Source organism: Saccopteryx bilineata, chromosome 2 (genome assembly GCF_036850765.1).
Source record: "Saccopteryx bilineata isolate mSacBil1 chromosome 2, mSacBil1_pri_phased_curated, whole genome shotgun sequence".
NCBI classification, from domain to species: Eukaryota; Metazoa; Chordata; class Mammalia; order Chiroptera; family Emballonuridae; genus Saccopteryx; species Saccopteryx bilineata.
In genome coordinates, this window is record NC_089491.1 from 139,351,848 (window position 1) to 139,928,563 (window position 576,716).

Below are 576,716 nucleotides of genomic sequence, written 5' to 3' on the forward strand. Positions count from 1 at the left end.
TCTGCCCCAGGCGCTAGAGTGGCTCTGGTCGGGCAGAGTGACGCCCCGGAGGGGCAGAGCATCGCCCCCTGGTGGGCAGAGCGTCGCCCCTGGTGGGCGTGCCGGGTGCATCCCGGTCGGGCGCATGCGGGAGTCTGTCTGACTGTCTCTCCCTGTTTCCAGCTTCAGAAAAATACAAAAAAAATAAATTAAAAAAAATACTCATGACCCTGTGAGTTAGTTACTGTTGTTATCTCCATTTTATAGAAAAAGAAATTAAGATTCAGGTTTAATAACATCCTATAGTCATACAACTATTATGCCATGCTTATTGATTTTTTTATTTCTATCATGGTTTTTATTTTCAAGAGATCTTTTTATCCTGTAAACATGGCTTTTAAAAAAACAACTCATTCTTTCTTCATGAATGCAACAGCTTTTATCATTTTGAGACCACAACTTATGGGTCTTAACTTTTCTGAGTCTCTATTATCTGTTTCTTTCAGAGTTTTTTTAATCTCTCTCTTTTTTTTTCTGGAGACTTGTCTGGCAATTCTTACTTATTCATTTATACTTAAGAGTGTGGCACTAAAACCTAGAGAGCAGCTCTGCGTGGGGAAGTGGGACAGATTGAGTTGTAGGCTGATTGCAGGATGACAGGGCAGAGTCCCAGGCATTCCCTGGGAGATACGTCTCCACAATGTGTCAGCATCTCTAGGTCTGTTTCCCTGAGGTGCTCATCTCCCCAGGGAGATATTCCGCCTCCAGTTCCTTGCTTTGGTGGGCAGCAACCTGGCTGCCAGCATTCTGGGAGCCAAGTTAGGGAAAGAGGCTTCAGAATTTCACTCTGCAAAATAATCCAATTCCACTTAATCCCCTGCTTTCTGCAGAGCTCCCTGCCTTTTCACTATGCTTGAACTTAAAGTCCTCAATTCAGTATTCTTCTTCTTTTTTTTTTCTTTCTTTTTTTTCTTTTTTTTTTTTTTTTTTTTTTTTTTTTTTTGAGTGGGTTGCTTGGTTGCCTGTTGTGTGGAGAGGGATATAGGGCCTCACTGCTTCATTTACAGAATTTCAACCCACCTTTCTGGTTTCAGCTCTGCCCCTCCGCCCTGCCTTTAGAGATAACTGGAGACTCAATTCCTGAGATTTTCCAGTGCACTTCCTGGCTTCCGTCTCTGCAAGCAGTATGGTTTCAGCTTTCTCTGGTCTGCCGGATCACTTAGCAACTGCCCATCTGCTATTTGACTTCCAAAGTTTGATTGACATCTCTCAACCGCTCTTCTGTTCCCTACTGCCTCCCCTCATGTTCTCTTCCTCCTCGGTGGTTTAGGTCTTGTTTAATCCTTGAACTATCTATCACCTGGGTGGAGATTCGAGAAGAAGCAGAAATACAAGTATCCAACCTTTCAGGTTGAGCAAGAAGCCTGTGCTTTCCCCTCTCTGTTATGTGGCCTCTGTGTGTAGTAAGCCTGCATGTCTGTCCTCCACATAGATTATGATTTTCTTGAGGTTCCCACACTCCTATGAAAATAAGATAAAACGTGAAAGTTCTCACACTCCTAGGAAAAGATTAAACTACCAGAACCAGTTCTAAATTGGTTTAATGGGCCAATGACAGCTTGCCTCAGTCTAATGAATCAATGGCAACTTGCCTAAGTGAACACACTTCTGAAAGCCAGCCAGGAACAGTCCCATGCTTTCGAAAGTCAGCCAGGCGACACCGTTCTCATCTAAACAACCCAGTTTCCGCAGCTGGCGTCAACCCACTCCCGCCTCTGAGTGTCCGTCCCGCCCTCGGCTCCATAGTTCCCAAACCCTATATAAAAGCTCTTTACTTTCCTGGAAGACACTGTGCTTCAGTAAGTATTAAACTCAGCTTTCTGTTTAAATATTGAGTGGTAGACTTTTCCTTTGACAGACCTCGGCAACTACCACCTGTCTGGCCCAACCTACAACTCAATCTGTCCCACTTCCCTAGGGGACAGACAGGAAGCGGAGCAGGGAAGGTGTCTGAAATAAAAGGGCCTGAGCTGTTTGCCCTCGAGAGCCATGTGGCAAGATGTAAAGCAGGTTCATTCAACATTCACTCACCTGAATGAGTGAGTGGCTGCCTGAGATTTGAGGGGTGTAAGTCCCCACATGCAGAAGCCAGCCTGTTTCCCGGCCACTCTGATTCAACATGGTTAACTGGACGTAACCTAAACAAGGAGTAGGTTTTGTTCGCTTTGCTTTGTTTTACTACACTGCATTTTCAACTAAGTTTTGTTTATCCTAGAGATTAAAGAAAAAAGGGAGACTCTTTCCTCAACAGAGATCACATTTTCGGTAGCAAAACTGATTCTAACAGATACTATACAAAGACAAGCCTCTACAGAAGTGAATTTATTGCAGGTGGAAACACTCCAAATGCCCCTCGGTTAAAACATGTTTCACCATATCATGGCATATACACTTAATGGGATGTAACTTAGTCCTTAAAGCAAAGGAATACTGATGCATGCTACCGCTTGGAGTAAAACATTATGCTAAGAAAAAAAGCAAATTCAAAAGGTCACATATTGAATGAATGATTCCTTTTAATCCACAGAGACAAAAAGCACCGTTGTGTTGGCCAGAAGATGAGAGCAGGGCACAGTGATTACTTAATGATGGGTGTTTTTCTGAGGTGATGAAAAGTATTGTGAACATACTAAATGCCCCTGAATTGTATACTTTATAATGATGAATTCTGTTATATGTGAAACTTCACCTCAATAAAAAATAAACACATAAAACAATTTTGACTATTGCCCTCTGATTGTGAGATGAATTACTTTTTGCAAACGTGTAAGCAGTTCTGACCTCATTTACTCATCTTAGCAATGAAACAGGGTTTTGTGTGCAATTCACAGCCAAACCTGTGGCATGACCAAGTGTCCGCTTCCAAAGGGGAAAGTGTTCTAACTCTTTTTATGACCCCTCTTGGGGCAAAAATTGTGGGCTGTGGTAACATTTAGTTGTAATTCTAGGACTTGAGTTACACAGAGGAATAGACCTAATGGCAGGCTTTTCTTTGACAGCAACATTAAAAAACAAAATAGTTTCTGAATAAAGAAAGATTTCTCTTGGATAGTTGGTGAAATTTACTTTGTTCTTAGCCCATTTTGCATATCTCAATAGGCATGATTTCTCTTCTAGAACAATAGACCACACACATCTTACTGGATAAGATATGTCATGACTGAATATTCGGGGCTCAGTGAGCTTTATTTTTCCCCAGGTGACTTTTAGACACACAGCCCTTTTGTCCCAAGTATTGCTCCTGCCTAGAACAGACGCCCCCAAAGAAACACTACCTAGAGCCTAGACCTTTGCGGAGTGGAAGTCGGAGATATTTGCAAGGGCTTCCTGGTATATTAGTTAGCATTCATTGCGTCCCAAACCATCTCAAAGCTCAGTAGCTTAAAATAACACTGAGTTATTCAGCTCACAAACTGTGGATCAGCAATTTGGGCTCAGTGGTCAGTTTGTCTGCAGCCCTATTCATGCATTTGTAGTCAGCTGCTAGATATGCAGTCAGTTAGCTGGTCTGCTAGGGTTTTGCTAGTCCTAAGTTCCTTACTCGCCTGTCTGACAGGTAGCTGGCCGTTGGCTAGGGCACCTTGGTCCTTCTCCAAGTGGTCTCTCATTTTCCGCCAGGCTAGCCCAGGCTTGTTCAGAAATCACACAGCATCACTTCCATCACCTCCTCTTCATCAAAGAAACTCATAAGACCAGCCCATTTTCAAAGGGTGGGGAAACAGATATTACCCCATGGTGCAAGATGTATTGTGACCATTTTTGTGGATCTATTACAACTGAAGACCCTATTCCTGCTAGTCACCCACTACTCCTTATACTGGTTGCTCTGGGCCTCCTCCCAGTGTTGCCAGCCTCCAGGCATGAGGCCTGCTTGGTTACCTGTCCTTTGTGATCACACTCTTCCTTACATCAGTCTGTTCTGGGTTACTAGTTCCATCTCCCATCTGATTCCACATGCGTGCGGTCCAAGAAAACCCGCAGTTTCTGACCCACTGAGAATTTCTTCTTTTTCTTTCTTTATTTCCTTGTTGTTGTTTTTGAGCATGGCCATGTTCACCTAGAGCTTGTGTAACCATATGATTTTTCATCTAAATTGGGACCTCTAAGAATGAAATGGGGCACCATGAAAAGTTGTTAGGACAGCAAGCATAACTGAGATGTCCCTAGTTAAAGTCCCAGTGGTTAGAAGCACAGGCTCTTGGCTCTACCTTGCTTAGATTTGAATACCAGTTCTGACAATTAGTTGTATTACTTAGTAACAGTTTTCTCACCTATTAAATGGAGACTATAATAGTACTTACTTTACAGGTGTTTTTGAAAGGTTGGAATGAGTTAATTTACATAAAATATTACTATATGATTTGTAACCTCTGCAGTGGATAGAGGGATTGTCTTCTGCATTTAATGTTATATGACATGTTTGTGTGATAAAATTATTTCAAATCTTGTACCAGCTTTTATTTTTTTAAGGGTTTTATTAATTTTGGAGAGGGAAAGGATGGCAAAGAGGAGCAGGACACATCAACTCATAGTTGCTTTTCGTCTGTGCCTGGACTGTGCAAGCCTGGGGTTTCAAAATGACCACCTCAGCATTCTAGGCCGATGCTTTATCCACTGCACCACCACAGGGCAGGCTGTAGCGGCTTTTAATGGCTATAATTTTGCTGGTAGGTTTTTATGAATTACCTAAAAAGTCTTCTATTATTAAACATTTAGGTAGTTTTCAGTTTTCTCTTAATGTAAATGATAAAACCAACAAACTTCATTGTGGACCATTTTTTATAATAAATTATTTTTTATATTCTAGAAGTAAAAATGTAATATTAAAGAGTATGAGTATTTTAAGGATCTTGGCTTACCGGGGTATATTGCCAAATTGCTTTCCCAAAGAATTACATTAATTAACACTTGCATGAGCAATATTGGGAAGTATTAACTTTAATACAACCTCACTAACATTTGAGATTATCAGTAAAAAATAAAATCGGCAAATTTATTGTACTTGTTCTAAGCATATTTCTAATAAACTTGTTTTCTGGTTTCCTAGCCTTCCCAAATTAAAAGCAAAAAAATTAGAAGCAAGGTAGAAAATACTTTTTTTTTTTCTGGTAGAGACAGAGAGAGGCAGAGAGAGGGACAGACAGGAAGGGAGAGAGATGGGAAACATCAGTTCTTTGTTGTGGCTCCTTAGTTGTTCATTAATTGATTTCTCATATGTGCCTTGACTGGGAGGCTACAGCAGACTGAGTAATCCCTTGCTCGAGCCAGCGACCTTGGGCTCAAGCTGGTGAGCCTTGCTCAAACCAGATGAGCCCGCGCTCAAGCTGGCAACCTCGGCGTCTCGAACCTGGGTCCTCCACCTCCCAGTCAGACGCTCTATCCACTCTGCCACTGCCTGGTCAGGCGGCAGAAAATACTTTTTAAAAAGATACTTGGCTGGCCCTGGCCAGTTGGCTCAGTGATAGAGCGTCCACCTGGCGTGTGGGAGTCCTGGGTTCGATTCCCAGCCAGGGTACACAGGAGAAGTGCCCATCTGCTTCTCCACCCCTCCTCCTCTCCTTCCTCTCTGTCTTTCTCTTCCCCTCCCACAGCCAAGGCTCCATTGGAGCTGGCCCGGGCGCTGAGGATGGCTCTGTGGCCTCTGCCTCAGGTGCTAGAGTGGCTCTGGTTGCAGCAGAGCAACACCTCAGATGGCAGAGCATCGCCCCCCTAGTGGGCATGCCGAGTGGATCCTGGTCAGGCGCATGCGGGAGTCTGACTGCCTCCCCGTTTCCAGCTTCGGAAAAATACAAAAAAAAAAAAAAAGAGAGAGAGAGATACTTGGCTAGCTACCCTGGCTAGGTAGCTCAGTTGGTAAGAGCCTTATTCTGATAGACCAGAGTTGCAGGTTTGATCCTAGGTCAAGGCACATACAAGAATCAACCAATGAATGCATAAATAAGTGGGACAACAAATCAATGTTTCTCTCTCTCTTTCTCTTCCTCTCTCTCTAAAATCAATACATAAAATTTTTACAAATACTTAGACATGTTTGCTGATAGCTTAAGGATAACAGTAAAGACAAAAATTTTTTAAAAATATGAGAAAAAATTCTAGACATCCTTGATTATTTGACAAACATGCTTCCTATCTTCAATAGTCAATGATATCATTATTTGTTATAAGATATAACAGTTAATGTTCATTATACATAATAACAGCTGATTATCAAGAAAACTCAGGGCCCTGACTGCTTGGCTCAGGGGTAGAGCATCGGCCCAGTGTGTGGATGCCCTAGGTTTGATTCCCGGTCAGGGCACACGGGAGAGGCTCCCATCTGCTTCTCCACCCCTCCCCTTCTCACTTCCCTCTCTCTTTTTCTCTCCATCTCTCTCCTCCCCTCCTGCAGCCAAGGATTGACTAGAATGAGTTGGCCCTGGGCACTGAGAATGGCTCTATGGCCTCCTCAGACACTAAAATGGCTCCGGTTGCAACAGAGCAAGGGCCTTAAATGGGCAGAGCATCACCCCCTAGTGGGCTTGCCAGGTGGATCCCCGGGGGTCGATCCCTGTGGGGGCGCATATGGGAGTCGGTCTCTGCCTCCCCTCCTCTCACTAAAATTAAAAAAAAGAGAGAGAGAGAAAATTCAGAATGTGCTGAACAAAATGTGTGTTTGGGCGATGTCCATTAAAAACTAAAAAGAAAACTTAATGCTGAAAGGAGACATCAGCTGTTTGGCTAAAGTTTAGGCCTTGAGTGCTGTGAAGAGTCCTACAGCCCTGCTGAGGGTGGCATGAGAAGGGGGAGGCAGTGTGAGCTGCACACTGAGGAATAAAACAAAGGACAGAAGACCAGGGACCAGGACAGGAAGGGTTTTATAAGCCTCAGAACTTCTGTCACTTCCACATATTGGTTATTATTTGTTATTCTCTTCCTGTTTCTCTGGAAAACAAAGAGGCCTCTCACCACACTCTGTCTCGCCAGGCAGCAAGGGAGTGGGAAGTAGAGGAAGGTCGGGCACGCCAAGGAGGAAAAATGAGCCCTAGCTCTCAGCAAAGAAGGAAGAACGTGGCATCCGGCTTAGCCTGAAGAAAAAGTCAAGCTTCAAAATCACCCAGAGAGCTTTTATTTTTTAAATTATTTTTATTTATTCATTTTAAAGAAGAGAGGCAGAGAGAAAGAGGGAGAGAGGAGAGAGAGAGAGAGAAGGGGGAAGTAGCAGGAAGCATCAACTCCCATATATGCCTTGACCAGGCAAGCCTAGGGTTTTGAACCAGTGACCTCAGCATTCCAGGTCAACACTTTATCCACTGTGCCACCACAGGTCAGGCAACCCAGAGAGCTTTTAAAGTATGGGTTATCTCCAGAGTCTATAATTAGTAGTGCAGGGAGGGAAGGGGTTGTTGGCAGGAGGAGGGGGTTGCCAGGAGGAGACTGAGAATTTGCACTTCTAAAAAGTTCCCAGGTTATGCTGATGATGAGGGCCAGGGACCAGACTTTGACAACCACTGCAGGACTGGTTCTTAGTCCCAACTACTCATCAGAATCACCCAAGAAGTTAAATAAACAAAAAAAACCCAAAACCATTAAAAAAAACACAAAGATTCCTGGGAGCTTCGTGCCAGAACCTACCAATGAGAATCTTCAGAAGAGGAATCAAAGGAGTCCGTTGGCTTATTTGATAAAACTCCCCATCAGTTCTCAGTGCTCAGCAGGTGTGCATGTTCCACAGCCCCGTCACACCCAGAAATGTGTGAAGCACCAGTCAGTGTTTCATAAGGCCTTACCTGATAGACTGATATCGTCCCAGAGATCAATGTCATCAGCTAAAAGTGAATCCTTTAGTATGCTAATTTTATTCAATTGGTGAGGATGATATTCTTTGGAGAATATCTGTATTGGCCTTTTAGCCACAGAAATTGAGTACACCTGTAAAAGAAGTTCGTATAATTCTAATAGACAAATAAATTACCAGAATATTTTCACGGCAACAACACGATGACATATTTTTAATGGCCAAATGGAGCTATTGTGAGATTCTCTCAGATTTATCCCTTAGAAATAGTTGTTTATTTCACCAGAATATGCTAAAAGTATAATAAAATTGGAAGCTCATATGCGAATCAAAATTGTAATAGGTTAGCCTGACCTGTGGTGGCACAGTGGATAGAGCATTGATCTAGAATGCTGAGGTCGCCAGTTCAAAACCCTGAGTTTGTCCAGTCAAGGCACATACAGGAAGCAACAAGCAAGCAATGAACAACTAAAGTGAAACAACTATGAGTTAATCCTTCTTGCTCCACATCCTGTCTCTAAAATCAATAAGTAAAATCTTTTTGTGTGTAACAGAGACAGAGAGAGAGACCGAGAGAGGGACAGATGAGAAGCATCAATTCTTCATTGTGGCGCCTAGTTGTTCATTGATTGCTTTCTCATATGTGCCTTGACCCAGTGGCTACAGCAGAGCGAGTAACCCCTTGCTCAAGCCAGCGACCTTGGGCTTCAAGCCAGTGACCTTTGGGCTCAAGCCAGTGACTCCACATTCAAGCTGGTGAGCCCACGCTCAAGTCAGCGACCTTGGAGCTTTGAACCTGGGTCCTCTGCATCCCAGTCTGACGCTCTATCCACTGTACCACCTCCTGGTCAGGCAATAAATAAAATCTTTTTTAAAAAGAATTGTAATTGGTTAGATTTTCCCAGGCCACTGTACGTTCTTTCTTGATATTTGCCATAAGTTGGTTTTTACAACATATTTTTCCTGGTAATAGTCAATATTCAGTAGAGCTTGAAAGCATACAATTATTATTCCCATTGTTTTGAACTCTTTTTATTTTTATAGAGACATCTTTCTTTTTATTCACTTTTATTAGAGAGAGAGGAGAGAGAGAGAGAAACAGAGAGAGAACAGGGGGAGGAGCAGGAAGCATGAGCTTCCATATGTGCCTTGACCAGGCAAGCCTAGGGTTTCGAACCAGTGACCTCAGCATTCCAGGTTGACGCTTTAACCACTGCACCACCACAGGTCAGGCTGAACTCTTTTATTAATTTAAAAACAGGTTGCCACTTCAATGTTCTTCTCCAACCATAAATTAGAAGTCAGATAATGTTGGTCTACACTGTGCACATCCATCTCTTCTCCATGTCTGTGATGGCCTCTCTTGGTTCTGGGTCAAACTTCTTGCTAATAAACTTCTAAGTTCTGTCCAACCTGTTTAATTAAAGTAGATCATCAAGCTTTGGCTTATTTTAGATTGACACAAATGTAGAAAAATTGCTTTGTGAGTTTAACTATGAATTGTAGTTCATTTGGAGAAGTTGGTTACTTGTAGACTGAGTCTGGAACTCATTTCTGAAATGAGATCATAGTGAGCTATTAATGACCAGATAGAAAAACACACCGCATAGTCATCAACAATATGCAAAACAGATTTTTATCATTCTCCATTTGATGACAAAGAACACAAAAACATGTGAAAATTAACTTAATTGGAAATATTGTAAGATTATTTTCAACATCATGTGTTAAATTAAGGAGTTGCTTTGATTGCTAAACAGATAATAGAGAAAGCCACAGTAGTATCCCCAGTTAGAATTTGTGCAAATGCTTTACAAATTGCTTATTTTCTAGTACTGTCACAACACTTAATCGTGGTACATTTAATAGGAAGACAGTTCAACTTGAAATAGATGACTGTTAAGTAGATGATTTCAGGGAAAACTACAGTTATTTTAAAACATATCAAAATGATACATCTTTTGTACCCAGAGAGCTAAAAATACATTGTCCAGGATCTAGTACTTTCCCCAGAACACAGTTGGCAGTCAGTATTTATTAAAGGAAGGATGGAAAGGAGGGAGGGAGGGGAACGAAGGAGGAAGGGAGGAATAACAGGAGAAAAGCTTTCATTCTATTTCCTCTTATCTCCTTGGTACTGGAGGAGTCTGGGAGCTAGAAAGAAACACACTGGAAATCAGATGTAGTCATTATTTTAGGATTAGTTCATTCATCTTTCAATCTCTTCTGCCAGCCCAATCCTCTCCCACAAAGTCCAAACTCAGCTCATGACACCTCCACTGCAGGCAGTGCAGCCAACTGGTTAATACAGATGCTGAAATCAAACAGCCTAGGTTAAAATCCCAGTGACTTAAGCTGTGTGATCTCGGGCAATGTACTTTATTTATTGGCACCTCAGTTGTGAAATAGAGATAATAATAGCTTTTTTTTGAGAGAGAGAGAGAGAGAGAGAGAGAGAGAGAGACGGAGGAAGGGAGAGAAATGAGGAGCATCAACTTGTAGTTGCAGCACTTTAGTTGTTCATTGATTGCTTCTCATATGTGCCTTGACCAGGGGGATCAAGCTGAGCTAGTGACCCCTTGCTCAAACCAGTGACCTTGAGCTTCAAACCAGCAACATTTGAGCTCAAGCCAGTAACCTTGAGATCACATCAATGAGCCCAGGCTCAAGCCGGCAACCTCAAGGTTTCAAACCTGGGACCTCAGCATCAACACTCTATCCACTGCACCACCATCAGTCAGAAAATAATAGGACATCTATCTTAAGATGTATTGTAAGGACCAAAGTGTTTAAAACATATAAAGCAGAGGTCGGAAATCTATGGCTCGTGAGCCAGATGTGGCTCTTTTGATGGCTGCATCTGGCTCACAGACAAATCTTTAATTAAAAAAATAATAACGTTAAAAATATAAAACATTCTCATGTATTACAAACCATTCATTTCCTACTGCTCATGTTCATGGTTGCAGGTGGCTGGAGCCAATCACAGCTATCCTCCAGGACAACACCAAATTTTTATTGGATAATGTGTAACGTACACAGGTCGTTGTGAGGTCAGGAAGTAAAGTTTCCTCCTTTTAATCAAGTAGTCAGCTAGCTAATTGCAGAAACCCTTTTGACAAAGAAGATGGCTAAAAGAAAAAAAGATAAGTAGTATTGTACTTTCAGCAGGAATGGACAGAGGAATTCGCCTTTGTGGAGAGAGCAGGTTCTGCAGTGTGTCTAATATGCAATGATAAAATTGCATGGATGAAATGGTCAAATAGAAAGCAGCACTTCTACACACGCCATACTACATTTGCATATCCAGCGGGAGACAGCAGGAAGAAAGCATGTCAAAAGCTACTGTGCAGAGTGCAAGCTAGTCAGCAGCAACTCTGTGTTTGGGCCCAACAAAGTGACTGGAATTCAGCTAGCTTTGCTGGTGCTTTAGCAATTGTGAGAAATGGAAAGCCATTCACAGATGGGGAGTATGCCAAAACATTCATGCTTGATATTGCCAATGAACTTTTTGATGACTTTTTGGATAAAGACAAGATAATCAAATGAATAAAAGACATGCCTCTGTTGGCAAGAACTGTTCATGATCGTACCATCATGACGGCAAATCAAATTGAGGCAACACAAGTGAAGGACATAAATGCAGCACCATTCTTTTCTCTCGCTTTGTATGAGTCATCAGACGTAAGCCATTTATCCCAATTCAGCATGATTGCAAGGTATGCTGTTGGTGACACACTATGTGAGGAAAGTCTTGCTGTTTTGCCTATGAAAGAGACAACAAGAGGGGAAGATTTATTCAAGTCTTTCACTGAGTTCGCTAAAGAAAAAAAATCTACTGATGGATAAATTTATTTCGGTGTGTACTGATGGTGCTCCATGCATGGTGGGGAAAAACAGAGGATTCATAGCGCTTCTTTATGAACATGAAAAGAGACCCATCCTAAGTTTTCACTGCATCCTACATCAGGAGGCACTTTGTGCTCAGATGTGTGGTGAGCAGCTTGGTGAGGTGATGTCGCTGGTCATTTGGGTGGTCAATATTGTTGTTGCCTGAGCTTTAAATGATTGCCAGTTTAAAACACTGCTGGATGAAGTTGGGAATAATTATCCTGGTCTGCTTCTGCACAGCAATGTGTGTTGGTTGTCAAGAGGGAAGATACTCAGCCGTTTCACAGCTTGTCTGAGTGAAATCTGGACTTTTCTTGAAATGAAAAATGTCGAGTATCCTGAGTTAGCTAACACTGAGTGGCTCCTGAAGTTCTACTATCTCATGGACATGACTGAACATCTGAACCAGCTCAATGTGAAAATGCAAGGCATTGGAAATACAGTCTTATCCCTTCATCAAGCAGTGTTTGCATTTGAAAACAAGCTGGAACTCTTCATCACAGACATCGAAACAGATCGTTTACTACACTTTGAAAAACTGGGAGAGTTTAAAGATGTATGCACAGCAAGTGACCCTGCTCAACATCTTGATCTCCAGCAGCTAGCAGGCTTCATATCTAATCTCCTGCAGTCATCCAAAGAATGCTTTGGAGAATTTCATGTGTGCACTCATCTTTCCATCCACACGAGTGTGCAGTGGACAGCACTGAGCTAAGTTACATCCCCGGTGTCTCCGTCAGAGATTTTGAGCTACAAGCTGCTGACCTAAAGGCTTCAGACATGTGGGTGAATAAGTTCAAGTCACTGAATGAAGATTTGGAAAGACTTGCATGACAGCAAGCAGAGTTGGCAAGCAAACATAAGTGGGGAGAAATGAAAAAACTTCAACCCATGGACCAGCTGATTGTCAAAACTTGGAACGCGCTTCCCATCACGTACCACACACTGCAGCGTGTGAGTATTGCTGTACTGACAATGTTTGACTCTACGTATGCATGTGAGCAGTCTTTCTCACATCTAAAGAACGTTAAAACTAACCTACGATCACATTTAACGGATGGAAGTCTCAACGCCTGCATGAAGCTTAACCTCACCACGTATCAACCAAACTACAAAGCCATCAGCAAAACCATGTAGCACCAGAAGTCGCATTAATGGTAAGAAGTACTTTATTCATCATTGGTTAGCAACAGCATAACAACGTTATTAAAAAGAATGCACAGACTTATTGTACTTTAAAAGTGTTGGTCTTACATAAAATGCACACATTTACTTGTATTTAGTGTTAAACATATTGTATGGCTCTCACGGAATTACATTTTAAAATATGTGGCATTCATGGCTCTCTCAGCCAAAGAGGTTCCTGACCCCTGATATAAAGCATTTACAATCATGTCTACATGCCTGTAATAGGCAGCTTCTGATGTTACTCCCAGTGATCCCCAACACTTGGTTTTCAGATCTTGTGGTAATTCCTTACCCTTGAGTGTGGGCTGGACCTAAAGATTTGTTTCTTTTTTTTTTTAATTTTTTTTAAATTTATACATTTTTAGAGAGGAGAGAGACAGAGGAGAGAGAGACAGAGAGAGAGAAGGGGGGAGGAGCTGGAAGCATCAACTCCCATATGTGCCTTGACCAGGCAAGCCCAGGGTTTCGAACCGGCGACCTCAGCATTTCCAGGTCGACGCTTTATCCACTGCGCCACCACAGGTCAGGCCTAGATTTGTTTCTTGAAACAAATAAAATATGGCCAAAGTGACTTCTCTCTAGCCAGCACACTCTTTCTTCAGACACTCTCTCTGATAAAGTCAGCCACTGTGTCGTGGGATGCTCTGTGGAGAGGCCCAGTGTCAAGAAACTGAGAGGGGCCTCTGGCTAAGAATTTGTGAAGAAATAAAGCCCCAGTCAAAAAACCTGCAAGAAAATGAATTTTGCCAGCAAGCACCATAGTCAGCTGGGAAGAAGATCCTTCTCAATTGACTCCTGAAACCTCTATATCCATATGACAGCCCCCAAGCTAAAGGACCCAGCTAAGTCACAGCCAGATTCCTGATCTACAGACACTGTGAGAAAATAAATATTGTTTTAAGCCACTATTTCTGGGGATAATTTGTTATGCAGCAATAGATAACTAATACAATCCTCAAGCACTCTACAAATGTAAGCTAATAATAGACATCTCAAATCTCATCTCTCCTCCCCCACTACTCGCATCTCAGTAAAAGGGACTACCATCCATCCAAGTGGATCAAACCAAAAGCCTACTCCCAAAATCATCTTAATTCTTCTTTTTCTCAATTCTCCTTCCCCTAAATAAACTAACTTTATAAATATCTGAGAAAGAGTATTTTAGGAATAGAAAGTTCAATGGTCTTAAGACAGAAATCAGCTTGTATTGTTTTCAAACAAAGGAGTGGGAGGAGAGGGTCCCTGAGAAATGAATCTGAACAAACCCCAATGGGGGCAGGAGCAGTAGAGAACCCTAAAGAGGACTGAAGTTAAGCTTCAAATTTAGGCTGAATGAGGGGTTAGAGTCAGGAATTTTCTTGTAACAAAATGCTTTTACTTTTACTTCACGTATATCTGAGTTTGGGGAGTGAACTTCATACTCATTAAAATAAAATACTATATACAGATTTATATTTACATAGTTAACTAGATTTTTTAAAATATATTTATATAAATATTAGAAAATAAATACTGCTCTGAAGACAGAGACATAGGAAAGAGCAGGAGAAGGAGCTCCCTTGAGATGGGCCTGCAGGGGACGCCTTCACAAAGAGAAGGCAATTCAAAGAGTGAGTTCTAGTCTGACCAGGTGGTGGCCCAGTGGATAGAGCATTGGCCTGGGATGCTGAGGACCCACATTCAAAACCCTGAAGTTGCTGGCTTGAGCAAGGGCTACTGGCTCAGCTGGAAACTCTAATCAAGGCACATATGAGAAAGCAATCAATGAACAACTAAGGTGCTGCAATGAAGAATCGATACTTCTCATCTCTCTTCCTTCCTGTCTGTCCGTGTGTGTGTGTGTGTGTGTGTGTGTGTGTCTTGCTAAAAAAAACTAAATTAAATTAAAAAAGAGTGAGTTCTAGTGATCCAAAAGGAAGGAAAAAATTTTGCCAAAGGGTAAGAAAACAGAGTGATGAAAGCTATTAAAAAGATAACAGCCCAATTCAAAACCTGAGAAACAGAAGGTATGTGGGATGGCCAACCCCTCACCTGGAGAAGAATTGAGTCTTCAGAGGAAAGAAGAAGAATTAATTATTGTTTGAAAGGTGAAGAAAAAGTCAGCAACAGGTAGATTGTAGCCTTTCTCAACTAGAGTTCATCTGAACCTCAGAACACATCATGTGATCTGAGTGACTGTCCCAATTTGCACAAGACCAGCAAATCTAGAATCTGAACAGGCAGCACGGTTGTGGATGCGTGGGGGAGAAGTTAATGAGTTCCACCCAACGAATGCCAGAGGGCACTGGGCTTAATTGCTCTTGGAATCCTAGTTGGTAAAGGCCTCAGACAGGTAAAGGCATGTGTTTGAAAGAAACACAGTGACAATAACAGAAAACAAGATTTCAAGCCTCACAGTTGGAACAAAAATGGAGATCTCACCCAGGAGAACCTCAGCCTCACTGGGCCAAGTGGCGGGATTCTGAGATGGGGGAAGCCTGACTCTGTCTAGCCAATGAGCTCTTAGCTGCTTATCAGGATGCCTGCACTCACCTTGCCAATGGCAGCTGCCTGGGCCCCCAGCCTCTGTTCCTTCAGACCCCTCTGCTGAGAGCCCAGCCTGTAACAGCAGCTCCCACCAGCAACCTTGGCCTTCAGAGCTCTGCAGATGCTACCAGAGCCCCTCAGTGATACTGCTGCCTTCCAGCTGGGCTGTGCTCTATCACCAGGACGAACAGAGCACCCTCTGTGTTCCCACCCTGGCCTACAGAGTATATTCAGTCTAGCACATCCACTTCTCTGGATCTTTCCTTTTTTTTTTTTTTTTTTTTTTTTTGAAAGACAGAGAGAGGTCAGCTAGGGACAGAGAGGAGAGGAGAGAGATGAGAAACATCAATTCTTGTTGTGGCACCTTAGTTGTTCTTTGATTGCTTTCTCATATGTGCCTCAAGCAGGGCGGGGGCTACAGCAGACCGAGTGACCCCTTGCTCAAGCCAGTGACCCTGGGCTCAAGCTGGTGAGCCTTGCTCAAACCAGATGAGCCCACACTCAAGCTGGCAACCTCGGAGCTTCAAACCTGGGTCTTCCGTGTCCCAGTCCTACGCCCTATCCACTGCGCCACTGCCTAGTCAGGCTGGATCTTTCCATTCTTTCTTTCATCATTTGTCATGCCAGTGTTTCCAGTTCGACCTCATGTCCAGGTGACCTGACACTGTTCTCAAGCATCTCAGAGGCAACCGACCAGTCCATTGGCGTCATGTTCTGGGCTCCTTGCCAAGGTGTAAATCCTGGGCCATGAGAGAGTGCTCTCATATAAACAGACTCTCTCTGCTCCAATGTTATATTATATATACTCTGTACCTCTCAATTCAGCACTCTCAGGGCCCAGTGTCACACATATACCTCCAGTTCCTGACGGTACACACCAGCTCGGCCCTACAACTACTTCTTGGCCTCGTCCCTTTCTCCATCAGCCAACTCAGCACTTCTCTGACCAGGTTATGTCGGGACTTGACCCTCACTATGGGTGTGACGGCCCGGAGAGGGACGCATCTGAGCAGGGCCCGGATCTTAATGCAAGGCAGGACCTTCTGCGCCAGCTGCAGATTAACACGCGGCGCTGTCCTCGCCCAGGGAGCAGTGGATCTCTCCTGCAGGCCTGCGGGACCGCAGGGACTCGGAGTGTTTAAGACTTCCCATAGCGCATTGATCCAGACGTGCTCTTCCTCGGCCCCACAGTCTCACTCCTTCCAAATCAGGGCCCTGACCTGGATACAGCAGATCAGCTACGTTGATCATTCAACATTCTCTGGAACTCTGCTACTTCTATAATTTATAAATCTTCAGCTTTACTGCTACCAGGCTCCAGGAGACGGGAATCTATTTATACACAGCCCAGGAAGCACTCTGGCTTCACATTTCCCGTCAAGTTGGTGAGTAATCATCCTTAGCCTTTTATCGCCTTCTCTCCAAAGCACCAGCAGCCCCAAGCAGCAGCCATGTAATTCCCAAATCCTTACATTTCTTCATTTCTCCCCCAATGCGTTGCCTTCCATCAGTATTCCATCCCAGTTTGCCACCTGCGAGAGTTCTGACAGTGGCGCTAGACTTCGTGCCCGGAACTGTTAGTGTTCCCCTACCACCAGCAAGAAGGTCTGTGGTACAGCGAGCTGGGACTGGCAACAACATCCCATTTTAGAGATGGTTCCTCAGGCCACATCCAGGACCAGCCGACATCAGTTGGGGTCACCCGGAAGCAGACTCGGAGACACTGAGGTTTCCATGCAGAGGTTCGGGGAGAATCCTTGCAGAAACAGAACTTGTGAGTGGTGAAGGCAGAAAGACCAGACAGAGAAAATAGTTGAACTGAAATGCAGGTGCAAGTGGTGTCAGGGAATCCACGGGGAGCTCTGGAGCTGGGATGGCCCTTCCGAGATACCCCAATGTAAGCCCTTGTCCCCCATATGAAACAGTGATTGGATATGCATTGTCCCTGGGGAAGGAACATGACCTTGGGCAAGGTGTCTTTCTTTGATAGGGGACAATTCTGGGGAGCAGCCCAGCTGAGAGGCATCAAGTCCCCCAGGAACTGGAGGACTAAGGAACATCTCAGTCCGGAAGGGGACCTGAGTGGCACACCACAGCATCCACAAGGCTCTGTAACACTGGGCACATCGCTCACCTTGTGGACACTGTTTCCTGACCTGCAAAATAAGGGAATAACACCTACCTCACAGGTTATTCAATATAGCAAATTTTTAAAAAGTTTGAACAGTTTGTGAACTTTAACAAGGTTATTCTTTTCAGTCTAAATTCTAGAGCAGTCTCACCACCATCCTTCTGTTATACCCTACACCTACACCTCAGCTCAAGTACAATCAGTATCTTATTTTTCTATAAAAATATATCTTAAATTCCATTTCTCTAAAAAGTTGTAATTATGGTGTTGAGATATGGCTAATTTGTGTCTTTGTGTTGCTTTTAATCATAAATAAATGTCTAAAATAGGTCCCATAATAACAAAAAAATCTATTAGTCTCTAATCTGGGACTTTATAAAGAATAAAATTCAAAGATTTGTGCCTTTAAAAATTGAAAATAGCTCTCAAAAAATTTTACCAGTTTCAAGGAGATTCAGAAGAGAATCATGCAATTTTAAATAATTGCCACTAGAGGGAGCTAGTTACAAACAAATACTTTTACACAGCCTCGATTTCTGAGCTTAAATATATTTCAGACATTGTGCATACTAATTGTGTATCTAAATCTGACCCACATGAGCATATTTTTAAACATGGAGATACTTTCAATTGAAGGAATTGAAGATACAAATTAAATAAAATCCTAAAATGTGCTTAAGAATCTCTTTCTTCCCTCTTTCCACACGTTTTGGAATGTTTAAAATATTTGCAGAGGAATGCTAGATAGAGCACTTAGAGATAATGATGTCACTTTTTATATTTAGGAAAAGAAAATCAACTCTATAGCCTGTAATTTTCCCTCCAACTTTAATCTTCTGTGACCTATAAAATGACCAAGTTTAGCTTATGAAATGCAAAAGTATAATTTACATAAGAAATAACTAGAAATACACTAGAGTCGCTTTAAAATGTTTTTTTTTGTAATGAATGAAGATGAATTTAGAATATCCTGATTTCGTTCTTTTTATTCTTTTTTCTTTCTTTTTTATTTTTTTTTACTTTTCCATTGATTTGAGAGAGAGGGGGGAAGAGAGAGAAAAAGAGAAGTGTCAACTCGTTCCCCTTAGTTGTGCACTCATTGATTGTTTCTCGTAAGCCCTGACCAGGAATTGAACCCTTGATGTTGGTGTACCAGGAGGGCCAGACCTCATTTCATTTATTTAAACAAGGCAGCATTGTGAGGATCAAAGATGAGCTATCAACACCATGTGTACACATGTTTTATCCTATTGATTTAGTGCCCTCTATCATCTCATTAGCTACAGAAAGCCCTTGTTTTCGAGAAGAAACAGGGGTGAGGGGCCAGGGTGGGGAAGGGAATGAGCTCCCATAATTTTCCATGTGTGAGTTTGTATTATTGCTGTTTTTCTGACCTGTCCAAACAAATTATATCTTTTGCCTCTTCTTCTTTTTTTTTTTTTTTTAACTTCATTGACATCTACAAATCTGAACGTTTTCTACTTTCTCACTTTAATTCCTTGACTTGGTAAGAACTGGGACAAATTAATCCAGAAGCAAGCAGGAAGTAAGAAGAGCTCATTGCAACGTGGTGCCAAGTAGAAGCCCTCGGCTCTAAGGTCAGGTCAACCAGGGTCTGAACTCAGTGACACTGGTTATTAGATGTGTGATCCGGATCAATTCCATAACCTCTGGAACATTCCCTGTCCTCATCTCTACAATGGATACAGCATAAGATTCTTACAGGTCTTCAATGCGTGTAAGTGTGTAATGCACTCAGCATAGTACCTGACAAGTGAAAACCTTAGGTACACGTTGGCCACTGGGATGGTGCGAGAGACGGTACCGAGGGGCAGGAATGAAAGAACCCCGGGCTGTGTTCCTTTACCAAACTCCTGAAAATCAAACCAAGGATTTTGGATTCAGAAGGGACCTCAAAGATCATCAAACCCAATTCTCTCTTTTTTTCTCTCTCTCTTTTTAAATGATGAAACCTGAGACCAGAGAGGCTTCGTGGCTTGCAGACGTTCCCACAATATTCTGTCTCTAATAAAACAGCCATAGTGATAGACCTGAGTTCTCTGGTGGGTTCCAGTGCTCTGGGCGGGACAATGAGTCCATGACCCAAACCTCTTCTAGAAAGAGGGCTCTGGGCTGGGCTTCAGGATCTCACAGAGCGCCAGGGGAGGAGTCGATTAAAATGGGAACAAGTGGGAGTACTACCAACCAAATGAACTTAACGATTCAAGAGCAATGACTTCTGTTGGTTTTCCGCAAACTCTTTCATGGCATAATTTTGAGAAATTATTTTTAGAGAAGTGAACAAAAAATGTTATTCCACTTTTTAAAAAAGCGAGAGGGCCCTGACCGGGTGGCGGCGCAGTGGATAGAGCGTCGGACTGGGATGCAGAAGACCCAGGTTCGAGACCCCAAGGTCGCCAGCTTGAGCGCGGGCTCATCTGGTTTGAGCAAAAGCTCACCAGCTTGAGCCTAAGGTCGCTGGCTCAAGCAAGGGTTTACTCAGTCTGCTGAAGGCCCGCAGTCAAGGTATGTATGAGAAGGCAATCAATGAACAATTAAGGTGTTGCAAGGCACAACGAAAAACTAATGATTGATGCTTCTCATCTCTCTGTTCCTGTCTGTCCCTGTCTATTCCTCTCTCTGACTCTCTCTCTGTCTCTGTAAAAAGTGAGAGGGGGTGACTAGTGATTTGTTTAGTCAGGGCTTCATTTTTTTTTTTGAAATAAAATAACATAGTCAAAGAGAAAAACAAATATAATATCAAACTATTGGAAAAATAACGAAAAAGAACAATACATAGAAAACTTAGTTTAGACCATCAGTCAAGTTACACTCAGTAGTAAATAAATAACTTTAAAGCTTACATGCTTTTCTTCTTGAAACATAAAATTGAACTATCAACTTATAAAATTAGACTAGCTAAATAAGTCTAGGAAAAGGAAAATAGAAATAAATTTTAAAAATAAAAATAGAAAAACCAATAGATACAAGAGCAGGTGTTTTGGCGGGAAAAATACAAAATAAATATCTTCCTGTCAAATTTAATACACACACATACAGAGGAGAGAAAAGCATAAAATGAAAAATGAGCGCTATGCTGGAAATCTTCAATTAAAATATAACAAGCATTAATACATTCAGATAAGCAGAAATCTCAACAAACTGGATAATTAATAGAAAACTATAATGGTCAGAATTTATTCAAAGTTGAAAACCTGAAACTTATACCAAAGAAAAAAAACTATTTAAGGAATGTCTACAGAAGATTTCCAAGTTCCGATAGTTTTACAGTTGAATTATGTCAAACTTTCCATAGCTTGACAAAGACACAGAAAAATATGAAAACTAATTTATTGGCCAAAATTTGTTTATGCTGCAGAACTCATTTATATCCCCGGATTTGAATCCTATCATGACCTCTGCCTTCATTTACTCGTGGAAGTCTACAACTCACTCAGGCTGCTAAAATGCGGATGGAACTCATATGGCTCTGAGGAGGATAAAATGCTTTTTCTGACTCGCTCCACAGACCTGCAAGCTTCATCTGATTGCATTCTAGAAAGCTCTGTGGCTTTGAGAGATCATGAGGTCATACTTCCTAAGGTCATTCTACAAACTAATCCTTCCAGTTATTAAAACATAATAAAGCCATAATTTTAAAAAATAAAGTGATGTTGACACAAGAAGAGCTTTTCACTGAGATAGAATAGAACAACACAGAGATGGGCACTAGATTTTAAATGAATTTAATATAAATCACAAATCGATAAGAGGGAAATTATTCTATTTATTACCTAAAATGTCATAAAAATTAGCTATTTAGTGATATGAAAAAAAGATAAACCCCAGATGAATTAAAGCAGTGGTGGGATTCAAATAATTTAACAACTGGTTCTCTGCTTTAATGACCATTTTAATTATATAAAAAATGATATATCAAAAGGTAGTTTATTATTTCATGCATTTAATACTTAAGAATAATAAAAGAAGTACACAAAATCAGATTATGTTATAAGAAAGAGTTCTAGCCCTGGCCATTTGGCTCAGCAGTGGAGAGTCAGCCCAGAATGTGGAAGTCCTGGGTTCAATTCCTGGTCGGGGCACACAGGAGAAGAGCCCATTTGCTTCTCCAAGCCTCTCCTTCCCCTTCTCTCTCTTTTTCTCATCCTGCAGCCATGGCTCAAATGGTTCGAGTAAGTTGATCCTGGGCACTGAGGATGGCTCCATGGCCTTGCCTCAGGTGCTAAAATAGTTCGGTTGCTGAGCAACAGCTCCCAATGGGCAGAGCATCGCCCATAGTGGGCTTGCTGGGTGGATCCCAGTCGGGTTGTATGTGGAGTCTGTCTCTCTGCCTCCTCACCTCTCATTTAATTTAAAAAAATTAAAATATTAATGAAAAAATATCAAATAAACCTGACAAAAAACAATAAAATTTGTTATTTATTTCCTATTGCTTCTTGATTGGCGTCCTCACTTGCAATTTTTTTCATCTATGGATGAAATGAACATTACTGTAGGCACTTAGAATACACTGTTGCGCAGATGAATGTTAAGAAAGAGTAAGACATGTAAAATTATGATTTCTACATTAGGCAGCAGCCCAGGTGCCCACCTTAGAAAGAACTCTGATTACAAGTGCCAATTTAACAATCACTTCACCAAACTCAACAAAAAACTAGGTATCAGTTCTGCCAAACCAGTGCAAACTGGCTAAATCCTATCACTGAATTAAAGATCCAAATATACTGCATTAAAAAAACAAAAACTGGCCCTGGCCGGTTGGCTCAGTGGTAGAGCATCGGCCTGGCGTGCAGAAGTCCCGGGTTTGATTCCTGGCCAGGGCACACAGGAGAAGAGCCCGTCTGCTTCTCCACCCCTCCCCCTCTCCTTCCTCTCTGTCTCTCTCTTCCCCTCCCGCAGCTGAGGCTCCATTGGAGCAAAGATGGCCCGGGCGCTGGGGATGGCTCTGTGGCCTCTGCCTCAGGCGCTAGAGTGTCTCTGGTCGCAACATAGCGACGCCCAGGATGGGCAGAGCATCGCCCCCTGGTGGGCAGAGCATCGCCCCTGGTGGGCGTGCCAGGTGGACCCAGTCGGGCGCATGCGGGAGTCTGTCTGACTGTCTCTCCCCATTTCCAGCTTCAGAAAAAAAAAATACAAAAAAAAAACACTATAAGATGAACATTTATCTTCTCTTTGAATAGGAAAAGACTTTCTAAACTTAAACACAAAAGGAGTTATCAATAGTCCATTTGACTACATAAAAATAGAAAACATTTACATATTATTAAACATAAAACCAAAAAGCAATAATCAGTTAAAATATATAACAGCCTGGCCTGTGGTGGTGCAGTGGATAAAGCATCCACCTGGAATGCTGAGGTCTCCAAGTTCAAAACCCTGGGCTTGTCCGACAGGGCACATACAAGAAGTAACTACAAGTTGATGCTTCTTGCTCCTCCCCCCGCCTTTCTCTCTCTCTTCTCTCTCAAGTCAATAAATAAAATATTTAAAAGTACATATATAACATCACAAATTATTAATATTTTTACATATAAAGAATTCATACAAATTGCTAAGAAAAACATTAAGGCTGAGGAAATTATATATAAAGAGGTTTCCCAGAAGAGCAAATACAAACGGAAAAGGGACATGAAAAAACTATCCTCACAGAACACAAAGAGTGAACCCCAATGTAAACTGTGGACTTGGGGTGATTATGAAGTGTCAGTGCAGGTTCATCGATTGCAACAAAGGTGTCCCTCTGGTGGGACGCACACGACAGGGGCAGCTGTGCATGTGTGTGGTGGGGGTACATGAGCGATCTCTGTACCTCCCTCTCAATTTGCTATGAACCTAAAATGCTCAAAAAAATAAAGTCTTTTTTTAAAAAGGACTTTAAGAAAAGACATTAACTTCACTAGAGACCAAATAAAAGCAAACATTTTAAATGACAAAATGCCCACTTTTTTTCTTACAAAAACTACAAAGATTACAAAAATAAATATTTAGTGATGACAGTGTAATAATGTAAGTACTTTCGCATACTTCTAATGGGAGTTCATCAACATAACATTTCTGGAAAGCCATTTAACACTATCAAACATGCTTAAATATTCTACCTTTTAACCCAGTTTGTCCAAATATTACTAATCTATTGCTGCATAAAAAGGACCCCCCCAATTTAGAAGCTTATAAAATAATATTTTTATTGAAATGTGTTTAACATATAACATTGTGTAAGTTTAGGGTGTACAACATGTTAATCTGATACATTTAGATATTGTAATATAATTGCCATTGTAGCCTAATTAGCATATTACATAATTATCTCTATCACATTACATAATTACCATTGCTTTTTAGTAACTGGAATAATTAAGTTCTAGTGTCTTAGCAAGTTTGATGATTATAATATAATATATTCACTATTTATTATCTCACATAGTTTCTGCAGGTCAGGGCCCTGGCCAGTTGGCTCAGCGGTAGAGCGTCGGCCTGGCGTGCGGGGGACCCGGGTTCGATTCCCAGCCAGGGCACATAGGAGAAGCGCACATTTGCTTCTCCACCCCCGCCCCCTCCTTCCTCTCTGTCTCTCTCTTCCCCTCCCGCAGCCAAGGCTCCATTGGAGCAAAGATGGCCCGGGCGCTGGGGATGGCTCCTTGGGCTCTGCCCCAGGCACTAGAGGGGCTCTGGTCCCGGCAGAGCGACGCCCCAGAGGGGCAGAGCATCACCCCTGGTGGGCGTGCCGGGTGGATCCCGGTCGGGCGAATGTGGGAGTCTGTCTGACTGTCTCTCCCCATTTCCAGCTTCAGAAAAATACAAAAAAAAAAAAGAAGAGTTTCTGCAGGTCAGGAATCTGGGAGCAGCTTGGGCTAGGTGGTTCTGGCTCAGGATTTTTTAAGTTGTGGGCAAGGAGGGCTTCAGATAAGTGACGGGGTGACTGGGGTAGATGATCTGCTCCCAGGACCACTCACACATGTAACAGTTGGCAGAAGGCCTCAGGTCCTGCCCACATGGACCGCTCCATAGAGGCATTCAAGTGTTTTTGCAATGTATCAGCAGTGCACTGCCAGATCCAACAGAGAAAGAGAAAGAAGCAACAACTCCTTCCATGACTTAGCCTCAGAATCACACTTCATCCTGTTTGCAACACCCTATTGGTTACAGAACAAAGCTCTATGTCAGGGGTAGTCAACCTTTTTATACCTACTGCCCACTTTTGTATCTCTGTTAGTAGTAAAATTTTCGAACCACCCACCGGTTCCACAGTAATGGTGATTGATAAAGTAGGGAAGTAACTTTACTTTATAAAATTTATAAAGCAGAGTTACAGCAAGTTAAAACATATAATAATAATTACTTACCAGGTACTTTATGTCGGATTTTCGCTAAGTTTGGCAGAATAAATCTGTATAAAACAACTTACTATAGTTAAATCTACCTTTTTATTTATACTTTGGTTGCTCTGCAACCACCCACCATGAAAGCTGGAATGCCCACTAGTGGGTGGTAGGGACCAGGCTGACTACCACTGCCCTATGTAGTGAGGAGTAGGGGTGGGGAGGATTCAGATGAAGGCTAGAATGCCAGAAAAGGGGGATTATCAGGGCCATACTAAAAAGCTGGTCACCAGAGGCTACTCGTGGGAATCTAATCAAGTCATATGCAATCCAGACACACTTGATGCATGAAGATATTCATTGAACTAATATTTTTAATTGTAACTATTTTAAAATACAACATTCAGCAATGGAGTTGGTAGATTATGGCATATCTAGTCAATGGAATATGATATTTGATCATATGTTTATTTTGTTTTAAATTATTTTGGAAGATGCTTAAGCCCTGGTATTAATATGTGATAAATAAAAATTGTTTATAATATCGAACATTTATAATGCATTAGGAACTGTTTTAAGTGCTTACATGTATTAACTAATTTAATCCTCACAATAACTGCATAAAGTAGATCACTAATATTATTCCATACTACAGCTAAGGGAACTGAAGTACAGCTAAGAGATAGTAAGTATATTTCCCAGATTACCACAATAAGAAAGTAGAGGAGCCAGGATTCAAACCAAAATTATCTGCCAATGTTAACTATTATACTACATTGCCTCTTCCATGTCGGATCACAGTATCATGTGAAATATATATACTTTTTATATTTCTGTATATATCTATATGTATAGAAAAAAGATGAGAATAAAACACTAAAATATTAATGACCCTTACCTCTGGATGATAGAATTATGAGTAATGATTTTTCATACTTTTCTCCATTATCAAAATTTCTAAAATGAGTATAGATGTAGCGCACCAGAAACAATCCTTTCAAGGAATTATAAATACCATTGGGAAGTGTTTCGATTCTAGTGGCAAGAAAGCAAAACATAAGAACTCATTGATCTTAAAAGGACATTACCAAAATTATTCATTTTCAGTCTAAACACACTGCAAAATTATTTCGTGGAAGGTGGAATGTCTTGGTCTGGTGCATTTATTATGTTCACAGTATAAAAAGAATGACAACAAATATTTTTAGTGTTCTGTTGAGTTTAAAAAGCCCCTTCACATAGTTATTCACTTAATAAGCCAGCGTATTTCTGCAGTTAACACCCTTCCCAGCTATTTATACCACTCTTGGGATTTTTGAAAAATGCCCTTTGTTCATTGGAACTGAATACAGACAAAGTCTTCCAGGGCATGTGGTTGTACAACATTCACTGAGGAAAGCAACCAATTGTATGTGTGCACATCGCAGGCAGAATTTGTTTAACAGAATTGGAATGTTTGAGTTGAAACTTTTCTCTAGCTACTAGTTATCATTTGAACTGTGTTCTTTTCAAGCTTTGTTAACACAGCCATGAAAATACTGAGCTTAAGTCTGTTGATGGGAAGCCAGTAATATGCTCATTCTTTAAAGGTGCATTCACCCTGCCAGGAAATAGGGTCACATTGCAAGATCCTGATGGCTTATGCACAGGAGAATTAAGAAAGTTCATGGTTGAATTTGCCTAGCCAAGTATCTTAGCTACTCTATTGTCTTCACCGGATCTTTGTTAAAGGGTATATTTTGATTACGTCTTGCCAAAATTTAAAGCCTGGAATGTTGTACTGCAAAAACTAATTTTCCTATAGAGTGGGGGACAACTATTATAGCACCTGTTATCTTCACTTTACTTAGTTAAGAAAGATGAAAAGGTATTCCCAGGTGAGAAGAATGTTTTATTTTGAGTCCAAATGACCAAGTAATCTTTAGGGGGTGTAAAATCAAGAAAAAGGAGAAAATTTGGATATTTTTCCAAGGGTTGAAGAAATAATTATATGCAGAATGAGTAAGGAAAGAGGCAGTAATTTAAATTGCGGATCTAATGTCTTCAAAACAAAGGACATCTTTGAGGAGGTGTCTGGTTGATGTAATGGGAAAACCAATAATTCAGGATTCAAAAGAGATGTTTTTTTATGCTTGAATTACCCAGATTGTCTGATTTAACCATATAATCACCAGCTTTCCCCTTTATGTTAAAAAGTGATCCGGTATCCTAGTGTGGTGGGGAAAGCCCCATCTGCCCTAGGCTGTGTCCAACCGAGCTCCACTGGTGTGATTCTTTGAGTAGCTGCAAACAAACCGTCCTGTGCCTCACCTACATCCAAACCACTGTCGTACACTGGGTGGGCAAGGCCACAGATTCTTTGCTGCCACTTCCATTAACATGTGGCATCTATTTCCTCACCTCTTGAACCTCAGCTGCATTGTGAACTGCTGGACAATGGGACAGTAGCAAACATGATGCAAGTAGAAGCCTGAAAAGCATTTATGGCCTGATCTGTGGTGGCACAGTGGATTAAGTGTTGACCTGGGATACTGAGGTCACCAGTCCAAAACCCTGGGTTTGCCCAGTCAAGGTACCTACATTTCCTGGCCGTTGAGCTCAATCTTTCTGGTCAAACAATTGGTTAATTAAAATGTGGTTTTTGGTGGATGGAGGATATTTATATTTACTTGATAAGAAATTATGCAAGGAGAGCCCTGGCCACTTGGCTCAGTGGTAGAGTGTCCGTCTGGTGTGTGGAAGTCCCAGGTTTGATTCCTGGTCAGGACACACAGGAGAAGCAACCATCTGCTTCTCCACCCTCCCCTCCCCCTCCTTCCTCTCTATCTCTCTCTTTTCCTCCCGCAGCCAAGGCTCCATTGGAGCAAAGTTGGCCTGGCTCCATGGCCTCTGTCTCAGGCGCTAGAATAGCTCCGGTTGCAAGGGAGCAAAGCCCCAAATAGGCAGAGTATCGCCCCCTAATGGGCATTCCAGGTGGATTCCAATCGGGCGCGTGCAGGAGTCTGTCTGCTGCCGCCCTGCTTCTCACTTAGGAAAAATACAAAAAATAAATAAGTAAATAAAATTATGCAAGGAGATTTGTGAAAGTCATGACAATGAATATGTTCCTGTGTCCTAGAGAAAAATAAAGTAAGACAAAAAGAAACATCATAGCTTTAAAAATATATAATAGGGTTCCAAGTAACAAATAGGGTATATTATAACAGTTATTTGTCAGCCAGTTGTCTGGATCCTAAAATATGTATCCATGCATCTAACATAGTGTCCGGCACATGGCTGGCACTCAGGAAATAGTTTTTGGATGGGTGGATGGATGGATGGATGGATGGAAAGTATAAATGGCAGTTATATTCCCTGACCTACACCTAGAAAGGAACTTGATGTGCTTTGTGTTGGTTATCCTTATGTTTCAAACTGGCTAGGCCCTAGTATCCACTTATTCAATTAAACACCAATCTAGGTGAAGGTATTGTTTTAGATATGGTTAACATTTACAATTAGTTATAATTAGAAAAGCAGATTATATTTGAAAATCTAGGTAGGCCTTGTCCAATCAGTTCAAAGGCTTTAGGAGCAAAACTAAGAGAGAGACATGTCAACAATTGTTGAATCAATATGAATGATATAGAGAAGCTCATTGCACTATTTAATTTTTGAAGGTGCAAAATCTTTTTCAAAATCAAAAAAATATTTTTTTATGTCAGGAATAAGGTGAATGGAATAAAGTGCTCAAAGTCCTCACTTTGTCCAGGAAGTGGTAAAAGTACTTATTTATATTAATTAATCAAGGACTCATGTTATAAGTCTTGGGTAACCACTAAAAAGGCAGTAAAGAATACCTAAAAGGCAGCCCTGGCTGGTTGGCTCAGTGGTAGAGCACCTGCCTGGCGTGCAGAAGTCCTGGGTTCGATTCCCGGCCAGGGCACACAGGAGAAGTGCCCATCTGCTTCTCCACCCTTCCCCCTCTCCTTCTTCTCTGTCTCTCTCTTCCCCTCCCGCAGCCGAGGCTCCATTGGAGCAAAGATGGCCCGGGCGCTGGGGATGGCTCCTTGGCCTCTGCCCCAGGCGCTAGAGTGGCTCTGGTCGCAACAGAGCGACGCCCCCTGGTGGGCAGAGCCGGGTGGATCCCGGTCGGGCGCATACGGGAGTCTGTCTGACTGTCTCTCCCCGTTTCTAGCTTCAGAAAAATACAAAAAAAAAAAAAAAAAAAGAATACCTAAAAGGCTAAAATGCAGGGAACAATGGAGTAATAAAAAATAATTAATCCAAAAGAAAGCAAGAAAAGCTGGGCAAAAAGAATACAGAACACATGGGCTGGGTGGGAAAGGTAACGGGATTAGGCAAAGAGAAATCCTGTACACACAGACCACCGTGTGCAGACTGCAGCAGGGAAGGGGGTGGGGAGGTGGAGGAGGGGAGGCGAAGGCCAGACTGGGTGGAGGGAGACGACTTGGGGTGTTGAACACACACTGCAGTGTACAGATGATGTGCTGTGGAACTGTGCACCTGAACCCTGTGTGCTTCTATTAACCAATGTCGCCCCAATAAATTCAATAAAAAATGTAAAATAAAGGAAAAGCAGTAAGATGATAGCTTTACATTCAAATATATGAGTGATTACATTCATTGTAAACAGACTACTCCAATGAAAAGACAATGATTGTCGGAATGGGTTAAAAATGATTCTTCTTTCATAATGAGAGTAAGACGTTCTTTGCCTTTCTTATTGTTCCACCGAGGGTGAAAAGCAGTGGCGGGGCAAACCGCGGGCGCCTTTAGCCCAATTCCAGCAGCGCCACCAGGTGGCACTTCAGCGCCAGGCACCTGCCAAAGCAAAGTCCATGCCACTTCAGAATGTCTTTGAGGCCCTGGCGGTAGAGCGTTGGCCTGGCGGCAGGAGTCCTGGGTTCAATTCCCCGCCAGGGCACACAGGAGAAACGCCCATCTGCGCCTCCACCTTTCCCCCTTTCCTTTCTCTATGTCTCTCTCTTCCCCTCCCGCAGCCAGGGCTCCATTAAAGCAAAGTTCCTCAGGTGCTGAGGATGGCTCCATGGCCTCTGCTTCAGGCACTAGAATGGCTCTGATTGCAGCAGAGCAACGCCCCAGATGGACCGAGCATCGCCCTCTGGTGGGCATGCCAGGTGGATCCCGGTCAGGAGTCTAACTGCCTCCCCTCTTCTAGCTTCGGAAAAAGACAAAAAAAAAAAAAAAAAAAAGAATGTCTTGGATGAAGCATTAAACATTACTACTTTTATGAATCTACTTCGCAAGTACAGTTCTCTCTTAATACAAAAGGAATCTTAACAGTCTTCTCCTCCCGTCCTATTTTCATAGACAAATCACTTCTTTGGGATTTTTATAAATGCTTAATTAGTCTTGGCTTAAATGCTGCAAGGATTAGGGAATGTGTTTCTTAGAACAGAATTTAATGAGAGAGCATCTATTTCTACTGTCACATCTCCGATTAACCTCTTAGCACCCCCAGGGACCGGGTGCTCACTTCTCCGCAAGTGTACTGTGCCCTATTTCAGTGGTCCCCAACCCCTGGGCCGCAGACCGATACCGGTCCGTGGGCCATTTGGTACCGGTCTGCAGAGAAGAAATAAACAACTTACATTATTTCTGTTTTATTTATACAGTGTGTCCATAAAGTCATGGTGCACTTTTGACCCATCACAGGAAAGCAACAAAAGACGACAGAAATGTGAAATCTGCACCAAATAAAAAGAAAACTCTCCCAGTTTCATACCTATTCAGTGCAGTTCGATGTGGGCTCACGCACAGATTTTTTAGGGCTCCTTAGGTAGCTATCCCGTATAGCCTCTACAGACTCATCACTGACTGATGGCCTACCAGAATGGGTTTCTCCACCAAACTGCCGGTTTCCTTCAACTGCTTATCCCACCCAGTAATGTTATTCCTATGTGGTGGCGCATCCTTATAAACGTGCTGATATTCACGTTGTGCTTTGGTCACGGATTCGAATTTAGCAAGCCACAGAACACACTGAACTTCCCTCTGTACCGTCCACAGCTTGACTGGCATGGCCGTGGGCTGCTCCGCTATATACACGGTGTTACGTCATCATCTGTGCATGCGCACATGCTGCCACATCAACCTACAGAAACTGGGAAGGTTTTCCTTTTATTTGGTGCAGATTTCACATTTCTATCGTCTTTTGTTGCTTTCCTGTGACCGGTCAAAAGTGCACCATGACTTTACAGACACACTGTATTTAAGTCTGAATGATGTTTTATTTTTAAAAAATGACCAGATTCCCTCTGTTACATCCGTCTAAGACTCACTCTTGACTCTTGTCTCAGTCATGTGATACATTTATCCATCCCACCCTAAAGGCCAGTCCGTGAAAATATTTTCTGACATTAAACTGGTCCGTGGCCCAAAAAAGGTTGGGGACCACTGCCCTATTTGACCACACTTGTTGCTGAAGGCAACATTTCAGCAGCATTCTAATACCTTAGAACTGCAATTTTCAACCATTTTTTCTCATGGCACACATAAGCTAATTAGGAAAAAGAGGGGCACTGACCACTTCTCCCTTAGTAACCATTGTGGCAAGGAAAAACTAACATCTTATAGAAAAAAAACAAACCAAAGAGTGAAGAATAAAACAATTGATGCTCTGTTTAGATAGACGTGATGTGAAAATGCCAGCCATATTTAATATTAGACAAAAAGACTCAGCCAAAATTGCATCTGATGGTCTTTAGGATTACACTTTTGGAAAGAATATTTCTGAAAAAGTTGCATTTCTTACATTTCAACTAATGTCAAGGATATTCAAAGCAAAAACCTGCCTGACCAACTTCTCTGCTGGATCTCACTCATCACGTGTGTCCCACCATGAAAACAGGACATGCTCCGGTGCACACACTCATGGCAAACAAGCCGTGGATACTGGCATTGCTTATTTTGTGTTGGGTTTACCAAAAAGCATAAAAGATTTCTAAAACCTCTGATGGCCAGCTGCATCCGTCACTTATCCAGTGGGTGCTTCCAATTCGGAAGATGATGCTAATCACATCACAGAAGATATTTTCTAAATGACTTCAAACAAATGGTCAATAAACTTGGGAATGATAGAGAAAAATCCAGCCTATCTAATTTCTTAGTAAACTTATAAGAGGCCCTGGCTGGTTGCCTCAGTAGTAAAGTGTCTGCCCAGCATGTGGATGTCCCAGGTTTGATTCCTGGTCAGGGCACATAGAAGAGACCATCTGCTTGTTCACCCCGCCCTCTCCCACTTCTCTCTCTTCCCCCCCATAGCCATGGCTCGACTGGTTCAAGCACATTGGCCCCCAGCACTGAGGATGGTTCCAGGGAGCCTCTGCCTCAGGCAATAAAAGTACTTCGGTAGTGAGCATGGGCCTTAATGGTCAGAGCATTGGCCCAAGGCTCCAGACAGGCATTGCCAGGTAGAACCTGGTTGGAGTGCATGTGCGAGTCTGTCTATGTCTCCTTTTCTCACTTGGAAAATATTTTTAAAAAAGAAAACTGTGCCCTGGCCAGTTGGCTCAGTGGTAGAGTGTCAGCCTGGCATGCAGGAGTCCTGGGTTCGATTCCCAGCCAGGGCACACAGGAGAAGCACCCATCTGCTTCTCCACCCCTCCCCCTCTCCTTCCTCTCTGTCTCTCTCTTACCCTCCCGCAGCCAAGGTTCCATTGCAGCAAAGTTGGCCCGGGCGCTGAGGATGGCTCCATGGCCTCTGCCTCAGGCGCTAGAATGGCTCTGGTTGCAACAGAGCAACGCCCCAGATGGGCAGAGCATCGCCCCCTGGTGGGCATGCGGGTGGATCCCGGTCAGGCACATGCAGGAGTCTGCCTGACTGCCTCCCCATTTCCAGCTTCAGAAAATACAAAAAAAAAAAGAAAGAAAGACAGAAAACTGTAAGAGCTGAAGAAGCCCAAATTTGAATTGGATAAACTAATGAAAGTAGTAGTTCTGGAAATTTTCTGGGGAATAAAAACTGTCTAGCCTAGCAAAAGACAGTGATGGGTTTAAGAAGAATCTTCTTAAAAACAAAGCTTTTAAATGCTGACAAGGAAAAATTCTTATGAGGGAGGTGGAGAGCACATGAGTGGTTAAGAGAATATGGCATATATTATTTAAATATTAAATAAAAGTTTCTGTCCTCACAGAATCTATCTTCTCTTTTTGTATACTATACTCTCTTCTTTTATTTTTATTGTCTTTAACTTCTTTGCCTAATGCTAGTCAAACTTGTTTAAATTTTCTTCCTCCACAGGACACTAACAATAAAATTTCTATTTTAAATTATTTTAATCAGTGTGTGTACAGTCAGCTATTTATGTGCCAGTAGAAAAAGATGGTTGAAACCAAATTAGAAATAAGTGAGAAAATAGTGGTGACCAGATATAAAAACTTAGTTTTAAAAATCAACCACATATTGCTGATAATATTAAACATTTGTTGACAGCTCACTGTGTACCAGGCATCTACGAGCATTTGTCAGGTGCTCTCACACCTGAGGTTGACAGCAAATCTGAGTGTTATCAGTTGGATCCTCAGGAAGCAGATGGGAGGCAGGAATACAAAAGGCATATTGGGGGACCATGCTCATGAAAGACAAAAGGGGGAAAAGGCAGATTCGGGCAAGGAGTCTTCAGACCACACTGCAGATCTGACAGTTATTAAAGAAAGGGAGAAGGAACAGGTTGGGCAGGGAACAGCTTCACATCATGCTGCCATCTGACAAGGTCTTGGCCATAAGGAACTCTGGAGCAATGTTTGCCCCTTACAAGGCTGAAATGACTAGGCCCATGCCCCACTGAGCCCAGTGACTGGCTGGGGGCGACCCCAAAAGATCATGACCTCATCTCAGAATCAGAGGTGGATGCTAAAATGCTAACAGGAAAGCACTCCTTAGAGCTAAACTAGCAGGGTGGGTTTCTTGCAGGAAGATCTGCGTGCTATATTTCATGGCTGCCACAATGAGATAGGTTTTATTATGGTCCCTGTTTTTTTGATAAGGAAAACAAAACACAGAGGTTATGCAAATTTTCCAAAGCTATACACCTAGTCAAGAACTAATAAATGTTTCCTATTTTCCTTGAGGTTCAATAAGTAATTTTAAAATGCTTTATTAATCATTTTTTTATTATTAAATGAGAGGTAGGGAGGCAGAGAGACAGACTTCCACATACGCCCAGATCAGGATCCACCCCACATGCCCCACGCCCCCTACCTGGCGATGCTCTGTCCATCTGGAGTCACCACTCCATTGCTTGGCAACCAAGATATTTTAGTGCCTGAGGCAAGGCCATGAAGCCATCCTCAGCACCCAGGGCTGACTTGCTTGAAACAATCAAGCCATGACTGCAGGAGGAGAAGAGAGTAGGGGGTAGGGGTGGAGAAGCAGACGGCTGCTTCTCCTGTGTGCCCTGACTGGGAATTGAACCCGGGACTTCCACACACTGGGCCAACACTCTACTGCTGAGCCAACTGGCCAGGGCTGTTTCATATTATTTTAAAGCCTGCTAAGTATACAAAAAGTTATAATTTGAAAGCAAAATGTAGGAGAATATATTCCAAATTCCAGATATGTTTAGCCTTATTTTCTTTTTTTCCCCCAATCAAAAGGCCTTGTTGTTTTTAACAATGAAATCTCCAGGCTGCAGTCAAAGGTGCTAAGTTCCAATGTGGATGAAGAGTTTACAACATAGTTTTAAACATCTGAAAACTGGAATTGCAAGAATTACAGTTCTCAGAGACCTGTAATTACAGTAGCACTCCCAGGTGCTGCATAACAATTTTATTGTCAACACATGGGTCTTTTTTACTTCCTTCACGAGGGAGATATGAAGGTCCAGAGGAAACAGTCAGCAGGCCGTCTATTGGTTATAGGTACCATTTGCCTAATGACATTTTCTAAATCAATTCTTTATTGCCCAGAAACTTTCATGTTTTCCTGACTCTGAGGAAAACACAACTTTGGCAAGCCAGACAGTCAAAGTGGCACAGGCCTTTAAAATTTCTGGGCTCGTCCATTTTAGCCAATTCTTGCTTCATAATTTAGTTATGGGAAAGAGAAAGAGGAGAGGAAACCTAGGGAGGAAAATTTTAGAGCCAGAGTTGGAATCACCTTTGCCGTGAAAAACAACCCATCTGGCTTTCATTGAGCTTTGTTTTTAACATAACTTTTAAAAAATCCAATATAAGTTTATTGTGGGAAAATCAGGAGGCAAAACGCTCGGAGGCAAAAATAATAAAAAACAACCCAAAAGAACAAAAAAACCCCTGCTGCCCAGGGCCACCTAAATTTCAGCGTATGCCCTTCCTGTCTCTCATTCACTTGTGTATTTTGTTTTCCTTTTTGCTATTTTTTCCCCAAAATACAGGATCATTCCTTAAATATTATTTTGTAACTGGTTTTCTTTACTCAATATCATGAACATCTTTTTAAATCAATAAAATAATTTCTACAAATTTGTACATATAGCTCTAGCACAGTTCAAAGAATGCCCTTATTGAACATTTACTTTTTTCTGCTTCTTTTCTTTTCTTTTTGAGAGAGGCAAGGAGAGAAAGACAGGAACATGGAGCTGCTCCTGTGTGTGCCCTGACTGGGGATCAAACCCACACCCTCCATGCTCTGAGACATGATACAACTGACTAAGCTATCTGGCTAGGGCTTAATTTCTTTTTTCTTTTCTTTTTTCTTTTTTCCTTTCCTTTCCTTTCCTTTCCCCTTCCTTCTTTCCTTCTTTCCTTCTTTCCTTCTTTCCTTCCTTCCTTCCTTCCTTCCTTCCTTCCTTCCTTCCTTCCTTCCTTCCTTCCTTCCCTCCCTCCCTCCCTCCCTTCCTTCCTTCCTTCTTCCCTCCCTCCCTTCCTTCTTTCAATTTTCAGAGAGACAGAGAGAGAAAGGGAGAGGGGAGGAGGAAGGGAAGCACTCACCTGTTGTTCCACTCAGCGGTGCACTCACTGGCTACTTCCCCGTGTGTGCCCTGAACCAGGATCAAATCTGCAACCTTGTTTCCAGACAATACTCCTAACCAACTGAGCTAATCGGCCAGGGCTCTTAACCGAGTGAGCTAACTGGCCAGGGCTTCTTTTTCTTTTTTATTCTTTTTTATATCAAAAATAGCAGTTGAGCCTGACCTGTGGTGGCGCAGTGGATAAAGTGTCGACCTGGAAATGCTGAGGTCGCCGGTTCGAAACCCTGGGCTTGCCTGGTCAAGGCACATATGGGAGTTGATGCTTCCTGCTCCTCCCCCTTCTTCTCTCTGTTTCCCTCTCTCTCCCTCTCTCTCTCTCCTTTCTAAAATGAATAAATAAATAAAAATAGCAGTTGAGTGAACAAACTTTGTAACCAATTTTTTGTGTAAATTTTTTGAGATAAAATTCATAAAACTAAATTTACCATTTTAATCATGTTCAGAGTATACAATCAGAAGTTTTTAGTATTTTCACAAGGTTGTGCCACCATCACCAGTACCTAATTCTAGAATATTTTCATCACCCCCAAAATAAACCCCATACTATTAGCAATCACTCCCAATTTCCCCCTACCTGTACCTCCTGTCAACTACTAATCTCCTTTCTGTCTCTGTGAATTTATCTGTCCTGGGCATTTTCCATAAATAGAATTATATTGTGTGTCCTTTTGTGTCTGGTATCTGTCATGTAGCAAAGTGTTTTCAAGACTCATCCACGTTATGGCATTTGTCAGTACTTTGTTCCTTTTTATGACTGGACAATATTCCACTGTATGGATGTACCACAATTCGTTTATATATTCATCTGTTGAGGACACTTGAGTTGTTTCTCTTTCCTACTTTTGTGAATAGTAATACTATGAACATTTCTGAACACATTATTGTGTGGGAATATATTTTTAATTCTAGAAATGAAATTCCTGGATTATGTGGTAACTCTGTTTTCACAGTGGCTATGCCATTTTACATTCCCACCAGCAATGAGTAAACGTTCTCATTTCTCCATCCTCACCAACACTTCTAGTTTTCTTATTTTAAAATTACTGTTATAGCTATCCTAGTAGGGGTCAAGTGGTATCTAATTGTGGTTTTGATTTACAATTTCCTAACAACTGATAAAGTTGAATGTCTTTTCTTGTGCTTACTGGCCATTTGTATGTTTTCAAAGAAATGCCTATTTAGACCCTTTGCCCCTATTTTAATTGGGCTGTCTGTCTATCGTTGGTTGTAAGAGTTCTTTATATATTCTGGATACTATCCCCTTATAAGATATATTATTTGCAAATATTTCTCCCATTCTATAAGTTGTCTGTTCACTTTCTTTATAGTGTCCCTTACCATGCAAAAGTTTTCAATTTTGATAAAGTCCAACTTGTTTTTTCTTATCGCTTGTGCTTTGGTGTCACATCTAAGAAACTGCTGCTCATCCAGGACCATGCAGATTTACACCTTGTTTTCCTTCTAAGAGTTTGAGCTTTGACACTTAGGTCTTTGATCTACTTTAAGATTATTTTGTATATAGTGTGTGTGCAGGAGGCGCAGTACAACGTTGTAATTACAGATGGATTTTAGGGAGAAATTTATTATGATTAGTAACAATAAAAAGTAATCAAGGCAAAATCAAAAAGGGATTTGAACTTATGTAACCTAAAGTAGAATAAAGAAGAAGAATCAGCCTGACCAGGTAGTGCCACCGTGGATAGAGCATTGGACTGGGACATGGAGAACCTAGGTTCGAACCCCCAAGGTTGCCAGCTTGAGCACGGGCTCACCAGCTTGCGCGTGAGAGCATAGACATGACCCCATGGTCACTGGCTTGAGCCCAAAGGTCACTGAACTGACTTGAAGTCCATGGTCACTGGCTTGAATCCCAAGGTTGCTGGCTTGAAGCCTAAGGTCGCTGGCTTGAGCCCAAGGTCGCTGGCTTAAGCAAGGTGTTACTGGCTTGGTTGGAGCCCTCACCCCTCCCCCGGTCAAGGCACATATGAGAAGCAATCAATGGACAACTAAAGCGCCACAACTACAAGTTGATGTTTCTCATCTCTTCCTTCTTGTCTCCCTGTCTTTCTCAAGACACAAGAAGCAAGAGTATACTCTCTAACAACACATTATGGTCTCTTTGTAAGCAAAGGATTAAAATCAACAAGAAATTATTGGAGTGCTACCTAACTCACCATCTATTTCTGTCTGCCACCTCTATTATCTCAGTTACCCTGTCTGGTGCATTTCAGAATTCTTGCTGTAAGAATTCATTTGGGACTTTAACTGTTAGGTCACTGTGGCCAAGTTTCATCGATCTCTCTATAAAGCATCTACATGAACAGATGGCACAGAGTACACAGGCTCTTCATAAACATGAGAAAATGCAGAAACCATTTACAGCTATCAACCCTTGTTTATCTAAGAAAATAAACTTTCCTTTATCCTCTCATTTTCCAAACATGGATTAACTCCTCTTTCCCTAAACTCCTTTTCCTTTGAGCTACAAAATAAAAACCATTGAAGCTTTCATCTCTTCTCCCTGACGGTATTTCATCACTGCTGGTAAAGCTGTAGGGAAGAAATCTGCTTGACCCTCTCCTACCATTGACTCGCAAAGCTGCTTACGCAGCAGGGGGACAGAAACCACTTCCGGAAAAGAGCAGGAACTGGAGACTGAGCTCTGGAGCGGAAGACAAAAGACCAAGCTATTCTTGGATGGAGGGTTGCATTTACAAGTGCCTTTCTTTTCTTTTTTAGTTTGTTTTTTTAAATAGTGTTGCTCCATTACCTTCACAATGAAAAAAAAAAAAATATATATATATATATATATATATATATATATATTTTTTTTTTTTAAAGCCAGACAGGTTGCCTTCTCAACTATGGTTATTTGTTCTGGTGCAAAGAGGGTCATTTTTAATGCACCCATTGCACCCTACATGACATAAAGATAATATCATAAAAAGAGAAACAGTGAGTGACGTCACGGAAATGGCGCCGTGAGCAGCGCGTCCGACAGATCTCCCCAAAATCACAACAAATTTATCAACTAGAAACAGAAAAATTTATCCTCGGAGCATTCCAGAGTTCCACACAAACTGAAAGCGAAAGGACTGTTATCACTTGAATCTGAGAGACGAGGGTGTATTCAAGCCGCGGAGGGAGTGCACCTGTGGTGAGTCAGCCCACACTCGGGAGCAGCGAGTAGCCGCCAGCGCGCCCCTGGTGCCGCGGTCCGGTCGCAGAGCGAGCACCACTAACGTTCCCAGCGGCCCGCGCACTGCGAGTGAGAGTCCCCAGCCACCGGTGCCCGGAGCACCCCATTCGCGCGCGTGCCCTGGGCATTCCACGCACCCAGAGCGCCCTACTGGCCTGCACACCCAGGGTGCCCCATTATCCTGTGCCCAGTGCGCCCCAGCCGCCAGCGGCGGGGCGAGCGGGAGAGGCGCCAGGGCTGTCTTCCCTACTTGGGAGATTCTCTCCGTGGGCGGGGCACCTCACCCAGCCATTCAAGCTAACAATCAAGCGTTGGGGGAGGGGCGCGCAGGCAGCCTGAAATACCTTTGGGAACACAGCTGCGGACCCAATCACTGAAATTAGCTTAACCCATGAAATCTGCGCACCCATGGGTTCTAATTGATAAGATCACTCTCAGTTCAGCGATCCAAGACAAGAGGCGTGATATTTTTTAGTGCCTCTCGCTAAAGGGGCGGGGGCAACTTCTGATTGATAGAGCCTCCATATTCAGGGATAAACGCTAACAAGAGGGACTTGGCAGATAATAAGATCTATACTACACTAGTCGCAAGCAGAGACTAGTGCCTCTTCTTCCCAGCCAAAACAGGCTACAAAGTGTGGAAAGCCTGGGTTGAGTGGTCCAACTGAATGCTAGGCGCTAAACAGTCACCTTGACAACAATTGACTCCCACCCCCGCCTGATTACACTGGAGGCTCTGACTGCCAGAGCCTTTCCCAAAACCTTGCGCTGAGTGGGGATTTCCTAGCTCTTTGAGCCTCTTACTCCCCAGGCAGAAGCAGTTGCAGCCTTATAGCTGGATCACCAGGCTGCTAATTCAGGAAGGGGGGACTAGGAGAGAGACTCCAGGAAAGCAAACTCTCTCATCGTTGGACCCTGCAAACGCCAACAAGCCTTGACTACCAGCAAGACTAAAGCCAATTATATGACATTGCCATAGAATCCCATCAACTACAAATCCCTACCTAAATGTGACACAGGGGCAGAGCCTGGGGTACAGAGTCACCAACCAGGAAGAGGGAGAGAAAAGAAAAAGGAAGAAGTTAACCTCTCAAAATCAAGAAAAATCCACAGACTTTACAACTTGTTCCACTAATTTTTTGTTGTTGTTGTTTGTTTCTTCTATCTTATTGCCTTTATTATTATTATTTCTATTTCCTACACCTCGGTCCTTCTATTCTCTGCCCATCTTATGCTTCCCTTTTCTTGAACTACACTATCCATGAGTGTTACATTTTATTTCTCTTCTTCATCCTCACCCTCCTTTAAGGTTATACTCCAAAACACTTAACTGTCACTCTCTCCTCTGTTTTTTTTTGTTTTGCTTTATTTTGTTTGTTTCTCTTCCTTTTTTTTCTTCCTTCGTTTTTCTCTTTTTCTTATTTTTTCCTTTCTATTCGTTTTTTCTTTTCTCATTTTACTTTTCCTCCCATTTAATCCTCAATCACGAACAAATTAGTTAATTTGGGACTCAAGGTTTTGTTTTTTTTTTGGTTTTCTTTTTCTTTTTCGCTTTTGTTTTTGTTTTTTTTTGTTTGTTTGTTTATTTTTGTGGCATTTTGGGTACTTTTTACGTTGCTTTTTAACTCACTAGCATTCCTCCCAACCCAAGGTCTCCATTGTATTTAGTCTTCGCTCCACATAATACAACAGATTTTTACTTATTATTTTTATTTTTTTCTTCTTTATTATTCTTTTTTTTTCTCCTTTTTTCTGGTTCCCTCTTATCCCTCCCATTATATCTCTTAGTCGACCATCATTTACAAGCAAATCATCTTATGCTTGTTTAAGATTTTCTTCCTTTTTTTTTTTTTTTTTTTTGCATTTAGTAGGTCCCTACTCCCTTTTTTTGCCCCTTGAACTCTTCACCCCAAATCAGGCCCTCCATTATAGGCAGTTTTTGTTCCATTTAGCATAATATAATTCACAGGTCATCACGATATTTCCCTGAGGAGGGGAGAAGAGGGAAAGAGAAGAAAGAAAAAAGGGGGAAATAATAAATTATTACTGTTTTTTTTGTGTGTGGGGTGTTTTACCTTTTTTTTTTTTTTTACTTTTACTCTTTATTAATTCTAATTAGTGCTATCAACAAGACCACCCTCAGATGCCAATAAGAAAGAGGAAATTGAATATTATGGATGCAAAAGAAAGAGAGGTAACACAAATAGATGTGGAAAAATCTATGGAGAAAAGACTTAACATATTGGAAGCCTTGGAGCTAAATGACAGAGAATTTAAAATAGAAATCTTAAAAATACTCAGAGATATACAAGAAAACACAGAAAGGCAATTTAGGGAGATCAGAAAACAACTCAATGAACACAAAGAATATATTACCAAGGAAATTGAAACTATAAAAACAAATCAAACAGAAATGAAAAACTCAATTTATGACCTGGAAAACGAGGTAACAAGCTTAGCTAACAGAACAGCCCAGATTGAAGATAGGATTAGTGAAATAAAAGACAAACAACTTGAGGCACAACAGAGAGAAGAAGAAAGAGACTCAAAAATAATAAAAAACGAGAAAGCCCTACAGGAATTGTCTGACTCCATCAGAAAGAATAACATAAGAATAATAGGTATATCAGAGGGAGAAGAGAAAGAAAATGGAATGGAGAATATACTCAAACAAATAATAGACGAGAACTTCCCAAGCCTGTGGAAAGAACTAAAGCCTCAAATTCAAGAAGCAAACAGAACACCGAGTTTTCTTAACCCCAACAAACCCACTCCAAGGCACATCATAATGAAGATGACACAAACCAATGACAAAGAAAAAATTCTCAAGGCAGCCAGGGAAAACAAGAGTACAACATATAAAGGAAGGCCTATTAGATTATCATCAGATTTCTCAGCAGAAACTCTACAAGCTAGAAGAGAGTGGACCCCAATATTTAAAGCCCTGAAAGAGAGGAACTTTCAGCCAAGAATACTATATCCATCAAAGCTATCCTTCAAGTACAAAGGAGATATAAAAACATTCACAAATACAGAAAAGATGAGAGAATTTATCAGCAGAAAGCCCCCACTCCAGGAAATACTAAAGGGGGTTTTCCAACCAGATTCAAAGAACAAAAGAAAACAACACCACAAGTAACAGCTCCACCAAGAACACAATAAAACCAAACTTAAACTGTGACAACAAAGGAAAAAAGGGGGGAGAGGATGGAGATTAACAGTAGCAAAGGACGATGAAGTGCAGAAATACTCATAAGATAGGGTACTACAATGAATATGGTAGGTACCCTTTTCATTACTTAATGGTAACCACCCTTGAAAAAACCACCACAAAAACACTTGACTTAAAAAAGGTAGCAACAGAGGAAAGAAGTATGGAACACAAACAAACAAAAACAAATGATAGAAAAACAAAAGAGAAGAATCAAACTAGATACAAAACTAACAGAAAGCAATTTATAAAATGGCAGTAGGGAACCCACAAGTGTCAATAATTACACTAAATGTAAATGGATTAAACTTACCAATAAAAAGACACAGAGTAGCAGAATGGATTAAAAAAGAAAATCCAACTATATGCTGCCTACAAGAAACACATCTAAGCAACAAGGATAAAAACAAATTCAAAGTGAAAGGCTGGAAAACAATACTCCAAGCAAACAACACCCAAAAAAAAGCAGGTGTAGCAATACTCATATCTAATAATGCTGACTATAAGACAGAAAAAGTACTCAGAGACAAAAATGGTCATTTCATAATGATTAAGGGGAAGTTGAATCAAGAAGACATAACAATCCTTAATATATATGCACCAAACCAAGGAGCACCAAAATATATAAGACAGCTACTTATTGACCTTAAAACAAAAACTAACAAAAATACAATCATACTTGGAGACCTCAATACACCGCTGACAGCTCTAGATCGGTCATCCAAACAGAGAATCAATAAAGATATAGTGGCCTTAAACGAAATACTAGAACACCTGGATATGATAGACATCTACAGGACACTTCATCCCAAAGCGACAGAGTACACATTTTTCTCTAGTGTACATGGAACATTCTCAAGAATTGACCATATGTTGGGCCACAAAGACAATATCAGCAAATTTAGAAAAATTGAAATTGTACCAAGCATATTTTCTGATCATAAAGCCTTGAAACTAGAATTCAACTGCAAAAAAGAGGGGGAAAAACCCACAAAAATGTGGAAACTAAACAACATACTTCTAAAAAATGAATGGGTCAAAGAAGAAATAAGCGCAGAGATCAAAAGATATATACAGACAAATGAAAATGAAAATACGACATATCAGAATCTCTGGGATGCAGCAAAAGCAGTAATAAGAGGAAAGTTCATATCACTTCAGGCCTATATGAACAAACAAGAGAGAGCCGAAGTAAACCACTTAACTTCACACCTTAAGGAACTAGAAAAAGAAGAACAAAGACAACCCAAAACCAGCCGAAGAAAGGAGATAATAAAAATCAGAGCAGAAATAAATGAAATAGAGAACAGAAAAAGTATAGAAAAAAATCAATAAAACAAGGAGCTGGTTCTTTGAAAAGATCAACAAAATTGACAAACCCTTGGCAAGACTCACCAAGGAAAAAAGGCACAGGACTCAAATAAATAAAATCCAAAATGAAAGAGGAGAGATCACCACAGACATCATAGATATACAAAGAATTATTGTAGAATACTATGAAAAATTATATGCCACCAAATACAACAATCTAGAAGAAATGGATAAATTCCTAGAACAATACAACCTTCCTAGACTGAGTCATGAAGAAGCAGAAAGCCTAAACAGACCAATCAGCAGGGAGGAAATAGAAAAAAACTATTAAAAACCTCCCCAAAAATAAAAGTCCAGGCCCAGACGGTTATACTAGTGAATTCTATCAAACATTCAAAGAAGACTTGGTTCCTATTCTACTCAAAGTCTTCCAAAAAATTGAAGAAGAAGCAATACTTCCAAACACATTTTATGAGGCCAACATAACCCTCATACCAAAACCTGGCAAGGATGGCACAAAGAAAGAAAACTACAGACCAATATCTCTAATGAATACAGATGCTAAAATACTAAACAAAATACTGGCAAACCGAATACAACAACATATTAAAAAAATAATACATCATGATCAAGTGGGATTCATCCCAGAATCTCAAGGATGGTTCAACATACGCAAAACGGTTAACGTAATACACCATATCAACAAAACAAAGAACAAAAACCACATGATCTTATCAATAGATGCAGAAAAGGCTTTTGATAAAATACAACACAATTTTATGTTTAAGACTCTCAACAAAATGGGTATAGAAGGAAAATATCTCAACATGATAAAGGCCATATATGATAAACCATCAGCCAACATCATATTAAACGGCATAAAACTGAGGACTTTCTACCTTAAATCAGGAACAAGACAGGGTTGTCCACTCTCTCCACTCTTATTCAACGTGGTGCTAGAAGTTCTGGCCAGAGCAATCAGACAAGACAAAGAAATAAAAGGCATCCATATCGAAAAGAAGAAGTAAAGGTATCACTTTTTGCTGATGATATGATCCTATACATCGAAAACCCGAAGGACTCCACAAAAAAATTATTAGAAACAATAAACCGATACAGTAAGGTCGCAGGATACAAAATTAACATACAAAAGTCCATAGCCTTTCTATATGCCAACAATGAAATATTAGAAAACAAACTCAAAAAAATAATCCCCTTCACGATTGCAACAAAAAAAATAAAATACCTAGGAATAAACATAACAAAGAATGTAAAGGACCTATATAATGAAAATTACAAAGCATTGTTAAGGGAAATCGAAAAAGATACAATGAGATGGAAAAATATTCCTTGTTCTTGGATAGGAAGAATAAATATAATCAAAATGGACATATTACCCAAAGCAATATACAAATTTAATGCAATTCCCATCAAAATTCCTATGAGATTTTTTAAAGAAATGGAACAAAAAATCATCAGATTTATATGGAACTATAAAAAACCCCGAATAGCCAAAACAATCCTAAGGAAAAAGAATGAAGCTGGGGGCATTACAATACCTGACATTAAACTATATTATAGGGCCACGATAATCAAAACAGCATGGTATTGGCAGAAAAATAGACACTCAGACCAATGGAACAGAATAGAAAGCCCAGAAATAAAACCACATATATATGGTCAAATAATCTTTGATAAAGGGGCCAACAACACACAATGGAGAAAAGAAAGCCTCTTCAACAAATGGTGTTGGGAAAACTGGAAAGCCACATGCAAAAGAATGAAACTCGACTACAGCCTGTCCCTGTGTACTAAAATTAATTCAAAATGGATCAAAGACCTAAATATAAGATCTGAAACAATAAAGTACATAGAAGAAGACATAGGTACTAAAATCATGGACCTGGGTTTTAAAGAACATTTTATGAACTTGACTCCAATGGCAAGAGAAGTGAAGGCAAAGATAAATGAATGGGACTACATCAGAATAAAAAGTTTTTGCTCAGCAAGAGAAACTGATATCAAAATAAACAGACAGCCAACTAAATGGGAACTGATATTTTCAAACGACAGCTCAGATAAGGGACTAATATCCAAAATTTACAAAGAACTCATAAAACTCAACAACAAACAAACAAACAATCCAATAAAAAAAATGGGAAAAGGACATGAACAGACACTTCTCCCAGGAAGAAATACAAATGGCCAACAGATATATGAAAAGATGCTCAGCTTCATTAGTTATTAGAGAAATGCAAATCAAAACTACAATGAGATACCACCTCACCCCTGTTAGATGAGCTATTATCAACAAGACGGGTAATAGCAAATGTTGGAGAGGCTGTGGAGAAAAAGGAACCCTCATTCACTGTTGGTGGGACTGTAAAGTAGTACAACCGTTATGGAGGAAAGTATGGTGGTTCCTCAAAAAACTGCAAATAGAACTACCTTATGACCCAGCAACCCCTCTACTGGATATATACCCCAAAACCTCAGAAACATTGATACGTAAAGACACATGTAGCCCCATGTTCATTGCAGCACTGTTCACAGTGGCCAAGACATGGAAACAACCAAAAAGCCCTTCAATAGAGGACTGGATAAAGAAGATGTGGCACATATACACTATGGAATACTACTCAGCCATAAGAAATGATGACATCAGATCATTTACAGCAAAATGGTGGGATCTTGATAACATTATACGGAGTGAAATAAGTAAATCAGAAAAAAACAAGAACTACATGATTCCATACATTGGTGGAACATAAAAATGAGACTAAGAGACATGGACAAGAGTGTGGTGGTTACCAAGGGTGGGGGGGGGGAGGGAGGACATGGGAGGGAGGGAGGGAGGGAGTTAGGGGGAGGGGGAGGGGCACAGAGAACTAGATAGAGGGTGGCGGAGGACAATCTGACTTTGGGCGAGGGGTATGCAACATAATTTAATGACAAAATAACCTAGACATGTTTTCTTTGAATATATGTACCCTGATTTATTAATGTCATCCCATTACCATTAATAAAAATTTATTTAAAAAAAAAAGAGAAACAGTGTGAATGTATACATATCAATATAATATGTATAACTTACATATGTTACATATGTGTGTATATAGATAGATAGATAGATAGATATAGATCAAGACAAGAAGAAAGCTGTATCTAACCAAGTAGCAACTGAGTTCTCTCACAATGTGAAAAAAATAAAATGTGAGCTTTAAAACTCAGTTGAGGCCTAAAAGCTCTCTCCCTCAGATGAGTAAGAAAATCAAGCCTCTTGTTTCTTCAAGTTGTCTGGCACAGATGATCAGATGACAGTGGAGCAATAGAGGTCATGTTGGCAGTATTTTTTGTTTTAATATTGATATATTGATTTTTGAAAGAGAGATAGAGAAACATCGATTTGTCCCACTTGATTGTGCTACATTCATTGGTTGCTTCTTGTATGTTACATGACCAGAGATTGAACCTGCAATTTGGCATATTGGGATGATGCTCTAACCAACTGAGCTACCCAGCCAGGGCTGACAGTATTTTATATAGAGAGCACACTTTGCAGTTTCACTTTATACTCTATAAACCCCAAGCAAAGCTGTTTTTCTGCCTTCCTCTGATTGGATAAAGGCTATCCCACATGTTACTATTTTGTTCCTCTACTTCCTATCAGTGGTAAGCCTTTTCCATTACATATAAACTCTATTTAAAAGTCTACCTTAAAACAAAGATTTCTTAAAAGGTACATAAAAACATAAACCATAAAGAAAAAAGGTGGGCCTTGGCCAGTGGTTCAGTGGATAGAGCACTGGCCTGGCATATGGATGTCCCAGGTTTGATTCCCAATCAGGGCACACAGGAGAAGTAACCATGTGCTTCTCCTCCCCTCCCTCTTCTCTCCGTCTTGCCTTCCTGCAGCCAGTGGCTCAATTGGTTTGAGCATGGACCCCAGGCAATGAGGATAGCTCCTTGGTCTGAGTGTCAACTTCAGGCACTAAAAATAGCTCAGTGGAGAGCATTGACCCCAGACAGGGGTTGCCGGGTAGATTCCGGTCAGGGTACATGTGGGAGTCTATCTATCTCCCCTCCTCTCACATAAAAATAAATAAGTAAGTAAATAAATAAATAAATAGAAAAAAGGTGATAAGTTAATCTAATTAAAATTGAGAACATCTATGTTGATTAACTTGATTGAGGAATCCTTTTACGATAGTACCTATAAATACATAAATCTATCAAATGGTCACATTGTATACTTTAAATATCTTACAGTTTTATTTGTCAATAAAATTTGTCTCAGTAAAGCTAAAAAAAAAAAAAAAAAAAAAAAAAAAACAATTTCTACCCCAGTTGTGTATTTAAAAGTGTTTGGAACTCAATAGTTCCCAGGTCTCAGTTCTTCAAAATCGAGACACATCTCCCTACACACCGGCCAAAAATAAAATTAAGAACATATGATCAGCCCTGGCCGGTTGGCTCAGCGGTAGAGCATCGGCCTAGCGTGCGGAGGACCCAGGTTCGATTCCCGGCCAGGGCACACAGGAGAAGCGCCCATTTGCTTCTCCACCCCTCCGCCGCGCTTTCCTCTGGGGATGGCTCTGTGGCCTCTGCCCCAGGTGCTAGAGTGGCTCTGGTCGCAACATGGCGACACCCAGGATGGGCAGAGCATCGCCCCCTGGTGGGCAGAGCGTCGCCCCTGGTGGGCGTGCCGGGTGGATCCTGGTCGGGCGCATGCGGGAGTCTGTCTGACTGTCTCTCCCTGTTTCCAGCTTCAGAAAAATTAAAAAAAAAAAAAAAAAAGAACATATGATCAGAAGATACTATTAAGAGATCTAAAAGGCAACCCAACAGAGTGGGGGGAAAATATTTACAATTTATATGTGTACACACACACATGCACATATACACAGCATATCCCTCAAAGGACTCATATCCAAGATACATATACAATTCTTATAAATCAATAAGAAAAGATAATCCAATAAAAATACATTTCCTAAGAGGATACACAAATGGCCAATAAACACATGAAAAGTTATTCAACTTATCAGTCATCAGGAATATTTGGATTAAAACTAAAATGTGACTAGAATGTCTAAAATGAAAAGATGCAAAATAAGGCATGGACCAACTGGAACTCTCATACACTGCTGGAGGTACTAAATGGTACGAACACTTAGGAAAACCATTTGCCAAACACTTCTAAAACGGAATGTGTGCATACTCTATGATACAATAATTCCACCCCTAGTAGATACCAAACAGAAAACATCCATATGATCACCAAAAGGCATGTGCTAGATTGTTCATCGAAGCTACCCAAAGAGCTCTGAAAAAGGTACGGTACAGTCACATGATAAAATATTAAACAGTAAGGAGAAGGCTCTAAAACTATAGGCGACAATCTAGATGAACTTCACAAACAAGGTTTAGCAAAGGAAAAGAAAAAAGACCGGAAAGAGGATATGCCTTACAATTCTAAAGTATGAAAAGAGGCAAAATTACTCTGTATTCTTAAAAGTCAGGGGAAGAAGAGGGAGCCTTCTGGAAAACTGGTGATGTTCTGTTTCTTAAAGTGGCAAGTGAGCTCAGTCATTAAAATTCACCGAACAAGAGAGTCGGCCTAGCGTGCGGAGGACCCGGGTTCGATTCCCAGCCAGGGCACACAGGAGAAGCACCCATTTGCTTCTCCACCCCTCCGCCGCGCTTTCCTCTCTGTCTCTCTCTTCCCCTCCCGCAGCCAAGGCTCCATTGGAGCAAAGATGGCCCGGGTGCTGGGGATGGCTCTGTGGCCTCTGCCTCAGGCGCTAGAGTGGCTCTGGTCGCAATATGGCGATGCCCAGGATGGGCAGAGCATCGCCCCCTGGTGGGCGTGCCGGGTGGATCCCGGTCGGGCGAATGCGGAAGTCTGTCTGACTGTCTCTCCCTGTTTCCAGCTTCAGAAAAATGAAAAAAAAAAAATTCACCGAACAGTCCATCTATGACAGTGCCTTTCTCTTTATGTTATTACACTTTGATAAAAGGTTTTGAAAATAAAGGTACCCAGGGAAATGTACGTTTCTCAGTGGCTAAATTGTTTTCTAACTATAAATACTTTTTAAATTAGTTTTTAGTTTCTCAGATTTCTACTTATAGAATTTTTTGGAATCGGCATCAAACAGGTTTCTTACTAGCTGGCCTTGCTGGGCCCCTGTTTGCTCATCTGTAAAATGAGGACAACAGTCGAGTTTATTAAAAGCTTTAGTTTTAAAGTAGAGTAGATTTTAAAATCCAGTGTCGTTTTTAAAGTGCTTAGCACAGAGCCTGGAGCAAAATGCTCAATGAATGGTAACCTGGCATCTCCCCCTAAACCAGTGGGACTTGTTTAGAAACTCTTTCAGTGCGCTAACACAGCACCATGTACTTATTACCCCGTCTTAAGCGTTTCTTTTTAAAACTTTTTTTTTTTATTTTTTACAGAGACAGAGATAGACAGGGACAGAGAGAGATGAGAAGCATCAATTATCAGTTTTTCGTTGCAACACCTTAGTTGTTCATTGATTGCTTTCTCATATGTGCCTTGACCGTGGGCCTTCAGCAGACCAGGTAACCCCTTGCTTGGGCCAGTGACCTTGTGTTCAAGCTGGTGAACTTTGCTCAAACCAGATTAGCCTGTGCTCAGGCCGGCAACCTTGGGGTCTCGAACCTGAGTCTTCCGCATCCCAGTCCAATGCTCTATCCACTGCGCCACCGCCTGGTCAGGCTTAAGCATTTCTTACTGTCTATTTTCCAAGACTGTAAGGCGCTGGAGAGCAAGGGTAGTGTGTGGTCCACCTGGTGTGGAATAAGAATTCAATCAGGGGTCGTCAAACTTTTTATAAAAACTGCCCATTTTTGCAGTGCTGGTAGACCTGGTCCCTACCGCCCACTAGTGGGCGGTCCAGCTTTCATGATGGGCCAATCGCGGCGCTGTTTGGTTGCACGGTAGGGACCAGGTTGACCAGCACTGCAAAAGTGGGCGGTTTTTATAAAAAGTTTGACGACCCCTAATCCTGACACTTTGCAACATCTATTATTTTATTGTTAAACTATGGAATCACATTCTTTTTCCCTGAAACAAATTTCCCTGGTTTCTAGTGCCCACAAATAAATTTTTCCCAAGATGTTCTGACTTGATTCTGTTCCAAGCGAACCTCTTTCTACTATTTCCTCATATTTTTTATTACCTGTCCTGTTAGGGCAGGTGTGTAGCTGCACTTTTACAACTGCTGAACCTAAATAACTGATTTTCTATCCTGCACCTTGTATCTTCCTTACAAAGCCTTGCAAGCAATTTTATCTGTCCCGGCCCACTTCAGGACCCTCGATAATGTAGCCACATTGGGAATTCCTACTATTTTCTATGGAGTTTCAAGATGATGAAGCGAATATGATTTCGGGCTAAGAATGGAGGGCATCCAGCTGAATGAGAGGCAAAGGCAGAAACTAGAAGTCCCCAGGTAGAACCAGGGTGTTTCTTTTCTCCATCAATGACAAGGCCCGCTTAATAACTTTACTCCCGAGGGAGGATATCCCATTCTGAAAAGCACACTACTCATTCTACGTGATGAAGGCGGAGAGGAAACATTACACTGTGGGAGAGGAAACAGCCGTTTGATAAGCGTGTAATATAAGACAGTTCTGGCAGCTGATTCTGCTTCCCCTCACATGTAGTAAAGGTCCACAGGCCCAGTTTCTCTAATATTTCCCTAAAACAATCTCTTGGACTTGAAAACAAACAGCCCCCGCTACCAGCCCTCCATCACTCTATGGCTTCTAAACCGCTGATCTTCAAATATTTTTAAAGTAAACGTCTTATTGACATATAACACACGTACAGAGAAGTATACAACTCTCTCCAATCAGTAAAAAATAAGTATGTACCCTTAATTTTTTAAGTATGCACTTGTAGCACTGTGCTTGCATTATAAAAACATTAAAAATCGATCTTAAAGGTTCTCATCACAAGAAAAACATTTTTTTATAACTACACATGGTGACAAATGTTAACTAGACTTGTGATCATTTCACAATATATGCAAACACCAAATCATGTTGTTCACCTAAAACTAGTATAACATTACATAATTATTATACCTCAATTTCTTTTTTGAACAGGAGAAAAAAAAAGAATGAGGACAAAAAAACACAGAAATAGGAGTTCTCATTTGAATAGGCATATTCAATGGACCAGCCGTGCTTCCCACTTGGGAACTCACTCTGTAAAGACAGTACCTAGTGGCAACATGCTCATCACACGAGATCAATTAGAGGCTCTAGGGACAGCTTGGCAACTCCTGGCCTCAACTGTATGGCATCAATTTAACCTTCAAAAATACACTGAACAGGCCCTGGCCGGTTGGCGCAGTGGTAGAGCGTCAGCCTGGTGTGCAGGAGTCCCGGGTTTGATTCCTGGCCAGGCCAGGGCACGCAGGAGAAGCGCCCATCTGCTTCTCCACCCCTCCCCCTCTCCTTCCTCTCTGTCTCTCTCTTCCCTTCCCGCAGCCGAGGCTCCATTGGAGCAGGGTTTGCCCGGACTCGCTGGGGATGGCTCTGTGGCCTCTGCCTCTGGGCGCTAGAATGGCTCTGGTTGCGGCAGAGCAGCACCCCAAGATGGGCTGAGCGTCGCCCCCTGGTGGGTGTGCAGGTGGATCCTGGTCGGGCGCATGCGGGAGTCTGTCTGACTGCCTCCCCGTTTCTGGCTTCGGAAAAATACAGGAAAAAAAAATACACTGAACAGACATACAGGCTGTCCTCAGCCTTTAGGACTATGGCCAAAACATCTGTGATATCTAAGAATTGAGTCCTACAATAGCATGCATTTATCCACATGGCAGTCTTCTGGGAGATGGGCATTTGGAGGAGTAAACAAACATTTCCTCTCTTCTTGGTGATAATTTTAAATTAACTGCAGTGCCTGACTTGTTGTGGCGCAGTGGATAAAGCATTGACCTGGAATGCTGAGGTCGCTGGTTCGAAACCTTGGGCTTGCCTTGTCAACTCATACAGTATGTCCGTAAAGTCATGGTGCACTTTTGACCGGTCACAGGAAAGCATCAAAAGACGATAGAAATGTGAAATCTGGGCCCTGGCCGGTTGGCTCAGCAGTAGAGCGTCGGCCTAGCGTGCGGAGGACCCGGGTTCGATTCCCGGCCAGGGCACACAGGAGAAGCGCCCATTTGCTTCTCCACCCCTCCGCCGCGCTTTCCCTCTCTGTCTCTCTCTTCCCCTCCCGCAGCCAAGGCTCCATTGGAGCAAAGATGGCCCGGGCGCTGGGGATGGCTCTGTGGCCTCTGCCCCAGGCGCTAGAGTGGCTCTGGTCGCAACATGGCGACGCCCAGGATAGGCAGAGCATCGCCCCCTGGTGGGCAGAGTGTCGCCCCTGGTGGGCGTGCCGGGAGGATCCCGGTCGGGCGCATGCGGGAGTCTGTCTGACTGTCTCTCCCTGTTTCCAGCTTCAGAAAAATGAAAAAAAAAAAAATGTGAAATCTGCACCAAATAAAAGGAAAATCCTCCCAGTTTCTGTAGGATGATATGGCAGTATGTGCGCATGCGCAGATGATGATGTAACACCGTGTATACAGCGGAGCAGCCCACGGCCATGCCAGTCGAGATGTGGACGGTACAGAGGGAAGTTCAGTGTGTTCTGTGGCTCGCTAAATTCGAATCCGTGACCAAAGTGCAATGTGAATATCGGCACGTTTATAACGAAGCGCCACCACATAGGAATAACATTACTTGGTGGGATAAGCAGTTGAAGGAAACCAGCAGTTTGGTGGAGAAACCCGTTTTGGTAGGCCATCAGTCAGTGACGAGTTGTAGAGGCTATACGGGATAGCTACCTAAGGAGCCCTAAAAATTCTGTGCGTGAGCCCACATCGAACTGCACTGAATAGGTATGAAACTGGGAGAGTTTTCCTTTTATTTGGTGCAGATTTCACATTTCTATCGTCTTTTGTTGCTTTCCTGTGACTGGTCAAAAGTGCACCATGGGCCCTGACCGGTTGGCTCAGCGGTACAGCGTCGGCCTGGTGTGTGGGGGACCCAGGTTTGATTCCTGACCAGGGCACATAGGAGAAGCGCCCATTTGCTTCTCCACCCCCCCTCCTTCCTCTCTGTCTCTCTCTTCCCCTACTGCAGCCAAGGCTTCATTGGAGCAAAGATGGCCCGGGCGCTGGGGATGGCTCCTTGGCCTCTGCCCCGGGCGCTAGAGTGGCTCTGGTCGCGGCAGAGCATCGCCCCTGGTGGGTGTGCCGGGTGGATCCCGGTCGGGCGCATGCGGGAGTCTGTCTGACTGTCTCTCCCTATTTCCAGCTTCAGAAAAATACAAAAAAAAAAAAAAAAAAAAGTGCACCATGATTTTACGGACACACTGTATATGGGAGTTGATGCTTCCTGCTCTTCCCCATCTTCTCTCTCTCTCTCTCTCTCTCTCCCTCCCCTCTCTAAAATGAATAAAAATAAAATCTTTTTTAAAAATAATAAAATTAACTGCAGAGCCTGACCTGTGGTGGCACAGTAGATAAAATGTTGACCTGGAATGCTGAGGTCACCGGTTCGAAACTCAGGCTTGCCTGGTCAAGGCATATGTGAGAAGCAACTATAAGTTGATGCCTCCCACTTCTCCACTCTCCTCTTTCTCTTTCCCTCTCCTCTCTCTAAAAATCAATAAAATCAGTCAATAAATAAAATTAACTGCAGAAAGTGCTAAGGGTTGGCTTTTAGTTCTTGAGATTAAAATTATCTTGGTAAAAAGGAAATAGAATGATTCTCCAAACATTTTTAATGTTTCTAAACATTAAAAATGTTTATATTTAAGCAAGATAACTATACATATTTAGCTGACAGTAGATAAAGCAATGGGCTAGCTTCCATTTTAGCTCCACGATTAACTAGGTAAGTAAAATGAGGGTGCTAAACTGGATGGTCCTAAATCATTCTCAGAGATCATGTGTGAGCAGCACCACCTCGTGGACATCCATATAGTGATATGTATATGATAAGGAAGCTAGCTTACATGGCCAGGATAGAAAAATTGATGGTTAGATACAGTAGTAACAAAGGGCTTATTTCTTCTGACATTTCTACATGGCAGCCTCCTTAATAATTCCATTAACAGGGCATATGGAATGGTTCTAGTTCTTTAGAAGAAAACAAAAATTATGTTTATCACAGATTTCTTCCTTTTAACAATTAAGACTGACATCCCCAGGATGCTCTGCAAATAGCCAGATATTCCTACGACATCCCCCATCACTGGCTCATTGGGAAAAGAAAATGCTACAGGGACCTGAAATCTGTCTAACAGAGAGTTTAAAAGCAGAGTTTCGTGCTACTAGAGCCAAAAGCGCCCCTGAAACTGAGAGCTCCAGGGGACTGTCTCTGGCACCAGTAGAACTGGAGGAAGGGGCAGCATTCCTGTCACAAGAGAACGGTGCTCCCTTGGAGCTGTTCCAGGAGGCTGGGCTAGCCAGGTTTAAACTAACTGGAGCTTTGGGCCTCGAAGCTGAGAGGTATGTTGTGCTGTCTCAGCATGTTGTAGGAATTGGTTCCATAGTTCTGTTACCGCACAGCCAAATTTCACCCTTCAGAGATCATCCTGAGAGCCTATCTTGGCCACTCCCTGCATTTCAGCACACTTTTGTGTAGCTTAATTATGTCTGGCATGGCTTCATGCCCTCTATACAATTTCCCATTCCTGGGATTCATCTGCTGCCAAAGCATAATAATCTTGTAGTGAATACATTTTCTCCTTTAAACACGAAAGCTTCAGGGAAATTTTTTTTTGTGTGGGTAGCTGTCTTGATGTGAACTATGTCAGACCTCTCCTGTGTTCCCTACAACTATAGACAGTAAAAGGTTTTTATTCCTACTGTACCAATTAGACCTCAGTGCTAGATTAAAAGAACAAATGATTACACAAACATCACTTTGTGACACACCTATCCCAGGCCCGGTCCTTTTTGATGCATTCGCTCATTGTATACTGACTGCAACTCTATCACTTCCCCATTTACACAGGAAGAAATGAGCTCAGAGAAAATTTATCAAAGATCATAAAGCCGTGAAGTACCAATGTCAACATCTGAATTCAAGCCTTCTGACTTAAATTTGTTTTCTCATCTATGCCCTGGTGATATAATAAGCTCACATGGTAAACATAACCCTTACCCCCTATTCACCACAGCTTTACTTCTGAGTGGGAAACACCAAGAGATCAAGAAAACAAAAGTCAAATGCAGTTAAATGGCAAGAATAAGCACAACCACCTTAGTGGGCTAGGATTCTTGAGGACTTAAGGCAGGGGTCCCCAAACTACAGCCCACGGGCCAAATGCGGCCCCCTGAGGCGATTTATCAGGCCCCCGCCACACTTCTGGAAGGGTACCTCTTTCATTGGTGGTCAGTAAGAGGAGCATAGTTCCCATTGAAATATTGGTCAGTTTGTTGATTTAAATTTACTTGTTCTTTATTTTAAATATTGTATTTGTTCCCGTTTTGTTTTTTTACTTTAAAATAAGATATGTGCAGTGTGCATAGGGATTTGTTCATAGTTTTTTTTTATAGTCCAGCCCTCCAACGGTCTGAGGGACAGTGAACTGGCCCCCTGTGTAAAAAGTTTGGGGACCCCTGACTTAAGGATTACATGATTTCTCAAGTGTCAAGGGACTGTATAGAACACTTAGTAAGGTCTTGAACATATGCGCTCAATGAATACTTGAATAAAAGGTTATTTTAAAATTCTCACAGTATCACCCCACTGATTATTCATTCACACACAGAAAAAATGTACTTTGGAATAGAAAGATCTGCAAGTGACCAATCTTAGCATCCCTAACAGTGGACCAACTTGACACTGTGTGCCTCTTGATGTGAAGCAAGAGAAACCCCACACACCTTGTCTCATTCTTGCCCAAAAGTATAATCCAAATCTATTGGCGAGAAAAAAAAAAGCATATAAAAAATCCAGGATATGGGACATTATACAACTGGTTTGAATACTTCAAAAAGTTCAATGTTGTGCCTGACCTGTGGCGATGCAATGGATAAAGCGTTGACCTGGAATGCTGAGGTTACCGGTTAGAAATTCCAGGCTTGCCTGGTCAAGGCACATATGAGAAGCAACTACTTTGAGTTGATGCTTCCTGCTCCTCACCCTCCTTTCTCTCCCTCTCTCTTCTCTCTAAAATCAATAAATAAAATCTTAAAAAAAAAAAAAAAGTTCAAGGGAAGGGAGAAAATGACTATTCCAGATAAAGAGGAGAGACATAATCAAGTGTATGTGTGAACTTTGATTGTATCCTGGATGAGAGAGAAGTTTTTTGTGGGTTTTTAAAAAAAATGTTTAGGTGAGAGGAGGGGAGACAGTGAGGCAGACTCCCACAAGCACCCTGACTGGGATCCGCCCAGCAACCCCATCTGGGGCCAATACTTGTGTACTGAGCTATTTTTAGCACCTGAGGCTGATGCACTCCAACAGAGCTATCCTCAGCACTCGGGGTCACGCTCAAACCAATGAGCCACTGGTTGCCAGAGGGGAAGAGGGAGAGAAGGGGAAGAGGATGGGGAAGAAAAGCAGATGGTCACTTCTCCTGTGTGCCCTGATTGGGAATCGAACCCAGAACGTCTGTAAGTCAGGCTGACACTCTATCCACTGAGCCACCGGCCAGGGCCAACAAAAGTTTTAAAAGACATTTTGGAGAGTGATTTGACTTTGGGTGATGGGTATAGAACACAATCAATAGTTCAAATGCTATAGAGATGTTTACCTGAACACTGTATACTCATTGGTCAATCTCACCCCAGTAAATTTAATTTTCTAAAAAAAAAAAAAAAAAAAAGACATTTTGGAACAGTAGGGGCAACTTAGTCCATACAGATGATCACATTAATTATTGAGTTATTGTTAATCACCTCAGGTGCAGCAGTGGCATTATCGTTTTATGTAGAATACCTTATTGCAAGAAGATGAAGGCTTAAGTATTCAGGGATGATTGTCACAACTTTCAAACAAATTAAATAAAGTACATATCATAAAACGCTTACAGGTGGTGACCTAAGGGAAGGTTATACTATTGTACTACCCTTTCATTTTTTTATGTACGTAAAAAAAGTTTAAGTATAATACTTTCTAAATTCTTAAAATTCAACAAGCCACTAGCATAAACTCAACTCTTTTATGAACCTGACATCTGAAAGTACAAAATTGTAATCAACCAGTGAATTAATATTTATTATGCTCCTACTTATATATAATAAATAACCACTAGACTATACTTTGGGAGCTATAGTGGTGAAAAAAGAAATGTAGTTGTTTTCATGGAAACTTCTTAGCATATAATTGTTTGTTGGGAGGGTTGGGGTGGAAGCTATGGTTGTTCAGGAAGCCTTCCTCACGCCACCTAAACTTGAACCTGAAAAATAAGTATGTGTTACAAAGCTTTTGGATAAGAAAATGGGTCAGAGGTGTGAAGGCACTAATGGTGGAGTCTAGTCAATCTGGGGAGTGATAGGAGTATTTATTCCTGGTGTTTCCCACAGTCTCCAACCCTTTTCACATAGCCTGTCTTCCGGTTCCAGTAACCACTCCCTCTTCAGACCTAGAATGGCCCCCAGGTGTCCAGTCCTGAGGACTGCACTCTCCCTTGGGGTTCCCCTGCACCCTGTGCAGAGCCTTATAAAGCCCCTTGATTAAACATACTTCAATTATCCAATTTCAATAAGCCACCTATTTCTGCCCGCACCCTGATAGATAAAAAGCCCTGGAGATAGACCTAGAAGATACCTGCACATTTGAGATGGTATCTGGGACAGTGGGAATGGAGCTGGTCCGGGAAGAGGACTGATGATAAAGGCTGGGGTCAGTGGGCATCCAGAGTAGGAAAACCTGGAACCTGCAATATTATCACCCAAGAATATGTCAAGAAACTACAATGCAATCAAGTGCTGTTGAGAGGCTAGAGGAGTGAAATGAGGGCTTTGGATTTCCCTGTGAGAAAGCCATCAGTGATCCGTGGAGCGGTGGGGACAGAAATCGACATTGGAATGGATTGTAAAGGTTGTTGGAAGCAAAGAATGTATTTGTTACCTTCAAAAAGAAAAAAAAAAAGACAACTATGTTAACACTACCAGTGACTTGCTAAACATGAAACCATCCCTCTTCCTTGCAGTTACAAAATCGCTAAATACCTGAACAGCGTTAAAGCTAATGTAAGTTAGAGAGACGTGGAGAATGTCAGTCCTAAAACAGTCAATTAGACACTCCCCCCCCCTTTCAGACACTGAGACAAAGGGCAGGCTTTGCCAAAGCCTTTTGTCTAACTGAAAGATTAAGCTCTTTTACACTAAAACCTGCAACTAAGCATGTCCAAGAACCCCTACACAACATACAATAAGCAATTTCTAACCAGGGTGCAAGATATTTGAAACCTAAAAGCATTCTCATGATCACAATGAGTAACCAAACTCCACCACTCGAGAAACTGTTAGAACCCTTAGATCCCTTTCTTTGAGAACATGAGCCTGTGAAATTATCTGTCTTTGATCCAGTTTGGCTTTCTCCTCCCTTCCCAGTTCACTGAACATCACAGGAGTGATTGCCAGACACAGGACTAATTCTGAGGCAGGAGGAAACAGTTCCAGGGACACTGCATCGAGAGGCTGCTGCGTCTTCTTTTCCTCACTGCAGGGCAAGCAGTTAAGTCTGGCTACCTTCATTTATTTTTAAACCCAATTGTTTCACTAAACCTCCTGGAGACTATTTTCTACACACACACACACATTTATATTTCAGCATCAAAATTAACACACAAAGACTTTATATTTCAGCATCAAAATTAAGAAACAAAATTTGATGAACTGATTTAGACTGTAAAGTCAACCTTGCCTCAAGGGTAAAACTCGCCCCTTGATTTCAGCCTTCAGAAGGGAGCCTGGTAACCTCTAGCACATGTAGGGTGAGACGCATCACCCCCCACCCCCCTACCGAAGGGAGATTTCAGTTTGGAGAGCAAAAGCTTGGGAATTCAGAAAGCTGATTTTAAGTTACTGGGACCTCATTGCACTTCCACTTACCTGCAAACAGGTTTTGTTTTCATTTGCAAGGTTAATGTGCCTGGCCCCATAGTAGGTGTTTGATAATGGGGACGCTTTTTTTTTTAATTTATTTACTTGCTGCACAAAGTGCTTATAGGGTAAAGAGGCCCAATTTCATGTGACTCAGTTAAGAGAAAAATGAGGTGCTGTGGCAGAGAAAACTCTGAGGTGTCCCTGTAAGACCCACAGCCCACCCCTCGGGGCTCCTTGTGCACTTCCCTCCACTTGAATGTGATCTGTTCCTGGGAGGACAGTCTCACCAGCAGACTAGCTCCGGTGACTCGCTTGACACAGTAAAAGGTCATGGTAGGAGATCACAGGTGTCAAGGATCTGAGGGGGCCTCCAGTCTGGGCTCACCACCCTAAAGCCACAGGAAATTACTTCCAGTCACCTGACAAGAATGCAGCCCAGATGACGCTATGTTGCATCCTTGTAAGACCCTAAGCAAAGGAGCCTGCTACTTTGTGCCTGGAAACCGAGAAATTTCCTTCAAATCCACTTAAATTTGTGGTCATTTATTACACAGCAATAGACAATATAGGTAGTTACCTCTCCACTCTCCTAGTTAACTTGTTAACTTCACAGTAACTAAATCAACAGCTGGCAAGACATCTAACTAGCCTAAAGGAAATTTAAACCGTAATAATTGTATAAAAAGTTGGGCCCACAGGATCTACATCTCCCACATAATAAAAAATCCATTTTTTAAACTTTGATATGGATTACACCTATTTGGATTTCTCATAATCCCATAAAATAAATAGTTCTGTTAATTATTTCAGACATTTGGAGGCTCACAAAAGCCAAGTGACTCAAATGGCTGATAAGGGACAGAGCCAGGAAAGAACCCAGGTCTGACCCCAGTGCCAAAACTCATCTTTCCCTATAATCACTTTTTATAGTTTCTCTAAAGTTTTGATGATGCTTCCCACTATGCCCATAGACAACAAGGTCCTATTAAAACAATGGATGGATAAAGATGTGGTACATCTACACAATGGAATATCATGCAGCAATAAAAAAGTCTTGCCATTTGCAACAATATGGATGGACCTAGAGAGAATTATGCAGTGAGATAAGTCAGAGAAAAACAAATACCATGTGGTTTTACTTATATGTGGGATCTAAAAAAAACCCAACCAAACAAAACGCAGACTCAGAACTAAGAGACCAAAAGGATGGTCACCACAGGGGAGAGGGTGGGGAGAAGGGTGAAAAATGGGAAGGGAGTACAGTCAATATTGTGGTAAGTTTGCACAGTGACAGATGTTTACTTGAGTTAATGGGCTGATGGCATGATAAGATATAAAAATGTCAAATCATTATACTGTACACCTAGAACTAATGTAACTAATGTATTATATAACAACTGTACTTAAAAACAAAAAAACCCACTGGAAATATTTGATTCTTCATTGTTAAAATAATCTTATCCATGAGGTTAATTGTTGTGTACATCAGTTGAAGTGTATTTTAAAGTCTTTATTTCTCAGTAAAGAGGGCTTTTTTCCTTCATGGCTTGTAATACCAAGAGCTTCAACTGTATCTCTGAAGGTCAGAAATGTTCTTTAGCCTTACCTAAGAACACCTTCCCAACAAAGCCACAAAACAGCTTCTTTTGTTTTCTAATAAGACTAAATTTATTCAATAACCTAGTAAAGTTTTGATTATAAGTATCCAACAGTATAAAAAGTACAAAACAGATTTGTAGATTTCTAATATATTAATACAAAGTGCATGACTACATACAGTACATCCTACAGGCAAAGAGAGGTGGAAGGGGAAAAAGAAGACTGTGGTTGAAGTCTAGTAATAAATAAATAAATACAGAAGTTGAGATGATCCATATTATAGTATATTCTACCACCAATACTGCAGCCAAAATGTACAAAAGAAAAAAAAAAAGAACCATTTCAAAATAAACTCAGGAGGAAGGTGATAATGGCCGAGATGCTTGTCGTACACCTGAAAAGCTGTGGGACAGCCGCCCAACTCACTGTGCACGTGGTGGCTGGTAGTTTCTTCCAAAAGCAATATAAAATTTTATAGAGTAAGAACTATAAAACTACAGGGTGCCCTTAAAAAAGTGGCTCACTCCTTACTGTTATTTATGCTATTCAATTTTTTAAAATCCAGCTTCATAAACAAACAATGAGTCATTTTATTATAAGGTAGGCAAATGACCCTCCCTCATTATGATGCATGTGAACTGGTATTTCCTGAACTTTGAGAAAAGAGATAATGAGAGTACTTTGGTTTGGGTTCAAGTAACAGGCTGTCAATAAAGATTTTAGAATTGAAGGGCCTGTGTTCGGGACTTACCATCTAACATCTCCATGTTCAGAACGCCTGACTACAAGAAGCCAAACCAAAACCAGCCTGCTCAGCATGAACACACCTCTTTTCTTTTCTTAGAATTTTACTTTAATATAGTGAGGAAAGAAACAACAACCCAATAGGTTAAAACAAGTCAAACAACCACTCTACGCAGATAAAACCTTCACAAAGGTCAACTGAAGTAATCCAGAGCTAAAACTGAATTGTGTCGTTTTTCAATGAAGTCACCAGTCATAGAACACAAACAAAAGTCAATTATTTACACACTCGGCAAGCCCTCTAGGAAATGGGCCCCAAGAAGCATTATCCTTTGTCATTTTTATGCTGTCCTAAAGGCTTGCCCATTTTATTTTTCAGATAATTTAACATTTTTAATAGTGTGTTCTCTACCATGTGGTAAAGCTTTGGTACTATTCATAGTAAGATTGCTTATCCTAAAGACTTGACATTTCCCCAAGAGGAGCTTTGATTCTGCTTTAGAAGTTTCATATAAATTAAAATCTTCATCAAATATCAATATGAGGGAGGTGACACAGGGTACAACATATACAGTCCAGTTACCTCTTTGTATACTTAGAAATTACTCCTTCAAAGTACTTGCACCAGGGAGCTTAGTCTGTCCTGCTTAATATTCAGTAGTACAGGTTTGAATCATCAGAACCTTGGCCAGACCTTACTATTTCAAAATTATTAACAACTACCTCTAAGGGGCAAGTCCAGGTTACTGAGTTATGACAAATTTATTATCATGAGGGAAAAACAAGTGTAGTCAGCCATCTTTAAAAATGCCCCAACCACTGCTTCTCAATATAGAAAGACTAAAACTACATACATTTATCATACAACAAATCCCATCTCTGTCCCCTGAAATTCCCCTAGTTTCATTCATTAGAAGGGGATTTAAAAGAAAAAAGACTTAAAGAGCACTTTACAGCAGCATTCAGCTTTCCTATGAAATACTCAGCCTCTTAAATATTATGTACACGTCTTTTTTTCTTTTAGTAAGCTAGACACTGGCTTCAGAGTTTGTGGAACTTGTGGAAATGGAGGGAAAAAAAACACCCATTCAGAACTATTATAGAAATTGTCTTTTGGCAGAATAGCGGGTATCCAAGTTTAAAATTGGAGGGTTATTTTGTTGCTGTGGGGTTTTTTTTTCTTTTCTAAAATTTAAATCATTTTTTGTTCCCCTTCTGCATAAACCTCAGTCACCACTCCTGAGTGGAGATGGGCAGAGGCTCCGGCCCCGGCTCCGCGGGCTTCTCAGCGGCCGCCTTCTTGTTGCTGCAGCAGGGCTTGAACAGGTGTGTGTCGATGAGGACTTCCCCAAAACGGCCTTTATAGATAATCCCACAGCAGATTTTCTGTCTAAAAGAAAAAATAAAAAAGGAGAGAACAAAATATATTAATAAGGCAGAAAAACAGAAATACAAAAGTAAAAAAGAAAGAGAAACCTACTTCATCCTAACAGCTAAGTACATGATCAAAAGGACTACTTCTGCATTCCAAATGAAAGAGCTCCCAGAATGACCCCAACTGGCTAGGTATCGGGAACCACCCAGGTCCCTGCAATTCCATGCCAGAATTTTACCACAGAGTCAGGGGAGAGGAGGCATTCTGAGAGACGGCCATCAGTTTCAGAGGCTGCTGCCCAAGTTGTAAGCGGTTTCCTCCAAAACTCACCAATGCTTGAAGGAAAACAGCCACCATAAACAGGCTGATCTAGATGGTCGTTTTATTATAATTAAGTACTTAGTAGATATAAGACATAAACATAAAGGCACACACACAAAAAACGACAATACAAAACATCCATAAATCACATAATCTTTAAGGAAAAAAAACTGACTACCTCCTGTGAAATCCCTGTGACTGTCTCCAATCCCACCCCAAATCTCAGTCTTTCCTCCTCAAGTTTAGGGTTAGAACTTTTTATTCTATACTTCATGGTTTCACGTTTGCATCCCTAAACATAATACTTAGTTACCTCATTCATATATAAAATCATTGCATATAAAAAATCAGATAAAGGGTAAGGCAAAAGTAGGTTTAGAGTTGTTCATGTAGAAAATTAATGATTAGTAATAATATAATACAACATAAACTGCTTCACGTACAACTATAAATCTACTTTTGCCCCACCCTGTATATAAAATCAGATCACAGATTTTATGCATAGCATCTATGGAATATAGAAATATGGAACCACACTCTATGCTGCATTAACTGAGGTTCATATTTACTGCTAGGTAAAGCTTTATTTTTCTATTAATTTATTTTTTTGTTTATTTATTGTGATATAGACAGAGAGACACTGAGAAGATAAAGCTTTATTTTTTAACTTATGTACAGCATTCCACCACGTGAATATACCACAATTTACCAATATCTCCTTTTCGTGAGGCAACTATGCTATTAAAAACATGCTGTACGGCCCTGGCCGGTTGGCTCAGTGGTAGAGCGTCGGCCTGGCATGCAGAAGTCCCAGGTTCAATTCCCGGCCAGGGCACACAGGAGAAGCGCCCATCTGCTTCTCCACCCCTCCCCCTCTCCTTCCTCTCTGTCTCTCTCTTCCCCTCCCGCAGCGAGGCTCCATTGGAGCAAAGATGGCCCGGGCACTGGGGATGGCTCCTTGGCCTCTGCCCCAGGCGCTAGAGTGGCTCTGGTAGCGACAGAGCTACGCCCCGGAAGGGGCAGAGCATCGCCCCCTGGTGGGCGTGCCGGGTGGATCCCGGTCGGGCACATGAGGGAGTCTGTCTGACTGTCTCTCACCGTTTCCAGCTTCAGAAAAATACAAAAAAAAAAAAAAAAAGCTGTACATATTAATGTATATATATATATATCTATATCTATATCTATATATATATAGATATATATATATATCTAAAGGGTTTTCCTAGGTTATGTTGCTGGGATAGAGGAATGGGAACGTTCAACTTTACTCAAGAATGCCAATTATTTATCAGTGGGTTCCCTATTACAATTTTGCTACAGGTTTTATTTTAAACCTTGATGGGATGTTCAAATTTATCAAACATCTTCAATGTACCACTAAAATGACAGGCATTTTCCCCCCTCATTTAGGGGAAATTATATCAGTAGCAAATTATATTAGCTGACTTTCTAATGTTTAAACCAATCCTACATCCCTACTATAATCTAATGTTTTGATATCAAACTTACATTAGCCTCTCAGAATGCTTGAGGCCTATGCCCTCTTTTCTCCATAATCTGGAAAAGTCAGTGCAAGATTAGAATCATTTGTTCCTGAAGTGTTTGGTAGAACTGGCTTATCTGGTCTGGGGTATTTTCGAGGAAAGAATTATAACCACTGGAATAATTTTGATGAGACTAATCAGGTTTTCTATTTTTTCTTGAGATAGTTTTTGTAAACTGTCCTTTCCTACTAATGTATGCACTTCACATAAATGTTCAAATTCACTGGCATGCAGTTGTTTATAATTGTCTATTGTCTTTCAAATTTCTGCTTTAGCTATATAGCTAAATCTCCCTTTCCTTATCCAAAATGCTATGTGTACCGTCTCTTTTTCTTTTTTTTTCTATTTTTCTTTTTTTGTATTTTTCTGAAGCTGGAAATGGGGAGAGACAGTCACACAGACTCCCGCATGCGCCAGACCGGGATCCACCTGGCACGCCCACCAGGGGGCGATGCTCTGCCGAGACCAGAGCCACTCTAGCGCCTGGGGCAGAGGCCAAGGAGCCATCCCCAGCGCCCGGGCCATCTTTGCTCCAATGGAGCCTTGGCTGCGGGAGGGGAAGAGAGAGACAGAGAGGGGGGGGGTGGAGAAGCAAATGGGCGCTTCTCCTATGTGCCCTGGCCGGGAATCGAACCCGGGTCCCCTGCATGCCAGGCCGACGCTCTACCGCTGAGCCAACCGGCCAGGGGCCCGTCTCTTTTTCTTGATCCGCTTCATCTCGTCATTTCTTTTTAGTCTTTTTCAAAAACCAGTTCTTAGTTTTACTGGTCCTTTCCACTGCATAATGGTTTCCTACTCCATTTATTTCTACTTGTTATCTTCAGGATTTCTTGCTTTTATTTATCCTTATATTGGGCTTTATTAACCTTTAAAAGTTAGATATGCTACCCTTCATTTACTTTTAGTCTTCCTTTTATAAGCATTAGGGTGATCATTGTTCCTCTTTCCGCCTCTTTAACATCTTATCACATGTTTTGATTTGTAGGCATTTTTCGGTTATTTTTTAGTGATGAAGATTTTCTAATTTATTTTATACTTTCTTCTTAGAACCATGATTTTTTAAAATTTACAACTATATGTAGGTTTTCTATTACTCTGTTTTGCAATTATTAAAATTCTGTGATCTTCCCTTCTAGCTCTTGAAGTTTTGGGGGTTTTTTAATAATTTTATTTATTGCATTTTTATTTGTTTTTCTGTGACAGAGACAGAGAGAGAGAGACAGATAGGGACAGACAGGAAGGGAGAGATAAGAGGCATCAATTCTTCATTGCAGCACCTTAGCTGTTCATTGATTGTTTTCTCATATGTGCCTTGACTAGGGGCCTCCAGCAAAGCGAGTGACCCTTGCTCAAGCCAGCGACCTCTGGCATCAAGCCAGCAACCATAAAGTCATGTATATGATCCAACACTCAAGCCAGCAACCTCGTGCTCAAGCCAGTGACCTCAGGTTTCAAACTTGAGTCCTCTGCGTCCCAGTCCGATGCTCTATCCACTGCGCCACCATATGGTCAGGCTATTTATTCCTTTTTTAGAGAGAAGAGAGAGAAAGATAGTGGGAGAGGAGCAGTATGTGCCTTGACCAGGCAAGCCCAGGATCTTGGAACAGGTGACATCAGCGTTCCAGGCCAAGGCTTTATCCACTGTGCCACCACAGGTCAGGCAGCTCTGGGAGCTTTGTACTTATTTTTTACTGATTCTTTTGGTGGTTACATAATTAATCAAGTTCCAAAACTATTCAATATATTTTTCTCAACAATACAATACATTTATACATTTTAACCTCTATCAATTCTGTTACCTTTACTTATGTTATTACTGTCACATAATTCTTTTTAACTTTTTAATCTCACAACTGTTGTCATTTTAAGCAATCAATGTTTGTTTAAATTTATCTAATATTTGCTACTTTCTTTATTTCTCCTCAGAATTTCCATCTGGGATCTCTTTTTTTTCTGCCTGCTTTGCTGCACAACTTGGTAACCACTCTGTGGTGTTTTTTTTCAGTCAGAAAGTCTTATGTGGCCTGGCTCAGTGGTAAAGCATCAGCCGGCATGTGATGTCCCAGGTTCAATTACCAGTCAGAGCACACAGGAGAAGTGCACATCTGCTTCTCCATACCTCCTTCTCTCCCTCCCCCCCTCTTTCTCTCTCTTCCCATCCTGCAGCCATGGCTCGATTAGAATGAGTTAGCCCCGGGTGCTGAGAATGGCTCCATGGCTTCTGCCTCAGGCACTAAAATGGCTCTGGTTGCATCGAGCAAGGGCCCCAGATGGGCAAAGCATCACCCCCTAGTGGGCTTGCCGGGTGGATCCCAGTTTGGGCATATGCAGGAGGAGTCTGTCTCTGCCTCCCCTCCTCTCACTAAAATAAAAATAAATAAAATAAAGGTAAAATCTTATGCCCTCATTCACAAAAGGACTTTGTGATATGTGTATATATACACACATACATAATATTCTAAGTTGAGACATTATCTGTTGGCTCATCAAAGAAAATAATCTATTGTTTTCTGTCTTCCTTTACTCATGCAGAGAACTCAACTTTGCGTACCTTCCCAAATAATGTCTTTCTTACTGCTTAACAGTCTGTTTTGTCTTTCAAGTTCTGTAGTTTCACTATGATATGTCTACGGGTCAATTCTATTTACCCATAAGACAACTGGTAATTTGTTAAGTCTTCCTGAATCTGACCTAGAAAATCCTTAACCACTTTTTCTTTTAATTTTTTCTCTTTTCTAGCCTATTATCTTTTTGACTTAGGGGATCCCACATTTACTTAGAATTGACCTCTGTTTATACCTTATTAACTTGCGCACTTATCAATGTCATTTTTAGTGAACTGAAAATATGTATTTCTTGCCTGACCAGGCGGTGGCGCAGTGGATACAGTGTCGGACTAGGATGCAGAGGACCCAGGTTCGAGACTCTGAGGTCGCCAGCTTGAGTGCAGGCTCATCTGGCTTGAGCAAAGAGCTCACCAGCTTGGACCCAGGGTTGCTGGCTCGAGCAAGGGGTTACTCGGTCTGCTGAAGGCCCGCGGTCAAGGCACATATGGGAAAGCAATCAGTGAACAACTAAGGTGTTGCAATGAAAAACTGATAATTGATGCTTCTCATCTCTCTCCCTTCCTGTCTGTCTGTCCCTGTCTATCCCTCTCTCTGACTCTCTCTCTGTCCCTGTTAAAAAAAAAAAAAAAAAAAAGGAAATATGTATTTCTAGCCCTTTTACTTTTGTCGGTGCATAAATTAGGTCAGAATATTCATTCTGAGTCTACTCATACTAAGTCACCTCCATTACAGGAAATTTAGGTTCCCTCACATAATATTCATTTCAAATCATTTTAAATAGAAAAACACAAAATCCCAACCCTCAGCTCAATTCTTGCTTAATCCACCTCCAATCATGCATGCTAACAGTCATTTGCCAAACGCCATTTAACTGCTCAGGAAGTGGGAAACTGTTGCCTGTAATTAAGAAGTTTTGTTGGTTAGAGAGGTATTTTTCTATTGCTTTTACCTTTTCCAGTATGTGAGATCTAAAAAGGAAAAAACTGGCGTTCTGTTAGAGCCCGAAGCCATCTCTGTATCTGAGCCGTCATCTGACTGGTTACTATAGCATGGAGACTGAGCTGGGGAGGCACTTGAGGTGGTACTGTGAGCATCAGAATCTGCAATAAAGGTAAAAGAAATATATATAATTTAATTATGTGCAACTGCAACTAGGCCTCAGCATAGAACACTGTGAATGAGTTAAAAAAAAAAAAAAGAATTTATTTTCTCTTCACTACTGATACTTGAAGATATTTGTACTAAATTGTTTCTAAAAGAAAACAAGAACTTAAGCTTCCAGGAAGATAAGAGTAGACATACTTTCCCCTATTCTCCCTGTTTTAAGAAGTACAACTAAAAGCCCCAAGTGTTACATGTCTTAAGACCCATGGAAGGTCATGGGGGCGAGTTCCCAAGTCTTTGTGGGCTTTATTTTGCCTTATAAATTGCTAACCCAGAAATATCTATGGATAAAGACATTTAAAAGAAGAAATAAAAAAACCTGGCAGGGCCCTGGCCAGTTGGCTCAGTGGTAGAGCGTCGGCCTGGCATGCAGAAGTCCTGGGTTCGATTCCTGGCCAGGGCACATAGGAGAAGCGCCCATCTGCTTCTCCACCCCTCCCCCTCTCCTTCCTCTCTGTCTCTCTCTTCCCCTCCCACAGCCGAGGCTCCATTGGAGCAAAGATGGCCCGGGCGCTGGGGATGGCTCTGTGGCCTCTGCCTCAGGCGCTAGAGTGGCTCTGGTTGCAACATAGCGACGCCCAGAATGGGCAGAGCGTCGCCCCCTGGGTGGGCGTGCCGGATGGATCCCAGAAGTCTCTGTCTCTCCCCCTTTCCAGCTTCAGGAAAAAAAAAACAAGAAAAACAAAAAACAAAACAAAACAAAACAAAAAAACCTGGCAGGTTAGCTCAGTTTGTTGGAGCATCGTCCTAAAATGACATGGTTACGGGTTCGATTCTCAGTCAGGGCACATATGGGAAGCAGCCAATGAAGTAGAATACATAGAATAACAAAATGAATGCTTCCCCCTTCTCTCTCTTTCTCCCTCCCTCTCTCTTTCTCTCTATAATCAATCAATAAATTTTGAAAAGGAAAAATGTCAACAAAAACTTGCTTTCTCTAGCCAAAGGACCAGGAAAGGAGCAGTCTAGCAAGACAGGAACTTTTATTAGACAAACTACTCTACTCCTGGCACCCCACAGGAAAATACTGGGCCCCAGCCCTACCCACCTAAGCAAAGGCCAAGTGGGGAGCCTAGCTTTCCATCTTCATGAGACTGTCACAGAGCACCCGAACACCTCCACCAGTGTGGTGTCAGCATGCCGATTGAAGAATTAGGACTTTCACTATGACCTACCTAAAACAGGGCCACCCAACCATATGGGAACCTTAATTCCCACCCCCACATAGCAGCAAGGGGGAGCTCCTCCCATCTCAGAGGTCACTGGAGGTAGAGAACTTGACTTGTAATACCACCTGGCAATAACAAAGTGGCGCTCCTCCCCCACAGCCCCTGCTGGAGCAGTGTCAAAAAAAGCCAGTTAGGCCTGACCTGTGGTGGCGCAGTGGATAAAGCGTCGACCTGGAAATGCTGAGGTCGCCGGTTCGAAACCCTGGGCTTGCCTGGTCAAGGCACATATGGGAGTTGATGCTTCCAGCTCCCCCCCACCTTCTCTCTCTGTCTCTCTCTCCTCTCTCTCTCCCTCTCTGTCTCTCTCCCTTTCTCTCTCCTCTCTAAAATTAATTAAAAAAATTAAAAAAAAAAAATTAAAAAAAAAAAAAAAAGCCAGTTAAAGCAGGTTTTAAATAAAATCCAGTCTCAAAAACATATCTCTAAAATATCCAGGTGTCAATCAAAAATCATATCATATCCAGTACCTGGAATATCTCAAACTGAATGAAAAGGCAAGTAGATGTTAACACCCAAGTGACAGAGATGACAAAATTATCTGATGAAAATTTTAAAGTAGACAAGACAAAAATGCTCCAATAAGCCGTTAAGAATGTGCTTGAAACAAACAAAAACACAGTCTTGGCAAATATGATGTCTCAGTTAAAATAAGAAAAAGAAACTATAAAGAAAAATCAAATGGAATGGAAATTAGAACTGAAAAAATATGATAAATGAAATAAAAATCTCAGTGGATGGGCTCAACAGCAGAATGAAGAGGACAGAGGAGACAATCAGTGAACCGGAAGAACAAACAACAGAAATCACCCAACCTGAGCAACACAGAGAAAACAAATGAATAGAGCTGCAGAGACCTGCAGGACGCTAAGGAAAAAACCTGCATTCCTGTCACTGTAGTCCTGGGAGAAAAGCAAAGAGGGTGGATGGAGGTGCAGAAGTACTCAAAGGAATATAATGGCTGAAAACTTGCCAAATTTGGCAACAGACATAAACCTATAGATTCCAGAAGCTGAGCACACCCCCAACAGAATATACCCAAAGAAATAAAAGCCAAGGCACATAATTAACCTTCAGAAAATTAAAGACAAAGGAAAATGACACCTTACAATAGATCTTGATTTAAGAGAATAAAGGCAATTAATCAGATATAAGCTAAATACAATTTAGTATTTTTGCCCTTAGAAGACTTCATATAAATTTCCAAGCCAGAAAGCAAATCTTTTGGTTAATAATCAGTTTACTATTTTCACTATTAGGCATTATACTGCTTCCTATCCACAAGAGACTGGGCTGACCACACATCTTACCTTCAGCTAAATTAGACTATCCCTCCGGGAGGATAGAGCAATCCTTCAATTCAGAGAACTAATCAAATATTTATTAAGCATCTACTAGACATCAAACCCTGTGTCATACCCTCAATGCAAAAAAAAAACAAAAAAACAAAAAGACTAAAGAAAATATTTTTCAATAGAACTCACAAGTAAAGTTTACATAAAATTAGGTGTCTAAAACAAAGAAAAGCACCATTTGTGTTCTAATTGTTTATTCATTATTAATCTCTGGATAGCCTAACTCCACACACACACACACACACACACACACACAATCCTCAAGAATAGCAGACTTTAAAGAAGTAAGACTACTGGAATGTTCTCAAAATATAGATAGCAGCAGACAGCTCCATACTGCTGAAGAAAACTTACTACCCTAGAAACTGCTTAATGTCTATGAACCATTCAAACTTGCAATTATTTGGCCATTTTATACCTATAAAAATAGCAATTTCATATGGTTTAATCTACAATATTACCTGGGATACTAGGATACAACTTAATTATATACAAGCAATTAGTAAGAAAACTCTTTTCTAGAATGATGTCTGGAAATTCTTCCAAAAACTGCAATTTTAAAAATAGAATTTGGAAAGGCACAGAGGAGTCATTAGACAGCATGGCATGAAGTAGCTAGGTACAATGAGCAAAACTGTGAAAGCAGAACACACTATGTATACGAGGGCAGCTGACTCAGCCCAAATATTGTTTGTTTGTTTTTAAATTTATTTATTTTTTTACAGGGATAGAGAGAGAGTCAGAGAGAGGGATAGATAGGGACAGACAGACAGGAACGGAGAGAGATGAGAAGCATCAATCATCAGCCTTTCATTGCCAACACCTTAGCCGCTCATTGATTGCTTTCTCATATGTGCCATGACCGCGGGCCTTCAGCAGACTGAGCAACCCCCTGCTGAGCCAGCGACCTTGGGTCCAAGCTGGTGAGCTCTTTGTTCAAGTCAGATGAGCCCGCGATCAAGCTGGCAACCTTGGGGTCTCGAACCTGGGTCCCTCCACATCCCAGTCCGACGCTCTATCCACTGCGCCACCACCTGGTCAGGCCCAAATATTCTTATAAAATAAGAACTCCAAAGGCTTGACAGAAATTCTCAACTTTACTCTATAGCAACTTCAGAAATCATTGCAGATTTTAGGAAGAAGAATGACAAAAAATATATAGCTAACAATTTGTTGTATAGAAATTTGTTTTAAAAAATAAAAACTCTTTTGGCCCTGGCCAGGTGGCTCAGCGGTAGAGCATCAGCCTGGCGTGTGGATGTTCTGGGTTCAATTCTCGGTCAGGGCACACAGGAGAAGCACCCATCTGCTTCTCTACCCCTCCCCCTCTTGCTTCTCTCTCTTTCTCCCCCCCCCCCTTCTGCAGCCATGGCTCAACTGGAGCGAGCTGGCCCCAGACACTGAGGATGACTCCATGGCCTCTGCCTCAGGTGCTAAGAGCTCAGTTGCTGGGCAATAGAGCAATGCCCTACATGAGCAGAACATCACCTCTAGTGGGCTTGCCAGGTAGATCCTGGTTGGGGCGCACACAGGGGTCCATCTCTGCCGCCCCTCCTCTCACTTAATAAAAAAAAATTAATAAAAAATAAAAACCCTTTTCACTTGATTTTCCCCTGCTTCTCTGATTCGGAAATTGTGGTTAAATCAATGTTAAGCGACACCAGGGTGACATATTTATGTCACAGGCAGTAACTCAAATCCAGATTTCAAGCTCTAGGTCCAATGCCTTTGGAAAGAACGTCTCAGGGAGAGAAATGCAGGTATGGGCAAGATGCATGGAAGCAAAGGCATAACCAGAGGCAAGGAAACCATTTCCAAGATGGTGTGTAAACACTCAAGTATCTCAAAACTGGTGAATTTGCACACAGGTGCTAGCAATTCACAACACACCTGGGGAAACCCTGTTTAAGTCTGAATCCCCCAAACCCACACACCCTGCCTTTTCAAAAGGACCTGTTTCCGTCTCCAACCACTCAACACAGCTTTATCGTTAAAAAATCTAAAACTATGCAGGACACAGTCCCTTAAGTATGGCAAAAATTAGTCACATTATCACTTTCCCTATAATTAAAGGGATGAGCTAGGAATATATGCATGAATAATTAATTCCTCTAACCTTCATGTGGTATAAGAAAATTACTATTTCCCAAAGTTTATTAAAAACCTCTAGTGAAGGCCCTGGCCAGGTGGTTCAGTGGTACAGTGTAGGCGCCACGTGCGGCTGTCCGGGGTTTGATTCCCAGTCAGCGCACAGAAGCGACCATCTGCTTCTCCACCCCTTCCTCTCTCACTTTTCTCTCTCTTTATCTCTCTCTCCCTCTCTCTCTTCTCCTCCTCCTCTGCTCCTATAGCCATTGCTCAACTGCCCCAGGCTCTGAGGATGGCTCTATGGCCTCTGCCTCAGGCGCTAAAAAAAATGGCTCCAGTTGCAGCACAGCTGCTCCCCAGATGGGGAGAGCATCACCCCCTAATGGGCTTGACAGGCGGATCCTGGTGGGGGCACCTGTGGGAGTCTGTCTCTGCCTCCCTTCCTCTCACTAAATAAAAAAAAATTTAAAAAAAAGACATCTAGTGAAAATGGAGGGTGCAGTTAAAGTTAGTCTTTTTTCCTCTTGGAAATAGCCGGTGAAGAAAGGAATATGTATCATTAAAACACTCCAATCTAATGTTACCAAAATGTTTTACTATAAATGTATTAAAATATTTTAGCTAAAGATTAAATACAGGGTGAGGTAAGTTTACAGTTGTTCGTATAGAAAATAATACAATATTAAACAGTAAAAGTCCCCAAAGTCTCAAAAGAGCAATGATTTGTGGGATAGTATGGTAAGCCCAAAGCCCTCCTCATCAACGCAAATCTCATATGCAGTAATTGAACTCATTAACATGAATTTTGAGTATTTAGACCACTGCTTATAGGTAAATATTTTCTTGCATTTTTAACCCCAGATGTCCTTGAGCTCCACTGTTAGCTCTTCAGTTTCCATTCCTGAGTGAAGCCATGGAGAACGAGCTTCCAAGTGAGGTCTTTGGGAAATCGTGTGTGGCAGAGGTGGTGGGAAGAAGCAAGTCGAGCTTTTTCCCATTGAGAAACTTCTACATTTTGTATCTTTCCAAGCAAAAACAAATGGGTTCTCTTTTCATACCATTTTCGAACTTAACATTTGTTAAACACTTAAGATTGATGGGAAAGGCCTCATGAAACACTGTGAGTAAAGAAAATGACTGTACTAAATCCAGTTAATTGTTGAAAATGTTAAGTATCAGCTAGTCCTAATTGTCTCTAAATATAACTCTTCTTTCCTATTGGCTTAGAGTATTTGACGTGAAGAATGGATGGGCCCTGGCCGGTTGGCTCAGCGGTAGAGCGTCGGCCTAGCGTGCGGAGGACCTGGGTTTGATTCCCGGCCAGGGCACATAGGAGAAGCGCCCATTTGCTTCTCCACCCCTCCGCGGCGCCTTCCTCTCTGTCTCTCTCTTCCCCTCCCGCAGCCAAGGCTCCATTGGAGCAAAGATGGCCCGGGCGCTGGGGATGGCTCTGTGGCCTCTGCCTCAGGCGCTAGAGTGGCTCTGGTCGCAACATGGCGACACCCAGGAGGGTCGCAACATGGCGACGCCCAGGATGGGCAGAGCATCGCCCCCTGGTGGGCAGAGCGTCGCCCCTGGTGGGCGTGCCGGGTGGATCCCGGTCGGGCGCATGTGGGAGTCTGCCTGACTGTCTCTCCCTGTTTCCAGCTTCAGAAAAATAAAAAAAAAAAAAAAAAAAAAAAAAAAGAATGGATGGAGTGCAATGATAATGATCTGGTCCCACTCAGTCATACAGGATTAGCTTCATTCTCTTCACACATTCACTAATGACTCAAGTATCTGGCTAGTAACATACCCTAGGTTGCCTTTTTCTTTTTAATTGCCATGAGCCAAATATCTCCTCTTCTATACAATTTCATTTTTTCTTGCTGCCACCACACCTTTTGATATAAAGACTTCATCTTCAAAGCAAAGATTTTGAAAGAACCTAGCGTGGAATAATGCCACCACACTGGACTGAGTGGAAACTGCCCTTTTCAAAGGTGCCACATTTATGAGCCAAAAATTTGGTGTTTAACGGTTTATCTGGAGGGAGTAATGTGTGATAGAAATGGAAATAAAGATGTATAGCAACCTCATAAAAAAGCATTATTACTGATTCCATTGTGAATGGGGTGAAACTGTTAAATGGTAGTTTTCATGCACAGGCAAAATGTATTCACTAGGTTTCTATGTAGTGATCTGCTTTTACTTTGTAGTCCTCAAAAGGCTTTTAAAAAATAATGTCTATCCTTACACTTAGGTTATATAGGTCAGTCTTCTTTATTAATTTTTTATGTTTTTGTAAATTCTATGTTAACATCCAGTGGTAGCTATATATTTATACATTCAGGCATCTCAACTGTGTACGCATTAAATAAATGCTCTTTTCGTCCTTTATAGGTCCCAAAATGTAAATGCTGACACAGAATTATGATGCAGCGGAAACTACATAAACATTTCTCCAACCAAATCATTGTATGTTACCTCCATTCAGTGTGTTCCTCGTTCTATTATACATTGTATATAGTGAAAGAATGTGTCGTCTTCCAAAACTACATTATATCTTCTTTGTCTGATCAGTTTTTTTTCTTCAAAATGGCAAAGTAGTGTTTACTTACTACAATATTATAGTAAATGGATAAGTCACCTGTGACAGTATATATAAAAAAGGGGGAATGCTTTCTGAAAAAAACTGTAGACTCGCATTTTAAATTTTAAGTGGTAATTCTGGAACTCAGCTGCCAAGGCCAACCTATGTCCTCAAGTATGTAATTCTTAACGTAGATGTTAAAACTGTACCTGCAGGACTGGATAAATGTTGGTTTTCCTAACTTGGTGCAGGTTTCAAAGGATAAGTCTCTTAAATGCTGTAATTAAATGTGTGTTTTGAGCTGATCCTAAATTGTCCTAAAAATATTTATTATGCTGTTCTTATGAAAATTCTAAATACCAAAAACACCACAGCTATTTTAACACAGTATTGATGGTGAGAGGAAATGCATGTGACGGAGGTTTATTTCTCATTCCGTGTTTCTCAAAGCTCATGAGCAGCCTTCACCAAGAAGGCATTTTAGACTTTTCTAATAGCACTCTAATACATTTTATTACAGATAGAGAAAAGAATAAAATAATAAATAATAATACAAGAATCGTTTAGCATACTTGCAACTGTAAACCTATGAAGCGGTAACACCTACTTACTTGAGTACCGGCGAGCCGCAGACCTGGACAGATCCTAGCGTTCTGAAGTATTGGTAATACTGTGCCAAACAGCAGGATGGTAGAGAAGGAGCACAAGGCTCTCGAGTTAGACAAACAGGAGGTCAAATTCATCTCTACCACTAACTGAGTGACCTGGGTCACCATTCTGTACTTCTAGTGCTAATCTCTAAAACAGGAATCATTGAGATAATTATGCATGTAGAGTGCTGGGCAGTTATACCACAGTGCTCACAAGATGATGGTTATCCTTCCTCTCTCAGTCGACCTGATCAGTAAATTTAACTGTCTTTTCCCAGTGTCCCAAAACAAGCATGAATTGATAATATTTTGTCGAACAGGGTCTTACAGATTTTTTTTTTAATTCTGAAAACTCCAATACAGGTCCACAATCCATATCTACAAAACTGACTAGCCTATTTACAGTTTATTTATTCCACTTACATGAACACTGCGTGAATATTTATTCTACCTATGTGAATAAAGTTCCACTGCAGAAACACTAATAGGTTTGATTCAGTAGAGCTGCCTCTGACCTTCCCAACCCAAAGAGTATGATACAAATATTACATAATAACATCATATGCACTGTATTTCCTTCTCAAAATCTTAAATCTACATTCCCAAATACAGAAGTACCACTATAGGCCCTGGCCCTTTGGCTCAGCAGTAGAGCGTCGGCCCAGCATATGGAGTCCCGGGTTTGATTCCTGGCCAGGGCACACAAGAAAAGCCCCCATCTGCTTCCCCACCCCTTCCCCTTTCACTTCTTTCTCACTCTCTCTTTTCCCCTCCTGCCGACATGGCTCAATTGGAGCGAGTTGGCCCTGGGTGCTGAGGATGGCTCCATGACCTCCACCTCAGGTGCTAAGAAAAGCTCAGTCACTGAGCAACAGGGCGATGGGCAGAGCAATGCCCCAAATGGGCAGAGAATCCTGATTAGGGGACATGTGGGAGTCTGTCTCTCTGCCTCCCCTCCTCTCACTGAATAAAAAAAAAGTAGTACCACTATAGGTTCCCTACTCACAATGACAACTTCCTGTAAGAGTTTAAGAACCAGATATTAGCCTGACCTGTGGTGGCGCAGTGGATAAAGTGTCAACCTGGAAATGCTGAGGTTGCCGGTTCAAAACCCTGGGCTTGCCTGGTCAAGGCACATATGGGAGTTGATGCTTTCTGCTCCTCCCCTCTTCTCTCTCTCTCTTTCTCTCCCCCCCCATAATGAATAAATAAAATCTTAAAAAAAAGAACCAGATATTAATTTGTCATTCTTCTGCCATTCTATCAACCCACACAACACACACTGCCCCCCTAAACTTCAAAGTCCTGAGGCTGGCTTTACTGCATGCAGTAAGTGAGTTATAATTTCTAAAGTTACTTTCCTGCACTTTGGTCTCAGATAATCCACTAATTATTAATGTACCTTTCTGCACATCTCCAGGACTGAACATCCTTATGCATAAAATATCAAGTAAACAAGCTTGAAAAATGGTGTCTTCTAGAAATTTAAGATGTCAATAAAGACATCAAAGTGGTCTCAGCACAATTTGAAGAAGGAGCTAGCTAGTGAAAGAACTTTTATGACATCAAAATCAAGAACAATGTTCTAAGATTGCACAAAAATAATATGGCTACCAAGTCAACGATCCCTTCCAACACTCCTTTTCTTAAAAAAAAAAAAAAAAAAACCAATGAAAGATAAAATGGCTCACACATAGCATATGTCACCCCAAGGCAAAAATAAAAATTAAACAACTATTCTTAAGTACTTGTGTTTTCGTATCAAACTTACTGTGACGTTTAAATTCCTTCTGCAATTTGTTGATCTGGTTGCTTTTTATCCTGTTTCCAGATAGAGTTTTCACTTTCTTTGGTTTCAATGTAGTCTTTAGACTGGGTCCTGCCCTTGCATCTACCACCTGGAAGAAAATACTGAATATTTAATACCATTTAAAAAATGACACCTCTGTACTCCTTTGGTTCAAACAAATGCCAATTTGAAGGAGCCCAATTTGAGGACCACAATTTTCTACTGGAGTGTTTGAGAGCCCGTGTGTACTCTTTTTTTTCTCTAATCTTTATATAGAATTAAAGAATAGTTTAACCACTATGTCGTACATCTGAAACTAATACAAAATAATACTGAATGAAAACTAACTAAAAAATAAGTAAAACAAAAAATAAAGCATATCAAGGAAAGAGAAATTTTAAAAAGAATAGTTTATATGATGGAGTTTTCTTTGAAGTAGGTAAGAGCAGGAGTCTGCTGGACCAAAACTTTAAATAGATTTAAATATGGTGAGGATGACCCAAGTAGGTTAAGAAAGAGCAAATCCAACAGCTAACATTTCTAACAGCATGTTTCGCAGTTTACAAAAACTTTTCATATACTTTTGATTTAACCTTCACCACAAAGCAGTATGGGGGCTATTTTTGTTGCTCCCATTATAGGGTAAAGGAAAAAAGAGAAATGAATGATTTACTTTGCCTTATTTCACTAAGCTAATAAAATGGGCAAGGGGAGGGGGCCAAGCCTCAATTCAAGGCGTTGGGACCTATGCTTTCAGCTCTTTTCACTACACACCCTTAATGCCTGAATCGGTCACCTGCGGACAATGGCATGTACCCCCCCCATCTAGCACAGCTGTTGGTTCAGCCCTGTATGTGCCACTTCTCATGCATTCATTTATATTTACTCCTTGCAGATTTCTCCCCTGATATAGAACGGTTGCCATCACCTTCCAAATCATAATTTAGATCTTCTCCAAATTAGGTATTTAAAAAAAAACAAAACATCTTTTTTTTTTTATAAGTTAACAGGATCGACAGAAACCTCTCATAACAATGTAAATTACCAAAGGACAGTATAAGGCAAGTGTAGGAAAGAAAGGTAAAGAATAAATACCTGCTTAAAAACAAATATGTTTGTATTGAATCCATGTTAATACAATAAGTTAAAATTAATTTAAAAAAAGTAAAAAACAAATATGTTGTATAGGTGTCATAAATCTGAAAGCTAGCACCCAGAAAAATGAAATAAGACTTAGTGGTGTTACGGTAATCAAAAATATTTTTTGAAGAATTCTAGCGACATTATAAAGTTAAAGGTCAGAAGAATGCACATTTATATACCAGTTGTATCTCAACTAGATTGAATTACAGAGAATAACAACGGCTTCCATCTAACTGAGTGCCTACTGTGTTATACTTTTTCTCATTCAGTTCTCACAACAGCTCTGAGAAAGCGATTATCTTTATGCTCTATAAGTGAATGTAACTTACCCCGAAGTTCGCAACTATGTAGGTAGGTGAGAAGGGCCAGATTCAAACCCAGTTCTGATTCAAAAACCTATATGCTCATTAGTACCAACACAACTCAGGATAAATGTCATCCTAAGAGTTGAAAAAAAGACCCATGCCTGATTAACTCTAGGAATTTCCGGGTTAAACCTAAATATAGGTGAGAGTGTAGACGGGGAATCTCTGAAATGGGGATACCGGATACAGCTGGAGGGAAATGCCACACCACGCTACTTTGCTTCCCAACAGGACAAAACGTCAAGTGACTGTATCTGAGCAGCAACTGTTTTTCTTTATTCTTTTCATATTTTCCAGGGACATATTACTTCCTAAATTGGGGAGAAACTCATGTCACTTTAACATGTAACCGAGGTATAATTGCGAGAGACGACAGATGCACTAACATGATTCCAGTTTTTCTTCGACCCTGCCGGCAGTTTCTTCCATCTCTTCACAAGCAGGACACAGGCATTGCAGATGTCTCCCGACCGGGTCTCGTGCAGCCTGAGAAGAGAACAATCCAACCTTTATTGGTCTCCTTTACGTGAAAGAATTCAGGCAAGTACATTCCTTTTAGAAAAAAACAAACAAACAAACAACCATATCCATTTATAATTTATTTCTAATCATCCTGGATGATCCAGTTCCATTGTTTCTGTAGTATTTCAGAAATATAATTAACTTCTAGAATCTATGAATCAAAACTTTTATGTGCTGCAACTTGGTTATTTTAAAATAATGTTTTTAAAATTTAACAACAGTAAAATTTAGATCTACAGGGGATCCTAGTCACCATGGTTTTAAACAATACTGTCCAATTAATCTTTCCTGAAATATGTAGACACCTCATAAGCAATAAAATGCCACCTTTTCAAATATTGTGCAATGGTATTCTAGTTTCACAACTAATAAAACCAGAGGCACTGTCATTTTTAAAAAGTGATTATATCTGCATAAGGGGGGAAATCTATTAGTCACACCAAGCTGTTTTTTAATTATACCTCTGAGGAACTTTATCATTTACTACAACTGTCCCATATTAAATACATCAGAAAAATACTGATAATATTTATGATGTATACAACTGGAAATGACATTAAAAGGAAAACATAATTTTAAAAGGCAAGGTCAGTGGGGACCCTTTTTGACACCCTTAAAAATAAATACAATGTCCAGGATGAACAATAAATAATCAACAAATGTTTTGATAAGAAAAAGTGGTGAAATTAATTTCTAACATGGAAACTAGTTCAACATTAAGTATTTTATTTTATGCAAAGATATGTTGGGAAATAAATTCCACTTCTTATCTTACCATAGTCTTACTACTATCCCTAGCAGTCTGGGTTAAAATATATTTCTATAATTTAGCAAAAGAACACAAAAGACAGAAAATTACTAGAGAATAAATAATAGAATTTTTTTTAAATCTCTTTATACATACTGAAGTTAATAAAAGGGTTTGTTTGGCTGTAAATTCAAAAGGTTTCACAATTAATTTGGTAGTTCCTCATAATCTTAAAAAAGGTAGGCTGTCAGTGTGTTTAATTGGTTTTAAGAGCAAAGGCCTTAAAATAGCCTAGATTAGAATATAAGTGAAAAATTAGCACACTGCTACAATCTCCTTGTTTAGAAATATTTCCATATGCTGTGATCCTTTTCACTCTAAGACTGACACAAACATAGATGATCTTACCCAAAACAGCTCTGGAAGTCCTTTTCATAGCGTTTGCTGTCGGTGAATCGGGAGCTGGAGGACTTAGCTCTGCAGATACAGCAGCCTTCTATACTTCGGTACATCTTTGGCTTGTGAAAACCAAACATCTTTTCTTCTGGGCAATAGTCTGTAAAGCCAAGGGAATTGACACAGCTTTGTTGAGGGCCATTAACAAGAACCCATTAAGAGAGAGAGAGAGAGAGAGAGAGAGAGAGAGAGAGAGAGCGCTCTCTGCTCGACCCCACCCCCACCCCCTTGGTATTACATGACCACGCCAGAGAGGAGGGCCCTGGGAGAAGACCTCCAGAACCGCCCTCCATTCCTGGCACTAGCCTGACAAGTGTAGAAGACACACAGATGAACTCAGTTATTTACAAAGGCCTCTACTATAACTCCTTCTACCTTCCTGGCAAACATGCCTTCTTAACCTAGGGGATGGGAGGCATTTCTTAAAAATCAAGTTTTAAGTAGAAAATACAACAAACTTTCCACAAACCTATAAAATGATGGACTCCTACGCGATGAAGGATATACCTTAAAATGTAAGCTAAGGCCCTGCCCTTTATTTTGTGCCTCTGTGTCAATGTGATTCCCCTCCGGGGGAGTTTTGAGCATTTAACCATGACTACTATTTGATACTAAGTACACAAGTAATGCATCAAGCCACACTACTTTTGCCCTATGGGAAACAGGAGGGGATTTCTTCTGTGATAAATGGGAAGTGCAAAGCAGGCAAATGGGCCCTGAATTGAAACTATCGAAAAAAAGGATGTAAAATTCACAAAAATCCAGGGTTAGAATTTAAGAATATAATTTCATAAATCATAAATAGGAATGAAGAATAAGCTCACGTTGCCTGACTACTGGTCTGCCTCTCAGCTGTTTAGAGGTTTTCAGAGCTCTTTTATGAGGCTCCATGCCTGGGAACAGTACTAGTGGGAGGCAGATGTTCAACAAATATAGAGTGAGATAAACCGTGATTCTGAAGGAAGAAACAGCTCTAAGGCTACATGCAGCAAAAATGTAACTGGCAGTAAATATGAACCTCAGAAGCAATTTAAAACATCGAAACCAAGGGCCAACTTTACCAGAACATAAGACTACAAGAAGTGATGAAAAGGCAATGAATATAAAAACTATACCCTAATAAACAAGTCTAGAGGGTGTGGGCATGGGGGTGCGTAAGAAACCAATTACAAATAATCACAAAAGCATCATATAAAAGCATCAGTAAGAGAAAGTTATTAATACTAATTTAATCGGTGCTCATTGTTTTAGGACTTGTAACCACAGAACACCATCCTCCTTTTCAAGTTCTTTTAGAAATACAATGAAATATATGCAGACAACAAAAACTTCAGTATTTGTCTTTGAATAACCTCTTGCCTTGACCTCATTCCATTCTAACTCTGGTTAGTAGTATACCAAAGCAAATACATTGCTCACAAAAATTAGGGGATATTTCAAAATGAATATGAAGCAATAAAAAAAGCATTTCATTTCTTTTTATTAAACAAGATCAGAAAAGCAAGCACGTCAAAGAAAGTTGTTCTATTATGCAAATGAGCTGCAAACTCAATTATCGTGACTGAGTAGCAAGTGACATAGTTTTGAAGCAAAAAGGTAGTGAAACTCTTTCTAGTCCTCAGACCAAACCGTGGACTCTCCAAAGTCCCCTAACACCCTCCATCACCATCAAGAAGGTCAGAAGTCTACTGTGCCTCTGTGCCTCCTACAGCTAGTTGCCAGCTTCATCAATAGCTCTAGGAAACTTCAGCCTCCCTTCTCAGCAAGGACAAAGGAAGCATACCAGAAAGGCCGGTTCATTCCATTAACACACACAGACCAAATCCTATTACAAAAGATAGATTCCTATCTCTACCCCCACAATCCCCTCTCCTCCCACAAATAAACATGCCATCAAAACTGTCCTGCATTCAGATCACCTCCAAGGTATAAACTACCTTCACTGAGGCTGAATGGGACCATGAAGCCATAGTTTGTGCCAGAATCAGGCTGGCAAGCTGTTAAGGAATGCAAGGGTTATACCGCATTCTACACTGAGGAAATACTGAGACTTTCCTTCTCATCAGCTGTTACGATGACTCAAGTGTTCATTTTCAATTTTCTTTTTTGTCCATACAGATCTCTACACAACATACACAAACAGTTCCCCCTGCAAGATAATCTAGTCCTCAGTTTGAAGACAGTATTATTTTTCTTCTAAGACAACAGGAACATAAAATAGCTTGATGTCTTCTGATTAATCTTTCATGCAGCTTTGTGACTTTATGTTTGTCCATACAAAATTCTTCTGCCTGAACATTGGAGAGGGATCCAAATCCTAGGGTTCACCCTCTTCTAGGAAGTGCTAAATACAGTGAAGTGTCAGACACTTGTCCTAATGCAACACACAAGTAGCGCATGAACCTAACTTATTAAACCTTTTCTGAGCTTATTTCTGTACTTGAGAGGCACCTGGGAATCTGCAACGAATACACAGGGGTTTCAGGCTGGGCTCTGTTTACACTAACCCCATTAAGCAGTAGTTGGTGTTCAACTATTTTGAGCTTTAGGGAGACCAGATGTTAAATGAAAGAATTTTCTCAAAATCTATAGACCCACTAATGCTTTTAAACAAAAAAGAACCTACCTGATCTCTGGAAGAAAACTAAGAACACAAAATGGTTCTGAAATCAAGTTATTTTGTATACATACACGTATTGAGAAGGTGGATGTGGCGCAGCTTGATTGTAAACTTGGGACTGCTGTTATTTCAACCAACATATTGGTTCCTTTTTCTTTTTTTTTAGCAAGACAGAGACAGGAAGGAAGATGAGAAGCATCAATCCATGGCTGCATCACTTTAGTTGTTCATTGATTGATTCTCGTAAGTGCCTGGGGGTGGGGGCATTCCAGCCAAGCCAGTGACCCTCACTCTGGCCAGTGGGCTTTGGGCTCAAGCTAGTGACCTCAGGGCTTCAAACCTGGGTCCTCAGCATGCAGGTCACTGCTCTATCCCCCGGCACCACCACCTGATCAGGCTAGTGGTTCTTTAGAATACTTCATTCCTAGTCCTGCATTTGTGCAATACTATGACACTGTCAGTTATTAAACTATCTGTGACTTCTCCATAATTCTCATAGGCATCACATCACTCAGCACTGTTTCAATAGAAGGAAGCTGACACTATCTGCTTCCTAATCTATGGGCAAGGACCCCACACAATCTCACCCTTACGTGTGTGCTCCGGGAAAGCAGAAGAAAATTAAGCTACGAGATAAAGCCAAAAAAACGAGGTAAGACTTAAAATGCTGATTAAAAGTAGTCATTTATCCTCTAAAATTAAGAGTGTTGATGATTGCAAAACTCTGTAAGTAAAATAAAGGTCACTGAATTATATACTTTTAGAGTAAATTTTATGGTAGTAAATTATTTCAATGAGCTTGTTTTTAAAAATAAAAATAGGGGGTGGGAAGGTAGAGGAGGGTATAGGAGCACAATGGTGACAGAAAGAGACTTGATGTGGGTACTAATGTACAGATGATGTGTTGTGGAATTGTGCATCTGAAGTCTGTGTAATTTTGTCAACCAGTGTCACCTCAATAAATACAATAAAAAGAAAGAAAAATAAAGTAAAAATAGACTGGGTAGAAATTCTTCTGTCTTTATTTATCTTTGTAACCTCAGCATCTAGAATAGTGCCAGTCACTTAGTAAATATACAATCAAGTTTTTTGAAAAGATGTCATTTGTATCTTGTACTTTATATTTTTTGAAGAATTTTCACTGACATTATTTCTTTGGCTACTGTCAGCCAAGTAGCCACAAAATTTTACAATACTGTTAACAGTTAAAGACAAATCAGCCACACTAAAATGACTGTTCTGTCCAATTAAGTACAATTTCCCTAAGTTAAAAAGATTCAAGTTAACAGCCAAGTCAGCAAAAAGTCTAAGAGGAATAACCAATATATGAACAATATTAAACAGAAAACAAAAAGTGAGTTTAAAAATGTAACAATTAATTGAAACATTTTTTTTTGAGGTTTCTTCTACTTTAAAACTATAATTTCACATAACTCTTAACAACCATGAAATGATGAGGAATGCAACCTCAGAGTTAAGACCAGAAAAAGGTGAGGTAACCACTGTATTTTAGAGATACAAAAGAGCCAATTTGAAACTAATCTTATGCAATTATGAAGTCAAAGATCAAGGTCAATGTCCTATTTTACATTTAAGTCAACACATCTATAAGGTAAGTCTACTGAGTACAATATAACATAAAAGGGAAAGAAAAGGAATCTTCACAGCAACAACCAGTACTGGAGATATTATTCAAAGGAGGTCTTATGAAAATAATCCTAAATTTACATATTATCTCTTATAAATTTTCAGCCCTTACAAAGAATGCAGTACATCTGCGACCATGTGCAAGGAGGAAACTATCCAAGATATTTTGTCCTGTGCAATAAATAAGCAAGTTGAATAATAGTTATACAGTATAATCCCATAGCATGTTTTTCAAATGAGATCTCAAATAAACAAACTGGCATTTTAAAAGATTTTTAAAACTAGTAGTAAATTAGTGGTTGCCTCTCAGGTGGTACAAGAATGAAAGGAGCTTACTTTCACTTTACTCCACTCTATCCTGCTTTTATTTTTTTAATTCAAGAGCACCATGCCCCAAATCCTTAAGTCACCGTCACACACCTTGACTTAACTAAAGAGGAATCTGAAAAACTTACAATTCCGCAAAGGCATACAGATAGAGATACACACATTAGGAAATATATTCCACAGGAAAGCAAAGAACAGACCAGTAAGGTCAGAATAGACACAGAGCAGAGGGAAGGAAAGTGCCCAGAGAGACGAACTAAACATTGGTAAAGAGGGAAGGAAGGAGCAGCGAACGAAAAGACAAAAGGAACCAAGCAACCAATGACAACTTTGAAGTGAAAGAGATTCATTTCTTTAGGGCTGAACTTTACATGACAGGATGATGGGAAAGGAAGAGAAAAAACAAACAAACAAACAAACAAAAAAAACAACAAGAAAAAACACTCTGATCAGAAGCTAGAAGCAACCATGAGTTGCTGTAATTGGCAATGCTATCCTCCACCATTTTAGTCAACGGTATCCTATCTTTAATCACATATAAGTACAAGATCCAGTAAACACTAACAGTGTCACTAGAGCAACTCTCTTCACAAAGGGTCAAACAGGACCAAGCGCTTTGTGTTCTTGGGCTGCTAGGCCACCGGGTTCCAGTATCCCACAACAATGAGACAAGTTTCCTCAGCACTTAAGAAAAGCCATGAAGCAATTAAACACTACTGTTCCCTGTAACCTGCTTCTAGATACTAGCCCACATCCCAACATCAACGGTTCTGTATTTATATATTCACTTTTGTGGGACAAATTTAATCTTGCCTGGAGGAAAAGTGAGACAGGGTGGCAGAGCCCACTTGTTTCTGATAGCTTCTCCAAACACGTATCCAGTCTCTGAGAAATTATACGGTCAAATATATATATATATAAATTGTGGCTCCTGTGAAATCCACATCTTGTAGAAGAGCCCAAAATTCACTTATATAGGAAAAGTGTCAAATTCAAAAATAAGTTTGAAGCTGAAATAGCAGAGTTTTAAAACTTTTTTTTTTACATCACAAATCCAAGTCTCTTGAATTTTAGGTTTTACACACACACACACACACACACACACACACACACACAAACAGTATCCCAATTCTAGATTCCAAGCAATTCTAGTGGCTGAAAATGTTGTTAAGGTTGGAGAGGTGGTATTTATTTGCTTTTAAGGGATGATTATCAATTAGAAAATGTAACTACTGTGAATCTGGTGAGAAAGGCACTGTCATAAAGTTGGAGTCTATTTCGCTTTTGTCTTTACAACTGAATAGGAAGTTATTTCTAATTTTATTTGCCCCTCTGTAATACTACTGTGAAATCTTGCTTCTACTTTCCAGGGATGCTGTGAAGCAAAAGTATGAGAGAGTTAGTCTATGCATACCATTTACTTTCTTGAATTTGAGACCTGCACATTTCAGAAATATAAACTGTCTCAGGACATGTACAACAGATTAAACTGGAGGCAGAATCATGTTTTCTGAGAGTTTTAAGCCAAGGTCTATGAGAAAAGAGGAACTTAGCCTTTTCAGGGAGACTTAAGGCCATGAAACTGGACCTTCCTGTGAAGCTGTTCTCCCATTATTAAGTTGACAAAAATGTTAAGGGGGTATGACAGCATACACCTGGTCTCTAACCCAAATCTCAGGAAAGTTCCTTAAGCTCTCTGACCTTTCCATTTCCCTCTTTATAAAATAAAAATAAATCGCCTGACCAGGTGGTGGCACAGTGGATAGAGCATCAGACTGGGATGTGGAGGACACAGGCTCAAGACCCCAAGGTCACCAGCTTGAGCGCGGATTCATCTGGTTTGAGCAGAGCTCACCAGCTTGAGCCCAAGGTCACTGGCTTGAGCAAGGGGTCACTCGCACTGCTACAGCCCCCAGTCAAGGCACATATGAGAAAGCAATCAATGAACAACTAAGGAGCCGCAATAAAAAAAAAATTGATGTTTCTCATCTCTCTCTGTTCCTGTCTGTCTGTCCCTATCTGTCCCTCTCTCTAACTCTGTCACACAAATAAAAAGGATAAATCTCTACTCTTTTGCTTAATATCTGTGAAGCATCAACACAAGGACTAGCAGTCCTAACCTTTAAATACCCTAAATTGATTACATAAGCTTGTTTTCCAGGTATGTTCTTCCTGTGTTCACCTATCTTGGTTATTATCCATAAAGTCGCACAAAAAATCTGGAACACAATTGGGCTCTCCCTTCTCATCCTGGGCAAGGCCCACACCACATCCACTATGAAGTCCTTTACGAGATTTTGCTGCTTCTTCCTTCACTTCTCTGAGTTCGTTCATGTCCCTTCCATCCCTGTTTGCACCTCATCAGCTCGAACTGCCGTCAGGCCCTCATAACTGACTTTCCTGCGTTCATCAAACAGGTGGTATCTTCTTCAAGTTCAAATATTAATCATCTCTTTCAAGGTACCAACACTGGTTTCAAGATAATATCTAAAATCCTTGGCAAGAAATTCAAAGCTTTGCCAGAGCTGGTCCTGCCTTCCAGCTGTTCCCAATTTGGAATTCTGATATTTTGGGAGTATCAAACCAACTTTAATAATTAGCCACACATCTCAGGTTGTTATTCTGTCTAAGAGAGTTTCACCTCTACCCTCCCGAACCTGGGAAATTCATTAAGAATTATTTCTTTTTATAAAACCTTTCCATACCTTTATTAGAACAGCTAACACACAGGATTTCACAAACTTATTTACTGTATTATCTCCTCTACTCAACGGTAAACTGTTGCAGGACAGGAACTAGGTCTTATATTACAACCAGGTGCTGACTGTACATAACAGAAACAGGTGAAATTTGCTAACTACCTTAGAGTGATGTAGCCAAAATGGATCTGAACATTTAAGGGCATGGAATACGAAAATGTGTCCATAATATAAATGCGTATTTAAAATCTCATAATTTGCACTGCCTGGTTTGCTCAGTTGTTTAGAGTGTCATCCAGATACACCAAGGTTGTGGGTTCAATCCCCATCAGGGTACATACAAGAATCAACCAAGGAATGCATAAATAAGTAGGACACCAAATCAACGTGTTTTTTTCTCTCTCCCTTCCTCTCTCTCTAAAATCAATAAATAAATAAAAACTGATGTTTTGAATGGAGTCATTTTTCTTTAACATTTACTCTATAGACTTTTTGTAGGGAAGAAAATTTTTGAGGCTTCCAGATTTCCAGGAAATGTAAACTGAATCAATTACTTTAATTACAGAAGATTAATAGTAAACAATTTGAAACAATTTGTAGAACTAATATTTCTTGCTTATTTCAAGTAGAAATGAAGAAGAAAAGGAGATCAGGAGAATAGTGTGGGAGAAATGAATCTCAAATTAAGAGCTACTTAAACTCAGCATACTTTAACATCAAATTAAAATAACATGAAGCCAAAGCAAACTTATAATACATGAAAACAACTAAATACAAACTAGCATTAAATTGTTCAATTGCAACTTTTGTACTTGAGTATGTAACAGTAAATGTGCCTGTGACTTCAGTATTTCTGGTGCAAAAAGAAAGCCTCCTTCCATTGAAAACAAACTCCCTTCATTCGGACTAGATGCATTTCCAGATTATTTCCATAATATAGAAAACCTTAGCTGCTGATTCAATTAGAGGAGAAACTGGACAACCAAAAGACAACAAAGTATTTTCAATTTATACCCCTTGAGTCAAAATTAAGTATGGGGAATCCAAGGAGCTCCTGTGGACAAGAGAAATCAGGAATAAATAAAACGGCATTTTCTTGCCCGACCAGGCGGTGGCACAGTGGATAAAGCGTCAGACTGGGACACAGAGGACCCAGGTTCAAGACCCTGAGGTCGCCAGCTTGAGCACGGGGGGCTCATCTGGTTTGAGCAAAGCTCACCAGCTTGGACCCAAGGTCGCTGGCTTGAGCAAGAGGTTACTCGGTCTGCTGAAGGCCCACGGTCAAGGCACATATGAGAAAGCAATCAATGAACAACTAAGGTGTCACAATGAAACACTGATGATTGATGCTTCTCACTCTCTCCATTCCTGTCTGTCCCTATCTATCCCCCTTTCTGACTCTCTCTGTTAAAAACAAACCAAAAAACATGGCATTTTCTAGATTTCCATAGGACTTTTTGATGTGAAATGGTTGATTTGGAACTGAAGAGAGAACCAGGAGCTGAAGGCAGTTTCTTCCCAGAACCAGTTAACTAAAGGTGGGCAAGGGGACCAGAAATCATTCTTTTCACTCAACATTTACTGAGTATTCCCTCCAGCAAGGTAACTGCATCCTTATATATGTCTTTTATTTTAATTCAGTGAGAAGTGGGGAGGCAGAGACACAGACCCATGGGCAAGACTCCTACCCTGTGATGCTTTGCCCGTCTGAAGCATTGCTCCGTTGCTCAGCAACTGAGCTATTTTAGCGCCTGAGGCAAGGCCATGGAGCCATCTGAAACACCCAGGCCAACTTGGCCAACTTGCTTGAACCATTCCAAGCCATGGCTGCGGTGGGAGGGAGGAGCAGATGGTCACTTCTCCTTTGTGCCCTGACCAGGAATTGAACCTGGGACTTCCACATGCTGGGCCCACGCTCTACCACTGAGCCAACCCTCCAGGGCCTGTTGTGTCTTCTGTAAAACATCTACTTCCCAAAGTTTTGAGAGGAACCACCACCAATATTTACCAAGTATGTTATTTGCTTATTTACAACCCTATGAACTAAAGTAGTAACATTATTACTACTTTGCACATGAGATATCTAGACCACAAAGCGACTTATTTAGGATCTTCCAGGCTTTGGAATTTAGGCATTTTAACCTCAGAGATTTCTGAACAATTAACCTAGTGCCTCAACAAATGTGTCCCCTTCCTTTTCAGCCAAGCATATCCTAGCCTCTAGAAAGGAAAAAAAAGAAAATGTCAGTTTTAAAGCAACCTACTATGTGCCTGGCATGGTAAATTAATATGTCCTCATAACAGCTTAGGAAGTTGGTTTAGATTTCAAATAAGTTTAAGATTTCCCCAGTGAAAAATTTATACAGAAAATCATTCTCAAATTGCTTTTCTGACATGAACGTGCCTGAGTTTGAGACCCATAAAACAGGTTTTCCCAGGGCCTAAGACTCTGGGTAAAATAAAGTGGCCATCCAGGTTCCAGATTATGAGAAAAAATTGACTATCCAGGCTCCAGACTTACAAAATTAAGAACACCATGCAACAGCAGTCTGAAGATGTTAGGATATACTATCAACTGAACTTTTCATCTCCAACCTCCCGCAAAAGTGACTCAGAAAGGAAAGGGAGCAGAGACCTTGTCTGTGTCTTTTCCACTCAATCTCTTCACCTTGGTAAACCAAATCTCTGTTGCACTTATCATCTGATATTTAAAGCATCTGCTATTTAATGGTTTTATTAAGGTCTACATATTGTATTTGAAATCTCCCAGGATATTGAAATTCTAGTCGGAATTTGACTAATTAAGAAAAAAATAAACACCCTGACTGGGTAGCCAGGGTTGGTTGGAGAGTGATCCCATACGCTAAGGTTACCGGTTCCATCCCCAGTCAGGGCACATACAAAAAACAACCAAGAAAAGCATAAATAAAACAATAAATCTATGTTTTTCTCCCTTCCTCTCTCTCTAAAAATCAATAAATTTTTTTAAAAAAGAAACAAAAAATATCACAGCCAGGCATTTCATATGCTTTTTTTTTAATTTGAGAGAGAGACAGACAGACAGACATTGATTTGTTGTTCCATTCATTCATGCATTCATTGGTTGATTCTTGTATGTGCCCTGACCCAGGATCAAACCCACAATTTTGGCATTTTGGGACAAGGCTTTAAATAACTGAGCTACATGGCTAGGGGTCATATGCATTTTAAACACATGGCCCAGGAAAATAACTGCCCAAAGGAAGCCATAAAGTTATTAATCCCAAAGTTTTTCCTTTTCTTGATATTCTCTTTCTATTCACTTAGGAAATGTACTGTTACTGATAGTTTGCCTTTAGGTATCTGTGATTTGGTCAACCAAAACTTGGGAGAGCCTGACCAGGCGGTGGCGCAGTGGATAGAGCATCGAACTGGAATGTGGAGGACCCAGGTTCAGGACCCCAAGGTCTCCAGCTTGAGTGCGGGCTCATCTGGTTTGAGCAAAGCTCACCACCTTGGACCCAAGATGGCTGGTTTGAGCAAGGGGTTACTCGATCTGCTAAAGGCCCACAGTCAAGGCACATATGAGAAAGCAATCAATGAACAACTAAGGTGTTGCACGAAAAACTATTGATTGATGCTTCTCCTCTCTCTCTGTTCCTGTCTGTCTGTCCCTATCTGTCCCTCTCTGTCTCTGTAAAAAAAATTAAAAAAAAAAACCACAAACTTGAGAGAAATGTGTTTACTTAATAGCAAAACAATGAAGAGCAGAAAATGTATTTCAATTTGCACAGGTCTGTGTGTGTGTGCACACACACATGTGTGGGCATGGCATCTGAGGATATTATTTTCCAGTAATGACTACGTTTAGATTCTAACCCTTAAACACAATCTAAACGCAGTAGAAATCAGGAAAGAGACAACAGACACAGTGCTGCTTATCGGATGTCTAGACTGCAGGCAAACCCCAAATACCAAAGAAGCATCCATGTGTCAAACCAGCATAATTTTTGAGCTATGCCTGGGGCCACATACCAAAAAAAAAGTTGGCTTGAAAAGAAAATCTAAGAGGGGTAACCAGAAGGTCAACCCCGATTCACAGGAACTAGAAAAAAGCTAGCAGGGATAGCACAGCTAGCCGTTACCTTGTAGTCATTCCCTTGAGCAGCTGCTTCCCCAGCCCCCATATAAAAAAAATCTCCAAGGCCCAACTCCCTGTTTGCATGCTTCTTCAAGGTCATCCTAAGATATCGCAGGGAACAATCACCAGAGGTTTCGCCAAGCATACCTTTAGGGCCAAGAAATATCCCCCTTCCCCAAATCATTATATAAATACTTTAAATGCCATCAGTTTTTCTCCAACTTAACCAGAAACAAACTCCCATACTTTTTATTTAATTTAGATTGAGCAACTAATAAACGTGTTCAGTTTTGCAACATAAATTATTAAAAGGCTTCTCAAGTCTGGCGAACTCCAATTCAAAAACGTGTTTGCTGATGCGATCAAATTCACTTTTTAAAAAAATTGTTAAAAGGGGAGAAAAGTTTTCTAAACCTTATTTAGGACAACGTGAGGAGGTGAGGGGGAAAGGATGGCAGGGGTAAAACTGTCTCACACGGGGTCCATGTTCAGCTAAACAGTAATTCCTAGTCTAGCAATCGAAGGTTAGAGGAAGAAAATAAAAACAAAGAAACCTACTAGGGTTCTAGTTACCAGAACAAACTCTGAACCGCCCTACCACCCAAAGAAACTCCCCCCACCAACCACCACCATCACCAAAACAAACCTCGCCCCTCCCGGCTCCCCCTCCCACACGTAAACACACAAAGAAAACAGCAGCACGCACAATTCGGACAGAGTCCTCACTTCCTTTGTAGGACAACCCCGGAGCCCCGAAACTTCCCCACGGTGGTTTTCTGCGTGACGTCGGGGCTGGGTCCCCAGAACGTGGCGGCCAAGGCTCAGCTTAAGGGGACGGGGGTGACTGCCGCCCTCGCTGGTTTCCCCGAAAGCAGCAAAAGGCTTCCCTCGTCCTCCCAGTCAATCGGGTCCCCCAAAGGCCTTCGTGTGTCCCCAAACTCTGCCTACCCCTTGGGCATGCGGTGACCACCAAGAAAGAGGAACCAGCAGCAAATAGAAACGTCCCCGGGTGGATCTGATGGTAAATAAAACAACTTGGGTCGGGAAGAAAGTTCCAAGGGAGAGCTGCTGGCCCCGGCGAGGGCAGCGGGAGGTGAACCGCGTCCCTCCTCCCTCACCTGCGCCGGAACAACGGGCCCCCGTGCCCGCCGGCCGCCCGCCCAGCCCGGCCCGGCGCCTCCCGCAGGCCGCGCCTCCCGCACGCCGCGCTGCCGGGGCTTGTTCCTCCTCATGGCTTTGCCCTGACGTAATTCAAACATGGCAACAGTTCGACTTCAAAGGCGAATCCTCAGACCTCCCAGACACAGGCTCAGGGCCGTGGGTAACGGGCCGAGAGGTCGGGGCCACGGTCTCTGGGCCCCTTGGCATCGCGGCACCGGGCGCGGGGGCTGAAGCGCCCGGACCCCGAGAAGCCGCCTCCCTCGCCCGCCGGCCCGGAGCGCGGAAGCCCGCCACCTCCCCGCGCACCAGCATGGCACCTCACACAAGTAGCGCCACCAAAGTTTCCCCGCGAGGGGCTGAGGGACAAAAGCGCCTCCCGAAACTCGCCCGAACTTCGGGGTGCTCGGCCCACACAGCCCTCCGCCTGCAGCCGCCCCGCGCGACAGCGGGGCCCGCATGGGCACATGAAGCTAGCTCTTTGTTTTCTGTCCAGCCGGGCGCTGCCTACGTGCAGCATCGGGATGTCGGATTGTTTCCCAGGGCGAGACACTTGACGATCACCCCGGGAAAGCTCCGGACCCCGCGCCCCAAGTGTCCGGAGTCCTGTCCTCCCGTCCTCCCTTCGGCTGCAGGCCCATTTCATCAAAGTTTTGCCCTGTCCTTGATGAGAAACGCCTGGATTACCCGCCCCGCACCCGCCTAGAGTTGGCGACTTTCGCTCTGCTTTTTAAACTGGCAAGACGCCATCATCAGCAAATCACATTGTCCTGCCGGGCGCTCGGACCCGACAGCGCCCGCACCTCGCTGCTGACCTGGGGCTGGACACTCCGACGAAAACCAGGTCGCAGCCCCCAAGCACGTGGTCTGTCATGTTCCGCACAAAAAGCAGTGTCCTCCGGAGTACTCTCACCCCATGGACGCAGAGAACGCCGCTGCCTCCATCCCCAAATCAATGGGCTCTGGCTGGCCATCTTAAGCCCTACGCGGTCGCCCTAGAAAGCCCTCTCCGTAGCGCCCACAGCTACGCTACAGGTGAATACATTGCGAACTAAACTTGAGGCTCCACGCACGGACACATCGGACACCAGCGCTGTTAGGGCGCGGCCCGAAGGGGAAGAGGCGTGTGGGAACTGGGGCTGTTTCCGAGCGGCCGCGTGTTGCTCTCATTGTCGCATCCGCATCCCTCCGGAGTTCGGCAAACAACGCCACGCCGCGTGCGCTCGGCAACCGCGGCACTGAACCAAAAGCCGATTTAAACCCCTTCACGCCCTCCAGCTCGCAAGTACACACAGCAAGTTAGTTTTCGAGCGAATGGCGTTTATGTTCTACCTTTCTCAAAACACGCGCAAGGGGTTGCAATGAACTATAAGCCACGAGGTTCAACCGCGGCGCCCGACCACTCCCGGGCGCGCGCCTACACGGTGCACAGACCCGGGGCCCCTCCGCAATTACCAGCGAGTCGTTTTCCTCTCGGGCCTTTCTGCCACCGGGCTCTTTTCTCCCGGGAACACTGCGGCTGACAAAAGTCATTGTCACCTTCAACGTGGATCCCTCAACTCCAGCGATTCCGCACTCGTTTCCAGGATCCATTCACTTCCCCCACCCCAGGACTTTCGGTTTGCTTTAAATCCCCTCCCCAATTAAGAAAGACACACTAAACGTGTGCATACAAAAGAATCTGGAGTCTGAAGATCACGAAAACAGCACTCCCCGCAATGCCATCTCCAAGACAAAACTTCCTGTGTGTAGTGTGTTTATGGAAGGATTGGGGGAGGTGGGTGAGATGAAATGAGAAGAAAAAAGAAAAAGCTAGTCTGAATAAATCAAAGCCTAGTAAGACAGTTTTGCACCAGAGTAATGGTTAGTCACTCACCTTCCAAAAACAGCCGTTCCACGCGCAATAACGTTACCGAGGTGAGGAGTGCACGCCAGGCCAACCCCCGCCCCCCTCCAATCGCTCCCTCCTCTTCAACTGCCTCGTCTAGAAAGATTGTCTCCTGCAGTTCTGCAGTTGCTACCGCTGGCCGGGAAGGTGTAGATTCCGCTTCCCACTGCGCACGCGCAGCTCCTGGTACAAAATTCTCGTGAATCGAACTCATTTGCATACGGGCGCGCGCGCGTCGAGGGCGGGGAGGAGAGAAGGACAGGCAGCCGCGCGCGCTCCCGGGGCCTCTATTGTCCTTTTAAGGGGAGAAGCGCTGCGGCGCGGGAAACGCGGCGGCCAGAGGGAAATAGGGGCGGGGACTGCTTACTACGGCTTACGTCACATAAACAAACGCCTCCTGGACCGGGACAGCGGCGAAGGGGGAGTGGCGGGATGGGATAGGAGGAAAGGTTAGCAACGCAGGGAGAACACTAGACAAGGTGACATGCTTTCCACTCTGAATTTCCTAGATAGGATGCAAAAATAATTCGCGTTGAAAATAACTTTGAAAGCTATTGTTGCAAAATGTTCACACCTGTGCCGTTTCTGGCCTAAGGTGACACGGAAGGTGGTCTTACAAGCACCCAGACTGAATTTATACGTTTCCGAAATTCTGTTTTAAGTTGGATTTTCAAAGTTTTTGTTTTTTTTTTATCCTCTGGAGTCAGCGGAGGTTTATATTTCGTGCAGTTTTAATGAGTCGTTTAATAAAGTCCCATTTGACATTCTATCCACACACTAACTCCCGCCTGCCCTCCTCAAACAGTAACCCAACCCATAAGGATCCAATTTTTTATCTACACTTCGGCCTTAAGATTTCAAGCCTGTCCGAGTTGAAGGGTTGTTAATTTCCGTGGCACCAGGGTCACTTCCTTAAAAGACTAGTCAGTGAAAAGCCAGGATTCTTGGGCTGTTCATACCTCCCCCAGCCGCTTGTAAAGAGTGTTTCACTCATCCAGAAATAATACCACTAACTGGTGGTCTTAGGAATTGAAAAAGTAGCCAGTGAAGTGCAGGTTTTCTTTTATGGAATATATAAATAAAGCAACAATCTAAACACTTCTTGCCCTGGGAAGGGGAAAAAAATGAAAAACTAAAGTGTTGATATGTGAAAAATGAAAAATAGAATGAGTGTGATGCACTTCTATTCCAAGAACACACCTAACACAGGCTGAGAAGCTGATTTAATGATAGAGGAAGGGTGGGGGGAGAGGAAGGATGTTTTCTCCAGAAGCTTGATGTTGGTCCCAAGCTACAATAAAAGTGTGGACATCAACCATAAAACTTAATAATCTGTTGACAAGTTTCACTGCTTTCACTGTAGTGTCAACAATATGGATTTAAATACACACTTCTGAAAATGCTACTTTAATTCAACCATCAATTTCTAGTATTATAGAAGACAAACCCACTTCTGAAGCCACCAACTAATGCTTCTTTAGGTTCTGTAACATACTATTTTTATAACTGTACACTTCTCACTAAAATGCAAGCTCCTGAGGGGCAAAATTTTATATCATATTCATTTTTGTATTCTAGTGCTTAACACAGTGCAGTTTTAATGAGCATCAGATAATAAATTCTGAATAATTGCTTGTAAAATAGTAAATTAATGGACACTTACAAATTTATTATAGCTTTATCTCAGTTCAAAACAACTTTAGAATTTTTGTATTTAACCTAAAATTTGTTTGGAAGTTATAGTGGTCACCTCGATCAATAGGATGCCTGTCCTTATAATAAATAAAACAGAGTAGGCTTAATAATTTTCTCGGCTTTTTATGGTGGCAAACTGGACTCTGAGCATAAACTCCTAACTTCTTTTTGAAGAGAATTTTAAAAAGTTGTCCTACGTTGTCTCATGTACTTACTTACTTGGTTTATGATAGATCCTCCAAAAGTAATTTCAAATTAGTATATACTTTTGAAAGTATGAAAAATTTAAGTACTATGATTTTTTAAAACTGAAATTATTGCTTACATGATATACCTATATATTTTTATATAAATATAAAAATTATATATTTATATAAATATTAAAATGTACCTCAAATGCCTTTTCTCTTCAAAGTATATATAAAGAATATATGTATATGGTAATCTAGGGATGAAATAGGTTTAAATGTGCAAGAAATACAGGGATTACAATGATCAGTATATCCTGTTCAGATAAGAAAGTACCTGGAAACTTCAGAGTTACTGAGCTAATACATCACACAGCAAGATTTCCTCTGTTTTCAAAGTAGAGGTCAATAAGTAATCTGGGTAATTTTTGTAGGAAAGGTAGCAACAAAATCCTTAAAGAGAAATTTGAGTTCCTTAGTCTTTTTTTTTTTTAGCCACCTGTTATTTTTTTTTTAACAACTAGGTACATTCCGAGTTTCTTTTGTTCATTTTGTTGCTTGAACACATTATTATGGCTGGTTCTATCCAAGACCAATAGCTCATTTATAAACTACTTTAAAATACTGTTACCTAAATAGCACAAGTGAATTTTTCATTAGAAAGGAGGGAGGGGTAGAAGGAGGAAGGAAGGAATTTATAATATAAATTTGGATTATAGGCGATTGAATTACACCATGTTAGGAAAATATTTGAGTATTTTTAGTGACTGTAGTTTAACTCATACTGAATTCTCGAAAATACTGAAATTGAAAATATAGTAAAAATTGAAATCGAAAATAAGTTACCAGATACTTTAGTTAAGCCAACTACTTTCCTTACAATGTTATCCCTGCTGTAGAATAATCCCTAAAGCTTGAATGTTTTAATTCATTTAGCAAACATTTAATCATAACTATGTGCCATATAGTAAAACCATTTCAGAAATAGAGAGGCTCAAGCTCTCCCTCACCTCTTCTAATTTCTCTTCATGTAATTTTATTTTATTCCCTACTTTTTCTTCTGTAGCATTTATTGCCTTCTTCTGAGACTTAACAATTGCCAGCAACTTTACAATATATTACAATATTTTTGAAATGGAGTATAAATTATATAAAAGGGCTGAAAAGGACAATTCTTGCTTGGTAAAGAAGGCTATTACCAGCAATTTAGTCATGTTTGTAATGACAACTCAAACTAATGGTTGTTTTTTAAATGAAGGCTGATACCCTCATCTGAGGCTGTTACCAACCACATCAAAACATTTCTGTTGAGCCCAGGAAAGAGCTGATTATTATTATTAAACATTGGGTTTGGTTCCTTTGCAGGTAACTATAAGACTAAGCCTTTTCCTCACAGCAAAACAAGCACAGTATTTTGTTACTTATTTGTTTAAATCCTTTTGAAGTTCACCTAGCAAGTGGTCAGAGCAAGTAAGATTATTTTAAGCTATAAGGTATAGAATTGGTTATGTGATCTAAGCAATTCTCCAGCAACCAGTGACAGCTGCCAGAAAATGATATCTTTTACTTAATCAAAATTATCTTTTCAAATTTCTGAACTTAAAGGATTAAAAATTGGTCACAAATTTGTTCTTAGAAAAAGTAACCCCTGAATTTTTAAGTCTTTTACTGCTATCTTATGAGATTTGATTAGCATACTTAGAAAAAATAAAATTACTGATAACAAATGTAATTTTATTTTGAGAAGGTCATTGACAAACTAGAATGAATTCACAGGAGAATAAATCAGAATGATGAAAGAAGCTAGAAACCACAACATAAAAGCCATAATTAAAGGGGGGGGCTGTGTTTTGATTGAGCAAGAAAGCAGTGTTTCACTGTCTGAAGGACCATCATTAGAAGAACCAATGGGCTTGTTCTTTTTTATGCTAAGGAACTGAATTCATCTTGAAAATCACAAGAATGTAGATTCTTGCTAAACATCAGAAAAATGTCTAAAAGTACAAATAGTCCAAGGATGGTTCAGTATACTTCAGAAAGCAATTTCTCATAATGATGATACTCATAAAACTAAAACCAAGAATTTGATTTCAGCGAATTAGTCATCATTTACAATATAAAGATTGTGACCTTTAATTCCTATTGAATTCAATGAATCTGTGATTCTATAGGATAAATGAATGGTAGCAATAACAAATGCCTCAAATTTAGTAGAGGAATTTATCACTGTGGCTGGATAGGTTAGAAATGTCTTTTTAAAGAGGATGGGATTTGAGCTTGGACATGAATTCATTCATTCATTCAACAAATACTTAGTATCCATGAATTGCCAGGCTCTGATAATAAAATAATGAGCAATGTTGAAACAGTCTCTCATTGAATGTGGGAGGCTGGCATTCCAAACAATCATACAAATATAATTACAAACTGTGAGGGAAATAAAAAGATAGCGTAAGCCTAACCACGTATGGCAAGGGGATCTGATCTAATCTGCAGGTAAGAAAAAGCATTTTTTGAAGAAATGAAGTTTAATTATATCACTTAGATGGAGATTTGGAGAGTGAAGAGTATTGAACCAGTGGCAACTTCAGAAACAAGTTCTTTGAAACAGTTAAGTACTTGGTGTGGTGGGAAAGGACATAACTAGGAGAAGAATAATGTTTTTGACTGAATAAAAGTCATACATGAAACGTTACTGAGATGAAAAAAAGTGGTGTCAGGTGTTGGATACTGCAATAAAACAGGATTTAAGCCCTATGGTTCTGGAAGTACCTACATTGAGTTGGACATAGTTGTACACCAAAAGTACTCCAGACAAAAGCTCGTGATTAAAGTACACTTGATTTGTCTGACCTGTGGTGGCGCAGTGGATAAAGCATTGACCTCGAATGCTGAGGTCACCGATTCAAAACCCTGGGTTTGCCTGGTCAAGACACATAGGGGAGTTGATCCTTCCTGTTCTCCCCCCCCATTTAGCTCTCTCTTTCTCTCTCTCTCTCTCTAAAAATAAATAAATAAATAATAAATTTGAATAAAGTACACTTGATTTAATCAATGTGTGTTTCTTCTATGAAAAGAAAAAAAATTTTTTGAGGTTAATAAGAAATTGATCCTCAGGCATAGAATACACTTCCTGGAAGAACTCCTGTTCTAATTATTCAAATCAGTACTGAAAACAAGCATGTCACATCACCAACACATGAATAAGTGAACAAGCAGACATATAATACAGAAAGTCTAAAAAACATGCTGGGTTGCCATTTCTAAGAATTTTGGATATAAAATATCCAGGAATTTAGAAGAATTTAATATTTTGCTTACAGTTAATATAAAAACTTTTAAATATATGTTTTTAAGAATTTGAATTTTTAACATGAAATTTTTTAAAAAATAGAATGAATTCTCACATCTTAGATCAGCAAATAAGAGTTACTGGTTTCAATGTTTCAGATGATTCAATCATTAATAGTTTATCTAGATATATTGTTAACATAGCAGTGCTTTAGTGTTCCAGAAGTGGAAATACTAAGTAAAGCAGATGGAACAGAGGTAGTCAATGTCCTACGGTATCTGAGGCAATGGGTAGAGAAGATGGTATTATCAGAGAACATAACACATTGTATATTATCTTTCTAACAGGCAAGGTTTAGTATATGAGTATAATTTAAAATTTTTTATAGGAATAGAATTAAGAAACAATCCTCAGGTTTGCTGAAATTATGGAAAGGTGTTAGTACTCAATTTGTTGATAATTAAAATGCTACTGAAATGGCAATAATATAATCTATACTTAAACTAATACTTTACAAAATAAGATTTTGTGGAATAGAGGGCTCTAAGACATCTGAAACTATTTTTGAAAAAAAATGAATTCTTTAAAATTTTACCTTCCATTATTTTTCAAGTCAGAACAATTGTTCTAGAATGCTGTGCTAGAATGAATTTCATATATTAAGTAATTAAGTATTTTTTGTCCAAACTCTTGATTTGGAGAACTGAAATAAACCAAACATACCAGTATTCTTGTTAGCATTTTATGATAAGAGAAAATTTATAAATAAGAGAAAATTTATAAACTTTCTCCTGTTTTTGGCATGTCATAAATATTATTTTAAAAGAATGTTTTAATTAAAGGATGGAATTAAAAATTTATGTCAATAATTTTTAAATCCTGGAGTGAGGGAACTCAAAAGACTTAAAATATTAATAAATTTATATACAATTTGAAAATTCATAATGGGAGAACATACCACATAGTTAAAGAAAAAAAGTCACCTGACCAGGTGGTGGCGCAGTGGATAGAGCATTGGACTGGGATGCAAACACCCAGGTTCGAGACCCCGAGGTCGCCAGCTTGAGCGCGGGCTCATTTGGTTTGCGCAAAAAGCCCACCAGCTTGAACCCAAGGTCGCTGGCTCAAGCAAGGGGTTACTCGGTCTGCTGAAGGCCTGCGGTCAAGGCACATATGAGAAAGTAATCAATGAACAACTAAGGTGTTGCAACGCGCAACGAAAAACTAATGATTGATGCTTCTCATCTCTCCGTTCCTGTCTGTCTGTCCCTGTCTATCCCTCTCTCTGACTCACTCTCTGTCTCTGTAAAAAAAACAAAAAAGGAAAGAAAAAAAGTCAAACTGAAAACAATCTTGCAAAATAAAGGAATAGTTTCTTTTTTTAACTGAATGTATTGGGGTGACACAGGGTAACATAATTAATCATACAGGTTCCAGGTGCTCAATTTTACAACACATTTGTGTATACCATACTGTGGGTTCACTTCAAGGGAAAATTTCTCTCTTTTTTAAAGAATTTATTTATTGGTTTAGAGGTAGATGAAGGGAGGGAGAGAGAGAGAGAAAGAAACATTCATCTGTTCCTGTATGTGCCCTGACTAGAGATCGAACCCGCAACTTTTGGATATTGGGATGATGCTCTAACCGACTGGGCTATCCAGTCAGGGCTGGGATAATTTTTTTCTTTCTTTGTTTAATATTTATTTCATTAATTTTAGAGAGAGAAACAGAAACATTGATCTGTTCCTGTGTGTTCCCTAATGGGAGATCAAACCGGCAACCTCTGTGCTTTGGGGGCAATGCTCTAACCAACGGAGCTATCCTGCCAGGTGAAGGGAGGAGGGAATCATTTCTTTTCTTTTTTTTTTTCTTTTTGTATTTTTCTGAAGCTAGAAACCGGGAGAGACAGTCAGACAGACTCCCGCATGCGCCCCACCGGGATCCACCCCTCACGCCCACCAGGGGGCGATGCTCTGCCCCTCCGGGGCGTCGCTCTGCCGCGACCAGAGCCACTCTAGCGCCTGGGGCAGAGGCCAAGGAACCATCCCCAGCGCTGGGGCCATCTTTGCTCCATTGGAGCCTCAGCCATGGGAGGGGAAGAGAGAGACAGAGAAGAAGGAGAGGGGGAGGGGTGGAGAAGCAAATGGGCGCCTCTCCTGTGTGCCCTGGTCGGGAATTGAACCCGGGACTTCTACACGCCAGGCCGACGCTCTACCACTGAGGCAACCAGCCAGGGTGGGAATCATTTCTTAATATGAATAAGACATTAAAAGTTAACTCACCCAAAAGTATGTAAATGGATATAAGCATCTAAAAAGATACTAAACTAAGATTGCTTATTTATAAATTTTATGACTTTATAAATAATTTTAATTTAAATAGAATCAGCCTAACCAGGTGGTGGCACAGTGGATAGAACATCGGACTGGGATGCAGAGGACCCAGGTTCGAGACCTCAAGGTTGCCAGCTTGAGCGCGGGCTCATTTGGTTTGAGCAAAAAAAAAAGCCCACCAGCTTGAACCCAAGGTCGCTGGCTCCAGCAAGGGGTTACTTGGTCTGCTGAAGGCCCGTGGTCAAGGCACATAAGAGAAAGCAATCAATGAACAACTAAGGTGTTGCAACGCGCAAGGAAAAACTAATGATTGATGCTTCTAATCTCTCTCCGTTCCTGTCTGTCTGTCCCTGTCTATCCCTCTCTCTGACTCATTGTCTCTGTAAATAAATAAATAAATAAAATTTAATAGAATCAGCCATTTTTTATCTAGATTTTATTGTAAATAAATTTATTTGATAATATCCAGAGTTGATAACCATGTAGAAAAAGAGAAACTTTTATACTCTTTTTTTTGGAGTATAAATTATTCCTTCCATTAAGACATCAATTTAGCATTATCTATTGAAATGTAAAACTTTTTGTTTGGTTCTACTTCTGGGAATTTCTCCTAAAATACATTCACACAGGACACACAGGTATGTGTATAAGGATATTTATTCCAGTATTATTTGTAATAGAAAAACCCAAATGCCCATCAATAGGGAACCGGTTAAATAAATGATGAAGCATTTGTACAATGGAATTCTACTTTGCTATTACAAAGAATGAGGTTACTTGACATATTTACAAAAATAAGATATTAACACTCTAATTAGTGGCTAAACAGCAATTTCCAGAACAGTAGATAAAAATGATTTTATCTGAAGGGCAAAAAGAACTATACATATGTAAAATTATATATATTTATATATGTATGAATATACATGTATATATTATACATTTGTACATGCATAAAAAGTGATGCAAGACAGAATCCAATGTTAATCACCATTACTTCTGAGGATAAAAGTGAGAAAGAAACTGGAAAGAGTGGTTTTTGTTTTAGAATTTTTAAAATATTTTTCTCGGCCCTGGCTGGTCGGCCCAGCGGTAGAGCATCGGCCCAGCATGTGGAAGTCCCAGGTTCAATTCCCAGCCAGGGCACACAGAAGAAGCGACCATCTGCTTCTCTACCCTTCCCCCTCTCCTTTCTCTCTGTCTCTCTCTTTCCCTCCTGCAGCTAGGGCTTCACTGGAGCAAAGTTGGCCCACGCACTGAGGATGGCTCCATGGCCTCCACTTCAGGCTCTAGAATGGCTCCAATTGTAGCGGAGCTATGCCCCAGAGGGGCCAAGCATCACCCCCTGGTGGGCATGCCGGATGGATCCTGGTTGGGCGCATACAGGAATCTGTCTGCCTCCCCCCAGCTTCTCACTTTAGAAAAATACAAAAAAAAAAAAATAAATAAATAAAATAAAATAAAATAAAATAAAAAAAATATATATATATATTAAGGTAGGAAAACACCTATTAAACACATGAAGCACATTAGGAATACAAGCAACATTACTAAAAGAGAAAGTGTCTGTATTAGTTTAACAAATGAATTACTGAAGTAATAGCTTCTTTTTTTTTTTTTTTTTTACAGAGACAGAGAAAGAGTCAGAGAGAGGGATAGACAGGGACAGACAGACAGGAACAGAGAGAGATGAGAAGCATCAATCATAGTTTTTCATTGCGCGTTGCAACACCTTAGTTGTTCATTGATTGCTTTCTCATATGTGCCTTGACTGCAGGCCTTCAGCAGACTGAGTGACCCCTTGCTTGAGCCAGCGACCTTGGGTTCAAGCTGGTGGGCTTTTGCTCAAACCAGATGAGCCCACGCTCAAGCTGGCGACCTCGAGGTCTCGAACCTGGGTCCTCTGCATCCCAGTCCGACACTCTATCCACTGCGCCACACCTGGTCAGGCTGAAGTAATAGCTTCTTGAACCCAAGATCCATACATGGATTGGCATTAAAGCTTCCAAAATATTTTGTATGGTACATGCATATAAATAGCTATAAAACCATGCAATGCATAAAAGCTCTTCTACTGCAGAAAGCTCCCATCTCCTCATCTCTGAAATGTTTAAATCCTACCCATCCTTCAAGTCATGATACAAATGCCAGCTTAGGTTCAGACATAATTATCATTTATTGATTGTCAGCTTTGGATCTAGGTAGCATAGCTCTATGTGCTTCCATGTGTTTTATCTCTCTTCACTGTTCAAAGTCTTCACAATAATCCTGTGACATAGATGTGAATCTTTCTCATTTACATATGAAAAATAGACCTTAGTAGTTCTAAGACTTATTCAGTATCGGGTGTGTCATTGTAAGTGGTGGCGGTGAGAAAGGAAAGCAGGTCTCTTGAGTTCGAATTCCAGAGTCATGTCATTCGGCTCCTCCACGGACTTCTCTCTGATTTCTCAAACTGGAGGTAATATTTTCCTCCTCTCCACTCTAACACTTTGTCAATGCATCTTAAGGCGCACATCAATTTCTACTTTATATTTAAACTAATCATGCACAGCCTTATGTCTCTGTATGATAAGGATACCTAATTTTTTTTTTTTTTAGAGAGACAGAGAGTGAATCAGAGAGAGGGACAGACAGACAGGAACGGAGAGAGATGAGAAGCATCAATCATTAGTTTTTCATTGCACGTTGCAACACCTTAGTTGTTCATTGATTGCTTTCTCATATGTGCCTTGACCACGGGCCTTCAGCAGACCGAGTAACCCCTTGCTGGAGCCAGCGACCTTGAGTTCAAGCTGGTGGGCTTTTTCAAATGAGCCCGCGCTCAAGCTGGCGACCTCGGGGTCTCAAACCTGGGTCCTCTGCATCCCAGTCTGACGCTCTATCTACTGCACCACCACCTGGTCAGGCAAAGATACCTAAATGTAATAGTTTCAATCCTGGAAAGGCATGAAATTTATGTGTGTGTGTCACATTTTGCTTCTCCAGTCATCCATTGATAAACACCAAGATTGTTTTCATGTTTTTACAATTATTAATAATGCTACTAAAAACACAGGTGTACAAATATCTCTGTAAGGCCCTTTCTCTATTTTGGGGGGTATATACCCAGAAGTTGAACTGCTTAATTATATGATAATTCTTTTTAATTTTTTGAGGATCTACCATACTGTTTTCCACAGGAGCTATTATACTATTTTACATTCCCACCAACAATACACAGGGTTCCAATTTCCCTACATTCTAGCCAACATTTGTTACTTTGTCTTTTTGATATTAGCCATGCTAATGGTTGTGAGGTGATATCTCATTGTAGCTTTGGTTTGGTTTTTGCCGAAGGTTAGTGATGCTGAGCATCTTTTCATGTGCTTATTGGTCATTTGTGCTTCTTTTTTGGAGAAATATCTAGTCAAGTCTTTTGCCCATTTTTGAATAAGCTTGTTTTTTTTGTGGTTTAGCTTTAGAAATTCTATATATATTCTGGATATTAATCCTTTCTCAAATATATGATTTGCAAATATTTTCTCCCATTCTCTGGTTTGACTTTTTATTCTGTTGATAATGTCTTTTGATGCATAAAATCATTTGATTTTATTTATTCATTTTTTTCTAGAGAGAAGGGAGAGAAGAGAGAGAGAGAGAAGGGGGGAGGAGCAGGAAGCATCAACTCCCATATGTGCCTTGACCAGGCAAGCCCAGGGTTTCGAACCAGTGAAATCAGTGTTCCAGGTCAACACTTTACCCACTGCACCACCACAGGTCAGGCAAACATTTTCATTTTTAGGAAGTTCAATTTGCCTATTTTTCTTTGTTGCCTGTGCCTTTGATGTTATATCCATGATCACTGCTACATCTAATTTCATGAAGGTTTTGCCCTATGTTTTCTCTTAAGAGTTTAATAGTTTTAGGTCTTATATATTTAAGTCTTTAATCTATTTTGAGTTAATTTTTGTATCGTATTAGATAAGGGTTCAATGTCATTTGATTTGCATGTAGATATTCAGTTTTCCCAGCACCATTTGTTGTAAAGATGACTTTCTCCATTGAATGGTCTTGGCACTCTTGTCAAAAATCATTTGGGCCTGACCAGGCGGTGGCGCAGCAGATAGAGCGTTGGACTGGGATGCCGAGGACCCAGGTTCGAGACCTCAAGGTCACCAGCTTGAGCACAGGCTCACCTGGTTTGAGCAAAAGCTCACCAGCTTGGACCCAAGGTCACTGGCTTGAGCAAGGGGTCACTCGGTCTGCTGTAGCCCCGTGGTCAAGGCACATATGAGAAAGCAATCAATGAACAACTAAGGTGTCACAATGCGCAATGAAAAAACTAATGATTGATGCTTCTCATCTCTCCGTTTCTGTCTGTCTATTCCTCTCTCTGACTCTCTCTCTGTCTCTAAAAAAAAACAAAAAAACAAAACAATCATTTGGCCCTGGACTGGAGTTCAGTGGTTAGAACATCATCCCAAAATGCCAAGGTTGTGGGTTCAATCCCCAGTCAGGGCACATATAAGAATCAGCCAATGAATGCAAAAATAAGTGAAACAACAAATCAATATTTCTCTCTCGCTTCCTCTCTCTTAAAAATCAATAAATAAAAATATTTTAAAATTCTTTGACCATATATATGAGGGTTTATTTTTGGGCTCTCAAGTCTATTTCATAGTCTATATCAGCAATTTTCAGCCTTTTTCATCTCATGGGACACATAAACTAATTACTAGAATTCTACAGCACTCCAAAAAATATATTTGCTGGCCTGACCAAAAAAATTAATTCTGATTCATTCACACCTGATGGCTATTGTTGTATTGGCTGTTGTCATTTTTTCATTTGACAATATTAGAGAAAAGAGGTCAGTTCCCCTGACTAGTCAGGTATTGCATGTTTTAAAAATTCTTGTGGCTCACCAGTTAAAATTGCTGTTGTATATGAGTCTTTATGCCCATACCACACTGTTTTGATTAGTGTAGCTTTATGATAAGTTTTAAAATTAAGATGTGCCTGACCAGGCGGTGGTGCAGTGGATAGAGCATCGGACTGGGATGCTGAGGACCCAGGTTCGAGACCTCAAGGTCGCCAGCTTGAGCGCGGGCTCATCTGGTTTGAGCAAAAACTCACCAGCTTGGACCCAAGGTCGCTGGCTCAAGCAAGGGGTTACTCGGTCTGCTGAAGGCCTGCGGTCAAGGCACATATGAGAAAGCAATCAATGAAAAACTAAGGTGTCGCAATGCGCAACGAAAAACTAATGATTGATGCTTCTCATCTCTCCGTTCCTGTCTGTCTGTCCCTGTCTATTCCTCTCTCTGACTCTTTCTCTGTCTCTGTAAAAAAAAAAAAAAAATTAAGATGTGTAAGCCCTCCAGCTTTGTTCTTTTTCCAAAGCCTGTTGACTATTTGGGGGGCCTTTATGATTCCACATGAATTTTAGAGTAAGTTTTTCTATTACTAAGGGGAAAAAAGCATTGGGTTTTTGGTAGAGATTGCATCGAATTTGCAGGTCATTTTGGGTAGTATTTACATCTGTACAGTATTAAGTCCACCGGCTCATGAACATATTTTTATCTTCTTTCATTTCTTTTAACAATGTTTTGCAGTTTTAATTGTACAAATCTTTTACTTTGCTGGTTAATTCCTAAGTATTTTATTCTTTTTGATGCTATTGTACATGGAATTATTTTCATAATTTCCTTTTCAATCTGTTTACTGTTATGCAGAAATACAATGGGTTCTGTGGTTTGATTTTTTTATCTTGTACTTAGCTGAATTTACTTATTAGTTCTAATAGTTCTTTTGTGGAATCCTTAGGGTTTTCTATGTATTAAATCATACTATCTGTGATGAGGTTCAAGATATGTTACCCTAAAATATGGCACTGTGGCATATTGAATATTTTATTTTTTATTTTATTTTTTGTGACAGAGACAGAGAGAGGAACAGATAGAGACAGACAGACAAGAAGAGAGAGATGAGAAGTATCAATTCTTCATCACAGCACCTTAGTTGTTCATTGATTGATTTCTCATATGTGCCTTGACTAGGGGGGCTACATCAGATCGAGTGACCCCTTGCTCAAGCCAGCAACCTTGGGCTCAAGCTGGTGAACCTTGCTCAAACCAGATGAGCCTGCACTCAAGCTAGTGACCTCGGGATTTTGAACCTGGGCCCTTTGCGTCCCAGTCCGATGCTCTATCCACTGCATCAACAGCCTAGTCAGATGATTTATTTATTTTTAAAAGAGAAAGAGAGAGAGAGACTGAGAGAGAGAGAGATAGGAAAGGAGAGAGATGAGAAGCATCAACTCATAGTTAAAGCACTTTAGTTATTCATCAATTACTTTCTCATACGTGCCTTGACCAGGGTGTTGTGGGATTCCAGCTGAGCCAGCAACCTTGGGCTTCAAGCCAACAACCTTGGGCTTCAAGCCAGTGACCATGGAGTCATGTCTATAATCCCACGCTCAAGCCAGCAACTTCACACTCAAGCTGGTAAGCTCATGCTCAAGCCATCGACCTTGGGGTTTCAAACCTGGGTTCTCAGTGTTCTAGGTCAACACTCTGTCAACAGAGCAACCGCCTAATCAGGTACATATTAAATATTTTAAGCTAAAGCATTTAAGAACATGACAGAAACCAGAAGGTCATTCTTATTTCTCCCCACAACTTTCTCCCCTGAAACAGATCATAACACTCTCCTGTGAGAGATGCCCTGCCTATACCGGAAGGAAAGGAACAATCTTCTGTCCAAATAAGGATAGCGTGATGAAAAGAAGAATCCAAACAAACAGCCCTTGTTGAGTTTCCCTCAGTTTAGTACACTTGCCTTATATTCTTTGACCTATCATATTTGTTCACAACTGTCCACTCTTCACCAAAACTGGCATAAAAATACAGAGGTTTAACTGTTCCTCTGGGTGTTTATCTTCTTATGAAAGCTCTGATAATATGTGGAACTTAAATTTGTATGCTTTTCTCCTGTTAATCTGTTTTTGTCCATTTAATTTTCAGATGCATGAGGGTCACAGGTTCAAAACCCTGGGCTTGCTCAGTCAAGGCACATATGGGAGTTGATGCTTCCTGCTCCTCCCACCTTCTTTCTCTCTCTCTCTCTCTCTCTCTCTCTCTCTCTCTCTCTCTCTCTCCTCTCTAAAATGAATAAGTAAATAAAAAGATTTTTAAATAATGATAATTTTCAGATGCAGCCAGGGACTCTAAGCGGGTCAAGGGAAATTCTTTGCTCCCCTAATCTGTGAACACAGATCATTGTACTTCTTCCTCTCCAATGTGGATTCCCTTTATTTCTTTTTCTTACCTATTTGCTCGGGCTAGAACGCCCAGTGCCATGTTAAATGAAAGTGGCAAAAATGGGCATTCTTGCCTTCTTCCTGATCTTAGGAAAAAAGCTTTCAGTCTTTCACCATTGAATATGATGTTCTGCCTGACCTGTGGTGGCACAGTGGATAAAGCTTGACCTGAAATGCTGAGGTCATTAGCTCGAAACCCCGGACTTGCCTGGTCAAGGCACATAGGGGAGTTGATGCTTCCTGCTCCTCTCTCCTTCTATCTCTCTCTCTCCTCTCTAAAATGAATAAATAAATAAAGTTTTAAAAGTTAAAAATAAAAGCATACGATGTTCATTTTTTTTTCTATATGGCTTTTATTATATTGAGGTATTTTCCTTCTATTCCTAGTTTGTTGGGTGAGGTTTTTTATTTCATCATAAAAAAAGTGTTAAATTTTATCAAATGCTTTTTCTGCATCAATTGAGATGATCACGTGTCTTTCTGAGGAGGAGGGTATGTTGAATGATCATTGCCTTCCAGAAATAGATCCCACTGGTCATGGTGTAGAATACTTTTAATATGCTGCTGAATTTTGTTTGCTAAAATTTCTTTGAGGATTTTTTAAAAATATGTTTTATTCATTGATTTTTTTTTTTTTTAGAGAGAGAGAGAGAGGAAGAAAATGACTTGTTGTTCCACTTATTTATGCATTCATTGGTTGATTCTTGTATGTGTCCTGACTGGGGATATCCTGCAACCTTGACGTATCCAGACAATGTCTAACCATGGAACTACCTGGCCACGGATCTCTGAGGAGTTTTGTATCACTGTTCATAAGAGATATTGCTCCATAATTTTCTTTTCTTGCAGTGTCTTTGTCTGACTTTGGTATCAACAAACTTGTGAACTTTTAAAAAAATGTTCAATGTAAAAATGTCCATGCCACAAGCCAATGGAATAAGAATTTCTGCAGTAGATGCCTAGTTACCCGCACATTTAAAACCTTGCATTGGTCATTCTGATGCACACCAAGGGTTCAGGACCGCTGGGGTCATCTGTATCTGACTCATCTTTGAATTTCCATAGTGCTTTGTGAAAAGAAGAAGCCTAATACATATTTGTTAAATTAATCATAATAATTAATGATTTCTGTACATCTAAATGTAGAATAAGAGTGACCCCTACAGAAAGAAAAATCCAAGTGATTAGGTAATAGGGACACTGTGAGGATTAGGTGGCATAAGCTTCAAGGAAATAGTGGACTGTTAGAATAACAGAGGAAACAATTGGAACACAAAAGGTATGCTCCTACACACCTTAGATATTAACCTAGAAACAGTTATAAGGAATGAGGAAACCAGGCTTATTAGATCATTACCTCAGGCTATATGCTTCCCTTTTATGATGGCTCTGCTCTTTCTGTTCCTTTGAAAGGCACCCTTACTTTTTCCAGACCACATTTTCATAAAACTGGTTACGCTATATTGGAAGAACAAAGAGTTTGTCTTGGCTCTCCCAAATTCCCTTGAACTTGTAAGATAACAGAGGAAGACTAGATCATGCTGACAATGTTCTGAAAAAGGATGAATTTATCTGAAATGAGGAAGGGACTTCAGGAGACCTCACCAGGAATGTGGTTGAACAGGACTGATGACATACGCGCCATAAAATATGGCGTTCCTTACTGACGAATTGCCTTTTAAGGGAGCCAATTTTTGTTACTATTTCTGCCTGTTGGCCAGATACTTGTATGTTGGGCAGATAAAATATATTATGCTCACTTTGTTAAAGATGGCGCTGCCCACGTGGAAGCCCATCGCCCAGGTGATGGTATTGGTTGACCTTCTTGCTTGGGATGGAAGTGATTATATTAATGTGTGTTGAGGGCGGGCTATGGGCAGGCAGGATCCTTGTAGCCTGGTTTTGGGGCTTGGTTTTGGGACTAAGCCTTTCCTACCCTTTTTGATGTGGGGTGGTGCACTCTCATGAGGAATCCCATTATGCCTCAGATAAGTGACTTTGTATCAGAGACTTCCTTGTTTGTATATTGGATTAAAGGTTTTGGTTTCTACACTATAAAGGGGGCAGACCAGGAGCTTGCTATCTCTCAGTTCCTGAGATTAGCATTAGAGGGGAGAGCATAAAAAGGCCACGTGGAAGAGAGGAGAAGCAGCCAAGATGGCAGAATGCTAAAGGAAAGCCAGCTTGTGCAGAGTTTGTGCAGAGAGAAGGAGATGGGGAACAGAGGTGAATAAGGCTGGTGAGGTTAGAAACCTTTGATTCTAGGAAATTTGGATAAGTCAGTGGCTTTGGGAGCCCTGAATGGAAAGGGAAGTGTTTTCCCACTGTGTGTATTTCTTGCCCACCAGGTGTAAGCTAGGATTAAAAGGTAATGGCCCACCAGTTCTTGACTCAATTGTTTCATTACCATCTGTCCAAATTTAATGTGAACCTGCACGGGTCAGACGGCTGTGATGGTGGCCGTGCCTACTGGCTTTACATTTTACAATAACAAAACAAAACAAAATCTGTGTGAATTTATTTGTGTATGATTACCTGATGCCTCAATCAATCTCTTATATTAACTATCAGCATAAGAATTTAGAAATCTTGTTGGAAATTATTGTTATTAGATTTGCCTAAAATGGGTTGCTTTTGGCCCTGGCCGGTTGGCTCAGTGGTAGAGCGTCGACCTGGCGTGCAGGAGTCCCAGGTTCGATTCCCGGCCAGGGCACACAGGAGAAGCGCCCATCTGCTTCTCCACCCCTCCCCCTCTCCTTCCTCTCTGTCTCTCCCTTCCCCTCCCACAGCCAAGGCTCCATTGGAGCAAAGTTGGCCTGAGCACTGAGGATGACTCTGTGGCCTCTGCCTCGGGCACTAGAATGGCTCTGATTGCGGCAGAGCGACGCCCCAGATGGGCAGAGCATTGCCCCCGGTGGGCATGCCGGGTGGATCCCGGTTATGCGCATGCGGGAGTCTGTCTGACTGCCTCCCCATTTCCAACTTCAGAAAAGTACAAAAAAAAAAAAAAAAAAAAGAAATGGGTTGCTTTTATTACAGAGAAATGATAGAGCTGACCCAAAGTTAGTAGAGTATACACTCGAGTGATTATTCATAAAGTTTACAATAATAATTATTAATAAATATCTTAATGCACACAACCTGCTATATAATAAGAATATACAATGTTATAAAATATACTTCTTTACTTTTTTTTTCTTATGTGAGACACAGGGAGGCAGAGAGATGGACTCCTTCATACACACCAACTGCAATCATCCCAGCAAGTTCCCTACCAGGTAATGCTCTGCCCATCTGGAGTGTTGCTCCATTGCTCAGCAACCAAGCTATTTTAGTGCCTGAGGTGAGGCCATAGAGCCATCCTCAGTGCTCGAGGCCAACTTGCTCTAACCAAGCCATGGCTGTGGGAGAGGAAGAGAGAAACAGAGAGAAAGGGTAAGGGGTAGAGAAGCAGATGGTCGCTTTTCCTGTGTGCCCTGACCGGGAATTGAACGTAGGACATCCACACACCGGGCCGATGTTCTACCACTGACCCAACTGGCCAGGTCCTATTTTCTTACTTTTAATAGGCTTCTAGCCCCATGAGAGACATGACAGTCACATAAAACGTACATACCCAAATACTCAAAGTAATACGAGGTCTGTTTTAAAGGAAATATACTCACCACTGTTGCTATATGAGGTCAGATAGTCTGTGCCTTTAAGGAGTTTGTAAGGAAACCAGACAGGTAAATATCTCATTTCAGCACAAAGTTGGATTATTTGGCAGTCTGGTGTTCAGAGAAAGCTTGGAGAAAATGATGCTTGATTGGATCTGGAAGGATGGAAATGAGATTGACAGGTGAACAAACATGGGTAGTGCTTTCCTAGCTGCAGGAACAGCATAAGCTAAAGCCCATACATAGAAAAATGTATGCCATGTGGAAGAAATTTTTATTTCAGTGGCAAGTGCATGATTGAGATATGTATGTCAGGTCATAGTAGCCTGAGAGCCATATTAATAAAGAGCTTGGACTTAGGCTATAGGTGATGGGAATCATTAAAGGCATTTAAGTTGGGAGTAACATGGGTATATTCATGTTTTTAAGTATCTAATTCTAGGTGCAGTGTGGAGGATGAACTAAAAGGAAGTAGACTGAAAGCAGGCAGATCACTTAAGGTTATAATGCTACAATAGGTTAGGCATAATGTTCTTAAGAGCCAGAGCTGAATAAGAATGAAGAGGAGGGGACAGATTCGGGAGATTTCAGGGAGAGAAACAATACCTGCATGCTTACTGACTGCATGTATAAGAAGGAGAGCACAAAGTCTAGAGAAGTCCCGTGTTTCTAATTTGGATGGTGAGCACATGAACTGAGACTGAGAAAACTGGGAAATGAACAGGTGTAGAGAGAAAGATGATCAGATTTGGTTTGAGGAAGGGAAGGAGAGAGAGTAGAAGCTAGAAAGAGATGAAAAATCAAGAAAGTTTTCTGTTTATATGTTGTTTTGTATTTTTAAATTTTCTGCTTATATGTTTATGTTTCAGTGTGTGAATAACTTGATCATACTCGTAGGCTGAGACCCAGGTTGCATTTTATGCTGTACAGTAGGCACTCAATAAGTGTTTGTTGACAGAATGCAACTGGGTGTTGATGAAGCAACCGGAGATAAAGACGGCATGTCTGTCTGAATAAGTAAGGTCTTGGGGAAAACACCATGGAGCAGAATCAGGAGTGAAAGCAGATGAGTTGGTCCTGAACAGTCGGGTATCCATCCTCTGAGACTCATGGGAAGGAGGTAGCCAACTTGAAAAATGAAGCCACATTTTTAAAAGCAGGAGAAGCTCAGATAGCTGTTGCTTGGCAACCTTGATTTTCTCAATGAAATGGAAGCAAGTCTGTTTAAGAGCAAAAGTCGAGTGCTTGAGTGGATTGAGAAGACTTGTGAGGGAACTATTGCTGAGCAGATTAGGAGAGAGTGCTTTCAAGGATACATGAAAGGGTTGTTGAGGGAAATTGAAGGTCCAGCTGAGGTCGGACTTCATGAATCTGCAGTGCTGTGGGCTCCCTCGGGAGCACCCCACGCCTCTCTCCCCCTTTCTTTCCCAGGTGTGCTTTTTCAGCCCAAGTTCTAAGGGACCCCACCAGACTTGCAACTAGGGAGCAATAAGTAGTGGCAATTTGTACCAGTCTAGCCCTCTGAGCCTGTCTCCAAGGCCCCCTTTCCTCTGACTTCTCAGTGAGCCCACCGCACCTCGCCTTGGCTCTCTTCTTTCCTGAGTCTCTAGAGAGCCGAAGCAGCCCTGCCTACGCTCTCTCCTGTTGCTTCTATGCTAAGCCCTTCCTTGTTTCACTATCCTCAGCTTTTACAAATGTACTCTCAAAATAAAAATACATAAATAAATAAATAAAGTTGGAGGCCCTGGCTGGGTAGCTTAATGGATAGAGCATCGTCCTAGCACGCCAAAGTTGTGGGTTTGATCCCTGATCAGGGCACACATGAAACAAAACCAATGTGTGCACAACTAAATGATTGATAGTTCTCTGTCTCTCTCTTTTCCTCTCCCTCTCACTCTCCCCATCCCCAGAGCCTCCCCCCACCCTTCCTCTCGCTCTCAAATCAATGAAAGAGGCCTGACCTGTGGTGGTGCAGTGGATAAAGCATTGACCTGGAAATGCTGAGGTCGCCGGATCGAAACCCTAGGCTTGCCTGGTCAAGGCACATATGGGAGTTGATGCTTCCAGCTCCTCCCCCTTCTCTCTCTCTCTCTCTCTCTCTCTCTCTCTCCTCTCTAAAAATGAATAAATAAAATAAAAAAATTTTTTTTTTAATCAATGAAAGAATTTTAAATAAATAAATAATTTTATAGTGTTAATGATCTGTAGTTACCTAATTTCACCACCTAGCAGGACACAGGATTTCTAGAGACACTAGATTACTGAATAGGTGGGGGAAGAATGTCAAGAAGTAGAGGATGTTGGACAGAATGGTTTAAACAATTAACCATGCTGGTTGGAGTCAAGGATGTAAGTAAGATGGGGCAATGTGGTGGGCTGAATAATGACCCTCAAAGATACCTTAATCGGCAGAAGCTGTGAATGTTACTTTATATGGCATAAGAAACTTTGTAGATAAAATTAAACTAAGGATTTTGAGATGGGGAGATTATCCTGACTATCTGGGTGGTCCCTAAAAGTCACCACAAGTGCCCATATAAGGAGGCAGAGAGATTTTACTGTAGGAGTGAAAGAAGGCCATTTCATAATTGCAGAAGCAGAGATTGGAGTGATGCACTTTGAAGATGGAAAAGGGGCCACAAGCCAAGGACTATAGGTAGTCACTAGAAACTGAAAAAGACAAGTTAATAGATTCTCCTGTAGAGCATCCAGAAGGAATCAGCCCTCCTGACATGTTGACTGTAGCCCAGTGAAACTGATTTTTGACTTCTAACCTCCAGAACTGTGAGAGAATAAATCTGTGTTGTTTTAAATCACTAAATCCATGGTAATTTGTTATAACAGCAATAGAAAACTAACAGAAACAATGAAAGAAGCTTGTTAGAGTAGCTGGATTTTGGAAGAACAGTAGGATATGCATAAACAAAGATGAGGGGATGGGAAATGAGTGACTAGAAGTGCAGGTGGAAAGCCTGACCTGTGGTGGCGCAGTGGATAAAGTGCCCACCTGGAAAGGCCAAGGTCACCAGCTCCAAACCCCGGGCTTGCCTGGTCAAGGCACATATGGCAGTTGATACTTCCTGCTCCTCCCTCCCTTCTCCCTCTCTCTCTTCTCTTTAAAATAAATAAATAAAATCTTAAAATTAAAAAAAAGAATTTAAAAAGGAAATGCAGATAGGAAGAAAATGACATCCACAGCATACTGAGGAACCAGGAGACCGGTTTGCCAGAATGAAAGATAGTGCTGAAAAATGAGGCTGAGTAGGTAGGGAGAGCCAAAATGCTGCAGGCCTGGATGCCTCCCTAATGAGTTATGCTGTGTCCCACAGGCTCTGGGAGGCAACCAAAGGAAGATGAACTTAAAGTTGATATGGAAGACTTTGGAGCAGAGAAACACTTTAACTAGAAAGACTAGCTAAATTTCCATTAGTACAAATAGTAGATAAGATGCTTGATATGGGTGTACATTGTCCTCATCTCAGCCTTTGTTCTGACACCGTATGACTTTGGGGTATAAGAATCACATCCAGCTGTGCCCAGAGGTGGATTTAACGAGGGGCACACTGGGCTCACGCTCTGGGCTCCGACTTCTGAAGGGCCCTGCAAAACCCCAACTTTACACTATTTTCTAATGACAAGGGGCCCAGTATTTTCTTCTGCGCCCGGGGCCTCAACTGACCTTAATCTGCTTCTGGCTGTGCCTCCAACACATTTTAACTGTGGGATTGGATCCAGCCTGCGGGAGATAGGCTATGTGTGTCTTTCAGGGTTCTCCAGAGAAACAGAACCAATACGAGATTCACACACACACACACACACACACACACCTTGCATATATTAATAATATAAAACCTGCCTGACCTATGGTGGCGCAGTGGATAAAGCGTCGACCTGGAAATGCTGAGGTCGCCGGTTCAAAACCCTGGGTTTGCCTGGTCAAGGCACATATGGGAGTTGATGCTTCCAGCTCCTCCCCCCTGTCTCTCTCTCTCCCTCTCTCTCTCCTCTCTAAAATGAATAAATAAATAAAATAAATAAAAATATATATATAAGCCTTTCAAAAAAAAATAATAATAATATAAAACCTACCCCAAATCTATTCTCCAAGGGAGGTTCTTTATAGCTCTGAGGGAGATGGGAAAACTACTCATACCTGTATAGACTACTATTACAAACATAATTATCTCCTGTTTTTTCTCCTGAAAACCCACTTGTCTTTCCAGTCATTTGTTTTCCCATAAGTGCCTTTCTCCTCCCCCTCAACCTATTAAGATGTATATAAACTCCAAATTCTAGCCAGTCCTTTGAGTTACTCATGACTGAGTTCTCCTGCTATATACCCATTGTGTGGGTAAACAAACTCTTTTTTTTCCGTTCCATTAATCTATCTTTGTCAGTTTAATTTGCAGCACTCATTCACACAACCTAAGAGGGTAGAGAAAACTTCTTCTTCCCCTATACTTTCAACTGATTAAATGGGCCCACCTACATTATCAAAGATAGTCTCCTTTACTTAGTCAATTAGTTATAGATGTTAACCACATCTACAAAATACTGTCACAACAACACACTTAGATCAGTAAAGAACTGTGTACTACAGCCTAGCCATGTTGTCACAGAAAACTAATCATCCCACAAGTGTAAAGAAAAATGTATAATGTCAAAAAAATTAAGAAAATGTTATCAGGATTTGGTGATTGTGTCGACATAAAAACATCGAAACCTGTTAAGAATTTTTATAAGATTTTATTTGAGCTAAGCTGACAACAATTGCTGAGAAGCAAGATCTCAAATGCTCTGGAGAAATACAGTGCTGCAGTTTTTTTTTATGCATTTGAAATTAAGGAGAGAACATAGGAAGATTACACAAAGGTAGGAGAAAGCAAAACGGGGGCTGGATTAGAGGAGAGTTAATAAAATCATTTGCTCTTTTGAGGGTGAGTATTGCAAAGATGTGTTAGCCTAGTTGAACAGAAACAATGGATGGAGCTTGCTCAAGATAAAGATAAACCTTTTACTAAAAAAGTGATATGCCTGGGACGTGACTATCCACCATAACTTGCCCAGTTAGGAATTTGTGATCAGATCCATAGAACTCTTTTTTTTTTTTTTTTTTTTTTTTTGGTCCACAACTGGGATTGGGGCGGGGCGGGGGGAGGGGGTCAAAGGTTTTAGGATTGGAGGCAATGGCTTGAAACTATCCATGTCACTCTTGTCTTACCCTTAACAATAGTACATGTTTCTAACAACTGATTGCCTTTACAGATGCAACGTGTAAAAATGTAACAAAGGTCTGCATAGGGCTAATCAATGACCTTGGCCATGTAGGTGAGATGCTTAGGAAAAAGTAATCCCACTGGAAATATTACCCTGGCTATTAAAGAAAGAGCAATCTGTTACCTAAGAATTGAATAATCATCAGACTGGAGAAGAAAAAAAAGAACAAGAAATGATGTGAGAAATGTTTCTGAAACATGAGAGAATTGTCACTTTCCTCTGGGCAGTGTGACACGCTGATTGGTTAATGCACTTGCTTTAATCAATTGAAATTTAAGCAATTAGTGTAACCTTGAACACCCGTTTATAAGCACTCTACATTTGACACAAGATTTCTTTATCTGGGTTGGTGTTTTCCTGAGTTTCATTTCTATTTTTAGGTTTGGGTGTTTTTTTTTTAAGTGACACATGCGTACTACCTGTAAATTATAAGCTTGGCGTTTTGGCAACTGTAATAACGAAAACCTGAAGTTTGAAGATTAAAAGCCCTGCCTGGTCAGGTTTTAAATTGAGGCTGGATGCACTTCACTTACTCGGTTAGACTGGTAACTTGTTGCCAACAGAAACTTAAAGAAGCACTCTCTGCAATTAATATGTTAACTATCATTAATGGCTTTGTTTTCTCCAGACAAGCCAACAGCAAGGCATTAGTCTTGAGTCTTGATAAACTGGTTCTGAGAAATGAAAAGCACATGAGTTCAGGAAAGACGACCATCAAGCAGTGAAACTAGCTGCAAAATGCTCTTTGCCCATCCAAATTAAAACCTTGCACTTAGAAACCAATGTGACAGACTTTATTTACTGTGTCAGAATGACCATGGCACCAGCTTTATAGCCTCCGGTGCAATCCTACTAAGCAAGCACCCCACTCTGCATGGCCCCTAAAGGCACCAAGCCTCCAGGACATCCACAGCTTCTCAGTTGTCCAGATCAGTGTTTTTTCCACTCAGAAAAAACCTTTTTTTGTGTGTGTGTGGCAGAGACAGTCAGACAGACAGATAGACAGGAAGTGAGAGAGATGAGAAACATCAATTCTTTGTTGTGGCTCCTTAGTTGTTCATTGATTGATTTCTAATATATGCCTTGACCGGGGGGCTACAGCAGACTGAGTGACCTCTTGCTCAAGTCAGTGACCTTGGGCTCAAGCTGGTGGGCCTTGCTTTAAATCAGATAAGCCCGTGCTCAAACTGGCAACATCAGGGTCTTAAACCTGGGTCCTCCATATCCTAGTCCTACGCTCTATCCACTGTGCCGCCACCTGGTCAGGCTGGAACAACCATTTTTTAAAAAATATTTTATTTATTTATATTTAGAGAGAGAGGAATGAGAGAGAGAGAGAGAGAGAGGAATGAGAGAGAGAGAGAGAGGAATGAGAGAGAGAGAAGGGGGGAGGAGCAGGAAGCATCAACTCCCATATGTGCCTTGACCAGGCAAGCCCAGGCTTTTGAACCAGTGACCTCTGTATTCCAGGTCGAGGCTTTATCCACTGCACCACCACAGGTCAGGCTGAAACAACCTTTTTTTTTTTTTTTTTGTATTTTTCCAAAGTTGGAAACGGGGAGGCAGTCAGACAGACTCCTGCATGCACCCGACTGGGGTCCACCCAGCATGCCCACCAGGGGGTGATGCTCTGCCCATCTGAAGCATTGCTCTGTTGCAACCAGAGGCCATTCTAGCGCCTGAGGCAGAGGCCACAGAGCCATCCTCAGCGCCTGGGCCAACTTTGCTCCAATGAAGCCTTGGCTGCGGGAGGGGAAGAGAGAGATAGAGAGAAAGGAGAGGGGGAGGGGTGGAGAAGCAGATGGGCGCTTCTCCTGTGTGCCCTGGCCGGGAATCAAACCCGGGACTCCTGCATACCAGGCCGACACTCTACCACTGAGCCATCTGGCCAGGGCTGGAACAACCTTTTTTTTTTTTTTCCTAAAGCTGGAAACGGGGAGGCAGTCAGACAGACTCCCACATGCACCTGACCGGGATCCACCCGGCACGTCCACCAGGGGGCAACGCTCTGCCCATCTGGGGCGTCGCTCCGTTGGGACCAGAGCCACTCTAGCACCTGGTGCAGAGGCCAAGGAGCCATCCCCAGCGCCCGGGCCATCTTTGCTCCAATGGAGCCTTGGCTGCGGGAGGGGAAGAGAGAGAGAGAGAGAAAGGAGAGGGGGAGGAGTGAAGAAGCAGATGGGCACCTCTCCTGTGTGCCCTGGCCGGGAAACGAACCCGGGACTCCTGCACGCCAGGCCGACGCTCTACCACTGAGCCAACCGGCCAGGGCCTGGAACAATCATTTTTAAAACCTCACTTGGTTCCTCATAATTTCCTCAGAGTGTCTAGGATCCTCCTCCCCTATATTTCAGCTGCAGACCAATGGCTGCAGTAGAGGTTGGGAAGAAGGGAATCAACATTTGTTATTGGCCCCTATTACACAAACACCAGCTACTTTATCTGCTTTATCTTTTATCTACTTTATCTCTGTACCTCCCACTACTCTGTGACCTAAGCATTATTATTATCATGTCCATTTTATCACTGAGCAAAAGGAACTTGAGAGAAATGAAGAAAGGTCTCACAGCAAGGAAGTGGTGGAAACGAGGTGATACCCTGGTCCTTTGGAATCCAAACACTGTACCTTTAACGAAGCTGCATTACAAATGATCACCTCACCTACTTAGTTTGCACCGGGTAAGTCCCTAAGAAAGGGACACCTCTCTCAGTTTGTCTGTCACGAAGCAGAGTCCCATGACTTACCTACACAGTGAATGGTTCTCAAAACATTTGTTTACTTAGTACAAAGAAGGGGAATTAACTTGGGCTTCTGAATTGTCCTTCCACTGTTCATCTTCCATTTTAATCTGCTTACTGTGATGAAGAGAGGTGAGCCGTTCAACAGATGGAGCATTGCCGCTGGGGGATGCGGACGGCACAGCAGCTGAGACCCCTGCCGATAGGAGCCGCTTGCTCTCAAGGTCCTGAGCTCTGGGATAATACAGTGAGCTACCCGTTTCCTTCCAACACCACCGGAAATGCATCACATAGCAACATGGCTGTACCATTTTCAAAGGGATTTCATCTCCATCATCTCATCCCAGCTTCCACCACCGTTTCCAAAAATTAAATTGTGGAAAACTTTTGTTCTACCCTTCCCTCTGTGAGCTGGATCCAGGAAAGTAATAATATAAGCCTGTTCCTGGTTAATTGCAGTTAATAAATGTATAAATCCAGTCTGATTGTCCACAGGAACAAGCCTGTTTCTCAGCCTCATTTTAAGTTGTGAGAACATGAGCTGAAATTGGCGGAAGGACGGCTGATCTGGGCGAGATTCCCAAATGGTGAATTCAGGCCCTTACTAGTGTTTTTTCAGAACTGAACTTTAACTTTTGTGCTCAGAAACAGTCTGCTTCCATTTCTCCCTCCCACCCCTGTCCCCAAGGGCTCATGGCTACATGGCTGAGGAGTGGGCTCAGAGTGTCTGTGACCATCTCATCTTCTACATCAACCTCAACAGCCATGGAACTACATGTGTAAACATCCAGCTAGAGCTTTTCTTGACGTTTGGGGTTTAGACTACCCAGGACCTGCCACTTCTTGGCTCTGTAACCTTACAAATCACTTAACATGTCCTGGTCAGTTACTTCACTTCTAAGTGGAGATAACAAAACCTGCCTCACAGAATTCTTGTGAAGATTAAATGAGGTAATATCTGTGAAATGAAGGTGCTTATTAAAGGTAGCTCCTATACTTAATTATTGTTAGTTCTTACTAAAGGACACTTTGGGGCAAGGAAAAATTTACTAGGTTGTCCTAGTCACACCACTTGGGTGATCACCCGCAGAATAAAGTTGGCTCTTTGAGACAAAAAATTTCTCATCAATATAGTACCTAAGAAAGATGGTGATACAGTGGTGGGATTCAAATTTAACAACTGGTTCTCTTTCCTAATGACTTTTTTAAGTATAAAAAAACAGCCCTGGAGGTGACATCACGGAAATGGCGCCGTGAGAAGCGCGTCCGACAGCTCTCCCCTAAATCACAACAAATTTATCAACTAGAAACAGAAAAATTTATCCTCGGAGCATTCCGGAGTTCCACACAAACTGAAAGCAAAAGGACTGTTATCACTTGAATCTGAGAGACGAGGGTGTGGAGGAAGCTACTGCAGCAGCGACGCTCATTCAAGCCGCGAGGGAGTGCGCCTGCGTGCTATCAATAAGACCACCCTCAGATGCCGATAAGAAAGAGGAAATCGAATATTATGGATACAAAAGAAAGAGAGGTAACACAAATAGATGTGGAAAAATCTATGGAGAAAAGACTTAACATATTGGAAGCCTTGGAGCTAAATGACAGAGAATTTAAAATAGAAATCTTAAAAATACTCAGAGATATATAAGAAAACACAGAAAGGCAATATAGGGAGATCAGAAAACAACTCAATGAACACAAAGAATATATTACCAAGGAAATTGAAACTATAAAAACAAATCAAACAGAAATGAAAAACTCAATTCACGAGCTGAAAAACGAGGTAACAAGCTTAGCTAACAGAACAGCCCAGATTGAAGATAGGATTAGTGAAATAGAAGACAAACAACTTGAGGCACAACAGAGAGAAGAAGAAAGAGACTCAAAAATAATAAAAAATGAGAAAGCCCTACAGGAATTGTCTGACTCCATCAGAAAGAATAACATAAGAATAATAGGTATATCAGAGGGAGAAGAGAAAGAAAATGGAATGGAGAATATACTCAAACAAATAATAGACGAGAACTTCCCAAGCCTGTGGAAGGAACTAAAGCCTCAAATTCAAGAAGCAAACAGAACACCAAGTTTTCTTAACCCCAACAAACCCACTCCAAGGCACATCATAATAAAGATGACACAAACCAATGACAAAGAAAAAATTCTCAAGGCAGCCAGGGAAAAGAAGAGTACAACATATAAAGGAAGGCCTATTAGATTATCATCAGATTTCTCAGCAGAAACTCTACAAGCTAGAAGAGAGTGGACCCCAATATTTAAAGCCCTGAAAGAGAGGAACTTTCAGCCAAGAATACTATATCCATCAAAGCTATCCTTCAAGTATGAAGGAGATATAAAAACATTCACAAATACAGAAAAGATGAGAGAATTTATCAACAGAAAGCCCCCACTCCAGGAAATACTAAGGGGGGTTTTCCAACCAGATTCAAAGAACAAAAGAAAACAACACCACAAGTAACAGCTCCACCAAGAACACAATAAAACCAAACTTAAACTGTGACAACAAAGGAAAAAAAGGGGGGAGAGGATGGAGATTAACAGTAGCAAAGGATGATGAAGTGCAGAAATACTTATAAGATAGGGTACTACAATGAATATGGTAGGTACCCTTTTCATTACTTAATGGTAACCACCCTTAAAAAAACCACCACAAAAACACTTGACTTAAAAAAGGTAGCAACAGAGGAAAGAAGTATGGAACACAAACAAACAAAAACAAATGATAGAAAAACAAAAGAGAAGAATCAAACTAGATACAAAACTAACAGAAAGCAATTTATAAAATGGCAGTAGGGAACCCACAAGTGTCAATAATTACACTAAATGTAAATGGATTAAACTTACCAATAAAAAGACACAGAGTAGCAGAATGGATTAAAAAAGAAAATCCAACTATATGCTGCCTACAAGAAACACATCTAAGCAACAAGGATAAAAACAAATTCAAAGTGAAAGGCTGGAAAACAATACTCCAAGCAAACAACACCCAAAAAAAAGCAGGTGTAGCAATACTCATATCTGATAATGCTGACTACAAGACAGAAAAAGTACTCAGAGACAAAAATGGTCATTTCATAATGATTAAGGGGAAGTTGAATCAAGAAGACATAACAATCCTTAATATATATGCACCAAACCAAGGAGCACCAAAATATATAAGACAGCTACTTATTGACCTTAAAACAAAAACTAACAAAAATACAATCATACTTGGAGACCTCAATACACCGCTGACGGCTCTAGATCGGTCATCCAAACAGAGAATCAATAAAGATATAGTGGCCTTAAACGAAATACTAGAACACCTGGATATGATAGACATCTACAGGACACTTCATCCCAAAGCGACACAGTATACATTTTTCTCTAGTGTACATGGAACATTCTCAAGAATTGACCATATGTTGGGCCACAAAGACAATATCAGCAAATTTAGAAAAATTGAAATTGTACCAAGCATATTTTCTGATCATAAAGCCTTGAAACTAGAATTCAACTGCAAAAAAGAGGGGGAAAAACCCACAAAAATGTGGAAACTAAACAACATACTTCTAAAAAATGAATGGGTCAAAGAAGAAATAAGCACAGAAATCAAAAGATATATACAGACAAATGAAAATGAAAATACGACATATCAGAATCTCTGGGATGCAGCAAAAGCAGTAATAAGAGGAAAGTTCATATCACTTCAGGCCTATATGAACAAACAAGAGAGAGCCGAAGTAAACCACTTAACTTCACACCTTAAGGAACTAGAAAAAGAAGAACAAAGACAACCCAAAACCAGCCGAAGAAAGGAGGTAATAAAAATCAGAGCAGAAATAAATGAAATAGAGAACAGAAAAACTATAGAAAAAATCAATAAAACAAGGAGCTGGTTCTTTGAAAAGATCAACAAAATTGACAAACCCTTGGCAAGACTCACCAAGGAAAAAAGACACAGGACTCAAATAAATAAAATCCAAAATGAAAGAGGAGAGATCACCACAGACATCATAGAAATACAAAGAATTATTGTAGAATACTATGAAAAATTATATGCCACCAAATACAACAATCTAGAAGAAATGGATAAATTCCTAGAACAATACAACCTTCCTAGACTGAGTCATGAAGAAGCAGAAAGCCTAAACAGACCAATCAGCAGGGAGGAAATAGAAAAAACTATTAAAAATCTCCCCAAAAATAAAAGTCCAGGCCCAGACGGTTATACTAGTGAATTCTATCAAACATTCAAAGAAGACTTGGTTCCTATTCTACTCAAAGTCTTCCAAAAAATTGAAGAAGAAGCAATACTTCCAAACACATTTTATGAGGCCAACATAACCCTCATACCAAAACCTGGCAAGGATGGCACAAAGAAAGAAAACTACAGACCAATATCTCTAATGAATACAGATGCTAAAATACTAAACAAAATACTGGCAAACTGAATACAACAACATATTAAAAAAATAATACATCATGATCAAGTGGGATTCATCCCAGAATCTCAAGGATGGTTCAACATACGCAAAACGGTTAACGTAATACACCATATCAACAAAACAAAGAACAAAAACCACATGATCTTATCAATAGATGCAGAAAAGGCTTTTGATAAAATACAACACAATTTTATGTTTAAGACTCTCAACAAAATGGGTATAGAAGGAAAATATCTCAACATGATAAAGGCCATATATGATAAACCATCAGCCAACATCCTATTAAACGGCATAAAACTGAGGACTTTCTACCTTAAATCAGGAACAAGACAGGGTTGTCCACTCTCTCCACTCTTATTCAACGTGGTGCTAGAAGTTCTGGCCAGAGCAATCAGACAAGACAAAGAAATAAAAGGCATCCATATCGGAAAAGAAGAAGTAAAGCTATCACTTTTTGCTGATGATATGATCCTATACATCGAAAATCCGAAGGACTCCACAAAAAGATTATTAGAAACAATAAACCAATACAGTAAGGTCGCAGGATACAAAATTAACATACAAAAGTCCATAGCCTTTCTATATGCCAACAATGAAATATTAGAAAATGAACTCAAGAAAATAATCCCCTTCACGATTGCAACAAAAAAAATAAAATACCTAGGAATAAACATAACAAAGAACGTAAAGGACCTATATAATGAAAATTACAAAGCATTGTTAAGGGAAATCGAAAAAGATACAATGAGATGGAAAAATATTCCTTGTTCTTGGATAGGAAGAATAAATATAATCAAAATGGACATATTACCCAAAGCAATATACAAATTTAATGCAATTCCCATCAAAATCCCTATGAGATTTTTTAAAGAAATGGAACAAAAAATCATCAGATTTATATGGAACTATAAAAAACCCCGAATAGCCAAAACAATCCTAAGGAAAAAGAATGAAGCTGGGGGCATTACAATACCTGACTTTAAACTATATTATAGGGCCACGATAATCAAAACAGCATGGTATTGGCAGAAAAATAGACACTCAGACCAATGGAACAGAATAGAAAGCCCAGAAATAAAACCACATATATATGGTCAAATAATCTTTGATAAAGGGGCCAACAACACACAATGGAGAAAAGAAAGCCTCTTCAACAAATGGTGTTGGGAAAACTGGAAAGCCACATGCAAAAGAATGAAACTCGACTACAGCCTGTCCCCGTGTACTAAAATTAATTCAAAATGGATCAAAGACCTAAATATAAGACCTGAAACAATAAAGTACATAGAAGAAGACATAGGTACTAAACTCATGGACCTGGGTTTTAAAGAACATTTTATGAACTTGACTCCAATGGCAAGAGAAGTGAAGGCAAAGATAAATGAATGGGACTACATCAGAATTAAAAGTTTTTGCTCAGCAAGAGAAACTGATATCAAAATAAACAGACAGCCAACTATATGGGAACTGATATTTTCAAACAACAGCTCAGATAAGGGCCTAATATCCAAAATTTACAAAGAACTCATAAAACTCAACAACAAACAAACAAACAATCCAATAAAAAAATGGGAAGAGGACATGAACAGACACTTCTCCCAGGAAGAGATACAAATGGCCAACAGATATATGAAAAGATGCTCAGCTTCATTAGTTATTAGAGAAATGCAAATCAAAACTACAATGAGATACCACCTCACTCCTGTTAGATTAGCTATTATCAACAAGACAGGTAATAGCAAATGTTGGAGAGGCTGTGGAGAAAAAGGAACCCTCATTCACTGTTGGTGGGACTGTAAAGTAGTACAACCATTATGGAGGAAAGTATGATGGTTCCTCAAAAAACTGCAAATAGAACTACCTTATGACCCAGCAATCCCTCTACTGGGTATATACCCCAAAACCTCAGAAACATTGATACGTGAAGACACATGTAGCCCCATGTTCATTGCAGCACTGTTCACAGTGGCCAAGACATGGAAACAACCAAAAAGCCCTTCAATAGAAGACTGGATAAAGAAGATGTGGCACATATACACTATGGAATACTACTCAGCCATAAGAAATGATGACATCAGATCATTTACAGCAAAATGGTGGGATCTTGATAACATTATAAGGAGTGAAATAAGTAAATCAGAAAAAAACAAGAACTACATGATTCCATACATTGGTGGAACATAAAAATGAGACTAAGAGACATGGACAAGAGTGTGGTGGTTACCAAGGGTGGGGGGGGAGGGAGGACATGGGAGGGAGGGAGGGAGAGAGTTAGGGGGAGGGGGAGGGGCACAGAGAACTAGATAGAGGGTGACGGAGGACAATCTGACTTTGGGCGAGGGGTTTGCAACATAATTTGATGACAAAATAACCTAGACATGTTTTCTTTGAATATATGTACCCTGATTTATTAATGTCATCCCATTACCATTAATAAAAATTTATTAAAAAAAAACAAAAAAAAAAACAGCCCTGGACGGTTGGCTCAGCAGTAGAGCATCAGCCTGGCGTGTGGAAGTCCCAGGTTCAATTCCCAGTCAGGGTACACAGGAGAAGTGACCATCTGCTTCTTCACCCATCTCCCTCCCCCTTCTTTCTCTTTCTCTCTTCTCCTCCTGTAGCCATGGCTCAAATGGTTCGAGCAAGTTGGCCCTAGGTGCTGAGGATCATGCCATGGCCTCACCTCAGGTGCTATAATAGCTCAATTGCTGAGCAGCCCCATTTGGGCAGAACATCAGTCCCAGACAGGGGTTTCCTGGTGGATCCCAGTCAGGGTGCCTGCAGGAGTCTGTCTTTCTGCCTCCCTGCCTCTCACTTAATAATAATAATAATAATAATAATAAAGATATACCAAAAGGTAGTTTATTATTTCATGTATTTAGTACTTAAATAAGAACAATAAAAGAGGTACACAAGGCCCTGGCCAGTTGGCTCAGTGGTAGAGTGTCAGCCTGGCGTGCGGGAGTCCCGGGTTCGATTCCTGGCCAGGGCACACAGGAGAAGCGCCCATCTGCTGCTCCACTCTTCACCCTCTCCTTTCTCGCTCTCTCTCTCTTCCCCTACCGCAGCCAAGGCTTCATTGGAGCAACTTGGCCAGAGCCACTGAGAATGCTCCATGGCCTCCACCTCAGGCATTAAAATGACTCAGGTTGCAACAGAGCAACATCCCAGAGGGCAGACTATCACGTATCATCCCCTAGTGGGCATGCCACATAGATCCTGGTTGGGCTTGTGTAGGAGTCTGTCCCTCTGCCTCCCTGCTTTTCACTTAAGAAACACACACACACACACACACACACGAAGAGGTACACAAAACTAGATTATAAGAGTTTTAAAATATTAATGAAAAAATATTAAATGATACCTGACAAAAACAATAAAACTGTTATTTAAGATATTTCCATATTGCTTCTTGATTGACATCCTCACTTGTAATATTTTTCACCTATGGACGAAATGAACATTACTACGGGCACTTAGAATATGCTGTTGCATAGAAGAACATTAAAAAAGAGAAAGTAATGTAAATTTGTGATTTCCACATTGGGTGGCTGCCCAGACACTCACCTTAGAGAGAACCCTGATTACAAGTGCCATTTTAGCCCTGGCTGGATGGCTTAGTTGGTTAGAGTATCATCTCCAAATGTGAGGGTTGTAGGTTTGATCCCCAGGCAGGGCACATACAGGAACCGATCAATGCTTCTGTTTGTCTCTTTCTCTCTTCCTCTCTTAAAAATCAACAACAACAACAAAAAAACAAAAAAACGAAAAAAGAACAAGTGCCATTTTAACAACCAGTTTGCCAAACTCACCAAAAAATTTGGTATCGGTTCTGTCAAACTGGTGCAAACCAGTTGAATCCTATCACTGTGGCAATACTTCCCACAGGACTAAACTCTAACATCAAAATGCAGTGGGATGAACACAGAGATATGCTGTCACCTTCAAAGATTCTGGCCCACAGTTAAAATAAAGAAAGTGAAAAATAGTCATGTAAATGAAGCAATCAGAGGGGTGGAGGGAGGAGGGGAGGTTGTTGGTCAGTAACAAAAGCAGAGTGTAGATAGAGGCAGATGTGGCCCACCTTAGCTCCTGTCCAGAGGCACGTGTGTCCTCTCGTGCCTTTGCTGGGACTGTCTAGTGCTCCCTGTGAGTTGTTATCCTCTCGCCTGGTGGGAATTATTCCCATTTGCCTTCAAATATTCTCTATTATCTCCATCGTCAAATCTCACCCCTAGTGACCTCATCTCCCTTCTGTTTTGAGGTACTGGCTCCTGTCCCTACTCTCTGTCATAAACAGAGGTTTTGAAAGCACTGTCTACACTTCCTGACTCCACTGCCCAGCTGCCGTTTGCTCTTCACCCATTCCAGTCTAGCTCACGCTGCTCCACCGAGAAAACCCCATGTGGTCCTCAAAAGCCCTGCTGTTTGCCAAACCCAATAAACACTCTTCAGTCCTCATCCTACTGGACTTAGCAGCTGATACTTGTGACTGGCGGCTCCTTACAGCACTCTCTTTTTGGAATCTGTGACACTACACTCTTGGTTTTTCTGCCACTGCCCGGCTGTACCTTTGCAGTTTCCTTTGTTAACACACCGGCTTATACTCAACAACTCAGTTAATGGAGTTCCTCTGATTACAGCCCCTAGTCCTTCTTCTTAGGCAGTATCAACCATTCTTACTGTTTTTTTTCCAGTGATTCACAGGTTTATACCACCAGCTCGGATCTTTCATATATCCTGTGAGATTCACACATGTGTGTCTGTTCCCAAACATTAGAGGGTCAAGGAACATGCAGATTCTCCAGTACTTTCAGTCTTTTGTCTAGTGCATTTTCACCAATGAAATTAAAGTTGGGTTTGCATCTCATTTGCATAATCAAATAATTTTCTTTGACTTGTCGTTTGCTTTTCTGACATTCCTGTTTAATAAAAAAAAAAAAAAAAAAAATCGCCTGACCTGTGGTGGCGCAGTGGATAAAGCGTTGACCTGGAACAATGAGGTCACTGGTTCAAAACCCTGGGTTTGCCTGGTCAAGGCATATATGGGAGTTGATGCTTCCTGCTCCTCCCCCCTTTCTCTCTCTCTCTCTTTCATTCTAACTCTCTCTCCTCTCTAAAATGAATAAATAAATAAAAATAAAAAAAATAACATTTAAAAAAAAATCAAACACTTTTTTTTTTTTTGTATTTTTCTGAAGCTGGAAACGGGGAGAGACAGTCAGACAGACTCCCGCATGTGTCCGACCGGGATCCACCGGGCATGCCCACGGGGGGGGGGCGCTCTGCCCACCAGGGGGCGATGCTCTGCCCCTCTGGGGCGTAGCTCTGTTGCGACCAGAGCCACTCTAGCACCTGGGGCAGAGGCCAAGGAGCCATCCCCAGCGCCCGGGCCATCTTTGCTCCAATGGAGCCTCGGCTGCAGGAGGGGAAGAGAGAGACAGAGAGGAAGGAGAGGGGGAGGGGTGGAGAAGCAGATGAGCGCTTCTCCTGTGTGCCCTGGCCGGGAATCCAACCCGGGACTTCTGCACACCAGGCGGACACTCTACCACTGAGCCAACCGGCCAGGGCCTCAAACACTTTTTTTTATCGCTTTGTATTCATTTTGAAATATCCCCTAATTTTTGTGAGCAGTGTAGTATGAAATAGCTCCACTTGGAAGTCCTACAGGCATCCGATGCCTAACAAGTTAAAACCAACATCACTGTGTGATCTTCCTCGCCCTCCTCCCTGCAACATCTTTCTTCATTATTTCTCAGTTCAGTTCATGGCACCGCTGATGACCAGAGCTCACACCAATAGCCTGAAAGTCATTCCTGACGCCTCCCTCTCTGTCACCTACCATCTCCACACCAGGCCTAGTGCCATCAATTCTACCTACAACCTGTGTCTCACATCCAGACTCTCCATTATCACCTAGTCCAAGCTATCGTCTTCTCTCCTCTGAACTTCGCAGCCTCCTAACTGGTCTCTCTTGCCCTGCTTCAATTAATTCTCTCTTTTTTAAAAAGAAAGCTCTCTTAAAAAAATAAAATAAGAAAGCTCTCTTGTGCCCCCCCCCTCCTTAATTGATTTTAGAGATAGAGAGCAAGGGAGAAAGAGAGAGTGAGAAACATCAATTTCTTTTTCCACTTATTCATGCTTTCCTGGTGGATTATTACTGTATGTGCCCTGACCAGGGATGGAACTTGCAACCTTGGCATATTGGAATGACACTCTAACCAACTGACCTACCAAGCCAGGGCCTTTTTTAAAAAGGTAATATGGAACATTAATTAAAATTCTTAAGTGAACAACTAAAGTGAAGTGAGTTGATACTTCTCCCCACCCCTCTGTAAAATCAATAAATAAAATCTTTTAAAAAAATTCTTCAGTGTTTTTCCATTGCGTTTAGGATAAAATGTAGAGGCCCTATATAGGGCCTGCGCTTATCTCTCCAGGCTCTTCTCAAACCCTTTTCCTCCCTTCCTAGTTATACTTCAGCCACGCTTCCCTTTCACTTCTAGGCAAGCTCTTTCTGGCCCAGGCCCCCTGCATACACTGTTTTCTTCGCATGGAATTCTCCCCACTCTTGCCTTGCCATTCCTCTGCCCCACACGCTTGTTGACTGGGGCAGTCTCTCTCTCTGACTTCTGCTCACCTTCAGGTCTCCATATTCTCTCCTCAAAAAGGCTTTCTTTCTTTTTTTTTTTTTTGTATTCCTTTGAAGCTGGAAACGGGGAGAGACAGTCAGACAGACTCCCGCATGCGCCCGACCGGGATCCACCCGGCACACCCACCAGGGGCGACGCTCTGCCCACCAGGGGGCGATGCTCTGCCCCTCTGGGGCGTCGCTCTGCCACGACCAGAGCCACTCCAGCGCCTGGGGCAGAGGCCAAGGAGCCATCCCCAGTGCCCGGGCCATCCCTGCTCCAATGGAGCCTTGGCTGTGGGAGGGGAAGAGAGAGAGAGAGAGGAAGGGGGGGTGGAGAAGCAAATGGGCGCCTCTCCTATGTGCCGTGGCCGGGAATCGAACCCGGGACCCCCGCACGCCAGGCCAACGCTCCACCGCTGAGCCAACTGGCCAAGGCCAAAAAGGCTTTCTTAACTTTCCAATCTAAAACAGGTCCTTATTACATTTGAAACTAATACAAAATAATATTGAATGAAAACTGTAACTGAAAAAATTAAACAAAAATTTAAAATGTAAAAAAATAGTAAGTTAAGTCCTGACTGGATAGATGTTGGCTGTAGTATCATCCTGAAGCACAGAGGTTGCTGGTTCAATTCCTGGTCAGGGCACAGACAGGAACAGACATCGATGTTCCTATCCCTGTCTCTCTCCCTTCTTCTCTCTCTAAAATCAATAGAATAAACATAAATAATAATAAGTTAATGAAATAGGTCCCTCATGATTATTTCTCCTAACCTTTCCTTTGTAGTATTTTTAATTATAATATTTGTAATTACAATTTGTAATTATACATTTATCGGTATATTTGTTAAGTATCACTTTCTATCACAGGCTGAAAAGCTCCATGGAAGCAGAAATCACCTGTCTTTGTGTACCACGACATCATCATCCTTACTAAAGTGCCTGAGACATAATAGACCCTTATAAATATTTGTTGAATGATGAATAAATCAAGTTCGCCCTGACAGGCATATTCTACTGTGGAAGGACATCAGAGCCTGGTATCAGTTACTATTGGAGCATAGATTGTGTAGATTCCCTTCGCTAGGATTTTAAGCTCACCAACTACTCTTTTGATAATTGCTTTCTCAATTCTCAGTCCAATATCTTCAGGTCCCATGAAGGGCATAATCAAGTACAGCTGAGCTTGGACACCAACATTCCTAATTTGGTGGCTCCTCTGAAGAGTCTCATGCCACAGCCCCCAAAGCATCCCTCTTTCTCGTGGTCCCCTTCTCCACCCAGTTCCTCTGCTCTTCTGGGCAGATGTTATCCTTCCCAACAAGCAGGGCCCTCCAAGATCCACTTAACACTCTGTCTCTTTCGCCTTCACTATGCTGCATGCATCTCCTACATCTCTTTTTATTCCAAGTTATAGAACCCAACTCAAACCTATTTGAGCACAAAAGAGGCCTGATTAGGTCTCATGACCCTGGAAGGGCCACCCCGGGGGAATCTAGAAGCAGGAACCTCCACGCTCTGGTTCTCACTCTCTGCCCTTCATCTCAGCTCCTCCCTCCTGTGCCATAATATTCATTTTCTTTAACTACAGACAAGTTCTTTCCATGTATTAAGTATACAGCTGATGCAGGTCCAAGATTTCATGCCCAAGTTTCACACCCTAGAGAGGAAGAGCTTTCTTTTACCAGTTCCACTTAGAAAAATCGGAGGGCCCCTGACTAAGTAACTTGGGCGGTTATAGCATTGTCCCAATATGCTGAGGTTGTAGGTCCTATCCCTGGGCAGGGCACATATAAGAATCAACCAATGAATGTATGAATGGGTGGAGCAACAAACCTATGTTTCTCTTTCTCTCCCTTCTTCTCTCTTTCTGAAAATCAAGGTTGCAGGTTCAATCCCTGGTCAGGGTACATACAGGAACAACTTGATTTTTCTGTCTGTCTCTCTTTTGCCCTCTTCCTCTAGCTTCAAAATCAATCAATAAATTTAAAAAGAAAAGAAAAATACACCTGACCTGGTGGTGATGCAGTGGAGCATTGAACTGGGAAGCAGAGGACCCAGGTTCCAAAACCCAAGGTCGCCAGCTTGAGTGCAGGCTCATTAGGCTTGAGCATGGGGTCACAGGCTTGAGTGTGGGATCATAGACATGACCTCATGGTCACTGGCTTGAGCCCAAAGGTCACTGTCTTGAAGCCCAGGGTTGCTGGCTTGAGCAAGGGGTCACTCACTCTGCTGGAGCCCTTGGATCAAGACACATATGAGAAAGCAATCAATGAACAACTAAGGTGCCTCAATGAAGAATTGATGCTTCTCATCTCTCTATTCCTGTCTGTCTGTCCCTGTCTCTCTCTCTCTCTCTCTCTGTCTCTCTGTGTCACAAAAATAAAAATAAAAATAAAAAAATCCAAGGGAAGGGTGTTAGTTGACCAGACACATACCCTGTTTGGTGACAGTCCTGTGTAGCCAGGGGTGTGGATTCCCAGGTTTGGAGTCCTGGGGAATACAGTCACATGCCCCTTAACGTCAATGAGTCACTAGGCAATTTTGTTATTGTGCGAGTATCATGGAGTACGCTTATACAAACCTAGATAATATAGCCACAACACACATAGGCTATATGGTATAGACTATGCTTCTAGCCTCCAAGCCTGTAGAGCATGTTTACTGTACAAAACAACAGGAATTAAATCAAGTACAAGGGAAATGATGCAATCAAGAGATGCAGTAAATATGAGATGTATGAGGCTGCTGCCTGCATAACACAGCATACTGTTTCATAGCAAACTTTCCTTTTTATAGGTAGAAAGAGTACCCTTTAAAAAACCATATGACCTGACCAGGCGGTGGCACAATGTCTAGAGTGTCGGACTGGGATGTGGAGGACCCAGGTTCGAAACCCCAAGGTCGCCAGTTTGAACGCGGGCTCATCTGGTTTGAGCAAGACTCACCAGCTTGGACCCAAGGTCGCTGGAGCCCCCCGGTCAAGGCACATAGGAGAAAGCAATCACTGGGAAACTAAGATGCCACAAAAAAGAATTGATGCTTCTCATCTCCCTTCCAGTCTGCCTGTTCCTCTCTCTGTCTCTGTCACACAAAAACAAAAAAACCATATGAAGTTTAGTATAGTAAATACATAAAATAGTAACATACTTGTTTATTACCATTATCAAACATTATTGTATTTTTTGCTCCATAAGACACACTCCCCCCCCCAAAATGGAGGGGAAAATACACGTGCATCTTATGGAGCAAAAAATACGGTATTTTAAAAAATATTTTAACACACCATTTGGTTCAGAATATTTTTTTTCTTATTTTCCTCCTTAAAACCCTAGGTGTGTTGCCTGACCTGTGGTGGCGCAGTGGATAAAGCATCGACCTGGAAATGCTGAGGTTGCCGGTTCGAAACCCTGGGCTTACCTGGCCAAGGCACATATGGGAGTTGATGGTTCCAGCTTCTCCCCCTTCTCTCTCTCTCTCTCTCTCTGTCTCTCCCTCTCTTTTCTAAAATGAATAAATTTAAAAAAAAATTAAAAAAAAACCCTAGGTATGTCTTATAGGCCTTTGAGTCTTATGGAGCGAAAAATACGGTATGAACTGCACATTATTGTATGTGCTGTACTTTAAATGAGTGACAGCACAGTAGATTTGTTTACACCAGCATCCCAACAAACACGTGAGCAATATGTTGTGTTTTGAAGCAATGATGGTTACTATGTCACCAGGCAATAGTTTTTTTAGTTGTTGTAACCTTATAGGACCACCCCTGTATATGTGGTCCATTGTTGACCCAAATGTTGAGACATATGACTGTAATCTCCCATAGGACAGGAAAAGGGTGGTGCACTACCAGAAGAAGGGATAAAAGTGTATGAGGTGGACCCTGCTAGCTGGCTCAGTGGTAGAGCATTGGCCCAGCGTGTGGATGCCCTGGGTTTGATTCCTGGTCAGGGTACACAGGAGAAGTGCCTATCTGCTTCTCCACCCCTCCCCCTCTTGCTTCTCTCTCTCTCTTCCCCTCCTGCAGCCATGGCTTGATTAGAGCCAGTTGGCCTGGGCACTGAGGATGGCTCTGTGGCCTCTGCTTCGGGTGCTAAAAATGGCGTCGGTTGCAATGAAGCAATGGCCCAGATAGACAGAGCATCACCCCCTAGTGAGCTTGCTGGTCGATCTGGTAGGGACACATGCAGGAGTCTGTCTCTGTCTACTTTCATAAATAAATAAATAAATAAATAAATAAATAAATAAATAAATAAATTTTAAAAAGCGTGTGAGGCAACATTAGAATGTCCATTACCTTATATTTTATGCAGAAAGAATGAGGCTGCCTATTATGAGTTGAATTGTGTCCCTCCCCCCCCCAAAAAAAGATACATTAGAATCCTAACCCCTAGTACCTCAGAATGTGACCTTATTTAGAAAAAAGGTCATTGCAGATATAACTAGTTAAGATGCGGGTCACATTGGAGTAAGGCAAGCTATTAATCTAATATATGTGATGTCCTTATAAAAGAAGAAAATATTTATGACACTTGTTAGACAGAGGTAAAGTGGGTTTTATTTGGGGGTACTATTGAGATAGTACAGAGAGACCACTGCTATGGCTTTTGCAGTAGGAGTGAGAGAGACTGGGCTTGACTTTGACCACAACCCAGAACAGTGGGAATTTACAGTCAAAGAATAGGGTTGGAGTCAGTGGGATGAAAAATTCCTAAAAGTAAACAGCAGGGTAAGAAGGGATTTATTGGTAAAATGACCTAACGGGATTCTTGCTGAATGCAGGCCAGGGCAATCAGACTTTATCTGAGGGATGGTGAGGGTGACGAGCCCAATCGGATACTGAGGGTGGTCAAACACAGTGCATGGGGAGTCTAGCTGAAACTGGGCGGTGCCAAGGAGGACATGGAACTCCAAAAGTCAAGTCCTCATTTGAGATTAGAGCTCAGAGGAACCTGACTGGAGCAGATCAAGGACAGAATCATCAGCAGGAAAAACAGCTTGTGAAAATACGGGCAGGGATTGCTGAGATACACCTACCAGCCGAGGAGCGCTGAGGATCACCAGCTGTCACCAGAAGCCAGGGGAGCAGCAGGGGACCGGTCCTCGGCCAGTGCTCTCAAAAAGAACCAACCCTGCTGATGTCTACCAGCCTTTGTCTACCTTGATTTCAAACACCAAGCCCCCAGAATTGTGAGGGAAAACGTCTGTTGTTTTAAGCCACCCAGTTTGTGGAACTTTGTTCCAGCAGCCCTAAAACATGAGCATATATGGCCCCTTGCCCAACTCTGAACGGCCTATTGTCTCCTGAGCTCAGATCACATATCATTTCTCATGAAACCTCCCTATGTCATCTCACCAGCTTCTCACTATACTTCACTCTCTGTGGGGGTTCAAGACCTAGTTCAAGAGTCCAGCAGGAACAAGCAATGCCATTACCACTGAACCTGCTCCACCATGCCCGTCCCTTTCTTCTCTAGCCAGCACCCGCAGTCCCCCAAGGCACAGCGTGCTGGGAGAGCTTTGGCCAACACAGGGACACGTTGCCATGGGCGCTCTTACTGACGGAGAGAATTCTTTGACCACACTGACTCAATACCTGTTAAGTTGGGCAGTTATATATTTTTTTCTTTTTCATTTTTAAGATTTTATTTATTGATATTTTTAGAGACAGAAGAGAGAGAGAGAGAGAAACGGGGGGAGGGGGAGAAGAGGGAAGCATCAACTTGTAGTAGTTGCTTCTCATATGTGCCTTGACCAGGCAAGCCCGGGGTTTTGAACCAGTGACCTCAGCATCCAGATGGACACTTTATCCACTGCGCCACCACAGGTCAGGCAATTATTTCTCATTGGAAATAAACTATTTGGCATTCTATTTTATACATTCCTATCTTCAAGGTTTGTTAGTGAGTTAGTATCTTAGTGCAGTTAACAGTAGAATGCTGATTAATTTACGATTCTGAATGTGCAAGGGTGAAAGCCAACCTCTTAGGCCTACCTGGAGGGACTGTCAGAAGGCCCAGGTGACACCTTTCTCCATGACATCACATTGTTCCTTTCCATTAAAATGTCTTCATGGATAAAATGGACTCTGGTCATATCATCCTTTTTTATTAATGTTTTAAAATTTTATTTTTATTGATTTTAGAGAGAGAGGAAAGGAAGAGAGAAACATTGACCTGTTGTTCCACTCATTCATGCATTCATTGGTTGATTCCTACATGTTCCCTAACAGGGGATCAAACCTGCAACCCTGGAGCATCTGGACGGTGCTCCAATGAACCGAGCTAACCGGTCAGGGCCACAGCATTCTCTGCTGCCCATGGACCTCACTTTTGGTCCTACTGAGAACTAGAACTAACTGTGGCTGTTTTTTTACTTTATCTCTAAAAGCTGCTCTAACTTTTATTTTATCTCTAATTGATTTTTATCATATAGAAAGTAAATTATGGCCCTGGCTGGGTAGCTCAGTTGGTTAGAGCATCATCCCAACATGCCAAGGTTGTGGGTTCATTCTATCCTCGGTTACGGCACATATAAGAAGAATCAACCAATAACAGCAAGAAGAGGTAGAGCAACAAATCAATATTTCTATTTCTCCCTCTCTCTCTCTCTCTCTCTCCCCCTTCCTCTCACTCTAAAAATCAATTTTAAAAAATGTAAACTACTCCCAGCAGATTAACTCTACTGTAATTCAGTGGTTACTTCAAATTCCCAAAAATACTTGTCCTTGGGCATAACATTTTTATATCACTAAGTAGCTATAAGTGTCTGTATGTGTGCATGGATGCTTGGCTTCAAATGAGTTGCTTTTACAACGTGATAACCTTGTGCCATATGTTGGGTAAATATCTTGGCCATAATTCACAGGCAACTGACACATTAATAGATCCTCTGCCGTTCTCATTGTGGAGACTGTGTTAGCAGCCTTTGTCTACCAGGGATCTGACAGAGGGGCAGGATTAGCTCCCTGACACTGGGAACACAGTTGACAAGGGATTTCATGAAAACAAAGCCAAACAAACGAGGCTCCTTCCACAGGCACCTGGCTGAATAAATTAAACTTGATTGAATCCTCTATTATGTAGATGACAGAAAAGGAGATAAAATATGCCTTTCCTAATGGGTTTCTTTGCAGTCACTATTGAAAACTTGCTATTCCACAAGAACAGCGACTTTGCAAAGCACCTTCGATTGGGTCTTTAAGGCCCTTTGACTGGGTCTGGGTCCCCAGAGGGACTGGGCAGCTTCCTGCACGCATAGGCACTGGACAATGTTGCTTCAAAGCCAACACTCTCTTCCCCTTGGCCTGCCCTGGCTACTGAGTGGCCATATGGAAAGGGGAGATTGAATGTGCCCAGAAGAGAAAAGACTGACTTGAAGTAACAGTCTAAAAAGGACTATGAGGAAAGAGAGCCCTGGCCCGATAGCTTGGTTGGTTAGAGCATTGTCCTAAACAAAATTTGCGGGTTTGAACCCTGGTCAGTGCACACACAGGAAGAGTTTCTGTGTCTCTCTCCCTCTCTCTAAAAGCCAATAAAGACATTAAAAAAAAAGTCTATGAGAAAAGAGACAAAATCATAAGCCCAGAGTCTACATGAAAGAAAAATACAACAAGGTTTACTTCTAGCTTGGTGTAAATAAATACAGTATCATTGAATTTAACATTATCTGTGGGTCTTTCACTCACTACAAGTGGGCATTACAGCCAGCACGGGGCACCCAAATGCAAAAGTAGAAAGGAAAAAACATATTTCGCTTTGTAAAAACGATTACATACAGGCTTACATAAGTGCCTCGTGGAAAGGGGGAAGTCTGCACAGTGCGATTTTAACAGTCACACCTTTCCAAATAGAAATCCCCACTAACCTGCCACTGTCCTCCGTTCCTACCGAGAACGTCCACCAACAGAGCCCCTCAACAAAGGGAGCTGTGTAGGTTAAATGTCTTTAAAACACACTGAGATGAAAGAATGGAGTTAAAATACACGGAGATTAAATTGTTACCTAGGAGTGAAAGGAGTAACTGAGGTTAGCTTTCACCAGTGAGTAAATGGTCGTTGACCAGAGAATTAGCTACCCATCTTGGTAGCTGTGGGGCTGGTGTTTGATTTCTGCGTGGGATGGGGCGCCCTCCCCAAACAGGAAGTGACCGACGGTCATGCAGAGTAGAACAAACAAAGCGAGAGAGGCGCAGGGGGCAGTGTGTGGGGTGAGAACGCTCCCTGCCCCCACTTCAGAAAGCTCTTACCCCTGCCACTTTCACAACTGTATAATCTCTGAACACAGTATTGAAGTTTCGCGGGCTCCTGTTTCCACATTTATAAAAACTAGGGTCATAATACCAATGTCATAGGATTGCTGTATTAATGAAATCAAATACAGATGTAAACACAAACATGAGACACAGTATGCATGTGAAGATATAAACTTCCTACCCATGCTTTCCTACTGGATAAGTTAAGCCACAACTGTGAAACGGAACTGTGAAACGGAACAGTTTGAGGAGGGCACCGAGGCACCTAAAGAAGGTTCTAACAGGTGGACAAAGCTGGAAACGGCTACGTTAATGAACAATAAATGCCTTTCTTCCCATACCTGTAATAATCAGTGCTGAACTTCAACGGGGGCCTTGGCAAAGTTTTTCTGTAAAGGGTCAGAGAATAAATATACCGCTCACAATAACTAGGGGATATTTTATCACTTCATATTCATTTTGAAGCATCCCCTAACTTTTGTGAGTGGTACATTTTAAGTTTTGCCCTTCCTGCCTGACCTGTGGTGGCGCAGTGAATAAAGCGTCGACCTGGAAATGCTGAGGTCGCCGGTTCGAAACCCTGGGCTTGCCTGGTCAAGGCACATATGGGAGTTGATGCTTCCAGCTCCTCCCCCCTTCTCTCTCTCTGTCTCTCTCTCCTCTCTAAAAATGAATAAATAAAATTTAAAAAAAAAAATGTGAATTAAGTTTTGCCCTTCCTACGCTGTCGCAAGAGATCATCCCGGAAAAGCAGATCATCCACAGACAGGACCTGCAGGAGTGGCAGGGCTCCGGTAACACTTTAAATGCTGCACACTTACATTTCAATTTCAGATAATTTTCATATGTCATGAAATATTATTCCCCTTTTGATTTTTTTTTCTACTATTTAAAAATGGGAAAGCATTTCTTAGCTCATGAGTCATGCAAAATAAGGTAGCAAGGGTGAATTTGGCAGGTGAGCTGAAGGTAGCAGAGTCCTGTTCTGGACAATGGACTATTTTCTTTGTATCATTATCTCTTTTTATTTGCATATCAACCTGGTGAGGAGAAGGAACTCATTTTACAAAAAAAAGGAAACTGACCTTGGAGTCAGATGTGTGACCTTGGGCAGGTTTCTTAACCTTTCTCTGCCTCGAGTTTCTAGTCTACCTTATAGTCATGGTACAGGATTATATGAGTTCAAACACACATCAAGTCTTCTACCGGTGGCTGAAACACTGTAGGCACCTCATATATGTGGACTGTTTCTTTCCTAAAGATTACAAGCTCTTCTAAAACATGATTTTTAATGACTGCCTAGCATTTCATATAGAATTTTTATGATGTATTTAACGAAGTCTCTAATGTTGGAGATTTAATTTATCCTTCATTTTCTTTCTTCAAAAGGAACTCATGGCCCTGGCCGGTTGGTTCAGTGGTAGAGCGTCGGCCTGGCATGCAGAAGTCCCGGGTTTGATTCCCAGCCAGGTCACACAGGAGAAGCGCCCATTTGCTTCTCCACCCTTCCCCCTCTCCTTCCTCTCTGTCTCTCTCTTCCCCTCCCGCAGCCGAGGCTCCATTGGAGCAAAGATGGCCCCAGCGCTGGGGATGGCTCCTTGGCCTCTGCCCCAGGCGCTAGAGTGGCTCTGGTAGCAACAGAGCCACGCTCCGGAGGGGCAGAGCATGGCCCCTGGTGGGCAGAGCGTCGCCCCCTGGTGGGCAGAGCGTCGCCCCCTGGTGGGCGTGCCGGGTGGATCCCGGTCAGGCGCATGCGGGAGTCTGTCTGACTGTCTCTCCCCGTTTCCAGCTTCAGAAAAATACAAAAAAAAAAAAAAAAAGGAACTCATAATTATTTAGAGAAAAAAAATTGAAATGGCCATACAAAAAATAAATAAAAATAAAAATTGCTCATAATGCTATTATCCAGATTATAATTGCTGTCATTATTATGTTTTCCAGGTTTATTTTTATCTTTAAGCAAAATTCAGGATACCTTGCCTGACCTGTGGTGGTGCAGTGGATAAAGCATTGTCAACCTGGAACGCTGAGGTTGCCGTTTGAAACCCTGGCTTGTCTGGTTGAGGCACAAGTTGATGCTTCTTACTCCTCCCCACCTTCTCTCTCTCTCTCTTTCTCTCTACTATCTAAAATGAATTAAGTTTTTTGTTTTGTTTTGTTTACGGAGACAAAGAGAGAGAGTCAGAGAGAGGGATAGATAGGGACAGACAGGAACGAAGAGATGAGAAGCATCAATCATCAGTTTTTCCTTGCGACACCTTAGTTGTTCATTGATTGCTTTCTCATATGTGCCTAGACCATGGGGCTACAGCAGACTAAGTAATCCTTTGCTCAAGCCAGCGACCTTGGATCCAAGCCGGTGAGCTTTTGCTTAAACCAGATGAGCCTGCGCTCAAGCTGGGGACCTCGGGGTCTCAAACCTGGGTCCTCCGCATCCTAGTCCGATGCTCTATCTACTGCGCCACTGCTTGGTCAGGTGAATAAAGTATTTTTTAAAATTAAAATTAAAAAGGAATTGGGGATACATTGTATATACTGTGGTGCAACCTGAATATTCACCTATCGAAATAATAAAAGATTTCTTCTTTTTTAAATTAAAATTTTGGAGGACTAAAGTGCTTCTTTTTTTTAAAAAAAAGATTTTATTATTTACTGATTTGAGAAAAAGGATATACCTATAGAGAGAAAGGCAGGGGGAAAGAAACAGGAAGCATCAACTCATAGCTGCTTCTCAGATGTGCCTTGACCAGGCAAGGCCAGGGTTTTGAACTGGTAACCTGAGCATTCCAGGTCGACACTTTATCCACTGCACCACCACAGGTCAGGTGGGACTAACAAGTTTCTTAATTGCCCTCTAAGATTCTGATTTTGATCTCAGGCCTCTGACTTGGTTACCCTGGTTTCACTAGTGCCTGCCCGGTGCCTCACACCCAGTCCCTGAGGAAGGCTGCTCTGACCTTCTGGTCTTCCTGGCAGTGTATTTCTCACGGAACAACTCCTGACTGGTGACTGGCTAGCTCGTCATCTCTTAGGAGTTTGGTCACTCTTAGCTCCCACTGTGAGCCTGAGTGATCGCCTCCCAAACAGCAAAATAGGGAGTTCGGGGATCTTCAAAGCTGAAAACCTTGGACTTTATGACCTAAATAAAGTAACACCATCCTTTCTGAGCAACCAGTCAAATGCTGTCAGCCTCCTTTCCTGGCACTTTTATTTTGCTTTCTTTTTTTTTTTTTTTTTTTCATTTTTCCGAAGCTGGAAACGGAAAGGCAGTCAGACAGACTCCCGCATGCGCCCGACTGGGATCCACCTGGCATGCCCACCAGGGGGCGATGCTCTGCCCATCTGGGGTGTCGCTCTGTCACGACCAGAGCCACTCTAGCGCCTGGGGCAGAGGCCAAGGAGCCATCCCCAGCGCTCGGGCCATCTTTGCTCCAATGGAACCTCGGCTGCGGGAGGGGAAGAGAGAGACAGAGAGGAAGGAGAGGGGGAGGGGTGAAGAAGCAGATGGGCGCCTCTCCTGTGTGCCCTGGCCGGGAATCGAACCCGGGACTTCCGGGAATCGAACGCCAGGCCGATGCTCTACCGCTGAGCCAACCAGCCAGGGCCTATTTTGCTTTCTTTAAGTGCCTTACCAATTATTATACATGGTGACTGATATGTATCAGTGTAAATGGCACACAATTCTAAGCAGTTCTGGTGGGGGGCAAGTTCAGACATCACTGTTGGAGAAATAGATGAAAATAGATGCCCCTTTGGAGTATTATTTGAAGGGCTGACTTCAGTTTTACAAAATGCTAAATTACCTCCCACTGTCAAAATTATTTTTTCTACATCTCCTTCCTGTTTATGCTATCAGAGAGGTAATATGTAGACTTCAGAACTCAAATTTAAATGTGCTCTTGATTAAACTGCAGTTTATAGAATTATGGTAAGTTTTTATAATGTTGAAAAAAAGTTGAAATGTTGCAATACTGGATTTTCTATGGGTATAGAAACTGCTAGCACTGATTTCAACATTTAAAAATGTCAACGTAATGAGTTTGGCTCCTCATCTGATTATGTGTCAAGTCAGGCACTAACACACACTAGACCAGTGGAAGTCAGCCTGGTCCCTACTGCCCACTAGTGGGCGTTCCAGCTTTCATGGTGGGTGGTAGCGGAGCAACCACAGTATAAATAAAAAGATAGCTTGTTTTATAAAGATTTATTCTGCCAAACTTAGCAAAAATCTGACATAAAGTACTTACTTGGTAAGTAATTATTATTATATGCTTTAACTTGCTGTAAACTCTGCTTTATAAATTTTATAAAGTAAAGTTACTTCCCTACTTTATAAATCACCATTACTGTGGAACCGGTGAGTGATTAGAAAATTTTACTACTAACAGAGATACAAAAGTGGGCAGTAGGTATAAAAAGGTCGACTACTCCTGGCCTAGACCATAAACTTGACTGATTTGAAAAGACGGCTGAAATCCATGACTGGCTATCCTACGTACTGCATCCACCCTGGGCAATAAAAAGAAAGTTGGATACGCTTAATTGTGTTGATCTGGAAATTGAGTGATCTGTGCGGGTACTAAGGGTCTGTCTACCTGCAGATAATGGAGAGGACGTGCAGCATGCTAGCCGTCGCATTTCATGAGCTCTCGGCGGCAACATGGACACTTCTTTTTCATCTGTCACAGGACCCACACAGAGGCACAGACACCTGAATACAAATGCGAAAAATACCTTCCCACCTGGGAGTCAGTGGCAGGTTCAGACACATCCATTCCTCAGGCGTGTGAGCAGCTGGTTTCCAGAGCATTGCCCCTGAACAGCAGGGGCAAAGGAGTCAGATTAAAAACCAATGAAAGAGTGGCTCCCCTCACACCACCTTCAACCTTTTCCTTCTCCATCTCTGGCCAAACAAACAAACAAACAAACACCAAATGTGGCACTTTGTCAACATTTTAGACATCAAAATCTTCTTTGGCTTTATATTTATATATTTCCAAGGAAAAATTACAAGGATTGTTAAGGTCCCTTTAAAACACGACAAGAAGCATTTATTGACCCCTTTCCACTATCGCATGCCATGCATTTGCAGACCTGTAGTTTGTTTATTTGAATCTCAGAACAACTGGGGAAACAGCTGTTTGCAGACCCAATCCAAGGTGAGGCCTAGGATGGCCAGGTAACACAACCAGGCTCAGAAATCAGAAATGGCAGAGCTCAAATTGAAAGCAGACCTCTGGCCCTCAGGACAAGTCTGGAGCACAGTTGATGGGCATAGCCCTCTTAGCAACAGCGAGCAGCTGAGCAGAAAGCAATCGCAGGAGGAAGGGCCAAGAGGGAAACTGCTGAGTGCTGGAGTCGGGCAGAGAGGACAGAAGCACGCTGTCCCGGCTGCAGTGTGATCTGGAAGCTTTCTTTCTTAGACAGAGGTTCATACCCAGACATGTCTCTCAAACACTCATTCATCCTACTTGGGCACTATAGACACGCTGGCAGATTGTGGCCACAGGGGCGGGAGGCAGGGAGTAGGTGGGGGACTGGGGAAGTAGCCACTGTTGCAGAGAGTACCGCCAGCACAGGGTAACAGAAGGGCCACCGGGAGGACACAGCTGCCCTCCCTCTAGCAAAGCCCAGGGGAGTGAACCGGAGCCCAGAGCCCGCAGGACGTGCTGTTAACCGTGTCCCTGGGGAAGTGCCTGCCTGGCCGCATACTCCAGGAACTCAGAGGCGGACCTTATTCAGATCTCAGGGTTAGGTCAGAGAGTGAATGGCCTATAGGTTGAGTCATCAGGAAAATGAAACCAGCAAGAAGCACCAGCGCCTTTTTTGTTTGTTTCCAGGAACTCACAACCATGGTTGGCTGGAAATAGGGTGGAGGAACTGAGCAGTTTAAAGGCGGAAGGCTCAGTACCGGGGTCCTGAGCCTCCCCACTGTTCATTCAGAACAGCCGCAAAACTGTAGCCAGAGGGTGTGTGTGAAAGGACGAGGTGTGGCTCCACCCCCTCTCCTCCTGCGTGAAGGGCAGTGGGCCCTGATGTGTGTGTACAGGCCTCCTGTGCAAAGATGCACGGTGTGTGTGTGTCTGGGGAGGTGGGGAGGCTCTTCCTGGGGTCACAGCCTAGCTTTAGGGCAATCTCCCGAGGATACGGTGGGTAGATAAAGGTGAGGCCAGAAGCCGAGCAGGGATTCAGGCTTGAAAAGGAAAATGGTGCCTTTCTTTCCTCCCTTCCTTCCTTTCCCTGCAGAACCTACACTCTGGGGGCAGAGATAAGCCAGATCTCTCATTATAACACGAAGGGCCAAGTTGTGGGGAGGACAGGTGGGAAGACCATGAGCTCTGGAACTCAGAAGGGCAGCGACTTTGGTGTGGATGGTGGGCAGGGGTCCAGAGGTGGTATTCGTTATCTATTTCGGTGTAACAGAACAAAAACATAGCTGCTTAAACATCAAATGTTTATTATCTCACCATTTCTTTGCATCAGGAATCCAGGCACCGGCTTAGCTGCAACCTCCTTGGCTGAAGGTCTTCCAACTTAGTGGGAGGCTCAACTGGGGGAGGACCTGATTTCAAGCTCCCCCCACAGTAGCTGGAAAGATTCAGTTCCTCACAGGTGCGGCCTAGAGGCCTCCCTCTGTTCCTTGTCGCAGGGCAGTTCACAATAGAGCAGCTGGCTCACCCCAAAGCAAGCAAGCAAGAGAAAGCCCCAAGAAAGAAGCCACAGTCTTTAGGGAACCTGTCAGGAGTAACATCCCATCACTTCTGCCATAATGTTCTTCAGGATGCCATAGGAAATGCAGCTCACACACAGGGCATGAACACTAGGGGGCAGAAATCAGTGGGGTGTCTAGGAGGCTGACCTGAAGAGTGAAGGGAGGTTAGCTGGGCATGAGGGGGGTGGGAGGGAGCCGGGAAGGGCAGGGGCAGTGAGCTGCAGCTGTCATCAGTGTGACTGAGCAGAGTGCAGCTCGCTGGGGCAGACATGTGTGGTGGAGAGGCCAGCAGGGCCCACCAGAAGGTGTAAGACCGTGTAGCCCCAGTTTGTGAAGGTGGACTTCATCTGGGAGAGATGGAGAGCTAAAGCTAGGGTCTAACCTTTAAGATTTGAGTTTAGAAAGGTTATGCTGCTGTGGGGAGAATGGAGTGGGCAGTCAGGGAGACAGAAAGAGGGAGGCCATCACGAGGATTCTGAACTACCACATTGACTCAAGAGGCAAAATTAAGCTTCGAGAAATTAAAGATTAGGTCGGATCCATTAGATTTACGGTCTGATTGTGGATTGTCTGTCTTGCCCTTCTGGAACGCAAGTTCGGTAAGGGGCAGAGATTTTTGGTTTGTGGACTCTGGGGTCCCCAGTGCCTAGATCACTGGCTTTAATAGATGAGCGGGTTGCCCTAGGTTTGTGGCTTGAGTAACTTGGCACAGCCCTTCTTGGACACATGGCAAGTGAAGGGAACCAAGGTTCTACCACCTTGAAGCTAATTTTTGGGATACTGATTTTAAGCTGTTTATTAAAGAAACAAGCCTGACCTGTGGTGGCACAGTGGATAAAGCATCCATCTGGAATGCTGAGGTCAGTGGTTTGAAACCCCAGGCTTGCCTGGTCAAGGCACATACAAGAAGCAACTACTATGAGTTGATGCTTCTGCTCCACTGCCCATCATTCTGTTTATCCTCTCTCTAAAATCAGTAAATAAAATCATTAAAAACAAAAAACAAAAAACCAGGCCCTGCCGGTTGGCTCAGTGGTAGAGCATTGACCTGGCATGTGGAAGTCCTGGGTTTGATTCCTGACCAGAGCATACAGGAGAAGTGCCCACCTGCTTCTCCACCCTTCCCCCTCTCCTTTCTCTCTATCTTTCTTTTCCTCTCCCACAGCCAGGTCTCCATTGGAGCAAAGTTGGCCTGGGTGCTGAGAATGGCTCCATGGCCTCTGCCTCAGGTGCTAGAGTGGCTTCGATTACAGCAGAGCAATGCCCCAGAGGGGCAGAGCATCGCCCCCTGGTGGGCATGCCAGGTGGATCCCGATCAGGTGCACGCGGGAGTCTGTCTGTCTGCCTCCCTCCCTGCTTCTCACTTCAGAAAAATACAAAAAAAACACCCCAAAAAAACAGAACAAAAATAACCCAAACAAGACTCAGAGGGAGACTTGGACCCTCTCCCCATTTCCTGCCCAAGAGATGCAGACAGAGAAATTTGCTTTTGGATGCAGCCTCAGCCTAATTTGAATTAAGTGTGGTAAACAAGAGGACTTCAGGCAGGTGTCAGTTAGCTAGATCCCACTATTTCCACATTGCCTCACAGCAATCCTTCTGCCATGCGTGTGTTCTGTTCTTCCTTTTCCTCAACTACCTGTAAATCACCTATTTCACTTCTGAAATCTAATATCCCTGCCCTCCCTTCTCATTTGTCCAAAACGTCATGTATATCCAATGTTGCCTCAGTCTTTGGAATTTTCAAGCCTCTGTGAAATCCCCATTCACATCATTTAACTTTGATTTTCTCCTGTCAATCTGTTTCTATTAGCTTGATTGTTAGTCCAGCCAGAAGTTAGAAAGTGGAAGGGAAGTGTTATCTTTTAGCCTCCACACTAGAATCTTTTTTTTTTAAGTTTTTTTTTAAATTTTTTAAATTTTTTTACAGGGACAGAGAGAGAGAGAGAGAGAGGGATAGATAGGGACAGACAGGAATGGAGAGAGATGAGAAGCATCAATCATCAGTTTTTCGTTGTGACACCTTAGTTGTTCATTGATTGCTTTCTCATATGTGCCTTGACCGCGGGCCTTCAGCAGACCTATTAATCCCTTGCTCGAGCCAGGGGTTATTACTCAGTGGTGAGCTTTTTATTTTTTTGCTCAAGCCAGATGAGCCCACGCTCAAGCTGGCAACCTCGGAGGTTTCGAACCTGGGTCCTTCCGCATCCCAGTCTGATGCTCTCTATCCACTGCGCCACTGCCTGATCAGGCTAAAGTTTTTATTTATTTATTTTAGAGAGAGGAGAGAGAAAGAGAGAGAGAAGGGGGGGGAGGAGCGGGAAGCATCAACTCCCATATATGCCTTGACCAGGCAAGCCCAGGGTTTCGAACCGGCGACCTCAGCATTCCAAGTCGACGCTTTATCCACTGCACCACCACAGGTCAGGCCACACTAGAATCTTAAGATTTGAGAAATATTAAATTTTAGTTGCTTTCTGGGGACATCCAAGTAAATGTTTAGCAGGCAGTGCCCTGGCTGGGCTGCTCAATTGGTTGGAGCGTCATCCTAATACGCCAAGGTAGTAGGTTTGATCCCTGGGCAGCGCACATACAAGAATCAACCAATGCATGTATGACTAAGTGGGACAACAAATCAATGTTTCCCTATCTTTCCCTTCCTCTCTCTAAAATCAATCAATAAATAATTTCTAAGATAATATGGTGGGTTTTTTTTAATGTTTAGCAGACAGCTAAAATGTGGGGTTCTGGAGAGCTTCCCGGAGAAATAGTGAGACATGCAGATTTGAGAATTGTAAGCACCCAGATGCCAACTGTGGAAGTGGATAATATGGCCCAGGATCAGTTTCCCCGAGTGTCCAGGACACTCTAAACGGCAGCAGTGCTTGGAAAGACAGTATAATAAGAAAGACCGGGCCTGACCTGACCTGTGGTGGCGCAGTGGATAAAGCCTTGACCTGGAACACACAGGACACAAGTTTGAAACCCCAGGCTTGCCTGGTCAAGGCACACGTGGGAGTTGATGCTTCCTGCTCCTCCCCCTCTTTTTCTCTCTCTCCCTCCCACACACCTCTCTCAAATGAATTTTTTTTTAAAGGCCAATGGTCATTCACAAAAGAAAGCCTGAAACATGTGGCCAGAAAGGAGAAACCAGAGAGAACCCCGTGGTGAGAGTGACAGTGTGCACTGTGAGGGAAGGACTGACAGAAGGACTGACAGGCACAGGGAGTTGAAGCCACAGGGGGAGGTGAAAAGGAATGTCCTCCAGAAATGCAAACCAGTCTTTAATATTTTAGAGGTTACAACTGCCATTTCCAAACGTGGTTTAAAAACAAACAAAAATATACAAAGCACTTAGATATCAGTTCCCCAAAGTTTGTCTTTATAGCAGCAACTTAAGACTCACCTGGGAGGCTTTTCAAAAACACCAGTCCCAGGGCATGTGTCAACCCTGTAGAATTCATCTCCCCAGAGGGAGGCAGGGAAACAGTAATTTTTTTAAAAGTCACCAAGTGATTTTGAAGTGTGATGAGGTTTTGAAATCATTCACTTAAACCTCTAAGTACTACTGTTTCATGTTTGATTTACCTCCTTTTAGAAGAATTAAAGTGGCAGAAAATTCAGATGGCTATTAGAAGCTGGCTGTTCCAGTTCAGATTTTAATAAGGAACTTACAGCAATCAAGAAAATAAACTCCCCCACAAAGTTTAAAAACAACAGTGATAAAACACATCCTTGTATGTTTACTATCTAGAAACTGCTGATGACTGTAATTAGGACTATAAATTTAGCAGAGGGTAAATGAGAGCTAGATTCGTAAATAAAATTGTCTGTAAACATCTGTAAATCAGTTCCCCTCCTGAGGACGGTTTGTAAAAGAACGCAGTGGCCAGCTGAGGAGCAAGGGAGCAAATCCCGGCTCTGGCTGGGGGAAAAGTATTCATTGTTTTGTAGCCAAGAAAAAGGTCTGCATCGCACCTCTTCCCTGGGAAAACGCCAGATCTGCCTTCTCACCACTTCTGGATCACAGCCTGAGCTGCCCCACGCCTCCACTTCCGTACCACTTTCCTTTGTCCCTGGCAGTTTAATCCTCAAAAGTCCATTAAAAGCCCCTTCCGCGTCCTCAGGGACCCCTGGCCTCGTCAGCTCCACGCAGAACAGCAGCCTCTGCAGTACAGGGTCTCCAGAGCTCCCCTCCCCATCCATGCAGGCAGGAGCCCCCCCACCCCCTCCCTGGGGACTTACCTCTCATCTTCTGGAAATAGCCTTCAGAGTTTACCCCTCACCCCTCCCATTTCTCCAGGACTTCAGGTTGACGTTGTTGTCCCATTTCTGCCTTTTCTTGCTGTGCTTTAAAGACACGTAGGCAGGCTTTTCATGTGCTCGATACCACTTAGTTGTCATCAGGAAATGAACATAAACACAGGAAAGCAAGTAAGCCTCAGCTCTGCTCCCTGGCTCAGGGGAAGCCTCTCAGCAAGGCTCAGGTGTTTACAACATTCAGGTCAAATCACCCCAAACACAGGTGCTCTTGGGTATCACCACACTGGGCAGGATGGGCCCCGTTGCACAGATCTCCTGCCCCACACAGGATTTCTCCTGGTTTCATAGTGTGTTTCTTTAAAATTGGTTCAATCTCTATCTACCACAAACAGAGGCAAATCACATAGCATTTTTATTCTGTCAAGATGGTAAACATAAACAAACAAACAAACAAATAAATGTAAAGCCTGATAATACCCAGTTTGGGCCAATTTATTGGGACGCTGACTCATTTTAAAGTTTTTTTTTAATTTAAAATTTTATTTATTCATTTTGGAGGGGGGGGGAGAGAGAGAGAGAGAGAGAGAGAAAGGGGGAGGAGCAGGAAGCATCAACTCCCATTTGTGCCTTGACCAGGCAAGCCCAGGGGTTTTGAACCAGTGACCTCAGCGTTCTAGGTCTATACTCTATCCACTGCACCACCACAGGTCAGGCTTAAAACTCATTTTAAAACTCAGTTTGCTGGAGGGGTTCTGAATTAAGAACCTTAAATGTGTGTCTAGCCTTCAACCCAGTAATCCCACTTTTAGGAAAATGTCCTAAGGAAATAATCAAGAGGCACAGCCAAGGATTTATGAACAAAGGATGTTCATTTCAAAGCCGTAACTGAGAAAAACTGGAATGGCCTTAACATGCCTCCCAGGTGGGGCTTGGCTCCCCCAGTTCCTACATCTCTGTGACAAACGGGTGCATCCGGCCCTGCAGGCCTCCAGACGGCAAGGACTCTGCACTAGGCGCTGGGCTGGGTAAACAAAACAGATTAAGTTCCCAGCCGCCCTGAAAGATGTACTCTCTAAAATTCATGACCTTGTAAAGCAATTTTAAAATTGTTCACGTGACATTTTCTGGGGGGACACAGGTTACACGCACATTGTATCACCCCCATTTTCTCATCCCATGCGGTAAGCAGTTACCAACCTCAAGGAAGTTTTCCTTCCCTGGCTCTCCCAGGTCGACCTCCGCTTTCCTTTTCAAAAGCAGAGCCCAAGGCTGCGAGGTAACCTGATAACAGCGGAAAGAATAGCAACATGGAAATCTCCCGATTGGTTTCTAGTTCCAGGAAGTTGCACGACTTTGGGCAATTCACGTCACCTCTGGGACTGTTTCTAATCAGAAAAATGAAAGAAGAGACTGGACCAATCTTTCCGGTTCTCTGAGTCCAATAATTTTTGGCTGGGTGATAGAACCGGCCATAGATGAGGGGTCATAACCCGCGGCGATAGGGGCAGAGAGGCTGTGAGCCCCTGCGGGAGGATCTGTGCATTCCCGTGATGAGGAGTTCCAGGACAGGAAGAGGGCAGGGGACCATCTAGGTGGGAGGGTCAAAGTGGTGGGAGACAGGCCCGTGGGTCGTGAGGGGTCGGGAAGTCCCAGCCAGCTCCATTTGCTTTTCTTTCCTGTGGGTCGCAGACTCCAGGCCTGCAGCTGACTTTGATAAGCAGGCAAAATCCTTCCTCCGAGTTGTTATTTAATATTGATAAAGAACAAATTAACAATTATTGGGTGTTTCTAGGTGCAAAACATTGTGTGATATACAGTAAGGTGACCAATCGTCCTCCTTTAGGGAGAACAGTCCTTCTTTTGTAAGTTCTGTCCTCCCTCAAAAAGTATCCTCCTACATGTCCTCCTTTTTGATATTGGAAGACTAATCTGTAAATGTCCGTATTTGATCGATGCAGAGTCCATCCGTTGCGTGTGATGTGATGTATTTGTATTTGACATGCCAATTCGTCAAGGATCGGTACAGTGCGGTGAGATGCGATTATGAGACGCATGCGCTCTGCTCTGGAGACCTTGAGAGAGAGTGCAATATACCAAGCGCACAAATGGCTTTGAGTACTTCTTACTGAAACACGACACAGCACATACGACATTGTAGACTCATAATTATTTGTTTCTCAGTGAATATTCAATCATAGATAGGTAAGCACAATTCAGGTTTTATTAATTCATTATCTATTTAATAATTTCCAAATACATATAATTTTATTTACAAGTATTTTCCCGAAACTCAAGTTTTAAAATGGAAATCTAACCTCAAACCATATCTATTAATAATGTGTTTTGATGAAATAGTTGCATAAAACAGACGTTTTTTAATTAGAAAATGATAAATACATCTGAATATCACTCCAAATTAGTGGTTTTGTTTGATATTTAGTTTTACTAAATGAGTACTTTTTTCTTACAATTATTATTAAAAATTAATAGGCATGTAAGCATAATTACAATATAAAATATTACAAATGTTTTTATTATGCATTTATCATATTATAGTGTATTATTTTTGCAATGAATAAAATGTTTCTTTTATTTACAATATTGTTTTCTTCAATTTATTTTTGTCCTCCTTTTCATTGTAAAAAAGTTGGTCACCTTATATACAGTGACCTCACTTTCTCACAACAAAAGAATGAGGTCCATTCTGCTGTTCCCATTTCTTCAGGCAAAACAGAGACTTGGGGGCAGATGCGGTGGTCAAAGAGTTTATAGGAAGGCACACAGCTGGGCATCAGGCCCTGGATCTTCACCTTTATCCTGGGCAGCCTTCCTCTCCTTCCTCTCTCCCTGAAAGGGCTGTGGGAGTCTCCCTGAGCCCTCTCCTGCCTAAGGCAAGGACAGGAGTCATCAACTTAGTAAGGGTTTGTAAGTCACAAGCATGTAGGTTAACAGGGTTGCGAAGTTTATAAATGGCCTTAAAATCTATGACTACCATTTAGAAACCTCCTTCCTCCCAGCCCTCGGTCCCCCAGGGCTCTTGCCCATCAGGGTCGGTTCTGAGCATGCAGCCAGGAAGGAACAATGTGCGTCCTCTCCTCCAAAGGGCGATAGCAAGTTGCATCTCAGAGAATCCCAGTCTTTACTCTGACCCTTGCAGTAAAGATCTGCTGGGGGAATTTCCTGTGACCTATCGAAGTTTGCTGATACAAACAAGAAGAAATCTTTGACATGAATATCATTTAATTCAGAAATCTAAAAAGTCAGTGTAGTGGCAGGGTTGTGTGAGCTCACTGGAACTGGGCAGTGGAGTTGGTGTGTGTGCATAGGTGTGTTTTTCTGGGGAGCGTGTTCACTGCTCTTGGGTTTTCAAAGGGGTTTACAGCTGCTCCAGGGTAAGATCTTCAAGTGACTAGTGCTTCTACAGGAAACAATGGTGCAAATCCTGTGGGAGAGGAAAGAGGGAGGAGGAAAGAAGGAATGACTTAACTAACAGGGAGGCGGTGGTGGCAGGGAAGACATGCAGAGAAGGCTTCACAAAGAGGCAGGATTTTGAGGGGGGTGAAGAGGGAGAGCTAACATCTATGTGCTCTTCCCATGTTCCAGGCTTGTTCTAGACTAAAGTTGACCAGCATTAGTCAATTCTTACAACAAGTTGTGAAGTAAATAAGATTATTATTATGGCTTTGTAGATGCCTTCACTTAGTAAATATGTATTGATACTAAGGTGACCAATCGTCCTCCTTTAGGGAGGACAGTCTTTCTTTTGTAAGTTCCGTCCTCCCTCAAAAAGTGTCCTCCTACATGTCCTCCTTTTTGATATTGGAAAACTAATCCGTAAATGTCCGTATTCGATTGATGCAGAGTCGACCCATTGTGTGTGATATGACGTATTTGTATCTAAATGAGTACTTTTTTAAAATCTAAATGAGTACTTTTTAAAAATTTATTGATTTTAGTGAGAGAGGAAGGGAGAGAAAGAGAGAGAGAGAGAGAAGACAGGAACATCGATTTGTTCCTATATATGCCCTGACCAGGAATCGAACCAGCAACCTCTGTGTTACAGGACCATGCTCTACCAACTGAGCTATCCAGCTAGAGCTCTAAATGAGTACTTTTTACTTACAGTTATTATTAAAAATTAATAAGCATGTAAGCATAATTATAATATAAAATATTACAAATGTTTTTATTATGCATTTGTCATATTATAGTGTATTATTGTTGCAATGAATAAAATATTTCTTATATTTATGATATTGTTTTCTTCAATTTATTTTTGTCCTCCTTTTCACTGTAAAAAATGTTGGTCACCTTAATTGATACATATTACTATATGTATCAAGTACTGTTTCCAGAGCTGGGGATATAGCAGTTAACAAAATCAAAAACTCATCTTTTTATGGACCTACATTCCCAAGGGGAGACAGATGAGAAACTGAGTTTACAGAGGGTGACAAAAAAGAGTCCTCAGCTAGTAAGCAGTGGAGATTTGAATCCAGGCAGTATAGCACCAGAAGCTATTTTTTTTCTTTTTTTAAAAAGGAATAATGGCCTCTTCATTAAAAAAAAAAAAATTGGCCCTGGCCGGTTGGCTCAGTGGTAGAGCATCGGTCTGGCGTGCAGGAGTCCCAGGTTCGATTCCCGGCCAGGGCACACAGGAGAAGCGTCCATCTGCTTCTCCACCCCTCCCCCTTTCCTTCCTCTCTGTCTCTCTCTTCCCCTCCCGCAGCCAGGCTCCATTGAAGCAAAGTTGGCCCGGGCATTGAGGATGGCTCTGTGGCCTCTGCCTCAGGTGCTAGAATGGCTCTGGTTGCAACAGAGTAACACCCCAGATGGGCAGAGTATCGCCCCCTGGTGGGCGTGCTGGGTGGATCCTGGTTGGGCGCATGCAGGAGTCTGTCTGACTGCCTCCCCATTTCCAACTTCAGAAAAATATATATAAAAAAAATTTTGGTGCTCTGTGGGTCAAATAAGTTTGTAAATATGATATATATGTTTGCTTGCCTATAGTTTACATTGGGTATGGGAGACAGGCTGTAAGCAGACCGGGTTGTTATAGCCTAAGGCTTAGTTTTAAGACTAAACCTTTCCCACCCTTGACTGTTGCATGATGTGGGGTGGTGCACTCTCATGAGGAATCCCATTTATGCCTCAGATAAGTGACTTTGTATCAGAGACTTCCTTATTTGTATATTGGATTAAAAGTTTTTATTTCTACACTATAAAATGAGGCAGATACCATAATGGAGGAGAGCAGAGAAAGGCCACGTGAAGGAGAGGAGGGGCAGCCAAGATGGCAGAGTGCTGAAAGAGAAGCCAGTTTGTGCAGAGTTTGTGCAGAGAGAAGGAGATGGGGAACAGAGGTGAATAAGGCTGGTGAGGTACAAACCTTTGATTCTAGGAAAACTCGGATAAGTCAGTGGCTTTGGGAGCCCTGAATGGAAAGGGAAGTGTTTTCTCACTGTGTGTATTTCTTGCCCGCTGGGTGCAAGCTAGGATTAAAGCTAATGGCCCACTAGTTCTGGGCTCCATTGTTTCATTACCGTCTGTCCGAATCAAATGTGAACTTGCACAGGCCAGGCGGCTGTGATGGTGGCCGTGGCTACTGGCTTTACATGCCCCAACCAGGGAATCAGCCTGAAATCTTCATGTGTTGGAGACTATGCTCTAACCAATTGAGCTATCCTGCTAGGGCTGAATGGATAATGACTTTAAATAATTGAAAACTAAAAATTTCTGTGCAACAAAAAAACACCAAAAATTAAAAGGAAAGTGAGAAAATATTTATTGTATAGAGCAGATGGAATAGCTTAAAGAATGTTTTCAAACTACAAATCCAAATATGCACATTGAAATGAAGAAATGGGCAAAGATTATTAAAATAATTCATAAGAGGAAATAAGAATGACCAATAATGTTGATACTGGCTTCCTTTATTACCATCGAACCAATCTGTTTATTGTTTGCACAGTAAGAAGGAGCATTACCTTGATGGAGTCTTAGCAGCTTATCAGAGGGCAAAGGGCAAAATCTGGATATTTACTGAGGGTTTGAAGATCAGACTAAAGCAGGTTTTTCAGTGGAGAAAGGGTGTTTGGGTAGGCCTGCGTAGGATCATAATGTAATAGTTTAGGATTGATGGACACAGGCAAGAAAGGATTTTAAGGGGACGAGGTAAAAGTGCATAACAGCATGCCACACGGAAACCCGGAAGCTAAAATGCAAATTAGCCTTCTCTGAAGGAGTGTACACCTGTGACTGCAGTCATGTGCTTTGAAGGGGTTCGGAACAAGTGTCCCTAGAAAATGCCACTTTGGCACGTGGACTATTTTGAGCTAAAAGGACAATTTGGTTCAAAGCCCAACAAGGCTGAGGAAAAGTTTATTGTTTCCCCTTTAACAACTTAAAAGAATTAGATAGCTGGCCTAGCCCAGGAAGAAAATTATTACTAGAGATAACTACAGAGTATGAGCTAGGTGTGTTAGGTGGGCTGGGGGAAACTGGGCAGGACCTGGAGGTCAAAGTCCTCCCTCTGCCCCCCCCATCTCTGTGCTCCACTGTTCTCTCTGCAGACATAGCAAACATTTGTTTACTAAATATTTGCTCTTCCCATCTTTCTGTGAATTGTCTTCCTCCCCCTTGCAGGCCTCGGCACCTACCCCTTTCTTAGCCAGAATGGCATGTAAGTTTCCTTCCTTCCTTCCTTCCTTCCTTCCTTCCTTCCTTCCTTCCTTCCTTCCTTCCTTCCTTCCTCCCTCCCTCCCTCCCTCTCTCCCTTCCTGCTTGCTTTCTTTCTCTTTCTTTCTTCTTTCTTTCTTTCTTTCTTTCTTTCTTTCTTTCTTTCTTTCTTTCTTTCTTTCTTTCTTTCTTTCTTTCTTTCTCTCTTTCTCTCTTCCCCCCTTCCCTTTCCTTCCTTCCTTCCTTCCTTCCTTCCTTCCTTCCTTCCTTCCTTCCTTCCTTCCTTCCTTTCTTTTTCTTTCTAGGGGGCCCTTGTGCATACATAATTAAATTTGTTTTTCTCCTGGGTTGGGCATATGAGTTTGTAAATTTCATTTTTGAGTTTGCTCACTTTTACTGTTAAAAAATAACCCTGGGCAGCGCCAGGTACATGTGGCCTGTGAAATTGCAAATTACCTTCCTGCTTGGGAAGGGCCATTGTTTTGCTAATGTTTGCTGGAGAGGTTTTTGCACCAGAAAGTTTTGAAAAGAGAGAGAAGCCATGTTTGCAGAGTGGGAGAGGGGAAAACGCAGAGTGCTGAAGAAGAAGCCATGTTTGGCAGAGAGAGACAGAGAGAAGGTGTGCAGCTGGGGACCCAGAGGTAATGGGCTTTGCGAGCTCCGCTGAGACTGGTGGGGTCTTTGATTCTAGGAGAAAACAGAGAAGATCCTCCTGGTTGTGGAACTGGAGAATGTGTCAGGGCCTTGGGAGCCCTGACTGAATGAAAGGGAAGTGTTTTTTCTCTGTGGTCCTCTTTGGCCAGTGCAAGACTTGAATAAAGGAATGGCCCACCATTTTTTGGCTCCACTGTTTCTTTACTGTCTGCCCGAATCCAATGAGAACCTGAACCTGCACGGCCTTGAAGGCCACGACTGCAGGCCTTATATCCTGTTAATCTGTCTTATGTTATGTTAATTGGACCAGTCAAAGAACCTAGAGGAGTAGAAGAAAAAATTTTTTCTTCTGTAAAACCAGTAGCTAAGGCCACCATCACAGCCACCTGGCCCATGCAGGTTCTCATTGGATTCGGACGGATGGTAAAGAAACAATGGAGCCAAGAACTGGTGGGCCATTACCTTTAATCGTAGCTTGCACCCGGTGGGCAAGTAAAAACACACACTGGGCTCCAAAACCCACTCATTCAGCACTCACAAAGCTACTGACTTATCTGAGTTTCCTAGAATCAAAAGTTTCTAGCTCATCAGACTTATTCACCTCTGTTCCCCATCTCCTTCCTTCTCCCTGCACAAACTGCACAAACTGGCTTCTCCCTCAGCACTCCACCATCTTGGCTACTTCTCCCGGCCTCCTCCACATGGCCTTTCTCTGCTCTCCTCTCTAATGCTAATCTCAGGAACTAAGAGAGCAAGCTCCTGGTCTGCCCCACTTTATAGTGCAGAAATAAAAATCTTTAATCCAATATACAAAATAGGGAAGTCTCTAATACAAAGTCACTTATCTGAGGCATGATGGGATTGTACCACCCCACATCAAAAAGGGTGGGAAAGGCTTAGTCCTAAAACCAAGCTCCAGGCTACAAGGATTCTGCCTGCCCATAGCCCGCCCCAACACACATTAATATAATCACGCCCATTCCAAGCAAGAAGGGCAACTAATATCACCTGGGCAATGGGCTTCTACGTGGGCAGCGCCATCTTTAACAAAGTGAGCATAATATATTTTATCTGCCCAACATCTTTCCAATAGTTTCTTCATATTTGGCTTCTTTTTTTTTGTGTGTATGACAGAGACAGAGAGAGGGACAGATAGGAACAGAGACAAGAGGGAAGAGAGATGAGAAGTATCAATTTTTTATTGCAGCTCCTTGGTTGTTCATTGATTGTTTTCTCATATGTGCCTGCCCAGAGGGCTCCAGCAGAGTAAGTGACCCCTTGCTCAAGCCAGTGACCTTGGGCTTCACGCCAGCAACCCTTGGACTCAAGCTAGCGACCATGGGTTCATGTCTATGTTCCCATGCTCAAGCCAGTGACCCCGTGCTCAGACTGGTGAGCCAGTACTTAATCTGTTGAGTCCATGCTCAAACCAGCAACGTTAGGGTTTTGAACCTGGGTCCTCTGCGTACCAGTCTGACACTCTTATCCACTGCACCACCGTCTGGTCAGACTAGGCTTTTCATCACTGACCCATGAATGCAGTATATTTGATGTAAGGAAGTTTACTGAGTTGGGTTTTTTTCTCTAAGACACGATTAAATGTTAGAATTTGTCAATTTTCCTCTTGCATCTATTAGATATGTGTCTAATTTGCTTTCATTTCCTAGTCTGTAAATATGGTAAATTATATTGCTTAATTATTGAATGTTAAACAAAATTTTCATTCCTTGATAAACCCGTTAGTCATGACATATCGTTTTTATCACTGAATTTGAATTGGTAACATTTTGTTAAAAATTTTTGTTCTTTATGTTCATGAGAGCTGTTGATCTGTATTTTTCTTTTATTGTTATTTGTTTGGTACTAGTATCAGGGTAATGCTGGCTCATGGAATGAGTTGGGAAATATTTCCTTGTTTTGGGCTGAATTGTGTCCCCTCAAAATTCATGTTGAAGCCCGAATCCTTCATACCTCAGAATGTGACTGTATTTGAAGATAAAATTTTTAAAGAAATAATTAAGGTAAAATGATGTCATTAGGGTGGGCCCTACTCCAATATGACTGGAGTCCTTATAAGAAGACATTGGGGGGGATGTAGAAGAGGTTATAGGGGAATAAATGATGATGAACGAAGACTTGACTTGGGTGGGGATGAACACACAATACATGTACAGAGACGTGTTGTAGAATTGGGCACTTGAAACCTGTTAATTTTGTTAACCAGTGTCACCCCAATAAATTCAATTTTTTAAAAAGAGAAGGTTGGAACGCAGACAGGTACAGATAGAAGATCACATGAACACAAAGATGGACATCTATAAGCCAACAAGAGAGGCTTCAGGAGAAACCAACTCTGTTGACACCTTGATCTCAAACTTCTAGAGATCAAACCTCCAAAATTGTGAGAAAATAAATTTCTGTTGTTTAAGCCTCCAAGTCTGTAAGGTATTTTTCCCCACCGAGAAGGAAGGAAGGGGGCCGGAGCCACAAAGTGTGGAATAAAAGGCTTTATTGAGTACAGAGTGCTTCCGTCCCAATGAGGTTCCCTAGCCCTGGGGACAGAGGCTAGGCAAGTCGCAAGGATTGAACCCTGCGAGGGATATTTAAAGGATCCCTAGGGTGGGCGAGCTAATATGATGTAGTGAAATCTCACTGGCTGATGGACAGCTGCTCTTTTCCAAAGGGCTCCTGGGAAGTTTCTTTTGGCGTGCTTGGTTGTGGGCGGTCCTATGCAAAGTTCGCAGGTCTGGGCTACCCACGTGACCTTCCTCATTATCCACCGACCTTACAAAGTCTATGGTACTTTGTTATGGTAGCCCTAAAAAAACTAACATGTACTTCATCAATTTTTTGAGTTTGTGTAGAATTTTCATTACATCTTTCTTAAATTTTTGATAAGATTCACCAGTAGCCTGGCCTGTGTTGGCGCAGTGGATCAAGAGTTGACCTGGAACGCTGAGGTCACTGGTTCAAAACCCTGGGCTTGCCTGGTTAAGGCACATGTGGGAGTTGACGCTTCCTGCTCCTCCCCCCTTCTCTCTCTCTCTTCTCTAAAATGAATAAATAAAAAAAATTAAAAAAACAAAACAAAACAAAAAAACCCCAAGATTCACCAGTAAAGTTATCTGGGCCTAGAGTTTTCTTTGTGAGAAGGTTAACTACAAGTTCAATTTCTTTAATAGACATAGCTATTGAGGTTATCTATTTTTTCTTCTTTTTTAATTTATTGATTTTAGAGAGAGAAAGGGAGGGCGGGAGGAGTGGGAAGCATAAATTTATAGTGGTTGCTGCTCATATGTGCCTTGACTGGGCAAGCCCAGGGTTTTGAACTGATGATCTCAGCATTCCAGGTTGATGCTTTATCCACTGTGTCACCACAGGTCAGGCCATATTTCTTCTTAACTGAGCTTTGGTAGTTTATATTTTTAAGAAACATCCAGCCCTGGTCGGTTGGCTCAGTGGTAGAGCATCGGTCTGGCGTGCAGGAGCGTCGGTCTGGGTTTGATTCCCGGCCAGGGCACACAGGAGAAGTGCCCATCTGCTTCTCCACCCCTCCCCCTCTCCTTCCTCTCTGTCTCTCTCTTCCCCTCCCGCAGCCAAGGCTCCATTGGAGCAAAGTTGGCCCAGGCAGAGGATGGCTCTATGCCCTCCGCCTCAGGCACTAGAATGGCTCTGGTTGCAACAGAGCAACGCCCCAGATGGGCAGAGCATCGCCCCCTGGTGGGCATGCCAGGTGGATCCCGGTCGGGTGCATGCGGGAGTCTGTCTGGCTGCCTCCCAGTTTCCAACTTCAGAAAATACAAAAAAAGAAAAAAAAAGAAAAAAAAAAAGAAACATCCATATCATCTAGGTTGTGAAACTTACTGCCAAAAAGTTGTTTATGATATTCCTTTATTATCCTTTTAATATTTGTAGGATCTGTATTTATGTCACCTCTCTCATTCCAATATTGGCAATTTGTGTCTTGTCTGTTTTCTCTAATCAATCTAGTTAGAGGTCATCAATTTCATTGATCTCAAAGAACCTGACCTCATTTTTTGCTATTTCATTGATTTCTGCTCTCATCTTTATTGTTTTGTCTTTCTTTTTTTAGTTTCTTAAGGAAGAAACAGGTTATTGATTTGAGACTATGTCTTTTTCTTTAATTTTTATTTATAGAGAGAGAGGAAGGAGGAAGAGAGAGAGAAACATTGGTTTGTTTATGCATTCATCGGTTGATCCCAGTGTGTGCTCCGAGTGGGGATTGAACTGGCAGTCTCTGCTTCAGGATGATGCTCTAACCCAGTGGTCCCCAACATTTTTTGGGCCATGGTCCAGTTTAATGTCAGAAAATATTTTCACAGACCGGCCTTTAGGGTGGGACGGATAAATGTATCACGTGACCAAGACAAGCATCAAGAGTGAGTCTTAGACGGATGTAACAGAGGGAATCTGGTCATTTTTAAAAAATAAAACATTGTTCAGACTTAAATATAAATAAAACGGAAATAATGTAAGTTATTTATTCTTTCTCTGCGGACCGGTACCAAATGGCCCACGGACCGGTACCAGTCCGCGGCCCAGGGATTGGGGACCTCTGCTCTAACCAACTGAGCTATCTGGCCAGGGCTGATTTTTTTTTAACATAGGTATTTAGTGCTATTATATCTCTTTAAGAGCTATTTTATATACCTACCACAAATTTTGATATTGCTTGTTTTCACAAAGTTCATAATACTTTCTGCTTTCATTTCTTATTTATTTTGACATGTGTGTATTACTAATAAACACTGGAGATTTTTCAGATATATTTTCATTGACTTATCATTTAATTCCCCAGATATATTTTCATTGATTTATCATTTAATTCCCTGTGGAACATGCTATGCATGATTTAAATCTTTAAAAATCTATGCAACTTGTTTTATGGCCCCCAATATGGTTAATTTTGGTAAATTTTGTGTACTTGGAAAGAATTGTAATCTGTTGTTGGATAGAGTATTTTATAAATATCAATTAAGTCAGGTTGGTTGATTGTGTTGTTCAAGTCTTCTATGTCTACTGATTTCCCTTCTATTTACTCTATCAATTATTGAGAAAGGGGTGTTGAAATGTCCTACTATAATTGAGAACTTTTCTATTTCTCATTGATTCCATCAACTTTTGTTTCATGTATTTTGAAGTTCTGCTATTTCTTAATAGGATGTGAGAAACTTAGGGAAAGCTTTGGGCCATTTAAGAACCCAAGTTACATAAGTTACGGATAGGTAAATAATAGACCACAGGAATATGTTATATTGGAGTACAGGGAACAGTTGGCCCACATGCTAGCTCTAACTAGAGTGATTTATTTTTAGGCATTACAGCTCAGAGATTAATTGTTCTTTCTAGGTTATGGTATTTATTTCAATTAAAGTATAGGACAGTCAGGATAAAGAATAAAAAAATCTTATCATCATAACAAGGTGGTGGTGCAATGGATAGAGCATTGGACTGGGATGCAGAGGACCCAGGTTCGAAACCCTGAGGTCACTGACTTGAGTGTGGGTTCATCCGGCTTAAATGCAGGCTCACCAGCTTGAGCGTGGGGTCGCTGGCTTGAGCGTGGGATCATAGCTCGGCTGGAGCCCCACAATTAATGCACATATGAGAAAGCAATCAATGAACAACTAAGATGCCGCAACGAAGGATTGATGCTTCTCATCTCTCTCCCTTCCTGTCTGTCCCTATCTGTCCCTCTCTCTGTCACACACACACAAAAAAATTATCACATATATTAAGTTGAATCATATGGAGCTGTTAACATTGTTAGCCTTTGACTTACAAAAATGGTAATTTCTCACAAAGCAAGGATGCTTGTGTATTATAGTATTTATTGTTCAGAGTAGGGAAACATTGGGAGCTATCTAGATGTTTTTCATCATAGCATTGTTCAGAACAGTGAAATAATCTAAATGTCAAACAATAAATCATACATATCCATATTGTGGAATTAAAATTGTTTTGGGAGATTATTTAATAACTCACTCCCCTTTGTGTCCTCACTCAGTTTTCTGACAATAAATCCCATCTATAAATGTTGGCAACTCCCAAACTTATATCTGAAGTCCAAAGGCTCACAAAATCCAGATTCAGACATCCAATTTTCTGTTCACTATTTCTACTTGGATATCTAATTAACATATGAAATTTTAACATATCCAAAACTACACTCCTCATCTATTGCCAAAACCTGTTCTCCTTACATCATTACTCATCTCAGTTCATGGAAATACAGTAATAGCTTCAGCCTTCCAGTTGTTCAGGTCAAAATCCTTGAAGTCATTCTCAATTCTTCTTTTACTCACTCCTTACCTTCAATCCATCAGGAAATTCTCTGGCTTTAGCTAAAAATACACCTAGAACCCAACACCCTTCATCACCTTTATTACTAACACTGTGGTCTTTTTCCCCTGAGACTTCAAAGCCTCCTAACCAGGTCAAGGCACATATGAGAAAGCAATCAATGAACAACTAAGGTGCTGCAACCAAGAATTGATGCTTCTCATCTCTCTTCCTGCCAGAAAAAAAAAATCTCTAAGAATTGATTTTTCTGTATGATGTGAGGTAGGACTCTCTCTCTCTCTCTCTCTCTCTCTCTCTCCATATATATATATATAATATATATATATATATATATATATATATAATATATATATGCTTTACCCCTTCTAACCAGTTGCCCAAACGGTTGTTTTTACTATGTAATGGTTTTGGTTTTCTCTCTCTACCTTCTCACTTCACTTGCTCTATTATATAGTCAGTATTAAAGTTCGATAACGAAGCAAAATAAATTATCAATCCCACAGTTTTATTTGTAAAGAACAAAGCATGAAAAGTCATAATTAAATGTACTCCAAAACCTGAAAAACCCACGTCAGTTTCTCTGATATGTATGCTAAAGTGCTTGATATCACAATACTCTTTTAAATTTTATATTACGTTCAGATGAGGGGGAAAAAATCCAGTTCTGATGCATTTTGTTAACAATACAATGAAAAACAATATAATTTAAATGCAGAAACGCTCATTTGTTAAAAAGATACACAGCGTACATTTATACATGGTTCAAGTGTAACACAGATTTTTTTCTATATGTTTAACACCTTCATTTGACTGACAACAGGAACTCCTCACCACACGTCTCTGTTAAGATTTGGTGTTTGGAATCAAGACTGGAACCACACACACATAATACATTCAGGTAACTGAGTCAGCATTACTCCCTCCCATATAACCCAAGGATACCCTGGATTCCTTCAGATGAGAATTGTTTTCCCGAAGGAGAGATTTGTGATGCTGGTTTTCACTCTGGTACTCACTGCTCAAGGCGCTACCTCTCTGGAGCCAATCATTGTATTGTCCTTGGGAGGACGGTCAGTCCAGTAAGATCTGAAAGGATGTGGTTCTCCTTGGATTCTCCATCAGAACTCTCTTCAATCAAAAAGCTTGGAGAGCTGTTTGATTCAAGAGATTTATAAGTGTATCTCCATAGGAGTAAGGGGCCTCATAGTTTATTATTTGTTTCTGTCTCCTTTTAAGCTAAATGGTGATGTAATAAGCATTTACGTAACAGGGACTTCAAAAGACAGAGTCAACTTGGAAATAGGATTCTCTTTATAAGAGCAGAGAGGGGCTCAGGACTCCGTTCTCAGTCCAGAAGGTGGGCTAATACTGAAATACAGTGAAGTTCAGACTGTCCTTGTAGTGTGGTGAAAGGGATCGAATGGTTTCTGTAAACCTCAACAGAGAAAATACTCACAGCTCTCAAAATAAAAAGCTTCTGAAAAACCATAATTCTTAGCAGAGAGATATTTCATTTAATAGTGACACTCTCGGTGCTGTCAAATAAATATTCCCCTGGGGATCTAGGTCCTCGTCTGCCGCCTTGTGTTCTAAAGTATCTTAGAGGCGTCAACATACACTGCACACCTGCTGCTTTGTATGGCTCCACCCCCTTCCACTTACATTTATGTACAACAGTGATTTATTGCCAAAAAAGGAAATATAAGCACTTCAGTATTTCCCCTATACCCATAGAGTGTGACAAAAGTTCACTAAAATTATTTTTTTTAAAAAAAGGTCACGTTAATGTAATACTAGAGGGTTAAAAAAGGTACAAAAACCTGTGAAAAATTTAAAATTAATTTTAGAAGGAAATCACAAACTTTTGCTAGTTTTAGGTTACTTACATCAGATTCTTGCCCCCAGTGGGAAGGAGGATGGGGAGGGCTGGGAGGCCTTAATACTTTCTCTCCTGGCAGCCTGCTTCCCACCACCTAGAACCCCACTTTGTACTCTGGGACACTGCGCCCCAGTCGATTTTAAGGCGACAATGTGCCCAGATAGGGCACAGCTGTAGGTTCTCACGCGTAACACCAACAGCATCGGTGTGATGCTACTGTGTCACAAAAGTTAAGATTAAGCGTTTCAGGACACGTGCAAAACACTTGAAAGAAATGTTTCAAGAGGTAATATTTTTTGGCAATTTAACTTTAAAACAATTTCTTTTTCTTTTTAATGCATTATTATGCAATGGTTCCAGGCACTCCTCTTAATTTATTCTGAGGGGAAAAAAGTCAATTACAAAATAGATTTTTACTTATTTTAACTTTGATGTGTGGTTATAAAGCAATATACTAATTTTAAAAATAAATGTAACAGGATACCTCTAAGTGGATATGGTCCTTCCAAAAGTCAGCTCGGAAGGCTATGTGCATTTATTCTGAGGATTCTGCCACTGTTCTGCTCAAAACGAATCGGTATTGGCTCAGAGAGTTATAAGCCATGTAAGAACAAATTCTTCTTCTTTTTTTTTTTTTTTTCTTTTCATTTTTCTGAAGCTGGAAATAGGGAGAGACAGTCAGACAGACTCCCGCATGCGCCCGACCGGGATCCACCCGGCACGCCCACCAGGGGCGAAGCTCTGCCCACCAGGGGGCAATGCTCTGCCCATCCTGGGCGTCGCCATGTTGCGACCAGAGCCACTCTAGCGCCTGGGGCAGAGGCCACAGAGCCATCCCGAGCGCCCAGGCCATCTTTGCTCCTATGGAGCCTTGGCTGCGGGAGGGGACGAGAGAGACAGAGAGGAAAGCGTGGTGGAGGGGTGGAGAAGCAAATGGGCGCTTCTCCTGTGTGCCCTGGCCGGGAATCGAACCCGGGTCCTCCGCACGCTAGGCCGACGCTCTACCGCTGAGCCAACCGGCCAGGGCCAAATTCTTCTTTAGAATTGTATTTCTTACGATACTCAAACTTTGAGCATCCTTTTTATTTATCAAGTCGGATCCTGTGGGCTGTAGGCCTTTCAAGCAAGCTCATAAAGAGGTCCTCACGTGTCTGCTCGCTGTCACTGGAATAAGATACATGGGCTCCCAAGGTGACTGGCCACTTTGCAGGGCTTAGTAGCATAGAGGATTTGTCTCTTTCCTTTGGAATCAGCCACTTCTCTGTTATAGTCATACTACACAAGTGGGATAAAACTTAAGGACTTTTGGGGCATTATCTTCTGTTGGGCAAATAAGTTTGTAGAATTTGTGTTACTTGGTTTTGCTCACTTTTAATTAAGAATAGAGCTGCTCACATGGGGTGGCTGGTTACCTTAATGCTTGGGAAGGGGCTTGGTTATGCTAATGTTTGCTGGGGGAGGAACTGAAAGGTTTTAAAAGGAGGAGCTAGGAGGAAGAGACCATGTTGTTCTAGGAGAGAGAGGCCACCTGGTTGGAGAGGAGGCAGCCAAAATGGAGGCATGCAGAGGGGACTGAGTGAGGCTGGTGAGGCCTTTGATTATAGGAAAAAACCAGAGAAAGTCAGTGGCTTTGGGAGCCCTGAATGGAAAGGGAAATGTTTTCCCACTGTGTGTATTTCTTGCCCACCGGGTGCAAGCTAGGATTAAAGCTAATGGCCCACCAGTTCTTGGCTCCGTTGTTTCATTACCATTTGTCCAAATCTAATGTGAACCTGCACAGGCCAGGCAGCTGTGATGGTGGCCGTGGCTACTGGCTTTACACCTTTAAAGTAATGGTTTTAGTCACATACCCCCAAATTTTCTCCCAGTTTTTACAATTTGTGAGCAATTTGTTAAAACGAGTATCAATCCTTATAAATAATTATACCTGAATATTAATCCTTATTACCTGTCTGTATAGGGGAATGAATAGATCCATGGGTAGAAAGACTATTAATAGAAAGGCCCTGGAGGTCAGTCTCATGCAGCTTGACGTAGTAAAAAAAGAGAGAATTCTAGACCCTGTGTTGTCGGAGACCAGCTGTGGGAATAAGTATTTAATCTTTTGGTTCTGTAAGTGTCGTCTATAAAATGAGAAGGCTGGACTAGATGACTCAATCCAGCCTAAGTTGTCTCCCTGGCTGCCCAGAGTGTCAGAAGCACGGCCTCATGGAAAAGGTATTAAAACAAATCCCTGGATTGAATCATTCTATGGTCTGATCACTGAAACACATTAAGAGCTTGGAGTAAAACAGGTTCTGGAGATCTCCCATTATAGTGTCCACGTCCCTGAACAGCCACACCACCACAGACACACTTTAGCTGCAAGCAAACAAATCTCTGGTCCCAAGTCACCCAGACCCTACTTCCTAAACCCTTTCAACGGGTTTCTAAATCCTTCAACCCCCTTTTCCTCCTCAAGTACGAGTAATACATCACAATGGGGTGTGCCTCAGCTGCCCTGGCTGAACACAGTGTGATCAAGGGCACGAGGCACTTCTCATTCATTTCTTTCTCCAGGAAACAAGGGGGAACAGCAGTGCTGGCTAAAGCCCCAAGCCCAGGTCCCTGAGACGGCACAAGGGTCTGGAGAGGCAATGGCTTTGCATCTCAGCCACAACTGGGAATAAGACCGGAGCTCCGCTGGGCAATCCGACTGCTAACGATGTGCAAATGCCTCATTAGGCAATGAGAGTTACAGGACCTACTGTATGATCCAGTCTTCAGGTAACTAGCTAACACCACATTTATTTAACTCCCTTATAAAATACCAAACTTGAAAGTTACAACATTTGGTCTTTCAAAAACGGTTGCCTCTTGTTTTGCTTGCATTTTGCCCGTCTGTGTGTACTGGCTCTCACCTTCCCGGGGCCAGTTGCGCATTATTACCCCTTCTGACAGAACATACAGCTTGCCCCGAAACACCCAGAAAGGGTTCATTCTTTCTCGTTCCTTTCTGTTATTTGCATTATCTTGGTCAACAAATACTTTCACAAAAACATTCCAAGCCACATAGAGGCCCTCCTCCTTCTCAGACATTCCTTCCATTTCCTGAGAGGGGGATGGGGACCGGGAGAGGGGAGGAGGTGATGGGAACCCAACAAAGACAGGGCTTACTGTTTTCCTTCCGAGGTGAGTGACCACTGCAGGGTTTAAATGGCCAAATAAAAAGTGCAGGATCAAACTGCTGTTTGCAGTTGTTATGACTATGAGGCCAACATTCTGAAATTCACATCTGCCCAAAGTACCTCAAATAACAAGAATAAAAATGCCAAGAATGAAGTTAGTCTCGGCTAATCTTTCCAAAGTGTAAAGAAGTTATAATCTCACAATTCAACACACTTCTTGGGGCTTTGTGTGTTCTCTTTCCAGTTAAGCCAAGCTCCTGGGGTTCAGTATTTGAAATATATCTTCAACTTGGGCAGATGAAAAAAAATTTCCAGAAGACTGGAAAAGTGACTCAATTCATATGTATGAAACCATCTGCAACTTAAAAGATACACGTGAGGGCTGCCCCACACAGTAGGTGCAGCTGTTTACATTCACAACACAAGGGTCAGACAGCAGGCTGGGTGGCCGCACACAACCGTGCGTGCTGGGCTCCCCCGCGACCCCTGGGAGGAGCCCGAAGCCGAGCTTGTTTATGTTTCCGGCTCCTCCCGGGGGCACCGCTCTCCCGCTCTCCCAACGCTGTTAAGCTACTTATGTTAAATCACAGGGATATTCAATCTAAGAAAAGTATCTATTAGAGTAATATAATTTCTTCAAGAAGATAGCATATTTACACACATCTAACACATGAAAATACTCTATTTTATACTAAATTCCTGGTTCAAATGAACTACAATACAGCATGTTGCCTTGTCTGCAGCGTGAGGACTGTTCAGGTTGGGGGCTCCAGTGCACTGCCCCCCTGTGGTGACTCACTGCCTTGCCAGACAAGTCCAAATGGGTCCCGGAGACCGGGAAGGTTCAGGAGCAGCGGGTCTGGACTGAGTTCCTAGCCAATCGGGTTACACATCCACTCCTTTGATGAGAGATCCTTCTAAGACTATGGTGAAGTCCTGAATGGTCTGCAGGATGCGGATGAGGGAGTTGACGGTCATGCGGTCCCGCAGGAGGGCGCTCTCCTCATACATCCGGGTAATGGCTGGACACTCGGCTAACAATGGAATCCACAGCGAGAGCAGGCGATCCCTACGGGCCCAAACAGAAACACGGCCTGAGCTCAGCTGACCTCGCTGCAGAACAAGGCACATACTGGAGCTTTCAACGTGAGGGGAAGAGGTGGTGCTGGACGGGGCAAAATCTAGCCAAGCTGTGTGGTCAGCAGAGAGGGACCACCAAGTTACGAAGCTGGATGTTTACTGGTTAAAAAGATACAGTAATGAGACAGTGTAAGCTACTGGGAAAACCCATCAGTCAAAAAGTAGGCCTGGACGAGATGGCCATAAGGATTTCCGCACACGAGGGAAATTCTTTCTCATTTGACCACTTTTAAAAAAGAGGCAGAATGTCATTTTGCATTTATTTTTACAGGGTTGTTACTTAGATATCTGTGGGCAGACATGCCAAAGTACACTGACCTTTTGAGAAGAAAGACTACATCAAATGGCAGAGATTAGCTTTTTTTTAAATGAAAACTTACACAAGGTAAGGAACAAAATCAAAGCAGAACATTAAGTAGATTTTATAAACCAAAACGGGGATTGCACTGGTCTAATCAGAACAGTAAACAGATAAAATATGATAAGGATCATGTTCAAAAGGAACTTTAAAAGCAGAGCTGAAATTGGGCCTCTTTTTATTTTATTTTTTATTTTTATTTTTTTTAGTCTTTATTTATTCATTTTAGAGAGGAGACAGAGAGGAGAGAGAGTGAAAGAGAGAAAGAGAAGTAGGGAGGAGCAGGAAGCATCAACTCTCATATGTGCCTTGACTGGGCAAGCTCAGGGTTTTGAACCAGTGACCTCAGCATTCCAGGTCAACACTCTATCCACTGTGCCACCACAGGTCAGGCCTCTTTTGTCAAAAAAATTCAGAACTTAGTTTTATAAACCTGCTGTTTCAGGAGGGCAGAATCTCCGTCTTCAGTGTTTCCCGATTAAGCTGACATTGAGCACCTGTCACTAAGTCCCTAAGGCACCTTTCCTGAGCGTCCTCACTGTGCCTTTTAGGACTGGGAGGGCCCCGACCACGCCATCCTGCGTCTCTCCTTGGGGCTCCAGAGGTTCAGAGGAAAACAAATACGGCACCAAAAAAGGTCTAAAGGTCTGTGTGTTTCATTTCTTACAATTCAGAGAGCTGTTTTATATAAATTATACAGCTCACATGTGTCACTTTCAGGAAATAAAGGGGTAGGAAAATGTTTTTAAAAGATTGTTGAAGAATTCCGCAATGTTATTAAATTTAATATGGTGGTATATATACACTATAAAAGCTCTAAATATGAGTATATATGTGTGTATGTGTTGGTGTGTCTATTACCTACCTACCTCTCTTTGGAACCAGTCGAGTGTAACGGTTCAGAGCCTGGGCTCTGGAGTGAGACTGGGTGTGAGTCTTGGTTTTGCTTCTTTCTAGGTCCCAACCTGTGTGACCTTGGGGAAATGTGATAACTGATCTGCACTTCATCTATTTTATACTTTCTTATCTGTACAACGGGGACTGGTTGCTACTTCAAGTCATGGTGGTGGTGAACATGAGGATTCAATAAGATAATGTATGTAAAGTACTTAGCATAGTGCTTTATCCAACACATAGCCAAGAACCCAATAAACAGTAGTCTTGTAATGAAACTTGAAATGAACAAAACCCACCGAGCTTTGGAAGTGGCACGGTCTGGTTTAACCCTTTCTGGACTCTTAGTCAGTATGTAACAAAGATAGGGAAAGTCAAGAACTGGCTTTATACCGTGTTCCAAGGCAAACTAAAATCTGGAATTTGCCGTCCTTCCCAATGTTCCTGGGTGCAGTATTAATAGCATTTACATAGTGGCAGAAGGTTTTGCAGGATGATTTCTGAATAAGGACATCATCTTCATTGTCTAGAATCTGGTCAGTGGTTTCAAAATAAGCAACCGCTTTTTCTGGGGAAGGAAATCAGAATCACATCACAATACACATCAACATTTCATAACAGAAAGATTAATCACTAGCTTTATTTTGTAAACACTAATCATGCTTTGCATTACAGCCAGTCCTGAAACGAAAATCATTACTTTATCATTGGTTTCACAATGAATTCTAGAGGTCCATGTTTCATGGTGGAATAACACGCTACTGGGGATTTATTTTCTAATCTAAACTACACTCTAGAAGGCTGAAAAAAGTCTGCTCTCTTTAGAATAGCTTTGTGAAATGAAAATTGGCATAAAAGAAAAATAAAAACAGACTCCTTTGTTAAGACTGGAACCTATTAGGAGTAAATAGCAGAGACATAGTAGCCACTGAGATGGTGCCCTCTGTTCTCTCTACAGAATGTCAGGCTCACATTTGGCAACAAAATCTTTGAAAAGGAACTGAATCAGGCAGTCTGAGAAAGAGGTATGTGCACACATATCAGGAACAGGAGCAATACTCTAGGCATTCTAGGAGGAAAAATATATTACTCCTGGGACCCTAATCTGTCAACTTTCCTTTCTTTGTCCAAAAATTCGGAATTAGATGAAATCAACTACTTCACCTAGGGTTTATTTACAAAACACAAATGATTAATTGCCCCTTTAAGGAAACTGGGAATTCTAGAAGAACTGCATACCAAAATAAAGATGGCAAAGTGAAGCAAGCTAGAAGGGCACATTCCATGGCACTTTCTGTAATGATGGAAATGGTTCTTTGCCTGTAAGGTCCAACTGGTATCTACTGTAGGGCTGGGAGACTAAGGAAATAAAATTTAAATTTAAATGAAATCAACGTTAATAGCCACATGTGGCCAGTGGTTACCATAATGGAGAGCACAGAGCCAGAGTCATCCTTTTAAAACATGAATCATGTCACTCCTAAACTCAAACCCTTCAAATAACTTCCCAATTCACTTAGGATAATGGCCAAAGCCCTTCCAATGGCCTAGAAGGCCCTACACAACCTGTCTCTGGCAGTAAAAGCCCTTCTCCCTCAATATCCCTTCTCCCCTGCACTCTGCTCAGGCCCGTGATCTCCCTGATATTCCATGAAAAGGCAGGCGCACTCCTGCCGTGGGCACGGCACTGGCACTGGCACTGGCCCTCCCTCAGCCTGAGGGCCCTTCTCCCAAGGATCATAGCTCACTTCCTCGCTTCCTCAAAGTCTTTTTCCAAATGTCACCTTATCAACAAAGCCTAGAACCACCTCATTTAAAAGAGCACTCACCACTTCATTTCCTCTTATTTTGTTCTTCCCCCCCCCCAGATATATCATCACCTTTTAACACATTAGGTAAACTGTATATTTGTTATGTTTTCGTGTATTGTCCTCCCTGTCCCCACCAGAATGTTGTTTATTGACCCCAGGAATTTTTGTGTTTTGATTATATTTTTTCTTTATGCAAGAGAGAAAGAAACACACGAAGGGAGAGGGATGAGAAGCATCAACTTGTAGTTGCAGCACCTTAGTTGTTCACTGATTGCTTTCTCGTATGTGCCTTGACATGGGATCAGAGACATGATCCCATGCTCAAGCTGGAGAGTCTGTGCTCAAGACAGCGACTTCGGGGTTTTGAACTTGGGGCCTCAGCATCCCAGGTTGATACTCTATTCACTGCACCACGACCGGTCATACAGATTAATTATATTTTCTTTTTTTTTTTTTTAAACAGAGACAGAGAGTCAGTCAGAGAGAGGGATACACAGACAGGAACAGGGAGAGATGAGAAGCATCAATCATCAGTTTTTTGTTGTGACACCTTAGTTGTTCACATATGTGCCTTGACCGTGGGCCTTCAGCAGACTGAGTAACCCCTTGCTTGAGCCAGCGACCTTGGGTTCAAGCTGATGAGCTTTGCTCAAACCAGATAAGCCCGCACTCAAGCTGGCGACCTCGGGGTCTGGAACCTGGGTCCTTCCACATCCCAGTCTGACGCTCTATCTACTGTGCCACCACCTGGTTAGGCTAATTATATTTTCTTAAAAATTTATTTCAGAGAAAGGAGGGAAAGAGAGAGACAGAAACATTGATTTGTTTCTTTATGTGCCCTGACCAGGGATCAAACCAGCAACTTTTGCATTTCGGGACCTAGATATCCAGCCAGGGCATAGTTATATCTTAATGTACATCTTGAGCATCTAGAATAGTGTTTGGAATATGGTACACACTATAAATATTTGTTGACTGAATAAAAAGCAAGGACAATGTTTATTTGATATTTATTTTTAAACAAACATCCTCCCTTATCACTCACCCTTATTTGCCCAATTCCTGGGTCTTTAAGTTCTCTAACAAGCATTTCAATGACCTTATCATAATGTCCATCTGCTTTAATTTACCTATGAAGTCCCAGATGAAGACGTTCTTGTGAAAGATGCGGGCAGATTTGAACCCATGGTGGAAAACTTGTTCGAGTGCTGCCACCAGGCCGTTTTCTCCACACAGCAACACGGTGAGGCTTCCCCTCTGTGGAGCATAACACACAGTGCCAGAGAATCATCTGCTGTGTCCATGTGTAAGAACGTACTAGAGAAACAAGTGCTGAAGGTAGCTGTGGAGCACGTTTTAGCAGCTATTGAAAACTCAGGAAAATCAAAACACCCTGTTTGCCTTATGTCTCATGCATAAAAGCAGCTTTAGAAACCTATTATACTAAGTTTCATAGCTCATCATACCTCTTTTTCAGGTTTGTGAAAATGCTTCACAATGTTGTTCACAGCTTCTCCAATTCCTTCTTGGATCTGTCCAGCATTGGGTTCTGGAAAATAATAAACAGTGCCTGAATTCTCATGCAAGGGAAATAAACCAAAGTCCGATGGGACACCAACCGTGTCCACCTTGGCAGGGAACACTTCGCTGGCGCAGGCTGGCTTTGCCAGGGGCTCCATGACACCTGCCTCGGGGCCAGTCTGGCCAAGTGAGAGGCACCCTGGAAAAGAATTCGAGAACTTTATCTAATTCCAGCCTTATCGCGTGTAATCCATGACCCTGGTCAAATGTCTAACTCCCTCTGAGTTTGAGCTTCCTCATTCTAAAATAGGGAAAATAAATACTTCATACATGAGTCACTGGGAAAACTGAACAAGACATTCGGTGTAAATCACCTGGCACGGTACCTGTCAGAAGTGCTAGCAGTCCCAGCTCTGAGGAGATAGGGAAGACCTATAGCTTCCTTCCTCCTCACATCCCACCCACCTCCACATGCCTTAGAGGGCATGGACAGAGGCTTCTCAAGCCCTATACAGCTAACCTGGAATTGGTATTTTTTGCTGTTATGTTTCAAGTAAAGAGAACGCCTGACCTGTGGTGGCGCAGTGGATAGAGTGTTGGCCTAGAATGCTGAGGTCGCCAGTTCAAATCCCCGGGCTTGCCTGGTCAAGGCACATAGAAGAAGCAACTACTAGGAGTTGATGCTTTCTGCTCCTCCCCCACCGTCTTTCTCTCGCTCTCTCTCTCTCTCAAATCAATAAATAAAAATAAAATAAAGAGAAGATGCCAGGTATACTGGGACACCCTGGCTGAAGCCCAGTCCTCCTCCCTTCCTGGCTAGTCATTCTGTCTGGGCACTGCTTCATTCCCCCAGCCGGCCCTTGCTCTTCTAAGCCCTGAGGGAGAGCTTGGAGGGCTGCTGGATGGGATCAAAACTGCCTTTGCCCCTCAAGCCCCAAGAATGGTAAAAAAAAAAAAAAAAAAAGATGGTGATAAACAGGTTGCATAGGGATAGGAGTCAGTAACAAAAGAAAAATAATATATTTGGTATTTCCTTGTGGTTATTAATTACTGTATCTAATTTACATATCACACTATAAAGGAAAAACTATAAATTCTAGTTTTTAACACTCTAAATTCATTAATTTTTTTAATTTATTGATTTGAGAGAGAGAGAGAAGGAAGAGGAAGGGGGGAGAGAGAAAGAAACATCAATTTGTTGTTCCACTTATGCACTCATTGGTTGATTTTGTATGTGCCCTGACAAGGGATTGAACTCACAACCTCGGCTATTGGGATGATGCCCTAACCAACTGAACTATTGGGCCGGGGCCTTTACATTCATTTTTTTTTTAAAGGTAAAACTCAAGTTTTTCCTTCACCATAAAGATTGTTAAAATTGAAACCTCTTATGATTGAAGCACTGATACTGTGGCTTCTTCAGCTTCTGGTAGTTTTCTTACTTTTATCATTCTCTGAATACTTTTTCTTTTAAACATGGAAGATCTATTTTGGAAGCCTTTATTTATCCCAAACGATACCTATGCTGATCAGTAATATACTGAAACTGATTTAAAACTTTGAGTTCTCTAAACATCACCTTGTACACACTGTGAGAAAATATCAAGTTATCCATTCTGAGTTTTAGGTTATTTAAAACACAACCAAAAGTGGGAGATAAGGCTTCTCAAAACAGTTTTACTCTCTGAAACTGGACTGATTGGAAAGTTGTAATAATTCGGATGGATTGAAGTGAAATCTATTTTTAAATTTTAAGTCGGCATAATTAAGATATTTTATACAATCAATTCAGCAATTTTCAGCGTGCAACTTGGTGACCTTTGACTGATGTATAGTCATATAGTCACCACCACAATCATAACAGACAACTTCCATCAATCCGACAAGTTCCCGTGTCTCCATTCAGTCAATCCTGTTCCCCAGCTCTCAACCCCTGGTACCTGCCGATCTGCCTTCTATCACCACTATATTGCCTTTTCTAGAATTTAATATAAATGGAGTCATATGGTACCTAGTCCTCTGTCTAGTTTCTTTCACTCAGCAGAATGTCTTTGAGATTCATCCATGCTGTTAGATGTATCAATAGTTTGTCACTTTCATATATTGCTGAAAATACCACAATTTGCTTATCCACTCACCAATTGTAGATACTGGTGGGGTTTTTGTTGTTGTTGTTTTTGGCTACTATAAATAAAGCTGCTATGAACACCTTAGTACAAGTCTTAGTTTAGATATATGTATTCATTTCTCTAAATATCTAGGAATGGGACTGTTGGGTCAAGTATATGGTAAGTGTATGTGTATCTTTTTTTTTTTTTTTTTTGAGAGAAAGAGAGCCAGGAAGAGAGAGAGAGGAACACTGAGCCGCACCTGTATGTACCCTGACCGGGAATCAAATCGGCAACCTCCCCATTCCGGGACAATGCTCCAACCAACCAAACTATCTGGCCAGGCTTTTTTTTTTTTTTTGAGACAGAGAGAGGAAAGGACAGAGGGGGAGGGTGAAGGGAAGCATTATTTGTTGTTCCATTCAGTTGTGTATTCACTGGTTGCTTCCCATGTGTGCTCTGACCAGAGACTGAACCTGCAACCTGGTTGTTTTGGGACGACACTCTTAACCAACTGAGCTAACCAGCCAGGGCGATACACGTCAGAGGCTCGATGGAAGAAGATGCTCCTTGCCTCTTCAAGCTTCTGGTGGCTGCCAACATTCTGTGGCTTGTGGCTGCATCACTCCAACTTCTGTTCTTTCTTTACACTGTTTTTTCTGTGTGTGTGTCTGATTTCCCTCTCCCTCCCTCTTTAATAAGAATATATGAGATAGCATTTAGGCCCCAACTGGGTAATCTATCTCAAAATCCTTAACTTAGTCACATCTTTTTACAAATAAAGTGACATTTACAAAATCTAGTGATTAGGATCTGATATCTTGGGGAGACATTATTAAGCATACTAAAGCTCAAACTAGTATAAATTAGTTTATTATAGTAGTAAAAGTGCCATGTGAAGACAGTACTCGCTCCTTTTTTTTTTTTAATTTTTTTTTCTTTTTATTTATTCATTTTAGAGAGGAGAGAGAGAGACAGGGGGGAGGAGCTGGAAGCATCAACTCCCATATGTGCCTTGACCAGGCAAGCCCAGGGTTTTGAACCGGCGACCTCAGCATTTCCAGGTCGACGCTTTATCCACTGCGCCACCACAGGTCAGGCAGTACTCGCTCCTTTATAGTATCTTGTTTCATCACTTCTATACGAAGCTGGCGTGTGGGGAGAGAGATTTTTAGAATCTCTCTTAGAATAAGGGGCTCTAGATAGCTAATGTGGCTATCTGGGAGGACTGTAATAGAAAAGGCCCTTATTCCTCTTTTAGGTTTCAGGCAAAATATTATTTATTCACATTTCCAAAGCTTAACTGAAATAAAATGTGCATTTTTATTGACTTCTAACATCTATATTCTTCAGGCTTTTACATTTGTAATATCTTGCTTTGTTTTTTTTTCTTTTCTTATCTCCTTCCTTTTCTAAAGTCCCTTCTCCCAAATTAATTTTCCTTAGTTTTCTTCTTTTTAACCTCCCTAGTACAATTCAGTAACGCAACAGTGTTCTGTGAAATGGCCACATAATGCCTGCAGCATTCGAGACATACTGAAAAATAAAAGAGCAGATACTTACTGGTGGCTTTTCCCGTCAGAGAGGTGATGCTCAGTCTCCTGGCCGTGGTGGGCGACTTCTGCTGGGGCGGAGTGCGGCACTGCTTTCCCAGATCCTCATCTGCCACTGACGCCATCAGTTCTCCAATCAGAATTCTTTCCAGGCTTCCGTCATCAATGCCTTTCCCCAGCCACCGCCCACATGGGAACCTAGCAAAAAAAAAAAAGGGCCAAAACAATCACAACACCTTCTGAATCATCAATATTTTACCAGTTTTAATCAGAATTTTAAAAATAGCACCATGGGTAAAGTCCATAATTTTAGTGCCTGTGGGTTGTTTCTTTTAATTATAAAAAATTTCAAACATATAAAAATAGAGAGAGCCCTGGGCGGATAGCACAGTTGGTTAGAGCATCATCCCGACACACCAAGGTTGTGGGTTCGATTCCCGGTAAGGACAGAGAAGAATCAACCAATGAATGCATAAATAAGTGGAACAAAAAATCAATGTTTTTCTCTATCTCCTTTCCTTTCTCTCTAAAATCAATCAATAAAAAATTTTTAAAAGGTAGAGAGAATAGTATAAGAGACACTTAGATGTTCTTATCACCTACACTTAGCATTCTGCTATATGCTTCATTTTTTGTTGAAGCATTTTAAAGTAAATTAGGACATATCACCCCTAAAAACACTTCCATATAAACCTCTAAATAATAAAGACATTCTCTCTTTTATAGATTGTTATTACAGCAAACCAAATTAAAATAATTCCTTAATATTTTCTCCTAACTTACATTAAAATTTGTGATTAGTTCTAGAAAGAATATTCTCAAACTGTAAGTTAATGTCAGATAAGTCCCAGAAAAGAAGAGGAGGCTGTGCCCAAAGAAAGTGCAGGTTGTGACTGCAGGGTCCAGAGGCCCTTTCCTCCTACTAAAGTTATTTTAAGCTTCTTTTTTATCAGAGTTGCAGCAATCTTTTTCAGCACAATATGAACACTTGTGACTAGGCATTAGCAGCAAACACAGTCTGTTTTTGTCAAGTATTTTGGAGGCAATTTTGTATCACATAAACAAACCAAAACAAATCAACTAAAGTAACATACAGAAGGCAGCGGGAAAGCTTTAAAAGGAAAACAATTCTTAAACCTTTTCTTGTCTGAAGAATCTCTAAATAAGAATTCTGAGCTCCTAAGGACATTTACTTACCTGTATGTATGTCCCGTGATTTCATTTCTAACCATGACGCAATCCACTAGCCATTTAGCTAACAGTCCTGAGTTATCGTGACCAATCTGAACAGTGGTCAGCTTCCCCAAGTTCTGGCACTGTAGGGACAAGATCATAGGTTATTCAGTACCAGATCCCATCCCACTACCTCTCAGCTTCAGCTGTGGTGCAGTGGTCCCACCTATCTTAACTGCAGAGGACCCCCTCTGAGAAGTGTGCTCTGCTACACACTAGAGAAACATGTCCACATCTAATACATCCCATCTAATGAGACAGGAATCAAGTGGACATTACTGCAAGAGGTGCTAAACTCGAGATGTAAACACGTGGTAGGAGAATACTGGGACGGAACAATTATTTCTAACTGGAGAACCCAGAAAGATCACACAGACAGTGAGTTGTACCTTAAAGGATGAGAAAAATTTCAAGAAATGGAAAAAGAATGCTATTTTGATTCAGTTAGAGAGGTCAGAAAAACAACTATAGATAAAAAAAAAATCACTGACACAGCTATTTTTCTGTTTCTAATAGAAAACTAAGGCAGAGCTGGCCTCAAACCTCTCTACTAGAAGTCTTTGAAGCAACTGTAAAAGAAAAACATAGTTATCAACATCTTTCCTCGCCCTTTGTGGACAAGTACAAAAGAAAGTGATGATAACAGGAATAGTAAAAAGAAATGTCAATTAAATTCTGACTTTTAAATTCTGATAAAAGATCACAGACCCCAACTGCCTATGTAAGGCTGGGAGATGACAGCTAATAGTTCTTAAGGCCCTTCACTTCTTTGTATTGCAGTGAGAAGGCATCACAGTGACCTGGTGAGGGAGGATGGCATCTTAAATTAGTAGTGGCTGCAGAGAGGGGAAAAGTAGACAGATGTGAGAGAGTTTGGAAACACCAGTGATGACACTTATAATGCAGTTTATGTTCCATACCTGATAGTCAAAGAAAAGCTAAAGTGTTTTTGTTTTTGGAGGGGGAGAGTGAGAGAGGGAGAGAGATGGAGGGAAGGAAAGACAAGAAGGGAGAGAGATGAGAAACATCAACTTGTAGATGTGTCTGTCACTTTAGTTGTTCATTGATTGCTTTCTCATATGTGCTTTGACCGAGGGGCTCCAGCTGAGCCAGTGACCCCTTGCTCAAGCCAGCAACCTCTGGGTTCAAGGCAGTGACCTTGGGGTCACGTTGATGATCCCGTGCTCAAGCTGGTGACCTTGGGGTTTCAAATCTGGGATCTCAGTGTCCCAGGTCGACACTCTACCCACTGTGCCACCACCAGTCAGGCAAGCTAAAGGTTTTAATCTTGCACACACAGATAGTTGTGAGCTCACTGGACAGTCAGGGCCAAAATGCGATCCTGATGGAAAGTGCTCTGCCCAGACCACAAGAAACACGAGAACAGGCTGTTCAGTTAGTACCGCTCCAGTCCTGAAGCAAGAGCAGGCACTGTCCTCCTCCAACACACCAGGACTGATCTGCATGTGAGCTCACACATGTGGGGACACTGCCAGCTGAGGCCTGAACTCTAACACTGAAAGGCATTTTTACAAAATCACTTTATAAATGTCACCATGTGATCTGAAAACCATAAACATGGATGTCAGCTCTCCTGTCCTTCTGTCCTCTTGGTCAGGTTCAGGCAGGGAGCATTCTGCAGGAAGGAGGAGAACCCCTGTGGGGAAAGCGTTTAGTGCTCAGGCACAGGAATCCTGGGACAGGGCTTGCTAAAGGCCCAAGGCGCACCATACAAAGAGACAAACAGAGCTTATTAATTAAAATAATAACAAAAATACAAAAATGAACACATTTACAACTTTAGGTATATGATAACAAAAATGACCCTGCATGCTTGAGAGTTCCTTTGTATTGTCTGACTTAATGAAAAATGAAAAACTGATGGGCAGAACTACATGACACTTTTTTAAAAACATTTATTTATTTATTTATTTTTTTTAGAGAGGGGAGAGTGAGAGAGAGCGAGAGCAAGCGAGAGAGAGAGAGAGAGAGAGAGAGAGAGAGAGAGAGAGAAGGTGGGAAGGAGCAGGAAGAACCAACTCCCATATGTGCCTTAACCAGGCAAGCCCAGGGTTTTGAACTGGGCACCTCAGTCCCAGGTCAATGCCTCATCCACTGCACCACCACAGGTCAGGCAACACTTTGTGCTCAGAAAAGGTATTAGCTGAACCGACCTCAAAAGTCATCTCGAGGAGGTTTTTTGGAATCTGCATTACTCCTGTGTCTCCCAGCTCTCCCGACACACAGATCCAGGGGTTCGATGTGATGATCGCATTGCTCAGCTTTTTGATGGGGATGATCACTGACCTATATGGAATCACTGAAAGAAAAATGCTAAAATTAATTAATAATTACAATGAAATTCTCCTGATAACAAAATGAATGTGACTAAGAACTCTGGTGGCTTTCACAGATGATGCACTTCTTATGATCTATCAAGACATACTCAGTCTAGAAAAAGGAGGTACAGTTCATAAGCCGTAAGATCTGATACTTGTGGTTTTCCCAGCATACTCATCACCATGTGTGCATGGCATGCGTATCATCATGGTGCATTTATAAATAATCTTAGGCATTAGCCCCAGAATATCTGAAGACATGAACACTAACGGTGCTATACAGAGGGTCCCTGGGTTACAACAGTCTCGACACACGATGTTTCGAGTGTACAATGCTCACTCCCATAAAAAACTTAAAAAAAATTTTTTTACACTCATTTCTTTTTGTCATTTTTTCTGTTACTATAGTACAGTGTACAATACAATATATTTATGTCTTTCTTTTTCTCTGTGGCTTAGTTGTATTTTTCTGTTCTAGACTATAACTGTGTTAGGATAGGTAAGTGACTTAGGCTAGGTTGTGTTTCGACTTACATCAATATTTGCTTATGTTGCTGTTGTAGAAATGGAACTGTGTCATAACTGAAGGATCCCTGCATAGTATTTTCATTGCTTTAACGTTTTTATTAATTTTGTTTCAAAATTGAGTACACATGAGTATGGTTCCTGGATGGTTTCATATGACAAAGGGGGTGGATGACTTACTGGATAGTATCTCCTGTTGCAGACTGTCCTGGGCAATGCTCGGAAACACCGCACTTCTGAACTTTCCCATCCCAGTTTTACAGCTCAATACGCAAAGCCAAGAATAATAAACAATGGCACCTCCATTCTGGACACAACATAAGATCTGTAAACCACCACTTGGAAAACTACTAAGGTGACTCATGGGGGCCCCAAGAAAAGAATCAAGATGTGGAAAGAGCTGTCAAACTTTTCCTCTGAAGATTCTTCAAAAGGCTCACCACTAGATGTCGCTGTCCCACCACGGTCTTTTGGTCTAATGTGGACACAATCAAGTTAGACACTCCCTCCATTTTCTTTTAAAGAATGGGGATGGTTCAAACACAGTAGTACATTTTTATACTTCAGAGCCATGTGTTTTCCTTTTCAAAAAGCAAGGCAGAATCAATTATGTTTTGTTGGTATTCTTGAGATTTCTGCTCACTCGGTTACAAGAGGGTACATCAGAAGCCCAGTCCTTGAAAGAAGTACAGTAAGATGAAGGGCCCTGACTGAACAGGCACCCTGATCCCACCTCACAACACAGGCTCCTGGTTCAATGCACTCTAGGGTGCATAGGGAAGACGAATGGGATAAATGGTTCACTTCTCGAATTGTACACAGACCACTTTCTTTATGTTGAGTGAATAACCTCCCTTTGTCTTTTTATTTTGGCTGAAGGAAAGAAAAATGTCAGAAGAAAGGCTATGCTTTCATGGTTTACTAATCACAAGAATCAAATATTTATAGTTTTCGAAACTGAAAGCAGAAGGGTTAGTGCGAGACTATTTTAGGTGCCACAGGCTTCTCTAATTTCTTTCATTTTCAGTATTAGAAAAGCCACAGAAAAGGCCTCTGGGGGTCAGCAGTTCTGCGCCTGCAAAGGGCCTACAGACACACAACAGTGACTTCACTGAGTATAAAAAGTAATATTATTTAAACTCAGAATATTTCTTTGATGAAGTATCTCAATTTCTCATATTGAAAGAGTTTCTTGGCTAAAGAAAATCCTGCAGATATACGGAGGGTTTTAGGAGTCCCATTTCTCTTTTAATTTTCTAAAAGATTTCATTTATTCATTTTAAAGATGGGGGGGGGGAGGAGAGAGACAGAGGGAGGAGCAGGAAGCATCAATGGGATCCCATATGTGCCTTGACCAGGCAAGCCCAGGGTTTCGAACTGGCGATCTCAGCGTTCCCGGTCGACACTTTATCCACTGAGCCACCACAGGTCAGACCAGAGTCCTATTTCTTCACTTTCAAACTTTATGTAACATTTGAGCTTCTCATACCTGCAATAACCTAATAAACTTATAGTAGCTTGAAAAATATTACAGGTTGGTCCAATAACCATTCCAACTCCGGTTTTCCTTGTCTGCCTCTACCAGAGACTAGAAATAAACAAAAAATCTACACAATTCTGGCCAGTGAAATACTAGTGACGTTAATTAAAATTTCTTGGAAAATTATGTTTTTCTAGCACAGATTCTGACCCTTTTGCTTTGGCATTCCTCCCTTCTTCCTGCTGGAAGGTGGACTCAGAAGAGCATCTTGTGACTATGAGGTGACAAGCACATGCTGAGAATTGCCTAGGAGGAGAGGAGCAAACAGCCTGTGTCTCTGATGACACTGTGGACTGCCTACCTCAAGATTTCTCATTCTGTAATAAAAATAAAACTATTTGTTTGCTTAAACTGCTGTTTGCAAGTTTCTGAAACTTGCAGATGAATACAGCTCCAAACCAATACCAGTAAAAATTCTCTAAACTAGAGAAGAGTCCACACTGCTAATAAGAATTAGTAATGGCAGGCTCTGGCCAGCTGGCTCAGTGGTAGAGCATCAGCCCGGAGTGTGGCTATCCTGGTCAGGGCACACAGGAGGAACGCCCATCTGTTACCCCACCCTCTTCACCTTTTCTCTCTCTCTTCCCCTCCCACAGCCATGGCTCAATTGGTTCAAGTGCATCGGCCTCCACGCTGAGGATGGAGCCTCAGCCTCAGCCTCAGTCTCAGCCTCAGGCACTAAAAATATAGCTTGGTTGTGAGCATGGCCTCAGATGGGCAGAGCATCAGCCCCAGATGGAGTCGCCAGGTAGATCCCGGTTGGGGTGCATGTGAGAGAGTCTGTCTCTTTATCTCCCCTACTTTCACTTGGAAAAGAAGAAGAAGAAAAAAAAATTAGTAATAGCCAAGAGAATAAATGCTTTAATTCAGCTTGTCCAAACCCATCTCCACTCAGCATTTCCTTCTTTTACAGACCTACAATATCCACTGAGATCCTCAAGTCTTTCTGAGTCATCAGGGTTTAATGTTCAGTTAGTTTATTTTTATCATATTCTGATTATTTGAATTTATGTGTTTTGGATAAGATACAGGAACATTTGTTTAGTAAAACATTCGTTTTCACGTCCATCCCGTTTCCAATTGCAAACTGGGTGTCCTGGGAGCAGACTCTGGGTCAGAAATTAGCCTGCGGAATGTTGTTCTGGGACCAACAGGTGAGGCAGAAAGCAGGCCTGGTTGAGGGACAAGTTGGGCCGTGATGGCTGACCCAAAGCTGAGTTCCAGAACAGCCCTTTGAGCAGTCCCGGAGGCTGGCCGGCCCTGGCAGGGGGCCACAGTGGGGGTACAGCACCTTTCTCTGGTGAGGTATACCCCACAGGGCTGAGAGCTCTCTTTCAGCGGCTGGGGCATAACCTTTATTCCTAAAGGGAGATGGGGATGGGGGGCATCGGTGTCTATCACACCGCACTGTTTACGTCTCACTTTTTAAAAAATTTTATTTTATTGATTTTTTAGAGATAGTAGGGGAGAGAGACAGGAACACTGATCAGTTCCTGTGCGTGCCCTGACCGGGGATCGAACTGGCACCCTCTGAGCTTCAGGATGATGATCTAACCAATTGAGCCATCTCGCCAGGGTATCCAGCATGTTGCACTTTTAAAAATATAAACTCTTATTCCATTAGTCACCTAAGCAGCTACTCACTTAACAGTTAGCTCTGCAGACTTACTGATAGTGGTGAACACACTGGTGAAGCAGAAGTAGTCCACAGCGTTGAGGGAGAGAAGATGGTAAAGAAACTGTTCTCTTTCTTCTTCGCAACGTAGGAAAGCATACCGCTTATACAGCTTTCTGGGAAAGAGTAAGACAAGCACAAAACAACAATATAGTATATTTTCCATTATGTCTTCCATTAAAAGTAAATGCCTCTGTTTAGACACACTGGGTAGAAACTCTAATCTGGAAAGGACAATTAAAAAAAATGAATATATGGACAGTTAACATTTTTAACCTCGTCAGCAATTAAAGGGGGAAAAAAATAATGAGTCCATTTTGTCTATCAAAACTAATAAAGAGCCTGACCTGTGGTGGCGCAGTGGATAAAGCGTCGACCTGGAAATGCTGAGGTCGCCGGTTCGAAACCCTGGGCTTGCCTGGTCAAGGCACATATGGGAGTTGATGCTTCCAGCTCCTCCCCCCTTCTCTCTCTCTGTCTCTCCTCTCTCTTTCTCCCTCTGCCTCTCCCTCTCCTCTCTAAAATGAATAAAAAAAAATTAAAAAACAAACAAACAAAAAAACTAATAAAGATCAGAAAGTGATGACCTGAGCTGACAAGTGTGGGGGACAGTGAACAGCTAGCTATTCTGACAGATAGTAGGACTGAAAATTTCAGGAAAGAAATTTGTTGGTAATACTTATTTTAAACCAAACTTTTTGACTCATTCATTTTACAAGCTGGGCAATCTTGTGACCATGAAGTGATTAGCACAGACTGAGGATTGTGTAGAAAGAGAGGAAGAAAGAGTCTGAGTACTGTGCACTGCCTATCTCGAGCCTTCCTGTTGGCTACAAAAAAGAAAACTATAGTTTGTCACCTTATTCAGCTTTTGTAAGCACACAGGCCACAGAAGCAGAAATGCCTTGAGAGGCCATCTCTTACCTGGTGAGTGGCTGGTTAGAGAGCAACTGCTTGAGATGCTGGGACAAGAGTTTCTTTTCCAGAGACAGTCTTATCCATGCCCGAGCTCGTCCGACGTCAGTCTTAATCTCACTCATGTTTTGAATATGCCTAAAGATCAGTAGCAACAGAAAATATATAAATCCAAAGAGTAACCTTGAACTGGAAAAGACCTCCTGTACAACACTGCACAGGAAAGTTCTTTTGTACATAAGGGAAGCAGCAGGTAACACACAATTTATGTGACTAAACCTTCAAAGGCTCCATCTGAACCATGAATGAATGTAGCCCATCACAATTACAACACAGCACACAGGCTGTGCCCTTAACACCCACTTCTTCTTTCAGGTTTTATCATGTTCTTGTTTCCGCCTCACCAGATCTGTAAACTGGCACTTGGTTGTTCCTGACTACCAGGTAAATAAAAAGACTGAATATTCAAGATTTTATTAAAAATAACTGTTCTTTGGTTTAACTAAGTATCTGTCACAAGTTTAATCCACTGAATTATTTGCAAGCAGCCCTAGACAACACATGGAAAATATAAAATCTTACTTTCTATGGCATTTTGAAGTCAAGCTGTATTGCACTGATAAATTCAAAATTTTAAGAATTTGGAAGACTTTGAAAATTGTGTGGCTACAAAAAATAACTATGTATCCCTGGCTGGTTGACTTAGTAGAGCTTCCGCCCAGCATGTGGAAGTCCCATGTTTGATTCCCAGTCAGGGCACACAGGAGAAGTGATCATCTGCTTCTCTATCCCTCCCTCTCCTCCCTTCTCTTTCCTTCTCTCTCTCTTCCAGTCCAGCAGCCATGGCTCGATTGGTTTGAGCGAACTGGCTCCGGACAATGAGCATGGTTCCGTTTAGCCTCTGCCTCAGGTGCTAAACATAGCTCGATGGAGAGCATGGCACCAGATGGGCAGAGCATCGGCTCTAGTCAAGAGGTTGCCGGGTGGATCCCGGTTAAGGTTACATGCAGGAGTTTGTCTCTCTGTCTCCCCTTCTCTCACTTGGAAAAGAATATTAAAAAAAAAACAAAACAACTATGCGGTCAAAGCCCAATTGAATGTTACATATATGTGAAAATTAATATTCTGAGTAGAAGTCAGTGTTAGGCCCTGAGGGACTGAGTTTACCTTCCTAAATGATAATCCTCCCGGGGACGGGGGCAAGGACTGGCCAGGACGGGCAAGCTCACGGGGGGGGGGGGGGTAACTATAAAACCACTACAGAGAGTCACGAAGTCTTTGTGATTACGACCCGCCATTCCTTCGATATTTTTTTGTCTAAATGACTCATGCTAGCTGTAATAAGTACTGCAAAGAAACCTTTTGTCTGATGATTCTAAGCATTCAGAATGAGGAATAGCCTTATTATGCAAAATACATATTCTTTCTCTATTTTTTCCTTCCTCTCTCTTTCCCCTTCCCTCCCACTCTCCCTCCAGTCCCTGGATCTAAGGACGGAGGCCTCCATCCTCAGCACTGATTTATAATCAAACACTCCTGATAAACAAGATGTAAAGCATTACATCACATCACAATGACACACTAAAGAGGTGGCATAAAAATGAGTCAGAATGAGATTTATGACAGACTTATTTTAGTTTTAAAGGGCTAATACCATTACATATGGTTATGAACACAGAGCACTGGTGACAAGCAGGCCTCCTTAGACCATGGTTCTTTTTTTTTTGTTTGTTTATTGAATTTTAGAGAAAGAGGAGAGGAGGAGAAAGAGAGAAATATCAATCCACTGCACAAAAATCATTCATTGGCTGATTCCCATACAAACCCTGACCATGGACCAAACCCACAACCCTGGTGCTCCAGGATGAGGCTCCAACCATCTGAGCCACCCAGCCAGGACAGAGCCTGGTTCTTACTGCTGGTGGTGGCACTGGAGAGGCACCTGACAACTCAAGTGTGACCATGAAACAGCACTGGCTGTTCCTCAACCTTCCTGACATTCCTCAAATGATGACAGCCGACTTAAAAACCAACAAGGGGGAAATACTCAGGCATTTACCACTTAAAGTTCAACAGTATTTACACGATACCCTGTGAGTGCAGTGCCGGGCCCAAGCTCACACAGTGAAGGGATACCAAGTTGATTCAAAGTAAATTCACTAAAAATGAATCTATACAAGGGTTGATATCTCCTCTATGTGTCCTTCCTACTCCTAAACAGTAACATCTACTGAATTCATTCATTCTTTCTTTCTCTCTCTCTCTCTCTCTCTCTCTTTCTTTCTTTTTTTTTTGAGAGAGAGAGACAGAGAAAAAGATAGATAGGAACAGACAGGCAGGAAGGGAGAGAGATGAGAAGCATCAATTCTTCATTGCGGCACCTTAGTTGTTCATTGATTGCTTTCTCATATGTGCCTTGACTAGGGGGCTAAAGCAGAGCAAGTGACCCCTTACTCAAGCCAGCGACCTTGGGCTTCAAGCCAGTGACCTTTGGGCCCAAGTCAGCAACCACGGGGTCATGTCTGTGATTCCACATTCAAGTCAGCAACAATGTGCTCAAGCCAGTGACCTCGAAGGTTTCAAACCTGGGTCTTCTACAACCCAGTCTGACAATCTATCCACTGTACCACCACCTGGTCAGGCTAAATTTTTCATTTAATGATATTTTTAGAGAGAAAGGAAAAGGGGGGGGGGAGGGAGGGAGAGAGAGAGAGGGAGAGAGAGAGAGAGAGAGAGAGAAACACTGATTTGTTGTGCTACTTATTCATGCATTCATTGGTTGATTTCTGCATGTGCCCTGACTAGGGATTGAACCTGCAACCTTGGTGTATTGGGACAATGCTCTAACCCAGTGGTCAGCAAACTGCGGCTCGTGAACCACATGCAGCTCTTTGGCCCCTTGAGTGTGGCTCTTCCACAAAATACCACGTGTAGGCACTACACCTCAATAAGGAATGTACCTACCTATATAGTTTAAGTTTAAAAAATTGGCTCTTAAAAGAAATTTCAATCGTTGTACTGTTAATATTTGGCTCTGTTGACTAATGATTTTGCTAACCACTGCTCTAACCAACTGAGCTACCCAGCCAGGGCTACTGAAATTATTTTTATGCTGGCTTTAAACAAGTATCTGAAGAATAGTAGGTGAAGAATGACAAAGTAGAAAATAATTATAATTTGAAAAATTGTGTTTAAGGAAAATGGGAAGATTTGGAGTACAAAATGAAACCTAGTTTATTTAGGAGGCAATTAGCATTCCCATCATAAAAAAAATTTGTGCTAGGTTTTTTGGTGGGAGGCAAGAGATTTGGGAGATGAAGCCACCAGACCTCTCTCCTCAAGCCCATCTTGTTCACTGGCACCAGGGAAATTACTCTGCCTAAAATATTGTCTCCTTAATAAAATTCCTGTTCCTAAACCTTTTTTCTTTTCCTTTTTTTTGGGGTGAGAAACAGAGAGAGGAACAGATAGGGACAGAGAGACAGGAAGGGAGAGAGATGAGAAGCATCAATTCTTTGTGGCGGCTCCTTAGTTGTTCATTGATTGCGTTCTCATATGTGCCTTGATGGGGGGGGGGAGGACTAGAGCAGACCAAGTGACCCCTTGCTCAAGCCAGCGACCTTGGGCTCAAGCCAGCGACCTTTGGGTTCAAACCAGTGACCATGGGGTGACGTCTATGATCCTATGTCACCCTGCTCTCAAGCTGGTGAGCCCACACTCAAGCCAGTGACCTCGGGATTTCGAACCTGGGTCCTCTGCATCCCAGCCTAATGCTCTATCCACTGCACCACCGCCTGGTCAGGCTGTCCCTGAACCTTTTAAAGCTCACAGGGTTCAGTCTGAACTGCTTACTAGTCCTCAGCCTCAACACATCTTCCTAATGAGAAATCCTGTTTCATGAAGCAGACTTTTAAAACTGCATTCCATTACTTGGAAGTACTTACTCTTCTCTCGCTTCTCTCTTTGATTCTATTCCTGTTTGAACACCAACTCCTTCTGGAAGGCTTTCCTTGACCATGACAGCCTTCAATAACCTCTCCAATTTACGAAATTCTGTAGTCTAATGTACATTTATCATGCACTGCCTACTTTTATCATTTTTCTTGGCATATATTTTTCTCAGCTTGCCAAGTTCCCTAAGGACAAGGAGCTTTGCATCCTTTTCTGTGCCCTATAAGGCCTAGTTTTTCAGGACCTCAAAAAACTCTGTTGCTTTGTATATAAATATCTAATTTTATGCTTTACAACAATTTTTATGTGTTGTGTTATTAAGCTTCAATCGAAATCTATTAAGTATTTTCCTGTGTAGTTATACTGTTTTAATCTGTTTTTAGTTGAAATAATTTATTATAGGTAAATATAATGGCATTCAGCATAATATTATACAAGTATTACTTCCAAAATAGAGCCTACTCATTCACAGAAAAGCATATATGGTGGGGTTTAAATAAGTTACCTACTTGATTTATTTTTTTAACCCAGATACAAAGCTTTCTTATTTAGAAAGGTTTTTATGTACCTTGACTCCTTTAGACTAGGTGACTCAGCCAAGGTCACAGAGATGTAAGTATTATTCTAGAGGTGCTACCCAGTTCCCACCAATCACTTTTTCCTGGCACTCACATTCTTGGAGAAGCTCCCTTTCCACAGACGCAGGGCCACGAATCAGGCACCACCACGGCCCAGGGCCCCATGCTCCTACCCTCAGCTACAACGAACTGCGTAAGAGGCATGTGCCAGACCTAAATTGAGCCAGTCAGATTTTTCTCTCAGAAACTATGAATTAGTCCATTAGAAAATCAAGTTAGTTTTTATTAAATGCTTAAAATAAGAAAGGAAGTTGAAGCCAGGGCTTGGGTGAGCATGAACACAATAGGGCAGAAAAGGAAGGGAAGGGGGGAGGGAAGAAGTGAGACAGAGAGAGTGACCTGTGACAAGACTGTTTCCATTCTGGCCCCAATTCTTGTTCTTGGATTCTGGAAAATACAAAATACCCTCATATACCTCCAATGAATCCCCCATTTTGCTGAAGCCAGTTTGAATGGGCTTCTGTTTCCCCAAATTGAATTTTTTCTAAGATTGGAAGCACCTAAATAAATTTGAATCTACATTTCCTGAGTCCAAACCTGGTGCTTACTTTGCCATATTACCAATAAAACCATATTACCAGTTATATTTATTAGAGAAATAAAAGAATTAGCCAATTTTAGTTTAAGCTCATATCCTATAGAGTCATAAATATTCCTCAATATATTCCTTCCCAGGGGTAATAAAAATCAATCATGACTACTCAGTTTTAGTGTAGAAAAAAACCAGACACTCAAGCACACATGTACACGTTATTTATAGAAAGATAAAGTGATCTGTCCATTTACCATCAAGTAGTTTATTCCCATCTTTATGTGTAAACAGAATATTTCTAGAATTCACTCACATCCTGTTCATTTGTTTACATATTCAGAATATATAGACTTGGATTACAGTACTCACAATCTCCAAGATCATACACTGTTCTAGTACACTCTGCATCATTAATTATATTTTGCCATTAAGAATAGAAGTCTCGACAGATGGATGATCTGTGCATAGCTACTTTGGAAAGAAACTGGTATTGATGGTAATGCCATAATATTCCTTTCCTACATGAAGATCGTCTGTATAGTTCTTTCCTGTTACCAGCTTTTCTCTTTGGGAAAAAAAAAAGTTTAGAACTTAGTTTGGTAATACTTGGTGACTATGGAGGTTTTGGGAAGTAGCCTTCAGACCTGTCTGTCCTGGACTCGATACAGCTGCTCAGTGGTTTGGTGCCAAGACTCTCGACAACTGTGAGAATTCGAAGTTCCTACACTTCCAATGTACAGTGTGTCCATAAAGTCATGGTGCACTTTTGAGTCGTCACAGGAAAGCAACAAAAGACGACAAAAATGTGATATCTGCACCAAATAAAAGGAAAACCCTCCCAGTTTCATACCTATTCAGTGCAGTTCGATGTGGGCTCATGCACAGATTTTTTTAGGGCTCCTTAGGTAGCTATCCCGTATAGCCTCTACAGACTCATCACTGACTGATGGCCTACCAGAATTAGGTTTCTCCATCAAACTGCCGGTTTCCTTTAAACTGCTTATCCCATCGAGTAATGTTATTCCTATGTGGTGGCGCTTTGTTATAAATGTGCCGATATTCACGTTGCACTTTGGTCATGGATTCGAATTTAGCGAACCAGAGAACACACTGAACTTTCCTCTGTACCATCCACATCTCGACTGGCATGGCCGTGGGCTGCTCCGCTGTATACACGGTGTTACGTCATCATCTGCGCATGTGCACATACTGCCACATCATCCTACAGAAACTGGGAGGGTTTTCCTTTTATTTGGTGCAGATTTCACATTTCTATCGTCTTTTGTTGCTTTCCTGTGACCTGTCAAAAGTGCACGATGACTTTATGGACACACTGTATTTGCCTCAAGATAAGAGATACACTTGGGAAGATATGTGGTAACCACAGAAACGTGTGCCCAGCAGAGCTTGGACGCAGAGACAGACCATCTAATCTTAAGAAAATAAGTCTTTCTTTAATTGTCCAGATTTAAAGAAATCAGAGTTTAGAATATTACTTGGGTGTTTTTCTTTAAGGAAAAGCATCTACTATACCAACTATCTAGGTAGCAACTAGGAACTACAATGAAGTACTTGTCAAGAATTTGGAAATCGGGTAACAAGCCTGTCTACTGAGAGCTGAATTCTAAAGTCAATGTCTCAGGAAGAACAACAACAATATATAAAAAGTCATCTTAATAAAAAGGCAGAACGAAGCAGAGAAAGGACAGAGCCAATCACGGGCAGTGTTTCTTCAGGGCTCTGCTGAGACGGCCTCGGTCCTGTGAGCATTAGGATCACTAGAACGGAGTTGGATGATCTGACTTCCACATGTCCGCTTCTGAGCACAAGAAGCCTTCTGATCTTAATCTGGCTTCTAGGCAGAGCCTACCCATATCAGTGAAAGAATATCAAGTCACCTGGTTAAGGAAATTATAAGTTGATTTCACTGGCTTCCTGTGACGCCCTTACCTGGGTGGCCATAGACAACTAGATAAGAAGATAACTCAAATCCAGCTCCTATTTTCCCACCTTTCTTAGATATCTAAAGTAAGTCTCTTGGGTTAGTAAGGGTCAGTATTTAGAGCCTGCTTACATTTTGGTTTACACATGATTTGGTTTCTGAGCTTATAAAGCTGAAGACTCCAGCTTCCTAGGTCTAGAAAGACCTCTGACTTTGTATGCCATAAGAAACAGGGAAGTCATACCCATGAGGATGGCTGTCATCAAAAACAGAAAATAATGGCTCTGGCCTATTGGCTCAGCAGTAGAGCATCAGCCTGGCATGTGAAAGTCCCAGGTGTGATTCCTAGCCAGGACACACAGGAGAAACACCCATCTGCTTCTCCACCCTTCCCTCTCTTCTTTCTCTCTCTCTCTTTCCCTCCCACAGCCAAGGCTCCACAGAGCAAAGCTGGCCCGGGCACTGAGAATGGCTCCAAGGCCTCCGCCTCAGGTGCTAGAATGGCTTCAGTTGCAACAGAGCAATGCCCCAGATGGGCAGAGCATCGCCCCCTAGTGGGCATGCTGGGTGGATCCTGGTCGGTGAATGTTGGAGTCTCTCTGCCTCCCAACTTCTCACTTCAGAAAAAACACACAACAACAACTAGGAAATAACAAGTGATGGTGAGGATGTGGAGAAACTTAATACTTGCGCTTTATTTGTGGGATTGTAAAATGGTGCAGCCAGTGTAGAAAACAGTAGGATGGTTCCTCAAAGACGTTAACACAGAATTACTGTATGACCCAGCAATTCCACTTCTGGGTATAGACAAAAAGAACTGAAAGCAGGGGCTTGAACACTCACATTCACAGCAGCACTAGTCACAATAGCCAAAGGTGGAAACAACTCAAATGTCCATTGTGGAGAACTAGATAACAAAATGTGGTATGTACATACATGGAGTGTTAGCCTTTAAAAGGAAGGAAATTCTGATATATGCTATAATATGGATGAGCTTCAATAACATTATGCTAAGTGAAATAAACCAGATGCAAAAAACATGATTCTATCTACACGAGGCACCTAGAATAGTTGAATTCATAGAGATTGAAAATAGAGTAGCGGTTACCAGAGGCTTGAAGGAGGGGAGAAGGAATGGGGAGCTCCTGTTTAAACAGGTACAGAGTTTCAGTTTGGGATGACAAAAAAGTTCTGGGGATGGGCAGTGGCGATGGTTGCACAACAATGCAAATATACTCAATGCCGCTGACTATACATGTAAAAATGGTAGATTTTATGAAATATGTGTATGTGTGTGTATGTATTTTTTTACCACAACTTTTTAAAAAGCTATAGAAAAACATAAATGGTAGAATCTAAGTGATGGGTATATGGATGTGTTTACTGTAAAATCTTTTAATGTTGCTGTATTTAAATTTTTCTATAATAAAATGTTAGGGAGAAACCCTGATATATCAGCTTGTCTTTCCTGGGCAACTCCTTTCTTCCTTACAAACACCTTTTGAAAGTAACCAACGGCCCTGGCCGGTTGGCTCAGCGGTAGAGCGTCGGCCTAGCGTGCGGAGGACCCGGGTTCGATTCCCGGCCAGGGCACACAGGAGAAGCGCCCATTTGCTTCTCCACCCCTCCGCCGCGCTTTCCTCTCTGTCTCTCTCTTCCCCTCCCGCAGCCAAGGCTCCATTGGAGCAGAGATGGCCCGGGCGCTGGGGATGGCTCTGTGGCCTCTGCCTCAGGCGCTAGAGTGGCTCTGGTCGCAATATGGCGACGCCCAGGATGGGCAGAGCATCGCCCCCTGGTGGGCAGAGCATCGCCCCTGGTGGGCGTGCCGGGTGGATCCCGGTCGGGCGCATGCGGGAGTCTGTCTGACTGTCTCTCCCCGTTTCCAGCTTCAGAAAAATGAAAAAATGAAAAAAAAAAATTAAAAAAAAAAAAAAAAAAAAAAAAAAAGAAAGTAACCAACAATCAAATTTTCATTAAAAATATTTATCACTTGGCCCAAACTTCACTTTAGGATACTTAGGTTTTTTAATAAGATGAAGTGTGAAAATTAAAAGCCAAAAGAACCAATAGTGAGAAGTCATAGGATATAATTTTTTTTTCTTTTTTGAGAGAAAGAGAGGAAGAGAGAGGGGAAGGGTGAAAGGCGAAGGAGGAGAAAGAAGGAGGGAGGGAGGGAGGGAGGGAGGGAGGGAGAGAGAGAGAGAGAGATGAAGCATCAGCTCATCATTTCACTTAGCTGTGCCACTGATCGCTTAACACATGTGTCCTGACCGGGGTTCACACCAGCAACCTCGGTGCTCCAGGATAACATTCTATCCACTGTGCCATGGGCCAGGGCAGGACATCAATTTTTTTAGTTGAGTGTCCTGAACCAATATATATTATCTAAGATTACACTAAATTATATTTAGGTTGATGTGCCCCCCTCCACACTACTATCAGCCAGGGCAAGTGATCTGGAATTTATCCTAAGATCACCATATTACCCTATATATTTTAGTAGGGCAAGCACAGAAATATCAGGACCGTGACATAAGCCAAGAGAAGTCACAGCTCATTGATCTAATATTCAATGGAGTAAGTTAGCAGCAGTTTACCTAGAATTGTACCTAACTATCCCTAGATAATGATAAGCTATCGACTCTTGCATATTTATAATAACGGCCCCTATACATTTATTTTGCATCAAGTCTGGTTAAAAAAAAAAAAGTTTTACTTTGAAATAATTTACTTACAAAAATGTGGCAAAAGTAGTATAAAGAGATGAATACCGAAATCCCTCTATCTGATGTTAACATCTTATATAACCAGATTGTTTTTTACGTTTCTTTTTAAAAAGCTGGAGATTATTTTTCCCTTGTAGTTACAACTATTCCTCCTATGCTGGCCAGCAAAAGGAAGGAGCCACTACAGACAACTACATTTCAACCAAGGAATCATGACATTTAAGATGTAAATATATAAACTGATTCAGATAACAAAACCAACATTTACTGAACTCTTACTATAAGCCAAGTACTTCTTGAAATTTTTTACAGTAATAGACTAATTCATTTAGTTCTCATTACAATCCTATAAAATAGACTACTTTTTTTTTTATCTCTACAAATTGAGGAGGCACAGAGAAGTTACAAAAATTGCCTGAGGTCACACAGCAAGTAAGTGGTAAAGCCAGGATGTGTTACCATTACATATGCTGCCACTCATAAAAGTTACGCTTTTCATTTGCTAATATCTGGCAAATCAAATAAACCTCTATATTTAATATTAATAAAGCAATACACATAAAAGTTACAGGTCTTATGAGTGTTATAATATCCACTTTAAGCCTGCATATTTTATCAGTGTAAGTATTTTACCTAAAATGTTGACAACAAAAGAGCCTCTGCCTTCCACATTCAATAAATCTTTTTAGATATACTGATGCCTTTGAATAATTTCTAAGACCAGTAATTGCAAGTGATAACTCTCAGATTGCCTTTGCATCAAATTAAGTCTACTTGACAGCAGTTTTTCTGCTAAGTAACCTGTAATTGTTTGAGGATTTTTTTTATTTGAATTGTATCTGTGGGTAGCAGGTATTTAAAGAGGTTTTGAAAAACTGAACAAAAGAAATAGTAAAATAAGTGAGGAATGCTTTAAAACCCCTTTCAGCTGTATTTCCTTTGGATTTAAAGCCAGGAGCAATATAATAGTATGAAAGTAAAATAAACAAGGTTAAAAGAAAAAAATTTTTTGAGAATACAGAAGAAAAAAATACACAGAGCCAAAATCATTTGAGCAATTTCAGTGAAAGCCATCATATTTCAAAGTTTTCACCATATGCCAGCACATGTAACAAATACCTCATGTCTTGGATAAGGGAGACCCTGAGTGTTGGCAACATAACTCCCGAGTCAGATTTTCTTCTTTCTGGTCCCAGGGCAACTATGTAGAAAAATAGCAGCAAAATATTAGAAAAATAATGGTAAAAAAAAAATCTGTATGGTTCACATTCTATAAATAAATATTTTAAAATTACTTTGATAAGAACACATTTTGACGACCAAAGAAAAGCTCTAATTCTTTTTCCCAAATGTTGCTACTTTATTAATACAGTAAACTGTCTATTTTCTTTCTAGTTAATCTGGAGCTGCGTCTGTAAATTTAAAATAAATCATAAAAGCCCACTTAGCAAATCACACAATGTATACAAATTTTGGCCATAAAGGCCAGTCATTTTCTGAAGTTATTCATTCTAATTAAACTAGATAATTACATGAAAGCAATGTCTGTAAACTAAGCTGTGAGCATGCAAATTATTTCTGGGCTTATGAATTGCAATCACACAATTTCCCTATATAGCAAGACTTCAAATAGTGCTGTTTCTTTATAACACTGAGGAGATGCCCAAGGAACCTAACTCTTGTTTACATCAACTCGACTGTGGTAAAACTGGTTTCATTATATGTCGCTTCACTTCAAGACACAGAACCTAGCAACAATAGTAAGTGAGGATTTACTATATACTCTGAGAGTGCTTAAAAAGGAAAATCTATTTGGGCCCTCTAGTCTGGTAAGTTTCTATTTTAAAGTTCAGAATCCAAGTTATAGTATGTGTAACATGCAAAATCTAAACGAACATTTAGAAGTGTACTGTCCATGAGTCTCGTATGAAATCTGAACAGCTAACATTTACAAAAGGAAAATTTTTTCTCTTATATACCAATAGCTAAGGCAACTGATTATTTGCTAATGTATTGTAGCTGAAGTGCTCAGTCTCACTTTCAGCGAGACGATGCGGAGTTTCATACTCTTCCTTTATTTCCATTTTACCATTTGTTATTGAAAACAAAATTGCAACACCACACTTAGCAAATACAATAAACCACATGGGTTTGAACTGAACAGGTTCACTTATATACGGATTTTTCAAAAAATATATTGGAAAAATTTTTGGAAATTTTCTTGTTACTATGAAACAATAGTATTGATGACACTAGGGCACCATAAAGCAGTCATATTATTGCTTCTTTGTTATCAATGCATGAATTGTTATATCTGCAAATAAATGTGAACTTAGTTTTCACATTATTCTTTTCACTTTTGATGTCTAGTGTTAGTAATATGTATAGCATCGACAGTGCTTTATATCATATAATACAATATTGGTGGAGGTACTGACAGATGAGTTGTGTTGTAAACAGATGACAAACTAAACTTAATGTATCATAAATACAGGACAGTATCGTAAATTTATTTTTCTTTTTTTTTTTTGTATTTTTCTTAAGTTGGAAATGGGGAGGCAGTCAGACAGACTCCTGCATGCGCCCGACCAGGATCCACAGGCATGCCCACCAGAGGGCGATGCTCAGCCCATCTGGGGCATTGCTCTGTTGCAACCAGAGCCATTATAGTGCCTGAGGCAGAGGCTATAGAGCCATCCTCAGCACCTGGGCCAACTTTGCTCCAATGGAGCCTTGGGAGGGGAAGAGAGAGACAGAGAGGAAGGAGAGGAGGAGGGGTGAAGAAGCAGATGGGCACTTCTCCTGTTTGCCCTGGCTAGGAATTGAACCCAGGACTCCTGCACGCCAGGCCGACACACTACCACTGAGCCAACCGGCCAGAGCGTAAATTTATTTTCTTTACAAAAAATTTTTATTTGTTTATTTTTATATATAGAGAGATATTAACATCAATTTTGTTGTTCCATGTATTTATTCATTGCTGATTTTACATGTGCCCTGACAGGGAATCAAACCTGCAATCTTGATGTATCCAAATGACACTCTATCCAACTGAGCTACCTGGCCAAAGCTTATTTTCTCTTCTTTATTATTTTCTTAATAACATTCTTTTCTCTAGCTTACTTTATTGTAAGAATATGATATATAATACATATAACCCACAAAATATATGTTAACTGAATCCTTTTGTTACTAGTAAAGCTTCTGGTCAACACTAGGCTGTTTATTAGTATTTAAGTTTTGGGGGAGTCAAGTTATATGTGGATTTTTGACTACAGGGGAGATTAGTGCCCCTAACCCCTATGTTGTTCAAGGGACAATTGTATATCGTAAATATGAGAATTTAGGATGTTGGTTTTGCTGTATATTAAACTGTATTTTCTGTTTTCAGATCCATCTTATTTTGGGGGGCTAGGACATAATGTCGGAACCCAAATCTATCTGAAGCTTGCACTGAAGTAAGACAGACAGGGATGTGTTGTGGTTCCAGGATCCATGAGTTTTGGCACTTGGTGGAAGAGGCTGGGCTCACACTTGGCAGGTACAAATGAGTCCTGATGCGACTGCCATGGCAAAGAAAATGTGGCCAGACCAACCTAATGGCCCTTTGGGGAGGGAGTTTTCAGTAGGGTGTTGAAAACATTGGTTCATCCGATACCCAGGAGGTAAAAGACACTGAGGAAATTGTTCCAAAGGCTGTGCTGTGTTAGTCTTCCTGTCTGAGGCCATCAAGCACGTTAAGTGTGTTATTAATCAAAGCACATCTCTCTTCTTGCAAACAAAGCAAAATACACTCCAGATGATCGCAGCATGAAAGAGGGCCACACGAGTGGGAAGAGGCAGGTTGAAAATAGAAAAAAAAAGAAAAGATCATAAGGCAGGAGGAAGGAGCTGAAACCACAATCAGCAAGGTGGCCAGAGGGAGACATGACACCAAGGAGAAATCATGCCCCTGGGGGCAGAGAACAAGTGACAGACTTAGTGACAGTGGAGTTGGGACACTTAGAGAAGCATCTACAGGCCTGAGCATGTTCTGGGAATCATACTTTGGGACCCTATGGTTTGGCCACCCTTTTCTGACCTGTGCTCCTTACACATGCGATGCCCTCTTTCAGATCACCGGTGCAATCTGTTCAAGTCTTCAGTGTGTCCTTCAGCATTCCGTACCTTCCTCCTTGCTTACAGCCCCTTTTCATTTTAGATCAAGAGTAGCACAGCTTAATGGTTAAGAACATGGCTTTTGCCTGACTTGCGGTGGTGCAGTGGGTAAAAGCATTGACCTGGAACACTGAGGTCGCCGGTTCAAAACCCCGGGCTTTCCTGGTCAAGGCACATATGGGAGTTGATGCTTTCTGCTCCTCCCTCCCTTCTCTCTCTCTCTCTCTCTCTCTCTGTCTCCTCTCTCTAAAATGAATAAATAAAATCTAAAAAAAAAATCTATAAAAAAAAGAACATGGTTTTTCAGACCCTATGGAGAACTGAACTCACTGACTTTGAGTGAATGACCTAAACTCTATGGCAGGGGTCCCCAAACTTTTTACACAGGGGGCCAGTTCACTGTCCCTCAGACCATTGGAGGGCCAGACTATAAAAAAAACTATGAACAAATCCCTATGCACACTGCACAGATCTTATTTTAAAGTAAAAAAAACAAAACGGGAACAAATACAATATTTAAAATAAAAAACAAGTAAATTTAAATCAACAAACTGACCAGTATTTCAATGGGAACTATGCTCCTCTCACTGACCACCAATGAAAGAGGTACCCTTCCAGAAGTGCGGCGGGGGCCGGATAAATGGCCTCAGGGGGCCGTATGTGGCCCGCGGGCCGTAGTTTGGGGACCCCTGCTCTATGGTCTGTTTCCTCATCTGCAAATTGGAAAGAGTAACAGCATCTACCTTATTCAAATAGATGTAAAGCACTTTAAAACAGTGCTGTGTGAAATCATTCCTGGATATTCTCTCTGCCCTAGGTTCCTGGATATTACTTTTCTCAAACAGGACCTTTAAAACTGAACATCTATCATAAACTTACCACTATTTGACATTCCTGTTACTCCTATGAAATGCCTCTTTTTTTTTTTTTTTGTATTTTTCCGAAACTGGAAACGGGGAGGCAGTCAGACAGACTCCCGCATGCGCCTGACCGGGATCCACCCGGCACGCCCATCAGGGGCGACGCTCTGCCCACCAGGGGGCGATGCTCTGCCCATCTGGGCGTCGCTCTGTCGCGACCAGAGCCACTCCAGCACCTGGGGCAGAGGCCAAGGAGCCATCCCCAGCGCCTGGGCCATCTTTTGCTCCAATGGAGCCTCGGCTGCGGGAGGGGAAGAAAGAGACAGAGAGGAAGGAGAGGGGGAGGGATGGAGAAGCAGATGGGTGCCTCTCCTGTGTGCCCTGGCCGGGAATCGAACCCGGGACCCCTGCACGCCAGGCCGACGCTCTACCACTGAGCCAACCGGCCAGGGCCATGAAACGCCTCTTGAGGCTCAGTGATAGCCTATTCTTAGAATACTTCAAGGGCCTGGCAGAGCCCCCATACAATATACACACTCAACAAATGGTCATTGAGGAAGATGAGACAATTTAGGGCCAGATGGCAGAACCTTAAAAGACAAGTTAGAGCCTGACCAGGTATGGTGCAGTGGATAGAGTGTCGGCCTGGGATGCTAAGGACCCAGGTTCAAAACCCCGAGGTCACTGGCTTGAGCATGGGATCATAGGCATGACCCCATGGTCGCTGGCTTGAGCAAGAAGTCACTGGCTCAGCTGGAGACCCTCCAGTCAAGGCGCCTATGAGAAAGCAATCAATGAACAACTAAGGTGCTACAACCAGGATTTGATGCTTCTCATCTCTCTCCCTTCCTGCCTGTCTGCCCCTGTCTGCCTGTCTCTTTTGCTTCCTTAAAAAAAAAAAAAAAAAAAAGACAAGTTAGAAATTTACAGAAATCCTATGGGGGGGGGGGTAGGGATTTTGAAAAGAAATTATATGCTCCTGAGTACTTTTTAGTTATTAACTACAGCAACACTGTGACGGTGTAAAAGAAATGAGAGATGAATGAGAGGTTATTCCAAAGGCCAGTGCATGGATGAACTAAGACAGTGGCAACCAGTGAGAACAAAGAGGAGCAGCTGTATTAGCAGAAAACAGGACTTAATAAGGACCAGACATAAAGGGTAAGCAAGACTCAAAGGCCAAAAACATATTAAGTATGTGTATAAAATATGTGAATATATATTATCATATCTAAGTATAACTTTCCTTTAAGTTTTATTATTTTAATTTTTCAGATGAAGAAACTGAGGCTTAAAGAAACCTGCCTGATCGTATACATTCATTAAAGGGGCAGAGTCATGCCCAGGGGGCTTCTGTTACATTACAGATGACTTTCTAGCTTCTGAGCTTGACTGACAGAAGGATGCCAACACCATTAAACAAGATGGAGAGAGCCTGACAATGACAGGAGGGACAGGGGCTGGAATAATGAGTCTGACTTAGGACATGTTGGGTCTGGGATCCCAGTGGGCCATCAAAAATGGATGTTGAGGAACTAGGGCTGGAGACAGAGATCTGTGAATAATCTGCTAATGGGACAGATAGATGATGACATTGCAATAGGCCAGGGGTCCCCAAACTACGGCTTGCGGGCCACATGCGGCCCCCTGAGGCCATTTATCCGGCCCCCACCGCACTTCTGGAAGGGGCACCTGTTTCATTGGTGGTCAGTGAGAGGAGCATAGTTCCCATTGAAATACTGGTCAGTTTGTTGATTTAAATTTACTTGTTCTTTATTTTAAATATTGTATTTGTTCCCGTTTTGTTTTTTTTACTTAAAAACAAGATATGTGCAGTGTACATAGGGATTTGTTCATAGTTTTTTTTATACTCCAGCCCTCCAACGGTCTGAGGGACAGAGAACTGGCCCCCTATGTAAAAAGTATGGGGACCCTTGCAGTAGGCAATAGTAGTTATGAGGTCATTAGGCTGGGCCCTAATCCAATGTGGCTCATGTCCTTATAAAGAGGAGAAATATGGACACAGAGATAGACATGTGGAGGAAAGGTGATGTGAAGACTCAGAGAATACCATATATTGGCCATGCAGTTCTTGAGACTATCAGGCATGGGACAGATTCTCCTTTATAACCTTCAGAAGGAAACCACCCCTGCTGACACCTTGATTTTGGACTTCTAGCCTCCAGAACTGAGAGCCAAAACACTTCTGTTGTTTGAGGTCCCAGTTTGTGGTACTTTATTACAGAAGCCCAAGGAAACTAATACAGTGATTAGTAACTTTAAAGGAATACCTTAGAAGCTTGTGAGCAGAGGGCAGATAGGAGTTAAGAAGTGAAGCCATGCTCTGACCAGATAGTTTAGTTGGATAGAACATCATCTTGATGTGCAGAGGTTGCCAGTTCAATCCAAGGTCAGGGCACCTACAGAAACAGACTGACTTTTCTGCCTCTCTCTCTCCCCTTCCTCTCTCTTTAAAATCAGTAAGTAAAATTAAGGCCTTGGCTGGTTGGCTCAGCTTTAGAGTGTCGGCCTGGCATGTGGAAGTCCTGGGTTCGATTCCCGGTCAGGGCACAGGAGAAGCGCCCATCTGCTTCTCTACCCTTCCCCCTCTCCCTTCTCTCTGTCTCTCTCTTCCCCTTCCACAGCCAAGGCTCCACTGGAGCAAAGTTGGCCTGGGCGCTGAGGATGGTTTCATGACCTCCGCCTCAGGCACTAGAATGGCTCCGGTTGCAGCGGAACACCCCAGATGGGCTGAGCATCGCCCCCTGGTGGGCATGCCAGGTGGATCCTGGTCTTGCACATGCGGGAGTCTGTCTGCTGCCCCTCGTTTCTCACTTTGGGGGGGGGGGAGATAATAATAATAATAAAAATCAATAAGTAAAATCAAAGAGAAAAAAGAAATAAAGCCATACATTTAATCTAGAGATCTAAAATCTCAAGTTTCCATGGAGTTGACTCCAGAAGAGAAATTTATAAACTATTTAAATGTGCACCTCTATTACTATTTCTTACTTCAATATACTTAATTGCAACATGCTACTTACTCCTTCAATAAAACCCGTGGTTTAATCCTCAGCCCCAGGAACTCCCTTGGTGCATGTGCCTGAATCAATGCTGCTGCACAGGCAGCAAGTTTGCAGAGGGCAGAGACTGTGTACTATTTTTACAGAACCATCTAAAGTCTATAGGGAGGTAAATAATTAATAGAAAACTTCTGATGAATATCAGATGATTGAAGAGTGACTCAAAATTCTTGGGCTAGACCCAGAATAACCACTTAAAAGCAGCATTTTCACCCTTTTCTGCATCCGACCCTGGCCCTTGCCAATTCATTTAAAAATCCATTTAAAGTTTAGTGGAAACTTGTCTGAAGATGTAAGGTTTATGAACAACATCTAGTGTAAGCAGGCCAACATTTTTAAAAATAGGAACTTTGGGGTGATATATCAAGAAAAGTCCCCTTTCTTAGGATCTACTGCATTCTGAGATCCTTTCTCTATAACAGGACTTTAAACTCTTATGTGCAGGGACTTTGTTAAAACCTGACTAGGTAAAAATTAAGACTGTCTGAAAGACATGGAGGAAACTTAAATGTTTATTACTAAGTGCAAGAAGCCACTCTGAAAAGGCTACATACTCTATGACCTGGATAAGGCAAAGGATGGAGACGGTAGAAAGGTCAGTGGTTGCCAGGGGTTAAGGGAGAGAAGAAATGAATAGGTAGAGCAGAGGATTTTTAGGGCAGTGGAACTACTCTGAATGATGCTATAATGGTGTCTACTGTCACAATACATTTGTCTAAATTCATAGTTCAACCCCAAGGGAGAAACCTAATGTAAACTATGGACTTTGGGTGATGGTATGTCAATATAGGTTCATTAGTTATAAGAAATGTACCACCTTGGTGGGAGATGCTGATAATGGGGGAGGCTCTTCATTGGGGGGCAGAGGGGGGGCATATGGGAAATCTCTGTATCATCTGCTCATTATTGTTGTGAAGCAAAGGCTGCTCTAGTATATAAAGACTACTGAAAAAAAATTAAGACAGCCTGCAGGGCTAAGACAGGTCTTTTCCATTCTCCTGCAACCCTTACAATGTCTCTGACTCCTGAAGGAACAGTAATGCTCTAACAGCTAGCCTCATCCTGGCTCAACATTAGTAAAAGCAGTGTTCCAACCCACTGTGAGTCTCTGAGGACTTGCCTTAATGTGAACATGCAGTCTGTTTACTGCCATCAATTAGGAAGCTTAACAGTTGGCAAACAAAAAGCATTTCTTGAAAAACAAAATCAAACAAAACAAGCCATCCAGATTTAAAAGCATACAAGTCAATGGACTACTTATTTCTATATAGTTAGAACACACTGTTTCTCAGTACTGAAATACTTTATTTTTAAACTCACGTTTTTATATATATTTCTCTGTCATATTTTTAAATCCTAACTTCCTGGGCTGAATCATCAAAAGTGTTAGAGCAATATTTATAAAATCCATCACTCCCAATAAACAATAACTTGGTATCAAAAGCTTCATGACTTATATTTATCACATTAAGGGTCAATAAAATATTGAGAATACATTCATTTTTGTTTCATTAACCCTTCAACACTTGACAGAGCAACACAGTGACTACTTGGGGCTTTGACACATTTGGTGCTTCTTAGCCTTGACTTCAGAGTTTTGCTGGCCCCACTGCTGACTGACTAAAGGCCACTGAGAACAGCTGGGTCTCTGGTCACCAGCTCAACCACTCAACATCAGACCAGGCAAAGCCAGGAAGCTGTTGGTAGTGCCGGCAGCTGCTTACTCTAACAGCTGGACGTTCTCACATGCCTTCCTTGGCACAAGAGGCAAAGGCTTCTATCTTCTGCCTTAATTGAGCTTGGCTTTCCAACATTTCATTCTAAATATGGTATTGTTGTCCTAGAAATTTATTTTTTCTAATTAGGGTAAGTTATTTTGGTTATGGTCTTATGGGCTGAAAAGCTGTATTTTCTGTGAACACAGGTTAAGGGTCAGAGACCACTTCAAAGCATATGCTAATGCATTTTTATTTTTTTCAACAGAAAAAGGGGCAAAGGAGACAGACACTGGAGAATGCTTTTAATCTTGATCTTAGTCTTTATATACACAGTTACATTTTGGGGCATTAGAAACATAACATCCTGTTTAGAGGGGCTCCAGAGCAATGTAGACTGCTCACAAAAATTAGGGGATATTTCAAAATGAGTATGAAATGACAAAAAAAAGAAGCATTTTATTTTTTTATTTAAACAAGAACATCAGAAAAGCAAACAAGTCAAAGAAAGTTGTTCGATTACGCAAATGAGATGCAAAACCAACTTTTATTTCATTGGTGAAAATGCACTATACAAAAGGCTGAAAGTACTGGAGTATCTGCACGTTCCCTGATCCCCTAAATTTTGTGAGCAGTGTAGCATTAAATTCTTTTTTGTTTCATTGGATACATTTAAAAACCTGTTTCCAACAATAAGCACCACATTTAGGGTAGTATTGTGCTCTAGCAGCAGTGAGGAGAATGGAAATAGAGAGCTTCAATCACATTTGCAAATTTTTATTTCTTAAGCTGTTAGTTCGTTTATGAGTTAAAAAAAAATCTTTTTACATTTCTGAATGTCTAAAAAAATCCATAATTTTAGAAAATTTTTCCAAATTCAGTGTAAAACATTTTATCTTTACTAGGCTTTCCACTGTTACTTGTACTTTGTGTGAAACAGATGGCTATTTTACATAAAAAAAAAAACAAGCTTCTTGCTGTAAAAAATACCAGCAGGCGGAACGTCCTAGAACCCTAGGTAACTCTGATTAGCTAAAGAAGTATGACACTTCTAATATGTGATGTCCTGTTATAAACTGAAGAACTCTGGCTCCTAAAGATTTTGGAGACATAGAGGCATATTTTTTCTCCTGAAAGGTCAGTTATGGTTATAATTCTTTTTTTTTTTTTTGGTGACAGAGAGAGAGACAGACAGGAAGGGAGAGAGATGAGAAGCATGAGAAGCATCAATTCTTCCTTGTAGCTCCTTAGTTGTTCATTGATTGCTTTCTCATATGTGCCTTGACTGGGGGGGGGGGGGGCTGCAGCCGAATAAGTGACCTCTTGCTCAAGCCAGCAACCCCTTGGGTTTCAAGCCAGCAACCTTTGGGCTCAAACCAGTGACCATGGGGTCATGTCTATGATCCCATGCTCAAGCCAGCAACCCTGCGCTCAAGCTGGTGAGCCTGTGCTCAAGCTGGGACCTTGGGGTTTTGAATCTGGGTCCTCCACATCTCAGTCCAATGCTCTATCCACTGTGCCACTGCCTGGTCAGGCTAATTTTTTTTTTCTCAGAAAAACATCAGTATATACTTCACCCTATTACTAGTGAGAGTATACAGTAAATCCTCACTTTATTATATTGATAAGTTCTTAGAAAAATGCAACTTAAAGCAAAATAATGTATGACAAAACCCATTTTACCATAGGCTATAAAGAATTAAGTACCCCAAAGTATATTTCTGGTCACAAAAAATATCACCAAACTCCTAAATAAAGATCCAAAACTCCTCTAATATTAAATCCTGAATAAACGTGGCCATTTCAGAAAGAGTAATAGAAACAAATAAACGGTTTTCCAATCTGCTTATTCTAGCTCAGGGTCTCACTCAGGGCACACTCACACCCACAACCACACTCTCTCATACTGGGGCGATGTAGACACGCCAGTTCACCTCACATGTACCTCACCTCTCTGGGGTGGGTGTGGGAAGAAACAGGAGTCCCCAGGGTAAACTCCAGACAAACAGTGGCCACGGCCAGCCAGGGACTGATATTTTTCCTTCACTTATGTTATAATGAAACAACACTGAATGAAACATTAATTGAGAACCTGCTATCCTGTAGGTATGATCTTTTATGTATGTATGATTCACATGTTATCTTACTTGCTCAACATTACAGACTTGGCATAGCTACCATTATTTTTCCTGTCTTGTGAACAAGGAAGCTGAAGATCAGAAAGGTCAAGTGACTTTTCCCAGGTCTCATAACTACATAGTAAACAATATTGCTCCTTCTACTTTACCCCACTGCTGACAGATGTGGTACATTTCAGCTGGAGACATACAGGCAGAGACAAAGCTATACGGTATTGATTCTTCACGTGGTCCAGGGCTGCCGCTTTTATAGAAACAATCAAAACAGCGAATTCTCACCTGGCGATTCTGCAAGGTGCTCTTGTTTCTCTTCTCTGTCCTGAAACTGAATTAGATGTGACCACAAAGCTGACTTCCCCTGCAAGTAAAAGGTATGTAAAATTTACCATTTTGTCATTAATAATTCATCAAAAAATAATTTCTGATCAAAACCATTCACATTGGAATGGCCATTTTGAAGTCTGGAGAACCAAGCTCCTCCATTCCTGGCTAGGAGACATTCGGAGCCTGTCCCTCTATGTGTCACGAGGGTCATTCTCACTGAGAAGACTGGCAACAGCCTGGAACAACACCTACTCAGCAAGAGGCCAGGAGCAGAGGCACACAGATTTCTAACTCCGGCCTGTTACTGGGCTGGATGTATTGAGGCCAGACCACACCAGACACAGTAGCAATCACAGAATCAAAATGCTCTAGCAGCACAGGATGTGCTGGTGGACATCCACATGCAAAATGTCTGAATATACGGAATGCCAACGAGGAAAGAAAACTGGGGCAAGAGGAGAAAGAGAAAAGGGAAAGAAGAATGAAATCACCCAAAAGAAAAGCAGACTAGAGAGAAAAAAAGAAAAAAAACCATTTTAATTGTTCCATCCTAAATAACTCGACAACTTAAAGTGAAAAAGAACTGTTAATTCTGGCTAACAGACTTCTTGCTGTACAGTGATGAACGCGGACGCTCAGTGGATCGACAGGGGACACAGCCTCTGTAGTGAACGTGCTGTTTCATCCTTTCCTGTTTACCAAGAAAGAGCCCCAAACTGCCTCCTAATCATGGGTTTTCTTTTCTTTTTCTGGAATTAAAATGCCTATGGTGCATTTTCTAGTCATCCTGTGACAAAGAAACACACCTTTTATTTTTATGATACCCTTTTCCTTGTTCCATGTCCTAACGGCTCCTCCCCGGCCATGCCTCCAGGGCCTGCCGAGACCTTACCTGCTTGACCTGCAGGCCGTGGCTCCATATCCTCTCCAGCAGGTCGCAGAGGCTGGCGATCAAGGTGTTCTCCTCCAGGCCCGTTATGTTTGCTTCTCCGTGGCCCAGCTCCACGGCTTCATGGCCCATCTTCTCCACCAACATGCGCTTTGTCTGAAAGCATTCCATGTGGCCACAAGCGTTACCCCAGCAGCGGAGCCAAGCCCAACAAGTCCACTACAGGATCAGGAGACCTGGGTTTCCTGCATTGTATTTCTAATTGCAGACTTTTAGTCACCTTGGAGAACATGCCTTAATCTGTAGTCAACTAACTGGAATAACATCATATATACTTATACTATTTTGCCAGAGAAAGTCACTGAAGAGACATTATGATACTGATTTAAAGTATTCTCATGTAAATGTTTATGTATGACAATTTTCAGCCATACTGAGGATTACACCAGACCTAGAAACGGGCTGTCATTTCTGAAGCCCCATTGCCAGCATCTTCGCATACTGAAGATACCCGCACTTCGCTTTATTGCACGTAGGCAGAAACCACAATACAAACCAGCAGCTCTCATTTTTTAAAGAACTCTCTACTCTGTGAGTGAACCTGGTCTCTTTTTTTCTTCCTTCTTTCCTCTTTTATTTGTTATCTGCTCATGAGTATGCACCAAAAAATGGAAAGGAAATAGAAATCAGTTTCAGGTAAGTTAACTTACAGCAGTCTTCACTGCTGTTATAATAAAATGTAAAGTAAGAGAGAAATTAGTTTCTTGGCATGATCTTGTCTGTCTGATTCAGCACTGTCATGGGCATTTACTGAACTCACAGATCAGGTCCTCGAGAAATGACTGTCAAATAAATGAATAAAAATTTTAACTAAAACGATGCTTTGAGGTGTGTCAATCTGTATTGCTACCTCTGACAAACATAGATGAGAGAGGAGACTAGTGTGTAACACATACACAAACCGACAACACAGCTAAGATCTTCCTTACGGGCATCCTTACACACGTACGGGCACGGACAGTCCCACACAGAGGCACATTCAGACACACACACAAAATGTGTTGCCTTTTGCATAAGATGACAACATCCCTGACACAACTTCTGGCTGGCTCAGTCTCTGCTCGAGTTGGACAGGAAGACAGGAGTGGCCGAAAAGGTGACAAGAACTGTGCAGGGCTCCCATGTCCCCGATTCTGTGAGTGACGAAGAACCCGTGGAGGTGCAGGACCTCAGTAGGGAGCACATGAGGTTTAGGCCCCTCAGGTAAAAGCTGTAATACAAATTTTCCTTTAGGGAAGCTACAGGCTCCAATGGGGGCTCACTCTGCTCATGTTAGCCACACACGGAGTGAATATGAACATACCCTGTCTCCACGTGTTCGTGAGCAATACGTACCTTCATTCTACATTCCTTTAATAAGCCTTCTACAAACTTCCAGTTGGTCTGTGCGATCACTGCAGGAGAGAGGTCTGACAATTTGGGTTGCCTTAGGTTTTTTCCTAAACTTCGTGCCTCTTGCATATATTTCTGAAAATTAAAGAGTGTTTTTAGTGCATAAACATCAGCTATTCTTCTGACTTACTGACCTTAAGTAAACAAACAAGTGCAGGAACAACATAAGTAGATATGTGCAATGGCAATTCAAGTCTTCTGTGCCAAAGGGCAGAGGACATTCACACTCCCCCATTCACCCCTGTGAAGACACCGGTGACAGAAATCCCATCAGGGTAAAACTCATTCAAAATGAGATGGAATTTCACCTAGTTTAGTCTTTTTATTGGGAAGACCCAAGGGTGTGATTAGTCAGGATCATGGTTGGACTGAAAAAAATCTGATGTCCGGATCACAAATCCCAGGTTCTGCAGGAACCCGGTGATCCTCAGACCACTGGTTCCTTCCACACGTCTCCCACAGATCAAGAGTCTCAACACACTCCTAGCCTCTTGGGCATGGCTTCCAACCCAACCCTTTCCTCTAGTCAAGTCATAACAGTAAAATCAGGAACTCTAGAATTCGGGTGCAACTGATTTTACTACTTCTGGTGTATTTGCTTATTCATCAAGTGGGCATAAAATACTCCCACCTACCTCATAAGAAAGACTCTAGATCGCTCCAGAAAGTACCATGTGCTCCACATGCAGGAGGACTCTTGTTTCTCTGACATGTTCACTACATCCCTCCTCTGCCTTCTTCCACAATCAAGAGAAAGTGGAAACATCACATTACTTGTGATGGCTCAGAGACTGGCATAGAAACCCAGTCTGCTGCTGAGTTCTGGTTAGCAAACTTCTAGGGGAAAAAAAAGTCACTACATGTAATTTGCGTGGGACACCTGCTGTCTCTTTCTATGCCACCTGCAAAAGCTCATCAGGACTGCAGGACAGAATCCCCCAAAGTTCAAGTGTCTTAGGGCTATATTTAGAGAGTAACTACTCTAAATCATATAGTAAAACTAGCAGTTTGTTGGGGGGAGAGAGACTGCAGGCCAGCACATCCTCCCACAGACACATATGTGAAATCTTACTCTCTTACGGGGAGAAGTTAAAATTGTAAGTGAAGATGTGTAAAATCCTTTGCATTCTTTAAATAAAGGAGTTTGTACATTTAATTTGTTTCCCCTCTGGAAGAAAAATAACCTGCTAAATCTGGTACAATTTTTTTTTTAATCCTACTGATTAGGGAGTCTATTGACCAGTTTTCCTGCTACTTCCCAACCCTCCTGATGAACTGCCACATTAATGAAACAATCTGTTTCTTTTCTAGTGCAATCATTCTAAGGATAGGCTTAAAAGGCAAATGAACTCCGCCAGCATTTAGTTCTCATAAACATGTGTACACCTCTTCCTGCTGTAAATTATTTTTTAAGTTAATACAGTGTTTATTTGTCTTCTCTCTGTCTGACCCTGAGCCAGCTGCTTCCCCCAGGCTGCCCGGGGAGGTACAGGGAAAGGGACACACAGGGCAGACAAGTCACAGGAGAAAGAACTATGAGAGGTGGAGACGACAGGGCCCGGAATGGCGTAGGAGAAGTGCTGTGGCTTCAGAGAAGGACCCCTGGCATAACCAGTGATGAGGCCCCCACACTCAGCCCAACTTCGAGCCCCAGAGCCTGCCACCCCGACTGTGACAGCCCCAGCCTCAGTGACCTCGGCCGCTTCGCCGATGTCCCTGGAGATGGCGCTGGTTCAAAAGCTCCCGCTAGAAATAAGTGAGTCAGGGGACATGGGGCCACCAGGCTGCCGAAGCTCTGGTCTGCCAGGCTCTCCGGCCCTTCCAGCACTGCTGCGGGCGCCCTGACCAAGGAGGGCTGGGGACAAACCTGGCGCAGGCGGACACTGCTAGGGGACGAGGAGCCACGGTAAGACAGCTGCTCCCAGTGAAGTCCCAATCTTTTCTAAAGGCTCAACCAAAGAGGGGAAATTGAGAATGAGAGACAACTTCCACCACTAGGAAAACTAACAAGGTCTATTAAAATACCTTGAAGGTTAGGTTTCAAATAAATAAAAGCAGGAAATGAAGTGTCAGAAAAACTAACCCCGGAGAGAGGCAGGGATCTTGTGTGAGAATTCTATCTGCATTTCCTATTATTTCAGGTTATATTAACATTATTTGGTGTATTACAAATCAGAGATAAAAGGTTGGTGAAAACAAACACAGATTAGCCTGGCCTGTGGTGATGCAGTGGACAGAGTGCCAACCTGGAATGCTGAGGTCACTGGTTCAAAACCCTAGGCTTGCCCAGTCAAGGCACATATGACAAGCAATCAAAAAACAACTAAAGTGAAGCCACTCTGAGTTGATACTTCTTGCTCCCCCTCCAACTCTCCTTCTCCTCTCCCTGTAAAATCAATCAATAAAAATATCTTAAAAAACAAACACACACACATAGGTTAACTGGTGGATGCTGAAAAGGTTCTGTTTCTACCTAGACTTGTGCAAATGCAGAACCACTACAGGACTCAATTCTCAAGAAGATTTACATGTCAAACTAGGCTTAGAGAGAAATACTGCATGAAGACAAAGAGTGAGGAAGACATCAGACAAGAAGGTAGGAAGAGAAAGTCAATAATTGAATTAAAAATTAATCACTGTTTAAAGTTTATGTTCCATTATATAAATGAAAACAAGTTAGAACAGGGCTGTCCTTTTTGAGTGGCCATAAATACCGGGCCACCCGCACACCACCCGTGAAGGCAGGGACAGTTATGAGCTAACAGTGAGCCCCAGGGGCCACCTGTGAAGGCTCCTCGGGCCTCTCTGCTGGGGCCACTGAATGAGCAACAGCCCTGGGCATGCAAGGAAAGGAGCCCGCTCCTCCTCACACAAGTGAGGCTGCCTCTGTAAACTGCAAAATCAGAGCACTGCCTTTACAGTCCCTTTGGGGCAGCTGCAGGAAAACATATCTTAAGATGAAAATGGAGGAGAAAGAAACCTTTCACAAGGAATGTTTTTTATAATAAAGCTTTAACTGCAGAGAGAAGTCACCTCAGATTTCTTCTGAGATTTCTAATATATTCTTCTTCACTTCTGTCAAAGCTAAAAGCAAGAGACCACTAGGAACTACCTATGATAATATATCCCTACTAACGGAGCTCTTTAGTACAAGTTCTCCCTGAAAATTTTAATAAACACCTTGTTCTAACTGGCTCTAAACTAGTGAAGAGAAGACCATTGTAAAATTAAATAAATTTATGCTAATGTCACGAGGGGAACAAAATACAAACAGTGACAGTCCTTCTGCCCTCAGGGATAGCAATTTAGTGCCACCTGTTATGCAGGGTCACTGGGAAGAGGCCTGGCCAGGAAGTGAGGGGGCTGGAAGCTCAGCTCTGCCTCTGTGTGTCCATCTAATTTCAGACAAATCTCTCACACTTCAGTTACATCATGTCAAGGTGACCTCAACAATTCCTCTGCACTAAGATTCTCTAGTGATGACCCTGATTTTCTGACCATGTAAAATATAGAGCAGAAAAGGTAAATTAAATGCTGTGGGTATGGCCTGATCTGTGGTGGCTCAGTGGATAAAGCATTGACCTGGAATGCTGAGGTCGCCGGTTCGAAACCCTGGGCTTGCCTGGTCAAGGCACATATGGGAGTTGATGTTTCCTGCTCCTCTCCCCTTCCCTCTCTCTCTCTCTCTCTCTCTCATTCTCATCCTCTCTTTCCTGCCTCTCTAAAATGAATAAAAAAATTTAAAAAACGCTATGGAGAGAATACCTAACCAAAAAACTGTTGAAAATAAATCACTTTTGAAAAATGCTTAAATAAAAGGGAGTTTAATATTTCATATACTTCCATTTGGAAAAAAGAATAATTTGCTAAATCTGTTCTTATTCTCCACTCCCCCCTCCCAAGCCCACTGATTAGGGATTTGAACAACCAGTTTTCCCTGCCAAGAGTATAGAACTATCCATGTAAACACACACCACCATGAAAAGGTACCAAACACAAGAAGCAGTGAAATGCAAAAGGGAGAAGCTGAGAGGTCATGTGACAGGGTGATGTGGGGCATTCTAGAGCTATGTGCACTCACGCAGGTGGATAATTCAAGAACACCAAAGACAAGATTCAGGAACATCTGCAAAGCAATTTCAGGCAAAGAACATACCAGGCAGCACTCAGAGAAGGATTTTTTGGGAAGTCGTGCAGGAGGAGGTGGACCCTGATCCCACTCCCAGAATGCCATGGAGTTCTGACAGACCAAATGTTCCCCGGAAGGCTAAGAGGACGAAGAATGCCAAGGACAGAAAAGCAAAAAAGAACAGGATATGGGAGAAAGAGACAAACAAAACAAGCATGCGTATAATAGTTACAGCAAAAGAAAAAGGAGAGGAGAATATATGGTAGCACAAGAAAATGTTTAAAATCATATAGTATGAGCACATCAACAAAAAGCTATACATATTTAGAATGATGTTTTCTGCTTTATTTCTACACATTTGAGTTTAGAAAACAGTTAACAGACCTTCTCACTGAATTTTCCTTTGACCACAAAATATAATCAACTTATTTAAAGTTATTCAAATAAATATAAATAATTATGGTTTTATTTTCAAGTCATGCAAATAAAGCACAGGATCTTAATCTTCATTTAAAACTAACTTAAAAAAATTTTGAAATGACGCCAGCAAGACAAATACAAAGAACAATCAAACACATCTTTACTTACTAAGTTTAAATTATGCTTGAAACTTAGAAATATCTATGTTTGTTTCTTTTCCCTACAGGGGACATACTGACCAAAAAGTCATCTTAAACTTGGCCTTGTAATTGTGATATACAGGGAGATTTGTTTTAGAGCCTTTTGGAGATGTAATGAATTTACAAATATGGAATAAAGGGTGTTTTCTGCCATAAGTCAGTACAAAAGGATTATTCTTTTAAAATATAACCAAACCTTTTTTTTTTTTAATGGGAGACAACCTACACAGTGCCACCTGCTGAGCCCAGCTGGTGGCCCCTGCATGCAGGCATCCCAGTGAGGTACCCACGTACCTCCCTCAGGTCATTGTCCAGCCCAACGTGCTCTGAGTGCTGGCGAAGGCGGTCTTTCCTGCGCTGCGTGGTGGCGCTCCGACTCACCCAGCGACTGAAAAACAGAATGTGGAGGTGAAAACAAACAAACCAAAAAGAAAAATTAGTCCCTTACCTTTAAAATAGAAAGAATGGACTGTTCAAAACATGACTGACAATACTTATTTTTCTTTTTTAATTCTATAGCAGCTTTATTAAGATACAATTTAAATACCACACAATCAGTGGTGTGTAGTATATTCACAGAGATATGTAATCATCTAAAACTAAGATGAAAAACCACATGGTATCTCCTGTGTAACGATCCGCTCCTTTCCATCCTGCCTGACCAACAGAGCCCCACACCCTGGGTGAGTGCTACCCTCTCACTTCTTTATTCTCAGGTCGGTTAGTTCTTGATTTCACCCATGAACCACTTCCCTGCCCTTTATCAAGTCTCCCTCTCCCCCCTCAAAGACAAGCCCCTATCTTTCACTTTACTCTCAAGTACCTCCACTCAGCTGAAGACCTACCTTGCCTCCTTCCTCTTGCCCTCTGTTTAATGATGCACGGACACCTCAGCTTTCTCCTAATCCCAACAGATCATATACAGTGTGTCAGTAAAGTCATGGTGCACTTTTGACCGGTCACAGGAAAGCAACAAAAGACGACAGAAATGTGAAATCTGCACCAAATAAAAGGAACACTCTCCCAGTTTCATACTTATTTAGTGCAGTTCGATGTGGGCTCACGCACAGATTTTTTAGGGCTCCTTAGGTAGCTATCCCATATAGTCTTTACAGACTTGTCACTGACTGATGGCCTACCAGAACGGGGTTTCTCCACCAAACTGCCGGTTTCCTTCAACTGCTTATCCCACCGAGTAATGTTATTCCTATGTTGTGGTGCTTCGTTATAAATGTGCCAATATTCACGTTGCACTTTAGTCATGAATTTGAATTTAGTGAGCCACAGAACACACTGAACTTTCCTCTGTACCGTCCACATCTCGACTGGTATGGCCGTGGGCTGCTCTGCTGTATACATGGTGCTACGTCATCATCTGCGCATGTGCACATGCTGCCACATCATCCTACAAAAACTGGGAGGGTTTTCCTTTTATTTGGTACAGATTTCACATTTCTATCGTCTTTTGTTGCTTTCCTGTGACCGGTCAAAAGTGTACCATGACTTTACAGATATACTGTATATTGGCCATGGCTCAAAACTATTTCTTCCACTTCTCTCCTGCTTTCTTCAATCTGCTCTATTAGTCACCTCCTTTGCTGTCTCTGTTTTTCTCTCCCAAGCATGTATTTGTTTTCGTTTCCAAGCATGCTGGCATCTTTCTCTTGATCCTCTATAGCAGCGGTTCTCAACCTGTGGGTCGCGACCCCGGCGGGGGTCGAATGACCAAAAACACAGGGGTCGCCTAAAGCCATTGGAAAATACATATTTATTATACATTTTTAAATAAAATATGTATTTCTGATGGCTTTAGGCAACCCCTGTGTTTTGGTCGTTCGAATCCCGCTGGGATCAGGACACACAGGTTGAGAACCGCTGCTCTGCTGCTCTATAGTTACGTATTTTTAAATCTCAATTCCCTCTTCTCATGTAAAAATTCTTAGAGAAAAAAGTTTAGATGTAAGGCTTCTACTTATTTACCTTTAGATCTTTAGTTCATGTCAAATCAGCTTCTTCCCATGAAAATGCTCTTGAAGAAGCCACTGATACCCTTACTTGCCATATGCAATGGTATTATTCATTAAATTCTTAGCTTACTCAAATTATGTTACATTTAGTACTGCTGATCGCATTTTATTTTTTCCAAAAATTTTTAACTGATTGCTTTGGGGGGGGGAGAGGAAGATAGAAGGGGAGGGAGGGAGAGAGACGGAGGGAGAGAGAAAGGAAGAGAGTAGGGGAGGGAGAGAGAGAGAGAGGAAGAGAGAGAGGGAGGGAGGGAGAAGGGGAGAAAGAGACAGGAAAGAATTCATTTGTTGTCCCACTTAGTTATGCATTCATTGGTTCCTTCCTGTATGTGCCCTGACCAGGAATCAAAACCACAACCATGGCATTTTGGAACAATGCTCCAACCAACTAAGCTAACCAACAGGTCGCTCCTTCCACCTGAAAACTCTAGTTATTTTCAGCTGCCTCAGCGCTTCGAATGAGGTAAGCTCTCTCACATTTGAGTCTTTGTCCATGAAGTTTTCTTTCAACTTTTAGTCACCTTTCTGATAGCTTAGATGGCACATAGAAAGTATTCTATGATTCTTCCAAATTTAAATTAGCTACTCCTCCTAAATACTCCCAATTATTGTACCTATCAGTGTGTTATTCTTACTTGTCTCTATTTTCTATAACATCCTCTCTACTGGAAACTCTCAAAGGGCTCCTATCATATCTGTCAGCCACTTTATTGGCAGAGTCTATTACATCATCTGCCCCTTCTATAAATACACCTTAGACAAATAATCATAGATGCAACTAACATTTAGGTTTACAGATGTTCATCACAGAATATATGCAGAAACAAATTCTGTATTTCCTTTATTCCAAGGTACATTTTGGCGTTGAAATGTTCCTCAAATTAGGATATAGCTTTCACTCCAAAATCATGCTGAATGCCTAATTCTTCCAAAAAGCTGTTGAGTTAATAGTGGATCTTACACCCAACAGTTACTTAAAACTAAGTAAATATGCTCAGAACAACCTAGCTATTCAACAGTAGGGCAGGTGCTATATAATCAAGTATCATATAGTCATTAAAAAAATCAAGTTTTTTAGGAATATTAATATGGGAGAGTGCTCCTGATACATTAAGGAATGAAAAAGCAAGATACAACACTGTTAAAACAATATACTAATTTTGTAAAAAAAAAAAAAAGTATGAACATCCAATGGGAAAACACCAAATGTTAATACTTCATGATAAAATTATGATGGTTTTAAAATTTATGCTATTACTTTCCAATATTTTAAAATTTTGAATGAACATGTATTATTTTATATTACACTATTTAAAAATTTTTCCCCAGGTCTCACCTATGTATTCATTGCAACATCCCTAGAATATCTACTCTTGAATATATTCTTGACAGCAGAGTTACACACAATTTAAAATAAATTTCTACATTTCTGCCATTCAGCAAAAGTCATACTGCACTTCTGAGAATTTATTACTTTTAATTATTTTATTAATAAATTATTTAATTTACAAAAAACTTAAAATGAGAAAGCTGCTTCTTTTGTTTCTTTTAAAATAATTTATGCATGGCCCTGGCCGGTTGGTTCAGTGGTAGAGCATCGGCCTGGAGTGTAGAAGTCCCAGGTTCAATTTTCAGCCAGGGCACACAGGAGAAGTGCCCATCTGCTTCTCCACCCTTCCCCCTCTTCTTTCTCTCTATCTCTCCCTTCCCCTCCCTCAGCTAAGGCTCCATTGGAGCAAAGTTGGCCCGGGTGCTGAGGATGACTCTGTGGCCTCCACCTCAGGTGCTAAAATGGCTCTGGCTGCAATGGAACAGTGCCCCCTAGTGGGCATGCCAGGTGGATCCCAGTCGGGCTCTCTGCCTCTCTGCTTCTCACTTCAGAAAAATACAAAAAAAAAAAAAAATAATAATAATTTATGCATGCCTTTGGTTCCAAGCTTCTAAATCATCTCATTTCAGTCTGCTAGTGGAACACTAAGTAATTTTAATAAAAATGGTAGCAAGAAAGGCAGGGCTTATCTAAGAAAAAAATGTACAAAGATCTAGTGATAGTTCTCTAAAGTGAAATCCTTTGAAATGTTCCTAAAGCAAAGGATCAATGTAAGAGGCCCTGGCCAGTTGGCTCAGTGGTAGAGCGTCGGCCTGGCGTGCAGAAGTCCGGGGGGGCCGATTCCCAGCCAGGGCACACAGGAGAAGCGCCCATCTGTTTCTCCACCCCTCCCCCTCTCCTTCCTCTCTGTCTCTTTCTTCCCCTCCCACAGCCGAGGCTCCACTGGAGTAAAGATGGCCCGGGCGCTGGGGATGGCTCCTCGGCCTCTGCCCCAGGCGCTAGAGTGGCTCTGGTCACAACAGAGCGACGCCCTGGAGGGGCAGAGCATCGCCCCCTGGTGGGCAGAGCATCGCCCCTGGTGGGCGTGCCGGGTGAATCCCGGTGGGGCGCATGCGGGAGTCTGTCTGACTGTCTCTCCCCGTTTCCGGTTTCAGAAAAATACAGGGGGAAAAACAAAAAAGATGATTGTAAGACTGTAAAAAGGACACAAAGAAAATTGGGAAAGGAAACAGGAAGATGCAGAAAAAACATAGTAAGATATTGACAAAGATTTTTTGTTTGACCAAACTACAACCAAGCTCCTAAACCTTCTCATAGGTCCATCTGTGCACTTTCTTGTAAAATCCAGTTTTAGTGAAAAACCCTGATAAATCAGTTTAGAAGGAACCCCCTCATCCTCAGGGTACACCCTGACCTGGTTCTTCATCCTTCCTCATCCCCTAGCCTAGATAATGCCTAATTCAGCCTGTCTTCAGCAAGAATCCTGTTGGGTGAGTTTAGTCAGAATCCATCCTTACCCCTAAAGTTCCCTCTTAGTAATTTTCTACCTGCTGACTTCCACTCTGCTTCTTGGCTATAAATTTCTCCTTGCCCATCATGTATTTGGAGTTAAAGTACAATCTCTCTTCCCCACTGAAAACCCCATTCTGGTGGTCCCTACAACTATCACCATGGCCTCCCTTGAATAAAATCTGTCTTACCATCTTCAACAAGTGTCATGAATATTTTTTTCTCTAACAATTCTGAAGCAGACTATTATAAACATCAGCTGATAAACTTATATAATAAGTAAAGGGGACAAGTAAAATATAAGTAACAAAAAAATGTAGTAAGACCTTGGTACAGATTTTTGACTTGGAGGCCTTGGAAAAAGCCCTGCAGGAAAACAAAAGTCAGTGTTCAGAGTTTTAAAAAACTAGAGCTACTAGATAGGGTAGTTCAAATAAATAGTAAAAACCTGAAACAGAATAGAAACATCATCTAAAGAATTTATGCAATAAAAAGGAGAATAAAAAGAGCAGATGTTTCCCTTGAGAGGCAAATAGAAAAGACTTTAGGTAAAGAGATAAATATTAACTTACACAATATAATTAGCATCTTACTATACATTCTGTGGACAAAATGCCGCATTTGATTTTATTTTCAAAACAGATAAATAGCACCTGCTCAAGAAAATTACTATGAAGGTCTCATGTTCCTGGTCTAGTTAAACAATTTATTCTTTGCATTATTAAACCTCATTTATTAAGTATAATTTTACCAAAGGTAAGCATATTTGCTAAATCCCTAAAGCTTGCTTATTTGCTTTTGGCTTGTAAACAGCACATTAAATTCTCTCCAGCAATTGATCAACCATTTACACGGGCATGGTTATATATCCCTTCACACTGCAACTAGTTCTGGGATCTTTTTTTTTTCAGAGTACAATCTACCTGAAAATATAATGCTTGGCCTCTGCATGGAAATGAGAAACCTTGAGATTAGATCCAAGAGTAAAAGCAAGAAAATATGGCAGTAAAGTTTAAAAACTGAAATCTTCCCTCCTGAGTACTCCTAACCTCCTTTGCCTTCCCTGCTCTATTTTACTTCACAAATCTTACCACAGTCTGAAATGTTTCTTCTTATTTATTTATTTATTTTTTTGTATTTTTCTGAAGTTGGAAACCGGGAGGGAGTCAGATAGAATCCCGCATGCGCCCGACCGGGATCCACCTGGCACACCCACCAGGGGGCGATGCTCTGCCCATCTGGGGCGTTGCTCTGTTGCAACCAGAGCCATTCTAGTGCCTGAGGCAGAGGCCATAGAGCCATCCTCAGCACCCGGGCCAACTTTGCTCCAATGGAGCCTTGGCTGCAGGAGGGGAAGAGAGAGACAGAGAGGAAGGAGGGGGGAGGGGTGGAGAAGCAGATGAGCACTTCTCCTGTGTGCCCTGGCCGGGAATCGAACCTGGGACTCCTGCACGCCAGGCTGATGCTCTACCACTGAGCCAACCGGCCAGGGCCTGAAACGTTTCTTATTTTACACATTAAGTTTCTTTGTTTTTTTCCTCTTACTTGAAAGCAGAGATTTTTGTTGTTTTGTTCACTGGTAGGCTTTCAGTGAACAAGACAGTGCTTTACATTTAAGAGGAGATCCATAAATATATTGCTAACAAAAATTAGGGGATATTTTATAGCTTTATACTCATTTTGAAAATATCCCCTAATTTTTGTGAGCAGTACATTTGCCAATCTAATGCTATCAAAAGAAAAGAAAAACTATTGAAATTAATAGTCTACCTACATCAAAGTGATTTAAACAGGATATTTACAAATAAAGAAAAAAATGAATAGCCTGACCAGTGGTGGTGCAGTATATAGAATGTCAACCAGAATGCTGAGGTTGCAGGTTAGAAGCCCCGAGGTCACTAGCTCTGAGCGCAGGCTCCTCAGCATGGCATCACTGGCTTGAGCAGAGTAAATTGTCCACATGATCCCAAAACTTGCTAGCTTGAGCCCAAAGGTCGCTGGCATATAAATCCCAAGGCCATTGGCTTGAGCAAGGGGACACTGGCTCACCCAGTCAAGGCACATGTGAGAAGTAATCAATGCACAACTAAAGGGAAAGCAACTATGAATTGATGCTTCTCTCTCTTTCAAAAAACAAAACAAAACAAACAGATGACTAATCTGTTCTGATGGAAAATTCTCATCCACTTCTGAAAAAGAGGACATTAAAAGCCTGACCAGGCATTAGCACAGTAGATAGAGCATAGGACTGGGACGTGCAGTACCCAGGTTCAAATCTCGAGGTCGCTGGCTTGAGTGCAGGTTCATCTGGTTTGAGCAAGGCTCACCAGCTTCAGCCCAAGGTCCCTGGCTTAAGCAAGGGGTTTCTCGGTCTCGTGTAGTTTCCGGACAAGGCACATAAGAGAAAGCAATCAATGAACAACCAAGGAGCCTCAACGAAGAATTGATGCTTCTCATCTCTCTCCCTTCCTGTCTGTCTGTCCCTAACTATCCCCTCTCTGTCTCTGTCACACACAAAAAAAGGAAAAAAGAGGACATTATGTCTAATACTACCAAGAGTCAACATCTCAGCACATTTTTAAGTTCAGTATTTATAAAAGTAGGAACAGCTCTTTAATGGAGGGTAAAACCTTGTCAATTAACTGTATACACTGCTGCTGCTTTTTCTTTAAGAGTCTAGTATTTATCATTATAAATCTCTATCCCTTATAGCTCTCAGTCACAAAATTTGGAAATTTTCATCAATGTTTTATTAAAAGCATCTTGGGAAATAAAGAGTTAAGTACCAAACATTCTGCAACATATAGTTCAGCAGTTCATCTGAAAGATAGAAACATCATACCCTTAGGCCATCTTTCAAGAACTTTAATATTACTTATTTAGTTTAGGCCACTTAGATCAAGGCATACCTCTTTTTCACTGCTATCACTGATTCTATGCTTGTCTGCTGAAAATTTAGGTGGCTCAATGCCACTTCCATTTCGTGCACAGTCTTTTTTTTTTTTTTACAGAGGCAGAGATAGACAGGGACAGACAGACTGGAACGGAGAGAGATGAGAATCATCAATCATCAGTTTCTCGTTGCGCGTTGCGACTTCTTAGTTGTTCATTGATTGCTTTCTCACATGTGCCTTGACCGGGGGACTTCAGCAGACCGAGTAACCCCCTGCTGGAGCCAGGGACCTTGGGTCCAAGCTGGTGAGCTCTTTGCTCAAGCCAGATGAGCCCGCGCTCAAGCTGGCGACCTCAGGGTCTCGAACCTGGGTCCTTCCGCATCCCAGTCCGACGCTCTATCCACTGTGCCACCGCCTGGTCAGGCTCGTGCACAGTCTTTATTTCAGTCTTCTAGCCCATTTCTTTGCTACAGCCTGGCTTCTTTTCCCCTCCTTCTCTGACTCTTCAATAAGATCACAGATGTAGAATTTTATTTTCAGACTAAAAGAGAGGAAAGTAATTCCAACTTGTCCAAAGTTCCTAAGCTGGTTAGTACTTAAGAACAAACTAAGTTCCAGAATCGCTGATTTCCCATCAAAGCTCTTTCTAACCTATTGTCTTCCCCATTAATAACCTTCTTTACACCCTTTTTTGTTATTAAAACACCTGTATTCACCTAAAATCAAGGACTTCCCCTAAACCTGAATAACTGCTTTCATTTCTAACCACATTCAGATCTTTTCTGAATGAAATAATCTTTCATAAAGAATGAAAGGGTTTACCTTTATTTTTGCTTGTTTTGCAATTTTTGCACTTATACTTAAAAAGTAGAAAGCCGGTGTTATGAGTTGATTTGTGTCCCCCAAAAGATATGCTGAAGTTTTAACCCCAATACCTGTGCATGTGACCTTATTTAAAAATAGGGTCTTTGCAGATAAAGACAGGTTAAGATAAGGTTATTAGAGCAAGCTCTACTCCAATATGACTTATAAAAAGAGAAAAATCTGGACACATTCACAGAGAGATGACAGTCATATAAACAGGAAGACAGAGACAGGTTTTATGCTACAGCAAGACAGATGGATTTTATGCTACAAGAAGCCAAGGAATGTCTGGGGCCACTAGAAGTTGAAAAGGCAAGGAAGCATCCTCCCTTAGAAGCCGCAGAGGAAGCATAGCCTTGCCAATACCTTGATTTTGGACTTTCAGCTTCCAGAACTGTGAAAGAATAAATTTCTGTTGTGCGAAGTCACTAAGTTGGTAGTACTTAGTTAGGGCAGTCCAAGGAAACTAATACAGATAGTGAAATAATACAGATAATGAAAGTACAACTTTCTTAATTCCATTAGATAGTATTAACATTATATTTTAACACCGTTAAAGTAAAGCTATTCCCAAGTGCATATTACCTAAAAACGGGAAATCTCTAGTCTTTGTATATTTTTAAATGATTGGATTAAAAGACAAATAGATTGTCAATACATATCTCAAGTGAATTAATTTGGTCTTTGAAAAAAGTAATCAGATAGGTAAGATGTTAAATGGCTTAGCACTAGTCCATCAGAGTTGCAGAGTACTCCACCTTTCATTTATTCCAACAAACTACCCAAGTAAAGAATGTGCTTACTTGTTATTAGTTGGTCCTGTTGCCAAGACATCGGACTGTAACTTTGGAAAGAACCCTTGCTCATATTTGCCTTGACCGATTTTCATATCAAGTAGATGTGGGTGGATTGCAGTGTGGTCCATTTTCATCAGCCGCTGCTCAATTGACTGGGCTATCAATTAAATGTACAGCAAATCAGAGATACTTCACTGGCGAAGTCTTAAAAAATAATGCTTCCTCCACTCATGTACCAACAAGGAATTCAATCTTTCTGACACTCTGAAATAGATTTTTATTAAAGCTCTTCGGAAATCAGTATAAGTACAAAAAGGTTAATTTAAAGTAAATACTGGATAATTAATTTTCACAATACTTCGGCCTTCGTCAAAAGCAAGGCAGTGGGGTTTAAAAATCTATAATTTAGTATTAAGACAATTTACCACAAGTGGGAAATGCAATATTCTTAATGAAAATATGGTTCTAAGTACAATATTAAAGAAAACAATGGGAAGTATTTCCCTTGAGCTGGAAGACAAGAGAAGGGAAAAGCAAGAAGTCTTATATTAACTATACTTCTTTGTACAAAGACCCATTACATATTCGTGGTTCTTTATTTATTTTTGATTGATTTCAGGGAGGAAGAAAAGGAGAGAGAAAGAGGGAAAGAGAGAAAGAGAGAGAGAAAGAGAGAGGCATCAATTTGTTGTTCTACTTATTTATGCAGTCATTAGTCGATTCCTGTATGTCTTCCTTGGCGTATTGGGATGACGCTCTAACTAACTGAGCTTCTCATCAATGGCTCATGGTTCTTTTCGTAAAAACAAAGAATTTGTAAAATAGGAATTGTGTGAAGTTTATTACTTTTAGTAACAGTCACATTCTCATTAGTAGGAGTCATTTAGGCGTGTTTATTAGATCAAGAGGGGTGATGCAAAGAAAAATAAAATAAGCAGGCATTTAGAAAATGTCCAGAGGCTAAGAAACTGACCTTTTAAAGAATAAAATAGGACAAAGTTAAAAGATAGGAATTACTCAACATTCCTATTTTTAAACCACTGAAAGTTAGAGGATATCTCAAAGACCCAAGAAATAGTGAACTATGGCTCTGGTACCAAAAAAATAAATAAATCTGATCTTAAATGTTTTTATTAATTGAATTTTCAAGAGGGAATATAGTATTTGAGAATCAAGACTGTATCTGCAATCCTCTGCTTAGAAATTACTAAAATGGGAGAACAAACAGTGATTGTGGTTGCATGATAAACAGAGCAAGCAGCTAACCTTGGGATTTAAGTAAAGTAAAAAAATATTTTTATAACTATTTCATAGAATCAGTTTATTTTGCCTCTTACAATATCAGCAGACTGAATCCTGCTAGTTATTCCCCAAATATTGTTTAAAAAATTATTTTCTGAGTGGGAGGGGTGTGTCCATGACACTCTCTACTCTTGTCAAAAGAACATGCTTAATACCATCTTCTGTGAGCTCAGTGTTTCCCAAACCAGCTGTTTGTGTCTGATGATAACAGTGTTAAGGGAAGCTTTGAGGGAAGTCACTATTACCCTCTATGACTTAAACTTCAAATACAAACTTCCTTAACTTTTCTTCACAGGAATTTATCCAAAACTTTTTTGAATTTCATGTTATTTTTAATGTGTAACTTGTAACTTCTCTTGAAACACAATCCTTATGTTCTATGCTGGGCTAAAGGATGCCATGTTTAAATGTGAAATGATATTTAATTTTCAACAATGCCATGCCCCTGGCTCTCCAGAGCCCTATCTGTGCTCTCAATGTCGCCTAATATTTACAAAGCACAGTTAACAGATGGTTTAGGCAAAATAATGCTTAGATTCATGGCATGGGATTTTCTGAAGTTCCTGCCAATTTTATGTTCCAGGAAATACTACAATTTTTCATTGCTGCCAATTAGTGCCTCTGTCCTCACGAAAGGAAAAAGGAAAAGTAGCGCCAGTTTTTCTGCTGATTTAAAATGACAGAGAAATCCATCTGATACTGAGTTATTCTCCTTTAATAGGAAGCTTCTAAAAAACAAAAATTGTAATTCACAATGAATTACTCGGGTTTCCATTTAAGACTGCCAACATAATGCAATGTTACTTTTCAGTGGTTATACCACCAGTGAATACTGAACATTCAGAGACGGTTAAATGCCTGCTTTGAGAGGGCATGGGCCCGTTGTTATACTCTGAAGGGTTTGTGCCAATACTCAGTTTCTGTGATCGGTAAGGGAAAAGAAAACTCCGCATTACTATCAGCTTGTCGCTTTTCTGCAGAGAAATCAGGAGGTTCTGGTGCCACAATGTCAATAGCAGATGGCCTCCGCCTAAAGAGTTCACCTGCAAATCAAAATCCTTTTTAGTCAGAGGCAAAAGAAAAACAAAAGCAAACCAACAAAAGATAAAAACAATACACAATAAAAATCCAATGCTGACAACAAAACCCTAATCTCTATAGCTTCTGTTGGGAGAAGGGAGGGAGACAACTTAACCTGATAAAAGAAATGACTGCACCCTCTCTGAGGGCCAGTCACAGCCAGCTGCCTCCCTGCACTTTTTTTTTTTTTTAAGTCTTTGATAAATTAAGTTCCTGGGAAACTACTTAGTGCTTTAGCTGAATCTCATTTTCATAATATGTTAAATCTATAATGGTATATTTTCAAGAGTATCATATAATTTCTGTCATGATAGTGGGAGTATCAAATTCTTTAAGAAGCTGAAAGAAAATATTTTAATTGAAAAGATTTTCTGGAAGCACACAAAGAAATCTGCCGAGCTCCATTAAAAATAATTCTGTCAGGAACGGAGGAATGAAGTTGGCTCAACAAGGCATTCTATTAGTCACCTGCACATTAAAGCTCTGAAGGTCATACTAGACTCTGAACAGGCAGGGGTCAGTTCATTCATTCCATCTCCTCAATTTCCAGAAACACAGCAGTACCTGCCACTTCCTGAAAGGCTCCAAGGATGTACTCTCAGAACATACAACAGGATGATGTTCCAACGACTTACCAAAGAGACCAATAAGGCTAAATAAAAGACATTATTTACATACTCCTTTCTTTAAATATGCCACAACTACAGCATCACACCTCCTGTGACTTTGACCTACTTACATAATGGGAGAAAGGCAAGCAACAGAGGCAAAGGAACTCCACATTTGTTGCCTCCTTTTCCCCCAGAGTAAATTGCTTTCAAATAGCTCCTACATTTGAAGAAAAATAAATCAAAGGAAGGGGGCACTCAGGTAATAAATACCAGTTTAGCTGGCAAAGAAAGAGTTAGGAACCAGGTCTAATTGCATAAAATTGTGTGGAACGGCACATTTTAGGTGTTTCTTTACTGAACATACAGCTAATATCACAGTAGGGCTTCAGGGGCTAGAATCAGTCAAACCTGGGTTCCAACAAGATTCCACCAATCACTAGCTACGCAATCAGAAGTGAGCAGCTTGGCTGCTCAGTTTTCTGGCTACAAAATGAGAATAGTTATAAAACAAAATAAATATGCCTATACCCTCCTTCATCATTAAGTTCAAATGCAAAAAGGCACGTACAACACCTGGTATAATATTCAGCTCATTGTTAAAATTCAGTGAACACTATTAACAGAACTATTTGTTTAGTGGACTACTATATAGCAGTGCCAGACAACATTGGCCAAATCTCATAATTCTTGGAGGGAAAAACTGGTATCGGGGTTGGAAAACCTCAAATTTGAATATAAGAATCCAGAGGTGTAATTTCAATAAATAAAGCTACTATAATTAATGGCACCCCTAAGCTAAATATACTGTCATCATTATATAAATTTGGCAGCAACCCAGACTTACTACTATCTTAAATCAATACTTACCTTTTCCTGGATAAAGAGAAAAGAGGCCAGGTGTAAAAAGGCAATATAAGCAGCAAGATAGTAATTAACATTTTTTTCCATTAAGGTAATAAAGAAAACAATACAAAAATCATAGCAGTCTTGTGGCTATACTATACTCCATTCAATTCTTTAAATTGATTTTTAGAGAGAGAGGAAGGGAGAGAGACAGAGACACAGAGAAACATCAATCTGCTGTTACACTTACTCATGCTGTCATTGGTTGATGCCTGTATATGCCCTGACTGGGAATCAAACCCACAAACCCTCAGCATGTTGGGATGATGCTCTAATCAACTTAGGTAACTGGTCTGGGTCTATACTCCATTCAATTTGTTATTGCTTCTCCTCTTCCAAGAGAAAAAAAATGTCAAGTAGGGCCTGACCAGGAAGTGATACAATAGATACAGTGTTGGCCTGGGACCAGAGGACCCGGGTTCAAAACCCTGAGGTTATTGGCTTGAGTGTGGGGTCACTGGCTTGAGTGTGGAATCATAGGCATGACCCCATGATCACTGGCTTGAGCCCAAAAGTCGCTGGCTTGAGCAAGGGCTCACTCACTCTGCTGTAGTCCTCCGGTCAAAGCATATGAGAAAGGAATCAGTGAACAACTGAGGTGCCACAACAAAGAATTGATGCTTCTCATTTCTCTCCCTTCCTGCCTGCCTGTCCCTATCTGTCCCTCTGTTTTTCTCTTAAAAAAAAAAAAGTCAAGCAGGTAGGAGGTGGACCATAACTAACAGAAACAGAAGGAAACAAAACTAAAGAAAGCCCCTCTTGATATACAGTGTAAGGATTAACCAAGAAGTCTAAAACTGCCAATTAATTTTGCGTTTTAGAAGGCCAACAATTTATAAAAATATCATAGACTTTTACTTAAAAAGGCAAGGCAAATATACCTGCTTCTTTTAAAGTGCTGCATTTCTGATATATAGATGTCCTCAAGGTGGGGGCCCTTACATTATACAGTCTTATTTTCTCAATCCGAGAGTCAAAGACCCGAAGCAAAGGATCTTTCTCCTCCCACTGAGACATAATTTTATTATCAATAAAGGTGGCAAACATCTGTGTCTCAATGAAGCGTGAAAGGAATGGCAGGTATGGCTCAGGCTGGTCAGACAGAAAGGAAGCCTGTAATGAGAAAATTAAAAAATTGTTAGTGCAAAGAGACCCATCCTAATACTACATGATGTAAGTCTGAAAATTATCTGTTGCTAAGATCATCCTTTTTAATTCTTTTAACACACAAAACTGACACTTAAAATTCAAAAAGCCTTAAAATTTCACTTTTCCTTTTTTCTTTTTTTTCTTTTTTTTTTTATTTTTTATTTTTTTTTTTCATTTTTCTGAAGCTGGAAACAGGGAGAGACAGTCAGACAGACTCCCGCATGCGCCCGACCGGGATCCACCCGGCACGCCCACCAGGGGGCGACGCTCTGACCACCAGGGGGCGATGCTCTGCCCATCCTGGGCGTCGCCATGTTGCGACCCTCCTGGGTGTCGCCATATTGCGACCAGAGCCACTCTAGCGCCTGGGGCAGAGGCCACAGAACCATCCCCAGCGCCCAGGCCATCTTTTGCTCCAATAGAGCCTTGGCTGCGGGAGGGGAAGAGAGAGACAGAGAGGAAGGCGCGGCGGAGGGGTGGAGAAGCAAATGGGCACTTCTCCTATGTGCCCTGGCCGGGAATCGAACCCGGGTCCTCCGCACACTAGGCCGACGCTCTACCGCTGAGCCAACCGGCCAGGGCCTCCTTTTTTCTAAATTCATGGAATTTAGGTCACTTAGGTCTTTGTACTGATCCTACCTTTCAAAACTGATTTACATGCTAATCTTCATGACCATTACGTAAAAAATCACTAATGAAAGATGGTTGATCAGTTGTTATAGGATTGTCAATCATCCTCTTCACTTACCATTAAATGTGACCCCTTTCCCCAGAAAGCTGTAATTTCTTCTGCTCTCTGCTTCTAGCCTGTGCAATATACCTCCAACTCAAAGGTGATTAACTGATACAATAATAATACATACAAAATAACCTTAAATAAAAGCAATATGGAGTTTGTCTTTATGGGTGAAATCTTGTTGTTCTAGTGAATGTTTTTCTAGGCCCCAACTCTGTTAAGAGACTGATGCGTGTTAATTCAAGATCAAACTCCTTCCACACCTGTGCTGACAGAATGGTCTGGGCCTTAACAATACTAAACTAAAAAGTTCAATGCCTAGAAAACCATCTGAAGTAAGCCGAGCCTTTGGAAAACACGTCCAACACATTCCTGTTACCAGTTTGCTGCATAGAATGGTTCAATAAATTGTAATCAGTTTTTAATTCAAAATGTTCATTTTTTTCCTGTGTTTTTTCAGGTCTGTATGTGTCTAGAATTCTTTTTTTTTTTTTTTCTGTATTTTTCTGAAACCGGAAACGGGCAGAGACAGTCAGATAGACTCCCGCATGCACCTGAACGGGATCCACCCGGCACGCCCACCAGGGGGCGATGCTCTGCCCCTCCAGGGCGTCGCTCTGTTGCGACCAGAGCCACTCTAGCACCTGGGGCAGAGGCCGAGGAGCCATCCCCAGCGCCCAGGCCATCTTTGCTCCAGTGGAGCCTCAGCTGCGGGAGGGGAAGAGAGAGACAGAGAGGAAGGCGAGGGGGAGGGGTGGAGAAGCAGAGGGGCGCTTCTCCTGTGTGCCCTGGCCGGGAATTGACCCTGGGACTTCTGCATGCCAGGCCGACACTCTACCACTGAGCCAACCGGCCAGGGCCTAGAATTGTAATTGCAGTTTGGTACTAGCTGAAATCTGGAGGTGAATTATTATCTCAGCTGCTGGGCTGGTTTGACTTTTCATTCTTTACAGGCAATACAGAAGATGGAAGGGGAAAGATGGAAGGGTAAGTTCTGACATAAGGCTACTCTCCTTAATACTCATCAGCTTCTTCCTAGCATTTTTTTTGTTCTGAAATTTAGAAGACTTTGAAAAACTTCCTTACAGAAACCCACTTCCACAATTTAAGTGCTTCCACCGTTCAAATGTATTTACATAAATCCAAATAGCCAGAAAAAGGTTCACCATAGTCTCTATAAATCAGCTCACTTCTTTAAAAAGTGTTTTAGAGATAAATATCAAGTTTACTTTTTATAGAGCAAAAAAGTCTTTTTTTCTAAATGGGCCAAATGGCTGGCTGGCTTTTGATATTCAGACCTCACAGACTACAGCATTTAAAATTAGCAAATGCTTGGCTTGCAGGACTAGTATGTGATAGTCCTGTAAATTTTCCTAGTGAGAAATTAGAAGATTATAAGCCTTCTGGAACCTGACATAAAACTTTCATTTTTCTAGGGGTACTATAAAAAGAACTCCATTTATAGTTTGAAGTTACATAAAGATTAAGGAGGAAGAAAGTACCAGTGCTTGAATTAGGTAAGAATTTGAACTGACCCAAGGGTAAATCATTAGTGTACACAGCACATCCAAACTGAAAAGCAAAAACATGTGGATAAATGGTTAAGCTTAACAAGAAAGGAGGGGTGCAAATACATTTGAAGTGAGGTCTTCTTAATCTATTAAAGAAGTTTACTCAAAGATAAATTGCACCAGAACTTAACTGTTCAACACAGTTTATATCCTCCACCTGAAAATAGTATCTGATGAAATCAGGAAATAATCTTTTTATACTACCCACTTTTACAGAATTTTTTTTCCATTAACACTTATTTGTCAGATGCTCCAAGACTCTAGATTAGGCTCTTAAAATGGATTGGCCCCTTGAAGGGTTCTTTCACAACACACAGATACCATTCAGCAAAAAGCCATAATGCATGTTAATAGCAGTATCATGCCTCAGCTACCAGAGGCAGGGGACTGAACTATACCCTGGTGACCCGAAGAAGTTCATGCTCATTCCCTTAAGTGCTTTTGTCTGGGGAAAGAAAAATCTAATGGATCTGTCAAGAAAATCTGGCAGGATACCCTAGCAGGGGTCCTCAAACTTTTTATACAGGGGGCCAGTTCACTGTCCCTCAGACCGTTGGAGGACCGCCACATACAGTACTCCTCTCACTGACCACCAATGAAAGAGGTGCCCCTTCTGGAAGTGCGGCAGGGGCCGGATAAATGGCCTCAGGGGGTCGCATGCGGCCCATAGGCAGTATAGTTTGGGGACGCCTGCCCTATAGTAAACCTTAGAAAGAAGCTTCAATATAAGCAGGACAATCAAAAGCTGGTGCTATTTTCTTTCTTCCCCCCAAAACGGGAAGAACAGAACCTTAGGCTTATAGTCATAAATCTAATTCATTTATCTTTCTCTCTTTTAATCCTAGAATGAGGTAAAAATTTGGCTTCTGAAACTAAACTGGCTCTGGCTGGTTGGCTCAGCAGTAGAGCGTTGGCTCGGCATGTGGATGTCCTGGGTTTGATTCCCAGTCAAGGCACACAGGAGAAGCACCCATCTGCTTCTCTAACCCTCCCCCTCTTGCTTCTCTCTGTCTCCCCATCCTGCAGCCATGGCTTGACTGCAGCAAGGTGGCCCCGGGTGCTGAGGATGGCTCCATGACCTTTTGCCTCAGGTACTAAGAAGAGATTAGTTGCTGAGCAATGGAGCAACACCCTAGATGGGCAGAGCATTGCCTCCTAGTGGGCTTGTGGCGTGGATCCCGGTCAGGGCGCATGCAGGAGTCTGTCTCTGCCTCCTCTCCTCTCATTGAATTAAAAAAAAAAAGATTAAAACTAAACTGCTACCATTACCTGGACAAATCATGACCTCATTATATTGAAGACAAAATAGAAAAACAAGATTAGAAAAGGAATAGGCCTTATTTAACTAGACTTGACCTTAAAGTAAGAGTAAATAAAACTTACAAGGTCAGAGCGTATTAACTGATTTGAAAATCTGAAAATTTGACTTTCTATAAATTCAAAAATTTTCCAAGTATAGAACATTTGAAAATGAGATGAAAGGCAACTTAACATGCAATCCAATGGCCAGCTTCATGAGCTTGCTGATTTGCTTTCCTATGAAACTGTTTTGTCTAGTGTAAAATACTAGCAGAGAGAAATTCTTAATGGGAGGGGAGAGAGGGGAAAAAAAAATCTGTGTTTAAAAAAAGTTAATGGCCTGACCAAGCAGTAGCACAGTGGATAGATTGTCGGACCGGTACACAGAGGATCCAGGTTTGAAACCCCGAGGTTGCCGGCTTTAGTATGGGCTCACCAACTTGAGTGCAGGGTCACTGGCTTGAGTGTAGGATCACAGACATGACCGCATGGTTGCTGGCTTAAGCCCAAAGGTCGCTGGCTTGAGCAAGGGGTCACTTGCTCTGCTGTAGCCCCCCAGTCAAGGCACATATGAGAACGCAATCAATGAACAACTAAGGTGCCGCTGCGAAGAATTGATGCTTCTCATCTCTCTCCCTTCCTGTCTGTCCCTATCTGTTCCTCTCTCTGTCTCTATCACACACACATACACACACAAAAAGTTAACAAAATAAAATAACATTGCCCACTAAGAACCATAAAGAAGGAAATCATGGTTCTTTTTACTTTGTCAAAGTTCTGCATCTGCTCCCGGTTGGTGAGCCAGGACTCCAAGTCCTGGGCACTCTGGATCACAAAGGCTTCGTAGTCTGCAAACATCTGCGTGAAGCGGTTAGCAAACACCTCACGGAGCTGGACATTGAGCTGGTAGTCCCTTAGCTCTGCCTCTTCACACTGCAGTTTCAAATCCTTCTCTTTTTCACTCAGAGAGGCAGAGAGGTCCATTTTTTCCACGGTCACACCAGTCCTCCTGGCCAGGGCCTGGAGGCGGGCTATGGTTTCGTTGCCCTTCAGTAACTCATACATGCTCATGTTAGTGGAAGAGACATTGCCGTTCTTCTTGTCATTGACCAAGTCTTTCAGAACCAGATTCTTCAGTTTGGTGGCGCTCTCACTGCAATGAACGCTGCCCTCAGGAGGGATCCCAAATTGAAGAAGAACTTCAGCAAGTTCCTGGATAAAATCCACTTTGTTGGGGAACTGTGGAAACTCTTCCGGCAACTCGATGAAATGGTTGTCAATATCCACAAAACACAAATTAGCCTAAAAAGAGAAAAAAGAAATATAAAGGTTTTAAAATAAAGGTATTTTAAGTTTTAAAATATTGTTGGCAACTATTATTAACAAAATCACAAATTACAGAGCCTTTTATGTTAACCTCAAGGTGAAGAGTTTTTTATTTTTTAAAAATGAATCTCCATTGCCAGCAGTTTTCCCTATGTGAGTATTTTTATGCCATATTTAATATAAATAAATAATTTTCTCTGGGTCTCATCAATTTATAACCAAGACATGCGTCTGTAATTTAAGGCATCCATTAGGCATTCCTAAATAAATAAAGGTGCACAGACTAATAGTACCTTACAAATCAAAGGCATTGGGTAAAATCCTCGCTGAGCGACCTTGAACTTTCTATGCCATTGCACTGCTCTCCTATCATCTGTGATGTAGAAATAACAATTGCTAAAATTTAATGGTTACAGTACCCTACCCCCCACAAATGGAATGACACTGGCAAAGAGCAATCCAATTAACAGAAGATCCACAAATTTTCATTTTATCCAAAATTACCTGCAACCTCTTGGACAATGAAACCATTCCAGAATCATTAGACAAATAGCAGGGGGTAGGGGAGGGAGGTTATAGAGGCAGTGCTAGGGAACTAGAAATGATTAACCCTTGGATAATTAAGAGTTGACTCAGGAGATATTTCTGAGTTGAGAAAGGGGAGATAGAAATCAGAGGAAATGGAACTTTGCATTTGCTTATACTCTAGATCGGGGTAGTCAACCTTTTTATACCTACCGCCCACTTTTGTATCTTTGTTAGTAGTAAAATTTTCTAACCTCCCATTGGTTCCACAGTAATGGAGATTTATAAAGTATGGAAGTAACTTTACTTTACAAAATTTATAAAGCAGAGTTACAGCAAGTTAAAGCATATAATAATAATTACCAAGGATTTTATGTCGGATTTTCGCTAAGTTTGGCAGAATAAATCTTTATAAAACAACTTACTATAGTTAATCTATCTTTTTATTTATACTTTGGTTGCTCCGCTACCACCCACCATGAAAGCTGGAACGCCCACTAGTGGGTGGTAGGGACTAGGTTGACTACCACTGATCTAGATTATGAATAAAAAGACTTAAATACATTCTTATTATCCCTCAGGTACTTGATTACAGTAGACTCCAAAACAGTATTTTACTTTTACTGTTCATACCCTCTTAATCTGAACCAGGTTGTCAGTATAAAGGACGACTGTGTTTCTAGAGTGGGGAGGAAGGGGGGCAAAGGTGAAGGCATCACATAAAACTATCCTGACAGCTTTAGGGGCTACACACATGGCATGGGGTAGAAGTCAACAGATGGAACAGAAAGCTTTGCCTTGTGTCTCCGCATCTGCCTACCCTCCCCACCAGCCCCCACCCATTCCCACCTCCCAGGTCAGGAGGAGAGAATTCACATTGTCCTCTGACCCTGAATGCCAAGGGACGGTGAAAAGAAGAGAGCAAACAGTTGGATCTGTTTTTCTCTTCATGTTAGATACTGATGAACAAAAAGAATAATAAAGTTCCAAATCAAGCTCAATAAAAACTCAAGATATTCCCCCATCCTAAAACAGAGAACCAACAATGATTTCTTCAAAGGTTGGTTCAAAGACATAGATCCTGTAAATTTTCAAGGAAAAAGAAATAGACTAACCAAATGCAATTTAAAGACTTAAATTGCAACCTTTGAATCTAACCTATCAATTCTGCAGACGAAGAAACTTAGGGCCAAGAAAGTAGGTGACTTCCTGACCCCTGTCTCAGATATGGATCCTGAAAAGGCCTGGGGGCTTAAGGGATTTTTTCCTACATCTTTCCTCTTCTCCAATGTCTACAGTTTTCTGTAAATAAAGAGCTGAAGTCACATCTTGCTGAAGACAGTAGTGCTGCCTACAGTTTTCTTTAAATCCACATCTTTATATGTTTCTAGTCTCTAGAAAGCAGGACATAATGAAATGCTTAAAGGGAAAAGTAGGTCACCATAATTCAAGTGGATGACTCAATATCTTTAAAAATGGAAGGAAAACCCCCCACTAACTTGCTAATCTAAATGTTAAACAGCAACCTCCCACCACTTACATTTTGTACTATCTCCTTCATTAATGCTTTCCTGCTATCCTTTTCTATCTCTCACCTTCTCCTTGAAAAGAAAAAAGATTATGCACTTTGGGAAATGTTACAGCTTGTTATGCTCATGGAATCACTGCTGAGCAGCAGGTGTGTGGCAGGTGTGCTCCAGCCCACAGCCCCTGCCTGTGCCTGTGTTCCCCGGAGACTTACAGCGTCCTATGTCTGCACGGAAGAGCCCAGGTTGGGGTTGTGATTATCACTAAGCAGAAATAGGGACTGTGAACTGTGTCATAAAAATTTATTGAAGAAAAGCCAAAAAGTTGTTTTCTAAAACAAATAAGAAGTCCATGCAATAGAGTATTCTGCTAAGTCACTTTCTCACTTTTTAATACCATTAAATTTTTTAAAATTCTATGAGAAAAGCTCAAGAAGTATTATACACAATAAAGAATATACTCAATATCTCAATTGTAAATTGTTTTAAGACTCAATATGTCTATATTTTTACTGATCAACAATGCCCAGAAGCCTTCCTGACATGTAATTACTTCCAATGAAAAACAATAAACATTCCCTCAAAAGTAAGGGAACAAAGACTTGAAGCTTAATTATCTCTTCTGCCAAGAAGCCTTCCTATGTCCCTATCCTAAAAGCATTTTGATTTCCTCTGCATATTTTCTTAGTTTATTCATTCCTCTTATTAACATTTTATTTTTAGCCTCTGTTATTGATATCGGTAAATGACTTATTTTGGTTTTTTATTTTAATATTTATTCTTTTGGGGGGGGGACAGGAAGAATCAACTCCCATATGTGCTTTAACCAGGCAAGCCCAGGGTTTCGAACTGGCAACCTTAGTGTTTCCAGGTCAATGCTTGCTTTATCCACTGCGTCGCCACAGGTCAGGTGGTAAATTACTTATTTTGGAAAGCAGTAATCACCTCTTCTTGATCTTGATGCATCCCAATGTATCCTACACTAGTAGTGTATGAAACACCTATTTGCTGAATGAATAAACAAGGCTGAAGGCGATGGTCATTTTGTGGAACTCCAGAAACGTAGGCAGGAGGGGGAAGTATCCAGGAATGCCAGAGAAACTCTCTCCATGCTGAGTAACAGATTTAGTTTCTCAATGGCAGAAGTTAAGCAGGCATAAGCATAAGCCAGAGAACACCATTTAAAACATTCCCATAGAACTGCAGGGTAAGATGTGGCAAAAACAATTTCACTGCAATTTTCTCTCTCTTTTTTTTTTTTGTCCACCATTTACGCAAAAGATGAGCAAGAATGGTAGAAAGTGAGGTGTCATTCTAAGCAATTATTTCTTAGTGCTATATCCATCCACCATCACTCCACCCACCCTCCAAAAACAATACAACAAATGGTTACCTGTGCCTATCATTTTGGAAGCAAGGGAAAAGTGAGTGGGTGGTTAATTATAAGTCTAGTTACATTAGTCAGCTAACAACTAAAATCAGACCTTAAAATAATAATTTTGTAAACATCACTTTCTCAACTATTCTAAGGAGCCCTATTACTATTCTTAGCTATTATTTTATTTTAGTTTTCAGAAATATTACTGAGTGTATTTAAAGCACATTTTTATTTTTTTTTATTTTTTTATTTTTTTTTTTTATTTTTTTTTTTCTTTTCATTTTTCTGAAGCTGGAAACAGGGAGAGACAGTCTGACAGACTCCCGCATGCGCCCGACCGGGATCCACCCGGCACGCCCACCAGGGGCGACGCTCTGCCCACCAGGGGGCGATGCTCTGCCCATCCTGGGCGTCGCCATATTGCGACCAGAGCCACTCCAGCGCCTGAGGCAGAGGCCACAGAGCCATCCCCAGCGCCCGGGCCATCTTTGCTCCAATGGAGCCTCCGCTGCGGGAGGGGAAGAGAGAGACAGAGAGGAAAGCGCGGCGGAGGGGTGGAGAAGCAAATGGGCGCTTCTCCTGTGTGCCCTGGCCAGGAATCGAACCCGGGTCCTCCGCACGCTAGGCCGACGCTCTACCGCTGAGCCAACCGGCCATAAAGCACATTTTTAAATGGCTATTTTTACACTTTTTTTCTCCCAAAATTATGTGAAGGAGGTTGTTTCATCTCATTGTAAAACAATCCCAGAGCAAAGTGATATACTTTTCTTCTAAAGTCATGTGCTAATTTATACTTTCTATAGAGAAGCACTGCTCTTTACACTGCTCATTCAAGTAGTTTCATATTATTCTACTTCATGAATAGGTAGACTGGTGTGTTTATTTATTGAGGTAGGTTGATTTAATGAATAAAGAATTATAAAATCGCAGACATTACTGTAAGAACTTACAGAATTTTTAAGTTTGTTTATCTTTAAGAGTCAGAGGATGCACACAGACAGAGACAAAAAGATTTCCCGACTACATCAAGGTAGTATTTTTAAATCCTCAGCAATTATTACTCATGAAGAAATGGAAAGATAATATTTACATACCCAAGCAAAGGATCTTATAAAATATCACCTGACTAACATACAAACAAATCAGATAATCAAGAAACTAAAACGTCACTGTTTAAGTCTTTAAATTGCATTTGGTTAGTCTATTTCTTTTTCCTTGAAAATTTACAGGATCTATGTCTTTGAACCAACAACCTACTGTGATTAATTCAACAAATGAGAAAATAAGAGGGCTTAGATAACAGAAGAAAAGCGCTGTAACAGGGAGGCAAAAGCAGAGAACACGCACAAGCTCAAAAAGACCAAGACCGTTTGCATGTATATTTTATTTGATCTGAATGAACCTATTTTCCCCTGAACAAAAATGTTAATTTTAGTAGGGAAACATTCATTAGCATAAAGTAAGCAATAAATTATTACAGGAATCATTACTGGGTATAATGGCTATGGCTTATTGTGTTATTTCAAATTCACTTATTAAAATGAGGCTTTCTGAGAAATAAGAAAAAAAATGAAGCACAGCACAAAAGATTTTATTTTAAAAGGTGCTAATTAAATAGCTAATAATATAATGTAATGAACTATTTTATGTTTTTTCAATTGGCCACGGCACTCTCATCAAGATTTAATTTCAAGGCCCTGGCTAGCCGGCTAGATCAGGTGTTACAGAATTGGCCTGATAAACCAGGGGGGCAGGTTTGATCCCCGGTCAGGGCACACAGGAATCAACCAGTGAATGCATAAATAAGTGGAACAACAAATTAATGTCTATCTCTCTCTCTCCCCTCTTCCTCTCTAAAATCAGTAATAAAAACAGTATTTCATTTCAAAGGCTTAACATTGTAATTCTGAGTAGAATGAACAGCTAAAAATCGGATTCAAAATGCTTTCAAGGATTCCTACTGTCTTCTTAAACAACATCTGAAAATACAACACACAGAAAGCACAGTAACCTGAAGGTGGCCTAAAAGCTAGGGGTTAGAATTTTTATTTCTACCATCTAAACAAGTTGATATTTAGAAAAAGTTGATAACTATCTTTAGGTCTAAAAACAAATACTCAAGTATTTGATATTTACATTATCCCTAGCTTGCTGAAAGATGTTACTTTTCATTTGATGAGGGTAAGGAATCAAACTGACCCCAATTAATACAATGATTTTAAAGGATGTTAAAACTTGGCTGCATCATGTAAGAAACAAAATGTATAATACAAGTGGAGAAAAAAGAAAGAAAATGTTATTAGAATAATAAAGCAACTAGATAATACATTCTACTATTGTTCCATTTTCACAAATTTATAGCTGTGATAATTTGCTATTGTCCTGCTTTGAACCGTGTTAAATTAATGACTGTCACTGTAACCACCAGGAGTCAGGATCTGCATTCCGTGGCTCCGGCTGAGACCTACTTGGGAGATTCAGAACAGAGACATAGTTTGGACAAAGACAATGCTATCTAAGGAAAGTATCCTTGACCTAAATCAACAAACAGCAAATGCTTCATCATTCATTATAACTTTTACCTCTTGAGGAAGTTCTAGTTTAGAACGGTCAGTTCCTTCTTTTGACTGAAGGCCCATCAGATAAGGAACAGGAGCATCAAGAAAATGCAGCAGAGAAGCAGGGAGGATGGGCACATAAACATGCTGCCACTGAAATGGGAACAAAAGTGTGGTGATGCCTTCCGCCACAGTCATCAGGCGCTGATAATCTGCACAGAACAAGGAAAACGGAGGGGAAGATTCCAAGTAAAAACAATTACTGCATTGAGCTTGAAAATATCAATTTCCAGAAAAATTCTTGTGCTAATAAATATTTTTTTACGACCATATAAAAAATAGGTCATTTTTACCCCCACCATAATTAAAGAGTTGAATGGTTTTAAGAGAGTAGAAATATCATCACATTTTTTGCTTCTGAAATCACTTAATATGTGGAGGAAACAAGAACTAACAAAACTGCTCTTGGTACTTCTCCAATATCACAACTAATTACTTTTTGTATACATGTGTATCTACACAATCCCCAATTCAGAGGTTCTTTTTTTCTCTTTCTATGATTATCCTGATTATATTGTTGTTAACCTTCACTTTGTATGTCCAAGAAATCAGCAGACATATGTATTCATAGTCACACTTTCTTTCTATATTTAACCTCCAACTATAGATCAAATCTGGAGACAATGTGAAAGTTACTACAAAACTAAAGGCAGGTTTTTCTTATTGTGCTTTGTTTACATGAACTAATTTATCAAAACCAAAGACTCTAAAATTTTAAAGTGCTCTTCCCCTAGTTTTGAGATATAGCTGACATATAACACTACATTAGTTTTGTGTGTACATGACGATTTGATACATGTATATATTGCAAAATGATTACCGCAATAAATTTAGTTAATATCTATCACCTCACATAATTACAAATAAACTATCTTCTTAAACCACTCTGCCATGGATGCTACAAACATATGGCTAGAACCTCTTGGAAGCAGGCATGTTTCAGAATTTAATCCTTTTCTTCTTTTTACTTTAGAAAGGTAATATTGGGCATACACATGAAATATCTAGGGCAGCACCCTGCAATCAAACACATTAACACTTCTGCTGCAAACCATTAAGAGTGTCCCAGAAGGGCAGATAACGAAAAATTAAATAGATTCACTTTGGTTCTGGTGTGGTTTGCTAATAAATGAGTTACAAAAGAAATGTTTGGTTTTCAGAACGTTGTTTGGATTTGAGAATTGAAGAGATGAGATGTTGTATAATTGTAATAATCTCTCACAGAATTCATTGTGCACAAATACAGTAAAATCTGGGGGAGTAACACTTTGGAGAGTCTTCTTAAGAAAGTTGAAGAAAATTATCAGATGCTACTTAGTTCACATCAACTCAAAGAATACTTAACCAAACAAAACAGAGTATTTTCCATTTAAATTTTTTTCTTATGTTGTTTTATAACTTGTAAATTATTACCTTTAAGAGTCTACAATTGGGCCCTGGCCAGTAGTCTGTTTTATTTTGTTTCTTAGATTCCACATGTAAGTGAAATTATATGGTGTTTGCCTTACACTGTTTGACTTATTTCACTTAGCATAAAATCCTCTAGATCAGTGGTCCCCAACCCCTGGGCTGCAGACCGGCACCGGTCTGTGGGCCATTTGGTACTGGTCCTCAGAGAAAGAATAAATAACTTACATTATTTCCATTTTATTTATATTTAAGTCTGAACAATGTTTTATTTTATTTTTTTTAACTTTTAAATTTATTTATTTATTCATTTTTTTTAGAGAAGACAGAGAGAGGGAGGGAGAGAGAGAGAGAGAGACAGAGAGAGAGAGACAGAGAAGGGGGGAGGAGCTGGAAGCATCAACTCCCATATGTGCCTTGACCAGGCAAGTCCAGGGTTTCAAACTGGCGATCTCAGCATTTCCAGGTCGACGCTTTATCCACTGTGCCACCACAGGTCAGGGTAAATGTTTTATTTTTTTAAAATGACCAGATTCCCTGTTACATCCGTCTAAGACTCACTCTTGCTGCTTGTCTCATAAGTTCGACAATTATATTTTAAAATACCACAGTTTTTAAACCGGTCGCGTAATTTTATTTTGTGCATTTATCCATCCCACCCTAAAGGCCGGTCCGTGAAAATATTTTCTGACATTAAACCAGTCCGTGGCCCAAAAAAGGTTGGGGACCACTGCCCTAGATCCATACACATTGTCACAAATGAGGTTTCATTCTTTTTTTATGGCTGAATATTATTCCATTGTATATATGTATCACTTCTTTATCCAATTTTCTAATGATGAACATCTGGGTTGCTTTCATATATATCTTGGCTATGATAAATAAAGCTGCAATGAACATAGAGATGCATATATATTTTCGAATTAGCGTTTTAGATTCCTTCAGATAAATATCCAGAAGTGGGATTGCTGGGTTATATGAAGTGGTGGGATTCAGCTGGTTCACCCTAGTTAAGCAGAACCAATACTTAATTTTTCGAAGAGTTCAGTGAACCAGTTGTTAAAAATGGCACTTATAATCAATTTCTTAATTTTTTGAAGCTAGATTACTGGAATATTGAAAAAGTAGTAGTTCCATGGAAAGCAACTGAAGAACAATTGTTCGTATTTAATGACATTTTTAATTATCAAATTGATATTAATGATCAATGACTGAGATTTTGTGGAAAACGTTTTAAAAAATTCCCAGAAATATGCAATTCCCGAAAGTGTTCAAAGAGCTAAAAATATTGTCAGAACAATTGCTTTAAGTTCAGCAGAAGTGGAAAGGGGTTTTTCAAAGATGAACAAAATATGTTCAGAGAAGAGAAGTTGGCTTTTTCTAATATGTCAAACACAATGACTATTTTTCTAATCAGCCCGTCTCTAAAGGAATGGGGTCCTACTCCTACAGTGAAAAGATGGTAAAGGATAAATCACACAGCTGATGAAGCTCGGATAAAAGTGAAGAAAATTGCAAGTGAGGAAGCCAATCAAGAAGCAATATAGAAATATCTTAAAAAACAGTTTTATTGGTTTTTTTGTCAGGTATTACTTAATATTGTTTCATTGATATTTTAAAGCTCTTTCTTATAACATAATCTAGTTCTGTGTACTTCTTTTATTCTTATTTAAGTATTAAATGCATGAAATAATAAATTATCTTTCGGTACACCATTTTTTTTTTAAATACTTAAAACGGTCATTAAAGCAGAGAACCAGTTGTTAAATTATTTGAACCCCACCACTGGTTATATGCTAAATTCATTTAAATTTCTTGAGGAATCTCCATACTGTTTGCCACAGTGGCTGCACCAGTCTGCATTCCCACCAGCAGTGCAGGAGGGTTCCATTCTCCACACCCTCATCAACACTTGTTTGCTGACCTTTGATGATAGCCATTTGGACAGGTGTGAGGTGGCACGGTATTTCCTCACATATAACATGCACCCTTTTTGGAAAAATTTGGGGTCTAAAAACTGGGTGCATCTTATACAGTGGTTGTAGATTTTTTTTTACTTTCATTTCCCACTTTTTCGCACTTGTTTTTGGGCTCATTGTTGAAGACAGTAATTCATCATCAGGCACAGATGAGGACAAGCTAATGGATGGGAGTTTTGACAGTGATGAGGAGTTGTATGAATTTTATGATGAATAAAACTTGAGTTCAATAACTTTATGTAATACTTTTTTTTCAAATCTTGGGCCCCAAAATTAAGGTGCATCTTATAAATGGGGAAATATAGTATCTCGTGGTTTTAATTTGTATTTTTCAGAGTTGTATCTTTTAATCTCATTTTGCCCACAAAATACAGAGCCTAGTTCACAGCTAGTGCTAACCAAAATTTACTGATGCTACTAAATATTGTATTTTTCTCCTCGTACTGCAAAAGAGTATCCTAATAAAACACAAATATAAAAAAAGAAATAGGAAGGTATTCAGATAAGTTAACTATAAAAATAGCAAATCCAGCCTGACTAAGCAGTGGTGCAGTGGATAGAGTCGGACTGGGACATGGAGGATCCAGGTTCAAGACCCCGAGGTCGCCAGCTTGAGTGCAGGCTCATCTGGTTTGAGCAAGGCTCATCAGCTTGAGCCCAAGTTCACTGGCTCAAGCAAGTGGTCACTCAGTCTGCTGTAGCCCCCCCAGTCAAGGCATATGTGAGAAAGCAATCAATGAACCACTAAGGTGCCACAATGAAGAATTGATGCTTCTCATCATCTCTCTCCCTTCCTGTCTGTCTGTCCCTATCTGTCCCTCTCCATGACTCTCTCTGTCTCTGTTATAAAAAATAAAAATAAAAAAAGCAATCCAGGGAAATGTCCTTAAGATGTTCTTCTGTGGGCATCCATTTCAAAGACTGGCGTATTTATTTATTTATTTATTTATTTATTTACTTATTTATTTTTGTGACAGAGACAGAGAATCAGAAAGAGGGACAGATAGGGAACGACAGACAGGAAGGGAGAATGAAACCATCAGTTTTTCACTGCGGCTCCTTAGTTGTTCATTGATTGCTTTCTCATATGTGCCTTGACTGGGGGCTACAGCAGAGCGAGTGACCCCTTGCTCAAGCAGCGACCCTTGAGCTTAAGCCAGCAACATTTGGGCTCAAGCCAGTGACCATGGGGTCATGTATATGATCCCACGCTCAAGCTGGTGAGCCGGCACTCAAGCCAGCAACCTCAGGGTTTCAAACCTGGGTCCTCCGTGTCCCAGTCCGATGCTCTATCCATTGTGCCACCGCCTGGTCAGGCTGGAGTATTTATTTCTGTAACCACAGCACTTAGCACAGTTTCTGACATATAACTGATGCTCAAAATATTTTTGAATAAATAAGTGAATCAATAGGATAAGACTATATAATTTTGCTGGATATAAACTACTTAAATAGAATCAATTAGATTTTGTCCACATGGGCTTAAAGAACCACAGATTTTTCACTAGGAGAAAATGGTAACTCCTCAGACAACTATTGAATCAAAATATACTTTTCCTGGATATTCATATATTCAGTTAATTATGTACATGCCCAGGCACAGTATAAAAGAAATTCAAATACACATTTACTAAGCCTTAGATATTGTGCATTATGCAGAGAATTGTTACCAAGTGACTCATTCTAACTATACATTAGTGGACTTTATAGGGATCAGAACTAGAGGACTTTGTAGGGATTATAAACAACTATCATACTTTAACATTTTCCTCCTCTATATTATCAAGTGTAAAGATTTAAAATATATATATAATGCAGGCCTCTCAAGGGGAAAGGACTCCCAGGAAGCTCCCACAGCACTCTGGAAGTGACTGGAGGATGAACCCTTCATGCCTCCCCATCAGGAAGGGGCATTTCATGTGTCACTGTGGAAGTGTGAGAAAAGTAAGAGAAAGAAAAACATAATTCTATATCCATCTCATTTAAGTATTTTATGATTTGACTATATTCAAAATGTACAGTATGTCCTATGCAGATGGGATGTTACAAAAATAACATCACCACTCTTATCCATACTTGCTAACATTTTTTTTTTGACAGAGACAGAGAGAGAGAGTCAAAGATAGGGACAGACAGGAAGGGAGAGAGATGAGAAGCATCAATTCTTCATTGTGGCTCCTTAGTCTCCTTAGTTGTTCACTGATTGCTTTCTCATATGTGCCTTGGTGAAGGAAGGGGGTGCTAGAGCAGAGCCAGTGACCCCTTGCTCAAGCCAGCAACCTTAGGCTTCAAGCCAGCAACCTTTGGGCTCAAGCTAGCGACCCTGCACTCAAGCCGGTGACCTCGGGGTTTCAAACCTGGGTCTTCTGCATCTCATTCAGATGTTCTATCCACTGTGCCACTGCCTGATCAGGCTATATTTGGTAACTTTTAAAAATCACTATTTGTTTTACTCTGGGTTTCTATGAACATTTGCTGTCATAAAAATAGTTACAGAAATAAACTATTTTTGGTCTTTTCAGGGGTACTGTTAATTAAAGATTAGTATTCTAGAAAATTATTTCCTTAATAAAACAAAATCAAGTCAGCTACCTTCTTTAAAGGAAAAAAACCTAAAATCTAGGTTTCAAAAAAGAATTACATTTTTTATAATAGTGGTTGGCAAATTGTGGCTCGTGAGCCACATGTGGCTCTTTGGCCCCCGAGTGTGGCTCTTCCACAAAATACCATGTGTGGACACTACCTCGATAAGGAATGTACCTACCTATATAGTTTAAGTTTAAAAAATTTGGCTTTCAAAAGAAATTTCAATCGTTGTAACTGTTGATATTTAGCTCTGTTGACTAATGAATTTGCCGACCACTGTCTTAAAATAATTAGAAGGAAAATAACTACTTAATAGTCCTTAAATAATTTGAAGTAGGGGTTACTGTATCTTATCCACCTTGAACTTCTGAATACTTTTTTTTCTAAAGAAAAGGAATGAGGATATTCACTTGGTTAAGATATACTTAGTTTTCCGGTCAAGATGTTGGCATAGGTAAATGAAGTACTCACATTGTCCCACAACCACATCAAAATTACAACTTAAACTACAGAACAACCATTCAGAATTGCCTAAAGTCTAGCTGAATGGAAGTCCTACAACTAAAGATATAAAGAAGCAACCACATCAGTAACTGGTAGGAGGGGCAGAGAATGGAATAGGCTGTTCCCACACCCACGTGGCAGATAAAAACTGGGAGACTACCTGGCGTGTGGCGGCGCAGTGGATAGAGCTTTGACTTAGAAATCTGAGGTCGCCAGTTGGAAACTCTGGGCTTGCCACAACATGCATGCAATGAACAACTAAAGTGAGGCAGCTGTGGGCTGTTGCTTCTCACTACCCCCATCACTCTTCTCTTTCTGTAAAATCAATAAATAAAATCTTTTTTAAAAAATCAGGAGGTATATCTCAGCTGCAGAGGTTCCTCCATAGGAGCAAGGGTCCCAATCCCACACCAGCCCCTCAGTCCAGGGACACAGTGGTAGGAAGAGAAGTCCCCAAAACTTCTAGCTGTAAAAACCAGCAGGAATTGTGGCCAAGGGAGATGGAGGGCTGCTGGAGGCCCTGGCAGTTTCTCCTACAGCTCACTCCCTCTGAGCTGCAGCACTGGGACAGCATTTCGAAAGGCACCAGGAAGGAACTGAATTGTCTGGCATCAAAATGAGAGCTGGAGGGCAGCTTTCTACCAGAAAGAAATGCTGGCAGAGGCCACTGTTCCTTTTCTGAGCCCTCCACCCATGAAGCCAGCTGGTGGGTACCATACCTGAGTCTTTATCACCTGGCTAAGGAAGGATGTTAAGCCCTGCCTTGGTGATTCCCTGAGACTCCACCTCACCCAATTTGCAGGCCCACCTGATGAGCTATTTCCAGAGGCTTTTCCATAAAAATGGCCTGTCATGGTTCATGCTTCAGACTTTCCTAAAATCTCTCAAACAAGCAGCACCTGGCCTCTACATACACCATACCTCTTGCTAACTGGCCTCAGGCCTGGCACTAGTGGTAGACAATCTCAGTTCGCAGCTTGACTTTTTCTGGCCACCTCCAAACCTAGAACAAGTAGCAGACATCTGCAGATTGCTCTGTAGCTCAAGTCAGGAGGCCCTGAGCAGAACACAGATGGCAGCTGACTTTGGCCTGTACCTCCTGGGAAGCCCAAGTCCAGTGCACCCAGTGGACAGCTTTAGACCCTGTCCAAGTACCACCCAACCACCTCCACAAGTGACACACTCAAGAGCCAGATTCAGTAGACACCATACACCAGAGCCCCACTGAAGTAAATTCTGCTCTGTGGGGTGGGCCCCTGCACAGCTGATCCTCTATGGTGGTCCCAGCCAGTCCTCAGAGCTGATCAGCTTTGGGATAAATCACTCCCATGGACAAGATCAATGATGACTCAACTAAAACAAAAGGCTGTACACAGTCTGCATGGGCTAGGGGTACACCTGGAGTGACCAGCTGGGGTGAATGTAGGCAAGGCTGTGCCACTGAACCCTACAGAATATCTACTACAATTAGGCCACCGTACCAAGCACAGGAGACATTGCAGCTCTACCTAATACATAGAAACAATCACAAAGAAGCAGCCAAAATGAAGAGACAAAGATACAGGTCCCAATAATAGAAAGAACTAAATGAAATGGAGGCAAGCAAACTAACAGATACCGAGTTCATAACAATGGTTATAAGGATGTTCAACAAGTTCAGTGGGAGCTTCAACAGCATAAATAAATGACATGGAAACCATAAAAAAAGAATGAGTCAGAAATGAAGAATACACTAACTCAGTGTTTTTCAACCACCAGTCCAGTGATTTTAGACTCTGTAATCTTCATACAACATCAGGGTGGCTAACTCTTTCACAGACTGGCAGGAAATTTCTAGCAGACCAGCATCGGTCCACAAATCAGTGGTCCTAGTCAGGGCATGTACTAGAAGCAATCCATGAGTCAATAAGTAAACAACTAAATGGAACAAGTGAAACTATGAGTTAATGCTTCTCTCTCTCCCTCCCCCTTCCTCTCTCTCAATCAATGGAAAATTTAAAAAGGATCCAAAAACATGAGGATAGTGTAAGGAGCCTCTAGGACAACTGCAAGTGCACCCATATCACATCCTGGGGGTGCCAGGAGGGAGCAAGAAACTGAAACACCTACTTGAAAAACTAATGACAGAAAACTTCCCTAACCTGGTGAATAGAAATAGAAACACAAGTCCAAAGAGCACAGAGTCCCAAACAAGATGACCCAAAAAGGCCCACATGAAGACACCCATGAAGAGGCCCCTCATAACTAAAATGCAGAAGTTTAAAGACAAAGAATCTAAAAAACAGTTATTTATAAGGGGGCTCCCATAAGGCTGTTAGCTGATTTCTCAACAGAAATTTTGCAGAAGGGAATGGCAAGAAATATTCAAAGTGGTGAAAAACACGATTACTCCACCCAGCAAAGCTATCATTTAAAATCAAAGGACATATAAAGAGCTTCCCAGGCCAAAAAACGCTAAAGGAATTCAGAACCACCAAACCAGAATTCCATGAAATGTTAAAGCGTCTTCTATAAGCAGAAGGAAAAAAAACCAAAATACAAAAAGAATAAAATGGGCCCTGGCCAGTTGGTTCAGTAGCAGAGCGTCGGCCTGGCATGCAGGAGTCCCGGGTTCGATTCCCGGCCAGGGCACACAGGAGAAGCGCCCATCTGCTTCTCCACTCTTCCCCCTCTCCTTCCTGTCTCTCTCTTCCCCTCCCGCAGCTGAGGCTCCATTGGAGCAAAGTTGGCCCGGGTGCTGAGGATGGCTCCATGGCCTCTACCTCAGGCACTAGAATGGCTCTGGATGCAACAGAGCAATGGCCCAGATGGGTGGAGCATCGCCCCCTGGTGGGCATGCCGGTGGATCCCGGTTGGGTGCATGCGGGAGTCTGTCTGACTGTCTCCCCATTTCCAACTTCAGAAAAATACAAAAAAAAAAAAAAAAGAATAAAATGGCAGTAGATAACATTATCTATCAACAATTTAATCTAAAAAACAAAATAAGCAAACAAGCAGAACTGAAACAGACTCTCAGAGAACATTTTGATAGCTACCAAATGGGAGGAAAGTATTAAGAAGTACAAAGTGGGGGGGGGGGGAAAGAAGTACAAAGTGGTAGTTACAGAATGGTCATGGGGATGTAAAGTACAGCACGGGAAATATAGTCAAGAATATTCTAATTACTATGTATGCTGTCATATGGGTATAGTATTTATCAGGATGATCACTTAGTGAGTTACATAATATTCTATTATTGGAGTGAACATGTAAAATATAATGTATATCAACTGTAATTGAAAAATAAAAAAATACATATTTAGTAATCATTTATTCTGTCAATGCTCTTCAGTCAAAAACCTCCCTGCCTGGCCTGTAGTGGAGCAGTGTAGATCAGGGGTCCCCAAACTATGACCCGCGGGCCACATGCAGCCCCCTGAGGCCATTTATCTGGCCCCCGCCACACTTCCGGAAAGGGCACCTCTTTCATTGGTGGTCAGTGAGAGGAGCATAGTTCCCATTGAAATACTGGTCAGTTTGTTGATTTTAATTTACTTGTTCTTTATTTTAAATATTGTATTCGTTCCCATTTTGTTTTTTTACTTTAAAATAAGATATGTGCAGTGTGCATAGTGATTTGTTCATAGTCTTTTTTTTAGTCCGGCCCTCCAATGGTCTGAGGGACAGTGAACTGACCCCTTGTGTAAAAAGTTTGGGGACCCCTGGTGTAGATAAAGCATCATCCTGGAATGCTGAGGTCACCAATTTGAAACCCTGGCCTTGTCCAGTCAAGGCACATACAACAAGCAACCAATGAACAACTAAAGTGAAGCAACTATGAGTTTATACTTTTGCTTCCCCCTCACCTCATAGTATCAATAAATAAAATCTGAAAACACACACACACACACACACACACACACACACACACACACACAGAACACACCTACATTTGAAGAGTTGAGTTTATTACTTATTGGAGAGAAGAAGAATGCATAACTGTGGGATGTCTTAGTAAGAGGGTTTAGAGAGAACCTATTTATAGGATTTGGACTTTGTTGGGTAATTTTGGGCAGGGTCAAAGGAAGTAGAGCTTTGTTTTATATAGGATGTTGTCAGAAACCAAGGCAATTCTATCCCTGGAAATCTCAGTAAATCTGATCTATGGGAAGGGCAGACTGAAGTGGGGATGCAGCTGTGGTTGGTAAGGAAGTGAAGTAGCAGTTACCAATAAAGCGAGAGAGAAGGGTGCTTATTGTTTGTGGGTTGCAAGTGACCTTGGTTGAAGTGGATGTTCTTGTAAGACTGTTTATGTTCCACAGGAGAACAACATGGCTTAGCTGTGAGCATCAGGTTAGATTGCAGTAACAGTGAGGCCCAGCTCTGAGAGCTACATCAGTTCCTGAATGTTAGGGACTGCTTTTTTCTTTCTTGATTTAAAGTCAGACACAGATGAAAGGCTCTGGGTTTAGAGCAGTCAGCTCGTGTGCCAGTGATTTATTTTTTGCTTCTCAGCTCCAAATTCACTCAGTATATGGTCTGTGACAATGGACTGGACTGTAGGCATTTCTTTTACAGTGAGTATGATGTTAGACTTTGGCAGTAGAGGGCACTGGGAGACACTGCAGGAGGAAGGGGCTTCTTCTCAGTTCTGCTGTGCAGTGCGCAGTGTTTTGTTTTTCTTGCTCCTGTTGCACGTCTTGTCAGTAGGGTGGATATATGAGGACATCCGGTGTTATACTTCCCCAGCCACATGCCCAGAGTAAGCAGTCTCAGTGATGGGCCAGTGGTCCCCTTCCTATGACTCTCCTAACATGGATACTACACACTCAGATCTCACACACACAGTGGCACCCTGACAACTGGTTTATGTCTGCTCATGCCTGGGGGTTTTGTTTTCCACCTACTCAGTGAAGAGGATCAGCTCAGGCCCAGACAGCCTATTGACCTCCACCATCCAATGACCTGCAACCACACTTTCTTCAACGATGAATGAAACTTAGTCTTGTGAACTGGGGCCCTCTTCCAACTTTGTCCTTCTTAGGGTGCCCTTTAGAGCAGTGGTTTTCAACCACCAGTCAGCCAGAAATTCTATGCAGGTCTGCAAGAAAGTTAACTACCTTGATGTTATATGAAGATTATAGAGAAATTTCTGGTGGACTGGCACTGGTCTAGGGACTGGCAGTTGAAAAACACTGCTTTTAAGAGTTTCCTTTGTGTTTATAGTTTCTTTCCAGTATAGCTTAATCATTCTCCATTTTATACTCCTTTGTTTAAATTATTGTACAGTTTAACCTGTCTCTTGAGTGGATCTAGGCTGAAAAGCAGAGGGTTTTAAGCAGTTGAATCAAACCACTAACAGCTTTGCTACTTCATGGTTGATGGGAAAATGTTCAATCTCATAGAAAATACAAATTCTTAAATAATAGAAACTAGCACCCTAGGCATTTTTTCTTGCTCTTACTATAGAAAACTTACACCTGGAAAGTGAAAATCAATTTTTCCTTCTTCTACTAAACAATAAGACTGATACACATGGCATATTTTTCCTTTGACACAGACAGCAGAACCTCTTGCATTAAGCTAGGACCCAAGAAGGTAAAAAATAAAAGCTCAAGGAAAAGAGATCAAGAAAGGAGGGGGAAAAACCCACAAAATAATATGATACCACAAAAATAAACCCACAACAAACTATACTGCCAAGACAGGTCGTCTGTCCTGCCCTGGCTTTGGGAGAAAAAGGAAAAAAGGTTCATTGAGAATTCCTACCTACTGGCCAGCTTTCAGGTATGTCTAGAGACCAAATTCATGCTATTCTGTATGTCCCAAAAAAACACTAAGTTGAGAATTTTAATTTCAAGTAAACCTATGTTGCCAGTGAACTCAGTCAGATCCCTGGTCAGAGAAAATACAAAGCCTTCATGGAGAAATATATGCTCAATACATAACCCATCAGATACTGAAAACTATCTGAGAAAGAATATATACTATGTATATTTTATGTTTAAAGAAATTAAAGGAAGAATGAAGTAGATTTATAGGCTGCTGAAATTAAAATGTCAAAGGAAGGGTTAACTACAAATTAGATACAGGTAAAAAAGAGAGTAAGCTGGAAGACAGATGTGGAGAAATCACCCAAAATGCAGCACAGAGACAGAAAAAGAGGTTGAGAGACATGAGAAGTTAAGCAAGACATGCTTAATTAGTGTTCTGGAAAGATTTTTTAAAAAGATGAATGGAAGTAATATTTAGAAAAATGATTGAGAATTTTGCAATACTAGTAAAAAGTGTTAGATTTCAAAAAACACAATCACACGCAGAACAAGTAAAGAAACCCTCATCTAGATAAATCACAGTAAAAATACAGGACACCAAAGACAAACAGAAAATCTTACAAATAGCCAGAGTGAATAGACAGATATCTGGCCAAGGAATGACAAATAGTTATTGTAATAGATGACCTCTCAACCGCTAATTTGAAAACTGGAAGACAGGAGAATATTATTCTCAAAGTGCTAAGAGAGCAAAAAAACAAACAAACAAAAACAAACCCAAAAACTAACCTAGAATTTAATATACAATAAAATCATCTTTCAAAAACAAAAACAAAAAACAATTTCATATAAATAAAACCTAATAGAGAATGCCATCTCACTTAAGGAACTTCTAAGAATATACTTTGGGAAGAAGAAGACTGATCCCAGAAGAAAAATTTACAACATGAAATGAAATGTAAATTATCAAAAAATGGCAATGAAGGGTAAGTTTAAACAAAACCAAGTGTATAAAATAAAATGTTTGCATTGAGAGGTTACAAGATTATTGAACAACTATAACAAGTAAGCCATGGTGGGGATGACTGGAGTCAAAGCATTTTACAGTATCTATATTTTAAAGATTCTGATTAACATGAGACTAAATGTTTATGTTAATATTTCAAAATTTACCATTAAGAAAAAGAAACTGAGCATATAACATCTATACTAATTAAATGAAAACAGCTAAAATAAAAAAAAAAACATTTTATTTCAAAGAAGGCAAAAAAGTAGTAAAGCAGGACAAATAGTTAAAATATTTTTAGAACTGAATAATGAAAATATCAGATTTACTAAGACTTAGGGAATGAAGCTATCACAAGAGTAAGATGCTAAGTTTTAACAGTGTATGTGTAAAATACTAAGCTCAAAGGAAGTAAAAACCAAAATCACAGAACAGAAAACAAAGATAAAATAGAAAGTACCAACAAAGGTAAAAGTTCTTTTAACATAACTGATACCCTTGAGGTTTAAAAAATCAAGGGGAAAAGAAAGAAGGCACAAATATGCAGTATTAGGAATGAAGAGGGGGACAAAACTACATATAGAGATGAAATTAAGAAGATAGGGAAATATTAAGACTGTATGTCAATAAACTGAAAGCTTAAGAAAATTATTCCTATATGTGGTAAGAGTGGGGAAACTAGACGTATTGTGATCATTTTGCAGTGTACACAGATATCAAATTATTATGCTGTACACTGAATCCAATATCCTATTATATGGCAATTATACCTCAATAAAAAATAAATTTAAAAATAAAAAAATAGGTCTGCATCTGGCGGCCTTGAGCTGGCAGACAGCTGCGGGAACCTGGTGGTGCGTGGGCGCGTGGATGCCACCGAGCAGGGTCCCTGTGCCCCTCCTTGCACAGCCCTTGGTGGTGCCTCACAGAACCCGCTGCAAGCTGCTCATTCAGAAGTTCCTCAACCTGGCCAGCGACCAGCTTGACATGCACCACAAATTCGTGGTGCGGCTCTTGCACTGAGGAGTGGGGCCAGTACATGGACCTGCCCAACGGTGTGGTGGTTTTCTAGCGCTGCAAGATGTGCCTCCTGCTACTGCAGAGCCAGCTCATTACCGTGGGAAGTCTTACTCCTTCAAGCACTGAGTTTTTCCCTCTTTTTTTTAGTTTTTATTTAATTAAATTATTTTTAGTTTTATTTATTTTATTTTATTATTTTAATAATTTAATTAACATAATTAGAGAGGGGGAGAGGGAGAGAGAAAAAAGGTAGGAAGCATCAACTCCCATATGAGCCTTGACCAGGCAAGCCCAGGGTTTCAAACCGTGACCTCAGCGTTCCAGGTTGACACTATCCACTGGACCACCACTGGTCAGGCCAAGCACTGAGTTTTTCCGCTGTGATATGCAGGAAACGTTCAGACCAGCCATCGAAAATTCTGGGTATATGATTAGTGTGAGACAAAGATTGCTACAAGGGGCCTGGATTTTAGGAATTCCGGTATTGTAACAGAACAGTACCCTAAAAGGTCTTGGAAGCACTGTTCAAGAAATTGATTTAACAGGTGTAAAAATCGGTATTTCCAAAGACCAAGTTATCAATGGTATTACCATAAGTAGAAGCAGCATTAGCAGAGATTTCTGGAGTCAGGAGTGTTGTGTTATTTGGGGTTCAAATTCATGTGTGCCTCCAACAGCTCTAGAGCTGATTGGCTGAGGTATCAAGGTTCATACTGTTGCTCATGCCACCCCACAGGATGTTTGCTTTCAAGCGTTTTGCTAGAACTGGGATCACAGTGACTACCAGCGAGGCTGTTCTGCTCCGTCTGGTGGCTGATAAAGACCATACACAATTCAAGTCAATTCAGAATCTAACTGGGGCAAGTGCTCTGGAGTGGGTGGGGTCTGCTTTCCAAAGTAAAGGGTGTTTGAAGAAATGGTATGCTACTCACCATCAGGGAACAGGACTGTAAGTGCAGACAAGCTGTCTCTACTAGAATTAAAGTGTTAAGTCAATGCCTTCTCAGGTGGTGGCACAGTGGATAGAGCATCGGACTGGGACACAGAGGATACAGGCTCGAAACCCCAAGGTTGCTGGCTTGTGCAAGGGCTCCTCTGGCTTGAGCGTGAGCTTGAGAATGGGGTCGCTGGCTTGAGCATGGGATCACAGACATGACCCTATGGTCACTGGCTTGAGCCCAAAGGTCACTGGTTTAAGCAAGGGGTCACCAGCTCACTGTAACCCCCGGTCAAGGCACATATAAGAAAGCAATCAATGAACAAGCAATCAATGAACAACTAAAATGCTGCAACAAAGAATTGATGCTTCTTATCTCTCTCCTTTCCTGTCAGTCTGTCCCTATCTGACACCCTGTCTCTGTCAAATAAAAAAATTTTTTTAAAAATGTCAAAAATTGGGCCCTGGCCGGTTGGCTCAGCAGTAAAGCGTCGGCCTGGCGTGTGGGGGACCCAGGTTCGATTCCCGGCCAGGGCACATAGGAGAAGCACCCATTTGCTTCTCCGCCCCTCCCCCTCTCCTTCCTCTCTGTCTCTTTCTTCCCCTCCCGCAGCCAAGGCTCCATTGGAGCAAAAGATGGTCCGGGCGCTGGGGATGGCTCCTTGGCCTCTGCCCCAGGCGCTAGAGAGGCTCTGGTCGTGGCTGAGCGACCCCCCGGAGGGGCAGAGCATCGCCCCCTGGTGGGCAGAGCATCGCCCCTGGTGGGCGTGCCGGGTGGATCCCGGTCGGGCGCATGCGGGAGTCTGTCTGACTGTCTCTCCAGGTTTCCAGCTTCAGAAAAAATACAAAAAAAAAAAAAAAAAAGTTAAAAAAAAAATGTCAAAAATTGGCTTTATTTTTTACTCCTCTTAGTAAATCTTAACCAATTAGTCCAGCATTCAGTTACAAATGTCAAAGGCTTCAGGTGCCACTGACCTTCCTTTTTCTTAATGTACTTTATTTATATATAAAAAGGTATAACAGAAGTGTCTGTTTAGTCTATACTGTACATAATGATTACAACTTTCCAAAGTGCACACTTGTGAAGTTTTCTTAAATTGTGCACTGTAAAGAGAAAGATGCATTGATAATAGTTTGACTTTTGTATTACTGTAACATAGGTTAGAACATTATGTGGGTCTGACCTATGGTGGAGCAGTGGATAAAACGTTGACCCAGCTACGGTGCAGTGGATAAAATGGTGAGGTTGCCAGTTCGAAACCCCGGGCTTGCCTGGTCAAGGCACGTATGGGAGTTAATGCTTCCTGCTCCTCCCCCTTTCTCACTCTCTCTAAAATGAATAAATAAAATATTAAAAAATAACCACTATGTGGATTCAGTGCTTTCACTTTACAGGTTGGCTTTTTCTTGATTATGCTAATTTTCTTATTCTGGTCACTATCACTATTTTCTGTTAATGTTCTGTTTTAGTTGAATCTTTTCCTAAAGAGATTTACTGCATCATTGTTTTAATTTTGTAAACAGATTAAATGATTTACAATGTCCTATAATTATTGGAGGTGATGTTTTAAAATTTCTTAAGTATTACATTAGCTGAATATCTTAATAAAAATCTTGAATATATCTCCTAACATACATAAGTTTAGCAAGAAGATAAAGGCTGGATAAAATATATTTTTTAAATGTTCATATTTTTGTTTGATATATTCTTCACCTACCCTCCAATTATAAAGGCACCAAGAATGATTTGGTAGTATTAATTTTGTAGTCGTTGTTATTCTTCAATAAATTTATTTTCATGAAATACTTAAAAATAAGTAAAAAATAAAATAAAGAGGAAAAAATAAAAGTAATCCTGGAGAAAACAGAAATGAACAAAAACTGATTCAAGAAGAACGAGAGAGGCGTCTGGGTTAGCAAACACCGGGGGTGGGTGGGTGGGAGGGCGGGGCACTGGGGGAGGCAGGCAAGCTCCGTGCCCCTCCCCCCACACCCTCTCCTATGCCGCTCTTCCGTTTGACTATTCCTGAGTTGCAGCCTTTATAGTAAGCCCGTGACAGTAAGTGAAGGACTTTCCTGAGTTCTGTGAATCATTCTAGAAAATTATGAAACCTAAAAGGAGGGCTGTGGGAACTCTTGAACTTGTAGTTGGCTAGGCAGAAATGTAAGTATTCTGGGCCCTACTTGTGGCTGGAGTCTGAAGTGAGAGCATTCCTGTGTGATGCACCCTTAAACCTGTGAAATAATCTGATGTTAACTCCAGGAAGTTAGTGTTGAATTGTTGGTGTTAGAAGATGTGGGATTCACTAAAATGGCACAGGCCCACGGAAGCATGTGGTTTGGGAAGAGAAAGGGCAAGGACAGGGGATGAGAAATCTGATTCCCAGGTGTCCACAGACAGGGTCAACGATGGTATGGAGAAACAGCTACCGTGAGATAAATTACTGAAGGTAAAGTTACCAGTGGAATTTATAGATGGATCCAACTTCCAAGGAGGTGCTTCACTGGATGCATAAAGAAATGCAAACCAGTAAGAAAACAGCGAACTATTCAATCCCTTGGTTATTGTTACCTACAGTAGCTAAAACGGAAGTGCTGGATCAGACTCTGATGCTAGACTGAGCTCAGATTTTGGTCAATCTGAGCTTCTGCCAACCAGTTTGTGCCCAAAGAGAAAAATTACGCAGGGACAACAAAAAGCACCTCTAAGACCTCTAGTCACCAAAGTCCATGGTGGGTGTAGGGGAACGAACCAAGAAACTACAGAAACCAGGGGATATGATGTGAAGGAGCTGTCTCATTTTGTAGACTGGTATCACCAGCCTCCTGAAAAACATTTACTAAAATGGATTGAGAGAGTGAGGTAGAAGCAGTGTCCCTGTTTTTAAGTGCTGCAGAGGGGAAGAGCATGTCTGTGCTGATGCAGGCCCCACAGCTCACTATGGGACAATCACAGACGGCTATCTACAATCCAGACACACAGGAGGTAATGCCCGAGGAGACAGCCAGCACGGTGGACTGGGTGAAAGCTATGCTCAGTCTGTTTACCCTGAGAAGGGGGGCTTCCCAACTCCCCCTACAAATACCAAGCAGAGTACCCCCAGAGGAAGCAGTTGATGATTCATTCATACATAAGCCATATGGAATTGGCTTTATGATAACTGGGATATTCACCCACTGACTAGGGCCATTATCCAAGTCATGATAAATACTGCAGCGGCACCCAGTGTGACTCACTACCAAAATCAGTAGATTTGCTGTCCCAGCTTCTCCTCTTGAATCTCACAAATCCTAATAAAAACATCAGATTATGTAACAAGAAAATACAAAGAATCAGAGGAGAGAGCTAACGGACTAAACTCCAGCAGGGTAGAAATTTTTAAACAGTTATTAAGAAATCAGCTGAATAAAACAAACATGGATAGAAGCAAAACAAAGAGGAAAAACAAAGGGAAGTGTGAAGAAACTCATCCCAGCAGGGTGGAAGTCTGTAGATGGATATTAAGAAATAGGACAAATAAAATGAATACTGATGTGGTTGAAACAAAGGTCTTAATATAGCACTACTATGTAAGATTAGGCAGACCAAAGGGCCCCTGCTGACCCTCTACATTAAAGGTCTCTAAGCCAGTTTAGTCTCAATAACCCTATTTTGGAGAAATTTGAAACAGGGAAAAGGCAAAACTTGTTATGAGAAAGCAGACCTGGAATCGTCTAGGACAACAGTCAGGCAGAGGAATCAAAATAAAGACTGACAAAGGGCCAGGCGCTCTTGGCTCAGTCCCTGCTGGGACCCAAAGCCTAATGCACAAAGTGGTAACACAGTAGAGATGTTTCTGGGTCCCCTTTATACAGGAGCCTCAGGCACTGTGGTACCAAAACCCTTTACAAAGTCTTAATGCAAGTTACAATGAGGTTGATAGAAAATAAAAATTTTAAGGTTGACAGAGCTAAGGTGGAAGTTTGGGTGAAAACTGGAATGTTTAAACAGGCTTTAGGTGAATATTTTATGGGACCGGATATCATGTTTAAACGCGAAACACTTTCCCCCAGAAGTAAGACAGGAGGCATGTAAGTCACCCTTCAAGCCATATTAATTGGACATGCTAAATGGAATAAGACTGCCTGGGCTGAATGAGTATAGAAAATAAGCTGGAATACTGGTACAGACAAAACTTGCTCAGTAGCCCTCTGTGACGCACCAACTTCTGGGGCTTTATGGTGAGAGCCTGCAAGCGCCTCCCAGTGAGAACTTTCAGAATGCTGGACTAGAAATTTGCCATTTGAGAAGCAATTACTACTAGATTGCTATTGAACATTAACCTAAACTATTCTTATGACTGAAAGACATTAAACAATCTTGAAACCTAAAATAGCCATGGTATTTTGGGTGAGGGTTGGAAAAACACGCTAATGAGGGAGGGCAATGCTCAGAAGAGTTCCGTAATAAAAGAAAATGGTTTATATTGGAATCATGTTTCAAGGGGAATGCAAGGAGGAGATACAAACAGGAGCCTCTTTTCCCACAGGACAGACTTTGGAACTGAGTGCTGAGTGATGAGCTACTAGGTTCTATCATCACTTGGACAGTGCCCTATAAACACCTCTCAAATGATCAACAAAGAACTGCTTAGTTTATAAATGACAGCTCCAAGGTGAATGGACAACATTCTGGTTGGAAAGCCACCACCGTGATTGAGGAAGGTAAAAACAGATCAGCTCAGTGGACTAATCTGCACGCTGTTTTCCTAGCAGTGATGGAAGACCTGAATAATGGTAAAAGCCCATGTTTGGGGATTTTTTACTGACTCATGGACAATGGAAAACTGGGCTACAAAAAGGATACCTTATGAAGCATAGCTCTATAGAAACTACTCTGGGAATTTATGGGGCACAGTAAAGTAGAACGTGTTGATACCTGTCACAAGAACCTCCTTTCCAGGTTCTGGAAGTGACTGGCACTACAAAGTGCACCTTTTGAAGTGGCCACCTGGGTCCATACCTGGGTCCATGAAATGAGTAGACGTGGTGGGCAGGAGGTGCTGTAGCAATGCAGAGATAAGTTGAATCTCGACATATTCCTCTGACACCCTCTGAGGCACAAAACGCCAACAAGAATTGTTTTGTTTGCAAACGACAGAGATAGAGGCTGCAGATGGCTATGAGAAAGATTCCTGGGGAGGGGGGTGGCCCTCCCCCCACATAGCTGGCGAGTGTATTACATTGGATCACTACTGGGAGCCCTGGGGGTTGAGAGGACTACAAATGAATCCTAACAGGAATAGACGCTCACTCTGGATTTAGCTTTGCATACTTGGTGGTAGAAGCAAATACTCAAAATACTAGGAAAGGACTGAAACAGAAATACTCTACCAATCTGGGCTGGCAAATTGCATTTCTTCAGAGCAAGGGACGTCCTTTGCACTTCACAGCACATAGTATTCAACAGTAGGCAAAGAGATATATCAGATGGACTTATCATATTGCTCATCATCCTCAGAGTAATAATAGTGTAATAGAAAATTGTAACAGCCAGCTGAAACATTTGCTGTCTAAATGGGTGGCAATAAAGGCATTAACGGCTGACTCACATGCCTTCCTGAGTGCTCATGCTCAACATGTGGGGGCTTAAGGGTGGGTCCCCATTAGATAAGAGTCCTCTGTTCTTCTGTTGCATATGGGGAACAGGGATAGAGATGGATGCTGTACCATGACTATAGTTTTTATTTTCCTCCTATATCACCTCTGCTTTCTTTTTCCTACCTGATGCAGGACCAGACTACAAGTGGCAGAAGCAGGGAGGATTCCAAAGCAAGAAACTGTAAATCTACTTTTAAACCTTTATGTCAGAATTCCTAAGAGTCTGATTTGTCCTGCCTTCACCCCATCTGGCAAAATTGGGGTTAACAGGCAATGCAGCTGTACTGCCTACTGGTAAAAACAGCCCACTAGCTCTGTACCCATGTAACCTTACGCTGTATGAATGGTAGTGAACCAAGTAGGTAGTACTTGCTAGACGAATACTGCTGCCTCCATTCTAAACCAACTGTGGCCAAACCTAACGACCCTTCCAAAAGTGAAAACGTTCATTTGGGTATAAATGGAAGGAAGGAGGGATAGGAACTGAGGGTAAAGGAATGAACAAATAAGTTACGTAATAAGGTAAAACCGATATTACATTAACACTTTGAGAGAGACTCAGAACAAGAAATAATACTGACCCTTATCTCAATTATACTGAATGCCTTGAAACAGTGGAGCCATATATTGTTGAGACACTCCTGTTTTTGGAACTTGACAAGACCTAAAGGAAACCTGCAAACCTCAGTGGTCTTGCCCGGGAAGACATTCTCATCCAACAGGGTGATGGAATGAACTCATCGTTAATAACGGATGAGACTAGTAACGTGCCAGCATCTTTTAACTGTAATTTTTTTTTTTTTTTGCTATAAGGAATCCCTAGTCAAAGACAAGGGGGTAGCCTGTCATATAATAAGAAACATTTGGTCTTTGTCCCTAGTTGATGATGACAATACTGATGATAATGGTGGTGATGGTGGTTGTGGAGAAGGATGGGAGGGAAGAAGAGAAGTAGAAAACTTAAACCATTAAAGACACTGAATTGTTACTTAATATCTTCCCAACAAGAACAGTTTACAAACCAGTTTTCTCAAGTAGTCGTGGAACAAATAATTCCAACCTTAAAGAAACCCTTCTTGACTTTATCCTCTAGAAAATAATGAAATACTTTCCAACTCTTTCTATGAAGCTAAAATGACCTTACTACAAAAAACCAGACAAAACAACATAAGCAGCCTGACCAGGCAGTGGCGCAGTGGATAGAGCATTGGACTGGGATGAGGAGGACTCAGGTTCGAGACCCCGAGGTCGGACTCATCTGTTTTGAGCAAAGCTCACCAGCTTGGACCCAAGGTCACTGGCTCGAGCAAGGGGTTACTCGGTCTGCTGAAGGCCTGCGGTCAAGGCACATATGAGAAAGCAATCAATGAACTAAGATGTCGCAACAAAAAACTAATGATTGATGCTTCTCATCTCTCCATTCCTGTCTGTCTGTCCCTCTGTATCCCTGTCTCTGTAAAAAAGAACACAAAAAACAAAAAAAAAACCCCATAAGCAATGAAAATTATAAGCCAAATCATTCAAAAACACAGATGCAAAAATTCTGATGAAAATGTTAGAAAACTAAATCAAGAATATATTAAAAAAGTAATAATACATCATGACAAAGTCAGGTTTACTGCAGGAATGTAAGGATGGAATGTAGATTAAAAAAAGAAAACGTGATCATGTTACTTGATACACAAAAAGCATTCAATAAAATACAACCCATAGTCATGATTTTTTAAAACTCTGAAGAAACTAGAAACAGGAGGAACTTCTTTAACCTAGTATGAGGTTGTTTACCAAAAACACTAGAGCAAATGTTGTGCTTCATAGTAAAACATTACAAGTATTCCTTTTAAAATCAAGAAAAAGACAAGAATGCCTGCTACTATCAATTCCATTCCATACTGTGCTGGAGACCTAAGGCAAGAAAAAAAAAATGTGACAAAGACTGGAATAGAAGAAACAAACTGTCATTACTTGCACATTATCTACTTTACTATAATAAAATTTTATTGGCAGGCATTAAAGAGAATCCTTATAAATGGAGGCATATATCCTTTTCGTGGAAGGGGAGACTCAATATTTTAAATGTTAATTGTCCCAAAATTAAATTAAATGCATTCAATAAAAAGATGGTGGTCAAGAAAAGTGTCCTATGAGATACCACGACTTACTGTAAAACTACAGTAATTACAACAGTGTGATTTAGTACTGAGACAGAAAGGTTCTCAGAATAAACTGAAAGCTCAGAAATCCACCCTTACACACAGAAACTTGTATATATGACCACAGTGGCACTGCAGATCACATGGAGGAGAATGGTCTACTCAATATCTAGTTCTCACATAACTAGTTATAGATAGTTCTAAAGCATTAAATTCTATCTCTTTCTTATAACATAAACAAAAAATCAATTTCTTATAAAGGCTTTAAATGCTAATTGTAACTTTCAAATATTTAGAAAAATATGTAGACTATTGTTATGATGTTAGCATAGAGGAGTTCATAAATAAAATTCAGTGATGAGTTTAAAAAGTTGATAAGTTAGCCCTGGCCAGCTGGCTCAGTGGATAGAGTGTCAACCCAGTGAGCAGACATCCCAGGTTCAATTCCCAGTCAGGACACACAAGAGAAGCAACCATCTGCTTTTCTTCCCTTCTCTTCCCCTCTTGTAGCCAGTGGCTTGATTAGTTCCAGGGCTGGCCCCGGGCGCTGAGGATAGCTCGGTCAGTCTGAGTGTCTGCCTCGGGTGCTAAAAATATCTTGGTTGGTTCCCAGTTGGTTGCATGTGAGAGTCCATCTCCCCTCCTCTCACTTAAAAAAAATAGAAAAATTGGAATTCATGAATATTAAGAGTATTTTAACTCATGAAACAACTCCTAGAAAAAAAAATTAAGAAGCACAAATTGGCTCTGGCTGGGCGACTTAGTGAATAAAGCGTGGTCCCAGCACACCAAGGTTGCGGGTTTGATCCCCAGTCAGGGCACTTACGAGAAGCAATCAACAAGCGCACAACTAAATGGAACTAAGTTAACGAGTTGATGTTTCTCTTTCCCCCTTCCACCTCTCTTCTTCAAATCAATGGAAAAATTTTTCAAAAGAACCACAAAATGGAAAAAATATTACACATAAATGAACAAAAGATTAATTTGACTATATGACAAAAAAATTAAGAAAAATGTCTTAATAGTAAGATTCCATTACCACAAAATAGGGCTAGCTAATAGTACAAAAATACTGGCCCCAAAGCTAATCAAATTCTGCTGCTTTTATTTTATTGATTGATTTTTAAAGAGAGAGGAGTGAGAGAGAAAGAGAGAGAGAGAGAGAAGGGGGAAGAGCAGGAAGCATCAACTCCCATATGTGCCTTGACCAGGCAAGTCCAAGGTTTCAAACCAGCAACCTCAGTGTTCCTGGTTGACGCTTTATCCCACTGCGCCACCACAGGTCAGGCAAATTCTGCTGCTTTTAAGACACATATCACAGGAATCCACCTTCTGCCATTAAAATATCAAGTTTGCTTTTATGATTTATAAACCAACAAACTATAATGTTCAGTTGAATAAGATAAGCAACTTGTGATTACAAGACTCCCAACTTTTACAGGAAAACTTTAGGTGGCTTCTACTTTGGGACAAAGTTATTTCATGCACAACTTACAGGAGGGAGGGAGAAGAGCGCTGTACAAGGTGGGCTGTAGGTAACTGCTTATTTTCACCATGAAGAATCAAAGGATAAAAGGAAGGCCCAGAGATGTTCCTGAGACTTTAATGACTGGTATCAAAAGTTAGACACTGGTGTTTAAATTCCCCTTTTATTCCTCCACCATCCCTTTGAAAAGAGGAACAGACTCCTCTCTTTCCTGTCTTGCTCCAGGCATTTCCAGGCCGCAGAAGAGCTCTTTTCTGATCTGGGGTCCTAGAAAAGAGCTTTTACCTCCTGGGTGCGTCTTCTACCTAAAATTTCTAGCTAGTTACCACAGCAAAGTGACTGTGATGTATACACTCTCTAAACAACAGAAAGAATTTGTTTAAATGGGCTGTGAACAGAATTTCAGATCAGATGGACATTTTCATCACTGAAATTCATTTATTTTGACTCACTTTGGAATTTCAGGGTATTTATTTTTTCAGCATCTGCAGTATTTTAAAATATTATGATGCAGCTTTATTGGTGAACAAGAAATAAAGTATCAGATGTTATTAAAACCCCTTTAAGCAGTCAGAAATAATGAAGGGGTGTACCAGAGTACAAATCAACATAATGATGCTTTTATTTCACTCATTTAAATGAAATGTCTTTCTCTAATGGGAGAGACATAGTCAATGTTAAAATCTGCATTTACAGAGAGCTTTCATTTTATATTTTACAATTACTTAGCATGGTACCTTTACACTAGACCTGCAGAGTGAGTTTAATTTAAAAATAAATATTGAGACAGATAAGGAAAGGTTACGTGCAGTGCCCAATACAATTATCATGCTGGTTAAGTGCTCTGCAGAAAGAATGATCTGAGCGCCATTTATAGCTCTACCACATTATGTAATAGTCATGTGATCTTGGACACATTACTCAGCTTCCCTGACCCTCAATTTCCTTCTTAATAAAACATGGATAACAATACTTATTGTTGGGAGGATTAAAAGTAGGGGAAAAACAAACATAGAGTGATTGCAGTGAATGATTATAAAATTATTATATGAGACCGTTTCTGTATAATACTCTTAAAAATTATATATATATATATAGAATGCTCATAAAAATTAGGGAGTAGTTCAAAATTAATATGAAGCAATAAAAAAAGCATTTAATTTTTTTTTATTAAACAAGAACATCAGAAAAACAAAGGACAAGTCAAAGAAAGTTTGGTTATACAAATGAGATGCAAAACCAATTTTTATTTCATTGGTGAAAACGCACTATACAAAAGGCTGAAAGTACTGGAGTATGGGCATGTTTCCTGATCTTGAAAGTACACATCCTGTACACATTTCCCAGCCCTCGCAATGCCCCTGCAACACGATTTGCCCAAATGCAAAGCCTGGAAAGCCATAGGACGTCTTGAAGCTGCTCAAACACAGACGACAGTGGCAACAGCACTTGGAACATCCCGAAGCATGATTAGTAGACTGTGGAATTGCTTTCAAGAGACTGGCACAGTATGAAGAAGATGAGGGCAGGGTCACCCATCTGCCACCACAGCAAGAGATGATCACTACTTGACCTTATTGGCAAGAAGGAACAGGAGCAGCAATGCAACGGAGCTTTGGAGACAGTTTCTTGCTGCCACTAGAAAATGGACATGCACCCAGACCATAGGAAATCGGCTCCATTGTGTTGGACTGCATGCCTGGCAAGCAATGGTATGCATTTCATTATCTGCTGAACACCACAGAACCCGTAGAAGGTGGGCTGATGAGCATCGTCATTGGACCTGTGATGAGTGGTCAACTGTCTTCTTTGATGAGTCATGGTTCAGTCTGCAGCCTGACAATCATCATGTACTGATCTGGCATGAATGAGGAACACAGGAAAATCCACGTTTCATGTGAGAAAGGGACTCCTTCAGTGGTGGTGGAATCATGGTGTGGGCTGGCATCAGCATTGGTGGTCGAACCATCTCCACGTCATCAGAAATGGATTGCTGACTGCTGTCAGATATTGAGATGAGGTCCTGTACCCTATAGTGGTACCCTATACTGGAACAGTTGGAAACAATTTTTTTTCATGGACGATAATGCAAGGCCCCACCATGCGCATCTCATCAACAGCATGCTTCAGGAGGCAGGAACTGAATGCATGAACTGGCCTTCATGTTCTCCAGACCTGAATCCCATTGAACATGTTTGGGATGCACTGGGAAACGTCTGACAAACCGTCCAATGTCTGCCACAACACTTCTTGAGCTGCAAACTGCCCTGGAGCAAGAGTGGCAGAGGATCCCACAGGAACTGCTGGACACTGATCCTGTCCTGCCCCATCGCTGTCAGTGTGTTTTGGCAGTGTTGGGTGACTGTACACCCTACTGGACAATGTCTGGCACTCTCGTTCAGTTTGACATGATTCTGTTCACCCCCACCAATGGGTTACTTGCTACTCAATCACAATAATTGAGTTTGCATCCCTTTTGCATAATCAAACTTTTCTTTGACTAGTCATTTGCTTTTCTGAGGTTCTTGTTTAATAAAAAATAATCAAATGCTTTTTTTATCGCTTCATATTCATTTTGAAATATCCCCTAATTTTTGTGAGCAGTGTGTGTATATATCTATATCTATATCTATATCTATATCTATCTATCTATCTATCTATCTATCTATATATATATATATAGAGAGAGAGAGAGAGAGAGAGCGCAAGAGCACATGCGCTATATCAGGACTCACTTGTGTTCTCAACATATGATCAAATTACCAAAAAATATTCATTTGAATACCAAAACATGCTTATAAATAATGATTCTTCATTTGAAACTGAAATAAATAGGTAGATATCAATCAACTATTAACTTTCAACAGACTCCATAAACCAGATTGCAATAAGGTAATCAAACAGCAGAAAGATAAAAGCTCAGGACAGACCACAGCAATGAGACATACAGTGGTATTTAAAACAGGAAGTGTGATAAACAGGAAGTATGATAAAAAAAAAAGCATGACATTCAGTGTAAGAGAATATTTATTAGGTTCTCAATCCTGACATAAAGGCTTTTACTATTTAATTTAAATAAGTTATACTTTAAATGCAATTTAAGATATGCATAATTCATAGAGAATTATGTAGGACTAAAAAAACTAATTACAATAACAATGACTAATAAAACAAATAATTACAGCAACACTGGCTATCATTTAGTCAGCCAATTATGCCCAAAGTATTTTATAAAGGTTTTCTTACTTAGCTTTCACAATAAATCAGTGAGGAGAGAAAGAAAAAACAAACCAAACAGAAAAACCTGCTATTCTTGTAAAGAAGAATAGACTAACACCCAGGAAGAATATGTAACTTGTCCATGGTTACAGTCAGTAAGGGACAGAGCAGAGATTTGAACCCAGGATTGTTATGACTTCAAAAATTAGCATTCTTTGTAGGCAGAACATTAGGGCACTGAACCAAATGACCTTGAAGATGCCTTGTATATCTAGGATCTAAAATTCTCTTTTTTAACAGGTTAATATACCCAAGGTTATTAAGGCCCAAGCCCCCGCCCCTTTCAGCAACTCTCCACCCTTACCCCCCTTCAGGGAATAAAACAAGAAAGGGAGAAATGGAAAGGAAGAATTACTTAAGGTTAAATCTTTCAGAGATAAAGGGGGTGATCTGCTGGTAATGAGGAGCACTAAGAAAGTGAGAGCTCAAGGAAAGAAAAGAATTTAGATTGGCTATTAGAGAAGAACTGTCTGGCAACAAGAACTGAGACACTGGAACACATTATCAAAGAACATTATGTAGGATCAACGGAAGAAAATACAACCTAGTGAAGGGCTGTCAACACGCAAATAGTGTCAACATACACATAAGATGGGGGAAGTACAAATATAGCCTACTTGGCTCAGCCTCAGTTATAATTTAAAATAGAAAAGAAAAAAACGGAAAGTGGTAAAAGAAGCGTGACAGCCACAGGCAGGAGATCGCACCACAGTTCTGCCAGCAGAGATACAAGTAGCAAAATGATAATCCAAATATTTGTGCCACTCTTCTCAGTCCACATCCATGCACAGGTACCATTTTATATTTTCCTTTAATTCATCATCCATCAAGACACAGCATCTCTATTGGCCCGGCAAATTCACATTCACACTGATAAAATCCAAAATTTGTTTCTTAAGTATGTGTTGGGAAAAAATTTTTTTTTTAAATTAAGTGAAAGATGAGGAAGCATAGACTCCCTGCATATGCCCCGATTGGGATCCACCCGGCAAGCCACCTATCGAGTGATGCTCTCTGCCTGTCTGGGCCGCTGCTCCATTGCTCAACGACCAAGCCATTTTAGTGCCTGAGGTGAGGCCATGGAGCCATCCTCAGTACCTGGACCAAATTTGCTTGAACCATTTAAGCCATGGCTGTAGGAAGGGAAGAGGGGGAGAGAGATGGGGGGGAGGGGAGAGAAGCAGATGGTTGCTTCTCCTGTGTGCCCTGAAAATTGAACCCCGGACTTGCATATGCTAGGCTGATGTTCTATTGCTGAGCCAACCAACCAGTGCTATGCTTGGGAAAACTCTGAACGAAAAATATCACAAAGATAACTTCCTTCTGGGATTAAAAACAAAACAAAAAAACCCCCATATAATCCTGCTGGAATTGTCAGACCTAAGAAAGTTGTCTGTTTCATGTCTGTACCCGTTTTCTCACCACGTAAAATCACCCGCAGGCCAAGATCCAAAGGTAACTGCCTTAGGAAGCTGCAAAGTCCTAACACTTTTGCTTCTCCTTTGCCAATGTCAGCTGACTTTTGAGGTGAACCTTTACTAATCTGTAAAAAATGAGACGTCTGTATGTTCCTGATAGTAACAGGATTCTCTTTCATTATGAAATGATTCTTTTAGGAAAACTACGTATTATCAGGAAAAAGAGAGGATTTTCCACCAAAAAATAGACTCATCAGCCAAGATACTGCTTTTATATTCTTTCCTGTTTTTCTCTACAGACACCACCACCCTAAAGAGATGGGATGTCTCAGCCTGCACCTGTTCCTTCTACATGAACAGAAAAAACTTCTGACCAATTATTTGGTTCTGTAACACATCCTATGGAAATAACAGCAGATGGGAGCAGAAACACTTGTCTCTAGGGAAGACCTACCTTGTGAGTAGAGAAGGATCTGCATCTCTAAAAGAACACAGGTGAACACCTGCACCAGGTTCTCCAATCCCAGGAGCTCGAAGGCCTCTCGAAGAGGGTAATCGGAGAGGGGGAGTTCATTGGGCCCAGGCCTCTGGCAGATGACGGGTTCATAAACACCATAGAACTTCAGCGATCTCCCTGGAGGCGGAAGAGGTACCTCGTAGAGAATGTTATGGATGTAGCTCTCCAGCGGCAAGGGTGGCGGCTGCTGCGAGGTGACCGCCCTGTAAAGCTGGACAAGGAACTTCTTGCAAGCCTGCATGAAAGGCAGTGGTGTGATCAAACATATACTTTTGGAAACATACAGGGTGTCTCTGCTGATGTCATAGGAGTTGTATCGCTGGAGTTTCAAAAGGGACGTTGTATCTCCCTCATCGATGCTGCTGGCCAGCGAGTCCATGCTGCAGGAGGAGGAGGCGCAGACGCTGTTGTAATGCTCCGCGTTGTGCATCTGGTACAGTGTCTGCATTGCTGTGCAGATTTGCTTACTTGTCACTTCTTCATAAAAAGTGAGAACAAAACCGTAGGTGCGAGAACCATCTTCCCGGGTAATTATAAATGAGTGGAACTGGGGGTCTCTATTGTCAGTCTGTGTTCTGAAAGACAGCCCTTTGGGCATGCACAACTGTGGAGGGAGGGGGGAGAAAAGCATCAGAAAGTAGTATATGAATAACTTCAAACCAGAAAATATAGTTTGTGGGTCTCTATCCAAGCTTGTGGCCTCCAACAGCTTCTCTGAGCCACAGTTTCTTTATAACGTTTGCTACATCAGTGACTTGAAGACAAAATATGCAAGGGCAGTTTACAAATATTTAAGTACTAATTTTGGAGTAATGATCATGCTTCAAAGGAATAGGAAAATAGGTGAAGTCTCATTTGGTAAATAGAAAAACATAAAATGATGTTATTTTCTCTATTTTGAACAATATGATACTTCATCCTCGAAAAATAAAATTTGAAAGTGGAATGATTTCTAATTTACCGAAGCAGAAAAGTAGAAACCAGACATTTTAGATTATTTCCAGTAGGGATTATGTTCTACGTCTTGGAAACTACCCAGGATTCTGTCAAATTTGGGAATAAAATTAACTGACGAGTTAAAGATGTTCTATTTAAGATAACTGACATGCACTAGAAGTTAGAATTTTTTTTTAAATTCTTCTAAAAATATTTAAAATAAAACAAATTACAGAAAATTTGAATTATACTAAGGAAAACAGAACTTATAACTCAACTACCCTAACACGATCATTATTAATATTTTATATATTTCTTTTTACTTTTATATTACAGTGTGCTTTCTGCACAGAAAGTATCTTACCATACATTACTACATTTTTCTTTTTTTTGCCAGACATGATCACTGTTCATGTAAAACTGAGTTTTCCCAAATTCTCACATTACCAAAAAAACCCCCACAATTTACCTTAAAAGTTACCCGTACTTTAATTTTAGTCAAATTGTCAACAAACACTAGCTGCCTTTATAAGCTGGGCCCTTCATGGTGACATAACAGTGAGAGACAGACACAGTCCCTACTCCTTTGGAGCTTCTAGTCCAGTAAAAATGATAGATGATTAAACAATCATAAACTATAAAGTATGAGAAGTACTATAATAGGGTAATACAGGCTGCTATAAAAAAATATAGCAAAAAGATATAAACGAGAAAAGTGGGAGATACCAGGAAAAAAATGCAGAAAATCCAAGCAGAAACCTAAGCATAAGAGCAGGTGTGGCCCTGACCGGTTGGCTCAGCGGTAGAGCATCGGCCTGGCGTGCAGGGGACCCGGGTTCGATTCCCGGCCAGGGCACATAGGAGAAGCGCCCATTTGCTTCTCCACCTCCCCACTCCTTCCTCTCTGTCTTTCTCTTCCCCTCCCGCAGCCAAGGCTCCATTGGAGCAAAGATGGCCCGGGCGCTGGGGATGGCTCCTTGGCCTCTGCCCCAGGCGCTAGAGTGGATCTGGTCGCGGCAGAGCGACGCCCCGGAGGGGCAGAGCATCACCCCCTGGTGGGCAGAGCGTCACCCCTGGTGGGCGTGCCAGGTGGATCCCGGTCGGGCGCATGCGGGAGTCTGTCTGTCTCCCCGTTTCCAGCTTCAGAAAAATACAAAAAAAAAAAGAGCAGGTGTTAGTGAGATGAAGAGAGGCAGAGAGGACGGTTATGTGCAAAAGCCCAGAAGACAGAAATGTGAGGGTCTGAGGAATGAAGCTCATTGTGGGTGGAGAACAGTGTGCAAGGTTGAGGGGAGATGAGAGAGAACTCAGGAGAAGTAAGTAGGGGCTTGGTCACAAGGGCCTTGGTGAGTCCTGTTAGAAGACTGGGGAAGACAATGAAGGGCTTTTAGCAGGAGGGGTCACAATTACATGTACCCCTCGGCTCATCAACCTTCCTGCACTGAAGGGCAGGGGTTTACAAAGCGGTCCCAAGAAGGCAGCCAGAATGCCTCAGGGTCTTGGGGTCATCTTCGACTTCTCTCTCTCTTATCCATCATCCAATGCATCAACAAAGACCATCGATTCTACCTTCAAAACTACATTCAGAAACGAATTTCTCTGTTCTATCTTTACTCTTACTACTCTAAGCTAAGTCACACTCTTCCCGTGCCTGACGACTATTTAACATCCTGGTGACCAGTCTCCTGCTTTTGCTTTTGTCCCCCATAATCTATCCCATATGAAGCCAAAGTGATCCCTAAAAAGTGTAATTTGGGTTTTGTCTCTCTTCTCAAAACTCTCCAGCGGCCTCTCTTCTCACTAAAAGCTGAAATCCTTTCACTGTAACACCCTCAATATGCCCCACGTGACTTGGCTCCAGCCATTTCTCTGCCTTCATTTCCCACTCCTCTTTCACTCACCTACTCTGCTCCAATAACACTAGCCACACTAGCTCTTCTGTGATGCACCCAGCCAGCTCTTGCCAAAATTTGCTATTCCCTCTGGCTGGAATGATCTTCCCCTAGATATACACAGGGATCATTCCCTGTGGCAGATTGTAGTTTCTGAAAATGGCTCCAAATTTTTTCTAGTTCCACATGCTCTTCCAACACCTAGACATTCTCCCATCCAGAATCTGTGTGGGATGCTGAGAGGGCCCACACCAGGGACCCACCAACTTGTTATGAACAGAGCCAGATACATATTTTAGGGTGTAGGCCATAAAGTCTTTGTTACAACTACTCACCTCCACCATCCTAGTGTGAAACCACCTGTTGCCAAGATAAAGGAACAGACATGACTTTGAGAGAGGCAACCCTGCCAAAGACTATCCAAATTGCAGATTTGTAAGCAAGATAATAGTCTTGTTTAAATCAAGAGTCAACAAACTAGCCCTGGTCATGTGGCTCAATGGATAAAATGTCAACCCAGCATGCCAAGGTCGTGGGTTTGATCCCTGGTCAAGGCACAACAAGAAGTAATGAATGGTGCAAAACTAAATGGAAAAGCTAAGTGAAATGAGTTGATGCCTCTCTCTCTCTCTCTCTCTCTCCACCTTTCTCTTCCCCCTATCCTCTTTCAAATCAATGAAAAAAATTTTTTAAAAAGTCAAGAAACTACAGCCTTTAAGTCTGTAAATGAAATGTTCCTGGAACACAGTCACACTCAGCCAGAGAAGCACTGTCTATTGCTACTTGTGCATTACAACCGCAGAGCTGAGTGTCCGGGGCTGAGATTCTATGGCACACAAAGCCTCAATTATTTACTACCAAGCCCTTTGTGGGGAAAACCTGCCAAACCCTGTTAAGCCACGTAAGTAGTTATTGGGATGGTAATTCAGCAATCAATAACAGAAACACTAACTTCCTTTAAGTCTCCACATAAATACTACTTTAAAACAGTATTTTCATCCTGTGTTATTAAAAAGTCACTTCCCTAAAAAGACTTTAGTGAATGAAGCAATTAAAATATTGTGCAATTATATACATATGTAGACTATATATTAACACACATTACTACTTTCTCTAATTTTTATTTATTTATTTAATTCAGTGATAGGAGGGGAGGCAGAGACAGACTCCCACATATACCCCAACCAGAATGCACTGGCAAGCCCACTAGGGGGCGATGCTCTGCCCATCTGGGCCCCTTGCTCCATTGCAACCAGAGACATTTTTTTAGCACCTGAGGTAGACACCATGGAGCCATCCTCAGCACCCAGGGCCAACTCGCTCCAATCGAACCATGGCTGCAGGAGGGGAGGAGAAGAGACAGAAAGAAGCAAGAGGGGGAGGGGTGGAAAAGCAGATGGGTGCCTCTCCTGTGTGCCCTACCAGGAATCGAACCCAGGACATCCACATGTAGGGCTGATGCTCTACAACTGAGCCAATCGGCCAGGGCCACATTACTAGTTTCTCTAATTTTGTTTAATCTCTAGATTGCAAACTACTTGAGGACTGATAATAACCTTAAACATTCAAGAATACCACACATGGAAAAATAAACTATTTAGAGGCAAAATAAATGATGGTTGATAAGAATAAAAAGCAAAATTCGCACATAGGAGAAGCGCCCATTTGCTTCTCCACCCCTCCGCCGCGCTTTCCCTCTCTGTCTCTCTCTTCCCCTCCCGCAGCCAAGGCTCCATTGGAGCAAGGATGGCCCGGGTGCTGGGGATGGCTCTGTGGCCTCTGCCCCAGGCGCTAGAGTGGCTCTGGTCGCAACATGGCGACGCCCAGGATGGGCAGAGCATCGCCCCCTGGTGGGCAGAGCATCGCCCCTGGTGGGCATGCCGGGTGGATCCCGGTCGGGCGCATGCGGGAGTCTGTCTGACTGTCTCTCCCTGTTTCCAGCTTCAGAAAAATGGAAAAAAAAAAAAAAAAAAAGCAAAATTCGCCCAGCTCAGCATTAGCACACCATTAAAAATCTCTTTATATTTCATATCACTGATAGTAGACCTTGAAAGAACTTTAAATTTTTTTCTAAAATATTTACAAGAATTAAATTACTGGATGTATGTGAATGGAATAAGATATAGACTTAGATGAAATACATGAACACCTGGATTTGCTAGGGCAAAAATTGTTTATTCCTAATCTTGGGGAAGATTATATAAGGAAAGGTCATGGCAGGATCTTTGCATAATTATGCCTTAACATTACGGCTGCCTTCATCATAATCAGTGAGATCCTCTGCTGTTTTATGAATGAAAATTCATGTGATACATCTATTATCATCAATAAAGACTATAGGAAGAATGATTTGAATCTTGCTCCAGGCTAAACTCAAACTTGTTTAGCAAAGTGCATGGCACATAACTATTTCCAGAATGAACAAATGAATGAACAAGAAAACAAACAAAAACAATAGCTAGGGGGTATAGGATCAGACTTAATCCATCTCCCGATTCAGTCTAGAGTTCTCTTTTTACATCAAGGAGGCTATAAACAAACATAGTGACCTCCAAAGTCAACATAAAGATTTAATTTAATTGATAGGCTTTCCTTGACACTATAAACCACAAAATTACAGCTTATACTATTTTTGAACAGCTGCCAAATATTCCCTTAAGGATTTGTAGCTTTCTTGAGCACGCACTCAAACATTTACAGGAAAAGCTTGCCAAAAGTTGTGCTCCAAGTAAAGAATGACTTTCTACGCTACAGATAACAGATGTAAAAATTCTTACATTCTCTTACTGCAAATTAAAAAAAAGTAACAATTATATTTCTAATGTGAGAACCATAAACTAGAAAATGCTACTGTTTTTTTCATTATTTATTTATTTATTTATTTATTTATTTATTTATTTTCCCGAAGTGAGAAGCAGGGGTGGGGGATGGGGGTGGGCAGCAGACAGACTCCTGCAGGTGCCTGACTGGGATCCACCCAGCATGCCCACCAGAAGGCGATGCTCTCCCCATCTGAGGCGTCGCTCTGTTGCAACCAGAGCCATTTTAGCACCTGAGGCAGAGGCCATAGAGCCATCCTCAGCGCCCAGGCCAACTTTGCTCCAATGGAGCCTTGGCTGCGGGAGGGGAAGAGAGAGACAGAGAGGAAGAAGAGGGGGAGGGGTGGAGAAGCAGATGGGCGCTTCTCCTGTGTGCCCTGGCCGGGAATCAAACCCAGGACTCTTGCATGCCAGGCCGACGCTCTACCACTGAGCCAACCGGCCAGGGCCTGTTTTTTGTTTGTTTGGGTTTTTTTGTATTTTTCTGAAGTTGGGAACGGGAGGCAGTCAGACAGACTCCCGCATGCGCCCGACCGGGATCCACCCGGCATGCCCTCCAGGGGGTGATGTTCTGCCCATCTGGGGCGTCGCTCTGTTGCAACCAGAGCCATTTTAGCACCTGAGGCAGAGGCCATAGAGCCATCCTCAGCGCCCAGGCCAACTTTGCTCCAATGGAGCCTTGGCTGTGGGAGGGGAAGAGAGAGACAGAGAGGAAGAAGAGGGGGAGGGGTGGAGAAGCAGATGGGCACTTCTCCTGTGTGCCCTGGCCGGGAATCAAACCCAGGACTCTTGCATGCCAGGCCGACGCTCTACCACTGAGCCAACTGGCCAGGGCCTGTTTTTTTCATTTTTAAAAGTAAGAATTGTTATATGAATTGTCAGGTTTATTTTCCAGAAAACTTGAAATATAAATCAAGATACTCAGTAAGCTATTCAACAATCTCTTGTTATCCCCTAACATTGCTGTTGACTAACAATACCGCTTCCCAGTCCACTCTCTCACAGTAAAACAACTAAAATTCCAGCTGTGACTGCTGACCAGATTTCTTCTGGTAATCAGATTACTTTAGCCAAAGTGGGTTCACAATGCTGTGTACATCTCCTGGTTTAAGTGACCATTGTCTTTATTGTCTCTTTGGACTCTCTCAGAAAGTTTAGATAGAATTTTAATAATTCCTTTTTCCATTTTCTATCATTCCATGACTCCAACGCCCTCTCTCTTATTATAAAAATAAAAATTATTCAGAAAACTCTCAAAGAGTTGGTCAGTTGCTTTCCTTCCTTCTTTCTGTCTCTTCCTCCTTTCTTTCTTTAATAAACATTTGTTTTATACCATGTATTGAATAATACATCAGATCTTGATAACTCAAGGTATGAAAATAATTCCTTACTTCAGGGAGCTTACAGTCTAAGGAAAGACAGACATACAGACTGGGGCAAAAGTAGGTTTACAGTTATTTGTATAAAAATAATATAATAATTAATAAAATAACAATGTAAGAATAAACTTTTATATATTCATAACTATAAACCTATTTTTGCCACACCCTGTATATATCGACAGTTACAAAATGACAAGATCGTGCTACTACTAAGTGTGTTCAAGATGTTACAGAAATAAGAGGAGAGAGAGCACCTAACTACCCCTGCCTTAAGAGATGGCTTTGCAGTGGAGGTGACTCCTGGATAGAAGCACTGAAAGCAAGTAAACAACCCTTCATCTATTCAATGATTTGAACCTCTACTATGGCAAAACTAGGGATCTAGCAATGAATGAGAGAAAGCGTTCCTGTCCTAGCAGTGCTTACATTATAGTAGGAGACAGAGTTGACAACTACGTAATTAATTAACTGCTATGTGGTAAGTGCTATGAAAGGTACAAGGTGCTAAGGGAACCTAAGGGAGCTTGACTGAATGTTGGAAGGATGGTGGAAGATGGTGGTAAAAAAAATGGCTTTTTTGACAAAATTATGTTTAAAATGAAATCTGTGGTCCCTGTCTGGTTGGCTCAGTGGTAGAGTGTCATCGGCCCAGCATGTGGATGTCTCAAGTTCAATTCCTGGTCTAGGCATACAGGAGAAGTGACCATCTGCTTCTCCCCACCTTCTCTATCTCCCCCCCCCCCCACAGCCATGGCTCGACTGGTTCAAGCACATTGGCCCCGGGCTCTGAGGATGGCTGTATTTCATATAACTTGCTTAAATGGTATTGATCATGTATTCTTCCTAACAGTTTCTAGGTTTACTACATTCCTAAGAATAAGATCTATCTACTAACCTGACCAGGTGGTGGCACAATAGATAGAGCATTGTCCTGGGATGCTGAGGACCCAGGTTAGAAACCCAGAGGTCGCTGGCTTAAGTGCGGGCTCATCCAGCTTGAGCACAGGCTCCCCATCTTGTGGGTGGGGTCACTTGAGCGTGGGATCATAAACCTCATGGTCGCTGGCTTGAGCCCAAAGGTCGCTGGCTTGAAGCCTAAGGTCACTGGCTTCAGTAAGGGGTCACTGGCTCAGCTGGAGCCCCCTGGTCAAGGCATGTATGAGAAAGCAATCAATGAACAACTAAGGCACTGCAATAAAGAATTGATGCTTCTCATCTCTCCCTGCCCTTGTCTGTGTCTCTCTCAAAAAAAAAACAACAACTATCTACTAGAACATTATATAAACTTAGCAAAACTTGTAAAACTTATATCTAGAAAGCTCATAGATGCCAATAAAGATTACCTCAAAGATCGCTTCTTGGCCTTTTGGCTAAGATCAAGTGTAGTATCTGTTCTTATCAGTTTAAGATTACCTCAAAGATCTAAAATGGGGGAAAGGCAGGGAAATTTCAGCTCTATCTGCAATGCTTTTCTTCATTTAAGAGAAACGTATGAATCTGAAGCATTTTATCAATGTTGATGTGTTAATTCTGGGTGGTGGGCATAAGATCGTTGTATTGTTTTCTGTTTTATGATACTTCCATTTTTTTTCCATAATAAATCTCTGAATCAGCAACCAAATGAGATATAAAAAGCAATTAATTCAAAAACAATTTCACCTTTCACTTATCTCTGCATTGCATTCATACACATGGAATTTTATTATTTAACAAAGTTCACTGACTTGGGGTACTTAATTTCTGTGTGAAATTAATGACCCTTATTTTGAAGCACTACTGGTGCTTGTTAGAGGAATGACTGATATCACAGAAGGTGATGACTCACTGGAGTGAGAGTTTACTAACGGCAAAAACAAAGCTTTTTACCTTTAGGTGGGAATAAATTATAGCTTCTTAGAGATGTACTCACTAGTAAATCAAAGAGGAAATTAAGGGCAGTAAATCTATGACCCAAGTGCAGACTAGTTTAATAGGATGCTTTTCAGAGAGTTTTCAAGGAGTGCCAGCAAATCCTTTTAGATTTGCAGCAATAAACAAAATTCTGAGTGGTGCCTAAACATCAAAACACAAGCCTATGTATTTATTCTTCAGAGGGAAAGTTTTGCTGCTTACATAAAATAGTCTCAGAGGCAAGGGGTAAAGAAAATATCAAAGACAGAGCAGGGAAATGGAGAATTACTTTAAAAATTAATGTTCTGCAGATAGAAGCAAAAGCTATCACAAATGTCTCACTTTTAATACAGTCAAATGATTTAAAAAAAAGAGAAAGAGAACATGTCAAGTGTGGTACTTGGTTCCAAATGGCTGTGGATTCATACTGTAGCTCAGACCCTTGTTTTGGACACCATTCTGATTTCTCACAGAATAATTTATACTTTGAAATACCTTTTTAATTTAAGAGGACTACGTCTTATAATCTATTTATAGTCTTATCCATTTTTCCATTTCTTCATTTTGACAGACTTTTAATATTTTTCCATTAATTTGCTGCCATAAACAGCTGATAAATTATTTTTGCCACTGCTGTTTGTTGACTATTTTAGTCAGAAACCTGTCTGTGCTTCTCCAAGTCTCATAGACATAACAGTTGTGTCTGACTAATTATCTTTAGTTTTGTCTTCATCAAAAATGAGGATGGGCCACCAGTATTAACTTCCTATAAAATGGCATCTCTGGTTATTTTGGTATTGAGTGACAGTTTAGAGAAATAACTATACTGCACTCTGTAATGAATCAAAGTCAAAGTACCAAATAGCTTAGGCATTTTTCCTCAAAAGAATTATCATGCTACCCCCTCCTTGGGGCAAGCCCAGACTGACATGGGTTTACTGCGATAGAAATATCAGAAAGGGCCAATGTGACCCATATAATTTCGGTGCAGGTCAAAACTAAGTTACAAAGCTTTTCTTTGGGGGCGACAGCATGCAGGTGGGAAAAAAAAAGTGAGCTAGAGGGAAAAATAACCTGGATTTAACTTCTAAGACTCCCTGCATAACTTTAGATAAGTAATTCCACCTCTGTAAAATATGAGCTAGAGCCCCCCCCCCCCCGGGTACATAGAAGCATATATATGAAAGTAATATACATGAGGTATCTTGCAGGCATCTAGTAAACATTAATTTCCTCCCCTGATAGTATCACATTATAACTGGGTCTTTTGGCTCTATCTGTAAAATGGTTATAAAAACTATTCCAATCAGTGTTTCAGTCCACCTTTACTCATTTCTGTGCTTACCATGCCTGATCTCTAATTTGTTCAATTTGGGGCCCCTGATTTTCATAATTAAAGAGTTCATAGAGGTCTAAAATATTACCCAGGCTTCTCTACAGGGCTCTGCCTAAATGATCTGAAACTATGATCTACTTATACCCAAGAATCTCTAAAGGGACTTATAATTACCACTGGTAATTCATTACTTTAATTCAAATTCCTTATGAACAAATTTCTGTCTAAATGATATACTGAAGTTTCTTTTTCTCTTTATTTTGTGAAAACGATAAATTACAGGCCCATCATACAACACTCCCGGAAATATGAAAACTGTAATCACACTCCTTCCATCAGATTTCTTTCCAGGCAAACAAAGTTACCATTGTTTATCAAAGCCATCTATGTGTTAATTAACAAAATCTCACACGACACAGCTCAATAGTAGGAAAAGAAAATGGTCTTGGTGAGTCTGTTCCATATACTTATTAGCTACAGGGATCCTAGGCTAATTCTGAGTTTCATTTTTTTACATCTGTAAATGAGGATATGATCTTATAAAGCTGTACATTTAAAGAATTACATGAAGTGAAATAAGGTAGGACATTCAATATAGTCATTATTGTCATCTTAATAAAATAAAAAGAAGGCCAAAGAGAAAAAGAAAATGCATACCATGTTCACTGCATCTTGATCAAAAGGGTTCCATTCTATATTCTGAGGATAGTGGGCCAGAACCTTGGATTTGAATGTTCTTCTCAAAGGACTCTGGTCAAAATTTTCACCTATAATAAATAATTAACAATTAGTTCATATCTAGAATTTTTTCAAAAGCATGTCATAGTTCTATTTTGTAGCTATAGTGACCAATAATATTGAAATCTAACTCAATTTCTACCTTTAACAGTTTGCATTGTAAAATTCTCACAAAAAACTGTTTAATAAGAAAGAAGTCTGCATTTAAGACTTTAGAATTAGAATTTTAAAATTCTGACTAGTCAACTGATACTAAAAATCAGGTATGATAAAAATAATCCTTGCTGTAACCTAATTATTGTCCTCACTGCAGTATGTGGTAATTCAAATATCTATTTGAAAACATTTAACTCATTGAAGAAACATCCTGAATTAAGCTGAACATACCTTTCATGATCGAGAAATTTTGTACATGGACCAACCCAATGAATGCTCCAGTGCTCAAAAAAGGCAATGGGCTTAAATTTCCAGAAAATTCTCTGATAAATGTGACTGCATCTCCAGGATTTTACAAATAATAGAATTAACAGAAACATTATTACTGAGTTGACTAGTTTAATAGACAAAACACATTAAACACACTAAACTCTGAAAAGAAACAATCTATTTTAAACCAAATTTATCACCTGTCAAAAATCTGGAAAGTAAACTCCACTTTATTATATATAAGAAAATTTAATAGCTGTCAGCTCAGTTTTTTATCTCCTTGACCAAATTAACTCCCATGAGACCTGTATCCTATCATACCTTACAAATGCCTTAGTTTCGTAATATATTTCAGTGTGGATGGATCTTAAATTCTCAGTGTCAAAGAGTTGAGATTGAGGAATTAGAAGACCTTGGAACAACATTATTCTGTCTCTTGTGTTTTATGCACTTTCTAAGCTTACTTTTTAAGTGCAAAACACAAGCTGTTATATCAAAAGGTAAATGCCACTTATCAATATTTGTACAAGTAAAAACATCACAAAGCAATTTATGAGTAACACTTGGACATGTACTCAGACTCGGTTTTCATTTTTGGTAAAAATACAAAAAGGATGAGTATTAAAACACCTTTTAGTGCAAAACTTAGATCACAGAAGGAGGGAAAAGGCATCGAAAATCTTTCTGGAGAATGCAATGTAAAATATACAGAAGTTTTTTTAAATTAAGGCACATAATTTAAATAGATTTGCTGCAAGTTACCTACTATTTCTAACTTAAGCCCTTGGCTAATCACACTTTCCTGTGGGTTCTTCTTACTTATTTAGGCAAGCACTTCATCTCTGTATCTTTCTACTCCACACTTCCATCTTCTAAGAGATAAAGAGCTTCCAATTCCAGAAGAAAAACTGCCAAAGGCATCCTAAGGAAAGTTTATCAATTTTTACATCATGCTTCTAGAGAATGTCAACATCAAAAACTCAATGAGAAAATGTGAACCAGTCCATCAGTCAATGTGTCTGAAGAAAAGAGTCAGGATTCAGAATGGTTGATTTCAGGAAGGGTGAATGACAGCTTAAGGCTAATACTGGATTTTCATGCAAACATTAAGATTTTCAGATTAGTCATTTCTTAATTCAGAAAAGGGGGGCTTACTTTTTACTTCAAGTCAGAGAAAAAATAAAACAAAATCTCCCTCCTGGTTCTAAACGTCTATCTACTGACTATGCTACGGACACAGGAATAGGATATCCTCAAAAAATATACACCCATCAATAAACTCTCTCCTTCATCCACCCTCAACTACCCAAAATGCTTATTCTTATTATCCATAAATGCAAATAAAATATGAAACACTATGGGGCAGAAGAAACAGCAATACACAGGATATGACTCCTTGAAACACTTACCTTTTAATGAATTTCTGCCTGAGTTTATTAAAATAGTAACATTATCTTCATTCATATATCAAGTTATTAATGGGACAGGAGATAAATCAAAAAAATCATGACAGTGCCATTTTCAATGTAATTGTTCTGTTAACTAAGGAACACCACACCCTCAAGGCACAATTAATCACCAGAATAGAGGAAAGGAAAGCCACTTCCAGAGGAAAAAAAATTTCACAAAAACAAAAACCGAGAAAACCCATGAAACAGAAACACAAATCTAAGAAAAGAAAAACAGAACCACCACCACCACCACCACCACCACCACCTCTTATTAGATTTAGGGGGAAGGGCAGGGGCACAGTAGGAAGGATCATCGTTATATGTACAGCTGTCTTGGCAAATATTATTTTGAAGAAAATTAGGGGAAGAAACAACTGTGTAGAATTTCTGGTAACACTGCTAAGGATTTTAGAAATGAGTGGATGCAGCTCTTCGGACTAGTACCAGCCAGAGAAGAATCTTGGAGATGCCTTTTGGAGATATAAGATGGGCAAACAACCTTATCTTCCCATTTTGAGCCCAGGTTTTAATAAACCTCCAACTACTACTAAGATTTAGCAGGAGATATGAACCAATCTAAGAATTTAGATTCCCAGGAACTGGAAATTCTACATAAACATCCTTAACTTAAAATCCACCTTTCAGGCCTGGACTGGTGGCTCAGCTGGATCGAGCGTCAGCCTGCCTACATATGTCCCAGGTTTGATTCCTGGTCAGGGCACAAAAGAGAAGTCACCATCAGCTTCTCTCCCCCTCACTCTCCCCCTTCTCCTCCCACAGACAGTGGCTGGACTGGTCTAAGCATCAGCCCCAGGGCACTGAGGATAGCTCTGTTGGAGCACATCAGCCCCAGGTGCTAAAAATAGCTCAGCACTCAAGCATTGGCCCCAGATGGGGTTGCTGGGTGGATCCTGATCAGGGCCTATGTGGGAGTCTGCTGCACTATCTCTCTTCCTCTCACTTAAAAAAAAATCCACCTTTCAAACATTATCCTGAAATGAACAAGGACTATAAAGTGTGCAAACAGTAATATTCCCCACTACAAATATATACATATAGAGTTAATTTCAAGTAATATTGTCAAGTAACCTCCTACTAAACCTAAGCTGCAATAAAGTCTTTCCTCCTAAAAAAAAATAGGACATATCTGCCAAGAGAGCTTAAAGGCTCATGAGTAATTTTTTTCAAGGCCTGAAGTATATGTGATCTTTAAGAAAATTAAGATGCAGATTAGAGAACAGAAATACAAAACAATACCTATATTTAGCCTGAGCAAAACTGAATAAAGAAACAGTTATGATGAGCCTGGGTGAATTAGAATAATGATTTCTAACACCTCAACTTTTTCATTTTTACCTGTGGTCGTATTTGCAGCATCTTGGCTCTTGCCATGACGATCTGCTTCTAGCCATTGGTACAAAACTACATCATGTAACAGAAACAAAAAAGCTTTATGAACAAACAAACAAACAAAAAACAAAAAGAAATTTTGACTTTGAAGAATGGAAAATGAGGATAAAAAGTTAAAAGCAATTAAACATGAGACATTAATATCAATGGAGTGTAACTTAACACCAATAGTATGCAGCGTATAAGTTATTAGTAATAAAGCAAAGAGAACAGGTAATTTTATTGTAATAAGTGAAAATCTATTTAAACATCTGTAACAGTTATTCAAATGAGGAAAAGCACACATATCCTTTTCTTAATGCTAATTTGAAGTATCAGGAAAGAGCTAATATTTCTATAGTCAGATATAACAAAATATGATAGTAAGACTAAGTTAAAAATGATATCCCAACCTCTGCATACCTATAAAAAAAAACTGCCTTGCTGGCAAGTATGCAAGTGACAGAACTCGCAAAAATTGCTGGTGGAAATGCAAAAATGGTACAGACACCTTGAAAAACAGTTTGGCAATATTTTACATGGCTAAACATGATCTCATCATATGATCTACAGCCCCAGTAAAATCTGGAGAAAAACAGACAAACTCCAAGAGGAAGAATCTACAATATACATCATAACACTTGTCAAAACTGTCATGGTCATCAAAAAACAAGGAATGTTGGGAAACTGTCACAGTCAAGATGAGCCTAAGGAGACAAGGTAACTGACTATAATGTGGTATACTGGATGGGATCCTTTAACAGTGAAGGGACATTAAATAAACCTGAACAGAGTACAGACTTTAGTTAACAGTAATGTATCCAAACTGACTCACTAACTGTAATACATGTATCATACTACTAGAAGATGTTAATGACAAGGGAAAAACCACATGTGTGGATGGGGGTGTGGGGTATGGGAACTCTGTATTATCTTCTATATTTTTCTATAAACCTAAGACTACTCTAAAAATTGCATCTGTTTTAAAAATTACATTCCAATAGTTACAAATATTAAGGACAAAAGCATATTATTATATCCAACATTATAAGTAGTCTACCTTTTGTAAATCACTATGCAAGAATAAGATGAAGTTTGCTCTGTCCCAAGATTCCACTTAACCAACTTTCCTCATAAGCACTATTAACTAAGAAGTGTCAACTTTTGGAGGAAAGTTTACTATAGGGAGGACACAGGCTATTAAAAAATTCACAGCAGCCTGACCAGGTGGTGGCGCAGTGGATAGAGCGTCGGACTGGGATGCAGAAGGACCCAGGTTCGAGACCCCAGCTTGAGCGCAGACTCATCTGGTTTGAGCAAACAGCTCACCAGCTTGGACCCAAGGTTGCTGGCTCCAGTTGCTGGCTCCAGCAGGGGGTTACTCGGTCTGCTGAAGGCCCACGGTCAAGGCACATGTGAGAAAGCAATCAATGAACAACTAAGAAGTCGCAACGCACAACGAGAAACTGATGATTGATGCTTCTCATCTCTCTCCGTTCCTGTCTGTCTGTCCCTGTCTATCTCTGCCTCTGAAAAAATAAAAAAAATAAAAAAAATAAAAAAATTCACAGCAGAGCTCTGTAACTTAGAAGTGTTGAAGAGCATTAAAACTTACAAATGCCACCCTGGCTGGGTAACTCAACTGATTAGAGTGCATCCCAAAATGCCAAGGTTGTGAGTAGGACCCCCAGTCAGGGCACATACAAGAATCAACAAATGAATGCATCAATAACTGGAACAATAAATCGGTGTTTCTCTCTCCCCCCCTCTCTAAAATTAATTAAAACAAAAAACTCTTGGATGTCTTTTATGGATTACCTAAATATCTACAACATTAGACATCTTTAGAGTCAAATAATGGCAAGACCTTATGGAACTCCTGCACTGACATAAAAACCTGACTCATAAATGGCTAAAAGCACCCTGAAATCATCAAGAAAATTATTTGGGATTTTAAGGACAGCCAGGACTGTGAAAGGACATCCCCCACCAGAGACAGAGGCTCAAAGCAGACCTCTGAACAGTCCATCACACACACCCAGTGTGTGATGTCCCTGGCTGAGTAGGCGCACAAGTCAGTATGCTCCTCCAGGACACTGCACACTTCTGGAGACAAATAATTGTTATAATTGGTACTAGCACAAAAGAATTCAACCCTGACTTGTGGTGGCAGAGTAGATAAAGTATCGACCTGGAATGCTGAAGTCGCCAGTTCAAAGACCTAGGCTTGCTCAGTTAAGGCACATACAGGAAGCAAGTACAGCGAATTGATGCTTCCCTCTCCCCACTTCTATAAAAATCTTTTTAAAATATATTAAAAAAAAAGAATTCAAGAAGTAGACATCATTCATTTTATATATACAGTATATGGTACAAGTATTCCCTCTTTCTAATTTGCAGGAATAACAACTATTCACTAGAGTAGTAGAGTGGAATAGTGTTAGAACATGACACAAAAACCTTCCCATTTGGAAAAGCAGCATGAGCTTTACAAATGATGCTAAATATCACTCTCACAAAAATGAGACACAAAATAGGGAAACTAAGCTGTTAACTGGTCTAACAATTCTGCCTAGCTCTTATCTAAAACCTATTCTGCCTTGATTAAAGTGAGAACTTTTGGCTGTGTTCAGAGTTATCACTAGGAATATTTACCAAGAGTTCCATTTACTTCAAAGAGCCCTTGTTTCTGATTTCATTACAGAAAAAAAAATAAATTAAAAAATATATATATGATATATATATACACACACACATACATACAGTGGTCCCTCATCTATCGCAGGGCTTAGGTTCCTGAAACCCCCGCGATAGGTGAAAATCCACAAAATAGTGTGGCCTTATATTTATTTTATTATTTATATGTATTTTAAGGCTTTATAAATCCTCCCCACACTCTTATAAACCTTTTCCACACTGTTATTAACCTTTCCCACACTCTTAGAAACACTTCCTATGCTCTTAAAAACTTTCTACACTCTTAAATCTATGTAAACACAGTGCTCTGGTTGGTCGCCTCCCATCCACCAGCCAATAGTGTGCCTATACCATCTCAAGTGGGCAAAAGAGCTCAAGCAGAAGCGGAGGATACATGCGAGTCTTTGTCTACTCATCTGTTATAGGCTACGTATTTTATTTCAATTTAATATTCTTTTAATATGTTTTATTATTTTTTATATTGTTTTCCATTTTTTAGGCTAGAAAATGTTTATTTTACCACAAAATAATTAAAATAATAAATATATAAAAATATCTATATACTGCAAAATCCCAGGATACAGCGAAAAATCCACGAGATTAAATATATACAATTTTAAAATCCACCATACAGTGAGACCATGAAAAGTGAACCATGCTATGGCGAGGAACAACTGTATATGCAAATCATTCCAACTAGTTATACAGAGAATTGCATACAAGCAATGATGAGACTACCAAGAACACACCTCTCCTCACTGTGGCTGGGAACATGAAATCTGGCCTTTTGGTGGCTCCATGATTCCTCTCCATTGGCACTGGAAGTAGGGACCCTACCCCCAGATCCAAGCCACTGTTGAGATTTCTACAGACTGTGCAAGAGGTTGCAGGTAGAGAGGGATCCGTGAACCGTGGAGCTATTTCTTAGCCTGGGCAGCCCTGTTACATATTTCTTACTTCTTCCCTGACTGCTCTCACATGATCTTATCGCCCCAGTGAGAGACCTCCCTCATTATCCATTTCTACCACAAATTACTTCTGACCAGGGTGTTTCTCTACAAAACAAATCCAAGTTTCACTCTATTTCCCTATCTTCCTGTCCCTGCAGGACACCACAGAAGCTAGATGTTTTAAAGAAAGTCTGCTGATAGGAACAATGAAAACAGACAGGAAGTTTAATAAGGTAAATTAATCTATTCTGCCCTGTCCCTTTTCTCCCTAAAAAGAACGGTAAAACACACACATTAAAACAGGGTAACTTGTACACAGTGGTGAGAACTTTGATTTACTGTAATGCTAAGTAAGTTATCATTGGAAGTAACTGGAATGTTTCGAACAGAGAAGTGACTTTGTTCTAAAAGGATCATCACCCCGGCAGCTGAGAGAACAGACTGTACTGGGTGAGACTGAAATCAAAGTGACCTATGGAGGGTTCTGCAAAAATCAAGTCAGAGATGGTGACGGTGTGGCTTAGGGAAACAGTGGTAGGGAGGTTGGAAGAAATAGGATTCTAAATAATTTTGAAGGCATAAAGATATGACTTGCTGACAGATAAGATGTGAGAGTGAGGAGTTGTCAAGATCATGATACTATAGTTTTTGGTCTGAGCACCTGGATGAATGGTGTAGCTATTTACTGAAAAGAGGCACAATGGAGAAGGAGGAGGTTTGGGGGTGGGGTGGTCAGGGGGCTGGAACAGAAATTCAGTTTGGGATATGTTAAGTCTGAGATGCCTATTAGATATCTAAGTGAAAATTCTGAATAAGCATTTAGATACATGAATATAAAATTCAGGGGTATCAAATAGATGGTATTTAACATTAGAGGTCTGGATAAGATCACTTAGGAAATGAATGTAGATAAAGACAGGAAGGCCAGGGTCAGAGCCCTAGGGGACTCACATAACAGTAAGATGCTGGGAATAGAATGAGAAACTGGCAAAAAGGTGTACAAGAAAAAGTAGCCTGTAAGAGAAGAAACAGAAGCATGGCCATCATGGAAGCCAAGTAAAGAAAACCTTTTTAACAGGGAGGGAGCTGATAACAGAAGACATGCTGACCTTGACAAAGAGACTTCTGTGGAGTGGTTGGGGTGATAACCTGTGTGGAGTTGTTCCAAGAAAGAATGCAAGAGCTACCCTGGCCAGGTAGCTCAGTTGGTTAGAGCTTCATCCTGAAGCACAGAGGTTGCTAGTTTGATCCCCGGTCAGGGCACATACAGGAACAGATCGGTGTTCCTGTCCCTCTCTTGCTCTCTCCCTTCCTCTCTCTAAAATCAATAAAACAAACAAAAGGAATGCAAGAGAGGAAGTACAGGCAGAAAGTACAAATAACTATTCTGACGAGATCGGGCGCGTTCAGGGTAGTATGGCCGTAGACCAAATAACTATTCTGAAGAGTTCTGCTGGACAGATGAGGAACGGATAATATCGGAGAAGAGTATGGGGTTGAGGGAAGGGTTTGGGGTTTGTTTTTTTAAAGATAGGAGATATTAACTCATTCAGGTAAATTTTCTGTGTGCTTACACTGTGCTAGGAACTCAGGACAAAGACCCATCATGCTTGGCCTGTGGTGGTGTGGTGGATAGAATTTCAGCCTGGAACGCTAAGGTCGCTGGTTTGAAACCCTGGGCTTGCCCAGTCGAGGCCAATATGACAAGCAATCAATCAATGAAAACAACTAAAGTGAAGCAACTATGAGTTAATGCTTCTTGCTTCCTGTCCCTCTCTCTGCAAATTAAAGAAATAAAATCTGTTAAAATAAATAAATAAATAAAAAGACTCATCACACAGGCAGTCAGCCCCCAGGTCACAAATGAGATAGGTTCTGCAGGTTTGAAAATGTTTAAGTATCTACATGCACAGAGGGTAAAAATAAATACTATGTTAAGACAAGCATCTATTTAAGTTAAATTTAATAGGTAAGTATATCTGTTTCAACTTATATACAAATTCAAGAACAAACCTAAGAACTCATCTCATTAATAGCCCCCAGGGACTGCCTGTATTTTAATTAGGCACTGTGCTTTCTACCACTAAGCACAGAACACACTGTAGATGATTTAATTGCAAAAATAACCAAACAATGAATCCAGGATTCACAGTCCTCTGATAGCGAGAAATAAACAATATTCTGCTTCTAATCATGCTTGTCATACTATCTCTTTTGTAATAAAATATGAAACAAGAAAAAACCTTTTAGAAGTCACTTAAATATTGTAACTACTATCATGAAACTCTCTTAAGAAAAAGTTTCCGAGAGTGACGTCACGGAAATGGCGCCGTGAGAAGCGCGTCCGACAGCTCTCCCCTAAATCACAACAAATTTATCAACTAGAAACAGAAAAATTTATCCTCGGAGCATTCCGGAGTTCCACACAAACTGAAAGCAAAAGGACTGTTATCACTTGAATCTGAGAGACGAGGGTGTGGAGGAAGCTACCGCAGCAGCGACGCTCATTCAAGCCGCGAGGGAGTGCACCTGCGTGCTATCAATAAGACCACCCTCAGAAGCCAATAAGAAAGAGGAAATCGAATATTATGGATACAAAAGAAAGAGAGGTAACACAAATAGATGTGGAAAAATCTATGGAGAAAAGACTTAACATATTGGAAGCCTTGGAGCTAAATGACAGAGAATTTAAACTAGAAATCTTAAAAATACTCAGAGATATACAAGAAAACACAGAAAGGCAATATAGGGAGATCAGAAAACAACTCAATGAACACAAAGAATATATTACCAAGGAAATTGAAACTATAAAAACAAATCAAACAGAAATGAAAAACTCAATTCACGAGCTGAAAAACGAGGTAACAAGCTTAGCTAACAGAACAGCCCAGATTGAAGATAGGATTAGTGAAATAGAAGACAAACAACTTGAGGCACAACAGAGAGAAGAAGAAAGAGACTCAAGAATAATAAAAAATGAGAAAGCCCTACAGGAATTGTCTGACTCCATCAGAAAGAATAACATAAGAATAATAGGTATATCAGAGGGAGAAGAGAAAGAAAATGGAATGGAGAATATACTCAAACAAATAATAGACGAGAACTTCCCAAGCCTGTGGAAGGAACTAAAGCCTCAAATTCAAGAAGCAAACAGAACACCAAGTTTTCTTAACCCCAACAAACCCACTCCAAGGCACATCATAATAAAGATGACACAAACCAATGACAAAGAAAAAATTCTCAAGGCAGCCAGGGAAAAGAAGAGTACAACATATAAAGGAAGGCCTATTAGATTATCATCAGATTTCTCAGCAGAAACTCTACAAGCTAGAAGAGAGTGGACCCCAATATTTAAAGCCCTGAAAGAGAGGAACTTTCAGCCAAGAATACTATACCCATCAAAGCTATCCTTCAAGTATGAAGGAGATATAAAAACATTTACAAATACAGAAAAGATGAGAGAATTTATCAACAGAAAGCCCCCACTCCAGGAAATACTAAGGGGGGTTTTCCAACCAGATTCAAAGAACAAAAGAAAACAACACCACAAGTAACAGCTCCACCAAGAACACAATAAAACCAAACTTAAACTGTGACAACAAAGGAAAAAAAGGGGGGAGAGGATGGAGATTAACAGTAGCAAAGGATGATGAAGTGCAGAAATACTTATAAGATAGGGTACTACAATGAATATGGTAGGTACCCTTTTCATTACTTAATGGTAACCACCCTTAAAAAAACCACCACAAAAACACTTGACTTAAAAAAGGTAGCAACAGAGGAAAGAAGTATGGAACACAAACAAACAAAAACAAATGATAGAAAAACAAAAGAGAAGAATCAAACTAGATACAAAACTAACAGAAAGCAATTTATAAAATGGCAGTAGGGAACCCACAAGTGTCAATAATTACACTAAATGTAAATGGATTAAACTTACCAATAAAAAGACACAGAGTAGCAGAATGGATTAAAAAAGAAAATCCAACTATATGCTGCCTACAAGAAACACATCTAAGCAACAAGGATAAAAACAAATTCAAAGTGAAAGGCTGGAAAACAATACTCCAAGCAAACACCACCCAAAAAAAAGCAGGCGTAGCAATACTCATATCTAATAATGCTGACTACAAGACAGAAAAAGTACTCAGAGACAAAAATGGTCATTTCATAATGATTAAGGGGAAGTTGAATCAAGAAGACATAACAATCCTTAATATATATGCACCAAACCAAGGAGCACCAAAATATATAAGACAGCTACTTATTGACCTTAAAACAAAAACTAACAAAAATACAATCATACTTGGAGACCTCAATACACCGCTGACGGCTCTAGATCGGTCATCCAAACAGAAAATCAATAAAGATATAGTGGCCTTAAACGAAATACTAGAACACCTGGATATGATAGACATCTACAGGACACTTCATCCCAAAGCGACACAGTATACATTTTTCTCTAGTGTACATGGAACATTCTCAAGAATTGACCATATGTTGGGCCACAAAGACAATATCAGCAAATTTAGAAAAATTGAAATTGTACCAAGCATATTTTCTGATCATAAAGCCTTGAAACTAGAATTCAACTGCAAAAAAGAGGGGGAAAAACCCACAAAAATGTGGAAACTAAACAACATACTTCTAAAAAATGAATGGGTCAAAGAAGAAATAAGCGCAGAAATCAAAAGATATATACAGACAAATGAAAATGAAAATACGACATATCAGAATCTCTGGGATGCAGCAAAAGCAGTAATAATAGGAAAGTTCATATCACTTCAGGCCTATATGAACAAACAAGAGAGAGCCGAAGTAAACCACTTAACTTCACACCTTAAGGAACTAGAAAAAGAAGAACAAAGACAACCCAAAACCAGCTGAAGAAAGGAGATAATAAAAATCAGAGCAGAAATAAATGAAATAGAGAACAGAAAAACTATAGAAAAAAATCAATAAAACAAGGAGCTGGTTCTTTGAAAAGATCAACAAAATTGACAAACCCTTGGCAAGACTCACCAAGGAAAAAAGACACAGGACTCAAATAAATAAAATCCAAAATGAAAGAGGAGAGATCACCACAGACATCATAGAAATACAAAGAATTATTGTAGAATACTATGAAAAATTATATGCCACCAAATACAACAACCTAGAAGAAATGGATAAATTCCTAGAACAATACAACTTTCCTAGACTGAGTCATGAAGAAGCAGAAAGCCTAAACAGACCAATCAGCAGGGAGGAAATAGAAAAAACTATTAAAAATCTCCCCAAAAATAAAAGTCCAGGCCCAGACGGTTATACTAGTGAATTCTATCAAACATTCAAAGAAGACTTGGTTCCTATTCTACTCAAAGTCTTCCAAAAAATTGAAGAAGAAGCAATACTTCCAAACACATTTTATGAGGCCAACATAACCCTCATACCAAAACCTGGCAAGGATGGCACAAAGAAAGAAAACTACAGACCAATATCTCTAATGAATACAGATGCTAAAATACTAAACAAAATACTGGCAAACCGAATACAACAACATATTAAAAACATACTACATCATGATCAAGTGGGATTCATCCCAGAATCTCAAGGATGGTTCAACATACGCAAAACGGTTAACGTAATACACCATATCAACAAAACAAAGAACAAAAACCACATGATCTTATCAATAGATGCAGAAAAGGCTTTTGATAAAATACAACACAATTTTATGTTTAAGACTCTCACCAAAATGGGTATAGAAGGAAAATATCTCAACATGATAAAGGCCATATATGATAAACCATCAGCCAACATCCTATTAAACGGCATAAAACTGAGGACTTTCTACCTTAAATCAGGAACAAGACAGGGTTGTCCACTCTCTCCACTCTTATTCAACGTGGTGCTAGAAGTTCTGGCCAGAGCAATCAGACAAGACAAAGAAATAAAAGGCATCCATATCGGAAAAGAAGAAGTAAAGCTATCACTTTTTGCTGATGATATGATCCTATACATCGAAAATCCGAAGGACTCCACAAAAAGATTATTAGAAACAATAAACCAATACAGTAAGGTCGCAGGATACAAAATTAACATACAAAAGTCCATAGCCTTTCTATATGCCAACAATGAAATATTAGAAAACGAACTCAAAAAAATAATCCCCTTCACGATTGCAACAAAAAAAATAAAATACCTAGGAATAAACATAACAAAGAACGTAAAGGACCTATATAATGAAAATTACAAAGCATTGTTAAGGGAAATCGAAAAAGATACAATGAGATGGAAAAATATTCCTTGTTCTTGGATAGGAAGAATAAATATAATCAAAATGGCCATATTACCCAAAGCAATATACAAATTTAATGCAATTCCCATCAAAATTCCTATGACATTTTTTAAAGAAATGGAACAAAAAATCATCAGATTTATATGGAACTATAAAAAACCCCGAATAGCCAAAACAATCCTAAGGAAAAAGAATGAAGCTGGGAGCATTACAATATCTGACTTTAAACTATATTATAGGGCCACGATAATCAAAACAGCATGGTATTGGCAGAAAAATAGACACTCAGACCAATGGAACAGAATAGAAAGCCCAGAAATAAAACCACATATATATGGTCAAATAATCTTTGATAAAGGGGCCAACAACACACAATGGAGAAAAGAAAGCCTCTTCAACAAATGGTGTTGGGAAAACTGGAAAGCCACATGCAAAAGAATGAAACTCGACTACAGCCTGTCCCCGTGTACTAAAATTAATTCAAAATGGATCAAAGACCTAAATATAAGACCTGAAACAATAAAGTACATAGAAGAAGACATAGGTACTAAACTCATGGACCTGGGTTTTAAAGAACATTTTATGAACTTGACTCCAATGGCAAGAGAAGTGAAGGCAAAGATAAATGAATGGGACTACATCAGAATTAAAAGTTTTTGCTCAGCAAGAGAAACTGATATCAAAATAAACAGACAGCCAACTATATGGGAACTGATATTTTCAAACGACAGCTCAGATAAGGGCCTAATATCCAAAATTTACAAAGAACTCATAAAACTCAACAACAAACAAACAAGCAATCCAATAAAAAAATGGGAAGAGGACATGAACAGACACTTCTCCCAGGAAGAGATACAAATGGCCAACAGATATATGAAAAGATGCTCAGCTTCATTAGTTATTAGAGAAATGCAAATCAAAACTACAATGAGATACCACCTCACCCCTGTTAGATTAGCTATTATCAACAAGACGGGTAATAGCAAATGTTGGAGAGGCTGTGGAGAAAAAGGAACCCTCATTCACTGTTGGTGGGACTGTAAAGTAGTACAACCATTATGGAGGAAAGTATGGTGGTTCCTCAAAAAACTGCAAATAGAACTACCTTATGACCCAGCAATCCCTCTACTGGGTATATACCCCAAAACCTCAGAAACATTGATACGTGAAGACACATGTAGCCCCATGTTCATTGCAGCACTGTTCACAGTGGCCAAGACATGGAAACAACCAAAAAGCCCTTCAATAGAAGACTGGATAAAGAAGATGTGGCACATATACACTATGGAATACTACTCAGCCATAAGAAATGATGACATCAGATCATTTACAGCAAAATGGTGGGATCTTGATAACATTATAAGGAGTGAAATAAGCAAATCAGAAAAAAACAAGAACTACATGATTCCATACATTGGTGGAACATAAAAATGAGACTAAGAGACATGGACAAGAGTGTGGTGGTTACCAAGGGTGGGGGGGGAGGGAGGACATGGGAGGGAGGGAGGGAGAGAGTTAGGGGGAGGGGGAGGGGCACAGAGAACTAGATAGAGGGTGACGGAGGACAATCTGACTTTGGGCGAGGGGTTTGCAACATAATTTGATGACAAAATAACCTAGACATGTTTTCTTTGAATATATGTACCCTGATTTATTAATGTCATCCCATTACCATTAATAAAAATTTATTAAAAAAAAAAAAAAAAGAAAAAGAAAAAGTTTCCATAATTTTTAGGTTAGTAATCAAGTAAAAACCATGTGTTCATCAGTGCTTAGTAAATGAATTTTTTTTTTTGAGAGACAAGGTGAGAAGTATCAACTCATTATTGCTAATACTTTAGTTGTGAATTGATTGCTTCCCATACATGCCTTGACTGGACTGAGCCAGTGTCCACCTTGCTCAAGCCAGCAACCTTGGACTTTTCATGCAAGCAACCTTTGGGTTCAAGCTGGTGGGCTTTGTGATTGTGTGGATGATTACTGCGCTCAAGTCAGTGACCCTGCACTGATGAGCCTGTCTGTACTCAGAGCCAGCAATTCAGAACCAGCAACCTCTGGGTTTTGAACTGGCAACCTCAGTGTTTCTGGGGTTGACGCTTTATCCACTGCACCACCACCACCAGTTGGGCAGTAATGATTTTTATTACTCTGAAGAATACGTAAATGATTTTCAAATAGTAATTGCAGCCAAGAAAACAAGGTCTAGTTCTGGTTGAATATCCTGGAGTAGAGCAGCCTATAGGACAAATCACAATTTCTTTAAGTAAAGGTTCCCTCATATATAAAATATAAATTACTTTATTACTATAACAATGAATTATTAGTAATATTAGATATCTATCTTCTATGAGATTCATTTATCCAATTAGTTGTGGGAGAGTACAGTAATGTTATTATTCATGTTGTATTTTATCATACATAAAACAAATCTTCCCCTATTACTAAATAACTTACTCTTTGCTAATGAGACTGAGAGAGAGCCACCTGTTGCCTTCAGGAACATAAGAAAGTCACCTACCAATAAAATATTTATATCTGACAAGTAATACAATAGAGCTAGAGTTCTAAGATGATTCAAACTGAAACTTTTCTGCTACATCACTCAAAAAAGCAGTTATTTGCACAGAGCTAAAATAGACCTTTCCCTCCAGTTCCATTCATTATTTTTTGCTGACAATATTCTCACACACAAAAAATGTATATAGAAACATAAGCAACTCAGTTTAGTTTACATAGGGATATCAATTAATGTACACCAAAAAACAAACACGTTTTCCTCTTCTACTCTCTTAAAAAAAAATCCACATTAAAAAATCAACAAAATTCTCTAAATGAAAGTTCTCTAAATTACAAGGTTAGGAAGGGGGTACATCTATTTTAGTAATACTCCTACCTCGTGGCTTATGCAATTATTCCAGTATGAACAAATAGGACAAAACAATGTTTTAGCAACAAGACTCAGTGAGGAAGAGAATCTTCCTACATGAACCAGACAGAGGCATAATTATTCTAACAACTACCTTAAGTTGTTGGTACCAAAATGCTCTATTGATGTGATGTTTGCTAAGCAAAAACAGCCTCTAAATCTCTTTGCATCAGTGTGACTTTCGATTTTAATTTAAAAACCTAAGACCAATATGGACTTGGAGACTTATCACTCAAGGGAAACTGAGGAGAAGTCGCAGTTTGCACACGCTCCACCACAACCCTTTCTAGTGACAACCCACATCTTTATTGTCCAGACTGAGAGGCTGAAACTCAAGAGAGGCTGAGGAATTCCCCCCAAGTCACACCGCCAGGAAGCAGCAGAAATGTGAAGAAACCAGGACCAGTTGCCTTAAAACCCCATCTCCTCCCCGCTGGACTGCTGCCCACAGGACACAGCACAGCAGCCACAGGGATCTCTCTGATTTAAAGCACTGACTAGACCCCACTTCCCTGCGGGAGGGAGGTCACACTCTGGGGCACCTCCACATCTACTCACAGAGCCAAATTAACCTCTCCTGAAGCACCAGCACCAAGCAGTTGAGAGTATACTTCAAAGTAAAAATAACTCGAAAGCATAAAGCTAGGAACTGACATACGTAACAGCAGAAGAGCTTCTTTCTAAAAACAAACATATATAAAGACCATTTTCAGCTCTCACTCTACTTGGCCTTTCTATATATAGTACTTGACACTTCAATCTCCTTATTTCCTTGTGTTCTGTGATGCCAATCTTTCTCAAGTTCTTTTATCTCAATGTTTGCTTCAAGAGTCTCTCTGCTGTAGTATGTGTTTATCTTAATCCTTTATTGGACAAACATATTCGGAGATGGCTACCCATGTAGATCCACAGAGTAATGTCATACCCTCGTGGGTAAAGGGTCTTATCTCTCCTGAAGGAGGTGGACATTCCCATTGTTAATCGCCTTGAGAATATGCATCTTATGACATGGAGAAAAAATATGAAAGATGGACAGAATGTCAGCCTGGGATGCTGAGGACCCAGGTTCGAAACCCCAAGGTCACTGGCTTGAGTTGAGCTCACCAGCTTGAGCACAGTGTTGCCAGCTTGAGTGTGGGATCACAGACATGACCCCAAGGTTGCCACCTTGAGACCAAGGTCACTGGCTTGAGCAAGGGGTCACTGGCTCAGCTAGAGCTTGCCCCTTTCCCCGGTCAAGACAATCAATGAACAATTAAGGCACCGTGCTGCAACTGTGAGTTGATGCTTCTCATCTCTCTCCTGTCTGTCTGTCCCTCTCTCTCTCTCTAAAAAAGAAAAAGAGGGAGGAGACAAGATGGCGCTGGAGTAGGCGGACGTACCAGCATCTACCTTCCAGAACCAAAGTGGATTACAAACTAATTTTATGAACTATCATCTGGAAAAACCAACTTTGGACTAAACTAAGAGGACTCTTCAACCAAGGAACACTGAAGAAGCCCACCGAGACTGGTAGGAAAAGCAGAAACGCGGAGAGGGCCGCCCAGCTCCTCGGAGCGAGCGGCAGCAGGGAGAGACTCGCGTGGGGGAAAGTGAGTTTAGCAGAGGGGAAAGGGTCCTGAGCCCCAGGAACAAAGCCCCAGCCTGCAGCCCCAGAGCCCAGAAGAGGCGTAAGGACAGTATTTAGCTGGAAACAAGTCAGGATACTGTTTGTGAGAGAGTCTGATTTCTCAGACCCAGGATCCTTCTTAAAGGGACCGCGCAGAACATCTCTCTCAAAAACAATCACCTGGGGCTCCTGGGGACAGGGGGAGAGAGGAGAGGACCACAGTAACAGGAAGAGAGTGTAATCTAGGAGGCATAGGGAGAAACATTTTGGGAGATAGCCACCCTAACCCCTGGGACGAGTCACTCCCCAAACCTGAAGTGAATATTTCCCCCGGAAACAGCAATACCAACAAAGGGAAGCAGGAGAGCAGCCAAACAAGCTCCCCCGCGGCATTCAGAGCAGAGTCGCTTAGAAGGAGGGAGCTTTCGGGTCTACAGTAGTGAGTCTTAGGGTCCGAGCTGCAACGCCCCCACCCACGCGGCTGAGGGCGCACCAGAGAGCAGGCAGCAGCGGGAGACAAAAGTGCGGTTCTGCTGGCAGGGGCAGAAGTCGGCTGGCCACCACTGGGCTCAGGTGTGAGCTCAATCTTGCCCAGCTGGGGAGAAGGGGGCGTGCAAAAGTGGTCAAGCTCAGCTGCCAGCAGCCTGTAATCCAGCCTCCGAGAGAAGGGCAGGAACCCCGGAAAGGGTGGAGACCAGCCCCTGAGCAAGGGCAGAGGAGCACAGCCTTGCCCCGCCCGTGCAACCCAGGCTTGCGGTCTGACTTGGTAGCCGGCTCCTCCCGCGGGGGTGGAGCCAAAAGCCCAGAAGAGGCGGAGTTCCGCTACGGAGCTGAGCTTGGGCACTCAGTCCTGCCTGGCGGTAGAACCAAGGCTAGCAGCTGTTCCTTGAGTGGGATCCTCCTGCAAGGGCAGGGCGAAAGCTCAGAAACAAGCGGAGACCCGCAGCTGAGCAAAGGTGCTCGCCAGTGCCCTCAGGACCGAGCATAACATCACACACAAGGGCGGGGCAAAGGCCAAGGCCACCAACCCTTGTGCACCCGAACACGTGATCACAGCCACTCCCGTGAAGAGAAAATGCGGAGGCAGAGAAATACAACACAAATAAACCAAGAGAAATCCCCAGAAAAGCACCTAAGTGAATCACATATAACCAAATTACCAGATGCAGAGTTTAAAATAACGATTGTTAGGATGCTCAAAGATATTGGAACAACCATAGATGGCCATTATGAAAACCTAAATAGATAACAAATATAAAAAAGGACATTGAAATAATAAAAAAGAATCAGTCAGAAATGACAAATACAATATCTGAAATAAAGAATACAATGGAAGGAATTAAAAGCAGGATGGATGAAGCAGAGAATCGAATCAGTGAGTTAGAGGACACGATAAACAAAGGCACGGAAGCAGAGCAGAAAAAAGAAAAGAGACTCAAAAAGTCTGAGGAAACTCTAAGAGAGCTCTGTGACAACATGAAGAGAAATAACATCTGCATCATAGGGGTTCCTGAAGAAGAAGAGAAAGAACAAGGGATAGAGACTTTGTTCAAACATATTATAGCGGAAAACTTCCCCCAATTAAGGCAAGAAAACATTTCACATGTTCAGGAAGCACAGAGAACTCCATTAAGGAGAAACCAACACCAAGACACATCATAATTAAAATACCAAAGCTAAATGATAAACAGAAAATATTAAAAGCTGCTAGAGAAAAAAAGACTATCACCTACAAAGGAGCCCCCATAAGGATGACTTCTGACTTCTCAACAGAAACACTTGAGGCCAGAAGGGAATGGCAAGAAATATTCAAAGTAATGCAGAACAAGAACCTACAACCAAGACTACTTTATCCAGCAAGGCTATCATTTAAAATTGAAGGAGAAATAAAAAGCTTTACAGACAAAAAAAAAAAACTCAAGGATTTCACTGCAACCAAACCAAGGCTGCAAGAAATGCTAAGGGACCTGTTGTAAACAGATCAAAGGAAAAAAAGAACATAGCAAAAGAGAAATACAGTTTTAAAGAAAAAAAATGCCAATAAACAATTACATATCAGTAATAACTTTAAATGTTAATGGGTTAAATGATCCGATCAAGAGACATAGGGTAGCTGCGTGGATAAGAAAACAGGACCCATACATATGCTGTCTACAAGAGACACATCTTAAATCAAAAGATGCACACAGACTGAAGATAAAAGGATGGAAAAAAATATTTCACGCAAATGGAAATGAAAAAAAAGCTGGGGTAGCAAAACTTATATCAGACAAAATGGACTTTAAAACAAAGACCATAGTTAGAGATAAAGAAGGTCACTACATAATGATAAAGGGAGCAATCCAAAAGGAAGATATAACCATTATAAATATCTACGCACCTAATATAGGAGCACCTATATATATAAAGCAGACTTTGATGGACTTAAAGGGCGAGATCAACAGCAATACTATAATAGTAGGGGATTTCAATACCCCATTAACATCATTAGATAGGTCCTCAAGAAAGAAAATTAACAAAGAAACAGCAGACTTAAAGGACATATTAGATCAACTCGATTTAATAGATATCTTCAGAACCTTTCACCCTAAAACAGCAGAATATACATTCTTTTCAAGCGCTCATGGTACATTCACTAGAATAGACCACATGTTAGGGCACAAAAGTGGGCTCAACAAATTTAAGAAGATTGAAATCATATCGAGCACTTTCTCTGATCACAATGGCATTAAACTAGAAATCAACCACAATAGAAAAATTGAAAAACATTCAAACACTTGGAAACTAAATAGCACATTATTAAACAATGAATGGGTTAACATTGAGATCAAAGAAGAAATTTAAAAATTCCTAGAAACAAACGATAATGAGCATACATCAACTCAAAGTTTATGGGACACAGCAAAAGCAGTCCTGAGAGGGAAGTTTATAGCATTACAGGCATACCTCAAGAAGCTAGAAAAAGCTCAAATAAACAACTTAACCCTGCATCTAAAAGAACTAGAAAAAGAACAGCAAGTAAAGCCCAGAGCTAGGAGAAGGAAGGAAATAATAAAGATCAGAGCAGAAATAAATGACATAGAGGCTAAAGAAACAATACAGAGGATCAATGAAACCAGGAGCTGGTTCTTTGAAAAGGTAAACAAGATCGATGAACCTTTAACGAGACTCACCAAGAAAAAAAGAGAGAGGACTCAAATAAATAAAATTAGAAACGAGAGTGGAGAAATAACAACTGACACAACAGAAATACAAAATATTGTAAGAAAATATTACGAAGAACTGTACGCCAAAAAACTAGACAACCTAGATGAAATGGACAAATTCCTTGAATCATATAATCTTCCAAAAATCAATCTGGAAGAATCAGAAAACCTAAACAGACCAATTACAACAAATGAGATTGAAACAGCTATCAAAAAACTCCCAAAAAAGAAAAGTCCTGGGCCTGATGGCTTCACAAGTGAATTCTACCAAATATTCAAAGAAGAACTAACTCCTATCCTTCTCAAGCTATTTCAAAAAATTCAAGAGGAAGGAAGACTTCCAAACTCCTTTTATGAAGCGAGCATAATTCTGATTCCAAAACCAGGCAAAGACAACACAAAAAAAGAAAATTATAGGCCAATATCCCTGATGAACTTAGATGCAAAAATCCTCAACAAAATATTAGCAAACCAGATCCAGCAATATATGGAAAAAATCATACACCATGATCAAGTAGGATTTATTCTTGGGAGGCAAGGCTGGTACAATATTCGCAAATCAATCAATGTGATTCATCACATAAACAAAAGAAAGGAGAAAAACCACATGATAATTTCAATAGATGCAGAAAAAGCATTTGATAAAGTCCAGCACCCATTCATGATTCCCACCCATTCGGCAAAGTGGGAATACAGGGAACATACCTCAACATGATAAAGGCCATCTATGACAAACCCACAGCCAACATCATACTCAATGGGCAAAAATTAAAAGCAATACCCTTAAGATCAGGAACAAGGCAGGGGTGCCCCCTTTCACCACTCTTATTCAACATAGTTCTGGAAGTCCTAGCCACAGCAATCAGACAAGAAAAAGAAATAAAAGGCATCCAAATTGGAAAAGAAGAAGTAAAACTATCATTATTTGCAGATGACATGATATTGTATATAGAAAACCCTAAAGTCTCAGTCAAAAAACTACTAGACCTGATAAATGAATTTGGCAAGGTGACAGGATATAAAATCAATACCCAGAAATCAGAGGCTTTTTTTTTTTTTTCCATTTTTCTGAAGCTGGAAACAGGGAGAGACAGTCAGACAGACTCCCGCATGCGCCCGACCGGGATCCACCCGGCACGCCCACCATGGGGCGACGCTCTGCCCACCCGGGGGCGATGCTCTGCCCATCCTGGGCGTCGCCATGTTGCGACCAGAGCCACTCTAGTGCCTGGGGCAGAGGCCACAGAGCCATCCCCAGCGCCCGGGCCATCTTTGCTTCAATGGAGCCTTGGCTGCGGGAGGGGAAGAGAGAGACAGAGAGGAAAGCGCGGCGGAGGGGTGGAGAAGCAAATGTGTGCTTCTCCTGTGTGCCCTGGCCGGGAATCGAACCCGGGTCCTCCGCACGCTAGGCCGACGCTCTACCGCTGAGCCAACCGGCCAGGGCTCAGAGGCATTTTTATACACTAATAATGAACTGTCAGAAAGAGAAATCAAGGAAGCAATCCCCTTTACCATTGCAACCAAAAAAATAAAGTACCTAAGAATAAATTTAACCAAGGAGATTAAAGACTTGTACTCGGAAAATTATAAAACATTGATAAAAGAAATCAGGGAAGATACGAATAAGTGGAGGCATATACCGTGCTCATGGTTAGGAATAATAAACATCATTAAAATGTCTATTTTACCCAAAGCAATTTATAAATTCAATGTAATACCGATTAAAATACCAATGACTTACTTCAAAGACATAGAACACATATTCCAAAAATTTATATGGAACCAAAAGAGAACACGAATAGCCTCAGCAATCTTGAAAAGGAAGAAAAAAGCGGGAGGTATCACACTTCTAGATATCAAGTTATATTATAAGGCCATTTTACTCAAAACAGCATGGTACTGGCATAAGAACAGGCAGATAGATCAATGGAACAGAACAGAGAACCCAGAAATAAACCCACAGCTCCATGGACAACTGATATTTGACAAAGGAAGTAAGACAATACAATGGAGTAAAGACAGCCTCTTCAACAAATGGTGTTGGGAAAACTGGACAGCTACCTGCAAAAAAATGAAACTAGACCACCAACTTACACCACTCACAAAAATAAACTCAAAATGGATAAAAGACTTGAATGTAAGCCGTGAAACCATAAGCATCTTAGAAGAAAACATAGGCAGTAAGCTCTCTGACATCTCTCGCAGCAATATATTTGCTGATTTGTCTCCACAGGCAAGTGAAATAAAAGACAGGATAAACAAATGGGACTTTATCAAACTAAAAAGCTTCTGCACAGCTAAAGACAATAAGAACAGAATAAAAAGACAAACTACACAATGGGAGAATATATTTGACATAGCGTCTGATAAGGGGTTAATAACCAAAATTTATAAAGAACTTGTAAAACTTAATACCAGGAAGACAAACAATCCAATCCAAAAATGGGCAAAAGAAATGAATAGACACTTCTCCAAAGAGGACACACAGATGGCCAACAGGCATATGAAAAAATATTCAACATCACTAATGATTAGAGAAATGCAAATTAAAACCACAATGAGATATCACCTCACACCAGTCAGAATGGCGCTCATCAATAAAACAACACAGAGTAAGTGCTGGCGAGGATGTGGAGAAAAGGGAACTCTCCTGCACTGCTGGTGGGAATGCAGACTGGTGCAGCCACTGTGGAAAACAGTATGGAGATTCCTCAAGAAATTAAAAATCGAACTGCCTTTTGACCCAGCTATACCACTGTTAGGAATATACCCCAAGAACACCATAGCACTGTTTGAAAAGAAGAAATGCACCCCCATGTTTATGGCAGCATTGTTCACAATAGCAAAGATTTGGAAACAGCCCAAGTGTCCATCAGAGGACGAGTGGATTAAAAAGCTTTGGTATATATATACTATGGAATACTACTCAGCCATAAGAAATGATGACATAGGATCTTTTACAACAACATGGACGGGCCTTGATAACATTATACTGAGTGAAAGAAGTAAATCAGAAAAAACTAAGAACTAAATGATTCCATACATAGGTGGGACATAAAGATGAGACTCAGAGACATGGACAACAGTGTTCAGGTTACAGGGTGGGGGGAGGAGAGGGAGGGGGTTGGGGGAGGGGAGGGGCACAAAGAACAAAGAAAAAAAAAAAAAGAAAAAAGAAAGATGGAAATTAGACTGATGTAAAAACGAAACTTTTTCTCTCCAGACCTTAATTCCCTTGAACCTAGACTACAAACAGTCCAGACATGCTTAATGACTCTCCTGACTTGTGAGAGAAAAAGAATCCCTGCCATGTGGCGGCAGACTTTGATTTCACCAAGAGGCAGTCTCCCACCTGGGAAAGAACACGAGTTCTATGAGCAATGAAAGCAGCCACACATATACTTTCCTAAACTGGTTATGTTACTTTCCATTTATGATTCCCATCTTTACCTATAAGAATTTTGAGTCCTACAAGTCTCTGCTGTTAAGAAATAAGAAAGAGCCCAGCACAATCAAGAGAGAGTTGTACTCCCCCAAACCTGCATGGTGGTAGTAGCAATGATTGGTGAGGTCCCCAAGTGGTCCCCAGCTATGGAGCTGGAAAGTTCAATGGACCATATCCAACTTGGTATTTTCTCTTTTTTACTAATTCTTATGGAGTGAGCAGTTATTAAGGGAGCTTGCTGTTACCTTCATGGGTTTCTCTTTTTCTACTGCTCCCAATATATTTGTGTTCCACTGGACTCTGCTTATTTTTTCTTACACTACATACTATATTAATGACTTCCAAATACATATATACTCCAGACTGATCACTCATCTCCCCAGGTCAACACTTCCAAGTGCGTATGGGAAAGCTTTACCACATGCTATTAAAAGTCAAAGTACCCGAAACTGAACTCCCTGTATGTCTCTCAGGCCACATCTTCTTCCTCGATTGCATGTATCAATAATACCAAGATTCACCCATATCAAAACCTGGAATTTGCTCTCCCTTCTCCTGAAGAAAGGTGAGGAAAATAAAACGGAATGAGGGAATTCTTTCTGGCATACAAAGTGTTTTCTGTAATAAGGAGGGTTCAGTGTTCTCATAATGCAGAGAACAAACCTTAGCTTTTCTGTTCTTGGAACATAAATATAGAATGACTAAGTCATATGTGACCTTGGGTAAAACAATTAGCCTTTCTGTGTTTTCCAGGAAGGAAAACGGTATTATGAGTAAAGTTATGTCATAGAAAAATGTGTCATAAATATTGTAAAGGTCCCCACCCCCAAAAAAAATCTTTCTCCAAATGTTAGGAAAAGTGAGCACGACAGCAAGCATGCTTAACAGCATTCTTTTTTTTTTTTTTTTTTAATAAATTTTTATTAATGGTAATGGGATGACATTAATAAATCAGGGTACATATATTCAAAGAAACATGTCTAGGTTATTTTGTCATTAAATTATGTTGCATACCCCTCGCCCAAAGTCAGATTGTCCTCCGTCACCCTCTATCTAGTTCTCTGTGCCCCTCCCCCTCCCCCTAACTCTCTCCCTCCCTCCCTCCCATGTCCTCCCTCCCCCCACCCCTGGTAACCACCACACTCTTGTCCATGTCTCTTAGTCTCATTTTTATGTTCCACCAATGTATGGAATCATGTAGTTCTTGTTTTTTTCTGATTTACTTATTTCACTCCTTATAATGTTATCAAGATCCCACCATTTTGCTGTAAATGATCTGATGTCATCATTTCTTATGGCTGAGTAGTATTCCATAGTGTATATGTGCCACATCTTCTTTATCCAGTCTTCTATTGAAGGGCTTTTTGGTTGTTTCCATGTCTTGGCCACTGTGAACAGTGCTGCAATGAACATGGGGCTACATGTGTCTTCACGTATCAATGTTTCTGAGTTTTTGGGGTATATACCCAGTAGAGGGATTGCTGGGTCATAAGGTAGTTCTATTTGCAGTTTTTTGAGGAACCACCATACTTTCCTCCATAATGGTTGTACTACTTTACAGTCCCACCAACAGTGAATGAGGGTTCCTTTTTCTCCACAGCCTCTCCAACATTTGCTATTACCCGTCTTGTTGATAATAGCTAATCTAACAGGAGTGAGGTGGCATCTCATTGTAGTTTTGATTTGCATTTTTCTAATAACTAATGAAGCTGAGCATCTTTTCATATATCTGTTGGCCATTTGTATCTCTTCCTGGGAGAAGTGTCTGTTCATGTCTTCTTCCCATTTTTTTATTGGATTGTTTGTTTGTTGTTGAGTTTTATGAGTTCTTTGTAAATTTTGGATATTAGGCCCTTATCTGAGGTGTTGTTTGAAAATATCATTTCCCATTTAGTTGGCTGTCTGTTTATTTTGATATCAGTTTCTCTTGCTGAGCAAAAACTTTTTATTCTGATGTAGTCCCATTCATTTATCTTTGCCTTCACTTCTCTTGCCATTGGAGTCAAGTTCATAAAATGTTCTTTAAAACCCAGGTCCATGAGTTTAGTACCTATGTCTTCTTCTATGTACTTTATTGTTTCAGGTCTTATATTTAGGTCTTTGATCCATTTTGAATTAATTTTAGTACACGGGGACAGGCTGTAGTTGAGTTTCATTCTTTTGCATGTGGCTTTCCAGTTTTCCCAACACCATTTGTTGAAGAGGCTTTCTTTTCTCCATTGTGTGTTGTTGGCCCCTTTATCAAAGATTATTTGACCATATATATGTGGTTTTATTTCTGGGCTTTCTATTCTGTTCCATTGGTCTGAGTGTCTATTTTTCTGCCAATACCATGCTGTTTTGATTATCGTGGCCCTATAATATAGTTTAAAGTCAGGTATTGTAATGCCCCCAGCTTCATTCTTTTTCCTTAGGATTGTTTTGGCTATTCGGGGTTTTTTATAGTTCCATATAAATCTGATGATTTTTTGTTCCATTTCTTTAAAAAAATCTCATAGAGATTTTGATGGGAATTGCATTAAATTTGTATATTGCTTTGGGTAATATGGCCATTTTGATTATATTTATTCTTCCTATCCAAGAACAAGGAATATTTTTCCATCTCATTGTATCTTTTTCGATTTCCCTTAACAATGCTTTGTAATTTTCATTATATAGGTCCTTTACATTCTTTGTTATGTTTATTCCTAGGTATTTTATTTTTTTTGTTGCAATCGTGAAGGGGATTATTTTTTTGAGTTCGTTTTCTAATATTTCATTGTTGGCATATAGAAAGGCTATGGACTTTTGTATGTTAATTTTGTATCCTGCGACCTTACTGTATTGGTTTATTGTTTCTAATAATCTTTTTGTGGAGTCCTTCGGGTTTTTGATGTATAGGATTATATCATCAGCAAAAAGTGATAGCTTTACTTCTTCTTTTCCGATATGGATGCCTTTTATTTCTTTGTCTTGTCTGATTGCTCTGGCCAGAACTTCTAGCACCACGTTGAATAAGAGTGGAGAGAGTGGACAACCCTGTCTTGTTTCTGATTTAAGGTAGAAAGTCCTCAGTTTTATGCCGTTTAATAGGATCTTAACAGCATTCTTGACATACACAGTTAGTTCTCCATTTGCTTTCCACTGGAAAAAAAAGTCCCAACAAGCTATCCAGTAGTATATATCTTTCATTAGGTATTGACTTACAATTGGAAGAAATGCCCTATAGTTACTAATGTAAGACAACGTAAGCAGTATTTCCAACAAATATTGTAAAAGCCAGAAAAAAATATTTGTACATATAAGTGGGTGTGTGTGTGTCTGAATATAAGGTAGCCCTGAATAAAAGATAATCCACACATCATTATCACCCAAAGTCCAGAGGTTACGACAGGGTTCACGCTTGGTAATGTACATTCTAGGGATGCTGACAAGTGTATAATGACATGCAATCACCATTAGAGTATGCTACAGAATAGTCTCACTGCCCTAAAAATCCTCTGTGCTCTGTTTATTCATCCCTTCTCTCTCTCTAACTGCTGGCAACCACTTACCTTTTTATTGTCTCCATAGTTTTGCCTTTCCCAGAAAGTCACATAGTTGGAATCATATAGTATAGTTTTTTCAGGTTGGCTTCTTTTATTTAGTAATACACATTTAAGGTTCCTCCATGTCTTTCTGTGGCTTAATTCTTGTTTTTCTTTAGCACTGAGCAATATTCTATTGTCTAGAAGTACCACAGTTTATTTGTCCATTCACCGGCTTCCAGATTTTGGCAATTATGAATAAAGCTGCTAGAAACATCTCTGTGTAGGTTATTTGTGTGGATATAATTTCAGCTCCTCTGGATAAATACCAAGGAGTGTGATTGATGGTAGGTATGGTGAAGTAGGTTGAGTTTTGTAAGAAACTGTCACACTATTTTCCAAAGAGGCTGTAACATTTTGCTTTCCCACTGGCGATGAATGAGTGCTCTTAAATGTTTACTTTTAACATTTATTTCTATATTATAGTTATGTTGTCAGCCTTGACAACAGTGGCTGTTGTCATTACAGCTTCTTTGAGTCGTCTGACATGTGACTATATTAACCATAAAAGGTTATATATAATACTTACATATGTAACTGGAAAGAATTATACATGCCTACAGAAAACAATGTTCTTTTAGAACAAATAAGCCGATGAGTTCTAACAATGAATCTAAACTATTATTTTGAAGTCTGTGAGTAACCAGGGATATGGACATCTCAGGAATGACATATTTATATATTTACCTAAGTAGCAGTAAAAATGGTCTAATCTGCAGGATACAGAAAGAGTTTTCTTCAAGAATCACAAATTCTTGGACTCACTATAGGAAGAGTTCCTAGAGACCAAAGAGACAATCACTTCCAACACCTCACCTGGTCATTTCTCTAGTCAACGCGTAGTACAACCATTCACCCAATGGTCAAGTCAAAAAGCTGGCACCATCCTTGACTACTCTTTCTCCCTCTTATTCCCCACGGCTAATCAATCACTTCATCCTACTGATTTAACCCCCATTTTTCTTAAATCTATCCAACTCCATTCCCACTGCCACTGCACTAATCCAATCCAATGTCATTTCTCATCTGAATTATTACAAATGTCATCACCTTTTCACTGCCTCCCGGCTTACTCCTACCAATTTCTACTCCATAGAGCAGCCAAGAAACCTTTCCAAATACAAATTTGATGTTACTCCCCTTTCAAAACCCTTCAAAACAGTGCTTCATTATCCTTAGGATAAATCTCAAATTGCTTAAAATAGCTTCAAAGTTTTTCACCATCTCACTGCTTATGCCTTAGCCCTTCCCTAGAATTTCCACACCCATTGGATTCTATGCTCCAGCCATGCAGAAATCACTAGCTGTTCACCATATGTACTATGCTCTCTCAAATTAGCTGGCTTTTATATATGCTGTTCTTTCTGCCATAAATATTTCTTCTAGCATTTCCGTACCACCCCCCATCCCACCTGCAAATTCTTGGCCATCCTTCAGATCTAAGTTTACAATCATTTCTTCTGGAAAAACTTGCTGCTCTATGAGGGTAAGAGTGGTATCTTGTCCACTACTGAACCCCAGAGCCTGCAGAGTGCCTAGTAAATATGAATTCAAGAATCACTTACTACATAAATGAATAAATATGAACATAAGCTAGCTGAAAGAACACGTGATTGCTACTAACTGTAAAGATTTTTATATTGCATGTACAAATTCTAGAATTAATAGTTTTATAGTGGCATGAAGATCATTTAATAAGCACTTTAGAATTGCAGTTATAATTATACTAAAATTCTAAACTAAAATAATCATTATTATTTTTTAAATATTTGTTTCTTATACACGATGTAGAAATAGCTGAGAAATAAAAAGGGAAGATGCATTACAAATTTTATTCTCCTGCAAGACCATTCCAGATACTTATAATCTTACATTTTATACTTACACAGTGGATAAATTTTTTTGTCATAAATGTTTGTTAAATTATACTTCGGTGAGAGAATATAGGAAGTAAAATTCCTTTAGGATGTTTTTTCTCAAATTTTTTATTGCGGTAAGATACACATAACATAAAATTATCATCTTAACCCTTTTTAAGTGTACAATTGAGTGGTATTAAGTACAACCATCATCACCATCCATCTCCATAACTCTTCATTTTGTAAAACTGAAAACTCACATCCACTGAACCTTCTTCTCTATATTTGCTTTTCTTTCCTTTCCTACCTCCTTCTTACCTCCCCCCATTTACTTTGCCCCCAAAGGGTGGTGGAGTGTGGCTGCAGCTCCTTCCAGCCCTGCCTGCACCATAGGGGCTACGAGGCTCTGTGGGCAGGCTCAGCAGGGGAGCAGCACTGAGGAGAGGGATGGGAAGGGGGCAGGAACTGAAGCCTGGGGAGTCCCACTCTTAGGCTCAGGTTCTCTCATTACATAGCTCATCTTACCTCCTCTTCTGGACTGGAAGCCCCTCTACCAGAGATCACTCCATAAACATGTAAAACCCAATCCAAATATTTTCAAAAATAATACTACATAAATTAATAATTCATAATATGCTAGACTTGAATAACCTTTAAAAGATTATGCAGTCCATCCATCCATCTTCCCCATTTACAACACGTAAATCTTTCAAGTGGCTTTTAATCAAGTACAGTATACTACCTTCCCTTCTCAAACTAATGTGAAATCACCTGAATTCATACTCACTGCATCATACTCAACTAGTATAGGTAGTTTTCTGGGTTTTTCCTATCCGTTTTTGCTTCATGCTGTGTTAATTTAACCTCATCTTGGTAAACAAGAAAATGGTCAGCATTCAACAGACTCTAGCTGCAGCAACTGCGGCTGGCCTGTGTGCAAACCAATTTTGTTCACTCTTTATGCTGGCAGGGAGCCCTGACCTAGAATTGTTTTGGGACTAATCAGCATGAAACCTGTGTGGGAAAGGTTGCTGAAAGCAGGCCCAGAGCAAGGCCAGGTAACGAGGCTGCTCAGGAGAGGGATTAGGACAAATGCAGTAGCTGTGTACAAACCCAGGCGTTTTGCTCAGGACAACCTGGGGCCCAGCTTCTCTTCTGTGCCTTGGCACTTCTCTAGAAATTACTTGGGAAGAGGATTGGGAGAAAAGATGCATCAAATTTGCTTCTGAGATGATGGGTGCTGGGTGACTGGCCAAACAATGCTATTTACTTCAGATGGTAGCAAAGTGTAAAAGAAATAAATGCATCCTTTGCTACTCTCTGTAGCTGAAAACATTGTATGACTTTCCTTTGAGTGTCTACTGAGTTAGATGGCATGATTTTCTCCAGGATGAACGCAAGGCATGAGAAACAGAAGACGTCTCTAACAAAATCCAGAGTAGAAATGAACAATTCTAACTTTGTCTAAAAACTTTGTTAAAGAATAAATTCCTCAAAATAAAATGATCAAATATTGGAGTTTTTTTTTTACTCACTTGTTAGATTCAGTCTACACTGTAGTATGCCACATTTATTTTGTATAGAACTTGAGTGAGAATGAAATACTATATATGCAATCTTTCAATCCAGTTAGCTAGATTAACCTCTTTCAATAACTTCACACGTACCTGTCAAAGAAGGCCTCTAACTTTCCTCTGTAGGGCTGGTAAAGAACCCAAAAAGTACAGTCCATTTTGTCTGATCACAATATTCTTGAATATATGGTTGCTTTTTGTGAGTCTACTCGCATAACTCTCATCAAATGACAAGCAAGTCAGTAACAATAACAGATGTGCATGTACAGGGTGAGTTTTCATAATTGCTCTATTACTATCTATTTCATATACCCTACGTTCCCCCTTTTAAAGTACACAATTGAGTGGTTTGGGTATATTCAAAGAGTTGTACCACCATCACCATTGCCCAATTTTAGAACATTTCATCACCCCCAAAAGAAAGCCAGTACCCAGTAGAGACAGAACTTTTGATACAGCAGCCATTTATTTGCTGGGAGCATTTGTTACCTGTATAGGCATTTCTTGACCTTTGTCAGCTGGAACATGGCAAAAAAAAATTTATTAGAGTATTTAGACAACACCTACAAACTCTTAAAATGTTTTTCAAATAAACATTTTCTCTAGTTCAATCATTCACGCAACAGCTTGGAAACTTTCACTGCAAAAATAATTTATTTGCAGAAGAGTGAATAAACATTATCCAACATAAGGATTTCAAACTGCACTGTGACCTTATCTGCAAAAGCCAGTTTCTTGCAGATATTTCCTACTGAGGCTCTTATTAATAAAAATTATAAGATCCTATCAAACTTTTCAAGTTTGTTTCCCAAAGATATAAAAACAATTTTGCATTATTTGTTTCAATTTTGCATTATTGCAAACACCTATTATAAATGAAAATGAAACACTTTTTAGTCAAATAGGTAGTCAAAAGTTAGGCAAGTACCTGCAGTGAAAAAAATATAATGTGAGCTATATATGTAATTTAATATTTTCTAGTAGCTACATTTTTAAAACAGTAAAAAGAAACTATAAAATTAATTGTAATGATATATTTAACCCAATGTATCCAAAATATTGCTTCAACTTGTCCCAATATACAAAAATAATGCAGAGATATTAAGTCTTTGAAATTTGGTATTTTACATCTACAGCACAACTCATTTTGGAAGAGTCAAGTTTCACCTGGCCTGTGGTGGCGCAGTGGATAAAGCATTGACCTGGAACGCTGAGGTTGCTGGTTCGAAACCCTGGGCTTGCCTGGTCAAGGTACATATAGGAGCTGATGCTTCCTGTTCCTCCTCCCTTCTTCCTCTCTTTCCCCCCCCCTGTCTAAAATAAATAAATAAAATCTTTAAAAAGATGTTAAAAAAGAAAAAAAGGAAGAGTCAAGTTTCAAGTACTCAATAGCCACAACATGTGGCTGAGTGGCCCCGGTACTGAGCCATACAGCCTCAGTTTCTCTTTCAATTCATCACAAGGAATTGCTTTAGTTTAGGTACTCATCATCTCTCGCCCAAATTATTCCAGTGACTCCTATCCAGCCTCCTTGTCAATTCAGCCTCTACACAGCTGCCAAAATTATCCTAACATACTAATATGCTAGTTTCAACTTTACACTCCCCTGCATAAAGTCTTTCTATGGTTCTTTACAGCTGAATAAAAATCCAAATCCCTTTGCTTACAAAATAAAACTTTTATTTGGCCCTTGGCTACCTCTGCAGTTCTACTTCCTACTTTTCCTCTTCTCTCCCATGTTGGCTAAACTGAATTACTTGCTCTCGTAATCTTATCCCTTTCTGCCTCCACAAGTGCTTTCTCACATTTTAAGACATCCTCCCCTTAATCCTTGCCAATTTAACAAACATCTACTCCTACACCAGTGTCACATTCTCTGTGAAACTTTCCCCATTTCCCACCAGAGAGAGTTAGATGCACTCCCCTAAAATTCCTTTACAGCATCGATCACTTTGTGCAGTGGAGTCAAATTTTATGAGGGTATGACTCTAATGTGAGGCTAAAATCAGAGTCAAATTACCTTTGGAAATTTCTTAGAAAAGCACAGCCATGTTGAAACCTGAAATTTGCTGCACTCTGCAGTCCTGAATGTATCTTCCTCTGGGAACTGAACAGATCTCCATTTCAAACAGAAGGGAAATGTCAAGGAAGTCATGTCTGGTATGAAATTTTAATTAGTAAGGTTGCTAACACTATTTTTAGTGTATCCCATAATTATCAGGTCTCCTTTTACAACATCCCCCCCTCAAAAAAATCATTGGGATACTACTATCTAAGGAGGTTATTATTCTCTTTAATCTTGCTTCTGTATTCCCATCATTAAGATGAATGTTGAAATGATTGGTTCTTCTGAACAGAGTAGTTCTTTTTCCTCGTAGATGCTTCCCTCCCCATCCTCCCATTCTTTTTTAGGTCAAGGGAGGTGTTAGTTAATTCTTGAGACTGTAGGTGTATGATAAAGAGCATAGCAAAAATATTTTAAAGCATCTTTAAGTCTCTAATCTGTTCAGTTCTTACCTGATCCCAATAAAGCACCAATGACAAAAATTCTAAATGATTTTTCATGTTTAGAGGGGGAGGAAGCAGGGACTGCATGCAGCCTGTAACGTCCAGTTTACTGAGGATGACCACAACCCTTAGGACAACTTATGTGTCAGTCATTCTTCAAATATGGAAAAGAACCTGCAGAGACTAATGAATGGCCACAGTATCTACTTCCAGGGAAAGGGCTGTTCTCAGGTCTGCAATGGGTCTGTAAAAGTTTTAAGCCCTGGGGTATAAGGGACTGATTTGGTAGGTCCCCTGAGGATGCTTACCATCCCTAGAAGAGGGAAGGTAAGATACAAGTGATCTATTGCTATTTTGGATGACTTATATAGCAAGCAGGAGACAAGAAGGAGGTTGCTTACAGCATCCTAATGCTGACCATCAGTGGTCCCAGTATACCAGTCCACCAGATACGTTATTTCTGAGTTAATGTTTGGACAGCTTATTAGTCAGTTTTGCAATAATTCTGTTGTTCTTCATTCCTATAAAAATAAACACTTCCTTTAAAACATATATTAGTAGTATAAACTGTTAATATACTAAATGCCACTAAACTGCACATTTAAAGTAGGTCTATGGTTGGCCTGACCTGATGTGGTACAGTGGATAAAGCATCGACCTGGAATGCTGAGGTTGCCAGTTCAAAACCCCAGGCTTGCCTGGTCAAGGCACATATGGGAATTGATGTTTCCTGATTCTCCCCCTTCTCTCTTACTCTCTTTCTTTCTCCTCTTTCTCTAAAATTGAATAAATAAATTGAAAATGGTTTAATGGTTAACTTTTGGTTATGTGAATTTCTGTCTCAATTAAAAAAAAAGTATATGGGCCTAAACTGTGGTGGTGCAGTGGATAAAGCATTGACCTGCAACAGAGGTCGCCAGTTTGAAACCCTGGACTTGCCTGGTTATGGCACATATGGGAGTTTATGCTTCCTGCTCCTCCATCCCATATCTCTCTCACTCACACTCTCCCTCTCTCTCTCTCTCTCCCTCTCTCTCCCCGTCTCTCTTCTCTAAAATGAATAAATAAAATGAAAAAAACTTTTAATTAAAAAGAAAGCGTATGATGAGAAAAATACTGCAGGATTACCGAGGCCACCATATCTTTTCCTCACTGTGTGCCCATGCCTCACTTGGTCCTTCAGTGCTGCTTAGGGATAGATCTTAAATCCTAAAACTGCTGTGACAGCCGTTGAGAGAAGAGACTATCACGTCAGAGCTCCAAGGAAGTGATTAAACTCATTTTGTTTATCAGTAAAGTGGCATCATAACCATCTCTCTAGCATATTAAAGGAAATGAATCCTAATTAACATCTGTAATAGCTCAGTGAGCCTCCTTGTTGTCTACTAAGTGAAAACTACTGAGCCTTCTTTTTAATCTCCAATTTTGTATCTTGTCTCTGAAACACTGATGGCAGAATGTATACGGTAGGAAATAAATGCCTGGAATAAAAAAAAGAGATGGAAAGATGCTTAGCAATAAACATAGGACTAACTTTTAAATTACATATTTTTAATAAAATTATCTTTATTAGGAAATTCTAAGCATCTATTCCCCTGTGGTAAAATACTACTCAAAAAATGGCCATTAAAAATTCTTCCCTTCCCTGTATGTACATGCAGCCTGTTCTACCAAGAGGAGGGGGCTATTTTCCTGCCCTTGAATCTGAACTGGTCTGGGGATTTGCTTTAACCAGCAGAATGTGACAGAACTGTCACCGTGCCAGCTCTAGGCCTAGTCCTGAAGAGTCTGGCCAGCTCCTGTTCTTTCTTAGAGTCCAGCCACATTTAAAGAAGCTTGGGCTGAACTGCTGAATAACAATGAGATGACATGGAGAAGTGGGGAGAGGCCTGTCTAGCTCCTAGTTATTAAAACTGCCCAAGTGAGAGAGGCCATCGTGGACATCTAGCTATATTAGTAACCCTTGTGAACACCATGTGACCCAGAAAATTCTAAGAAATAATAAATCCCTGGTGAATTAAGCCACTATGCAGGATTCTGTTACACAGCAATTAGTAACTGATAAATCCCACATACCCCCAGCTCATTTTTTTTCTAGAACCCTTGATTTAGAATTGGAATTAAATTTCTGCCAATAATAAATTGGCCAATCAGTCTGATAGCCAAAGAATGTTGAAACATCTAAACTATTTTTCTAATTTTCAAAACTTAAAGTCCTTATATCTGACAAAGGATTTGTCATCAGAATAAAGAATTCCTATTAATCAATAACAACAACCAAAAAAGAAACCCAAACAACCCATTTTTAATGGACAAAAGATCTGAGCAAGAGAATAAATATGGCATATACAAACAGCCAATAAGCAAATGAAAAGGTACTCAACATCATTAGTTGTCAGGTAAAACGCAAATTAAAACCACATGAGACATCACCTCACATCCACTACTAGACCGATCAAAATTAAAGAGACTTAAACACTAATACCAAGTATTGCTGAAGATATGGACCCACTGGAATTTTTATACATTGTTGGTGGGGGCATAAAATGGTTAAACAAATTTAGAAAACTGTTGGGCAGTTTCTTATAAAATTAAATATATATCTAACTCATTACATCTACAGTTTTCCTTGAAAACAAATAGTCACAAAATGATTTGTACAAGAATGGCAGCTTTATTCATAATAGTAAAAAACAAAAAACTAAAACATTTACCAGAAAGCAAAAGGATATACAAATTGTAGTAAATTCACTCAGTAGAACACAACTGAGGAATAAAGAGCAATAAACTAATGATACACACAAATGGATGAATCTTAGAAATATTTTGTTGAATGAAAGAAGCCAAACAAAAGATTCACATGAAGTCTAAGAACTAATCTATGGTTATTTCAGCTGGAACCATCATCTCCCAGTAATTGAGCAATACCAAGGCAAACAGGAGAGGCACCCACTATATGTTCTCTAGGCCCTTTAGAAAATATAGAATTGTTCTTTGGGCCACATATGTGTGAATCTGTAAGAAAGGTGATATTGTAGACATCAAGGGAATAGGCACTGTTCAAAAAGAAATGCCCACAAATGTTACCATAGCAAAACTGGAAGAAGTCCACCTGAAGAAAGCATACGTAGTACATGAGCAAGTAAATTTTTTGGAAGTTAGGCAAAGAGGAAAATTATTTTTATAGCTATGTATCATAAGTTTGAAATAAGTAAATAGAGCATCATTAATTAAGCCCTGTTGATATAACAAGAATAAATTAACGAGGTAGTTTAATAACCTTGGTATTCAAACCAAAATACTTTTGGTTTATTAACTTTTTTTAAAGATTTTGCCTGACCAGGCAATGGCGCAGTGGATAGAGCGTCAGACTGAGACACAGAGGACCCAGGTTCAAAACCCTGAGGTCGCCAGCTTGAGCGTGAGCTCATCTAGTTTGAGCAAGGCTTACCAGCTTGAGCCCAAGGTAGCTGGCTTGAGCAAGAGGTCACTCAGTCTGCTGTAGCCCCTTGGTCATGGCACATATGAGAAAGCAATCAATGAACAACTAAGGTGCCACAACGAAGAATTGATGCTTCTCATCTCTCTCCTCTCCTGTCTTTCTGTCCCTCTCTGTCTCTGTCACAACAAGAAAAAATCATTTTTAGAGAGGGGAAAGAGAAAGAGAAGGAGGAGAAAAGGGAAGAGGAGCAGGAAGCATCAATTCCCATATGTGTTTTGACCAGGCAAGTCCAGGGTTTTGAACCAATGACCTTAGCGTTCCAGGTCAACGCTTTACCCATTGTGCAACCACAGGCTAGGCGGTTTATTAACTTTTTGAAAAAACAAAAAATAATTCTCAAATGGGTGCCTGGTTTTTTAAGGACTCGAGATTTTCCAGCCTTTTAACAAATATTTATTGAATGGATTATATAAATAAGATATTCTGCTAAGTGCTGAGATAGGAAGCAAAGACCCAAAAATCCATACTTCTATATATATAATACTCTCATAGTTATAGCTCAGAGAACTTACTGATTAAAATATGCATATTCATTACATATCATATGCAGGAACATAATGATTACTGCACTCAGCACATCAACAAACATTACTGTACTATGAGCAATCTGATGCCAGATTAAGTCATACAACCATCTGTACAACTAACTAATGAAGCAGACAATTAGAACTTTTCAAAATCCATGTGATTTATCAAACACCAATCCATCAAAATTTCTAGACTACAAGAATAGCATTAAAATTTCTTTACTGTACAAAGACGCAGTATCTGCTTTCCACCAAACTGTTTCTCTTGTAAAACACGATGGCTGGTGTCTGTCCTCGGCCAGAAATGCTCACGGCCAGTAGCCCCTCTACTCCCACATCCTGAGTCTGCTTGCCACAGAACTGTTCCCAACCTGTTCATGCAGCTAGCTGTACATGATACCAAGTTTATAAGTTCACTATTAAGTAAGCTATGAAATATGATTATGAAAAGAGGTGTAATTTCTATGAAAATGAAGCTCAATATGAATAAAGTTGCTAAAACACACACTAATTAGATACATAAAGAGTAAAAATTAGGGTAGAAAATCATAAAAATCTAAAAGGATTTTACACTCAAATTTCTTTGAAAAGGCTTTAAATTCTCACTCCACTGTGAAGAAATGTAAACTAAAAATCATAAATGACTGATTACCTGTGGAGTTTATATAGGAAACACCACAAAAAAATTAGAGTCAGCAGATCCCATTCAAAAGAAAATAAAAACTTGGTCCTAAAACAAAAGATTTATGAAACATAGATATGTATGTATGTTTTAAGAGAAAATGTTTTCTTTATAGCTTACGAGACTTTTTGATTAATTGGTACCAACTACGGTGGAAAAACAGAACTTTATCTACAACAGTCCCAAAAAGAGAAATAAGGATGCAATGAGGGATTTCAGGCTGTTGTTGTATAAGAGGAGATTAAAATTGAAGTCTGAAAAGGTAAAAACTGAAAGGAGGTATGATCCAAGCCAATAAAATCAGTAACAGCATGAACAAAGGAGACCTGATTTATTTATCAAATCCTGAAATTCTGGGATAAAGACAGCCTCTAACAAGACTTTTCTATTGGTACAAAAGCATCCCCACTAATAAATAAGTACCATGAAAAGCAAGGAGCTTCTTTGCTCACTGGTCCACGCCTCTCACCAATGGGGCCTAGAACTCCTGGAATGAAGTAAGTCCTCAGTAATTCCCATTTAAGGTTGAATGAATCTATCAAATGAGCTAGCTACAATACTCTCTGACATTTACAAAAGAAGGAATATCCTTGAAATCTGAGCAATGTAAGCTTAAGATAAACAGAGGACAATATGAGTTGACCCATCAAAAATAAACTGAGAGCCTGACCCGTGGTGGCACAGTGGATAAAGCGTTGACCTGGAATGCTGAGTCGCCGGTTCAAAACCCTGGACTTGCCTGGTCAAGGCACATATGGGAGTTGATACTTCCTGCTCCTCCCCCCTTTCTCTATCTCTCTCATTCTCTCTCTCTCTCCTATCTCTCTAAAAATGAATAAATAAAATCTAAAACAGAAAAAAGTTAAAAATAAGTAAATAAATAAATAAACAAACAAACTGAGATAGGCCCTGGCCAGTTGGCTCAGTGGTAGAGCATTGGCCCAGTGTGTGGATGTCCTGGGTTCAATTCCCTGGTCAGGGCACACAGGAAAAGCATCCATCTGCTTCTCCACACACACCCCCCTCGCTTCTCTCTCTATCTCTCTTCCCCTCCTGCAGCTATGGCTCGATTGGAGCAGGTTCGCTCAGGTGCTGAGGATAGCTCCATGGCCTCCGCCTCAGGCACTAAAAGAGCTCAGTTGCTGAGCAATGGAGCAACGCCCCAGATGGACAGAGTATCGCCTGCTAGTGGGCTTGTCAGGTAGATCCTGGTCAGAGTGCATGTGAGAGTCTGTCTCTGCCTCCCTTTCTCTCATTGAATTAAATAAATAAACAAACAAACAAACAAAATAAACTGAGAGACTCAAACAATTTTCCAGCATCCTCCGAGGATCCTACTCTCTAGTTTTACTGCTTGTCTCACCATTTCTCAGGCCCTATTCTTTTAGGCTAACGTGCTCCCTTCCTTTTCCCTTTCTTCACCTATTAAAATTCTGTGCCTCAAAAGAGGTAACAAATGGCTAATACGTACATGAAAAGATGCTCAACGTCATTAGTCATCAGGGAAATAAAAATCAAAACCACAATGAGCTGCCACTTCATACTCAGTAGGATTAGGCTAAAAAGAAAACAACAGCAACAAAGACAGTAACTCATGTTAGCTAGGATATAAAGAAACTGGAACCCTCATACATTGTTGGTGAGAATGTCAAATGGTACAGTGACCATGTAAAACAGTCTGAAAACTCTTCAATCCAGCAACTCCACTCCCGATTTCAATACTCAAGAGTAATGAAAATACATCCACATAAACACCTGTACATGAATATTCACAGCAGCATTATTCCTAATAGCCAAAAACTAGAAACACCTACATATGTACATCAACTAATGAATGAAAAAACAAAATGTAGTATTTTCATTAAATGGAATTATATTTGGCAATAAAAAGGAATGAAGAACGATATGTACTACAACATGCACGAACTTTAAAAATATTATGCTAAGTGAAAGAGGTCAGACATTCTGTATGATTATGCGAAATGTCCAGAATAGGCAAATCTATAGAGATAGAAAGATTTGTAGTTGCCAGGGACTGAGGGGAGGAGAGAATAGGGAGTCAACACAGATATAGGGTTTCTTTTTCAGGATGATGAAAATATTCTGAAGTTGATTGTGGTGGTGGTTTCACAACTCTGTGATTATACACTCTGTGAATGTACTAGAAGCCACTGAAATTGTTTGCTTTAAATGGTATGTTTGGTATGTGTAGGCCAGGGTATGTGACTTATATCTCAATTAAGCTGTTTTCACCCCCATTTCTTACCGTCCCCAGACAAAATAAATAATTTCTTCTATGCTGTCAAACCAGTTGTTAATACACTGTTAGTTACATATTATCTATATTAGAACCCACACTAGTCAATGATAAAAAAAAACCTTCCTATTCTACCTTGCCTCCACATTCCCATGACCTAACATTGCATTATACACAGTAGGTACTCAATATATCTTTATTGTACCACGGAATTAATTACCCTCAAAAACTGATATAGGCAGATAACATGAATGAAATTAAATTTATTTTATAGAATTTACCTATAAAAAAGACACAAATGGTTAAATCAAAAGTTTTTCTAAAAAAAAAAAAAAAGTTTTTCTAGATTTCATTTCTTCAAATTATAACATGGATAGGGTTGGGAATTTCTGATGGCAGAAGAGAATGGAGTAGACAGACTCTGCATCAAACCCAGAAAATACACCACATCATATAATCTTCTTGTCTAAAGTTCAACCATGTGTAACCGCACAGAAACTTCATTTCTTTAATATGACTTTTTCTCCTTTCTTTCCTTTTTCAGACTGGTCTCATCTAGTACCCTGACTCACCTGCCTCCTTCTCCTTGTATATCACTCCCTTAATTGTTAAGCCCTCGGGACAATGAGGTTCTGGTCAGCATCAAATAATCTTAGAAAACAAAACTGCTGGTCTGTCAACCACAGAGAGTTTTGATCAAACTAGACATAATATCTAGACCTCCGCTGTGTTTCAGCTCCAAGTTCAGAAGAGGGGAAACCAGGAAAAGTGATGCTATAGCTGGTCAGGACCAGATGCACTGATCAACTAACTACCATTACCCTAGCACCGGCCGATCAGTAGAAACCATGACATTGACCATGACTCTACCCTTAATCAGCATGATTAATAACGTTTCCCCCATATGACCCATGCCCTGGAAGCCATCGAGGAGCAAGGTCTTTTGAGCACAATTCACCTATCTCCAGGCATGAGCCACCTCCTGAAAATAAACCCTTACTTTCTTTGATGCAAACTCCCGTTCATGTCTTATTGGGTTTTCCTACACGCAGGCAAATGGACCCCTTTAGTCTGGTAATAACATATGCCCTATGGCTAATAATTCTAGTGCTACAGATCCTTATTCTCTTTCCTTTAGAGATAGTCTCTTGCTAAAATAATGCACAAGTTGCAAGTGTTTTACACAAGTTAGTATTCCTGGGAAAGATTTACAGTCTTTTAAAAATCAGTTTCTTTGAGGACACTAAAGAGACAATCATACACAATGTAGTATCCTGGATAGGTCAGTGAAACAGAAAAAGGCCAGTAATGGGAAAATAAGTGAAATCCAAATACAGTATATATACATAGTTTAGTTAGCAGTATTATTCCAATGTTAATTTCTAAGTTTTGATGAAAGTACCTTGGATATGAGGGCTATTAACATCTGGAGAGCTGGGTGAAGAGTATACAAGAACTCTGTACATTTTGGAACTCTTCTAAAAACCTAAAGTTATTTCAAAATAAAGTGGGTTTTTTTTCACTTTTTCTTTCTTTCTTAAGCAGACTCTCTATTTTAACAAAATGTTTTCAACAGGTGGCTCTAGCAGGAAGGGTTTATGGGTGTTCATTATATTATTCTTTCAACTTTTCTGTAGATTTGATATTTTTAAAACAAGAATTTGTAAGCCCTAGCTGATTGGCTCAGCAGTAGAGCGTCAGCCTAGCGTGTGGATGTCCCAGGTTCCATTTCTGGTCAGGGCACACAGGAGAAGCGACCATCTGCTTTTCCACCCCCACCGTCTTTCTGTTTATCTCTCTTTGCTCCCGCGGCCATGGCTCGAATGGTTCAAGCAAAGTTGGCCCTAGGTGCTGAGGATGAGTCCATGCCCTGCCTCAGGTGCTAAAATAGCTCAGTTTCTGAGCAACAGAGCAACAGCCCCAGTCAGAGCATTGCCTCGTAGGCTTGCCAGGTAGATACTGGTCATGTCACATGCAGGAGTCTGTCTGCCTCCCCACCTCTCACTTAATAAGAAAGAAGAAGGAGGAGGAGGAGGAGGAGGAGGAGGAGGAGGAGGAGGAGGAGGAGGAGGAGGGGGAGGAGGAGGAGGAGGGGGAGGAGGAGGAGAAGAAGAAAGAAGACAAAAAATTTTTAAGCATAAACGGAGGGGATGGGGGTGGGGCAAAGGTAGAAGAAGCAGAAGACTGTGGAAGCTGTAATCTATAATCTAGACAGGAGATAATAGTAACTCTGACCAGGGTGGGTGAGACAGTATAGGAACTTGGGCCTGGAAATGGGAAAATACCAAGTGCCCAGGAAGTCAAGTTAAGACCAGGTGGCTAGAAGGAACTCAAAACTGTCACCAACCATCCACCCCATCATCAAATAATGTAAAGGGAACTGATTTCATCTACCTTCTAATTGCTTGCTTAAACTACTAGTCCGCACGTGCAGCTGATCAAGGTTTGACCATCACAGGACCTTCCTAGAGTGGCATCAATGAGTAGTCTGTCATCTTACCTCCACAGCGCAGCTGCCAACAGTTACCAGGTAACACAGCTGGAAAAGGAAGTCAGCCAACCCTGAAATGGAAAATGCCACAAGCCCGCCCTTTTCAAAAAGCACGTCCTTCCTCTTTTTTTTTTTTTTTTTTTTTTTTTTTTTGACACAGACAGAGAGAGGGACTGATAGGGACAGACAGGAAGGAAGAGAGATGAGAAGCATCAATCCTTCATTGTGGCTTCTTAGTCTCCTTAGTTGATCATTGATTGCTTTCTTATATGTTTCTTGATGGGGGGGCACCTAAACCAGAGCAAGTGAACCCTTGTTCAAGCCAGCCACCTTTGGACTCAAGCCAGCAACCATGGGGTCATGTCTATGAACCCACACTCATGCCAAATGAGCCCTCATTCAAGCCAGTGACCTCAGGGTTTAGAACCTGGCTGGATTCTCTGCATCCTAGTTCCATGCTCTATCCACTACACCACTGCCTGGTCAGGCAAAAAAAGCCCACCCTTTAGAGCAGGCCCACTCTGTCCTCGGCTTATAAAAGCAGCTAAGCAGAGCCAGCCCCTGACACAGCACAGATGACGTTCCTTTCCGCTGTGCTGCCTCCCTTGTGCTTGAGCATAAGCTTAAGATCTATCTGGAAATTTTCTCTGGGGTTTCCTCTCAATTCCTATATTGGGGAACCCAATAACCCCAATGCCGGTAACAGCAGCAATGGAGTTAATGAGATGTAGATGAATTCTGAATATGTTTTGAAGGTTTATTTATGTTTTTGTATTTTTCCAAAGTTAGAAGCTGGGAGGCAGTCAGACAGACTCCCGCATGCGCCCGACTGGGATACACCCGGCATGCCCACCAGTGGGCGATGCTCTGCCCATCTGGCTCTGTTGTGGCAGGAGCCATTCTAGTGCCTGCGGCGGAGGTCATGGAGCCATCCTGAGTACCCAGGCCAACTTTGCTCCCATGGAGCCTTGGCTGCAAGAGGGGAAGAGAGAGATAGGAAAGAGAGGGGGAAGGGTGGAGAAGCAGATGGGCACTTTTCCTATGTGCCCTGGCCTGGAATCAAAACCCGGAACTTTCACATGCCAGGCTGATGCTCTACCCCTGAGCCAAACAGCCAGGGCCTATTTTGAAGATTTAGGTAACAATTACACTGGGGAACAAAATTTTTGTTGCATCCACAAAAACACTTGTTCTTATCTAATTCGAGTGTGCTGATCTCAAATCTGACATTAGTTTTCCCCTATAAGCTACAGTGTTTTTGCAATTCAAGATTTTAGGTTTTCATCTTATTGTAAAATTTTCAACATTTAGTTTAACATAATGAAGTAGAATATCTTCTTGGGCATCATCTTTGTGAAAATATAATAATTTATATAGTGCAGTAAATACACTAAAACACTAAAAGATTTGAGTGCATCAGCATTTGTCTACAATTTTGAAATAGAACATATTAAAACACTTATTGTAATCATAAAATTTGCACAAAATTTATTTAAATTCTATTCAGGCAAAAATTTGCGTTTGTATTGCAATAGCTCTTGCGTTTGTGTACTTGTTGAGGACAATCTCGTTTGATGCTCCAGCAGTAGTCTGCTCATCACTAACAGCTCCAAGATTTTCGGGAAACTTATCAAGGTGACTGTTCAGGAAGTGAATCTTAACGCTCATGTTACATCCAATGTCATGGAAAGCCAACAGCATCCTTTGAACCAGAAGTTCATAGTTTTCTGCTTTTTTGTTGCCAAGAAAGTTCTTTGTAACTGCCACCAAAGACTGCCATGCTGCTTTCTCCTCCTTATTCATCTTCCTGGCAAATTCTTCATCACGTATGAGGGTTCAAATTTGAGGACCATCGAATATACCTGCTTTTATCTTCTTGAAAGACAAGGCAGGTAAAGCAGAAATAATATGTTGAAAGCATTCACTTTCTCTATTCAAAGCCTGAACAAACTGCTTCATTTTTATTTATTTTTATTTTTTACAGAGACAGATAGTGAGTCAGAGAGAGGGATAGACAGGAATGAAGAGAGATGAGAAGCATCAATCATTAGTTTTCATTGCGCGTTCCAACACCTTAGTTGTTCATTGATTGCTTTCTCATATGTGCCTTGACTGCAGGCCTTCAGCAGACCGAGTAACCCCTTGCTGGAGCCAGCGACCTTGGGTCCAAGCTGGTGAGCTTTTGCTCAAACCAGATGAGCCCGCGCTCAAGCTGGCGACCTCGGGGTCTCGAACCTGGGTCCTCCGCATCCCAGTCCAACACTCTATCCACTGCGCCACCGCCTGGTCAGGCAAAACTGCTTCATTAAGCCAAGTTTGATGTGAAATGGGGGGAAAATGACCCTGTCTCGATTAACTACAGGTTCATTCACAATATTTTGCATCCCTACTTCCAGAGCTTCACGTTTTGGCCACTCCTTCTGTGTCCACTGTTTCTCCCGAGCTCAGCTGTCCACAAACACAGAAAGCAAGGATACTTTGTGAAACCTTTCTGTTGTCCTAGCAGGGAACTTACCATTTTAAGATCCACACAAATAATCCAATTATGCTCCTCATACTTCAGAAAGTCGAGGACAATTTTTATGTCATTATAATCTTCTCGCAGATCAGTTGAATAACCAATTGGAACCGCTGCATAAACATTCCCATATTGTAGAACACATTTCAGATTCCTTTTAGAGCTGTCAAGAAATAGCCGCCATTCTGTTGGACTGTAAGTGGTAACACCTAGCTGGCTGAGAAGACTACTGATATCATGACAGTAAACAAAGAGTTTATCTCCAGGAAAAAAATCCACAAAAATTTGTTCACACTTCCTGAAATGGGATACTTTAGCTGACCCGTGAACTACATTCTTTTCTTGAAGCCTGGAGGCTAATAACTCAGCTGCTTTCTTTGATAGGCCCAAATCTCTTACTAAGTCATTCAATCCGGGTTGGCTAAACTCCTGAGGGGTTAATGACTGCTTGGCATCAGAAGAAGACCCTTCAGATTCTACAACCATTTCCTCATGCATTTTTTCAAAATACACTTGATCACCATGTTCACTTTCTTTGTCCTTAGAAGAAATAAAACCATTGAAAACCGGAACCAGGAGTGTCTCAGAGTGTGGAATAGGTCGTATTGCTGAAGGAATATTAGGACATGCGATCATATGCCATTTTTTCTTGCCGATGCTTTTTGTATGGATCAGACAGAAATAACAGTCACTGCTGTGGTCCTTAGGTTCACGCCAAACCATGGGAATACCAAAAGGCATTCCTTTGCGTTTTCCTTTTGTCCAGTCACGAAGCATTTCTTCACAATTATGACACACAATATGAGGAGCCCAATTCTTGTCTTGATCACCAAGGGGAACTTGAAAATAGGCAATATATGCACGTGTCACAAATGATGAAATATTGCACTTTTGATGTTGAAATGTGTAACAGCCACATATATAAGAGAAGGTGTCGGGACTATTCTTACATTTACGCCTACTTGAAGAAGCCATAATTCAATCTTAAAACAAAATAAGAGGGTATTTTTATCAGATAATTTTTTACATTTAAAAACAACTACAATTATGTAAAAGTGATGTTTGTAAAACATTAATTGCCTTGCGGTTATGTTCAATCCAAGAGTCGTTGCCCTTTAACTCCAATTTAAAAACCAATATATGCCATTAACTGTAACAAAAAGAAATTAAAATTGCATAAAAACTAGAGCATGGGCCTGGCCAGTTGGCTCAGCGGTAGAGCGTCGGCCCGGCATGCAGGAGTCCCGGGTTCGATTTCCGGCCAGGGCACACAGGAGAGGCGCCCATTTGCTTCTCCACCCCTCCCCCTCTCCTTCCTCTCTGTCTCTCTCTTCCCCTCCCGCAGTGAGGCTCCATTGGAGCAAACATGGCCTGGGCGCTGGGGATGGCTCTGTGGCCTCTGCCTCAGGCGCTAGAATGGCTCTGGACGCAACAGAGCGACGCCCCAGAGGGGCAAAGCATCGCCCCCTGGTGGGCATGCTGGGTGGATCCCGATCGGGCGCATGCGGGAGTCTGACTGCCTCCCTGTTTCCAGCTTCGGAAAAATGAAAAAAAAACAAAAACAAAAACAAAAAACTAGAGCATGCACCAAAAAACGGATTTCAGATTTGGAATCAGTGATGCAGAAATATATAGAAACAGTTCTAAAACCTCATGCAACAGAAAATGAAAAAAAAATTGTTCCCCAGTGTTATTAATAGACTAAACGTGGAGTGTGACAGAAAGAGAAAAATGAGCCAAAGTTTCAGAGAGATGAACTAATTATCAACTGAAAAGGAGAAGATTACTTTTGAGGGGAAACAGGAATCCAGTTTTGGATATATCGATTTTGAGATGCTAATTCAAAATGGAAATGTGAAGAGGTAGTCAGTTATATAATGAAGTCTGGATTTCAGAAAGAAAAGTCTGGCCTGGAGATATAAACTTAGCACTCATCAGTAGTGTTGATATTGGATCATATTAAAGTCATGACATTAGAGCAGATCATCCAAGGAGAAGTTGATGGTGTCAGCAACCTATGAAATCACAATGTGGTGGATACCAGAGCAGAAAGAACTAGAGAAAATTTTATAACCTCATTCATCCTAAAACTGGATAAACCTAACATTTCTTTAAGGACACTGCAACCCCCATAAAAGGGCCCAACTACTTATGGTCTTGAAACATTTTCTGGTTCCCCTATATTTTAAAATAGACACAGCCAGTCAGAGGGCAGATCCAGAATCCCTGAGATGGGGGACTTGGGACCAAGATTCCACTGAAGCATTCCACAACAGCATTCAAGACTCCCAACAAGAATTAAACAACCATCACTAAAGAAAATGCATTTTAAAAAATGTCCAACAAAAAATTACGTCAATTTTTTTTAAAGATTCACATTTTAAAAAGACAATGTAATAAAAGCAGGTACAGCTATATTTACCATATTAGTAGGCATTGCTTTGAATTCCACACCCTTCAAAAAATCATTTAGCACAACTGTCCCTCCTCTGTTTTATTATTTCTTCAAGTAGAAGATCTAGAACTTTTGTATAATGCAAATTCAGCACTATAGCAATGTATTTTAATTTTAATGAAACTGAATACAATGGGACACATATCTAAATAGAAATAGACTAATACTATACCTAAGGAGGAGCAACTTTTTTACAAACAATAAATGGGCAAGTTTCAGGATATTTGTAAAAAGTGTAAAATTGTATAAAACATTTTGGACACAGCCATTGCAGTACATTGAGCTCCATAGAGGCAGCGCCGGGGCAAGTCGAGCCGGATGGGCACTGGGCGACTGTGCTCGCTGAGAAAAAGTAATCAAACATGGGCAAAGGAGATCCTAAGAAGCCGAGAGGCAAAATGTCATCATATGCTTTCTTTGTGCAATCTTGCTGGGAGGAGCAAAAGAAGAAGAACCCAGATGCTTCAGTCAATTTCTCAGAGTTTTCTAAGAAGTGCTCAGAGAGGTGGAAGACCATGTCTGCTAAAGAGAAAGGAAAATTTGAAGACATGGCAAAGGTGGACAAGGCCCGTTATGAAAGAGAAATGAAAACTTAAAAAAGAAGTTCAAGGATCCCAATGCACCCAAAAGGCCTCCTTCGGCCTTTTTCTTGTTTTGTTCTGAGTATCGCCCAAAAGTCAAAGGAGAGCACCCTGGCCTGTCCATTGGTGACGTTGCAAAGAAGCTGGGAGAGATGTGGAATAACACTGCTGCAGACGACAAGCAGCCTTACGAGAAGAAGGCTAAACTGAAGGAGAAATACGAAAAGGATATTGCTGCATTCCGAGCTAAAGGAAAGCCTGATGCAGCTAAAAAGGGAGTTGTCAAGGCTGAAAAAAGCAAGAAAAAGAAAGAAGAGAAGGAAGACAAGGAAGATGAAGAGGATGAGGAAGAGGAGGAAGATGAAGCAAGATGATGATGATGATGAATAAGTTGGTTCTAGCACAGTTTTTTTTCTTGTCTATAAAGCATTTAACCCCCCTGTACACAACTCACTCCTTTTAAAGAAAAAAAATTGAAATGTAAGGCTGTGTAAGACTTGTTTTTAAACTGTACAGTGTCTTTTTTTGTATAGTTAACACACTACCGAATGTGTCTTTAGATAGCCCTGTCCTGGTGGTATTTTCAATAGCCACTAACCTTGCCTGGTACAGTATGGGGGTTGTAAATTGGCATGGAAATTTAAAGCAGGTTCTTCTTGGTGCACAGTACAAATTAGTTATATATGGGGATGGTAGTATTTTCATTTTTAGTTGTCTGATGCAGCTTATAGGAAATAATTGTTGTTCTGTTAACTGAATACCACTCTGTAATTGCAAAAAAAAAGTTGCAGCTGTTTTGTTGACATTCTAAATGCTTCTTAGTAAATACAATTTTTTTATTAGTAAAAAAAACAACAAACAAAACATTTTGAATGAAGGTTGAAACATTACATTCTCAATGGGATCCATAAACTCACCATAGCTTAAACTTTCAAGTTTAAAAATTAATATTCCTAGAGACCTGGAAATCAAAATAAACCATAAACTAAATATGTCAGAATTGAAATAATATTGAATTTTAAAATCTAGAATACACTTTCATACCTTTACAATCAATAACACTGGCAACAAGAGGGAAAATCTGTCAAGATTCTCTAATCAAGATTCTCTAATGAGAACATGCTTCAAAGAATTTTCTTAAAAGAATAAGTACATTTATTTCTGAAAGCTTTAAACCTGAGGGGAACACAGTCTAGGACCTTAAATTTAAATTGTTGCTGTCAGTTAGCAGTAAGGTTATTAGCTTAATTCCTTCTGCTTCTAATAATCAGCCAAAATTCATCTATTTTTACTACAGGCCTCTAAAAAGTGCTTTTAAATTAAAGAAATGGGTAAAACTGAGGAAGGCCCTCTTGTAAAACACGAAAGGAAAGGAGAGGCAAAGACAGGATTAATCATTATTTTCAACTTGGTTCTGTTTATTCAGGTATTCAAAGAAATTCACGCTTTTCTGAATTTAAAAAGCTCCAAATACATTTAACAGCTGACAAAAGTTGGCTTAAATTCTCTGCAGTTCTATACACAATACCAAACACTAATTACTACGTGATAAGAGCTGGGCTAGCACTTCCTTTGTATTAGTTCATTTAACCCATGTGTGTATATATACATTTTATGTCCTGTTTTGTCCTTAAGCATGATAGTAAACTTGTCCCTAAGGTCTATGATTTTTGTGAGACTTGAACTCCCTGAACTGACAAGAATCATCAGCCTCATATCCTCATTATCCCTAAAGGTTCTCTGAGTCAGAGTGCGATTTTAAGAGGCTTAAAAGCCCTGAATCTTGGCATCAAGAGTTATCACAGCTCTGGACTAAAGGTCATATTGTTTCTCTGTTCAAGCACACGGAGTCTTGTCTCTCTATCTCCCCTCTTCTCACTTGGAAAAGAAAAAATATATGTATAATTCTCAAATTATTAACTCTATATATGACCTATATAATTAATCTAGATACGTTAGCTTTATATAGGAGCATATTTGTTTGTTAATATCAACATGTTATTCTATAATCATTTTCTGATCATTTCTCCAAATCCTTACCAAAACAAAGTTCTCTGAACTATATGCTCTTTCTCCATTTTATTTGTTTTCAGTTCCTTCCTGAAAAATACAATTTAGTTGGAATCAAATTTTTATTTCATAGAATGTAAAATCATTCTGGATTTAAAAAGCAACACTATAACCCCACATCTAAAAGAACCCTGGAGTAGTGGGAAACATCTGTTGCATATACACTTCCTGTACCCTATTTTAAGTATCTTCATCCTATTTTTTTAAATGGTAATATTTGATTGATACATTCAATAACAGCAACAAAAATCTATTTTGAGTTTAGTTTGCAAAGTGAATTTCCAAAAATATCATGCTAACACAGTTAAGTTTAGTTGGCACAGACACATTTGCCAATGTTTAAGGGAGAAACAAATAGCTCAAGTCTCACACATGGAGAACTGCAGCTCTGAGTTTCTCTCTTTCCAGCAAATGTGCTTTATTACACATTATGCTTTCTTCCTTCAAAGAGGTTCTCTCAGATGACTGCCACCTTGCTTCCTATTAGACAAGGTGGCATTGAGAAACCAGTGTCTGAAGGAGAGAGAGAGAGAATAAATATACATACGTATATATAAATAGCTCAGTCTGTGACCCTGGCAGATTCACATTTTTGTGTTTTACATTTCTCTTTTAAAATACATTTTTAAACATACACCTAAGGATAGAAAATAAAGGAAAAGTATAATGAACCCCTATGTACCCACCACACCACTTCAATTACCAATATTTTGTTATTCTCATTTTATCTCTATCCAGGGAAAGAGTGCTGGAGTATTTTAAAACAAATATTAGACACAATCAGAAAAAAAAAATTTTTTCACTAGCAAACTTGAAAGTTGTAAAGACACTTGTCTTCTTTCACTTAATATTAAAAATATAAAAAAATGTGAAGATATTCAACTTAATATCTAGAATAGCTCGAGTTAGAATCGGACTTTTAGAGCTGGAAGGAAACAGATATCATCTACTTCCTTGCTGTTTAAATAATTGTGACACCTGGGCCAGCAGCACTGGCCTTACCCAGGAACTTGTTAGAAATGCAGACTCTCAGGCCCAGCACAGACCTACTGAACCAGATTCTGCAGTGTAACAAGATCTCCAGGCATTGGCATGTTCATTCAAGTTTGCAAAGCACGGCTGAGAAAACTGAGGCCTAAAGAGCAGCTCTCCCAACAGCAGTAAAACCCAGAGTATCTGATTCTGAGAACAGGGTTTTTCCTTACATAACACACTGCCTCTCAACAAGCCTGATTCCCATCAAAACACCCTCTTAGACTTTCATATCTTTCTAGAAAATAATTCAATTGACAAGTAAGTGAACATCCTATATAACTTTTTTTAATTTTTAAGAGCCTGACATTTTTCCAAATACTATATTATATGCTAGAGCAGACCTGTAAATTAATCAAACCCCTTCCTTCTTTGGGGAAAAGGATAGACCTTATCTTATCAGCAAGAGTATCTTCAAGAGGTCCAATTTAATTAATTAGTGGTTATGTATTTTTTCAAAAGTCAATACAATAGTTTCCACATGAAGAGAATATATTAATATATTATTGGATGCAGCTAAAAACTTGAGTCTTTTAGCATAGGATCGATAAACACTACATTGAAAGCCAAGCTCATTTTCTAATTGTGGCTTCAGTAAGAAAGTTCAGAAATGATTTAAAATGTATCATTCTCTCCCATCAGCAATGATAAACAAGTCTTCTTGTTACACTAAAAAGGCACAGCCTTTTTTTTCATTCTTAGAAAAGAAATGGATTTTTTAAGGAGTACTGTAAATGAAACCCTAATATTAAAATTCTTTTATGAAGCAAATATTACTCAAATTATGGTATCTATATATTTTTTTAGAAAAATAATGGTTTTGGTCATATGGGCTTCCATAAAAGGCCGTTCTTAATTTTCAAAAGAGAATTTTATGACACCTGGGAATTCCGGGAACTTTGCAGAACACTATTAAACCTATTGTTGATAGAATAAAGAGATTCTGAACCAGTGGGGAGTGTTTTCTTAACAATATACACAGTGAAGGATTAAAAATGTCAAAACCAATAATATTCCTTCAAGAACACTGGTAGAAGAGCAAACCTTCACAGCCTTTATGAAAAGTAGTTTGGCAATATGCATTAAAAAATAAAATAAGCTTGACTGGTGGTGGTGCAGTGGATAGAATGTCGACCTGGAACACTGAGGACCCAGGTTCGAAACCCTGAGGTCACTGGCTTGCGCGTGGGCTAATCCAGCTTGAGCACAGGGTCAACGACTTGAGCATGGAATCGTCGAAATGATTCCAAGGTCACTGGCTTGAAGCCCAACATCACTGGCTTAAGCAAGTGGTCACTGGCTTAGCTTGAGATCCCTCCCCCTCAAGGCAAGTATGAGAAGCAATCAATGAACAACTAAAGTGATGCAACTACAAGCTGATGCTTCTCATCTCTCTCTCTTCCTGCCTCTCTCTCTCTCTCTCTCTCTCTCTCTCGGTAAGTAAGTAAATAAATAAATAACATAAAACAAAATAAGCATCTGACCAGTGTTGGCACAGTGGACAGAACAACAAACCAGAACACCAAGGTCACCAGTTTGATCTCTCATCAAGGTATATATAAAAAGCAATCAGGCGGCAAGATGCTGCCCTACCCATTTCCTCCTGGGAAAATGGGCCCTCCAGGGGCCATGCAGAGTTGGGTGCCCACTCCCACGGATGCCCCTACTGGCAGTCTCAGGGGAGGCTGCCCCCAACATGGGTCTAAGGACCCAGAGAAAAAATAAAAAGCAATCAATGTACAACTAAATGAAGTAATGAGTTGATGCCTCTCTCTCTCTCTCTCTTTAAAAAAAAGGAATAATTTCAAGTGTGAACAAAGATTTTCCTACTAGAAAGTTTTCTGCAATACTGTTTATAATAAAAAGTTTCAAAACAATCTGAGATTCTACAGGAAGACAGTATGTAAATAAACAAGGATACATCATCAAGTACATGGTGGTGTTCTACTATTAAAATTATAGATCTAGCCCTGACTGGATGGCTCGGTTGGTTAGAGCATCGTTCCAATGCTCATAGGTTGTTTGGTTCAATCCTCAGTCAGGGCACATACAGGAAGATGTGTTCCTATCTCTCTCCTGCTCTCTGCCTTTCTCTCTCTTAAGTCAATAAAATAAACATTAAAAATACATATATATATATATATATATATATAGAGAGAGAGAGAGAGAGAGAGAGAGAGATCTAAAACATCATCATCTACAAAATGTATTACTGGGTTTTTAAAGTTTAAGACAGTATTTGTATATAATGAAATATAATAATTAAGCTCTATTAAATTAAAATATTTAAATTGTACATATTAAAGTTACATTATTACATATTAAATTAATATAAATTATCTATTATATGTTGTATCTTACCTACATAGAGAGAGATGATCTCCACTAAAATGTATCAGTAATTATCTCTCAACAGTTGGGTTGCTATTCATTTTTACTTCTTTTATACTATATTTTCCTATACAGCTTGAATTTCCTACAAAATTGTGTATGATATATTTACAATCAGTTTTAAAATAAAATTATATTCTTGTTTTTATGTATTACTTTTTGTCTCTTTTATATTTTTGTTTTTATGTGTTTGGGGGTTTTTTTTGTATTTTTCTGAAGCTGGAAATAGGGAGGCAGTCAGACAGACTCCCGCATGCGCCCAACAACCGGGATCCACCCAGCATGCCCACCAGGGGGCGATGCTCTGCCCATGTGGGGCATCGCTCTGTTGCAACCAGAGCCATTCTAGCGCCTGAGGCAGAGGCCACAGAGCCATCCTCAGCACCCGGGCCAACTTTGCTCCAATGGAGCCTTGGCTCCAGGAGGGGAAGAGAGAGACAGAGAGGAAGGAGAGGGGGCAGGGTGGAGAAGCAGATGGGCACTTCTCCTGTGTGCCCTGGCTGGGAATCGAACCTGGGACTCCCGCATGCCAGGCCGACGCTCTACCACTGAGCCAACCGGCCAGGGCCTATATATATTTTTTTAAACAAAAAGTTGGAAGTAAAAATTCAAGGCTTGGGCTGAATAAGGAAGCTTAGTAATAGAAAAATAATAATAGAAGTGAAAGACACCCACCACTGACTACATTTCAGGGTTTTTGGAGAGTAGGGAAAAGGAGAAATGAGAAAAGGAGCTGGGCAGTGGGAGCCATCAGTAACCTGTTACGAGCAGGGGGAAGCTCACCACTCCTGCCACATCAGAAGCAATGCAGGGGAAGCTGCTCTTAGCTCTGCCAACCCCAAACAAAACCAACCACACAGACTAGACTTCAGGAGCTCACTGTCATGCGAATCTAGCTCTAGGTATACTCAGACACAGAGCCCATTTTAAAGTAACATGGAAGTATATCACAGACCACACCATTTTACTGTTCTTTTCAGTAATTGAACAGTTTTTAATTTCCTTATATGTGATATACCAAGATGGATCAGAGCTTCCCGGTTTTTTTTTTCTTTCTTTCTTTTTCCTGGGCTTGGAACAAAAGGCAACTGCACTGGTGACATTTCACAGTAACATGAGCTCTCACTTTCCCCATCAAAGATCACTGCAGTGAAACTGCAAAGAGCAGCAAAATACAAATACTGAACCCCAGCCTTCTGATCTCTGGAGACTTACAGACTTCCAGAGTCCACAGAAAGTTTTCCCTGGAATTCCTAAAATTTGGATGCAAGATCCAAATAAGTACCTTTCCGAGTCTTTTAGTTTGTATCCAACTGTCATAACTTTTATTTACAAGGTTTATTTTGACCTTACAAATAAAATTTGAGCTTTTATTAAAACTTCTCTGAACCCATTACTCCATCAATAAAACCAGAAAACTACTCATACTGATGAAGAAAAACACATTTTGCACAGTACTCTAAATCAACTCCCTGTTCCTAAAGAACTGGCTTAATTACAGCAGTAAAACCTAAACACAAATCAATCTAATGACTAGGCGTTGACTGCATCCATTTAACAACTGGAAGTTTATTTTAGTATTTGAAACTCTGGTTCTTCAAACTAGAAACCACATCAATATTATCTGATACTGATTTTTTTTATTAGTAAAGGCAACTAACACAATTTCATCCCTCATTAAGTATGATTTAAGACTCTTCTGAATGCCAATTTTTTCAGCATCACTTCTGAAGCATTATCTGTATGGAGAAGAAATAAAAGTATACTTGTCCCTTCAAGTATCAGTCATTCGATCACCAAATACACCTTAATTCAATCATGTATGTCATTTGAAACAAAAGTTTTAACTACAGGTGAGAAATGAAAAGCAAACTTTCTTCCATCCCAATATGAGAGCCCTTATTACTGAGGAAGAGGGAAAATCAGTCTCCAATCTGTTTTAGTCTAACCTTTCCATTAGTAAGGAAAATGTACTGATGGCAAATCAAGCTACTTTCCATAAGCTACTTTCCCTAAAGATATCAGATTCAAAGCCAAGTCTAGGAATTGGGAACAGAGCATGGAAGAAGAGAGGAGAAAGGAGGCCACAGACTCCTAAGTCCCATTATAGTTCAGAATCAGCTCCATTAATCTAATTGAAAGTACCAGCAAGCGTTTTCCATTAGCTAGATAAGCTACTATCATTCATTATGATGTACTGCTTATGCACATTAAGTTGCTAAAACACAAATATTTTGGACTTACCACAGGCAAGGAGAAAAAAGCACAAGAAAAAAATTTAAAACCCTAGTATGTCTAACAGCTAGTCATTTTCAAAATTTATAATACTAATATATTGTTAGCAGGAAGGATATTTTCTGCCTGTACTGTTTCAACGTTCGGCTTAATAAAAGGCAAGTGGAAATGTAAGAATCTGACAGCATTTATTAATATGTTCAGTAAACACATACTTGAGTTTTAACCGAGGATTTAAGAACTTCAATGAAATAGAAAGGAACAAAATCAAAAGATGTCAATCCACCATGTAAAAGGTTAGCTCCGTGTTCACTCTGACCTTGAGCTTACTATCAAATGAAAAAAAAAATTTTTTTTGGGGGGGAGGCACTCAATTTTATTTACCATTTTATTACTGATGAGACTTTTGAGTAAGGACATAACATTTTGCCGTGCAAACAACGTGGGTTTGAGAGCCAGCCAGACAAACAAGAGAGATGGCTTTATCACTTCTCCAAATGAAAAAATTTAAGAACAGACAAGGGAAGGATAAAGGAAAAAGAAAAAAGAGATACTCTGAGTGTTGCTGCCTTCCTTCTTAACTACGCTAGTCTTTAAAAAATACTCGTACCATTTTCCCTAAAATGTTTTAAATGTCTATATTGACTGGTCTTAATGTTACAGTGTTTATGAGCTATTTGGTCCCTTTTTTCTTCTCCATCTACCATATTTCTCCATGTATAAAATGCACCATTTTTGAAAAATGTGGGGTCTGAAAACCGAGTGTATTTTATACAGTGGTTGTAGATTTTTTTTTACATGCATTTCCTGCTTTTTCACCTTGCTTTTGTGCTCATTATTGAAGACAGTGATTTGTCATCAGACACAGTGATGAGAATATATGAATTTTATGATGAATAAAACTTGAGTTCAATAACTTTATGTAATACTTTTTTTTTTTCAAATTTCAGGCCCCAAAACTAAGGTGCGTCTTATACATGGGGTTGTCTTATATATGGAGAAATGCGGTACATTCTCTCCCTTGGTAATCTCATCCAGTATTAAGAATTTAAAAAAGGGAGATGACGTCAGAGTAATGGCGGGGTAGGAAGCAATACCGATAAATCTCCCCTAAAACTCAACAAGATCTTCAACCAGAAACAGAAAAACCTATCCTTGGAGCCTCCAGATGTTTCGCAATACACCCGAAGGTATGATCGAGTGAAAAATTGGCTAAATATATAACCAAACCCCGAAGGAAATAGGGAGTAAGAAATGCTCCGCCTTCCTCACTAACCTAAACAGGGCGGCTTTCACTGGGAACTGTGAATATAGAAACTGAGGCGAGCAAAGGGGGTGAATAGATCCAGGACGCGGCACAAACGGCTGAACCAGGCTGTGGCACAGAGATCCTAGCCGAGGAAAAACTGTGCCTGTGACAACCTGGGCAATACAGCTAACACTCGCGCCAAACCCAGACAAAGAAAGACAAGCAGGGCAGCCATTTTACCCGATCTCCTGGTCGGCGCGCGCAGACAGTGGGCGAAAGATTCCTTCCAAAGCCCCGGGAGTGTGCGCCCGTGTTGTCCCACAGAGAGGCAGAGTCAGAGGCATTTGTGTGGGCCGAAAGTGGAATCTTCGGGCCGCCCCAGCACCCTGAGGGAGCTGCGCACGGGAAGGGAGCGAGAACTAATTCCAACACTGGAACTTGTCCATGCGGGAAGAGTTTCACTCAGAGGGTGAGGCGGCTGACCTGATATCCTAGTCGGCGCACACGGAGAGTGGACAAGAGACTCCTCCCAGCACCTCAGGAGTGGGAGCCCGTGTTATCCCACAGAGGGGAGAGTCAGGGGCCTTTGTGTGGGCCGAAAGCGGAATCTCAGGCCGCCCCAGCGCCTTGAAAAAGCTGCACACGGGGATGGAGCGAGAGCCAATTCCAACGCTGGAACTTTTCAGTGCGGGCAGGGGGTTTCACTCAGAGGGCGAGACTTCCAGCCTGACATCCTGGTCTGCGCACACAGATAGTGAGCGAGAGTTTCCTCCAAGCGCCCCGGGAGTGGGTGGCCGCCAGTGTTACCGGACAGAGTGGCAGAGCCAGAGATCTTTGAGTGGGCAGAAGCCCCGGCTGATTATGCTAGCAGCTCTGATAGACTGAGCCTTACCCAGAGCCCTGTGCTGAGTGGGAATAGAGTGGGGAGTGGCCAGCTCTTTGAGCCTCTTACTATCCAGGCAGAAGCAGCAGCAACTCCATAGCTGGATTATCAGGCTACTAATTGAGGAAGGACAGACTAGGAGAGAGGCTCCAGGAACACGGACTCTCTCACTGTCGGAGCCTATAAATGCTAATGAGCCTCGACTGCCAACGTGATTAAAGCACAATACATGATATCGCCATAGAGACTTATCAACTGCAAACCTCTACCTGAGCGTGCCAAAGGGGCAGAACCCGGGGTACAGAGTCACCGACCAGGAAGAGGGAGAGAAAAGAAAAAGCAAGAAGATAACCTCTCAAAATCAAGAATAATCCGCAGACTTTATAACCTATCCCATTTTATTATATTTGTTCGTTTGTTTCTCTTATCTTCATCCTTGATTTCTTTTTTCCTCCTCCAATTTGGTCGTTTAACTCTCTACCAGTCTTACTCTCTCCTCTCCTTGAACTACACTACCCATAAGTGTTACATCTCCCATTATCTTTTCTTTCCTCTTCCTTTCTCTCTATGAGGGTTGCACTCCAAAACCCTTAACTCTGTCTCTCTCTCCTCTTTTTTCTTTTTTCTTCTTTTAGTGGTTCCCTCTTTTTTTTCTCTCTCTTTCTTTTCTCCCTCTATATTAGTTTCTTCCTTTCTCCTTTACATCTCCTCTCATTCAAACCTCAATAACGAACAAATTATCTTATCTGAGACTCAAATTTATGTTTGTGGCATTTTGGGGGGTTTTTACTTCACCTTTTTAACTCACTAGCAGTGCTCCCATCCCTGGCTCTCCATTTTATCAAGCTCTTGTTCCACTAAATACAATAGTAATTTTTTAATTTGTCCCCCCATTTTCCTGTTTCCCTCTTATTCCTGTCATCATAACTCTTAGTCAACCAACACTTAAATGCAAATCATTTTATTCTTGATCCAAATTTTTTCATTATTTGCTTTTTCTGGGTCTATACCCCCCCCCCTTTTTATTATTTTTTTTATTTTTTCTTTTTTTATTTTTTTGCCCCTTTATTGCTTTTCCCTAATTCAGGCCCTCCATTACAGGCATTGTTTGTTCTATTAAATACAATATAATTCACAGTTCACCACAAGATTTTCTCAAGAAAGAGGGGAGAGGAGAGGAGAAGAAAAAAGGAGGGGGGGAATAGTTTCCTTTTTTTTAATTTTTATTTTATTTTATTTTTCTTTATTTCATTATTAATTTTTTTAAAAAACAACTTTTTTCGATTTTGTATTTTTTTAACTTTTTATTCTTTATTAAATCTCATTAATACTATCAACAAAACCACCATCAGATGCCATTAAGGAAGAGAAAATCGAATATCATGGATAAAAAAGAAAGAGAGGTAACACAGCTAGATGAGGAAAAATCTATGGAGAAAAAATTTAATATATTGGAAACCTTGGAGCTAAATGACAGAGAATTCAAGATAGAAATCCTAAAAATACTCAGAGATATACAAGAAAACACAGAAAGGCAATTTAGGGAGCTCAGAAAACAACTCAATGAACACAAAGAATATATGTCCAAGGAAATTGAAACTATAAAAACAAATCAAACACAGATGAAAAACTCAATTCACGAGCTGAAAAACGAGGTAACAAGCTTAGCTAATAGAACAGGTCAGATAGAAGAGAGGATTAGTGAAATAGAAGACAAGCAACTTGAGGCACAACAGAGAGAAGAAGAAAGAGACTCAAAAATTAAAAAAAATAAGATAGCCCTACAAAAATTATCTGACTCCATCAGAAAGGATAACATAAGAATAATATGTATATCAGAGGGAGAAGAGAGAGAAAATGGAATGGAGAACATACTCAAACAAATAATAGATGAGAACTTCCCAAGCCTGTGGAAAGAACTAAAGCCTCAAATTCATGAAGCAAACAGAACTCTGAGTTTTCTTAACCCCAACAAACCTACTCCAAGGCACATCATAATGAAATTGGCACAAACCAATGGCAAAGAAAAAATTCTCAAGGCAGCCAGGGAAAAGAAGAATACAACATATAAAGGAAGGCCCATTAGATTATCATCAGATTTCTCAGCAGAAACTCTACAAGCTAAAAGAGAGTGGACCCCAATATTTAAAGTCCTGAAAGAGAGAAACTTTCAGCCACGAATACTATACCCATCAAAGCTATCCTTCAAATATGAAGGAGAAATAAAAACCTTCACAGATACAGAAAAGATGAGGGAATTTATCATCAGAAAAACCCCACTCCAGGAATTACTAAAGGGGGATCTCCAATCATATACAAAGAACAACAAAAAAAATAAAGCCACAAGTAAAAGCTCCAAGAAGAACACAATAAAACCAAATTTAAACTGTGACAAACAAAAAGAAAGGGGGAGAGGATGGAGATTAACAGTAGCAAAGGACGATGGAGTGCAAAAGTACTCACAAAATAGTGCGCTACAATGAACAGGGTAGGAACCCTTTTCATTACTTAAAGGTAACCACCATTGAAAAAAACACCACAGAAGCACATGAGATAAAAAAGATAGCAACAGAGGAAAGATGTATGAAATACAACCAAATAAAAACAAAAGATAGAAAAACGAAAGAGAAGGATCAAACAAGACACAAAACTAACAGAAAGCAATCTATAAATGGCAATAGGGAACTCACAAGTGTCAATAATTACACTAAAGGTAAACGGATTAAACTCACCAATAAAAAAACACAGAGTAGCAGAATGGATTAAAAAAGAAAATCCAACTGTATGCTGCCTACAGGAAACTCATCTAAGTAACAAGGATAAAAACAAATTCAAAGTGAAAGGCTGGAAAACAATACTCCAAGCAAATAACATCCAAAAAAAAAGCAGGTGTAGCAATACTCATATCTGATAATGCTGACTACAAGACAACAAAAGTACTCAGAGACAAAAATGGCCATTTCAAAATGGCTAAGGGGACACTGAATCAAGAAGACATAACAATTCTTAATATATATGCACCAAACCAAGGAGCACCAAAATATATAAGACAGCTACTTATTGATCTTAAAACAAAAACTGACAAAAATACAATCATACTTGGAGACCTCAATACACCACTGACGGCTCTAGATCGGTCATCCAAAGAGAGCATCAACAAAGATATAGTGGCCTTAAACAAAACATTAGAGCACCTAGATATGATAGACATCTACAGGACATTTCATCCCAAAGTGACTGAGTATACATTTTTCTCCAGTGTCATGGATCATTCTCAAGAATTGACCATATGTTGGGCCACAAAAACATCATCAGCAAATTCAGAAAAATCAAAGTTGTACCAAGCATATTTTCTGATCATAAAGCCTTGAAACTACAATTCAACTGCAAAAAGGAGGAAAAAAATCCCACAAAATGTGGAAACTAAACAACATACTTTTAAAAAATGAATGGGTCAAAGAAGAAATAAGTGCAGAGATCAAAAGATATATACAGACTAATGAAAATGACAATACGACATATCAGAATCTATGGGATGCAGCAAAAGCAGTGATAAGAGGGAAGTTCATATCACTTCAGGCATATATGAAGAAACAAGAGAGAGCCCAAGTGAACCACTTAACTTCACACCTTAAGGAACTGGAAAAAGAAGAACAAAGACAACCCAAAACCAGCCGAAGAAAGGAGATAATAAAAATCAGAGCAGAAATAAATGAAATAGAGAACAGTAAAACTACAGAAAAAATTAATAGAACAAAGAGCTGGTTCTTTGAAAAGATCAACAAAATTGACAAACCCTTGGCAAGACTTACCAAGGAAAAAAGAGAAAGAACTCATATAAACAAAATCCAAAATAAAAGAGAAGAAATCACCACGGACACCGTAGATATACAAAGAATTATTGTAGAATACTATGAAAAACTTTATGCCACTAAATTCAACAACCTAGAAGAAATGGATAAATTCCTAGAACAATACAACCTTCCTAGACTGAGTCAAGAAGGAGCAGAAAGCCTAAACAGACCTATTAGTAGAGAAGAAATAGAAAAAAACATTAAAAACCTCCCCAAAAATAAAAGTCCAGGCCCTGACGGCTATACCAGCGAATTTTATCAAACATTCAAAGAAGAGTTGGTTCCTATTCTACTGAAAGTCTTCCAAAAAATTGAAGAAGAAGCAATACTTCCAAACACATTTTATGAGGTCAACATAACCCTCATACCAAAACCAGGCAAGGATGGCACAAAAAAAGAAAACTACAGACCAATATCTCTAATGAATACAGATGCTAAAATACTAAACAAAATACTAGCAAATCGAATACAACAACATATTAAAAAAATAATACATCATGATCAAGTGGGATTCATCCCAGAATCTCAAGGATGTTTCAACATACGTAAAACGGTTAACGTAATACACCATATCAACAAAACAAAGAACAAAAACCACATGATCTTATCAATAGACGCAGAAAAGACTTTCGATAAAATACAACACAATTTTATGTTTAAGACTCTCAACAAAATGGGTATAGAAGGAAAATATCTCAACATGATAAAGGCCATATATGATAAACCATCAGCTGACATCATATTAAATGGCACTAAACTGAAGGCTTTCCCCCTTAAATCAGGAACAAGACAGGGTTGTCCACTCTCTCCACTCTTATTTAATGTGGTACTAGAGGTTCTAGCCAGAGCAATCAGACAAGACAAAGAAATAAAAGGCATCCATATCGGAAAAGAAGAAGTAAAGGTATCACTTTTTGCAGATGATATGATCCTATACATCGAAAACCCCAAAGAATCCACAAAAAGACTACTAGAAACAATAAGCCAATACAGTAAGGTCACAGGATACAAAATTAACATACAGAAGTCAATAGCCTTTCTATATGCCAACAATGAAACATTTGAGAACGAACTCAAAAGAATAATCCCCTTCACAATTGCAACAAAAAAATAAAATACTTAGGAATAAACATAACAAAGAATGTAAAGAACTTATATAATGAAAACTATAAACCATTGTTAAGAGAAATCAAAAAAGATATAATGAGATGGAAGAATATTCCTTGTTCTTGGTTAGGAAAAATAAATATAATCAAGATGGCCATATTACCCAAAGCAATATACAAATTTAATGCAATTCCCATCAAAATTCCAATGACATTTTTTAAAGAAATAGAGCAAAAAATCATCAGATTTATATGGAACTATAAAAAACCCCGAATAGCCAAAGCAATCCTAAAGAAAAAGAATGAAGCTGGGGGCATTACAATACCTGACTTCAAACTATATTATAGGGCCACGACAATCAAAACAGCATGGTATTGGCAGAAAAGTAGACACTCAGACCAATGGAACAGAATAGAAAGTCCAGAAATAAAACCACATATATATAGTCAAATAATTTTTGATAAAGGGGCCAAGAACACACAATGGAGAAAAGAAAGCCTCTTCAATAAATGGTGCTGGGAAAACTGGAAAGTCACATGCAAAAGAATGAAACTGGACTACAATTTGTCCCCCTGTACTAAAATTAACTCAAAATGGATCAAAGATCTAAACATAAGACCTGAAACAATAAAGTACATAGAAGAAGACATAGGTACTAAACTCATGGACCTGGGTTTTAAAGAGCATTTTACGAATTTGACTCCAATGGCAAGAGAAGTGAAGGCAAAAATTAATGAATGGGACTACATCAGACTAAGAAGTTTTTGCTCAGCAAGAGAAACTGAAACAAAATAAACAGAAAGCCAACTAAATGGGAAATGATATTTTCAAACAACAGCTCAGATAAGGGCTCACAAAAACTCAAAAACACACAAACAAACAATCCAATAAAAAAATGGGAAGAGGACATGAACAGATACTTCTCCCAGGAGGAAGTACAAATGGCCAACAGATATATGAAAAGATGCTCATCTTCCTTAGTTATTAGAGAAATGCAAATCAAAACTGCAATGAGATACCACCTCACACCTGTTAGATTAGCTATTATTAACAAGACAGGTAATAGCAAATGTTGGAGAGGCTGTGGAGAAAAAGGAACCCTCATACACTGTTGGTGGGAATGTAAAGTAGTACAACCATTATGGAAGAAAGTATGGTGGTTCCTCAAAAAACTGAAAATAGAACTACCTTATGACCCAGCAATCCCTCTACTGGGTATATACCCCAAAAACTCAGAAACATTGATATGTAAAGACACATGCAGCCCCATGTTCATTGCAGCATTGTTCACAGTGGCCAGGACATGGAAGCAACCAAAAAGCCCGTCAATAGATGACTGGATAAAGAAGATGTGGCACATATACACTATGGAATACTACTCAGCCATAAGAAATGATGACATCGGATCATTTACAGCAAAATGGTGGGATCTTGATAACATTATACGAAGTGAAATAAGTAAATCAGAAAAAAACAGGAACTGCATTATTCCATACATAGGTGGGACATAAAAATGAAACTAAGAGACATTGATAAGAGTGTGGTGGTTCCGGGGGGAGGGGGAAAGGGGGAGGGGGAGGGGCACAAAGAAAACTAGATAGAAGATGACAGAGGACAATCTGACTTTGGGTGATGGGTATGCAACATAATTGAAAGACAAGATAACCTGGACTTGTTATCTTTGAATATATGTATCCTGATTTATTGATGTCGCCCCATTAAAAAAAATAAAATTAAAAAAAAATTTAAAAAATAGCTTTGTCTTTTCTCCTAAATCCAAACTCATACATCTAATCGCTTTCTTATCTTTTTTTTTTTTTTCATTTCTTATTTTTATTGATTAGAGAGGCAGGGAGAGAGAGAGAGAGGAGAGACCGGAACCTTGGTCTGTTATTGTGTGTCCCCTGACCAGAGAATGAACCAGCAACCTCTGTGGTTCAGGACAATGCTCTAACCAACTGAGCCATTTGGCCAGGACACTAATTGCTTTCTTGACTATGATATCTAATAGGCATCTCAAATTCAGCATGTTCAAAAGTGAATTCTGCACCACCCTTCTTCCAACTTATGCAACCCACAGTCTTCCCAGTTGAAACTGATGGCCAAATCCATTTTTCAAGTTGCTTAAGTCAAAACTTTTGGAGCCATGCTCAATTCCTCCATTCCTCTCACATTCCACATTTGGTAATAAAATTCTATTGCTTCAATTTTCCAGATGTATCCAGTAACTGATCATATCTCATCATCTTTTCTGACTTACCATAATCTCTGACCTAGATTACTGCAAGCTTCCTAATGGATCTCCCTGCTTCTACCCTTGTACTCTTATAATTCAGTGTTCAGGGAGTTACCAAATAATCCTTTTAAAGCTAAGTCAGAGGTCTCATCTCTGTTAAAACCCTGAAATGGCTCACCATCTCCTTTGGAGTTAAACCAAAGCTCTTTCAATGAATGCTACAAGGCCTTTTTATGATCTGGCCTCCTGTGACTTTTCTGCCATCCCGTCCTGTTATTCTTCCCCCTCTTCAATCCCCTGGGTTACTTAGGGTTAAGTCATCAGACAACCACTAAGGCCCCACTGAGGGCTTTTCTCCAGCCTGTTCTCTTAGCCTATCCCACTATCCACTTGGCTAACTCCATTACTTCCTTTAAGCCTTTGTTTCAAGATCACTTTCTCTGTCCACTCTATCTAATATGGCAACCAGCACCACCACCCCAAACACAAGAAGAATTTACCTTTGGTGAACCCATTTTACCTAGCAAAGACTGGAAGAAAAACACTAGAACTAGAAGGAATATATTCCTATGAGAAAATGGAATAGGAGATTAGCTGATACCTTTTTCAAGACCCAGACATGTTTAGGGACTTGAAAAGAGAACTCTCTATGCAAAGGACAAAGAAAGGAGATAGGTACCAAAAAGGTCTATAGTCAGAAGCCCTTATCTGAGTAACAGATACACAGTTATTACATACTAATTTAAGAGTCTCAGGGGAAAAAAACAACAAAATAATCTAAAGCATAGCAAAGCACTTCCTTACCTACATATGGCAAAAGAGAAACAGCAAGGAAATATATCCCAATTCCAGGTATATGCAAATAAACAATAATTTCTGCTCCATATACCTGTGCCAGTTTTGTCTCTAAGAAAAGAGGCTTACCTGAGATTTGATGTTCAGCTTTAAAATAAGAACAGAAAAACTCATCATTTTGAAATCTGATTAACCAACATCTGACTTCCTAATTTAGTTTGTTTTCAAAAAAAGATACCTAAAACTCCAATCTGTTTAGGAAAACATAAAGAGACAAACAAAAACTTTCCATTTCAAAGGGGAATGAAATTCAGTAAGTTATTCAAACATGTAACAAGAGTGTCTCATATTTGTCAGGTCTATTATAAGAGCTGATATGATCTCAAGAGTGTAGTGACTGCAGGTAAAATGATGTACAAATATCAAACACACGAGCTTTCTTTTTGTTTTCAATATATTTATCAATTATATTGATAATGGCTACACATTCTTAAAGTTTTCCCATTCAGCCGATGTACCAGGAGCATCTATTATTGGCACAGCAGTGTACCAGGTGTTGAGGGGTGACAGAGGTGAATAGGTCAGGTCCTATTTATTTTCCCTATGTACCCCTGACACTGTATATTCTCTCATTTATCAATCCAGCAACTTAATGAGTAAATACACCTCTGCTTTAGAGACGATAAACTAAGGCTTAGAAAGTTTAAAAGGCAAAACTAACAAATGGCAGATTTAATTTGAGACACTTTAGAAACCCCAGAACCCATACTCTTACTATACTAAATGGTTTCCCTCAAGTAGCTTTAAGTCTAGAGAGCAGAAAGAAGTGCTTGGAAATAATGTTAATACACGTGACCAGCCCCATCTCCTTAGTGCCCAAAAGTCTACTTGATAAATAAAAATGGCAAGTTAAGTACCTATAGATAAAAAGTGCACACTTTTTATACTACAAAATTACTCACTGAAAGACAAGTTTAATTTCAAATAAATAGCTTGTAGCTATGTCTGATCTAGGTAATAACAGTGATTTTATAAGAAAAGTAAAATGAATGAAAATAGATAAAAGCACCTGACCAATTCCCAGCCTCTTCCTTTCTACTCTAAAATAAACTGCTCTGTAATGCCTTTAATTTAATTACTTCAGTGACAAGAATTAATTCTGTTCAATTCATCTCTAACACATGAGAACAGTCAGGTAACATGTAGTAGGCACAAAACTACTAATTTAAGTGTTTACCTAGAAACTGCTTTTTTTTAAAATTCTAAATACTTATGTAGAAAAAGGCTTCCCTCTGCCTCTAAGTAAAACTTGTTTTTGCACATTAACTACACAAAGCTTCCTAAGACAGATGGGCAGTCTGCAAGGCCTTCAACCCTTTGTTTAAAAAGCGGCAAATGTGTCCCATTGACCAGTAAATTCAGCCAGGTTTCTGGGAAGCACTGACCCCAATAAAGCCATTATGTTTCTTCATCTTTTAAAACCAGAGCAGCCAAAGAAGCCTGAGCTAAAAGAAGAGGAACCAAAGGAAAATTAAACATTAAATCCATATTAAAAACTTGGGGTGCTGAATACACAATACAATATATAGATGAGATAGTATTATAAAATGATACTCCTGAAACCTATGATTTTTATTAACTGTCACCCCAATAAATTCAATAAAAATTTTTTAAAATCGTATCATAAAAACCTGTGACATAAACAGCCCCTATTCTTCAACACTGACTCCACTCTTGTTTTTAAAATCTTAATTTACCATTCAACTAGGTAAAGTTCAGCAGTTGGGATGAATACCAATAGCCAACCTTCTTTTTAAAAAAATATGAGGACATTTAACTTAAAAATTATTTAAAAAATATACTGTATATGAGAATAGATGGTGATGAAGGAAGTCTATGGAGACGTGTTGTATATGTAGAACTGGGCACCTGAAATCAGTATAATTACGTTAACTAGTGTCACCCTGATAAATTCAATTTAAAAAACCAAGACGGTTCTCTTCCAATGTAAAATAGGGAGCTAATGAAAGAAAATCTATTTTGAACACTGAACACACTCCTAATAGGGCAAAGTTTCTTCTTAAAAATAAAGTGAGAATAACTAGATAAATCTCAAATTACTATTCAGTAAAAACAGTGGTCTCACATGCTTTGAGAGAAATTTATAAGACCAATTTTCAGAACTCTTGGTTCTGAGTGCTAAATAATCCTATCAACATTCTGAAGTAGTTCTTTTTAAAATAGAAAAATAGTATGTAGCTCTCCCTGGATCTACATACTAGATCATTTCAAGATATTTCTGGGAAATTAATAAGACACTAACAAATGCCTTTTACAAATAAAATTTTTTAAAGTTTATTAATCTTATGCTCTCTAAATAAAAAAAATTTAATGAAAATGAAAGCTACTGCTTAATGATCAGAGGAGGTTCACAATTCAGAGTTTAAAATATTCTAGCTACCTTAAAGCACACGGAGTGGATTACTTTAGCCAATGTTTTGTTTTCAAATCCTAAATGATTGGCTCCATGCCTTATTTTGCAAGAGAATTTTTGAATATACACAAACTTGCCTGACCTGTGGTGGCGCAGTGGATAAAGCGTCAACCTGGAAATGCTGAGGTCGCCAGTTCGAAACCTTGGGCTTGCCTGGTCAAGGCACATATGGGAGTTGATGCTTCCAGCTCCTCCCCACCTTCTCTCTCTGTCTCTCTCTCCTCTCTCTCTCCCTCTCTGTCTCTCTCTCTCTCCCTTTCTCTCTCCTCTCTAAAATGAATTAAAAAAAAAAAAAGAATATACACAAACTTTTCCTTGTCTGTCTATTCGTTATTGATTATCCACAGCAACAAGGAAACAAAACAAGGGCAACCCACTGGAACTCCAGATTGGCTGCTGGAAGATGAGAAGATGTGAGGATCGAACAGAAACAAGGCAAGGGACTGTTGGAGCCCATGAATATTTCAGAATAATAATGAAAAAGTGTGCCAGATGGGTTCACTTGCCGCTGGCTAACAACTACATTTCTGACCACAGCCAAATGCTTCCTTATGTAATTTAGCAAGCAGTTTTCAGTTCCTTCCACTACCACCCTTTTCATTTTCCTATTCATCTTCCTTTTTAAAGAGCAATACCATCATAAAACTCTTCTTTCAAAGTACTTTTATCAAAAAAAATTTTTAAAGAAAAGAACACCTGTGTACCCTATACAGCCAAATCTGAAGCATGAATCCAGGTGTTATTACTGAAGCAAAAAAGGACAAAGGAAGTGCTAAAAATGCCTAACCACTCTTTTTTAAACAAAGTAGTTTAAAATAAGCACTAGTTGCCAAGGGTTAACAACAGCATAACAGTTAACAACTGATTATGAAAGTTCACCCTTCCCACAGCACACTGGTCTCTGCCCACCTCTCCACTCCTCTGCCAACATTCACGCCTACAAAATCAGCTGAGTTCACTTGTATTCTCAAGTTCTTTTGGCAATAAAAATAACAATCACGTAACACCTGAGCACCTACTATGTCCCAGGCACCATTCTAAGCATTTGGCCAGCAAATCCCAATAGGAATTAGAGTAGCATTATTATTAGGTAAAGAGAATTTAAGTAACTTTCCCAAAGCAACCTGGCTTCAGAGCCTGCACTAAGAACTCTGTCACACTGCCTTTCTAAAATAGATCTTTACTATTTATCCAAGTACAGACTGCATCAAAACCCTGCACACTACTATAGTTTGGGCATACTCTATTTGAAATCATAGCTAAAGATTCTAAGTCCTAAATCAGAAGTTTAAAAGCTTTGAAAAACATGGACAAAATCTGTGTAGTAGCCAGCCTCCAATAGCTCCCAATGATCCTGTCCTCCTGGTAGTCAAGGCCTTGTGGACTTCCTTCTCACAGTGTGCCAGGGTTGATCTATGTGACCAATAGCGTAAGGCAGAAATGATGATGTGCCACTTCTGAGATTAGGTTATATTAAAAAAAAAAAAAATACTGTCTCCATCATGTCTCCACCTTTATCTACCCTCCCAATCACTTGCTCTGAGGGAAGCCAGTGGCCATGTCACTAGGACATATTTGGGCCTATGAAGAGACTCAAGTGCTAAGGAACAAGTGACTTTGGAAGTGGATTCTTCAGCCACAGTTGGGCCAGGCCTTGAGATGACTACAGCCCCTGTCAACAGCTTGACTACAACCTTAGGAGAGAGACTGATCCAGAACCCCTCAGCTAAGCTGCTCCTGGATTCCTGACCCTCAGAAAGTATGCAAGAGAATAAATGCTTATTTTGAGAACTGTATTTTAAGATAATTTGTTCCACAGAAATAATAAACTAATACAATCAAGCGGCCCTACTGACAAGCTTATTTATAACAACAATGTTCAAAGAAAGAGCTTTCTGATTCCAGAAGTAGCTTTCTGAAGTAGCACAGGGCTTACTTAGTGTGGTCTTTGTCAGCTTCCACTCTGCCAGGGCCAGAAAGCATAGAAGGTCATGGTACAGACCAACAACCTCATTGTCAGATACTTACAAAATAGATCTCTGGATTCAGGTGTGGCTTTGTGAGCAAGTGAACATGTGGACAGAGGGCTGTAGCACTGGATTTGATGAGTAAGTGAACTCGTATTAGATGATACAGAAGAGATTCACTGTAAAACCGAGTCAAGAAAACAACTCGGTAGGATTACACAGAAAGAATATATCACTCCGTTCCAGAGTGCTTCCCACTAGAAATGACTAATGAAGTGAGAAATGGTTGAGAAGAACTACAGTTTGTGTTTTTTAGGTGTCCTTTGTTGGGAATATAGTTCTTAAACATTTATTCGTATTGCTTTGATTACACTTGTGTTATTACCAGATGACAATAAATGCTGTGGGATTTTTATTTTTTAAAATAAAAGGAAAGAAAGAGCCTTCTAAGATTTCTAAAGTTCCAAGTTGAATTAACCTTGATGCTTTTAATAATTACTTACTTTCTCAAAATCTATGTCAATATAACTTTTAAAATGCTAAAAGCACACATTTTTACTGTTCAATTTAATTACTGTACTTGGTTAATGAGACTATAATGTTTCATATTGTTTCACTACTTAAATTGATTATAATGGGGATCTGATGATTAAATAGAAAATCAAAACTCATTTTTTAAAGAACTACACATAAAATCTGGATTTTGTTTCAAAATAATTGTGGTGGTAAGTTGGAGTGAGACTGAAGTAGCTGAGTTAGCAGTGAGCTGATAATTAGTTGGTGGGCACATGAGGATTCATTATACTATTCTCTCTTTTGCGTATGTGTGAAATTTTCCATATCAAAAAGGCTGGGGTTTTTTAGTTTAATTTTCAAAACAGACAATACAAAACATACTCTACACTGAATAATTTCCTACTTTCCCACCATAATCCATCAAAACTTCCACTTAACATAGCAAGACTCCATAAAGTCAAGGTGATACTGTATAATCTATAGAAATGTACCTCACCAAAGAAAGGTTAAATAAACCAAATCATGTTGTCTGTATTTCTCCAGATAATAAAGTGTTTTTTCTTAAATAAAATTTTTATTAATGAAACACGGACAGTTACCCTTGTGGATGATTTCAATTATTAAAAGTAAGGATTATATCAATATCTTTGAGTCCTTTTACATTTATGTTGGTGAGCCCTCAACCAACTTGGCTGTCTTGCTTATGTGAGTGCCTTTGGTCAATTACACATAGATAATCTATTTCATTTTTTAAAATATTTTTTTTAGAGAGGAGAGAGAGAAAGAAAGAGAGAGAGAAAGAGAGAAAGAAAGGGGGAGGAGCAGGAAGCATCAACTCCCACATGTGCCTTGACCAGGCAAGCTGAGAGTTTCAAACCAGCAACCTCAGCATTTCTGGTTGACGCTTTATCCACTGTGCCACCACAGGTCAGGCGATAATCTATTTCTAAAACACATGGGCAACCAACAAAATCTATCATTCTAATGTGTACAAAGACCCCAAAGTTGGTCCCATTTTCATTCAGAATGTGAGTTAACATATAATGGGTTTATTACTGTACTTTTTAAAGTATAAGTGCCCTGCTTTCCATCAGATTAAAGAGGTGAGCTGTTTTACCCATAAAAGTAATTAAGTTCCTCTAGAATCAAAGGGGCCTGGATGTGAATCCAGAAGAACCTTCCAATTCTGCCACTAGCAATGCAAACTCAAGCAACTCCTTTAACATCTTTCAGCATGGTTGTCAACTGCAAACTAGGGACTATACCTGACCTACAATAAACAATATAATGTGCATGATACCTTTATTTTTAATATTACTAATAAAGTGAAGTAAAAAGGCAATAACAGACCTGACCTGTGGTGGCACAGTAGATAAAGCACTGACCTAGAACCCTGAGGTCGCCAGTTCAAAACTCTGGGCTTGCCTGGTCAAGGCACATATGGGAGATGATGCTTTCTGCTCCTCTCCCCTCTCTCTTTCTCTCTCTAAAACTGAATGCATGAATGAATGAATTTTAAAAAATGGTCTATGGTTAACTTTTGGTTATGTGAATTTCTGTCTCAATTAAAAAAAAAAAGTGTATGGGCCTAACCTGTGGTGGCACAGTGGATAAAGCATCAACCTGGAACAATGAGGCCGCCGGTTGGAAACCCTGGGTTTGACTGGTTAAGGCACATATAGGAGTTGATGCTTCCTGCTTCTTCCCCCTTGTCTTTTTCTCTCTTCTCCTCTCCTTCCTCTCTAAAATAAATAAATAAATAATTTTTTAAAAGGCAATAACATGGGTAAAAGAAATATATCAAAGCTCTCCCAGTCTAGATAGCTCAGTTAATTAGAGCACCATCCTGATATGCCAATGTTGTGTAATCAATTCCCATCAAGGTAAACACAAGAATCAACCAATGAATGCATAGATAAGTGTGACAACAAATCAATATTTTTCTCCCCCCACCTCGTTCTCTCTCTCCCTTCTCTCTCTAAAATCAATAAGTGAAAAAGAATTGAAAAAGAAACATAGGTAGGAGTGTACTCCGAGAGGAATGAACATGTCATGAACAAAGAGACCACCTCTGGAAGTATGCACAAGGAAGTGGTAACGATGGTTCTGCCTGAGGAAAGGCAGGAACTGAATGGCCAGGGAAAGGAATGAGGCATATTTTTAACAATCTTTTTGTATCTTCTGAAAATGATACCACATGAATGCATTATATATTTTAAAAATAATAGATAAAATTAGCCTTCAGTGAAAAAACAGAAACAACCCCAGGAGACTGTCTTTGAACATCTAAAGGAGAGTTCCAGCAACACTTTAAATGTCATCAAAGTGCTTGAGGCTTAATCACATCAACTATCTTACCCAGGATGTAGCTCATGTTTACTGAGCAATTACATCCCACCAGGCTCTACAGTGAGCACTCCGTGCAACTCATCAGCCTATTCATTCATATACACTGCTCACAAAAACTAGGGGATATTTTATTGCTTCATATTCATTTTGAAATATCCTCTAATTTTTATGAGCAGTGCAGCTGTAGAGCAGTACCAGTTGACCTGCACATTCTAAGAGGGAATGCCTAGAACCCAGTGCAAGCACCAGCAGAATTCAAATTGGTCAGACAGCGTCTGCTGAACAAACTCCAAAATGTTAAAGAGCATATGGTTCACTGCCTCGTAGCTGAAGAGCGCAGATGCATTCTAAATGCACTACCCAAAGCCTGCCACGGAAACAACTGTGCATTTTAACTACAAGCTGAAGCACTGCAGAAAATAGGGAATTTATTTACAAATGCCTAACAAGTTATCCTAACTCAAAAGTAAATTTCACTTTGTATCCTGGGCAGTTTTTATATTTTTCTTAATTATGGTATTTTTACACTTCATGTTTACAAAAACAGATTTAAGTTAACATACACACAAAAAATAAATTAACATGCACACATTCTTGGTTGCCTTATAAAAAGGAAGAGAGGTAGGGAAAAAGAGAGGGAAGGAAAGAGAAAGAATGCATGAATTACGTCTATAAATAGAGGTAAGTGTGATATTATGGAAAGAATATAGAACTGTGCATCTGAAGCCTTTAATTCAAGTTGTAGCTCCACGACTTGCTTACATACACACCCTTTTACATGGTTAATCACCACTATCCCCCTAAAATGTGGTGAAAATGGTTTTAAGCCTCCCTGCTATAATGGAAAATAAAGTCATACCAGCTCCATCACTGCCACAAATTCAAAATTAATGTAACCATCCATCTTCTGAAACTTATTTCCTCCTATTCCTTCCGTCCATGAACAACACTACCCCATCCCTGCTGCCTGGACCCACAATCTCAGTCATGTGTGTCTCACCTCCCCTTTAACTTCACATACAATAAAGTTGTCAAGTTCAATTCATCTAATGTCTATCCTGTCTCTTATATTCATCTTCTCTTCTCTACTCTCATGGACACTATCCTGATTCAGGCCCTTTCCCCCCAATTTAACTGTAACATATCCTAATTGGTTCCCCCACTTCTAGTCTCTTCTCAATCTGACCCCATTCTATACCCCTCATCCAGAGGGATATTCCCAAAGCACAGCTGTGAGCATGCCATTCCTCGTTCAGACCTTTGAGGGGCTCTGTTCTGTCTTTCAAGGGGCCCTCTTCGTAGTCTAGCCTCCAGCTGCGCTGCTCCCCAGTGGGCACTTTCTTCCCTTTCCCACTGAGAAGCAGCCCTGTCATTTCTATCACAAACTGGTCTCCAATCAATCACTTTAATCCCATCCTTCTTGCCACAATCATGGTTCAAGGATGAGCCCCAAGGAAATGTGACCCAAAAAACCCCAAAAACCGGTGGTCTAATCATAACAATGATCCAAATTTTTGTTTCATGACATGAGTGGGCAGTGGATGGGGTAAATTAAGTCTTTTTCAGGGAAGGTGTGATGTGAAACCGTGAAGCCTGAACTGCTGCACCACTATTACCATGAAGGAAGCTACCCTGAAGAGGAAGTCAATGCTGGGGACAGAGAGAGCATAAGGAGCTGCAGTGAAATAGTTAGAACTTTGTTCAAATTATACCAGCACACCCCACTCCCAAAAAACTGCTATGTGAACCAGCCAAATTCCTTTATTTCTTAGGTCCTGTTTGACCTATAACCACAAGCATTCTGACAGAAAAATCCTCCAAAAGCTAGATTCAACCTCTCTTCCCAACTCCTCTCCCATTCCATGAACTGTTTTAAAGCAGGCTACTCTACATTTCTCTTTTAAATGTGTACTGTATGCATCTGGTTCTAGAATCAAAAAAGTGGAAGCAGCGATCTGGACATAAATAAGCCCCTCTTCCTCATGGTCTGCCTCTCTACTTTCTTTCATGCCACTCACAGTACTTAGAGCAACTAAAATTCATCTCAATTCAACCCATCCTAAAAATAACAGAACAGAAACAAAAATGCAAATAATACCTATCCAGATAAGAACTAGAATTCTCTCTCTCTCTCAATGTCTTTTTCTTTTTAGAAGAGGACTTTTGTTTACTCAAAAAAAATTGGAATGCACTGTCATTACTAACAAGTCATATTCTTGTTAAATTGATAGGTTTAAAGGAAATGAGAGAGGCACATTTGTCCTTGTTAAAGGTTTTCCAATTATGTAGTGTGACAAATATATCCCTTCTTTTTAGCATCCTGAGATCTTTATTTGGTTTGTTTAAATACAAAACTCATAATAAGTGTGTTTCAGGAGAAAAGTCATTTACAGAAGGGATCTAAAGTACCAACAGCCAAAATATTGCCAAGACAATTAAAAGACTGTTTCTGTTCTTATTCTTCTACTACACAAAGGGCAAACTTCAAGCATTCTCTGTATTCTCTGCAGCCAGTGCCAGTACTGATCATGAAATGTTTACACAGACCTGACGGGGAAGACAGGAAAGGAGCTTTGAGGGACAAGTGTCAGATCTGCTCTGGCTTCTAGATTCAGCCTCCGGTCTAAACCATTCTACCCTCCCAACAACCTGAAGGGAAAGGAACACCTTTTCCATCAGAGGTTTCTCACGCCATCTAAACCTATATATTTCCTCTCTGCTACTTAAGACAAATAAATCAGATTCCCAATGAGACGAAGATAAAGACTTTACCTTATTTGTCACTGAACTGTCTCTTCTGATTACTATCTTTTCCTTCTTCTGTATTCTATCTCATTTTTCCATAATAGGAAAAGAGTTTTTAATAATTATTTTAGCTTTAACTTCCTGAGATTCAAAGCTACTCTTCTCATTTTACTTTAATTCTGATAGTATAGAAGAGTTTGGTTTAGGCCCTGGCCAGATGGCTCAGTGGTAGAGTGTCGGCCTGGCGTGCAGGAGTCCGGGGTTCGGTTCCCGGCCAGGGCACACAGAAGAAGCACCCATCTGCTTCTCTACCCCTCCCCCTCTCCTTCCTCTCTGTCTCTCTCTTCCCCTCCAGCAGCCAAGGCTCCATTGGAGAAAAGTTGCCCGGGCACTGAGGATGGCTCTGTGGCCTCTGCCTCAGGCACTAGAATGGCTCTGGATGCAACAGAGCAACACCCCAGATGGGCAGAGCATCGCGCCCTGGTGGGCATGCCGAGTGGATCCCGGTCGGGCGCATGCGGGAGTCTGTCTGACTGCCTCCCCATTTCCAGCTTCAGAAAAATACAAAAAAAAAAAAAGAAGAAGAAGAGTTTGGTTTAAAAATATATATTCCAAGTACTACGGACTTAATTTTTATCCCTCAAAGTAAATATGTCAGGTAGGCAACTCCATTTTGTTTATTCATTCACTCTTTCAATCAATTATGAAGATCTTTACAGATGCCGTTTACTCACTAAATCAGTGGCAAAGACTTGGATAAAAAAAAAAAATCTTGTGTTTCTTGGGTTGTTGCTCAGCTCATTTAACAACCACAGTACAATAAACAGGTACCCTCTGGCTTCTAATTAGCGACAAGAAATTTTTATTTTAAATTCCTTCCCTTTAGGATAATAGGTGATTATTTTTATTTTCTTTAATTCAATCCTACATTGTCCAGTTCTTAAACTAAGCATATGTTAATTTTATAATTTAAAAAGCACAATTTTTTTACAAGCAGTTATTGAATTTTATCTATTCTCACTCCTGGTGGAGTCTTCAGTAACAGCAGCAAGAAAGTGCCATGTAAACCAATGTCCTACAGCTTCATTACTATATATTCTTCTAGCGGTGTGTAAAACAGACATTCTGTGGAAAGCCCTACTACTAAAATGTCTGAATCAGAGCAAATGCTTAATTTTCTAGATAAACTTTAACATAGTATGCAAGAAACTAATAAAATACAGATAATGTCCAAACCCTTATTTTGACACTAATATTATCCTCTTTCCAAAAAAAAACCCCCACCAAATCAAAACAAACACGAAGAAAAACCACTCTTATAAGAACTACTAACAAGCCACAAAAGTAAATGAGTTCATCTCCTATTGTCTGTCCCTGATTTTCTTCCTACCCTATTTTAGGCATCTGCTAAAGTGTCTAAGAAAGTGTTTGATATAACAAGCAGATTAAAGTGTTGATTCTCTCTGAAAATATTTGATTTGTTGCTCTTGCATGACACCCTCAGAATCCACATTTTAACTTCTCATACCTAAAGAAGCAGCACTAGGTAGGAAACACCTAGTTGGGGCTCTCAAGTTCTCTTATCATGGAAAGCTCTAATTGTTAGCCTCTTTCTAAGTAGGCAACATTATTTTCTGATGTTTTATTTCAAAAGAAAAACATATTTAGTCATACATAGCCACAAAACTTGGTGATTCTATTTATTTTGTAGGAGATTAAGAAAAATTTAATGAAAAAGATTTACAAAATCCATGCCCATGATTGAATCTGAATGTTCTGCTCAATGCTAAGAACATCTTTTAAGGAAGCTTAAAGCTTTATGTTGCTATGTAAGGAAATCTGGGTAGACTGGAGGAAAACTTGAAGGCCCGTAATCTCATCACAAAGCAGCAGGGTCAAAAGGTAGAGGTCAGGGAACAGGGTGCAGAATAGTTCCCACACTTGAGGGAAGACTATATCTCATTATTTTAGAAGACATTCAAAAGCTATTCTGTTGTATTTACTAAAATAATACAGTCATTTATACTTTACTTTATGCCCCAAGGCAAATCAAAATTTTACAAAAGAATTTATTTTTAAGAGCAAGTATTTAAGTTACTTCTATCTTCCCCCTACGTGAGGGGGGGGGATGGGGACAAAAACAAAAACGACCTGTCTCTTTCACACACATACACCAATGTTTCAGCTTTCCTTCAAAGACTACCATCTTTCAACAAAATAGACTGATCTATTCAACAGAGTTCAATGGGGCACAGAAATAAATACTTAATGTGCATACATGTCAACAGACATTTCACATCAAGCCTTCTGCCCAGTAACAATTCAACAAGTTATGTCTACTGCTTGGCCTATGGCCACATTCAAAAAAAGCTAAACTTTTACTCCTGCTTAGAGATTTCATTCCAGGAAATAGTGAATACAATTTTGTTAAACTTTCAGTAGGTACAACATTTGTAAAGGAGACTCTATAATGACTCCTCTAGCAGGCAATTAAATCTGTGGGGACTCTAGGGCATTTGTCTGGATATCCCTGTACCATTTCTCCCACTCTAACCATAAACAGTTGTTTATCTCTCTTCCAAGTAGAAGAGAGGGTGAGCAATTGATTGACAGATCAGGAAATGAGAATTTTGGAATAACAGGTGTGGTTTTCATTTTTGTTTTTCACTATCTCTCACACTTTTAATGCTCTCCCAAGGAGTCTCTTCCACCAGAGACAAGAGGCTTACAAGTAGTTTGCAGTAAGTGAGGCCCGTTGGTCCTTCACTAGGAAGAATACACAAAATCTTATATTCAAACACATACAGCTTTCATGTATTTATTTAAAATCAGACCGTAACTAGGGCTGCCAATGGAAAAATAAGCACTGCCAGACAGGAGTTAGAACAACTAATAATAACCTATTTTGGCATAATCACCTCAGTTGTACCAATGCTTGTGTTTTAATAAACTGTGAAATCAGTCATTATTCTCGTGAACAATGGCACAAAGCAAATGAAGTCAAGTACAAAAGCTCATTTCCTTGGAGCTCAGCCAGAATACTTTAAAATCCAGACAAAAAATTATTTATCAAAAAAAAAAAATACACTTGAGACAGTAAATGGAAAACATTTTTAAACAATCTGTTATCTTTCTACCCCAGGCATTTAAATTTCCTTAAACTGAAGAGAAATTAACCAAAAAACTCAAAACAAAACACTGAGGTCTGGGAAGTGAACCATCCATAAGCTTTAAATCTACAACCAGTCCTAAACTCCTACTGCTCACACTACTCTCATGGAAGTCATAGCTTAGCCTTAAGCTTATCTTCACCGAATGCCAGTTGACAGGGCGAACATTCAGTTCAAGATGCTCCCTCCCCCACAAAACAACTTCTGTCTGACCTGCCTATTGGGAAACAATCCCTCCTTGCCATTTTAGTCCGAGCTACAGAAAAAAAACAAGCGATATAAATTCAATATATTGGAAGAATACTGTTGATCTAGAAGAATGTCCCTGTTTTCTCAAAGGACTATGACAGAAAGATAAGGAAAGAAACAAGGGATATTAGAGAAAGTAGGAAACATGAGAAGTTATGGGAAATAAGAAACTCTTCCCAGTTTCTGCTGGGGATGAAGGTAATTGAAGGATTCAGTTAAACCAGCGATTTTCGATCAGTGTGCCGCAAGAATTTTGAAAACATGTAATACCTGAATATTTAGTCAGGGACACTTTTCCTGTAGATTGTCAAATAAAAAAATGACAACCAACTCAGTTATAGCCATCTAGTGTGAATTAAAATTACATCTATTTTATCAGATTGGCAAAAATTATTTTCTGGTGTGGAACAGAATTTTAGTAATTGGCTTATGTGTGCCATGAAATGAAAAAGGTTGGAAAAATCACTGCATTAGACATAAAATTTTTTTCACAAAGGTTTTAGTGACACTGGAAATTTTTGCCAAAAGATAAGGTTTCTATAGAAAAGAGACAACAAAAACAGCAAATATGAGGTGGCTTCCTGAGGACTAAGATAAAAACGGGTGATTTTTGAAAAAGGAATTAGGGGCAAAAAATCCTGGTCTGGACCCTGGCCAGTTGGCTCAGTGGTAGAGCATCAGCCCAGTGTGTGGATGTCCCAGGTTTGATTCCTGGGTCAGGGCACACAGGAGAAACACACATATGCTTCTCCACCTCTCCTCTTCTTACTTCTCTCTCTCTCTCTCTCTCTCTCTCTCTCTCTCTCTCTCTCTCTCTTCCCCTCCTGCAACCATGGCTCAGTTGGCCCAGAGCACTGAGGATGGCTCCATGGCTTCCACCTCTGATACTAAGAAGAGCTTGGTAGCCGAGCATTGGACTATTGCTCCCTAGTGGGCTTGCTGGGTGGATCCTGGTTGGGGCCTATGTGGGAGTCTGTCTATGTAGGAGTCTTGTGAGAGTGCCTCCCCTCCTCTCACTGAATTAAAAAAAAAACCAATACAAACAAAAAAAACCTAGTCTGAGCAAACCTGTGCCAAGCTGTACTGAGGAATGAAGACAATCGAAAACTTAATTTATGTACCACTTCCACATCAATGTTTCTTCACACTTTATCTATCTATCTATCTATCTATCTATCTATCTATCTATCTATCTATAGAGAAGGTCAGACCCCTAGGGACAGACAGGAAGAAAGATGAGAAGTATAAACTTGTCGCTGCAGCACTTCAGTTGTTCATTGATTGCTTTCTCATATGTGCCTGGATTGGGGCTGAAGCTCAGCCAGCGACCTTAGGCTTCAAATTCAAGACAGTGACCATGGGGTCATGTCCATAATCCCACGCTCAAGCTGGTGAGCCTGCACTCAAACCAAATGAGCCCCTGCTCAAGCCGACGACCTCGGGGTCTCAAACCCGAGTCCTCAGCATCCCAGGTTGACACTCTAACTCTGTGCCATTGCCTGGTCTGGCTATTTCTTCACTATATAGAAAAATTTGCTGTATTTTATGTATAAATGACAGTAAAAGTGTGTTGTACATAAAAGAGGAAGCTGAGCAGGGCAAGAAAACATAGTCTTCAAAGCAGAAACCTAGATTCTCCGTGGGCAGGAGAAAATCAGGGACAACAAAGGGATTTACATCACAAGGCCTCTGGGATCTAGAAAATAGACTATCTAAAAATATCTTTAAACTGGGTTTCACAGTTTAAAACCTAGAGCTAGAGTTCCACACTATAAGGATTCAGCATGCTTGTCCTCACAGCAGGGTTGAACTTAAATTCTACCTCATATTTCTACTGCACTCTAGTTTACAAGCTTGTTGCAAGACTTCATCACATTTTACAATTGAGAAAAGTAATAACAGTCTAGATCAGCATTAGTGTTGAAAAACATACTCCCATATATGTCTTCAAATTATAACAATTAAAATAAACGTACAGGGTAGGGAACCATATAGACTACTTTTGCAGTGGTATTCCTAATATGTAGAATATGAATAAGTGAAAACTATTCATAGCACATCAGTAACCACAGCTTAGCAGTAGTCCTAACAAGATACATTTCCCCTTATTTATGAGCTATCCACATTTACTGGAGTGGTGCATATAATGCCACCTTTCTCACCCAGCCAACAAAAGCACATAGGAATAGAACTGAGCGACGGTGGTATTATTAATGGGAAGACCTTGAATCAATTCCACTTACTTAAAAAGTTATACCATTTATAACTTCAATATGCAACTACTGTTAATAATTACTAATGATCCAGTTCACAAATGGCAGGTGCACTAATGTGTCACTACCTAGCAGTTGAGGACAGCTGGTCTGAAGGACATGGAGGGACAACAGGACAGACTGGATAAGGACCACTCTGGAATCAGCCTCGCATGCCGCAGTCCCAGTTTTGGCCTTTACTATCTCTGAGTGGCCTAACACCTCACTGAACCTCAGCCTCCTCCAATGTAAAGTGAAGAAAATAATATAATACCTTCAAGTTATTGTGAGGATGAAAGATACTGTTTAGAATCACCAACCACAATTCATGACCCAATAAATATTCACTACTTTCATAGCTCTATCGTTATAGAGGTGATTTCCTGGAGCTACCTCTAACTTAACAGTCTAATACATAACTTTGAAAGTCATTTAAAGAAAACATTATTTCAGCCCTTGCTGGTTAGCTCAGTTGGTTAGAGCATCATCCTAATATGCCAAAGTTGCAGGTTTGATTCCTGGTCAAGGAACATACAAGCATCAATCAATATGCATAAATAAGTGTAACAACAAATTGATGTTTCTTTCTCTTTTTCTCTCAATAAAATAGTTACAATTTTTAAAAAAACATTTCAAAAACAGTTTTTGTACTAGTGACTTTATACGTTTATACAAGAAAAAAATGGTATTAATTCAAGAAGTCCATGTTAATGAAAACAGTTACAATATTAATTTAGAATAAAGTGTTAAAAGTCATGGGTTCTTGGGAAAGGTGCAGGGATGTCTGAGAAAGCAACTGTTTCATGTTTTTCTATCCTCAGGGTGTGCTGTCCCAGCAGCTTATAAAATACTTCCACTTTTATTTCTATAATTCTCAGTTCTTACTTCCTTACACTCAGCGAATCATCTTTGCATTTTGTTTGAAAGTAATGTGGAAAAGACAGTCACATACTGAAAATGTTTGGAATCTCTGGCTGAAAGGTCTTTTTATGGTACCATTTTAAAAAGGCAAGTCTTAGGCCGAACATAATATTATTATACAAGGTACAATAAAGACAAAATATAAATGGAAAAACAAATATAAAGAGTGAAACTTTAGAGAAACAAGGAGAACAATCCTGGCTGACCATGCCCCAAACTGAGGTGAGAGCCCATGAAGAAGGAAACTAAATGCAATTTCCTAAGATATTCCTCTAAAACCATGCAAATGCAGCTACAAGTGCACTTTAATACAAATACTTCCTGAAATTCCATAAACACTACTTGCCATTTATGTGCTCATCACTTGGCACTTGTTTATAAATAAATAAGAGGTGTTATTTGCTTTAAAATAAAAATAAAGCCTTGCTGATACCTACCATGCATAAAGCTGGTAAAGAAAAAAAAGGTTAAGAATTTTATCACAGCTTATTTCAAGAGGGAAAGAATAGGCTAATAAATATTATAGACAGGATAAATTTCAGTAGCTCACCACAAAGCTAATGATATATGCCTTTTTATCAATCTCAAGCTTCTCAATTTCAAAAACAACTCCAGTTTCCATTTTGGAGGTTAAAAAACTCACACATAAACAATACTAACTTTTACTGTCGGTAACTAAAGAAGTTCCAGTTTTGTTCATTTCACATTATCTCATTCATTTAGTAAAACAATCTATTTGAGTCACTGTTATGGGCTAACACTATTTTGGTCACTGGGTGTATAGTAATAAACAAGGGAGACAAAGGTCCCACCCCTTAGGAACCAACAATCTATTGAGAAAGACTGACATTAAAAAGTGAGAAAGTAAAGAAAAGTACTTACAATATATTGTTAGGTACCAGTAAAGGCTATGAGAAAAATTAAGCAGGGTAACTAGCAAGAATAGTCACTAGGTAGGCAGGAAGAGGAAGGACACTATTTTATACAGGATGGTCTGGGAAGGCCACTTCATTCAGAGACCTAAATGAAGAGAAGTCAAACTTACTAAGACATAAGGCTGCACTGATCAAGAGGGTAGCCGCTAGCCTAGCCACATGTGGCCATATAACACTTGAAATGCTGCTAGTCCAAACTGAGATAGGCTGGATTTTGAAGATTCAGTAAGAAAAAAATGCAAGTATCTCGTTAACAATTTTTAACTTGAAATAATATCCTAAGATGCATAAAAATATCCATTTAAATTAACATGTTTCTTTTTACCTTTTAAATGTGACTACCAGAAATTTTTATATTATAAATTTGTCTCATATTTTATATTTTATGGATGATAATGGTCTGGGAAAAGAGGATTTCAAGATGAGAACAGAAAACAAACAGGCCTTAAGAGAAGCAGAAGCTTGATGTGTTTATGGACCTGTAAGAAATCCAATGCAGTTGAAGAGAGTGATCCACTCAGAAAAGGTTAGAAAGGTAGGCAGGGACCAGATCATGAAGAGCTTTGTAAACCAGGGCTTTGTGTCCCACCCCCCACCCCCACCCCAAATTCATGTTAAAATTTAACCACCAATTAATGGTATTCAGAGTTGGGGCCTTTGGGAGTTGCACAGGGTAGAGCTCTCATGAATGAGATTTGTGCCTTATAAAAGAAACCCCAGAGGTCACCCTCACTCCATCCACATATGGTCATCTATGAACCAGAAAGAGAGCCCTGCCCAGGCACCAGATCCGCAGGGACCTTGATCTTGAACTTCCCAGCCTCCAGAACTGTGAGAAGTAACTTTCTGTTCTTTATAAGCCACTTGGTCTATGAGTGGTAGGCAGCTTGAAAAAAACTCAAGGAATAAAGTTTAAATTTTAATCTAAATACAAAGGAAGCTACTGAAGAATTTTAACTAGAAAAAAATTATTCTAAGACCTCATCAGCTATTTATTCTAAGACCTCATCAGCTATTTTGTAGAGAACTGGCAGTACCATCCACACTGCTAGAATATACACTTCTAGAGGTTATCTAATATGGGCATTTCAAACAAGGGTCCCTGGGTCCCTAAGAGTCCATGTAGGTAATACTGGAGAGTTCATGAACTGATATTAACCTTTTTTTTTTTTTTTCAGTGTAAACATGTTATATTTAGAATTAGCCAGCAGAATGCAGTTTTAGATGATCCCAATTTTATTGGCAACATCCAAAGCATCCTAGTTAGGAGCCAATTGAACGTATGCCTTCTTCTCTCCATTAAGATAACCAGCCTCACCAGGCAGTGGCACAGTGGACAGAGCGTCGGACTGGGATGCAGAAGACCCAGGTTTGAGACCCCAAGGTCGCCAGCCTGAGTGAGAGCTCATGTGGTTTGAGTAAAAGCTCACCAGCTTAAGCCCAAGGTCACTGGCTCGAGCAAGGGGTTACTCAGTCTGCTGAAGGCCCGTGGTCATGGTCGTGGTCAAGGAACATATGAGAAGGCAACCAATGAACAATTAAAGTGTTGCAATGTGCAACGAAAAACTAATGATTGATGCTTCTCATCTCTCCATTCCTGTCTGTCTGTCCCTGTCTATTTCTCTCTTTGACTCTCTGTCTCTGTTAAAAAAAAAAAAAAAAAAAAAAGACTAATCAGGGTGTTGCCCTTGGCCACGTCAATGTCATAGGGCTTCTTCACAGCCTGTCTGACCTGGTCCTGTTGGTCTTGACATCCACAATGAACACAAGTGTGCTGCTGTCTTCTCTCGTCTTCATGGCTGACTCAGTAGTCAGGGGGAACCTGATGGCTGCATAGTGGTCAAGCTTGTTTGTCTTGGGGGCGCTCTTCCGAGGACATTTTGGCAGCCTCCAAAACCGCCGTGTCTTCTGCCATCTGTCGGAAGGTGGGTGACATACGGATTTTCTTTCTTTGTGGCTATGGATGCCTTTCAGAACTGCTTTCTTTGCCTTCAAAGCCTTTGCTTTTGGCTTTGGCTTTGGGAGATGCAGGGGCTTCTTTCTTCTCTTTCAGCACTATCTTCATGAAACGGGTTTTGATATTAACATTTTCAATAGCTTATTAAAAATCGTCCTTTCCTGTAAAGGGAACTGCATAAACTGATTTTTTCCTTTCTTTGTAGCAGAAATTATAATTACTCTATCGGTCCTCATGTGGTGTATGTGGTATATATTAGTCCACATGTTTTTATGCCTTTTAAATTAATTTTAACTAACATTTAGTTTTTTTATTCAAAAACAATTTCAGGCCAACGGAAGAGAGTGGTGGTATGTCTGGAATTCAGTCATCTTATTTAACCCTTCAAGACAGACGAAAACACTGAGGCCTAGCGCTGTCCTCAGTGACGAGCCAGGACTGTGTCCAGTGCACTCACTGCCCTGACAGTAATGGTTTCACCAGCAATCATACATTCCCTTTAAAAATTATAAACTTTCCTGGCCGGTTAGCTTACTCAGTTAGAGCGTCATCCCAAAACACCTGTGAGTTCATTCCCCGTCAAGACTCAGATGGGAAGCAACCAATGAATGTACACCTAAGAAGAAGAACAAATAAATGCTTCTCTGTCTCTCTCCCTCTCCCTTCCTCTCTAAAATCAATTAATAATAGTAATTTTAAAAAATAAAATAGTTATAAATTTACCTAAGGACAAATAACAATTTACGGTAAAAAAAAAAAGATAAAACACAGTAAGAGCAAAGAGTTTTAAAAAAAATTGAAAGTGGTATTTGTATATATGTAATAAATGCCTTATATTTATATAGTAGTATCTTACCTTTACAAATATTCATAAAAACAAAAGGAACATCAAATATACACCCTTACAATTTTCTAATGAGTAAATGAAGGAGTACACGCAAGACACATGATTAGTGCTGGCCATAAGAGACAAACGAAGTCAAGTCAGTCTCCCTGTTAATTAATCTGACTATATAGAGGAAATAAAAGATAATCTCATTCGATTATAAGGTTATTCATGTAGAGTTCCTACATTAGTAGCTTTTATCATCTGTATAACACAATGTATATTATTATTACAGAGGCAGCAAATGTAGCAGCTATGGCCATGGATAGATCATGTCAGACAGACTTTCCAATGCAGGTTTCTCCTTTATTAGAGGAACCTGGGGGAAATACTTGAAACTCCCTAGCCTCAGTTTCCTCTTTTACAAAACAAAGAAAATAGTGCCACCTCCTAAAGTTGTTTTCAGGATAAAATGAGGTAGTATCTATGGAGCATTTAGCACAGTGCTTGGCATATAGAAAGCACGGAATAAATGTTATTTTATTATTGTTATTTCATTGTCAATTCTTACAGAATGGTGACTCACCAATATATTCCACAACCTGGCACACTGTAAGCTTTTTATATTAAATAATTAGAGGCAGTCCCTGGGTAACGAATGAGATAGGTTCTATAGGATTGTTCTTTTTTTTTTTTTTTTTAATAATTTTATTTTTTTAATGGGGTGACATCAATAAATCAGGATACATATATTCAAAGATAACAAGTCCAGGTTATCTTGTCGTTCAATTATGTTGCATACCCACCACCCAAAGTCAGATTGTCCTCTGTCACCTTCTATCTTGTTTTCTTTGTGCCCCTCCCCAACCCCTATCCCTCTCCCATTCCCCCCTCCCCCCCGTAACCACCACACTCTTATCAATGTCTCTTAGTTTCACTATGATGTCCCACCTACGTATGGAATAATACAGTTCCTGTTTTTTCTGATTTACTTATTTCGCTTCGTATCATGTTATCAAGATCCCACCATTTTGCTGTAAATCTTCCGATGTCATCATTTCTTATGGCTGAGTAGTATTCCATAGTGTATATGTGCCACATCTTCTTTATCCAGTCATCTATTGATGGGCTTTTTGGTTGTTTCCATGTCCTGGCCACTGTGAACAATGCTGCAATAAACATGGGGCTGCATGTGTCTTTACGTATCAATGTTTCTGAGTTTTTGGGATATATACCCAGTAGAGGGATTGCTGGGTCATAAGGTAGTTCTATTTTCAGTTTTTTGAGGAACCACCATACTTTCTTCCATAATGGTTGTACTACTTTACATTCCCACCAACAGTGTATGAGGGTTCCTTTTTCTCCACAGCCTCTCCAACATTTGCTATTACCTGACTTGCTAATAACAGCTAATCGAACAGGTGTGAGGTGGTATCTCATTGCCGTTTTGATTTGCATTTCTCTAATAGCTAAAGAAGATGAGCATCTTTTCATATATCTGTTGGCCATTTGTATTTCTTCCTGGGAGAAGTGTCTATTCATATCCTCTTCCCATTTTTTTATTGGATTGTTTGTTTGTTTGTTGTTGAGTTTTATGAGTTCTTTGTATATTTTGGATATTATTAGGCCCTTATCTGAGCTGTTGTTTGAAAAAATCATTTCCCATTTAGTTGGCTTTCTGTTTATTTTGTTATCAGTTTCTCTTGCTGAGCAAAAACTTCTTAGTCTGATGTAGTCCCATTCATTAATTTTTGCCTTCACTTCTCTTGCCATTGGAGTCAAATTCATAAAATGCTCTTTAAAACCCAGGTCCATGAGTTGAGTACCTATGTCTTCTTCTATGTACTTAATTGTTTCAGGTCTTATGTTTAGATCTTTGATCCATTTTGAGTTAATTTTAGTACAGGGGGAGAGACTGTAGTCCAGTTTCATTCTTTTGCATGTGGCTTTCCAGTTTTCCCAGCACCATTTATTGAAGAGGCTTTCTTTTCTCTATTGTGTGTTGTTGGCCCCTTTATCAAAAACTATTTGACTATATATATGTGGTTTTATTTCTGGACTTTCTATTCTGTTCCATTGGTCTGAGTGTCTATTTTTCAGCCAATACCATGCTGTTTTCATTGTTGTGGCCCTATAACAGAGTTTGAAGTCAGGTATTGTAATGCCTCCAGCTTCATTCTTTTTCTTTAGGATTGCTTTGGCTATTCGGGGTTTTTTATAGTTCCATATAAATCTGATGATTTTTTGCTCTATTTCTTTAAAAAATGTCATTGGAAGTTTGATGGGAATTGCATTAAATTTGTATATTGCTTTGGGTAATATTGCCATCTTGATTATATTTATTCTTCCTAGCCAAGAACAAGGTATATTCTTCCATCTCATTATATCTTTTTCATTTTCCTTAACAATGGTTTATAGTTTTCATTATATAAGTCCTTTACATTCTTTGTTATGTTTATTCCTAAGTATTTTATTTTTTTTGTTGCAATCGTGAAGGGGATTATTCTTTTGAGTTCGTTCTTAATTGTTTCATTGTTGGCATATAGAAAGGCTATTGACTTCTGTATGTTAATTTTGTATCCTGCGACCTTACTGTATTGGCTTATTGTTTCTAGTAGTCTTTTTGTGGATTCTTTGGGGTTTTCGATGTATAGGATCATATCATCTGCAAAAAGTGATACCTTTACTTCTTCTTTTCCGATACGGATGCCTTTTATTTCTTTGTCTTGTCTGATTGCTCTGGCTAGAACCTCTAGTACCACATTAAATAAGAGTGGAGAGAGTGGACAACCCTGTCTTGTTCCTGATTTAAGGGGGAAAGCCTTCAGTTTAGTGCCATTTAATATGATGTTAGCTGATGGTTTTTGTTTTAAGATCAATAATCATATATGGCCTTTATCATGTTGAAATATTTTCCTTCTATACCCATTTTGGTGAGAGTCTTAAACATAAAATTGTGTTGTATTTTATCGAAAGCCTTTTCTGCGTCTATTGATAAGATCATGTGGTTTTTGTTCTTTGTTTTGTTGATATGGTGTATTACATTAACCGTTTTACGTATGTTGAACCATCCTTGAGATTCTGGGATGAATCCCACTTGATCATGATGTATTATTTTTTTAATATGTTGTTGTATTCAATTTGCTAGTATTTTGTTTAGTATTTTAGCATCTGTATTCATTAGAGATATTGGTCTGTAGTTTTCTTTTTTTGTGCCATCCTTGCCTGGTTTTGGTATGAGGGTTATGTTGGCCTCATAAAATGTGTTTGGAAGTATTGCTTCTTCTTCAATTTTTTGGAAGACTTTCAGTAGAATAGGAACCAAGTCTTCTTTGAATGTTTGATAAAATTCGCTGGTATAGCCGTCAGGGCCTGGACTTTTATTTTTGGGGAGATTTTTAATGGTTTTTTTCTATTTCTTCTCTACTGATAGGTCTGTTTAGGCTTTCTGCTTCTTCTTGACTCAGTCTAGGAAGGTTGTATTGTTCTAGGAATTTATCCATTTCTTCTAGGTTGTTGAATTTAGTGGCATAAAGTTTTTCATAGTATTCTACAATAATTCTTTGTATATCTACGGTGTCCGTGGTGATTTCTTCTCTTTCATTTTGGATTTTGTTTATCTGAGTTCTTTCTCTTTTTTCCTTGGTAAGTCTTGCCAAGGGTTTGTCAATTTTGTTGATCTTTTCAAAGAACCAGCTCCTTGTTCTATTAATTTTTTCTATAGTTTTTCTGTTCTCTAATTCATTTATTTCTGCTCTGATTTTTATTATCTCCTTTCTTCGGCTGGTTTTGGGTTGTCTTTGTTCTTCTTTTTCTAGTTCCTTAAGGTATGAAGTTAAGTGGTTCACTTGGGCTCTCTCTTGTTTGTTCATATATGCCTGAAGTGATATGAACTTCCCTCTTATCACTGCTTTTGCTGCATCCCATAGATTCTGATATGTCGTATTGTCATTTTCATTAGTCTGTATATATCTTTTGATCTCTGCACTTATTTCTTCTTTGACCCATTCATTTTTTAAAAGTATGTTGTTTGGTTTCCACATATTTGTGGGATTTTTTTCCTCTTTTTTACAGTTGAATTGTAGTTTCAAGGCTTTATGATCAGAAAATATGCTTGGTACAACTTTGATTTTTCTGAATTTGCTGATGTTGTTTTTGTGGCCCAACATATGGTCAATTCTTGAGAATGATCCATGTACACTGAAGAAAAATGTATACTCAGTCACTTTGGGATGAAATGTCCTGTAGATGTCTATCATATCCAGGTGCTCTAGTGTTTTGTTTAAGGCCACTATGTCTTTGTTGATTCTCTGTTTGGATGACCGATCTAGAGCCGTCAGCGGTATATTGAGGTCTCCAAGTATGATTGTATTTTTGTCAGTTTTTGTTTTAAGATCAATAAGTAGCTGTCTTATATATTTTGGTGCTCCTTGGTTTGGTGCATATATATTAAGAATTGTTATGTCTTCTTGATTCAGTGTCCCCTTAGCCATTATGAAATGGCCATTTTTGTCTCTGAGTACTTTTCCTGTCTTGTAGTCAGCATTGTCCGATATGAGTATTGCTACACCTGCTTTTTTTTGGATGTTATTTGCTTGGAGTATTGTTTTCCAGCCTTTCACTTTGAATTTGTTTTTATCCTTGTTACTTAGATGAGTTTCCTGTAGGCAGCATACAGTTGGATTTTCTCTTTTAATCCATTCTGCTACTCTGTGCCTTTTTATTGGTGAGTTTAATCCGTTTACATTTAGTGTAATTATTGATACTTGTGAGTTCCCTATTGCTATTTTATATCTTGCTTTCTGTTAGTTTTCTGTCTTGTTTGATCCTTCTCTTTCGTTTTTCTATCTTTTGTTTTTATTTGGTTGTATTCCATACATCTTTCCTCTGTTGCTATCTTTTTTTTCTCATGTGCTTCTGTGGTGGTTTTTTCAATGGTGGTTACCTTTGAGTAATGAAAAGGGTCCCTACCCTGTTCATTGTAGCGAACTATTTTGTGAGTACTTTTGCACTCCATCGTCCTTTGCTACTGTTAATCTCCATCTTCTCCCCCTCTTTCTTTTTGTTGCTGTCACAGTTTAAATTTGGTTTTATTGTGTTCTTCTTGGAGCTTTTACCTGTGGCCCCGGTTTTTTTTGTTCTTTGTATCTGATTGGAGAACCCCCTTTAGTAATTCCTGGAGTGGGGGTTTTCTGATGATAAATTCCCTCATCTTTTCTATATCTGTGAATGTTTTTATTTCTCCTTCGTATTTGAAGGATAGCTTTGATGGGTATAGTAGTCGTGGCTGAAAGTTCCTCTCTTTCAGGACTTTAAATATTGGGGTCCACTCTCTTCTAGCTTGTAGAGTTTCTGCTGAGAAATCTGATGATAATCTAATGGGCCTTCCTTTATATGTTGTATTCTTCTTTTCCCTGGCTGCCTTGAGAATTTTTTCTTTGCTGTTGGTTTGTGTCAATTTCATTATGATATGCCTTGGAGTAGGTTTGTTGGGGTTAAGAAAACTTGGTGTTCTGTTTGCTTCTTGAACTTGAGGCTTTAGTTCTTTCCACAGGCTTGGGAAGTTCTCATCTATTATTTGTTTGAGTATGTTCTCCATTCCATTTTCTCTCTCTTCTCCCTCTGATATACCTATTATTCTTGTTATTCTTTTTGATGGAGTCAGATAATTCTTGTAGGGCTATCTCATTTTTTTTAATTTTTGAGTCTCTTTCTTCTTCTCTCTGTTGTGCCTCAAGTTGCTTGTCTTCTATTTCACTAATCCTCTCTTCTATCTGACCTGTTCTATTAGCTAAGCTTGTTACTTCGTTTTTCAGCTCGTGAATTGAGTTTTTCATCTGTGTTTGATTTGTTTTTATAGTTTCAATTTCCTTGGACATATATTCTTTGTGTTCATTGAGTTGTTTTCTGAGCTCCCTAAATTGCCTTTCTGTGTTTTCTTGTATATCTCTGAGTATTTTTAGGATTTCTATCTTGAATTCTCTGTCATTTAGCTCCAAGGTTTCCAATATATTAAATTTTTTCTCCATAGATTTTTCCTCATCTAGCTGTGTTACCTCTCTTTCTTTTGTATCCATGATATTCGATTTTCTCTTCCTTAATGGCATCTGAGGGTGGTTTTGTTGATAGTATTAATGAGATTTAATAAAGAATATAAAGTTAAAAAAATAATAAAAAAATAAAAAATCGAAAAGGTTGTTTTTTTAAAAAAAATTAATATTGAAATAAAGAAAAATAAAATAAAATAAAAAAATTTAAAAAAAGGAAATTATTCCCCCCCTCCTTTTTTCCTCTCCTCTCCTCTCCCCTCTTCTTGAGAAAATCTTGTGGTGGACTGTGAATTATCACAAACAATGCCTGTGATGGAGGGCCTGAATTGGGGAAAAGTAATAAAGGGGCAAAAAAAGAAAAAAAAGAGCGTATGGACCCACAAAAAGCAAATAAGGAAAAAATTTGGGTCAAGAATAAAATTATTTGCTTTTAGGTGTTGGTTGACTAAGAGTTATGATGAGAGGAATAAGAGGAAAACGGAAAAATGGGGGGACAAATTAAAAAATTACTATTGTATTTAGTGGAACAAGAACTAAATAATATGGAGAGCCAGGGATGGGAGCACTGCTAGTGAGTTAAAAAGGTGAAGTAAAAACCCCCCAAAATGCCACAAACATAAGTTTGAGTCCCAGATAAGATAATTTGTTTGTTATTGAGGTTTGAATGAGAGGAGATGTAAAGGAGAAAGGAAGAAACTAATATAGAGGGAGAAAAGAAAGAGAGAGAAAAAAAAGAGGGAACCACTAAAAGAAGAAAAAAGAAAGGAGAGAGAGAGAGATTTAAGGGTTTTGGAGTGCAACCCTCATAGAGAGAAAGGAAGAGAAAAGATAATGGGAGATGTAACACTTATGGGTAGTGTAGTTCAAGGAGAGGAGAGAGTAAGACCGGTAGAGAGTTAATCGGCCAAATTGGAGGAGGAAAAAAAAGTATCAAGAATGAAGATAAGAGAAACAAACGAACAAATATAATAAAATGGGATAGGTTATAAAGTCTGCGGATTATTCTTGATTTTGAGAGGTTATCTTCTTGCTTTTTCTTTTCTCTCCCTCTTCCTGGTCGGTGACTCTGTACCCCGGGTTCTGCCCCTTTGGCACGCTCAGGTAGAGGTTTGCAGTTGATAAGTCTCTATGGCAATGTCATGTATTGTGCTTTAGTCTCGTTGGCAGTCGAGGCTCATTAGCATTTATAGGCTCCGACAGTGAGAGAGTCCGTGTTCCTGGAGCCTTTCTCCTAGTCTTTCCTTCCTCAATTAGTAGCCTGATAATCCAGCTATGGGGTTGCTGCTGCCTCTGCCTGGATAGTAAGAGGCTCAAAGGGCTGGCAACTCCCCACTCTATTTCCACTCAGCACAGGGCTCTGGGTAAGGCTCAGTCAGTCAGAGTTGCTAGCATAATCAGGCGGGCTTTCCGCCCACTCAAAGACCTCTGGCTCTACCACTCTGTCCGGTAACACAAGCGGGCGCCCACTTCCGGGGCGCTTGGAGGAAACTCTCACTCACTGTCTGCGACCAGGATATCCGGCCAGCAGTCTCACGCTCTGAGTGAAACCCCCAACCGCAGGGAAAAGTTGCAGCGTTGGAATTGAGTCTCGCTCCGTCCCCGTCCCCGTGCGCGGCTTTTGCAAGGCGCTGGGGCGGCCCGAGATTCCGCTTTGGCCCACACAAAGGCCCCTGACTCTGCCCCTCTGTGCGATAACACGGGCGCGCACTGCCGAGGCACTCGGAGGAATCGCTCACTCCTTATCTGCGCGCGCAAACCAGGATATGAGGCCGGCCGCGTTTCCCTCTGAGTGAAACACCCTCCAGCACAGAAAATCTCCACCGTTGGAATTAGTTCTCACTCCCTCCCGTGCGTGGCTTTCCCAGGGCACTGGGGCTGCCCAGAGACTCTGCCCTCGGCCCACAGAAAGGCCTCTGACCCTGCCTCTCCATGGGGCAACACGGGCACCCACTCTCGGGGCCTAGGAAGAAATCTCTCGCCCACTAACTGTGCACCAACCAGGAGACCGGGTAAAATGGCTGCCCTGCTTGTCTTTCTTTGTTTGGGTTTGGCGCGAGTGTTAGCTTGTATTGCCCGGTTTGCCACAGGATCAGTTTTTCCTCGGCTTGGATCTCCGTGCCACAGCCTGGTTCGGCTGTTTGTGCCGCGGCCTGGATCTATTCACCCCCTTTGCCCGCCTCAGTTTCTATATTCACAGTTACCAGAGAAAGCCGCCCTGTTTAGGTTAGTGAGGAAGGCGGAGCATTTCTTACTCCCTATTTCCTTCGGGGTTTGGCTATATATTTAGCCAATTTTTCACTCAATCATACCTTTGGGTGTATTGCGAAGCATCTGGAAGCTCCAAGTATAGGTTTTTCTGTTTCTGGTTGAAGATCTTGTTGAGTTTTGGGGGAGATTTATCGGTATCGCTTCCTACCCCGCCATTACTCTCTATAGGGTTGTTCTTAAGTTGAATTTGTATGTAAGTCAGAACTCATACATTTACCTATTAAACTTAGACATATTTTTGTCTTAACATATTTATTTTTACCTTCCTGTGCATATAAACACTTAAATATTTTCAAACCTATCTGGTTTGTAATACAGGGAATGCCTGTAGTCCAAAGTGTAATGGCTAGTTATGGCTTTATTGAAAACAAAATTTAGGTCATTGTTAGGGATCTGGACAAATGGCTCTTGTTTCCTAAAGTATCTTATATAGGACCTGCTTTATCCTCCAGTAAATGATAGAAGAGGAAAATGTTTTCTTCTGAATGGAGCTTCATGAAAATTATGACTAACAATGCACTGTATTCTAGACATTTACTTTTACTACTCCAAGAGTATCTGTGACCAGCAAAAGGATATACCACCTAGAAATTTCAGAACAGTCTGTCATCACACCTTAGCAGCAGATACTACTTATACTCTTGCAGCCTCCTACATCTCTCCCTGTCCCTTCTTTCCCTTCCTCTATTTTCCCCTCTCTATAACCCCACCTCATGTCCTTCCCTTCCCATCAGCTCATCTTCTCTGGTCTGTCCTGCATTAATAAATGGAGCAAGCAGACACCTGAGCCCTGGGGTTATCACAGGAAGTTTAGCTGCACTCACTACTGGGCCAATTTCGCCATAAAGAATTTTGTTCCCAGTGGATTTTAGAAGTCGAGTTATCACTATACCACAGCAATTAAACCTTGACTTTTCTTTGGCCTCATTAGAATGGAGGCTGATCTTTGCATTACTACCCTCCCACCCCTAGTTACCAGACCAGACCTTCCAAACCTCAAAACATCATCTATTTGGGGCCAAGGATGTCAACAAAGCTAACAACTGAGGCACTACCAATGGTGGTCAGATCAAGGCTGCCCTACCCCACTCAAGCCTATACATTTGGCCATTACTTTTATTTATTTTTTATTTTTTTAAACGACTGATATCTTTTCCCCCCATTGATTTGAGAGAGGGGGGAAGGAAGGGGGACGAGAGAGAGAGAGAGAGAGAGATACACACACACACACATCAACTTGTTGTTCCACTTAGTCATTTCATTTTTTTTATTTATTTAATTAATTTATTTTTATTTTTGTTATTTTTCTGAAGCTGGAAACGGGGAGAGACAGTCAGACAGACTCCCGCATGCGCCCGACCGGGATCCACCCAGCACGCCCACCAGGGGCGATGCTCTGCCCACCAGGGGGCGATGCTCTGCCCCTCCGGGGCATCGCTCTGCCACGACCAGAGCCACTCTAGCGCCTGGGGCAGAGGCCAAGGAGCCATCCCCAGCGCCCGGACCATCTTTGCTCCAATGGAGCCTTGGCTGCGGGAGGGGAAGAGAGAGACAGGGAGGAAGGCGCGGCGGAGGGGTGGAGAAGCAAATGGGCGCTTCTCCTATGTGCCCTGGCCGGGAATCGAACCCGGGTCCCCCGCACGCCAGGCCGATGCTCTACCGCTGAGCCAACTGGCCAGGGCCAGTCATTTCATTTTAGTTGAGCACTCATTAGTTGCTTCTCTTTTGTGCCCTGACTGGGGAACGAACCAGTATGCAACTTCAGTGCATCAGACAACTCTCTACACTGAGCAAGCCAGCCAGGGTTTATTATTATTATTATTATTATTATTATTTCTTAATTCGAGAGTATGTTTACTAAAGCTGGGAACAGTGAAACAAGGAAGGGCTTAGGATAGAAGAAGCAACAGGAGAGCCTAGGAGGGTTGCATTGGCTCACTGGAAATGTTATAGGAAAGAAATGATTCCAGAAGGAACTGCTTTGGCTCACTGGGAAGTCAGAGAAAAGGGGGCCTTGGAGACAGGTTCAAGGGGTTAGCCCAGGGTGAGTTGCTGCTGCCCATTTTTCCCCTGGCTGCAAGTCTCACAGGGACCCTTAGAGTTTAGTAAATGTACACTTGTGGGGGAAATAGAAGAAGGGGAAGAAGGAAGGAAAGGGGAAGGCACAGCCTTGCTCCTGGGATGGACAGCAGGCCTGGCCACAGCAGGCAATGCCATAGTCTTCACTATGACATTCAGTTTGGAACAGGGTAAGCCTAAAATGCATGCTGAACTCCTCAAGCTCATCTTCTTTCTGACCTTAAATAAAATAACTACGGAGCACAGTGTACTTGAACTACCAGGCTCTAGTCTGGTGTCTGCTGCTTGTCAGTGTGATCTCTGAGAGGGCCCTTAATCTCTCAGCCTTGCATGATGATGAGACTGTCAGTCTCAACTAAATTTATATCTGAATTTAGACACTGCCTCTAAACTCTTCTGGAAACCACACCCAAGATAACCAAAGCTAAAAATAAATAGCTAGAGGCACCAAGGAAGAGAGCTAAACAAAGGCTTGTGGCAGGAATCTCACCATCATACTTCTGTCCCAGCATAACTGAATCCAGGCAACCATGGGAATGCTTTCAGAATATTCTGGCATGACCTTGGTTTGACTTCCTCATCTGTACAATGGGAGTTAGTAATAATACTTAACTCTCAGTGTTGTTATGTGGATTCAATAAAAGTGGCTCATTTATGCATAGAAAAGAAAAAGAATATTCAGGTCACCACACAATTTACTGATTCACATTTAAACTTTATAGTCATTCACTTATTTAAACTCTGGGTGCCATGTATAAGGTGCTATGGAAGAAAGAGGAAAAGACACTTCCTTCCTGTGGACCTGCATATTTATATTTCTTAAGCAAAGGTCTAATGCCGTCCTTCATTTTTCCATTGCCTAAGACGATTTGTTGCTGTAAATCAAATCTTCTAAATTCCTATAGTTATTAGGCCTTAGAGGCAATGAGCCACAAAGAAAACTTCAAAATGATGTCTGCTTTCCTTCACATCAACTAATTCCAACAACTTTACTTTTGTTTAATCCTTTCTTCTTTATGTAGTAAAGAATCAGTTTGAAACCTTTTCTGTATCTTTAACTTTTTTTTTTTTTTTTCATTTTTCTGAAGCTGGAAACAGGGAGACAGTCAGACAGACTCCCGCATGCGCCCGACCGGGATCCACCCGGCACGCCCACCAGGGGGCGATGCTCTGCCCATCCTGGGCGTCGCCATGTTGCGACCAGAGCCACTGTAGCGCCTGAGGCAGAGGCCACAGAGCCATCCCCAGCGCCCGGGCCATCTTTGCTCCAATGGAGCCTTGGCTGCGGGAGGGGAAGAGAGCGACAGAGAGGAAAGCGCTGCGGAAGGGTGGAGAAGCAAATGGGCGCTTCTCCTGTGTGCCCTGGCCGGGAATCGAACTCTGGTCCTCCGCACGCTAGGCCGACGCTCTACCGCTGAGCCAACCGGCCAGGGCTCTGTATCTTTAACATTTAAAGGAAATTTGAACAGTTCTGCTTTACCATTTAAAGGACATTCTTGTTTATGAATGAAGTATCACTTGAAAATATACAGTGAATAAAAGCACAACAGGTAAGCGCCAGAAAAAGAACTGTGGGCAATACCAGTGTATCTGTATATGTACATACAGGTGTGTATAATGTGTATCTCTCAGTAAAATCTCCAGGTCCAACATTAAAAAATATTTTTATTTACATATTTAAATTATTTTCAGCTGTTAAAAGACTGATCTGAGATGAAAGAAACCCACTGTTGGTAAAGCTGGGCTTTACTAGGAGAAATGTATTAAAAAAAAATTTTAAAACCTGATAACTTTATCATAAGGTCTTAGTCTATTTAATTATTACTTCATTATATGGTTTATGTCCTTAACTTGATTCCAATGTCCCACCACCTGCAGAGTATAAATTCTAAGAACATTCATATATTAAGAAAAAGCCCATCAAGCAATAGGTAAAATTTATGTTTAAGAGCAGTCAATTAAAACCTTCTACAGTGGTCCCTCCTCTATTGCGGAGGCTAGGTTCCAGAACCCCCGTGATAGAGGAGAAAATCCGTGAGGTAGTAACTTTATACTGTTATTAACCTTTCCCACACTCTTTTTATATTGTTTTCAACTTTTTAGGCTAGAAAATGCTTATTTAATGCAAAAATAATTAAAATAATAAATATATAAAAATTGCTATATACCACAAAATCCTGTGTTATAGCGAAAAATCCGTGATACAAAACTAGATATATACAATTTTAAAATCCACGATACAATGAGACCGCGAAATGAGAGGGATGACTGTACCGGCAGAGTGACAACTTGCTATGAAACAGTATAAAAATAGATCAGTTCCAGAAAAGTAAAATAGAAACTTAACTGTCACTAACTTTGAAATTAATGCAGCAAACACAACCTTCTGGATAATTTGCCTAACTCGCTGGTCTTGTTTAGAAGATGGTTAACTGGCAACATGATACTACAGTCTCTTGTTTTCCTTTCATTTCACTGGCCTCGCATCTTCATCTCTTGAGCAATGTCCGCTCTTCACCCTCCCCACTTCTGAACGCTGGAGTGTCCTGGACTCCCTCCTTGAGCCTCTTTTCTGTCTACACTCACCCCCTGGGTGATGTTACCCAACTTCATGGGTTTCAACTTATATCTAAATACAAATTTAAACCCTTGAAAGATGTCTTGCCTACTTGACATCTCCATTTGACTGTCTAATGCAGGGGTCTCAAACTCAACTCAGCATGTGGGCCGCAGAGCAAGATCACAGCTGTTCAGCGGGCTGCACTAGGTCTACAAAAGGCAACTGTTACGCAACACTTTTCTCACTGCAGTTGAAAACAAAAAAAAATCAGTACAACAAGTACAATCGTACATGCAGTTTACTCAGTGTCACAAAATGACCAGAAACTGTAGTTTGCATCACAACTGCTGTTAACTAAGCTAATATCTAGCTAGGATGCTAGAGAAATGAAAAATACAAGTAGGCCCCTAGGCTTACTTAAATTTATCCAAAATATTTTGAACTTCATGGATTAGACTGTGGGCCGCACAAAATTGTTCGGCAGGCCGCAAGCGGCCCGCGGGCCCTGAGTTTGAGACCCCTGGTCTAATGGGTACCTGAAACTTAACATATCCAAAACTGAACTAATCTTCAGCCTGCTTCTCCATCAGTCTTCCTATTTCAGTAGAAATGCTTATAACTGTTTAGGCTGAAACTCTAAAGAGTCATCTTTAATTACTCCCTTTTAATATGAATACATTATCCAGTTCAACCGCAAATCCTGATGGCTCTACTTTTAAAATACATCCACAGCTTGGTCCTGGCCAATTAGCTCATTCAGTTAAGAGCATGATCCAGAAACAACAAGGTTGTGGGTTTGATCTCACACACAGGAAGCAACCAAGGAATGCAAGACTGAGTGGAACAACAAATGAATGCTTCCCTTCCTCCTCCCCTCTTCCCCCTACCTCTCTCTGTCTCTAAAAATTAATCAGTAGTAATAAAAAAATTTTTTTAAGGGACTGGCCAGTTGGCTCAGTGGTAGTGTTGGCCAGGTATATGGAATTCTGGGGTTGGACTCCCAATCAGGACACACAGGAGAAGCAACCATCTGCTTCTTCCCCCCTCCCCCCCCCCCCACCTTCTCCTCCTGCAGCCATGGCTCAAACAGTTTGAGCAAGTTGGCCCCAGGTGCTGACATGGCTCCAGTGGCCTCCCCTCAGGTGCTAAAATAGCTTAGTTGCCAAGAAACAGAGCTGGAGCCCCAGATGGGCAGAGCATGGCCCAGCCCGATGGATCCCAGTCAGGGCGCATGCAGAAGTCTGTCTCTGCCTCCCCACCTCTCACTTAATTTTAAAAAAAAAAAGAAAAGAAAGAAAGAAAGAAAAAAGAAAAAGTTACACCCTGGCCGGAGAGCTCAGAGGGTTGGAGCACTGTTCTAGAGCGCAAGGTTGCCATTTCGATTCCGCCATCAGGGCACAGACAGGAGCAGTTCAATGTTTCTGTCTCTCTCTACCTGCCTCTATCTATAAAAAAAATACACACACATGCTGTATATATCCAGCTTATCACCACTTCACTGCTACTGCTTTGTTCCAAGCCATCAATACTTCTCATTTCAAATAGTGAAAAAGAGCCTACTAACTAGTCTCTCTCTATCCTTACCCTTGATAGCATCTAATCAACAGAGCCGCCTCAGTGATCCTTTCAGAGGACTTATCAGATCTCCTCATTACACTATATACTCAAAAACTTCGAGTGGTTTCCCTAACATTTGTTTATGAGGTCCTACACAATCTCCCCTACTCTTTTTCTATGGTCTTATTAACTACTACCTTACTTAGCTCCAACCATACGGGCCTCCTTGCTGTTGCCTGCACAAACTAGACACTATCCCATCTCAGGTCTTTGCTATTCCCCAAGACAATCCTAATAGCTTGCTTCCTTGCATCCTTCAGGGCTCTGTTCAAATGCCAATTTATCCGGAAGGCCTTCCCTACTATCTCGTTCAAAACTGCAAACCCACCACCTGCTGGCACTAGCCTAGTCTCATTTCCCTGCTTTATTTTTCTTCATAGCAAGCATTAACATCTGGCAGACTATATATTTTCATTTTTGTTTACACTAGAATATAAACACGAAAATGGCAAGGATTTTTGACTGCTTTGCTCACAACTGTCCCCAATGCCTAGAACACATCTAGAAAAAAATCTATACCTAAAGACTTTCAAAAACCTTTCTTTTTCATTCAACTATTTGTTGATACTGAAATATTATCAGGCAAAATTGTTACTTCAAAACACAAGTATTAAGAGGAACAGAAATCTCAATCACCCACTCACACATAGTACTGCAAAAAGAAAAGCCAGTCTGTGTTTAAAATATCCATTGAAATTAATTCTTTGTTTCATTTTGTTAACAAGCCTTAGCACTGTGACTGAAGAGTCCCAAACCACATTACAGGTGGTATAGCTTCACTGGGCATAGTCAAGTCTTTGGGATGAAGAGAAAAGAAATACAAGCTTTTACCTTTCATCAGTGACCACTGACAGAAGGCCAGGCCTCCAAGTGGCCTGGTGGCACAAATGTTTAGGATGTTCAGGGAAGAAGGGACTCTTGAAAAAAAAAATCTTTCACCAATCCCAAAAGAGGAATCTCTCCAAATACCTCTGTAGACATCTTTTCTAACTTTATATCCCCTGACAAAGGCATTTTAAATATGTACATGAAATCTTAGCTGAAGAAACATTACATAATTATACATACAAAAAAAATGGTACTCAACCCTTTTTAAAAAAATGTTTTAACTTAAACTAGACTTAGAGCTTGTTCTAAAAACGTTTTGCTGTGAAACCGCCTTAAAAAGACACTCACTTGGCTAATACATGGGTTGAGGGGTAGACTATCTTAAAGCTGAACAGTTCTGTTTACTACTGTTTATTATTTAATACATTACTCGCAGCCCCTACCCACCTACCCAAAAGGAAAAAAAAGGCGGGGGGGGAATACACATTGGTGCAATCAGTAAGGAATGTTATGTCCAGAGGAAGCTATTCTACAAGGCTATGACCTAAGTGTTTTAACACTGACACAGATAAAAGTTCAGGCAGTAGATGTCACTTGTCTCATCCATTAAAAAAAATAAAAACCAAGATTCAGATCCAAGAAGGCAAGCAGAAAGAAACAGGCGTGAAAAATGAAATCAGTCGTTTCTCCCAGATCTCCTTGACACTATGCACTCGTTTCCCCACCCCCAGCCCCCCACCTTTTCCCAGCGTCGGTTCCCTAGTTCAGCCCTGCACTGCGCCATCAAATGAGTCAAGAGGAGGGAGCGGAGCCCCTCTAGGAAAACACAGGCAGTAACACACGGAGCGGCCAACATAGAGAAAAATGTCCAACTACTAAAACTCGGGAACAGTATACGCAGTGTTAACAAAGCGTTGTGCCGGTCCCGAGCGTTCAAAGGTCCTCGCCAGCTCCGTGACACTGCCAAATCGACAAGATTCCCAAAGGTGACTCGGCCGTCATCGCAGAACCGGGAACAGTCAGGGATGAAGTCCAAGGAGCCTCCCACCCTGCGCTCGCCGGACAGGCAGCCCAGCGGCCTCCGACGCCCCCTCCGCGGCCCGGGGCTGAGCGCCGCGTCACGTGCCGGGGCTGAAACTTCGCGGCCCGGGCGCGGAGGAGTGGGGGGACACGCGGGATCGCAGCGAGGCCGGGGAGTTAACGCACCCGGTGACTCACTGGCCGCCTCCGCGTGCAGCCTCTGGCGAGGGGACCGCGGTGCCGGTGAGGGCCGTGCCCTCGGGGCCACCTCCGCCCCAGCTCGGTTCCCGTTATTAATAACCCTGCGCCCCGGAGGCGAAAGCCCCCGCCGGCGCCCGGGGTGGTGCGGCGCCCGCGGGCTTAGGAGCGCACCCTGCACGCGGAATAAATAACAATGTCAATTAAATCACCGCCTGAGCGCTCGTCCGGTCGGGGAGCGGGCGCCGCCGGGATCTGACTTTGTCTGGTACCCGCAACCCGCCTTCCGCGCGTCCCGCGCGTCCCCCGCGTCCCTGAGGGGACCCCCGCGCCGCCGCAGCCTGGCCTTACCCGCCAGCTCGTCGGGCTCCAGCCCACTGTCCGCGTCGATTCCGCACAGCACGAAGTAATGTGCGAAGCGGCAGGCGGCCGGGGAGGAGCCCGAGCCCGGGCCCGGCGCCGCGCCGCTCCCGCTCATCCCGGTCCCGCTGTTCCTGCCGCCGCTGCTCGGAAGGCTCGCTGCCGCGGCTGCCGCTCCGGCTGCGCCTCCGCGCTCCCGTCCTAGGGCGATACCGGCGCGCCCATGGCCGCGCAGCCGCCGCTCGTCACCGCAGCCTCCCTCCTCGCGCGGGGCCGGGGAAGCTGCCGCAGGCTCGAGCCCAGTCAGTCCCGGTCCCGGTCCCGGTCCCGGGTGGGGGAGGGGCGCGGAGGGGGAGTGTCGGCGTGAGAGGCTCGCGCCGCCGCAGCTGCGCTCGCGAGCTGTGAGCCCCGGCGTCTGGCGCCCTCCGGTCAGCTGAGCGGCTCTCGGGCTGTGGGAGCGCAGGGAGGGTGGGGGAGCTCGGGACCGGCGCGTGGGGTTTGAAGAAGGGAGACGCAGGGGAGGGCGCGCGCTCGCGCGAGATGCACGCGTTTCGGTCGTGCGCGCACGCGCCCTGCGGGCTCGAGGGTAGCGCCAGGCGCGGGCAGGCTACGTGCCCGCCAGCCGGGGTAGCTTCGCAGGGGACGGCTATGCACACACGCACACTGTCGCCTTCTGCGCTCCGCCTACCAACTAGAGGGTTAGCCACAGAATGGGATTCTGTCTTCTAACGGGATGCTACCTATTCTAATTTTTTCTTTTTAGTGCAGCTTTGGGCAAGGTTAACAGCCACCCAATTTCCCACAATGGTCTGGTTCATCAACATCTTTTAAACAGTGACATGAGCAGATGCCTATCTCATTTTATGATCCTGGTCTTTGCATCCTTCTCCGCTGACCACAGCCCCATTCACAAGCCATCCTTACTCAATGAATTGGTGACAGCTCAGAGGTGGGGCAGCTTGGGAAGAACAACTCAATATCCACAAAGTATTGAGACTTCTAAAAGGACTACCATTGCCAACTTCTCCTCCCCACCTGACTCCCCAATTCTGTAATTTATCCTCACATTTTCCAGATCAGTGTAAAGTTGCTTAGGCGCTCCAATTCCCCAGCTCTGTATTCATTTGATATTATCAGCTCTCCCTACAGGTACAATCGGAGCCTGATAAGGCAATGGGAATTCCACCCTGAACTCTGCTCTTCACAAGGCCTTGGCTTTCTTACCCTGCTCGGCTCTGAATATACCGTACATTCTTAAGCTCACGGACCAATTGAAAAACTGAATGAATTCCATCTCCATCTTGTCGTCTCTACCGCATCACTCCCTACTCTATTCTTTTGGGATTTGAATATAAATGCTGGGGTGGAGTAGGGTGAGGACATCGTGAACACCACTGTCAACACTCACAAGCAGACTTTCCAGGGAAGTAGACAGAGAACGAACGTCGATTATTTCACCAAATAATGTTCTTCCTGGGACATATGCGTGCATGCTTCCTGGGACATCATTTACTGTAGCATCTATCCTGATTTCTGTCTCTCTTCAATTTTGAAATGTAAGAAAAATCAAGAAAGCAAGTTGAGCCACAGCCAGGGTAATTGACCTTTAGCGTCTATTGTACTCTGCCCTTTTCCTTCAAAACATTTGTAATGACTTTATCTGTGTCTGTCTTAGCTGGACTGTAAGCTTCACAGAGCAGGAGTCATGCTCTCTGGTTCACCATATTTCTAATATCTAGCAGAGCACTGGTCCCACATAGCTTCTCAACTTACATTTGTTGAATAAATGAAAAAAAGGGTGGTTATCTAGGTAGTAACAAATTGTTATGCTACTAGGAAAAAACACAAACTTTAATATCTGTAATATATTTATAAACATATGCTAATTTGTTGTTATATAATTATTGCTTTTCCTTATATAGAGTGTACTGAAATATGTAAAACATTTCACTAACAAGAAGGGGAGTGATTGGCCCTGGCTGGTTGGCTCAGTAGTAGAGCGTTGGCCCAGTGTGTGGAAGTCCTGGGTTCAATTCCAGGTCAGGACACAGGAGAAGCACCCATCTGCTTTTCCACCCTTCCCCCTCTCCTTTATTTCTCTCTTCCCCTCCCACAGCCAAGGCTCCACTGGAGTAAAGTTGACTGGGGTGCTGAGGATGGCTCCATGGCCTCCTTCTCAGGCACTAGAATGGCTCCAGTTGCAACGCAGCAATGCCCCAGATGGGCAGAACATTGCCCCCTACTGGACTTGCTGGGTAGATCCCAGTCAGGCACATGTGGGAGTCTGTCTCTCTGCCTCCCTTTTTCTTACTTCAGAAAAATATAAAAAAGGGGTGGGGGAGTGATTGAATGTATATGCATTTCTCCTATTTTTGTTGGTAGCTTCTTACAGAATGTTTATTGATTTTAGACTAATCAAACAAAGCACAATAGAAAATAAATTTACTGTTTGCACTAGCCAAGAGACATGTCACTTTTTGTTCGTTTAAAAAGTAACTGATTTATAAGCTTGGAAGTCCTGCATTAATGTTTTTAAGATGATGAAATAGAATGAAACCCAAACAATGTACTGAATTATGACATATAAATCTAATCAAAATAGACAAAAATCTCTAGTCTTTCCTAAAGATTTCAAGAAAAATCTTGAAAATCAAGAATAGTCACACATTACAAGATTACACACCAATTTGAAAATATATGGGTATGTTTTTAATTATCACTTCAGAATGATACTGTGTAGGTATACTTTGTGTTAAGCTGCAATGAAAGAGTTGAAAGGATAACCGAGAATTAACTATACATCATTGCATATATGTTTTTCTCCAAAATAATGACAGAAATAAATTAGCTTGGTGAACACAAGATGACTTGAAAAAAATCTTCCAAAATGTTTACATTGTTGTTGAGAGAGATCATGTTCTCTTCCCGTGCTAAGACAACCGTTGTCAACACCGTTCTTCATCACCATGCCATCCTCACATGCATACAAACAGGAGAGAAGAGGTTGCTAAAGTAACTATTCAGAGCCCCAGACAGTCATTGGGCCACAATTTTCCTTGTAGTCAGTCACTGTATGCCACCAGGTTAGCAGTGCTATCAATTTCTACTCTTTTGTTTCCAGCAAGCAGCAGCTGCTGGTAGGGCTCAGCTACTCCAAGCGTAAGTCATGTCCTCCATTTGAGGTTTTACCAGGGTCCTTCAAAGGTAGCAGATCACTGCTCAGATACTTAGAGCATTTGCTTCCATTCTGCTGTTATATCTTGTGCATTTGCTGCCTAAATTGAATTGAGAATTTATTGCAGCGGAGGCAATAATCCCAACTTTAACCCCTATATAACACAAAACATGCCAAATAATCAAATTCCAACAAAAGGAAATCTTGAGTGACATTTTCTCCCACCAGGGTGTTAGCTTTCTGGGAAAATATTATCCAAACAAAAGGTTATTTGGAATATCAATAATCATATTCCCTTGTCATAGTTTCAGTCAGTTTATGCCAATAAGACTTTGTTACAAAACAGATGACTCACAATTTTGAATAAATCTTTCTACCTTATACAATAAGTCCAATATTATCCGCAAAAAAAGTGTCCTTCATGTAAATCATTGTGTTATGCTTTGAGCGCATGAAACTTTAAGATATGATCCTTCTTCTTCAGGAGTTTACAGTCTAGTAGGAAGGAATATATTTTTCAAAAATAATTAAAATACCAAAAAGAGATGAAAAAAACAAAACGTGGTAGATTCCACATGACAAGTTCAGAAAGTGATTTGAGATTTAGTGAGCAAAGATGTCAAATCTTATTAAGAAATCCAGTTAGATATTATGAAAGTGCTAATATTTGAGATGAGTCAGTCGACATGGGAAGGAAGACGTTCCAGGCACAGAAGAAAAGACTGGAGTATAAAAAGTGTGTAGAGAACAGTACTTCAGTTGGAGCCAGAGCATGAAGAGCCTTGTTTGCCAGGCAAATGAGGCTGACTCACTTTCTAATACTCTGATATAGCTATCTTGCTGATACTTGAAAGCTAGCCTTAGCTAGCTTTCAGTGAGTTTAACACAGAATATTTTAGATCAACTCAGCCAGCCCTTTCATTTTACAAATAAATATCCAAGTCTTGCAGGATTTTTGTGACACACACATTGTTTGTGAACTAGGAGCAAAACTTAAAAGACAGAATTATAGGATATCTTAAAAGGCCTTGCAGCCTGCCTGACCAGGCAGTGGTGCAGTGAACAGAGCATCGAATTGGGACGCAGAGGACCCAGGCTGGAGCCTCAAGATCGCCAGCTTGAGTGCAGGGTTGCTGAGCTTGAGTGTGACATGACCTTATGGTCGCTGGCTTGAGCAAAGGGTCACTCACTCTGCTGTAGCCCCCCAGTCAAGGCACATATGAGAAAGCAATCAATGAACAATGAAAATGCCACAACTGCGAGTTGATGCTTCTCATCTCCCTTCTTGTCTCTCTGTCTCTGTCTGTCTCTCTCTGTTTCTCTAAAAAAAAAAATTAACTGTACCTTATCTGTCTACATATTGAGACAATAGCAAAACAATATTAAAAATATACTGCTCACAAAAATTAGGGGATATTTCAAAATGAATATGAAGCGATTAAAAAAAGAAGCATTTTTTTTAAACAAGAACATCAGAAAAGCAAACGACAAGTCAAAAAAAGATTGTTTGATTATGCAAATGAGTTGCAAAACCAACTTTTATTTTATTGGTGAAAATGTACTACTATATAAAAGACTAACAGTACTGAAGTAGCTGCATGTTCCCTGATCCCCTAATTTTTGTGAGCAATGTATAATAAACTTCTTTTTCTTCTGTTGGTAGATTGTATGATATTTTGTGTTAAGTTTTCTTTTGTGAAGGAGAAACGAAGAGACAGAGAGAGGGATAGATGGAGACAGACAGACAGGAAGGGAGAGAGATGAGAAACATCAATTCTGCGTTGCGGCTCCTTAGTTGTTCATTGATTGCTTCCTCATATGTGCCTTGACGGGGAGGGGTGGGCACCTACAGTGGACCGAGTGACCCCTTGCTCAAGCCAGTGATCTTGGGCCCAAGCCAGTGATCTTGGGCTTCAAGCCAACAACCTTTGGGCTCAAGCCAGCAACCATGGGGTTGTGTCTATGATCCCATGCTCAAGCCAGTGACCCCACGCTCAAGCTGATGAGCCCACGCTCAAACTGCACCTCAGGGTTGCACCATGGGGTTTCAAACCTGAGTCCTCTGCATCTCAGTCCAACACTCTATCCACTGCACCACTGCCTTGTCAGGCTTGTGTTAAAAAATCTTAATGTTACAATGTTTGCAATACATATCTCTGACAAAAGACTTTTATACAGAATATTTAAAGAACTCTTACAACTCAATAAGACAACCCCATTTTTGTTTTATATTATTTAATTTAAAGATATTATTTATTGATTTTACAGAGGGTGGGGGATGAGAAATATCAACTCTTAGTTGTTTCATGCTAGATGTTCATTGATTGTTACTTGTATGTGCCTTGATAGAGAATGCCCGGGGTTTCAAACCAGCAACCTCAGCATTCTAGGTCAATGCTCTATCTACTGCACCACCACAGGCCAGGCGCAACCTCATTTTGAAAAGGGTAAAATATTTGAACAAGCACTTCACACATGAAAATATATGAATGTCCAAGAAGCACAGGAAAAAAATATCATTGTTGCAACAGATAGAGATGGAAGAGATCAAGGAATGACTAGATCACATCAGGAGGACAAGAATCATGAAAAGATACCACTTCCTATGCTCGAGAATGGCTAAAATATAAAAGACTGACAATACCAAGTGTTGGGAAAGATATGCATATGCTGGTGGAAATACAAAATGATACAACTTGGAAAACAGTTTGGTAGTTTCTTATAAAGTTAAACATACACTTATTAAATGTCCAGGCAAATTCCACTTGTATGTATTTCTCAAGAGAAATTGAAACATACAACCACAAAAAGACTTGATCACATAAATGCTCATAACCTATGCTGGTTATCAACGTATTTTCTCTTGGGTTTAAATCCACCTTTCTCTGCCCTGTTCTGTGATACTGGGGCTGAAGCCTGTGAGCATTTCTCCTCTGCCCGTTAGCATAATCTCAGGCTTTGCCAAATTGAGGGTATTACAGGAACAACACAAGATGATATCAGTAGAATATCATTTTCCCTCTGAATTTTCGTCCTTCTCTCATATTTTTATTCAGCACATGTACTAACGCCTGGTAGCACTCACTTCGACAGCCCTCGCTGACCAGTTGCAGCCACAGTCTCTGGCCTAGTTCTTCCCACCCTCAGGTTGCTACTAGAGACCATCTCCAAGCTGCCCATATTATCTGGAAGCTGGGGTCCTTGTAAGGGCCAGCTCTAACCTGTATCCTTTGGCAAGATTCTTCATCACAGGCGAGCTGTGCATTCTTGTGGTAGCCACACTCTTATTTTCCTTTTTTTTTTTTTTTTTTTTAGAGAGAGAGAGAGAAAGAGAGAGGGACAGATAGGGACAGACAGACAAGAAGGGAGGGAGATGAGAAGCAAACATCGATTCTTCGTTGTGGCACCTTAGTTGTTCATTGACTGTTTTCTCATCTGTGCCTTGACCAAGGGCCACCAGATGAGCCAGTCACCCCCTGCTGAAGTCAGTGACCTTGGGCTTCAAGCCAGTGACCATGGGGTCATGTCTGTGATCCCATACTCAAGCTGGCAACAGCCATGCTCTAGCTGGTAAGTCCACTCTCAAGCCTGTGACCTCAGGATTTGAACCAGTGCTCTGTTCATTGCACCACCGCCTGGTCAGGTGGCACACTCTTTTCAAAGAGGTCTGAACCAATGCCTGTGAGGGGCAGGGCATCCTCTCCTGAATCCTTCATTCCTCTAACTTCACTCTCCCTCAGCCCACTTGCTACTTCTACATCCTCTTTTACCCCTACAAGTCATTAACCACCTTTTCCAGTTGCCAGTTATACTGAATTTTTCCATTCAAATGAATGATTCCTGTCTCCTGACTGAAACCTAACCAGATGTCCATCCCCGGGTAAATGGATAAATAAATTGGTGTACTATGTAGTACCCTGGAATATTACTCAGAGTAAAGAAAAATGAACTCCTGGTACATGCAACCAGGTGATGACTGTCAGAAAGTATGCTGAACAAGAAGATGCCAGAGGCGAAAGAGTCCACTGTGCATTATTCCATTTATGTGAAGTTCTAGAAAGGGCAGAAAGCAGGTCAATGGCTGCCTGGAGCTGTGATGGTGGGAGGTTGAGGGGTAGGGAATTGACTACTAAAGTGCACAAGTAAACCTCTTGAAGTACAATATGAAAACATTTAATGCCTTGATTGTGGTGGTGATTTCACAGATACATACATTTGTCAAAACCCATTCAATTGTGCTCTTAGAATGAGTATATTTTAATGTATGTAAATTATACCTCAATGAAATCTATTTTAAAAAAACAAAAAATTAAGTCAATTTTTAATGGCATCTTATGTTTCAAAATTTTACAGTTTCTAAATTCTCATTTTAGTTGATTGGCAAGAGTTATTGATTTAGGGATGGACATTTGTTCTAGACTGATCTAATTAGTTTGAGATTCAGGACTTTTGTGTGATGCTTGGAGGAAGAAACACCCTCTTCCTATATCTGACTTGAACAAGGAAGTATACAGTTCTGAGAATTGTTGGTAGTCCTACAAGGAAAGCCACGACAAGAATGAAGCCAGTAGGTAGAATGGGGCGGAGCCAAGAGAAACTCTGAAAAGTAGATTTTATCATAAATTCTCTGGATCAAGTCACACAAAAAGTCTGCAGATATCTAGAATTTGTCAGTTAATGTAAGCCAATACATTTCACTCATTGTTTCAGCCAGTTTGAGTTATCTTTCTTTTTGAAGGGGAGGGGGGACAGACAGATAGGAAGGGAGAGAGATGAGAAGCATCAACTCATAGTCAAGGCACCCTAGTTGTTCACTGATTGCTTTCTCATACATGCCTTGAACAGGGGTGGGGGGGGCTCCAGATGAGCCAGTGACCCCTTGCTCAAGCCAGTGACCTTGGGGTCATGCCTATTATCCCACGCTCAAGCCGGTGACCCTGCACTCAAGCTGGTGAGCTTGTGCTCAAGCCCACAACCCCAGGGTTTCGAACCTGGGTCCTCAGCTTCCCAGGCCAACAATATCCACTAGCCACTACCTGGTCAGGCTGTTGTTTTCTTTTACTTGACACTAAAAGTATACCTCCAGAATAAGAGATCTCTAAATTCCCTTCCATTTAAAAATTATATTTTAAATCTAAAAGGAAAAAAATATATAATTCCATATTCTGGGGGGAAAAGTACCAGAAATATTTCTTCTTAAGGAGATGACAATGATAAGCCCCTAGGGCTTCAGGCAGCTAAGGCAGGCTACCCTCTGAGAATCAGGGCCCATAAGATGAGAAAGAATTCTTAGCTGTTTTCTGGAATAGACCTTTTCAGTGGTTGGCTGGGTTCCTTCTCACTAAACCAAGATCAGCAATATAAGAATAACTATAAACATGCAGATTTCCTATCAGAATTTAGAACACTAATACCCTTAGATCAGGGGTCGTGAACCTTTTTGGCTGAGAGAGCCATGAACGCCACATATTTTAAAATGTAATTCCATGAGAGCCATACAACGACCCGTGTATGTTATGCATTATCCAATAAAAATTTGGTGTTGTCGCAGAGGACAGCTGTGATTAGCTCCAGCCACCCACAACCATGAACATGAGCGGTAGGAAATGAATGGATTGTAATACATGAGAATGTTTGGGGGTTTTTTTGTGGGGTTTTTTTGTTTGTATTTTTCTGAAGCTGGAAATGGGGAGGCAGACAGACTCCCGCATGCGCCCGACCAGGATCCACCCGGCATGCCCACCAGGGGGCGATGCTCTGCCCATCTGGGGCCTCGCTCTGTTGCAACCAGAGCCATTCTAGTGCCTGAGGCAGAGTCCATGGAGCCATCCTCAGTGCCTGGCCAACTTTGCTCCAATGGAGCTCCAGCTGCAGGAGGGGGAGAGACAGAGAGGAAGGAGAGGAGGAGGGGTGGAGAAGCAGATGGGTGCTTCTCCTATGTGCCCTGGCCGGGAATCGAACCCGGGACTCCTGCACGCCAGGCCGACGCTCTACCACATGAGAATGTGTGTGTGTGTGTGTGTGTGTGTGTGTGTGTGTGTATATATATATATTGTATTTTTCTGAAGCTGGAAACGGGGACAGTCAGACGGACTCCCGCACGTGCCCGACCGGGATCCACCCGGCACGCCCACCAGGGGCGACGCTCTGCCCACCAGGGGGCAATGCTCTGCCCCTCCGGGGCGTCACTCTGCCACGACCAGAGCCACTCTAGCGCCTGGGGCAGAGGCCAAGGAGCCATCCTCAGCGCCCGGGCCATCTTTGCTCCAATGGAGCCTTGGCTGCAGGAGGGGAAGAGAGAGACAGAGAGGAAGGAGGGAAGGGGGTGGAGAAGCAAATGGGTGCTTCTCCTATGTGCCCTGGCCGGGAATCAAACCCCGGGTCTCCGCACACCAGGCCGACGCTCTACCGCTGAGCCAACCAGCCAGGGCGAGAATGTTTTATATTTTTAACATTATTTTTTTATTAAAGATTTGTCTGTGAGCCAGATGCAGCCATCAAAAGAGCCACATCTGGCTTGCAAGCCATAGACTCCCGACCCCTGCCTTAGATTCATCAGCTCTGCTTCTCAGAATCTCTCTTAGAGAAATACACAAGTGAGGGTTATATGTACAATGATGTCCCCAGAAATGTTTTTCATGACAATTAAAAAGTAAAGACAAACTTATTTCTATCAAGAGGAACTGGGTGTATAAATTGTGGTATATCTATGCAATACAGTGGTAAGAGTGAGGTTGCACCAATGGAAAAATTTATATAATATAGTTGAATGGAAAAATCAAGTAAGAAAAATTATAATATGACCCTATTGTTTGTGTTAAAAATAAACTGTATACATATGTTTGCACTTAAAAATGAAAGGCTTCCACTTTTTATTTTTCATATTTTTGTATTTTAAAATATTTGTACAATAGGCATCTATTGCTTTTATAATTCAAACTTTTTTTTTTAAGTATGTATATCTTCAAGAATTCTTATTGTTTGCCTACAACAGGAGTGCTCAAACCACAGCCCGCAGGCCACATGAGGCCCCCTGAGGCCATTTATCTGGCCCCTGCCACACTTCTGGAAGGGGCACCTCTTTCATTGGTGCTCCTGGAGTACTGTATGTGGTGGTGCCGCAAAGCAAGCATTGCTCACGTACAGTACTATTTCTGGTGACTTGGGATGCACGCTCACGGCTCCAGAAGCGCATCATATCACTTGTTACGGCTAGCACTGACAAATATGGAACCAGACATTGACCATCTCATTAGCCAAAAGCAGGCCCATAGTTCCCATTGAAATACTGGTCAGTTTGTTGATTTAAATATACTTGTTCTTTATTTTAAATATTGTATTTGTTCCCGTTTTATTTTTTTACTTTAAAATAAGATATGTGCAGTGTGCATAGGGATTTGTTCATAGTTTTTTTTATAGTCCAGCTCTCCAATTGTCTGAGGGACAGTGAACTGGCCCCTGTGTAAAAAGTTTGGGGACCCCTGGCCTACTAAAAGTCCTATAAATTAATTGTGCTGCATATATATAAAGATCCAAAATAGTCTCAAAAATATAAGTAACTAAATACTGAGATGAAGCAAAATATATATGCTTATATATGTATAATTTTCAATCACCAAAAACATTTAATTTGGTTATTCAGTGATGAACTTGATTTCATGTTATATAACTTCGTACTCTCTTGCTCAATTTCATCCAAAAACCTTATGGTTGAAGGCACTGAATCAGATAGCCAACTAAATAAACTAGCAATCTTTTTTTTTTTTTTTTTTTTTTGACAGAGACAGAGAGTGAGTCAGATCAGGACAGACAGACAGGAAAGGAGAGAGATGAGAAGCACCAATTATTTGTTGTGGCACCTTAGTTGTTCACTGATTGCTTTCTCATATGTGCCTTGACCAGGGGAAGGAGGGGCCTACAACAGAGCAAGTGATCCCTTGCACAAGAAACGACCTTGGTCTTCAAGCCAGTGACCTTTGGGCTCAAGCTAGCAACCATGGGATCCCATCGCTCAAGCCAGTGACACTTCGTTCAAGCCAGATGAGCCCGCACTCAAGTCGGTGACCTGGGGGTTTCAAATCTGGGTCCTCCACATCCCAGTCTAACGCTCTAGCCACTGTGCCACCGCCTGGTCAGGCACAAACTAGCAATCTTGATCTGAGTAAATTTTGGATGCAGCATTTTTAGACTCTAATCACATGGCAGAATTTCAACCTGAGTTCTCAGTTTTAAACTTCACATACAATCCCTAACACCTCCTTTAAATCGCAGAAATCTCACCCACTTTCTCTGCCCCTCTGAATTCAGAGGCACTTTTAATTAGTCCTACATAATTTAGTGTTGTGAAAATAATTGATTCGGGAACATACATCTCTTCTTTCCAACTTGTGCAACTGAGAGCTTCTGGAGGTCAGGAACTCTTTCCTTACTCTCATATAGCACATGGTTTATTTTTTTCAAAAAATTGATTGACTAAATGTATCCTTCAGCTTCTGCAACAAAGAGCATTCATTTAAACTAAAAATAGAATGCAGATCCTCTGTGCTTTTCAGTCATAATCAATATTTACTATTCATGAGGCAATTCTTTTAAGTTTGGCTATTTAGATGTAATCCCATTATTAGATTAGGTTTGAAATCTTAGAAAGAAATTTTAGGATATTTATTTACCTTCTTTCACATCTAAGCAACTATCTTCCAAGCTTGCTCTAGGGAACAATTTTAGCTTACACAGCAGTTTTTGGAATACATGGTGGAAAGTAACTATTATGTTTTAGGAAAACTATGAACTCTCTTTCTTTGTTTGTTTAAATAATTCTTCTCCTATGACTATTTCCTTGAGTTTCAGAGTCTAACAATAATTAAAGGTAGTAAAAAAAAAAAAAAAAAAGAGGCAGGGAGAAAAGATAATTTAATTGTACTTTACTGAATAATTGTTTCTGAACTCTAGCTTGCCCACTGTGATTTTTTTTTTTTTTTTTTTTTTTTGGTCAGGAAAAAAACTAATATCAGGCTCTAACAATCTTTAAACAAGTAAAAATTATAATTTGATAGGTACCTATTTAAAGTAACAGAATCCAAGGCAACCCAAGAGGCTTAATTTTAGATATGCATGTTATTAACTAACTGTAAGAAAGAATATTATCTAGTAGTGAAGAGCCAGGAGCATAAAATAACCGTTTTAAATTTATACTCCCATTTCTTTATAGTTTGAGATAGATAAAATAACTTTAACTCTCTGTATTTAGCGGCTCTATCTTGAAATTTAATTAAGTTTAACTCTTTATCACGTCACAAAATTGTTGACTATCTAGACTTATAAAACATCAAACTTCTTGTCTTAGTTCAGGCTGCTATAGTAATGGACTGCTATAGAATTGGTGGTTTAAACAACAGAAATGTATTTTTCACAGTTCTGAAGGTTGGAAAGTCCAAGATCAAGGGGCCAGCACATTGGATGTCTAGTGAGGGCTCTCTTCCTGCTTTGCAGACAACTATCTTCTTGTTCTGTCCTTATACAGTGGGAAGGGGAGGAAGCAATGAAAAAAATATGTATATACACACACATATGTATAATTTATAGTTAGAAATGTTGAATATTGTGCAATCACCTTTTCAACATTGCTGGGTAAAAGCGAGTTCTGGAGGCAAAATATGGCTAGATTATAATAAAGAACTAAACTAATAACAGAACTAAAGTTTTATCCATGTCCCAAAAAGTAAATTAATAAAAAATGGAAATCTTGTTAAATTAACATCTGAACTTGACACTAAAATGTCTGTTTTATTTAGAAATGTATTTTCAAATGTTATCACTGGCTACAGGCAGGCAGTAGCTACATAAAGGTAGCAATTAATATGACAGCAGTTGAGTGTTGAGACCAAATTATGAGCAATTATTTACTCTCACTGCTATAATTGGAAATATATCTGAGGCACCCAGAAGCTACTATAAAGGAGGTTATGGCTAAATACATGTTACTTTTTATATTCATCTTGAATATATAATTTCACAAAATCCTTTTAAAAGAACAAACAGACCTGACCTGTGGTGGCGCAGTGGATAAAGCGTCGACCTGGAAATGCTGAGGTCACCGGTTCGAAACCCTGGGCTTGCCTGGTCAAGGCACATATGGGAGTTGATGCTTCCAGCTCCTCCCCCTGTCTCTCTCTCCTCTCTCTCTCTCTCTCTCTCTCTCTCTCTCTTTCTCTCTCCCCCCTCCTCTCTAAAATGAATAAATAAAAAATATTTTAAAAAAAATTAAAATAAAAAAAATTATAAAAAAAAAAAAAAAAGAACAAACAAACCCTATAGCAAGTGAAATATAGAAAACAATTTACAATCTTGTATCCTGTGTATTCTTTTTTGAACAGTGGCCAGAGTCTCCAAACATTGGGTATATATTGAACTCTTTTCTTAAACCTTTGTTATGGAAATTTCCAAAATACACAAAGTAGAAATAATAGATTAATGAGTACCCATATATCTGTTACCTGGATCCAACATTTATCAACATATGGCCAATCTTTTATCATTTATAACTCTATTGTCCCAAAACCCTCTCTACACTAGATTGTTTAAAATCAACTGTCAAATATAACATATCATTTCCCCAGAAAATAGTGCAGTTTATGGATTTCCACATACTGTTTTGTATTGAAATTATTTTAAATTAATATATCGTATAAATGACATTCCCATATTTGATAAAATGGTTGGTTGATTGATTTTTATCCAAGGATTAGAAATGAAGCAAGTTGATAGCTTGCAGTATAAGAAACAGAGCAAAACTGAAATCCAACTTCTCTGCTTTTGAAAATAATTTCTCTGAATCCAGGATGGAAAGAGAAATATTTTGACATCCTTGTTTCTAATGCCATGGCTGACTTTCAGCTGGTTTACACTGCTCTTGTTGTATTCAGTGTTAAAATATTAAAGTTCTTCTTAAAAGGTGGGAACTAGAGTTTCTACCCACCTTCTCCCCCTATCCCCAAGCCCTGGCTTCTCTGGCCAGGGGCTAGAGGAGTCCTGAGCTCTGAAAGACAACTCTGCTAAGACCCTAGTGGGCAATCCTTGAGGCTCTTTTGGTTCCCTCACCCTGGTTGGCTAGCCTGACATCCCAAAGATAACACTGGGAACAATTTTTTTTTCATTTTCTATTGCATGAGGTTTTAGAACTGTTTCTATATATTTTTGCATCGCTGATTCCAAATCTGAAATCTGTTTTTTAGTGCATGCTCTAGTTTTTATGCAAATTTAATTTTTTTCTGTTACAGTTAATGGCATGCATTGGTTTTTAAATTGGAGTTAAAGGGCAACGACTCTTGGATTGAACATAACCACAAGGCAATTAATGTTTTACAAACATCACTTTTACATAATTGTAGTTGTTTTTAAATGTAAAAAATTATTATCTGATAAAAACACCCTCTTATTTTGTTTTAAGATTGAAACATGTAACAATAGTCTTGACACCTTCTCTTATATATGTGGCTGTTACACACTTCAACATCAAAAGCGCAATATTTCATCATTTGTGACACGTGCATATATTGCCTATTTTCAAGTTCCCCTTGGCGATCAAAACAAGAACTGGGCTCCTCATATTGTGTGTCATAATTGTGAGGAAATGCTTCGTGACTGGACAAAAGGAAAATGCAAATGAATGCCCTCTGGTATTCCCATGGTTTGGCGTGAACCTAAGGACCACAGCAGTGACTTATTTCTGCCTGATCCATACAAAAAGCAAGAAAAAACGGCATATGATTGCATATCCTAATGTTCCTTCAGCAATACGACCTATCCCACACTCTGAGACACTCCTGGTTCCAGTTTTCAATGATTTTATTTCTTCTAAGGACGAAGAAAGAGAACATGGTGATCAAGTGTATTTTGATAAGATGCATGAGGAAATGGTTGTAGAACGATTTTCTTCTGATGCCAAGCAGTCATTAACCCCTCAGCAGTTTAGCCAACCCGAATTGAATGACATAAAAATTGTCCTTGACTTTCTGAAGTATGAGGAGCATAACTGGATCATTTGTGTGGATCTTAAAATGGTAAATTTCCTGCTAGGACAACAGAAAGGTTTCATGAAGTATTCTTGCTTTCTGTGTTTGTGGGACAGCCTAGCTTGGGAGAAACACTGGACACAGAAGGAGTGGCCAAAACGTGAAGCTCTGGAAGTAGGGATGCAAAATATTGTGAATAAACCTGTAGTTAATCGAGACAGGGTCATTTTCCCCCCACTTCACATCAAACTTGGCTTAATGAAGCAGTTTGTTCAGGCTTTGAGTAGAGAAAGTGAATGCTTTCAACATATTATTTCTGCTTTTCCTGCCTTGTCTTTCAAGAAGATAAAAGCAGGTGTACTCGATGGACCTCAAATTCGAACCCTCATCTGTGACAAAGAATTTGCCAGGAAGATGAATTAGGAGGAGAAAGCAGCATGGCAGTCTTTTGTGGCAGTTACAAAGAACTTCCTTGGCAACAAAAAAGCAGAAAACTATGAACTTCTGGTTCAAAGGGTGCTGTTGGCTTTCTGTGACATTGGATGTAACATAAGCATTAAGATCACTTCCTGAACTGTCACCTTGATAAGTTTCCCGAAAATCTTAGAGCTTTTAGTGATGAGCAGACCACTGCTGGAGCATTAAATGAGATTGTCCTCAACAAGTACACAAACGCAAGAGCTACAAATGCAAATTTATGCCTGAATAGAATTTAAATAAGTTTTGTGCAAATTTTATGATTAAAATAAGTGTTTTAATATGTTCTATTTCAAAATTGTAGACAAATTCTGATGCAATCATATCTTTTAGTGTATTAGTGTATTTACTGCACTATATAAATTATTATATTTTCACAAAGATGATGCCCAAGAAGACATTCTACTTCATTATGTTAAACTAAATGTTGAAAATTTTACAATAAGATGAAAACTTAAAATCTTGAATTGCAAAAAAAACAGTAGCTTACAGAGAAAAACTATCAGATTTGAGATCAGCACACTTGAATTAGGTAAGAACAAGTGTTTTTGTGGATGCAACAAAAATTTTGTTCCCCAGTGTAATCTTGTGGCTACTGTGAGAACTGTGACCTGCAGAGGGTACCAAAATAATTGTTAGATATTTTAAGTAATACTTTACCCAAGTTCCTTCATTATTTCCTCTCGTTTGGGAGTTTAGGTGAATTTAATTAGGGTTACTGAGATGAACATGGATTTCAGAGTCAGGCCTGGTTCAGACTAGAATCTCTATAAGCAGAATCACCTGTGTAAAATGGAAATAAGATGTCCAACTCAAAACATTATAATCACATCTAACTCATGGAATTGGTGGGAGGATTGAAGAAGATCATCTTTCCATGTCTAAATTTCTGATAAAGAACTTGATTTTATCTACCAATTCTCCTCCTCACATAGTCCTTCCCCACAACAGCTCATGACATCACAATTCACATTTGCTGAGGCCCCTAATCAGAAGTCATTCTTCATTTTTTTTCTTTTTCTTACCTCTAACATCTAAGCCCCCAACAAGGGTGTGTGTGTGTGGGGGGGTCAACCTTCAACTACTGTACCATCTCAACTACTGTCATCTTGGTTTAGCGATCCTTAGCCATTTTGGTTTCACGATTCCTTTACCCACTTTGAAACTACTGTAGACTCCAAAGACCTTATTTTTGTGGGTTATATTAATATTTATCATTAGAAATCAGAGATGAAATATATTTAAAATATTTATTTATTGCTCTGGCAAGATAGGTCGGTTGGTTAGAGTGTAGTTCTGAAGCACAGAGGTTGCTGGTTCAAATCCCGGTCAGGGCACATACAGAACAGATTGATGTTCCTGTCTCTTTTTCTCCCCCATTCTCTCTCTCACTTAAATTAATAATTTTTTTAAAAAATCAGAAAAATAGGGAATTATTCTAAATATAAATATATATAAGAAATGAAATATTTATTTATTTATTAAAAAATAGTAAGTCCATAGCATATTGATATAAATAATATAAATGTATTTTAAAGTAACCATATCTTCCCCAAAATTTAGTGAGGGAAGTGGCATTGTTTTTTCTTTTGAGTTGATCTCTTTAACATCTGGCTTAAAAAAAAGTTAGATTATCATAATTACTTCTGCATTCAATCTGCTGCAAGATCACATGTCACGTAGCTTCTGGAAAACTCTACTGTATAGTAATGAAAGAATGAGAATAAGAAAGGCAAAAAAGGTCCTAGTGTAATCATATGACCATGCAGACCCACTAAAATGTCTTAGGGATTCCCATGAGTCCACAGACCACAATTGTTAACATTTAAAAAAAATTGAGAGCCTGGCCGGTTGGCTCAGCGGTAGAGCGTCGGCCTAGCGTGCGGAGGACCAGGGTTCGATTCCCGGCCAGGGCACACAGGAGAAGCGCCCATTTGCTTCTCCACCCCTCCGCCGCGCTTTCCTCTCTGTCTCTCTCTTCCCCTCCCACAGCTAAGGCTCCATTGGAGCAAAGATGGCCCGGGCGCTGGGGATGGCTCTGTGGCCTCTGCCTCAGGCGCTAGAGTGGCTCTGGTCGCAACATGGCGACGCCCCGGAGGGGCAGAGCATCGCCCCATGGTGGGCGTGCCGGATGGATCCCGGTCAGGCGCATGCAGGAGTCTGTCTGTCTCTCCCTGTTTCCAGCTTCAGAAAAATGAAAAAAAAAAAAAAAAAAAAAATTGAGATACAATTTACATACCAAAAACTTCATTCTTTAAAGATACAGTCGTCCCTCGCCATATCGCAGTTCACTTTGTTCTGTCTCACTGTATTGCGGATTTTAAAATTGTATATATCTAATTTTGTATCGCGGATTTTTCACTATATCACGGGATTTTGCAGTATATAGGTATTTTTATATATTTATTATCTTAGTTATTTAGAAAGTGTTTAAGAGCATAGGAAGTATTTTAACAGTGTGGGAAAGGCTTATAAGAGTTTGGGAAGGGTTAATAAAGCTTTAAAATATATATAAATAATAAAATAAATATAAGGTTGCTACTTCGTGGATTTTTGCCTATCACGCGGGGTTCTGGAACCTAACCGCCGCGATTGACGAGGGACCACTGTATACTGTTTGGGTTCTGGCTGGGTGGCTCAGTAGATAAAGCATTGTCCTGGCATGGGTTTAATCCAATGAGTGCACAACTAAATAGAACAACTAAGCAGAACAAATTGATGCTTCACTCTCTCTCTCTTTCTCTCTCCCTCTCCCCCCTCCCATCCTCACTCTCTCTTAAATCAATGGGAAAATTAAAAACAAAAACAAAAACACTGTTTGGTCCTGGCTGGGTAGCTCAGTTGGTTAGACTTAGAGCATTGACCCCATACACCAACCAAGGTAGTAGGTTTAATTCCTGGTCAGGTCATATACAAGAATCAACCAATGAATGCATAAATAAGGGGACAACAAATCAATGTCTCCCACCCTTTCTCTCTCTTTTGCTAAAATCAATAAATAAAAATTAAAAAAAAATAAAGGTGGACTAAAAATTAAAAGGAAAGACACCGTCCCCTTAACCAGGGAACTCCCAAATTTAGTTAGCATTTATTAAGGAGGAAATCCTCTAAAGTTTTTAGCTGTATTGCAAATTATAGCATCTTTCCTAAAGTGGAATTATATGAACAGGAGTAAGAAAGTTTATGAATTATCTTGAGTACAGGACTCTGCTGCAATTTGATCAAAAGCATATACTTAGAGCCTGACCAAGTAGTGGCGCAGTGAATGGAGCATCAGCTTGGGATGTTGAGGACCCAGGTTTGAGACCCTGAGGTCGCCAGCTTGAGTGTGGGCTCATCTGGCTTGAGCCCGGGCTCATGGACATGACTGCATGGTCACTGGCTTGAGTCCAAGGTTGCTGGCTTGAGCAAGGGGTCACTTGCTCTGCTGGAGTGCCCTTATTGCCATCAAGGCACATATGAGAAAGCAATCAATTAACAACAAAGGAACTGCATTGAAGAATTGATACTTCTCATCTCTTTCCTTTCCTGTCTGTCCCTCTCTCTCTTGTGCACGCTAAAAAACAAACAAACAAGAAAACCACAACACACACTTAGACATGGAAATATTTTATTAAAGACTATAGCTAGCCCTGGCCGGTTGGCTCAGCGGTAGAGCGTCGGCCTAGCGTGCGGAGGACCCGGGTTCGATTCCCGGCCAGGGCACACAGGAGAAGCGCCCATTTGCTTCTCCACCCCTCCGCCGCGCTTTCCTCTCTGTCTCTCTCGTCCCCTCCTGCAGCCAAAGCTCCATTGGAGCAAAGATGGCCCGGGCGCTGGGGATGGCTCTGTGGCCTCTGCCCCAGGCGCTAGAGTGGCTCTGGTCGCAATATGGCGACGCCCAGGACGGGCAGAGCGTCGCCCCTGGTGGGCGTGCCGGGTGGATCCCGGTCGGGCGCATGCGGGAGTCTGTCTGACTGTCTCTCCCTGTTTCCAGCTTCAGAAAAATGAAAAAAAAAAAAAAAGAAAGAAAGAAAAGAAAAAGACTATAGCTATATTAGCTAAAATGGAATTCTGTCATTTTAACCGAGGCAGCACAGTATAGTAGTTATGTATAGGACTCTGAGGCTCGACTGCTTGGGTTTGAGTGCTGACCAGGCTGCTTACTAGCTGGCTATTTTGCACAAGTTTCTTAACCTCTTTATGTTTCTGTTTCCTCATCTGTAAAACAAGACTGGTGATAATAGTACCTACATAATGGGTTATTGAAAATAAGTTTGTTAATATGATACTTATAAAGACCAGTAGGTAAGCATTTGTTAAATAAGACACCAATTCCAGGGAAAAAAAATACGGAAATGGCCCTAGTTGGATAGGAGTTGCCCGTTCCATGCCTGGTCAGGGCACATACAGAAACAGATTGATGTTTCTGTCTCTCTCTCCCTTCCTCTCTTTCTAAAATCAAGAATTAAAAAAAATAAATAAATAAAAGAAAAGCCTGACCAAACAGTGGCATAGTGGATAGAGCGGACTGGGTCGCAGAACACCCGAGGTTGCTGGCTTGAGCGCGGGCTCATCTGGCTTAAGTGCAGGGTCACTGGCTTGAACATAGGATCATAGACATGACCTCATGGTCACTGGCTTGAGCCCAAAGGTTGCTGGCTTGAAGCCCATGGTCGCTCGCTTGAGCAAGGAGTCACTTGCACTGCTGTAGCCCCCTGTTCAAGGCACACAGGAAAAAGCAGTCAATGAGCAACGAAGTTGCTGCAACAAAGAGTTGATGCTTCTCATCTCTCTCCCTTCCTATCTATCTGTCCCTATCTGTCTGTCTTTCTGACTTTCTCTTTGTCTCTGTCAAAAAATTAATTAATTAATTTTAAAAAAAAGAACACAGAGACAGTGCTGGTCAGATAGCTCCATTGGTTGGGACAATGTTCTGACACACAAAAGGTTCTGGGTTTGATCCCCGGTGAGGGTATATACAAAAACAGACTGATGTTTCTGCCTCTTTCTCTTCCTTCCTCTCTCTCTCAAAATCAATCAATTTTAAAAAAGACTGTGGAAACACTAATTCTAATGACATCAATAGTTACCTTTATAAACTAGTAGACAGACTTTTTTAACTTGTCAAAGGCAATTAAACTAAGTCAGAATAGTTTACCAGGACGTTATCTAAACCCTTCCCTCTCCCAGGTTTTCTCCAATCATTAACTATATAAACACAACTAGTAGTCATGTCAACTAAACAGTTATTTTTAATATTTGTTTTTGAAATTATTTAATTAGAATTTATTATGACTTTGAGCTTTATTGCACTTTCTTTCTCCTTTCTTAATAAATGTTTTTAAAAGCTCGCCAAAAAAAAAGGGCACAATAATGACTAGCAAGTTAAAGTAATATTGGGAAGCAATGTCTGTTCAAAGGTTGGGTTTGATTGGGAAGGGCTGAAGGTCACCCGTAGCTAGGAGTGTCATAATCGAGCAGGGCTGGTCCTTGGTCTCTGGGACCCAGGTTAAATTCAAGGCCATTGCAGAAATTTTATTTGCTGTTTGATTAGAATAGACTATTGCACATTCTACAGCCTCTTCACCTACAAAACAGAGTCCCCATGCAAACCGGCTGTGGACTGGGGGCTAGAATTAATCTAGAGCATTTTAGGAGAAATTCCCAGGCCAAATTGCCAATGACGATTTTAGAGACCATGGGTAAGATGAATTCATTATGAAAAAGATTAAAATATCACCTTATGTTTATGTGTCATAGTAGCTTTTTAAAGTTTTTTTCAGTGTTAAATAATGAACACCCTAATGCACGGAGCAGAACAAATACAATGATTATTGCTTCCATGACAATTGGCTTTCCAAAGATGAGGGGTCAAAGCAGGTTAATTATAAAGGAGAATATCTGCGGACCCTCTGACCTGGCAGTCTGTCCAAATCTGCCTGAATGAGAGGGAGAGCTATAGGTTCCCTTTGTCTTCCCTGTGCTTCCTCAGTACATGTACCGGCCAAGTTCAGAGCACTGACAAAGCTCTGATTCTCTTATTTTATTCTAATTTTCATTTTTTGTGAAGCTATAACAATAAAGGGGAAAATGGAAGGCATGCATCATCTTAGCACCTCAATGCGATTACCTCCATTGCTATGTATTTTCTCCCAGACTGTTCAGATGCATGCAGTTTCTCCCATATTATCATCAGAGTGCACATGTTTTTTAATTTCACTTTTTCTCCTTTTATAGCAACATTTGTTCATGTTGTTTCATAATCTTCTTAATTATTGTGGCTTTATGTTTCTGTTAGTTGGAACCTGTGTATTATGTGGTAATTTACTTAGTCACTTATCTATTAGTAGACATGTAGGTTGCTTCCGCTCTTTTTGTTGGCGGTGTTATAGAAGTTGTAGTAAACTTATCTGGGTTTTTTTTTTACCTTCTTTGGCAGTATTCCCATGCAATAAATTCCAAAGAAAAAGATCATGGATTATAGCAGATTGTATGTTCTAAGGACCACAACAATATCTCTTCCAATCTCATTGCTCTTCCGCAATGTGACCTTTATACTCTCCCTGGAACCTGGGTGAGCTCTGTGACCTATTTGACAAATAGTATATGGCAATAGTCACATTGATCTTTTTCAGACAGAACCCTTATTTGGCCTGGTAATATCTTTTCCCTGCTTCTACCTTTTTAAATTAATTTTAGAGAGAGAGAAAAAAACATTGATTCGTTGTTCCACTTATCTATACATTGCTTACTTCTTGTATGTGTCCTGACTGGAGATCAAACCCACAACCCTGGCATACTGGGACCACACTCTAAACAACTAAACTACCCAGCCAGGGCCAGTATTTCCTGCTTCTAGAAAAGGTCACTATTTTGAGACCACCATGCTATGAGAAACCTCAGCTACATGAAGAAACCTTAAGGTCTGAGGCCGCAGGTAGACTGTAAGAAAATCCCAGGAGCACTGAGATGCCAGACATGTGAGCAAAGGTGCCACTTGGAAGTGAATCGTCTAGACCAGGCATAGTCAACCTTTTTATACCTACCGCCCACTTTTGTATCTCTGTTAGTAGTAAAATTTTCTAACCACCCACCGGTTCCACAGTAATGGTGATTTATAAAGTAGGGAAGTAACTTTATTTTATAAAATTTATAAAGCAGAGTTACAGCAAGTTAAAGCATATAATAATAATTACTTTATGTCAGATTTTTGCTAAGTTTGGCAGAATAAATCTTTATGAAATAACTTACTATAGTTAAGTCTATCTTTTTATTTATACTTTGGTTGCTCTGCTACCGCCCACCGTGAAAGCTGGAACGTGCACTAGTGGGTGGTAGGGACCATGTTGACTACCACTGATCTAGTACCACTTGCTGTCTCACATGAAGCCAGGCAGATCAACTGCCCAGTGCAGCTCTTCCCATATTCCTTATCCACAAAACTGCACACAAAATAAATTATTGTATTGAGCCACCAGGTTTTGTGTAGTTATCTAATAATAGATATTTGAAACATGGTTCAAAAATGAAATTTTTCCCCAAAATACTGGCAAAAGCAGTTCTAACAGGACTGAACTAATTCATACCATTTGCAGTGTTTTAAAAATTCTATGCTTTTTAAGGTGCAAACCTTAGAAGGATTTTGCTTTCTGTACTCTTAAGTTTCTTCATTAAAGAAAAGCAATGGCATCCAACTCCTTGGAGGGATTTTTACTTTTGCCTGTCCTCTGAGAGGACAATCACTCACTTTGGGAGTCTTCCACCATTTTTAATCCTAATTATGTCTAGTTTGCTTTCTTCTTCCTTCTTGCTCTCCCTCAACTTTAAGCTCTGCTCATCTTCAAACAAAGATAGTATCTACCACTCATCTATTTTGAATTTAAACTCATGAAGCTCTTTGAACTCACTTGAAGAAAGGGAGCAAGAAGAACTGAAATGTGTGTAGATACCTGCATGGAATATTAAAGACAAACACGTGCTTGTGGGGAAGGAAGAAATTTCCCTCTCTCCTCGGTTCTTATAACTGGTCTAATAATCAAATTGACAGATGACAGATGAACAAGAGAAAATAACCACATTTAACTACATATTTACATACTGGAACCCCATACACATGAAAGGTTTAGAGACACAAAGGTAAAATGAGGCATGTATGACATCCTGAGCAATGGCTGAAGTAAGGCACCTTGAAGCTTCACAGTGGAGGAAGGTCATTCACAGGATGATAAGAAGAGTAGATGTTTAGAAATTAGAAGTTTTCCCTGTCCTATTGAGAGGTCATAAAAAAGTTATTTTTAGCCTGACCAGGCGGTGGCGCAGTGGATTGAGCGTTGAACTGGGATGTGGAAGGACCCAGGTTTGAGACCTCGAAGTCGCCAGCTTGAGCACGGGCTCATCTGGCTTGAGCAAAAGCTCACCAGCTTGGATCCAGGGTCGCTGGCTCCAGCAAGGGATTACTCAGTCTGCTGAAGGCCCACAGTCAAGGCACATATGAGAAAGCAATCAATGAACAACTAAGAGGTCACAACACGCAACGAAAAACTAATGATTGATGCTTCTTATCTGTCTCCATTCCTGTCTGTCTGTCCCTGTCTATCCCTCTGACTCTCTCTCTGTCTCTGTAAAAAAAAAAAAAAAAGTTATTTTTAGTGATAACTCTTATTATGAGCAAGGTTGCAGGTGTAAGTTCTCTAAGGGAGAGGTAAAGTTTCTTCTGAACCCACAGGGTCTTGATCGCCTTCAGCTCAAAATAATCCCCATACCAAAGTAGCACATCAAAGCATGAATTCCCAAACCTTTTTGTGCACCTATTATATATTAATAATATTGATTCTCTCAGGTAGGACTCTGAGTATCCTGTGATAGACACTAACTCAAATGGAATTAAAATGACTGGGAATTTATTTTTAAAAGATTTTATTTCTTGATTTTGCAGAATGGGGGAGGGGCAAGAAGTATCAACTCATAGTTGCTTCACTTTAGTTGTTCATTGATTGCTTGTCATATGTGCCTTGCCGGGCAAGCTCAGGGTTTCAAACTGGTGACCTCTGTGTTCCAGGTTAACACTCTGTCTACTGCGCCACCACAGGCCAGGGAAGGTGACTGGGTATTTATTTGCACATGGAATTGAGGACTGGTTTCAGGAGAGGTCTGACTCAGAGCTCAAACAATATGAAAGAGAAACAGACTTCTCTGGCTCCTGGCTGACTCTGTGCTCCTCTGTGTGCTGGTTCTGTTCTTTGGCTCCAATACGTTGTTGAAGCAACAGCTCCAGCCTCACAGTCAGGTTCCAGTTCAATGAGAGGGAGAGAGACATTCTTCCAGAGAGCTGCCACGCAAATCCTGGGATCCAAACAATGGACCATCTCGGATCTCGTGCCCATTTCTGAACCAGTGTCCTGAGGGAGAAGGATGTGCTGATTGGCTTAGGCTGGACCACACATTCCATCCCTTGTGCTGAGTCAGTGTTATGGGGAGCACAGGGGCAGAGTGGGGCCAAAGGGAAGTAGGAGTACTTTGTCCAAGATGTAGCTGCAAATATCACAGCTGCCTGACTTCCCCTGCTCCTTCTCAGGAATTCTCTGCAGACCCCATGGTGTCATTGAGAGGAGTAGGGCACAGCCTTGTTTGATCAATATTCTGCTACACGCACCCCCTATTTAATCAATGCCTCCCTCCTTCTAAGAGTGTTATCGCTGTACGCACAATACTCAGCTCTCTGTTTGCCCTGGATGCAAGGATATTTCTAAGGTTTTGTGGGTTCTCCTTGGAGGTGACACAAAACGCCCGCTTCTACTAGAAGAAGCAGCTTCCATGGAAAGGAAGGAGGCCAGCAGCTTAAAAGTGACTTCTTTTTGCCTGACTGGACGGTGGCGCAGTGGATAGAGTGTCGGACTGGGATGTGGAAGACCCAGGTTCGAGACCCCAAGGTCTCCAGCTTGAGTGCGGGCTCATCTGGTTTGAGCAAAAGCTCACCAGCTTGAGCCCAAGGTCGCTGGCTTGAGCAAGGGGTTACTCAGTCTGCCGAAGGCCCGCGGTCAAGGCACATATGAGAAAGCAATCAATGAACAATTAAGGTGTTGCAATGCGCAACGAAAAACTAATGATTGATGCTTCTCATCTCTCTGTCCCTGTCTCTGACTCTCTCTGTCTCTGTAAAAAAAAAAAAAAAAAAGTGACTTCTTTTCTTCCACTCTGGGGAAAATGCATAATTAGATTCTTCCAGGATGTAAAGAAAAGCGCTAGAGCTAGATTTCCAAATGTGAAGTGACTGTATTCTACAAAACGAAAGCGGTGGATTAGACAACTCACTCATGTGCCTTCTGGTTATAGGACTCTATGATTCACATCCTTTCTTTCAGAACAGGCAGTGTTTGGCTTTGTTTTTAAGAAGGGGAGAGGGCACTGGCTTGGGGGAGCCTCTCCAGGAAGGAGGAAAGGGGCTGGGAGCGGAGACCGAGCGCGGAAGGAAAGACACACCAGCCGTTTCCCAGCTGGAGCTGTCGTGCTGCTGCCCCTCATTCTCCACGTGGATGTTGAGCATTTTCACAAATCCTCAGAATTAGTTCGGATCACCAGTTTGTACTTGACAGTCCTATTACTTCAGCTCTTGAAAGGGAAAGCAAATCAAAGCTTGATGGCTCGGAACCTGGCAGGAATGTTTAATAAAGATGTCTGCCAAGGAGTGGGAGCAGGTTCAAGGACCCACAGTCGCTGCTCAGGGTCAAATTCAGATCCAGGCTGGCTTCCAGGACACAAAGCGAAGTTGTAGGAATTACATGACAAAAGGCCATGAGAAGGAAAGGAGAAAGGAGAGACAAGGTGTTATAGGTGCAAACTGGTTTAGAAAGCCCTGACATTCAAGCAAAACGTTTGCATTCTTTTAAGGGAAGCAAAATAAGCAACACAGGAAACCCTTCAGCCGTCCAGGGGAAGCAGAAGGAAGCCTGCAGGGGAAGCAGGCCGGCGAGCAGCGCTTCAACGCTGAGCCCAAGGCAGAGACTCGCATCACAGAAAGAGAGCTAGGCTGTCAATAGAGGTTGAACTAAAGTGTGGTCTCTGCCCTTGTGCTGATATTGTCTCATTTTAAGTTTTACTTCTTCTTTTCTTTTTCTAATTTTTTGAAAGAGGCAGGGAGAGAGAGAGAGACAGGAACATCAAGCTGCTCCTGTATGTTCCCTGCCCTGGGAATGGAACAAGATATCCAGCCAGGGCTTAATTTTTATTGATATTTAGAGAGAGAGAAAGAGAGAGGACAGGAGAGAGAGGTGGGGGGAAGGGAAGTATTCATTTGTTTGTTGTTCCGCTCAGTCATGCACTCATGGTTGCTTTCCTCTGTGTGCTGTGACCGGATGGAATCTGCAACCTTGTCATTTCAGGATGGCACTTTAACCAACTGAGCTAACCGGCCAGGGCAAAGTTTTGTTTCTTCTCGATTTGCTTGTAAGTCAGAAGAAATGCAAGCACCACACAACAAGCAGCGAGGCTGTTCCCAACAGCTGGGCTTTCCAAGGGAGGTGCAAACAAAACAAACGAGCTCTGGCGCTTCTCCCTTAGGGACCTGCACCTCTGTGTAAGAATCCAGAACCTCTCAGGGCACAGGAAAGTTCGAACTTCATCTTTTACCTGAAATACAACAACTTGAGAACCAGGAAACATGTAATGTGCAACCTGACAATGTTGACTCTTAACCTGAGCCCAGTGATGCTGGAATAGGGTAACAGGGATTAAGAAACCCCCCAGTCCCTAGTGTTCCACAAACACCCATCCTTTATCACGATTTAGATAAGACTCACCTTTGTTTACCTGCGACAAGGCTAGACAGAGACCCTCAAATCCCTTTCTTGGCTTCATCAATGATTAGCTGAACTGTTTGTCCCGCTGATCAGTTCCAATAAGATGCTGTTAATCAACTTTTGTTAAGTTTCGCTCCTTCCTCTGGGTCGCTGAGCTTTGACCCACCCGCCCTCAACCTGAGCCGGCAGACAGCCCCTTCTGAGAATAGCCTGGCCTCACGGTCAAACATCCTCTGATCCTCTATCTGATCATGCCACTTGTTCATCCCACTTCCCCACACTGGACTCTCCCTAGCCTTGATTACTCTTGTTTACATGAGAAAAACTCCCTTTTTTGCCTAACTCTTGAGATGATTGTAGACCTTTAGGTTACAGCATTCTCCTATTACAATAGTTGCCCTCCCTCCCTCCTTGCAATAATCCTTTGGGATATATTCTTCTTACGAAGGTCTTCTTTGTAAGATATTCTTCTTACTAAGTCTGGAATATTTTTCCCAAATTTGACAAACCAGAAATGAAAGACAACCAACCCATCAGCTCCTTTTCTGAACTCCTTCTATCAATACAAGCTTTATTGAAATCAAATATTGTTCGATTCTTTAGCCCTCTGGCTGTGTTTCCAGAGCACATTGTGGTATGCCAAAAGAAGGTGACGTGAACGCTGGCAAATGACAGGTAGATAGTGTAAATTAAATGCTTATTATGCGATAGGCACTGTGTTAAGTGGTTGACATATGTTATCTCATTTAATTTTCCCAGTTTCCATAAGAGGTAGGTCCTCTTTTTTAGGTCTCTTTTAGGAATGAGGAAACAGGCACAGAGAAGTTAAATAACTTACTCAAGGTCACACAGCCAGTGAGTGACAGAGCTGGGATGCAGTCAGGTTCGTCCAAGGCCACACACTGGTTGCGAGGTTAATCACTGTGTCAGGGCTTTCTTGAGGTACCGCTTCCTGGTGTGCTCCTTCTTGTGGTTGGTTGCTCCTTCCTAGCTGTGGGTAAGCAGGTGAAATAGATAAAAAAAAAGAATTCTGACAACTGTCAGCTGAGAATTGGCCTGGCAGCCACACCTGCAAATTGGTTTAACACCAAGCAAACACAAACCATTTCACAGAACAGCAATGTCTAGTGAGGTCACTTTGTGCGGGCCACGGAGCAGGACATAGAGGAGACCACTTGGCATTCAGGCCTTGAGCACAAAAGAACACTGTGTGAACCCCAGATATGGCCAAACACCCCCCTCTCCTGGCTAACATGAGCAACTGCTGCTTCTTTATCAATGAAAGTTTTAGCTGGATCCCATTCCTGCCAGCTCCTTGATAAAAATTAAGATAGTCTCCAGTTACCAAGCAAATAAAATTCTGTTACTCAGAAAAAATGTCTCCAAAGTAACCCCACTTTCTGACAGCGCCCAATTCAGAGCAATCTTCACTTTGCCGAACCCTTCTCAAAATCATCTAATAGAAACCCAAATCCTGTAAAAGCCCACCTAATTCCCTCTTATCTATCTATCTATCTATCTATCTATCATCTATCTATCTCTATCTATCTACTATATCTATCTATCTATCATCTATCTATCATCTATCTATCATCTATCTATCTATCTATCTATCTATCTATCTATCTATCTATCTATCTATCATCTATCATCATCTATTAGATAGATGCGGCACAATTCCCGGGGGTTTCTAGTCGTGCTGGCTTCATCTGACCTAGTGTATTGGTGAGCTAACACAAGCCTGTACGTAGTGCAGACTTAACTTTGATGCTTTCCTATATGACACCTGGTGGTTATATCTTGTAATAGCAGGAGCTTCTTCTACCTGGGCTGCTTCTGGAAAGACCACTCCCTGGGGTTGTTAGCTCCTTTGTTATTGTAAAAAATAAAACTCACTCCTGCTTCCCTCTTCTTAACCACTCCCTCCACCCTCCACCTCCCACCTTTCCCTGGTAAAGGGTTTATTTCCTTTGGGGTAATGTAAATGGTTTACCATACTGAAGCGATCTCTCTGAGTTATCTTCAGCTCAATTTCACCAGCTGGGGAATTTCAAGCCTCAGCCAATACACCTGACAATGGAGGAGAGGGGTCAGTAGAGACCTCATTCGGAAAAGTTACCATAGGTTCTATCAGTGGGAATAAAACTCCAGAGGCATCAGTATCCTACCTAGCACCTTTTCTCAAAATTTTTGCCCTTGAAATGAAGGATAAAACTGTTCAAACAGCTAAGTCATCATTCTTGTTAACATTCCCAAACACTAATCACAAAAGTCAGAAAAAAATCCTTAGTAGTGGGCCAAACATTGGCTCTAAACGTTTATTTTAGTTGTAACTTTCTTTTACTATCTTTAGACATATGTCCTACGCAACAACTTATGGCTGTGGCCATGATGAAATGTTAACACCAGGCCACATTGGGAACTTTTTTTTTGTCACGTGAATGTAAGTTTATAATGTGGAAACTCAAATATCCAGCCTAAAAACAATGACCAATCTACACATCAGCGTGATAATGAAAATGGATAGCACTGTTGTGTATTTAACTTCTGTTACAATTATACCGCATGCGATTTCTAAAATGATGTGATTGGAGCAACTGATGCAATTTCTGTGACACTGCTTTACTTAGTTCCTAGAGCAACAATTTCCCATTGTGAAGTCAATGTAATTTTTATTTATTTTTATTTTTTATTTATATATTTATTTATTTTTTACAGAGACAGAGAGTGAGTCAGAGAGAGGGATAGACAGGGACAGACAGACAGGAACTAAGAGAGATGAGAAGCATCAATCATTAGTTTTTCATTGCGTGTTGCAACACCTTAGTTGTTCATTGATTGCTTTTTCATATGTGCCTTGACCGCGGGCCTTCAGCAGACCGAGTGACCCTTTGCTGGAGCCAGCGACCTTGGGTTCAAGCTGGTGGGATTTTGCTCAAACCAGGTGAGTCCACACTCAAGCTGGTGACCTTGGGGTCTCGAACCTGGTCCTCTGCATCCCAGTCCTACGTTCTATCCACTGCGCCACTGCCTGGTCAGGCTGTAATTTTTAAAATTGGATCTGTATTTTTTTTTAGATACTTTCAGGATATCTTAGAATATACAAAACCTTTATTACTTAATAAAATTATAGGTGATTTTAGTATATAATGGGGTGTTTTCTAAGAGTTCTGCAATGACCATCCAGATCTATACATCTTTGTTAAAGGTCCACAAACGCACCATTGATAAATAAATTCTTATTGTAAAAAATAAAATTCAGAAGTAGACAGTAAATGGTGAAGTCACCTGTCATTCCCAATCCCTCCCCCCCAAATCTCACTTCCCTAGAATAACTACTGTTACCAGTTTTGTATGCTTATTCCAGACTAATGTTTTTGTATTTACATATATATGCACATATTTAGTAGATAACAGTAAACATTTTCTGTATTGATGTGTTTCAGATACATTGTTATCTTAATTAATCCTTGTAAGGGAGACAGAAGTTTACCTTCTTAGCCTTTTTATCTGGGCTTGAGAATTAAATCGGCAAAGAACAGATTAGCAAAAGAAAAGCATTCAAATGTATCTGGTGTAAGTTTTATGTGACATGGGAACCCCCATAAAGAAATGAAGACCAAAAACAGTGGCAAACCCGAAATGCTTTTATAGTAGGTTGAACAAGGAGAGGCCAGAGGAAGAGGAGAATTATTTTATCAAGGTCTGTTTGTACAATATTTTCTCCCCTTCAGCCTCCTGCCCTAGATGATAAGAAGGTTGCTTTCATCTTGTGTGAAGCCAGTAGCCACAGCCACCATCACAGCCGCCTGGCCCATGCAGGTTCGCATTGGATTCGGACAGTCGGTAAAGAAACAACGGAGCCACAAACCGGTGGGCCATAGTCTTTAATTCTAGCTTGCACCCGGCGGGCAAGTAAAAACACACACTGGGCTCCAAAACCCACTCACATTCAGTGCTCACAAAGCTACTGACTTATTCGAGTTTCCTAGAATCAAAGGTTTCTAGCTCACCTGCCTTATTCACCTCTGTTCCCCATCTCCTTCCTTCTCCCTGTACAAACTCTGCACCAACTCTCTTTTCACTCAGCACTCCGCCATCTTGGCTGCTTCTCCTGGCCTCCTCCACGTGGCCTCCTTCTGCTCTCTGCTCTGCTCTCTCCTGTAATGATAATCTCAGGAACCAAGAGAGCAAGCTCCTATTCTGCCCCTATTTTATAGTGTAGAAATCCAAACCTTTATCCAATATACATAATAGGGAAGTCTCTAATACAAAGTCACTTCTCTGAGGCATGATGGGATTGTACCGCCCCACATCAAAAAGGGTGGGAAAGGCTTAGTCCTAAAACCAAGCTCCAGGCTATAAGGATTCTGCCTGCCCACTGCCTGCCCCCAACACACATTAATATCACCTGGGCAACGGCCTCCACGTGGGCAGCGTCATCTTTAACAAAGTGAGCATAATACATTTTATCTGCCCAACAATCCACCCCTATGCTCACTTTACTACCCACAATCTACATCACCGGCATCCCCATGCAAGGAAATTAGGCACATTACACAAATTACAACAGCAAAAATCATACAGTTTCAACAATTACAAAGGTACATTTCACCAATCTCTGAGCACTTTGCCCAAAGCGCAAATGTCCTCGGCCTACGGGAAAAGCTTCCCGGGGCAGGGGAGTGCTTCCAGCAAAGCCACCCCCCACCCCCATCAGGGTATTTCACATTGTCCAAAATCCGTAATCCGTAAGTCGATCCAACAAAGGAGCCAATGCCCACTCCGGTCGTAGTCCAGGAAATCAGTCCGTGTACATGGGGCGTCAGCCATCCCCCTCATCCCTGCCGTCCTCGCAGGTCTTACACTGTCCCAAAGAGGAGCACATGGCAATGGCAGTCAGCATTTCCATCTCTGCTCCGGAGAACATGTCCAGCCCTATGTCCCAAAATCGCAGACCTACCAGGGCCGTAGTAGGTGTTCCTTCCAGCTGCGCTCTCATCTTATGGAGACTGCGGATTGCAACTCCAGCCCGATTCTCCTCATCCTCCGAAGAGGAACTGAAAACACCAGCTCCCATTGCTGGTCTTGAGCCCTGGGCTGCTGCAGCCTTCTGCTCTGCAGACCTTGCAGCTCCAGACCCGATCTCAGCTTCAGCCTCAGCCTCAGCCTCAGCCTCAGCCCGGGCCTCCTGCCACTGCTGGCTCCAAACCCACAACATCCAGGGCAATCTGCAACTCACGAACCTGTGAATCCTCCTCCAGCAGCTGCTCCATTTCCAGACGAATCTCGCAGACCTGGTCGGCCTCCTCCTCCAGTGCTTCCTCCAGCTCCAGGGTCAGCATCGGTTTCTCCTGCATTTGCTCCAGCTCCTTCCACTGCTCCGTTTGCAGGTCCTGGGCAGCCTCTTCCACAGAGCTCTCAGTTTCCTCACACATGGCTATAAAAGTCAGCCAGCCTACGGTCCCCAAAAGGACAGCCATGGGGAACCCTAACACTAGCCAGTCCTCTACTCCACCACTCAAAGGCTCCTTGCCGATCTGTATCAAATCCTGCCACAGACTACGCCAAATGTAAAGCCAGGAGCCACGGCTACCATCATAGCAGCCGGCTGGCCCATGCAGGTTCGCATTGGATTCGGACAGTCGGTAAAGAAACAACGGAGCCACAAACCGGTGGGCCATAGTCTTTAATTCTAGCTTGCACCCGGCGGGCAAGTAAAAACACACACTGGGCTCCAAAACCCACTCACATTCAGTGCTCACAAAGCTACTGACTTATCCGAGTTTCCTAGAATCAAAGGTTTCTAGCTCACCAGCCTTATTGACCTCTGTTTCCCATCTCCTTCTTTCTCCCTGCATAAACTCTGCACAAACTGACTTCTCACTCAGCACTCCGCCATCTTGGCTACTTCTCCTGGCCTCCTCCACATGGCCTTTCTCTGCTCTCCTCTCTGCTCTCTCCCCTCTAATATTAATCTCAGGAACCAAGAGAGCAAGCTCCCATTCTGCCCCCATTTTATAGTGTAGATTCAAAATCTTCAATCCAATATACAAAATAGGGAAGTCTCTAATACAAAGTCACTTATCTGAGGCATGATGAGATTGTACCACCCCACATCAAAAAGGGTGGGAAAGGCTTAATCCCAAAACCAAGCCCCAGGCTACAAGAATCCTGCCTGCCCACAGCCCGCCCTAACACATTAATATCACCTGGGTGACAGCTTCCATGTGGGCAGCACCATCTTTAACAAAGTGAGCATAATATATCTTATCTGCCCAACATCTTGGTATCAAAAGAACATCTTCCATTTGGGGGTTTTGTCTCCTGCTTTTTAGGAGAAAAAAGGGGAGAGTGAGAGCACTCTTCTTGTGCATGTGCTGTGTTTTTAAATGCCTTTAGTTCAAAATAATCCTTATATCATGGCCTATTTTGGGGTGCCATGCTCTGCCACCTTCATCTTCACAACAACTTTGGAGGCTGGTGCCAGTATTTATCCATTTACAGATAAAGAGCTGGAATCACAGAAGAGCTAACTAAACTGTTGAAGGCGCACCACTGGAAAATAACAATGCCAGATACTGAACTCAGGCTGAATTCAGTGTCCCAAACTCTTGGCCACTGTATTGTACCACCTCCCACTAGCAAATTTAGGATCATCCCTGCTGCATTTTGTTTTGCCAGTCACAGGAGTTGGGTGTACTACATGCCTAGTAAATATTCAAGGGGTGGCTCATGAGACGGCAACTGTGTGCAGCCGATCTGGGCTGCAGTGAAGCTTCCCTGTGGCAATCCACACAACAGGAGCACAATGAGAGGCGCTGCTGCTAGCCTGAAGCTGCAAATGCAGCCAGCCCCAGCCTTTGTGAGTCGTCAGAAACAGGGGTGGATTTCTCAACGACTCTGCAAGATTCATTTCACTCCCTTGGTTTGTCGTTTGGGTAAAGTGAAATCTGGGAATATCCCATCACAATCACTTTCTTGCCACAGTTCTGACCCACCAATGAGTTCCCCAAATTCTCTTTCAATTTATCAGGAGTGAAAGAGTCAGCTTGTCTTTTGTCCGCGGATTTCATTTGATGCCCCTGTCCTGGTTTCATCTGTGCAGTGAGGATAATCCTGGCCCTATTCCGTCAGGAGATTGTGAGGATTACATTAGAGGACATAAAAGTGAAAGCACTTTATAAACTAGAAATCATTTCAAGTCAGCATCTCTGACTTGTGCCCCGTGCCTTTCCCTTTGGGCTGTGAAGGTGGATGAATTAGCTCTTAACATCAATTATTGAGAAACAATTAATGGAAGTGGCCAGGCATGATTAATGCTTTCTAAACAACACACAGACTCTTCCTCTGTAACCTCTTGCTATGAATATCTGGTTGCAATATCCTCACCGTAGAATGCTACTCTTCTCTGCTAATGTGTGTTCCCTCATAAAGACTACAGAGCAATGATATCAAAGCTGCATTAGATACCTGACACCCAGTAGGCATTCATGTAGATACTCAAAGAATGAAAAGGCAACACTGATCCCAGCCCAGCCCTGTTAAACGTTGACACATTTACATTCATTGCACTTTCCATGTGCATCAGTTTTTCTCATCTGAAGATAGAGAAAAAAATGTGTGTCATCTTCTTAGCCTCTCAGAGATATTATGAGATTGAGATGATACATGATGTATTTTATCTCGATATATAGATTTAAGATTTTTTTTTTATAAATGTATTGCCCTTTAAAGCCCACATAGGTATGATGAGCTTGTCAACATCAGCGTGTCATCAGAGCATTGACAGTAATGGAAGTTGGTGGTACTCACGGCTGGGAGTTAGGGTAGGCAGTTTGAAAGGCAGGGAAATGTGTGTGAGAAGAAACAGCTAGAGATCATGACAGGGAAGCAGCGTTCAGAGTTCAGGAGGCCTCGGAATGTAAGTAGAAACTAGTTAGTATGGGGAAGAGGATAAAAGTCAAAGGGTTCTTCAGAGGTCAGCCCCAGCAGGCAGGGGCCTGCTAATCATGGAGAATGAACTCACAAACGGGTTACTATTGCTGGTCTTAAGGCAAGAGTTATTGCATTTGCCCTGACTTATTGTGTCTGAGCTGGAATTCCTTCCCCTGCTTTGCTGACACGTGGAGCTGAGGGTTAACATCAGCACTTAGAGAGAAGTGGTCACCATTTGATCAGTCAGTGTTGACTGTCCTATTCTGTTTTATAGGTGTGTGTATTCAAGGCCCCATTTACTGCTCACAGTGAGCCATCCTTGCAAATAAAATAAATATCAATATGTTTATGTGCATAGTCTACATTGTGCAAATCTTATGAATGGTGTTAAAAGAAATAACACATTTTGAATTGACCTATGGTGGTGCAGAGGATAAAGCAGGGGTCGGGAACCTTTTTTGGCTGAGAGAGCCATGAACACCACATATTTTAAAATGTAATTCTGTGAGAGCCATACGACCCGTGGACCTTACGCATTATCCAATAAAAATTTGGTGTTGTTCCGGAGGACAGCTGTGATTGGCTCTAGCCACACGCAACCATGAACATGAGCGGTAGGAAATGAATGGATTGTAAATACATGAGAATGTTTTATATTTTAACGTTATTTTTTATTATTATTAAAGATTTGTCTGCGAGCCAGATGCAGCCATCAAAAGAGCCACATCTGGCTCGCGAGCCTTAGGTTCCTGACCCCTGGGATAAAGCGTTGACCTGGAATGCTGAGGTCATCAGTTCGAAACCCTGGGCTTCTCTGGTCAAAGCACATATGGGAGTTTATGCTTCCTGCTCCTCCCCCCCTTCTCTCTCCTTTTGCTCTCTCTCTCCTTTCTAAAATGAATAAATAAAATTTTAAATCATTTTAAATAAAATAAATCATTAAAAAAAAAGAACATATTTGGCAAGCAAGATGAATGCTCAAGTTGGCAACTTGAAAGTTTGTTAACCTTGCTGGTATATCTGAATGTTACATTATTCAATTACTAATTATGAATGTTCATTCATGGTTCTTTAGTGTTTGAATATTCTCTGTAGGCTATAGTTCTTTGTAATACTTTCAAACAATATTTATTGATCATTAAACAAATTTGTCTCAGATATCCATAACAGTGAATAAAGAGGAAGAAAATACACTGGCAGTATTTTAAGAACTTAACTGTTTCTGGGATTCCTGAGAATTCTGATTTCTCATTTCTGAATCTCAAAGATCAATATCTGCTAGGAAATTGAGAACATTACTCCAGTTTATTGTCCTTTGCCACTGTGAAGAAGCAAGACCCTATGAGTGGTTGTGGGTTCTCACCGTAACATGGTGTGAAGTCTAAAGGTAGGAATGGTGAGGTGAGAGGAAGTAGAGTCAGTGTTCTTCCATCAATGGAGAGTGGTTTATCATTAGAATATTCTTCTAGGTTAAGTGAAATCATAGTTTGAAATACTTATGTAAGTTAAAATGTATTTGATAATGCCACAAGGACACAAAAGTTTCATTTAATTTTATAGAATACAAGAAAGTGGGATTGAAATGGAAAGATGAAAGTGATATTCAAGGAAATAAATAATAACTAATGATTGTGGCACAGCTGATGATGTGTTCAACCAACCATTTCATTTTCCTTTTGAGCTCAGAAGAAGACCACATTTCCCAGCACTCCGTGGCATAAACACCTTTGTCCTTCAGGGTGGTTGTCTCCCCATCTGCAGAGCTGGAAGTGAAGGTTCCAAGGTGGTGGGGACACATGATAAGAAAAGCCCCAGTTCTTGAATTAGAGAACAGCTGCCTGGTGAACCCTCTGACCAGGATCATCAGCATGAACGAGAAACAAACCTTTATAGCATTAAGCCACTGAGAGTTCAGTATTTATTTGTTACCTAGCATAGCCTATCCTATCTTGATAGCATGTTGTTACTTGCTTGCTCTTCATTGGAGTAGAGGATCATATCAACGTGGGGAGGAACACAATGTGGGATATACAGTGTGGTGAGAGACGATAAAATAAGGCATATTCACATTGTAGTATATACAAAACATTATAGGAAACTGTATCCCTCACAGTTGCAAATAATGTACCCACCAAGAATCAACCGATAAAACCCACATTTAATACGGCAGGCTGCCACCTCAATAACCCAACAACTCTTTTCATTAAGCAATGTGCCTCTATCATGACGCCTATGCCCTATGTTCACTATAATTTAATAAATTACAATGTATTGTTCTTTGTATCAATCTTTTGGAAATATGGTAGCATAAGGCACAGTAATCTGCTCTGCTGAAGTTGAGTTTTGGACTGTGATAAAGAGGACGAGACGCTGGATTGTGAGGTCCCCGCCAGCTTTCTGCTTCCCCTGGGGACCTGCTTTAGCAGCCAGGTAGGCTCACCAGCCAAAATTTCTCATGCAACCCTGCTGGCCTTGAGAGTAACTTAAGATGTTTTTAAAAAGCAGATAGAAGAGGGAACAGCTGAAAGGAAAAAGTAAATTACTGAACAACAACAGAAGGGGGCGCTGCAGCCATCATCCGGCCATTGCCTATCCACCAGGAGCAGCGTCCTGGGCACTGAGTGGGGTTGGATGGCTGCCGTTTTCTCGATTGAGGGTTTGGTTTAGTCTAGAATGTGATTTCTGTGTTGACAAAGTAGCACTTATGCAGATAAATGTAAATATGGTCGTTTAATTTAAGGCCTTATACAAATCTAAGGTCAGATTCTTAGATTTTGTGTTTCAGAGTCCAGAGAGATAAAATTATCTACTCCAGTAGATAAAGCGACGGGGGCATGTCAGAACTAAAGAACTGTAATCATTCCCTTGAGAAAATGGAGAAATGAGTCATTACCCTCAAAACTGTATTTATTTATTTATTTATTTATTTATTTAAATTGCTTTCCATTGACTTGAGAGAGAGATAGAGAGAGAGAGAGAGGCATCAACTTGTTGTTCCACTTAGGAGTTCCATTCAGATGTGCCGCATTGGTTTTCTCCGTTCCCTGACCGGGGATGAACACGTGAACTGTGTGCTCTAACCACCGAACAACCCAGCCAGGGTAAGACTATAGTTAAAAGCATGTGTACAAGGTATGTTAGTGACGCAGCAAAAACCTAACTACCTCCTGAATCTCTGGCAGTCTCGAGGTTAAAAATACTGATTTGTAAATGCCCCAACTGAATGAATGCGGAACCGATGTATTTTAAACAGCAGATTGTTTTGTCCTTCTTAAGCAGCACTAAAAGCGGCTCTCCCCTACTTTCAGCGCCCGCAGCCCCACAGTTATGAGCTGATGGTGTCCCCTAATGGCCAACACGGGGAGCCCCTGGTTATGTGCTTCCTGGCTTTGTACTGGCCACCTCTGGTACCTACGCACAGCCTTACTGAAAATCAAGTTTAAAAGTTGGATTTATGTACTTTATATGAATTTACATGTTATGAGTTTTCATTTGTAGAGAACCCAAATAGATAATCAATTTCTTAGTTTTATTTCAGAGTCTTCAAATACATGTTTGTAATAGCTGGCCCACATTCCTTCACTTTCCTTTCCTTCTCAGTTGGAGCAGTGGACATTCCACTGAGACTTAGGATGCTTCCTTTGAGAGTCATCACTGTTTCAGTTGTATTCTGTTAATGTGGTTTACATATTATCTTTATTTAAAGTTTTATATCATTTTTAAATTAAAATAAAAGAACATACAGTGCAATGTACAGATGACGTATTATGGAATTGGACACCTGAAACTTACATAATTTTATTAACCAGTGTGACTTCAATAAATTCAATTAAATTATTTTTTAAAAAAAACAACGAAAAGCCTGACCTGTAGAGGTGCAATGGATAGAGCGTCGACCTGGCACACTGCAGTGCCAGGTTCAAAATGCCCAGGTTGCTGGCTTGAACGCAGGCTCACCAGCTTGAGCCGCAGGGTTGTGGGCTTGTGCATGGTATCATTCCCATGACCCCATGGTCACTGGCTTGAAGCCCAAGGTTGCTGGCTTGAGCTCAAGGTTGCTAGCTTGAGCAAGGGGTCACTGGCTTGGCTGGAGACCCCAGTTAAGGCACATATGAGAAAGCAATCAATGAACAACTAAGGTGTCACAACTATGAGTTGATGCTTCTCATCTCTCTCCCTTCCTGTCTGTGTGTGTGTGTGTATGTGTGTGTCTCTCTCTCTCACTAAAATAAGTAAATAAATAGATAAATTAATAAATAATTTTTAAAAGAAGAAAAAAATAAGATATTAAAAACAATGCCAAACAAAGATGGCATGCTGTGCGGTTGGCTGGCAGGAACCTGTGTACCAGGGGCCAGCGCCGGCATTTGCTGGCTACCAATGTCTGCCATGTAAAAGTGCAGGTTTGAAACATGCAGTGGTTGAAAATATGAAAGTCAAAGGCTGTTACAAAATAGTTCTTTTTCTTTTGGAATCTCTATCCTGCCCTTATTTCATAAGGCTAAGTTAACTTCATTCCAGAGAGTTTTTTCCTCCTTCATACATACACACCTTGTTTTAAGGAAAATGTGTCTTCCTTTTGTCCTCTTTTGCCTCTCTATTCAAATTCCATGTATAAGTGCAAAGCCACTTCTAATTATGGCTAGGGCGGAAAACAATCATGCAAGTCCTGAACAAAAGAAAACTCTGAAAAATCCATGTCAACCTCTAAAACCTTTCAAGAACCAGATGCTTCTTGTTATCTTGCCACCGACTTTCATATTGCTTTTCAACCATCTAAAAATCTACCCTGTTTTTCTCCAAGTGTCAATTTCAAGATAAGTAAAAATCTACTGATTATACTATTTTACTCACTAGCCCATTTATTTTCTGTATTACAGTAGAGTGGTCTTACATTTGTTTCTGAACTGCAAACATGCCAATCTTAAGTGCTTGAACAGATTAGGAACCACTTGTGCCTGACCTGTGGTGGTGCGATGATGGATCGAGCATCAGCCTGGAATGCTGAGATCGCCGGTTTGAAACCCTGGGCTTGCCGGGTCAAGACTCATACTACAAGCAATCAATGAACAACTAAAGGGAAGCAAGAGTTGATATTTCTTGCTCCCTCACTCTCACGCCTCTTTCTGTAAAATTAATAAATCTTCTTTTAAGAAAAAAAAGAGCCATTGTTTTTGATGGCCTGGGAACCATGCATCATCTATTACAATGTTTCCGTGTAAAGATATACTCCCAACAAAAGGAGGAAAAACCAACCTCCAAAAAAAAAAAAAAAAAAAAGATAACTCCAACTTTTGAAATAATGGACAAATAAGAACTTCCTGTGCTACCTTTATAAAAATTCTAGCTGATTTGACTCATGCAGGGAAATAATGTTGATAGTTTACATAATAACAATTGTTGTGATGAACATTTATTGAATGTTTTCCATGTTCCAGGCCCTGCTGAAAGAAGCATACACACACAGACTCATGGTACAGGTGTCTTTCGTTGCCTCATTTTCCAGACAAGGACACTGAAGCACAGAGAGGTCATGTCACTCAATCAAGCCTAAAGAGCCTAAATGATGGAACACTTTTACGTTGGAACCACTGTGCTCTGTTGTTTTATAGAATCTGTTTTGTAACATAGGCATGTTCTGAAATCTCAGTTAACTACCAAGAGTCATATTAAAGCTCCGTGAAGGTAGGCACCACGCCTTACTCATTTTTGTTTCTCCCACAGCGTCTGCCGATTCTCAGTAGAGAGTCATTGACAACTGAGTTAATAGGGAATACCTCTCTCTAATGGCTGTGTCTATCATACACAGGGTTTCTATGTTCCCAATATGCCCCTGAAGCACATTCCTTAGCAAATGTGAAAAAGATCAGCGCCAAAAGAGTTAATACAATCAAAAGAGTTGAAGAGTGACTTGAAGCACAGGCATAAGGGAGTCCTTCTAATCTACAGAGCTGGCTGGGAGGGAGACAGTCCATGCATCATGCATCCTATTGCAGAACTTGGCCTGGTCAAGGAGCATCTGTGTGTGTGTGTGTGTGTGTGTGTGTGTGTGTTTTCAAAGTTGGAAACGGGGAGGCAGTCAGATACCCACATGCGCCCGACCGAGATCCACCCGTCTTGCCCACCAGGGGGCAATGCTCTGTCCATCTGGGGCATCGCTCTGCCGCAATCAGAGGCCACAGAGCCATCCTCAGCGCCTGGGCCAACTTTGCTCCAGTGGAGCCTTGGCTGCGGGAGGGGAAGAGAGAGACAGAGAGGAAGGAGAGGGGGAGGGGTGGAGAAGCAGATGGGCGCTTCTCCTGTGTGCCCTGGCCGGGAATCGAACCCGGGACTCCTGCACGCCAGGCCGACGCTCTGCCACTGAGCCAACCGGCCAGGGCCTCAAGGGGCATCTTATACCTGAGGCACCTTCTTTGTGCTGGTCCCACCACCCATCCAAACACCAGCCTCCTGTCTAAAGCCTTGGATTCTACCTGCTGATCGCTGCAAAGTATAGTGGGGCTGGGACACTGTGTCTGGTGTGAACTCTTGTAAAATAGCAGACCCAGAAAAAGTGGGGCAAAGTTCTTGGGTTTCCCTTTCTCTGGAGTCTTTGCTACAGAATGGGGTGGGAGCAGGTGTCTGTAATGTGTGGGATCCGCTCCTTTCCTCCCTGGCACCCTACTGATGTTCCAGGCAGTATTTGTCCAAGCAGGCTGCTGAAGAAGAGCAATTTTAACAAAACTGGAGACTACCAATGGAAAAGAAAATGGTGAGATAAGAAAGTGCAAGGAAATTAGTATAGATGGAAGTCTTGAGCTAGCCAGACCTGCATTGGAATTCAAGTTCTATTACTGCCAAGCCTGTGTGAATTTACGCAAGGTAGTTATTTTAGTTGTTTGGCCCCCAATTCCATATATTGTAATGAAACTAAAACTAATACCCTATCTCACAGGGTCGTTATGAGAAGTAAGTGATATAATGTGACTAAACAGCCTGCTGTGTAGTCACACTTAGTGAACACTCTTCTATTTCCCCTGAATTCCTTTCCTGTATTTCTGGCATATGAAAAACAAAAATTGGTAGAAATAGGCTAAGTGCAGGACAGGAGAATAAACTAAGGTTTCTTGGATGACATTTTTATGTGGGTAAAGATCTTTGCCTTTGCAAATATAAGCAGTATCTTTAAGATATTAGTGATATATTTTTTTCCTGATGTTCTTTTAACTCCTGAGGGTAACTGGGGGCTGAGGGTTGGGAACAGAGTTTATGAAATGCTGCCAGTGGGGGGATGGGCACACAACACAATCAACAGTGATGTTCACTTGCAACCTATGTACACTTGAGGAAGGAGGGGTGGGCCCTCTCTTGGCTTAGAAGGAAGAAATGAAAAGAATGCAAAGGAAAGGAGCCTGCATGGGCAGCTGAGTCAGCCAATTATAGATGAACTATTTCCTATAGTTGTCTGAAACGTTGCCTAGAGCTAGTTGCAAAACAAAGCAAGAAAGACAGGACTTGTAAATAGCTGAGACAGGTGGTCTGAAGCCCCTTCCCCCTTGCTTGCCCCACTGAAACTCGCCCTCCCCTCCTGGAGTCATAGGATGACCGTATACCTCTAGACAAAGGGATCGCAAGCCCCCTGCCTGAACATATGTATTCTGTAAAAGGTATATAAGATGTAAGAGATCAAACTCTGGGAGCTGGTGACTTGTTGCCTCTTGTGGGATCATGCTGCTCCACCGGCTAATAAATCCTACCTCGTTCATCAAGCTGTCTGGGTAACTTTGTCCCCCTTGATTCCTGCTATATTCTTATTGATCAATGTCACCCTATTAAATTTAAATTCTAATTTAAAGGAAAGAAAAGAAAAGAAATGCTTCCTGCCCTTGTTAAGCCAAATTCGGAGGGACCCAAAACACGGAAGACAGGAACAAGGCCCGTCGGTTACACATCAAAGCTTTATTGTCTAGCTTGGCCAAGCGGCGGGAATTCCGACAGAAATCTGACGGAGAGCGCGCCAGCCCTTTGTTCTACCTAGTTTTTATAGTTTTGTAAGTGTGAAGTACAGAAGCAAAAATTGCAGTTAGGAGCCCCTTACCACTATTGGTTATAGTCATATGTCCTTTAACATGACAGGACCACGTTCAATTTGCAAGCCATACATCCTTTTGGGGAAAACAAAGTTTACAAGCCAACACAATGGTAGAAAGATGTCTCTTTACATATTAAAAGGCATTTCTCTATTATCTAGTGTTCATCTGCTATCTCTCTGTCTAGAGTCACACGTGTTAACCACATGCATTTACATAGGAGAAGTAGTTTCGGTGGGGAGAAATGCCCGCAAATGGCTCATTGCTATGAGAAGAGGTTTATTTTGGCTTTTCTCTCCCTGCACCTGGCTAGCCATTCACCCTTTTCCCCACAGGCATAGTGGAATGTCTGGGGATCCATGTTTTTCCTCCCCTCTGCATTTGCAACACAATGCTAAGGGCCATCCTGACTATGCCAATCACAAGTACAGAGACTATTCTCACAATTTCTCTGCATACCTTAACCCAAATTAATAAAATGTTCTCCAAACCTCCCAAAATATTAATATTAATTCTGTAGCTTTTGGTACTTTACAACACCTGCGGGTGAAGTGGCTCAGTGGCTCCTCAACCCTCAGTGTCTGCAGTCCTCAGAGAAACCTTAAAGAATGAATGAATAACTTGAGAAACTACCAGAGGTCTTTACCTTCACTCAGAGTGCCTGGGGTGTTCTTTCAGAATCACCATCTGAAAGTCTGATCAAGATTAAGATAAAGAATTATTCAAAAGTTACTGCTGTCAAGTGAATACAAGAATGAGGAAATATTAGAGCTGGAATGCTCAGTAGAATGACTTTCAAATTGTATTTAAGGGCCGGTGTCTGCCAAACTTTTGGGATGCTCATCGCACGTGTTCCTGGTAAAATAGATTCCAGGGTTACATCCCAAACCTCCTGCATCAGCATCTCCCAGTGAGGGCCTGGGAATTGGAATAGAATCAAGTGGCTTGGAAGGTTCTTACTATCTGGGGAGTTTGGAATACAGAGTTCTAGAACTATGTTTATAAAGAGAACTGTCACTTGGAGCTTTTAAAATGACAGCTCCCAGCCTGACTAGACGGTGGTGGTGCAGTGGATAGAGTGTTGATCTGGTATGCTGAGGACCCACATTCAAAACCCCGAGATCCCCAGCTTGAGAGTGAGCTCACCTGCTTGAGTGCAGGGTCTCTGGCTTGAGCAAGAGGTCATTGGCTCAGCTGGAGCTCTTGGTCAAGGCATGTATGAGAAAGCAGTCAATGAACAACTAAACTGCCATATGAGTTGATGCTTCTCATCTCTCTCCCTGTTTGTCTCTCTCTTGCAAAAAGAAAAAAAAAAAGGTGTAATTTAAAGCTGTTTCCAGACGACTACTTTCCCTGGGAGCTCATTAGAAATGCAGACTCTTGGGCACCATCCTGAGCTGAAATCAAATCTGACTTTTATCCAGATTCCTAAGTGCTGGGTATGCATAGGAAGGTTTGAGGAACAGCGTGTTGAGGCACTGAGAGGTGCCGGTATTTTGAATCTCGTTCCCAGTGTAGGACAAGTGCAGGCTCCCCTTGGAGGAGAAGCGTAAAGCATCAGTGAAGAGGAGCCCATCATACTTTTTGGGTTCTGGGCAATGTTGTACTTGAAAACTGTTTTTGCTGATGAGAAATTTGGAAATAGGAAATGGTGAAGTGCTGCTTTGGAAAGACAACTTTGGAAATAGGAAAAGGTGAAGTGCTGCTTTGGAAAGACAACTTAAGTAAGCAAGGCTCGGGGATCAGAGTCTAGGGGCTACAATATGGCTAGAAGGAATGTTGGGGACATACATGTCTTTTTAAATTAAAAAAATCTTTTAAAAAATATTTTATTTATTCATTTTAGAGAGGAGAGGGGTGGAGAGAGAAAGAGAGAGAGAAGGGGGGAGAGGAGCAGGAAGCATCAACTCTCATATGTGCCTTGATCGGTCAAGTCTAGAGTTTTGAACTGGTGACCTCAGGGGATGTGTCTTGAAACTGTATTTGCACATTGTTTCTCCTTAGGGTTGTCAATCTAAGAAACTTCCAAACCTGTAAACATTTTTTGAGTTTATTTGAGCCATTGCCAGGAATCAAAGTCTCAATGAATTGAGAAAATGCTCCAGAAAATAGCGGTTTTCACCACTTATTTCATACACTAGAATCAAAGAGGAAGATGTAAGGGGGTTACAGGAAATGGACTGGTGATAGATCGGGGAGCCCAGGAGAAAGCAAAGCAGGGAAATCTCTGGGATTGGATAGAGAGTAAAAAACGAAAGTACTGAAACTTCTTTTACATAGACAAGAATGAGATAGTTAATGGTTAATTAACATGATAATAACAACAATGAGGGTTTGTTGGTTCCTGCTCAGGTGGGACCTTGGTTCCCCCAGGGCAGGAAAAGATGACTCTTACATTTCAAAGGCATGTTGTCAGGTACATTATTGTAGGTGCAAAAGACAGCAGGCAGGTCCCATTAAGGAAAGCATTGATCTTTGTTTAGACAAAAATACCTCCCTAGGACAGGACTACCCACCATAAACTGCTTTTAGTTAGGAAGTTTTCATTTCAGACCATCCTGGGTGGTTCCTCTAGGTCTCTGAGTTTGCCAGGCTGTCGTGCTGTCAGGTTCAGTCTGTAGCCCTGTCTTTCCCTTTTTTTCATCTACAGGGTGTACGCTTATTTGAAGCTGCTAGAAGGGGCTCATAGTCAAGACATTGGAAGAAAAAAATTTTTTTAAAATAAATCAAGATGTGGCCATGAACTGAACCTGACAAGCTCAGGGAAGGCTTACACAACGACCTTGAGAATGCAGGGAACTAAGGTAAACACAGGATGGTCTAAATCAAACCTTTCTAACTAAAAGCAGTTTATGGTGGGTGGTCCTGTCCTGGGGAAGAACTTTCTCTAAACAAAGGTCAATGCTTGCTTTTACTCAAGCCTGTCTATTGCTTGCCTTTTGCATCTATGATAATGTATGTACCTGATTACATGCCTTTGGAATGTAAGAGTCATCTTCCTTTTTCCAACAGGCCAGACATCCTACTAGAGCAGAAGCCAACAGATCCCTTGTACAGCCAGGATCTAAAGCCAGGATCCAAGGCCACCATCACAGCAGCCCAGCCCATGCAGATTCGCATTGGATTCGGACAGTCAGTAAAGAAACAATGGAGCCAAAAGGTGATGGGCCATCATCTTTAATCCTAGCTTGCACCCGGCGGGCAAGTAAAAACACACTGGGCTCCAAAACCCACTCATTCAGTGCTCACAAAGCTACTGACTTATCCGAGTTTCCTAGAATCAAAGGTTTCTAGCTCACCAGACTTATTCACCTCTGTTCCCCATCTCCTTCCTTCTCCCTGCACAAACTCTGCACAAGCCGGCTTCTCACTCAGCACTCCACCATCTTGGCTGCTTCTCCTGGCCTCCTCCATGTGGCCTTTTTCTGCTCTCCTCTGTAATGCTAATCTCAGGAACCAAGAGAGCAAGCTCCCATTCTGCCCCCATTTTATAGTATAGAAATCAAAACCTTTAATCCAATATACAAAATAGGGAAGTCTCTAATACAAAGTCACTTATCTGGGGCATGATGGGATTGCACCACCCCACATCAAAAAGGGTGGGAAAGGCTTAATCCTAAAACCAAGCCCCAGGCTACAAAGATCTTGCCTGCCCACAGCCCGCCCCCAATATACATTAATATCATCTGGGCGACAGGCTTTCCTGTGGGCAGCGCCTTCTTTAACAAAGTGAGCATAATATATTTTATCTGCCCAACAATCCACCCCTATGATCACTTTACTACCCACAATCTACACCACTGGCATCCCTGTGCAAGGAAATTAGGCACATTACACAAATTACAACAGCACAAATCATACAGTTTCAACAATTACAAAGGTACACTTCACCAGTCTCTGAGCACTTTGCCCAAAGCACAAAATGTCCTCGACCTTCTTTCTAGCCATGGGAAAAGCTTCCTGGAGCAGGGGAGTGCTTCCAGCAAAGCCATGTCCTACCCCCATCAGGGTATTTCACATTGTCCAAAATCCATAAGTCCATCCAACAAAGGAGCCAGTGCCCACTCCGGTCATAGTCCAGGAAATCAGTCCACGCACACGGGGCGTCAGCTACCTCCCTCATTCCTGCCGTCCTGGCAGGTCTTACACTGTCCCAAGGAGGAGCACGTGGCAATGGCAGTCAGCATTTCCATCTCTGCTCCGGAGAGTATGATGGCACCACCCCTATGTCCCAAAATGCAGACCTACCAGGGGTGTAGTAGATGCTCCTTCCAGCTGGGCTCTCATCTTTTGGAGACTGCAGATCACAACTCCAGCCCGATTCTCCTCATTCTCTGAAGAGGAACTGGAAACATCAGCTCCCGCTGCCAGGCTCAAGTCCCCGGCTGCTGCCGCCTTCTGCTCCGCAGACCTTGCAGCTCTAGCTTCGGCCTCAGCCCCAGCATCCCACTGCTGCTGGCTCTCCACAATGTCCAGGGCAAGCTGCAACTCATGAACCTGTGATTCCTTCTCCAGCAGCCGCTCCATTTCCAAACAAGTCTTGCGAACCTGGTCGGCCTCCTCCGGTGCTTGCTTCAGCTCCAGGGTCGGCATCTCTTTCTCCCATGTTTGCTCCAGTTCCTTCTGCTCGGTTTGCAGGTCCCGGGCAGCCTCTTCCACAAAGCTCTCGGTTTCCTCACACATGGCTGTAAAAGTCAGCCAACCTACGGTCCCCAAAAGGACAGCCATGGGGAACCATAACAGCAGCCAGTACTCCACCGCTCAAAGGTGGTGGTGGTTCCTTGCTGATCTGTATTGAATCCTGCTACAGACTACACCAAATGTAAAGCCAGGATCCAAGGCCACCATCACAGCAGCCCGGCCCATGCAGGTTCGCATTGGATTCGGACAGTTGGTAAAGAAACAATGGAGCCAAAAGCTGATGGGCTATCATCTTTCATCCTAGCTTGCACCCGGCGGGCAAGTAAAAACACACAGTGGGCTCCAAAACCCACTCATTCAGTGCTCACAAAGCTACTGACTTATCCTAGTTTCCTAGAATCAAAGGTTTCTAGCTCACCAGCCTTATTCACCTTTGTTCCTCATCTCCTTCTCTCTGCACAAACTGGCTTTTCCTTCAGCACTCCACCATCTTGGCTGCTTCTCCTGGCCTCCTCCACGTGGCCTTTTTCTGCTCTCCTCTCTAATGCTAATCTCAGGAACTGAGAGAGAGCAAGCTCCAGGTCTGCCCCACTTTATAGTGTAGAAATCAAAACCTTTAATCCAATATACAAAATAGGAAGTCTCTAACACAAAGTCACTTATCTGAGGCATGATGGGATTGTACCACCCCACATCAAAAAGGGTGGGAAAGGCTTAGTCCTAAAACCAAGCCTCAGGCTACAAGGATCCTGCCTGCCCACAGCCTGCCCCCAACACACAATATCACCTGGGCAGTGGGCTTCCATGTGGGCAGCGCCTTCTTTAACAAAGTGAGCATAATATATTTTATCTGCCCAACAGTCAGGTACCAAAAAGTTGCAAAATTAATATCGATATTTTAGGAGGAAAGGTCAGGCTTTATGTCTCATCCTTTCCTTGGAGAAGGGAAGGAGAAGAATGTAAAAGTTTCTGGCTTGCAAGGACAATGGGTCATTTAGTTTTAACTATAGAGTAAAGGTTGTCTGAGGAACTTTTCTTTTTCAATAAGAGACAGAATTTACATACCACCCTACATTGATTTTGGCTCTTCCTGCATTCCTGGAATCCTGAGAGTAACATACCTCTGGGCAAAGGAGGGGAGACAGACACTAAAAGATTTGTAAATATCTTAGATTGTATTACCTTGAAAGTTTTAATGTTCTTATGAATCCCCTAAATGAATGTTATAAGCTTGTGTCATGATGTCATACTCCCCCCCAGGCTGTATGTAGTCAAAGGGTATATAACGAGGCTCTGAGATGTATTTGGCGCGCATGATTTGGGTCTTCAATGCCCCATGTTAGTCATATAGGGCTGGCATATTTAAGAAATCTCCTCCTTTAATAAAACTCTTCAAAATTCATCTGGACTTGGTGTCTACGTAAACCTGCAAAAGTGAGGTACAGGTATTTTACAACACATGTAACCCCTTACATCTTCCCTTTTAATTCTGATTGTTGGGCAGATAAAATATATTATTCTCACTTTGTTAAAGATGGTGCTGCCCATGTGGAAGCCCGTCGCCCAGGTAATCATATTAGTTGCCCTTCTTGCTTGGGATGGACGTGATTATATAAGTGTGGGTTAGGGGTGGGCTGTAGGCAGGCAGGATCATTGTAACCTGGGGCTTGGTTTTGGGACTAAGCCTTTCCCATCCTTTTTGATGTGGGGTGGTACACTCTCATGAGGAATCCCATTATGCCTCAGATGAGTGACTTTATATCAGAGACTTCCTTGTTTGTATATTGGATTAAAAGTTTTGGTTTCTACACTATAAAGTGGGGCAGACCGGGAGCTTGCTCTCTCTTGGTTCCTGAGATTAGCATTAGAGGAGAAGAGTGATTACATTCTAGGAGGAGGGCAGAGAGCAGGTAGGAGAGCAGAGAAAGGCCACATGGAGGAGGCCAGGGGAAGCAGCCAAGATGGTGGAGTGCTGAGAGAGAAGCCAGTTTGTGCAGAGTTTGTGCAGGGAGAAAGAGATGGGAAACAAAGGAGAATGAGGCTGGTGAGGTAGAAATCTTTGATTCTAGGAAACTCAGATAAGTCAGTAGCTTTGTGAGCACTGAATGAGTGGGTTTTGGAGCCCAGTGTGTGTTTTTACTTGCCTGCTGGGTGCAAGCTAGGATTAAAGCTAATGGCCCACCAGTTCTTGGCTCCATTGTTTCTTTGCCAACTGTCTGAACCCAATGTGGACCTGCAAGGGCCAGGTGGCTGTGATGGTTGCTGTGACTACTGGCTTTAGACTGATGTATAAAACAAGTGGTGAGGCCACTATTCTCCAGAGCACTTTCTCAATCTGTTGGGACTTTGCTTCCTGGCAACTGTTGACAGTCTGGCTCCAATAAACTCATAAAAATGCTTACAGGTTTGGAAGTTCTTTTTACATTGACAACATTCAGGCTACCCTTGGGGTCCCAATGGCTCTTAGGCAGACCATTTCTCTCTCTAGATCTTAATCTTTATCTCTGTAAACAATGAGGACTTTGGCTAGGGATAAATCCCTTTCAGCTTTAAGACCCAGGAAACTAGGAACAAGGAACATTTTATTTATTTTTTTGTACTGAATATTAAAAACAAGTTCACTTTTAATATTTTACTTTTACTACTACATTTATTTAAAACAAAGGTGGCAGGCCTTAGAACTCAATTCTTTTGTTTATTTTCCTAGAACATTTTTTGTATGATTTCATATCAGTCATCTAGGTGAGGAATTTCTTTCTTTCTTTCTTTCTTTCTTTCTTTCTTTCTTTCTTTCTTTTTTTCTTCCTTTCTTTCTTTCTTTTAAAGACTTTATTTTTCATTTTAGAGAAGAGAGAGAGAGAAGGGAGGAGCAGCAAGAAGCATCAACTCCCATATGTGCTCTGACCAGGTAAGCCCAGGGCCTCAAACCAGAAGCCTCAGTATTCCAGCTCGATGCTCCATCCACTGCGCCACCACAGGTCAGGCAGTAAGGAATTTTTAATTCCTTTCTGGTCTTCATGAAGAATAAAGGGATCTGTAGTTTTCCAAATATTTCCTCTGTGGCAACAATAAATTGTACAAGTAAGTTTCATAATTCTCTAGTGAAAATAAATGTACCACATTGTGAAAATAAATGAAGAGCATCTGTTGGGCAAATGAGTTTGTAAAATTTGTATTTTTTGAGTTTGCTCACTTTTAGTGTTAAAAAATGGAGCTGGGCAGCACCAGGTATGTGATCTGTGAAACTGCTAATTACCTTCCTGCTTGAGAAGGGTCATTGTTATGCTATTGTTTGCTGGAGGAGAGATTTTTACACCAGAAAAGTTTTAAAAAAAGAAGGAGAGGCAGAGAGAAGAAGCTAAGATGGCAGGGAAAGAGTGAGAAACCATTTTTGGAGAGTGAGAGCAGAGAGAATGCAGGGTGCTGAAGAAGAAGCTAGTTTTTTGCAGAGAGGAGATGGTGTGCAGATGGGGAACCAGAGGTGAGGGGCTTTGGGACTGGTAAGGCCTTTGACTTTAGGAGAAACCAGAGATTCTCCTGGTTGTGGAACTGGGTAATGTGTCAGTAGTTTTGTGAGCTCTGAATGAGAGGGAAGTGTTTTCCCTGTGTGTTGCTCGTCGGCCAGTGCAAGACTTGAATAAAGAAATGACCCAACATTTTTTGGCTCCACTGTTTCTTTACAGTCTGCCCAAATTCAATGAGAAGCTGCATGTGCATGGCCACAAGGGCCATGGTTACTGGCCATACAGCACCCAAATAAGAGTAAACAGGTTATCTAATCAGACCTGGCTGCATAGCAAGGGATTCAGTCAGCATTGCTTAATTCAGCAGAGACTGGAAGGAGACTTGGAAGTCTCCAGGTGTGCTGTGATTGGATGTTTCCGGAATGGGGAAGCAGGAGGAACTAGAAGTAGGGTGTCTTATGAGGTTGTTTGGGAAGTATATCTTGCTATCTTTGCTTGGTCCTGAGTTGGAAGTGGGGCAGATATTAGGGAAGCTGGCAGACCTAGTCTGAATGCTTTGGGCTAATGCTTTAGAGGTTGTGGTCTGGCTTCTGGGAGTGGTCCCTGTAAACATTGTGGTTCAGACTTCTATTGTCATACACTCTGATTATTGTCTGTGTAATCAGTCTCTCAATATGAAATTGTTGGAAAAGATAATGTAAAGCCAGTAGCCACGGCCACCATTACAGCCTCCTGGCCCATGCAGGTTCGCATTAGATTCGGACAGATGGTAGTGAAACAACGAAGCCAAGAACTGGTGGGCCATTACCTTTAATCCTAGCTTGCACCCAGTGGGCAAGAAATACACACAGTGGGAAAACACTTCCCTTTCCATTCAGGGCTCCCAAAGCCACTGACTTATTCGAGTTTCCTAGAATCAAAGGTTTGTACTTCACCAGCCTTATTCACCTCTGTTCCCCATCTCCTTCTCTCTGCACGAACTGGCTTCTCCTTCAGCACTCACCATCTTGGCTGCTTCTCCTCTTCTCTATGTGGCCTTTCTCTGCTCTCCTGCAGCATGGGCTCCTCTGCCCCATTTTATAGTGTAGAAATCAAAACCTTTAATTCACTATACAAACAAGGAAGTCTCTGATGATACAAAGTCACTTATCTGGGATTAAGTGGGATTCCTCTTAAGAGTGCACCACCCCTCATCATGCAACAGTCAAGGGTGTGGGGAAAGGCTCAGTTTTGAAACTAAGCCTTAGGCTATAAGGATCCTGCCTGCTTACAGCCTGTCTCCCACACCTAATGCAGACTATAAGCAAGCAAACATATATATCATATTTGCAAACTTATTTGAGCAACAGATAAACTTTTTTGTTGTTTCAGAATTATTCTGTTACAAGCCATATTTAAAATGTAATTTAAAGCATAGAAAAATATACTGCTTACAAAAATTAGGGGATATTTAAAAATGAATATGAAAGTATAAAATATCCCCTAATTTTTGTGAGCAGTATATATTCTAGAGCTAGTCTAGTCTAGAGAACTTTTGCTTTTAAAAGAAGCCATATCTTGCCCTGGCCGGTTGGCTCAGTGGTAGAGCGTCGGCCTGGCGTGCAGAAGTCCCGGGTTCGATTCCCGGCCAGAGCACACAGGAGAAGAGCCCATCTGCTTCTCCACCCCTCCCCCTCTCCTTCCTCTCTGTCTCTCTCTTCCCCTCCTGCAGCCGAGGCTCCATTGAAGCAAGGATGGCCCGGGCGCTGGAGATGGCTCGGGCGCTGGGGATGGTTCCTTGGCCTCTGCCCTAGGTGCTAGAGTGGCTCTGGTCGTGGCAGAGCGATGCCCCAGAAGGGCAGAGCATCGCCCCCTGGTGGGCAGAGCGTCGCCCCCTGGTGGGCATGCCGGGTGGATCCCGGTCGGGCGCATGCGGGAGTCTGTCTGACTGTCTCTCCCCGTTTCTAGCTTCAGAAAAATACAAAAAAAAAAAAAAAAAGCCATGTCTAGCCTGACCAGGTGGTGGCGCAGTAGATAGAGTCAAACTGGGATGCTGAAGACTCAGCTTCGAAATCCCGAGGTCGCCGGCTTGAGTATGGGCTCAATGGCTGGAGCTCAGGCTCACCAGCTTGAGTGCAGGGTCATAAGCTTGAGCGTGTGATCATAGACATGACTCTGTGGTCACAGGCTTGAGCCCAAAGGTCGCTGGCTTGAGGCCCAAGGTCACTGGCTTGAGCCCCCCCCTGTCATCAAGGCACATATGAGAAAGCAATCAATGAACAACTAAGGTGCCAGAACTATAAGTTGATGCTTCTCATCTCTCTCCCTTCCTGTCTCTCTCTTCCTGTTTGACTCACTCTCTCGTGCTAAAAAAAAAGAAGCCATGCTTATTTAAGACCAAGTTTCTGATCAAATGTCACCTCAATTATCTATTCACAATCTGTTTAGCTTGATCAATAGATAAGTGTGTGGCCTGGCGTGTGGTAGCAAAGTGGATAAAGCATTGACCTGGAATGTTGAGGTCCCTGGTTCAAATCCCTAGGCTTGCCCAGTCAAGGCACATACGGGAAAGCAACTACTGAGTTGATGTTTCCTGCTCCTCCCCACCTCCCTGCCTTTCTCTCTCTCTCTCTAAAATCAATAAATAAAGTCTTTAAAACAAACAAACAAACAAATAAATTCTGACTATACTAAGCCAGATCTCAGTTACTAAAGATCCTCTCTGTGTTAATAATTCACTGAGACTTCTAAATTTAGAACTTAATTAATAAGCATTCTTATACGGTTAACTAATTCTTTAATTGATAAACCAATTATTTAATTACAAGGTAATTTTCTTCAAAAGAGTAAAATCATTACTCCCCTGTAGCAATGAAATGAATACGTGTTAAAGACTTTTAAAAACTCATTAATGAGAAAACTGGTGTTAAAGAAAAACCAAAATGGAGGCCACAGTTTGTGTAGACTCTTAAGCCAATTATCTACGGCTGGATAACCAAAACTTCAACTGCCCTGATTTCCCCAAAATGCTCACTCTGACCTTAAACAAAAAACCTTAAGCTTTCTTCAAGTCAGCATGACTATGCATCTTCCCAATCAGCCACAAACAAGTTTGTGTAATGCTACTACTCTAAGAGGAATGTAAGTTTCTAGTAACCAATCAAAACAGAAAACGATGTATTCCCTCATTCATGCTTTATAAACTGAGCTGTAACTGCTGAAAGCTGAATTTCTTCCAGGTTTTGGTTTTGAAGTTTCCCAGTTTGTGAAGTTTGTTTCTTGATCAATAAAATATTCATATGAAGAAAAGCTCTCTGAATTTTCTTTTGACACTGAGCTGGTACAGCCAGTTCAAAGGAGATGCCAAACAGATGCATTTGTATTAAGTTCAGGAATATTGAAATAAATTGGCAAATGGAGGCAAAAGTAGCTTCTTTTTCTACAAAGTAGGAGAGAAGGCCTTTGGACAGGATAGAATTTGCATGCTGATAGTCAGGATTTATTAAGGATTGCCATTACAAAACTATAAAATAGTTTCTGGAGAATCAGAGTGCAGGTGACTCAGAGGGTGAATGTTAAACTGCATAGTTTTCCAATGAAGCATAAAAATTTCCCCACAACCACAGATAGAATTTCTAACCACAGAGTTCCTTATAGTTAATACCTCTATTCCCAGACTAATTTTTCTTTATTAAATAAGTTTATAGTTTATGTGGAAGTTCATACTCTTGTCAGTCATTACACTTTAAGAGTTCTGAGCATATTAAGTAAGTGCTCATGGAGAAAATAAAAACCCAAGAATAATTTCCAATCAATTTTATTAAAAGTTCTCACATTTTTTTCTCCTAAAGCTATAAAAGACTCATAATGTTTGTATCACACAGCCCTAAGGACATACAAATTTTTTGGAAAATCATATACAAATTTTTAGGGAAGTATTGTGGTAAGTTCTTTTATATTTAATTTTGTTTTCAATTACAGTTGACATTCAATGTTAAATTAGTTTCAGTTGTATAGTATAGTGGTTAGACATTTATATAACTTAAAAGTGATTCTCCCTATAGCTCTATTACCCACATGGCACCATACATAATTTTACAACATCCTTGATTGCATTTCCTATGCAGTATCCACGATAGGTTCTAATTACTATAACTATCAATACAATATCATCTCAGAATGGGGAAACCTGAACTCAGTTTAATATCATTCCTAATCAAACAGGCGAGAAGGTACTTTTTTCCCTTGCTCAAGATAGATGTCAAAATTGAGTCAGAGAGAGTCTTTTCTGTGTTATTATCAAGTAATAATAACATTGAATTCACTCTAATTTGTTTATTTCTTAGATTAAATTATTAATTTATTCATTAAACAAATGTTTATTGATCTCCTAGAATGATTGTTACTTTGTTCTAATGTGCTGGAAACAAAACAATAAAATGGACAAAACATCAGCCTTCAGTAAGCATGTGAAAGTAAGTCATAGGGAAAGGCAAATCAAAAACAGCAATGAGATACCATCCCACACCCATTAGAATGGCTCCATTTGAAATGCCTGAAAGTCAAAGCTCATGAGGTAGAGCTCTTATACACAGCTGGTGGGAATGTTAAAACAGTATATCCATCCTGTAAAACTGTTTGGCCATTTCTTTTGAAGTTAAAGATACACCTACCCTGTTATAAAACAGTGGTCCCCAACCTTTTTTGGGCCACGGAGACAAGCGTCAAGAGTGAGTCTTAGACGAATATAACAGAGGGAATCTGGACATTTTTTAAAAATTAAACATCATTCAGACTTAAATATAAATAAAACGGAAATAATGTAAGTTATTTATTCTTTCTCTGCGGACCGGTACCAAATGGCCCACGGACCGGTACCGGTCCACAGCCCCGGGGTTGGGGACCACTGTTATAAAGTACTGCAATCCACGGGTTACATAGGTTACAGAAGAAATTTTGAAGAGTTTATTAATTAGCTGGCTAGCTATATGGGGCATTGTCGGGAGCCAATCAAGAACTGCTGGTTGACACAGTCACAGCAAAGAAGAGGCGCAGCGGTACTTTCCCCCTAACTTCTTGGTTTTATTTGATTTCCCCCCCTTATTTGAGTGTGTGTGCTATCACTATGGCACAAGGTCAGCGTCGGGAGTTAATAGTTGCACCGTGCTTTCCCTGCAGATTCGCAGTAATTTCTCTGGAAATGAGAGAGAGGGTGTGAATTCCACAGAAAAGCTTATAAACCCCCTTGCCTAGGCCCATAGACATAGGAGGCTGGCTATGATATCCCCCTATAGGGGCTAGGTCTGTAGGAAAACTCCTTCCTAAAAATCATATTATGAAAAAATAGATTGTGACTTATGAATAGATAGGAAACAGAGGCTAAACACAAAAGAACCTTTCAGACTTTACCTAATCTATTACTTAACCCTCTTAACCTTTTCATACTATAGAAGAATAGAAAAACTTTCCATTCCTTTTACATACCTGACCTTCAAGTAGTGGAACACTCTGAGAAAAATAAAGTTAGAACTTAACTAGTACATGAAAATAGTAGACAAACGTAATTTTACTAGACAATAGGCCCTTAGGTAAGGCAGAGTTATAAATCAATAGGGACCCTTTATAAGCTTGCATAAGGCTGATGCCAATATTGTTGTTGCTGCTCAAGTTATTGTATAACTGTACTTAGAATGGCTTACCACCTGATTTATAGCTTAAAGAAATGTATTAACCTCTTCCTGGAATATTTATCCACATTAAAGCAAAAATAACTATTAATCAATGTATTCTGCATAACATGTAATTGTAACTGAGTGTATAAAAATAAAGCTAAACTAGCCATTGGCGGAGATGCCTGGCAAATGAGCTAAAGAATTCAGCTCTCTCACTTGTTTCATGCTGACGCTGTCCATTCCTGTGGGACCCCTGAATTCCCCCTGGGGGGGGGAAACCCAGCAGGGTATGGTCCCAAATCATGTAGGCCTTCATACAGTTCTGAGCCTGCTTTTATACAAAATTAAATACTGGTTGGGGTGGGTAAGGAGGGGGAACATGATACAATAGTCATTAAAGTAATTTACTAATGAGTTTACAACATTTATCTATAGGATTTATTAAAAGGAAAAAACATTCCCACACATCAAGACCACAAGATAACATGGTAGTGATAAATGTTTTACATACCCAGCAAAGACATTCCCAAATCTCCTAGGGTCTACCACCTATCTCTGTCACCACAATAGTGGGAAATGAAATGTTTAGCTTAGGATATAGAGAGAAGCTAAACTAAATTACCTTTGCTAAAAGTTTGGGGCTGTTTGCTTAGTTTACGAGTTTTATACACATAAAGAATTTCAAAAGAGATGATTATTAGAAAGCATATAAAATGTTACAGAATGCGGGTTTTTCAAGCAAGGGGAGTGGGCTCGTGATCCCTTTGTAGGAGTATACAGTCACTCTCAGGACTCCAGGAGGGGAGGAAGAGTTAGGATCAGTGTAGGATTTTTAATTAAGATACGTAAACACTGTCTCCTAAAGGCTCTTAAGGAAGAGGAAGAGGAAGTTTTCAGATAATTCTACCTTCTTTGCTCTGTCTAGCAAGAGGCCTCAGTCCTTCCAGAGAATTATAGTTAAACTAAGATTAACTACTAACTAACTTTTGCCCCTTTAATCTTTCTCCTGTTTTTTTTTTCTCCTTTGAAAGAAGTGGTAAGGAGGCCTGCCTCTTCCTTTTAAAATACTAATATTAACAACTTTTGTAATTTCTTGGCACCTTATCACAACCCTATAGTCTAGAAATTCCACTCCTTGCTGTTTACCCAAGAGAAACGAACACATAGGAGCTCTACAAGAATGTTAATAGTAGCTTTAAAACTTTATTTATTATGATCCCAGTGTGAAAACAACACAAAAGTCAATAAACAGAAAAACAGGCAAAATGAAGGATGCTCATATAATAGAATACTACTGAACAACAAAAAGGAGTGCCGGCCCTGGCCGGTTGGCTCAGTGGTAGAACGTTGACCTGGCATGCAGGAATCCCAGGTTCGATTCCTGGCCAGGGCACACAGGAGAAGTGCCCATCTGCTTCTGCACCCCTCCCCCTCTCCTTCCTCTCTGTCTCTCTCTTTCTCTCCTGTAGCCAAGGCTCCATTGGAGTAAAGTTGGCCCGGGTGCTGAGGATGGCTCCATGGCCTCTGCCTCAGACGCTAGAATGGCTCTGGTTGCAAAAGAGCGACGCCCCAGAGGGGCAGAGCATCGCCCCCTGGTGGGGATGCCGGGTGGATCCCGGTCGGGTGCATGAGGGAGTCTGTCTGACTGCCTCCCAGTTTCCAGCTTCGGAAAAATACAAAAAAAAAAAAGAAAAAACAACAACAAAAAACCCAAAAAGGAGTGCCAATACTAAGCAACAACATGCTGGATTTTAGAAATACTATGCTGAGCGAAAGAAGCTAGATACAAAAAAGTACCTATTGAGTAATTCCATTTATATGAAACTCTAGAACAAGTAAAACTAACTTATTCTGATAAAAATCAAAACACTGGTTGCCTATAGCTGGGTGGGTGGAAGGGTGAGATTGGGGGCAGGTGGGCAGGGAGCTTTCTGGGGCAATGGAAATGTTATCTCTGTAAGTGTGGGTTACTCTCATGCGTACATTTATCAAGGCTCTCATCAGACCAATCACCTGAGATTTGTGCATTTCAGTGTATGTGAATTAGACCTCAATTAAAAAAAAAAGAAAAATCTCTGTCCTCATGGCAAGTTTCTGTTCTCAAGAGAGTTCAATAAGCAAAACCAGTGATGAATGTCTATGGAGAAAAGCAAAGCAGGGAAAGACAGGGTTGCAACTTTAAATAAGGTGCTCAGACCACGTTGAGATGGTATCATTTGAACAAAGCCTTAAAGGAGATGAGGGGTAAAAAATTTGCATGAAACCCTAGGAAATCAAGTTCGGCTGCATATATTAAAAGGGTTATAGATCATGACTAAGTGGAATTATTCCTGGGAGATAAGGATGATTCAACATATGAAAATGCATCAGTGTAATAATAAATAGAATGAAGTGGAAAATACCACATGGTCATCTCAGTTGATATGAAAAAGCATTTGACGGGATGAGAGGTTAGTTGAGCATGGGTCTGAGGGAAGGCCATCCAAGCTAGACATATAGTCAAGTGTAAAAGACTCTGAAGCAGGAAACAGCCAGATGGGTTTACAAAACAACAAGCTGGTGGGTCCAAACAGTGGTGGGATTCAAATAATTTAACAACCAGTTCTCTGCCCTACTGACTATTTTAAGTATATATAAAAAAAGATATACTGAAAGGTAGTTTATTATTTTTCATTTAATACTTAAGTAGGAACAATAAAAGAGGTACACAGAATTAGATTGTTATGAGAAAAAATTTAAAATATTAATGAAAAAATATTAAGTAATACCTGACAAAAAACAATAAAACTATTATTGAAGATATTTCCATATTGCTTCTTGTTTGGCATCCTCACTTACATTTTTTTTTTTCATCTATGAACAGAAAGAACATCATTCACTACAGGCGCTTAGAATAGGCTGTTGCACAGATGAACATTAAAAAAGAGTAAGGAGCCTGACCAAGCGGTGGTGCAGTGGATAGAGCGTCGTCAGACTGGGATGCGGAGGACCCAGGTTCAGACCCTGAGGTCGCCAGCTTGAGCGCAGGCTCATCTGGTTTGAGCAAAGCTCACCAGCTTGGACCCAAGGTCACTGGCTCGAGCAAGGGATCACTCAGTCTGCTGAAGGCCCACAGTCAAGGCACATATGAGAAAGCAATCAATGAACAACTAAGGTGTTGCAATGAAAAACTGATGATTGATGCTTCTCATCTCTCTTCGTTCCTGTCTGTCTGTCGCTATCTATCCCTCTCTCTGACTCTCTCTCTGTCTCTGTAAAAAAAAAAAAAAAGAGAGAAAAAAAAAAAAAAGAGTAAGGAATGTAAATTTGTGATTTCGACATTGGGCGGCTGCCCAGGTGCCCACCTTAGAGAGAACCCTGATTAAAAGTGCCATTTTAACAACTGGTTTACCAAACTCGACAAAAAATTAGGTATCGGTTCTGCCGAATCGGTGTGAACTGGCTGAATCCCACCACTGGTCCAGAGTGTTTGAAAAGTTGTTGTCAGGGAGAAAGTAGTAGGAGTAGTGCCGGGGTCCAGCCCCGGGGGGCATCCAGGGGTCCCACAGGAAGAGACGGCGCGAATCGAGTGAGAGAGCCAAATTCTTTTCTTGGCTTTTTATTCTCTAGTTAGCATTTACTGCCAGGCATCTCTGCCAATGGCTGGCCTAACTTTACTTTTATACACACACACTAAGTTACAATCACATGGTATTCAGAATACATTGATTAATCATTGTTTTTGTTTCACTATGGTTATTATATTTCCTAGGTAACAGTTAATTCATTTCTATAAACTATAAATCAGGTGGTAAGTCATTCAAAGTACAATTATACAATAACTTGAACAGCAATAACAATATTGGTACAAACTTCCAAAAGGTCAGTACTGATTAATAACTCTACCTTGTCTATGATGCTATTGTATAATCAAATTTTATTTATTACTATATTCATACACTAGTTAAGTTCTAACTCTATTTTTCTCAGTGTTCCACCACCTGCAGGTCAGGTATGCAAGAAGAAAGGAAAGTTTCTTTACTCTACTACATGAAAAGGCTTAGGGAGGTAAAGTGATGAATTAAGTGGAGGCTGAAAGGTGCTCTGTGTATAGTTACTGTTTCCTACCTATTCATAAGTCACAATCTATTGTTTCTAACATGATTAATAAGAAGAAGTTCTTCTACTAACTTAACCCTTTATGAAGGATATCATAGCCAGCCTCTTATATCTATGAGCCCAGTTCAAGGGGCTTACAGGCTTTTCTGTGGAACTCACACCCTCTGTCTCATTTCCAAAGACATTACTGCGAATCTACAGGGAAAGTACGGTACTATTATCCCGGTGCCATAAATGATAACACACATCCAGAAAAAGGGGGGATATAAGGCCAGATTAATTCAAAAAGGTCAAAGGGGGAAGTATCGTTGTGCCTTTCCTTTGCGGTGACTTTGTCAACCCGCAGCTATTAGTCTTCACTGCGGTGACTTTATCAACCAGCAGCTATTGGTCTTCTTCTGCTGTGACTTTGTCAACCAGCAGTTGTGGATCTTCTTCTGCTGTGACCTTGTTAGCCAGCACTAGTGGATCGGCTCCCGACAGAGTAGAAGTCAGAAACATGATGGAAAGGCATGATGGGGTGTAACTGGAGGTTTTTCAGTGGAGAATTGACATGATCTGACTTCCTTTTAAAAGGATTCCTTTCAATTTTCTGCTGAGAGTAGACCACAGGGAGCAAGGGCAGAAATCTGGAGGTTAGTGAGGAGACTATTATATAATAATAATGCTTCAGGCTAAGGTGATGGTGGCTTGTGCCAGAGGGAAGCAGTGCAGGTGGTGAGCAGTGGGAAGATTCTGCGTATACGATGAAGGTAGAGTCTACAAGATTTGCTGATGGATTAGTTGTGGAGTGTGTGTGTGTGTGTGTGCTTGTGTGTGTGAGAGAGCGAGAGACAGAGAAACAGACAGAATGTGTCATAAATAATATCAAATCTGCCTGACCTGTGGTGGTGCAGTGCGTAAAAGCGTTGACATGGAACGCTGAGGTTGCCGGTTCAAAACCCTGGGCTTGCCTGGTCAAGGCACGTATGGGAGTTGATGCTTTCTGCTCTTCCCCCCCCCCTTCTCTTTCTCGTCCCCTCTCTCTAAAATGAATAAATAAAATCTTAAAAAAACCCAAAAAACCAAATCTTTCTTAAACATTAGGCCTTAACTATTACCAGTGATAAATTTTATACCATATCTTAAAAACAAGCATTGCTGCTGTACACTAGAAATTAATGCAAAATAATGTTATTGAGTGTAAACAGTATTAAAAATATATATAAATGTAAAAAATACAAGCATGCCAATGTGTGGTAACATTCTGGGTAAGAATCTTTGCTCTTTACACATAACTAAGTCTATTTCACAGGGTTTTTTTGTTTTGTTTTGTTTTTTACCATTTTACACAAACTGATCCTGACAATATTAAGCTAAATCATCACTAGATGGCACTATAGCTTTAGTTTATTGAAGATTTCAATTCTCAGTGGGAGCTCAATTTCTTTTATAGCAAACTGTTCTTAAGGAGCCAGCAATCAGGATTTTTAGAAATGAATTAGGGACCTGTGTTTAGAAGTTTGCCTAGTGACTGTTTAAAGCAAGGGTAGTTAACCTTTTTATACCAACCGTCCACTTTTGTACCTCTGTGAGTAGTAACATTTTCTAACTGCCCACTGGTTCCACAGTAATGGTGACTTATAAAGTAGGGAAGTAACTTTTTTCATAAAATTTATAAAGCAGAGTTACAGCAAGTTAAAGCATATAATAATAATTACTTACCAAGTACTTTATGTCAGATTTTTGCTAAGTTTGGCAGGATAAATCTTTATAAAACAACTTACTATAGTTAAATCTATCTTTTTATTTATACTGTGGTTGCTCTGCTACTGCCCACCATGAAAGCTGGAATGCCCACTAGTGGGCAGTAGGGACCAGGTTGACTACCACTAGTGGGCGGTAGGGACCAGGTTGACTACCACTGGTCTAAAGGAGCGTCAACTGCAAATAGCAGATAAGAAACCAAAGAGGAAACCTACAAACTTACACAAACTTGGGGCTACAGATTTCTTGCAAGGACATTTAGGTAGAGAGAAAAAGCTAGAAGGAAGCTGATGCCCTAGAAAACTCAAAACTTCACACTTGATTCAAAAGTCTGAAGAGAGCCCTAGTTCAGTTGGTTGGAGCACTGTCTGGAAGCACAGAGGCTGCTAGTTCAATCCCTGGTCAGGGCACAAATAGGAACAGATTGATGTTACTGTCTCTCTCCCTTTGCTTGTTAAAAATCAATCAAAAAAAAAAAAAAAGAAAGAAAAAGAAAAGAAAGTCTGAGGAGAAATACATTCTGGGATTGCAGGGACAAGTCATACTTGCTTGGGTATAATTTATCTGTTGTTTGCCTTTCAATGCCGATTTGAAAACTAACTGAAGTGGCAATATTTTATCAGAAATATGTTTACAATTTTATTTAGAATTTACATTTATAACCATTTATAAATTATATTTATAAATAACATACTCCAAAATTGGTAAAGGAAATTATTTATTCTTGTCATTCTAGTTAATTTCATTAGTTTTATTGAATTGTTTCCCAGCACTTAGAAAAAGTAAAGCTCTTATTTTTAATGTACCTAAATTATGTAAGATCAGAAAAATAATTCAACAATTTGAATTTGAAATGAGATACAATTTGAATAAAAGATGAATGGATGGCAAATGAGCCTATGGAAAAAACATTCAAATGTTGTTAGTCATTAAGGAAATGAAAATTAAAACCATGATGAGGCACCTGAGATACAGTTTCATACTTACCTACTAAGATGATTATGATCAAAGACAGACAATTCTAAGTGTTGGTGAGGATGTGGAGGAACTGGAATTCTGGTAAACTGACAGTAGGAATGTAAAGTGACAGCCATTTTGGGAAAAGTTTAAAGTTAATCACATCATTGTATCTTCTTGCCATTCCATTTCTTTTCTTTTTTTTTAATTGATTTTAATTTATTGTGTTTACATAGATTCTAGTGTCGCCCTGAATGCATCCCCTCTCCCCTGTATTCCCCTCAACATCCCCCTTTTCCCCCTCCCCATAGCACCCTCCCCCCTTCCCTTCAGGTTTATCCCATCCTATCATCCCCTTTCCCTCTGTCCTTTATTCCTCTGGTTGCCATTCCATTTTTTTTCCAATGGAAAAGAAAGCAGAGGCCTATACAAAGACTTGTATACAGATGTCCATATCAGCTTTATTTGTAACAACAACCACCCAGAAAAACTCATATACCAATCAATAGGAAAATGTATAAACAATTTTATATCTACATAAAATGGAACACTATTTGCCAATAAAAAGGAGTGAACTATTTGTTTGTTTGTTTTTGTATTTTTCTGAAGTGAGAAGTGGGGAGGCAGAGAGACAGACTCCCACATGCACCTGACCGAGATTCACCCAGCAAACCCACCAGGGGGCACTGCTCTACCCATCTGGGGTGTTGCTCCATTGCAACCAGAGCCATTTTTTTTAGTGCCTGAGGTAGAGGCCATGGAGCCATCCTCAGCACCTGGGGCCAACTTTGTTCCAATGAAGCCTTGGTTGTGGGAGGGGAAGAGAGAGATAGATAGAAGGGGGGGGGGTATGGTAGAGAAGCAGATGAGTGCTTCTCTTGTTGTGCCTTGGCCGGGAATCGAACCTGGGACTTCCACTGGGCCGACGCTCTACCGCTGAGCCAACCGGCCAGAGCCAAGGAGTGAACTATTAATACACACATTACATAGATGAATCTCAAAATAATTTTTTTTTCTTTGAGACCGAAAAAGAGTACATACTGCCTGACCAGGCGGTGGTGCAGTGGATGGAGCATCGGACTGGAATGTGGAGGACCCAGGTTTGAGACCCCGAGGTCGCCAGCTTGAGCGCAGGCTCATCTGGTTTGAGCAAAGCTCACTAGCTTGGACCCAAGGTTGCTGGCTTGAGCAAGGGGTTACTCAATCTGCTGAAGGCCCACGGTCAAGACACATATGAGAAAGCAATCAATGAACAACTAAGGTGTTGAAATGCGCAATGAAAAACTAATGATTGATGCTTCTCATCTCTCTTCATTCCTGTCTGTCTGTTCCTATCTATCCCTCTCTCTGACTCTCTCTCTCTGTCTCTGTAAAAAAAAAAAAAAGAGAGAAAAAGAGTACATACTGTGTGACTGAATATATATAAAAACCTACAATGCAAACTAACCTATAGTGACGGAAAGCTTATTAATAGTTGCTTGGAGTCGGGAGGATATGGAGAAGGACAGGAGGGGAGAATACAATAGATCCTAACATAGATCCTAAATATGTTCACTACCTATATATGCTGTGATGGCTTCATGAGTGTACACGTATATCAGAACATTAAATTATACACTTTGAAATGATAAAGTATTGTAGGTCAATTGTACCTCAGTAAGCTGCTGAACTTTAACAATGAGACATCAATGTGTGTGTGATACTTGTTAATTTACTCATTTGTTTGCTTCTTCTTTAATTTAACAGAATTTATTGAGTGTCCAACTATGCCAGAAGATTAAAGAGAAATAAGATGATTTGTCTCTAAGTCCAGTACAGGAGCTAGGCTGTGACTGTCTACATGATATCCTTGTTGAATATACCCATAGGACACTAAGAAAATGTCAAGATCAGTGTGTGTGTTGGAGAAAGCTTTTCAGAGGACCTTAAGCCTGAGCGGCATTTTGAAGGATAAGGAGGGGGTTAGGGGCAGTGAGGAGGGGTGTGTATGTGTGGTGGTTGTGGCAGCTGTCTGTCTTAAGCAAAACCTAGAGAGAGCAGGTCCTGTGCAAGGAAAGAAAACTGTAGTGGAGAAGAGGAGGGTTTTGAAACAAGACAGGATAAGTAAGTAAATATTGATCACTAAGAGCCTAGGAACCTGTGATCAGGAATTTAGCTCTGCTATTGAAGGCTTGGGGAGCCAGGGAAGGTTTTAAGCAAGGACTACATGATCAGATGGCAACATCATTCAGAGCACAGATAGGTCAAGTTGAGAAAGCAAAACTGACATCTTGTTAAGAGCTAGTCTTGTTAAGATGTCTGTTTGGGTGTGGTGTCTATTTTTCAAGTCAAGAAGATTTGCTCCTGGATAGGTTATGACAACTGAGTTTTTATTGGAGGCTCTGCTTTAGGCAGATAATGGATTTCAGGAACTCAAATTTAGGTTGTCTGTTATTATGGTTAAGCAAGCATATTAGTCTCCAAATCTTGCTAATAGCTTTTCCTGAATTACACACATTTTCAGATGTGTCCAATTCTTTCTCTCTTTGCTTTAGTTGTCTTAGGTCTGATCCTCATAATCGCTTGCTTGGATTACCACACTATCCTCAAACTGGTGGTCTCTTCAGTCCTGCCTGTCTTCTAAACTATTTGTTACTTGCAGCTTAAAACATTATTCTAAAACTCAGATCTGATCCTCTTAGCTGAAAACCTGATCTTCATTCCCCAGGCTTGCTCCTTAACCAACACTATCTCTATCATTCCAATAATGATAATCACAATAATAGTGCAACTATCAATTATTTTCCATAGGCCAGAACTGTGCTGAGCACTTTACTTTTATCTCATCAAATTGTCCAATACATTATTATTATCATCATCACTACTTTACAGGCGAGAAAACAGATTCTTAGTGTAGGGGAGGAAGAAGTTTTCTGTACCCATTTATGTTCAGTATCGGGGATATGTGAATTAAACTGACAAAAAAATCCAAAAACAGATTAATGAGGGAAAAAACAATATTTACACACAGAACACACATACATGCAGGAGAATTTAGTTTTGAATAACTCAAAGCAGTGGTTACAATTTGGGCTTATATACCTAACTTAACAGGTAATGGGAAAGGGGAGAAAGGTCACTTATGGGAATAACTTTTTGTTTTAAGATTATTCATTTTAGAAAAGAGAGAGAGAAGAGGGGAGGAGCAGGAGGCATCCACTCCCATATGTGCCTTGACCAGACAAGCCCCGGGGTTTTGAACCAGTGACCTCAGCATTCCAGGTTAACACTTTATCCACTGAGCCACCACAGGTCAGGCTGGGAATGACTTTTTGGAAAGATAAATGGAGAAAAAGATAAATTCTCCCTTAGAATAGATGAGAGCTAGTCTTGTTAAGATGTCTGTTTGGGTGTGGTGTCTATTTTTCAAGTCAAGAAGACTTGCTCCTGGATAGGTTATGACAACTGAGTTTTTATTGGAGGCTCTGCTTTAGGCAGATAATGGATTTCAGGAACTCAAATGCCTTCAGTTCAAAACAATTCTTATACCAAAGTAGGAAGGTTTAATAATGTACCTGGTACCAGCCAATGTCACTCCAATAAATTCAATAAAAATAGAAAAATTTCCTTAAATTACCAATGAGTTAGTGGAATTTGAAACTAGAAACACAATACCATTTACGTTAGCACTCCAAAAGTGAACTATTTACATATAAATCTGACAGAATATGTATAAGATTTATATGAAGAATGTTAAAACTGATAAAATATCAAAGAACCAAATAAATGGAGAGATATTCCATAGGAAGACTCATTATTGCCAAGTAGTCAGTTCTGCCTAATTTTGCCTATAGATTCAATGCAATCCCTGTCAAAGTCCCAACAACAACAAAATAATGTGTCAAGGTCATACAGCCAATAGGTATAATTGAATAACTTGTCCAAACTCCCCCCCTCCAAATTTTATAGACAAATTTGAGTATGAAACGCATATATTTTACTTGTACTTGCAAAATACATCAGTTATGAGAGAACTCATCCTCTGAACAAAAATATAGGTATTAGGTTGCCGAAGGAGGGACACACCAGGCCTGATGAATTTTTAAGAAATTTATTTATGTACCTGTGAACAGACAGCCTAAGTCGGCCTGGAGTGCAGGGGTCCGGGGTTTGATTCCCGGCCAGCCAGGGCACACAGGAGAAGTGCCCATCTGCTTCTCCACCCCTACCCCTCTCCTTCCACTCTGTCTCTCCCTTCCCCTCCTGCAGCAAAGGATGGCCCAGGCTCTGAGGATGGCTCTGTGGCCTCTGCCTCAGGCGCTAGGATGGTTCTGGTTGCAGCAGAGTGACGTCCCAGATGGGCAGAGCATCGCCCCCTGGTGGGCGTGCCGGGTGGATCCCGGTCAGGCGCATGCGGGAGTCTGTCTGACTGCCTCCCCATTTCCAACTTCAGAAAAAAAAAAAAAAATTACATCAATCCTGAGAGTAAGAAAAGCCTCAGCCCATATAGGAGGGAGTTTGGTGGTATTTCCCACTGCAGAGCGAAAACTTGTTCACTGTAGCAGTTAAACAATGGAGGGGGTGGTGATTAATGACCAAGCAACAGAATGTTCAGGTAAGTGATGGGGAGGTGATTACTTGTCAGGTTGTGCCAGGAAGGAGGATAGAGGTAAGATATCAATCTGGATCCCTCAGGTGGCGAGTTACAGAACTGCCCTGGCGCCAGGTCACCTTAAGTTCAACCTGGCTAGTTGAGGCTTTTGGGAAGAGACCATGGACCCGAACCTAATGATAGGCCCATACTTAAGAACAAAAGTCATGTGGGGGAGGAACAAACTGTCTTCTACCCTCAAGGTTCTTCTGGCTGGTCTAATAATAAAATAGACATGAGATAGGTTAGCAAAAGAAAATAAATTGAATATATAAGAATGTATAGGCTTGGCTAGTTGGCTCAGTGGATAGAGTATTGACCCGGTATGGATGTTCCAGGTTCAATTCCTGGTCAGGGCACACAGTAGAAGTGATCATCTGCTTCTCTCCCTCTTCCCGTCCCCCTTCTCTCCCTCTTCCCTTCCCACAGCCAGTGGCTTGATTGGTTCCAGTGTAGACCTCTGGCACTAAGGATAGCTCGTTGGTCCAAGTGTCAGCCTTAGGTGCTAAAAATAGCTTGGTTGATTTGAGCATTGGCCCCAGACAGGGGTTGCTGGGTGGATCCTGGTCCTGGTGCATGCAGGAGTCTGTCTATCTCCTCTCCACTCACTTAAAAAAAAAATGTATAAGAATGGGAACTCCACATAACCTAAAAGTGTCAGGAACCCCCACCTCACCCCACCCCATGTGTTGGTCAAATGAGTTTGTAAATATGATATATAAGTTTGCTCGCTTATAGTTTGCATTGGGTGTGGGGACAGGCTGTAAGCAGGCAGGGTCATTATACCCTAAGGTTTAGTTTTAAGACTAAACCCTCTCACCCTAAGTGACTTTGTATCAGAGACTTCCTTGTTTGAATATTGGATTAAAGGTTTTGATTTCTACACTATAAAATGGGGCAGAGGAGCCCATGCTGGAGAAGAGCAGAGAAAGACCATGTGGAGGAGAGGAGAAGCAGCCAAGATGGCAGAGTGCTAAAGGAGAAGTCAGTTTGTGCAGAGTTTGTGCAGAGAGAAGGAGATGGGGAACAGAGGTGAATATGGCTAGTGAGGTAGAACCTTTGATTCTAGGAAACTTGGATAAGTCAGTGGCTTTGGGAGTCCTGAATGGAAAGGGAAGTGTTTTCCCACTGTGTGTATTTCTTGCCCACCTGGTGCAAGGTAGGATTAAAGCTAATGGCCTACCAGTTCTTGGCTCCGTTGTTTCATTATTGTCTGTCCGAATCAAATGCAAACCTGCATGGGCCAAGCGGCTGTGATGGTGGCCGTGACTACTGGCTTTACACCAGTGGTCCCCAACCCCCAGGCTGCGGACCAGTACCAGTTTGTGGGTCATTTGGTACCGATCTGCAAAGAAAGAATAAATAACTTACATTATTTCCATTTTATTTATATTTAAGTCTGAATGATGTTTTATTTTTTAAAAATGACCAGATTTTCTCTGTTACATCCGTCTAGAACTCACTCTTGACGCTTGTCTTGGTCACATGATACATTTAATCGTCCCACCCTAAAGGCTGGTCCGTGAAAATATTTTCTGACATTAAACCGGTCTGTCTGTGGCCCAGAAAAGGTTGGGGACCACTGCTTTACACCATGCATAAAAGGTTCAGAGATAGAAAGGAAACATGGGTATGTAAGACATGCTGACCTAGGGATGAGGTAAGAGGCTTTGGGGGCTTCCAAAGGTCATTGCAGGATAAAAACAACAGACCTTTAGTAAGTAGAAGCTTGCCTGCCCCATGGATAGGTGAAAAAAAGTTATCTCGGATAATCTCTTATGGGCAAGGCCTCTAATTCAAATTCTTCTAGGTAGTTAAGAAGTTTCTTTTGAGCCTGTGGCTAAAGTTGCCTTTGGCACAAAACAATCTGCATACCACAGAGGCACACGTAAGGTGATTCATTCTGGATCCCCCTCCCCCCAATCACAAGGTCAGAAGATAGTTCAAATTGTTATCAGTTGATAAGTCTACTTGGTTGCATTTAGGCCAATTTTGATAAAATTTTCTTTTAATTAAAAAAACAGCAACATATCAACACCAAACAACAGAAAACCCAGGTGTCTGTTTTTCATGGCTTATCTGCAACTATTAGAATGTAAGGACTTTTCTGAACTATAGTAACATACATTTTAGAAAAAAACATTTGAGCTGCGGTATAAAGAATGGTAGCTCAGTTGGTTAGAGCATTGTCCCAATGTGCCAAGGTTGAGAGTTCAATTCCCAATCAGGGTACATATAAGAATCAACATTTGAAGGCATAAATAAGTGGAACAACAAATTGATGTTTCTAGCTGCCCCCCTTTTCTTTCTCTAAAATAAATATAAAGAAAGCCCTGGCTAGGTTGCTCAGTGGACAGAGCATCATTCTGGCATGCTGAGGTCAGGGATTCAATCCCCAGTCAGGACACATATAAGAAGCAACCAATGAATGTATAACTAGGTAGTGTTGGAATCCATGGGAGTCCGAAAGAGACCAGAGTAACAGGCTTTATTGAAAGGAAGAAAGGAACCCTGCCGGGCACTTCTCCCAGGGAGAATAGCCTCAGTACAAGCTAGGGAGATGTTGCACAGATAAAATATATTATACTCACTTTGTTAAAGATGGTGCTGCCCACAAGAAAGCCCATCCCCCAGGTGATATTAATGTGTGTTGGGGGCGGGCTATGGGCAGGCAAGATGCTTGTAGCTGGGGCTTCGTTTTAGGACTAAGTCTTTCCCACCCTTTTTGATGTGGGGTGGTGCAATCCCATCATGCCTCAGATAAGTGACTTTGTATTAGAGACTTCCCTATTTTGTATATTGGATTAAAGGTTTTGATTTCTGCACTATAAAGTAGGGCAGACCGGGAGCTTGCTCTCTCGGTTCCTGAGATTAGCATTAGAGAGCAGAGCAGAGAAAGGCCATGTGGAGGAGGCCAGGAGACGCAGCCAAGATGGTGGAGTGTTGAGTGAGAAGCCAGTTTGTGCAGAGTTTGTGCAGGGAGAAGGAAGGAGATGGGAAATAGAGGTCAATAAGGCTGGTGAGCTAGAAACCTTTGATTCTAGGAAACTCGGATAAGTCAGTGGCTTTGTGAGCACAGAATGAGTGGGTTTTGGAGCCCAGTGTGTGTTTTTTTACTTGCCCGCCGGGTGCAAGCTAGGATTAAAGATGATGGCCCACCAGTTTTTGGCTCCATTGTTTCTTTACTGACTGTCTGAATCCAATGCGAACCTGCATGGGCCAGGCGGCTGTGATGGTGGCCGTGGATACTGGCTTTACAGGAGATGAATTTATAGGGTTAAAAGGAGGGTCTCAAGCAAGTGGGTGTTGAGTCAAAAGACCTGGCATGCTTCCTTCTGTGGTTTTATGATATCGGCTTCTTGGAACGCTTCTTCTCGGGGTGGCCGACCAGCTTTCTAGAACTTTTCTGTTTCAGGGGCGATAGTCCAGTAAGTAAGGGTGGGGTCAGATAAACAAGCGGAAGGGCAAAAGGGCAGCTTGGAAGTTCTGGTGAATTTATGTATCTATCAGGTGGAACAACGAGTTGCTTCCCTCTCTCTTCCCCTCATTCCTTCCTCTCTCTCTCTCAAACCAATGGAAAAAAATTTTAAGAAGCTTATAAGCGAACCTGGGTGATTGGCTCAGTGATAGTGCATCGGCCCAGTGTATGAATGTCCTGAGTTCATTCCTGGTCAGGGCACACAGGAGAAGTGCCCGTCTGCTTCTCCACCATTCCCCCTCACTTCTCTCTTTCTCTCTTCCCCTCCTGCAGCCAAAGCTCGATTGGAGCAAGTTGGCCTCAGGCACTAAGGATGGGTCTATGGCAGAGGTTCTCAAAGTGTGCCAGGGCACACTGGTGCACCCTAGATTTCCAGGTGCACCCTATGGTATTCCAGAGAAATATGTGCCTGTTGGGGACCAAAAAACCAACAGGGTTTTTGGAGTTTAGATTTTTGGGGGACAGAGGTGTGAAGAATTGGCTGTAAGCTGACAGTCTGCCCAACCCCTCACCTCACTTGCCTGATTAGGTTGCAAAAGGCTGTTAAGCTGTGGTGCTGTATTGTTTATACCACCCCCCATGTTCTCCAGAGAGACTGGAGGCAAGTTTCTTCTATCCTTTGTTTGGTGTAAAGTTAAGATATGTATGGTGGGGGTTTTCTGCACTCAACACAGTTAAGAGTAAAAAGAGAAGAATTCTTCAATGTATTGATGAGAAAATGAGAATTTGCCTTTCAAATATATGCCCAGACATTGAAGAAATCACAAGGACACATCAGGCTCATGTTTCTCATAAACACAAGAGTGAAAAAACAACACATTAGTGCTGGGACCTGCTGAATTTACTAAATCTTACTAAGAATGTATCTATATATATAAAAAGATAACTTTTTTGTCATTTTTTAATTTTTTAACCCCTCTTTTTTACGAATTCTAAAATGCATAACTCAAAAATGTAACATAAAAATGTATTTTAATGTCAGAATAAATTTAATTTTGTCGTATTTATTTTGTTTAATTATCATAAAAGCACATTTGGATTTTATATTTTTTCTTTAATATTTGACTTAATTATTATAACATATTTCTCAGAAATTTGTATATAGTGCACCTACAATTATTTGTCGGATTTTAAATGTGCCCTGACTTCAACAAGTTTGAGAACCACTGCTATGGTCTCCATTTTGGGCACTAAGAAAAGCTGGGTTGGAGCAATGACGCAATGGTCCTAGATAGGCAGAGCATTGCCCCTCAGTGGGCTTGCAGGTGGATCCCAGTCCAGGTGCATGCAGGAGTCTGTCTCTCTGCCTCTTCTGCTCTCATTGAATAATTAAAAAGAAAGAAAGAAATGAAGCTTATATGCATATGAAAAAAAGTCATCTGACAGGTAAAAGCACAAAACTATGTAGATAATTTACATGTGGGAAGTGAATCAATTCTAAGACTAGAAAGAAGGGGAAAGGGCATCTAGCAATGTCTTTAGCCTAGTTCCAAGTTTTGGTAAGGTGTCTTCACATTATTAAATTCATCTTCAGTGATGAGCACTGTGGATAAAAACAGGGCCCCACACTTAACCTGACAAGGTCGGGGAGGCTTACCTGATGGGTTTACAATCTCAGAGACCTAAAGTAACCACATAAGATGGTCTGAAATTAAAACTCTCTAACTAAAATCAGTTCAAGGCAGGTAGTCATGTCCTAGGGCAGTATTTTCCTCCAGTAAAGGTCAGTGTTTACCTTAATGTCTTGTCTTTTTGCATCTATTGTACAAAACATACCTGGTCACATACTTTTAAAGTGAAAGAGTAAACATGCCTTTGAAATGTAAGTCATCTTCTTTCTGACTCCTTAGGGCACAACCAAGAGTGCCACAAATCCCCTCATTGTTAATATCCTGTTAATTGTTAACTGTTAACTAACATACAAAAGCAGTTATGTGTCTATGTTGGACAGATAAAATATATTATGCTCACTTTGTTAAAGATGGTGCTGCCTATGTGGAAGCCCAGTTGCCCAGGTAATTATATTAGTTGCCTTTCTTGCTTGGGATGGGCGTGATTATGTTAATATGTGTTGGGAGACAGCTTTCGTGCCAAAAGGTTTTAAAAGGAAGAGAGATCACGTTGTTTGGTAAGAAGAGTGATTACATTCTAGGAGGAGCCCATGCTAGAGAAGAAGAGCAGCGTAAGGCCACGTGAAAGAGGAGAGGCAGCCAAGATGATGGAGTGCTGAGGGAGAAGCCAGTTTGTGTAGAGAGGAGATGGGCAACAGAAGTGAATAAGCTAGAAACCTTTGATTCTAGGAAACTTGGATAAGTCAGTGGCTTTGGGAGCCCTGAATGGAAAGGGAAGTGTTTTCCCACTGTGTATATTTCTTGCCTGCCAGCTGCAAGCTAGAATTAAAGGTGATGGCTCACCAGTTTTTGGCTCTGTTGTTTCATTACCGTCTTTCCAAATCTAATGTGAACCTGCACGGGCCAGGTAGCTGTGATGGTGGCCGTGGCTACTGGCTTTACAGTCTATAAGTTTATTTTTTATCCATTCCCAGAGATTTTCTCCTCTTTGCTTTCTCCCCCCTCCCTCATCTATCACCAATGGATCTCATGTAACCCCCTTAGGTGTTCCCTTTTGAGTCTGATGTATAAAGTAAGTGGTGAAACTGCCATTTTCCTAAATATTTTCTCAATCTGTTGAGATTCTGCTTCCCGTCAGTTTGGCCCAAGTAAACTCATAAGAATTCTTACAGTTTGAATGTTTCTTATGTTGACAGTGCCAAAATTTTTTACTGGAAATCCTCTTTTGTAGAAATGTTAGACCTGTCTCCTGTCTCTGGTTTCTTGGGCAATGACTGAGATGTTCTTGCCGTTCACAGAGCTAGAACACAAACTGGTTAAGAACAATTCTTAGACAAATTGATCTTGAACATGTATTACAGTTTATTGCTCACAAGAGAATTGGTGAGTGTCTGGAAATGAGGAGTCATAGATGAGAAAACAAAAGTTTACATTAGCAGCTAATGAAAACAAAAAAAGCTGCCAGTATATTAATGAACACAGTTTTATTCACAGTCATAAAAACATCATACTGGTAATTATAATGAAACAGAGAGCAGAATACTCTGAAATGCCAGGTGTGTAGCCTATCAGAAATAAATATGCCATATTCATGTTAAGAAAGGAGAAGTCAGACCCCTACCCCTCTTCTCTGAGGAGGAAGAAACAAGAAGAATTCAAGGGAAAGGAGCCTGTAGGGGTAACTGAGTCAGCCAGTTATAGATGAACTACTTCCTATAGTTCTCTGAAAGGTTGCCTGAGGCCACTTGTTACACAAAGCAAGGCAGATAGAACTTGTACATAGCTGAGACCCTTTCCCCTTTTCTGACCACATCTAAACTCATCCTCCCATCCTGGTGTTTTGTGATTGACAGGTACCTCTAGACCAGTGTTTCCCAACCTTTTTTGTGCCATGCCCCACCTTAACGTTTCTAAAAGTTTTATGTCCCCCCCTATGTAACATACATAATTTTTAACATTAAAAATTGATTTGTTCACTTAATAAACATAAATGATAGGTTCTAAGAAGAAATCACTATGAAATTGTTAACAAAACACAGTAAGTAAAATTTCAAAACATATAATGAAAAACAGAAATTTAAATTCCAAATAATTTTAATACAGATTTTTCTATATTAATTTATTATTTTAATTTAGTGTGATCCTTGTGCTTGATGCTTGCTGCACAGAGATTTTATATTAGGTTCCAATTTGGTTAGCTTTAGTCTCAAGTCTCCACGTTGTGTTATATGCAGCCGATTTCTTTTTTTTTTACCAGTAAATCATTTACAGCACTAAATCTACAGTCAGCTAAAAATGAAGATGGAAACGGTAGCAATAGTTTTCTTGAACATTTGGTTGAATTTGGGTATTTGATTTCTGTTTCCTCACAAAGCCATGCCATCGCTCCTTTGATATTAAATAAAGCTTTAACTGACTCATCATTTTGCAATTCTGCGAGTTCTTCTTGATACTGCATATTTGATATATCAGACAAATCCACTAACATTGGCTGCATCATCCATGTTGGGAAATCAATTTGTTTTAAATCAGAAAATCTTTCTTTTAAATCAGTCGATAGAATATTCAAATGATTGACAATAACAAGTAAAGCGGTATCAGTTACTTCACATTTTTTGGAGCCAATGAAACTGTTTAAAGTTTTTGTTGTTAATATGTTTCTGATATAACTCAATCTTGGTAATGAAACCAAATATCTTTGCTTTTGCATCGACAAGAGTTTTATTTGTTCCTTGAAGTTGCTTATTTAATATATTTAGTTTTTCAAAGATATCGGCTAAATAACTCACAAATGCTTTACCATCTATTTTTAACAGATACTTCATTTCAGGTTTGTCGCTTAAAAAATCACTAAGAGTATCAAACAGTTCCATAAATCTTTTCAAACAGTTTCCTTTAGATAGCCATCTTACTTCAGTATGAAGTAAAAGTCTCACATGGTCTTCATTTTGTTCTTCACAAAATAGCTTGAAAAGACGCTCACATTTGGCACTAGCTTTAATAGCATTAACACACTTTATTACTGTATGTAATACTTCATTCAGAACAGGCGAGATGTTTTTAGCTACCAAGTTTTCCCTATGAATAACACAATGCACAAGAATCATTTCTGGGCCCTGGCCGGTTGGCTCAGCGGTAGAGCGTCGGCCTAGCGTGCGGAGGACCCAGGTTCGATTCCCGGCCAGGGCACATAGGAGAAGTGCCCATTTGCTTCTCCACCCCTCCGCCGCGCCTTCCTCTCTGTCTCTCTCTTCCCCTCCCGCAGCCAAGGCTCCATTGGAGCAAAGATGGCCCGGGCGCTGGGGATGGCTCTGTGGCCTCTGCCCCAGGCGCTAGAGTGGCTCTGGTCGCAACATGGCGACACCTAGGAGGGTCGCAACATGGCGACGCCCAGGATGGGCAGAGCATCGCCCCCTGGTGGGCAGAGCGTCGCCCCCTGGTGGGCGTGCCGGGTGGATCCCGGTCGGGCGCATGCGGGAGTCTGTCTGACTGTCTCTCCCTTTTTCCAGCTTCAGAAAAATGCAAAAAAAAAAAAAAAGAATCATTTCTGAATTCGCATCTTTCATCAATTTTAAGCAGCCATTTTTCTTGCCCATCATATTGGGAGCACCATCTGCAGCACAAGATGTTATATTTTTCATTGGTATATCATTGACATCTAAGTAGGTTTTTAGCTTATTATATATATCTTTGGAGGTGGTGGTGCTTTCTAATCTTTTACAGAACAACATTTCTTCAGCAAAATGTCCTTTATCAATATATCTTACGTAAGTTATCAATACTGCCTCACTGTCTCTCAAAGTTGATTCATCCATTTGCAAGGAGAATTTTCTTGTTTTCAGCTTTTCAATAAGTTGTTTTTCAATATCCTCACTCATTTTGTCTATTTTTCTGCTAACAGTATTGTCATTGAGTGGCATAGCTTTTACATCTTTGTCATCTTTTTCAAGAACCGTTTTAAGAAATGCTGATATTGACGATTTTTATTAAATTCTCTCCTATAGTGTGATTTTCTCCAGTTTTAGTGATGAATAAAGAAATTTGATAACTAGCCTCAAGAACACGATTATTAGTTGAAGTATGAGCAGTAAATAGAGACTTTAATGTCGTTCTTTTTTCAAAAATTTTCTTTAAAGTTTTAAAGTAACTCAAATCTGAATTAATATGAGCACTATGTTTCACCTTCAAATGCACCTTAAGACGACCTCGTTTTATTGATTCGTTGGTCAAGCATTGCTGGCATAAAAGACAAAATAGAATCTGCTCATCGTGAACAGTGGGTATGAACCCAAATTTTAAATATTCCTCCGAATATTGATGAGTTTTTTTCTTGCTTGCACCACTCATTTTACTATGGGCTATAAGAAATAAAAATAAGATCAATTAAAAACTAATATTAAAATATGTGTTAAAATATATTCAATGTGACATAGAATAAACATATACTAAAAATTCATATTTATTTAAATGTATGTAACACATTTACTACACTACCACCGCAAATCAAAAGGTATCTATATTTTTTCCACTTGACAAAATTTTCTGGAAAGTTATGCTTCTAAAATTAAAATTGTTGTGCATGCACTATTATAGCCCCAATAATATTTATAAAATATTATTGCTTTCTAGCCCCGATGCAAGAAGTACTTAATAAAGAGTTTAATATTGATAAAAATAAAATCAAATACTTACCAATTATATCTATACAATATATATATGTATATTTATTAAATCAACGAGCTTTTACAACAGTTTTGACTGACACTTAGTTCAAATTAACACCAACTGAATTATGTGAAACACTACAGAAGTTGCGATGGGCCAATTAGGTGAGAATAACTGCGTTGTTTAGCGAGTTTTTAAAACATCCGGGGTTCCCCGCGGCAGACGGCACGCTCCGTGGTGAACCCAGGACGAAGTTTACTTGAGGACGCCAATCACCCAGTTGATATTTTGGTCTCGTCAAACAAAATTATACTTAATAATTATTTACCGCAATTATTTAAGAATTGCATTTTTTGTTAAATTTGGCACCAATATCTAGCACTGCATTTAAATGGCCCAGGGCGAAAGAGTTAAAGTTGTGTCGAGTCCATTTTCAAATTGCCCCCCTTAACTATTGAATTGCCCCCCTGTGGGGCGTGGGCCCCACGTTGGGAAACACCGCTCTAGACAAAGGGATCACAAGCCCCTTGCATGTAAATCTGTGCTCTGTAAAGGGTATAAAATATGTAAGAAAATCAACTTTGGGGAGCACGTGTCTTTGAAGTTTCTAGTCTTATGTGCTCTGTTGGCTTTTATTTATTATTATTATTATTATTATTATTATTATTATTTTTAAAGAGACAGAGAGAGGGACAGATGTGATAAGGTACCAAAGAATTGCAAAAATTAATATTAATATTTTAGAAGGAAGGGTTAGGTTTCCTGCCCCCTCCTTTCTGTGGAGAATGGAGGGAGAAGAAAGTGGAAGCTTTTTGGCTTAAAAGGATGTACTATGTACTGAGATAAGAAACCCCCTTTTACTAAGAGGCTTAAAAGGCATTTTATGATTTAGGCCAAGCATTCAGAAAGATTTTTAAAATATGATTTTTATACTTGTGTATGATTTACACCAGCTCAAGATGGCCTTAGGAAGGGTTATTGTATTGTAAATAGAGAGTTTTTTGTACTAGGTTTTGAATGGAAGGAGGAAGGAGACTTGGACCCCCTTTCTTCCCCACATCTGTGAGGAAGAAGGTAAACAGCTAGCCAGGAATGCGGGAGAAGGAAGAAAGATTTAAGTAGCCCTTTTCTCTCCCCTTTCTTTCTCCTTAGTGGGCGATTTACAAAGGCTTATCCTCTGACATCATGTAAGCCCTTCCATTTCCCCCGCAACCTGTATGTGATCAAGTGTATATAACTAGCCTCAGAGCTATATTCGAGATTACACGATTTGGGTCAACTATACCTCGTGTAAGTCATATGCAGCCGGCTTATTAATAAATCTCCTCTTAAAAATTCTTCTGTATCCTGCCTTGGTGTCTCTACATAACCCGTGGAATTAAGGTACTTTACAACACAGATAAGGACAGACAGACAGGAAGGGAGAGAGATGAGAAGCATCAATTCTTTGTTGTGGCTCCTTAGTTGTTCATAGATTGCTTTCTCATATGTGCCTTGAACAGGGGGCTATAGCAGACTAAATGACCCCTTGCTCAAGCCAACGACCTTGAGGTTTCAAACCTGGGGCCTCCATGTCCCAGTCTGATGCTCTATTCACTGTGCCACCTACTGGTCAGGCTCTGCTGGCTTTTAATAAATTCTCTTTCCTATGATTAAGTTATCTGAGTGTCTGATTCTTGGTCAAACAAGTTTGTGGAAGCAGAGAACATAAGTGACAAACTAATTTTGAAGAGGTGGTTGAGAGTTCATTTATCAAACTACCAAATAAGAAGCAGAAACATGGTTTGCCTAGTTCTTGGTTTGGGACAGTACTTTTTCCTTTGGCATGCGGAACAGGTTTTAATTGTCGTCGTAAGGTGGGATAGTGAGTTAATTTTAGAATGTGTGGAGTTGAGGGGCCAGTGGGATATCTGAATCCAGTTGGGAGATGAATATCTGGGTCCAGAACTTGAGTTAAGTTGCAAATAGATTTAGATTACATATTTACTAACGTTAATTATAAAAGAGAGGGCTTACATTATTATTAAATCGTAGTTCAAATTAAGCATCAAAAAAGGGGACATACTCAATTTTGCAAACCACTTTCTGCCCAGTGCCTAGAAGTGTGATTGGCACAAAAAATCATAAATGGTTTCATAATGACTCTTTTATAAATCAGAGCTTGATGTTCCCTTCCAAAGCGAGGTCAGGGCGCCTTCTGGCCCCCCTCCTCTCCTGTCCCTTTAAGAAAGCGCAAGAAAGGTCAGAGAAAACGCTGCTGGGAAGGAGGGCGGAGCCTGCCGCCCGGGGTCCCGCTGCAGCCGGGGTCCCCCTGCCGCCCGGCGTCCCGGAGTTCTGCTGCTTCTCCTCCCAGCTCGCGCAAGCCTCGGGCTCGGGAAGCGAGACTCACTAACAATGTAAGAAAATGCGCGAAAAGGTGCGAGACAGCGAGTGACAGACGTGCCCTGTGCTCTAGCTTCCCAGGGCGGTGTTAGCAAAGCCAGGTAAGGCGAAAGGGAGACTGCCTGTCCCTTTAAGATCGACGCCAGCCCTCGTTGGAGGGAAATCCGCGGTCACAAACACTTTTTGAACTTACCCGTTACAACCTGTCCTCTTTCATGATCCATCAATACATACATATACGAAGTGCCCTTCATGTAAGCACATATTCGTAACCGATTGGTGCTGGGGTGGGAGGAGCAAGCGTCCGTCTATGACGTGGTTTTCAAAACCAAAACCATCTCCCATTTGCTCTTCTTAAACCGTAGGCTGTGCGACGCCAGGACTAAACCGAATCTTCCCACAGAATTCATGCATTGGGCTGTCGGCCCGCAGACTTCAGGGTATTCCCAGGACTGATGCACGTAATAACTAACACCCACTGAAATCTATCCCGAGTTCGCAGGCATCCTGCCCCGGTGTTTTTGATATTTTAACCGCCAGCATTTAAAAGTAGGAGCTTATGCATCCATACCTGAGTTCTTTTGAGCGTTTGGAAGATTTGGCTTGGCTTCCTGATTGGCAGCATGTCGCTGCCACTTTGGGCCAGTTATTAAAAGCAGTTTCCACTTTGCCACAGCCCCTCTGTTGTTACCCTACTATGAGCCTCCATTGCTCCTTTACCACCGGTCTGCCTCCTGGTAGGCATTTGAGTTGTGGGCCCTTACTCCACATACTTAGGTCTGCGATTTTCGACATCTTATGGCACACCTAACCCAATGACTAAAATTCTTCAGCACCTCCAAAAAATATTTTTTGCTGATGTTACAAAAAAATTAATTATAGTTTTGATTCATTCACACTAGATGGCTATTGTGTTGTATTGGCTGTTATCTTTTTTTTTTCTTCTTTTTTGACAATCTAAGGGAAAAAAAGATCAGTGATGCTGACTAAATAGTCAGGTATTGCTTGTTTTAGAAGTTCTTGTGCCACAGGTTGAAAATCGCTGACTTAGGTGGATATAAGACTATTAAGAATAATTATGCAGAAGAGACCAGAGGTCTCGAACTACTGTGTGTATAATTGGTATTTCAACTGCATGCCTCATTGCTTGCTACTTTTTCTCTTTTCTAGGTGGTTTTCTTTTGTAACAAGTCTTTTCAACTCAGGCTTAGTAGAGATGAATCTTTACAGATATTTACATAAAAAGAATTTCTTTATTACAATGTATTGGTTAAATAAGTTTGTAAATATGATATATAGGTTTGCTCACTTATAGTTTGCATTGGGTGTGGGGGACAGGCTGTAAGCAGGCAGGGTCGTTATACCCTAAGCCAGGCTTAGTTTTAAGACTAAGCCTTTCCCACCCTAAGTGACTTTGTATCAGAGACTTCCTTGTTTGTATATTGGATTAAAAGTTTTGATTTCTACAGTATAAAATGGGGCAGACCGGGAGCTTGCTCTCTCTCGGTTCCTGAGATTAGCATTAGAGGAGAGAGCAGAGAAAGGCCATGTGGAGGAGAGGAGAAGCAGCCAAGATGGCAGAGTGCTGAAGGAGAAGCCAGTTTGTGCAGTGTTTGTGCAGAGAGAAGGAGATGGGGAACAGATGGGTGAATAAGGCTAGTGAGGTAGAACCTTTGATTCTAGGAAACTTGGATAAGTCAGTGGCTTTGGGAACCCTGAATGGAAAGGGAAGTGTTTTCCCACTGTGTGTATTTCTTGCCCACCGGGTGCAAGCTAGGATTAGAGCTAATGGCCCACCAGTTCTTGCTTTGTTGTTTCATTACCGTCTGTCCGAATCAAATGCGAACCTGCAATGGCCAGGTGGCTGTGATGGTGGCTGTGGCTACTGGCTTTACACAATGAAACCTATAAAGATTTTTGTTTTTTTAAGGAAAAACTCTGAATCTGTTTAGATAGATGTTTTATGCTATGACAATCATTAAAATACAGTGTGGCCAGTGTAACTTGTATTCCTATGCCTACAGAAAATCATGGTTAGCCTCCACAATTCTTGACTGGTCTTGGTCTTCATAAAGGCAAGAACTGTGTTTGCCTGTTAATTGCTCCATCCCACCACTGGAATGTAAGCTTCCTAGACTTTTGTTTATTTTGTTCACAGTTGCCAAGCACAGTGCCTGCTTAAAGGTAAGTGATTAAATGTAGGAAAGAACTTTAAAGGTATGCCTTATTTTGTGTAACAGGCATTATTCCTGAAGATTTCTCTCAAAATCAAATGCTTGTATATTTGATGTTGGAAATCATTAAAAGGATTCCGTTGCGGAAAGGCATGCTTTTAAGATTGGATTTTCCTAAATCGATGCACCAATGCTTTCATCTGCAATGAACTGGTACTTGTGGATTATCTGCTACGGCGCTTACACTGTAATATTTTACTATGTAATAGGATCTGGAAGTGTCGGTAAGCCTTGAAATTTTCAGTTATTATTTCTGTTTTAGAGATCTAGAGATTCCAGTGGAGATCAAGTTGACAGCCAAATCCTTATACTTGGCCCCTGAGGAGCAGCTCTTATCAACAGCAGTGACAGAACCTGTGTTTTGGAAAAGAGGCGATGGCTTTGAGCCCAGCTTGGAGAGGATTTGCACTGTGTCCGATGAACCACTGCAGTGTCTTTCTGAAGGCCATGGGAAGCAGTGGTCTTTCCTTGTTTCCCTGGGGCCACTGTCCCTGGAGAGGGACTGGAAGCTTTCTGGACCCTGAGATGAAAGCTTTCCTGGAGGAGAACACTGAAGTCACCAGCAGTGGCAGCCTCACCCCCGAAATCTGGTTGCGGCTTTTGACCCCCAGATGCAAATTCTGGTGGGAAAGAGCTGACCTGTGGCCCCACAGCGATCCTTACTGGGCAATCTACTGGCCGGGGGGCCAGGCCCTGTCTAGGTACTGCCTTCACTGAAACAGGGAACCTTTAAGGTTGCTACAATCCTTTCTCTTTTCAGCCCCTCCCAACTCTGCATTCTCCCCAACTCCTCCTTACCCCCCCCCACAACAGAGGAAAACCCAACATTCTTCTTGTTTCTTAATTTAGAGCAGTTAAAACATATTTATTGGTTGCTTTGCTACACAGTTTTACCCTCTACTCCAAGCTTATCAAGCTGTTTCCCCAAATATAGTTTCTTCCCCAAGAGAAGCCCTAGGGTCAGCTCTCAAGACCAGAGACAGCTACAAACATCAGATCTCACACTAGTCTCAGGTTCGTGGTTCATAATGTATGACCAGTGCAGAGATCCCAGATAGAACCTAGAGTCCTGTCTTTGGTCTCTTCTAGCTTAATGCTGTAAATGCTGCTGCTTAAGCCTCACACCCCCTCCATCATTGCCTCTTTTCAGTTTCCCAAAGAACAAGAGATGGGAGTGAGTGGATGGACTGTTCAAGGGTTCCCTTTTCGCTAGTGGTTTATTGACCTGTCAGGTGAACTCACCACTTGAATCCGCATTTTTGAGGTCCTTTCTTCCAACTCTACATTGAAGAGGTCTTTAGGAAAATTTTCTCATATAGTCACATTATGCTTTTTGTTAAAAGCAATGCCACTGAAACAAAGGCAAGAACTTGCAGCTTTCAATAGCCTTTGCTCTTGGATTGGTAAATGATTTCATCTGTTTATGCATTGAGGTTATAGAGCTGTGAAACAAAAAGGATAAGGTGGTGTGGCCAAATGGAATTAATGCTGTACATAGTTTTAAGTGCAGAATAAATAAATGCAAACACAGCGCTTTTTGGAGAATACTGAGGACTGGAAAGCTTTTCAGGTGGTATCACACAGTTTCAATTTTCTGATTGTTGTGTTGCCAAACTTTTAAACTTTGCCGCTCACATCATACTTAACAAGTACTGACATTGTAAGTGACTGTTTTCTATTAAAGTTTTTGTTTATCACTCCAAATATACAATCAAATTCTTTAAGAGACTTTTTGAATCAGAAAATACAAACTAGGGATCCACAGATGTATTTTGTTTGACTTTTAGTTCCTGTGATAAGAAAAAAAGAGTTGCTGCCAAGGCCTTTTATAGTGTGATGACCCTGCGTACAGCCAGAGTCCTGGCATCTTTACAAGGGCCTGAGTTTAGGATGCCTGCTGTTAAGGGTCTGCTTTGCTCTTCCCAGGACACCTTTTAAAATAACCGCTTAGGCCTGACCTGTGGTGGCGCAGTGGTTGAAACGTCAACCTTGAAACACTGAGGTCACCGGTTCGAAACCCTGGCTTGCCTGGTCAAGGCACATATGGGAGTTGATGCTTCCTGCTCCTCCCCCTTCTCTCTCTCTCTCTCTCTCTTTCTCTCTCTCTCTCTCTCTCCCTCCTCCTCTCTAAAATAAATAAATAAATTAATTAATTAAAAAATAAAATAAAATAAAATAACCGCTTAGAGTTAAGCCCTTGAAAAGTTAGTGACCTCTGCTTCAAGTCACCTTATGTACCTCGCTGTTTCTCCAGCTTGTGACCTGGGACAGAGGACTGCTCTTGCCAAACTCATTGTGCCTCCTTGCTTCTGGGACCTGGAAGTTATCTTGTGATTCTGTTTCCTTTGTGGGTGTATTGAAACCCTGTTGTGCTCACCTTCCCAAAGGGAAAGCTCGCATGCAGAGGGAGCTGGCTACCTGCTGCCCTGTGTTGGGGACTTGGGCCCCCTAATTCATCAGGCCCTAATCAGCATTTTCTTAGTTCAATACCGAGCTCCAACTTCTCACTCAACACACTTCAATACTTTTAAACAATCAGTTGCTAACATTTAAAACTTGAGAGATTCATGTAAAAATATACATTGATTTGAAAAACAGGAATAATCTCTGATAAGATGGGGTTTCTGGGTGGCAACAATTAGCTGAAGATGGCAGTAGGTGTCCCTTTAGACATGGCATGTACACCCCTACTTTACCATAGTCCCTGCTATTACACTGCTCACAAAAATTAGGGGATATTCTATTGCTTCATATTCACTTTGAAATATCCCCTAATTTTTGTGAGCAGTATGTTATTCCAATGCTAACATCAAGTGTTGGCTGAAATTCATTATTTTAGTGTTCCCCCACTCATCTTTTGTAACCGCTTAGCCCTGGACCAAATTCTTTGGATAAGCTGGACTTGGATGGTCCTTTATTAGAGAGTTCATCGTAAGACAATTCAAGCAGTAGGTAAAACTGCTCTGATGAACAATCAGGAGGAGATGGTGGATTTGGGATCTAGTATCCTGAGTCCTGATTATGTTAGTATTTCATCAGTCTGCATTCTTGGTTCTTGGTAGTTTCTAGGTCATAGTAAAAGTTGATCAAAACAGTTGACTTGAAGAGCCTGAATAGTCAGTTGTGTGGAACTGCTCTTCACACCTGCTGAAGAGAAATCAAGTGACTGGATCCTCTCTTTGGCACCTTGGTCCAGCTCTTAAGATCAACATTTGCTTCACTCTAGTCAGGTCAGACTTGCCAAGGTTAGACCAAATTCTTCTGCTAAGTTCCACTATTTCTTTGTCCACTGAATCCAAAGAAATTATTTATTTTGGACAGCTTTTACTGAGTTGCTCCCATCTCTGAGCTATGGTCTCCCTGTCTTTCTAATTTAGGTACCTTTTGGACAATCCTGACGTTGTCAGGGGAAAATCCGTGTTAGATCTTGGGAGCGGATGTGGGGCTACAGCTATTGCCGCCAAGATGAGTGGGGCATCGAGGATCCTGGCCAACGACACAGACCCTAGTAAGAACTTCATATTGAAAAATATGTAGAGCTAGGCCCTGGCTGGTTGGCTCAGTGGTAGAGCATCGGCCTGGAGTGTGGATGTCCTGGGTTCAATTCCCGGCCAGGGCACACAGGAGAAGCGACCATCTGCTTTTCCACCCCTCCCACTCTCCTTTCTCTCTCTCTCTTTCCCTCCCTCAGCCAAGGCTCCATTAGAGCAAAGTTGGCCCGAGTGCTGAGGATGGCTCCATGGCCTCCGCCTGAGGCGCTAGAATGGCTTCAGTTGCAATGGAGCAATGCCCCATATGGGCAGAGCATCGCCCCCTAGTGGGCATGCCGGGTGGATCCCCATTGAGAGTATGCGGGAGTCTGTCTCTCTGCTTTCCCACTTCTCACTTCAACCCCCACCCCAAAATGTAAAGCTCATCTTTTTTTCTCTCCCAAGACAAGTATCTATAGTTGCCTCAACATGAGAGCTGATAACCATGAATATTTTATATGATATTATGAACTTGTGCTCAGTGGGACATTATCTGTGGGAATCCCATGAGACATGAGTTGACAGTACATTTTTTGCCCAAGTGGATTTGTATTTGTGTGTCAGATGTCCCACGGTGATACCTGCCTGAGAACACTTACTGTTAATTGCTGGGTTAGGACTTTATTTAAATGTATAGGTGTGTTTATTTGACCCCAAACCCATGTGAGGATAGGTCCATGTCTTTGAGGGCCATTTTGCTCCATTAGAATCCAAGCTGAGACATGTAACTTATTTTTATCTGATTTTTTTCTAGTCTTCCCTTTCAGTGAGGACCTGGTCCTTGGAGATTCTTATTTTATACAGGGGGCTCAGTTTTAACTTGCTGCCTTGCCCAAGCACAAGGCTTGTTTCCCTTTCTCCTATAACAGTCCAAACCTCATGGTTCTTGAGATCAGCAAATGTTCCTTAAAAACCCAACATTTCTGGGTGTATTATATTGTTTTGTATTAGGGATATCCACTCAGACATTTGAAAACTGCAGTAAATAGCTAACATTGGCATAAACTTTAGGCTTCCTTATCTAAAAAACATCTTTCAACAAAAAAGGGGAAGAAAACATTGTTAGGAGACTTTCTAAATTACTTAAATTAATCAATAGCCAGTTAAAACAGCTTAGTATACACTAGTTCATCATGTGCTTTTTTAAAGTTGCAGGGATGGCTATCACACTGAATTGTGAATTGAACCAACTGAGTCCTTTTCCCATTTTAACCAAAAACATTTTGGATTTGGAACAAGATAAGTGGGACCTGGTTGTCCTTGGAGACATGTTTTATGATGAAGACCTTGCAGACAGACTTCATCGGTGGCTGAAGGGTTGCTTTTGGACCCACAGAACTCAAGTACTGATTGGTGACCCTGGCCGACCCCAGTTCAAAGGACACAGCATTCAGCGTCAGCTGCAGAAAGTGGTAGAATACTCACTTCCAGAACCTACAAGGCAGGAAAACAATGGGCTGACAACAAGCACAGTGTGGAATTTCCAGCCTTGAATTGTCAAAATGCTTCCAAGTATGGATATTGCTATGTTTATGTTTAACTCTAAAAGACTCTCCAGTTTGAAGAATACAGTTTTTGTTAAATGGCAAATCTTGTTTCCAGAATATGAAGATTTAAGGTTTTGTCATGTAATTAGTTCTGCATTATGCCAAATATACAACTCTCTATCTGTAATTTTGTTACTGCCATGGGAATATAATTCTAGAAGGCAATAGGCAATGGTAGTAACATGTAACAAGTTGTGGAGAGAATTAGATATTGTAGCAGGGTCAGTTTCTGTGGTTGAGGACAACTGTATGATGTGTTATTGTATTAAACAAAACACAAAATATAGGAAGACTATAGTATTGAGTACATAATAGGGCCTTAATTGAGAACCACGGATAATAATAAAGCTTTTAGAATTTCCTACATACTTTGTACTGACAACTTATGCTTCTTTTTGGCTTACTAAGTTTAGCCAGAAATTGGTTATATCACCATAACCATGTCCCAGGTTTTCAGGTTCTTATATATCAATAAAAACACTATGATATAAATGAGTAACAATGGAAAGAAGGATGTGTATAGTATGCCACTATATAAAAAGGATGCACGTATATATTGAGGAAAAGAATGAAGATAGGGAAAATATAATATAATCAAATGGAGTCATTTTAACCAAGCTGCCCTTCATTATTAACATTATGAAGGTTGGGGCATAAGGAAATTATTTTTAAAAAATTTTAAATTGATTTATTGGATGACATTAGTTAGCAGAATTATATGTGTTTCAGGTGTACAATTCTATAATACATCATGTGTGTGTGTGTGTGTGTGTGTGTGTTTTTGTGAGAGAGAGCCAGAGACAGAAAGAGAGAGAGAGAGAGATGAGAAGCATCAACTCAGTGGTGGCACCTTAGTTGTTCATTGATTGCTTTCTCATATGTGCCTTGACTGTGGATCTCAAGCTGAGCCAATAACCCCTTGCTCAAGCTTATGACCTTGGGCTTCAAAGCTAGGAAGTATGAAGTTCTTAAAGAAGATCATAGACATGATCCCACATTCAAGCTAGCAACCTCAGGGTTTCGAACCTGGGTCCTCAGTGTCCCAGGTCAATGCTCTGGCCTGTGTGCCACCACTGGTCAGGCATCATTTGTATATTGTACTGTGTGTTCACCACCCCAAGTCAAATCTCCAGGAAATGATCCTTTTTCTTACGTAGCCTGGGAACTTAAACTTTTGAACTCTCCAGTCCCATGTCAATGGCTGAACATTTATTTCCTTTCGGATAACCCACTGATTACCCCCTAAAGAATTCACGATGTGCCCTGGCATCCATCATCCAGACCTCGGATACCTGGCTGACGACCATCCTGGACCAATCCTAGTGCTAAGAATGCAGGACTGATTATTCTCAAAGATGTGACTTTTACTATAAGGACTCTTTTCTTCTTTGGAATACTTCTGGGCTTTTGCCTAGTTGTGTTTCTAGTTTGCAAACTCTAAGACCCTTGAATAAATCTTGGTCATACTTTTCTAGCAAGACCTCTAGACTTTTTGAGTTCATTTGACAATACCTATTGAGAATTTTGTGATTAAAGAAGGGTAATATATTTCATTGGAAAAATAAGACCTGTGCTGTTCATTTCACAATGTGAAACCAGTAGAGCTTCAGGATACAACCTCTGTAATGATAGTTTGTATTTGCTCATTCTTACACATTCCTGAATACAATTTTTTTAAAACTGATTGATTTTAGAAAGTCAGAGTAGGGGAGAGAGAGAGAGGCATTCATTGGTTGTTCCATTTCGTTGTGCATTCATTGGTCGCTTCCCATATGTGCCCTGACTGGGGATTGAACTCCAACCACGTAATTTTGGGAGGACGCTCAAACGGACTGAGCAACGGGCCAGGACCTGAATGCAGTTTTTAAGGACGGAAGTTCATAGAGAGTACATATTTGAGAAATATGATATTGTGATTTATAGGAGATATAGTGCTTATAAATATATAAATTATAAAAATATTTATTCAGATGACCAAAATATATTTCTATGACATACGGGGGGTCCTCAAGTTACAACACAATTTCGTTCCTATGACCATGATGTAACCCAAGTTTTGGTGTAAGTTGAAACACACCCTAACCTAAGTCACTTATGTATCTTAATACAGTTGTAAAATCATAATCTAGAACATAAAAACACAACTAAGCCACAGAAAAAAGAGAAGGACATAAATAAAGGAACCATGATAGGGGCCAAAAGGTCGCCAAACAAAGCAACACAAATGGAACACTTGCGCTTTTAACAGTCCAAAATGATGCAGGTAAGCGTGCTGGGGGACGCCAACTCCCTCACTCATACGCTGCGTTACTGCGTGTTCTTCCACCACGCGCAACCAAACTAGCTCATCCACAGCCCATAATTACGACACTAACGGTGTAAGCCGAAACACTCATGTCTCATTTTTTTAAAAGTTTTTATGTGAGTGAGCGTCGTAAACTCGAAACGTCATATGTTGAGACTGTTGTAACCCGAGGACCCTGTGTTTTTTTTTTTTTTTTTTTTCTGAAGCTGGAAACAGGGAGAGACAGTCAGACAGACTCCAGCATGCGCTCCACCGGGATCCACCCGGCACGCCCACCATGGGGCGACGCTCTGCCCACCAGGGGGCGATGCTCTGCCCATCCTGGGCGTCACCATGTTGCGACCAGAGCCACTCTAGCGCCTGGGGCAGAGGCCACAGAGCCATCCTCAGCGCCCGGGCCATCTTTGCTCCAATGGAGCCTTGGCTGCGGGAGGGGAAGAGAGAGACAGAGAGGAAGGCGCGGCGGAGGGGTGGAGAAGCAAATGGACGCTTCTCCTACGTGCCCTGGCCGGAAATTGAACCTGGGTCCTCCGCACGCTAGGCCGACGCTCTACCGCTGAGCCAACCGGCCAGGGCTGTATTTGGTTTTCATTCACAGTTCCTGGCTGCTCACAGCTTCCTAAACCTTTGGAATTCCTCAGCAATAAGAGTAATGGAGCATCTTTATTGTAAATTTGGTCTCTTGTCCTAAGTTCCTGAAAACAGAGCCATAAAGGTGAAAGGTTGTCTTATTATTCATAACAAGCCTTTTCCACCATAACTGGGTTGACGTTAATGAAGGTGACTTTTGCAAAGCACCTCAGGATGGGGCTGGATGCCATGAACCAACCATGGACACAGAACTGGGACTTCCAGTCACACCTCTATTTTCTGGAAAGGTGAAAGGGGCTAGAGTTGAATCAATCACCAATGGCCAATGAATAAACCAGCCTTGCCTAGTAATGAGGCCTCCATAAAAACCCACAAGGAGGGAGGGGGTTCAGAGAGCTTCCGGAAGCCTTCCACCTGCCACCACTGAGGGCCCCAAGCTCCTGAAGGACAGAATCTCTTGTTTGTGACCTCTTCCTATGTATCTCTTAATCAGGCTGTTGATTCTTAGCCTTTAGCAGTCTTCGTGACATATTGGTAATCTATTGAGTAAACAGGTTTTCCTGAGTCCTTCTAAGTCCTTCTAAGAAATTAATCACATCCAGGTAACAACCTGAACTTGCAACTGGCGTCTGAAGTGTGTATGTGGGGGGAGAGTTGAAAGAGGGAGGCAGTCTTGTAGGACCGAACCCCTAACCTGTGGAATTTGTTTCTATCTCCAAGTAGAAAAGAATCTGATTCCATCTCCTTCACCCCATGTTGTAATTACATCTCTGAACTCTTTTCAGAAAAAGCCATAAAAATCAGTGAAATAAGCAGCTGGGGAAGAGTCTCAGTAACATGCAGATGCTGAGTGGCTAAGGTGTATGATGTCACGGATTATGACATTAACTGTTCTATTCCTTTGTTTCACTGAAATACTGAATTCTATAAAGAATATACAGGCTGATGTTTAGCTTTGCTTTTGGTCAATAGGCATTTAAATACTTGAGGAAGGTAGGAGCCAGAAAATAGCTAGAAAGGCAATTATGCTTTTAGAAATACTTTATTTAGAATATATCCATATTGGTACATTTCCTTTACAACAGCTCAAATACCTAGGTAGGTAAAGGAAAACTCCAGGGAAAACAGGTAATTCTGAAACTTCGTTATTTAAGAAACACAGTGCCCTTACCACCCCCCTTTCCACCTTAAATCCATCAGAGGGTATGCTAGGATTAACATTCAAAAACCCTGACTTATCAAACAAACATGGAATAACAGCATCAATAAAGGGTTTAAGAGTCTGGTAAATCACACACTATATTACATGTTGGAAAGCAAATCTCCAAGACCATCATTTCCTGATAGTATGAAGAACAAAGCTTTGATAGCATCAATAAACAGTCCATGTCACTTGCTTAAATTTCTTTGGGCCTCTTAATTGCTGCAAGATTTCTCGTGAATAATCTATAAAAGAAAACAATGACAACACATTTCAATCACAGTAATCAGATACTTCATGTATCCTCATGTATAAACTAGGGATGATAACATATCTCATAGGGTTTTTAAAATTGATTGTAGAGGAGGAGTGGGGGAAGAGGGAGAAGGAAAGGGGGGAGAGAGAGAGAGAGAGAGAGAGAGAGAGAGAGACATCGATCCATTTCTATATGTGCCCTGATCGGAGATTGAACTGGCAACCTTTGTGTACCTGGATAACACTCTAACCAACAGAGTGATCTGGCCAGGGCTTAAAGGATTAAAGGAGATGAGATGTAAGAATAGTTTACAACTAAAAATATGTTTAATTAATAGTAACCCTCGTTATTATTAGCTGTAGTGCACATATCATGGTAATCCTTTAAAAAATAGGCATATATTGTTTTCTCTGTAATTTCATCGTCCAAGGAGTAATGGTGTAATTTCATCATTAATTTCTCAGGTGCCTGTCAGGAAATAAATGACACACTAAAGTGGGGTGTTTGAACAGGGTTAATGAAATAACTATTTACAAAGTAGTGAGCAGGAATAAAGAAGTCAACAGATACCGTACAGCACCTTGGGAAACTGCAACATGTCCGAAAAGGTTAGGGGAGGGAGCAGTTACTAGAATAGGACAGCTTGAAATCTATTATATAGGAAATCTAGACTAAAGACAGATTTCTAATAGGTTGAAAGTAAAAGGAAAGACAGATGCTCATGCAAACAGCAACTATAAAAAAGCTAGTGGCTATACTAATAGAAGAGGAAATAATACTGCCCACCTCATTTCATGAAGCCAGTATTACTCTGACACCAAAGGCAGACACACACACACACACACACACACACACACACACACACACAATATAGACCAATTATCTCTTAGAAATGTACTCAAAACTCAACAAAACACTAGCAAACCAAACCTACCAACATATAGAAAGAATTATATGCCACCCATGATCTACTGAGACTTATGCCAGGAATGCAAGACTGGTTTAACATCTTAAAAAAAATTAATACATTGTATTAGTTTCCTATTACTGTTGTAATAAATCACCATACCCTTAATGGCTTAAAACAACACAAATTTAGTATTGTTGAGTTTTGGAGTTCACCATCATTACATTTCTGTTCCCTTATTTAAAACAAGGGAATTGTTTACATTATGTTAAGGAATCTTTTACCATCTCTAAAAATCTATGACTAACATAAAAAACCACTTAAAAAAACGGATTTTTTTTTTTTTTTTTTTTTTTACAGAGAGAGAATCCGAGGGATAGACAGACAGGAAGGGAGAGAGATGAGAAGCATCAATTTTTCATTTGGGCACTTTAGTTGTTCACTGATTGCTTCCTCACATGTGCCTTGACCGTGGGGCTACAGCAGAGCAAGTGACCCCTTGCTCAAGCCAGCGACCTTGGGTCCAAGCTGGTGAGCCTTGCTCAAACCAGATAAACCTGCACTCAAGCTGGTGACCTTGGGGTCTCGAATCTGGGTCTTCCACATCCCAGTCTGATGCTCTATCCACTGAGCCACCGCCTGGTCAGACAAAAAAACTAATTGATTTTAAAGAAAGAGAAGAGACAGAAACGTCTGTTCCTGTATGTGCCCTGACCGAGGACAGAACCTGCAACCTCTGTGTACTGGGACAATGCCCTAACCAACAGAGCTACCCACTCAAGCTGAGACCACTTTTTAAAAGAGATTCATGGTAAAGGCTTTTGGAGCACTAAGAGAATGAAACCATGAGTAATATAAATTAACAAACTAATTATTTCAAATGATCAAGAAAAATGTAATTTAGATGTTTCTGTAGAATACACAGTGCAAAAAGAAGGTGGGGCTCATTTTTACAAACAATGATCAGAGTTCTAAATGCTTCATAAAGAAGTTGTTACAGCCTTGGCTGGTGGCTCAGTGGATAGAGCACTGGCCCGGCGTGTGGACGTCCTGGGTTTGATTTTGGTCAGGGCACACAGGAAAAGCAACCACCTGCCCCCAACCCCAGCAGCCAGTGGCTGGATTGGTTTGAGTGAAGGCTCCAGGCACTGAGGATAGCTTGGCTGGTCCAAGTGCTTGGGCCTCAAGAGCTGGACAGTGTTGCCAAGTAGATCCCCATGGGGGCACATGCGGGAGTCTATCTACCCTCCTCTCACTTAAAAAAAAAAAAGTTCTGTTGTACTGGATTAATAATGAATGAATAAATAAGGAACAATGATACATTATTTAGAAAATGAAAAATATGAAATGAAAAATGAGTGACTTTTAAGCAAGGAATCAGCTTAATTACAAGGAAACTGAAGCAAGCTACTTGGGTCCTTTTTAAATTGAATTTATTGGGGTGACAGATTAACAAAATTATACAGGTTTCAGGTGCGCAATTCTACAACACATCTTTTGTACACTGTATGTGTGTTCACCGCCCAAGACTACGGGGGTCTTAAAATACTTTGTTTTGTTGGTTGGAGCATTGTCCTGGAGCGTGAAGGTTGCCAGTTCAATTCTCCAGACAGCGCACATACAGGAGCAGCTCAATGTTCCTGTCTCTTTCCCTGCTTCTTTCAAAAAACAGACAAACAAACAAACAAAACTTTGTTTTGGCTCTTTGTGGCAAATCTTCACAATGTTCTCCTCTAGGAATCCATGTAAAGAAGTGGTCCCCAACCCCCGGGCCGCGGACCGGTACCGGTCCGTGAGCCATTTGGTACCAGTCCGCAGAGAAAGAATAAATAACTTACATTATTTCCATTTTATTTATATTTAAGTCTGAACGATGTTTTATTTTTAAAAAATGACCAGATTCCTTCTGTTACATCCGTCTAAGACTCACTCTTGACGCTTATCTCGGTCACGTGATACATTTATCCGTCCCACCCTAAAGGCCGGTCCGTGAACATATTTTTTTTTTTTTTTTTACAGAGACAGAGAGTGAGTCAGAGAGAGGGATAGACAGGGACAGGCAGGAACAGAGAGAGATGAGAAGCATCAATCATTAGTTTTTCATTGCGTGTTGCAACACCTTAGTTGTTCATTGATTGCTTTCTCATATGTGCCTTGACCGCGGGCCTTCAGCAGACCGAGTAACCCCTTGCTCAAGCCAGCAACCTTGGTTTCAAGCTGGTGGGCTTTTGCTCAAACCAGATGAGCCTGCGCTCAAGCTGGTGACCTCGGGTTCTCGAACCTGGGTCTTTCGCATCCCAGTCCGACACTCTATCCACTGCGCCACTGCCTAGTCAGGCCGTGAACATATTTTTTGACATTAAACCAATCCGTGGCCCAAAAAAGGTTGGGGACCACTGATGTAAAGAACTTACTTGTAAAGTAACCAAGCTGAAACAAATCCTCAGGTATCACTAACTTCCAGTCAATTCAAAGCAGCAGATTTCCTGTTGGATTTTCTGCCTCTAATGTAAACACAAGGGCACTGGTACTGTTTCATGCATTATTGCCCTCTAAACTCTAACCCTCCATGCCTGTGAATACTGTGGAACATTGTTTTTATAGTTATGAAAAACTGAAATGCATGTACATGTAGGGGATTAACAAAAGTGTGTGAGTTGAATCAGTGCTAATCATTGTAGACATAAATTTAAAACTTAGTAAAAATTAAAAATTATTTTCCTGCTTCCTGTGTATGATTTACAGTATTTAAAAATAGCAGCTTAGTTTTTTGTCTCTTTTGCAGAAGTAACATTTTTTTTAAAGTTTATTTATTCATTTTAGAGAGGAGATAGAGTGAGAGAGAGAGAGAGAGAGAGAAAGGGGGAGGAGCAGGAATCATCAACTTGACCAGACAAGTGCAGGGTTTTGAACCAGTGACCTTAGCATTCCAGGTAGACGCTTTATCCACTGTGCCACCACAGGTCAGGCAGTAACATCTTTCTTAATAATAATCATCATCTCTACTCCTTAAAACTTTTTTTGTGGCTGATGGTTTTCTAGGGTTGTGAAATAGGTTCTCAGGTATTTCTTCTAAAAGTTGGCATCTCTGGCATTTCTCTCACTTTTGAATTTTACACCTACTGTATTTTGATGCCTTTAGTTGAAATTGCCATTTTAATGCCTCAATAAGGTAGCTATATTGTACAGAAGAATATAATTAATTTTACTTTTGTAATCTAGAATTATACATATTTATTATCTATATGCGTAATGCTGTGCTAGATATAGATGACAAAAAATAATTAGAAAAGAATTATAAGACATTATCCTGTCCTTTAGGATCTTAAAGTTGAGTTGGTAAATTCAGTATTTGGAGACATTATGTGAATGGGGAACAATTTATTAGGATTAAGCTTTCCTAATGTCTGGAATCATACTAGCTAGGTATTTCTCTTAAATTCACCAACTGACAATGTATCTTTGGTTACCAGTGATTTCAATAATTATGTAATTTATCTCAAAAGGCTCCTGGTTTAAAATCAGATAAGACTGTACAACATCTTTTCCAGACTTGAAAACTGGTATTTGTCAGTAATTTATATATTAATATAGGCACATGTAAGCATTTTAATATTGTTGTTATTATACTCAAAATATGTTTTTGGTTGTACCTTCTAAAGATTTCCTTACTCATCAAGATCTTTGGTAACTGCTTTAAGCAGTATGCCTAAGGATAAATTTTCTTGCTTGAGTGTATACATTTTTTTTGATTTGACTTCTATTGAAAGTGGAGGGAAAATGCCAATTTAATTATTTCCAAATGGTAAGCAGAAAGATAATCATGGTAAAATTAGCAAAAGTTGATTTTCTAACATGCTGTTTAGCCAGTTGTCCTGTGACAAATATAACAGATCGTTAAAATGGAACTATTTCAGCTAATGTTTCAGGACCACAGCCACCAGCTTCTCTCCCATTCCAAAATGAGACCCAGACCGTCAACACATGACTTGCAAATGTTTGACTGAAAACTGATTTTGGGATCCATGATGTTTCATTCACTCAAAGATATAAAAGTGTTCAAGTGGGAAGGGATGAAGAGCTGGAGTTTAAAGAAAGGATTATTTGAAGACGGCTGTGATCTGAGTTCTAGAAAGAGGGCTGGAGCTGCTTGCTCTTCTCCCCAAGCCTAATGAGAAAGGGACTCTAAGGAGATCAGCTGGAGACTGAGGGGACACAGCACACTAACATGTCCCTTGTAGTTTAGGGGACAGAGGACACTAGTATCAGACCCACACCTAAGAAAACTAACGGACAGAAGACTATGGCCAGAGTCCATGAAGCTACAGAGATGCCTGAAGTTGGGAAGTACCTGCACTCTCATGGCCTAAAAAGCATTGTTTCCTGTGTACAGATGTGAGCTGGCATGTGGCTGCCTTATATTTTGCTCATGAAGGTGTCACGGAGGGGAGAATTCTCCCTGTAAACCTCTATCGTTTTTATGGCTGGAGTAGTAATAAAATAAGTGACACAAGAGCAGATAAACAGGAGAAAAAGCAATTTAACACATGCTCCCTGGAGAATCACAATATGATACTCAGATCATTAAACGAGGCTCTAAGGAATAACTGAGCCACGCAACTTCTTATACTTTTGGGACCAACAAACAATAAATTTGTAAAGAATTGACAGGACAAAAAAAGTTACTGCTCATTAGGAAGGAATCTAAGCGAGGTTTGGGTATTCATTAGTGAGGAATCTAAACAAGGTTGGAGTGTAAGCAGTAAGTTAAAGTGTTTATATAAGCTCTTTGGCTCTGCATCTCTTAGCTCTGTGATAAGGTTGCCTTTCTCAGTCCTCTTAGAGCAGGGCGGGCACCTTTCACAGGGGAGATTTATTTCCTGCACTCAGAGGGTCAAGGTGACCTTCTGGCACTGGCTGCTTATCCAGCAACCTTAAAGTAATCAGCATGCCATTGTGGGTATTTCGGGGCGGCCTGTCTTGGGCCCCAGCAAAAGCTAACCTCAACTAAAAGAGATTGAGGTGTATTGCTGGATGTCTGGGGGCCGGGGAGGAAAACACTCTCCACTAGCCGGAAGAGACATGTGTGCTTGAATCAAGAGAGCTGCAGAGAGAAGATATATATATATGCAATGGTGGGGGCGGGGGTAGGAAGTGGGCTCTGAAGAACCTCAAAAGTGCCCCACTTTGGGGAGAGCATGGCTCAGGCTCAGCTCACCCAGAGCCCAGTGTGCTGACACCAGGCCACAGAAGTAGTGGTCAAGTAGGGCTGTTTCTTGTCCTATCCCTCCTCCTGCTCCCCCTCACCGCCCTGTACTGACTGGTGGGGTCAGAAACCATGGTGGGCAGGCCAAGGAAGAGAAGCATGAGGTGGTAAAATGGAGAAACTAACAACGTCCCCATACCTACAGCCTCTTCACCTACAGCAAACCGGAGCTGACTGGAGGAGCAGAAAGTTTGAACTTGAACTTGTTTGGAGTATTATATGGGCCTAAGACATTTTAATTACTGAAATGAGAGGGTTTCAGTGATATGAAACGATAAACCTTTTAACTATCTGAGAATAAGGAAAGTCAATGGCACATGTCTGATATTTCATCTGGCTTTAGGGGAAAATTAGCCCCTTTATAGCAGATCTGTAATTAAAACTGTGAGGAAAACAGTCACTTTATAAGGACTACCTGCTGTTTCAATGTATTGATGAAATGTACACATAGCTCAGTAGGTCCATTTACACAGTTTTAGTTAGTATTCTGAAAATATCTATTACCAAATGTTGCTATTATTACATTTCACATATTGTGGTCTCCACCTTATAATAATAGCCTACCTATTAGAATACAATATTTTGCCTTGTTTGATGACCAGAGAACCTCTTGTGGCCTTCCCACAATCCCAAGTCATATACACATATACTATTCCCCTGCTCAGCCCAGTTCTAACTTATTTTCTTAAAATTATTATTAGTTTTTAATAGGTAAAATCATCCACATGATATACAATTCAAAAGGCAGAAAAGGATATACAGTGAAGGTTTTTTCCTAATTTTGTTCTTCCACAACTTTCCCCAGAGTTAACCACTGTTAACAGGTTCTAATGACCCTTTTGGCTTTAGTTTTTTTAGAACTGTTTGCCTCAAATAAGACGTAGACTGCTACAGATGTCACTGACACCACACATTAGCAGTTACAGGCTTGGTTTAGATGGGCAGTCCAAACAGCAACAACAAAAACCCCCAGAAGCTGTCAAAAGGACTTCAAGGGGCCCTGGCTGGTTGGCTCAGTGGTAGAGTGTTGGCCTGGCGTGCAGGAGTCCTGGGTTCGATTCCCGGCCAGGGCAGACAGGAGAGGCGTCCATCTGCTTCTCCACCCCTCCCCTCTCCTTCCTCTCTGACTCTCTCTTCCCCTCCCGCAGCCAGGGCTCCACTGGAGCAAAGTTTGCCTGGGCACTGAGGATGGCTCTGTGGCCTCTGCCTCAGGCGCTAGAATGGCTCTGATTGCGGCAGAGCGACGCCCCAAGATGGGCAGAGCGTCGCCCCCTGGTGGGCATGCCGGGTGGATCCCGGTCGGGCGCATGCAGGAGTCTGTCTGACTGCCTCCCCGTTTCCAACTTCAGAAAATACAAAAAAAAAAAAAAAAAAAAAAAGGACTTCAAGGATGGCAACTTAATCTAGAGAATAACTGTTTAGACTGTAATTAGAGAAATGAGCTGGACAGACTGGGCATGAGTACTGATTTACAGGTGAGATCCAGGTAAGAAAGGGGTGAGGGGCTGAGGCTGCCAGAGCATGGTGGTGTCACGGTTCTTACCCAGGCCAAGTAGGCTGTGACAATCTTGTTCTCCTTTGGTGATGTATCATGTTAGCCAAGGAGTCCAAATTATTGTCAATCTCAATGACCATGACTTGATGAGATTATAGATAACAGATCATTTAGCATACTTGATATAAACTTTTTATTGTCTATATAAAGGATTATGATTAGTATCGTGACCACTATCATCCTCCTCCTCATAGTTAACACTTATTAACACTTACCAGTACCACCACCACCTCTATGCCTGACATTTACTGAGCCCTTACGATGTATTAGGCACCAACATAATGTGTTGTCAGTTAATCATCGTGACCAAGTTTATGACATAGGTACTGTCATTATACCCGTTACAGATGAGGAAACAAAATAATGGAATGGGTAAAATAATTTACTCAAGACCACACAGTTACTAAAAGACAAAACCAGGATTTGAGCCCAAGCAGGCTATCATACTAACCTGTCATGAGAGGGCATTCATGGAATAGTAATATATCGATCTGAGGACAGCAAGTAAGGACAGCTTCTACAGACTTATCAGTCAGATTCACACAATATCCCATATTAATTTCCTATTTAAAAATAATCAAAAGAAAAAAATAGGTTTTTAATAACAGTATGAAAAAGCTTGGGAAATACTCTAATGCAAAAAGAACCAAATATCTACTTGCAAGAAAAAGTTTACAGAAAGGACCAATGTGTGCTTTCAGTAATTTGGAAGGCATAGCAGCTTTGTAAGTTAAAATTCCCAACCATTTTATAAAGTAATGTGACGATATCTATTAGAGCTGAAGACGAGTGTACTCTAGAACCCAGCAATTCCAACTGCAGATACCCATTATGTAGAGAAACTCTTGTACATGTGTGCAAGGAATAAATATGCCCATTGCAATATTATTTGTAATAGTAAAGAACTGGTGACTCGGTAAATAAATGGTGGTTCATTAATATAACAGAACAACTTAAAAGAGTTAAAATGAAAAATAATTACTTGTATTAATAGACAAATCTCAAACATAATGTTTGAGACACTTTGGAAAACAGTATGGAAAATGGTATGGTACTATCTTATAAAACTAAACAAGTATGTACTATGTGACCCAGCAATTCCATTCCTAGGTGTTTACCCTAGAAAAAAATAAAAATGTATGTCTACACCAGGGGTCAGGAACCTATGGCTCGTGAGCCAGATGTGGCTCTTTTGATGGCTGCATCTGTCTTGCAGACAAATCTTTAATAATAAAAAAAAAATAACGTTAAAAATATAAAACATTCTCATGTATTACAATCCATTCATTTCCTACCACTCATGTTCATGGTTGCAGGTGGCTGCAGCCAATCACAGCTGTCCTCCAGGACAACACCAAATTTTTATTGGATAATGCCTAATGTACATGGGTCATTGTGAGGTCAAAGTAAATTTCTCTCCTTTTAATCAAGTAGTCAGCTAGCTAAGTGCAGAAACGCTTTTGATGAAGAAGATGGCTAAAAGAAAAAAAGATGAGGAGTTTTGTACTTTTCAGCAGGAATGGACAGAGGAATTCGCCTTTGTGGAGAGAGCAGGTTCTGCAGTGTGTCTAATATGCAATGATAAAATTGCATCGATGAAATGATCAAATATAAAGTGGCACTTCTACACACACCATACTACATTTGTATCGAAATATCCAGCGGGGGACAGCAGGAAGAAAGCATGTCAAGAGCTACTGTGCAGAGTGCAAACTAGTCAGCAGCAACTCCGTGTTTGGACCCAACAAGGTGACTGGAATTCGGCTAGCTTTGCTGGTGCTTTAGCAATTGTGAGAAATGGAAAGCCATTCACAGATAGGGAGTATGCCAAAACATTCATGCTTGATGTTGCCAATGGTCTTTTTGATGACTTTTTGGATAAAGACAAGATAATCAAACGAATAAAAGACATGACTCTGTCGGCAAGAACTGTTCACGATTGTACTATCATGATGGCAAATCAAATTGAGGCAACACAAGTGAAGGACATAAATGCAGCACCATTCCTTTCTCTTGCTTTGGATGAGTCAACTGACGTAAGCCATTTATCCCAGTTCAGCATGATTGCAAGGTATGCTGTCGGTGACACACTACGTGAGGAAAGTCTTGCTGTTTTGCCTATGAAAGAAACAACAAGAGGAGAGGATTTATTCAAGTCTTTCACTGAGTTCCCTAAAGGAAAAAAAATCTACCAATGGATAAACTTATTTCGGTGTGTACTGATGGTGCTCCGTGCATGGTGGGGAAAAACAGAGGATTTGTAGCGCTTCTTCATGAACATGAAAAGAGATCCATCCTAAGTTTTCACTGCATCCTACATCAGGAGGCGCTTTGTGCTCAGATGTGTGGCGAGCAGCTTGGTGAGCTGATGTCGCTGGTCATTCGGGTGGTCAACTTGATTGTTGCCCGAATGTTGCTTTAAATGATCACCAGTTTAAAACACTGCTGGATAAAGTTGGGAATAATTATCCTGGTCTGCTTCTGCTCTGTGCGTTGGTTGTCAAGAGGGAAGGTGCTCAGCCGTTTCACGGATTGTCTGAGCAAAATCCGTGACTTTTCTTGAAATGAAAAACATCGAGCATCCTGAGTTAGCTAACACTGAGTGGCTCCTGAAGTTCTACTATCTAGTGGACATGACTGAACATCTGAACCAGCTCAATGTGAAAATGCAAGACGTTGGAAATAGTCTTATCCCTTCAACAAGCAGTGTTTGCATTTGAAAACAAGCTGGAACTCTTCACTGCCGACACTGAAACAGGTCGTTTACTACACTTTGAAAAACTGGGAGAGTTTAAAGATGCATGCACAGCAAGTGCTCAACATCTTGATCTCCAGCAGCTAGTGGGCTTCACATCTAATCTCCTGCAGTCATTCAAAGCGTGCTTTGGAGAATTTCGTGAGTGTACTCATCTTTTTAAGTTCATCACCCATCCACCCAAGTGTGCAGTGGACAGTGCTGACCTGAGTTACATCCCCGATGTCTCCGTCAGAGATTTTGAGCTACAAGCTGCTGACCTGAAGGCCTCAGACATGTGGGTGAATAAGTTCAAGTCATTGAATGAAGATTTGGAAAGACTTGCACGACAGCAAGCAGAGTTGGTGAATAAACATAAGTGGAGAGAAATGAGAAAACTTCAACCGCAGACCAGCTGATTGTCAAAACTTGGAACGCCTTCCTGTCACATACCACACACTGCAGCGTGTGAGTATTGCTGTACTGACAATGTTTGGCTCTACGTATGCATGTGAGCAGTCTTTCTCACATCTAAAGAACGTTAAGACCAACCTACGATCACGTTTAATGGATGGAAGTCTCAACACCTGCATGAAGCTTAACCTCACCACATATCAACCAGACTACAAAGCCATCAGCAAAACCATGCAGCACCAGAAGTCATATTAATGGTAAGAAGTGCTTTATTCATCATTGGTTAGCAACAGCACAACAACATTATTAAAAAGAACTCAGAGACGTATTGTACTTTAAAAGTGTTGGTCTTACATAAAATGCACACATTTACTTGTATTTAGTGTTAAACATATTGTATGGCTCTCACGGAATTACATTTTAAAATATATGGCATTCGTGGCTCTCTCAGCCAAAAAGGTTCTCGACCCCTGGTCTACATAAAGACTTGTATGCAGATGTCCACAGCAGTCCCAAAAGGAACAATCCAAACACCCATCAAATGGTCAGTGTGGAAACAATTGTGTTATATCCAAACTACAAAATACTACTCAGAAACAAAAAGGAATGAAATATTAACTCATGCAACAACGTGGGTGAACCTCAAAAACATGCTAAGTGAAAGAAGTACAAGAAAAGAGTGAAGAACTCAAAAGACTGTATATATTGCATGATTCCATTTATATAAAATTCTAGAATAGGCAAAATTATAATGACAAAGTAAATCAGTGGTTGCGTAAGGGGAGGGCCATGGCAGGGGACTGACTACAAAGGTAGGGGAGAAAACTTTTTAGGATGATGAAATGTTCTAATCTTAATAATACATGGCTGTATAACAATTATCAAAATTCATCAAACTATACACTTAAAATGGGTGAATTTTATTGTATTTAAACTATACCTCAATAAAGTTTGAAAAATTAAAACAAAATTTTGAATAAAAGCAAACTTAAAGAACACATACATTATGAACCTACTATGTAAAATTTTAAAGCAATACTACAGAGAGAGAATAATGAAGTACCCAAACATACAAGAAAAGATATGTAGGCATCTTTAGAATAGCAGTTACTTCTGAGGAAAGAACGGGAGAATAAATAAGGGAGGGGTGTTAGATATAACACATAACTTAAAAAAAAAACTGAAGTAAATGCAGAAAATGTTAAAATTCAAGTGATTGGCCCACAGAGCTCTGTGATATTACTTTCTATACTTTTCCATATAGTTGATATATTACTATCCTTTGATGCTCTAACTTGGAACCCTTTTGCATTGCTGCTAAGAATATAAAACGGTACAGCTGCTATGGAAACAGTATGGTGGTTCCTCAAACAATTAAACATACAATTACCATTTGATCTAGCTATTTCACTTCTACGTACACACTTGAAAGAACAGAAAACAGGAACTCAAACAGGTATTTGCACACCTATGTTCATAGCGGAGGGATTCACAGTTGTCAAAAGGTGAAACAAATATCAAAAGATTATGTATATTTGACCATAATTTAATACAAATTTTAACAATTCTGGAAGATTCAGCTAATAGTTGATGTGTATATTTATGGTAGTACTATTTCTTTTCTCCTGAAAAGCTGATATTAAGTTGGTAGTATACATATTATACTTAATTATATATTAGAAATAGAGAAAACCTGAGTATACTGAAAACTCTTAAAAATTGAGGTAAAAAGTATCCTTGTTATAAAGTGGCAAAGGCTACTGACAAAGAAATATAATTTGAGAGCAGCAGGTTGAAGGAACCATGTTTGACTCAGGTTCCATTTAAAAAACATTAAATCAGCCCTGGCCAAATGGCTCAGCTGGTTAGAGCATCATCCTGATATGCAAAGGTTGTAGGTTTTTTTGTTTTTATATTTTTCTGAAGTGAGAAGTGGGAGGCAGAGAGACAGACTCCCACATGCACCCAACTGGGATCCACCGGCATGCCCATCAGGGGGTGATGCTCTGCCCATCTGGGCTGTTGCTCTGTTGCAACAGGAGCCATTCTAGCACCTGAAGCAGAGGCCATGGAGCCATCCTCAGCACCCGGGCCAACTTTAAGTTGGCTCCAATGGAGCCTTGGCTGCAGGAGGGGAAGAGAGAGACAGAAAGAAAGGAGAGGGGGAAGGGTAGAGAAGCAGACAGGTGCTTCTCCTGTGTGCCCTGGCTGAAAATTGAACCCAGGACTTCCACATGCCGGACCTACGCTCTACCACTGAGCCAACCTTCCAGCGCCCAAAGGTTGTAGGTTTGATCCTGGGTCAGGGCACATACAGGAACAGACTGATGTTTCTGTCAGTCTCTCCCCCTTCCTCTCTCTCTAAAATAAATAAATTAAAAACAACAACAAAACCACTCAGTAAAATGTATTAAATTAAGGCATTCAAAATAAGAAAATATTCTATTTGGTAAATTGGTGTCCTGGCAAAAACTGTGAATTCACAATATAACCTCTGTGGGAAACAATTTGGCAATATGAATCTATGACCATTAAAAAAATTCATATTTATGGATCTTCTTGTTCCATTTTTGGGAGTCTATGATAGCAATGGAAGAAAACTGGGCACAAAAGTGCTGTAAGTCAAAGGTTAAAGTCTATTCATGCTACGTACCTTGTTTAAGGAAGGGATTAAATTCTATCAAATTTTAGAAAGATTCTCATTTAAGCACTTACAGAAATAAGACTTGGAAAACTGAAGAAAATAAACAATTCAATGATATGGCACTATGATTGTCAATACCGAATTTGTTATTGGATTTTTTCCTAAGTCTGCTTAGGTTGGTGCTCCAATTTTATCATGCTAAAAGTAAATATGTAAATATACTTCCTAACACTGCACATCAACTAATTTTCTGATGTTCTCTTTAGAAAGTGATAAACTAAGTTAACTGAGAACTTTATTAAAAATGATGGTGACTATGGCTTGACCAGGCATTGGCGCAGTGGATAGAGCATTGGCCTGGGACACAGAAGACCCAGGTTCAATACCCTGAGGTCACTGGCTTGAACGCGAGCTTATCCGGCTTGAGCACAGGCTCACCAGCTAGAGTGAGGGGTCGCTGGCTTGGGTGTGGGAACATAGACATGACCCCATGGTCACTGGTTTGAGCCCAAAGGTTGCTGGCTTGAAGCCCAAGGTCGCTGGCTTGAGCCCAAGGTCACTGGCTTGAGCAAGGGGTCACTTGCTCTGCTGTAGTCCCCCAGTCAAGGCACATATGAGAAAACAATCAATGAACAACTAAGGAGCTGCAACGAAGAACTGATGCTTCTCATCTCTCTCCCTTCCTGTCTGTCTGTCCCTATCTGTCCCTCTCTCTGTCTCTTTTACTGTCTCTGTCACACACACAAAAATGATGGTGATTCCTTCATTATAAGAACTAAACAACCTAATGAATACAAAAAAGTAGCTTGAAGACTAAAATGTAGAAAGTTCAATAATGTTAGTATTTAAAACAGTAAAAATTATGGCAGAATTTTATTGCCTCTACAGTTAGGATGCAACTTGGAATTTGGAACTTGGTATAAGAAAAAGATGGTAATTTCTTAATTAAAAGATTTATAAAAAATAAATATAAGCTATTTTGTTACACACACACACAGATACATACAAGCAGGATGCAGATATATAAAATATAAAAAAATAATCTCTTTGGGCACTAACATAAGGAGAAATATTTTGGCAAAAACTTGGCACCACCCTTCTATTACAATAGTTATTACTAACATTTACAATTCAATTATAGCATTCTTACTTCCAAAAAGGATTTGATGTGACTTATTGTTGACAAGCACAGCTATATTACACATGTGAGTTTAAAAACACACACTATAAGCTGGGAAAGAAGAACCCCAAATACTAGAAAAGACTTCTAAATATATTTAGAAACGAGTCATTAAGTCCAAAGATTGAATGATTGTATAGTGTGGTACTGGACAGGAAAAACATTTTTTAAAATTCTTTTGGAGGTTTTGTCTTTGGAGGCCTACAAATTAAACTGACAAAAGACATATTAGGGCCCTGGCTGGTTGGCTCAGCGGTAGAGCATTGGACCGGTATGTGGAAGTCCTGGGTCCGATTCCCAGCCAGGGCACACAGGAGAAGCGCCCACCTGCTTCTCCACCCTTCCCCTTCTCCTTTCTCTCTGTCTCTCTCTTCCCCTCCTGCAGCCAAGGCTCCATTGGAGCAAAGTTGGCCCAGGCACTGAGGATGGCTCCATGGCCTCTACCTCAGGCGCTAGAATGGCTCCAATTGCAGTGGAGCAACGCCCCAGATGGGCGGGTGGATCTGGGTTGGGTGAATGCTGGAGGCTGTCTGCCCCCCCCCCCCCATTTTGGAAAAAATACAAAAAAGACATATTAGCAAGAAAAAAAAAAGACAAAGTTTATTCACATGCATGCTTACAGAGAAAGTGGCTAAAAAAAAAAAGGCTAGAATTCAGAGTTTATATACCATCTTAGTAGGGGAAAGGGAGGGGAGCAAGGACATGAGGAAAAACAAATGTTTCTTGGGAAAGACAAATGGGACTTTAGGAGAGTACATGGGAGGTATGATACTCTTGTGACAATTTTTTTAATGCAATTTCTCATCTGACTTCTCCAGTGTAGGACTGATCTCTGCTGATATGGAAAGTCTTCCTGGAAGGTGGGGGTTGATGGCAAGTAAATTCTTTTGGAAGGCTCTGCTTTTAGGTAAATTGGGCAAAGATGTTGGTTCAGAAAAGGCTTCTTTTTGCATGGGCTGATTCTCAAAACTCTTCAGCTAAAAATAATTGTTATGCCATAGTGGAATCCTTTATGGATCTATAAATATATGATGGCAAGAGAATAAGTGCTCCTAGTGGAAATATCAGACAGACTTGAAAATGCTAAAGAATATCACTTTATCTTTTTTTTTTTTTTTATAAAGACAGAGAGAGGGATAGACAGGGACAGATAGACAGGAACAGAGAGATGAGAAGCATCAATCATCAGTTTTTTGTTGCGACACCTTAGTTGTTCATTGATTGTTTTCTCTTATGTGCCTTGACTGCGGACCTTCAGCAGACCAAGTAACCCCTTGCTCGAGCCAGCAATGTTGGGTCCAAGCTGGTGAGTTTTTGCTCAAACCAGATGAGCCCGCGCTCAAGCTGGTGACCTCGGGGTCTAGAACCTGGGTCCTGGCATCCCAGTCCAGCACTCTATCCACTGTGCCACCGCCTGGTCAGGCACTTGATCATTTTACAGTGATAAATTTTCAGTCTTCATCCAAAATAAAATTATACTTAAATATGTTAGAACCTAAAACTTCCAGAAAGTAAGAATTTTCATTGGAAGGAAAACTGTTTTTTATTTAAAAACTGGTTTTTATTTTATTTTACTTTATCTCCCGTTTTACCAGTTTTTCTTTACTCTGGGAATAAAGAAGTAGAGAAAAAGAAGTCCATGGAAATACCTAATTGATAATAAGGCACTGGTTGTCTGCTAGGTTTAAAAAATAATTTCTGAAGGTAATATAAAAATTTAGTTAGCATCTTTATAGATATTTTTATTTTTTTATTTATTGATTGATTTTAGAAATAGGGCAAGGGAGAAGGAGAAACAGAGAGAGAGAAAGAGAGAAATGTTGTTGTTTTACTTATTGTACATTCATTCATTGGTTGATTCTTGGTTGTGCCCTGACCAGGGATCGAATCCACAACCTTGGCGTATTGAGATGATGTTCTAATAATCAACTGAACTACCCACCAGAGCCTCTTTATAGATATTTTTTAATTACCTCTAATTTCTTGGCACAAGGTCCACTAACAAGGGCAACCACACCATTGTCAGATACCTAAGCAAGGGAAAAAGCAACAAAGTACATAAATGGAGGTGATGGAAGTAAAATTTTCTATAAATAATTAATCATTTAGATACAGCATTATTGCCTCCCATTCAACAAATGTGTTTTAGCCACAATGCCTCCCCCCTTACTTAAAACAATTGAGCGGAATGTGCCAAATAATACTGCCATTATTTAACCAGCGAAGCATGAAGTCGTCAACAATTTCAACAAAAATAATTATGCTCTTCTAATGAGCCATCGAAAATACATTGGGTAAACACATATCTCTATATTTCAAGTCTATATTTCATTTACCTGAGTAGCTGAAAAATCAACAAACTGCAAATATAAGCAGTTTTCTCCTAGTGCATGTAAGGACGCATCGGTGATTCCTAAGCAGCCGCCTATATCAACGAACTTCAGCAGCCGGCAACTGCGTGCAAGAGCGAGCACCCCTTCATCAGTGAGATTGCATCTCTTCAAAGACGCTTCATGCAGATACGAACAAGATGAAGCCACAGCTTTTATTCCTGGGGGAAATACAATTATGTAAAAATGTATATATATGAAAAATGTGACTGATTTTTAGTTTAGCAATCACCAGTACTGATATGACATACTACTCATGATAGCCCTTTTCTAAGTTGTCCACCTGTGAGGACATACTTATTTTCCAATGATGCTGTCATTATTTAAGTCTTTGGAATGTTTTAGGAATTGTCTACAGTCTGTAGTATATTCTTCAGAACATCTGCCATTAATGGTCAGTCTTTATTGTTTACAAGTAGAGAGCAGATTTGTTTTTAGGAAATAGCAAAGTCATTCAGAACCATATTAGGTTATTTAATAATAAATGATTCTCCTTTTTGTTTAAACAAAAGTTTTAAAGTAATAGTCAATTTTCTTATAGCCTCTGAAGAAAAGTCAAAGTCAAATTTCCCAAGTCTTAGGTAATGTTTCCCAGCTTGTCCTTTGGAATCATACCTGTCTGCATTCTCTCTTCCCTCTGATTCTGCCCTTTCCTACCACCCTGCTCCCTCTCTGTTAGCCTGGACCAATCTTACTGATGAACATCAAGAAAAGAGGAGTCCTAAAATCTAATTAAACCGATGCAAATGGGCCCTGGCCGGTTGGCTCAGTGGTAGAGTGTTGGCCTGGCGTGCAGGAGTCCCGGGTTTGATTCCCGGTCAGGGCACACAGGAGAAGCGCCCATCTGCTTCTCCACCCTTCCCCTTCTCCTTCCTCTCTGTCTCTCTCTTCCCCTCCCACAGCCAAGGCTCCATTGGAGCAAAGTTGGCCCTGGGTGCTGAGGACAGCTCCATGGCCTTTGCCTCAGGCGCTAGAATGGCTCCAGCCCCAACAGAGAGATGCCCCCAGATGGGCAGAGCATCACCCCCTGGTGGGCATGTTGGGTGGATCCTGGTTGGGCACATGTGGGAGTCTGTCTGACTACCTCCCCGCTTCTAACTTTGGAAAAATACGAAAAAGAAAAAAAAAAAATTTAAACCGATGCAAATGCAGTTAGAGATTGGTACATAAGGTGCCACATAAATAAAAGAGTAGAATGGGATCCTAAGCCCTTAGTCTACTGTGAAAAGATAACTTTATGGGAAAAATATACAAAATAGAAGACAGTAAATTTATACATAATTTTTATTGTTTTCATATCTTAATAAAGAATTTTTGTTTTATTCTTCATTGCACAGAATGGAAGTTCTTTTTAGTGAGTCATTATTTGTGTACACATATAAAAACTTAAGCTTCGTGGTGGCGCAGTGGATCAAGCTTCGACCTGGAACGCTGAGGTCGCAGGTTCAAAACCCTGGGCTTGCCCGGTTAAGGCACATATGGGAGTTGAGGCTTCCTGCTCCTCCCTCCCTCCCTTCTCTCTCTCTCCTCTAAAATAAATAAATAAATAAATAAATAAATAATTTTTAAAAAGAGAGAGAAAAAAAAACTTAAGCTTCTTTGCAATATTGTGAAAATCCTAACTTGCTAACCAAGATGATTGCAAAATATAGCCAATGACCCACAACATTTTCCAAAATTTAGCCAAATAAATCCAACTTTTTTATATTGAAGGAAAAGGTAAAAATACTACTTTGGAAAAAAATGGTAAAAATCCACTAATTCATGTAATAATGACACTGAAAAAGGCTGTTGTCTGGTTATATTATATTTAAAAACTATGGATTGTACAGACTGATAGGAGAGTGCCTGGTAAATTTAATCCAATGATAATTTAACTTGACGTTGTAATATCAGATCCAAAAAGTCTGAACAAAGTATGAACTGGTCATTTCTTGTTCCGCTGTCTGGCAAAATATTTAAAATATAGAGGTCTCCATCCATGTTTGTTTTAAATATGTTTAAAATACAAGGCAGTGACTTATTGAGTGTACTTCTTAACTTTCAGCACTGGTCATAAGCATGAATTCTAATTTGGAGTCTTTGTCTTAATTTTAAAATTACTGTTGATAAATATAGCATCTATTTCTTTGACATCTTCATACTTTCTTTTCACACATTTCCTTCGTTTTTTGCTCCTAAATTATACCAGATGTTGAACAGTAATCTACCAATTCATTCTGTTAATAAACATACCTTTTGTAGTTACAGAAACTCTGTTTTTACTGAAGGAATTTAAATTTAAACTCTTCAGTTTTCGGCAGTTACATAGGTGCAGGAGAGCAGTATCTGAAATATCACAACTCCATAGATTTATAGTTTGGACTCCAGGATGTAAAAACTGTAATAAATAAATGATTATGAAAAACTAATTTTTTCATATAAATAAAAATGTTTATTCTATATTCAGTGTTTTGCAGTTTTAACAGACAACTGGAGGATGAAGAATTCAGCCAAGAATACAGAAACATATCTGTGTGGAGACAGATATATAAAGCAGGAAAAGAAAACCAAGCCTATTTCCCACTGGAGGTGTAGCTTCTAATGCCTCTAAGGCAGTGGTAGTCAACCTGGTCCCTACCGCCCCCTAGTGGGCATTCCAGCTTTCATGGTGGGCGGTAGCAGAGTAACCAAAGTATAAATAAAAAGATAGATTTAACTATAGTAAGTTGTTTTATAAAGATTTATTCTGCCAAACTTAGCGAAAATCTGACATAAAGTACTTGGTAAGTAATTATTATTATATGCTTTAACTTGCTATAACTGTGCTTTATAAATTTTATAAAGTAAAGTTACTTCCCTACTTTATAAATCTCCATTACTGTGGAACCGGTGGGCGGTTAGAAAATTTTACTACTAATAGAGATACAAAAATGGGTGGTAGGTATAAAAAGGTTGACTACCCCTGCTCTAATGTCTTTATTGGAACAAACAGCACTATTGAGCACACACAACTGGATACAGAGGAAAGTCCTGCTAGACTTGAGAAGCAGAATCAACTCTTCTGAGAGTTCCTGCCTATTAACAGAGATTTTAGCTATGCGCCTTTTATGTACCAAATGCTTCTAGAGTACAGGGGGTCCTTGGGTTCTGACACAGTTCTGTTCCTACAACAGTGACATAACCTGAATTTTGGTGTAAGTTGAAACACACCCTAGCCTAAGTCACTTACCTATTCTAACAGTTGTGCAATCGTAAACTAGAACATAAAAACACAACTAAGTCACAGTAAAAGGAAAAGGACATAAATATAGGAGCCATAATATGGGCCAAAAAGTCACAACACAAACAGAACACTTGTGCTTTTAACAGTCCAAAATGGCATGGGTAAACGTGCTGCGGGACACCAACTCCCTCATATGCTGCATTACTGCGTATTCTTCTGCCATACACAGCAAAACTATATAGTTCACCCACATAGTCCAAAGTACGACACAACGGCGTAAGCCAAAACACTTGTCTCTTTTTTAGTTTTTATGGGAGTGAGTGTTGTAAACTCAAAATGTATGTCGAGACTGTTGTAACCCAAGGGCCTCCTGTACTAGGATTGCTTATCTAGAACATTTACTTGCTTCATTCTTACTTTTGGAACATAGTACAAACAACTCCAGTGTTATTGAATAGTCACTTGAGGGCAATAAACAGATCAGTTTCAAAGCATGCTGAGCTTTCTCTCTGGGAGTATTTTTCTTTTCTTTTTTTTCCCAAAATAGAAATAGCTTTACTTCCCTTAATAGAAAAGTCATGCATTATTATTGTATCATAAAATATTCAGCCAGTTTAGAAAAAATTATACAAATGATAAGAATAACTATATATTTCTATTTATTGGGCACATAGCAGGAAGAGCACTAAGTGTGCTGTATACATTGTCATTTAGTATTCCATCTCTTGCTCTTTCTCTCTCACGTGCACACATACACACACCCTGGAGAGGCTGGTCAATGCCATTTTATTAATGAGGGAACTGAGGAATCCAGAGCTTAAACAGCAACACAAACTACACAGAGAAAAAAAGCAGAGCTAGGTTTGGGAACCAGGCCAGGTCTTTCTAATACCAGAGGCCATGCTTTTAACCACTATAACTAAAACTACCCACAACACCAATATCCAAAGAAAAACATAATTATAGTTTTCATGCTTTTTGAGTTAAAAAAAAAAACTTTGAAGAAAATAGATTAGATCATATGTACTTATGAGCACTTTTTATAAAAGTAACGTGGTTGCATACCATTCTATGATTTAGTAAATGCATCTTGCACTGGCAAACACTTAAGCTGAACATTTAGGCTGATTTAGGAGGCAATATAGTAGAGTGATTAAGAGCTGTATTCTGGAGGCAGACTGCCTGAGTTTAAACTCTGCGAATGTGATCAAGCTGTTTGTTTGTTTTTGTTCCTCACTATCCTCATTATTAAAACAGGGATAACATTCTGTGAGAAATAACTATTCACATGATTATAAATGACATTATGATGAGCATACTTGTGTGCTTTCCCAATTATTATTTTCTTGAGATTAATACTAGAAATAAATGATAATTATGTGAAGTAATGGAGATGCTAACTAACCCTATTGTGGTAATCATTTTGCAATAATTAAGTGTATCGAATCATCATGTGTGATTAACACTTTAAACTTGCACGATGTTATGTATCAATTATATCTCAATAAAACTGGAAAAAAAATACCAGCAGTACTACTAGTTGAGTCAATACTAAGCAAAACTTCAGACTTTTGATAGTGCCAAACTGTTCTCTTATATAGGCTTTCATCAATTTCCACTCCATCAGCAGAGGATAAAAGTGACAGTTCCCTACACTATTGCCAACACTGGGAAGTTCTATTTTTTAAGTCTCTGCCAACTGAAAGACAAATTGTGACTTCTCTTTTTTGTGTGTGTATGACTTTTCTTTCTAATGAGGTTAAATATTCTTTTATATGTTATTGGTGATCTATATTTCTTTCCTTTGAGTATTTTCTAATTCTTCTATTTTAGGATTTGTTTGTTTTGATTTTTCTTATTGTTTTGCGGGGATTCTTCATATTGTTAAAATAAAAAACCCATAAAATGTCATATGTATTGCAAATATTTTTTCCTGGTTACTTGACTTTACTTCTTTTTTTTCTTTTTGCTACAAGGCAGCTTATATTTTGATGCAATCAAATATATCAATCTTTTTCTTCCTGGTTTCTAATGTTGTTGTCAATTTTGACCAAGAACTGCAAAGCAAAAAGAAGTTTTGGGCCCTGGATGGGTGGTTCAGTGGATAGAGCACTGTCCCTGTGTGCTGAGGTCATGAGTTCAATCCCCTGTCAAGGCATGTAGGAGAATGCGGCGACCTCAGCATTTCCAGAACCGAGTGCACAAAATGGAGCAACAAGTTGATGCTTCTTTCTTTCTCCATCCCCCCCTCCTTTCCTTTCTCTTGCTCAAATCAATGGGAAAAAATCTTTTTTAAAAAAAGAAGTTTTAATTCGGGTCCTTAGGAATTGCAATTCTGGAGTTGCAATTTGGGTAGAAAACCCAACTGTGTTCCAAGGGGGAAAGAGAGAGAGTATATAATGACAGGAAGAGGGCACTGCCACAGGGTTGTACAAGTTGTTTTACAAGAGCTGTGGTTGGTGCTGTCGAGCAGACTTACACTGTGGATTTGGGCACTTAGGTCTTACGTGGCCTTCTTTCTGGTATCTATTCACATAGCACAGGAGAGTAGCTCAGCATGGTTTGCCTGGTGGCTCAACTAATCGTAACTTTTTAAACCTGTTGTTTTAGTTTGTCTTGTAGATCCTTGACAAAGGATGATTAAAAAGCACTGAGGTGTCTTCATGGACTTCATCTGTGCTGAAATACTGTTTAAAACTTTTCAAATATATCATAGTGATAATCAAAAAGAGTTTTATCGTGTTTTTGAACACATTTTTGAATTTTCTTCCAATCAATGACTGGAAGGAAAGCCTCAGGTATCTTTTCCTGAAGCTGTTTAGCCAGTTCTGAGACTTCATTATGGCTTCTTGTCCTAGATGGGAAAAGTCCCTCAGAGGCTCTTTCTGTCCACCTTGTTTATCTATTCTCCAGCATGTCCTCCTCCAACTAGCATGTGGATAAGCTGACAGAGATCAGAGAACCCTGGGGCATATGTTTGGACAGAAATTCTTTAGCAAACCCAGTGGGGTCCTCTTTGGGTTTAGGAAAAAATTTAGTAATGGCACAGAACTTAGCTTTAGTCCATGGGATGGAAGAAATAAGGGTTTTTCATCCTGGGCCAGGACCCATCCAATCAGTGGCTTGACTTTCAGTGGGGTGGTAAGAGCAGGAGGGTGTCTAATGAAGTCTCAGGCTCATCATTATAAAAAGGGAGATCAGTGAGTGAAGGGCCAAGAGGGAAGAAAAAGGCAGGCAGCAAAGGAGCAGACTGTGCAGATAAAGGGATGTCAGAAGAACATTCACAAGTTTCTTCCAGTTTAGTAAGCCTCTCAGATAACTCAGAATTTGGTTTGGTTTATTTAGAATTTGTGTTTTAGAGTAAAGCAAATTTTGAATCACTTGTACATTTGAAGACCTCAAAATGCCAATTAAAATATACTTCCTATAAGGTTACTTAGTTTTTTTTAAAATTTTTTTTATTTTTTATTTATTTATTCATCATTTTTAGAGAGGAGAGAGAGAGAGAGAGAGAGAGGAGAGAGAGACAGTGAGAGAGAAGGGGGAGGAGCTGGAAGCATCAATTCCCATATGTGCCTTGACCAGGCAAGCCCAGGGTTTCGAACCGGCGACCTCAGCATTTCCAGGTCGACGCTTTATCCACTGCGCCACCAAAGGTCAGGCAAGGTTACTTAGTTTTATAGCCTTTTTCTAATTGGGCAGATAGACTAAATTAGGGATTTCAAAAGAGCTGAAGTTGGCCAGTTTAACTGTAAATTGTCCCAGGTAATTATGGTCCAGTGGGATAGAAATTTGCAAGATGAGGAGGTCCTGTAATTTTTGTATATAGATGCAGCACAAGTTCCAGAGGGTAGCTGTTCAGCAGTGTTCCCTTAGCAACTGAACTTCTCATTTTTCAAAAGAGAATCATTCACCAGATAGGCATTTTAAGTTCCATAGAGAAAACCAAACCAAACCAAACAAAGCAAAACAAAAAGCCACAACATAGGATGCCCAAATATAGTGTGAACCTCAACCAAGGTGGGAGATTCAGATCCAGGAGGACTTACCACATGATCTGGGGCCAGCGGGAAGATGAGAGTACAATGGACTCTTGTTGGCACCTTATTCAAATCCACGAAGGCACCGGAAAGGGAGGTAAGTCATTCTGAATCTCACTTTTTGATACCATGTAATTTCAATTAATTTTGACCAAGAACTGCAAAGCAAACAGAAGCTTTATTTGGAGTCCTTAGAAATTGCAATTCCGAACATGCAGATTTGGGTAAAAACCCAACTGTTGTTCCAAAGGGGAAAGAAAGAAAGAGAGTTTATAAAAACAAAACAAAACAAAACAAAACAGAAAAAGGAGGGTGTCCAAATGGGTTGCTCAAGTTTTGAAAGAGCTGAGATTGGTGCTGGCAAGAGGACTTATACTGTGCTACATATGATTGATTGCTTATGTCCACTGCTACGTGGAAGTTTATCTCATAGTTCAGTGATACAGATCTAGTTCCAGAAACTGTACCAGGATGCAGCCATTTGCGGTTTGGCCAACTTCAAAAGTTCAACCTCCCATGGAGGGGTTGTGTTAGCTCAGCTTTCTGGAGGCCTTCTGGCTCCATGTTAGATTGCTCTTGACAATATCAACTCCATTTTGCTGTTTTACTCTCATAGTGCTACGTTAAAAAACACCTCTTCATCCAGAGATTATAAAAAGATTTAGGAAGCATTTCAAAAAAATCTGTCCAAAGATGTGTGCAACTTTGCAACAGAAATTAGACCTGGTTGATAAGTGGGACTCTCATAAGTGTAGGCAGAGCACAGAGCACTCACCTAGCAGCTGTGGCTGATGCAATGCTGTGAGAATACTCCAGCTCCTGGAACTCTCCTGGGCACACCCAGGAAGGGAGCTCGCCTGCTATATGGAAATGACTCAGTGCCAGCCAGGCAGCCTCCTGACCTTTTTTGGCCATAACATCCTATTGGCTAAACCCATGTATATAAGCTAGTTTACTTCCTGAATAAAGCGGATCTGCGTCACTGAACCTGGTCCCCGGAGTTCGGTCTCTGCGTCTCCGTCATCCTCACCTCCAGTGGGCCTTGTCTACACACAAGGATGGGGATTAAAGAAAGAGCACCAAGGAAAATCATTTTTCTATCTTATTCATCCCCTTAGCCCATTCTGATTTAGGTAAAATTAGGTTTAAACGAATATTCAAGATTTAAGTAACTGAAATATAGATGAAAGCAGCAATTTTCAACTAGTGTGCTGCAGCACACTGGTGTCCCGCAAGAATTTTTATAACATGCAATACTTGCTATTTAGCAGGGGCACTGACCTTTCCCTTAGATTGTCAAATCAAAAATTAAAATGACAATACCCAACACAACAGCTGTCTGGTGTGAATGTATCAAAATTATACCTATTTTTTTTGTCAGATTGGCAAAAAAATTTTTTTTTGGTGTGCCGTAAAATTTTAATAATTAGTTTATGTCTGCCATGAGAAGAAAAAGGTTGAAAATCACTGGATGAAAGAGATAGAACAAAATGGGGGTGGTGGGGAAGAGAAAGCTCACTAGATTTCTGTAGTGTCATGTTTCATCTGGGAGCCATGCATAAATTATATACATCAACAGTAAATTATTCTACCTCTGTAGAGCCAAGCAGACTGCAGCACTAAAATGTCTGTGTTCTAATGCAAGCTAACATGAAGAAAATAAAGCATTAAAGGTACTTCAGGTTAATGTAGAAACAACACTAAGACACATGAGCACAAGACAATGTGAAGTCACAGGGATCGTCATACGCTGGAGTGCATCATTAGTTTGCTTCCTTTTGATCACAGGCTTTGGGGAGACTGTGTGGCAAAACAGCAATTCGTACAGTAGTTCCCCATTATCTGTGGTTTCACTTCCCGTAGTTTCAGGTACCCATGGTAAACCATACTTCAAAAATTTTAAATGCCTGACCAGGCGGTGGTGCAGTGGATAGGACGTCAGAGTGGGACGTGGAGGACCCAGGTTCGAGACCCCGCGGTCACCAGCTTGAGCACAGGCTCATCTGGATCGAGCAAGGCATCACTTGGTCTGCTGTAGCCTCCGGGTCAAGGCACATATGAGAAAGCAATCAATGAACAACTAAGGTGCCACAAGGAAGAATTGATGCTTCTCATCTTTCTCCATTCCTGTCTGTCCCTATCTCTCTCTCTCTCTGTCACAATAAAAATAAAAGGAAAAAAAAAGAGCTTAAAATTAAAAAAAAAAAATTTAAATGGATAATTCAAGAAGTAAAGAATTCACACTTTTTAAATTGTGCTTTGTTTTGGGTAGCATGATGGAATCTTGCACTGTCCTGCTGCATCCTGCATGGGACGTGAATCATCACTTTGCCAAGTTTATCCACACTGTATAAGCTACCTGCACATTGGTCACTTAGTAGCCGTCTTAGTGATCAGATTGACTGTCATGGTATTGCAGTGCGTGTGTTCCAAGTAACCCTTCTTTTACATAATAATGGTCTCAAAGCATAAGAGTAATGAGCTGCAGAGACCAATTAAGGTCAGTTGAGGCCTCGAGTGCAGAAGAAAATATTGGGCCCCTTAAAAAAAAAGAGAGAACCGGCCCTGGCCGGTTGGCTCAGTGGTAGAGCGTCGGCCTGGTGTGCGGGAGTCCCGGGTTCGATTCCCGGCCAGGGCACACAGGAGAGGCGCCCATCTGCTTCTCCACCCCTCCCCCTCTCCTTCCTCTCTGTCTCTCTCTTCCCCTCCTGCAGCGAGGCTCCATTGGAGCAAAGATGGCCCGGGCGCTGGGGATGGCTCCTTGGCCTCTGCCCCAGGCGCTAGAGTGGCTCTGGTCGCGGCAGAGCGACGCCCCGGAGGGGCAGAGCATCGCCCCCTGGTGGGCAGAGCGTCGCCCCCTGGTGGGCGTGCCGGGTGGATCCCGGTTGGGCGCATGCGGGAGTCTGTCTGACTGTCTCTCCCCATTCCCAGCTTCAGAAAAATACAAAAATAAAAAAAATAAAAATAAAAAAAAGAGAGAACCTGGGAAAATAAAAATACATGTTAACCATATTTTTAAATAAATAAAAAATATCATGTAATATTAATGTTAAAATTGCACATATGAAACCAAACTTGGTGTCATTAGAAAAAAGTGTAAAGCTGGGGTTTTGTGGGGCCCTTCAGAAGTCGGGGCCCAGGGAGCACGCCCAGGGTGCCCACCATTAAATCCACCTCTGGTGACCTGGCAATTCACATATGCCAAAGAGAAGCCATAAAGTACTTCTGTTAAGTAAAAAGGTATGTATGTGTAGGAAATAACATAGTATATATAGGGTTCAGGACTAGTCAGTTTCAGGCATCCACAGGTAGTCTTGGAATGTATCCCCCCAAGATAGGGGGAGCTACTGTAGTTCTAGTCTCTGTAGACAGTAATGACGGCTATAGCCCTATTTTATGGTTAAGAAAACTGAGGTTCAATCTAAGACAGAGTAGCAAAGCTAGGATTTTTTTCTTTTTTCTTTTTTACAAAGACAGAGAGAGGGATAGACAGGGACAAACAGACAGGGACAGAGAGATGAGAAGCATCAATCGTTAGTTTTTCGTTGTGCATTGCAATACCTTAGTTGTTCATTGATTGCTTTCTCATATGTACCTTGACTGCGGGACTTCAGCAGACCGAGTAACCCCTTGCTCAAGCCAGCAACCTTGGGCTCAAGCTGGTGAGCTTTTGCTCAAACCAGATGAGCCTGCGCTCAAGCTGGCAACCTCGGGGTCTCGAACCTGGGTCTTCCACATCCCAGTCCAACGCTCTATCCACTGCGCTACCACCTGGTCAGGCCAAAGCTAGGATTTTAATTCAGGTTGGAGACCCTTAATACACTGCTTATAAAAATTAGGGGATATTTCAAAATGAATGTGAAGTGGTAAAATATCCCCTAAATTTTTTTTTTTTTTAATTTTTTTTATTATTCATTTTTAGAGAGGAGAGGGAGAGACAGAGGGAGAGAGAGAGAGGAGAGACAGAGAGAGAGAAAGGGGGAGGAGCTGGAAGCATCAACTCCCATATGTGCCTTGACCAGGCAAGCCCAGGGTTTCGAACCGGCGACCTCAGCATTTCCAGATATCCCCTAATTTTTGTAAGCAGTGTATTATTTACTGCCTTAAAGAATAGCCTGTTTTAGCTTAGTTAGGGAGGGGAGTAAGTATTAATTAGTAGGTGAGGTATCCAGAAGAGGAATGAGAAGAGTTTAGAAGAGTGATTTATAACTGCTGATGGTTATCCATGAATAGATAACATCAACTTAGTAGGCTGTAATGAACATTTTTAAAGGAAATAGGACATAATAGAATAAAATAGAGAACATCCCAGGGTACAGCACACAGTACAGTGAGTCCTCTCTTCACATCATTGATAGGCTTTGTGACTACCAAATGACCTATACTGAAATCATTTCACCATAGGCTAATTGATAGAAACATGCATTAAGTTCCGATGGCATCTCATCAACATTGTAACAAAAGTATGTTATTTGAGGACCTGCTCTATTGTTAGGTAAGTATGGTTTGTGTTCTAGAATCAAGATGTAACATGTTTCTTACCATGGTTCTTTTTTTTTCTATTTGTTTATTCATCCTGCTTTTAATTTTTTACTTTTCCAGCTTTATTGAGGTATAATTGATCAAAAAAGTTTAAAAATTTTAAAAACATGGAAATAAAGGATACTGGTACTATGAAGACAAGGGAGTAACCAAAAGAATGGCAGGAGAAGATTTTTTAGGAAATATTACACATGAACATTTTGGTTATCTGGAAAAAAAGAACTCTGATGCATTTTTATATTTTAAAATTATTACTAATCCTATTATATACCATTGCTCTAGAAAGCTGAAACCCTATTTGAAAAGTAAAATATAATATGCTTGCTTTATAGTTGTACATACTCTTACCTCACTTATATTTGAATCTGTTATACTCCCCTTCATGCTCATTATTTTAAGCAGTCTGTCTTTTATGTTGGGAGGCAAAGACTTAATGTCTGTGATATATCTGGAAATATTCTCCGAGAAGAACCAAAGACATCTGAAATGCAAATGCAATATAGTTAATTATACTGTGCTAGTACTGATCCTTAATATTTAATGCTGTCTGTTAGCACTTAGTCCTTTCATAAAGAGAGGGTACATTTTAAAATTTTTATTTTTCAATTATAATTGACATTTAATATTATTTTGTGTTCATGTCAGGCATACAACAGAATGATTAGACAATCCCATACTTTACAAAGTGCCCCCTCGACATTTCCAGCACCCACCTGGCACCATACATAGCTATTACAATATTGTTAAAGAGGGTATACATTTTATACTAATATTTACCATGTAATCTTCATAAGAGTCAAAAACTTAGTCTGTGCTCAGTAATGGACAAGTTGTTCTTTCTCTTAGAAGAGTGAGTTTTAATTTTTTTCTCAGTATACCTCATTTACTAAAATGCATCCTAAATGATCAAAAAAGTGTTTTTTCTGAGTCAGTCTCTAATTCCAAAGACACAAGATTTCAGTCCCATATTCCTAAGTAAGCATTAAACTAGGGCCTATTAATTGACAAGTTTTATCTATTAACCTATCAAACTTGTTTTCACTGTTTTCTTAAAAATTATGTGGGTAATATCATTAGAGAAAACTATAATCACAAAGATTCCACAAATAGTACAAACCATGGAGAAAACAAACTTAGTACCAGGATTGTATATGCTTAAAAGTAGAGTTATCAGAGCAGGCAACAACCAAGACCTTTATAACCAACATACACATATATGGCCTAAAATTTTAACTGTCTGAGAAACTCATACTAAACAAACAAATAAATATAAATCTTAATTTCTGCCTACAAATACCCCCACATAGACATAATTTTTTTTTATTCAGTGAAAGCAGGGGAGGCAGAGACAGACTACTGCATTCCCACATGTGCCCTGATGGGGGATCTACCTAGAAAGCCCACTAGGGGGTGATGCTCTGCCCATCTGGGGCATTGCTCCATTGCTCAGCAACCGAGCTCTTCTTAGCACCCGAGGCGGAGGCCATGGAGCCAGGCTCAGCGTCTGGAGCCAACGTGTGCTAATTGAGCAATGGCTGCAGGAGGGGAGGAGAAAAGAGAGAGAGAGAAGGGGGAGGGGGAGGGAGGTAGAAGCAGATGGGCACTTCTCCTGTGTGCCCTGACCAGGAATCGAACCTGGGACATCCACACGCCGGGCTAATGCTCTACCACTGAGCAAACTGGCCGGGGCCTCCTATGAAATTCTTTAAAGCATCAAATACAGTTTTAATACTCCTTTAAATATTTATTTATTAAAAAAATTTTTTCCATTGATTTGAGAGAGGAAGGGAGAGAGAGAAGGAGAGTGAAAGAGAGAGAGAAACACTAACTCTTTATTCCATTTCATTGTGTACTCATTGGATGCTTCTCATATGTGCCTGACCAGGGATCAAACCTGTCACCTGGTGTGCCTGGACAATACTCTATCCACCGTGCCACCCAGCCAGGGCCAGTTTTAATTCTCCTTTAATGGCTATCTAATATTGCACAGTGTGGATGATTTATTTGGTCATTCTCCTATTGGTAAACATTCCACTGTTTCTAGGTTATGTTAACATATATTGTCAGATTGTTTTCCAGGAAGCCTGTAACACTTCATGTTTCTTTTCATTTATTTTTAAACTGAATTTATTGGGGTGACATTGGTTAATATTATATAGGTTACAGGTGTACAATTTTATAATACATCATTGGTGTGTTATAGTGGTCGGTAAACCGTGGCTTGCGAGCCACATGCGGATCTTTGGCCCCCTGAGTGTGGCTCTTCCACAAAATACCACGTGCAGGTGCTACCTCGATAAGGAATGTACCTACCTATATAGTTTAAGTTTAAAAAATTTGGCTCTCAAAAGAAATTTCAGTCATTGTACTGTTGATAGTTGGCTCTGTTGACTGAGTTTGCCGACCACTGGTATATTGTATTGTATGTTCACCACCCCAAGTCAAGTCTCCTTCCATTCCCCCCTTACCCTCTTCTGCTTCCCTCTACCTGCTTTCCCTCTTATAATCACCATACTGTTTGTTTCAATGCGTTATTTTTCTTTGCTTAATCCCTTTACCTTTCCCACCGAGCTCCCAACCCCCACCCCCTCTGACAGTTGTCAGTCTGTTTCTCTTTTGTTTGTTAGTTTATTTTGTTCATTAGATACCACATCCAAGTGAAATAATATAGTACTTGTCTTTCTCAGACTGGCTAGTTTCACACCACATAAACTCTCCAGGTCTATCTGTACTATTGCAAAAGGTAAGATTCCCTTTTTATGGGCGAGTAGTATTCCATTGTGTAAATGTATCACAGCTTTTTTATCTACTCATCCACTGATGGGCACTTGGGCTGCTTCCAAATCTTGGCTATTATAAATAACACTGCAGCCTGAGCAGGTGGTGGTGCAGTGGATAGAGTGTCAGCCTGGAATGCTGAGGACCCAGGTTCAAAACCCCGAGGTTGCCAGCTTGAGTGTGGATTTATCTGGCTTGAGTGCAGGCTAATCTGGCTTGAGCATGAGCTCACCAGCTTGAGCATGGGGTTGCTGGCTTGAGGGTGGGATCACAGAATGGGCACTGGCTTGAGCCCAAAGGTCGCTGGCTTAAGCAAGGGGTCACAGCTCAGTCGGAGCCCTCTGGTCAAGGCACGTATGAGAGGCAATCAGTGAACAACTAAGGTCTCACAATTATGAGTGGATGCTTCTCATTTCTCTCCTTTCCAGTCTGCCACCCCATCTCTGTTGTTAAAAACAAACAAACAAACAACAACAAAAACACTGCAATGCCTGACCTGTGGTGGTGCAATGGATAGAGCGTCGACCAGGAACACTGAGGTTGTCAGTTTGAAACCCTGGGCAAACAATTGATGAACAACTAAAATGAAGCAACTATGAGTTAATACTTTCTGTTTTCCCCCACTCCTCTCTGTAAAGTTATAAAAAAAACCCAACTTTCTAATTGTTCTATAGTCTATAGTTCCTAAAGTATCATTTCTATTTTCTGTTTAGTCTCTTTCATGCTATTTTTTTCCTTTACATGTTTTGTCAACTTTGACTGTTAACTCTTCTTTTGCACACGTAGTTTTGCACGAGATTCCTGTGTTGGTTGTGTTGTGAAGGCACAGCTCTGTATCCCAGTCATCCCAGGGTGACAATACTTATATCCAGTGTTGACTGTGTAGGGCTCTCTTTAACTATCTCTAATTATTGTTAAGCCTCAACTGGTTACATTAATGTTTTCAACAATGCGGGGAGTACACATTGCTCCACAATGTCATCCAATTCACTTTGGACTCCTTTGTTTCTAAGGTTTGTTCTGACCTCAGGCAGACTCTTCTAAGATGTTTCTTTCCTAGGTTTTCTCTAATAAACTTGCTGGCCTGTGTTTAGTTTGTATCTCACATGAACCTATCAGTCTCTTTGTAATTAATACCAGAATCTCCACTGATTCTGAGAGTGCCCTTAGGCATGAACTTCACCTACCCGCTCTCTCAAATAAAGTCAGTTTCTTAATAACTTTGGTATTCGGTATTTTGCAGCCTGCCTCTCCCTCTGGAGAAAAGCTCTGAGCCAGTTTCAGAGCTGGGAGCAGGGATAACAATGTGCTTCTGAGGGACACTTCTGATTTAGGGGCAGGATGTTGGGCAGTAACCTCTGGGTCTTCTTGGCTTGCCTTTTCTAGGATGGAAACTCCACCCATGAATGAGCTCAGATAAGGCAGATTGTGACCCCATATATTCAGCATAACATACTGAGATAAGCCTCTGTCCTATGTATTGGGGGGGGGGTAGGTGGAAGTAGCAATCCCCCAACCTTTTAGCCATACTCAACTATAATTTAGCCTGCAAACAGATATGCAGGGAGGGAGATGATGAAAAACACTGGCATTCTGCCTTTCCCAGGAAGCTACGGGAGCCCTCAGCTAGGAGCTTGGAGAAGAGGTAGCCCCATCATCTTGGCTACACTCACCTGGATGGATTAGATATTGTCTCCCTCCAGGACAAAGGGTAAGTACTCTTACTGTTGGCTATAAAATAATTTATTACCCAAGCTCTGTGTTCTCTAATGCACCCACAGATATGTGCAAGCATCTGAGCCCTCTGTGTCACCCCCATGGGATTTGGGGAAGGGGAACTGAGGCAAACATATTAATGGTCACGCTGCTTGATGCAATGTGAGTAACAAAGTCCTCTGTCCATGGTCCAGGAATCTTGTGTCTCTGCCAGCATGCATGAAACAGTAGCAGTCTAATTTATTAGTGTGGTAAGTAAAATCAAACCCTTGATCTGACAGTTTGGTAATGAGAACTGGATGCTGACTGAAACATGGCTATAATGCTGGTGGCTGAGGCCAGGGAGGTCCATACTGGATTCAGGCAGATGGTAGAGAAACTGCAGAGCCAAAAGGCATTGGGCCATTCTGTTTTAATAAAGTCTTACAAAGGCGGACAAGCACACAGGCAGGGAAAACTGCTTCTCAGGCAAAGAAATAGCAAAATGGCCCCTCACAGTGGCGGTCAAGCAATCTGCCACCCGCAATCCCCCTGAGCACAAGGACCCATAGCCTTACATAGGCCACACACACATGGCACTGCCACACACTCATGCACCAATCAGGCAAAGGGCTTGCAGCTGGTAAGCCAGTGAGCAAGCCTGACACAACTGCCCCACAATGGCTTTAGGGAAGAGGAAGGACAAGGGTCTGGTGGGACGGGTCTGGAAATACAAGACTCCCTGAGGTTCAGAAGCAAATGCTCTCCTCCAGTTGGTGGGTAAAGGGTAAAGGAATAGGAGTCTCCACTGCCCTATCTGTTGATAAGGCTGAGTGATGAGAAGTAGGATTGAAACAAGCCACCTGAATGGTGTTTTAGCTATTGCTCACTCTCCTCCATATGGGAGGAGGAAAGGATGTTATTATGACAATTAGGGTAGCAAACCCTGTGGCTCCTATTAAAAGGCATCATTATTGTGGCTTCTGAAGCAATTAAACCTTAATGCTGAAATAAATGGTATCAGTAGTGAGGACCTTGCTATTTGACAGAGTTTTGGATGAATCAAAACTATTAGAGGTTCATTTTGTTGAGCAACAGGGAACAGCTCCTCAACACAAAAGTGAATAATAAAGCCTTGCCTAACAGTGCCAAGCCAGCTGCTTATGCATCTTGCTCCTACCATAGTCCAATGTGACAGGTGAGAATGATGGTGTGCTGAGCATTCAAGGTGTCCAAAATTACCAAGATCTGTAAGGTAAAATGCAGTGGTGTCCACTGGGCCAGAAAGAAAGGGACTGCTGAGTAGGATTGATCACTGGGAGGTACCCAGGAGAAGAAGCAGAGTTACTTTCTTGTTTTGCAATGGGTTTGCCTCCAGAACACAGGTTTTGTAAAAATCAGCACTAAATCAAAGCCAAAATGGGGATGGGGAGGAAGAGTCATTAACATCGTTGTTATCGGACACATAGATTCTGGCAAGTCCAACACTACTGGCCATCTGATCTATAAATGTGGTGGGATTGACAAAAGAACTATCAAAAAATTTGAGAAGGAGACTGCTGAGATGGGGAAGGGCTCCTGCAAGTATGCCTGGGACTTGGATAAAGTGAAAGCTGACCGTGAACATGTTATCACCATTGATATATCCCTATGGAAATTTGAGACCAGCAAGGATTATGTGACCCTCACGGACACCCCAAGGCATAGAGACTTTATCAAAAACATAATTACAGGCACATCTTAGGCTGGCTGTGCTGTCTTATGATTGTTGTGCTGTCCTGTGTGTGATTGTTGCTGCTAGTGTTGGTGAATTAGAAGCAGGTATCTGCAAGAACAGGTGGACCTGTGAACATGCCTTCTGGCTTACATACGAGGTGTGAAACAACTGATTGTGGACGTTAACGAATAGATTCCACTGAGCCACCCTACTGCCAGAAGAGTGTGAGAAAATTGTTAAAGTCAGCAACTACATTAATAAAATTGGCTACAACCCTGACACAGTAGCATTTGTGACAATTTCTAGTTGGAATGGTGACAACATGCTTGTCTGCAGCCAGGTGCTTGCTAACATGTCTTAGTTGTTGTTGTTTGTTTGTTTGTTTTTTTGAGAGGAGGGATGATAGACCCCTGCATGTGCTTCAACTGGGATTCACCTGGCAACTCCATCTGGGGCAGATGCTTGAATCAACCGAGCTACCCTCAGTGCCTGAGGCCAACACTTGGACCAACCAAGTCACTGACTGCAAGAGGGGAAGAAAAAAAGATGATAGAACCAGATGGTCACTTTTTATGTGTGCCCTGACCGGGAGTAGAACCTGGAATGCCCACACGCTGCACTGATGCTCTATCCACTGAGCCCGCTAGCCAGGGCCAACATGCCTTGGCTCAAGGGATGAAAAGTCACCTGTAAAGATGGCAATGCCAGTGGAACCACACTGTTTGAAGCTCTAACTTGCATCCTGTCACCAACTTGTCCAACTGACAAGCCCTGCTTCTGCTCCTCCAGGATGTCGATAAAGTTTGTGGTATTGGTACTGTCCCTGTGGGCCAACTGGAGACTGGTGTTCTCAAAGCTGGGATGGTGATCACCCTTGCTCCAGTCCACACTACAACTGCAGTAGTCTGTCAAAATGCACCATGAAGTTCTGAGTGAAGCTCTTCCTGGGGACAATTGGGCTCCAATATCAAGAACGTGTCTGTCAAAGATGTTTGGTGTGGAGATACGGCTGGTGACAGCAAAAATGAGCCACCAATGGAAGGAAACAGCTGGATGTGATTATCCCAAATTAGCCAGGCCAAATTAGTGCTGGAAAAATCAGTTCTGGGAAAAAGCTGGAAGATGGCCCAAAGTTTTGGAAATCTAGTGATGCTGCCATCATTGATGTGGTTCCTGGCAAGCCCATGTGTATTTATTTAATTTTTTTGTATATTTCTGAAGTTGGAAACAGGGAGGCAGTCAGACAGACTCCTGCATGTGCCCGACCTGGATCCACCTGGCATGCCCACCAGGGGGCGATGCTCTGCCCATCTGGGGCCTCGCTCTGTTGCAACCAGAGCCATTCTAGCACCTGAGGCAGAGGCCACAGAGCCATCTTCAGCACCCGGGCCAACTTTGCTCCAATGGAGCCTTGGCTGCGGGAGGGGAAGATAAGAGACAGAGAGGAAGGAGAGGGGGAGGGGTGGAGAAGTAGATGGGCTTTTCTCCTGTGTGCCCTGGCCGGGAATCGAACCCGGGACTCCTGTACGCCAGGCCGACGCTCTACCACTGAGCCAAACGGCCAGGGCCAAGCCCATGTGTATTGATAACTTCTCTGACTATCCTCCTCTGGGTTGTTTTGCTGTCCGTGACATGAGACTAACAGTTGCTGTGGGTGTCAGCAAAGAAGTGGTCAAGAAGGCAGCTGGAGCTGGCAAAGTCACCAAGTCTGCCCAGAGAGCACGGAAGGCTAAATGAACCTTATCCCCAATAGCTGCCACACCAGTCTTACTCAGTGGTGGAAGAACAGTATCAGAATTGTTTGTCTCAATTGGCCATTTAAGTTTAGTAGAAAAAGACTGGTTAAGATAACAACATGTCATAAAATCTTCAAAAGGAATGGAGAATGTTTTGTGGACCATTTGTGTGTGTGTGGCAATTTTTTGGTCAACACTGTAACTTCTATTATACTATTCAGGTAAAAGATAAGAGCTGCCCATAACCTAGTTCTGGTGTTAGATCTGCTGATACTTTAGAATTGGATAATTCTGTTAACTTTTTCTTTCTGGGTGGGAATTTTTGGATTTTTCACTTTGTTTAAGGGGAGAAATTATTTGTTTACACAGTAAAAAGCTACAAGAAGAGGTCTAGAGGGGGTCTGCTGATGCAGCACCAAATAGGTTAGGACAGATAAGCAGAGTAATTTTATGTGCAAGTTAGTTTATAAATGTCAAATTCTGTTAAATTAAAGTCCATGTGTTACATATAAAATTTTATAGCTATATTAATATTGAGTAAATTTGTTGGTATGTCAGTTTTCAATTTCCCAGTTTTATTGGAATGTGAATTCACATTTACAAGGACTGAGGTAGTTTAAAACACCTAAAATGAGCCATAAATAGTATTGAGCATTATCTTGACACAGTTAATTATATCCAGATTGTAGAAAAAATAAATGATACTGGAAGTTGAAAAAAAGCAGCAGCAGTGCCTATGCTCAGACACCAATACTGAAGTGGGGGCCACGGAAGAAAAAAGCATCCTTGCCATTCCCAACATTCTCCCACCACTCTGCATTCCCCACACGGGTAGTTAGGGAATAACACAGTCATCTGTTCACTTTTGCTGTAATTCATAACTTATGTATGCATTAAGCTTCTGGGCTCTGATGCCTTAGGGCAGTGGTTCTCAAACTTTTTGAAGTTGAGGCGCATTTAAAATCCTACATAATTGTAGGTGCACTGTATACAAATTTCTGAGAAATATGTTATAATTAAGTCAAATATTAAATAAAAAAAATAAAGTCCAAGCGTGCGTTTACGGCAATTAAACAAAATAAATATGACAAAATTAAATTTATTCTGTTAAAAAACATTTTTATGTTACATTTTTTGAGTTATGCTTTTTAGAATTAGTAAAAAAGAGGAGTTAAAAAATTTAAAAAATGGCCCTGGCCGGTTGGCTCAGCGGTAGAGCATCGGCCTGGCGTGCGGGGGACCCGGGTTCGATTCCCGGCCAGGGCACATAGGAGAAGCGCCCATTTGCTTCTCCACCCCCCCCCCCTTCCTCTCTGTCTCTCTCTTCCCCTCCTGCAGCCAAGGCTCCATTGGAGCAAAGATGGCCCGGGTGCTGGGGATGGCTCCTTGGCCTCTGCCCCAGGCGCTAGAGTGGCTCTGGTCGCGGCAGAGCGACGCCCCAGAGTGGCAGAGCATTGCCCCCTGGTGGGCAGAGCTTCGCCCCTGGTGGGCGTGCCGGGTGGATCCCGGTCGGGCGCATGCGGGAGTCTGTCTGACTGTCTCTCCCTGTTTCCAGCTTCAGAAAAATACAAAAAAAAAAATAATAATAATAATAAAAAAAAATTTTTTAAATGACAAAAAAGTTATCTTTTATATATATAGATATATTCTTAGTAAGATTTAGTAAATTCGGCAGGTCCTGGTACAAATGTGTTAAGTTTTTTCATTCTTGTGTTTATGAGAAACATGAGCCTGATGTGTCCTAGTAATTTCTTCAATGTTTGGACATATATTTGAAAGGCAAACTCTCATTTCCTCATCAATACATTGAAGAGTTCCTCTCTTTTTACTCTTAATTGTGTTGAGTGCAGAAAACCCCCACCATACATATCATCTTAACTTGACACCAAACAAAGGATAGAAGAAACTTGCCTCCGGACTTTCTGGGGAACATGGGGGTAGTGTAAACAATCCAGCAGTTCAGCTTAACAGCCTTTTGCAACTTAATCAGGCAAGTGAGGTGGGGGGTTGGACAGACTGTCAGCTTACCGTCAATTCCCCACACCTCTGTCCCCTAAAAATCTAAACTCCCAAAATCCTGTTGGTTTTTTGGTCCCCAACAGGCACATATTTCTCTGGAATACCCTAAGGCGCACCTGGAAATCTTCTAGGATGCACCACTGCGCCCTGGTGCACACTGAGAACCACTGCCTTAGGGAGAAAAGGCACCTAAATTCAATCATGGGGTTTGAGTCAAGTTTTCAGTAAGGAAGAGAAGCTAAAGTGACCTTATGAGTGGAGCCCTTTGGATCTATCAATATACTGTTGTTCTGGGTTTCACTACTGAATTTATAATTGATATTAATGTGTTCCATGGTTATACTTCCCTAATCCATAAGTATCAGAACCGATTCTCCTCTTTAGAACAGCCATGTGTAGAGAGGTAACAGGGTACATGTAAGTAGCCTCCTTGCCTACCTCTCTGTCACTCCTGAGGAGTCCAGCAGAAACAATATAGAATCCCAAGAAGAGAAAGAGAAATCACAGCTTTAAAGACTTTAAAGCTGCTCGAGTATTCAGACAAGCCTTTTTTCAAGTACAGGCATACCCCAGAGATATTGCGGGTTCATTTCCAGACCACCACAACAGAGCGAATATTGCAATAAAGTGATTTAACATAAATTTTGTTGGTTTCCCAGTGCATATAAAAGTTGCTTACACTATATTATAGTTTATTAAGTGTATAACATTATGTCTAAAATTGTATATACTTAATATAAAAATATTTTATTGCTAAAATGAAATTGCTAACCATCATCTGAACCTTTAGGGGATTGTGATTTTTTTGCTGGTGGAGGGTTTTGCCTTGATGTTGAGAGCTACTACTGATCAGGGTGGTGGTTAAAGAGGATTGGGATGGCTGTGGCAATTTCTTCTCTTTCTTTTAAATACAGAATAATGAATTTGCATGTCATCCTTGCACAGGGGTCATGCTAATCCATGTATCGTTCCAATTTTAGTATATAGTAAGTCTCTGAGTTAGAAAAATCTGCCTTAAGTACAACTCATATTTATGAATGGAGTGCCATAAGGGCTATTGGTAATCAACTGCAGTTGGACATCAGTGAAAATGATATATAGTTACTTGACTCCCATGACAAAGACCTAGCCAATGAAGACCTTATGGAATCAGAGCAGCAGGTGATAGCATTTAGGGAAGAAAACAGTGACCTAGAACTCCAGAACCAAAAAAAAGTTTTCTACAAAAGAGTTAGCTGATGCCTCTTGTCTCACTGGAGCAGGAATGGCAAAGTCAGAGGAGCAAGATGCTAATACAGAGAGGTTCACAAAAGTTTATCGTATAGTTAACAAAGGCCTGAGATGGTACAGGACCATTTATGATGAAAAAAAGGAAAGTTCTGTACAAACCTCCCTTGATGCTACTTCAAGGAATGGACTCCAGCAGCAGAATCAAACCCTGACTCTCTTAACACCAGTCCCATCATCTCCAACAAGTCCATCATCTTCTGCATCATCTAAGATTGTTTAAGGTCGTATTTGAAAATGTTTAAGTATTTATATGCACAGAAAGGTATAAATAAATACTATGTAAGACAAACATCTAAGTTGCATTTAATAGGTAAATGCACCTGTTCCAATTTACATACAAAGTCAACTTAAGAACAAACCTACAGAACCTATCTCATTGGTAACCCAGGGACTGCCTCTATGTGCCTCTGAGGTGAGCAACAGGCAATTTCTTTCTTTCTTTTTTTTTTAAACAGAAACAGAGAGAGAGAGTCAGAGAGAAGGACAGACAGGGACAGACAGACAGGAATGGAGAGAGATGAGAAGCATCAATTATTAGTTTTTCGTTGCAACACCTTAGTTGTTCATTGATTGCTTTCTCATATGTGCCTTGACCATGGGGCTACAGCAAATCGAGTATCCCCTTGCTCAAGCCAGCAACCTTGGGTCCAAGCTGGTGAGCTTTGCTCAAACCAGATGAGCCCGCGCTCAAGCTGGAGACCTCGGGGTCTCAAACTTGGGTCCTCGGCATCCCACCCAACGCTCTCTCCACTGCGCCACTGCCTGGTCAGGTACAGGCAATTTCTTAAAATAAGAAAATAGTGAAGTGTGCCACATTGATAATTCTTCCTTTCATGAACAATTTCTCTGTAGAACGTGATACTTTTTGATAGCATTTTACCCACTGTAAAACTCCTTTTAAAATTAGAGTAAAAACACCACTGGAGTCAGTCCTTTCAAACCCTGTTTCTGCTTTACCAACTAAGTTTATGTAATATTCTAAATCCTTTGTTGTCATTTCAACAACCTTCACGTCTTCAGTAGGAGTTAATTTCATCTCAGGAAACCAATTTCTTTGTTTGCACATATGAAGCAACTCTTCATCGTTGAAGTTTTAAAATGGGATTGCAGCAATTCAGTCACATCTTCAGGCTTCACTTAAAATTCTAGTTCTCTTGCTATTTGCTCAACCCCATCTGCAGTTGCTTCCTCCCTAAAGTCTTGAACCCCTTAAATTCATTCATCAACTTATGGTACTTCTTCCAAACTCCTATTGCTGTTGATATTTTTACTTCTTCCATGAGTCATAAATGGCATCTAGAATAGTGAATCCTTTCCAGAAGGTTTTCAACTTACTTTGCCCAGTCCCATCACTATCTAAATCGGCTACAGCCTTACAAAATATATTTCTTAAATAATGAGATACGAGAGACAAAATCACCCCTGACTCATGGGCTGCAGAATGGATGTTGTATTGTCAGGCATGAAAATAACATTAATCCTGTACATCTCCATCAGAGCTTTTGTGTGACTAATTAAATTGTCAATGAGCAGTAATATTTTGAAAGGAATCTTTTTTTCTGAGCAGTAGGTCTCAACAGTGGGCTTAAAATGTTCAGTAAACCACATTGTAAACAGATGTGCTGTCATCCAGGCTCTGTTCTAGTTATAGAGCACAGGCAGAGTAAATTGAGCATAATACTTGAGGACTGTAGGATTTCTGGAATGGTATATGAGCATTGGCTTCAACTTGGAGTCATCAGTTGCATTAGATCCTAACAAGAGAGCCTGCCTGTCCTTTGGAGCTTGAGACCAGCATTGACTTCTTTGCCTCTATAGCTATGAATGTCCTGGATGGCATATTCTTCCAATAGAAGGCTATTTTGTCTACATTGAAAAACCTGTTGTTTAGTGTAGCAACCTTCATTATCTTAGCTAGAACTCTGGGTACCTTGCTGCAGCTTCTACATAAGCACTTGCTGTTTTACCTTGTATTTTTATGTTATGGCTTTAGCTTCCTTCCTTTAACTTCATGAACCAACCTCTGCTAACTTCAAACTTTTCTTCAGCAGGATTCTCAAGTCAGCTTTCACAGAACTGAAGAGAGTTAGGAACTTTCTGTGGACTAGGCTTTTGTTTAAGGGAATGTTTTGGCTGGTTTGATCTTCAACCAACCACTAAAACTTTCTCCGTATCAGTAATAAGGCTTTTCACTCTCTTATCACTCATGTAGTCACTGGACTAGCACTTTAAATTTTATCCAATAACATGGCTGTTTGAAGCACAAGGCCTAACTTTTGACCTGTTTTGGCTTTTGACATTCCTACCTTACTATGCTTAATCATTTTTAGCTTTTGATTTAAAGTGAGACATGTAACTCTTCCTTTCACTTGAACACTTAGAAGCCATTGTAGGGTTAATAATCTGCCTAATGTCAATACTGTTGGGTTTCAAGAAATAGAGGAGAGGGGAAATGACAGGAGGATAGCCATTCGGTAGAGCAGTCAGACCACACACTTTTATCAATTAAGTTTGCCGTCTTATATGGGTGTGGTTTGTGGCACCCAAAAACAATTACAATAGTAATAGTAAATATCACTGATCACACATCACATAACAAATATAATAATAATAATAAAGTTTGAAATATTGAAAGAATGACAAAACGTGACACAGAAACATGAAGTGAAGAAATGCTGTTGGGAGAATGGCACCGATAGATTTGCTCGACACAGGATTGCCACAAACTTTGATTTGAAAAATTGCAAAGTGTGATAAAACAAAGCGCAATTAAATTAAGTATATCTGTACAACATTACTACCTGCCCAGTGCAGCTGCCGCCACAGCTATTAATCTGATAACAAGCCTTTGTTGAAACTGAATGCCTGAGCATAAGTCTTTGTGACTGTATGGTCTGATACCTTAAATGTATGAATAACTTATAAGAGAAAGAACCAAAGGCCTTGCTGGTCATATGGAAATGGTATATTCAAGTTGGTAAACTGATACAGGCACTGTGGAAAATGGCATGAAAGTTCCTCAAAAAATAAAAAATAGAACTACCAGACAACCCGATAATTTTAGTTCTGGGTATCTATACAAAAAAACCCAGTAACACTATTTTGAAAAGACATATGCACCCTTATGTTCATTGCATCATTATTTATAATAGTTAATTTATGGAAGCAACCTAGGTGTCCGCTAATAAATGGATAAAGAAGATATAGCATATATATATATATACACACACACACAAACACATACAAAATGTAGTATTACTCAGCCATAAAAGGAATAAAATGTTATATTTACAACAACATGGATGGACCTAGAGGTTATTATGCTAAGTAAAAGAAGTTAGACAGATAAGGAAAAATACTATATAATTTCACTTATATGTGGAATCTAAAAATAAAAAAATGGTCCTGTCTGGGTAGCTCAATGGGTTAGAGTGTTTCCCGAAACACCAAAGTTGTGGGTTTGATCCCTGGTCAGGGATTTCTTGTGATACTGGGCATAGGTTGAATTTATTACTCACCACAACTCCATGCAATAGGTATTGTTATACTAATTCTATAGATCAAGAAAGACTGTTGCTCTTCCATGGTGACACGGCTGCCCCTCGCAATCGCTTTCAAGAATCCACGTTGCCGCACAGAATCAATGGGAAGCAACCAATAAATACACAACTAAGTGGAACAACAAATCAATGCTCCTCACTCTCTCTCCCTTCCTCTCTCTGTCTAAAATTAATCAATCAAAAAAAGAAAAGAAAATCACAATGTGCTGCACAGATTAGAATCTAAAGAATTTATTGGAAAAGACATCAACAAAAGACTGCATTTAAACCTCATTAGGAGAGATCTTATCCTCTGCAAAATCTCAACAATTACAGCAAGAATCTATAAACTCTAGCCAAGTTATATTAGACAATTGCATAGCCTCAGACACCCTAACCACCCAACAATGAGGTGCATGTGCTCTAATATTAAAAAAAAATTTTTTTTATATTAATAAACCAAGAATTGTTGCCTGACCAGATGGTGGAAAAGTGGATAGAGTGTTGGCCTGGGATGCTGAGGACCGAGCTTTGAAACCCTGAGGTAGCCTGCTTGAGTGTAGGCTCATCTGGCTTGAGCACGGGGTTGCCTGCTTAAGAATGGCATCACAGACATAATTCCATTTTTTCTGCTTGAGCAAGGGGTCACTGGCTTGGCTGGAGCCCCCGGGTTAAGACACATATGAGAAAGCAATCAGTGAACAAGCAGGGGTCCCCAAACTTTTTACACAGGGGGCCAGTTCACTGTCCCTCAGACCGTTGGAGGGCTGCCACATACAGTGCTCCTCTCATTGACCACCAATGAAAGAGGTGCCCCTTCCGAAGTGCAGCGGCCGATAAATGGCCTCAGGGGCCCATATGCTCAGGGCCATAGTTTGGGGACACCTGAAGGTGTCACAATATGAGTTGATGCTTCTCATCTGGGAAGAAAGGAGGAAGAAAGGGAGGGAGTTAGGGAGGAAGGATTCTTACTAAAAGGTCTTAAACATCAGATACCGATCTTTCATCAAATAGGCAAGAGTTCTTTCATTGATTTATCTAATTGCTTAAATCTCGGCTCCTGGAAATCTCTGTTCTGGGAATTTTCCAACCCCTAGCTATTATTCTCCTCATAACCACCATTTTAGCCTCCCTAGTGCACTGTATCCTCTCAAGAGTTCTAAATGCCTTTCAGCAACCACTTATATCCAATGTTACTTATCAGGCTTAGACGACCTGAAGAATTCAAAGATCCCACAAACCATGTCCAGGATGACTGGGCAATTGTAGGTATTGCAATAATTATATAACCATCCATTCCAATGACTACAACGGCAGTAGCAAGAGTAACACGATATTGGTTTGCACCCTTAGCTTACTGAATAACCAAATGGAGGGATTTAAAAAATAAAATTAAGAGCCCAGGCTTGAAAATCCCCCAACTAAACCAAACCAATTAAGCCACATAAGCCAAACTTTCATTTATTTCATGAACAAAGTGAAAATTTAACAGACTATTTCTTGTAAATGCTTCTGATAACTTGTCTTCCTAAAATAGTGTAAGTAACCACTTTTAGCCAACCCCCTGCTGTCTGTAAACTCTCATTATAATAATCATCCTAAAGGTTAAAAAACTTCATCACCCTCACTTTTTAAACCATTCTAACTACATGACTCTGAGCTACTTGTTTCTCCCTCAACACAACATGTATATCAGGTAAAGCTCTCTAAAATTTCTTGTGATACTGGGCATAGGTTAAATTTATTCCTCACCACAACTCCCTGCAATAGGTATTGTTATACTAATTCTATAAATCAAGAAAGACTGTTGCTCTTCCACGGTGACACGGCTGCCCCTCGCAATCGCTGTCAAGAATCCACGCTGCCGCACAGAACCAATATTTATCCCAGTTACAGTAATTGGGTGGATCTTGGCTGAGGCCTTCTGACAGCCCCATCTAGCGTTTTGTTCCACCAAGGCTCTCAGCTCCGTCACAAACCGGTCACTGCCAGACACCGCCCCGGCGTCGAGCGGTCAAGGCTGGCTGAGAACTCGGACCCCCGTCTGGGGACGTCCACAGCAGAGGACGGAGGGGCAGCCCTGCCCAGCAGCCCACTTGGGCCCGGCTGTCAACACGAGGAGACTACACATCAGAAACCTAGAAAGAAAAACACCAGCCGGGCCTCTACGGAGGTGCGGAGGTGGGAAGGGGGCGGGGGACGTGCTGGGCCGGGCGAGGAAGAGGCGGGGTCAGGGTGGACTCACAGATCCCGGAGATCGCTGACTTCCCGCGGTTGGAGCATGGCGGCAGTCCACCAGAGCCTCGTCTGCGGTTCCAAGGCTGCCGACACCCAGACAGAAACGGTCCTTCAACTCCAGCTCCATACACAACGAGCAGGACCTCGTGACGTCACACAGTTTCTTTCAGCGACTGGGACCGGACCACGCTGGGGACTGAAAAGGCTGAGAATCCTTGGGGCGGAGTCTTGGAGAGCTTCGCGGCTTGGGCTGCTGGGGTGATAAAATATAGCTCGCGTGGAGCACTATGGGAGTTGTAGTTTTCCTACCTCGCGGGCTCCAGTTCTGGGCGGTTTCTCGGGAGTTCCAACCCCACGCACAGCCTGGCCAGCTGCACCTCTGAGTAGCGCGTTGCTGAGAGGTTGCTGCTCTTACAACAGGGATGCGTTTGATGCTGGGCCATACATGTGGCGGTGTACACTGGAGAGCCCGCTGGACACAGACTCCACTATGGTTAAACGGGGCATTTTAGAGGATCCAGGGATGACTGGTTTACTGAGAACTTTCTGTGAGGCACGTACCTCAGTAATTAACTTTATTCATTTAATCCGATGAAGTTTGAATTATTGAGCCTTATTTCACAGATGAGGACATAACGTGCCAACAACAACAAAAAAAGCTCGAAACAATTTCATCACGGAGGTAGGGGTTTAATGTTCAAATCAGAAAGGATTCTAAATGTCCACCCAGCACAGTTAGGAGGCTTTGATTAGGAATAAATGAAAAGAATTATTAAAGGATCTTAGGATATTCAAGTCAGAAACAGAACTAGGTATTACCCATAGTGTTGCAAAGAAAAGCAGAGAGTTAAAAAAAAATTCTTATAGTTGTATATGATATATTAGTTTCAGGTGTGCAACATAGATTTGACACTTGTGTACTTTATGATGTGACCACTACACTAAGTCTAGTAACCATCTGTCACTGTGCCAAGTTACTACAATCTGAAACTGAGAGTTTTTATAATAAAAAGTCACATTTTTGAGAAGAATCAGTCCTGTGTTCTCAGACTTTAGATTAGTTCAAGATGGTAATCAGCCAGACGTCAGGAGGTCTGGAGATGTTAACATCCTTTCTCAGGTTCTTCATAAAGTTTGAACAAGGGACCACATACTAAACTTGACAAGCTCAGGGGAGGTCTGCTGGCCTTACAAACCCAGAGAGGGAACGTCACACAAGGTGGTCTGAACGTAAAAATTCCTAGTTGAAAGATGGTCATGGTGGGTAGTCACGTCTTAGTCCTTCCTGTAACTTCCTTGATAAAGATCAGTCTTTACCTTTGAAATGTCTGTTGTCTTTGTGCATCTAAGATAACATATCTTTGAAATGTCATAGTAGTTTGTTTTTTCAGACCCTTTAAAGGCACAACCAGGAGCACCAGAGCATGAGACCATAGAACCCCTCATTGTTCTTGTTCTCTGCCTACCATCTCAATCCACTGAGATTTTGCTTCCTGGTAATTGTCAGTTTGGTTCAAATGAACTCTTATAAGACTTTTTCGACTGGATGTTCTTTCATTACTAATATATATATATATATATATATATATATATATATATATATTATACTTTTTATTTTAAATGACTTTTTATTATAAAAACTCAGTTTAAGATTGTAGTAACTTGGCACAGTGACAGATGGTTACTAGACTTAGTGTAGTGATCACATCATAAAGTACACAAGTGTCAATTATATATATATATATATTTATTTATTTATTTATCTATCTATCTCCAGGCACAACTGAGAAGTTCAAAAAATTAAGTTCCCAGGCTACTTAAAGCAAGAACAGAGTTGCTTCATAATTCCTCAACTTACCTGATTTTAAAATTTAGCAACTTGACCATAGTGATTCCGTTTTATCTCTTAACTCTTTCTTCATAAAAAAGGGGGGGCTTCCTTCCTCAGATAGAATGGTTTCTCCTTAGATATGTGTTTCAGAGCACGTGCTACTTTTTAGTGCTTTTTCATTCTTACGTGTAGATTAATTTGTTGTGTATATTACTGTCTTCCTTTTGTCAGCTCTTGAAAGTTGGAAACTAGTCTTGTTCATCTTTTCCGGATACTGCTCCTTCATCAACACAAGTTTATGAAGCACTGAAGAAAGGCAGGGATTGTTCTGGGTGCTGAGGGTACAGTGGTGAACACTTGTACCAGACAAGTAAAAGGACAATCAGAGTAACTGTTAAATGCTGAATAGGAGTTAGTTCTGTGAGAGCACCCATGGAGGGTTGGGCCAAGCATGTCAAAGAGAAAAGGGAGATCTGTTTGGGACTTTGAAGAGTTTGGGATGACTACATTGGAGATTGGTGAGAGATGAGTGAAGAGCAGGACTGGCAAACTTTTTCTACAGTGGGCCAGATAGTAACTATTTTAGGTTTTGTAGGCCATCCTGGCTTAGTCATGTCGACCCAACTTGTGTCTCAAAAGCAGCCATAGACAGTATGAATGGGAGCAACTGTGCTCCAATAAAACTTTATTTATGGACTCAGAAGTTTGAATTTCATAGTTTTCAGTGTCATGGAATATTCATTTTTTGATTTCTTTCAAATGCTTAAAAATGTAGAAAAACCTTAAATTGTATAAAAATGTAGCATCCACCGGGTACGAGAACAGATGTTGGAGACTTTCAGGAGTATAGATGTTACTTTATTGGCCAGTTTAACCTGCGCAGGGGCGAATTCCCTTGATGTCCAGAGACACCGTACTCGCAAGGAGCTGCAATTGGGAATCGCGCCTGGCGCTTACAACTAAGTCCTTATATAAGCTATGCAAGCAAGCAGTTCATAGAAGCAAATGTGGCAGTTAGCTATTGGCTGATTCATAGTTGTACACTATAACAATCCTAATAAGGAATGGAAAATTTTCAAGTCTAAACACATATACTGTTATTCTTTTGGCAGTAAGTCAACATCTTGAGTAACCTTGGGTGAGGCACTTCTAACGGTCAGGGGCAGGACCTGCCTTTAACACTTAAGTTCCCTGTTCTGTTAGTGCCTAGCCCACATCCTGTTATTTTGAACATTTTGATTTTTTCCTGATCTTTACATTCCCTACTCTTGTTGGGGCATAAATCAAACCCTTGATTCCTCATCGGAAGGAAGGATGGTGTAGGGTTGAGATAGAACCATTACCTTTACGGTTTCAATTCTTTCTTTTACAAATGCAAGGAGTTTATTAAGAATTATAGGCCCAACAGTGAGTGCTAACAAAAGTAATAGTAGTGGCCCAGTAATTGTGGATATGAGAGTAGTTAGCCACGGAGAGGTCCTGAATATAGAGGCATACCAGCCTGGGTTATCCTCTTCTTCTAAATTTCTATTCTTTAACCTATTGGCTAACACTTTAATATTTTCCCTAATTATTCCAGAATGATTGGCATAAAAGCAGCACTCCTCTCCTAAGGCAGCAAACAGCCCTCCTTGTTTGAGGAAAAGAAGGTTTAATCCTCTCCTGTTTTGTAGGGCCACCTCTGCTAGGGAATCTATTTGCTTTTCTAAGAAAATTACCTGGTTTTGGAGCAGGGCAATGTCTTTTGAGAAAGTATTAGATAATTGCTTTAGACCAAAATCTCCTTGAATCAGAGAGGCAGTCCCTACTGCTGCTGATCCTACAATACCTAAAGTGGCTATGATAGGTATTAAATACGGAGTTTGTTTTTCTCTTAAAGGGGGTTTAAGAAGGAAATCAGGGTTGCCTCCATATAGATATACTTGAGGGATAATGTACGCACTTACACAAAGTTCAGGGTGTGTAGGAACAATACATTTGAATATACCTTGAGTACACACAAACCACAGTCCTTCCGATGCCTTCATTATCTTAGGTTTTCCTGTATCATTAAATAGAGTTTCTTGATTAAAGCAATAGTCACTGTAATTAGAACCTTGTAAAGTGAAATTTGCTAGGAGATAACAAGTCCCTTTTCCATGGAACTCAGCTAGAGTGAGAGATCCTCCAGAGAAGCAATCTTTTATTTGATGCTGTTTCCCAGTTGTGGGAGGGGTTAGAGTGCTAGGAACTAAATTCCCTCCTTCTGATGTGTTAGCGCCTATCCCAATGTAGAATGGAGGTCTAGGGCTAAGGCACAGCCAGCAAGACTCAGTGATGTTAGGCTGCGTGTTATTAAAGAAGGTAAACACTTTGTCTAATAAACCTAGTTCTTCCTGCTGTCCGTCTAGTGACGGACGGAGAGTTTGGTAGGGTACCTCAGGATCCTGTCTCCCTGGTACACTATACGGGGTTGGACTAACTGGGTCCGTCTTGCTTGTAGAAGAGCTGGTCAGATGGGTGGCTGGTGGTTTGGGCATTCTAGGGGGTAGCCTATTCCTTCCCCCTGGAAAAAGAAGCTTATTCTGTTTGGGTAGTCTTCTGATAGTAAAAAAAAGTACCTGGATCCTTCCCCTTCACATAAAGTCTTAGACCCCATGTTTTTCCCATGCTCCAACTTGGGTCTTGGGGCCTTTTGATGGTAATAATGGTAGGGTTACAATTGTTTATAGAGCAATTGTAATCCCATCTATCTAAAGGTCTTTTTCCCCCTAGTCTGGTTCCTAGGTGGAGGAGATTTATGTCTGGGTCAGGTCTTGGTGGCCTCCATTGGAATTCACTAACAAGTGTTTCACATCCCCACACCTTACAATAATAATCAGTTATAGAGCCACAAGTGCGGCGCTGCCCTGAGGGAGGCTCCGGGCTGCATAATGTGGAGTATACCACAGGAGTCGCACACGTCATCCTCATCCCAATGTGCTATCCCTAAAGGATTTGTTCTCCCTACTACTCCTACATATCTTTGTGCGGCTGGACAGTCACAAAACGCTTCATCAAAAAGCTTTGAAAAATCTACTTGGAGAGTTACTTGGTTGCCCCATGTTTTGTTTTGTGCTATTATTGCGCCATCAGCTGTTCTGATCAATACTCATTCATTTAATTCTAACCCGTTAATAGAAAAACAATAGACCACTAGCAATCCACAGAGGAGAAGGTGAGTTTTAGAGGTTCTCCAGGGGTTTGTTTGACTTGCCATGTTCGAGACTCCTCTTCAGGTGAGTGAGCCGGTTTCACGTGGGGAAAGGTGAATCCAGTAAGGTTTCTCAGCTACCTTGACTGCAGAAGGAGCGCTGAGCAATACCTGGAACAATCCTTGCCACCGCGGCTCTAGGTTCCCTCGACGGTGGTTAAGGATCCAAACCCACTGTCCAAGGTCCAGTGGCGAAAACTTCTGGGTGTTGTCTCCCGATGCTGCAGTCCTCTGCTCCCGTAGCTCTCTTACTTCTCTCCGGATTTGCTGCAATGCCTGTAGGGGCTTGAGGAAGTTGTGGTTAGATGCTTCTATTTCCTCTCTGGTGAGCTGGGGAACTAGAGGAACTGGTCCAAACATGAGCTCATAGGGGTCCACTTATTAGTGTAGGGGGTACATCTAACCCGGAATAGGGCGAAAGGGAGCAACTCTACCCAGTTTTCGCCGGTCTCCTCCCTTAACTTAATTAGAGTTTCCTTTAAAGTCCTGTTCATCCTCTCTTCTTGCCCTGAGCTTTGAGGCCTGTAAATAAAATGTAATTTCCAATTAATTCTTAACCTTCTAGCTAGCTCCTGAGAGATCTTAGACATAAAAGTTGGTCCATTATCAGATCCTATTGCTATGGGAATCCCATATCTAGGGATGATTTCCCTTAGTAGAATCTTACAAACTGTGGAAGCAGTTTCACCTTTTGTGGGAAAAGCTTCTGTCTATCCTGTGAAGGTATCTATGAGTACTAGTAGATACTTGAACCCTGTCTTTCCTGGAGTCATTTCTGTAAAATCTACTTCCCACAATTCTCTTGGGCATTTTCCTATATCTAACTAAAGGGGGAAGTTTCTTGTTTGGAGCATTAACCTTGGCACATGTCCTACATCTAGAGACTATGGCCGTGTTTCCTTGGGCACCTCCCACCGAAGGAGGCAAAATGGTGGTGCCTCCCACCCCGTAAACCGCCCCTCCTTGGGTGTGAGGCGGACTCGGAAGCCCGCTCACATCTTGCTGTGAAGAATCAGGTTCCTCCTGCTGTTGATAGGGTGGAGGGAAATTCACTGGGTCTAGGTGGTCCTCCTGCAGCCTGGGCAAAACAGGGTAAAGTCTAGACAGTGTGCTAGGCTGTGCAGGGGGATTGGTTTCTCCCTTTCCCTTCTTATTGCCCTGCCCTGCCTTCTGGTTATCTGCAGCAAGGCACACTGCCCTCTTTCTTCTTTTGCTATTCTTTATGTACTTGCTGATATAACCTGGCTTTTCAGTGGCAATATCAATCCACACATCTATATATAAATACTGGTCTGGATGGGGCGTCTGGTAGACTGTGGCCCGAACAGCAAACAAAATGAGGAGATCAAAAGTGCCCTCAGTGGGCCACCCTACGCTGAAGGTGGGCCATTCTAATTGGCTTAAGGCCCAGAGGGTTTCTCGATCTGGAGGTAGCCCTCCGTACCCTTGGGCCCTCTTCTGGAAGTCAGAAAAGTTGTTCAACAGGCATTCGAGTGGAGAACCGGGCACAGACTCTTGTTGTCCCATTTTTCTGTATCCCGCTTTGTCTGCCTCTAAACACTCAAGAGATAATAAAACAAGAAGCGAAACAGCAGTACCAACAAGCAGTATGCAAACAGTAATGGACTCTCTCACACTCAATTCAGTCATTCGAGCTCAGACAAAACACAGCGCACCGCGGCGCAAAAAAAAAAAATTCCTAATGTGACCGGTCACTCCTAAAGTTAACAAAGCCACCTTTCAGAAAGCAGCGTCCCGCTTCTGAAAGCCCTGGGTAGGTTACCAGCAGCGTCCCACCTACTACCTCAGGATTATATGCTCCGGAGCCCAAAAGCCAAACCAAATGAGGATCCTCAGTGAATACTTATTCAGCTCGAGCTGTCCCTCTGGTCTCCGACCCAAAAACTCCACCAAGGGAGATCCTGGACGAGTCCCCAAAATGTAGCATTCACCGGGTACAAGAACAAACATCGGAGACTTTCAGGAGTATAGATGTTACTTTATTGGCCAATTTAACCTGCGCAGGGGTGAATTCCCTTGATGTCCAGAGACACTGTACTCACAAGGAGCTGCAATTGGGAATCGCGCCTGGCACTTACAACTAAGTCCTTATATAAGCTATGCAAGCAAGCAGTTCATAGAAGCAAATGTGGCAGTTAGCTATTGGCTGATTCATAGTTGTACATTATAACTATCCTAATAAGGAATGGAAAATTTTCAAGTCTAAACACATATACTGTTATTCTTTTGGCAGTAAGTCAACATCTTGAGTAACCTTGGGTGAGGCACTTCTAACGGTCAGGGGCAGGACCTGCCTTTAACACTTAAGTTCCCTGTTCTGTTAGTGCCTAGCCCACATCCTGTTATTTTGAACATTTTGATCTTTTCCTGATCTTTACAAAAAACAGGCAGTGGGCTGGATTTGGCTGACTGGTGGTTTGCCCTCCTCCTGATCTAGAAAGTTAAAATGGGGTCTGACAATTTGTGTTATGTAGGACAATTTAGGCTTTGTTTGGAGGTCTTTTGGGCACTCACAGATTGGTTTTAAGCTAGGACAGAGCATACATAGAGAAGATGAAGTTTAGAAAGATATCTAAAGCAGTTCAGTGGTTAGTGAATTGTAGAGGTGACAGGTAGAGGCTCAGAGACCCCATTGGACTCTTTATATCTTCAGCTACAGTAACAACAGTGGAATGGACAGACTAAGAGGTAATGGAGGTAGAACTGTTGGGATTTAGAGACTGATTGGGGTTGGATTGGGGGAAATTGAAGAGTCAAGGCTACTTTTTAGGTTTTGGGATTGGAGATCTGGGTGGCATACGGTGGTGCCATTTATTGAGCTGAGAGGATTAAAGGGTTTTTCAAAGGGGGAGGTTATTTAAATTTTGGACATGTAGATATTGACACGTCTTTGGAAAATACTAGCTTGGAGCTATAGATCTGGAAATTGTGCTGCTTTACTTTTAAAGAAGAGGTCAGATAGCACTAATAATATGTGCATTTACTTATGAATACAGTAATTTTTTTTGTTAGTCTCTGTTCTTCTGGAAGCTAGTTAGACCTAGAATAACATGGAAAACTATGGAAGAACTTGACAGAATAGATCAGGGCCTTCCTACACAATGAACGCTGCTCAGCTTGAATACTGCCCAACTTGAGTGCTGCCCAGGCTGTCCATCAAGGTCTTCCTATTGATTGATTCTTCAGACTCAGAAAAATATAGGTCACTGCCCCAGTATTAAGTAGTGTTCAGCTTTAGGTGCTTGCATTCTCCTAGGTAGTCGGAAAAGTAATCACAGCTGGGGTTTTTTTTGTTGTTGTTTTTTTGTTTTAAGAGACTATCAGTTACATAACAGGGTAAGTCCTGGTTATTTCTAGCCAATTAATTCAAAGGTCAAAGATGTATAATCCCTGGTGATATTGCAATTCTTAGAACAATTTTTACAATGATTTCTTGCAGGTTTTAGGGCCAGTCAACTCAACACCAGCCTCTCAGATACTTAACTATTTCAAGAGTTTATTTGAAGTCTCTTACCCCTGAATAAGATAGAGCTGACATACGTTGTGGTTGCCTTGACATACTCATTTCATTTCTTCCTTATTTTATAGCAGCCATGTACAGTGCTTACAAAAATTAGGGGATGTTTTATCACTTCATATTCATTTTTGGAATATCCCCTAATTTTTGTGAACAGTATAGTTTGAAGAACTAACTTCATCTTCAGAGGTGGGTCCAGATTAAGCTAACCAATTATTATGCAGTGATCAATTCAGGAATTGGCATGCCTAAACCCATCGAGAAGTCATGATATTTCCTCAGCCACAGGATACGATCAAGAATGGGCATGTGGGATGTGAGGGCGATCTGGCTGCGACATCTGTCACCCCATTGATCGCCAGGGTTGATTCGGCTGGTCTGGCTGGCTGGGCGGGTGTCCCCTTCCTCCCTCGCCACTCCGTGTGCATCCCTCCCGAAGCTGCGCGCTCGGTCGAGGAGGACGACCTTCCACGCTGGAGGGGGGGACCGTTCTTCGGTCAAGGGTGTACGAGTGGCTGCGCTCCCCTGCTAGAACCTCCAAACAAGTCTCAAGAATGGGCATGTGGGCCCTGGCCGGTTGGCTCAGTGGTAGAGCGTCGGCCTGGCGTGCAGAGGTCCCGGGTTCGATTCCCAGCCAGGGCACACAGGAGAAGCGCCCATCTGCTTCTCCACCCCCCCTCCTTCCTCTCAGTCTCTCTTTTCCCCTCCCGCAGCGAGGCTCCATTGGAGCAAAGATGGCCCGGGCACTGGGGATGGCTCCTTGGCCTCTGCCCCAGATGCTGGAGTGGCTCTGGTCGCAACAGAGCGATGCCCCAGAGGGGCAGAGCATCACCCCCTGGTGGCAGAGCGTTGTCTCCTGGTGGGCGTGCTGCGTGGATCCCGGTCGGGCGCATGCGGGAGACTGTCTGACTGTCTCTCCCCGTTTCTAGCTTCGGAAAAATACCAAAAAAAAAAAAAAAAAAAAAAAAGAATGGGTGTCGGGAGCCGATCCACGACTGCTGGCTGACAAGGTCACAGCAGAAGAAGACCCACAACTGCTGGCTGACAAGGTCACAGCAGAAGAAGATCAAAAACTGCTGATTGACAAAGTCACAGCAGAGAAGACCAATGGCTGCGGGGTGACAAAGTCACTGCAGTGAAGACCAATGGCTGCAGGGTGACAAAGTCACCACAAAGGATAGGCACAACGATACTTCCCCCTTTGACTTTTTGAATTAATCTGGCCTTATATCCCCCCTTTTCTGGGTGTGTGCTATTATTTATGGCACAGGGATAATAATACCGTGCTTTCCCTGTAGATTCGTAGTGATTTCTTTGGAAATGAGACAGAGGGTGTGAGTTCCACAGAAAAGCCTTAAGCCCCTTGAAAAGGGCTCATAGACATAAGAGGCTGGCTATGATATCCCTCGTAAAGGGTTAAGTCTGTAGGAGAATTCCTTCTTAATCATGTTAAAAAGAATAAATTGTGACTTAGGAGGCAGTGGCTGTGCACAGAGCACCCTTCAGACTTCACTTAACATTTTTTCCTCCCTAGCCTTTTCATGTGATAAGTAGAGAATCATTCCTTTCTTCCTGCTTATTTGACCTGCAAATAGTGGTATATTCTGAGAAGAATAGAGTCAGAACTTAACTAGTGTTTAAATAAAATGTAGGAAGTAATAACAGTTAATGTCTTGTGTTGCTGCTGGGCTATCTTGCAAGTGCACTCTGCATATCTTTGGGTGAAAGCTATCCTTAATGTTATGTTAATTTCTTTAGAGGCAGACCTTTCAGAATCTTGTAGGACACTGCATAAACTCAAGGCCATTTACCTGAGCAAGCGGTGGTCCATTGTTAGTCGTCTGCTACATCTCTCTCTGCCCCTTAACTCACAACAGACTAATACTTTAAAAGCTTTTACTGATGTTGTTATTCAAGTTATTTTGAATGATTTGCTACCTGATTTGTGACTCATAGATGTAAATTAACTATTATCTGGAAACATGCAAACATAGTGAAACAAAAGCAAAAATTAACACCATGTGATTGTAACTCCGTGTGTGTGTGTGTGTGTGTGTGTGTGTTTGTGTGTGTGTGTATAAAAAGGGAGCTATACTAGCATTGAGCAGAGATGCCTGGCAGAAAATGCTAACCAGAGAATAAAGAGAAAGAAAAGAATTCGGCTCTCTCACTCCATTTTCGCCGACGCCGTCTCCTCCTGTGGGACCCCTGGATCCCCCCCGGGGCTGGACCCCGGCAAATGGGCATGTGAGCATGTCACTTGTTTAGGGCCAATAAGAAAAAGGACAAGTTTTGCTGATGATTTCTGGGAAAGAAGTTTCCTCAAATGTATGACAATGCTTTGTCAAGCAACATACTCTCTTTTTTTTTATCATTATCATGTTAAATAAAGTTAAATAGAGGAAGACAGTAAGAGAATTTCAGGAGAACAGCCAACATCCTTATTGAACTGTACCTGAATACCACCTGTCTTTTCTACTATCAAATGGCAGAAATAAAAAAATTTAGCAACACGTTTGATGTCCTTTGTTCAAGGGGAAACATTACATGGGTTGGGGAATACAGTGCCTCACAAGCAGCGGAGCACCATTCCTGAGGGATGTTTGGGAAAGAGCAAGTTTTATAGCATGAAACAGCAATGAGGAAATGGCGTGACTGGCTAGGAGGTTGGAAATGTCTATATAAGGCTACCTGGTTAATAAGGGAATAAGGAAAGAGTATTTGGCTTAAGTTGATAGGCTGGGGTTGCATATCTGAGAATAAGGAAATCATTACAGATTCTTGGCAGTTGGGGATTGGCTGGCTGAATATACTGTGCCTCTGGTCAAGCAGAACATTGACAGGAACATGAAAGTTATCCAAAGTTTTGGTGTGCTGAGATGGTACCCTGGACAGGAGTGGTTCCATCATGGGCCCAGAATTGTATTTCAACACTATTTTCTGTTACATAATTCAGGAAATTGCCTTTGTTGTGGTAAAAACAGTGGATTTGAATTTCCCATATCTTGCTGTCAGAAACACCTAAACAGTTACAAATTCATAGCAGGATTCACCAGCATATAGAAGGAAATTGAAAGTACAGGAATAGATGAGCCCACCCAACAAATATATGTGAAGTGAGAACAACAGCCACAAGAATTCCTTGGACAGAGCTGAGGAACAGCCATTGGTTGGCAACTGACACTGAGAAATAGCATCCAAAGAGTTAGAGAAAAAAGTAGTGGGGTGCTACAGAAGATAAACATGATCAAAATTATCATATGCTACATAGAGGTCAAGTAAGATAACACTTGAAGATGATTTAGCAATGAGAAAGTCATTGATGGTCATTGAGGTGATGGTGGAGGATACAGCCTGATTGTAATAGGAAGAATGAATGGGATGTAAGGAAATGAATACCTAACTAGCCAAACTCTCATAATAAATACTTGTTCAAATGAATTGCTGCTTCTATTTAGACTCATGTTGAGGGAAAGATGTGGATTATATAAGGACATAGCTCAAAATAAAGTAAAATGGGACAATTCAGAACTATTATTTATGGACCCTCTAGGTGTCAAACATGGTAAATACTCATGATTTCATGTAATCACAAAATACGTCTGAGGTATCATGCTGTTTTATAGATAACATTGAAAGATTTCTGTCAGACTCCAAAGACCACATTCTTTTCCACTTGGCTGCTCAGGAGAGAAATTTATGGTGCATTTAAGACCAGCAATATAACTTTCAGAGACCCTTTAAAAAAAGTTATTAAGAATTTCAGGCCCTGGCCGGTTGGCTCAGTTGTAGAGCCTCGGCCTGGCGTGCAGGAGTCCCGGGTTTGATTACCGGCCAGGGCACACAGGAGAGGCACCCATCTGCTTCTCTACCCCTCCCCCTCTCCTTCCTCTCTGTCTGTCTCTTCCCCTCCCGCAGCCAAGGCTCCATTGGAGCAAAGATGGCCTGGGCGCTGAGGATGGCTCTGTGGCCTCTGCCTCAGGTGCTAGGATGGCTCTGGATGCAACAGAGCGACGCCCCAGATGGGCAGAGCATCGCCCCCTGGTGGGCATGCTGGGTGGATCCCGGTCGGACGCATGTGGGAGTCTGACTACCTCCCTGTTTCCAGCTTCGGAAAAATGCAAAAAAAAAAAAAAGAAAGAAAGAATTTCAATGGCAGTGTAATGGTTGGGATAAATCTTGATCTTTAATGCATGATAATATTTTTATTGTTCCATAATTAAAAATAAAAATTGAGTTGGTGATGGTTAAAAAAAAAAAGAAAAGAATTTCAGTATGGTAGATAGTAGAGCATTAAACCAACAGCAGGGCCTTGTGCAACTGCACAAGTGACCCGTCCATGAATATGGCCCCTGATGCCTCCATGCTCAGGACTTCCTGAAGAAAATCAGTTCCACCCTGGCTGGTTGGCTCAGTGGTAAAGCATCAACCTCGTGTGTGGATGTCCTGGGTCCAATTCCTGGTCAGGGCACACAGGAGAAGTGCCCATCTGCTTCTCCACCCTTCCCCTCTTGCTTCTCTCTCTCTCTCTCTCTCTCCCCCTCCTGCAGCCATGGCTGGATTGGAGCGAGTTGGCCCCAGGGGCTGAGGATGGCTCCATGGCCTCCACTTCAAGTTGTGAGCTTGGTTGCTCACAACCAAGCAATGCCCCAGATGGGCTTGCCAGGTGAATCCTGGTAGGGGTGCATGTGGGAGCCTGTCTCTGTCTCCCCTCCAACCTCTGAGTTTAAAAAAAAAAATCAGTTTCTACTACTGACTGTTCAGTAACTCTCTGTCAAAATAAAATTTAGCGACAAATATGAACGCAGAGAAACATTTTTAGGGCTTTCAGAAGTAGTGGCTCATCCAATAGAATAAGAGGAATTTGTAGATCAGATGATGTGACAGATATTTATAGCTCAGATATGGCAGTTGACAGTTCAGATTGGGTAAGAACAAGATGTTCCTGTCTTTTGGTAAGGAAAACAGGATGTTATTATTTTTTGTGGCTTATCTTGGGAGACAAGGCTTTTAGGATTTCCTGTTAGTCAAGGCTTTTAGGAGGTTCCTGTTATTCATGCTTTATCTTGGAATGCAAGGTCATTAAGAGAAAAAGTCTTTTCTGGTACATGATAAGTGATTTGTGGACAGGGCGAGGCTAATGGCAGGATATCATTTCATTTTTCCCTTCTCACTTCTTTGCTTGCTGTGCCTGCTTTACTGTATTTTCCCATAGCTCAGAACCTTACCCATTTTCTACCAAAAAAACAACAACCCCCAAAACAAAAATCCTTTATTATAGTTTGTTCCTCTGGATAGGTTATATAAGAATAATAAACAATATTACTTTTTTAAGATAATGCTATTCATTCTTAGTTGTGTTTGTGTATATAAAACTAAGTATATCTCTTACACTATATATTATATAATATATGTAATATTGGGCCAATAAGAATGTGTGTGCATACAACTAGATGACAATAAATTGTTATTCAAATCATCTTTACATGTCATATTTCAAACTCAAGAACAGACTACAAGTTAGGTTCTTCACTCATAGGCCATACTATTTTTATTTTGATTCAAAATAGCAATTGCTCTTATAATATTAATTTTCAATTCAATATAACATATACATTATCAACTATTAATACTATCAAATCATTTCAGTTGAGTATTGCTAAAATGTCTAGACTAGGCCTAAGATGGTGTCAGTTATGTTATGCCCCAAATCTACAAACTGGAATTTAACAAAATTTCTGTCCTCAGCTCTCCCAGAAAAGGAAGTCCTAGGTTGACCAATCAATGCTTGCCTGCTCAGCATAAGTTGCCTGACCCCACTCCTAGACTTCCCTTTGTTCCATATAAGGGAAGTTACGCTTCTCTAACCAATCAGAAAATGCCCAGTATAACTGCCTTCTCACTTTGGTCTGTAAATATTTCATGCCTTGTACAGTTCATCAGAGCTCCTTTTTAGCTGCTGAGTAGATGCTGCCTCATTATGAATTGCTGAGTAGATGCCACCTCATTATGAATTGCTGAATAAAAGCCTCTTAGATCAGTAAATTGTCTATGGAAAATTTTCTTTTAACAGTTATCAACGATAGTTGTGAATATTTACTGAGTGGTAAGAATAATGCCTTGTACACAGTAAACATTTACAAGTTCTAACTTATTTAATCCTCAAAGCAACCCTGATTGGTATTTTTACCATTATCACCCATTTTCTATCTGAGAAAACGAAGCCTCAATGGTGGTAAGAGACATGCCTAAACTCAGGTGGCTAGTCAATTGTAGAGCTGGGATTTGAAACCAAGCAATTAGGATGAAAAGCTGAATTCTTAAGCATGACCATGTATATTGCTGCCCCTACATTTTTAAAACAAAAACTTGGCCATCTTCACAATTATAAAATATAGACATCAAAGATTTAGAACTAATGAAGAGCTTAGCTATAATTTATTCCAACATCTTAACTTACTGCTTGAAAAACTTCCAGGAAAGTTGACTGATTTTTCAAGATTTCTGAGCAGACAAATGGCATAGGTGAGACTGGAACCCTGGTTTGTCGATCTCTTGGTCAATTATAATTTTAAAGCTGATCTTTAGATTATAACTCTGAAGAAGGCTGAAGATAAACAGAATAAAGGTAAGCCTTATGAGCCACTACTTCATTTCTTTTTTTCATTTTTATTACTGATTGACTGATTTTAGAGAGGAAATGGGGGAAGAGAGAGAAAGAAACATAAGTTTGTCATTCTACTTATTCATGCATTCGTTGGTTGCTTCTTGTTTGTGCCCTGATTGGGGATTAAACCTGCAACCTAGACATATTGAGACAATGCTCCAACCAACTGAGTCTTGTTTCTCAATAAGCAGCTTAAAATCAATATCCCAAAAAAGACAGCGACAGTGTGGAAAACTGTGATAGCCTTCAAAGTTTCAGTATCTTTCAAGTTCCCAGGAGTTTGAGGCATACAATGTATGATTCAGGATCCAAGCAGGAGAAGCTGCAAGTTCCAACAAGATAAGTGGAGACATAATAATAAAGAGGCTATTTACAAAGGAATGGGTGGAATTAAGGGAAAACAGGGATAACAGTAGTTCAATATCCTAGGACTAGCAATAGCACGAAGCCTTTATGTCAGTGTTAAGAGGTCCTTTGGGAGATGAGGTGGTGCTGAGGGAAAAGAATGTATAAGGAGTCAACATGGAGGAGAGAAAGTTATAGAAGTGACTATGCATATTATTTTCCAAGGCTTTTTCTGATACGGTGTAGAAGGATTTATGCATGTGCAATGCCTCTTCTATTGAAGTAAACTGTAGATAAGGCAGCAGATTATATAATTGTGGGAACTACAGTGCATGCACTCTCGCTTCTGGGTCATGTCCTTTGGCATAGCTATTGTGCAGGTGCTCAGGGCTCTAGCTCATTGCTGGGCTCTCACACTTTACCGCTCCTCATCCTGAAAGGGAGAGTGAGTAATGACCAAAATCTGGAAAGAGTGGCCATCTCAAAGGAGCTATGCCTTTGTGTTGATAAAGGGACATAATCTATGGCAAATCAGCTAGGAGGGAGCTGGAAGAACAAATACTCTAACCCCTTCTCCATCCTCCTTTTGCTCTCCTGCTGGTGCCTTGCAGAGCTTCAACCTAACTGGAAGTTAGAGGTCAAGGATCCCAGTTGATGCAGTTTATAAAGTCAGTCTGTTAGAGCCCAGAATAGAAAAAATAGAATAGTAGGAGTGGAAATTTTTCATTTCATAAACAGGCCACTGGTTTTTAGATAAAGTAATTAAATATCACAAACATTTTGAAAATTACTAAGAATAATAGCTTACTTCGAGCCAAAATAATAAGGTGTCCTCCTGGAGTTACATTTGGTTTCTATGAAACCAAATACACAAACAAAACTATGTGGATACGAGGACTATAAAGAACAAGATAGGATTGGGGGATGGGAAGGGAGAGATGGAGAGGGATTACAGATATTTCTTGTTTTATTACGCTTTGCTTGATTGTGTTTCACAGGTGTGAGATTTTTACAAATTGGAGGCAAGATCCTCCATCAACAGAAAGATTACAACTTGCTTTTTTTGCAATACTTGCTTTACCGCAGGGGTTTGGAACCCAACTCGCAGTATCTCCCGAGTTATACCCATACTTTCCCTTGTGTGGAATCCCTGGCCAAACCAGAGGTAGCGCACTCTGTGAACACAGGATGTTGAGGGAGGATAGGAGTATAGAGAAAGTGTGAAAGAAAGGAGTTATTTGATTGGCTGTAACTTAAAGCTTAGCTGACTGTAATTGCTTGCCCTAAGTGTTTTGATATTGTAACTTAGAGGCATTTCCAGGCTTAGATTTTGGTTTGCTTATGGCATTACAGCCATCTCCTTCATTAATTAACACATATGAAGGATGAAAGGAGCTAACTACACCAAGACCTGGGGATGGAAGGAAGAGAGACTCTGAAGCAAGAAATGTGCTTTGTAAAGTTTGAAGGACTGAAGGAGGTCCTTGCACCTGAATGAGGGGTAGAATACTAGGAAGTAGGAGTAGAAAAGCCAGATTGGGTAAAACCTTGATGATCAAAGGACTGAATATGAATGTTACTCGAAATGAAATGGAAAACATTGGAAGTTTAAAGAAGGGGATTAATACCACTTGGGCTGTAGGTTTATGGATGGAGGGGGCCGTGCAGAGGGACCCACAGCATGCCTGAACAGAGCCGAGCCTGGCAGTGGCTTCCCCAAAAGCTACACCTCTCCTTAGCCCCTACCTTGCATCCTCAGCCCCCTTCACAAGCAGATAGAAGGTGCCCTCCAGGGAAAGGATTCTCTGTGCTGGTGGTAAGCAGCTAGTGCACCAACAGGACCCCTTGCCTGGGGCTCGGCAGCCTTTAGTCCTTGGCTACTGTCATGGCACTGATGGCTCTTGGGATCTCTGCATCATGGACTCCTAAATCTCAGAACCGTGGAGTCTGCATGTAGCCAAAAGTTGGGCTCTGACCTGAAAGTCAAACTTACTTTTTGTTGGAATCCATGGGAGTCTGAAAAGACCAGAGTAACAGGCTCTATTGAAAGGAAGAAAGGAACCCTGCCAGGCACTTCTCCAGGGAGAAGAGCACCAGTACAAGCTAGGGGGATGAATTTTACAGGGTAAAGGAGAATCTCGAGCAAGTGGGTGTTGAATCAAAAGTCCTGGTATGTCCAGAATGCTCCTCCTTGGGGCAGCTGACCAGCTTCTTGGAATTCCTCTGCCTCAGGGGTGATAGTTCAGTGAGTAAGGGTGAGGTCTGACAGATAAGCGGAACATCAAAAGGGCAGTTGAAATTCCTGGTAAATTCATGTATCTATCATTTCTCAACTCTGTGGTATGATAAAAAGGAAAAGAGGTGGGGAGAAGGAAAGGGTATGAGATTCAGGAAGGAGGTTTGTCTCAAATCCTATAACATAACCCAAAAGGAATGTTTTGTTATTCCTAGCAAGCCTGCTGTTTCAGCCATACCTGAGTTTATGTTAATAAGGTGAGTTCTGGTAAACTCCTAAGGGTGGGGGGTGCTGGGGAAACCTACTAGAAATTAGAAGGTTGGATCTATTAGTCTTACTCCTCACCTCTGGGCAGCAGAGAGGAGATGGATGTAAGCTCTACTGCCAATGGCCAATGATTTAATCAATCAGGCCTATGTAGTAAAGCCTCCATAAAATTTCAAAGGACAAGGTTTGGAGAATTTCTAGGTTGGTGAAGAGTGAAGATTTGGGGCAAATGGTGTACCCAGATCGGGCATGGAAGCTCCATGCCCCTTCCCACGAAACCTGCCCTGTGCATGTCTTCCATTAGGCCATTCCTGAGTTCTATTCTTTTATAATAAACTGGTAATTTAGTAAGTAAAATGTTTTTCAGAGTTCTGTGAGCTGCTCTGACAGATTAATTGAACCTGAGGAGGGGTTTGTGGAAAACTCCAATTTATATATAGTAGGTTAGAAGGCAAGTAACAACCTGGACTTGTGATTGGCACCTAAAGTGCCAATCACTTGGTGCGGAGGGGCCTTGTGGGCTCAAACTGCTCTCTCCAGGTAGATAGAGTTAATGCTATCTCCAGGTAGACAGTGTCAGAATTGAGTTACATTGTAGGATACCTAGCTGGTGTTGAAGAATTGCTTGATGTGTGGAAGACCCACGGCTGGGGTCAGAAGTGAAGCAGTATAGTAGTAAAGTACTGAGCGTAGAGGAGAAACACATGGAGGTGAGTTTTCCTTAGACTGAGTCACCTCTTTGTAATTCAGTTTCTCCCCTTGTAAAATGAGAGTTGTAATATAGTATTGTTACAAGCTTTCCCTCAGTCGTCTGGTCCATTTTCGTGTGTCAGGTGACCTCTGTAAGGATCAAGAAAAGATAAGAATGTTCAAAATAACAGGATGTGGGCTAGGCACTAACAGAACAGGGAACTTAAGTGTTAAAGGCAGGCCCTGCCCCTGACCGTTAGAAATGCCTTACCCAAGGTTACTCAAGATGTTGACTTACTGCCAAAAGAATAACTATATGTGTTTAGATTTGAAAATTTTCCATTCCATATTTGGGTTGTTATGCTGCATAAGTATGAATTAGCCAATAGCTAACCACCACATTAGCTTCTATGAACTGCTTGCTTGCATAGCTTATATAAGGACTTAGTTGTAAGTGCCAGGCGCGATTCCCATTTGTAGCTCCTTGTGAGTACGGTGTCTCTGGACATCAAGGGAATTCGCCCCTGTGCAGGTTAAGCTGGCCAATAAAGTAACATCTATACTCCTGAAAGTCTCCAACGTCTGTTCTCGTACCCGGTGGATGCTACAACCTCCAGGTTCTTGACTTGCCCAGGAAAAATTTCAAGGCTGAGTCAGAGTGAGAACAAAGAAAGTTTTATCCAGGTAGAGAAAAATAAATAAATAAAAAGATGCCAGGGCACAGGCCCCGCTGTCAAAGAAGTGAAAGTATGAGTCCACTTGTGTCAATGGCCGACTCACGAGTGAGTTGTGAACATTATCAGTTAGTTCTTGGGATTTTAAGTGTTTCCAAGGTGGAGTTGTCTCCAAGTTTGTGGCACCAAATTCTGACTCTGCCTTCCTGTTGGGAGGGGGTCTTGTTCCTAAAAAAACGGTCAATTCTGGAAATGTTATGGTAATTGGTGGGGGGGGGAGGGGCTTCTACTTGTGGTGTCAGTTTTTATTATAATAATGGTATAATGAGCTTTGAGGTCGTTCTCTGGTCAATTTTACCTGTCTTGGATTAGACTGGATCTAACTGATGTTTGTTTTCTACCTCCCTGACTATGGTGATTTAAATCATCTGCTCTTAGGCACCTTCAGTTAAGGAGGAGAAGGCTTGTGATTTATTATCTGGCTGTTAATTGCCCAGCCATTTATTCAATCCTTTGTCTCAGTTTCCTAATTCTACTTGCCATGGAATTTTCCTGGTTTCTTACTAACCTGCCTCAGTACCTTATCCATAACCCATGAGGACAGATATGTCTCAGAATTTAAAATGTCAGGATTTTAGAATGCTACCATGGTGCATATGTCAGATGTTATGAGACACCACCATGAGAGTCTAGGATATAATCAAACATTACTATTTCTGCACTGAAAAGTATTATGGTAGACAAATTTGTAAGGTGGCCCCACAATTTCCACCTCCTGGAGTTCACTTCTTTATGTGAACTTGTGCCTTCAAGTGTGGGTAGGACCTGGGAGTGAGTTGCTCCTAATGGAAAGAATACAGCAGAGATAATAGGCGGTACGTGATTACATGTAACATTATTGTGTGCTTATGTTATATAAGATTGTAGTATCCATTTTGTTGGAGTTTCAGCCTCTCTCCCCCAACCCCTTGCTGGTTTTGAGGAAGCCAATGGCTGTGGTAGGGGACCTTACACAGCAAGAAATGCAGGCAGCTTCTAAGAGTTGAGGGCAGCCTCTGAAAGACAGGAAAAAAACAAAAGCAAAAACAAAAAACAGCATGAGCCCTCAGTCCTACCAACACAAGGAACTGAATTCTGCCAATAACGGAGTGAGCTTGGAAGGGGGTCCTTCCCCATTTGAAGCTAGATGAGACAGAGCCCCAGCTGACACCTTGACTGAAGCCTTGTGAGACCCTAAACAGAGAAACCCTGTTGGGAAGCCTGACCAACAGAAACTTAGAGATAGTAAATATATGATGATTTAATTCACTAAGTTTGTAGTGATGTTGTTACACAACAAGGGAACACTAATAAAGGTATGGATAGTCATGCCTTTATGTCCTGATTTTTTAAATTTGTAAAGAAAAAATTCTTTAAAAATTGTAAATAACTTAAATAGCCTCTTATCTATTAAGGATAAATTTTGCCACCAAAACAGTTTGGGCAGCAAATATAGGAAAAGTTTATTGGTTTTCAGAGCATTTTAGGCTTCCAAAAACCAGTAAGAGATTTTGGATTTGTACCTTATAATCTTCTAGGATTGCTGGAGGATGGAAAAAGATACTGTGTGCCAAGGGCTTGGAACAGGATTTAGCCTGTTGGAAATGCTCCATAAATATTGGCTGTTATTATGATTAGAATCAGAGGTCCTGGGGCAGGTCTACCTCTCTGCTCTGTTATTCCTTGTAAGTCGTTCCTCAGTTTCCTCATCTCTAACAGTATGGCCTCTCAAAGGAGCCCAGAAAGGGAGGGGGATGAGCAATTCCTATTTACTGAGCCTCTGTTCCGGGAGGCTGGCTGGGTGCTCAGCGAGCTGTAAGGTGAGCTGCTCCTGAGAAAAAAGGCATTTGGTCTGCTTGTGGCCTCACTGTTAAGAGATGCACCCTGGGGAAATATTTCTCCTTGTTGAGCCTCAATTTCTCTATCTGCCAGCTGAGGCTAGCAGGCCCCTCCCACCTAAGTATATGAGAGGAGAGGTATGATGATGTGTACTCACTCTGGACTCAGGGATTATTTTTGTTTTTAGTATCACCTGAGGGGAAGAACAGATGCAACTGTTTGCTTGACCTCTCCTATAACCACCCCAATCCTGACCCCCACCTCACCCCTGCACAGAGCCTAGAGAAGTGGTTGCTTATTTCTTGCCTAGTCTGCTGCACAACTGGAGTAAGGACTGCGTGTCTCCATCTGCCCAAACCACCATACTCACTTGTGCATTCCCTATTTCTTGCACAGTAATGATCTGTGTCAGTATCCCTCTCCTACCTCCTCCAGTAGAGTGTGGTTTCCTGAGGGCAACCCTGTACCCTGCATGCACCTCCATAAAAGTGGAGTCCAGCCTGACCTGTGGTGGCGCAGTGGATAGAGTGTTGACCTAGAATGCTGAAGTCACTGGTTCGAAACCCTGGGCTTGCCCAGTCAAGGCACATGTGAGAAGCAACTATGTGTTGATGCTTCCCGCTCCTCCCCCTGCCTTTCTCTCTCTCTCTCTCCTCTAAAATCAATAAATAAATCCTATAAAAAAAAGTGGAATCCATGAAAATAGGAAGAGAAGTGAGAAGTTGACTAGGTGAACAGGAGGGTGAGACAATACTTCCAACCTGGACATGCACTGATGATAACGCCAGAGCAGGTCAGAGTAGATACATTTTGAAGGTTGAACCAACAGACTTCCTGAAGGATTGGAAGTCAGGGAAAGAGAGAAAGCAAGGCATTGTTCATTCACTTTCAACTAATAATTATTGGCTATGGATGAGATACCAGGTACTGCCTAAGATGCTTCAAGCACAGTAGCAAACAAGAGAAGGGCCTTGATCTCAAGACGCTTATATTTTAATTGATGGAGACAAACTATAAACAAACAAGGTATGACAGAGAATGTTCAGTGCTAACAAGAAAATAAAAGAGGCTGATGTAATAGATTAATATGTAGGATAGATTTGGCTGACAATCCATTCATTCAGTTTTTTTACCTCACTTGAAAAGTCAGGATAGGATTGCCCTGGGCTGGTTGCTCAGTGGCTCAATGACATATGACTCCACCCCAGCATCTCTGTGATTCTTTTGAGCTTTCCTCAAATGCTTGTAAGATGGCTCTAAGGGTCTAAGCAATACATCCTTGCACTAAGGTGTCTGGAGGCAGGAAAAATATACCTGTTCTTTCTCATTTTTTCTTTTTAAGGGTCTAAAAATCTTTGCCTAGGAGAACCCCCCAGTAGTACCCCTAGCACATATCATGACTAAACCAATCATTGTCAGAGGAAATGAGACATCATATTTGGCTAAGATCAATTGCGATTTATCCCATGGGGTTGTGCATGGGGCTGACCACCCCTGTAGCTCATGGCTACTGGATACCTAAACAAAATCAGGATTCTGTTAGAAGAGAAGAGGGGACGAGAGGTAATGACTATAAGAACAAACACTGCCATCCACAGAGAGTCAGGGAATAATTAAAAGGAGTGGTAAGGTGACGTTCCAAGAGATGATCATGTTTTACTTGAGTCTTGTCAAGAAGTGGTTGCCAGTCTTAGGAAATTTGGAGACTGACATCCTAGGTGTAAAGAAGAGCAAACACACCGCTTATGGGAACAGGTGTCTTTTTGGGGTGATGAAAATGTTTTAAAATTGATTGTGGTGATGGTTTCACAACTCTGTGAATATACTAAAAAATCTATTAATGTATATATTTTAATGGGTGAATTGTATAATAAGATGAACGATATCTCAAAGCTGTTATTTTAAAAGAAACATTAAATGCAAATGCCTTGAGACCAGACAAACTTGGTATGAATCACAAGAATTGTTTAATTCAGTGGGTCAGACTCAATTGAGAATTCTCATAGCAGGCCTTAGTCATAGTCCATCTATTAACAAAGGTATGGAACTCAATTTCAGAACTTCTATATTTTCAGGTGTGATAGTTCCTGTTGGTATTTCCTTCCCAAGAATGCAGTTTTTCTAGGCTTCAAGACACTTGTCTCATTTGAAGGGCTTCTTCGGTGACTTACATAATTTTTCTTACATGTGACACCTGGTCTGCTACTTAAGCTGATAATTTTATATTGGAGATAAGCTTTAACAATAGATATTACACAAGTTGATTTCTGTCTTCCTTTTCATGGTTGAGATTATTTTTGCTGTTTGTTTTTTCTTCTGGTTTTATGTAGCTGTAAGAAAGCATTTTTTAGAAAAAATTCAGTAAGAAGAAGGGAGGCAAAGACAGACTCCCTCATGCAACCTGACCAGGATACACCCAGCAAGCCCACTAGGGGGCAATACTCTGCCCATCTGCCCATCAGTAGCTGAGCAACTGAGCTCTTGTAGTGCCTGAGGCAGATGCCATGGAGCCATTCTCAGTGCCCAGGGCCAACTTGCTTAAATGAGCCATAGCAGGAGGGGAGTGGGGAGAGAGAGAGAGAGAGAAAGAGAGAGAAGTGAGAGGGGGAGGGGGAGGAAAGCAGATGGGCACTTCTCCTGTGTACCCTGGCCGGGAATCAAACTTGGATATCCACACGCCATGCCAACGCTCTACCACTGAGCCAACCTGCCAGGGCTGTAAGAAAGCGTTTTTTATCAGAACTAGTGTTATGTACCCTGCAGATAGGCCTTTCTAACTTCCTGCAGAGGCACAGATGTGCAAGTGAGCATTTGCCAAAGACTTACTCAAAGATGTACAAGAGAAGGAGCTCAAGACTTTTTCATACACATAACTGAAGAACAAAAAAAGCCATTGTTGCTGGAGCTTAGAAGGAAGGACATAAGAACAAAGAGGTAGGCAGGGACTTGATTATAGAGAGCCTGAGGATCATGAAAGTTTATTTTTACAGCTAAGTGCAATTGGAAGCCACTGGAAGTCTTTGAACAAGAACATTTTAAATCTAATAAGCATTTTGAACAGATCAATTTGACCCATAAATTTGGAGTGAATATCTGCAACACAAATAACTAAAGAAGGTCAGTAGCTAGAATATAAAAAGTACTTCTACAGATCAATATGGTAAAAAACAAAAAAGCACAATTAGAAAATTAGCAAAGTACTTAAGGAAGAAATTTCCCCCAAAGAAGAAATTCAGATGGTCAATAAACATGAAAAATGTTCAATTTCATTAATCAACCAGGGAAATACATATTATAAAACCACAATAAAATACCTGTATATGCCACCAGATTGGTTCAAATGGGGGAAGAAGTCTAACATTACAAGAAAACTTAGACAATATCAATGCAAAATCATCTGGCGGTCAGAGTGTTAATTATATTGGTATAATCATTTCTGGAAAATTGGGGCTGCATGCCTTCATGTTTATTCAGTCCAGTATCTATATTCTCCTAGATATGTATCTTAGAGAAACTCTTGTATTTGAGTCCAGGAAACAGATATCAGAATGTTCATTCTAACGCTAGCAATTGAAAATATCCCATAGTCCATAAATAGTATAGTTAAATTATATTAATTATAGGTATATTATGAAATTTTATACAGAGCTACAGTTATATTCATTAAATGGATGAAATTCAGATATATAATATTGAGTAAAAAGAAGCAAGTCACAAAAATATATATACAGTGGAATTTCATTTATATCATATAATTTCAAGATTGATAAAATTAAACTGTATTGTTTAAGCGTGTGTGTGTGTGTGTATGGGTGGGTAGGTGTGATGAAACTGAAAAACAGTGAGAGAATTAAAAAAAAAAAGTATTGCCATTATCTCTACCTGAATGGAGGAGAGGTAAGCAGAAAGTAGCCTTGTTCCATCTATGAAACATGAAATTTTAAAATTTTGATGATGTTCAAGTTTTTTCTTTGTTGCGTGTGCTTTTGGTGTCATATATAAGAAACCCTTGCTAAATCCATGAATACAAAGATTTATTCCTGTATTTTCTTCAAACAGTTTTATAGGTTTAGCTCTTACATTCAGATCATTGGTCCATTTTTTAGTTACTTTTTGTATATAGTGTGAGGTCAGAAGCCCGACACCATTTTTTTGTATCTAGTGTTCCATTTCTAAACCTGTGCATGGATATTTAGTACTTCATAATGTATTGTACCTATTCTTCTGTATGTAAAATATATTTTATAGATTTTAAAGTATAAATAGGAAACAATTGCTTTTGAGACTGAGTGGAGTACCCTGTCTGTGGAGAAGATATTATGGTGAAACACAAAACGAATCAGGAAAACCAGTTGGATAGCCTTGAGTTTTGGCTGAAGCAACAGTATGGTGCCATTAACTGAGACAGCAATGAATGCAGGAGGAACAGAGTTTTGGGAGGGAAAACAAAATTATCTTTACGGTATGTTAAATTTGAATAGCTCTTTCAGATCCAATGGGAGAAGTCAAAAAAGGCAATTGGGTATATCAATGTGGAGTTTAGGGAGGGAAACAGGGTATAGGTATATGTTTGGAAACCTGTAGCATATGGTTGTCATAAAGCAGGGGTCCCCAAACTTTTTACACAGGGGGCCAGTTCACTGTCCCTCAGACCTTTGGAGGGCTGGACTATAAAAGAAACTATGAACAAATCCCTATGCACACTGCACATATCTTATTTTAAAGTAAAAAAAATAAAACGGGAACAAATACAATATTTAAAATAAAGAACAAGTAAATTTAAATCAACAAACTGACCAGTATTTCAATGGGAACTATGCTCCTCTTACTGACCACCAATAAAAGAGATGCCCCTGGCCCTGGCCGGTTGGCTCAGTGGTAGAGCGTCGGCCTGGCGTGCAGGGGTCCCGGGTGTGATTCCTGGCCAGGGCACACAGGAGAAGCACCCATCTGCTTCTCTACCCCTCCCCCTCTCCTTCCTCTCTGTCTCTCTCTTCCCCTCCTGCAGCCAAGGCTCCATTGGAGCAAAGATGGCCCGGGCGCTGGGGATGGCTCCTTGGCCTCTGCCCCAGGCGCTGGAGTGGCTCTGGTCACGACAGAGCGACGCCCCAGAGAGGCAAAGCATCGCCCCCTGGTGGGCAGAGCATCGCCCCCTGGTGGGCATTCCAGGTGGATCCCGGTCGGGCGCATGCGGGAGTCTGTCTGACTGTCTCTCCCCATTTCTAGCTTCAGAAAAATACAAAAAAAAAAAAAAGAGGTGCCCCTTCTGGAAGTGCGGTGGGGGGCCGGATAAATGGCCTCAGGGGGCCGCATGTGGCCCTTGGGCCATAGTTTGGGGATCCTTGTCATAAAGCCATGGGACTGGTTGAGAATACAAAGAAAGAGTGTAGACAAAGAAGAGTATCAAGGACCCAATTCTAGAGTGTGCTAAAATTTAGAAGATGGGCAGAGAATATGATAGGTACTAGAAAGGAGAGCGAGACGAACAGGCCAGTGATGAAGAAGGGAAATAGGAGAGTGGTTTCAGGAAAGCTTAAAGAAGAAAATGTCTCAAGGAATAAAGAATAGTCAAATGGTGCTAAGAGATCCTATGATTGCGCAGAGAGCTAATCATTAGATATAACAAGATAAAGATGGTTGGAACTTTGATTAAGAGCTGTGTTGGAGGGGAAGCAGGTAATGGTGTGATTGGCTTTAAATGACATACTGTAGGCCCTGGCTGGTTGGCTCAGTGGATACAGCATCAGCCTGGTGTGTGGACATTCTGGGTTTGGTCTCTGGTCAGAGCACACATGAGACGTGACCATCTGCTTCTCTTCCCCTTTCTCTCCCCCCCCTCCCCCTTCTCTCTTTTCTTCTCTCGCATCCAGTGAGTCCATTGGTCTGAGCGTTGGCCTGAGCACTGAGTATAGCTCAGATGATTTTAGCATCAGCCCCAGACGAGGTTGCCAGAGGATCCTGGTTAGGGCATGTGCAGGATTCCGTCTTTCTATCTCCCCTCTTCTCACTTTAAAAAAAAAAAAAAAAGCACACTGTAGTGTTGAACATTCAGTGGTCACCATTTAGTTTATCCACAATTTCTTTTCACAGTTTCCTCTTAATAAGATCAGGAGGCATGTTACTGATGACTCATTCTTCTTTATGAAGTAATACATTTTTGGCTTTAATGTGTACCTGCTACTGTTACATGTAATTAGCTGGTGTACCATCAGAACTGAATCCAGTGTATCCTTTCCAGTCTATGTTCTGGCTCACAAAATAGTGATTATCTAAATAAAAAACACTTCCTTCTGAAGCATTAGATGTTAGTAATGAGCAGAACAAAAAGTTCTCTAATACTTCTCTTTCCTATACCACAGAAATGCCAAGAATTGATTCATGTTCTGTCCATTAATAATTTGTGGCTTCATCCAACTCTAAACAGACTATTTACTAGCATAGGCCAGTAATTCCTTTTCCACATTGAATGCCATTGACATTACACAATGAAAAATAAGTGGACAATGAAATTTTGCCAGTAGCTTGTTTTACTTTCACTCTGAACATATTTTCAATAACCTTGCAGCAAATTTTTACAAACCTTTGACAACAGTGAGAACTACCATATGAGGAGGGCAAGTTGGAATAAAATGTCTGTACTTTTGGCTTTTCTCTGACCTTAGCAAAAAAGAATTATTTAATTTTGTACCATATTGTTTATTTTAGTATTGAAAAATGTAATTGGGTTTCCAGAGGTCATAGTGTTTTGTTAGAAGTTGAACTGAAAGTCTGCTTAACTTCTTGCCAAAAGTTGACAGTTTCTTGATAACACAATGAGAAAGAATAGCTGGATTGCTAATTTTCAGATATAGACTCTTACCCTGCTATTCATATTTTTCTTTTTCACTTGTTTCTATGAAATTATCACATTGGCCTCTCACTTATCTGAAAATTGAAGTCCTGTTCATTTTTTACACTTGACATTCTTAACTTTAATATTAACATTACTATTTCATCATTATGTTTTCACTTTAGAAAAACACTTTCAAAGTCCTTGATAACATTTTTTAAACAGTGGAGATCTAAGACCACACAGTGATAACCACGCATAAGATTAAAGTGCTATGAAAATGTTTAAACCAAGATGAGTTGCACCTGGTAATAGAACGTTAGTGGAGACAAACTGCCAAACACAGTTTTATAAGGGCATGAATGTAGCAGGACTTAAGATTTGAAGGCAGTGGTATAAAGTTAACATTATTCCTTTTTGGGGATAATCATCTGAAATTAACAAGCAGAATGAGAAGAAAAATCTATCAGACAAATCTCTAAACTGCAAAAGAAGCATAAGGATTGAGTATGGGAGGTTAAGAGTGCATATTTTAGAAAGGTCTCATTAGATTTAGGGTTTGGGATTGGATTTGGGTCAGGGTTAGGGTTTAGCAAAATATACTGCTTGAAGGTTAAGGACATAACTTAAATCTCTTGTCAAGAGATTTAAGATCTTTTGTTTCAAAAGTGGGAATGAGGGAAATGAGGTTCACAGGCTGATTGTGGGAGCTTCCTTGGACTGCGTAATATTCCAAGAAGCAGAGAAAGTGCAGCAACATGGACACGCTGTATTCGCAGAGAACAGCCTGCACCTGTGACTGTGGGGAGAACAGGGAGTTTGCATTGTGAACACCCCGGTAATATCCTATCTCTATTGGCGAGGGGAAAGTCAGGGTCAAACTCCCGTACAAAATTTTGGTCATAAGCCAAATTTCTACTGGCTTTGGAAACAGTGGTGAGCCAGAGTAACAGGAAGTTACTTGGATTGGCAGGAAGCCAGAAAGAACAGTGTTGACCTGAGAAAGTATTCCTATAGCAACACAATTGTTGTGGGTACTAAACCTTGGCACAGCAGCCGTGTGGACAAACAATATAGGATGCTCTAAGCCAAAAATTTCAAGAAGGAAATGGTCTTGATTACTGACAGAAATAGAAACAAACCTTGTCTGCAAGAGCTCACCAAATTTGGTTCACAGGACTCCCACAGATTATGATTGAGCAATGAACTCACAAAAGATTACCAAACACACGAGAGGACAATACCATGAGTGAGAGTCAGCAGAAACAAGAAACAACAGATTTAGATTCCCCAATGATTTCAAGTATTGAAATTACAATTACATACATACAACATAAAACAGCTATGTAAGAAGTGTTTAAATAGAGCATGCAATTAAAAAAAATGAACATTCAACTAGAAACACTTTGGAAATGAATGAACAGGAACATTATGGAAACAATTCCAAAGAAACCCAATATAAAATATATAATTGTTGGTGGCAACCTTTCCCCAAAAAAACTTCAGTGGAGGGATTAACTAGATTAGATCATTCAAGTGACAGTTTGTGAACCAGAAGATATATCAGAAGAACTAACCCAGAATACAGTAAAGAGAAACAACGAAATGGAAAATATGAAAAAAAGGTTAAAAGATATGAAAGCTAAAATGAGAAGATCTAAAACTTAGAATTCCAAGTTGGAATAATAATGAAAAAGGAGAGGCAATATATAAAGAGATAATAGTGTGAATTTACCAGAACTGAGGAAAGTATAAATCCATAGATTTGAAAGCAAAGAAGAAAATAAATTATGGAATAGGAATTAAGATATAACTCAAGAAAAAAATTACAGAAATAGGAAACTTAAGTCTGAAAATGTAAAAGAGCATATACTGCTAACAAATAGCCCCATATGGTCAACACCAATATATATGCTCATAAAATGACTAGATTTCAAAAATAAAACAGCCCTGGCTGGAAGCTCATTTGATTAGAGCATTATCCTGATATAGAGAGGTTGCAGGTTCGATTCCTGGTCAAGAGACTTACAGAAACAGATCTATGTTTTTCTCTCTCAATCAATAAATTAATAAACAAAAAAAATAAAACATTTTGAAAGTCAAAGAAAATGTATCACTTGTAGTGAGGAACACTTAGGGATACTTTAGATTTCTTCACAACATTCCTCTCTAGAAGACATTGTAGACAGAGCAAAAGAGACAAAATCCTCAAGGACAAAGGGGTGAATCAGGGATTTTACATCCAATCCTACTGCTGCTTAAGTATAAAGGCAAACAGTTTTGAAAACACAAAATCTTAGAGTTTTCATTAACTCATTTGAAGAATATGCCAGTGGACACATATCATCAAAGAAGAGATGACTAGAAAGCATAAGGTAGATAGTAAGGGAACTGCTGATAAGTAAGACTAAGACCAAAACAAATGTGGAGGTAATTGTTACTAAACAGGAATATAAATATAAAGATCATATAATTAACTAAAGTTGGAAAATTATGGAGAGAAAGGAGAGATGGGAAGAAAGGAAAGGTACTAATTTCATTATTGTTTAGAATAGGACATTTATAATCCTGTCTAAAGAAAAGAGATTAGACATTAAGCAAAAATACAAACATACATACATAATCATCAGAAGAAATGCACAAGCAAAATCTCACATACGTGATTATATTTTAACTTGGAACATGAACTGTTTCATAAAGTAGCATGACATAACCATGACTAAACATACCTTTCATATCAATAATTGTAAATAATTGCAGTAATTATAAATGTGTTAAATTAACTCATTAAAAGGAGAAATGTTGTATTGGATAACAAAAAAAATTGTATACTATAAAGAGAGAAACCTAAGACTAAAAGATTAGAAGAACAGAAAATGAAGAGATAAAATGTGATAAATGAATGGGTAAACCAGACTAGACAAAAGTAGTCACAATTTTAATTTCAAATATGAATGAGTTGGCTCAGTAGTGAGAGCATCGGTCTAGTGTGCAGATCTCCTGGGTTGATTCCCGGGTCAAGGAACACAAGAGAAGTGACCAGCTGCTTCACTCCCCTGCCCTCTCCCCCGTCTTTCTCTTTCCTTCTGTAGCCAGTGTCTTAATTGGTTTCAGCACTGACCTGGGCACTGAGGATGGCTCATTGATCCCAGCGTCAGCCTCAGGCACTAAAAATAGCTCAGCTGATTGGAGCATGGACTCCAGGCAGGGTTGCCAGGTGAATCCCAGTTGGAGCACATGTGGGAGTCTGTCTTTCTATCTAACCTATGAGTTGAGAACAAAAAGCATTACATAAGACAAAAGGGCACTTCATAACTAATGTGTAAAATTCACAGAGATAACAGTTATGAATATGTACCTACAAATAACCACATCAATATGCTCAGAGCCCTTAAACACAGAGAAGTAGACAGAAACACATTTAGTGGCAGGGTACTTGATTCAGCCTTAGTCCATGACAAAGTATACAATATACTATACACTGTGGGGACCCTAATAGTGAAATCCAGGATGTGAACTCTGCTTAACATAAGAAACTGGAGAAGCAGTACCGGCTCCCATGATTTTCTAGGCTGCTTGCCCTGGCACCAGTTCCAACGCATATTTGGGCTTCCTGACTCAGCTTTGGATCTGACTTTTGCCTGACTCAACAGCTGACATCACCGCTGATATAATAGTTGATGTAATGTTGGTACCATGACACTATTGTCCTTAAGTCCTATATCTACCCACGCCAGCATTGCTCGAATAGGATAAGCAGCAATAAAATATTGCAGAATATTTTACCTTCCTCTGACTCCTCCTTGCACTTTTCTTCACCTTGGGAATCTCACCCATCTAGATCAGGGGTAGTCAACCTTTTTATACCTACTGCCCACTTTTGTATCTCTGTTAATAGTAAAATTTTCTAACACCCACTGGTTCCACAGTAATGGTGATTTATAAAGTAGGGAAGTAACTTTTTTTATAAAATTTATAAAGCAGAGTTACAGCAAGTTAAAGCATATAATAATAATTACTTACCAAGTACTTTATGTCGGATTTCCGCTAAGTTTGGCAGAATAAATCTTTATAAAACAACTTACTCTAGTTAAATCTATCTTTTTATTTATACTTTGGTTGCTCCGTTACCGCCCACCATGAAAGCTGGAATGCCCACTAGTGGGCGGTAGGGACCAGGTTGGCTACCACTTATAATAACATAATAAGATAGAGCTAATTGATGCATGTCAAATTCTGTGATTCTGAAAACAGATATACCTCTTATTTATGTTCCCAATTAAAAAGGAAACCTCAGTACATTCTAAAAAGATAAGATAGTACAGACAACTTTCTCTAGTAGCAATACAATAAAATGAGAAGGCAAAAGCATAACAAGAAAAAAAAAAGCCTACCCACTTGGAAATAAAATATCTTGGGTTAAACAGCTCTTGGGCAAAAGAGAAAAATCCAAATAGAATTGTAGAATATTTAGAAAATAATGATAATAAAAAATATTATATATTGGAACGCATGTGATACTGCTAAAGTAGTGTTTAGAGGAAACATTGTATTTTAAATACTTTTATAACATGCCACAATAGCAGGTATATTGGCCTGGATTTATTCAAAATACCTAGGGATTGTACTAGGAGATTCCAAAAACCTACCCCATTTATAAATATAATATTTAATAAGCAAAAATTGCTAGCAGCAAAATTATAGTCCAAAATCAATGAAGTTTTAGTAATCAAACTGTCTTTAAAACTCTTATGTTATCAAGGAAAAAATGCAAGTCTGGATATTAGCAGCAAGATTTTATTAAGGGAGACTATTATAATAAGGAGGCACTCAAGACCTAAGCTAGAAACATCAATTAGAAGGAAGGAGCAAGCAAAACTTTTATATACAGAGACCATGGGACAGGTGGTTGTACAAAGAGGAAGGGTGTACTAAAACTGCTAGGGGGAGTCTTTTTTGTGTGTGACAGAGACAGAGAGTCAGAGAGAGGGACAGATAGGGAGGGACAGGAAGGCAGAGAGATGAAAGGCATCAAATCTTCATTGCAGTACCTTAGTTGTTTAATGATTGCTTTCTCATATGTGCCTTGACCTGTAAGGCAAGCCCTTGCCTGTACCTGCAAGGGCTACAGCAGAGCGAGTGACCCTTGCTCAAGCTGCAAAAGCAACCTTGGGCTCAAACCAGTGACCATGGAGTCATGTTTATGATCTCATTCATGCTCAAGCTGGTGAGCCCGTACTCAAGCCGTGATCTCGGAGTTTCGAACCTGGTTCTCTGCGTCCCAATATGATGCTCTATCCACTGTGCAACCACCTGGTCAGGTGGGGGGAGTCTTGAATTTAATGAGCTGTGTCAAATATTGCAAAAACAGTAATGTTAAAGCAGGATATTTCAGTTGGCTTTAGGCACATGGTGTGGAGTTTGGGTCTGAGATGGAGCAAACAAGTTACCGTGCAAAAAATTTGCATGAAATTCAAATCCCAGTCATCTTTTAACAGATCAAAATTATGTCAAGCACTAAGTTTGACCAGCTTTGTTGTTATGGTTATCAGTACTTGTTTAAATGAATTTGATTTTTTAAGCAAATATAACAGGTCATCATGATACAAATATATCCTAGAATCTGACTTTACAAATATTCCAGACTAGGTTTTATCCATAAATAAATCACAATGCATTTGGAAATTTTTCACAATATTAACTAATATAAAAGAATGAAAACAAATGAAGTAAGCATCTAGCCTGACCAGGCAGTGGTGCAGTGGTTAGAGCATCTGCCTGGGACACAGAGGACCCAGATTTGAATCCCCGAGGTTGACAGCTTGAGTGCAGGGTTGCTGGCTTGAGTATGGGATCATAGACATGACCTCATAGTTGCTGACTTGAACCCAAAGGTTGCTAATTTAAAGCCCGAGGTCACTGGCTTGAGCAAGGGATCACTGGCTTGGCTGTAGCTCCTTGGTCAAGGCACATATGAGAAAGTAATCAATGAACAACTAAGGTACTGCAACAAATAATGGATGCTTCTCATCTTTCTCCCTTCCTGTCTGTCTGTCTCTCTCTCTGTCTCTGTCTCCCTTGCTAAAAAAGAACAAAAAACAAAAAACCAATTAAGTAAGCATCTAAATGAAGTTAAACAAGAATCAGAAAAGTAAATAAGAAAGCAGAAACAAGAAGTTAAAAAGATAAAGATAGAAACTACTTAATTATATAGAAAACAAAACTTGGTGGAATTAAATAATCCCAGAGCTGGTTGCATGGGAAAAAATAGATAAATGTTCAAAACAAAAGAAAAGTAAAAGGAATAAAAAATAAAATACATAGATAAATATTTATCTAAATTAGTTAAGAAAAAGCAAAAATATACTTCATGTAATAATTTGGAGAGTTTAGATAAAATGAGTTTTTAAAAGAACTGTAAATTACCAAAACTGATCTCAAATGAAACAGAAAGTATAAACAAATCAGTTACCATAAAAGAAAGTACAAAAAAACTCTCCTACAAAAAAGAACCAGGTACTTTCCATAGCTGGTTATGCTGCACTTTTAAAGAACAGACAATTTCAAATCTATTTAAGCTATCCCAGTACTTAGAGAAAGAAAGAAACCTTTCACCTTCTTTATCTGAAGCAAGAATAATTTTGATACTAAATCTGACAAAGAATATAATTTCACTTACAAATATTGATAGAACAGTATTAAGTAAAATATTAGAAAAAATAATCTGTAATATCTTTAAAAAATAAAGTGGTGTTTATTTCATATATACAAGAACGATTAAATACTAGGACATCTACATATCTATATTTTGTGAATAGATCCAAGGAAGATAATCACTACAAACTTTTTAAAAAGAGTTCATAAAAACTTTTAACAGTTACTTTTAAATAAAACTTGCTCACAAAAGAATAAGAATAGATGACATGAATCTATTTTAACCCCCAGGCTAGCTTATGTTCAATATGAAAGTATTAAAAGCACTCTCATTAAAAAGGCTATAGAAACAATGACTACAATTACCACTAAGATTTTCTTAGGAACATTTCTTAGTACATGAAAATAACTTCATAATTTGGGGAAAAATGAGAAATTAAAACATATTGGAAATAAGGATGCCTGCCCTTGCCATGTGTATTCAACATTGTACTGGAGGTTCTTTCCAGAAAAATTAGGCAAGAGAATGAAAAAACCAAGCTATCTCTATTTGCAGGTGACATAAAGAAAACTAACAATTTCATAAAAAATTCATTAGGGCTAATAAATGAGATCAGTGATGTTACAGAGATATAAGATCAATATATACAAAACTTGTATTTCTATACACTAGCAATAACAATCAAAAGATAAAACTAAGAAAATAGTTTCAATTTATAAAAATATCAAAAAGAATAAAATACACCTTGGCGAGTTGGCTCAGTGGTAGAGCATCAGCCCGGAATGACAATGTCCTGAGTTTGATTCTGGCCAGGACACACAGGAAAAGTACCCATCTGCTTCCCACCCCTCCCCCTCTCACTTCTCTCTCATTCTTTCTCTCTCTCTCTTTCTCTCTTCCCCTCCAGCAGCTATGGCTCAATTGGAGTGAGTAGGCCCCAGGTGCAGAAATGGCTCCATGGCCTCCACCTTGGGTGCTAAGAAGAGCTTGGTTGCTGAGCAACAGAACAATTCCCCACATGGGCAGAGCATCATTCCCAGTGGGCTTGCCAGGTGGATCCCGGTCGGGGCACATGTGGGAGTCTGTCTCTGCTGCCCCTCCTCTCACTAAATAAAAAATTTAAAAAAATAATAAAATAAATTTGACAAAGGAAGTAGATGATTCATACCATAAAAACCAGAATGCCATTGAAAGAAGTTAAAGAAGGCTAATTAAAAAGGTATCTATGTTAATGAATTAGAATGCCTAATACTTCGCCAAATGAATCTATCATTTCAACACAATGCCTGTTAAAATTCCATAGCATTTTTGATACAAATGGAAAAGCTGATCCTCAGATTCCCATAGTATTGCAGGGGGCCCTACATAGCCAAAATCTTGAGAAAGAAGTTCAAAGTTGGAAGACTAACACTTTCTCATTTCAAAATTTACTTCAAAGCTATAGCAATCAAAACTGTGGTACTGGTATAAGGATAGACATATAGATGAATGGAATAAATTGGGAGTCTAGAAATAAGCCTGTACATTTTTTGTCAGTTAATTTTCTTTCTTTCTTTCTTTCTTTCTTTCTTTCTTTCTTTCTTTCTTTCTTTCTTTCTTTCTTTCTTTTTACAGAGATAGAGAGACAGTCAGGGAGAGGGATAGTTAGGGACAGACAGACAGGAATGGAGAGAGATGAGAAGCATCAATCATCAGTTTTTTGTTGTGACACCTTAGTTGTTCATTGATTGCTTCCTCATATGTACCTTGACTGTGGGCCTTCAGCTGACTGAGTAACCCCTTGCTCGAGCCAGCGACCTTGGGTCCAAGCTGGTGAGCTTTGCTCAAACCAGATGAGCCCGTGCTCAAGCTGGCGACCTTGGGGTCTCGAACCTGGGTCCTCCACATCCCAGTCCGACGCTCTATCCACTGTGCCACTGCCTGATCAGGCTGGTCAGTTGATTTTCAACATAGGTATCAAGACAGTTTAATAGGGGATAGAATAGTCTTCCAACAAATGGTTCTGGCACAACTAGACATCTATATGCAAAAGAATGAATTTGGAACCTGAGTACCACACACTATATATATAGAAGTTAACTCAAAATGAATCACAACCTAAATCTAAAAGCTAAAATTATAAAACTCTTATAAGAAAACATAGATATAACTTTGTGGCTTTGTATTGTATACCAAAAGCACAAGCAACAAGAGAATAGATAAATTGGACTTCATTACAATTTAAAAAGCTGTTTCAAAGGACACTAACCAGAAAATGAAAAAATAACTTATAAAATGGGATAAAGCATTTGCAAGTCATATATATAATAAAGGACTTGTAATGTAGAATATATAAAGAATTCTAACAATTTAACAATAAAAGACAAATGAAAAGTGGACAAAGGATCTGGATAGACATTTCTCCAAAGAGGGTATACAGATGGCCAGTGAGTACATAAAAAGATGCCTAACACCATTAATCATTAGGGAGATAAAAATCAAAATTACAATGAGATACCACTTCATGGCTCTAATAATATATATATATATTTTTTAGGTGAGAGGAGGGGAGATAGTGAGGCAGACTTCCAGATGTGCCCCAACCGGGACTCACATGGTAACATCATCTGGGGTCGATGCTTGAGTACCAAGCTATTTTAGCTCTGGAGGCTGACATACTGGGACCAATCAAGCTACCCGCTGTGGGAGGGGAAGGAGAAGTAAAGGGGAAAGAGGGAGGGAGAAGCAGATGGTCACTTCTCCTGTATGCCCTGACAGGGAATCAAACCCAGGACATCTGTATGCTGGTCCAATGCTCTACCCACTGCGCCAATGGCCAAGGTCTATAATAATTTTTTTTAATGACAATAACAAATGTTGGCGAGAATGTAGAAAAATAGGAACCCTCATATATTGATGGTGGAAATAAAAAATGGTTCGGTGGCTATGGAAAACAGTTTGACAGTTTCTTAAAAAGTTAAACCTATAGTTACTATATGAGCAAGCAACTCTTCTCCTAGGTATACAACTTAGAGAAATAAAAATACATATCCATACACAATGTTGCACACAGGTGTTTATAGAAACATTGTCTAAAATAGCCAAAAAGTGGAAACAACCCTTCTGTCCAACTAAGGAATGGATAAAAAATATGGTACATACATTAAAATGAAGTTATATTTTGCCATAAAAAAGTGAAGTTCTGCCTGACCAGGCAGTGGCACAGTGGACAGAGCATTGGACTGGGATGCGGAGGACCCAGGTTCGAGACGCTGAGGTCACCAGCTTGAGTGCGGGCTCATCTGGTTTGAGCAAGGCTCATGAGCTTGACTGAGCCCAAGGTCGCTGGCTCGAGCAAGGGGTCACTCAGTCTGCTGTAGCCCCCAGGTCAAGGCACATATGAAAAAGCAATCAATGAACAATTAAGAGGCCACAACAAAGAATTGATGTTTTTCATCTCTCTCCATTCTTGTCTGTCTGTCCCTATCTGTCCCTCTTTCTGACTCTCTCTGTCTCTGCCACACACACAAAAAAAGTGAAATTCTGCTGCATGTTACAACATGGATAAGCCTCAAAAACATTATGCCTAGTGAAAGAAGCTATGACCAAGAAGACAAGTATTTGTATGATTCCATTTCTGTGGAATGTCCAGACTAGGCAAATTCATAGAGATAAAAAATAGAGTGGTAGTTGCCAGAGATTGAGGGGCGAGAAGAATGGGAAATAACTATTCCAGGCTGTGGGATTTTATTTTGGGGTAGCAAAATGTTCTGGAGTTAAAGAGTGGTGATGGTAATATAACCTTGTGACTATACTTAAAATTACATACTTTAAGATTGTGTATCATACTTTATATTTTAATTATAGCTCACAAAGTATTGCTAAACTTTTACCTTACTATATTGTAATAAACTTCTCAAAAAAGGAAAAAAATTATTTGTGGGGAATGGAGGTAGTAAGTTTATAAATCACTTGCAGTTGATGTGATCATATACTTGGAAAACTGAGGAGAAATACACAAAATTTTATAGATCTTAAGAGAATCAAGTGGTTTGGTATGAAATTAATATTTATAGATCAGTCATTTTCATACATACAAAATATCAAGGAGTCAAAAAATCTATTTACAATAGAAATAAGAAAGAAAGAATTCCTGGGAATAATCGAACAAGAAATGTGCAAAATCTAAATAAATAAAACTTTTAACTCACTACTAAGGGAAACAAAAAAAAATGTGAACAAGTAAAAAGGCAAAAATCTAACTTGTAGTAGGCTGAATTAACATCATAAAACAAAATTGTTTTGAAGAAAAGAGATGGCGATGGTGTAGGCTGACATTCCAACTGCCACCTCCCAGGACCAAATTGGATTACAACTTAATTTAAGAACAATCATCTTGAAAAACCAACTTTGGACTAAACTAAGAGGAATCTATAACCAAGGATCACAGAAGAAGCCACACCGAGACTGGTAGGAAAGGCGGAGATGCGGAAAGGGCCGCGCTGCTCCCAGGAGTGAGTGGTGGCCGGGAGGGACTCTCACGACTACGTGGGTTTCTCTGAGAGGTGAGGGTCCTCAGCCCTAGGCCCGGAGCCCCAGCCTAGAGCCCCAGAGCCTAGAAGAGGTGCCCAGACAGCATTTAGCTGTGAAAAGAGCCAGGTTTCTGTCAGTGAGAAAGAGACACACTTCTTGGACACAGGCTCCATCTTAAAGGGCCCAGGCAGAAAACTCATTCACAGCCACTTACCCGGGGCTCTGGTGGGGGAGAGCTGAAAGGACTGGAGTTGCATGAGGAGAGTGTAAAGTTGGAGGCCCAGGGAGAGACACTGTGGGGGATGGAAACAGGAACCCCTGTGCTAAGTCATTCTCCAGCACTGCAGTTGTCATCTTTCTTGAGTAGAGCAATCCCCTCTGAGTGGTATCAGTCTGGGGAAAAGAAGCTGCTCCACCCTTAGGAGTCTCTCCTACACCAGGGATGGTGACAAATCATCTGAGAGGCCAGGAAGCAGGGGATAGTGCAGCAGTGACTCAGTTTTCTGGTGTTGAGACCAGAGATCCCCCCCCACACACACACACACATACTTTCCGGAGTTTATGACTAGTGCTTCCACCTCACAAGAGACTCAGCTGAAACTGTCTGGAGAGGGGGCAGACCACACTTCTGGTTCTCAGAGGCCATACCCACTGGACTCCTGGAGTCACACCCTACTGATATCTGTGAAAAAAGTCCAAACTGACACCTGAGGCCAAGAGGCGGAGCCACACCCACCACTTTTCCTAATCACTGCATTGCCATGGGCTCTAGACTCCAGCAGAGGGTTTTTCTGCAGCTGAATCCAACAAGCAGCCAGCAGACAGGCTGCAGGATGTGAGACTCAGGGAAACTTGGCCATTTGAGTGGACTTTCCCCCAGGCCCAGGGTGGGCAAAAGCCAGCCTAGATATGTAGCTGATATTTCCATGTAAACCTGGGCCCAGCAGAGGCAACCACAAACTCTGAATTGCTTGTAGCTCAAAGAAGTTTGCTGAGGGCCAGTCACGGGTAGTGTCTCCCACTGGTCTGTGCTGGGTTCCTGCTTGGGAGGCCTGGGGCTGGCACATCCAGGGGCCAGCTGTGGAAAGCATTGGTTCAGGACCTGACAACCCTTGCTACAGTGGAATCCTAAGGAAAAGCTCCTCACATTGGGCCCAGCTGAGGCAAGTTTCACTCTCTGTGATCAGCACCAGCACAGCGGCTCATGTGCATTGAATAGGGTGGAGCTTCACAGTCAGCGGCCTGGGCACTGGATATGCTGTCCTAGTAGGCTAGATTCCACAGAGGGAAAGGAGAGAGGCTTGGAGCATGGACATTTAAAGTGTGTGTCCCTGTGAGTCTATTGTTGGATCTGGAGACAAATCTTACAGAGTTTGTGGCATTTATAGAGCTATTGTCATCTCTAAGCAGGAGGTAGCTAATCCTTATACAAAGGTTGGCCCTGCCCACACTACCCAGACACAGAAAACAGACACAAACAGAAAAAAGTGCAGTAGCTGCAGACTGGTAGCCCACAGCAGGTTACAAAAAACAGCTGACATCAACCCAAGAAGAACTAGAGCCAACATTACTGGTAGTGGGTGGCAGAAAGCACCAATCCTAAACTCAACTACCTACACAAGCAGCACACCCAAAGGTGAAGTCTAGCAGGCACCAGACACTGTGGAGAATAAATACACCCAACAGGACAGACATTGCACAGGGTATAATACAAATAATCAAGGTTGACCCTTAGAACCAGCCAGCCTAAAGGGATAAATGTACCCACAAAAAGACCAACTGCATCTACAAAAAGGAAAATGGTACCCTCAAGAAGCTTTCCTAGAACAAGGAAAACAAGTGGCCTGGAGGACATTACCACCAAACCCATCATCTTCAAAAGACCACACAAAAATTTCAAAGTCAGACAGCGCTACCTAATACACAGACAAAATGAACAGATGGAGAAATGCGACCCAAATGAATCAACAAGAGAAATCCCAAGAAAAAGAACTGAATGAGATGGAAGTAACCAAAATACCAGATGCAGAGTTTAAAATAATGATTTTTAGAATGCTCAAGGATCTTAGAGCAACAATGGATGGACATGATGAGCACCTAAATAAAGAGATAGCAAGCATCAAAAAGGACATTGAAATCATAAAAAAGAACTAGTCAAAAATGACAAACACAATATTAGAAATGAAGACTGCACTAGAAAGAATTAATAGCAGGCTGAATGAAGCAGAGGATTGAATCAACAATTTAGAGGACACAATAAATAAAAGCATGGAAGCAAAGCAGCAAAAATAAAAGAGGCTCAAAAAGTCTGAGGAAACTCTAAGAGAGCTCTGTGACAACATGAAGAGAAACAACATCCACATCACACATCATAGGGATTCCTAAAGGAGAAGAGAACAAACAAGGAATAGAGAACCTGTTTGAAGAAATCATATCTGAAAATTTCTCTAAATTGATGAAGGAAAAAGTCACACAAGTTCAAGAAGCACAGAAAGTTTCATTGCAGAGGAACCCAAAGAGGCCTTCAGCAAGACACATCATAATTAAAGTGTCAGGGTTAAAAGATGCCTGACCAGGCGGTGGTGCAGTGGATAGAGCAACAGACTGGAACGCAGAGGACCCAGGTTTGAGACCCCAAGGTCGCCAGCTTGAGCACAGGCTTATCTGGTTTGAGCAAAGCTCAACAGCTTGGACCCAAGGTCGCTGGCTCGAGCAAGGGGTTACTCAGTTTACTGAAGGCCCATGGTCATGGCACATATGAGAAAGCAATCAATGAACAACTAAGGTGTCGCAACAAAAAACTGATGATTGATGCTTCTCAACTTTCTCCATTCCTGTCTGTCTGTTCCTATCCCTCTCTCTGACTCTCTCTCTGTCTCTGTAAAAAAAAAAAAAGTTAAAAGACAAAGAAAGAATACTAAAAGCTACAAGAGAAAAGCAGTTAATTACCTACAGAGGAGCCCCCATAAGGATGACATCTGACTTCTCAACAGAAAAACTTAGGCCAGGCAGAATTGGCAAGAAATATCCAACGTTATGCAAAGCAATAATCTACAACCAAGACTTTTTTTATCCAGCAAGGCTATCATTTAAAATTGAAGGAGAAATAAAAAGTTTCTCAGACAAAACAACCTCAAGGAATTCATTACAACCAAACCAGTACTGCAAGAAATGTTAAGGGGCCTGCAGTAAAAAGAGCAAAGGAAAAAAAAAATTGAGAAAAACAGGATTGTAGATTTAAAGAATAAAATGGCAATAAACAACTACATATCAATAATAATCTTAAAGAAAATGAATTAAAAGCTTCAATCAAAAGACATAGGGTAGCTGTATGGATAAGAAAACAGGGCTCGTACATATGCTGTCTACAAGATACCCATCTCAGAACAAAAGATACACAGACTGAAAGTGAAGGGATGGAAAAAAGTATTTCATGCAATTGGAAATGGAAAAAAGCTGGGGTAGCAATACTTATATCTGACAAAATAGACTTTAAAACAAAGGCTACAGTAAGGGATAAAGAAGGTCACTACATAATGATAAAGGGAGCAATCCAACAGGAGGATATAACCTTTGTAAATATCTATTTACCTAATATAGGAGCACCTAAATATATGAAGCAGATTTTGATGGACATAAAAGATGAGATCAACAGCAATACTATAATAGTAGGGGATTTTAATACTCCACTAACATCAATGGATAGATCCTCCAGACAGAAAATTAACAAAGAAAAGTGGCCTTAAATGACGCACTAGATCAACTAGATTTAATAGATATTTTCAGAACATTTCACCCCAAAGCAGCATATGCATTCTTTTCAAGTGCTCATGGTACATTCTCTAGGATAGACTGCATGTTAGGACACAAAACAAGTCTCAGTAAATTTAAGAAGATTGAAATCATATCAAGCATCTTCTCTGATCACAATGGCATGAAACTAGAAATCAACTACAATAGGAAAACTGAAAAACATTCAAACTTTGGAGGCTAAATAGCATGTTATTAAATAACAAATGCATTAACAACGAGATCAAGAAAGAAATAAAAAATTTCCTTGAAACAAATGAAAATGAACATGCCACAACTCAAAATTTATGGGACACAGTCCTGAGAGGGATGTTCATAGCATTACAGGCATACCTTAAGAAGCAAGAAAAAGTTCAAATAAACAACTTAACCCTGCATCTAAAAGAACGAGAAAAAGAACAAGTAAAGCCCAGAGGAAGTAGAAGGAAGGAAATAATAAAGATCAGAGCAGAAATAAATGACATAGAGGCTAAAAGCCCTGGTCGGATGGCTCAGTGGTAAAGCATTGGCCTGGTGTGTAGGAGTCCTGGGTTCGATTCCGAGCCAGGGCACACAGGAGAAGCGCCCATCTGCTTCTCCACCCCTCCCCCTCTCCTTCCTCTCTGTCTCTCTCTTCCCCTCCTGCAGCCAAGGCTCCATTGGAGCAAAGTTGACTCGGGCACTGAGGATGGCTCCATGGCCTCTGCCTCAGGTGCTAGAATGCCTCTGGTTGCAGCAGAGCAACGCCACAGATGGGCAGAGTATTGCCCCCTGGTGGGCATGCTGGGTGGATCCAGGTTGGGCGCATGCGGGAGTCTGTCTGACTGCCTCCCCGTTTCCAACTTCATAAAAATACAAAAAAAAAAAAAAATACAGAAGATCAATGAAACCAAGAGCTGTTTTTTTGAAAAGGTAAACAAGATTGATGAACCTTAACCAGACTCATCAAGAAAAAAAGAGAGAGACTCAAATAAAATTAGAAATGAAAGTGGAGACGTAACAATTGACACCACAGAAATACAAAGGATTGTAGTAAAATACCATAAAGATCTGTATGTCAAAAAACTGAACAATGTTGGTGAAATGGATAAATTCCTAGAAACATATAATCTTTCAAAACTCAGTCTAGAAGAATCAGAAAACCTAAACAGACCAATACAACAAATGAAATTGAAACAGTTATCAAAAAGCTCCCAGCAAACAAAAGTTCTGGACCAGATGGCTTCAGAGGCGAATTTTACCAAATATTCAAAGAAGAACTAACACCTATCCTTCTCAAGCTATTTCAAAAAATTCAAGAGGAGGGAAGACTTCCAAGCTCCTTTTATGAAGCAAGTATAATCTTCATTCCAAACCAGGTAAAGACACTACAAATAAAGAAAACTATAGGCCATTATCCCTGATGAACTTAGATGCTAAAATTCTCAACAAAATATAATATTAGCAAACTGAATCCAGCAATACATGAAAAAAATCATACATCATAGTCAAGTGGAATTTATTTGGGGAGGCAAGGCTGCTATAATATCTGCAAATCAATCAATGTGATTCATCACAGAAACAAAAGGAAGGATAAAAATCACATGATAATATCAATAGATGCAGAATAAGCATTTGATAAAATCCAGCACCCATTTATGATCAAACTTTCAGCAAAGTGGGAATATAGGGAACATACTTCAACATGATAAAGTCCATCTATGACAAACCCATGGCCAACATCATATTCAATGCTCAAAAATTAAAAGCAATCCCTTAAGATCAGGAACAAGACATGGGTTCCCCCTTTTACCACTCTTATTCAACATAGTTCTGGAAGTCCTAGCCACAGCAATCAGACAAGAAGAAGAAATAAAAGGAATCCAAATTGGAAAAGAAGTAAAACTCTCATTATTTGCTGATGACATAATCCCGTACATAGAAAACCCTAAAGTCAGTCAAAAAACTACTGGACTTGATAAATGAATTCAACAAGGTGGCAGGATATAAAATTAATACAGAGAAATCAGAGGCATTTTTATACACCAACAATGAACTGTCTGAAAGAGGAATTAAGGAAACAATCCCCTTAACTATTGCAACAAAAAAAATAAAGTACCTAGGAGTAAATTTGACCAAGGAGGTAAAGGACTTGTACTCAGAAAATTACAAAATATTGATAAAAGAAATCAAGGAAGATACAAACAAGTGGAAGCATATACCACGTTCATGGATAGGAAGAATAAACATCATTAAAATATCTATATTACCCAAAGCAATCTACAAATTCAATGCAATTCCTATTAAAATACCAATGACATACTTCAAAAATATACAACAAATATTCCAAAAATTTATATGGAACCAAAAAGAACACGAATAGTCTCAGCAGTCTTGAAAATGAAAAATAAAGTGGGAGGTATCATACCTCCTGATATCAAGTAATACTACAAGGCCATTGTACTCAAAACAGCTTGCTACTGGCATAAGAACAGGCATATAGATCAATGGAACAGAACAGAGAACCCAGAAATAAACCCACGCTTTTATGGTCAATTGATATTTGACAAAGGAGGTAAGAGCATACAATGGAGTAAAGACAGTCTCTTTAACAAATGGTGTTGAAAAAATTGGACAGGTACATGCCAAATAATGAAACTAGACCACCAACTTACACCATTCACAAAAATAAACTCAAAATGGATAAAAGACTTAAATGTAAGTCGTGAAACCATAAGCATCCTAGAGGAAAACATAGGCAGTAAACTCTCCGATATATCTTGTATCAATATATTTGCTGATTTATCACCACAGGCAAGTGAAATAAAAGACAGAATGAACAAATGGGACTATATGTGTAGGTAGAGTGCAGAGCATTTACCTGGCAGCTGTGGCTGATGCTATACTGTGAGAACACTCCAGCAAAGATAAACCCTCCCTGGCACATCCCGGAGGGAGCTCGCCCGCTATATGGAAATGACAGCGCTAGCTAGGCAGCCTCCTGACCTTTTTTTTGGCCATTTGTCCTACTATAACATCCTATTGGCTGAACCCATGTATATAAGCTAGTTTACTTCCTGAATAAAGTGGATATGCGTCACTGAACCTGGTCACCCGAGTTGGGTCTTTGCATCTCTGTTGTCCTCACCCCTGGCAGGACTTGTCCACAACTGGCACCTCGAACAGGGACCTATCCAGCATCCAAGGGATGGGTGAGTGACCCTCTACAATGGGAAACCTTCTCCCCCACTCTCAAGCCCTGCAGGCTCAAGCCCTGCATGCCATATTGCAGAGTAGGCAAGTTGAAGTTTGTGAAGAGGATCTCTGTACTTACTGAGAGATTCTCTCTGCTCTCAGTCCCTGGATTGAGGATGTACCGCTCTGGTTCCTGGATACTTGGGCCTGAGCTCTCTGACGCGTTCGTTTGGCCTAAGTGTGTGGAGGGCAAACCTTCCCTCTCGGCCTCACTCCTGCCTTATTGGCAATACACGCCTGCTTGACCAGTGCTCCTGCTGGGGACCCTCCGCTGGTCCCTAAGGTCCTACCGGCTACTCCTCTTTCAGAGGAACCCCTACCTCTGTATTCGCCTCCTCCTGTAGAGGAAGAAAAGGGTTGGGCCACCGAATGTGATGGACTTGCAGCCGAGCGTGCAGAAACGAAACTAGATACATTAGAAACCACACCATCAGCTCTGCCACCCGAAGAAGCGGAAGTCGCTACTTCTGTATTCCCTGCCAGGGCTCAATGCCCCACCCCAGCCTCTCAGACGCCATTTTATACCCCAGCTTTAACTCCAACATGTGTTCCTGCTGCAGACCCATGGGCCAGCCTATACGCCCCCATGTGTCAGCAAAGAGATATTTCCCATGCAGCATCAGGACTAGAGCCCCCTCACCTTTTTCTGGTCAATATTAACCCTACCACGACATGGCTGCAAGCTTGGTATCCACATGACCAAAACACAGTCATTACTCTCAGAAAAGCTATCCAGGGAGGTGGCCTTCATTCTCCCTATGTTCAGCAATTACTTGAAAATATCAGTATTGATTTAAGTTGTCCCCATGACTGGAAAACGTTAGCCCGACCGGTCCTTACCATGGGAGACTTAATTCAATGGAAAGCTTTATACAATGAGCAATGTGAAATAATAGGTGAAAGAAATCAAAGGGGTCTGACCAGGCGGTGGCGCAGTGGATAGAGTGTTGAACTGGGATGTGGAAGGACCCAGATTCGAGACCCCGAGGTCACCAGTTTGAGCGCGGGCTCATCTGGCTTGAGCAAAAAAAAAAAAAAAAAGCTCACTAGCTTGGACCCAGGGTTGCTGGCTCGAGCAAGGGGTTACTTGGTCTGCTGAAGGCCCGTGGTCAAGGCATATATGAGAAAGCAATCAATGAACAACTAAGGTGTCGCAACGAAAAACTGATAATTGATGCTTTTCATCTCTCTTCGTTCCTGTCTGTCCCTATCTATCCCTCTCTCTGACTCTCTCTCTCTGTCCCTGTAAAAAAAAAAGAATGAAAGAAATCAAAGGGCTGGTATTAACCACCCCTCTCCCTGGAAGCCCTCTAAGGAGAAAGGGCAATTTGCCTCCCCCACTGTACAGGCTACAGGACCCCCTCAGTATTTTGGTCAAGTGTGCCTATGTGCCACTAGAGCAGTGGTTCTCAACCTTTCTAATTTTGGTTGCGGTGACCCCAAACCAAAAAATAATTTTGGTGGCTACTTCATAACTGTAATTTTGCTACAGTTATGATTCGGAATGTAAATACCTGATATGCATTATGTATTCTCATTGCTACAAATCAAACATAATTTAAACATAGTGATTAATCACAAAACAATATTTAATTATATATTGAGAAGTATTTATTACTAATGGACCTCCTTACCTAGTGTATTGGGGCTACCATTCCATAAATAGCTGCTTAACTAATGGATCTGTTTTTTCCAGATTAGTGGCAAGTTTTCTATATAGAACAGTGTGAACTACGTCATAGGATACACTGCAGTTTCTGCACAGCATGGTATCTTTCAGGGCTCTTTCACACTATAAAGCAGCGGTTTCTGCGGTGGAATCCACATTTCATTTACTTCAATGGGAGACCCATGGACTCCGCAGAAGAGAGATCCTCTGTACGGCAGAAATGCAGTTTCCAACACATTTCTTCCTCTCCCCCAATAGACTGAAAGAGGCCTCACACTGAGGAATCTGCTGTGCGGATTCTGCAGTGTAAAAGATCTGCCTCCTATAGAAGTCTATTGGGGGTGGCGGATTCCACCTTTGAAATTTTTCTGCTCTAGGAAAAGTTCTAGTGTGGAAAAAATTAAGCAACATGCTTTATATTTGAGCAGAATCTGCTGCGGCCTTCCATTGACTTGAATAGGAGAGGAAGAAATGTGTTGGAAACTGTCATTTCTCTGCCTCTTATTGAAATCAAAAGGAGGCTGCGGCAGATTGTGTGGTAACCCGAGATTCTCGGGAGCTCTCTTCCACAAAATCCACTGCACTCCCAATGAAATCAATAGGAGGCAGATTCAATGCTGGAAACCACTGATTTCAGCAGTTTCCTCATTCAGAATATGGGAAAATAGTGGGAGATATGGGAGATAATTATACATTGGGGAACAGTGTGAACTACATCTTACAGTGGTCTCTTATAGTATAAGACCAATGTAGTTCACACTGTGTAAATGTATGGTGCTTTGTGTAAGTGTAAGCTACTTTGTGTACTGTATAATGATTACACACAAAGAACCTTACACTTACACAATATTGTGTGTATGGTGTGTGTACTGTTTTTACATTATTAACCTTTTTTACACCAGCAGGCTGTCTCGTAGGCTCTCTTGGCTCTCTGCCTCTTGCCTCTCCGCCTCCTAGGCTTCTGTCTTCCGGTGCTTGCTGTACCCGCCCACTGATGACATCAGCAAGCTCCGGACACACGTAATGTGCTGCTATGGACTGTGGAGCGTGTCCCCCCCCTTCCCCCCGCCCCTTAGGCCCCGGTTGGACAATGCAATCACGTCTGCGCATGACCGCCGGCATTCAGTTTGGAATACACGTCCATAACGGCATGTGTTCAAGCTGAATAGCTCTGCTGCAGATGGTAGCGTGGCTTCTCAGTGGCTAAAGCCATCGGAAATATGTATTTTCCGATGGCTTTAGGCGACCCCTGTGTTTTGGTCATTCGACCCCCGCCAGGGTCGGGACCCACAGGTTGAGAACCGCTGCACTAGAGCCTTTACCCAAACTAATGCTCATGGAAGGTCCTTAAAGCTTTCCAAATTGCTTCGGGGTCCCAATGAACCTTTTTCAGATTTTCTAGAAAGGGTCCAAGAAGCTGTAAAGCGTAAAGTTACACACGCTGATGCAGCCAATGCTCTAACTAAAGAATTGGTGTGGGAAGGCGCCAATGGAGAGTGTAGACAGGCAATAGGGCCAATTAGAGCTGCGTCCCTA

General features: G+C 40.8%; 4 protein-coding genes, 1 non-coding gene and 6 pseudogenes across 19 annotated transcripts; 6 read left to right on the forward strand and 5 right to left on the reverse strand.

Annotated features, from left to right (window-relative positions):
* Window positions 1–61,321: 61,321 nt before the first annotated feature.
* On the reverse strand, window positions 61,322–96,473 carry SINHCAF (SIN3-HDAC complex associated factor). Of its 6 annotated transcripts, none has more exons than XM_066258047.1 (6): window positions 96,344–96,473; window positions 81,849–81,996; window positions 80,557–80,656; window positions 78,645–78,771; window positions 68,768–68,918; window positions 61,322–63,401 (listed from the first exon to the last, which is right to left on the reverse strand). In XM_066258047.1, exons 2-6 carry the CDS (start codon window positions 81,974–81,976, stop codon window positions 63,242–63,244), a joined length of 666 nt encoding a protein of 221 aa, XP_066114144.1. In that variant the 5' UTR covers window positions 81,977–81,996; window positions 96,344–96,473; the 3' UTR covers window positions 61,322–63,241. The 6 variants fall into 6 exon arrangements, with proteins under 6 accessions (XP_066114144.1, XP_066114147.1, XP_066114142.1 ...); XM_066258050.1 differs by lacking the exon at window positions 96,344–96,473 and adding an exon at window positions 95,923–96,163; XM_066258045.1 differs by lacking the exon at window positions 96,344–96,473 and adding an exon at window positions 95,381–95,575.
* A 70,812-nt stretch (window positions 96,474–167,285) lies between these two features.
* On the reverse strand, window positions 167,286–389,573 carry DENND5B (DENN domain containing 5B). Of its 5 annotated transcripts, XM_066258056.1 has the most exons (24): window positions 388,843–389,573; window positions 287,973–288,038; window positions 284,659–284,768; window positions 273,684–274,350; window positions 244,026–244,213; window positions 237,454–237,990; window positions 232,815–233,046; window positions 230,296–230,382; window positions 228,044–228,194; window positions 218,911–219,004; window positions 218,024–218,134; window positions 213,811–213,942; window positions 212,419–212,571; window positions 211,482–211,560; window positions 200,368–200,449; window positions 189,469–189,597; window positions 188,539–188,660; window positions 184,640–184,785; window positions 182,430–182,548; window positions 181,243–181,430; window positions 177,517–177,599; window positions 177,181–177,307; window positions 174,633–174,807; window positions 167,286–172,916 (listed from the first exon to the last, which is right to left on the reverse strand). In XM_066258056.1, the coding sequence occupies exons 1-24, from the start codon at window positions 388,967–388,969 to the stop codon at window positions 172,733–172,735; spliced, it is 4,089 nt and encodes a 1,362-aa protein (XP_066114153.1). In that variant the 5' UTR covers window positions 388,970–389,573; the 3' UTR covers window positions 167,286–172,732. The 5 variants fall into 5 exon arrangements, with proteins under 5 accessions (XP_066114153.1, XP_066114149.1, XP_066114150.1 ...); XM_066258052.1 differs by lacking the exon at window positions 218,024–218,134 and having other exon boundaries at window positions 388,843–389,567; XM_066258053.1 differs by lacking the exons at window positions 218,024–218,134; window positions 287,973–288,038 and having other exon boundaries at window positions 388,843–389,567.
* Window positions 258,167–270,046, forward strand: LOC136323724 (isochorismatase domain-containing protein 1-like; annotated as a pseudogene).
* On the forward strand, window positions 282,126–282,286 carry LOC136327690 (U2 spliceosomal RNA; annotated as a pseudogene).
* LOC136322985 (high mobility group protein B1 pseudogene) lies at window positions 333,341–334,402 on the forward strand (annotated as a pseudogene).
* Window positions 370,309–371,832, reverse strand: LOC136322986 (large ribosomal subunit protein uL23-like; annotated as a pseudogene).
* Window positions 389,574–469,473: 79,900 nt separating the features above from the next.
* ETFBKMT (electron transfer flavoprotein subunit beta lysine methyltransferase) lies at window positions 469,474–478,358 on the forward strand. 5 transcript variants are annotated; one of them, XM_066258060.1, is made up of 5 exons: window positions 469,474–469,682; window positions 471,740–471,765; window positions 472,078–472,516; window positions 475,193–475,323; window positions 476,495–478,358. In XM_066258060.1, the coding sequence occupies exons 3-5, from the start codon at window positions 472,191–472,193 to the stop codon at window positions 476,836–476,838; spliced, it is 801 nt and encodes a 266-aa protein (XP_066114157.1). In that variant the 5' UTR covers window positions 469,474–469,682; window positions 471,740–471,765; window positions 472,078–472,190; the 3' UTR covers window positions 476,839–478,358. The 5 variants fall into 5 exon arrangements, with proteins under 5 accessions (XP_066114157.1, XP_066114155.1, XP_066114154.1 ...); XM_066258058.1 differs by lacking the exon at window positions 471,740–471,765 and adding an exon at window positions 471,822–471,968; XM_066258057.1 differs by lacking the exon at window positions 471,740–471,765.
* Window positions 478,359–480,821: 2,463 nt separating this feature from the next.
* AMN1 (antagonist of mitotic exit network 1 homolog) lies at window positions 480,822–527,677 on the reverse strand. 2 transcript variants are annotated; one of them, XM_066258063.1, is made up of 7 exons: window positions 527,142–527,670; window positions 510,471–510,603; window positions 500,571–500,715; window positions 498,282–498,496; window positions 497,919–497,975; window positions 489,425–489,536; window positions 480,822–481,234 (listed from the first exon to the last, which is right to left on the reverse strand). In XM_066258063.1, the coding sequence occupies exons 1-7, from the start codon at window positions 527,177–527,179 to the stop codon at window positions 481,161–481,163; spliced, it is 774 nt and encodes a 257-aa protein (XP_066114160.1). In that variant the 5' UTR covers window positions 527,180–527,670; the 3' UTR covers window positions 480,822–481,160. The 2 variants fall into 2 exon arrangements, with proteins under 2 accessions (XP_066114160.1, XP_066114161.1); XM_066258064.1 differs by lacking the exon at window positions 510,471–510,603 and having other exon boundaries at window positions 527,142–527,677.
* Window positions 508,143–508,218, forward strand: TRNAT-GGU (transfer RNA threonine (anticodon GGU)). Its single transcript has one exon. It is a non-coding gene; the product is annotated as a tRNA-Thr (tRNA).
* LOC136323726 (elongation factor 1-alpha 1-like) lies at window positions 514,930–518,049 on the forward strand (annotated as a pseudogene).
* Window positions 520,974–521,063, reverse strand: LOC136327384 (U6 spliceosomal RNA; annotated as a pseudogene).
* Window positions 527,678–576,716: the final 49,039 nt, after the last annotated feature.

Bases quoted from the DNA above. Each gene is read 5' to 3' on its own strand.
- SINHCAF (XM_066258045.1), bottom strand. From the start codon at position 95,441: ATGGCCAGCCAGAGCCCATTGATTTGGGGATGGAGGCAGCGGCGTTCT. The intron at 78,772-80,556 runs GTTAGTGCATCT...ATTTTCTTCCAG, and splicing joins CGAAGAAAAACTGGAATCAT to GTGGTAGATGCAAGGGCAGG. The intron at 63,402-68,767 runs GTAAAAGCAATA...TTTTTCTTTTAG, and splicing joins GATCTCACATACTGGAAAAG to ACAGAAAATCTGCTGTGGGA.
- DENND5B (XM_066258056.1), bottom strand. From the start codon at position 388,969: ATGAGCGGGAGCGGCGCGGCGCCGGGCCCGGGCTCGGGCTCCTCCCCG. The intron at 184,786-188,538 runs GTAAGTCTGCAG...TTTTTCTTTCAG, and splicing joins CAGTGTGTTCACCACTATCA to TGATTCCATATAGGTCAGTG. The intron at 177,308-177,516 runs GTATGATGAGCT...TATGCTCCACAG, and splicing joins TTCACAAACCTGAAAAAGAG to AGGGGAAGCCTCACCGTGTT.
- ETFBKMT (XM_066258060.1), top strand. From the start codon at position 472,191: ATGGCTTTGAGCCCAGCTTGGAGAGGATTTGCACTGTGTCCGATGAAC. The intron at 472,517-475,192 runs GTACTGCCTTCA...TTTCTAATTTAG, and splicing joins GGGGGCCAGGCCCTGTCTAG to GTACCTTTTGGACAATCCTG. The intron at 475,324-476,494 runs GTAAGAACTTCA...GCTTTTTTAAAG, and splicing joins GGCCAACGACACAGACCCTA to TTGCAGGGATGGCTATCACA.
- AMN1 (XM_066258063.1), bottom strand. From the start codon at position 527,179: ATGCTCCAACCGCGGGAAGTCAGCGATCTCCGGGATCT. The intron at 498,497-500,570 runs GTATGTTTATTA...TATTTCCCCCAG, and splicing joins AGTTTCTGTAACTACAAAAG to GAATAAAAGCTGTGGCTTCA. The intron at 497,976-498,281 runs GTAAATGAAATA...TCCCTTGCTTAG, and splicing joins TTGATTTTTCAGCTACTCAG to GTATCTGACAATGGTGTGGT.